Raw genomic sequence first — 536,030 nt, 5'->3', positions numbered from 1 at the left:
TCATAACAGTTGCCATTTTGCAAGGTGATTTTTGTTTGTTTGTTTTGCTCTTGTAGCCTTCCTTACCTTCTTAGCTAACAGTCACGTCAAGAAAACTTGTAAGCCAGGTCATCTTTAAGAGTGGCTTTGCTACAGGAAGCAGTCAGGTGAGCTGATTTTTTCAGGATACTTTGGTTAAGCTACTCACCTGATGAGGGCCTGAAACCCACCAGGTGGCCACCTGGCAATTGCTTATTTGATGGCAAGATCTGCCATAGCCTCTCCTTTAGTGGTGAATGGGAGTTGGCAAGAGGAAGGCTGTGGAAGGAGTTCAGCTGCCCAGCATGCAGTGATATGAAGACCTTCAAGGAAGAGTGAGTGAGTATTTAAGAAAAGCCTTACCTGTACTTGTAGGCATGCTGTGCAAGCAAGAGTCAGGAGGGCTTTAGAAGCACTGTACCTCTTACCTTATATGCTTTGACATAGAGATGCTTTTCAATCTGTGAAAGGTAGAGTGTGCTTAGGGTGGTTAGTTTCACAGCCAGAAAGCAGGAGGAGCTTTTCCTTCCTCTTCAGAGCTGAAACCTGTGGCCTGACACTGAGGCACACTGTTTGTCTGGCTTGGGGGGAGCCTGGCAGCAGCAGGGGCTGCCTGCCCCCCAGCAGCACTCAGCAAAGGGACAGGCAACAGGGTGAAGGGGGAGTGGGGAGATAGTTTTATGGAGTACTCTATAAAAAATAGCCACAAAAAATCATTCTATCAGTTTCTTTCCCGTCCATATTTTTCAACTTACTCAGATACCGATAGTATATAAAAGCTCAATGGTGCATATTCCCTTCATCATAGCATTGTACAGCTCCTGAATTCTAGGAGTTAGAGCTGAGAATTGTGTTTGTTGGGGCTTGTAAAGGTTTGCGTTACACAAAGTTTTTGGCAAGCAGACAGCTCACTATGTGTTATTCTGTATTAAACCTACTTAATATTTGACATTAAAACCATTCTAAAGAGAGAAGCACCTTCTGGGATCTGATACTGTGGCACTGGGGTTTCCATTATAGTAGATGTCACATGTTAATGAAAGCCTTTTTCAAATGTATACCTTAGCAGGTGCTATTTCAGAGGTAAAATACATTTCTATGCTACTGTTCCCTGCTATTAAGCCCTAGTTTGGTATCTTCTAGTTCTTCAGACTTGCTAAGCCTTTGCTAGCCAAACAGCTTTTTAATTTGCAACTCTTTCATAAATGAAGATGGCAGAGGCTAGTGAGAACAGGGGTATGGAAGAGAAAGGAAATAGCCATAATGTAGCTGGTAAAGCAAAGAGATGGTGCTTTTGCTTGGTAAGCTGCGCAGCCAGGTGTGGAAAGAGTTGTTTCTGGTTCTTAAGCTGGGTACTCTCCAAGATCCCTCATATCACGGGTTCTTCATTATTAACCATTAGTCTTGCAGCAGCATTTTGAACCTGTGATAACTGGGTCTCTCAGCACAAGGTGCAGTACAGGCACAAAAAACTTTTGGGAAGAGCCTGAATTCCATCAGGACACTTAGAGCAACAAAATGAAGCTGGTGCATAAGCGCTGTAAGTCTACAACCTGCATAAATAAAAAAAGCCATAGATAAGGAAAGATACTGTAGTTGTATCTATGTATTACAGGTAGGAAGCAGAACTTGCCAAGTCTCCACCCACTTGGGTTTTATTCACGTTGATCAACTCCACTGCTTTTATTCTCCAAACTTCTGGTATCCCTGTCAGTGCCGTAACCATAAGCTTCTCTTGTCTTTTCTATTCCTGATAATTTGGTAATAATGAGGTATGCTGTAGACAGAAGATGCATTTTATCAGAAATGGAGTATTAACTGTAAACAAATACTTGATGCTGTTGTATCCATTTTTGTCAGAAAATGTAATAGTTGGGCTTAGACTAAAATATCTGAAAAACTGAGAAAATACTGAGGAACAGTGTAGGGGCTGTTAGGTCAGCTCAGTCTCTATCAAGGGGTAGGTCCACGGTGTAGCGTGCCTGTATCCTGGCCTGCTGCTTATCTAGAGAATCTTTTCTTGGCCCCTTGCTGGGCCTTCCTTCGGACCTAGGTGTCAACAGGTGACTCTGTGGGAGAAGCTGGTCCGTGACCAGAGCTCACTGCTTTAGACGTGAGCCGAAGTGTAACTTCAAGGATGAAACTGAAGCAGTTACATCTATTACTGAGCCTTCTCCTGTGGTAGGAAGCACAAATGTTACTGTTATTTCCTCCCAGTAAGATAGTTTGGAGTCAAATGTTATATGAGTACTTCAAGCAGGACTTGTAACTTTTAATGCTTGTTTAAAATGTTGCTTTATTCAGTAGTGAAAATATATATTCTAAACAAATAGAACTGTGGCGGAGGATATGAAACTGCAATATGGCTAATAATAAAATGTATTATACATGTGCTGGACATCAGTCAGCAGCAGCATTTGAATAAGAATGTTTCAGTGCTGGGAATATAGGGAACGAAGTACAGGAAGTTATTCTTAACTGCAATGCAAAATGCTCTCAATAAATGGTGGCAGATAACTTACCAAAGCATGTCACATTAGAAGAAAATTTACCTCTAGTACTTCTCTCTTTTCTGGGGTACTCAATATCCTAATTTAGATACCCTGAATACCTAATTCCTGTTCCCACTTTCTAAAATAACTGGTATTTGCATAACTGAGCAAATTGATATCTGGGGGTTTTGTTGGTTGGGGGGGGAGGGGAATGGGGGCTCAGTAGCGGAGGGTCTGTTTTATGCTTCTGAAGGGATATAAATTCCTACAGGTGAGATCTCGTAATTTTCATGTAGTGGCACTTCAGTGCATTAATAGGAGCAGTTGGTTTCCAAAATGCAAAAGTAGAAACAAAGATCACCTGAGAAATACAAATGGAGCTGAATCAATTATTTAACACAGTTTGTATGAAGAGGAAGGCATGGTAGAAGATACACAGGTAAAATAGCTTCTTGTTTAAAAAAATAAATCAGGATTTCTTTCTCCAGAAAACTTCTCCAGAGTTCTCCTCCAACTCTCCAGTCAGTTTCTGGAGTTCTGCTCTCCAGAACAAAAACCCTTGCACTCTAACTCTGAGAAAGCTTTTCCTAGTACTTTAAACAAAATCCTTTTTGTCTCTTTGACCGGTTTTGGAGCACAAGTATCAGAAACACAACCCAGGAACAATTCTGGAGATATCTGGTAAGAGGCTGGGAGATAAAATCTTAAAACGGGGCTTCTTATTTTAAGGATTTCAAGAGCAACTGAAATAAGACACACTTTAAGCAGTGATAATGCTCTACCGCTTGCAGCAGAGTATGGCAGTACATGCCTTCCTGTGTAAGATTGTCTTATATTCTGTGAACAAATTTCTGGTCCATTACTGAGACCAGTTCAGCTCTCTTGCTGCAGAAATTCAGCAAAACAACTCTCTGCCTCCTTCCAGCCCAACAAGCTTTTTGTATATAATATAGATCAATGAAATAAGATCATCTTCCTCTGGTAGGGACCAAAAGAAGTTGAAAAGTAAAGATGGAAGCATCGCTTTTCTTGAGTCTGGAACACAATGAAGTGGTAAGAGATATGGAGAAGCCCCTCAGCTTGCAAAGCAGAAGACCTTTCCTTACAGCTCTAGTTGTAATGAGACTACACAACACTGTAGCTGTAACACTGGTAAGGAAAAATAGGTTTTGTGAAGTTTATTGGGGGGAAGGAGGGTTAAAGGTTGTAATACACAAGCTTTAATCGGATGTGGAGGAAATGCCAACTTTCCCATTTTACAGCTTTCCATTACAACAGAAATAACACTTCAGGTGGACTTGCATGAAAGTATGTTTCTCTGTGGTACCAGACTAGCCTTGAGCGTTAAATACAAACATATTTTGCACAGATATTGCAGTCAGAGTTGAATCTATTACTCATTTCTTTCAGTGTTTGATTTAAGGTACATGTCTTAGATGCTGATTTAAAAATGAGAAGCTGTGTGGGAACCAGATAGCATTTGTTCTGGCTGTGTTTCCCTCCCCACCCCCCCGCCTCTTTTTTCCCATCCAGCTCAGCTTCTGTACAGAGGTGTTCTGCTGCCTACCATTTCTAACAATTTAGTATTTGTGCTGTACAGTTATTAGGAAAGACACAAATGCAAGCCCAGTACCTATCGGTAAAAGAACCTTAGAAGAACTCTAAAACAGATTCTCAGAACTAGAAAAAAAATAAAGATAGGATAAAACCTCCTCTTGTATCACAGTGCACGTGTATGAACAAAGAACACAGCCAACTGGAGGAAAAAAAAAACGTAACGCACTAATGTTGCGTTAACAATATTTTGGAATAACTCGTTCTTTATTTGCTACCATTGTAAACATCTCCTTCCAGTACACAGACATCACAGTTTACATTATTGCTTTTATACTGTGGTAAACAGAAATCTCTATTAGTATGCAGCTGTCTCAGCACAGTGTGATAAGAAGAAACTGCCCACAAGCTGTCTTTACTTGTTTGTTTGTTTCCCCCTAGTGAAAGACAATACTATAGACTGGCACAAGAAACATCTCTCCCAAGATTGACTACCATTGCACTACAGCAACACAAACAGGTATGATAGAAAAAACAATAAGTCACATTTTTATCATGCATTCACTAGCAGTTTTTTCAAGAATACTGACTGCTGAACTCCCATCTAACTAAATACAAACTTTCATCGCAGTAATTCATAAAACAAGTCTAACTGATTTTTTTTGGTAAAGTGTTTGTTATTTAAAGTAGGATGGAAAAATCCGAAGAATGAATGCTTGCTTTTTCAGAGTGCAAATCTATAACCATTCATCTGAGATGCTTAAATTGGCCCCTTCTCCTATTGTGCTTTAAGACAAAATGCCCCATTCTCCACAGTGCTGTACCAGACCACAGAAGCACAGCCAGTTTGTTCTAAAAACATGTTCTCAGTTTCCTAAGTAGCACTGTCTTCAAGTCATGCTTTCCAATTAAGTTGGTTACTTGCAAAACAATGTGTTTCAACTTGTTGAAAGACTAGATTTTATTTTTATGGCAAACTTTTTATCTTTAGATTAATTTGTTTATGGAGTAGCAGCATGTTTCAAATATATGCTAAACAAACAGGGTAGTTACTTCCAGTAGCAACTGTTTAACAAAAAAAAATTTTACAGAACCACCTTGTTGTCTTCAGCTTCATGTTTATTTTTAGATTGTTTTCTAAAATATTACTATTATGTATAAGCTTTCACAATAGTGAATGTTTTAAAGAGGCAGCAAGTTAGAAAACTAACAATTCTTGCAAGTTCTAATAAAACAGTACATACTTTAAGACATGACACTTGATTAATAACAGTATGAGAATTTGCCAAGGCTTTACCCTTTAAGACTACTTAGAATAAACTATGAGCAACAAATTCTGATGTTAAACAAGCTGATTATATCAATTTGCAGAAAGGCGACCTAATACCATTTTAAATCTTCCATTATTGTAGGGTTACCTTAGGTTCACTCCATAATGTAAGCATTAGAGTTAGTATAAAATCCCACTGACTGGTAAGACATTCACCTTCTTTTCCCTAGACACAATTTTACTTTTTTTCCCCATATATTCTAGTTACCACTACAATACAACAAACCTACCAGTGGTGCAAAAGGGGAAACGCACTACTACTCTAAATATAGTGACTCTTAGACAGGACTGGGGTACTGGATCGCATAAAACTACATGCAAATTCTGATTGTTTACTGTGAAAATGTATTGGAGCCTAACATAAAATATTCATTTTAAACAATTATTACACCCAAACTAATGCATTTATTTAACCATATGCCACTCATTTAATGATGGTTGAGATTTCTTCCCTAATTTGGGTATTGTCACAGTATATTCCCATCTCATGTTTTGATTAAAAAAAAATAATAATAATAAAGATCCATCTCACATGGGGCTCAATTCTACACTAAAATGTCTTAGGCTGTATCACATGAAAACTGAAGATCAAAAAGCTTCAGAAGTAGTTAAGTGGCAATCTCCTAGTGAACAAGGAGCCATGTGAAAGTTCTGAGGCTAAGAAGGTTAGCATGCAGATTGCCAAATGAAGGTTGCAGACTCTAGCAAGGGAGAGTTTTTACAGAGATGGCTCAAGCAATTTTGCTACTTGCTAGCAAGCAGTAGGCAAAAATAAAGAATGGGGTCTCCCTTCCTGCTGCTGTTAATACCTCAGGGTCATGTTGAAAATTTAAAAAATGTCTGTCTCATGTTGCTTGCAAAGGAAAGCTACATAGCAAAAAAGAATTAATGAAGGAAGACAAATGTGAAGGAAGCTGGAGCTAGGAAATAGTAAAGAACCAACTCTCAGCAAGTGGGAAAGAGACAACTTTTCCACTTCCTTTGTTGGTTTGGTTTTAGGAATTTCCAGGTTCCCAAGGGCTCATAGAGAGACAGAGCTCTATAGTAAGATGAGACTGCAAGAATGCACCATAGGATCTCAGCTTTTTCACTAGTGAAAATTACAGGATTCCAAGTACCTGGGAGCAGCAAAAGAACTAGGCTTCTCATGGAGTATTTTCTATCCAGCTTATCTAGTTGGTTTAGCTGTGTGGCTTACCAGCCATGGCATTGCCATTGTAAGCTTAAAAAAAAAAAATTAAAACCCAACTTCTTAAACTTAGTCATCTTAGGAGGCACCTGAAACACTTAAAATGCCCAGTTGTTTTTATTATCATATGCATCTTCAAAAACAAATTATTAGGTTTGAGATCTTACTCCTCTAATATAACACTTTCTACTTCTCTTTACCATCTACATTATGGTGAGATCCATTACATAAATTCCTCTTTGTTAATATTCTTTTATTTATACCTTTATGATCTTGTTTCTATACTTTGATTATTGTCTCTGTAGTAACTGCAATCACTATGACTAAATTTAATACTGATCAGAGCCATATGATATGAGTATTCCTAACTGAACTTGGTTGTCTATCCAGTTCCCTAATACATGTACACACTTATATAGTAGGAAAAATTTACCATATTAAAAATGTTTTCTACATCAAATTACTTTTGGTGTATGTATTGAAAAGATATGTATAAATACCTTCCCTACAAGCATCTTTCTTTATTACTCCTTCCCCTCCCTCCTTTTTTTTTTTTTTTTTTTTGAGTAAACAGCATCAGCCCAACATAGATAAGATGAACCCTTCTCAATCCTGTGGCAAGTGAAACTCAAGAATTTGTTAACTCTCACCTATACTTTACCTATCTTAAAAAGAAAACAGAAGATCTGCATTACCTCTTTCCTATATACTGTTTACCCTGATCAGGAGCTATCCCAGAAATAAGCAACTGCTAGTATTTAAGGGACCAAGAGCAATTGGGTGGATGTAGTGCAAGAAGTCACTGTTTTATACAATACAGAATCACAGAACAGAAGGGACCTCTGGAGATCATCTAGTCCAATGCCCTTGCTCAAAGCAGGGTCAGCTAGAGCAGGTTGCTTAGGACCTTGTCCAATCAGGTTTTGAGTATCTCCAAGGAGATATAATATTACATATAATACACATAATATTTTTGTAGTGTAACATCCCTCATATATACGTAGTTTAGTATCACTCACCACCAAAAGGGGTTGTCTTTTTCCTCTTGTGTCAAAAATCTGTGTTCTTAAGGAATCTCTTCATGATTTAGTGATTAAACAGAAGTTAATTAATTTACCTGAGATGATTAAAAAAAAAAAAAGCATGAAAGTTTGTGTTAGCATACAAATTTTGTGCGGCCGTGTGCTCTTTAGGTATATCATGAAAGAGTCTGTCCCAAATAAGCTTCTAAGGCTATGATCTGGATGCAGAATCAAATTAAAACACTGATTGAATAAAGCAGAAGGCACTTATTTAAATAATAGTAAGTTTTAGAAAATGAAGTGATGGTCATACCAAATCGGTTTAAAGCTGCTTTAAGCAAGAATTAGTCACAATATAGATACAAATTCCTATTGACTAGATTGTCTGAGGACGCTAAGATTAAGGAACATGTCATGGTTGCATCCCTTCTGTGGAAAATACATCTTTGTCAGAGGCTGTACTCAGATTTGAATTTATTTTCACAAAACAGGGACTGCAGCTGCAGTAAAGTTTTGTATTAAGCAAACTCTACAAAAGGGGCTAAACTAACTCTTTCACTTCCCACTGAGAATACCGCAATAGCTGCTAAAAGAAGACAGATAAACAGATACAAAGTCGAGCAGCTGAAGTCTGACTAGAAAGAACTGAAAATTTTGATATTAGGAATATTTTTAAAGGGCCAGTTTTACTCTGAGGATCTGATCCTTACACTGTTGATTTGTCGTCCTTTTTGTTTGTCTGTAAGTTAAGTTCTTTCCATGCACAGGAATTTGTTGGTACAAATCCCTGGATGGAAAACTTCTCTAGCCAGAAACAATTTGTAATAAGTACATTATTATGTTGATGGATTAATCCTCTTCTCCAAAATCATAAGTGACTAATAGATTCCCTTCATGGACCTCATCATCACAGAGAAATTTGACGTTGACTTATGGACTATCAACTTCACACAGAAAACAAGAGAAGGATGCAAAAAATGTAAAACCAGAGTACTTTCAACTAAAAAAGTTTTAAAAGACAATTAACAGTCAAACCTATTAATGGAAAACATGACACAGTATAAAATACCTGCTTCATGTTCCTGCACCAAGAAGTATAAAAAGAAACTGCGAGAACAAGTGATCCAGAGGATCTTTAGACTTGCGGGTTATGCTTAAAAACAAACGAAAAAAGTCAGTCCTTTGGAGAATAGCATATAAAGAGCTGTAAACAGAGGTTGATTGTCCAAGCTTTCTTAATTGAAGTTTTGATATTCTTTTTTAGATGTAAAAAAAAGTTCCATTGTTAAACAGTTTTTGGCGAAACATGCAAAACTTCCATCCAAATGCATAATTCCATTTTTGATGCAGAATCTGATAGAGGAGGTTAAGGTTTCTTTGTATCTTTTAAGGTTAGTATGACATCATAATCCAGTAGAAGTCCCTTAATTTTTTCATGGAATTTCTCTCTGTACTGGTTGAAGTGCATAATGCTTTCTGGTTCTTCTTCAAACCAGAACTTGTCAAACTCAGAAACCAGATAACCTGTAAAGAAAACAAAATGCAAATCTGCACAAATAAGTCCCACAGTTTTCTGCTTTGAGCCAGCTAGACCTCAAATGATCCTTTAGACTCCATTCAATCTCTTAGGATAGGGAGTGTCTCATCCTAGTCAACAGCAACCTTGTGGATACAGTAATAATGAATAGGAAAAATGTGCAAACACTGAATTTTCAGATTAAAGCCTGTAATATATAGAAAGCCTCCCAAACTTATCCCATGAAGATAGTGTCACATTCCAGTGGTTGATTTGGAAGAAAAATGAGTGAAGTGTGCTCAAAAATAAATCGCTAGGCACATTAGATGCAGTGCAATACTTTAATGTACAATTCTGTAACATAACTGGTTAAATATCAGAAGATAATAGCTTGCTGTGGCTAATGAGAAACAGAGTGGAAGTGCACGCTAAAAAATAAAACTCTACATTGTAGGCCTACCCCAGTAACCAGTGCTGAAGAAGCTACAGTTACTTACAGTAGAACTGATGGAAATGTTCCATTTGTGGCAATCCAGAGACCATGTTGTACAGATGAGACTTCAGAGCACCATTCTTAAGTAAGCTGTATGCCATTTCTGTCAGATTGATTCCCACTATTGCATAAGAATATCTGCAACACCAATCATATTTCATGTTTTACCTTTTACCTTATGGACTGAAGGACTTAAAAACTTTCCAGAGCCAGTCTGCATTAGGATAACTGTTTCAGTCCATTTTTCCTGTGCTGCTTCTTGACAAGCCAACCCTGGCCTACAGACCACTTCTTCAGTTCCCTAGTGGGTCTAAAACTATGTGAAAGTTATTTTAAAACCTCTAGTTTCCTATACAATAGGATGGCAAATGAGTCCATTAGGCAATATTGAAATGGGAAGACAAATTGACTTTGACCTGAATTTGCTCATTTGAAATGATTAAATCTGTTGTAATATTAAAAATCAGTAGCCAAAAAGAGTTGTTACAATATCAACAGACTGGTCATCTCAACCTTACGTTCTTCAAACTGAAAAAATCTGTTTTTATCTGTTGTGTAGTATAGAAAACCCCACAATATAAATGTGTAAAAGACTGTTAAAACAAGTGTTCTTTTAAAAAAGATGAATTTACAATGTCAATGATATTTTTGTTTAATTGATGATGTAAATGTCACAGGTTTCCTATTCATCATCTAATTGCATGAGATAATAGCCTTTATAATTCAAGTCATGAAAGTTTCCCATTCTTCGTAGGTGACAGAATTAACTGGGCACTGGATGGATCAGAGGATATATACAGGTTTACTAGCTCTCTTCAGTATCTGACTTGTCTTAAAACATATTTTCCTGTACAATGAGCAGAAATGTTTAAATAGGCAGACTGTTTTCAGAGATTAAGTAAAGCTTTGAAACAACAACAAAACATCTGCTTGTATATACCTATTATGGAATAGAAACCTAGCAAATAAAGGGGCCTTAAGAGATAACTTACACCATTCCAACATGGGATGAGTAAGCAGGTAACAAATAAGTATTCTTTTCTAAATCTAATCTAAACTTATTAAAAATAAAGCTAACTGAGGTTAAAGGTGTCCACTGTGTTAACCAAAGCCAATGGTTTGCAATATTTTTTTGTTGTTGTTTCAACAAGTCTATTCAGAAAAAATCTTGCATGTCCTTTCAAATCTGAAGCTGATCTGTGTTTGGTTTTTCAAGTCTTTCTCCTTTGGCCCTTTTTTCAGCTTTAAATGGAAAACCACAGATGTTCTCCTCTTAAATTTCAGCACGCTTACTTGATAGTCTTCATGTGAGCTCTCACACAGAACAAGTCAGAAAAAGTGGCATAATGACTTACCCCAGCTTTGGGTGATTTGAATGAGAAAGGACCTGACGAGCTTCATTTGTGTAATGTTTACTAAAATACCTGTCAATGTAAATCAAGACCTTTCATTAATTCTTTTAGTCCATATACAAAATGTTAATTCTTTTAGTCCATATACAAAATGTTAATGTGTTCAACAACAAAATGTGTAGCTTTAGACTAGAATTGAATACTACTCTGTACTGAAAAATAGCACAAAATGAAAAACAAAAGAAATGTAGCAAATTGAATGATACTGAGCATGAACTAATGTACAATAAAACAATCATTGTGATAAGAACGGCAAATACGAAGTTTGCCTAAGTCCACAAATTAACTTAGCTTAGTGAAGTTATGCAAACACATTTACTTTTCATAATAGTAATTTAGAAATTTTAAAAGCTTTTAATATGTTCCTTTTAAGATATAACATACCAAGTCTATCATATGACAGCAAAAAAAAATAAGGTGTCTTGAGCAACTTTCTGTTCCTTCCCTCACTTGCTGGCCTTTAGCCAACTACAAATTTACAGAAGAGCAGCTGTTAGAAACTGACCTATCTGGAACACTCTTTTTCATTGAGGGACAGAAGCCACCATTTTTATTTGTTTCTATTCAGTCTTTATTAGAAATAGCATTAACTAGTGAGAATTCATAGATACTGAAAATGAGTTACAGCAGAAGTGTAATACTTATTTTCACTTACACCAGATTCACTAATCCCAGCATGCCCATTCCTCTGAAGTCTGTTTTGGGATCGTCACCTTGGAAGCCAATGTCACACCACTGCTTGGTGATTCTGGCCTTCAGATTCTCATGAGGCATCAGCAAATTCCAAAGCTGCACAAACATGATTCCACGTTACATACAGCTGCTAAAGTTTTTCAAGTCACACAATTCAGAACACATTGCTGCACATTACAAACCATCCACCATGGACTGGGATACAAACTGCATGCTATTCTTTTCTGTTAGGGGCAATCTAGAGTCATACTGTAATAGCTTATTCAAACAATTATGAAAATTATTAAATTTAACATTAAATGTGATAATTTCCCTTCAGAGGCAAAGGCAATAAACACTAAAGTAGCAAAAACTTGTTTCACTTCAGAAGTTAATTTACGTATCATGTTTTCATAGGCCAGCTGTAAATGGAAATAAATTCACAATGAATGTTTACTTAACACATCACAATATTGGGACTCACATAGCAAGTGAGACAATTTTGAAATGTTAAGATGACATGCTAATATGTTTGCACAATAGAAGCTATTTTTAAAAAGCCTTAAGCAGTACTACGCTACTTGTTTGCTGTTATTCACCATTACTTAAAAAGTTACAAATAGTTTTTTTATCTTCCAGTATTAAGTTATGCTCTCTGACGTTGAGTGGGATGCAGTAACAACAAAAGATTGGTGTCTTTTTTTAGTAATTACTGGTTTACAAAGTTAGACACGTGCATAAGGTTAAATATCTTCATAGTTATGATCCTACAGTGACCCATTACACAAACAATTCTACTACTTACGTGTTATGTTTGATTTCACATGAAATAACCTCAGTGTAAGTAATTCTAGTTTACTAGTTTATTTTGATGTGTTAATGAGGCACTGCTATAATGGCTTGGCAGTTCACAGCAGAAAAGATCTTCAAAAATAGGCCAGCTTTCTGTTAAAAATACTAGCAATAAATAGATAAATTAAGTTCATTCTAGCTGCTGGACTTTGGGGGTGGGGAAACCCATCTGTACACTACCAAACCTATACTTACAAATTTAAATGAAGATATTCAGTCATATCTTTTGAATTTAAAAGATAGCAAGTTATTTTCACCTCAATTAACTGTTCCTCATGTTCTTCGTTATCTGAATCATAAGGGACCTTTCTCAAGCTTTCCACATTCAAATAAAGTTTCTTATATCCTGATATCTGCAGCAAGCATATATGCAGATTTGTCTTAAACCTGAAATAATAACAAAACACCATAAAAGTTATAAATTAGCCATAAAGTCTTGCTTAAATTGCATGTATAGGACCTTTCTAATGTTAATGCAATGTAAGCACCAGAATTAGGAAGTGAGGTTGACCAGACCACTTTATCTTTCAAATGACAGCATACTGGTTAAGTATACTGCTGTATGGTTCTATTTCTACTTAAAACACTTCTAGCAGATTTCAGTGCTGCACAATCAGGCACTATTCACTTAAACATATGGAAGAAAAAAATCCCTTATTTAAAAATCCATGACCATACACCAAAACTCCCCTTATCATCCAGAGCACTTTACCTTCATCTGCTCCCAAGTATTCATGACATTTGTGCTTCCACAAGCTCAGTTCACATAAATCTAAAAAACTCTTCATACAAATACTTTTCTCAAAACGCTATACCAGTTTATACAGATGAAATAAATACATAAGTATCTCATCCTATTCCAGTCACAAATTCTAGAGCAAAATTTCAGTCTTGCATATCAAGACATGGGAATCTGATACAACTGGAAGAGAGAGAATCCCAGCTTTACTACCATAACCCCAAACATTTTTTAAGTCTCAAAATCAAACTTTAAGTCAGAAATATTTATAGCTTCAAACATACCCTGTATTCTTCTGTTCAATTTTCTTTTCTTTCATTACGTTTCTAACACACTTCTCCACTTCAGCTTTGTTGACATGTACAGCATTTCTTAAAACCTAAGAAGTTAACATAGTCAAAGACCTCATTAAAATGCAGAAATCTATTGTCTTTATTCTTGTTATTTCTCAGCCTCTCTATACTTGCCACATATGTATTCTTTCAAAAGCTATAAAAAGAGAATTGATGTTTATCATAAATGTTTATGCTAAATGTGTTTGAATAGCATGTAGAAAGACTTGCAATAGTTAGACAAATGCATGATTTGTAACTGTCAGACTGCAAACTACAGTTTTTACACAGAAGTCCCTTGAAGAATAAATAATATGCTAGTTAAATCACTTAGGTTTAGGTTCTTGCTTGCTTTCATGTGCTGAATATAAACTTGTTCTTAATGTAATTGAAACAAATGCAGCTATCAAGGAGCAAAAGTGATATACCTTCAATTCAATAAGTACATGATGCTTCAAAATTAGGAGATAGTAAAGTAATGAAGTTGAGGTACCAATGTTACGGTGAAACAAAAGAACTTAATATAAGATATTACTGTGCTACAGTCTTCTAGAATAAAGGGCAAATGCAAATAAAGATAATTATACACTGCCCATCTAAAATCACTTGGCAATTATTTCACTTCCTCTTCTGAACTTTTTAAGGTCACAATACATTCTTAATCTAATTCACGCTAACTCCAAAGCAGCTCCATTTCAGTAATGCAAGAAGTGATTAAAATATATATATATAGATATATTCAATATATTAATAATCTAATTAAGAGATGTTAAAAGATGCATCCATACTGTACTCTACTATTACAAAGATGCTTGTGGAAGTCACTAATTCTCTGTCAACAACATGTTGCAGTGATTAGCTAGGAAAGGCAGAACGCTCAGTCATCATCTCAAAAGGAGAAGTTTTGTCCAAGATACACCAATTCTAGGGTTTAAGATGTTAACTACCATGTTTAACTGATACAGACTAATCAGAATGAGCTTGTCAATTAAGTAGATGGCTGCCTGCAATCCTGCATGGCACTTTTTTCAGTGACACAAGACACTACTGCATGCTGCATTTATCCGTATAATTTGTCTTAATACCATTTCTGTTTTCTTAAAAAAAAAAAAAAGAGAGAGAGAGAGATTTTGTGACTGAGAGATAAAGTAGACTGTCTCCAGGAACAGAAACTCAGCACAATGACTTGTCTGACAACGCTGCTAAAGAGCAGGTAAGAAAGGTGGGTTTATAACATAATGATCTCTAATATCTCTTACCTTATTCTTTGATGAGTCTAGTGAGTGTTCTGCAATACAAAGAAAAGTAAGTGTCAGATATCAGAATAAAATCAAATTGATTTTTGAAATATTTGACTAAGTGTTTTTGTGGTATACAAGTATTATAAAATTTCACGTTTGTTTTATACATGCAATTAATCAAGGATTACTTGATTTTAAAATCAACAGGTATCAGGCAATTGAAAGCCTTTTAAATGATGCAGATTTTTCAATAATCCTTGACTGCAACACTTAAATTCAAACTTTTAAAAACATTTATTGGTTAAGTGTACAAAAAAAAAAGAAATCAGATACAAGTCTGAAAAGATGTCAAGATAAAAATGTCTCCAGGTACTTTTCCATTCTTAAACACGAAAACACTTTTATCACTAACATGTTTAAGCGATTAGGGAACATAAAGTCACTTTTCTCAAGTTATTGTTACAATGGCAACAAGTGTAAGTAGTACACTGACTATTTTCTATCAGAATTCTGCATTCAATGGCCTAGTGCATTTAATCACTTCTCCCTCCACCCAAAACAGTGTTCATGTGTTCTCTATGTGACTTTTATAAAAACAGAAAGGTTAAAAAACAAAGTGACAGGAAGGCTCAAAATTTCTGATTCACTTTTTAAAGCTAATTGGAGTTCTCTTAGCAAGTAAGCAAGGATATTAAACCCTTTGAATCTCCTGTCCAAATAAAAGCACTTCTGATTTTAAATCCTCATAAAATAGCAGGGAATAAGGGAAAGGAGAAAACGCCATCCATAGAATACATAGAGCACACAGGACAGGTACTGGTTTCCTCCTATTGTTTTCCAAAATGTTTCAAAGATCTAGACCAGTCAGCTCTAAAAAAACGTCAGTAAGCACACAAGCCCTTTAAACTTCCCACTTTCTTTTCACCCATCTTGCTAACAGGTCTATCAGCAGCGATAGAAGCACAGTTAGAAGCAAGATCACGTTTTGCCATGCACGTTCCAGCTGCTGTCTTGCAGGCAGGCATCGAGTCAATAGAGATGAACCAGCAGATACCTGATGGACCGCAATTCCCGTTTCCCGGATCTGTTATTACCTACGCTCAGTGTCCTCCGCGCGCCTTCCTTTGACCCGTCAAAGATTCGCTGCAACTCGCACTTCCTAGTGAGCAGCCTCAGGATCCATTTCAGCCAAAAGCGAAAGTAGTTGCTGTACAGGAACCCCCACAAGGACACAAACATCTTCTGCGTGAGGAAGGCGACCAGTTACCACCGGGGCTTCTGTACCGTGGCCGCAGCCACCCGCGCGACCGGCAGCTGCTCCCCACCGCCGCTGCTCGCGGCCCGACGCCATCCTCGTTTTCCCCTCTGCCCTTTGGGGGACGGGGTCCCCCCCCGCCCCGGGGTCCCCCCCCGCCCCGCGGCCGTTAACGGTCAGCGCCCCCCGCGCGCCCCTCCCCCGGCGGCAGCGCGCGCCCGCGAGGGGGGGCGGGCCGCGGGGCTCCGGCCGGTCCCGTCCCGTCCCGTCCCGTCCCGTCCCCGCCGCGTGGGGAGCGGGCACCTGCCGTGGCGGAGCCCCGCGGCGGCCACGCCGCCCCAGCCGCTGCCCGCCGGAAGCTGCCGCGCGCTCTGCGTGACCTGGAAGTGGTTGCGGGGGGGGGGGGGTATCGGTTGGAGGCCGCGAAGGAGGGCTTCTCCCCCCCCCCCCCCATCCCCGGCGGCGCGCGGCGCCCGTTGCAGTTGCCGTTAGGGCCGCCGTTAGCGGCCGTGCCGCGCGCTTCTGAGAGAGCCGTAACGGCCCGCGGCGGGCGCCCGCGCTCGGCCCCCGGGCGGCAGGGGGCGGCAGAGACCGGGCGCGGCCCCGGCCCCGGCGCCGCCGCCCGGCGTGGAGCGGCCGCGCCGCCGGCGCCGGGCTCTGCTCGCTCCTCTCCGGGCCGGGGCGGGCGGCTGGGGCTCCGGCCGCCGCCCTCGCCCGCTTCCGCCGTGGCGGGGCGAGCACCCCTCTCCGGCCCCGAGGCTATCGCGGACGGGGCCGTCCGCTGTGCTCGGAGCCGGAGGGACCAGCCCGACACCGCAGCTGCCCGCGGTTTAGCTGCCGCCTCTTCGCAAGTGCCTTTCGCTTTGAGGTGCACTTGACTCCAGGCTACAGGGGAGCAGGCAGTAAAAGCGCTTTCTTGGGCTGACTTGCACAGTGTTTGGGTGGCCTAGCCTGGCTTCAGCTTTTTCTTGCCCCGAGTCCCCAGAGGCCTTGGCCCGTAACCAGGTGTAGCGGCTGTGGGCTGTGTGGTAACAGTTGTGCCCTCCCCTAATACTGCCAGGGAGGCTCTTGCAACTTGCGTTAGTCTGTTAGTTGTATCTTGCTTGGTCATGCGCTGCCCTGATCACCGTGACGCAAACGCTCTCGTTTCAGAGCTGACCCCGGTGGGTAACCAGGCAGCGGCAAACGGATCAACACAGGGCAGCCTGTCTTCTTCCTGGGCTAAAAGTCAATGTGTTATCTCACCTTTAAATCATTTGTGATGCCTTATGAAATACAGTTTGTGATAATTTGTGCCAGCTTAAGTGTTTACAAAACTCTGCTTGAAGACTTGTTCCTTTCCTCAGCTTTAGCTGAAGGAAGCTCAGAAGAGAGGTGTGAATTTAGTTGGGCTAAATACAGAATGCTTTTAGGGAGGGGCTCTTTGCTGAGGAGCTTGCTTTGCCATAGCTGAAAATAGGTTCAGCCTAAGTATTTCATTTAGTACTGGTATGTACTTCCATTGTATTATAATTAACCATTATTTCAGTAAATGTGGGTTGAATGGTTTCTTTGCGGACAGCAGAAAGAATTCCTATTCCTATAAATTGTGTGCAGAAGTTGATTGGAGGGCTGAAAGGGAGCTGACAGACTTGCTCGGCCACATTCTGACACCTTTTTAAATGTAGGGAAATTGAAGTACTTTTTATGCAGAATAAAAAGCTACGCAGCAGGTCTGGTGGCCCAACTCCCACAGGGGATTTCAGAGGGTGGACCAGTACATTTGGCGTTCCTCCTTTCAGGTTGTACGCTCAAAGAGGTGCACAGTTTAGTGTGGAGGAGTCACTAATATGTGAACTTCAGTTGTTTGACTGCACATCTGATTCCTACGCTCAAAATCTAAGAGGAGTTCAATTTTGTTTTTCGGTGTAGCTTCTTAAATGAATAATCTGACTTTTACAATGGTGGAGTGCTACAGGGTGAAAATAAACTAGAAAATGTCTCCATTAAAAAATACTTGTAGTTAGTGATAGGATGATGTGATAGTTCTGTCTCATTATTTACAGATAAATTGGTCTTAGAGAATAACCAAAGAACAGAATTTGGCTTTAAAAGTACAAAAGATCCAATGCCTAAGAACGGATGAACTAGATTAAAAAAAGATGTATGTGTACGTTGTACAACCTGGGTAACAACAACTCTGACATGTCTTGTCTGGGAAACAACTCTTTGCAAATAATCCAGATCAGGAAGAAAGATTGCACTACACGTCTCATCTGGACTATTTGGCAGAGCACTGCTGCATTATTTAAACGCAGCTAGACTGAAAGACGGTAGTCAGGAGAGCCCTGGTTTCAGCGGCAGCGGGGCTGGGAAGGGAGGGGAGGTAAGCACCAGAGCCTTACTGTCAGTGTCTGTGCCCGCACATTGATTGCTCTGAGAAAGCTGATTGGGGGCACTAATTGCCACAATTACTTAGAAAGTCCCAGCAGGTGCTTCTTAAAAGTATGGGTCTCTGCAGACAACACTGAAAGAAATTTCTAGCTGATGAGAATTTCCTTGGTGTACACCAAAATAAAACCTTCCTACAGTGTGGTTCAGTTTCACTTTCCATTACATCTTTTAATTGGTTAAATAGCTTTGTATCAGTATGGATATGTTTGTTTTCTCTAATGTGTGTACTTCAATGGAAAAAATATTTTTTGTATGGATTGTTAAGAAGCAAAGCAAGTTCTTTTTGTGCTACGGCTTTTGGAATTGGTCCCACTTCCTATTTTGTTTTAAAACAAGCAAGCGTAAACACATAACTTAAAGGTTCATTTGGTTCTTTACGCAGCTGTGTGATCCAGTAGAAAGCATGTTTAATTTTATAGGCCTTTCGCTACTTTATTCACTCAATGTGCTTATGTTTCATTGTGTTCAGTCAACTCATAACTTGTATTAGAACATCAAAAAATTTAAAGGGGTAGCTTAAGAAAAAGGTTTTAGCTACCTCTGTTTTCTGTGTTCAGTGATTGTCTTCCAGTATAACCTTGACAGAGACTTTGGTGTAGGCTAGTGATCTTCCATTTAATTTATAAATTACATTCTTCAAAGACAGCGTCACAAATAAAAGGGGACTTTAACCAGCAATATCAGTTAGATTGCTATACAGTCAGAAACTTTCCATAGCAGTGACTGTTACCTATTGTTACTGGCAGTTATTTTGTTTGTGTTCCCTCGCACATGAAGGACAGCTGCATCCCACATGCAAAATATTCCATTAGTCGTTTCACCCATGAGCCTGTAGTTTGTCAAATGTTTATTTTAATCTTTCTCATCTCTACTCTTGCTTATACACAGATGTGCAAAAACAGTATCGAAAATGTGAGACAATCATCTTAGCAATTTACAAGAAAAGAGACATTCAGGTAAAAAGCGTGCATCCAAGCCTAGAAACCCTTTCTTGCAGGTAAGCTGCCTCAATGGAACTACGCCATTAAATTACTTCCTTAGAATTAATAGTTGAGTATGGTATTTTTAAAGATGGCCTGTTTGCCAAAAATGTAGGAAGTCTGCTGCCAGGAGGCAAAATCTGTCTGAAACATTTACAAAACAAATCCCAAAAGTGTGCATTTAATTCCTGTTTTATAAAGTTCTTGAGCATATGAAATAATGTATGAAGACAGCACGGGGGAAAGATACAGAGGAGGATGTTAGAAAAGAGTGAAGCAAATAAGAGGGCCTACTTGCAAGTAGGTTCCAAGGCAGTGGAACTTCATGACATTTTCAGTGATCGTATATTTTGAATTTTTTGAGGAACAGTTAATGCGCTACCTCTTCATAACTAAATTCAGCCAGCCTAAGAGGCCAGTGTTGAGTAAGCGATCATCGTAATTCAGCATGGCTGAGTAATTGCTTCAGTCAGCCTTAATAAACAACATATAATGCATTTAGTGACAGTCTCCACAGGCATTCCCCATACATAGGGAATATATATATATGTTGTTACTAGTTTCTGGAAATATTCAATGATAATTTTTGCTAACTGGCTCTGAAAATAAACTAAAGTTTAGTGTGTGTTAGGTTTCTGTTACTCTTGTCTTCAGTATCCCTCCTGCTTGACCACATCCCATGTTCACTTTGGCTTTGTTACAGATGCCCATTGGCAAGTCAATTAAAAGGCATTTTTATTCATTACATATGACAAATTTAATGTTTATTTGTTCATCTTAGGTCTAAATGCCTATTTTACTATACATGTGCCAAAACTTAAATTGATCTTCCATTAAAAGTAGTGTTTTGAGCTTTTAATTTATTGACTTAAAACAACTAGGAATATGTATTTAAAGTAAGTGCAATTTGAAGAAGATTTATAGTAAAAATATCAAAGCAAGATGTCAGCAAAAGGAGGAAGAGGGCAGCTTAGTTTAGTGCATGAGTAAAGGTCAGGAATAGCAAAGTCTAACTCCAGGTTTCCCAGTGATTCATGGAGCCATACTTGGTTTTGTAGTTCTCCATTTGTATACTGATGTGAGCTACTTAGCAGTCTCCTGTGTATTTATGAATAATAATCAACATTTATAATTCCAAGTAATTATTAAATGGAGAAGTGAACCCAACCATGTGAACGTTCAAACACAGGAAGGTTCCACTAACCTAGGAAGAGTAGCACCGTGTAATTTTAGGAGTCTTGGATTAACTTTCAGAAAAAGGAAATAGTTATACTTTTAGCAGTGTAAAGGTGGAACATAAAGGCAGGCGTTCGGATTAAGACTCAAATGTGCACATGTCTGGGCACTGAACAGTGTTGTGGGTTTGGGGGTTATTTTAAAGGACACTATTCCAAATGATTTATGGTCTTGGTATAAGATGAGGTACAGTCGTTAAGTGGGCAGGTGTAAACAGGTCTGAGGTGCGGTTGTTAGGTAAAGGAGGGATGAGTTACTGTGTTACTAGTACAAGCATATTTTTATATAAAGCAAATTATATCTAAGAGAACCACATCCCTGGGCAATTAAGATAATAGGTAATAAGTGCCAGCAGTAAGTCAAGGAAGGAGGCGGCTGTCTAGCAGGTGGCCGCACAGCAGCGCGCACGTTGCGGCTCTCAGCTGCCCGAGCCCAGCGCGGCGGCGGCGGCGGCGCGGGCGTTGCTCCCGCTGCTGTGGCTGCGCGGGGCCCCGCCGCGGCCGGGGAGGCTCCGTGAGCGCGGCGCGCCCGGGGCGGGGGCCGGGGCGGGGGAGCCGCGGCGGCCGGCAGCGGCGGGACTGGCGGCGCCCCGCCGGGAGATGCGGCTGCGGCATGGCCCCCTCGTCACGGCGCTGTGCCTGGGCGCCGCCTTCCCCTTGCTGTGGCTGGCGGCGTGGCAGGGGAGCGGAGGTGAGAGCGGGTGAGGCTGCGCTGCTGCGGCCCCCGGCCCGGCTCGGCCCGGCGGGGCGGCACCTGCTCCGCCGCGGCGGTGCCCAACGGTCGGGCCGGCGGCGGCGAGCGGCGTTGGCGGCGGCGAGCGGCGTTGGCGGCGGCGGCGGCCGCCCCGCGGCGGGCAGGGCAGGGCAGGGCCGGGCAGGGCAGGGCAGGGCGGGGGGGCGGCTGGGTCGGCAGCCCCCGCTCCCCGGGCTTTGTGATCAGCCTGCTGCCGGGCTGCGGGGGAGGCGGCTGCTGCACCCACCTAACGCCCGACCGCCGCCGCCCGTCGAAACCGGTCGCACCGCTGGCGCTGACTTAGTACGCTGGGGTGCCGCGGCCGGCGCCTGACAGCCGGCCCTGGGGGCGAGGGCTGCCCGAGACCCCGCTCTGCAAGGGCGTGTGAGCCTTCAGCTCTGCGCGCAGCGAGCAGCTCCGCTTGGCCATCCTAGCAGCAACTTGTGCTTCTGTCAAAACAGAAACCTGAAGGCAGTGGGATGCTTCGCAATGCATAAAGTTAAATATGTATCTCTTTTTCTTTTTCCTTCTTCTTTTTTCCCAGGGCACATGCACCAAGTTATAAACTTGCATAACATTACAGGATTGCATCCTTGGATCAAACCTGTGCAATTAAAAAAAGAAAGAATTTTAACAAATGCTACTAATAACAATCCTGGGTTAGGATGGAAATAACAAGATTAAAGTTGATTGGCATGGTTTTCACTTTTAAAAAGTGATTTATTTATTTTTTTTTAATATTACCAAGTCACTTTTCTTTTTGTTAGCTTCTAGTACTAGAAGGGAATGTTCACTCCAGAGAAGATACAAGTTTTTGTATGTTTGCTTATAAAATGAAAAAAGCATAACATCTTTGTCATAGATTATGTAGGTGGCATATGTCGGATAGATCTGCAGAAAGCCACATCTAAGAGTATCTGAGCCTGCACAGGAAAAAGAAAACTGGTGTTATTTTCCAAGAATAAATTAGAAGGTATCTCTGCATAGCACTTTTGAGCCCTGAAGACATGGCTTGTTATGTGACAGTTTGTGTTTATTTTTCCTATTTACACCTTCAGAAAAGGTCTGGTTCTGTAAGTGCGGAATAATTAGAATAAGTCAATTGATGATTTCTGGGATGAACTAAAGATGATTTTGTCAGACTAGCAGTTAATTTTTTTAAATTAATTATTTCTGTAATAAATAGAAGTGGCAGCAGGAATCTAGGGGCTACAATGTGATTGTGATGTTGAATCCAGTCGAGGCAATGGTAGTCATCCTGTCTTAATCCTTTCTTGTCAGCTATAAAGTTGTTTATCTTATACACCCAATACACCCCATCACCATTTTATTTTCTGATTTGCATTTTGTGACTCCTCTTTGCTGAAGTTCCATTTTTATTCATCCTTATTTCTTTTTGTCCTTTCTCTGCTGGTGTTCTGTTTTTTTGGTGGAGGTTCTTCCCTCTGTGTATGTGTTGATTTAATTTTTCTCCTTCCACAGTTGTCTCCTCCACAGAAAACAAAGTAACTAATTCCTCTTAGGTGGCATCATTCTCCTCATTATTAGCACCTGCTTTACTAAGAAACATTCAGATCCTCTGTTTTTACTATGCAGAGTTTTTACTATGTTTTTACTGCCTTTGAAGGGAGGAATCCTTTGATTAAAAAATAAGTGGAACGATATTTTTGTTAACTTAAAAAAAAGAAAGAAAAGAACAGACTTTAGAACAGAAAGCATCGGGGCCAAAAGAACATGTTCAGAAACGTGTTCTCTCTTAAATGTGATAAGTCTCACAGATATGTAAAGAAGAGAGTTGATAATCATAACTAAGGGAGGAGGTAACAGTATGTGGTAAATGACTTTGTATTAAGTTTATTTCACTGGAAAGATACAGTCTTTGCTCCTGAGTGCGGTTAGAAGACGGAGATTCCTATCTATCAAAAAAACCCAAGAACAACAGTGTGTTGTTAACTTTTCCCACAGAAAGTCAGTAGGAAACCAAGTACTGCCCTGTTGGTGTCAGGGAATATCTGTATAAGAAGGTGGTCTGAACTGAATTTTTTTTCTTCTAAAACAGGCAGATACCTCTGCTTAGGTATTGTTAAATCTCTCTCCTTCTTCCCTTCCCTGTTATTGAACTTACCTCACTATTGACATGCCTGGAGCCCTACAGGAGTTCCTTTCCCACTTTCTCTCAACTCAAACATGAGATTTTTTTTTTTCTTCTAATGTCCTTTTCACTTATCCCACATGTAGCTGAGAGGTGAAGTAGTGTCCCTGCTCGTCGGCTCTCATGTCTTTCACTTACTTGTCAAATTTTCTTCCATGGCACATTTTCTTCCCCATATTTGTTAAATCTCCAGATAGTTATTTCATTTTTCTTTTCTGCTTTGCCCATAAAAAACACTTAGTCTGCTCCTGATCTTTGTCTATAGCATATCATATTAAGCAGCAATATTCCCTTTGGTTTCTCTCCATTCATCCATTTACTGTTTCTTGGATTGTAGTGACATTAGAATAATAATCTTTTTTGTTTGTGTTTGTTGTACATCTAGAGACTGGTCATCCTAGCTCAGGACTTAGTGGTCTTAAGTACTCTAATAATATAAAAAATAGTTCTGCAAAAGCTTGTGTTTAGTTTTGCCTGCAGCCTTTCTGCCCTTCAGTATTGACTTGAAGTACAGATCAGGTTTTGTCTCTGTCCTGATTTCTGTGCAAACAAAAGTCAATAGCTTCAGCCAGAGATATTAAGGGGCTAGCTAGTTAGTTTGTGAGATTTGAGTGAAGTTTTTTTGCTGTTGATAACAGCAGTGCAGTAAATAATTGGATATTTTGTGCTGCTAATGTAACTACTCAGTGCAGTTTGTGTGTTGACAAGCACATGTGAGACTTAATTCAAGTACAGGTAACTTGAACTGGCTTGGCAGGTAAGATGTTCCTGCATCACTTACACCCAGATCATGTTTTCAAGCTCCTCTTCACAGTCATTGGGATTAGAAACATACTTTTAAAAAATTTAAGTTCAGAATCTGATAAAATCAGTAGACTTCAGGGATTGTGGACTTTGAAAATGGCCTATATTGCTATATAACTTTAAACAATCCTTATAAGGAAGTTTGCATATTGATTTTTTTCATTACTTCATAAATAAGTATAAGTAAAGGTTTCAGTTTCGATAGACTGATGGTTTTGTGGCGAAAGAATGATGAAGTGGTTACAGAGACAATTGGTAATCACCAGATCTTCAGCAAATCTGATACTGTCTGTCTAAACTGGTGTGGTAATAGGACTGACTATTCCTTTAACATCCTTTAGAGTGCTTGTAGACGTAGGCTGCAATTAGCAAGTAATCAGGTTGACTGGTGTAGCAATACCTGTTCCACATCCTGCGTGGTTTTGCTGTGAGCTTTTTTGTCCCTCCCCAGGCCCTAAGCAAAACCTGTCTGAAGCAAACAGTTTGCATCTGAGGGCAGGAAAGGCTGTTGTCAGGATGATGCAGATGTTTCTACTGTTATGCAACTGGGTTGCAATCCAGTTGTTACTTCACCTCCTGACCAAAAGTGTTTGCTCTCATATAATTACTGCTCATATAGATTTGTAGTTATGGAAAGCAGTATACAATTTATGATTTACATAGTGATTTGCTCACCCAGTTTTAACTAGAGTCTTCCATGCAAGTATTAATCAACAAGAAGTATCACAGGTATACAGAAGTAGAGAAAGTAGGTGTAAGGAGGTAAGAAACTTTATTTTTTCCACTTGAAAAATATATTTTTATAATCATTAGGTAAGAGCATGTTATAAACTCATTATGAATTTATGTAAAGTTTCTTCGCAGGAAAGACTATTCCTGAATGAAAAATAACTGTGGTGTCTTGATGGAGTAACAGAGAATTTTCTAGAAATCACAGCAATGAGGTAAATAGGATCATCTCACATGACAGTGCTTCTTCATGTTGCATGTACGGGTTAAGGATTAGATCTCTTTGAATTCATTTATAATGTGTTGCTGCTCTCTTCACCTAAATTTGTGGGATACTTTCCCAAGTAAATCAAAACTAAACTTTGCCTAGTAGGTAGGAGAAACTGATGATAAATATGATGCCACAAGAATATAAACATGTTAATACATAAGTTGAGTCAAAAATAGTGAAACCTGGATTTCTTTAATTATTTCTTTAGGGAGGGAGAGGAAAAGAGGAACTGTTCGTACTTCATCACACTCACAAAAGTATACTTAAGGTTTAGCAAATTGTTTAATATATTAAATTTTTAATTATTTCACAAAGTTTATCACCAGGAAAGGGAGGACAGTAATAAAAAAGGGTTTCTGATGAGCCTCAGTTGTTTTCAGCTGAAATAAAATAATGTATACGCTAGCACAAACAACCGATTACACATTTTACCTTTTATTTCCAGTAATCTTCTGTGTGTGCTTTGATGCAATGCTCCAGCTAGCCAACCACTGCTCCTACTGTGCACCCCAAGCAGAGCTCCCCAGGTGATTCTGGCATCTGTGACAGAGCTCTTTGCAGGCTGACCGATGCAGACCCAGCTGGCACACTCTGGCTCAAAGCTTCAATTAAATAGTGGCAAACTGACAGACTGACAAGGAGCCTTGAATCACACCATTCTCTCTTTGCTTTATTCAGATTTATGAACATGCAGAAACCAGTTTTCCTGTCTGCTTTAGGCCTGTTAGGCTGTGTCTAACCACCAGTACTAGGCCCTTGGGAGCTCAGATCAAGGTTTGACTGGAAGGCCAAATCCTTCCTCCTTTTCTTAATGCATACATTTCCTTCCAGTGGAATTGAGAGCATACAGAGGTTATTGCACATCTGGGTTTTGTCCCAGTGTGCAGGCAGGATGTGGCCAAAATGCACAGTGCGGTAAGAGAACAGTTCCTCCGATCCATTTATTGCTTATTCAGATTCTTTGCATAGTTCTGCATTTTGATATTTAAATAACATACAAGCATCTCAAATGGGGCTTGAGAGAGTGTATTTACTGATCCCAAATTTTATACCAAAATTTGTATCCAAGACTTATGAAAGCTGTATAGATTTACTGGCTTCTAAATATGTCGTTTACTGAACTAAGAGTCTGGTGCTTTTTGCAATTAATTTGGCAGGAATAACGGTTGCCTTGTCTTCAAAAGCAGAGGAACTGAGTCATAAATCCTGTAAAGATTCAGGTACAAAATGAGACTAGTTACTGTTGTTCTTTGTAGAGGAAGGAATAAGGAACATTTCTGACCTCTTTTTGTTTGCTGTGCAGTGTATCATCACAACCTGTACTTAAGTGGAAATATATGACCTTTATGCTTTCCTAATGCTGCACGCTCCTGGAAGAATATGGTTTTATTCAGAAATACTTTAGTTGATAGGCATTTAATTACATGAGTGTATAAATGAGTGATTGTTGCTACATCAGGCAGAACAATAAAAATATTTGAAATATTAACCAGAATGAAGCAATAACTATTTAATTGTCCTAAGTGAATGAGTACATTTTATTTATCTAATAACAACCATATTCAAATCAGAATTTTCCATTGCTATTAAGAACCTATATTGTTACTAACATTACTATGTTAAAACCAAAATACACTGATTATGAGCAAACACCATGGACTATCCATTGAATTTATACATTTTTCCACTTCTTTTCTATTGCTTTCATGTATGTTAATGTTCTGAGTGAATGTTTTAAGACCACTTTTCACTAGGTTCTAATACAGGAAAAGACTTAGATCTAAAATGAGGATTGAGGATTTTTTGCCAGCATTTAAGATAATGCGCTATTAGAACTTAGTTTTGTTTTCTTTTAAACAAATTTGCTTATCTATTTTCAGTTAGATACAGTATATAAATAGATTTACAAAAATATATGCCAAATATATGCCAATATATGCTATGCCAAAAACAACAGTGGACCCATATTCATTATACAATTTAAAAATTCAGTGATTAACTTTGATCTGCGGTTAACCCTATAAAGGTTAGGGTGTTTTTTAGTATTGAAATATGATTCTGGTTCTCTTCCTAGTGTGGGCACTGAGGAACCATAGCTTCCCATACAGTGAAACTGCTGGCACACTGTTCTTTGATGTCACTGGGTTAATACAGTGTCCCTGCGCTGGCCTCTGTTGCCTTGGAGCTCCTGATGTGGACAAATCCTTGATGATTTGTCAAAGACAAATAGACCACTGACAGATCATACTCCCACCTAATTACTCTGCTCAGTTAGACACCTACATAAAGAGCTATAAAAACATGGTGAGAATATCCTCACTGTAGGTTAAACCCCATGTGTTGGCCTACCGAACCTCAGTATTTCATACCCCAGGATCACAGTTTGGCAAGGGTTTCAACCAACCAGGTGAGAATTGTGCCTGGCTAAAGTCAACTGTTCTCCTCCTGTTTGTAGACTCCCGCATCAGTCATAGCAATTGTCATCTCTTTCAGAGCATGAATAAGACAGATGAGTGGAAACAATTCTTCACTCACTCATTTAAATTTTCCATTTCAACTGTGTAAAATAAGCCAGCCTGAGCACTGACTCTCACTTCAGGCTCCTGAAGATTTAAGATATGTGTTAAGACATGTTGTGTCCTATGGGTAAGGCTCAACAATTCCCCACTTCTAACCAAGATTGAACATAATGGGTGAATATACCCAGTGCAGGTGAAGCTGCTTCTGAATTTACGGTAGTTTATCTTGGTTATCTCTAACCTATTGGAAGATGCAAGTAATTCTGTGCTGTGGCGTTATAAACAACATATTTATATATCAGGCACAAATTCAGGAAGGTGTCCTTATCTAGAAGGATGCATAAATACCTTTAGACATTAGAACATTGCTGAATTTAAGTGCTTGTTTAAGAACTAGGTGTTCTGAACTAAGAGGCATTGTTTTGGAGACTTTTCCTCCTCATTCTGACAGAACAAAACCTGAGCTTGCAAAGTGTGCAATAAGAAGGCTTAGAAAGGTCTATCTATTTTAGATCAGTTACAGGAAGACAATAAACCGCCACAGTTATTAGTGCAATGCATGCTTGAATGCTTTAATATGCTTCATTAACCTGAACAGTGAGCAGTGGTTCCAAGTACAAAGTATGACAAGATCTTTTGCAGTCAGTGTGATCATTTAGTTTTCTTTTAAACAGGGCATTACCACAACGGATTTTCTGAAAGAAGGTGTTGTAGGGTATGGTAAACAATGTAGCTTATAATCAAGAAATAGGAGAGAGGTTATTGCACTGCTAGACTCTGGGATTTTTCTTCGCTTCTTGCTGCCACTCCCAATTTTGCTTTAATTTTCTTTTTTTCCTTGAATATTAGAAAGAGATATTGATGAATTGTTCCACAGCTCTTTTATATTGCCAGAAATCAGTTGTTAGTAAAACTAGAAGCCTTCATGATAATGGGAAGTATGTGTATTTGAAGCTGAGAGAAACAATCCTTTGACTTTCAGAATGAGTATTTGTTTTAGAGATTAGTATTGTTTCTAAAAGTTTCTAAACAGTTTTAGTTTCTGGTGCAGTGTTATATATATGTATGCATATATTAGGCGATAACACAAGACTGCATTTAAAACCATCTTAAGTATTGCCATCTTAGAATTACACTAGCCATAAAATATATATGACAATGTAGTAAACAATTAGAACTGCTGTAGTAGAGCTGAAGATTTGTCACAAAGCTTTAAATGTTATCATTGATTCTGTTTTTTTTTTCCCCCCAGCTTATAGCCAGTGTAACCCCATTGGAATTTCCTAGTAGGATTTCCTTAGTCCTTCAAAGTGATTAATCTTCAGCCTATCAGAGTGGAAAAGAAGCCTTTATCTTCATCTGCTTTTGTAGTTTTGCCATAGGTCCTGGTCTTCTTGCTACTTTCTCTTTTTATCCCGACATTCCCCATTGCAGATAGAACCTTCTGTAGACTGGTGTTGTTAGGTAAGACTATCATTGGGGATAGAGAGTGTTTTGCAATATTTCTGAAACTCCTTTTTCTGGGCCCTCCCTGCCTTGCCAAAATGAGTTATATTCACAAAAAGCTTCTGTCTGTTCTTTCCAAGAAAACTATTGGAAATTAGAAACAATCGTTAAAGTTCTGTGTAGATCCTTAGATCCTTAAAGAAGACCTCTTTCGACATGCACGCTAAAATACATATACATTTAATGAACACTTAAATGTCTGGAGTGTTTAGTTTCATAATGTTTCCGATTTTGTCTTCTTAGCTTGCTACAATAATATCAGTAATAAAAAGTGTTTGTGACTATACTGTTGCACAACAAAATATAAAAACTTCAGTACTGTATTCTAAACATACACTTTTTGCCAAAGGTTAACTAACAGTAATCTTATTTATATATGATCTGATAGCTTGTTATTTCTTGTTCTATTTCAAACCATAGAAGCATGTATGTTTATATAAAGATTTATCCTTCAGTAAGGGCAAATGAATACTCATTCCTTTTTTCAAATTCTTGCTTCACTAGCTGTCAAAATTGAATGAGATATGCAAATATTAGGAATCTTGCTCTATTAAGGCTTCAATTCTGAAAGACTCAAAAGTGTGGTTTCCCTCTTCTGGCCTGAAGAATAGGTAAAGCCCATTACAAACACCAGCTTCTTTGGCTGCAGTCAGTGATAGCTGAGTATTGATCTTTTATTTGGCAGAGGTGTCTACAATGTTAAGGCAGGCACACCTGAAAATAAGAAAGTGAAAATACAAGTACTTGGTGCATGCCAAAATGTCAACCTGGTAGTGGCACTGGTAGTTTTGAGTCATGCTGACACCAGGTAGCTAAAAGAACTGTAAACAGAGAGAGAGAGAGAGACTATCAGTGTTGTTATTCATCTGTAGTTTAATTATTGATTCTTCCTCTAACATAGTTGTACTGAGGGAATTCAGTTTAGCAAAATTTTATGCTATTACAGCACTGGAAATGGCAATGGGATAGCAATTTCCAGCATTTAATTATGAAACATGCCAGCAGAAATCTCTCTGTTACAAGATCATCGATTCTCTTTGTCAAAAGCTTCAAGTGGCATCGCATGCCAACATGTACTTGTCCTAAGCTTGTGGGCTCGCTCTCTATTGTTTGCATCTTGCCAGAAGGAGCACGTGGAACTTTTCATTTAGGGTTATACCTCCACTCTTTCTTGGCACTCGATGCTATCTAACTCCCAAAATAGCACTTGCAGTTTAAAGAGGAATACACGTTGGTTACTGCATCTTTAATGTACACCTCTGAATTTGTCTTGAATTTACAAGATAAATCTCCACCATGTTTACATGTATTGATGCTCTATCTGGAATCACTTTCTTGCTATGTAAACGTTGTGACTAATGCCAGTCAGTCCCTTAACTCTGTTGAAACTATGTATAAGAATAAAATGGAAACAGAAGGTTTTAATCTAAAGCAAAAAGCTGAAAGTTGAATTATAACACTGGAAACAACTGTGAAAGATAAGCATAAAACAGAAAAATATATTTCTAAATAGTATTTGATAAGAGAGATCTTCGTTATGTGCTCCAATATTTTCACTATCTCAGGGTTCTAGCTCTGTAGCCTGATACCTCATAACAGATTTGTCTTGGAAAACTATTTTAAACTTAATTTTTCCCCTGCAGTTGTTAAAAGATGGAATCTCCATCTACTTCCTCATTTGTCCTTTCATTTATTTATTTATTCTGGTTCTTTTTAAGGGAAACCTACTTAAGTAACCCCAAACTTTCTTGTTGCACACAGCTGAAATAATTCAGTTTTCTTCTCCATGCTACAACCCTGAATTTACATTTCTAGTTGCTTCATACAAACTCCTCCTACTTATGAATGCCTTTCTTACAGGTCAAAACATTTTTAAGACTGTCAGGAAATTTTAGAAGCATTCATTTTTATGTTCATTTTAGTAAACTTACTTTTAATTAACTTTCACTTTTTCATTGAGACCACTAATAATATTAATAATACAGATGACATGTTTTATTTTTAAAATGCTTTTTCTAAACTGCTCTCTTCCTATATCTTTTTAGGTTTTGAGGCCTTGCAGTCACACATTTATTGATTAACTTATGGACTTGATAAGTCCTTAATTAAGTGGTAAGGGCTTCTGCTTACTCCAAGAGGAGAAACTCTAGCTACAAAGCAAAATAATTGCAGTTTGAAATGCCTCTGCAGATTGTCACAAATATATAATACATGTGCCTTTTGCCCTCAGTCTCTTCTACAGGCTAGAGTGCCTTGGGCTTCACTTTTGCTGAGAGACAATGGTGGATCATAGCAAATGAGTCCTGCTGAGGATGGGACTCAGCACAGTCTAAAAATAGAATGGGAGAAGTGTCTAAACAATGCCATTTGACTTTAAAATGTTTGGTAATGCTGATTTTTTTTTTTAAGTCCCCTTTTTCATTTTTTGACAAGTTTCAATTTTTTCTAGTAAAACTCTTATGAAATCCATAATTTGTGTGAAGTTTCAATGTTTTTTTCTAATGCATACCAGTAGAAAATTAAATTGTTTAGTAGTTAAGCTGGGAAAGTAGTTTCTGAGAATGGGGACAATCTTTTCATATTAAGTTGTGTATCATTATATTATGAAACAGACTAACTTTTTGGTTGTTACACTTATGTTTGATTTTCATGCTAACTCCCCTGCAGATATATTATAGATAAGAATAGCAAAGTTCTGAAATTTCACCTGTTCTTTTGATATTGTCTTTTCATGTGTTTTTCCTGTAGTTTTCAGGTCAGTTCCTCGGCTGAGCATAGGTTTGGGTTTTTTTGTTTGTTTTTTTTCTTCAGATGAACCTACACTGAGTGACATTATTGAAGTGTGGCCTTATGTCAATTTTAACAAGTCTAACAGTCTTTGTTCACATGGCAATGAGACAGTGAGGGCATTGATAAATTATGAGTCTTGTATATAATCTGTGATAATTAAGAAGTTCTGTACTTGAGACTAACAGTACTTGCTTTATGTCATTGCTTCTTATGAAAGCAGATCTTCTGTAAGCAATCTTGAACTTGCCTTATGTGAGAATGTTATTGAAAAAGCAGAGGTGTCTGATAACCATTATTCAGACTAAAGTGTTCCTGATCTGGATATGATTGTAGGCTATTTAATCAAACAAGGTCTAAAAATTACAAAGATAACTTTCAAGACGGCACAAATCTAGTTGTTGTCTAGAGAAGTAAATATATCCAGGAGTTCAAATAACCATCCTTTCTAATAGTTCTTAATGTACTTCAGGCACTTTTTCAGTCATAGATGAAGACTGCATAACTTTATATATAGAGAGATATAACTATGTTTTATTTATATATCTTTTTTTTTTTAGTCTTAATAGCTGCTTTATACAAGAGAAAAGCCACTATATAATTACTTTCTTCAGCATAACAAGGGATCATCAGGATTTGTCATTACTGAAAAATGTTGTTGATTTTACTGGATAATACCTTTCCCGCAATTCATAGTTTTTGACTGACTTTTTCCTTATTACTGATGTCACATTCTGACTTCTTGTCTTCACTTTAAAGACTTTACATGACTGTGCTTCCTAAACTGTGTCTCTGCTTCTTAATACTCTTCCAGACTTCTTTATTCAATGAGTAAACTTTGAATGGCCTCTTTTTTAATTGTTTATACTCTCCTGGTCATGTCTTCTTCTGGACTGTCTTGTATTCTTTCTTTCTCTTTATTCCATTATATAATTAACCTTTTTAAAAATAAATTACATTCTCATTGCAGGAAATGACTTAGACGTGTACAAAACCCAGCTTTTGGAACTTCATCAAAGACTATTATATGCTGAAAAAGAAAACAAAAAAAGATCACATGAACTGAGCAGTGCCTTAGTTGAAATTAAACGTGTAGTTGCAAAAGCAGTGAACTCAACAACAAATCATACAGGTTTGTATGTATAAAAATGTACTGTCTTAAAGGATTGAAGTTTTGTGCGCTCATATTTATTTACCATTAGTGTGGAGAGAAAAATCGTTGATTTAATGATATCAGCATTAGGTAAAAGTTCCTTTAAAAAATGAGTGGGAAAGCAATCTCTAGCCACTCTTTATATAGGATCTGTTACTAATTAAACAAATGAGAAAAAAAACTGGGATCAGAATAGACTGCAGTGATGTCACAGCTGTAAACACAAGTAAATGCTGTTCACTTTTTTTTAATCTAGGTTTTTACAGAGTTTCTTCACTTTTTTGCTGCCAACTACAGACACTAAATAAGCTATTTTTACCTGCTTTTAGTATGCCATTACACATTGATAAATACTAGGCCTGTAATTTGGGGGGGGGGGTTCTGCTTTTTTTATTTTTTTAGGAAGATAGACACCAAAATGCAATTAAGTTTATTCTAGTGATCTGACTTCTTCCTATTTTTTAATTAAAGTTCTTATTCATTTATTTAAAAAAAACACATTAGATCCTACTGTCTTACAGTCTACTTTTTTTTTCTACTCTGTGCACTGGTAGTTGCAGATAACAGATTAGATTATTTGATTCTGTCTCCTAAAAGAAACAGTGAAGTAGTGCAGGATCTGCCCATTATGCCTCCTTGTTAGGATTGGAAGAGCTACTTTCCTGGAGAAAGAGGAAGACTAGTACCTCTGCCCTGGGAACATTACACAGCAAACCTGGACTTAAAACTCTGAATGCTACTGAAAACTGTTTGTTTTAAATACTTCTTTGCATTCAGTACAGCAGGCTGATACCTGATTAAAAGAAGGAATCAACCAGGGCTGTAAAAGAGAAGAAAGAACATGACGCATTCTGGTTCTGTGTAGTCAGCTTGGTTTCTTACCCTGTTCTCCCTTGCCTCTTTTTGTTTATTCCTATTTATTTTGTTTATTTGTATTTATCCAATACTAATTCAGTGGGACTGTTCAGATGCTTATAATCAAATGCTTAACTGTTAGCAACATTGTGGCCCTATAAGTATTAAAATAGAGAACATGTTGTCACAACTAGTAGCCTCACATACTGTAGACAAAAAGTTCTTGCCAAATGCACGTAACAACAGTAGAGGAGAGCACAAGTCTCCTTCCCCGTGCCATTTTTATTCCTGAAGCCAAATGAACATCGGAAAGTGCTGAAGTTGTTGTCAATTCACAGGATTTAAAGCAGAAATTTCTTAAACATCACTGAATGTTTTCTTCTATTTTTACTTAGTCTTCTGCTTCCCATTCCAACCATGTTTTATTGCATATAGTAAAACTAATATCCTTTGCCCAGCCCTTGACAGAGACTATTTTCTCTTCCTTATAAAAGTGGAAAGTCCTTGAAAAGTTAGGAAGGCAGTAAGAAAGAAGTTTCTATGCAGCAAAATTCCAATACGTTTAATGGCAAAGCAAAGTGGGAGGAGTTGTGGGTGTCTTTCGTACACAAAGGTCTAGACATATGTATTGTTTTTGAAAACTGAAGCAGTGTTCTGGAGAGGGGGAAATCTCTGGCAATTTATCATTTTCAGTGGGAGTATCTTGGAGGCTGAAGAACTTCAGATGTTGCCTACTCAGTAAGGTTCTGGCTGCGTTGATCTAACTGGATGAGTAAAGCTGAATATAGTCATTTGTAGGGATTGTTTTAAGTAACTTTTAACAGTGGTAAATTTGGGAATTTGTTCCAGATGCCTTTCTTAGGCAAAATAACTTTCCATTTAAGTCAATAAGCCTTGTGTTGCTCTACTGACTGTGAAACTGTGGGTTTTCAAGTCTTCTGTATCTTGGAAGACCATTAAAGTGATTTTGTTGGCTAAATTTACTTGAGGTATTGTTCTGATATCATGAAGTCCCTAGCACCAGCCTCTTTACACAGCTGATTAAAGTATCTGGAGGAGGTACCCACTGAGGTATGAAATACCTTAGGCAAATTCGTGGGAGCTTTCTTTTCTTTCAGGGCAAGACATGCACCTTGTGGGTAGCTAGTAGGGTATAGGTAAATTCAGTAACAGAGAATGACAGACAAAATTGTAGTATGAGAGCAATATGCTGCCTATGTCAGGAATATAAGATTAAAGCCTTTAGATGACTGGTTAATATATAGCCTGGAATGATTTTAAGTTTTGTTTCCAAGCAGTTTTGTTAAAGATTAGAAGGACCATTTACTATTTTTCCTCCCATAAAATATAGTCTTCCTTTTAATCCTTTCACATACCCCTCCTTTCTTTTTTTTTTTTTGCATTGTGCCTATCATCTGTGCTCCTATGGGTGTCTTACATTAACTATAACATTTTTTTGCAAGCTTATAAGTGATTTTATAATAATTTTAGAAGCAGATTGTCCAGGTTTTAGTAGCTCTTTACATTTATTCTAAAGTGTTTAACACCACTGGAACATTCAGGAATGTTTATATAAAGAAATACAAATTAGTAAATGAATGTTATCAATTTTTTATATAGTTTTTTTTTTAATAGATTTGTTTTTAAAAAGTCACACTTCAGTTATTTTAACATTAATAAGTATCCTCATTTTTTCATCTTCATTTTAAAATAGCAGAGAATAAATATTCCCTCTTTTTTTCCCCGTTATCTACTACAGTCTTGTTTCTTGAATTTTTTTAAAGGCTTGAATCTGGTTGTCCTTTTTTAAAGGCTTGGGTCTGATTGTCCTTTTTGTCATAGGACTTTATAACCTAATGACTTCTGATTGGGCCCTTCATGTGCATACTGAAAATTACCATGTTTTACATTCAGGGGAAAGCACTGAACTTTATTAAGTTAAGTTACTAAGAAATTTATTAATCATAATCTGTATTTCTTTTTGTTAGTTAAAAAAAATAAAATAACCTGCCACCTGTGCAAAAATGTACTAGTTTTCTCCAGCTGCATTTAAAATAACTGTTTATTGTATTTTAAGTTAGGCCCAATCCTGCAGCTATCTATGCACTGAGAACTCCAGCTGAAGTTCCACTGGAAGTTCAGGATTGGAGCTTTGCGTTATTTTCTGGGTGTGAGGTGAATCATACAATGGGATTCTCAACTTATTGCCACAGGAGGGGATCCGTCTGATTGGGGTGTGTATGTGCTATTGTAATGCATTACCATGAACTCATTCCTGGGATCGTCAGGCCCATTCCTGAGATATACTAGAGAAACTGGGAAACTTGCATTAGACTGAAACAGGAATCAATCACCAGACAAGCTAATTATTAACCATCATGAAATATTCATGTGAAATATAATCTTTTCTGATAAATGGTTCTGATTGAATAACCTTGTGTGTGGTAATCTACTATTTAATTGAGGAAAACAATTGGAATAATGGTCCTTGCAGCTGGATTTTTATTTTATGTACATGTGTGGATTTGTTGTTTCTTTAAGATGATATGAAGTGGAAAGTATTAAATCTCACCAGAAAACCCCCCATGCATCTTACAAACATGTACTGCTATCTACCTCACCTTCGAGAATATGAAGATTCCATTTTTCCAAATGTTGTAATTGGGCAACAGAGAACTGGAGGTAAGAAATAAAATTTGGTTTATATTTTGTATACATTTCTAGAAATCTATTAAATTCTGTCAATGAAACATACTCAAACTTTGGATTTTTTTTTTCTCCCTAAATTTGAAAATGTTGACAAATTCAATAAATTTTCACGGGGTGGCAAAAGCACTTTTACCACTCCTGTCCCAGTTCCAAGTCCTCACCCCTAAGTATTCTGGTAAACCTTTTCAAATATCAAAAAATAGTCATAATTGAAAACAATATCTTTTTTGTTCCTAGTCATGTACTCATGTGGCTAAAATGCATTGGCTGACGTTTTTCTCACAAAATTAGTGTGCTTAAGGAACCCAAGAAAAATTTCCAATCTGCTCAGTCTGCTGAAGTTATAAGCAAATGGAAAGATGATGTGATAATTTGAAATATATTAATAAAATTCCAATGCACATTCTTCATCCAAGTGAGAAATCAACTGATGCATGGAGAAAAAACAATGAATTCCGATGAAACATAATACAAATGATTAAGTTACAGCTTCTCCAAACTGTTGGGTAATAGGTGAAAAGAATAGTCAAAAGGAGCAAGCAAACTGGTCAACCATTTGTCTGGTTTTTGTATTTGTTGAAATTTTAATTTTTTTCTTTTATGTAAAGAAACATTGACAGCACTTTTGATTTAGTTAGGGAAAAAATTGACACTGCCCATGACAATGGGTAACTTTCTACAGTCTTCTCATTAGTAGGTGTAATTGTAGCAATGTGATCTAGTGCAGTAGTTCTCACTGAGTGCATGTAGACCAGTGTTAGTCTGCAAAGTATCAGAAAGTAGTTAGCAAACAGTTACAGAAAAACCTTGGAAAACCAGACACATTCTCTAGCAAACATAAAAGTAATAAGTAATAAAAGAACACAGTGTTTATTTATAAATGAAAATCACAATAGCAAGACTGAACTTCAACAAGTACAGGTTGACCTTCGGTGTGTAAAAAGAAAAGCTAAAAAACAGTGGTTTAGCAAGTTACATACTGGAAAGGAACACTGGAACTTCTATGGTTTTGAATTGACATTGGCACCGATAGTGAAGTCTTGAGCAACTCGGAGCATCTATTCATTTCCTTCAAAATCTGCTGTTTCCTTACCAGCCTCACAGGCTTTTTATGACTAGGAGTCTTTTCCATAGGTTTATTGAGTTATATTAGGTTAGTGACTTCAGGAATGCCCTCATTGATGAAAAAAGAGAAGTTCTGCTTAAAAACTAATGATGTAATATAGCATGGTTTTGCCACCAGTGCAGCCTTTGCCAGAGTTTATTTCAGTTCCTTTCTCTTACTATTGATTATGCCTAAGCCATCAGTTCATACCAGTTAAACAGCTCAGAAAGCAGTTTTGATTTGGATTCCTTACTGAGATATACAACACTCACTTCCTGTGAGAAAGTCATTTGCTCACTAAAGCGGTGTTGGGTAGCTCTTACTACTCGGATCTCTCTAACTCCATACAGACAGCTAGGGCAACTTTTTCAGTAAGCACTTTTGAAACCCTACTAGGGGGCAGACACCCACATGTTTGACAGAGGTAGTAATGGCTCTAAATTCTTAGAATAATTCACTATCAGTGTAGATCCAGTGCTTAAACACAGATACAGGTATCTAATTGGAGGTATCTCCTCCTTCAGATGGCAAGGCAAATGCTATTACAGTGCTATAGGAATATTAACTGTCACCAAGTAAGCCAATCAGTGAATGGTCATGGTTATAATTATCTTCTAACAGCACAGACCCGTTCATATGTTCTCATGGTCATGTCAAATCAAAATTAAAATGGAATTAAAGTTTCTCTTTATCTGACCTAAAATGAAGTGATTTTTGACTTCTGTCTTTGCAGTCTCACTGGTCATGGGTATTCCTACTGTGAAAAGGGAAAAACAAAATTATCTGACAAATACACTGCATTCCCTATTATATGAACTTTCTGAAGAGCAAAAGAATGACTGCGTAATAATCATCTTTGTAGCAGAGGTAATTTAATATGGAAACATGCAGTATGCCAATAAAAAGACAATATGGAATTTGTGTCTTAATATAATAACGTAGGAGATTCTGCAATATACTGTCAGCCAGGACTTCTGGAGTGATTTCTTTACGAGTGGAGAAGGTTAGTGCCTCAGTCTTCAGATATGGGGGAAAAAAACCCTGCAACTCAAATGGTTGGAGGGGGAAAAAGCCATATTTACAAACACAGTTGCTGCAGTCAGATTTTCAAATAAAATCTTACGAACTTTTACTATCTCTGAAAGTAATGTATTCTATTACCAGAATAAAAAGTAAATCCTCCCAGGAAAGTTCCATAGAACCTGAAAAAAATGTAGACTTACGCAGTCTCACAACAGTACCTTGACATGCTGGAGTCTTGCCTTCTGCATGTGAACTGGCATTTCTTGTGAAAAAGAAAACAGTTTTAAACTACTCAGAGACAAACAATCCATGTTTGGAAAAGTAAAAAATGCTCAATTTAAAATGTTAGTGGTAGATAAAATTTCTCTGTTTTCCAGTGTGATCAAGAGATTTTGGAAAAAAGCTATAGAAGGGAATTAGCTGGTGACTCGCAGATGACAGACTGGGGAATTACTCAGACCTTATATTTATTCTTCATATTTCTTTATCCTTCCATAAACAATGTTAAATTTCATATACATATTCATTAGGAGTTAAAGTTTTGGTTTAATCACTACTTATAACAGCTTTTGCAATTGTAATACTATAGTTAGATTTTGACTTCCTCTTTCAGTTTGGATCACGATGATAACTAGATAGGCCCAATTCTACTGGCTCCATTTCTCCTTCAGCTTAACTTTCAGGAGCTGACCATATTTTACAGTTGTGCATCTCCCAATGAAGAGCCTCAGCAGCACAAGATTTGCCTAATTGCCATTCAGATAAACATTCCCTTAGGCTGTTTCAGAGTTCTTTGAGTTTTCAAGTGTTAACTTCTAAAATGGTACAGTTTTCCACTTTGGATAGTCCCAGAGTGGCATGTTTAACAAACAATAGTTTAGATTGTAGTTTCATGGTCAGTTTAAACCAATTTAAGATTAAACTGCTCTTGTAAGAGTCAGTCTGTCTCTTCTCCCTTCCCCAACGTCACGTTCTTGCAGCTTCCATTTTTTTCAACTGTGCAGTAAATTAGAACTGGTTGATCATGATATGAAAGGTGATGAGAGCATGTAGCTAGTGGAGAAGGGCAGGCATGTTCACTGATCATGAATCCACACCTTCCGTTTCCTAGAAAGTTTTAGAAGATCAAGTTAAATGTTTACGTGATGGGTTAAGTCAGAGTAACTTATTGGCTGAAAGTGAATAAAGTTTGATGTTTTCTTCTCATCATGGTTCTTTGCTTACCACATCATATCTTCTTTACTTATTACAAATTTAATGTAGAGCTGGTGATGATTACTTATGCATTAAAAAAAAAAAATCTAAACTCCTAAGACAGGCCATACATTGCTTTGGAAATCACATCCATAAAAACTTAGCACTGTTTAATGTAGTTAACATGTTTTCCACATGAAAACTGTTAATTTCATTTGACAGCAGCAATGATTAAGTATGTCCTCATAATTTTCAGACTAAGTGCCCTAAGTTTATTATATTAGGAAGAAGCTCTATGTAAAAATTTTGGATATTGTTAGCTTTAGGAAACTTTGCTCAGATGACTTTTCTCAGCAGCGATAGGCCCTTTTTATGATTTTTTTGTGTGATTAATCTGAAACATTTCTTTTTATTGACAGTTGTATGACTGTGCTTTTCTGGCATAACTGGAAGCTGTAAAACAGTTTACCCAGAAAATGGCTTGAGTGCATGCAGAAGTAGTGAGAAATCAAAATGCAGAAAGCATAGCTAGAGATAAATTGGTTCTATTTTCAATTAGATTAAAAGTTCAGTTGTCTTGAAAACTCAATACTGTCTTTTAGTAGAAATGCTTCTCTTGCTTGGAATGAACAGAATTAGACAATAAAAATGAAGTGGCTACATGTAAATGTTCCCTACAAAATATTTAATACTTAATACAAAATAGGTGAAATTTAAATATGAACCCCCTTCTTTTTTTTCAGGTGAATGCAGAATATGTTAACAGTGTTGCAGAAAGTGTTAGGACCAGGTAAGTAGTATACTGTGTAATACTGAAGAGTTAATAAATAAATTTCCAGCATTTATGGAAGGAATTAGAGCATTTCAGCAATAAATTATAAAACACTAGCATACTGAAATGGAGCTGCTACAAAGTGAAGCAAAGGTGCCACTCTATTGGTATGTGCATCATAACTATCTGTGAAATTCAGAACACAAAGATGTGTATCAGTTTATTTTCCTTTTCTCATTTCATAAATATACTTGAACTAATCAGGTAAGGCCTCTGATAAATATTTACTTGAACCTAAGTCTTTTCCCAATGAAATTAATGATGCAATTCAAAGCACCTGGGGCTGCATGTATTAGGTCCCCACTGACTACAGTGCTCTGCAGTGTATTCTGATGTCTTCTATGGTTTCTAGATGTTTTTGTTTCCTAGTTTGCCTCTTTTTCATAAAGGCAATGGATTTTGGACAGCAGTCAGCTTATATTATAATAATATGTGATAGATAGCATGAGATGCATGTTCTTTGCTATGCTAAATTAAAGTAACAGTTATCAAATAAAGGCTTGGATTCCATTGCTTTCTCTTTTTGCTTTCTCTTACCATTCTGTCCAACAGACATTTACAGTATCATGTACATGTAGAAAAAACTTAGAGCAGCTTGAGAAGAACAACTACTAAATTGAACTGTTTGGGCAAAAAATACATTCATTGATAGCATTATTTTGTCTTACTAATGCTGCTTTCTAAGAAATGATATAAAGTATCTAATAGCCACAAAACAAATAAGGCTAAGGGCCCTGAAGGGCAGATGACTGAAAGAGAACAATAGATGATATCCACATTGTGCTGTAGTGCTGGTGTTGCTGGTTTTCTTTAGTGCACAAAGTTGTTCATGAGTTACCTACTGTGACAAAACCCCAATTTGGCCGGTATTTGAAGTGAAACTGCTTTCCCCTTCTCTCCTTTAAAATGAACCACAACAAAGCTCCCAATCTCTGTATCAATGTTTTATTAGAATACTAACAAAAAATAGAACAAGATCCCCCAGAGGAGTTTCCTTCTTTCCATCACTTTTTGAGGCTTTGCTGCAGATTTTTCTGCAGGTATTTACACTGCAGATTTCCTCCAAATGACTCCCCAAGCTCAGCCTACTAGCTAAGTAATAACAATAGCTCCCTCCCTCCAGGAGGTTTAGCTTGTTTAGCTTGAACAGGGGGTGCTGTAGCTAGGACAAGGTGAACATGCAGTCTTCCTCTGTACTGTTTAGCACCCGAAAGTACAATATGTACAGCAAATTAAGCACTTATCTCATTTTTTATGCTTTTTTCTTTATGGTTCTTGGAAATGTTTCTGCAGAGCAGATGCTGTTGTCACTATTATACAGTAAAATTGTCATTCTGTCTTATCAGCATACTTTCACTGTGATACGTTTTAATTTTTACCATTAGTCTTTTTTCAGTAATCATAGAAAAGGAGGAACCTAGGCCTGAGAATTGATCCTTATTTTAGTGATCCTATGCCTATTAAAAACTGAATAACTTATTTTACGTGTTCTAGAGGAGGGGGGAGATCTGAGTTCCAGTTACTGCTCCCAAAGTTGATTACGTATTTTATTCAATAACTTTTAAAATGCAAAATGTAATCCTTGGAGCAGAGACTAGACCTAGATTCCTCATACCAAACCCCCAGTCCAAGAGAGTATCATTTTGGGTAGATGCAAAATTAGAGCTAGAGAAAGAATAAGGAAACTAGTAGGTCACATGGAAGGGGTAACATTAGTGTGTAATTCTAGACAGTGGTTTTGGTTGTGAATTACAGTTGCATTTCAGGAACCATCTCAGGATTATGCATAAATGCCTATATATTCAGGAGAGGCAGGATTTCTGAGACACAATTCTCTTTGGTGTTTGCTGTGACTTGAGTGAGGTACTGTCCTGCCTGTTCTGCTGGTTGTTGGAAATCCTTTCTTGGTTCCTAATGTCTTGATTTACAATATAGGTGATTTGGGTTTTTTGCTGGAGTTGTGAATTCTACTCTGGAGGAGCAGACCTAACTTTTAGGAGTTGCTGTCCTTGGTTGCTTCAGAAAGACTTTTGAGGAGTGGGGTCTCACTGAACTTCTCTTCACAGCTTCCCTAGTGAAGTCCAATCTGGAGTCCTGGAGGTTATTTCTCCTCCTGCTTATTATTATCCGGATCTTTCCAACCTGAAGAAAACATTTGGGGATTCAGAGGACAGAGTAAGGTAATATAGCTGTATAAAACCTAAGAACTTTTTCTAAGAGTGTAAAATGGAAAATTCTGCAAAAGTCAGTATTGTCTGAGCTGATAAGGTTTGAATTTCAGAGATAATGGACCTCAAGTGTACTTTTTGGAATTATTACGCAAGGGAGTCTTGAGAAAAGCTATGCTGTTACTACTGCACATCAGCTTCAGGGTGAGAGCCAAGGCTTCTTCTGTGGGTCTGGACTGCAGGCATCCCACAGGTTTTAAACCAGATGGAAAATGCCAAGTGGTCATAGGCTAGATGATCTGGTAACAGAGGACAAAAATAGGAATTTTTTTTTATCTGGTAATAGGGGAGGGGCTCTGAGAATACACAAAGAAAACCTCATGTGGCCTTGTAACTAGCTAGTAACAACTCCTGCAGGTTTAATTAATGACCTAACTTTTGGTGATTGTGGACTTTTTTTTACTACTATTAATAACATATCCTAACTTCTGGGGGTTTCATTGGCTCATGTGTGCTAAATTCATTAAGACAGAGATTATAACCTAACAAAATTGATTTACTGGAGGAAAATAAGTTCCTTTTGACCACCAATAACAGTAATTTATTAGGAAAATTTATTTCCTCTGATTTCAATGTGCTTAGGAGCTACCCAGACAATGCCAGCAGGAGGGCTGCAGCATTTAAACTTTATGATGAATGAAATCAGAGAGTGTATGTATGCATACATATATATGTATGCATGTATATGGGGCTTATAGATAGGCCTCCTATCCTGCAGAGCGTAAACATGTTAATGTACTTATATTTGAGAGATGATTAGATTTGAATTAGATACAATATAGATACACTTTGATGTTAATTGTTCTAAATAGTTATGAATTACTCACCAAACTTTTAGCATTCATTATCCTATATCAGCTTCATCCTTTAGTAAAATGAGACATTATACTTTATGGAGAAAAATCTGTGTTTACATTTAAACTTGAAAATGAAGCTTATCAACCTGCTTCTGCATTGCTGATCAGTAAAAAATTTCAATTTTAAAGCATTTTGAATAATGTTTAAATAATAATTTTGCATAAATCTCTGCTGTTCATAATATAATGAATAGAATCTTTAAGTCATTTAACATGAATATACTTATTAATTAAACATTTTGTTTCAGACTGAGTTGATACAAATTGAAATATTTTGCTTAGTTATCATTACATTTTAAAGAAAAGTTGAATTATTTACAAATGTTTACACTGATTATAGAGGAAATTTTAAAGCAGAGGTTATTTTACATCAAAAACATACTACTTGCTTTCCTCTTATTCACTTAACAATAAGTTAGAGTACTCAGCTTTATGATTTATTATTTTAATGCTTTTATTATACAAATAACTCTTGCAAAACTGCCAAAAAGCTTATCAGAATTTGCTGCTTACATTTAGGTGGAGAACTAAACAGAATTTGGATTATAGCTTTTTAATGCTATATGCCCAACCTAAGGGAACATTTTATTTACAGGTATGTTCACATTATCATTAAGTAGCTGCAATACTGATTATTTCTATGATGATATACATCTTGCAGTTAGGTGCTATTTGATTAAATCTGTCCGTGCCTTCCTGACATTTGTGGGGTTGTATAACAAGGTAGCTGAAGCATGAAACACTTATTTCATTAGGTTAAGAGAGTCAGAGTTTTAATGTGTTTCTACTTGGAGAATAAACAGATGGAGTGGTGGTAGGTCCAGGTGATAGCCCAGGTCATGACCAACAAAAAACCCCAAAAGGTTGTGGGGTTTTTTTTTTTTTTTTGTTTTTTGTTTTTTTTCTAAACAGAGAAACATACTGATATGCTGACATTGGAGACAAGGTTATACTACAAGTGGCTACAGATCCTATAAATTCTCCAGAAGATTTAGTGTTTGATCTTAAGAAGATACACATGCATTCAGGCTTAGGTTTAGCCATCATTCTAGATTTGTGCTAATTAGCACTCCATAATGACAAAGTTGTAGAACACTGTAATGACTTAGGCAGCTTTGCAGAACCTGTTATACAGTAGTGATGACATGAAAAGAAATAAAAATGGTGGCTATACTGGGAAGTGAGATTTTAACACAGGAATACCAGGTGAAGATTATCTAATTTGGTTGTAGTATGACTTAAGCCAGAAGGGACTAGGTGCATAAATCCCATGATGTTGAGGTTTTTCTCCCAAGTTGAGATGAAATCTGAATTGGAGGTCCTTACTCATTCTCCATGGTTGGATCTTGCAGATCTGTGAGATCCATTCAAGCAAAAGACTGGAACATAGAGACTTTCTCAGCCTTACTCATTTTCCCTGAAGCTATTGTTAACTTAATGCCAAATTTTCAGTAGTAGCTATGGAATCAGAAAATGGAGTTCTTCCCCCAGAAATCCCCAAATTTATCAAGACTGTTCAATAATAGAACAGATCCCAAATATTTCTAATAGCTCATGAATGTTAATAGTTTTAAAGACACTCAGATCAACATTTTGCTTAGTTCTTAAAGTTTTCCTGAGGTTTGTCCAGCTTGAACAGCCCTCAGACTCAATACCACATGAGTACATCACGCAAATTCCCAGGAGCAGAAGAGAAAACCAAAAGCACAGACATCGCATACAATTCCTGTCAGTATGTAACACAAATACAATTGAGCTTGGCTACTCAAGAGTCTAAGCTCTGTTCTCAAATTTGACATAGGCACTTAGGAGACAGATGGACAAAGAGAAATGGTGTACACTAAACACTTAAGATTTGCTTGAAAATGAGGTATTTTCCTGAGATTTTCATATCTTGTTAAGAATGCTGCCCAAGTTTATTAAGTGCATTAGAAGCACTGAGGCATGGGAAACATGGCGAGGCAAATGGTAAGAATGCTGTCAGATGCTTAACGTCCCTTTCTATTACTGATGTTGTCATATTATAAACCTCTCCAGTGATTCATGTTTGCATGGCAATGACTTATGTATTCTCAAATTTCTTTAAAAATACAAATACTACGTGTTTTTTCTTACCTGAGACGTTATACAAGGCCAGAACTGTGTCATTTGGAACAAAGCCTGGATTGTGATGGTCTGATGATAGTTGTGGCTGCATTCAGAATTTTCTTAGAAACTATGCTTTTCTCTGATCCTTTTCTAGTATATCCACTTTTTTAACTTGTGTGTCTAGTTTGCAGCTGCTTCTCTACCACAGTTTCTGGTCTGCCCCGAAAATTCTCTGTAGAGTACAGCTGAAAAGAATGAAGACATGCTGCCATAGAGTTGTTATGGTCTCCCTCCAGGCAGAGATTTATCAGGACCACCATTTGGAAACCTTGTACTACTGGGAAACAAAAAAACCCAAAAATGCCTTTCCTCCATTTGATACTAAATTTAAGATTTACTTCAGTAATCTTAGGAAAAACTTGAGCTAGCACAGTTTTTATTTTACTGTCTTTTCAGGAATAGTATCATTTTGTTAAATAATACAAACTTTTGAGTTTTGCAAGAAAATAAGCCTGCATAATTAGTCTTGAAGTTTACAGAACAGTTGATATTATGAACCAGCTAAGACCTTTGCTGAATAAATGTGTAAACATTCATTCAAGGATACTGCTGAATCAGGATTTAAGCAAGTAGCTTTGTGAAGTCCACTGAATTTAAAGGAGTTACACTGTGGGTGAACCTGACCTACTGATCTCAAATAAACTTTGAAAAAAGAAGAAAAGACAATTCTGTCAGTTAGTCGTTTCTTCTACTTAAAACTTTTATATATATATTTTTTTAAATATGCTACTGCTCCATTTTTTCGGTGAGGTTTTCTTAATAAAAATCTAAGAGAACTTTGAAATACTTGTTTATACTTCCACTGTACTTCCTGGAGTCCACCAGAGCCTCTTGAGACACTTCTAATAATGTCAGAACCAAGATAATGGGATTTTAACACAGCCATAAAAGCAGGCATTCAAATCTCATCCTAGCTGAGAGGAGATGCATTTGTTCCTTGTGTCCACGTAGACACACTTCATTCTGAAGTAATTATAGATTTCAAAGCTGAGACCATCTTTGTGAAACTCAAATACAGCAGTTTTTCAGAAGCGTTTTCTATGAGCACTCAGGGGAACTGAAAATAGAATGTTAAATACATTTTAGCATCTTCAGTTAAAATCTGTTATAAACTCAGACTTACTTAATTGAAGTACTTCTGTACTTTTTTTCCACTTCATGAGGTGGTTTTTTTTCCCCTTATGGGGGTTCGGGGAGATGCACTGTGTCTATGCAACGCATATGTATATACTGACAAAATACATTGCCAGTAGCACTTATCTGACACGGAGATTAAAATAATTTTTCTAGTATATCTATTTAATGGTTTTAAGGCCTGAGCAAAAACCTGGTGAAGTCATTAGGAGGTTTTCTATTAATTTTTTTTTTTCCAGTAGGCTCTAGGTCAAGTCTTTTATTTGCCTATTCCAAATAGCCTTTTTTTAGCCTATTCCTTCAAAAAGGAATGACTTTCATGAAAGTGCATTTTTATCTGAAATTTTATATGTGTTCATACTAAAAAAAATTACAGGATCTTAATGGAATGAACTATTAGCTGTTTGTTGTATGTGGAAAATGAGAGAATAAGATTTTTCAGTTTCACAGTGTTTGCATATTTGTTGAATAGTGATTTAAAATATAAAAATACGTTAATATAATTTAGAAAGAAACATGAAAAGGAAAATACTTTCCTGTCCAATGCCTACACTTCTATCGTATATGGGATATGTATTGCTTTTCTGTTACTTCTTCATTTTAACTTCTCTTAGGTAGATAAGCCACATAAGAAGAAGGAATGGAAACCCCTTTTATTGTCTGTCATTTAGGAAATTTACATTTCTTTGCTACTGTGCACATACCTTTTTTTCATCAGAAAGTACTGATGAGTAAAGGGAAATAAGCTGTGATCACATGCTCTGCTGTCCTTCAGATGGCAATTGGGCAAATGGACTAGACAGTTCTTATCTTACGCTTCCTGATCAAATGGTGTACAGCCATTGCATAACTTCCTTTGGCAGATAAGAGCATATGAAAGACAAATGGCTATAAGCTGAAGACAGGAAAAAAATGAAATTGGAATTTGGGTACAACATACTAAATGTTAAGGGTATGTAGCATACTTTACTGAAAAAGAACTGGCACCGAAATCACTAAGCAATAGCAGATGCTCTTCAGGAAGTTATGCTTTAGTTGAACACAAATTATGGGGCTCAGTACAGGGTTAATTAAATGACTTTTAATGTCATAGGCTACATAGGGTGTCAAACTACATTGTCTAATAATCACTTTCAACAGTCAACTTCAGAAAATACTATTTCAGGCTCCTTTTCGTGCAAAACTACTTCCAGATCATAACCACATCTACATCCACTTTGCATCAGTGCCTCTGTATTCTTCATCCTTACTGCTTTTTTACATTTTTTTCTAGTCTTTCTTGGCATGGTGGTCTCACTGGGTTTTTGAGATACTGCTCTCTCTGTTTTTCCTCCTTTTTGGGTGTCTCTTCCACTTAATTCTGAGGATTCTCTGAAACTCTCTTTGATTCCTTGCTCTTCTCCCTTTACATCTAGCCATTGGATAATCCTCTTAGCTCATTTGATTTTATGCAGAATTTCTTGTAAGTTGTTTTTTTTTTGTTGTTCTCTGCTGTATAACTGTCACCTCAGCTCAAACCTCAGATCTCAGATTGTGTTAATCTCAGTACATCTTGATCTCAGTTCATCTCCATCTGTTTTTTGATATCATAGCAGGAGCTCATAGGGTCAAAACAGATCTCTTAATCTTGTCTTTCAAGCTTCATTCTACGTCCCCCTTGTTTCACTATTAACAACACCATTTCCCCCCGCCCCCCATCCCTCTGCTTATAATAGCGGTTAAATTCATCTGAAAACTGTGGGCCTGCTCCCTCCTTACTGTCTCCCATGAACTATTACTGCTGATTTAGCACTGAGTTAGTTGAGGGTACAAAATTGGCAGGAAACTATGCTTTTTTTTTTTTTTTTTCTGATAGCATTAATTTTCTACCTATTTAGCTCTCTGAACCAGCTTCCAATGCCATCAGACAAGCACCAGGAACAATAAAGGAGAGCAGTTAGATCAGCTTGACTGTATCATTAAACTGCACCCCAGCAACATTTTCCTGAGGGGTTAGACTCTTCTTTCTGTGTTTTTCACATCCATGCCAAATTCAAACCCTGAACTGCTTACTCCTTAATTATTTCTGAAATTTACTTATTTTCTTTGCATTGTTACGTCTTAACTTCTTGTTTGGACTCATTCTCTTCAGCTTTGGTTACTGGAGTAACTTCTGGCCTTCCCAATCTCCCTTTCTTCTCAGAAAGCCATACAAAAATGCAGCAAAGTCCTTTCTCATTCCCTTGGGGGCTATCACCCTCCTCTTCTGAGTATCCTTCAGTTGGCTCTACTGATGTATCCAGTTTGAGCCTTTACAACACCTTAAAAGCTCTGTGTGTTTCTGTCCTTCATTGTGCTTCACAGCATGTTCCTTCCTTCATGGCTAGTATTCTCTGAAACACCTCACTTCCTACTAGTGTCTCAGTAAGTATCCCCAGTTCTTCTACGATGTCACCATTTAGGCATGACAAAGTCTGCCCAGACTAATCTACAAAGCTTCTAACCATTTTGCTTTTGATGTCTCCCTTTCCAAACAGCTTATTCCTGCTGCTTATCAATGCTTTTTACAACTTCAGTGCAAACTGTCTACTGTCCTCTCCCTTAACTTCAGTTTGTTCCCTTTTTACTTTTGAGTGTTAGCTCTTTAAGGTGGAGACCTCTCCTTTTTTGAAAAAGTGGGAAGTACTCAGTGTGTTATGGTCACTCCTGTAAATAAATATTTAATGAACGATACTGAAACAGAGATATCTGTAGAAGCTAGGTAGCAATGCACTTTAGTTTGACACAACTTTGGTAAATGCTGTACAGAAGTCAAGCACAATGTGGTTGTCATTCACATGTGGCAACATTACCACCCCCTCTGCAAGCAGTAAAAACCACCACTTGCCTTGTTCTGTTTTTTTTCTCCCCAGCTGGAAGATGACATTATAGCCAAACCTGAGTATATTCAAGCTATAAAAAACTTTGCTGTCAAACAGTCCCATGAGTGGATAATTCTTGAGTTCTCCCAACTTGGATTTATTGGTAAGTATTAAGGCCTCAGCAGGGTCAGCTGGATTTGGCTCAAACATAGAGCTGTATAAATAGAGTAGGTCTCTCACAGAATTACATTACAAAGCATGGAAGGACTCACGTATCAAAACTTCCTTGGTTCTTCAGGAAATGCTAAAATTTTAGGGAAGCTCCCATTTGAAGTCTTACTTTCTATGTTATTTGGCAATGTCTTTTTAATGCGCAGTCTCCTCAGCATAGGATCTAGTTGTTGGGTTCCCGTAAGAAGCAAATCGTTCCACCTCAGGGCACCACATGCTCCTGTAGCATGTAGTCTTTGCAAGAATGGAAGTTGCGCAACCTATGAAATATCTGCTTTCCTTTGTGGAGCATTTTATAGTGAAGATTTTTTATTATTTTTGTAGTAGTACATTTCTTTTTATATTTTTTCTTAGAATTTATTTGTGATATTTATCTTATACCATTAACAGTGTTATGTTGAACAAATAAATTTAATGTAACAAAATCTGCTATTAAAAATATCAGGAGAGCTAAATGAATAAGGATAGTATTTTACAAAGCAACTTTTTTCATCTCTAGGTCTTAATATACTATTGCCAGTGAAATTGCATGTCTAGCGTTTTGAGGAAGTATTCAGATTTTGTTTCATCTGACAAACTGATACTGGTGACTGGCAGATTTGTGTTTAGAACTAGGATTTAAAACTGCATGCTTGATCATCTGGTTGACTATTTGGTAGTATCTCCAGGCATGAGACAGAAATCTTTTCAAAATCCCAACAAGCTGGAGGAAAAGAAAATCATCTCCAAAGCTGGAGTCTATGTGAAATTTCCATTAAATGTTAGAACTGCATCCATGTGCTTATGGGTAGAGGAAATAAAGTTAGTGATTTCTGTACGGCAATAAAAATATTTGAATATGCAACTTAATAATGTCTTGCTTTCAGGAAAATTGTTTAAATCAGAAGACTTGCCACTCATTGTGGAATTTTTTCTCATGTTCTATAAAGATAAGCCCATAGACTGGCTTCTAGACCACCTACTCTGGGTTAAAGTCTGCAACCCAGAAAAGGATAAAGTAAGTATGTCTATGAACTTATAAGCACAAATAATATTCAGACAATATCAGTGACAAAATAATTTATTTTCAAAAAAACAGCATAAAAATCACTCAAAGTTGACTTATACAGTTTGGAATTTGTGAGGAAAGATTTGCTGTAGATCTGCATTGATCTACACTGGGTTTGAGCCCATTAGGGCCTGCCAGAGGCCTGATTCACAGAAACTCACACTTCCATGTCAGAGCTGCCTCACCTCTGTCAGCTCAGCACATGGACAGAGCAAGCTCACAACTGCCTGCAACTGGTCACGTAGGCAATGCTGCAGCACCAGAGTAAAAATCTGAATATATAAACCTATAGAGACCATCATTTCTAATAGCATGAAGGTCATTAAAGTATACAATTTTAAAATCACAGCTGCTCTGAATTTTGCATACCACTTCTTTTCTCTCAGGAAGCAGAACTTGCCTGTTTTGTTTCAAACCTTTTACTACCTGGGAAAAAACTTGAGAGAGTTTGCTTGAAAAAAAAACACAGGAAAAACTTTAGACTGAATGGACTGAATGACACTTTTTACAGAAAATGAAAGAAACAGTTGTGTTGAGCTGCGGAAGGTGCCATTTCTAGCACTATAGGTGAACCCAATGATATGTTATGTATTTCTTTATGTCTTCTCTAACCAGGCTTTGGTGCTGGTCACTACTCCCACTCTTCTTATTTAACAGACTTATGCCACAGAGGAATGACTATGGTTTCTGCTCCTTTGTTTTTTAAGGTTCAAGAGTTTCATTTGATTAGTGCAATGAGCCCCCACTCCAGGTGTTTGCACATGTGTTACTTTTGTCTTGATAAGGAAGAAGAGAAAGATAGAGGTTGTGCAGAGCTGGTGATTGAGGCGAGCTGAATCAACAGGGTTCAAGTTTTACTGTGTAGAAAAGGTGACTCCTGGGGGAGGCAGAAGGTGCCTGGTTTTGCACTTCAGCAATGCCACTGAAGAGTCTCCATTCTCATGTTGTACAGATGGAATTAAGCACTGAAATTCTACTCCTTTGGTTAGGCTGGCTCTTAGGAGTTAGAGTGAACCTTAAGCACCTCTAATTTAGGCCTCTGCCTGCCTGAGGTAACAGAGGTTAAAAAAAAGATATTACTATGTTAACATCAGCTATTCCAGATCTCTCTCACAATGTGCCAACCTCAGCTGCTATAGATTAAATATTTTACTTTAATTTTTAAAATGACTGTTTGAGCTTGTAAGACCTGAAACATACCTAAAACAGTGCTGTGTTCCTGAAAGGCAGACAAAAAAATCAGGTGCTTCTGTTCTGGCCAAGTCAAAGTGGAGTGGTATCAGCAAGTTTCTAGTGAGTTTCACTTCTGTAATTTCAATTTCAATTGCTGCGGGTAGCAAAAGACCTGTTGAGTCAAGTCAATCTTATGCTACCACTGGGAGGTAATGAGCAGTGGCAGAAACATACTGGGACTATTTGTAAGAATGCAGGAAATGGGGGTGGAAGAAGGATAGACAGTGATCCCAGATTCTCCTCCTGTGCTCATCTGTTTAAAGCCGTGATTTTAAAGCTGGAGTCTCCTACAGGAGCCGGATAAGGCAAGATGACAGAAATCCTAACACTCTGAGAGTCTCACTAGGGTGATCACACACTATGCCTCACTGGTGGGTCAACTGGACACCTGTTTGTGGTGGGTATGGGCCATCCTGTGGTGATAGGTGTTTGGCACATTTCTGGCCTGGGCTGAGTATTAACTTTTGAAGATTCAGCTACATCCTTTTACTGAGTTGGAAAAGACAGTTTGAGATGATCAGAGCCATCAGATCTGTGAGTGGTTCAGAAACATCATGTTTACTTCTTGTGAACCATTATCTGCCTATTTGACTAGCAGTGGCCCAGAGCTATCAAGTGTAGTAGGGACTGTCAGGCTGCAAAGATGGGAGCCCTGACAGTTGGCCCAACAAGAGGCCTCATCTCAGTTTCTGTGCGAATGACCACACCAGTTATCCTGTGCTACTGATCATTCTCACTTGCTCCCAAAAGTAGTTCTTTTGGTGGTGCTGCCATGGCATGAAAGGAGACATACTAGAGATCATATTTTTACTGGGGATGAACTGCAAATCCTGTCAGTAGAAAGACCACAAATTTATTTTCTTATACAGAATTTTTCTAGTAAAGATATAGCATTCTTTTCAAAGAAACAGCTGGCCATAAATCAGTTTGCAAGTATTGTGTTTTTTACCTTGTTTTGATGAACATCTGTTGTGGACAAACGTAAAAATACTTAGTTCTATTTATAGCCTTTCAATTGGTTTTGAACTTCTAATTAGTACCTCTGTGAGAACCATAAATTCCCTACGAGTTTTGGTATTTAAGCTAGTTGAATGAAGACTTTATCACTTCCAGCTTTAGACGGCATTGACAGAATTTATGTAACATATTTCTTTTATAGAACTGAAGGTACTTTATTGAAGAAGTAAACACATTATTGTCTCAAATCTAAAGATATGAGAATTGGGAAACAGAGAGATCAAGTGATCCTCCAAATTCATACAATAATTCAGCGGCAGAACTGAGAGTAGAACCCAGGGAGCCTAATTTCAACCCTTTGCTCTGTTCTAAGTCATTATGCCTCCTTATGTCATATTCATCAACATATTAATGTAGTACATTTTCTTTATTGTATCAAACCACGCTGCTGTTTAGATATAGAGGAAAAGTTACATTTAAAGAAATAACTTACTGCCATACAAAAATCAAGAACCCCAGACATCAGTACCAAGATAGTTATTTAATTCCTGGTGTATGTCTTAATGATATCACAAAATATATCTAAATTTGAAAATGAGGATTTAAAAACAATATTTGCCAGAAGCAGAATGCACTGTTTAAAAAATCAAACCATTTCAGATTTGAGGTCTGTTTCTGTTACTCTGAGGTGCAATCAGGTGAAATTGATGATATACAGTGGGATACAGTGCAGAAATCCCTGAATTACTGATGTTTAAGCCTGCAAATCCACACAGCACTGTGTGGAGTTGAGTCTAGTTCTGGAAACAGTGTGTTTGATATAACATGCCTGTTCATCTAAGAATTATTTATGTAAATATGGGTCAAACACATGTACCCTCAACTACATAATGGAATTGCCTTACTGATGTTACTTGGCATCTCCTTTATTTAAACAAAACTTCACTCTTTTCTACTTTCGTTCTAGATACACTGTGAAAAGGAAAAGGCAAAATTACGTATCCGTGCTAAACCATCTCTCTTTCAGCATGTGGGAATTCATTCATCGTTGTCTGGAAAGATACAGAATTTGAAAGTAAGAATATGAAATTTCTCCCATATTTCTAGATTGTATGCTTATGTTTTGGTTTGTTTCTCATATCAGTATCAAGCACTGCATCTTTGACATTAGATGGCATTTCTATACCCAAGAAGTGCTTGATTACAGATTTTGGAGATAATATTAATCTAACATCTGAATTGCAGGTGGTGCACAATGCTCCTGACAAACAGCTGTGGATCTCTGCATACATGATCAGTCATAGCAGCATTGCATTGCACATAGTAGGGACCCTCTTCACAGCACAAGATTTCATGTGCTATGCACCATACAAACACAAAGGGTTATGATGGTCCCTCTTGGCCAAATAGCCCACAATCCAAATACCAGGGTTTATAATTAAGAGGGGTATACTGGTAGAACAAGGGCATGGTTATAGTGGTGGCAGTGGAATTTTGGGGAGAGTTTTGAGGGCAAACAAGGAATCTACTACTTATCTGTTAAGGACAAGAACAAAGAGGTATCAGACCTCAGGAATGTTCCGTTAGTGCCATTTAGACCACTCATGATAATATTAAAATTGTTGTAGTGGATCAGACCAGAGGTTCATGTAGCCTCTGGCAGAGGCCAATAGCAGATATTCTGATAGAAGGCATAATAGACAACCACAAAACAGTGCAACCCAAAGAAGTTTCTTTTTAAATCTAGATAGCTGGGAAATAATCAGTAAAGCTCTGATTTATAAACTGTAACATTGAATCTCAGTGATTTCACTGAAGTAAGTATCATATTTCTACTAGAAATATTTTTTGACATTGAGTTACTCTTTATTTTCTGAAATAGTTTCCTGTAATAATTCAAGATTTTGGAACATTTTTTCACTATATTTTTATGTATGAAATTACATTTCTTTATATCCAACAGGATAAAGATTTTGGCAAAAATGTGCTACATAAAGCACATAAAAATCCACCTGCAAAGCTGGATACAAGCCTAAGAATTTTCCAGCAATATACCTTGGAAAAAGTTTATGAAGGAAAAGACTGTTTTTGGGCTTTGGCTCCCGTGGCTGGGGACTATATCAGCTTCACCTTTTTAGAGCCACTAAAAGTAGAAAAGTAAGTATTACATGATATGGAAGTCTACATGTTTCCATTTTGGAAATGACTGAATCTGCTCAAAATCACCAGTGCTCAGTTGTTTGCATAAACTATGGCCTGGTTACTGGCCTGAAATTCATGATCTGCTATGTATCTGCTCCCCTTCTTGATTTCTGCTACTGAAATACATTTCTTCCTTGGTAATTAGAGAGCTTCTTCATTGTTTCCTTTTCTTTCTTCAGTTAAAATATTTAATATTCTACATTTTACTATGGTAATTCTAAAAGGAATTGCTTTTTAACTAATGAATTTAGTCAATGGAGCTTAGTTTTTATAGTTGCTGACAGAAAGGCTATTTACATGATGTCAACTCACAGGCCATTTCCCAAACAATTCAGACACTTATCTGTGTAGATGAAACCGAAGAGAAAATAACAATATTGTGGACAAAAAATGAAGTGTGGACTAATAAAAGGTGGGTTTCAGTTACAGATTCAGAGACTTGAATATAGGTGTTTACAGTGGAGATACCTACATGTGAGGTAGGTGTCTAAGCTCCTGCTATACAGGATAGAGATCTACTTGATACAGTCAGTGGAATCTAGCCAGCTATTCATCTCATCCTGTGTTTAGTCACCTGAGTTGCTCTTTAGGCTTCACTGACTGTATTTAGTCAGTGCCTATAATAGGAGCTTGAACACCTAGCTCACAGTTAGAGATCTAACTTTAGATGTCTGGATCTACAGTTAATTCCCACCTTAAGCGTTTTTCTCATTTAAAAAAGATAAAACTGTCTTCTGTCTGCTCTCTTCTCACATTAATAACATGTGCTTCTTTGAAAGGAAGAGATATCTGTAATTTGACACAGAGAAGTGTTTTTCAGAATGATTTACTCTATGAACAATTCAAATTGATGTTGCTACCAAAAGAAGCAGTCTTGCCTGTTTCAGCAAAATTTCTTCTTCCCGTGTCAGATTGGGGAACTGATCTGAGTTAAAACTAACCCAGCAACCTATACGACTTTAGGGGAGTATCTCTGACACAAATTACCATATTCTCTATAATGATATTCAGACAGGAAACTCCTTCACTGTTGTCACAGTTCCTCTCTAACCAGTCGCAAAAGTAAGAGACTTTCATTTCTACAAAGATTCTAGATTTCTCATTTATTATGAAAAAAGGTGTAAAAAAGCAAGTCTGTATCTCCATCTAGTGATCAGCATTAAATGACAGTTATTATAATAAACTCTGAAGCATGAGCAAATTTCTGTCACCAACACTGTTAATTTGCTGGCCTGTGCTTTGGGAAACTTGAGTAGCCTGTATTGTTGCATTTTCCTATTAGTGGGAGCTGGATGAAGCTAGCTTACATATGGTATTGCCTTATGGCTGGTCCCTTCCCCAACCTATGGCCGACCTGTGAAAATACATAGTTAATCTTCTAATATTTTGTGGTTTTCTTAGGTCTCAATTGTTTGATTCAAGGTGGAGGAGGGAGGTTGAGGCTTTAAATTTCCTTAGCCCTTTTTGGATACAAAACCCTAAGAACTCTAGTGCCAGAAAATTAGAAACAAAATGATGTTGTTGGTTTGTTTGTTTTTAACTCATAGGTGTTTCCAGCTGATACTGATAAGTGAATTCTTACTTTGGCAATGCTGTTGCTAATGGGAGATTATTTAGAAGCACCCAAATTGATGAATATTGATATAGAGGGGGATTATCTTGGCATGTAGCGTGTGGTCTAGCAGAGACCGATTTTTCTGCGATTGTACCCCAGAAGCCCATCTCACCTAGGCCTTAGAATGATAGGAACTGGTCAGAAGGCAGATCTTCATTAGCCTTTTAGACCTGGAAAAGTTAGTTGATTTGGGATTTGAGTACTAAAAAGGTACAGTTGTATCCATGGTTTCCAGAGAAAGATGGGTTTAATGCTCATTCTGTTTAAAATGTAAATCCTCTAGTATGGTTTGGTCACATATCTGAAAGTTTTAATGTCTATTTCTGTTCTTTGTGGCCCACAACTGATTAAGATGAAGGTGTGTTTAAAATTTTCCTTCAGAATAAGAAAAAATTACTCATCTAGAATTTTTTATGAAGTATACAATACCCAGAAATAATATACTTTTTATAGTAATATTCCTCTTATCATCAGGTACCTCTTTAGAAGTGGAAACATGGAGCACCCTGGTGATAAACTATTTAACACTACTGTGGAAGTGTTGCCTGCTGATGTAAGTCTCTCACTTCCAACTGTAAAACACAATGTTATTTCATTTTATGAATGATATTGGCATAAAAGGCCATGCCCTATTAACATTGTTGGAGGTTTTATTCTTTTGTTTGTTACAGGAAACTGTAAGAAAAGAACTGGTTGACAATGGAAGTAAATTCAACTACCCAGCAACCAAAGATGGATATTTAAAGATAGGTAAATTGTTTACTGTACCTTCAAAACCAGAAACTTTGTTCTTACATATAAGATATTTCTGCATTTGAGAACTTCATTAACTCTGTAATAAATACAATATTCCAAGGTGAACTAGTAAGGAAAAGAAACACTTTGAGCTACTGCATGTTGCAAATGTGATGTTTGATCACTTATTATCCTATTTCATTTTAAATAATGAAAAGACCTACCAGTAGTGGCAAAAGCCAAGGCATCTAATTAGAGGAAAAATTCATTCTCTGCAAGGCCTTAATGAGATAATTCATTCTGGTTGGATTTTGTAGCCTTAGCTGAAGAGAAGAATTCTTTATTGATTATGACAACAGTAACTTGTGCTCCAACCTGAAATGAAGATGAAGCATAACACAATGCATCTCCCTTGTTTTTGTCCATGCCCCAGCTTCCCCATTCTCCCCTCCTCAGGGCAGTCCTTGATCTCTTCTCTAAATGAACTGCAGATACTCCACACACCTGCCAAGGTCTTGTGTCTACCATTACCTAAACTAAAATGCCACTATGTGAACAAAAATGGACTACTAGGAAATGTGCTTTGCTTGCTGCTGTCTTTTCTGCCTCTCCTACCACATAATTGCTCTTTTCTCCTGACACGTCACTTTCACCTTACCATCACTTTTTGTTTGCTTTAATTTGCATCTCTCTCCCACCTCCTTTTGGCCCTTTCCCTCAAATTAGAGATCTAAAACCAAATGATGTCAACTCACAGTTGCACATGCAAGTTGATAGGAAATGAATGTCATATGTGGGATGAGCATTTTTCATTCTGCTGCAATGCTTATATGCCAGTTTAACAAGGTTAGTTGAAAAGCAAAAAAAAATGGGGAAGGAATATATCAGAATTGGTCCATGATTCCTAGTATCTCTTTTAAAAATAATCATAATTCTGAGAAAAGCTCTTTTAGATTCTTTAACATGACCATGTGGATCATATGTATATTGGCACTGCTACCTTTTTTAAATTTATTTTTTAACATTTGCAGTCATAGATTCTTTATTTTCTTGCATTCTTTTCAAGCTCTTAATTGCTTTGACTGAAGAAATGAACCATTATATTCAGTAGGATTCTTCTTGTTTATAGCTTCATCTTTCAGTTTTTATAGTTTGAGCTTTTCCAAATGTTTTTTTTTTCCTAATGTTGCATTGCTGGAGTTAATTTATAATTTGTAATTTAGAACCTTCACATAAGTTCACTTGGAAGTGTATTTTGTTCTAATACATACCAGTACTGATCTTGTTTTAATTTTTATTTAGGTACTTTTGAAAATGGAATTTCAGAGGGCAGCATCAGTCTGTCAGTAGGAAAAATACAGGCTATACGTTTATCAGTAAATTCTGATTCTCCTGTATGGGCAATACTTAGTGAGGTAAGCATCTGGGAAGCATTTTAATAAGTCTTTTATTAAATCAGTTTCAGTTCCTCCTACCATATAGTTCATTAATTTTCATCTAATTTTGAATGGGATTTTGTGCGAAAAAACTTACCCAAGCGGAGAAATATATTAATTATTCAAGGGAGGAATTAAATTTACTTCACAGAAAAAGTGCTGAAAATGCTTGAATGGGATGATTCTCCAGTTTTTGCAACACTGTAAGTACGGTAACTAGAATCTGGGTCATGGTTGTCATGAAAGTAAACAAACCAACCAAAAGAGACAGCTAAGCTTTTTTAGCTACTTTTCAGTCATCACGTTGGATATTAGTCATAATATGCAAACATTTTCAGATGAACACAGATTGTTTTCTTTCCTCCAAGTATCTGAATGTGTGTGAACCCATAAGTAGAAAACATTCAGAAGTCACTGAAGAGAATTACTAGAACTTTAAACTACAGCCATGCTTGCAAGGAGGGGAAAGCTGATGTTTCAGTCAATGTTTTGGCACATTCTAGATGATAATTTATCCTCTGATTTTTTTCAGGTGTTTATCAAGACCTCTGAAAACTGAAAACTGGAAAAATTACACTTTTGAAATGCCACTTTTTACAGACTTGTTTGAAAACTAGGCTAACAGCAGCAAAAAGCCTGACTGGCTGAAAAGAACATACCCAAACAAATCCAAAGTATTTAGTTCTTAATACTGTGTATTAGAAAAGAGTGGAGATAACTGTTAAATCTTTTTATGAAGAATATTAAAAGCTATGAGGAAACTGATTATCTTAAGTAACTCTACAAAATGTTCTTGGTTGACCTGTCATATATGAAAATCTCACCTTAGTTTGGCAACACTGAGTAAATATTACTACAAACAATTGATAAGATGTTACAGAATGTCTCGGGGACCAAAGCATAAAATTATGTTAAGTCTCACAAGAACTATAAATGAGGACATTTAGGGGGGGAAAAAAAAGGGTGTAGTTTTCAATTTAGTCACTAAGAAAACTGGTTAATTTTGGAGGGAAATTGTATATTTTCATTATATATAATGAAAAGTTGTCAATGTTAATTGCAAGTCCTTAGAGCAGTCCATCAGAGAGAGGAACAACTTAACAATATGAAAATGGACTTGAGACTTACTATAATGAGTGTGTTTCACACTTAAAGTTAATGCAGCAGAAGGTATGTTTAATATTTTTTTAATAGGAAGTGCCTCTAAGTTACCATTTAAATAACTTGAAAATCAAACAGCTATACCTCATCGGATTGTAAAACTTTTCACTGAATTATGTGTTGTATTAATTACAGAAAATACCTGGGATATTATGTGTAATTATATTTTTGTAGAAAGTAAATCTATTTAAATATAATTTTAGATCCTATAATTTATCAATTTTTTATTTAATTGTATGTCCTGATACTTAAATCCTACTCACAATGCAAAACTCGATACAAATTTGAAAATAAAAGTTAAGGCACACAAGTGTCATTTAAAGTGTGTTTGGGAAATGACAATCTACCTTGGACATGTACCTGTGATGTGCAGAATTCTTGTATCACCTCCTTACCACTTGAAGCACAAGTGCACCCCTGTTCATCGGCATATGCAGTGCAGTCTAACTGCACACATACTGAGAAGTAAGCTGCACTTTCACATGGATTTGTATTAAATACATTGAAATTAATGTAGCTCAGTATTTTTAAAGCAAGAATATTTTCTTTAGAGCAAGATAACATTAATTATTCTTACATACATTAAAATGGTTCAGAAGGGTGTTTTCTGAAGAACATCTTTAATAATGGTTTAATAATAGTTTGTGGACCAAACATTGCAGCCTTCAGAAGGTTAAGAACTGAATGCAGTTTGTTATACATAGGGGAATCCAGAGCGCTTAGAGATACACAAGGGAACACCTTTATCCATGAGCATGTACAGTAAAAAGAAGGGTTGAGTGAGATTGAGACTGGTGGATCATGAAAATACAGTGACTAAAACTACAGCTAGAGAAAGAAGGGACGTAAAATGGCTCTGCATAGAACTACCTGGCATGCGAAGGGCAGAGCCTCCTCCCTCTGACCCAGGTTAGACTAGCCACTCAGTTCTTTTTTTTTTTTTTTCCCCTCTGCCTCTGAGCCAGGATGACATCTAATCACAGAAACTTATACTAAGGAGTAAAACAACTTTTAGATTATATTAAGTGAAGACAAAGTTAAATACTCTTAAGTCATTCTTCTCTTAACCCTAACTTTAAAATGCTTTAGCTTCTTTGAGGAAAAAAAAAAATTAAAGTGAATAAGGCCCTTACCCAAAAAGGCAAAGGAACAGATAACCTAGAGAATGCTTTCTTTTTCCTGTGGAGTTTTAGGAGCCTTTATGAGTATGAAAATTATTAAACTGTACTTCTTTTCTAAGATCTTAGTTCAGTTCTTAGTGTATCATACTTTTAGTACTCTCATTGAAATCATAGTGTGTCTCAGAGATTATCTTCATCTTAAAGATCTTGTCAAACACTTCAGAATGGTACCAAACAATTCCAATTTTTGTAAAATTACTGTAACTCTTGTCATCTGAATTGCCCTCTTATAAGGCTTGTTGCTCCTGCTACTGAAATATAATTTAAGTAGAAAAAGCATCTCTTCTAGAATGTTTTGCTAATTAAGCACATGATCTGGTTAAAAAAAGAAAATTGTCCTCTCTTTTGCCATTGCTTTCAGTGGAACAGAGTCACTGGCTGGGAGCAGCGTTTGCAATCAGACTATCTAACTGTCATTTGTTACAGGGAACTGTCATCGCACTGAAGGAAATTTCAGATCAATTATTGATCAGTGAAAACACAGAAAATCCTAAGGTAATAGAAAAGATTTTGTTACCAAATATTCTTATTTTCACACTGAAAAGAGATTTCACTCGAACTCTTGAAGCATAATTTCAAGAAGCTAGTCAGAGTACCTGAAATTATATTAGTAAATACATGGACTTCTGTAGGTACATTTTTTTCATTCTGCACTGCCAGCTTTGTCTTTCATTTAATCTGTTTATATTTTTGCATATCTAAAACCATTGCAATCACAGAATACATTTCCTATCGCTTTGACATAAAGGAGTATTGTAAATGTTAAAATAGTGAATGCTTGCATATGCACTGTTAAGTAAGATCCTGCTGCATCTCCATTCTTCCCTGTGCTTTGTGAAGCGCATAAGTTTTCTTGCACAAGTCTGCAGAATCACAGCCCTACTATAAAACTAAAGGCACCACATGGGAGGAATTCTGGATTTTCACTGAAGAAGTGATATGTAAATTGTGAGTGTTACAGTGCCAATAAGTTTAAGACAGTGACATGTAATGGAAAAACACTTCTGTGCTTTTACATGTTAATGTCAACAACCAGCACTGGAGAGTGAATTATCTGGGTTTATTCATAGAAATCTTTGCTGCACATGAAGCAGTTACAGATCATATGCAGTCCTCCTTTTGACTCAGAAAGTGTGTTCCTACCTGGGATTTTCCATTTAATCTCTTGTATTGAACCGGAACAAGCTTTCACACACAGTGTTTCTGAGGCCAGTGTAAAAGCTGTTGTGAAGCCCCCTCGTGAGCTCGTAAGAATTTTCAGCCCAGATCATTGATCTGGGGGATAAGGAGCATCCTTTAAGGATGGCTGTTTGTTGCATTGTAAATATTGATTGTAAATTACAAAACAGAAAATGGTAAGCAGAAGGTAGAAATGAAAATATAAAATGACGTTTTGATTCCAGACCAGATCACTGAGCTCTTTCAGCAGGGAAATTTACCTCAATACCTTGATGTGGTTTAAACCATAGTCTCCAAAATATTGACTACCTCAGGCCCACTCTACATAGTAATAATCAGGTTAAATGCATGCATGGGAAAAAAGCACATTTTTCAGGTTAATTCAATATTAATGATGTTTATTCAATCCATTTTGATATCTACTGAAGTGCAGTTACTCATTTCTCTGGTTGGTGCCTCTGCATTCTTGTTTTAGATCCTTTGAGGGACTTTTGGAAGGAAAGCGCTAAGATTTGTCTCTGATACAAAAGCCAATTACAAACTTGATTTTAATAAATTTTTTAAATATTATTTATATTAATTATGTGGGACCCCAATCTCATCACTATTACAATGACTTTTTGCAAATTAATACAAGTGCATATCTACTGTTAATGCTAATGATACTAGGCATACACTGAGAAGAGACTAGACTAAAGAACAGGAGTATTTATTAAAATTAATTAGGAGGTTTTTAATCCAAAATTGAAGATAGATTTGATTACTGAGTTTAAAATTTTATCTCCCAAATATCTGAATGAATGTAAATGTGTCCAGTATTCAAGGATCCCAGTTCTCCCCAGCATTTACTATTATTCATAAGTCACACATCTGTTAGCTGCCCTAATGGTTGCACAAACTAATTGTCTTGTCTGAGACTGCTGCATTTGGGATGCTTTAAAAAAAAAAGCTACTATGTATTTGAATAATGTCAGATCCCAGATGCGTCTTTCATAGATGCCTTGCACTGAACAGTAGCAATATTAACAATTCTGAAGTGAGCAGAAATCTTGAATTCTGCAATCACTTTTAAAAGGATGCATGTGTATTTCAAGCTGCAAGGATAGTTTTCTGTCTTTTTGATGATGGATTGCACAAGAACATTCCTTATTTTTTTTAGCTAAAGATATCTACAGATTTAAGTTTCTGTAGAACTAAGGTAGCACTTCTGAAAAGTATATTAAATAAATATTTGAATTAAACCTTAACAGATCTTTCCTGTCATCATTATCTAAGCCTTAATAAGAGACGAAATTGTATGGCTTTTCTGTTTTTGTGAAGAGATGAATATTCACTGTGTTGAAGTTGTAAATTCTAACTTGTTTGCAGCTTGTAACTGGAATAACCCATGGCAGTCTTAGATTTTGATGACACTATCAAATGAAAAAAATCACTTGTCTGCATTAGTTTGTGATGACCTTATAATGCCTGAAAGGCAGAATATCACCAAAAGTAAATATTACTATTTGGATTTGCAATTTATTTTACATATTCTGATGGTAACTGAACAATTCTGAGTTATTTACACTAGTCAGCAAACTAATGCATGGTAGACAAAAACCAACTGGAGAAATCTGTATCTGTATGGGGGATGCTTAGTTTGAGGGTGTACAGGCCATATACCCATGTCTTAAAGACTGTTTTTTAAACATGTGAAGAATAAAATAATGTTAAATAGATTCTTATGGACCGAGCACTGGCTGAAAGGGGCTTAGAGTTCTGAGCAAAAAAATCCTTTGACTTTTTCTTATGGCCACACTTCTATCAATACTGCTGGTTTTTCCTTACCGCTTTTCTTTCAAAACCCCCCACATTTGCATAAACAACAGAAAGAAAAGCTCTGCATACGTGTCTCGATACGAATTTCTGTGGGCAGTGAAACATGCCTGCATTTGAGGGGGTGGCTGGTACTGAAACATACCCCTGGTTGCATGGGGGTGTACTTTTTTAAAACAGTGTTTAGCGAAGGGCTGCAGATCAAAGAAATTTAACAGTAACAGAATGAAAGGCAGTGGATGTAATCATACAGCATTTATGATTCATCTCACAAATATCGGTGAACACTGACCTTGAAATGAGCGTTACAACCCAGACAGCCTTTGGTTAGCAGGTGGTCTTGGATGATGTGAATCATGAAGTGACGCAGTGTCACATGCAAGCACTGCTAAGCTTTAATCTCATTTTTCAGTTGCTGTGCCAAAAAGTTCCTAGTGATCTCTCAAGGAATTGCTTTTGTCTCTGCCATCCCCTGCACTGTTTTAAATATTGTTTCTATGTATAACGTCTCGAATTCTCACGATTTGTTCACTGTCCAGAATGGGAAGATATGACTGTGAATCAAGGGGGCTCAGCAAGTTTCTAAGGGTAGTGACCTTGTATCTGGTGCACTTAACGGCCCTGGGTGGGGCTTTAAGAAACCGGTTTGGAATTAATGGTGCAGTGCCTCCGCTTAGCTGTTCCTCAAACGTAGGAAGGATGGCTGGACTCATTCCCCAAGTGTAGTAAAGGCTTTGGTTAACTTGAGCTAAATTGTTTCAATTAGTTGTGGAAAAAAGGCCTTGTCTTTATCCACCCTGATAGATGGCCAAAGTTGTACAACGACGGTTAAGTTTATCTAAAAAATGCCATGCGGGAGCACACATCTACGAATTTCAAAAGCAGTTTAATTGAATTTGCCATCTCCCCTAGTAATTTTCCCCCAGCTGGGGAAGTGTTATTAAGATAAGTGTCTATAGCAAGTTCAGACGCATAATACGTAAAATTCGGTGTAAACCACTGCAGTGTGACAGCAGCAAAGCTGCCCGACCGCCCGCCGCCGCCCGCTTCCCCAGGCGGCGCCCTGCCAGGCGCGGCTCAGGCCCGGCGCCGGGCTCGGGACCGCGTGCGGGAACGCCGGCAGCCGCGGACTGAGCCGCGATTGGCGCACGCGGCGAGGAGAGCGCCCGTGACTGGCTAGCGCTACCTCTCTCCCGCTCGCTGAGGTCGTGATTCGCTCGCTCCGTTGGAGCCGCGCGAGGATTGGGCAGGGCTTCACCTGCGGAGCCTTGATTGGCTTGGGCTGAGCGGCGCGAGCGGCTGCACCTGCTCCTCGGCGCCTGCATCCCTGAGTGCGCCGCGGGGCGGTGGTGCGCATGCGCAGCCGTCGTCGGTGATGCCCTGGGAAAGGCGACAGGGTTCGGCTAGCAGGTCGCGGACGGGATTTCGCCGCCGGTAATTCGCCTGCCGCGGGGAAGGGCGCGCTGGGGCGGCTGCGGCGCGGGGCCCGCGGGGGCTGCGCAGGGGCGCGGGGCGGTTGCGGTCGCCCGTTGCCTCGCTGCGTTTCATAACCAGGGCAGGGGGAAGCGGGGACCTCCGCGGAGGGCCGCAGGGGCGCGAGGCCGGCGGGGTGCGCCCTTCCTCCCTCCGCCGCCCCTGCGGGGCAGGCCGTCCCGCGGGCAGCGGTGCCGGCCGAGGCCGTGCGCGTGTGTGTGTGCGCGCGCGGAGGGGAGGCAGCGGTTCTCCTGCCCCCCCCCTTCCCCCCCCGCGGTGCGCCTGGCGCGCCGGCGGCCGTTACTCGCCGTTAGCCGCCCGCGGCGCCAAGGTTCGGAGCGCGAGGCGGGGCCGCCCGGCGGGGGGGTGGGGGGGCGCCACCGCCGCCGCGGGGGTCGGGGTCCGGCCCCGGCTGTGAGGGAGGCCGCGGCCGGGGAGCGCCGCGGCGGCCGGCGCCTACCGCCGGCCCCGTGACGGCGCGCCGCGCTGCGGCCGGGGCAGCCGCATCCCCTGGGGGCGGCTGGGCGGCTCCCGCCGCCGTGTGCGTAAAGATACAGCATTTGGGCTTCTCTTGGGCACTACTTGGACACCCAGGGGTTACACGAGTCGAACTTAAAAAAAAAAAAAAAAAAAAAAATTGAAAAATAAATGTATTCCTGGCGTTTTTGCCTAAGTTAGTTAAATGTAGCAACACAATAGTTTGATAAGGGACCTACACAAATCTAATACTGCAACTTGGGTCAAGTCTTACTAATGCTTATCTTAGCACAACATCATTAAGACTTCTATAAAAGATAGAAAGTACCATTTTTTGCCCCACATAAAGAAAAGTAGTTGTGTAAGAGCTTGAGTGCTTTTCATGGAGAAGTTTCAGCTGGATGTTGTCTGGTCAGATTGATGCCCGTGTAACTATATGTGGGAGGAGTAAGGTGATACAGGGGTATAGATGGAAAGGGGTGGAAACTTCCATCATCCTGGATGGAATTAGTATTTGACCATGGGAAGAGCCTATGATTGCTCGTACTGCCTGCAGGACCTTCAAATCTCAGACTGAGAAATGCTTTTCATTGCAATTTTCTTCACTCTCTGCTTGACAAAGTAGAATTTACTCCTGTAAATAGTTTTGTGAAAAAGGCTCTTCAGAGTACACTGACAAGTTGGTAATAATCTACAAAATCCTGAATTGTGTTTAGTTTCTTGCATCAAAAGGAATAACAATAGCCTTCTATGCATGCTATTAATCTAATGGCGTGTGTAGAATATACAGAAGACAGGGGTGCAGGGGTCCCAAACTGACATAGTTGCATTAACCAACGTTCCATAGAAATCAGGAGATTTGCCTTGGGCCCTCAGGAGATCCCTAGTCCAACTTTCTGCTTGCAGCAGGGTCAGCTGTGAAATTAGACTCAAGTTACTCAAGGCTTTGTCCAGTCAGGTCCTGAAAACCTCCAAGGATGGAGACAGCACAACCTCTCTGGGAAACCTGCTCCACTGCTCATCTGTCCTCACTGTGAAAAAATGTCTACTTATATCCAGTTATAACCTCTCTTTCAATTCATGTCTCTTGTCTCATGTAAATACTAGTATAGTTCTGAGAAACAGTGATTTATTATATTAGCTGCAATATTATGCTGATATTGCAGCGCTGTTGTTAGTCACAAGAGCTTGCTTTACAGCTGGCTCAGATGTCTCTTCTGATGTGTAGACATGCTGTAGTTGCCCATATTCCTGTAGTCAAGAATGACCAAGCTATAAAAACATGAATAGCATAAAATTCTAGGTCTCAAGTTATGTATTTTCACAGAATCTGAACACATAATTTATGGTCTGCCTGTGTATTAACTTTCTTCTTTTTTTTTCTCTTTTTTTTCCCCCCTTTCTATTCAGGATTCCTAGAACCAAAGTGGATTGAATAAATTTGGGACTGAATAATCAAGTTTTAGGCATGACTTGGCCCATGGTTAAATCTTGTACTGGATTTGTTCACTTAATTTATTCTCACCCTGTCTCTTGCCGCTCTAGAAAACTCAAAACTGATTGTAGCAAGTATATTTTGACAACCAAGGAATACCCTTCTATGCGTTTACTTAAATAGTGATTTTGCTAAGCATTTATTCAGATTTTTAAATCTTGTATGAAAAGACTCCATAATGCATTAGATAGATAGAACAGGCACATTCTTTCTCAGTATTTCCTTTACTACTAGGAAAAGGGAAGTTGATAACAAATGATAGAAAGGAGAATGAAATATTAAACTTTTTTTAGTATGTTTAGATTCTTTACACAGTTAACAAAAAGGTAAAACTAGCAGGAAGGAACAGATGAAAGAATTTCAGGCTAGATGTATTTAAGTTCCTGAAGTCTGATGAAATTAATTAAAGAATACTGAAGGACCTTGTCCAAAAAAATCCTTAACAGTTAGTATTTGTCATCTGGAGTTTGTGCGGGAACCTGGAGAAAGGCAAATGTATGGTGCCTGTTCTAAAAAGAGAGATTGGGAATACTGTGTTGGAGGTGTAATTGTTATTGGATAAATTTCTCTAACCATAGTTACCAAAAATTTTAAATTAAAGAAAAATTTTGAGTTTGTATTAATTGAGAAAAGAAGGAACTGTAGTCATCCTCAAGCAAAACACCTTTAAAGAATGGAAATTCTTGTAAAGAATGGCACGGAAAGCAGACAGTAATGATAAGAAGACTGGTAATATAATGATTGTCAGTGTAGTTTTGTGGAAAACAGGTGCTTGTCCCAGTAAGTGACACTTAATGATTTTAATAATATTAATATACTACTAGTATGTGAAATGCTACTTCTGCACGACATTTCTGGTTTTCGGCTCTAAATATAATCAATGCAGTCAATGTTAAAACGAATGAGGAGTGAAGAATTAGGGATTTTTTGGAGGATATTTATGTGAAGCAAAAACTACTGGCCAATGTCAATTGCTCTTTCTTGCAGCAGACTAGATTGAGAGGCTGGGGTGATTAGCTGCTGTTGACATTCATGCACCTGTCAGTGTTTACAGATTAATGACTTGCAGATTTCCCCAAAATTAGAAAGCTATTTGCATTTAAATTTTAAACTTTAACTTCTGATAATTTTGAAACAAAATATTTTCTGAAACAATTGAATACTTCATTCTGACATTTAACAGCTGGAGTTAATATGAACTGTACACTCATCTAGGTGTCGACAGTGGAAGAAAAGCTAAAACACAAATAAGGAATTCTGTCTGTGGATAATAGTATGTCCTAAATCCATCAATTTTACTTTTCTTAATGAAAGTGTTACATTTTTTGCTACATTATAAAAATTGATTCAGTTTGATTACTGGTTCAGATTGATAAGGAATGAGAAAAATAAAAACATTCTTAGTTCTTAAAATTGCATATATCCAGCAGTCAGATTCTTGTTGGATTGTTGGCCTGGCAAGGTAAGGGATCAGGCTACAAGCCCTTCCTTAAGGAGAAGGGGCAGGCAGAAAAAAGTGTTAGATTGTATGATAAAAAAAAATTTCAAATTAATATATAGCATTTTCCTAAAATGAGGGAATAGTGAGAGAATAATAAGAATGCTTTAGAATGATTATAGTCTTTATTTTTTATTTTGATTTTTTTTTTCTTGTAGCTTAAATCTTGAGTAAAATTGAACTAGCATTGATAGCATCCCTGCAATGATATTTATAGTTTACAACTTTCAATTCTTCAGATGAGCAGGATGCACTTCCAGTGGGACTGGCTGTGCTTGGGTGTCCTGATAATTAGCTCAGTAACTGCAGAAATTGAAAATGAAGAAAATCGGGACACAGATGTTGAGGTGGAGGATTTTGACAAGCAGTTTGAAGATGATGATGTTGATAAAGATAAATCTTCTTTAGAGGTAAGATTATAGATGTCTTTAGTTAAATCCTGTTTAATTTTAAGATAGTTATAATTAATATAGAAATTAGTGGACAAATGTATTTTAAAAAGAGCAAATTACACACATTTAACAACTCAGATAGTGGGTGTCAAACCCCCAAAACTGAGATTTTTCAGTTGTTGTGTATGACACACAGATTCATTCATAAAGCTTGTCCTACTATGTCAAAGTGGAAAATCAGATTTCCTACCTGTAGTGGATAGTCATTAAGAAAGCCTTGCTAGTCTATATTTCAGTCTAGAGCTGGAGCCTTTAGTTTTAAGTCATCCTTGGTAACATACTTTGCAGCCTAACATGCATTTCTAGATAAGAAAGCAGAAAATGTTGCTTGGGCTTATTCCCATTTTGAGCTCGGAACAATTTCTTGATTTAGTCAGTCATAACTATCTTTCTTACCCTCTCTTTTTTTTATTTATTCTCAGAAGATCTTTCAGAATTTGTTATGCTGTGCTTCATAATAGATGTGGACAATATTCATAGATTTTTTTTTTAACTGCACAGCCCAACTATAATGTGCCAAGTAGAAAGGGTGGTGGTGGTGGGAATGGAAAATGTGTATAGAAAGAAATAGGGAAGAAGCAGAGAACTGGTGCAAGTTCAGTAAACTTTCTGGTTTTCCTGTCCTGTCTCCCCCCGCCCCTATTTGTAATTTCTCTTTGTTCTTCTGGAGCTGCTTAAATGCAGGGGTAGACTGTCATTTTTACAATTTTATGCAGATATATGTTCAAACTGAGAAGACTTCCAGCCTCTCAATCATATTGAAAAGTGAAAGGACAATCCAGGCATTTTCTTCTACAAACATGCTTAGTTAGCTTAGTAAAACTTAGATATCTAAATATCCTGTACTATATGTTATCTGTATGCTTCAAGTGTCCCTAGGTAAGTTTCTTTTCAGTATCAAATAGTGCAGACCTACTTTAGCTTTCTCTTCCCTTCTTCTAAAGTAATAAGAAAGAAATTTTATGCACGTTCAAATAGTATGAATCTGAGTATTCATTTTGACTAAAATACTTGCCATTTCATTCCTCTTCTGATGTAAGTTTGAAGTTATTTGGCATATCTTTGGCATCACTATCTTATATTAGGGCTTTAGTACAGCGGGACCATGAAACTACTTCCTGTAAAATTTATCGCGGAATCCTAAGCCTCAAGCATGAGATGATGTGACAGTACTTTACTATTTAATTATGAACTTTGAACACAAAAAGCAGATTTTGTACTTTATGGTTTTATCACAGTATCTGAAACTTTCTGCAGGAAACTTTCTAAGATGTTGTTTTATTCCTTATGTCTGTCTGCTAGGGCACAGCAAGAGGAGAAAAAAGAGAGGAAAAAAACAGTGATAATCCAGTATGCATTTGAGCTCTGTACTGTTCCTAGTAGGAGAACCACTATCTAGTTTTCAAAAATCTGGAAAAGAGAATGAGTTTTTCATATATCTGAAAATGAAGTTAAAACTAACCTAGTAGCCTCTCTTATCATTATTAACATGCCACTAGAAATGAAACTCTCAGATTCCTCTACCTTTTAAGGGTCCTTGCCCTGAGCCTTGGTTTGCTCCTCTGCTATTTACCATTGTCTCTTGGTCACATGGATGCTTCACGTCTGAGAAATTGCTCGTTGTTGGAGGGATGCACCCAAACTATAGAAATGGTGGTGGTGGGGCTGTAAGCGTCTTATTCTATTAGATGTTTCTAATGAAGGATCTCTAGGGGTCTGGCTGGGTGGACTACTCCTGGAAGCATGATAGTGTTTTTCAATTGAAAAATGATTTTGTTTATTAGAGCATGTATCTCTAAATGTCTTTTAGGTTGTGTACCAGACTCCAAAGCCTACTGGGGAAGTATACTTTACAGAAACCTTTGATGGAATATTAGATGGGTGAGTAATGCCTTAAAAAAATTACAAATTTACAGTTTTAGCAGTTTAACTTACAATGGCAGGACTTCTTTTCTATTCATTTTTCTGCTCGTATCTTTATCAAAAGTAATTTTTATAGAGGTTAGAATTGGAATAATACTGGGTAATAATTAATTGGGTAATACTTGTTCTGAATACTTCTTAATGTTAAGCTGGGTGGTTAACATTTTGGGTATGTTGCTATCTTTATGATGTACTGAAGTGTTTAATAGACTGTGTTTGTGGATAATAAGGAAGATAATGTGACGTAGAGATTTAGCCAGGTCAATTGAACTATCTCCAAGGTGTGAATAGTACAGCCATCACACTGCAGTAGCATACCAAGTCAGAAACTGCTAGCAAACTCTTTCTTCCTCTTTGCCTGTGCCCTGGCTGTCTTTACTATTTGTAACAAGGTGGTGCCTTCAGCATTATAGATGTCTTCTCATTTGGAGAAGACTTTCTTTAGCAGGTATTTTTCATTAATTTATTGTGTTGCTTTCCATACGCTATTTCATACAGTCAAAAAGAATTAGATGTTTATATGGCTAGTGAAGTTAGTTTGGCCATACTGCATTAATGCTTTAGCAAAATCTTCAGGTTTAACCCAGCAATTTTTAAGCCAGAAATTTTGGTCTTGTCTGCATCTTACAAGTCATCTTCCAACAGTGTGGAAACGTAAGGTGTAACTGCTACTGTGTCACTTGTGTTGCTCAATGAAAAGCTAAGTGTTGTCATTTAAAGTCAGTTGCCAGAATACACTGTAAATAAGAGTGAATATAATGTGTATATGTTACTTTCTATGTCTGGAATAGGCTTACTACATTTAGTTGGAAAACTTGTTCAATTTCAGTCCTTCTTCTAGCTCAAAGGTAAAGGGAGTTGTATACCAAGGGAAAACAAAGGAGTGTCTTGTAAGTAGCTACATCTGTGTGATCAGTGATTTTCTTTTTTGGATCAAGTTGAGTTAGCATACTGTCACTGGCACAGTTTAGATAACTCTGCATCCAGGTAGAAGCTATGAACATAGAGAAATGCCATTAGTAAAAGTTGGTGTGATCAAGTGTTAGAATACTTTGTTGCTGTGAGAAAAGCTTGAAATGCCAGAGCCCTTAAGGCTGAAACGTGAAAGAAAGTCTATGCTTTTTAATGATAAATCAGGTCTTTTTATTAGTGTACTTTTTCCCTGTCCACTTTGATGCTGCTGAATAAAGGAGCTATCTTTCAATTTGTGAAGAATTATGAAAAAAAGATGTTTTTGTATGTTATCAGAATTAAGGAACAAAACCCAAAATCCTGAAGAGCAAGACAGAGAGGTGAAAGGAGAAGCAATATGACATATTCATTATGGTAGAACTTAAGGCTCTCTGTCTGACCACCTGTGAGGAGACTGAGCTGCGATAACTGTGGTAGTGAGGTTATACTGTTGTAATACATGTTTATCTCTTGGGGATGCACAATGTAAGCTATAAACAAAATAGCATGGTAGTAGGCAGCAGTAACTTAGTAAATTGAGACTAACTCCCTTTTTTCCAATTGTGTTTCTAGTCTATTCCTCTCTTCTGTATAGTGAGAGGGAACTTCAGTCCACTTAACATGAACTTTTTTATCTTTACTTTAATGTTTTTCTCATTTTTGTTACAAATATTTAGACAGAATGTAATAGGAAAATAAGTTTTTCATTTTTTTAAAAAAGTCTCATGTCTGGTGATATATCACTTGAATGAACTTGTAAGAGTAAGAATGCAATAGGAAAGTAATAATGATGATAGAAAAAATGATTTAAAAGAAAAGGTGAAAAAGGTAGTTTGAGTTTATTACAGTTTTTTTTTTTTTAAACTTAAGTGGAATACTTCAAATGCATTAATATCATTCATCTCTAGCCTCATGAGATGTGTGTGAAGATTAGCTAATCTTCTTAACTGCATCTAATATCCAAAGCTTTAGGTGCACTGTTTGGGATTTTTTGGTCTAGCTGTACATAATTTATATAAAAGAGTAACATCCTATGTTGTACCATGTGAAAGGCTACTAATGTTTTTTTAAAGAATTTATATACTTTATTACTTGTTAGGAGCAATTAAACTAGTGCAGCTTCTGTGCTGCCAGAGTATATAGTTCTAAGATTTGTGAGAAAGTAAGCAGCATGTTGCCTTTATCTTTCTTAAAAATGGGAGGAAGGGCACAATCTGAATAGGCCAATCATCAGAGCAGAGTAGCTCTTTGGGGGCATGGGCAGCATGGCTTTTTTTTTTTTTTTTTTTTTTTTAAAGGTGATAAAGTTTGTAGACTTGAAGAGTTTGTGCATGACTTGAACAAATTTTTTTTTATTTCCTCATTGTTTTTTCTCCTGGAAAAACTAGGGTATAGTTTGCCATTTATATTGTGAAGCTTCTCCAGCATCTTTTTAACAGTGAACAAATGTGGCTGAAGTTCAATCAGGAAATACAGAGCATTCATCCCTGAAATGTTGCCTGTGGAGGGTAGTTCAGAATGAATGAAAATAGTTCTTTACAGAATTCGCAATGAGAATATAGTAGTGTGGTTTGATACAATAAAGAGTGCGACAGCAGTGCTGGCTCAAGATACTTTTATGCATGGCTCAGCATAGATCCACTCTACGGCCAAATGAGGGTGGTCTGGCTTTTTTCCATCCCCCCCCCCCTCCTTTTTTTCCCCCCAGACGAGCGCTTTGTGTGCAGGGAATGTGTGTGTGTGTGTGTGTGTGCGTGTGTGGGTTTTTTTTTTCCCCCTTTCTCTTTTTGGTAAGCTGAATTTGATAACCTGAGTCTGCCTTGTTCATAGTGTCAAGGTGATCAGGAGTTTGTCTAGCCTGTTGGGATCACCTGTATGCAACAAAATAGAAACTGATTAGCGCATAATTACATTTGTCATTGGATGCTTTCACCTCTTCCCTTCCTCCTTTGCTATGAGTGTGTACTGTTACTGTCAAATAGTACTAAGGTTTGTTTGGATGATTGTTTTCTTTTCTTGTCAAACTTGTAGATTTTACACTTAAATTTTGCTATTTTCTGTTTATTTTTGACATTGTATGCTTTTGTAATATGCTTATATAATTTTCTTATGGACTATCAAGCTCAATATTTATATAAGACTATAGTTTATTTGGAATAACTGAATAACTTTGGAGTTATAACTGTATATTCATTTAAATTCTTAGGAAGTATTTCAAAATCAATGTTATACTAGACTGATCTATTATTTTTCCTAATTATTTTTCATGGTTTTTTAAATTACAAAAACGTCCAGGACTCTGACTGTCAAAATTGCTATTGTAGATTCACATCCTAGAAAGCTAATGCTGTTTTCCCTTGTTTGAAAGGATTTTGCATATCTATTTGCATAGATAATTAAATGACTAATACACTTCTTGTTTTTAGGTGGGTGTTGTCTAAAACCAAGAAAGAAGACACAGATGATAACATCGCTAAGTATGATGGTAAACCTTTTAATGTTTACTACCAGTATGTGGTTTCTGATATGCTTGCTTTTTGAGAAACAACTAACCTTTACACTGCACTTACTTTTAAAAACCTAAATGACATAAGTCAAAAAAGTCTTCACTTGTGTAATGGCTGTTGTCCTAAAACCGAGATATGAAATGTTGTCTGTTGGGTTTCTTAGCAAGAAGATGGTTTTGTATCATCCCAACAATCCTATTGTAATGAATGATACCAGAATATCTTCTGGTATCTGAATATTCAGTACTGACTGTTTATGAATGGTGCTTCTTGAAAACTATGTTCTCCAAAATTATTGTTTCAGAGATATTTGGCATTTCAATTTCAGTCGATAAATGAATTTTTAATGCAGCATTTTCCATGTTGTTGCATCTGGTACTGGTTCATCAGTTGATCTTGAAGTTCAGTGATCTCTGAAACAAAAAAGTGAAACTGAATGAGGTTGGTTTTTTTTAAATACTTCTTCAGATTGTCTGTTTGTAGGGTTCTACAGTGGTTCCTGTACAGTGTGTTCTTAACATATATGAAGAAATTCCAAAGGTAATACTGAGAAAATTGTTTTGATGGCGTTTATCATTACGGCTTGCATTTAAATTAACAAATCTGTAGGCTAGAATTTTCTGCCTGAATATGATTTTAAACTGTTATTGAAGAGATGTGATCTGTGGCAGTAATTCTGAAACCTCAATTTATTTCATTCATGAAGAGGCAGGGAGAACAGAAAAAGTTTCTGCTGCAAAAGAAAAGTAATTGCCAATGCTTTTATGTCAAATGAAATCAATTCAGGTTAATAGAAAGTGGTAAGCAAAAGTAACTTGTAGGACTTCTGTGTGCAAAAGCATACAGAACAGATGTTGTAGGGAATGAAGTAACTGGTAAAAGTTTAGAAGCTGCAGAGGTGATATCTACGCAGAAGAGATGCTCATAAGAACTGAGACAGCTGTGCCCAGGCCTACAGTGTCGTCCCCTCTCTCATTGCTTGGCCTCATGTTAGATGGAAATTCAGTCTGTAGCGTCAAAACAGTCATGTTTGCTTAAAGGTTCCCAGAAAAATTCACATTGCAAAAGTCTGTGGTGAAAAGACCTTTTTGAACTATTTTCCGCATACTTTATATTGTGTTCTGTCTTGGTATTTTGCCTAGTATTACTGCTTGGTCTTAGTTCCCAGGAAGGCACAGTGTTGAAGAAGGGTGTTTTTTTTTTTCTCCCTCCATCCTGTTTAAAAGACTAGAGAAAACTATGGGTTTGTTTTTGTTGATGTCTCTCTGTTCTTCTTTAATGGCCTTTTATAATCTGTGCAATCAGAGAATGAAACAGCTATTTGCTTTTATTAACTGAATCTGTGAATCTCCTCTAAAATACATGCTTAAAAATGCCACCTTTTCTTCCTTTTTTTTTCCACACTGACAGAGTTTTTTTTCAAAATTGCAGAGAGTTGTAAAAATAGTCTTTCTTTTGGGGTGTTTTTATTCCTAGAAAATAGAATTGGTGAATCTTGTGCTGGTAAACTCTGAAGAAATATAACTGCCCTTCCAGAAATCTTGTTTTTCATATTGTCTACATGTGTAATCAACTGTATCTTTGAAGAATTTATAATTATATAACATTTTATTTTTAAAGCTGTTGGGTTGTTTGTTTTTAAGATCAAATGTGGTAATTCTTCCAGAGACTTTTTTCTGGGAAGCTTCATCTCCCATGTGATTAGAGTTGACCTGAAAAATCTCCTTCTGTTTAATGGAAGGAGGGAAAGAATGATGTGGGTATTTAACTTACACAGTGCCTTGCAACTATTGCTTTTTAATGTGATGAAGAACAATCTTAAAATCTGGATAAATATATTATCGTCCCCTAAGCATTGTGGGATACCACAACTGAAAGATGCAGATCTACAATATTAAAGATCTCTTTTCAGGCTTCTGTAAATTATAGAGGAGTAAGAAATAATGTGTACATTGCATACATGCTATATTTAAAATACGGAAAGGTAGCATTGTTTTAAATTGCTAGAACTAATACCCTTCTGGCGAAGTGAGAGAGTGGGCTTTTCTGTGTATAGCTATGCTGACCCAAAGTGTACATATTTTTTTTTAACTATCTGCCACTTTCTTAAGGCTAAAACAGATTTTTACTCTAAAACTCTGATTAAATATGAACAGGAGCTGTGAGACCATCTCTATCTTAGCAGTTTCACTATTAGTCTTGAATATATGACAGATATCTAAAATGTACTCTTGCTTCTTGCATACAAAATTTCAATTAATTGGAAATCCAGTGGATGTTCACACATGCTAAAGATTTGAGCAGTAAGTTTATTAAAATGTTTTAATGTAAAAAATATTCTAAGCTAAAAATTTGCAAGTTCTTTTGTTCATTTTCATTTTTCTATGGTGGATTATATTAAGAATGTACTTAAGATTGTCTCTTCTACTTCAGAGTCCTTGGGTGGCTTTTTTAATCAAAAAATTTTGTTTTATACATGCAAGCAAGGTTTTGTTTTGTTTGTTTTTTTTCTTCTTTCTCTTCGTTCTAACAGTTGTGAAACTGTTGGATTTCTGCTGTTGTAAAAACACCTATTAACAAAAGCTTTTCCGGCATTTCTTGTTGTTGCAACTACTTGTATCTGTTATGTTCTTTTTCCTTAAGCTTTCTTTTCTCCTCATTGTCCAAGTCAGAACATTAGGTTAGATGGATCTTTGGCATGATGCAGTTTTCATTTTATACTCAAACCGTGGACATGGAATTATTGTTTCTAATTCCTGAGAACTAGCAGCTAAAACATTTTTTTTTTTTTTTTTTTTTTATCAGTAATTTGACAGAAAGATGTGAGCAACAGGTTTGTGTAGCATTCTTTTGTATTTTAGTGCTGTAGAGCAACTGGAGTTTGAGGGAGGCAAGGCTGGACTTCAGTAATTCTTTTATTTATTCAGGTAGAATTATCAGTAATAAATTATTATTTAATGCCTAACTTCAACACTAAATTTCTCCCCTGCTTTGGTAACTAGTGTTTATCTGCTATTAACTCTGCTTTCAGGATGGCTGCAATTTCTTAACTTCAGCTTATGTTCTTTTTTTCAAAGACTCTGTGTTTGTTTGTTTTAGGAAGATGGGAAGTAGAAGAGCTGAAAGAAAACACAGTGCCTGGAGACAGAGGATTAGTGTTAAAATCAATGGCAAAGCATCATGCAATATCAGCTATGCTAACAAAACCATTTATTTTTGATAATAAACCTTTGATTGTTCAGTAAGTAATTCCTCATGTTTGTGCTTAACATTTTTGAACTTTAAGTCAAGAAGGTAATCTAAATCCTTGTAGAAAAATACTGACTTGCATGTAGCATTGACTACCATATCTAGAGATATCAAAACTGTAGATATGAAAGACTTAATAATCAAGTAAAAGCTTGTAATAAAAGTGTTAAGAAATGATGTTCAAGCTCTTCTAAAATATTTTGGGCCAGAAATAAAAGATTTTACAAAACTGCTAAAAAAGCTAATTAATTTTCAGTCTTTCTCTGAAAACTCTGAATCATACGTAATTTGAGTGCAGCGTTTTTACATTTACAGAGTGTTTCGGGGTGGCTCAGTGAAAATGGCTTAAGTCTTGCAGGTATTGCAGCAATGTCAGTGGAGCTCAGTGCACTTCTGACCCGATTAAATTAGTGATCAGTGCCATGGCAGTATGGCTATATATTGCTTCTGATACTGAGACCTGCTTTGTTGTGCTTGTAGATGTATACAGATAACTGCTCTGGCTAAATGTAATGTGTCATATAGGTAGTTCCAAAGATAGCACAAACTTTCTAGAACTCAGTCAGTTGCTGCTTCACTTTGATGCTTGTACATTGGTCAATAACACCTTGAAACTTTTCTTTTTGGAGATACCAATTGCAGTAATTGCTACCATGGCTTTTTTTTGATTGACATCACTGCTGTATTGACTTGTGTGGTAACTAAAATCTTTTGGCCACGTAGAAGTGTTTTCACAGCTGTGACTAATACAAGAATCAAGTGACTAATACATAACATTAAGAACATATTCAAAGTTAGAATTGCCAATTATAAATTGATTTAAATTTGTCTAATTTTTTTTAACTCCTCCTTTACCCAGATATGAAGTGAATTTTCAAGAAGGCATTGACTGTGGTGGTGCATATATTAAACTTCTCTCCAGAAGTGATGACTTGAATCTGGTATGTCTTCTTGCTTAGCATTTGCTAACAGTTCTTCATTTTGGAAATATGTAACTGTTCTTGTGGAATATCAGTAAGAGAATAATTCATAATACATCCTATATTCCTAAAAGCATCTGAAATATTTAAGCAGAAGATTGGGCAAGATCAGTAGTATACCTGTGATTGATCATCAGTACACAGAACCTTCATAGCCATGCAGCAGTACAGGTTGGGGGTTGACCTGCTGGAAAGCAGCTCTGCGGAGAAGGACCTGGGAGTGCTGGTGGACACCAAGTTAAGCATGAGGCAGCAATGTGCCCTTGTGGCCAAGAAGGCCAATGGTATCCTGGGCTGCATCAGGAAGAGTGTTGCCAGCAGGTCGAGGGAGGTGGTTCTCCCCCTCTACTCAGCCCTGGTGAGGCCCCATCTGGAGTACTGCGTCCAGTTCTGGGCTCCCCAGTACAAGAGGGATGTGGCACTACTGGAGCAAGTCCAGCGAAGGGCCACAAAGATGATTAGGGGACTGGAGCTGTGCAGTTTTTTTATTGGAATATTTGATAGCATTTTCTTGCTATAGTTTCCATTCATTTTAATGAAAAAGTGATCTAAAATTATAAGTAAGTAAACTATTGAGATCTGGATTCACATAAGAAATCTCAAAATGTGAATTTCAAAAGGTTAGAATGAACAGTGTACTGTGTTAACGTATTCCTCTTAGTTCTGCGTATGAGTAATACTATGTTAAATATTAATCTTAAAGTTTTATTAAATTTCAAGAGTTGATATCCAGGACAGAGGAGTTCTGTAACTGTTTAGCCTGACTTATTGCAATAATACAAGCCATAGAATCTCAACTCATAATTCCTTAAGTAGTTTTTTTACTGAATGATGTGCAACATGTCATCTTAGAAAGAGATCAAGACTTGAATTTAGAAACTGCGTATGATGAAGAATCTCTGTCCTCAGGGAAGTTGCGTCAATGATCAGCTATCCTAGGTTCTAAAAAAATCAGTAAGTGCCTCAGTGTGTTGGGCCATTCAGTAGATTGCTACTCAAAATATTGATGGTAACTTGCCTGCCCTTTCCAAGCCTGTCTGCAAAATTCCTTATTACTGTGCTAACACAATTGGGAATTTCTGGCTCAAAATGCTTCTGCCTTTTCCAGCCCAGAGTCAATTCCAGCACACATGAACTGATTGTTTCTGCTTTAATATTGCTGCCACTACCCTGGGGTGCAAATATAGGCAATCTAGGCCATGATGGAGGATATTCTAGCAATGCTTTTTACCTTCAGAAGTGACGGTGACTTGTGGCCTAGAAGTTTGTGCAGAATGGCTGTTGTGTTGACAGAGCAGGGGTGGCTGATACATACAGCATTTTCTGTGGCTGCTTCAATGGAAGCTGGTGCTTTTAATATCTGGCAGCATTTACAGAAAAAGATTACGTATTTGGGCAGACTTAGAATGACCAGTGTGGATTCAAAATTTTGGTGGGAGAAGGGCCACCATCATGAATGGGAAGAACTTGCCTTGACTCAGCAGTACAAACACAAAATGAGAAGGGTACCTCCAATCCTGAAGCAAATTGCTGTGACTATTTAAAAGCTGACTACCCTGACTGCTACAGGTTTGAGGTTATTAGTGTTGTTGAGCCAGCCTTCACTACTGTAGTGACAGAAGCTTGAGGCAATCACAGCTACAGCCTATAGCAGTTGTTCCTTTTGAGATGCATCAGGCTGTACAGTTTGCTTGCCAAACAAGATTTGGTAAGCTAGAAAGGCAAGTTCATGGGAAAAAAGCAGCAGAGAATGCTCTAAAAAAACCTCTTGATGCTAGTGGAGGCAAAAGCTCATAATTTGCATTCTGAATAAGAAAGGACTGTTTTTCATCTGCGCTTATGCCTGAGACATCTGTGCTATGTTGACCTATGAAGCCATAATCTTGACTTTAAAGTACCAAGCTGAAGAACATTGTCATTACACACTGACTAAACATAAAATGGTGAAAGAATGCCCTAGCTCAAGGTGAGATGGCATTGCCTGCAACCTCCTTGGATGCTGGTTTACCCATGTTTGTATTACTTTGAAGTGTGATGCCCTGTTTATGTGCAAAATGAAGAGGAGATTCTTCAGGACAGGCTCGAGATGTTGCCTGTCCTGACCTGCAAACCAACAGTCAGGAGGTACTGCTTAACGGTGGGACTTTGTATGAGATATAAGGGATAATATGTACATCTGCAACACTCTAGCAGATGGTGGCTTATAAGGTGTTGCTTTTAAGCAGTTATAAAATGTATTATAAAAGTGTTAATGCAGCTTCCTGTTTCTCTTCCTCTTTCCTGAAATGTGTATGCCAGTATGCTGCTTTTTTTTTTGTACTTAAAACAACTTTCATACAAATAAATAAGTATTAAAAACGTGGGCATAGGAAAACTATTGGAGACATGACAGCCTTCATTGTGGAAAGATGTGCAGATAAGTAAAACTGATGCGTGATAGTAAAGCTGAAAATTTTTACTTTTTAAAGGAAGATGCAAGATCAAGGTATTCAGCTCAATCATACATGAAATTAGAATTCTCCAACTTCTGTAATCTTATGTAGAAGGTAAACCAGAAAATAGGAAAAACAACTCTTGCATGTTTATGGGTTGGCTCACAGTGCATCCAATTTTTTTTTTTAGGAGCTTCACTAGTGTAAGATGAAGTAGCTTGAAAGAGTCAGTGTTCTCTTGCTTATTTCTTTTCTTTTTTTTTTTTTAATTGGGTGCATCTCAATGCTGTATGTATGCTTGTTGCTATTAGTTAATTTTTTTTTTAATCCTTATCAGTGAAATTTTCCAAGATGAATGTTGGAAAAGTGACCAAACATAAAACATATGTGCTTCTATAGTTTTCCTAAATCTAAACTGAGAATGTTTTACGTTGCCTTCAAAAACTGTTTAAAATATAAAAGTACAAGCTCGTTTCAAAAAATACATCTCTGTCAGGATGTATCTTTCAAGAAGAAAATTTCTAGAATTTAAGTGGTCATCTCCCCTCAAGTAATTCCTTAAAAAGATAAGACAGCACGTTACTGTGTATTTCAAATACAAAAATCATATAATTTCAGTGTTTTGCAACTGTTTATCTGAACAGCTTAATGCAATATACTCTGATTATTAAATAGTGTGGAGCAAGAAGACAGTGATAAAGTACTGGATAATTATATCCTGCTTTTTATCTGTACTGGAACTCAAGTTGCTATAAAGGATAGTAATTAGTTCCCTTCTGTCTTTTAGTGTAATGTATGTAGAAGGATATAGGTGTTTGGGCATTTTGTTTTGTGACAAGCATTTCCACTCAGTGTAAGGATAATGTCTCAGTAAGTATATTTATGTTCCCATAAGAAGCTTAAGTGATCTTTCTGGTTAGTCAGAACTAGGAACAGAAAGCGCTGAGCAACTCACAGGGACTGTTCAGTACCTTTCAGGATTCAGCCTACCAGTTTTCAGTTTTAGAATTGATATTACAGGAAACACTCTTTAGAAAATAGGTAACTGCTGTATGCCACAGCGTCAAGGAAAAGTAATACCCACAGTGACTTCAGAAAATGTACAGCATAACACATGCTCAGCTTTCTTGCTTCTACAGGAATACTTTTTTGACAAAACACCTTATACTATTATGTTTGGACCAGATAAATGTGGAGAAGACTACAAACTACATTTTATCTTCAGACATAAGAATCCTAAAACTGGAGAATATAATGAAAAACATGCAAAACGACCTGATGTAGACCTAAAAAAATTCTATTCGGACAAGAAGACGCACCTCTATACTCTTGGTATTGTTTAATTCTTATAAGCTTAAATTAGAAAAGAAACATTAGAAATGAGTTTCCATCCACTGAAACTTTGTGTCTGAGCCTGCTTTCTGTTTGTAATGGTCTGTTCATTTGGGGGATGGTTGTCTAATGATTTGAGCTTAAATGGTTTAATGACTGCAGAACATAATTGGCTCTGAAATGCTGCAGTTTAAGATTCAGTTACAGGAAAAAACATAGTGGCCCTGGCCAGCCTAGCAGTGAGGAGTTGATTAGTACTTTCAGTACTTACTATGATAGGAAATTAAAAATTTTGTTAAGAATCCTATTAAAAAACAACAAATGTCCAGTATTCTAGGAAGGTATCAGAGGAATTCACAGGAATTTAGTTAGATGTCCTGCAGGATGCCAAACGCCACTCTTTTCCACACATTAGAGGTTTCGGTAACGTTTCATCTGCAGCAATGTGTATAAAGAGATGTTACCACGCTCTCTGAAGATAAATAAATTTGGGCTGTTTTTAACTGGGCTATTTGAATTCGTATGGCATCTCTTTCTGTACCAATGAACAGTACAGTAGAGCTGAAACTTTAATTTCTTGGTCCTTTTTTCCCTTTTTCAAAATTTTCAGGAAGAATAAACAGAAACATGAGGAAAAATGGGCTGAACTAATCTATGGCATACTGCAAATCCAGCAAAATTAATTGTATTTTTGAACTAGCACTAGTTAATAATGAAAAACGTGCTCAACTGGTCTGCCATGGAAAAATGTGTTAATTTTAAAATAAATTAGGATAGCATGCCATAGCAAACTTTCATTTTTAGATAATAGGAATAAGTGAAACAGAATGACAGAAATGGGGGTAAGGGGAACAACAAATAAATAATCCTTCCCACCCTCCTGTATTTATTGTGAAGGAATGGGTGTTTTTCCTCTGTTTGTGTGTTCATTTGAGATGATGATTAAAGATGCTTAAATTCAAATTGCATTTATTCATTATAGTTGTTAAAATAGAACAAATTGTTCAATAGTAGTACCGAAGGTGTTTTGTGATTCTAACATATTTATGTGATTGATAAAATAAGTTGAAAAAAATCACGACTCTCTGTATTTAAAGTGATATGGGGTTTTAATTTTTGCATTTGTGGATATTTTAATTCAGTCCAAAGTTTTTAAGCTCTAAGAGCTTCAATAGATATATTTCAAACTGTCATTATGAGACTGTTATTTTGGTTTTCAGCTCCCATCTCTGTAAACTGTCATAAAAGTGGAATAGTATTTGCTTTAAATTAATAATCTTAGTTGTACTGAGTGGCATTTGATTATGTTTGTTAAGCACTTTACTAATTAATATACTCACTGGTTATTAGAAATGGATCTGGATGCAGGGTCTGTTATTGGGTCAAATGCTGCTCAATTTGAAGACCCTTCTTTATCAGCTACTTGAACTTGCTAAAACATTTAACCATTGGGGGAGAACTTTCTGCATTTGCAGTCTGGCATTTGGGCAAATGGCTCAGACAGTCAGATTTGAGTCTGAGAGGTAAATGCTGTTTTGATGATCCTTCGGTTGTGTCATTGCCTCTGAGTTCTTGTGTTTCCATGCTTTCCAGCATGGAGTTGTAATTTGATAGCAGAGATGCTTTGGGGGCAAAGGTTTATCTTTTATTGTCCTTGTATAATAGTAGAATTTTGGCCAAGTAGTAGGTTTTTGAATCTGTCATAATATGCTTGGATGTATTTCAGCTATTGAATTTCCTGGAGGCTTCATTTGTTCTGGGCCTGATGCTGGACATGCTAGCTGCACAGTAGCAACTTCATTGTACGGTGTCCAGGCCCAGTACCTGATCTGAGTGGGGAGTCTGTCAGTGAGCATCTGTTTGTTTATTTGCCTGAGCTTGTGCATAGCATATATGTTTTGTGCTGAAGATCTCTGTAAAATATATACTTCCTGCTTTCTTTTAATACTTTTTTTTTTCTTCTCAATTTAGTGCTGAAACCAGATGATACATTTGAAATGTTAATCGACCAATCGGTTGTCAGTAAAGGAAGTCTTCTTGAGGATGTGGTTCCTCCAGTAAACCCACCTAAAGAAATAGAGGATCCTAATGATAAGAAGCCTGATGACTGGGATGAGAGACCAAAAATTCCAGATCCCAATGCAGTCAAACCAGATGATTGGTAAGGAGATAATTTTATCTGTAGAAAAACACTTGAAAGATTTGACCAGATGGATTTTGTTGCTGTTAGGCATTTGGTTTGTTTTTGCTAATGACATATTTTTCTACTAAAAAATAATACTTATGTTTGAAAATGTGTATAATTTGGGGGATACAAGGACCTGATCATCTTCCAAAAAAAAATAAATAAATACAAGTTGTATTTTCTGCTAATTTGTTTCAAGCCTCTATTGTTGCAGGTAATACCTGAGATTAGCTGAAAGATTAGAAACACTTTTTTTTTTTTAATTTTTCCCCACCATTATATATTCTTTATTTACATGCAATGATTTCTGCTTACATCCTTCTGTGTGAGCTAGAGAGCTCATATAGTAACTGAAGAAGAAAAGAGAAAAAGTTAGTGGGAAAATATGTCTGAAATCCACCAGCTGATGGCAGCAATTTGTAGGCTAACTAGTGCCTTGTAACTGTGTAATTATAACTTTTAAATATTTAGAGACAGAGAATTAGATGCCTAATTCTCATGGTCTGTGTGTTTAATTCTGTTGTGCCTTTGAAAATTATCCCTTTCGTGTTAGTTACAGTCCTCTGAACACAACTTTGGTTCAATGTCAGGTGCTGTATTTTGTAATGTTAGTCTGTAATTGAAGGGATGAAGATGAGCCTTCCGAAATAGAAGATCCTGATGCTGTTAAGCCTGAGGGGTGGCTTGATGATGAACCGGAGTATATTCTGGACCCTAATGCAAAAAAACCAGAGGACTGGTAAGAACTTAGCTCAATAAGCACAGGTCTGTTAATGTGTCTTTCTCTGTAGCAAATTATGATTTGTGGAACTTCAATCCACATTTCCCCTTACTTTGACATAGCAAGTTGGAATTTTTAAGGTGTGGCCAAATATTTGTTGTTTTGAGGGGTTGTTTTTAGAAAAGTATGAAAATGTCAATAATTGCCTTTTGTTATCTGTGAAGATATAAAAGGGGGGATACCAAAGACCCCTCTGAGGGAATCTGCTACGATGATAAAACATAAAACACTTTTAAGCTGATACTTAAATGTTGTATGGTGGTCAAAGCGATGTAAGCACCTTTCAGAGAAGTGTTTCAAGCTATCTGCAGATTTGAGAATATAATTGCATTCAATTATACTGTGGTAGTTTTGAAAATATGGTCTTAAAAAAAATCTCCAGCACTCTGAAAATATGCACTCATTAAAAAAAGTGTGCAAGCAAAATCCTGAGGTTATGACAAAATATGTATGGACTCCAATTTCAGACTGACCCTTAGTGTTCAAATCAGTCTGAGCTGAATGTTTGTCAGTTGCTTGTAACCCTTTTTCTGTAGGGATGAAGAAATGGATGGTGAGTGGGAAGGCCCTCAGATCCCAAATCCGAAGTGTGAGACTGTACCAGGTTGTGGACAGTGGGTGCGTCCCATGATGAATAATCCAAACTATAAAGGAAAATGGAAACCACCTATGATAGATAATCCTAACTATCAGGTAATAACAATACTAATTTTGTTGTTAAAAGGTATAGAGTTTAACGGAGCAGGCAAGTCAAAGCGGTGTCTTTAATAGAATAATTCACAGGTTTTTGTAGGATTTTGGGGGAGGAGGAGTTAACTTTAAATGAACACGTTTTATTATATAAAATAAAGAGGAAACTTCTCAGTAAGCAGATTGGCTTTTGGATAGTGCCCCCCCCCCCCCCCCAACTCCTGAGATACGAGAGATAATCAGTCTGACATCAAAGAGCTCCTTTGTGTTAGTTCTGTTCTGGGAGAATTTGAATCTGATTTATTTTAGCTTAATATCCTAACAGGCTTTTAAACAAAAGAGCATATGGTTTTAAGCAATTTTCACAGGTATTCATAGGGCTGAATTTTCCTTCCTGAACGTGTTCCCTAACACTTCTGGTTACAGTAGCTGTAAGTTTGTTTATATATATATGCTGATACATTTATAATTTCAGAGTAATGATTTGCCCTATGTGCTCCCATTCCCTCAGGATGTTGTTTTCAGGTAGTAGCTATTTTCTCTCTAGAATTTAAGATGTTAACTTTAAAAGTTTGCCCTTCATTTTTAGGATTTCAGTCAAATGATATTTTAGCAATTAGAATTTTATAGGAGTGAGTAATGAGCCTTTTTTTTAGATACATCTGAGCATAACTGACAAAGTGTTGAGAACGTGGACTGCATGTACATAGAACTTGAAAGGACCATATGGATCGCTGGATGTAGTTCCCCTGCAATCTTAGGCCACTGTACAATAGACATTTAACCTGGAAGAGTCTGTCACAGGACACAGAATATTGACTAGTACCCTTAAAAAAATGTATAAGCTATATTGATGAACAAAAGCCAACACTATGTATTACACAAGGAGAAAATGAGGAAGAAGTAGTAGTAATGTCTTATTTTCTTGCAGTAGTAGGAAATTTGATGATTTATTCTAGGAGGTTGACAAAGACTGCTTAGAATCAGTAGTACCAGGAGGAATAGGGATATGTTGTACAGTCAGTTACTGCTGTAACCCTATGCGGACCCAAAATTTTGAACTTAAATTGTAATCAGTCTGTTCTAAGCCAGAAAATTGAGTTCCATCTGTCAAAATCCTACTGGCTATTTCCCATTCTGCTTTTGTGAAGATTGAACACAACCTCTTTCCTTTTTGAATAGTGCATTTAAAGTAGTCAGAGTCCAAATTGTTTTACAGTGTATTTCACAGCATTTTTTTTTTTTTTAATTTGAAGTATAGGTGATATGCTTTTACTTTTTTTTTTTTTTTTTTCTTTCTTTCTTTCTTTCAAAGGGAATCTGGAGCCCTCAGAAAATTTCTAACCCAGACTATTTTGAAGATCTTCACCCATTTGAGATGACCTCTGTCAGTGCTATTGGTTTAGAGCTCTGGTCTATGACATCAGATATCTACTTTGATAACTTCATTATATGCTCAGAAAAAGAAGTAGCAGATCGCTGGGCAGCAGATGGCTGGGGCTTGAAGAAATTAGTAGCAAGTGCTAACGAGGTATAAACTATACTATGTTCTTGGTAGCCAAAAGTATTGAGGAAGAAGTGGAATTGGAAGAATTTTCTGTTAATGCTCACAGAATATTAATTTATCTACAATTAATAATTTTTGCTGAGCAACTGTAATAATTTTTCCCAGTTTCACTTTTTAGCTTTTCCAAATCAATATCCTCCTGAAATTAAAATGCTTTGCTTGAACACCTAGTATGAGTAGTATGAGCTATTTACACTTTGTTTTCCCCATAACTCCTTTATATATGTTTCCTTCCCTCCAGAAATGGATAAATAGTCGGGTGTTCTTGCGTTTAAAAATTCTAGGCCTTTGGATGCTTGGATGCATATTTTGCAGCTCTGAAAATGCACATATGTTTGTGCAGCTATGTCTGTTCTTCTGCCCATATGTGTGTATCCACGTTTTGTTGTGCTGCACGTGGGCAGCCACTACAGTTTGTCTAGATCTCTTCCCTATAGTGTAGGGTGAACCTGGTCTAATATACGTGATCATGAGCCCCTCTAGTGGCTGTTTTTACTGACTATGTTTTCTTTCTAAAGGTCCTATTTTTTGATTGAGGGGCAAGAACAGTCCTGTGGGGGTGGGAAAGAAATGATGCGTTGGGGGCGAATATGCCCAATCCCTGGCAGCTGTTCTTCATTGCAGAAAGGATGAGCAAGGACCACTGGCCTATCTGCCCATGCAGCCAGGGAACTGCCTCCTCCCACAGCCTTGTCCTTCTGCAGCCTTTGTTCTCGTGTTGGAACCTGCGTCTGTACCTGTACACACCACTGCAAAAGCTGTTCTCTGAGCCCCCTGTGCCTCTCAACCTTCCTGCTTTAGTTGTTGATGTTCCCTTTCCAGCTGCCCAACTGGACCAGGAGGCTGCCTACCTCTCTCTACAGTATAAATTGGAACTGGGCTGGGAGGGCAATTTACTCCCAGAAAAATCCTCCTTTGAAGGAGAGGATGTGGTAGTACAGATGGAGCAAGAAATTGCTGTTCTGGAGACTGGCCGCTGCTCTTAGCTTCTTGATACTTTGGGAGCTTTCAGCTGAGTTAGCACAGCATGGAGGAAGAGTAGTAGCTGGGGAGGGTGGAAAGTGTAATGTTGTCAAGACCCTGAATGTCACTTTACAAAGTTGAGTAGGGGTCAACCCTGGTTTTGGGTACCAGGTTTGTTCCTTTTTACTATAACCTGTTTACATTAGTATTTGCTATTCAGGACATATGGATATGTGCAATCTGGTCAGTTGTTACCTCATTATTAGTGAGATTCAGTATTACTTTAGCTATTAAAAAGCGAAGGAAAAGAAGGATTTTCTTTGGGCAATATAAAGCTTAGAAAAATGAATACAGTGCCCTTCAAACTTAAAGACCATTTTAAACACAAATTCCATTTATCCTGATTTTTTTTAATTATTATTTTTATTTTATTTTTTTATATATGCACAGCCTGGTATGTTCACTCAGTTGGTAACTGCTGCAGAAGACCATCCATGGCTTTGGGTTCTTTACATCTTGACTTTAGCTCTCCCTGTTGGTCTGGGTGTGCTGTTCTGTTGGCCAGCAAAGGTACGAGAAACTGACTGGCTTTTGTTATTGCTTGGGGTTGCGGTGGGGTGGGGTTTTTTTGGTTTGTTTTTTTTTTTGTTTTGTGGGTTTTTTTTTTTAACTTCTACCTAGAATATAAAACTTGGAAAATCTTAGCATTTGTGCAACAACATGCTCTTTTAATGTGTCATTAGTAATATGTACTTATGTAAGAATGAAACACAAATGGGCATTGAAATCTGACTTTAAATGTGTATATATATATATATTTTTTAATGTGTTGTAGAAGAAAGATGAAGATATTGACTTGAAAAAAGCTGATATACCTAAGTCAATTTCAAAGGGAGAACTAGAACAAGAGGGACAGGAATTAGAAGATGACGAAGTAGAATTAGAAGAAGAAAAAGAAAACAAAGAAGAGATTGTTGAAGATGGTAAGATGAGCAAGAGTTCGTGGTTCAACAAATATCAAGATGTGATTAGGACTTGATGATAGATTGTGTTGCTAATAATTATAACCAGTTTAAATTTAAGTACATACAGCCTGCTTTACTCTGGGCCTTCTCCTCTTTTCCTTTGACAATCCTCAGTGAGTGGTATTACATGTCCAAAAACTCTCTGATAAATGTAAGCAGAAGGTAGGGTCCTTCTCAGTTTTTCTTCCCTCTGCAGAAATTAAAGTACTTCTGTCAGGCTTTCTCCCTTCTAAATATTTCATATCTTGAACATTCTTGAATAATTCAGATATCTGTACCTAAAATGGCTGAAGTCATATCTTTAAGATGTGTCCCAAATAGCTGTAAGTCCTTAACATACTATTTTTATTTCTTCCTCTGTGGGAGGGTTGTACTCTGAACTATTTTGTTGGTTGCTGCTTTTCAATAACTCTTCAGTCTTGACAATCAAGTAGACTTGAAATCCTGAAGTTTGCTTTATCCCTTCTTGCATTATATGTCACTTTCTAGCAATGCGTTGACTACTTGCAGAGATCTGTCCTGCTATGCCAAGAGAAATCAATAATTCAGTAGGTTGAGGTATACTTTGGCATTCAAGGATTTAACAAAATTATCTCATGTTACTGCATCAAATATAACTGAAACTATTAAATTGCAGTTTTGATTTTGTGTTAGCATTTCCCCGCGTCCATAGTTATGAATAAGAAAGGAATCAGCTAACTTACAGTGCATTGTCTTGACTTCTGTGAGGATGTCCTTAGCCTCTGCAAGATTCTGCCTCTTAGTTCATTTCTTCCTTGGTGAGAACAAAAAGTGACAAGTGACTGGCATCAAATGCAGCAACTCGGGAAGCATTGACTTTTTTGTTTTTTCCTGGTACTAACATCTTTTTATGTTACTAACCGAAACTTTGTGTTTCTTGTCCATCTCTGCACCGTATGTCACAAATGCTGATGGCTTTTGGCTGTCTGACTTAAGTTAACTCAGCATCAAGTATTCCCACGCCAATACATATAGAATTTTATACTTTGGGACAATGCTTGCCACATCAAACTTAGTCCAGCTCTCTTACCATTAGAGTCTTATCAAGGTATTAACTATCTAGTTATGCTACCTATATTCTTTATATGAGCATCAGTTGTAGGCACAGCACTTTGGCATTTTATCTTCCTACATTTTCCTTTTGATCATATTCTACTCAACATACTTCTTGCTCCTGAGTTAAAGAATCTCTTTTTTTTTTTCCAGTCTTGATGGACTTCACAGATACTTTTTATGCTTAATGCACTGCTTTCAGCAAGGCTGTCTGAGATACCTTAGTTCCAAAATTCTTTTGTTCATCCACTTCAGGAGATGCTGTTGGCTCCCTTCAAATTTAGCTCATCATATCCCTTTTTATACCCTTGTCCTGGGTCCTGTTGGGTATCTGATATTCACTTTTATTGCGTTAAGAATCATTTTCCCCTTTTCTTTGAGCTTTTGAGGTGTCTTTCAGTGTCACTTTCCTGTCTGTGTGTGTGTCTGTGTGTGTGTACACATGAATCTTACTTTGCAGTTGTAGTTCCTACCTCTTTCTAATTTCCATTGATTTTAATCAAGCTAGCTTTTGCTTCCCTAATAATGCAAAGATAGGAAAATAGTGGATCATTCTTCTAATATGTGAAATTACTGTTCACAATTTAAGGAGCTCTAATATCATAATCTTATTTCTTTACCAATATTCTGGTCTGAGATGAGAGCAGGAACAAGTTTTGAATGTCAGTCATACACTCAGGATGTCATTTGCCTTAATAATCTTGTAAGAGTAGTCAGTTTCCCTTGTAACCTGTGGAAATGACTGGTCTCAAACATCCAGCAGACCAAGTCGTGTTGAGAAATTCATACATCCCTCAGACTACAGACTGCTTTTTTTTTTTTTTTTTTTTTTTTTTTTTTTTTTTTTTTACATGAAGCATCTACTTCAATTGTCAAGTTTTCACTTAGCTTTTAGTATAGTGTTTGACTTGAGCAGGGGGGAAGTTTAATTTTTGTGGAGAACCATCTTAGTTTATAAATCTGCACTCATCTGTGTGAATTAAATCATTACAGGACAGTTAAATAATATGTTAAAGTATGTATTTCAGTGTAAGAAATAGGGTCCAGGCAATCACAGAGGAAAACTGTTTTTTAAGGAATTCCATTTGGAACTGTTGTTCATGATGTTTCAGCAGTCGATTCCATTTTAGACCTTTACATTTAGTTACTGAGCTGAACTAACATAGCTAACATAGCTAGCTTTTGTATGACTACTCCAGGGTTCTCAGGAAAATTCTAGGCTTCCAAGAGGAGGGTATTATATGTTGCTGTCATGTGAGTTTCTCAGTTTTTCTTTCCTTAAAAAGAATTGTTTAGTTTTCTTTAGCTTCCTACTACCCCTTATATTTGTAGGTTGAAATCTTCCTTTTTCCATCACTCTTTTGCCTCTTTCTTATCTGAAAGCATGGAACACTTGTCTTCTGCTTTCCTCTAAATTTTTTTTTCTTTTCTTTTCTTTTCTTTTTTTTTTTTTTGCTACAGAAAGAAGAGACCTGGAAGAGACAAAAAGAGAGCTGATGAAGGAAACAAAGCAGATGGAAAGGAAGGATCCTCCTTCAGGTACTGGGAAAGGGAAGTAATTGGGGCAAGGGCTTGAAAATGGTCTCTTTTCTCCTTGTTCCTCTGCTTCCTTGCTGATGGTAGAACTGCAAGCTGGTGGATGCCAGCCTTCAACAGATGTGGAAGCAAGTTTGCTACCAGCTTTCTCAATATGGAATTCCTTCATAGTCACTACTTGCTTCTTTGTTTTCTGGATCTGATGGTAGCTGGGTTTGATCAATGAATTACTGAAAGGCTCAGGATCTGTTATTATCATGTGGACTTACGAGACGTAGTACAGCTGCAAATTTCAGAAACACTTGTAGACTTCTTCTGCTCAAATGAGAATGAGTTGCTGGCAGAGTGTTTCTTAAAGGATGTTATCACTGGAATTTACTGCTTTGTTTTGGTCTATGTTAATTTTTGTCACAACACTGCTAAAGATCATATTCCTTTCTTGGCTGGTTCACTTATCTGCTTTGTCCTCTTGCTCTCCCTTTAGGAAAAGCATCCCACCAAATAAAAGTATCTTGCCAAGAAGTGTAATTTCTGTGTCGCAGTCAGATCCTTATTTATTAGGTTATATAAATTTAATTATATTAAATACTGATTAAATTAATTTTATACTTTATTAATAGTTTTAAATAGTGTTGTTGTTCTCTCTATTCCATTTCTGCATTTTGCTACTTTTGATGTCTGAGGCTGCTTTTTGTTTTTTCCTCCTTTATTAAAACGAGTACTTATGGAAGGTGCTGAACTTGCACCACTTGAAATTTCTAATCTCGTGATTAGAATATGAGCAAAGGTTTTGAATTTTTGCCATGCTGTTCTTTTAAGTGCTTATTTTTAGAACAGGCATCTTGGTCTACATCTCTCTTAAATTGGGACCTCCAGTCTTTTTGACACATTTCACCTTTTGGTTACACTAATCTGTCCCTACTGTTGTTGTGGGTCAGGTCATTGTCATTTACAATAGGTACTGATGGGAAAACTGATTTCTTAGAGGTTGGCTAATTGTGCTGAGCTGTTTCATTCAACTTACTACTACACTGTAGGCAAAAGTTCTTGGCATTTCTACAGCTGTCCCAGAAGTGAATTGTATTTCTTAATAGGTAAGGGGTTTTCTAATTTTTGTTGCCAGGAATTAGGATATTCTCATTTTATATGTCACAAACATTTAAATTTATCTGTATGCATTTATTTGGGCTTTACTGAGCTGAAACAGTAAAAATTTGACTTTTTTTTTTTTTAAACACTGAAATAGTATCTATCAGACATAGGTATGAGCTGACAAGGATAGCATTAGCAGAGTTTGAGGTAGTTATCTTTTATAGCTGTCACTACTGTTTTTTATGAAACTACTGGAAGACTGTTGTAAAATGCCATCTGTGTCCTCTCTGTCTGATTTGGATATGCTTTCTTGTTTACTTTTTGATGGAAAGTATTGCAAAGGATACTGAATTTCTAGACCTTCTTTAACTTTGAGACCCCAGTTTGAAGTAAGGAAGAGGCTTTCTAGATTCCAGTAACTCTTTTGTGACTGCTGAGGTTTAGCTCCTATAATGAATATTGATACTTAAAATGCAGGCATGGGAATACCAGTTTTTATGTCCTGAGGCCCAAAGTGGAATTTAAAACAGTTGGGTGCCTGGCATCCTTCAAAATACAGAGAAGAGAGAGACAGACAGACCAACAGACCTCAGCAGGGCAGTCTATGTGATGATCAGAGAGCAGCCTAGAATTGCAAGACTCAGTGCATTCACTGCTTGCTGTGGGGCAGTGATGCAGCTTCAGTAAGGCAGAAAGTGCTTGTGTTGCTTGACACAAGCCAATGAAAACTGGAGAAGAGAAAGGGTGGGATTCACTCCCCTTCATTTGAAAGGTCTAATTGAAACCAGGTCTCCTGACATACTCTAGCCACAAAGCAGTTCAGAAACACAAAGCTGACTGCCTTTTGTGAGTAGTCTGCTCCTCTGAGTGCAAGGGGGACACACTTGGAGCATAAGCAGGGTGTAAGCACCGGGCTGCTTAGCCCTCAAGAGCTGTACAAGACTATGTGTGCCAAAGGAGCTCCCTGCTGAAAAGGGGAATTCCCTTACTCGCCTTGGAAACCCAAGTCCTGACTGCATTGTTAACTCGGCTACTACCTAAGTCTGAATTTGGTCAGATTTGGGATGCCCGAGTTGTCCTATTTGGGACTTAGTCTCACAACTGTCTAATACAATACTTAGCTTTAAGGACTTCCCTAAAGGACACCAACTAAGGGTCAACAACTGGTTGCCATTTTAGTTGGTCACTTACGAGTCTAAAGCCAGTATATGCTTATTGTGAAAAGAGACTAGGCTGAAACTGGTAAAATTGGATATTAAATCTGACAGTGATCAATTTATACTAGTTCATGAGAATTATACTCTCAGTATCACAGTGATGTTTCTGCAGATTATTGTAAACAACACAATTCATTCTAAAACTGAAATTAGCTTCCTTTGCTTACTAGCATATGGAGATATAATACATCTTAATATAGTTCTATATATGAAGTAAAATTAATTTCTGCTGTAGAAGGTGAGGGTGAAGGTGGTGAAGATACTGATGAAGAAGAAGAAAATGAAGATGGAAGCCAAGAAGGTGATAAATCAAATAAATCTGGTTCAGAAGATGAGGTGAGGTTTTCTTTTTCCCTGTGTTCTTCTCGCCCTTGTCCAAAATCACGCTTCTAACTAAGCACAGTTATCTATGAGAGTGTTTTTTCTGTTGAGCCATAAACAGATCATGAGATGGGGATGTGTTTTTCTTTGAGTTTAGCTTTTATTATTTGACACCTCAAACACTCCATTTGTATGGACTTGTGAAACATATGCTGCTCTTCGTGTAATTTTGGCTGGGAGATGGTATTAATTGCAAAATTGAGGTATAGCCTAGGAGTGATCATGCAGGTCTCTAAACATGAACCATTTTTACAAGAATGTAGCTTTTATAGGAGTGTAGTTTTAAACAAATTAGGAAATTAATTAGAAGTTTTGAAAATTTGGATGTTGCAGTAGGTATCCAGTCTTTTCTTTTTATTATGCTACTTAAGTGACTGTTTGCTTCTGAGTAGCCCTTCAGGGAGACCTAGGAAAATCTCAGGCCTTCAGGTTTTTATTCTTTTAAACTGCAAAATAAGGTTTTAAGCAAAATGACCGTATCTGTTTTGAATTCAGTACCTGTGGTTCTGTATTCTCACACAGACTTAATCCAGTAACCAGATAAATTCTATAAAATGTTTTTCAGAAAATAACATTCTAGAATGGAATTTGTGTGTGGTGTTCTTAATAGTTGACCATTCTCTGCCCTTCCATTTAGAAACTCTGTCTAAAACACTTCAGATCCACCCATGGTATTTGTCAGTCATGTTGTGCTCATCACTGCCTGAAAGATTCTTTCCCCAGATGAGGGCAGCTGTTTAATGTTAACTCCTCTTTATATAAAGCTCCTGTGTGAAACTGAACCTTGCATGAAACTTCATTGTTTCAGTGCTGTATTTCTTCATTTGCTACCCCTTACCCAGTACTGTCTCTTGTTCTTGTAAGAAGCATTTGTTTTCTTGTACATTTACCCAGGAATACAGCATCTGATGAGCCCATTAAGCTGTATGTGATTCTTTATAAAAGTAATACAAGACTGGAATATGTTTATTGCATTACACAGTATCAGCCACAACAAGGTTATGTCTCTCTTGTGTGGGCATCTTCAGAATATACAAGTTTTCATCACTAGTTAGCTTGTGACCTAATTTGGAGATATCATCAACACCATGTGATCATATAGTGCCACATTCTGTGAACTGTTCATTCTGAACCAGATGCTTGCCGTGATGTGATGCAGGAAAGTGAGGAAGCAACATATTCTTAGAGAATGGAGTTCCTGTTGGAAGGATGTTTCATAGACATCTAAGCTAATAACTTAGAAACTGAGAAAAACAGACGTCTGGATTAAGTAGTCTATTTGTAGCCTCTCCAAGAAATGCAGTTTGAATGTTTTAAATGCTTCTTAAGAAATGGATGTTAAAATAATTTCTAAAGAAACTGCTGAATTCATTAAAAAAAATGAATTTCTGACTTTGGTTTAGATGTGCTATTCTCTTCCTTCTGAGTATAGAAAGGAAAAGTCTTTTACCCACCTTATTTCTCAGAATAGTACTGTGGAAAAAAATTCCTGTCAATGAAGTGTTATATTTAGTGATAATGTGATTGGGGGGGAGGGGGCAGAAGAAAGTAACATACCAGTTTCAATAAATAAATTTAAATTGATGTTGAAAATGTTAATGCTGAAATCCTTCCTTTCTTTCTTTCAGATGAAAGAAGCTGATGAAGGCACAGGTTCTGGAGATGGTCCACTGAAATCTGTACGCAAAAGGAGAGTACGAAAGGACTAAGTTTTTTCCAACTAGTATTTTTAGAACTTGATAATAGTAACTTTTGGTATGCCACTTCAATAGGCCTGACAGCGTGCAAGTTTCAGAGATTTGAAAGAAAAAATGGGACTTGTTGCTACGTAGCCTCCTATTTTAATTCTCCAACCTGTTTAACCTTTCCAAACTTTCCTTAATTCCCTTTTTTAGGGAGAAATATCTGTGAAGAGTTAGCTAATGTTTTGAATTTAGAATAAAAGTGAAACTGCAAGTTGGCCATTGGATTTTAAGATAAATATTCTTAGAAATTAGTATGAGTTGGAGGTAAATTTTGACTATAAATATTTTTTAAAACATTAAAGGAATAAATTATAATATTTTTCAGCTCTAGCACAAAAGTAGCTGTTTACACATTTCAGCTAAAGGGGGATGATAGTCCAGATGTAGCATCTATAGCAGTTCACACTGCTAAGAGAAGACATTTTTTTTGTGCAGAGCTAAATGCAGTAACATTGTTTTTGTATGATTTAGTGCTAGCAACATTTTTTATTGTAAATTATTTATTTTAGTTGATATTGTTATTTTGGTAGTTCCCAGTTCACTTTAGACATTCATTACAGTAATTTATTTTTAAGAGGTGCTTTAAAATAGAATACTTATAGAACAAGTGGTTAACTGATGTGACTTGTTTTACTCTTGAACGCAGATATCAAATCTACAGAAGCAAAGTGATACACAGATGACTTTTTCAAACTTTTCATAGTTTTCATGTTCCAAGCCAGAATGGCATAGCCCCTATTTATAGAATACTTGCTAAGTGTACGTTGCCTCTGAAAAATTTTTAATAATTCTTGCTTAACATGAAATTTATTAATACAGATAACTTTTGATGGATTAAGATTTTTACAGGCATAAGTAATGGCTGTTGTCATAATATAGTTTAAATTGCATACTGTAAGATAACATTTGTTTTGTTTAAAGTTCAACTGTACATTTAAAAAAACCCAATAAACTGCAATCACTGGAAACCTCTTGCTGCTTGGTGGCTTTCTATAATATATTAGAGTGTAAACTGCTGGCAAAAATGGTCATATGCTGAAAACAATTCAAAATACATTAATTCATAAAGATCTAACAGATCTCCCTCATGCCTGGCAAGAAAGTAGTTCACTGTAATAAAAGAAATTGAGTCAGCAAAGATTCCGTGGTTTTGTTTGCTCTGCCATTACTATGCAACTCTGTAACAAATGAGCATGTCTTAATTATCGCTAATGAAGAAGCCATTGTCTTCAAGTACTTGTGTTGAAGTGTTTGAAAGTTAAGAATATTGGACTCTTTTCTGTGGAGAAACAGATAGAAAGGTCTCTGGTAAGAAATGTTAAATGCAGGAGTTCTGTTGTCTTTATTCTGTATGCGATGGTAACAAATGATGACTCTGGGCTCCCCTTTCTGCCTGTGACTTTTTAACCATAGATAGAGACTGTTGGCAGTGAAGGATACTGCTAATGACTAAGGGGAACTGAGCAGTAGGTCTAAAGATGAAATTGCTGATCACTGTGAGCTGACAGCATTTTGGGACTCATTTTATAGTAATCCTATTTTGGGCTGATTAAAAAAAAAAAAATTCTTTGGAGCAGTTTACAGCATTTGTTTTTTGCATCAATATGTGTTCGTTTCTTGGCTGTGATATAGCTGCTCCACAGACTGGTCATCATATAGGTGACTCTAGTCTTCCCTGAACACTTTTGAACCTAGGGTTGCCACAGTCTTGATTAGTACCCCATCAACATCTTTGTCTCCATATCATTTCAGTAAATAAGGAGCCATTTATTATGGGTAAAATCATCTTAAGTGCTACACCACTCCCTTGCTGTGGGCAGTAATACTGACTGTCTCACTTTAGGTAATTGAAATGATTAAGCCAGTTTTAAACTTAGAAGACACAGAAGACTTCTCCATCAGCTGATGTAGATATCATCTTGTGCTAGTAACTACAGGAGAAATGCCAGAAGTAAGTAGGGGATTTGAAGCTCTAGATTCAGGAAGCCAGGCAAAAGGGGATACTTTTATCACTGAGGTTTCACCCTGCAGTTCCTGCATCTAGTGGATTTATAACATCTCTTTTTAGAAAAATACCTAATTGTGATTTCATGGCTGCTTGAAAGTGCTTTGAAATTAACAGACTAATGATAATCCAGTCCCAGGACACCTTGCTGTTAAAATTGACAGTGGTCTTTGGAACAGCTCGAGTGTGAGAACTGTGCAGCCTGCATTCCCCCCTGGCTGCGTAGTGGCTGAGTAAGGCCATCTCGCTGACAGAGCCAAGTCCCAGAGGGTGAATTTTCTGTGCTCTGGGGAGGCTAAGTAGGACTGAAGGCTTTTAGAGGGAACAGATGCTGCTTCTTCACTTCACAAAAGTGAAACTTCTTTTAAGATAGCAGTATGCTCTCTTGTTTGCTCACAACTCATTCCTCCTCAGTTACTTCATCACACCTTGGTGAAGACGGAAGCTAAGTCTGGTTTCTGTTTAGGTAAGGCAGAAATCACTTATGTGCTTCTCTTAAAGTTGACACTCATGAACCAGTACAAGTTTTAGCTCTGAGGACACTGGATGCAATCTGTCAAGCATTTCCTGTCGCTCCCTGCCCCCCTTTAACAGACAAGCCTATGGAAATATAAGATCCATGGGTGAAAATACCAAGTGAATAATTAGTCTAATTTGAATCCCAAAATTTGGTAATCGCATCTGGTCTTTCAGCTTTCAGACTTTATCTATGTAGAAAAAAATTAAGCGACAAACTTTTCTACCTTTCAATTATAGATACCTACGAACAGTTTTAGAATTTACAAACCTTAAACTAATTCAGACAAATCAAAAGCTTTTATTTAGTGTAAAGTCAGAAATACAACATCTTTAAAATGTTCCTAAGTTAAATGAAGGCCACAGTAGTGGGATGTTAAATGTTTATAGATGAAATGACTGCTATATACATAGATGGATTAAAATATCACTATCCAGTCTTACAATACAAAACCATGACTTTAAGATTACTTGATCTTAGGAGAATTGCTGAAGTTTAACAAGTGCATGCTCTTCTGTTACCACTTGACATTGGTAGGTATCTCTTACAGTGCAGATGAAAACATGTAGTGACATGGCTTTTATGCTAGGATGGCTATAATGAAATGTAATTTTTAGAAGTGCTTGGGATTTTTTGAAAAGAAATTTTTTTTAATCCTCAAACCCTTGAGACACCAAGTAGGTTACTAGCCAGGTGACTAATTCTACCTGTTAGCAATTCCTGGATGTATTCAGAGTTCTAGATAGGCAGTAAAAGGAAAGAGAACAGTCCACAGAAGATTAAAATAATTTTAGATATTTATAGGACCCCCATCACATAAATGAGATCAACCATTTGTGCCTTAGTGGGTGAAGTTCCCAACACTACCCCAAAAATTTTCATAATCAGGTTTCTTGACTCAGACTTGCAACCAACCCTTAAGACATAATTAGTACTTTGTTTGCAGTCACTTGATGCTGACACTCCAATAATGAGTGCTATACAGCCATTTAAAATAGAGACAAATGGGAGACCTCTCTCAGGGGAAGGGAACCTCACAAGGTCTGCTTGCAGTTGAGGAAGAGCAGTGCTTAGCTGCTGAGAAACTTGCATTTTGAGATGGGTTTATACTACCATTACATCCACTCGCTCATGCAATTCCTGCAGCTTTGTTTATTTTTCAGAATCTAGCACAGCAAAGATGAAAGAAAACCTTGAACTAATGTCTCCTTTTGTTAAAAGGTAAAATAAAATGGCTTCATTACCTAAGAGACAGACATAAGTTTTGGATAACATCTGTAAACAAGTCTGGTAAGCTGCTATTGGCAAGATAAAACAGGTATAACTGAGTATTGATAAAACTTACATTGTTGTTTGTATTTCAGCTTCTGCTTTTTTCTTAATACTGATCATGCTAGATGTGCCCTCTCTCCGGGAAGTGCTGAGGCCCACGACGGCTTTAGCGCCCCTACAAAGCCTGCTAATGGACAACCCAGCCAGTGTAAGACAGGACACCTTGACACTAGGCACCGCTTGGAGCAGCTCAGACTGAGAGCAGAGCCACCTCCACCACTGCCGCCTCATCCGCCTTAGATGGTTTTGCGCTATGCCTCAAGAGGTACTTTACAAGCTTAGGCTTTGTGGCAGGAAAACTGTTGCTCTAAGGCCTGAAACAAAGACAGGTTTGGCACTTCAGGAGGAAGGTAAAAGGTGGCAAGGGAAGATTTGTTCTCAGTTCCTCGCTACAGATTTTTCTGGATGAGCAAGAGGAACATTGCTGGCTTTGTGTTTCTGTCAAGCTTATTATTACTGAGTGTTTTTGTAACTCTTAATCACACAACTGAAAGCCTTTCAGAAGATCATACATGATGATGCAGTGCCTGATCATTCTTTGAGGAAGTAGGGGAGTGAAAATGGTTTGAAGTGTGCATCTTACAAACTATAAAAAGTCCAATATTGCATCAGTTCATAATTTCCCTGATGTGTTGCTTATCCTTATTCCCCCTTCCCTTCCCCCCTCCCAAAAATCTTAATTCTTTTTCTATATCAAAAGAAAAGAAATGATCACATTTGCAAGCCCTGCAAAGAATGTTATACTGTTATTACTTCACAGAAACTACTAAGTGGTTTATAGGTTTAAAGTTGCTTTGCAGAGATATGGATAGTACTATAGAGCAATCTAAGTATATTTGAGGTGAAAAAAGTGATGCAATTAGACTTCAAATATTTATATTAAATAGTTTCAACACTTTCATTTTATAACTGTATTATTTTGCTAGTCAGGAACGCTACCCTAAAACCTCAAAGGTAGCCAACAGACACATTTGTTTAACCTGACAAACTGAATCCAGTTTAACAAGATGTGCTCATTTTAAAAACATAAATATGAAAGCCTAGTTAGTTTCTACACTACATTTGCACATTGCTTAATCTTAACAACACACAAACTTGTCTCCTGTTCATGATAATGCTCTTAATTCTGTTTTATCACTGAAGCTTACAATCTTCAGGTATCCAGTAAAGCCACAAACTAATGTATTTAGCTCATGTAGCCTATGCCAATTAAAACAAAAAAGACAGCAGCAATACAATGACATTGTGAATCAACCCTTACTTCCTTTTGCTTTTTGTGTCAGTTGTTTGGAAAACACTAGATGCTGACATCAGATTTTCTATATATTGTCCAAGAACTTGGTTTTCTGATTTCAGTTTCAAGTTTTCTTCCTTGACAGCATCTACTCGTGCTGACAGATCTGTGAAAGTGATATTAATCATAAGAAACATTAGACACTGTTGCATACAATAAAGAATATATTCAGTGTGCCTACATCAATCTATTCACATTTTTAATATGGGAAATATGGCTGTATGGTATTACCTTTAAAAACACTGTGCTACTCCAAGTTTTACCTAAAGACGTTTTTTCATAAATTATTTGTAGCACAGTATTTTATGACAAATTTGTTACACAAGCTAATTGTTAATCTGTATCTTGATTCTTTTCCAGACTGTTCTTGAATTAAGCTACCACAAAATAAACTGTTTGGAAACAAAGTTGCAATTATGAACAGGCTCAAAGATGATCCTGTATCACCCCTTTCTGCCTCTTGGGTGTTTAGGAGAGTTGAGTAAACACGCTGCATAATGCTAAAAGCAAAACCTGCTTGGTATCACTGAAAGTTCTACTGAGATCTTGTTTATGTAACTTCAACTGCGTAAGCGACATTTCTTCTGGACAGCAGCAGACTTTCAGAGAAAGGGAGGCAGAACAGCGAAGTTCTCTTTTGTTTAATGCTGTGCTTAAAAAAAAAAAAAATCTAACGTGCCAAACTGCTAACCTTCAAGTGTGTGCTGCAGTTCCAAAACTTGATTAATAAGCCGTGTTTTCTCTTCTAACTCCACCTGATTCTCAGCTTCAACAGCTGCAATAAATCATATGAGCTTTAATGCAGTATCTGTAATGTAGCAAAAATAACAACAAAGAATAATAACATTAAGAAGTTATACCATCCATGTCAGCATTCATCATTGTAGAATGGGCGCTTTCCACTTTTGAGCAGTGTATTCCTGAGAGAGGGTCTGTTTAAAGACACAAAAGTTAGAAGAGGCAACTGTCACCGTAATAACTGCATTTATATTTGATTTTTAGATGGGCTCTGCTAATTGGTGTTGGAAAAGCCACCACTTAGTAAGCCTAAGGCAAAACAACATTTTTCTAACATTCTTTAATTATTTTCATGTTCGAGGTAAACATGCTTCCTTGGTTAACCGCGCTCCAGTTTGCAAGAACACCTCCCCCAGGTCACTCCCCAATACATAAAACAGCCCTGCGTTTCGGTGATGCAATTGCCTCCCTCTCAGCACCGATCTTTCTAGAACCGGCTATTAAAGAAACACCGCAGCGCGAAGCGACCACCGCGGCGCCCACCCCGCCCCCGCCCGGGCACCCGCTCGCCAGCCCCGGGCCGGGCGGCTGCCGCGGCTCCCGGGGGGGGGGGGGGAGGGACGACACGACCCGGGCACCCGGGCCCCCGCCCGGCCCGGCCCGGCCCGCCCGCAGCGCCCCGGCCCGCGCCCTCCCCGCGGCGGCCAACGCCCGCCGGCGCGGCCCCGCCCCGCCGCGCCGCACCCGGCCCCCACCTCGCGCCGCCGCTCTGCCGCCTCCCTGCGGGCTGCGCCCCGCGCCCCGGCCCGGCCCGGCCCGGCCCGGCGCCGCCGCTCCGCCGCCTCCCGCCGCGCCTGCGCCGCCGCCCGGCCGCCGGCCCTGCGCGCGCACCGCCCTCCCGGCCCCCCCGCCAGCTGGGCGGGGGAGCGGCCGCACGCGAGCGCCGGCCGCGGCCAATCGGCGCGGCGCGGCGGGGCGGGAGGACGGCGCCGCGGCGGGAGGGGCGGGGCCGCGGCTGGCAGCGGCATTAGCGCCCTCCCGCGTGCCCGGAGCCGCCCGGGCCTTGCGCGGCGCCGCCACGTGCGGCCGCGGCCGGCCCGAGGCTGCACCGCGCCCGCCCCGCGGCCCGCCGCCCCCGCTCCTCGGCTGCACCGGGCTGCGCGCGTCCCGTCTGCCGGCGCTAAGGCGGCTCCCTGCCTCGCTGTGTGCGGGTGAGCGCCGCGCGTGGTGCCTGGCAGCGGTGCAGAGCAGGCACTGCCCTCCCCGAGCCCCGCGGAGGTGCTCGGGCGGCTCCCCACGCCCGGGAGGGCAGGCGCCCGTTAGGCAGCTCGCAGGTGTTTGTCCCGGCTATAAGGGCCGGGCGGCCTCCTGTGCGAGCAGCGGCCTGCCTGGAGCGCGCGGGGACGCGTCCCCCTCCCTGGGCCGGGGCAAGCGGTGGCGGCGCGCTCTTCTGAGGCCGCCCGGGCCCTGCTGGAGGCTCCCCGAGCGGCTGCGAGTTTCGGGATGGCACCGAGATCCCCCGGCGCCCGCCCGGGCTGAGGGGAGGGCAGGGGAGCGCTCACGCCGCCCCCCAACGGCCGCCGCCTCGCGCGCCCCCCAACGGCCGCCGCCTCGCGCCGCGGCGGGCGCCTCAGGCGAGGCAGCGGCGGGCGGAGCGAGGGGGCCCCCTGGCGTCCGGGAAAGGCTGTCACAGCTCCCGCCTGCCTCGCCGAGGTCGGGGAAGCGCTCGGTGGTGGCGGGGGGGTTGGTTGGTTGTTTTTAATCGCCTACAGTCCTTTCCCATTAAATCGTGCTGCTGAACTACAGCTGAAATAATGAAAGTAAGTATGTGACTAAGTTCACAGAATCACAGAATCGCTGAGGTTGGAAGGGACCTCTGGAGATCATCTAGTCCAACCCCCCTGCTCAAGCAGGGTCACCTAGAGCACATTGCACAGGATTGCGTCCAGGCATGTTTTGAATATCTCCAGAGAAGGAGACTCCACCACCTCTCGGGGCAACCTGTTCCAGTGCTCTGTCACCCAAGTTCATATCCACGTTTTTCTGGTAAAAACAAATTCATTTTATACCGAGATGTTACTGCAGATATTTAGAGTGCTGGTCCTTAACCGGGGGTTTGTCACTCTGTTGTGTTCAGAAGAAATTAAGTAAGGCATGTTTTTTTCAGTATGTAACTCTTTCAGTATTGTGTAGGCTGGCAAAGCCTGAGAAACACTGCAGAAAAGTCACAAATGCATGATTTTAATTAACTCTCAGTTATGTATTAAGGCTTTTGGAAGGAGAGGAGACAGTTTTCGAGCAGCTGGAGTCCAGCAGGGTTTACTTGCTCAGGTACAATGCTATGTAAGCGTGGTCACACTGCTTCCAGTGGATTAGCCTTTGGCACAACACAGTGCGCAGATAAAGAAACCTGTGGTTTAGCACCTTGCTTCTGGATCTTACAGCATTGGAGATGATTGTATCACAAAGAACCTAAGTAACTTCACATAGTTGCTCTGGTCTAGCCAGGTTAAGTAACTCCAAACCAGCACTGTTGTTTCTATGTTGTGTTTCCCCGAAGTTGTTAGCATTTGCACAAATGCCCTGCCAGCTTGCCTGGGTCCCTAGAGTGAAACCCTTGCAGGACACGTGGTACAGGACACTGCCTTTGAACCTGGTAGGACAGTCTGTGAGCCACAGTAAAGATAACATGTGGGACCTAAGTTAACATTAATGGTTTCACTGAAGTGACTCTGCACTGTGTACCCTGTAGTACCTGTACAGATATTGTGTATCTGGGTATTCTTTTGCTCCAGATATCTCAACTGTCCCTTACCCTGAGGTACTGGAAAACAGACACCATTTCTCTTTGTTCTTGAGGCTTGCTATACATTCTTACAGGAAATTGCTTTCTATTGCTATAATTCATTACTTGTATTTCTAAAATGTCTAGAAGACAAACATTGACTGAAATCCTATTGCTGTAAGTGCTGTGCAAACAGAGAACAAAAAGCTAGTCTTCTGTCTTAAAGAATTTATGTTAATGGCAGCACTGTGAGATTTGAGATACTCTGTGTGATCAAACTTTTTAGTAAAAAGTTGGATCTGCTTGTTCATAATTTGCATGGTTTTGGATAGGAGATACCTTGATGCTTTGTAAGATGTTTGAACACCTTTTCTTCAGCTTGAAATTTTAAATTAATACGTTGCCTGTGAACCAGATTCTGTGCTTGAATACTCCTGTACTTATGTTTGATTACGCAGGTGTATTGAAGTCATTTGGCCCAAAATAAGCTCCTACTCATTTGCAATAGGTGTGGCAGAAAGAAGAGCAAAAGAAGGATGGCTGAGGGATTTTGTTACCTTTTGAGGGGTTTTCTGCTTCTGTACTCAGGCCTCATACTGGTCAAATTGGGAGTGATCTGCTGCAATTCGAAGCTGCCACTTTTTACCCTTTTATTATCAGGTTTCTGGAAATTCTTTTCTTACTGGTTCTTGACCTGTATGTTACAGTGGTGGGGCAGAAATATATCCCATTTTAGTTAAATAATTTGATGCCCTGTAGATGTGGAGGAAGGTACAGGCATTTGGGAAGTGTGTCCTCTACTGTATTTTTTAATACACTTTGGAAAGTATGTCTTTCTAAATCTTGCATCTTCTGGATGCCTCCACAATATTAACATTTTGTTAATTAAATAGCTGGTTTAACCTCGCAATCAGATGAATTCAGATTAGAATGAATGTTGTGGGGTTTTTTTATTCTTAACTGTGTTTGAGATGTACCAGGCTGAAACTTCTTTTCAAAAATTAGTCAGTGTGAGGATATGTTTTTTATTTACATACTCTCTATCTGGGCCTCCACTGTTAGTATTGCACAGAGTGGCTGCCAGCAGAGAACAGAAGTAGGCTTTAGTCTACATAGTGTTCTGTGTTGTTAGGTTAGTGCTAGAGTTGGACAGAGGCTTCCTTAGCTTTAAACTGTGGCACATTTGAACATACCGAACCTTACACAGCATATCTTCCTATTGTAGGTGCTTAATACCCTTTACCCTAGGACCTGTGATTGTGGAGCTGGCCCATGCTCGTGAGTCCCAAAGTTTAGAAACAGTTTGTCTGTGGCCTGGCGTCCCAACTCCATGTCACAGTAAGATGCATGCATATGTTTTCTTCCTTCCCCACCTTCATTCCCTGATTTCCAAGGAAAGGATACCAAAGTGCTGAGCCAGCAGGGAGTGATAGCACATCCCTGATCTGCCTGATCAAGGAACCAAGATGACTGGATTGATGCTGTGGGTTGTATCTTCCACAGAGAGTGGACCTAGCTCATTTTTCTTTCACATATATAGGTTTGTCTTCCTACCCTCCTGCTATTTTCTAATGCAAAGAAGTGGATCCCAGGGTCCTAAATAGATGGTATATTACCACACATTTAAAAAAAAAAAAAAAAAAAAGCCAAAATGACAATTTTTGAGAAATCAACCAAACCCACAGAAACTTAGCATAGCTGCTCTGTCACATGGCTTAGCTGTTCTTTTTTTCACATTCCTTAGCTGTCTTGCATTGGGTACTACACCCTCAATGAAATTTGTTGTGCACTTTGAGTTTCAAGCTATTTGGATTTAGAATATATTTCCCCTGCGTGCCCCCTCTCCCCCCCCAAAAAAAAATTCTTTTATAATGCACAGTGTGTTCCAGAGAAGACCCAATATAGGCATGTAGAGCCACTAAATAGTATCTTGCATTTTGGGGAAGACACTGTGCTTGGTGTCCTGCTTGACTGAAGCAGGCCAATTGAAGCTCTTGTATAACATTTCTTTATCAGCCTATAGTATTGTTAACTTTTATATTTAAAAAGTGTCATTTCCAGCTCTTTTAAGTTACTAGCATGGGAAGTCTTGTTTGGGGACTGTTCCTTGAGGTATTGCAAGGAACACAGAAAAACAGTGCTGACCCTGCTTCTTGTCTATGCCTTTACATAAAATATACCATCTTAAACAACTGGATGATGTTCCTTTGGGATAATTTATAAAGAACAAGCTATGACACAATAGGTGGATTGTTACACTCATGATCAATTGTAGTGATTTGAATGTGCCATTAGTGTGTGATTTCAGAAATGTACAGGAAGTCATATACCACCTCTGGAACCAATCGGATTTGTCTTCCTAAAGACTAGCTTCCACTTGATGGGGACCTCACAGCATTTGCTTCTCTGTTGTTCCCCACTTGCTGGGAAGGGCAAAAGTAAAGGGGTAAATAGTAATTGCATGTAAGTATATGCAAATTGGTCAACTTTGCTTTGTAGTTGTTTACTTGAGTCTTTGGAATACGCAGCACAAGGCCAAGTGATTTGGCATAACCAATGTTCAGAGCTTTTCTCCTTTGTTTTTGTTTATGAACTTATTGCTCTCTTCTTCAGAGAAAATATACCCTATAAAGAAGATGAAATAATATTCACAAATGCTGCAAATTGATTGTTTTGTCTTGTGGAACATCATAACAACATACTAATATTCACTCAGTGCTGTTTAAAGAAGAAATAAGAGGATTGTCTTTATTACTGGAAATACTTGAATACTGCCCTAAGTAATGTTCTGCTGTTCAGTCTTTTCATTTATTAAAGTGTTTTTACATTACACACTAGATCTCTTGCTTCAGGTAAATGGGTTTTCTGACTGAAGAGTTACACAACTTATAATTTTTAGCAAGATGTCAGTGATCCTGAAGTAAAAACTGACTTAGATGGAAGTAGGAACCAGTGCTAATCCATTTCTTTTTTATTATTCTTTTTTTTTATAATATTCTCTGAGGCGTTTTGCCAAAGCAGGGGAGGTATTCATGATATCGTAACCTTATATTATCTTCAATTTACAAGAACAGCAAGTTTCACTGTACAAATGTAATTATCTGTACTTACATGTATCTTAAGGTCCAATTAAGATTTCCTAAAACTAGCTGACATTGCTGGCAAAAGGAGTTAATTTATTCAGTTTCACTGAAAAGAGCATTTTTGTTTAAAATAGCAACAACCTCTTTAGGATATTAGGCATCAATAGGAGTTAACTTGAATGCATGTATGTGTACAGTTATGAGAGAGAATTTTATTGCTCTTGACTCAGATTCTAGTAGTCCATTGCTGTTGATAGCAAACAGCTTCAGATATTTTATTTCTAAAACTTGTGTACATCCTGTTTTTCCATGGTACACAGTGCAAACCAGCAAGCCTTTCACTTCCTTTTTGGCAATGTTTCAGGCACTAGAGATACCAGCGTGAACTAACTGATAACAGAGGCTTTATTGTTCATCAGCAGAATAGAAATGTATTCTCCTTTTCATCAACAGAAGGTATTGTACGTATTTCTGAGATGAGTTCACTATTTGAACTGTAGCATTTCTCCTTTAACTAGCATTGCCACAAAGAAAAAGATGGTAAGGACTACTACTGGCTTAATACTTTTTCCTTGCAATAGTAACTAGTACAGACCCTTTATGTCAAATCTTTACAATTTTGTTTCTCTGCAGAGATGACAGCCTCAGAGAAGCCTTTTTTTAGTGATGTTGCTTTCTGTACAATTGTTGTTGTTCTCTCCCAACAACCGCAAGAGGCTTGTAGCACGTAATACCTTGTGCAAATTTACAGCCACAGCTTAAAGAAAGACTTTTGTCAAATGCAGAATTTGAGTAGTTTTTAGTTTGCACTTTTCCAGACAAAATCAAATTATTATACAAAATGAACAGCTCTTTTGGCTCACATTGATCTAACTATTGCATATGTCTATAATTACTGTCTATGTTCTGGTAGAGCCTTAGGCACCAAATGAGAATGGGATTTGACTGGATGAGGTAATCTATGAGCATATAGCTGGGGGGGGGGGAACCTCTTTAGCCTACAAAAAGAGAGCCTTAGAAAGCTGTATTTTCTCATTAATTCTAAAGAGGTCTCCCTTCTGAGGAAACTGTATCCTATCTGATTGCAAGATCGTGCAGGGATGCATGTGTTCATTTGTACACGGACTGCACACAGATGAGTGCAGAATGAGGAACTGAACAAGCCTTTTTTTAATTTGTGTGTAGAAGATGAAGGATGAAATGAATGGCACTCTTTGCAGTGTCAGGCTGTAAATACCAACATATATGACATAATGTTTGCCTGTTACCAATCTGATCCTCCTTGTAATCATCTGCTGTATGTATGTCACCGAATTTTGTGGAAGGACTTTTTAGCAAGGTTCCATAAAGCTTTACTGGTAACAATGAGATGAAAAACTATTTTCCTGTTTTATTAAGTTAGGTCTAAATATTTAGGAGGCTGTTTCTGCTTTTTAAAGAGGGTTATACATGAGAAATTCGGTCCTTGCTGTTGGCTTTCTGGGAAGCGGTATTTTTAAAAAAAGAATAAGAGAAGTTTATGCAGTTGTTGGGTGTTGTTTCACTGTTTGTTTTATTTTTGGTTTAATTTCTTCTGTACTTTTATTTAGGTCTGTAATTTTGTGGGGGAAGTTTATCAATCAAGTACTATGATTTAGTGAAAGAAATACCCTTTCATTTACAAAAGGTGGAAATATTTTTTACTTCTCACAAATGCTGTTAATGAATGCTTTCCTTGGTTTCAAAGGCTTTTGATATTGCTGTTAACATTGATCAAGAATTTTGTCTTGCTACCATTTCATTTTCATTCTGATTTACATTAAAGTGATTTATTTTTGATACCTGTGTACTTAATGACCAGTGAAATGCTACTGTTTTGAAAGAGCAATAGCTATTAAATATTCATAGATTGCACTCAGTTAATCAGGCTCAGAAACCCCTGTTGCTTTGTCACAATAGCTTTTCACTTTACTAAAGAAACTCTGATATGAAGACTTGTTTGTTTTCAGATTATGTTATCAGATTGTATATATGTAACACATTCTTCTACTTGTCTGTGTTAGTACATTTTAAAAGATGGGGGGAAAGCCTTATGTGGTGAGTGCAAACATAATGTAGTTCATTAAAACCAGTTCTGCTTTGTGATCGTACTTAAATTTTAATTATGGAACACTTGCTTCTACATCATCAGCTCATCCTCAGGCAAAATCCACTTGTTTATGATTTATTTCAAGATCTATATATTGCTTGTCCTGTTTCTTTATTTCTTGTATCAACTTGCTGCTGTCCATCCTAAGGAATCTTTTTCTCTCTCACTGTATAATACTTTACTTTTCTCCCCCTCCAACCCCCACTCATCTGTAGTTGGTGTTCTTCTCTGGTCTTACTGTTATAGTTATAAGGCCTATTCTCGTTGTCAGCTTCTGCCCTCCAGGGTCATGTTAATGAATCGTAACTTCTGTTGGGAGAGCTAAGAAAAACCATATGCTACAAAGCATACGATAGTCTCTTCCTACTATAGACTAGAATTTTCTTGCACCTTTCTCTCTAGCTTCCAGGTATTGCTCACTATCGGGTTCACCATGAATCTTACTATATTCTCTGTCTCCCCCTCTGTCTCCCCCTCTGTCTCCCCCTCTGTCTCCCCCTCTGTCTCCCCCTCTGTCTCCCCCTCTGTCTCCCCCTCTGTCTCCCCCTCTGTCTCCCCCTCTGTCTCCCCCTCTGTCTCCCCCTCTGTCTCCCCCTCTGTCTCCCCCTCTGTCTCCCCCTCTGTCTCCCCCTCTGTCTCCCCCTCTGTCTCCCCCTCTGTCTCCCCCTCTGTCTCCCCCTCTGTCTCCCCCTCTGTCTCCCCCTCTGTCTCCCCCTCTGTCTCCCCCTCTGTCTCCCTCTCTGTCCCTCTCTGTCCCTCTCTGTCCCTCTCTGTCTCTGTGTGTCGCTCTCTGTCGCTCTCTGTCGCTCTCGCTCTGGCTGGCTGTCTCTGTCTGTCTGTCTGTCTCTCTCTCTCCATGTCTTATTTGTTTAATTTTGGATGAAGAGGAGAACTATTAATTGTGTCTGGAAGTGGTTATCAAAAAAAAAAATGTTTCAGTACGATATGATCAGCAGTAACAATGTTTGTGTAACTCAGGGAAGGGACTGAATTTCAGAATAGAAAGGAATAGCACAGGAGCAAAGTCCTCTTCCTGATGTGAACATGAGCTTCCTCTAACTTTGGGCGTGTTACTGCAGTCAAGAGTCTAGTAATTTTAGCGGTACAATTTCTGAGGTGCAGCAGAGCCTTATTTGCACTGTTGCTGAGCAGTTACTCTTACATCAGTGATATCTGTCAGGGCTTAAGCATTAGTGAGTATCAAGTCCTGAATGCCTAGGCTGGCTTTACTATTGCATAGCTCAGTCTCTCTGGAAGTCAAACTTCAAGTTTTTTGGACTGTGGTATCCACTGTCAGCTGGTGCTTGAATGAGAGAGATTTTAACTTTGTGCCTCCATTTTTCTCACCTGTATTAACATTTTCCAAGCTGGGAGGGTGCTGGTATTGGAGCAGTAGAGGAGGCTAGAGGATGTTTGCCTTCCATAAAAAGCACCTTGACATCTACCGAAAGACTGAGCAAGCAATACAGCAAAAATCTCCTTCTGTGAGACTGGGCAGATTCAAAACTCTTCCAGTATTGTGGAGTCATTCCTAATTTGGCTACTTCTGGATGTTTCATAAAGACTAGACAATCTTTCCACTGTATAGCGTCCCTCATCTGTTCTTGCCCTATTATTATCTGTGCAGCAAGCCATGAAACAGTGTCATAGGAGACTTAACTGTTCTGCACTTTTACAGAGAAATGGTCTTAGGTTCACTGTCAAGAAGACGTTCCATTACTGCAGGACTTGCACCAAGGACTGAAAACTTATTGTGAATAGTTCAAGTCAGCCGCGTATGTCATTAAGCTATATGCTTTAAAAAAAAAAGTAATTGCATTTAGACATCTATTGCAGCACCATCACACTAATATGAAACTGCTGGAGAATTATGTTCTAAAAATAAGGTTAACTTCACATGCTTTTCATGTACCAGGTACATAACACAGAACTTACAATAACATTCTTCCATCTTTAAAAAAAAAAAAAAAGTAAGTAAAGGAAAAATAGGATTTGCATTATTCATTAATCAACAGTCCAGAAGCTAGTGTAAATTAGCCCAGGTCTGTGGCAGCCATGTTGACATGCTACAGTTGATACTCTGGCCACACCTTTCTAAATAACTTATTATCATTCATATTAACTCACTTTATTTTTCCAGTATATAGAAATATCCTACCTCTCATTCCAAATCATTTTTATTCCATAAGCTAGAGGGACAAGGGGAGACATTCTTTGCTTTTGTAGTTTCCTTAAAAACTATTAAATACTTAATGGGGGTTTAAATGGATTAACTTGTTTCTGTTACTAATTAATTTGTATTGCTTTTTGTGAGCTCTTGCTGCAGTATGGCAAGCAGTGCCTTTCCACATTCAGGAGGAAAGGCCAGGACTATCTGTATTTTTTTGATATTAGTAACAACTAAGTTAACACTTCTGAATTTTTTTTCTTTCTAAACAAGTGAAAGACTATATATGCTCAGATAACGAGTATATATTAACATATGCTATTATGTGAAAACTGTGATAGCCTCTACACCACCAAAATCTCAATTTTTAATTAGTCATAAAGCTTATTCAACTACATAACTAGAAAAGTTTACTTAAGGGCATTTTCTAAAAATACATTTTACTTTGTAATGAGGAACAAGAGATCTGCGTGCTCACCCAGTATTATTATTCAGCCGATGGAATCTATATTTCATCACTAGATTTCTGTAGTTTCTTACCTGAATCATCTGCCAAAGAAATGTTGGTGAAAGTGCCATCCTCTTCATCCAGAGGTAACTCCATTTTGCTTCCTTCTTTTGAGGAAAGTTTAAGTGCATTAAGCATGGCAGTTGTCAGCCATTTTTCAGTGTGCATGTGACTTCTCTTGCTAAATCTTTAATGAGTCTATACACCACACAGGTGTTATCTGATCCTGTCTGCAACTACACACATCTTTCTTTCAGTGTGGTATCTCATCTGAACCTTGAGCTCTTTTCCGGAAATTGTTAAACTAGAAGGTTAAAGAGTATAACAGCTTTGTCGGATACATGCTGAGCAAATGCTATTGTTTCAGGATTTTGTTTTTGTTTTTGTTTTTTTTGAACTGTGTTTTCCCACTAATGAGGTTTGTCTTTTAATTTTTCTCTAGGGCTGTGTATGTTTCTTTGGATAGAGGAAAAGAGGGAAAGCTTAACTTTTAAGTGTGACAGAAATGTCACTTACAGCCCAAGCAAATGCAATAGACAGATTTGGGAGCAGCAGATTAAAAATCTAATCTTCAAATACTTAATGTGAGTAATTTTACTTATGTGAAGAGTTGCATCAAACCAGTTGGGTAGTCTGTGCAAGTAAAGTTATGTAAGTGAGCATGTGATGTTCTGTGTTAGTAGGTGGGAAGAAGAAAGAGAAATTTAGTTCAAACACAAAAAAACTTGCCTCTTCATGTTTTGTTTGGACACATATGTAGTATCTAAAGAAAACTGAACATAGTTTGAACATATAAACTAGGAAATTCACCTCAGACTACTTAGAAAGAAATAGCTTTCTTTTGCACTCATGGAGTAGAATGTTGGTTTCAACTCATCTAAAATTATGAATGGCCCTGGTTTTGATCAAAGACAATGTCCTGAAAGTGGAACCATTTCATATCAGGGGTTGCAGGTTAAGAGTCTGCCTGACTTGGCTTATTTTTAATTAATTTGTTTCCAGAAAAAGGCTATAAATTTAGGATATTGACAAAGGATTTTTTTTATTGTAATTAGGAACCTCTCTGAAGTCTCACTAAAAATCAAATCTTAGTTTTGTGAAGCATTGTCTAAATAAAGAATGCGATAGCACTCAGAATTTACAGTTTGCCTTTCACACAGCCATAATCTTGATTTGGACTCCCGAGTCAGCTTCTATGTACAGAAATAAATGCACATAAGTTTGTAGGAGAAAAGGGCCTAAAGGCACTAAACCCAGAGGCATGGAAAATGAAGTGATGCAGCTTACAGAAATGATAAATGTAATGCTGTTAATTTTTTTTTCTTCTGATACTTTAACTGCTTGTGCATGCTTTAATTCTATTATTTGAGTTTTTCCTGTTGGCATAGGTAAAGTTACTGACCTCTGCCTTCAGGAAGTACTGAAAATTAAGCACATTGCATTTTCAGAATAGGGTTATGAGTTATTCATTTGAATTTTGCTCTAACCAATGTGAAATAAAAAAATTGCCTTATTGGTCTTGAGTAGTCTGTGTAAAAGAGATCTTCTGGTTTCATTCCAAATCCTTGAGTATCACAAAAGCTGATGTTACTAATTGATACCTTTGTGGACAGACCTGGCAAGCACCAAAGAAATGTGGAGGCTCTATGTACCTAGAATGTGATTCTCAGTGAGAGCTGGGACTTAATTTTATGACACTATATAGGATTGTGTGCTATATCTGTTCCATGGGTAAAACTTGAAGTCCAAGGTTTTTACTATAGGCATTCCTAGAAAGTTTTATGTTTGCCTGTAAATTCTGAATGAAAAAAGAAGAAGGGGAGAAGGGAGAAAACAAGCAGTTAATGGAATTTTCAACAGGTAGTCATGCTGTTGTATATCCACAGGTGGTTTAACTATTGTCACCTGGTCTTTTCCCAGCCAATGCCCAATCCTAGCTGCTTATAATCCCTGTATGTTGTCACATTGAAATTTGATTGTTTTCTTTGGTGGGGGGTGGGACAGGATGGTTCTGTTTCTTCTTTCAGTGATGCTATAGCATGCTTCAGAACATTCATAATAACTATAATAAAGCTAGAAAAAGGGGAAACATTTTGATCTTTATTTTTGTCCTTTACTATTTTCATGCATGTTATATATGGTTGAAACATTTTGTCAATTCATTTTGGAAGGGCAGATCAAAAATACACACAACTATGTAATTCATTACTTCTGAATTTTGTAAAATCACATACATGTGGAACTAAGGGGTATATCTTGTCTGAACCATGCAGCCCGTATCTAAAATGTTTAATATTTCTTGCCTATGTCAGTATGGTTCTGTTATATTGGCTATATGGTCTCCCTCTGGTAGATACAATTTCCATGTAAATTTTTAGCTGTTTTTAGACAGATTCCCACAGTAGCATAGTGAATGTGGAGGTTGTGCAATTGTTTTCCATGTCTACATCAAAGCTGTTAGTAAAGGTGATGCAAAGTAAAAGCTGTATTTTGGTAAGAGTGAATAAGAGACTCTTCAGGGTGCAGGAGAATGTGTGATTTGGAAGGAGGAGTTTGGCTGTCTCATGTGAGATGTACTGATTCCTGCAATTTCTGGAGTAAGGCTCTTATACCAAGGGCATTCCACTTAGAGCACCAAAGAGCAGGTAACCTGAGGAGTTATTCTTCCTGGCATGCAGAATCTTGGTTGCAAGGATCAAAAATAAGGCTGCTCTGCAAGTGTGTTTCAGAGCTCATTAAAAGCCTCTTTGAAAGGTCTTTGGACAGATCATATACTTCATTCCCTCAGTCAGTGCTTCTCCCATTGCCCCTGCAAAAGGAGAGTACATAGTGTGGTGCGCATATACACACACACACACACACACACACACACACACATGCATATAGTGAAAGGCACATATGGGACTCTGGTGCTATTTACAGAGCTGCGTTGTTTCCCGGAAGATTGCCTTTCATGGGCATGTAGGAATCTGTTGAGTTTGTGGGAGATCTCCACAGCTGGCTCATAGAAACGGACTCATTCACCAACAGAAAGGGATGGGGTTTAACTAGGAGGACTCCGAAGACAGTCTCATCTGTCTTGCACACAGGGTTTTACACATTTAAAACATACACCTGTGTTCTATATCTTTAAAGGCACTGTGGAATTAGATCTATAGCTTGCTTGTCTGAATGCTGTGGTGAGAAATATTTTCTCTCTTGGTGGCCTGATATTTTATTAGTGAAATAAGGTCTTTGGATAGAAGGTGCCATGCAAGTGTGATGTAGAAGTACCCCTTTTTTTGCTGTCATCATGTTTGTTTTGTGAGGAAGAGCAGAAAGGAATAGCTGTAGACAGAGGAACTCTGAACAACTTAAATGAAAGCTGTGTCATGGAGTTAACTGTCAGAGCGCAGTGAGCTTAGCTATTTCCATCTGTAAATTACTTTTACTGGAGTAATGGACATTAATGTAAAGTAAAAGTTTGGTTATAAAACATCAGTTCATCTTACTCGGGGTTTCATTAGTACATTGAAAAGAGATTGGGGAGTACCTAGCAGCTGTCTGACTGCCTCTTTAAACAGCAGTGGGTAAACTGAGGGTGGAGGAGATAGGAGAGGCTGTCTCCTACCATAGCTGAACCACAGCATGTGCTGTGACACTTATTTATACTAATAGTTTAACAGCACTTCTAGCTCAGTTGAGGCAGACTTCAGTTCAACACATTTTATGCAGGGTTCAGCCTTGCACTTATGAAGTGAACCGAACTATAGCATCAAATTATTCAACAGCCCTCTTCACCTGCTTCCTGTGTTCCTGTTATAGGGCCAGTTTGTTATCTCTGGGAATCCACAGCTGTGATGTGGTACCTTTGGAAACATTTCTCAGTGCCTGTATTTCAAATCTCATTCTAGCTTGGCAAGGCAAAAGAGTGGGGTCAGAGATGGGAGGTTAGTAAGTTGAGAGATGTTTTGCCATGTGTACCACCTCACAAAATCTCATTCCAAAGATGTTACTCTATAGAGAGACCTGGTAGCGCCCTGATGATAGTTTTGGGGTATCTGTAGTAGGAAAAAAAAAATCACAAAAACACTCAAGTGAAAGAAAGTTTCTGTTTACTTCGGAGAATACTGGGACAGAGTCAGAACGTCTGAGTAGGTTACATCCTTGTAACAACGCAATTGTAATGGTTGGTATTCCATTGGCTTACGCTGCACTGTCTCAAATGTTAACACATTCACTGCTTTTGTTACACAGTGGTTTGATAAAGAGAAAGTCTAATCTTAAGGCAGGTTTTGCAAATGTGGATGTACATAATTTAAGCAACACAGTATATTAAGCCAGGAAAGGATCCTGAAATAGGAGAACTATATTTTGTGTCCTTGGGAGTGAAAGACTGCCCCATGGCATATTTCCTTCCATTTGTTGTGAATGTTGTCTCCTATCCTTGCTAAGTAATTCTCTGAAAATTTGTCTAACTGGAAGTGGATAGAGAAATACAAAAACTTATAATTACTTTTAAAATTAGTAAAGCCATGCATAACTGAAGCATGCAAGTCTAGTTCTAGTTTCCATATTAGGCATATTTCAAAGCAGATGTCCAAAGAAGCATTATTGTTTTGAGTTTTTGCTTTTAGTCACCACATTTAAAAACAAAATGCAGAAATAATTCTTGATTTGTATTTGTTTTCATTAAAGCCAATAAACTCCAAGTAAAGAGAAATAGAATCTAGCTCTGAATGTAATAAATGTGTGCCTGTTTGCTGATACTTTTTAGCACAACAGAATAGTTATAGGTTTTTTTTTCCAAAAATATAAAAATGCATCCAATTCATCAGTTTCACACAGTATGTAAAATACAGCACTTCTAAAGTATGCGCCTTGTTAGGAAGTGACAGTTGCCAGTGCATTTCTGTTATAATGAACTTTGACAGAAAGGAACTGTGGCTCATATGTTTAGTGCATGCTAATAAAGCAGTGATATTACTAGTAAATTCATGGCATATTCCAAGCTAGTCTGACTGACAGTGTATAACAGTAACCTACTTTCAGAACAACAGTTTACTAAGGTGGTGACAGAAGTGCATTAAATGTCTCTCGCAGATTTAACCAGTAAACTGAGGTCTATTAATACCTGTCAATAAGTCTCCTAGGTATATTTTCTTTATTTCCCCTTTCTTCCTTCCCTCTTCCCTCACCTTTTATCAGGTTAAGATACTTGCAAGCTATGTTGTGACTGATATAGTCCTGTAAATCTTGAGGTACGTTTCAAAAACTGAAAGCATGTATGCAAATAAATATCAGCATTTGCAAATGCTGCTTCTTAAGCTGCATCCACAGCTGGCTGCCTGGAAACACAACTACCCACTTGCATTCATACCCACCCACTTACTACATTTAATTTTGGTAAGTACATATATGGTTTGAGGGGTTGGGGTTTTTTGTTTTAGTTTTGGTCTTTTTTGCATGAGTAACTTTTTTTTAATTTGGATCTGAAACTCTGCTATCTGAAAGTGAGTAACTTGTTCAAAACATCTTGAAAAAGTCTTGAAAAAGACCCACTTTCCTTCACACTGGTCCATTCAAATCTCAGGTTTCCTCTCATGAGGCTGTATACACTTGGAGAACACTTGCCTGCTAAAATTAAAAAATCTAGTGCTCCAGTCTACTTCAAATACTCCTTAAAATTTAATGCTATTATGATTCCTGTAAAATCAGACAGTGGCTGGGCAATGGGTGAGCCTACCTATATTTTACTAGTGCTTGCTCTTCCATTTTTCTCTTCTTTCATCTAGTGGATCTTCTCATAATTCTTAACTGGGTGACTCAGCATGTGCAGCGTGCAACAGAACAGGACTTTTCATTGGACTTCAAAAACAAAATAAACTGCTTTTCTCTTTGAATAAAAACAGAAAATCATTCTGCTTCACTCCATTGATCTATAATTCTAGAGACAGTACTATTCGGGAACAGAGTTGGCTGAGGTAATTTCTACGTATCTAATAACATTTCATTGTATTCATTAAAGATATTAAGAAATCACTGGTTAGCTCAATGGTAAGTACCAGTTTAATGGATAATTCCCCCCACCTCCCTCCTGCCATGTGTTTTTAGTTTCTTGGTTTTTGTGTTTTGTTTTTTTTCTTTTATCACTCTACATTCATACTTGGTATTTAATCTACCTCTCTCTAAAACACAGATGCAGAAAACTGGTCAGTGCATAACCCTGTTCAGGATAACTGTTTCTTATGCTTTTAGCAATATTCTCTTATGGCTGACTGTAGCATCCTCCTGAAGTGAATGTGACCAGTCAGAACATGGGAATCTTTCCCTTTCCTTGGTCCTTCCTCGAGCCCTTAGCTCTGTAACCAGCTAACCTGTATGTTCTCTGTTCCACAGTGCAGTTGAATGGAGACCACTTCAACTCTTAAATGCATATTCATTAAAATTGCCATCGCTAAATGGATGGAGGAGATCTAATCCAAGGTTTATTGATTAACCAACAATTAATAAATTCATAAAATACTGATGGATTTTACTTTACAAAAGAATTGCAGCAATGGGTGGCTCTCAGTGCAGTCAGAAATTTCCTTTACGCTGGTTCTGCTGTTGAAATAGCTAGTATCTCTGCTCTGGTGCTGAGGTAGCTAGCATGTGTACTTGAGCAGCCTAGGTCTAGCAACACAGATTTGAATGCTGGCTTCAGAATTACTGCTGGCTTTGGGAGCAGAGTAAGCTGGCTCTTGCTGAGCCCTGTGCTCCTGTGCCTAGACAGCTACAGGTACACAGTCCAACAGTGTGTCAGCTTGCAGTCTCTTCTGTATCCTCTCCGTGAATCTTAGTACTTTAAGCAATCCCTCTCCCCTTTTTTTGTAAGTTATTTTGCCATTTCAAATTTACCGTTTTGAAAAAGCAAATTCCAGTCCCTTTGTACAGCCTGAATTCTGCCTGCCTTTGACTTGATCATCTTCATGGCAAGTGCTCTGACTCTGGGGTGTCTGCTGTTGCTGCGAGCTTTGAAAGAGGGCCATGTAGAACCACATGTGCTGGGCTTGCATAGTTTGTGCACCAGACTTCCTTCCCGGGCGTTGTTGCTTTTTCACAGCTCTGCAATATACAACTGGTAAAGAGGCCTGGGTCCAGAGCGCCAGGCAGCGTTCCAGGCAAACACTGTTCTATCAGCAAAAACAAATTGGGAGCTTGTCAGTTTCTCTGCTGCTGCCTGCCTCAGTCTGTCACATACCTGAATCACTTGCCAAGGTGAGTAAACAGGCTGCCACTTCTTCTATACTGGGCTGCCAGTGCAGCACTCTGTAGAATAAGGTAAGTGTCAATCAGTCAGCAGTCAGATACTAAAAGAAGAGTGACAATGAGAAGGACAAATTCTGTGCACGTATATCTTTAAGTTGCATGCTTTAACAAATATCAACATTTACAGACAAACACCCATTTTAAGATCTCGCATTTCCCATTGTTGTGTGTCTGTTTTTTTAAAAACTTTGAGATTATTATATGCTATTCACAGAAATCCCCATTGGAATGTAATCGTGTGACATGTTTGCTCAAGCATTTTTGTCTTGCTTATTCTTGGACCTTGTGTATTTAAGTTGCAGCTGTGCTGGCTTTTTTGCCAGTACAAGTCATGCCCCCTCCCCCCCCACCCCTTGTAAGGTTATTGCTGATGGCATCTGTGGCTGAAGCTAGTCTGGAGACATGAATTATTTAAGGTGACTAATGCTTTCAATGGACTTGATCGTCAATAGTGCTGATAATAATACAATAGCAGAGAAATCACAGTTGAGAGAGACCTCATGCATGAAAAAACAGTTCCTAGAGTAGAAGGAGATCTTTGGGCATGTTTTAGTCCCTATATAGATGGGGTATATCCCAGTGACTTCAATGGAATTGTGCCCAGTATCATTAAGTAGCATTGCTAGATCTGAGTTTTATTGAGAGTCTTGAGAGTTGATGTTCTCTTAAATTTAGCTTCTGAAACTATGATGCAAGAATCTCATACTTTATTTAAAAAAAATGCAAGATTTGTGATAGGGAGTAAAAGTTCAAAAGAATGTCACCTGTGAACCCTGGAAGAAGCTGAAAACAAATAAGTAGATTTAAAGAAAAATTCTGTTGTTTTAAACTAAATTCCTTAAATCATAATTTTTTTAGGTTGGGGTTGACTTTGTTCCTGTATTTCAGTGTCAAGAGGGAAAAAAAAATAGTTTTTTTTTTCCCACTTAAGAGTATATGTATAAAAAAGGTTTGGGGACTGTGGAAGCAGTTGATTCAAAGATTTCTCCTATGTGTGTGCTTGAGGGGCTAATTCAGTTTCCCTAGCCAGATTGGTGGGAGTCATGTCACAGTGAAATGAAGATTTAGTTTGATTTGGGAAAGGTAAAAGTAGAAGGGGGGGGGGAAAGAAGAAAACAGTAAATGCACAGTGAACCAACTCAATTTCCAAGCCAAATAAACTATTTAAGAAGGAAAGAATGAAGCAGTGATAGTATTGCCAAACCCAAGGATTTGAAAATGTTAGTCTGTAAATGGTTCAGCCTCAAAAAATAATAAATATTGGGATTCTTCTTATTAGCCTTTCTGCTCTTGAGCCATGACCATTTATGCTTTTAAGATCTCTTCCAGCCTATGAGACTTTTTTCAGAGTCAAAGCTAAGAAGTTATGAAACTATATCAGTTCAAAAACTGAGACTGGGAGAAATGTCACACAGTCGAGGATAAAATCTCAAGAGTTGTAATTATATGTGATTTAGTCAGAGCCAGACACAAGCCCATGCAATAGTAGTAATATATATTGTATGTGAATGTCCATTATCAAAAAATTTGCCAAAAGCAAAGAGACAAATAAAAGTTGCTCTCAGATTTTGCAGCTCTACTGAGGGAATTATCTGGTATGGCCCAAAGAATCAACCATGTGAAGCAGCAAGAAGCCTTGCTGCGTTTTGCCTAGTTGAAGCTTCTGTGATGTTGGATGGGCCTGGAAGCTGTCTCCCTTAATGAAAAGCCAGGGATAATAATATATCTGTTAGCTTACCATTTTGTTGGGCCTCTAATTCACTCGAGGAGATGCAGTTTTAGCTATTGAGGGGAATCTGACCTTTAGTGCAGGTTCACGGGATTAATCACAGGAAAATTTTGTACCTACCTGAATCCAAGGCAGCCCTAACACCCCTGGCTTTGTGTGTGTGTGTCTGTCTGTCTTAGGGAAGAATATTTCTGTGGATTAAAGCCAAGCTGTGACCTCTGTCTCTTCCTCCCCAGTGTCACAACCTCATGCTTCCTTCTGCTCCACCCCTCTTCCTGTGTACCTGCACCATCTCTTACCTTCTCAGCCCTCTTTACCTGACCCTGTTTCTGTGTCATCAGGCACTAAGTGCAAGTCCTACCTCCTGCTGAGTTCTGGCAGGCACGGTATAGGAGGCTGCCTCCCGCAGGGGCAAATTACTGTCACTTAATGGGTGGTAGCTTGCTTCTGTGCAGTGGTTCATGGCTCCCTACTCTTTGATCACAAATACAAGGCAAGAGTCTAGTACTCGTACCTGCAGGGGAAGGGAGGAAATCCTGGTCTTACTTTTAGGGAAATGTTACTAAACAACATCAAACAACACCTTCGTAGTCAAAGATAAAGAATTGCTTTAAAACTCTATTATCATGAGTTTTGTCCTTTGGGAATGAAATGCAGTAACTTCAGAAGTGGCATCCAGCAAAATGACTTGAAAGTGAAGATTGAGACTGCATGTGCAAGAAGTTAATGGATAAATAGCTTTCTTAAGCTCTGTGTACTCTTTGTAACAGAGCCTTATTAGTCCTCTATATCCAGTGTATGAAGAGCCAGATCCTGAGGTGTCTATTCATTTTTCTCTTTGACAAACTCTAAGCAAGAATCTCAGGATGTGACTTGAACAGCAGCTCCTTGTCATTAGTCAGATCAAACTGTCAAAGGGTGTATTTGTTGTACAAGGGGAAAAAGAAATGTGTTTTTCTTATTTCACAGAAGTCCCCCCTTGTCTTTGACTTTCCCGATAGACTCTAGTCCCTTTCCTTCTCTTAGTTCCCGGTGGAGTGGTACTCCAACACCCAAGCAGTGTTTTGAATCAGCCAGTGCTCAGTGATGAGTCTGACATTCATTAATGCTAATTATTCATGCTCTGTGTATTGTATACTTTCCATTTGTATGGAAACCAGATCTCTACAGCTACTTGGTTTGATTGGCTGAGAGTGCTACCTAGGCATTTTCTAGAGTCTGTTGCTTTGTATGCAAATTATCTTCTCTACTGAAAACAGGGAGGACATTGCCCAGCCATTTTGTAGTCTACATGCATATGTGTCTATAAGTGTGCCCATTGTCATTCAGGAAGGGCCTGGGTCAAGAGACCACTGTGTGAAGTGTTGAATTTAATAAATATTTCCATCTCCAAGTTCATGGCAAACATGGCATGAGATGTGCATTTTTTTTTTTTTTTGAGGATGAGATAGGCATCATCTTTTAGATAAGACTATAAGCCACGTTTTTCTGTTAAATTCTGATCACTGGTATTTTGTCTGGTTTCTAATTTGATTAATTGTTTTATGTTTTATCTAGCTTCCATCTTTCACCTGATTCTTTCTGATGGCCTTACATAAGCTGTGTTTACTTAGATCTGGGAATAGCAAGTAAAAATTCCATCCTGTTTTGTTACGCCACTTATTTTTCTCTTCTGGTATGCCTATACCTTTGTGAGAATTGTTAAAAAGGTTCTCAGGCTCTTAGAAAAGCAAACCAGAAAACTCTCTTACCTTTTCCTTTAAACTACAGTGTGACTGTCCTCTGATATTTTAGAACAGAATGTGGCCCTTTGTTTGGAAGGTCGTTTGCAAGGGGGACCTTTCTGTAGGAGTCAGCCAAAGGATGTGGTACCTCGCTGCCAGACGTAAGTCCTCCAGAAGAGATTTTCCTGCTAAATTCCAAACTAACTGAAGCGCACTGATGTTTGATCCAAAGGAGGGCAGTGTTTTTTTGTTTTGTTTTTAAAAAGGGAAGAGCTGCTTTCAGGGTTTTTTTTTTGGAAAAGAAGTCTGAGAGAGGTTTTTTTTTTTTTTTTTTTTTTTTTTAATGAAATTGCTGTGACAGCTGTTGCTTGGATCAGCAGAGAGCATGTTCAGGGTCAGCCTACAACTACCAGCAGCTGGTGGGGAAATACATTTTACTAAATCTTTGCCCTGATATAGTGTTACTGATTTTAAATTATGGATGGGGCAGTGAGTATTCTCATATGCTCACAAGGCAGCTCACAAAGGTGAGTTAAGCTAACGCATTGTGTTGCAATTGTGGCATACTAGGAACTCATCTACCACCAGTTACTACAGGCTAGTTTGCAAAGTTCTGATGTAGTTCAGTTGCTTTTTATCCTGCTAACACACCTAATATTTATGCAACGTTTTTGTAATTTATTTATTTTTTTTAGCAGAACATATTTGAGTAGAGTAGAAAATGGAACAATACAAATAAGTTCTTGGTTTTGGAGGGAATGTTTCCTTCATTCTGTCATGCTAGGAGTGCCAGTGTAATAAAACTCGGCAATGAATTCTTACTCACATAGAGCCGAGGAAGCCAAACCCCAGCATTTCTGCTTTTTATTGTTCACCTCTAATTTGAGCACTTCTATGCTGTCAATCTAAGATCCACTGCACACATCCTTAATTTAAACCAGCTCTCTGTGTGGTGAAGCTCAAGTAAGTAATCCAATTGTCATCTGTGCATACAGATTTGAAAAGTTATGCCTTGGGAGAGATGAATAAATAATAGGAGTTGAGTTCTTCTGGTAGCTAAGCAATAAGCATAGCAACTGAGATGGTATTACTATGACAGTGGTAGGACACTAAAAGCTAAATTGCTGTGTAAAGGGGTGATAATTTATTTGCTGTAGTGCACTAGTGTCATTAATGCTAGCTTTCACATCGAGAGCATGGATTATTCACGAGAGGCGATGTAATAGTCTTGGAGATGCACACACTTCCTTTTTTCCCTTTTTCTGTCTCAGTGTATATATATTGAGGCAAAACAGTCAACATCCAGCAACTTGTCTTTATATCCATAATCATCATAAGACTTATACTTGAACATGTTATCACTGTTCAGTCGTATCACTTCACTGTGTATAGGACTCTTACTGTGATGCAGGCTTGAGGCAATTCTTGCAGTTATTTTCCAGTAGCTCAAGCATGTGGCCATTTATTAAAGGTGGGGATAAATAATAGACAAATCTCTTGAATGCCATGATTTTTACATAATTTTCTTGTAGGCTCTTTTAAGGCGGTATGCAGTTTCTTTTCTGTGTGTTGACAGTTATACCGTATGGAGATTCACTAGGCAGGTATTACGTGTAATGTGGCAGTAGGACTTAATACATATTTATGTCTTATGTCATTTTGGACAGTATAATTTATTTATTTTACAATTTCCCTCTTTTCTGAAAAAGCTATAGTGTGATAGTTAATATATCTGATGAGGGTAGGATCAGAAGAGAACTCAGTAACCTGACTGTCCTTGTGTTAGAGAGCCGTCCTTTCTAATTCAGCCCAGTAGCTCAGTAAAAAAAGGCATTCTGAAGAATACTGGGTATTTCTGTTCTTTGTCACATGAGAACAGGCAGTGACAAGGAGGAAAAAAAAAAAAAAAGAGGGAGCCAGGAAGACTGGTGAGAGGGAGAACAGTCGTAATATATCTTGGAAAGCCTTAGAGCATTTCATATAAGAAGCTGAAGTTAGCAAGGAATTTGAAAAGCTTCATATAAGAAGCTGAAGTTAGCAAGGAATTTGAAAAGACAACACGTGGATTCACTGAATCTTGGAATGCCTTCTCTGATGAGAGACATCTCTGATTCCTAGGTCTTCCAAAGCCTACTGAGAAATAGTTTCAACTGACATGGAATTGATTTCTGCCCTAATACACCTTAGTAGAATGATTATAAATTTAGGGACAAAGGGATATGCTTAGTAGCTGACTGATTTCTTCCTGTATACAGGATTCATCAGAAGATAAACAGGATGAAGATAAACACTGAAGAGATTAATAAGTTGTATAAAATTTAAAAAATATGCAAAATATACAAGATCTAGTCATTCAGCATGTTTTGTTTTGAGCATAAATAGGCAGACACCATCATTAATTCTTTGTACAGTAGAGTCCTTTCCAGAGTGGGGTTTTGAATAGAAATTATGGAAATATTAAGAAGCAAATTAGGCATGAGTGTTTGAAACAAAGTTCAGACATTTTTCTGTCTTTTTATTTTGATGTTTTCCATTAATGTGCCCAGGTTAGACAATTAAAAATCAAAAAAAGACAAGCAGTATTGATACCAATTATGATGTTTCTCCCAAACTATGTTTTTTGTTCAGATTTTATCATTAAGTACAAGGTGCTTTACAAAACAAGATGATGCTGTTTAACCTCATTTAACAGAAAGGGAGATTAGGGCATAGAAAATGCCTTCTTTAAGGTTGGAGTCTGGCAGGAGAACTGGGAACAGAACATGGGTTTCCCATGTCCTAGTGAGCACTGGATCCATTAAGAAATGCATCCTCAGAGAGAATATTTATGAGGAGAGATTAGAGGAATTCTGTGGGTATACTTTAGCAAAGCCACGTGCTTTTGGATGTTTGGATTGGGTAAGTAGCAAAGATGGAAGAGAATTAGAGTAGTATGCTAGCAGTAAAGGGATGAAATTTAGAAGGGTAAAACTTTATCCAGACCATGCTGTATCAGGCTATTTCGACTGCAGAACAGTTTCTTGGGGTGTGTAAACTTGCACTGCTAGGGATGCTGAGAACCAGGCTGGATAAAAGGCTAGGAAATGTGCTTTAGACGAGAGCTGTAGGGGTCTGTTAAATTTGTTCATGTGGAACAAAGAATAAAGAAAAGTTTTGTGGACAGGCAGGTAAGCTGCTTAGCTCAAGTACTTAAACTCATGAGACTGTTAAAAATACTTTATTTTCATAAGTTTCCCAGTACCAAAATTGCCTTTGTAATAAAATTTACCTCTGGATTTAAGATAGGGTACGGTAATTTGGCAGTTTTTACATACAACTGTGCCAGCAACCCTCGCAAAATGTACCTGCATTGTGAGATTTTTTCTAATTCTTTAACTGTAAAATATTTTTAGTTTTTGTCAAAATAGATGTTAATAACATTTTACTAGAAATTCTACCTAGAAATGTTGTGATGCCCTTTAGAAATGACAACACATGACAGCACAATTTACATAAATGTACTCATTCTTACTGGTATAGCCCAAGTATACTGGCAGCTCCTCAGGTTCTCCCATGCAGTATTTTCTTAAAGAAACCAAATCTCTTTGGATTCATTATTGTTTATATTTATGTACCTGATCCTTAGGCACAGATGGGGATTTCACTGTCTTTGCTGTGCAAATAGAGAACAGAAAGATCATTGCTCCAAAGAGGTTGTAATTAAGACAGACTAAATAGAGGAGAGAGCATGAGGAAACAGTGGGATAATGTTGGCAATATGCCAGGCAGTATTTTCACAATGACAGCCTAACTGTTGTCAAAGCTTTTCTTTAGGGCATTCAGGGAAAGAGTTCTGAAGGGAATTGTGGAGAAGGATAATAAGGTAACATCGCAGATATGTTGCTGCTATCTTTAGGGATCCCCTGATCACCAGGGGAAGCACGGGACAAAGCACAGGCATGTAACAATTAAGCATGCAAACTTGCATCATGATGTGATCAGAAATGAGCATCTTGGTAAGGCCTAAGAAGATGGAGGAAGGAACAGGACTGGGAAATCTTGGGAATCAAAATGGGTAAGTAGTGTTTGTAGTAGAGAAGCAGCTGCTATTGGAAGGCTACAAGACAGAGATGGCCTGGTCAAAAGAATGAGCTAAGAAAAATAATCTTGCAGTAGTGTTTTGAATGAAGTAAGACAGGCAGGATTGCCTGTGTCAAGGCCAAAGAGAAGGATGTTGTGGTAGTCAAGATAAGACGAGAATCAGTTTTAGCTGCCTGGATGGATAAGAAAAGTCATATCTTAGATGCATTATAAAAGAGAAGTTGCAAGTGCTACAGTTAGTCTGCTTGTAGTATACAAATAAACTTCTAATGGAAAGTACAGGTCACCTGTCTCAAACAGATGTTAGTAAAGCCATTTGAGAGGAAGTGGGGATGAAGAGTGAAAAGAGGTGAAAGAAGTAAGCAGTGAACTGTAACAAGGTTTTTCACAGCACTGCTTTCATATGGCAGCATACTGTAGCCAGGCTCTGTCTGCACAGATCTGATTATAAGGTCAAATTTGGTCTTTTCTTCACTGCTTAGATACTTCTCAAATTTGCAGCCCTGGTACTGTAAATTTTGCATCAGTACTGTGTACCCATCTTTACAGGAGATGATTCTCATGACAAGCTAAATGAAAGTATAAAGACCTGCAGCCCTCAAATAAACCAGTCTTGAACAGCGACAAAGCAGCTGACTGTACTTAAATTATTAACCAAGGCCTAGTTACTGATTATAGGTTTTCACCAGCCCTGTGTAGCACTGACTGCAAAAGAGTAACCTCAAACTTGATATTCCCTACTTACTTGATAACAACTTTTAGGTGTCTTTAAGTGTTTACTGAAAAATACCACAGATTGGAGTAACAAGCTCAATTTTACATCAGTGCATGTACAGGTAAACCAGTTCAGCCTTTATAGTTAGGACTACAAACAGAATCTGGCAAACAGGCAGCCACAGAATTTGCTTATTCTCTTTGGGAATTCTAAGGTTGATAAGGTTGGATCTTTTTTTCTTCTGATGTTCAGTTCCTGGAATAAAGCTTTATCTCAATTTATATAGTAAAAAATAATGATTTTGTCTCTGTATTTACTTCACAATTAAATCCAAAAATTAAATCCTAGCTGAGCATTAGTGTTCTGTTACTAGAGAACCTGTCTCATATATTCCCCAAACAATCTGTCCTTAATGTAAAGGTTAGTTCATGTAAAGGCTAGCTTGTAGCTCAGAACTTCTTCAGAATACTTTCCCATGAAATCTTATTGAGAGTAAGTATGAAGATGCCCCAAACAGCATGAAGATGTTTTGATAAGCTACCACTTTTATTGTTCAGTGCTGAAAATAAGTCCTTAATTCACAAAAGTTGTGGTTGCTTTTAGAGGTGCAAGAGAAGATGCCAAAAGAAATGCTGAGAAACCTGAGAACATTTTGGGGTGAAATAATTTAGTTACTTAAAGGGGGGGGGAGGCTTGTGCAGGAAAGCAAGAATCATGGTTCTGAATAAATGTGTGGCTCATGCTGTTCTTGAAGAGTGCTAGGTGAAGTAATGAGAAGAAAGACTGGACTTAGATGCATCATGAAAGACTAAGGAATTGGGAGTGGAAAATAGTGATGTCAGTTCTGGTCTGCTCTGAGTTACTTCTGCCTGGGTCAGTCCATGCAGCACATTCTTCTTGCTACAGTTTTCCCAACAGTGAGATACCTCCTGTTCCTTCTAATGTGTGCGTCACTCTGGCCTTGCACCTGGCACCTTACTGTCCTTTTCCCAGGAAATAGTTTAACAACTGGAACTTTCACTAGAGACTAATAGTCCTATGTCCTTTTATAAGAAATTTCCCAATATAGGTTTGACTTTTCTCGCTGTTTTTATTTCTAGTGTCTGTTGCTGAAACAAATTAGCTTAGGCAACTAAAGAATATAGGTCTTGAAAACTCACTTTAACAAATGCCAATGATGGCTTCACAAAATCTAGAGGTTTTTTCACTGCTGTGCTGTCTTTATGAGGAAATGTATACACACACACACTGTCCCCCAAATGAAGAATGGATAATTTTGAAAGGAGGTGGATGGGAACACCTCTGTCATTCAGGCAGACTAAATGTAGTGAAATGATGGCCTTTGATCTTCCCAGCAGCTGTAGGGACAAGCAGCCTTTTGCATTGTATTAATTCTGTGTTTGCAACAATCGGGGAAATCCAGAATTAATGTGACTTCATGTGAGGAAAAGACTCTGCCCAGGAATGCTGACTCAGTCTGCTGCCTGCAGGATGCTGCTTGGCTTTCAAAATTCAAGCATGTTGCAATAACATGATGTCCTGCTTAAAGGTTTATAACCTTTTTTTTTCCTCTTCAGGGTGCTCAGAAATCATTTCATCTGCCATGTAAGGTTATAGCTGATGTGATACCTCTTTTCTGTCAGCACTGTCTGGTTAAGATCTCGCAATCCAAGGAGGCAGAGAAGGTCTCCCTGAATAATTAGAGGAACAGGAATTCCTTTCCTGCCTGTGTTACAGCAGAAAAATGTGCTGTTCTGAATTATCTCCAGGGATCTTGAGATCCTATACTTTGCCTAGGTAACTTATGGAGAAATCCACTTGAAGGTTCATCAGGTGAAATAATGTTCATTGCTTCTTAAGTGGGCCACTAATTTCACCCATAGCTCCATCACTACTTGAGAAACTTGAATAACATCTAACTCTTCAGTTATCCTGGGATCATTTTATACCTGGGTCTCCTATTTCCCCCCCCCCAAAATATCGATAGGAATAGCAAGTACCAGTATACCTGAATTACAGTTTCCTCTCTGAAGTTATGGACACCTGCAATGGACATCTACCTGAGGAACAAGGATTTGTGCCTGAGGACAAAGAATCTCTGTTCATCTCTGCAATGGGCATCTGCCTCAGGGACAAGGATGTGCTGTTTGTTACTCATTTTTGTAGAGCCATTCCTCTTTTAGCTAGTGCAATTCAAAAGTTTTTCCACACTTGACATATTTTAAATGCTGATCTGTTTTCAGTTACAATTCTTAGGTTGTATTCTTGAAGCACGCTTGTCTGTCTACAAGAAATATAGTACGAAAATGTGCTCATTGTTGCTGGCTGTATAGTGATGTCTTTATGTTGGTCTAAAATAGATTAGGTAAGGCCAATGTTGAGCACTCTTGAAAATCCAGTTCATACTGAATTTTTTTTTGCTTATATCTGTAGTGTTTGTTTTGTGCAGGAATTGCCAAAACAGGTTCAGGAGTCCTAAAAATAATAAAAAAAATAAATAAGGCAGCTTCATTCCTTGCCCTGTTGTCTTGTGTTTCCTAGTAACAATCATAAGATAGAATAGCACTGATTTTGCTCTCAGAATGATAATTTGGGTGCATAAAATACAGACCTGTGGATGTACTTTATATGTCTTCCTGAGGTATTATGGCTGGAATGATGGAAAACTTTGCACAAACTGAGAAGTGCATGTTCAAGTTCTTGTTGAGAACAAGCATGAATAAGAAACAAAACATAAGCATGCTTGTTTGTGGAAGTGCACCTGAAGTTCCTTAAGTGTACCTGTGTGCTGGGGAACATTGTCACAGTAGATAACCTTTTGTAAACATGGGTATGCCAGAAAGAATTACTTTCATGTCCTGCACTGTTTGGCATAAGAGTAATACAGCTAATTATGTAATAATGATTTGCTTTAAGATATGTTTTGGGGATGGAGGATGTCCGTCTGGCATGTGACATCCTAGGCTTTGAAGCAAAGTCTGTATTTTCAATCTGTCCTTAGGTTGTTTAGTTCCAGTTAGTTCCATTCATTTCAGAAGGAGCTGATGGGGTGGAGCTATCTTTTCTCTCCCATCTTCTGCAGTAAGATTTTTGGGAGAGGACAACACTCCTCTCAGGTGATGAATATCCACTTGTGAAGAATGGTTCTGTTTTGCACAGGAGAATGTGGAGTGTTTTTTCAGTTTGCATGCTTTAGATTATGTTGGCAACAGAATAAAAGAAGCTTGAAGTTCATGCTGTTGAATGGAGGCGAATGAACAGAAGGGAAAGATCTGGACCCTGGGTAAGTAGCAGACTTCCTGAGGCATCAGATTCTTCTCCCTTCCCTTTCAGTTTTATTCTGCTTGACTCAGGGGCAGTGCTTCTGCCAGAAAATACAAAGTAGGCTGCAAAGCCTCTAACAGCATTATTTCCTTTGCTGTTAAGCTGTTCAGAGCAAGAGCAATTGCTCTTTAGTCTGGGTGTGGGCCAGCATCAAATGAGAAAAGCAGTTGCTGCTGCTTTCTCCCGTCTAAGTCCTAGAAATCAGGAATAGTTCCAGATTTCCCCCCACCCCAGTTTGTGGTCTGCCAGGCCCTTGGGTACTCTTTTAAACCCACCTTAAAGTCATGGTGTAGTTAAATCAAAGGTGGTGACATCAAAAAATGGGCAAGTAGGATAAGACGTGCCACTCCACACAAGGATGTTTCATATCTATTTTAGCACCAGTTCCTCTGCAGATGTAAGTTGTAGTGTTAGCCTACTGCTGACTGCATATACATGTCTTTGTTGCCTTGCCATAATAGTCATGCTTGCAAACATTAAATGTGTATATATATAAATAATATATAGTATTTTATATAATATATGTTAATTTTAAATCTGTGCCATTCTGTATGCAGGAAAAGTGCTTTTGAGAAATTAGGGAATCAAAAATTCCAGATTCAAATTATATCCCTGATACTAATTTCTGGTAAGGTTGTTAATGTCTTGTGTGCTTTTCCCTTTCTCTACTTTAGGAATATCTTTTCTCCTATCCTCTGTCTGGCTTGTCTGTTTAGACTGTTAGTCCCTCTCCAGAGAACTGTTTGTTATTGTACATTTGTACAGTACAAATTTTAGTTGGGATTAATCTGTCTCATTACTCCTCTCAAGTTGTTCTCAGTTAGTTTGGTTGCTTTTGCCGTTTCAGTCCTCATAAAAGTACTCATTTACATTTGTGTTTTTTTTTTTTTTTTAAATCTTTTCACTTTCAAGAGTGTATCTAGTTTTGGTTATTGTATATTAAGAAAGTTTGAGTACGCTTTTCTTCAGTATCCCATTTCCTTGACAATAGAAATGGTCTTTTGTTTTAAAAGACAGGCGTCTGTTATAATTTTGAGAGCAGTAGCACAATACTGTAAATCAGACTTTGGCTAAAAAGGACCTGTCTGTTACTCTGTGCCTGTCAGGGTTTTCAGATCATCTGATTTTTGAAGAAAGGTAGCAAGAACCACCTACTTACCCATTTTTTTTATTCGCTTATGTTTAGTTTATGACATTTTTTGGTGCTTTAAAATGTATTGAACTGAACTGAGTGGACTTTCTTTTAGGAACAGATTGTAAATTTTCAGGCTACTGATCTTTTGTTTTAGTATTTTGAGGTATACTTGTGACTTTACATGATTATACTCTAAAATTGGTTAGGATGTATATTTTATTTATTGTTAACACTGAAATGAATATATATTGAGATAAACATGACTAATGTGCCACAGTGTGTCAATATTTTGTAAAATATGAAATATTTTTATGGAACCCTTCTTTGGATGGATGATGTTAAATCTAACTGCTCATTTTCTAATAAAATCAGCCACAGTTTCTTGTTTTATAAATCAGGTTGAAATTCATGTGTAGTGCTCAATCAAGTAGCTACAATTGTGGCAGTGCTCCTTCTTATGCAGTGTTTGGCAGCTCTGGTGCAAGGATCTCACTACTGTCACCATATATCATAACCCAAACTGAACCCCTTTTCTGCATGCCTGCCAAGTTTCTGTACCCTGTGTATTCTTGTGTGGTATCATCTCTGGCTCTAGGCCTCAGGATTGTCTGTTGGTATGTAGAAACTCGTCTAGCAGCTTTTCCAAAGATGTGGGCCTTTGCAAGCCAGCTGCCTGCACCCTGAATCTAATGTTGCCAGTGGCTTTCCTCATTATTTCTTCATTCCCTCCTCACTAAGGCAGAATGCTTATCAGCACATTTTCACAGTCCAAGATCTTGTATTCTTCCTCATTCTGTTGGATAGGCTTTTTTTTCAGTATGATCTTTTTTAGAATGGGTGTTTCTGTTTTATGAGATACTAATCTCCCTGCAATCATGTGACCCAGCTGGCTGTGTTGTCCAAGATATGATGATTCTTACTTGATTTCAACCTTCCTATAGAGACTAGTTTGGAAGATAAGCTGTGGTAATGCCTCCTGATTTCTCTCCACTGTTCATATTCTAAGAATTTAGGAATTTCACCTTAAGGTAAAGTTTCACAAAGCATGAAGGCTACAGATTAACATAAATGGATGATAGTATGTACCAGTCTAACAGAATAGTTAAAATAATATTTAAGCTGACCTCATTATGGTTTGGTACTTTATTACACTGAACAGGAGGAGGAGGTGTCTTCTGTCAACTGGTGACTGTAGTAGGGTAAGGTGACTTTTGTTCAGTATAAAGCAGCTCTCCATCACTGGGGAACTTCCTGGAAGTTCTTAAATATAACTGTGTAGCTTTAAAAAAAAAAAGTACATTAAAATCTACATTCTGCAGAGAAATCTAAGCAAGGAGAGCAGTGCAGAAACTTCTACAAGTGTCTGAGTGCCTGCTGAGGAGAATTGTAGAGGGTACAGGGCAAAGGAGAAGCATCTGAGTGAAGAACATCGGCTTTCTAGAAAACTTTTTGCAGGTCCTTTGGCTCTTCTCTCTCTCTCTCTCTCTCTCTCTCTCTCTCTCTCTCTCCAAATATATGCAACTCTTGCACTAGGGTTTTTTGTTTGTTTTTTTGTAGGGTTTTTTTTTTTTGGTAATTACTAATGCTTCAGTAGTCAATTGCCTTTGTACTAACTGTTGGTCAATGCACCCTTGGGCCAGGAGAGCATAATAACAGCCCAAATCAAAGCAGTGAGTTGATTCTGATCATTGTATGCTAGGACATTGAAATGTTTTGGCTTATTTCCTTTGTAAGAGATGACAAGAGGTGGAATACATAATCTGCTGCCCTCTTTCATTAAACAATTTTATTTTCAAACAATTATACATAGAACATCTATTATTTTTATTTCATTTATTTTTATTCTTGGCCTCTACTCCAGAATATATTTTGATCTGACTGAGATTATTTATGCTTGCATGAACAGAGAACTTGCACATTGTTTATACAGAAAGTATGATAACACAAGCAAATTGCAAAGATATCAGGTTATTTTGTTTGCCTTCCTGTGACTTTCACGAGCAACATATTTCTTTCTAAAATGCATATTTGTAGATGTCACTTTAAATATTATTTTCCACGAGTTTATTTTTCCTAGAAAACAGATGTCTGTAATTATCTTTTTTGACCTTCGAGACTTATCAAAGTCAAATAGGTAATCATCCAATCAGACAGGCTATCATTATCAGAAGAAAAGTAATTATAATCTGAATATGTTTGAGCATGATTATTACAAGGCTTAAACAGTTACCCTTCTGATTGGGACAGAACTAAAGATGTTAACACTTCATAATTCACATGATGTAATTTCACTTATTCTTGTAATTTTGGAATATGAAGAGCAAAATTTACTTAACAGTGTAGTTCTTTAAATTTGAAATAATTATGTAATACCCTTTCTAAAAGCAGAAGAAGGATTCTCCCTAACTTTATAGTGAAATTAACGAAAATGGTATTTAAGAACAGAAAATGAGGACTAAAACACAATATTAGAGAAATCTCAGATTGCAAGGCTGATGAGGACTACGCCATGTATTTTTGTATGAAAATGCACTTAGAATAAATGTTTTACTACTGTGGGTCTAGTTTAACAAAGCACCAAGTCTCCTGGATCTAAGCCCCTATAGGATCAGCTCTGTGTCTCCTGGGTTCAGGCCCTAAGGCAAGTACATCTCCTTCAGAGCGTGTCTTCTCATACTTGCAGGAGTGGGAGTTACAGTATGCTTCGCTGAGCACAGCTAGAGAGGCGCAGTATGTGAGCTGTGCTTGGGTGAGGTCTGTGAAGAGAGAGCCACAGTATGCCAGCGGGGCTGGCAAGTTCACCGTGGCCCTGGAACCAGCAGAGGCAGGAGCTGCTGCTCTGGAGGATGGAGCTAGACTGCTGTAACCCCTATAGAGCGGATGTACAGAAAGATGGAAATGTTTTAGTCTGATTCATGACAATTCTGAAAGTTTCAAATAGGGAAAACAATAGGGTTTGTTCTTCAAAAAGGAAAATTATGGTAATGCAAAAAAATACAGTGAAGCAGAAAGATAAAATGTTGATAATTGGAGGATGGAGAAGAGAAAGATAGAAGGAGAATTCTTAAACATAGTTACCCAGGGTAGATGTTTTGATTGCTGAGAGGGGAGGGCGGAAGGTGGGGTACTGTTCTGACAGGTAAATCTCAAGCTTAGAAGCTTACAGTAGTTTCACAGTGAGAGAAAGACACTTCTTTTAAGAGAAAAATCCTCAAGGGATTGCATTTGCTGAAGTTTGTGTAGGTCTGAACAAGAACAGAATCATCTTCAGTTGCTGAATGTTCCTGCTCTGCAATAAATTATAACAGTGATGGCTGACTTTATGAAGTGCAAGCTACCAGAGCTAGTACCAGCTGATGCAGAAAAATCACTGTGTGAGGATAGTCAAGATTCTGCTTGGTATATTTCAGCACTGGGCTGAGTGCTCCAGTGAGGTGGAAAAGAATGGTCTGAGACCTTCTGCCTAGAAATTGGAACATCTTTCCCCAACATAGCAAAGATATACTATACTATACTAGTCCTGCACAAAAAAGGAGTGTGGAGTAGGGCCTGGTTAATTAAACAGTTGCTAAGAGGGCAGAAGCTTTTCAGGTTGACAAAACCTATCAGAATAATCCAACTGCACTGTTAGCTATTTCTTGAGTCTTGAACATGCTTGGAAAAAATTATCAGCATTAGAATCTCTGTGGACCATAGCAAATCAGATCATTTTAAAGGATGAGAAAATAGATTCTTTCACAGCAGGATATGGCCTGTGGCATTATTAATGGGTTTTAGCCTATAGAATGATTTGGCCATCCTTCAGAGGTTTACAGAGACTTGGAAGGAGTCTTTTTACACCTGGAAGAGGTCTTGGCACATACCACACCTTTGAACAGGAATCAGTACTCACAGATGATTTAAGATAATTTCATATTGGCAGCCTTCATGTTAAAGCAAAAGAAATGGCAGCTCTTTCATAAACAGAGGCTACCTTAAGCATAATCAGTGAGAACTGGAGGAGGAAAAAACAAAAGGAAATTGAAATTCTGCAAAACTAACTCCTCCAAAACTCACATCTGCAGATTTTTTAAGGGCTCTGTCCCCATTACAAAAGGTTTATTTGTAAGCTTACCTATGTTTCAAAACGATTTCATGGGCTGAAAGAAAAGGGAAACCATTGCAGGAGTCAACAACATGATTTAATGTTTTTCAGAATTGAAAAGGGATCTTGTGGCTCTTTCAGCCCACACATGTTTTAGGATCCTTTTGATATTGGACTCAACTTTTAGAACTTAGGCTGACATAGGACACAAATGATGTTGCTAGCTTGGTATAGGAGAGATCTAAACTCTCCATGCAGAAATTGGTTGTATTAGCTGACACAGCAGTGATTAAATCTGTAAAACTTCTCCACCAGTAGTGGTATGAGAAAAGATTTGTAGGTAGGAGATAATGGCCATCATTGTGGTGGGGGTCTTTGGATTCAGGAATTCTCAGAGCATGCTGTCAAGTGATTGGAAAAACTAGTATTGTGATGTTGCTCTTGCACATAGGTCTAGGCATAAGCAAAACAATGCTAATAGTTTCTGTAGACAGTATTGCAAGTGCTTTGCAAGCTGTTCGTGTAAGAGAGCACAGAAGTGGTGTTCAGTGAAATGCAGCTGCTAATAAAGAATGTTGTTGTTATTTTTCTCCCTTGCTTGTCAGAAGTGCAAATAATCCTACTCTGTCTACTGATAGGAGGAACATGGATATGAGAATTAGTCTCTAGTGCAGTTAAAAGCTTTCATGAAGAGAGGACCCAATACTAGATGTATGTACAACTTGAAAATTTAGTTTCTAGAAATGAGTTGGAACAAAATGGTCATGTTCTCATCCAGCCACCCCATATATCAGGGGTGAACTAAAAGCATCCTCTCCTGGCTTACTAAAAAGAAAATTAGGCAGGCAGGAAAAAAAAAGCTCTAGAGTGACTTGGATGAGATGAAAATCCACTTGGGTTGGTGTCATGAAAATGTTCTGACAAAAATTCTATAGGTCATTAATACTGTCAGTTGTTGAATTGCTTAATTTTTTTCTTGCTGGAGTAAGTCATTCTCAGAACTGACATTCTGGGCCAAAGTGGGATAATAGGTATTGATGGCAGCCAGGGGGTGTGTCTGATATGCCAGTCACAGATGAAATTACTGGACGTGCAAAACTACCTTTTGCTTGGGCCTTATGGAATAAGTTCCTTTTAGCAGCAAGAGAATTGAAATAATAGAAGCTGCTACACATGGTAGCATGGTCTTCCTGGAGAAGACCAGTGGAAAAGCCAGCACAGGAGATAAGAGATTTCTCTGCTGTGGATTGCTAATGTGGAGTCTAAGACATTCAACTAGAGGTGTGAGTGACTATTTCAGAAGCAGAAAGTGAGAAAACCAATGAAGTGTAGGTTATTTGTGAGAGGCAAGAGAGAGCTCATTAGAGCACAGGATATATTAGAAAGGCAGGTTAGGATTTCTGAACAAGAAAAGTGCTTCTTGTTATTTGTCCCTATTGTGTTCAGAGATTCATGATTTTGCATGTATCATCTGAAGCATCTGTCACGTCAAAGATGTAATCAGCCTGTATCATCATGTTGCTCTTGCAGTGACCTTGCAAAGCACTACATAGCATTTTGTGCCATGGTGAAAAGGGGCAACAGCATGTTTAATCAGCCGGACTCCTCTGGTTCATTCATGTGAATTTACAGTAGTCTCAAACTTGTTTTACTGACACCATTGCTTATTAAGTGCAAGCTGGTGTAATGTTGGACAGTAAGATTTCTTTAGGATTTATCCCAGGGCAACTAAAAGAATCAAAGTTTGGCTCTTACTTCTGACTTCTTCCCTGTCTATGTAAGTTCCATTTAAGACTGTCTGTAAATTCTTGGGTGAAAAGGTGTCTCCAGACTTTTCATCTTTCACAAATAACTGAAACCCATTGTTAATGATTTAATATAAATGAGGAATTTTTTTGCAGTGTGTGTCCCTAGCCACATAACTTGTTGATCAAGATAGAAGGTCAAAAATAGATGGAACATATTGCTTCAAAAACATATTCATGAATTCTTCTTACATCATCTTTGTAGAGCTTCTTGTGCTAATAAATTCTATTTTTACAGTTTGATTTAGCCTTCAACAGTTAAAGTAATTCTGGGTATATCAAGACAGTTTCCTAATTACTGATCATTTCAAAGCTCACTCTTTTCTTATTTGGAGCTTTTCCATATTTCTTTAAAGACCTTGAATAGTTAGATTATGGAAGAAAACATTAGGGTTGTGATTGAGTGGATGGAAATTATTATACTGATGGTTCTTAACTTTAATTCTGAATCTTTTTTATTAACTAACTCAATGCTTTACTTGTTTCTATGTATCTTTTCAGGCGTTCTAAACTTTTTTCATATGTAATTTCTCTCCCTGCCCCTCTCTCAAGACTCACCTTGACAGTTCACTGCAGCCTGTGGCTTTGTTACTGCTCTATCTCATTGCATGCCCATAAACTCGTTCATTGGAACTGAACTTCATTTTGGGGGGAAAAATTAATCTTTCCTTTCTTTTGATTTCACTGTCTTACATGATGGGTTATAGAAGATACTTTGATCTGATCTGGAAGGTTCTACTGTCTTTATCCTCCTCACAGAATCATAGAGCGGTTGGGGTTGGAAGGCACCTCTGGGGATGATAATCTTGTTCAACCTCCCCTGCTCAAGTAGGGCCAGCTAGAGCTGTGTCCAGTCAAATTTTGAATATCTCCAAGGACAGAGATGCTGCAGCCTCTCTGGACAAGCTGTTCCAGTGTTCAACCACCCTCACAGTGGAGCGTGTTTTCTTATGTTCAGATGGAACATATCTTGCCCCAAAGCTATCTGTGGCCACATGCTTCCTTTCTGAAGATGGAGTCCTTCTGGGCGTGTAAGGAAATAACAAGAGATTCACTAGAAACAATACTATACATATAAGTGACTCATGTTCTGAATATATTATGTGACTGGCAGCTCTTGAACTTCTCTGGATGTGCCATTCTCTAAACTCCTTACATTCCAGGTTATCCTGAGCTCTGACAGTCCAGTGCTGTCTATAGAGAGCCAAGTTGCTCATGGAATCTGTTAATTGAATAATAAAACTAGTATTTGTGTTTCAGATCAAAAGCTTTCATTCTTTGGAGCCACTGGCATTCTGCTCAGCCATAATACTGCATATACAGTTTGCTTGAAATATCTGGAGCAATGCACATGTTGTCTTTAATGCAGAATAATCTTTGTGGAACTGAAATATAGATTCAGCAGCAATGGGATTCTTACATGATTCTTTAATCACTAAAAATAGTATTCCATGCTCAAAATCTTCAGCAGCTAAAAGCAGCAGAAATTTTGTGAGCTAACTTCTCTGGAGAAAACTACTTGGCAAATACTGAGGAGACAGGTTGCCAAAGAAGTCGCACCAATATATGATTGCATGTTAGTGTAAGTTGAAACAGAATTTGTCATACAGTTTTTGTAAAGAACTCTTGCACAAAACAATTGGTGTTCTCTGAGGAAGTTACTTTGTAGTTCTTATTTATCTTACAAATATTTACTTACCGTCAGTGTTTTCAATGTAAGTAAGTGCCTTACCTAAACTTAAAATGTGTCCTTAAAAAAAAAAGTAAGGTTTTTTTTTCCCCCTTCACTTTCACTATTTTCTATCTTTTTCTCCATTTCTTCCTCAGAATTTATTCCCCACAGTATTTGGGCATAAAACAGACCTTCTGCTTCCATGATAATCTTATTGGTAAATTAGGCATGTGTTTACATTTGCCTTGTGCTTCAGACCATGAATGCGCTGATCACCCCTACTTGCTGGGCTTTTTGTTCAAATCATGGATTGCTCTGAGTGACTTCCTTCTGGATGAAATGAAATCAGATGTGCTCCAAGGCCACGCCTAATGCATTCCAACCACTGATGGGGTATTCAATCCATAGGATCAAGCTAGAGTTAGTCCAAAGTAAAAAGGCTCTGAAATGCATATAGTGTAGCTGTCAGATCCCCAGTACTAACTCTTTTACTTCTTTATTGGTCCATGCTGCTAGATAGTGTAGGCAATAGCCTTGAGGTATTAAAAACTAGTTCTCACTTTTGGTTTTGCGCAAGCATCATAGAATCCCGCAGTCTCATTTCTTAAAAAGTGAGCACCCTTTTTAAGTGTTTGTGTCATTACATCCTGATGCTTCCATGAGTCTTTGTCTTTCAGTAATTAGACAGAATATTTTCTCTCATGACCAAATCTGGGAGAACAGGATTTGAACCTATATTACATATTCTAATATTGATAGCCTTGTCTCTTGCAAGATATTTGCTGACAGTTCTTCAACTTAATGAGGATTAAGAATCTGTTTGAAGGAGACCCTTGTTGCCCTAATAGATGTAACCAACAAATAAAACAATCGGTTGCTCTTGTGAATCATTTTAGGGCTTTGAGAATGATGAGTATTTAGCAAGTAGCTGGTATTAACAAATTCAACATTGTTATTCAAAATAAAAGTAATTTTTTATAATACCATAAAAAGATGTAAAGAAATTAACTAATGAAATTAAGAATATTATTTTAAAATAATATTCTTAAAGACTACTACATTGACTACTGTTTGACACTAATGATAATAATTTTAAGTATATGTCTGTATGCTCTATCCACACGACTATATTAGAACAACACTTCTATCGCAAAGTCACATATTCAAAATTAAGAAGTGTCATAAATAACATCTTAAACATATTTAATTTTCTTTTTGTATCTTTCATTGTCACATACAGTTTGAATTCTATCATTGTATTCTGGATTTTTTCCTGTATGTCTGTCTCAGTGTCTAGAATGGACAGTGTTAAATGGAAATAAGTCCAGAACCTGGAAGGTACAGGTAACACTGACAAAGGTGCAAGTGTTCCAGTTTTGATGTAGCATGGCCTAGAACCCAGATGTGTGCCCAGCATCCCCAGCAGATTTGTACTGGAGACTGCAAGCTCACATTGAACCCCGTGCCACTTTTCTTTAACCTATCCAGCAGGGTTATGGAAGTGCTTATCTGTGATACAGCCACATATTCCTTTTGTTATAAAGACTTATTGAGAGTTTTTTAAATGTTTTGCATATTTGTTTGTTTAGTGTGTGGCCTGAGGCCATACTTATAGGTGCTCATCCATAACATGCCTGAGTGCTTCATAAGCACGAATGAATTTATATTAGAGAATGCTAGAGAAGTTGATGTCAGTGAGGGTCATTGGGCAGTGTTTCCATGAGTGAACAAAAGGAGGCATTAACACTGTTTTATGGAAGAAAAATTCCAGTGTGAAGATACTGGAAGTATCTCCTAATTGCAAGTGTCTGATCTAGAGCACATAAGATCTGAGTTTTTAGAGTGCTTAACATACAGCACTTCAGTAAGTTGAATGCTCAAGTGCCACTGGCTGCAGTGAAACTGTGAATGTACATGTCTCTTTAAAAAAAAAAAAAAAATTGACCACAGGCTGTTGGAACTAGCGTTATATGGAAAACTTGAGGCAGGAGTAAAAATGGCATACATTTTACAAGGATATTCTTCAGATGTCTTAATTGTGAAATATTCCTTTCTCTTCCTGTAAGTCTCTGCTTCACTTACTTTGTTTTCCATTTTCAGCAACAAATGAAGCAGAACTCAGAGAATAGCTTTTTGTGCTATACAACTCTGTTTAATACTAGAGTTGTTCCATTTAAGCAAGGACGCTGTGGAAAAATTAGCACGTTGACATAAGTGCATACACAGAGAAGGTTGTATGGGAACCTTAGTTCTGGCATTTTAGTACATAACTTGGCAGAACTTCTTATTCTCTTTGGGAGGTGCTATCTGGATTCATCATGCAGTGTCACATTGGTATCTGTATTATCATCAGCAATTTTGAAACTTTAGATCCCTTATAAAAACCTGAATCTGTTACAGTGCATATTCTCCATATACACTGCAAGGGGGCTTTGGCAGTTGGTTCTGCAGACAGTTGCTACTGCCAGGAGAGGTGAGTGGGATTCAGGAATGTTGGGCACTGGTCCAGGCTTTGCAATGGCAGCTTCTGTTGGAAGGACCACTGTGACCCTTTATACCCTGTTTTCTCTAGCCTGTCTCTCTCCTAGTCTTTTCTTCTATGCCATGATTCCTCATTCCAGGCTGCTTCTCTCCACCTAATCAGTCTCTTTACCTAGTGATTCCTAATTTAATCCCACTAGACTCCCTGTTTCAGTCCTTGCCCAGTCAATACTAGTTCCTATCTTTCTGGCTCCTCACTTTCCCTGGTATCTTTTGCAGTGATTGGTCCTACTTTTTGCCCACTTCCTTATACCTACTGCTCTTGGGTACAATCTCTTCTTAGATACTTCATTCAATCTCACTTTCTCCTTACCATTCCATCAGCTCTTGGTCTGAATGTATCTAACCAGCTCTATTGGATATTCTAGCATCTCATCATGTTTAATTCAACTCTGCTCACTGGCTTGCAGGTCCCTTGTTTCTTCATCCAGCTAAGTTATCTTCATGAACCAGTTTCTTGCTCATGTTCTTTGTTTCCCTCTTTAATTCGCACTCCCATATTCCTTGTCAGGATAGTGCCTGTTTGTAATCCTCCCTGCTCCAGTCTTTCATCTGAATCTGTCCCTAAACAAGGTCCTCTTTCAAAACTGCAGTTGTTCTTGTCTTAATCGCTCTGCAGCTGATTCATGCACTTGTGTTGCCTGACTCCAGCTTAATGAGTGTTTGTGATTTGGGGACTTTGATTAGGTACAAATTACAAATTTTGCTACAACTTATAAAATTGCTGTGTCATTGAATTGTACTGTGTGGTGTCAGCTAGCAAGAATGTATCACAATCTGACTGTGATCAGTGAAGAATTATCAACACAAATGGTTTTGCACCCCAAAGAATATTGTAGAACAACAAGCTGACTGAAATCAAGGAGAACAGACTCTCACAAATTTCCCTGCTGATGTGTTTTTGAAGAAGGTGAAGAATTTCCCCAGGAATGGAAGAGATATGGGAATGAAAGTGCTAGCACTTAAAATCTGAGAGTTGCTCACAAAAAGCCTACTCTGGATACACAGTACGGTCACCCTAACAAATATGAAGAGAAGGAAGATTTAAAGGGTCTCTACTGCAGAATTTCATAATGCAAGCATATCACAGCTTTGCTTTCTTTTTTTTTTTTTGTTATCCTTACTCTTGGAATGGCTGCATTTGAGAGCTGAAATTTTCTGAAAATATTCATATATTCTTGGGAAATTTCAGTCTAACTTGCTGAAGATTAAAGGGAAAAAAAAAAGTACTAAGTATTGAGTGCCTGAGCTATAATATATTTGACTGTGTCTCTCTCTTCCCAACTTCTGCTCGTCATTGTGATTTTTTTTAGAGCAGAGGCCTTACAAAACAAGGTTTTTGGTAAGCCCAAGTAAGAGTTAGATATCTGGCTTTCCTCAAATTCCCCTGTGGTATAAACATTTGATTGCTGATCACATCTTTGCAAAACTTTTCCCCACATCTTCAAATACCTTGCTCTACATGCTATACTAAGATAAACCAACTGTGCAGAGCTCTAGATGTTAAAATAATATACACATGCTTTCAAAGGTTAAGTTGGTAATATTTTTCTTTGATTTTAATAAATGAAGTAATCAGCTTAAAAGCAGTGCTTAAATGTGGCAGCAGTACTGATGTCATATCTTTGTAATGATAGCCTTTTTAAGAGAGGGAGTTGATTGCAGTGGGTTTTGACTTAGCTAGAAGGGAATTTGGGATTTTGCTCTTCTAACAAATAATATCAAATGCAAGAGGTCTCTTGAGAGCTGAGGAACTTACTAAGTATTAGTGACTTAATCATCTCAGCAGCTGGTATGCTAAAAGGAAATTATTTTTCAAATTACTTTCCCAGGATTGTGTTCCTAAACATTTAAATGTAGAAACACACATGAGGAACAAGATACATGTAAATAATACCAGTCACTTACTGAAGTGACTCATGTATACGTGTGCTCAGGAAAAGTACATCTCAGAATTGGACTTAAATGCTATTTTATCATGCAGACGGCAGGAGTAAGGAGCCTCTCCCTTGCAGAGGACCAAGGAGGACCTTCTAACACCTTTTAACAAGCCTTGCATTGATGTGTACCATGGTTGTACTTCTGTCCACAGCACTGCCCCCCCGCCTTGTTCTTTCCCCAAGCGGAGCATCTGTCCTAGATGCTGCCACTAAACCATCACAGCCACCATCCCATTCCCACAAAGAAACTCAGCTGAGGGAGGCTGCATTGATTGCTGAAGAGGAACAGTTGCCTTGCAGACAAGAGTGCAGGACACTGGCCTGGCAAGAAGGGGCAGGTTTTATTTTGGATGTTGTTGCTGAAACCTGTAGAAAGGAAGTGTTTGTAGTAAGATGATTAGGAAGAAGTATCTGAATAAGGTGTGTTAATTATTTCAGTTTGGGATCAACATTTTAGTGGATTTGGATTGCAGTAATCTCTCTGGATTATACAGTTTACCAAAATGTTTACCTGGATTGTTTTTTTTAAGTATAAACCCTCTTACCATCAAAGAATGTTTTAAAGTCCTAGTAAATACCAGACGTTGTTACGTTTTTGGAAGGGAAGTAAATATGAGGTACTTCAGCTCTGCTTTACATAGATCTCAAACATTCACTGCAGTGTTGGCTGTATGTGTTCACTAATTATTTGGAGAGCTAGTTTTTTTGGGGGGCGACCTTTCAATGTATATGAGTGAGAAGGAAGGATCACTGTTTCTGAAGTAGAAATTTATTCTGATAAACTTTACAAGACAAAAAAAACCTCATAGTAGAATGGAACATAATGGCTATATTAAAAAAAAAACAAAAACAAAAACAAAAACAACAACAAAAAAAGAGGCATCTCAACCTTAATGTTCTATTAAACTACAACTCTGTTATGCTCCTCTTTGGAAAGAGCTGTGCTACTGTTACAAGTAAAGATCACTATGTATTTAGCCTATAAACACTTTGAGAAAGGAAAACAAATTACAGTGTTTAAAGGAGCACAAGCACGGAAAAGAAGCTGAGGGTCTGGAAATATTTTGCATTTGTATACCACCTTTTTTCCCAGCATCCGCAGGTTACAATAATGCATTAAAGACTCACAGTATCCTCATAAATTGTGTATTACTACATCCATTTTATTGATGGGGAAATGAGATGCAGAAATACTTGTGGTTTCTCAATTCATGCAGTAAGTCAGTGGCAACCCTGGAAATAGTATCCAGCTATTCTGATTCCTAATTGTGTTTTAAGCAAAATTGCTTTTTTTTTTTTTCTTAAATAATAGAAAAAAATGGCAGGTATTTCTGGCAGTCATATAGTTCATCCCCATCCCCATTAAGGGTTCCACTATACCTAGGTCAGTCCTGAAATAATTGTCTAACCTGCTCTATGACAAATAATACCACACCATCTCCTGGCAATCTATTTCAATGCCTCACTGTGCTTATCATTAAAAAAGTTTGCCGCACTTTGAATCTATTACTTCTTGTTCACGATGGGCACGGAGAACAAATTACTCCCTCTCCTTTGAAAATGGCAACCCTATCCCTCCTTCAGTCTTCCCTTCTCTAGATTGAACCATCACAAGAACTGTAGTTGTTTATTGTAGGTTGTTTCCTAACCCTCTAGTCACTCACTGTTCTCTACTGCTCTCTCCAGGTGATCTGTACTATTCTTGAAATGTGGTGCTGAAAAATGGGTACTGCACTCATGGCTAAGGCCTTCCTAGCACTGAATAAAGCAAGAGGATTAGTTGTCTTGCAGACAGCTCTCCTGTAATACATCAAATACAATGTTTGCCTTTTCCCCCACAGAATGACTGTCCCTAGAGAACTGTTGATTCGTGTTGCTTGTCCCGCACTGGAGGCCCTTCCTTCTGCAGGAAGGCCACCCTGCCACTCCGTCCCTGGCCTGTGTCTCCATGTGCCAACCTTGCATTTGTCACGTGTGAGATTAGGGGCTCTCCCCATCCTATTATTACATTGTGCCTGTTCATCAGTGAAGAGCACTCAAAAGATTTTTTTGTTTTTGCTGTTTTGGAACTGGGTTATATTGTCCTTTCTGCGTTTCTGCCATGAGAACAAACTTCTCTCTGGTGTTGATACCTGTCCAAAGAGCAGCGCTGTCCTCTCTTAGCCTTTCTTTTGCTACGCTCTGTAAGCCAAGATATTTTAGTCTCCTTCCACACGATGAGTGCTGTGATTGTCAGGGTGAAGTTTGGCAGCTCTGTGTTTTTGATTTCTACTTTTCTGGACTCGCATGACTGCAAGAAAAAGCTCAGGTCAGTCTGTAGCATCTAGCCTTGGGAAACACGTACCACGTTTTTACGTTTGTCTTCATCTTTTTCATTTGTTCTCTTCAAAACGTGCTTTTCTACATGAAGTCTTAGCCAGATTACAGCTAACCTCCTTTAAATACAACATTTACTCTCAGTCTTGCAACAAGCAGCTTCAGGCGGAGGGGTTTGCTAAAGCTGTTGCTGTGCCCTGCCCCGGGCGCTGCCCCACGTGTCCTTGCGAGGGAGGCGGCGCGGTGCGCGGCGCCCGGTGCGCGGCGCGCGGCGGCTTCCCTGCGCGGCGATCGCGGCGCCGGCGCGGCCGCGCGTGCCCCGCCTGGCCCCTAGGTGGCGGGGCTGCAGCAGGCAGCGGCGCAGGCAGCGGCGCAGGCAGCGGCCCCCGGCGCCGAGCGGCGGCTGGGCCGCTGGCAGCGACTGGGCGACGAGAGCAGCATGGGAAGGAGGAGGCGGTGGCCTGGCGCCGGGCCAGCCCTCGGCACAAAGCTGCCGGCGCCTCCCGTGCCCGGCCGTGCCGGGGGCAGCTCCGGCCGGGCGGGGGGGCCAGGCCTCCTGCTGCGGGCCGCAGCGGCTGCCCGCGGGGGCGCCGGGGACCGCGGCCGCTGCAGCTCTGTGCAGGGACGCAGCTCGGGGCGCTGAGAGCGAAGGGGTCGAGCCGTGGCGTTAGGGCCCGAGCTGTTGGTGGGGCCCGGGAAGCAGGGCCGCGGGAAGGAGTGCTGCTCCGAAGTGCCTGGTGGGAGTGGAGATGGGAAGCGTGGCCGATTTCTGCTTGCTGCGGCTGGGGGCAGGGTCCCCCGGGGGGCGGGGGGGGAGGAAGGGGAGAGAAGATGAACAAAGTTTTGCAGCTCTTAAAGCACTCATATTGGCTAATATTTTAAGTCCTGTGATTGTCTTGCAAGTTGAAGTTGCAGGAAACTGTAGGTGGTGATTGTCCAGATTTGGCACTAAGGCCTCCAGGCTTGTTGCTGCACTACGGAGAAAATTTAATCTTTGACACATAATTTCACTACTTAATGTCACTAGTGTGCTACTTGCTCTGAGGATCATGCCTTTGATGCGATGACAGCATACCACAAGAGCTTACTATAGAAAGATAAGTTAGTTCCCACCCTGAGTTTATAGTAGGTAGGTGACAGCTGTAACTGTGAGTGCATCGTAGTTCACTGATTTAAGTATAAGCTTATAACTTTTCAGAGCTGGGAGGTGAAATGTAGACATCTTTACAAACACCTTTCTCTTAAAAATCCATTACAACAATGGGCCGATGGCACTGATTGTTAGATTAAACAATAAAACAGTTTTATCTCCCCATGAATTAGTCTAGACAGTTTCTGGTGCTGAAATGCAGTCGACCATGTGGAAAGAATCCAGATCCTGTGAACTCCACTCCTCAGTTTAGGTGTAGCTCTTAGCAGGCATGTGTTTGCTGAAGTTTTATTCCCTCTTGTATTTTTAGGTTTTAAAGTACTTCAAGGTATTATGTCTATTTGTAAATGACACGCGATATGTTTAAATGATGCTTGGATTCTGGGGAGCGGTGTAAATACTTTCTAGAGGGGCGCTGCAGAAGGCAGCAGGCAGCGGAGGGGCGCGGGGGGCTGCGCTGCCTCCGCGGGCGGCGGGCGGCGGGCGGCGGCGGCTCCCCCCGGCGGCCCCGTGCCCGAGGCGCCGTGACTTCGGGGCGGCCTCTCCGTTGGGAACGGGCGAGCCGGTTACAGCCGGCGGTTTATGCGGCTGGTCGTTATCCGGGAGCCGTCTCAGCGCAGAGGGGCGCCGCGGCGGCCCCGCCGGCTGCGCGGGCGCGGGCGCGGGCGCGGACACGGACACGGACACGGACACCCCGCCGCCAGCGGGGCACCGCGGCCGCGCCGGGCAGGGCCGCGCCGGGCCGGGCCGGGCCGGGCCGGGCCGGGCCGGGCCGGGGGGCGGCGCGGCCGCAGACGGAGTGTTTCAGCCGGCGCGGCCTGGCGAGGCTCGGCAGGCGAAACGGCCCCAAGGCTCCCTGTGCCTTCCCCGCTGCGCTGCCGGGGGCCCGGCAGGGTTTCGACTCGAGGTCAGTGCTGAAAAGTGCCGAAACGCTCTGAAAGCGTCAGAAGAACCTGACTTAGGAAGGAGATTAAAAAAAAGAAAAACGAAGTCATTGATGAGCCAAACTCTAGTGAGTGTGCGGTACTGGTCTAGGTTCTCCATTCATTTTTTTAAGCTAACAGACTTTTAGTTAGACCACCAGTGTTTTACAGGAGTCTGTTGGTGAGGTTATGGCTACATCTGCAATAGCACGATGTTGCCCAGTGGGAACAGATCTGTAGAATGAATCCAGTTGGAGCGGAGAACCATGCTCTGTACCTTTCAGGATGCTTTGCTTTCAACCAGCTCTGAAGTAGTGGACTGACTGCCCATTAGTGGTTGGAAAACATCTTCCAGTTTAACTTCAGTCAAAAGTAGTCCAGCTCACGCACTTCAAACTGCTCCATGACATGAACCAAAGCACAGTAAGGGAAAAGGATCAGGAGAATCCTAACATGAATTAAAATGGTACTGCGGATCCACCCTGTGACTGTTTTTCTGAATGCCTCTTCACCTGATCCTACAATCCTTGCTTGCTTTTAACAGCATTCATGTAATTCACTTACTGCATGAAGTCTAGAGGTACTGCTGGCCCACCTATGATCAGGAGTGATAGAATAGGAAGAACATGTATGTTTGTGGATTTCAGAAGGGCAGGTAACTGCAGCTTTTTTTCCAAACCTGAGATCAAGAGCAGGTAGTGGTTATTTTAAGTGAAAATGGTAAGATTTTCAGAGGACTCCATGTAGAATTCTACCACCTTTTTATTTTTTCTTTATTCCCTCAGCTTCTGTTTAAAAAAAAAAGCAGAAAGAAAGATGTTAACCTGCCTTTGAAAGTTCACAGAACCTCATTCTATCACTCTTTCTTATGTTGAGCAGCATTATAACAGTACCTACAGAATCTACCTCAATTAAACAGTATATGTAGAATTTCCATACAAAATATGGAAGTTTTAATCTGAGTACACAGGTTAAGCACATCTGATCCCTGCTAAGAGTACATACACAGGTGGTAGTTACTGTTCACCCATTTGTTGTGTTTTCTTCCTATTATAATGTAAATGTATTCAAATAAAAAGAATTTAAAACTGGGATCTGTTTTCATTTCTGAAGAGCATTTACATTCTGTCCTGTGGTGAAGGAGTAAATTAATTCTACAACATTTGCATTCAAGAGGGGATGCTTGCTGCTGATGTTGTATTTGTGTATTTGAACCTAGAATTGGCCAATGGAATTACCATTGAATCACAGAAAGTAGAGACAGAAAAGCCCAATTAGATCATCTAGCCCTTCTCCTTCCTGGTATAGGATTATTGCATACCAGATACTTCAATGCTTTTTCCAGTGTAGTTTTAAGAGTCTCCAGGGATGTGCCTTGTGTCTCTTCTTCCTTCAGACAAATATTCCATAACCTTCTGCACTTCACCATTAGAAATCTTTTCCTGATATTTGACCTAAATTTCTCCTTTAACTACATTCCATCTGCTGAAGATTTATTACCTTGAACCTTTCTTAAATAATTCTAATCACTCTTTGATATTGGGATCCCTAATAAGCTGTTTTCTTTCTTAATGCTTTGTCCCTTAATCAGAACAGCTATCCATGTTTAGCCCCTGTGTTTATGGTCTTACCCCACCTCTACTTTGGCCTGTAGGCTAATAATGGTTTTTCCTATATTCTTGGTACTCCCATCTTAAGTTCATTTGCTTGAGTGACTTTCATGAGAGTGACTTTTTTGTGATTTGTGTTCCTCAAATTTTAGTTTTGCTCTGAAAGAAAATTGTAAAAATGGTGTTGTTGAGCACTATGGTTATTATCTTTCAAAAATGTACAGATTGAAATAAAAGACAATCTCTAATTACCAGGCCTGCAAATTTAGCCAGAAACTGGCTCCTGCATCATGCTAATGCATTCTGATTCCAGGATAACTAAGTTAATAACTGCTCATGATGCAAACAGAGTGTAAAAAAAATATTTCCTACTCTGCTGTGCCAAAACTGTGATTGCTGTGCAAAGAAGAGCAAAAACTGACAGAGGAATATAACCTAGACAAAATTTTTAGTGAATGTACAGAAAGCAGTTCTGTGGAGTCTGAAGGTGGCAAATAGGTTTTCAAATATAACTATCTGTCATGATCACTTTTGGGACACTTTCTCAAGAAATGAAGCATGTGCAGGGAGGAGAGATACATATGAAGGATGGGGTGGTGGTGTTGGGGGAGGAAGGCAGGAGTCTTGAAAGTTGCAAATTTTTTTCTTTTAAAACCCCATCAGTTTTCAAAAGCTTTTCACTGGCAGCTTTCTGGAGGAAAGGGTAAAAGTCCCCAAACTTGCTGTTGCATCTCTCTTTCATGAGGATTGTAGTTAGTGATTAAGCCACATTTGTTGTAATTCGATACTTGTTATTTTTCTAAAGTCTGAAAACACTTGACAATTTTTGCTAGACTTTCTGGAGAGACTTGCTGATATATATATAAATCTTGATAGAAATTTACCTTTGTTGCTTTGCTTAAAGTGAGAAACTTCTTAGGTTGTATCACACTTGAAAAATAGGGTTAAAGGATTTTGCTGCTCTCATCAAGTGCTCAAAAGATAGTTTGCTCGCTGTTTCCTGGTCTTAAGAGTGTTGCAGTTTGACTTTAGTCAGGACTGGAGACTCTTGTTTCATGCACTACAATAAAACGTGCAAAGAAGTTTTTAACTGGAACTGAGTTGCTATATTTGTAGCTAGAACATAACAAAATTGCTATCAAATAATCCCATTGATTCTTGAGCAGGCAGAGGACCACAGAGAATCTACAAGTAAAACATGAAACAGAATCCTGGCTGAAATGGACAAATTATGAATTTGCAACTTTATTTAATTATATTGATAGCAAAATGTGAATGGGAGATATTTTTAAGTGTGAAAGACTGAAGTAAAGACTTTTTGTGCTTTAGATTTGTATTCATAGACCTTTTTCTATACCATTATTTCCCCTGCATAAACTATTTAAATATCTAATGTAAGTGGTGCAAGGAAGATGGAGCCAAACTCTCCTCAGTGTTGTCCAGTGATAGGACAAGAGGCAATGGGCACAAACTGAAGTACAAGAAATTCCATTTAAACATAAGGAAAAGCTTTTTCACTGTGAGGGTGGTTGCACACTGGAACAGGTTGCTCAGGGAGGGTGTGGAGTCTCCATCCTTGGAGATGTTCAGAACCTGACTGGACAAGGTCCTTGGCAGCCTGTTGTAGCTGGCCCTGCTTCTGAGCAGAGGTGGTGAACAAGGTGATCTCCAGAGGTGCGTTCCAGCTTCAACCTTTCTGTGATTTGGTAGAAAAAAGTACTGATCTGGTACCGCCAGAATGATAGAATGGAATTTAGGTGAGAAGATCCTCTGAGCTTGCATGCTTGTTGTTAGCGCTTTGTTAGGTGTGTTAGCAACATTTGGGTTCACATGTTAAGCTTGTTCATAGTGAGGAGCCTGAAAATTTTCACGAAGTAAATTGCATAGCTAAGTCACAGGGAGCTGCAGATTGCCCAGTGTGAGAAGGTCAGCTGAGCACATGCTCAAGGTAACATTGAGAATGAAAAATCAGGATTAGAATTTTATTGGAGGTGTGTGAGCCCAGCCTTGAAGGTGAAAGAGCTGGAAATTAGAATTAATCTTAAAGAGCACTAATGAGGATTTAAGTTTCACAAGGTATCAGAAATTGAAAAGGCAGCACAAAGAAGTAGGCACTCATGCTCTGTTATGTTGATGCCTGTATGGCCTGTTTTGCTGCTTTGCTATTTTGCTTACTCACCGTTGACACCAGTGCACAATGAGTGCAAAATGCTGCTGAAGTGACATCATCTGTGCATGCTTTTTTCCCTTTACCACTCCTGTGAATTTTGTAAATTACACCAACCTTTACAGCAGTCGTGAAGTAGGCTCTTGTGTTGGGCAGAGTGTGTCTTCTTCCAGTGCTCATCCAGCTAGGTCATCTTTGTGTACACAGGTGCCTCAAGCACTTGGGTTTGAAGAATTTTTTTCCACTGCTCTACAATGTATGCGTGCCCTGCCTATCTTTGTGCTCTGCTGTGGTATGCACTTCTCACTCCTCTGCTCTCCTCTCCTCCCCCAGTTGTCTTGGCTTAAAGTGGAATTTCTGCAGTCTGATCTGGACTGCAGCAGCTTTCAGAGCCCATTTTTCTTCATTATTTTTCCTCCCTTTTTCAGTGTACTGTTTCCTACACACATGCGCACACACCCTTTTTAGTCTTTTTAGTGCAGTTGTTTTGTACTTTTTCTTCAATGAGACCTGAGGGTCTCTGTCCTAAATTGCATACTGGTCATTGATAAATAATGTTCTGCTTCTTCTGCTTTCCTTCTGCCTGACCAGGTCTCTTTCTCAGCTGTCTGGATTTGATCTGTGATTGTCTTTTGATGGGACAAACAGGCATGCTAAGTACCTCCACAGTTAAATTTTATGTCCCCAGAAAGGCATGTTGGTTTTAATCTTTTAACTTTCTTAGCCAAGAAGTGAGCTGACGCTAGACCTTGGATGTTTAGCTCCCATATAAATCTTAAGCAGTGACCTGAAGTCATGGAGTGCGGGATGTATTTGGACACTGAGTTTCCTAGGTTGACTGAATTCCCTCTGAAGAAAAACATCCTTATTTTTAGTACTGCAAAGCTCTGCTTCCAGGGGGCAGACCTGAGATTTCTGTCACATGGGGATTCCCATCCTGGGGTTTCTGGAGCCACAAGACTATCTTCATTATCAGCTTGTTCTCATTCCTGGGCTCCCTGAGCCTTGTGCTATAGATCTTTACATTGAAGCTCAGGCACAGAGAGCTAGAGGCTTAGGTCTTAACTGCCCATTGCTCAGTAAAAAAGGAGAGGGGATATGGGGCACTGAAAACAGATCTTTACCCTCTGCTCCTCTGCTTTTCCTTCAAATCTCTTGTTTGTTTTTATTTGAAAAGGTCTCCTTGTGGGTTCACCCCAATTTGCTCCTATAGCCATTACCGAATTTCTCCTCAGACAGGGGATTCATCACTCTTTTGCCCCCAAATCTTGTACTTTAACATTTGGTGTGAAAAGTTTTGCCTCCCTGGCTGAAAAATGACTGGCTTCCACTGCTGAAAAATTGCAGTAGTTTCTGACCAAACATTTCTTGACTGGGTCTTGGACTGTGTTACAGCGTTCTAGAAAACAGTCGTCATCGCTGACAATGAGGGGAGCTCACACTGTTGGAGCCTGAGCAATGCTGTTGGCCTCCCATCAGAACATCTCTGTTGTACTCCAGGCAACTACCTGCATCTCTTTTTACAGTGGTGTAATACTTGGTAAGACTTCTAGTACATGTGCTGTATTTGGTAAAAGACTCTTTGAGTCAATGCTCTGTTTAGGCCTATGAGACACAACTCCAAGTGTGCTGGTTGCTGCATTGAAGTCATGCGAAGCGGAATATGTGTAATTGAGAGAAGCATTCAAAGAGAAAAGTTGATTTCCAAAAACTGAGCTCCCTGAGAGCACCGTTCCTTCCACATTCTCCAATAGCAAAGATGGTTTAATGTTTACCACTCTCCTCTCCATCCAGCTGCTCATTTCTACTCGTTCATCCCTCTTTTTACCCCAGTTTACCACCCTTTGCTTCCTTGGAATGGGATCAGTGAAATGAACTAGGTTAAATGCACTTTTTAAATCCATTCCTCCAGACCAACAGTTTTACGACCATAAATGCAAGGGCAGGACAAACAACAGAGGGCAACTTCTTAATCCTATTTCACTGCCAAAGCCAACATCATACAAAACTACGGGCTGAGGAGTGGGGAGGATGCATAGCTGTTAATGCCTTGCCTGGTGATGCAAAAAGAGGCAGGGAAAGACCAATGTGTGCACCGTGTAGGTGATGTTGGTGCAAAAACAGAAAAATATAGCATGAAAGCTGGAGTGCTTGAGGTATGTTTACACCCACAGGGGAAAAGTGCAAACAGGGAATGTGACAGGATTCCTATACTGCTAGGTAACTTTATTATAGAACAAATTACCACCATGACTTTGGAATGAGTATTTTACTTGCTGTTCTGACCTTTGCTTCTCCCTCCCTCCCCTCCCCCCCACCCCCAAAACCCCCACAGATAAACCTAGAACAGTTCTGTCTAACTTTTGTCTTCCCAAAGTGCTAAATCCATTCTGATAATGTGCTGTGCTCCTAAATCACCTGGGTACTTCTGATACTTTCATTTACTGTTGTTAGCCATCACACATGGATGTAGCCAATATCGATGCCCTAAGCGCCCTGATCATGTAGGTCATGGTTTATGATGCCCTTCATATTCTGCAGAAATTGCTGGTTGTGAAGCATCAGTTGATAGTCCTGGGGACATGACAACTCCCTCCCCTACTCCTGTGAAGCTTGGTGTCCTGTAAAACAGAACCCAGGCTGATTTCATTTGGCATAGGATTCTTTCAGATGAGCTGCATCCCCAAATCTATAGTGACTGAGCCTACAGTTCCATATATAATACAATTTTACTAACTGAAAGCTATTGGTGTTTAACCCTACCATGATGTAAATGTGAAAATACAAGTTTTGTTGTTGCCAGCTCTGTTACGGATTTTTCTAGTTTTTGAGCAAATTGTTCAGTGCATCTGGTATTGCTTTCTTTGGGTATAAATTAAGGGTATTAAATTAATTTGGGTATTAAATTAACTTAATTTTGGTGTTTCATTTTGGTGTTAAGAGACAGAGATCATTAATGCATAAGTGTTTTGTGATCTGGGTGCTACATAAATGCAAAACATGGTTTGGCGATTTGCACTGCCTGTGTGTATGTGAATGTCTGTGAGTCTCAAACCCCTCAGATACCCTTTAGGTTTACCATGAACTTTGAAGACTGGCCACAAGGATTCTGTATTTTAAAAGATAAAACCCTGCACCGCAGATGAAACTCACAGGAGCTACTAAGTACAATTCAAGAAGAGTCTTAGTCTCCGGCTGCTGTTGCTACTACCTAACGCAGCTATAAGGCAGCCTGCCCCAGCGCACGCGGGCCTCCGCTCCGTCCGGGAGCAGGAGCAGCGTGAGCGCCGGCAGCCTCCGCGCAGCGCAGTCGTGGGTCAGCCAGAGTAGCAGCAGGGGCCGTGGAAGGAGGCTCTCTTTCCTTTCAACAAATGGACTTCGGGGAAAGAGAGAAGGGGGAGGGAGGCCAAAGTACCCTGTCCTTTTAGCACCTCTGTTGTTACAGGAAAGGGAGGGGAATGTTGCTCTCTCTTAATTTTGACTGCCAGAGTGTAGGAGCCTCCTTCAGGGTGTCTACCATAGCAAAGCCTGGGGGTTACTTCTGGGCAGGAGGGTGCTGCTTGTACTGCTCTGAGCAGCCCTTAGCAGCTGGTTGTAATTATGCACTGCAGCTTCAGAGGAAGTTGCTGGCTGTGGGGAGTGTGCAAAGCTTGGCTGCAGATCTGCTGCTTTTAAGGGTACAATGGAGATGGAGAGAGTAAAAACAGTGGCACAGAATGAAGGGGAGGGTGAAAGCTTAATTATCCCCCACTTGAACTAGCTGCCTTGTTGAGTCATTACATGTTTGTGAAAGTCCCTTGATAGATGTATGCCCTAAATGAAGTCAGATGAGGGAAAGGCCACATTCAGATGCCAGGAACTCCTGCCACAAAGGACTCAAACTTTAATAACAAAAAAGCCTCTAAATTGTCTGGAAAACTATTTATTATTTATTTTACTACTCCATACCAAAAAAGAAGTTTAGACGGATTTACGTTTCTTGGAAAGAAAAATTATATTGAGCTGACATATTGCAATGACTATTTTTGTTCTTACCATTTAAAATTACAGAGTTATAAATAGAGCTGTGCAAAATGCAGCTATTTTGATTCTCACTGGGGTTCACACAAACATTTTCTTTGGTTTCAGTCTTTGGATTCAGCCCTCCACTCAATGTTGATTTTGCTTTGAATGCAGAGGATTCCTTATTTTTAATTTTTTAAACAGCCAAATTCATCTGGAGTCAAAGAGGCTTTCCTGGCTCTTGACCTTAAGCTACGTATTGTTCTAACATCACCTAGTGATTGTCTCAAGCTCACCAAAAGAATTACAAACATTTCTGTGAGGCTGGCTACGGTCCTGGTTTTGAAACCGAAAAAGAGGCACGTTTTGTCTGGCATTGGACTTTCTAACAAAAGCTCTGGTTATAAATCTCAGGAAAAGAACATTTGTAATGAAAGTGGCCAGTGAATCCTAAATAGCAGCAGAGTGTGTTGCTATGAAAAGTGTATACCTAGAGGGGAAAAAACTGATCCCACTCTTGATAGAAAAGCAGCAGCTTACTCAGAGCTATTCTCAGATGTCAGAATCAATCATCAACTCCCTGGCCTGTGGTTGCATCCTTCTAGATTTTGGCCCCTCTAGGCAACTGTGATTTATATCTGCAGCAGATGAAGCAAGATGCATAGTAGAGAAAAGATGTAAAGGTGGACAAGATTGTCTGCTGCGCAGATACACATCTGAGGATACATCAGAACTGTGACTCAGACCAATAATCTTTTACTCTGTTTCTCAGATGTAGATCTGTCCTGGGGCCATCCAGCTGAATTGTCTTATGTCGTGAGGTATCTGATTAATTCAGGTGCTGTCTAATCACATCAGCAGTTCTATCAATTAATTTCTGTGATGAGTTTGTACTGTTTTTCATACTGCACATTCTACAGTGCTATGTAGATACTACATGTAGATAGGTAGCTGCAACTGGCTTGAGTGTCAGGGATAACAATGTTATTATGGCGGCTTTACTACTGGTAGGGAACATTAGGCTGAGTAATCTGCAGACCCATCTCAGGATTGTGACATAGAGTTTATCTGAGGACAGACTTGCATTCTGCACACATTACTCCCTAGTGTTTGTGCACCCGCACAAGTTTAATCTCCGGTCCCTGCAAGAATACATGAATTATATTTTCACCTGGAAATTAGAAATTAATCTCCAGATTTGGGGACAAGGTATCAAAAGAGCAAAACTAATTCATTCTGGGGATCACAAGGCAGGGCTGCAATGACAGCTAATGATGCCCATAAATGTACTGCTTGCAAATGCTACATGTCCATCGCTGTTGTTTTGTACAGTAAATGGCACTGGCACTGATTTTCCACCAGTTTCCTCTGTTAATGTTGCCCAGGTGTTGCAAAAAGATCAGATAATTCAACAAGTTGGTAGAAAGAAACAACACAGAAAATTCTGCAAAAATCAGCCTGCGTGTAGTCTTCCCAGTGTGCAGCAGTGAGGAAAGCCTGTTGGAGACAAGACAGGTGAGGGTTTCATGTGCTTTGATGGTCCCAAAAGTTCCTAGAGGACCAACCTTAGCTGGTAGAAGTTAGAGCAGCCACATGTTGCTGTGGAGACAATTTCATACAGCCACTCCATACAAAGGGTTGAGGGGAGAGGTGACTTATATTGATTGGTTCATAATGTTTTAAGTAAATGCAGTAACATGGTATCACACAGGTTGTGTTCTATAAAAATGGACACACCTATTAATCACAGAATAGCTGGGGTTGGAAGGGACCTCTGGAGATCATCTAGTCCAACCCCCCTGCTCAATAGAGTGGGTTGCCCAGGACCATGTCCAGTCAAGTTTTGAATATCTCCAAGGATGGAAGCTCCACAGCCTCTCTGGGCAACCGGTTCCAGTGTCCAACCACCCTCACAGTGAATGACTTATTTTAAAAGAAAAAGAAAAAGAAAAGGAAAAAAGGAAAAAAACTTCCTTTTCCTTGTAAGTAGTTGCCAGGTAACTTTCCTATTCATACTGCAAAGTGTGATCTGGGCTAGGGGTATTACTTAGCGATCTGCTTTCTGGATATCTGTTTAACAAGTGATAGTAGATTCTAAGTTACCTTCCCCAATTATCAAATGTTTCTGCAGATAGGGGGAAGGACAGCACATCCATGCATTCTTGCCCAAGAAACCTGGAAAGTATCCTGGGGAGAAAAAGAGGAAGGTGGAGAGGAGAAATGGGTTGATAGAGTCCTGGTGGGGGGGGCAGGGGGAGTGTTTCTGTCTCAGCTCACTGTGCACAATGTGCTTTTGAGGTAGTAGAGGCACAAAAAAAGCAAGATGGAAGAATATAGTGTAGAGCTTGTGTTTAAGTGGAGAGAAAGACTGATCCAGGTAAGAAGTGAAAGCAGATTTCAAGCTTGGCTGAGATGTGGCAAGGAAGGGATGTCTTGGAGTAAGATCAGAAGTTAGAGGCAAGGGCAATAGTGTCTGAATTTGGGCTGGGGTGAGCTAGGTAATTCTAGGATAGCATATTGGCTTGCCTTTGCTGCTGCTGAGTTTTGTAATGTCTTGCCTAAATTATTGGGGATGACTATGAGCCCAAACTAGCAATCCTGATCTAGTCAGGAGACAGAGATGCCTAAATGCCAGGATCTGTGGCAAAGCAATAGTTTCTTTCATTAGTTACTTTAATCAATTCAAGGACTGTCTTGAATGTCTTTCGCCTTTTTTTGTCTCCACCTCATATTGATATCTTCAATGAGTAAATTATCAGTGACTTGATGCTTTGGACAGGCTTCTCAGATATGCTTTCCTGTGTAAAAGATGAGGTTTCCTTCTTCAACAACATCTGACTCTCTCAGAGAGTACCAGAATTTGTAATATGAATTGGAGCATGCCTCATGCCTCAAATCATTGCTTTTGGGTAGCTTTTCTTTTTTATCCCAGAATTTACTTATAAATTGTTACTTGTATTTTGCCCAAACAGAATTATGAGGGTAAAGAAAGTTGCAAAAGCAACTTTAACATTTCTTGCCAATTTTTAAAGGGCTCGAAATTGTAACATAATGATTACTGTAAAAAGAATATTCTTCTGAAGACTGATATTCTATTAGTTTGACAAAAACCAGTCACGGTAGTGTAGTTATAACCTTGAGACTTCAACTGATCCAGTTTCATCCTACAACCATTCATGATTGCCTTAAACCATTCTTTTCCATGGCTATAAAAGGGCCCATTGCTGGAAAAAGTGTTATGTCAATAAAGGTATTATGAACATCTCTTGTAAAGATTTGTACAACAAACAGATAGTGACCAACCTTTTACAGCTCTTGTACTGCATGAGCAATTCACACAGCACTTGGGATAGATTCATAGAGTCCTGATGCTCTTCAAAGCTAGTGAAAGTGTCTTCCGATCTTTAAGGCAAAGTACTAAACATTTTTGGATTGGTTTTGGGCATCTTTTTGTATGCCATCATCAATGAAGTAAACAAACCTATGCCTCAGTGATGCTTCTAGTTCAAAGTGACTGCATGCCTCCTGCTGTTTCATGCATTTAGTCTTACAGCATTCCTGTTGAGACGAATATAGAGTCGTGAGCTGAGCATTTCGGAGTCTATGATAGAGAGGTGGGATCGAGCCAAAATAGTATGTAACTATTAGGTTTCTTTTTTTTTTTCTCTTTCATAAAATAAATATGTGAGAATAAGAATTATGTACTGCTGATGGACCAAAATCTGCTTTAACTTACTCAGTTTAAATCTGGAATAACATCAGTGCTTTCAGTAGAATTACTCCAGAGAAGCCCAGTTCCAAAGCCTATTGTGTCCCCAGGCATTTTGTAAGGTTGTCCCAAATCCTGTCTCCCAATCGTCCAGACCAAGAAATTGGTCCTGTTCCTGTGGGACCATGCATTAGGATTCTGTGGAAACCAGGGTGTAGGGGGAGAAAGTTGGCATCAACATGGAGTCAAGATCTGGCAAAGACACACGGTCAGACCTAGGAAGTCAGGAGTGCTTCAACATCTCCCAGTTTATATATAGAAACAGTGGAGACCTGTAGCTCATAAATCTGTATTTACTTAGCTGAATAAATAGTCAAATTGTTGGAGATAGAGTACTGTATCTTAAAATCAGAGCAACAAAGGCTTTCAAAGCCCCCTGTGAAATTCAGCAGGTTTATTTTACAGGAGGTAAGTAAGTTGGCTGTAGGTGCTTAGCTCAGGCATATAGTATTGTTGACAGTTTGGCCCAGAGACATCACCTTTTTCGGGGAGGGGGGGAGGGCATGAAAAATGATTATTTTTAATAATGCTTCTCAAACAGTAAAAAGCAAAGGTACATATATATTAGCTGACAGGCTGCAAAAATTTAACTCAAAACTTGCATTATTTTTAATATGAAAGCTCAAAAAAATGCCTGAAACTACGAAATCTCTTTGGCACCCAAGAGTTTAAAAAGCAGATGGATTTTTTTCCCAGCTTTTACAAAAAAAAAAAAAATTGTTCATGAGCTGAAACTTTCCTACTAGAGCACATTTTTAAGACCAGCTTTTAAAACTATCAAAATAGGGGTTTATTGTAAATGGAAGCAGTAACAGATCTTTAACTATAGCAATAGCGTGGATTCTAACAGAGGTTTATAATGTCCAGAGATGAGTTTTTGTTTGTTTGCATTAGGGATACGTGTAATAATTTAAAGATACAAGAGAAACTTTGCTCTTAATGGTGGGGAGTAGCAATACTGGAGGAATGGTCTGAATTTATTTTATGTAATACTCTCTTTTCAATAACAGTGTCTATTAAAGACATCTGTTGAAAGTCTGTAATGCTGTTTTAATAGGGAGAAAAAATAACTAAGTTCTTTCGCAATCCTGTCTTCGGTTTAACATTATGGACTGTTAAGAGAGGGTTTATGTGTGCAACATTAGTAACTGAAATTCTGCTCAAATTGAAATCAGGCCCACAAACTTTGCTTTCTCTCAGTACATTCTAGGTTTTTAAAGACATTATTGAAAACTTTTGAAGAGAGTTAGTATATTCTTATATTATTTAAGATTTTTAAAGGGAATCAGGCTAGGCAAAGATATGTTTCTAAACACCTATGCTCTTGCTTATAGTATATAACCTCTTTCTAGCAATGTGGAAGTGTAACAAAAAAATTACCAATTTCCTATACTAAGTCGTTACTGTAACTGAAGAAAGAAAGATAATCCACCTCCAAAATGATGGAATTATAAATTGTAATAAAACACCCAATATGTATGTGTTTAGTTATGAGAGAGATGGAGGGCAGCGGGAGGTGGGGACAGAAGCCCCAAGTCCATGATGTAGAAGGAAGCCTATTTACAGAAATTAAATACCGAGTTTAAATTAACCGCCTTGTTCCCTAGCTATGTTTAACATTGTTGCAATTTAATTTTAAGACTTTAAATTATAAAGATTAAAAAAAGGTAATAAAACGTGTTGTATTTTTATCACTTGAATTTGGAGGAGCCTCGTGTTTTCCATGCCTGTGGCCTTGGATGATTCTTTTGGCAGCCCTGCCAGTGATAAAAGGAATAACTCACCACTGTCAGGGAATTTGGCTGTTTCATCACCGACATGAGAGGCCAGCATAACTCCATGGTGATTGCTGTCTAAATGACTTATGTAGTTTCTTCATATACTTTTTGATTGAAGAGTGATAACTCAGGCAATGAGTTATTTGGCATCAGCCTCTGAGACAATCTGTTTTCTTTTTATAAATCCTATGGCACCTTTCAGCCACCCATTTTTAAATAAGACTGTGGTGGATTAGGTTCTAATGTGCCTGGTAGACTTAGCCAAAGGATAGTAAAATTAGGTTTTGCTGTCATTCTTTTGCTTTGTTGCTTTGCATTGCTTTTTGTTCATAAATGACAGTTTTAGAAGTAGTATTGAGAAAAATGAGATGTAGGCTTAAAGACTCTCTTTATTTATCACATAGTAGGGGTACAACAGGGCAATTCACTCATGGTGGTAGTGGCATTGCCTTTCTTTCTCCATAAGCAGAATGTGTTTACCCAGAACACAGAGGGGAAAAATACACTAACACCAGCCTAACTGGTATCAGGCTTGGATGTAGAAGACACATGCAGGAGAAGGGAAAAGAGTAATTAAAATATATATACAGCTGAATACAAATCACAGCTCAGAGTATCTTTATTACAGATCTAAATACAGAGTACTGTTAAGGCAAGGTAGAAAGTTGTACATTAAATTTAGTGTACAACATGTTGATTTAGGCTGTGAACCTGACTGGATTTCATGTAAGGTTTTGATGCTGATTTAAGTGGAAACAAAAACAGTTTCCTTGCTGAGTAACAAAGATGGTTACCTTTGCTAGAGTTTGATTTGCAGGATTTCCAGCATAACATGATGACTGTGGAGAGCGAAGTATAATCTGAGGAGATGCAGAGGTGATGGCTCTTTTAGACACCCCCTTTTTTAATGCCTGCTATACACATGCTGCTCTTGCTTTTATTGAAGTAATCCAGTTAAATCCTTTATCTTACAGATAGGGCTGCAGTTAATATTTATATTAAATCAACCAACCTCCTGTGTTTCTCTCTTTTTCTTCACTTTGGCTCTTCCTTCTAGATAGAGCAGTGAGTGACAGGTATAAGTAAGTTTTACATTATTTATATTACAGTAATGCCACAGGGCTCCAGTCAGGATCCATATACCTTTGTGACAGATGCTGTGCAAACATCTATAAAGACATGGTTTCTCCTTGAAATTGTGTACAATATAAGAAGCATCTTCATCAGGCATGTGTCTTTATTTGGGTCACAAGAGAGAAAAGATACCATCTTTTTCGGTTCTATTTACAAGTTGAAATGACAGTGCATCATTGTATGGTTACTTTCAAAAAATTCTTGAACTATGCCAAGTTTAGAATTTGTTAAAGGAAAAAAAAAATTATGTAGAAGGTGAAAAAGGTAATGACAGAGCGAGATAAATAAATGTACAGCCTGAGCTAAAAGACAATCTGCTGTCCTTACTGAAGAAGGTCAGTGCATTTCAGCTGGACTCAGTTCATGAGAGGCTCAGGTTTGGATCTAAGAGTAGTCACCAAAAGCAAGTGAGAAAAGAATTATGACAGATGAGGGGTTGCCATTCTTTACTTTTCTCTCACTCTCATTTTTATCCTTTTCCACTGATTTTTCTTTTTTTTTTCTCTTTCATGTGTATTTATAGTATGTGTATTATAATGTATTTACACTTCCTTACTGTTCAGGAACTGCTGTTTCACAGAGAAGAGGGACTCATGGCACATGAACTGGAGTCTTTCTCACTGTTCAGAAATAGACAGCTAACTTTGATTCTGATCAGCACTCCAGAATTCACAGCAACAGGTTGCTGCTGGCCCTCCCAAAATGTAGGGCATGTTTGGGATGCCAAGCTGCCTGCTCTAGTCAAGTGAGCAGTATTGAGAGCATATCCTGTGAGTTAGAAGACACCATTCATCTTGAGAGGCAGAGTTCAGGAGTGGTCCAGTGCCTGACCACCACACTCACAGTACTGTTTCAGAGATGCTCCACTGGTGCCATGCTTACCTGCTTCGTGCTTACAGTAGTTCCTGCCTTCTGTTCCAATTTTGATTCTGTCCATGTGAGGGTTGTACAAAAGTCCAGACTTTCAAATCTGAATTTACTTTCTGCGATTCTGACGTTCAAATTTATTGATGTTTGATTTTTCCACCTGTCTAAAACTCACTTTTATTCTCTAATTCATATCCACTCTTTCTCCACAGCAAAATCTGCCAATCATGGCAAATTACATGAATGATTCTGTGGAGGCTAAAACAAGATTGCTGAACTCATTTTCATGCATGACTAAACACAGAATTGAACCTTGTACTCCAGAAGTGAAAGGTTAGTGATTTTAGATAATTTTAAAACGATTGTAAAGGAGTTGATACAGCTGCTGTCAGTCTACCCTGTTCTTTGTTGAATCTGCCCTTGCGGAGGCACTGCTTTCTGTCAGTGATTAAGGGGAGACATTGCTTTCAGTTTTACTGACTCAGCAGAGCTAAGAATTGGTAAATTAGCAATGACTGTAAGGGAATTTTAAATATTGGTAGAGTACCAAACTTCTATTTTTACTGAGTCTTGGAGATGAATTTCCAATTAAGTTACTGTACCAGGCAATGTGGGAGAGATGACAGTCCTCTTTCTGAGTCACAAGACAGAAAAATGGGGAAACAGTGTATCCAGTTTTTGGGTTCTCAATGTCACTGTTATAAAACGATATCAAAGGACTGTGAAAGAATAAGTAGATCTATATAGCTAATATACATTCTAATGAACTGTTCATTTAGTAACAAAATGCTGTAGGCTCCTAAGGAATAATTAACTTTGTCAATTCAGTATCTTTGCTATTTATGGAATGATGCTCTCTCCTTTTCTCTCTTGCCTTTTTATCCTTGTCTCTTCTTGTCTTTTTCCTGGCTGCACAAAGTTAGATGCTTTTGTAAATCTGATATACAACTTGATTAATTTTCATGGATCATATGATGCCCTTCTGCACATAAAGGTACATAATCCATACAGGAACGAAATGTTGTAACACTTAAATAGAAGCTGAAGTAGAGCATGACTTTAAACACCAAAGAAAACCTTTTGTTGCAACTGGTAATGTGCATAGCTAAACTTGGGGCAAAACACATAAGATGGCATTAAAGGGAGTAATTTTTGGACATTTAGACTTCAGATGATGTACATCAGGGAGCCTGACTTAGTATCAAAGCATTACTAGATAAAACTGTAGTTAGTGTGTGAAAGTACGGGAAGATCTGATAAATAAGACGCACTGGGTAGTGTACAATTCAACTTTTTCTTCTAAAGTAGAGTAAGGTCTGTGACCCTGCTTTAACTGATAATTAACAATAGCCAATACCCATCAATTTAGAGAAAAGAGCATCAAGCCTCTGGTGCTGTACTAGCTGAGGCTGCGTGTTTCCTTTTCTGAAAAGGACATGTGTTTCCCCCCCCCCCCCCCAAAAAAAAATAACCAAAACTGTAGTGGAAAGATACTACCCTCCTTTATCGTACCATTAGCAGGTCTTGATAAGATAAATTGCTTGGCCAGTGAAGCAAGTAACTCTACCCAAAAAATTAAACTGCGGTCATTACACTGATCTAGAACTTAAAATGCCAATATACAAGTTATTGCGAAAAAATGGTGGAGACCCTAGATTAGTACAGAACAATGAGCAAAATGATCATGATAACAGGTTATGTCCCCATGAAGGAGACATGCAAAACTAAGACACATTTTTAGTAAGTTCTGGCTGGGTAACAGATTAATAGAAGAAATGGGAATCAGAAAGCATAGGTGAAGTGGGAAAGAGATTACTCTACATCTCACAGGACAAAGAAAAGGCCAAAAGATCTATATACACAGGTTTACATGTTACATCATGGAAAAGTTAAAATACTGTATTTTGTTTCCTATTTTATGGGTTATTATTTATAGATTGTGCATTTGTGCAAAGATGATGCTTTAGTATTTTTGCTTTGTATTGCTAGATTTCTCCAGAATATGTATTGCACAAATCATGGGAACATCCAGCTTTGTTTCTGTATCACCTTATTCAATGAGGATGCCGTGTTGAGCTGAGAAATGCAAACCAAGCTGAAGAAACTGAGCAAATAACCTTAAAATCTCTAGTTCCATAAAAAGCAGGCTGTGTTATATTGCCACAACACAAATATTCGTTATATGCACACAAAAGAGGGACTGAAAATAATGATGTAAACACCTCATCTGGGCATGCTTACTATCATAAGATTAACTACAGTTATAATAGCCTGACTTGAAAACAGTACCCTCAATAGTTTGCTCTCCTGGTGAATAGAGGAGCTGCCAATATAGGTAGCAGAGAGAAATGAAGAATCATAGGTATGTCTCGTATTTGTTCCTTCAGTGTTCTGTTGCTCGTAATCACTCTGCAAAGAGGGATAATAATGCTTAGAGGGGTTTGAGAACTACATGCAATAAATGCTTATTATTATCAGTATAGTTTTCAGGCAAACTCAGAAAAAAGATCAAATTCAAATGAACCCATTGTGTTCACCACTCATGCCTGGTTAGGTCTGGGAACAGCCAGAAGTCCTTGCACAGTTGCTTCCAGATTTACCAGCCACATTTGCCCTATATTGCAATTTGCAAAATTATATATAACATTACATATATATGTGTGTGTGTATACACCCTCTCATATGTGTGTGTTTATATATATGTATTTGTATATACGTATATACATATGTATTCCTATATTTATCTTGCTGAACACTGCTTTTTATAAATGACCATAACACACTTGGATTTGGTATCTTTGGGGAGCAGTACAGGCCAAAATATCCATCACTGTTGTGCTCATATCAAAATAGGGAACTATGTAAAAATGAGGTAACTTGTAAAGAATAAACAAAAAGTGGCACCTGAGACAGTTAAATCCTTAGACGACGAATGAAGGCTACAGGATATCAAACAGGAAGCACAATGCCCATGTATACCACTTACTGGCTGTACTTGAAAGAGAGCAAACAGAAGTGGTCATGACCAAACAGCAAAGCAAAGAGAGGCTATTAGAAAGAAGAAGGTGTCCTTCCAAAAGCTAAAGAGGCATCCAAATAAAGAAAATTGAAAGGATGATAGATGCTGGCAGTTTTACTATTAAAAATATTAGGCAGATCAAAGAAGAGTTTGAGGGCTAACTAGCTAAGAGAATCAAAAATAGTTTATTATCCTTCTTCCAGCACATCGGGGGAAAAAGAAATGTTAGTGAATCTGAATGTGATAAGGGTATAAAATGAACTCTCAAAGAGGACAAAGTTATTGGAGAGAAACTGAACTGTTTGCATCTTTGTTCACTGTAGAAGAAATTGGGGAAATTCTCCTGCCAGAGCTCTTTTGGGGCTTTCAGGGAACTCAGCAGAGAATTTCTCTGAAACTGAAGTATCTGTGGAAGAGGTAATGATACAAAAGATAGATGAATACAGACAAATCTCCAGGATCTGAAGGATTCACCCAAGAATTCTAAGAGAACTCAAGGATGAACTATCTACTAATAGCAGCATGTAACCTGTCACTTCAATATTCCTTGGTACGTGAAAATCAGAAGGTGTCAAATGTGGAGTTGGTCATTGAAAAAGGTTCCAAAGGTATTCTAAAATAAATGTAAACTAAAGGTAACCTTTAAAACCTAAACCTAAGGTAAACCTAAAGTTTACCTTACCAAAGGTAAACTAAAACCTGACATCTGTTCCGGGTGAATAATTAGATATTGTAATAAGGGATAGAATTAGTATCTACCTGAATAAATATGATCTTATCAAGAAGAGTTAACAAAGCTCTTGGAGTTCTTTGAAGGAGTTGGTGATATGTAGATCATCTTACTGATGCAGTCAACTTGGATTTCTGAAAGACTTTTGTCAAAACTTATTGAAGTCTTTTAGGAAAGCTGTGCAACTGTGGCATAAGAATGAGGGTCCTGGAATGGATGAGAATATGGTTTAAAAGATGAGAAACATGGTAGAGGTAAATGGTCACTTCTTGCAAAGGAGAGAGGTCACCAGTGAAGTTCCATATGGTGTCTATGCTGGGACCTGTACCATTCAACCTATTCTTAATTGACCTTGAGAAGAAGAGTGTCTGAGTTGACAAAGCTTTGCTGATGATAGGAGGTTATGCAAGATAGTAAGAACAAGGGCAGACTGCATAGATTGCAGTAAGATTTTAGAAGACTGACTGGACCATAAAATGGCAGGTGCAATTCAGTGTAGATAAATGTTAAGCGATATAGTTGGGGAAGAATAGTCAATCCTGTCTTCATATCTTGGATCAGCTCTAAGCTGACCCAAAGGTCTTCAGGAACAAGACTTTTGGGTTATGGTAGATGATTTCATGAAAATAGTAGTAGTTGAAGAAACAAATCATAGATTAGGAATTATTGGGAAGCAAATGGAGAACAAAACAGAAAAGGTCATTATGTTATGGTACAAGTCCATGTGCTACTATAAAAATCTAAGACTTGCACACTTGAATACTGTGTGAAGTTCTGGTTCCCTTATCTCAGAAAGGACAAAGAAGAAGTGTACAGAATTAAGAGGCATGGAGAGAGGTGGAACGGGTTTGGCTTTTCACTGTCTCTTCGAACACAAGAATGAGGGATATCAAAAGAAGTTAGCAAGAGCTTCATTCAGAACAAAACAAAAGAAGTGGTTCTTCACACAACCTGTGTGGACTTATGGTAAAGGAATTTGTAGAGATGCAAGGGGAAACTGGACAAAACCTTGGAAGAGGTGCTGTAGGGGCTACTAACTAGATAAATCACATATCCTAACCTGAAAATAGTAGAAGGCTGGGAGGCAGTATTAGGATGGAGGTATCATGTGTACTTGCCCTGTTCTTATTCTTTCCTGGCTGTCAACTCTCATGGCTACAGTGGGAGATAGAGCACTAAGCTAGATGGACCCTTGGTCTCAACCAGCATGTATATTCTTATGTACCCTTCTTCTTATACACCAAAGTCAGCATTAAACAAATGAAGTTATTAACAGCTTTAAAATATATTTATAACTTTCAAGCTCCCTAAATAATCATTATGTTATAAAAAATTATATCTGTAAGGAACCTTAGAAGTCTCCTAATTCATCCCCCTGTTCCATGGCAGAATCAATTATACTTGTGTCCTTACTGAAAAATTTGTTTAACCAGTTCCTAAAGCTTTCAGTGATGGAGTCTCAACAGCCTCCATAAGCAATCTATTTAAAGTCTTACTTTCATACTATGAGAAGGATTTTTTTTTCCTGTCTAACTGGAATCTAATCAGCTGTTGTTTGTTGTAAGCCATTAGTTAACCGCAAGCCTGAGCTAAGATGGGAGGCGTCCTAGACTGCCAGTGAATGTTGTCTAGTGACTTCAGTGACTCTGGAAATAGCCTGAAAGCAGGTTTGGTTTTTAATGTAGCTAGTTGTTGCTGGTTTTTTGTGCTTTGGTTAATCTGAACAAGCATGAAAGGGGATCATTTTTGTATCCTTCTAGGGATTTTCATGTTATTTTGATGTCTTATCTCTTTAGCAGCGAGCACTGTCAATTCTGTGTACAGAATGAAGCAAACATCCTGGGGAAAAATAGCAAGTAAGGGTGAATTTGAAGACTTGAAATACTGTCCACTTCATCATACAGTGATTGTGCAAGGAAGCTAGATAAAGATTGCACAAGTGCTTTGATTTTTGGCATTTTAAAACTCATTGATTGCCTGACTTGGCAACCTCAGCAATGTACTTTTAATATATATATTTTTTGTGTATGCTATATATATATGTATATTTATAGAATGTAAACTATAGCAGTCAATGAAACAATGATGTTCTCAGCACATTGACATGGGGAAGAAAATACAGTACTTCTCTTTCTTGAAGATTGGACGTACACGTATCTTCCAAAGAATTACCACTGTGGAAAATGGCTCTCTGTTTCTGTTTCCCTGTAATTTAAGAACTTACAAAAACTTTCTTGTTTGAATATTAAAGTTGATCAGCTATGCCAAGAATCACAGAACAATCGTCGTTCTCCCACGTGAAGAAGGATGAACAATAGTTTTCAACAGGTTCAGTCTCTTCTGGCTTGGAACACTCGAAGTGATCACGTTCAATCTGAAACTTTTGTAGATGGCCGACATTTAGAAGCAATTGCCTCAAAGGAAAGTAAAACTAATCTTCTCTCAGCTGCTTCCTCATCACACAAGTTGGCATTCTTTTTCATTGATGAGGGATTTTTTTGTTTGTTGCCATGTTAATTCAAGCTAAATGGAAATGGACAATCTTTACTGAGAGGCAGTGGATATTCAGTGTAAGGAAGGCTGAAGACGATTAAGTTCCTGCATGTGTATTTCTAGTGTAAGCTACAGGGAAGCCCCAGAAGCATCTCTCTGGGATTCTTCCTAGTGTCCTTTCCTCTCTCTCTGTCTCTCTCTCCCCTCCCCCATTCCAGCCCAGATATTCTCCTGAGATCAGAGTGACAGATCAAAGGCTTAGATGGGCCTGTGCCTGAGCAATGATTTTCCTTCCCCCCTTCTAGCTCTCTCCATGGATATCTTCTACAGCTGTTAGCTCCAGAATCAGTCTCAACATACAGCAAGGTACACTGTGGTGTATCAGGACTAATTATCTTAATTCTGCTTCCTAAACTAGGATGTGTTTCAATAACATTTCTCTGACAGGATAGTGAGTGGATAACAATGCTAGGTCATGTAAACTTGTGCCATTTTAACCACTGTTTCACATTTCTGCAGGGATTGTGTGTAGGTAGTTGCCCTGTGGCTGGGAGGAGGAATAGATGCAGAAAGGATGAACTGTCCCTTAAAATCTTGTATATACGTACTTAGCTGTGTTGTTAATGGTGAATAAAAGCTTATGGGCTGCCCACTGTGCAAAAACAAATGAACAAACAGAACTTGACACCTAGTATTTCTATTCATATCACATGTTAAGCACAGACCTATAGTTTGTTCTTTGTGGAACATAAATATTACCTACCATGGGTATAAAATCAAAAGTAGCTTTAGAAACTGTGTTACAGGGTTGAGAGTAAAATTATCTCTTGTTGTATGTTGTGTAAAGCTTTATGCTGAGCCTTCAGGTACTAACTTACTGAGTTTTATTAAAGGGAAAATCTTAATGTTAAGCTCTACCTTTTCAAAGATTTTGGAAGGTCTGTTAGTATTGATTAAACTTGTGGACTTAGAGGAGCTTACAGTCTGGAACCACCTTCAGAGAACTCTACCCTTCCAGCACATGCGAAAATTTAGCTGTGATGAGTCTTTTTTCCCCTGGCTAGAGGAGGTATCTGAAGATGTCCAAAACATAGCACCCTGTGGCTGCTGTCTTTGCATCAGAAACTTTAAAAAACAATGTTTAATAATCAAAAATTTATGCAGCTAATCAGTATTATCTAAAGCCTTATAAAATAATGCACCATAACAGCATTTACTATTTATTTTATATTTTAAACTAGGAAAGTTTTGTCTGCATACTGCTATCTGAGGCCAGTACTGAAGAGAAAAAGCAAAGAGAAAGCTACATGAGGTAAGTGATTAAAAAAATATATTCCTCAAAACACCCTCAACTTTAGCTGCATTTTCAGCTCAAGATTCTAGTCTCAAAAAAATATTTTTTTAAGCTTCACATTAGCCCTGTTAAATAATTGTTTTGCTGTATGCTATTAACAGTGCTTTGTTTACTTGTTTATATCTTTGCTTTTTCTTCCTCAGCTCCTGGAAACCTGAGTATATAAATTTCTTTATATAGCTTGTGATAACCTGCATGTAGTGAATCACAAAACAAGTTGCTTTGCTAAATTTTGCATACATATTTATGATCATGTAATCATGTGTTATGTACAATTATACGATCTAATAGTAGTTTCTCAAAAGACTGGGGCTACATTCGTACCATAAAGGGTCAAATACCGAAATCCTTGGGGAACAAATAATCTTGCTGAGGGTCAACTTTAAGAAACAGTGAATTTTTCTTTTAGTAGGCTTTCCTTCTGAGAGTTGTACATAATAGAAAGCAGAACATAATTCAGGTAAGAGACTTCCTTTAAGCAAAACATGGTGTTTAATCAGAAATATGTATATTGTTGCACTTGTATTTGGAGTTCTCATTGTGACTTATCTGTAGTCAGAACAGGCAAGAGTGAGCACATATTTTGCATTTCTTCCCCTTATTTTTTTAGACCTGATGCAGCTGAATACTTATGCATGTTTCTTGATCCATGTGACTGTCCCGCTATAATACCTTGCTGATTTGAAGTTTTCAGTGTTGTTCACAACTGGAAAGATTCTGTAAAATTCTGACTTCCATTCTCCAAATTCTTCCACTTGAAATGCATGGGCTGGCAAGCACATAGTTTTGAGAGTGTTTTTATTTTGTTCGTATTTACACATAGCAATCTCTCTATTTCCTACAACTGGTCTTAAAGTTCTGACTTTTGCAGTTTTAAGTAGCTTGCTTTCTTGCTTGCTTGCTTACCCTTCCCTCCCTCCATTGTTTTGTTTCTCTGCTACTTTTCAGCCTTGCTGACCTTTTCTATAAGCATTTAGAGCAACTTCTTTTGCTCTAGACTTAGTTCATCACTTCAAGAATTCCTACAGCTCTGGATGTTTTGAAGGCCACAGCTCATTGCCACCACAGGTCTCATGAGAATTTTAGTTACGCTGCCATACTGTAGTTGCATTTCACGCATTTCTTGTTTGTTTTTTTAATCAATTCTCAACTGTATGGCTTTACTTTACCTGCTCTCCTGATGACACCATTATTCTTTTTTGACTGCAGATGTATCAAGGAGCATGCATTTAAATAGCTTTTAGTAGTAACTGAGGTGTATCTGATTTTCTCAGTTACACAGCACAGTAGAGAAGTTTCTGCAGAAATCTTTTGAAACCCATTTAGCTGTATGAGAAAGCTGCTTTTTCCAGACCCCCAAATGTGTCTGTTAGCTGGTTTTCAAAGTTATATTCAATAAAGACACTGAGTTGTTGATGCCTTCCAGCAGAAGACTGCGTCACTATGTCATCCATCAATTTAGACATAAACCATTTAATTATAGAAGGAGGCTTCAAAAAGGTTTCCACCTGGGCAGCACTCTGAAGGTTAATCCGTTGCCTAATCTGGTTTCAAACTTACTACCACAACAGTTGCAGCTTCTGACCTGACTGGCAGCACCAGGAAGTAAACTGTGCTCTCTAGTACAAGGGGATTCATGTTTGTCCCCATGATGATATTTTTAATGTTGCCCACCTACTGGATGAGCCCTAGGTCAGCTGACAAAAGGGAAGTGGTTTCAGCATGTTGCTCTACAAAGACACATTTTTTGTATTATTTATGGAGCTCCTCCTGCTAATATGACTAGCTAGATTATCCATAAACTTGTACTTGTTCTGAAGCCGCTATTGATTAAATGCTGAGATGAGTTATTTTTTTAGAAGCTGTCATTGGAACATGCTTAGGCTGCACTTGCTGTCAGCTTAACAGTCATGTTTCTGTGTCTTCCTCTAAATTCCTCTCCCAGCTGGGCTCTTTCATATCTTAGCATTAAAATAGATTCTTCCTAATTAGACAGATCTCTGTCATGATAATCATCTTGAGAACGTATGCTGTATTTTCATACTGCGTATCTTTTCAGAGATCAGGCCTGTACTTTATAATTTTTCAAAATCGTAACTCACTGAATAGATCCTTTACCAAGCAATCATCTCCTGTAACTAGTAATTAGTGTCCTGTCAGCTGATATCAGTAGGCATTAGTGTTCAACTGCTGGCATCAGCAAGTTCATCTTATATCACTTAGAATTCTGGTATATGTATTTCTTTTGAAATTCCAGTTATGAAGATAGCTTTTGAAGCTGATGCTCAAGGAAAAAAAAACAAAACCATAAAACATGTACACATTTGTGCATGCAAGGTAAATTGCTACACAAAAAGGTGAATGTACGTAAGTCCATGGTCATAGATATAAGAGCTCGCATCTATCACAAGTGAGTCTGTGCTTCTGTCTGATTAAAGAACAGAGTTGTTCGGTCAAGGTTGCAAAGAACATCTGTTTTAATGACACTAGTCAGTAGCAGAGCAATGCTGAGATCTCTCTATTTCTTGCATTGCCCAGGCTACAATCTGAGGTCTTTTTTCAGGTTTTATTTGTTCAGATTCACTGGCTTAGCAGAAGTGTTATCCTTAGCAAAAATTGAATTTAAATAGCTCCCTAAATAGCAGATTTTGGCCCTAGCTTTTCAGAAGCAGATAATTGTTCATGTAAATATCCTTAAAACAAAAATGATGCAAAAAAGTGAACTCTCATCTCTCTTCTGCTATTTCACAATTGCCATTCAATACTTCGTTTTAAAACTAAATTCTCCTGTCAGATGGAAAATTTTAGTTTTAACTCTAAGTACTGAAAAACAACCGTAAAATAGCACAGTATACTTGATTTTTTTAATGAAATGTTGATTCTACTGATTGATTTTTAGATGTATCAGATTGTGTTCTATCTTATAAAAGGTTGTACTACAGAATAAGGCAAGTATCAGCACTGTTGTTATTAAAATGAGTGGAGAAATAGAGGGATATATATTTCCTCAGCTTTATTTTAACCACAGCCAACTCAAATATCTTTTGATCAGAATCTACTGCTTTTAGAATGCATTCAGATGTTTTTCACAAAACTGATGATTGATCTGTTTGCAAAACTTCTAACACTGAGCACTAGTTACTGCAAAACTGTTACTTAACTCATCATCCCTATGCTGTGCAACCTAGCACAACCGAAGTACAATAGCTGAGAGATTAAAGAAAATGCCTAGACTCTAGATATGCTAGTATTTAATTCTATAACAATCCAGCATGCAGCTAAAAATACTGTGATACCAAAGTGGTATACTGAAAATTAAGGTATCTTTCTGTTACCCCATACAGTTGGAAAAATGGTATCTATCCTAGTCTTAGAGAAAGAAGACAGCTTCTGTAAAATGCACCAAAGAGCAGTCTGTAAGAAACGCTCTTTTTACATGTACTTGTGACTCTATGGGTTCCTACGCTTTTGCTGACTTCAGTGGTCTTTTGGATCTGCGTGCACTTTCCAGTAAGGCTTTCAGTATGCAAGCTGGCCGGCTGTAGGGGGCGCTGTGGAGGAGCCCAAAAAGCACTTTTCCAAAGTTGAACCCAGCTTCCAGCTGTCTGAACCTGTGTCCTACTGATACTTTCCATTTTATTAAAAACAAACAACACCCCCTCCCTTTTTCCCCTCAGTTCTCACATTCAATCTTTTCATATCATTGTGAATCACAGTGCACATTTATTGCACTCTAAGCATTATTTCTATACGATCAAACACTACTGTGGTCTCGTGAGGTCAGCTGGAGAGGAGTACTTGCTAAAGACTCGCTACAAAGCATCCTCTCTGCTGTTCGCCCACCCTTCCCAGCCGCCTGCGAGGCTGCGCTCCCTGAGCGAGGCAGGATTCACAGGTGCCCCTTGCTCCTAGGCCGCCTCTGAGCAGAGAACAAATCTTCCCTCATTGTTTTGTATATGATAAAGTGGCGAGCAGTGATTATGGAGTACAGTAACTAGTAACAGAAATGAGTTTCACTTTGCTTCTCTAGCTGACACTTAAGAAGAAAAGTTTTAATGGGGGGAGGAGGGGAGAAGGAGAGAGGACCTGCTCATTTGTCCCAGGCGGACCCGGTGGGCATTGCAGGGAAGGAAAGTACTAATTAGTCATTAATTTTATTTGTCCACCTTGAGGTGTTTTCTGTCTCATCGGGGTCAGTAATTATTACAACAGGAATAAAATCAAAAGCGAATTTCATATTGCAGAGTGCTTAAAGAAGACAAAGCCAGTTCTTTGCCCCTGTCAGTGGGTTAGAAATGCTATCCTGTGCTAATCTGCAGTGGCAGAAATGAAGATGGTTTAAATCAGATCTCATGACTAATGTATGAGTTCCAAATTTTCTGTATTTCCAGCTTCATTTTAAAGAGCGGGGGTGTCTCTCTGTTATATTCGAGATAAGTTGTTCTGTATTTTATATATGTATATTTAAAAAAGGAAATGGAAGGGCACGGTTCGTATTTCTAGTTAATTTAAAAGTAACAATCAGTTAAAATTTTGCGTGTGATAGATTTCTGTCTGCAGAATGGTTTAAAACTAGGTTCCTGGGCTGTTATTCTTGATCCATTAATCACCAGCGCTCTATATGGAGGCAGCCACTGTTCGCTTGGAAAAATGTTCCTGCCCAACGTGTCATGTTTCTTCTGTTGTTTAAAATAGAAAGTTCAGCCCTGTGTCTGGGAGGCGCAGCGCTCCTCGCTCTGTTTGCATTAATTATGCAACAGTTTACACGAAGGGAAGCGCGGCACACGCCGCCCGGGCGCGGGCACGGCCCGCCGGGGGGTGCGCGGCCCCCGCGGGCTGCGCGCAGCGCCGCCGCCGCCGCCGCCGCTCGCCCCCGCGGGCGGCCCCGGCCCCAGCGGCCCGGCCCGGCCCCGGAGCCGCGGCGAGCGGGGCCGCCCCGCGGGGCGCGCAGGGCCCCGCCGCGCCCCGCGCAGCGCCGAGCGCCGAGCGCCGCGGCCGCCCCGTCTGCCGGCCGGCTGAGGCGGCCGTGCCCGCCCGCCCCGCGCAGCCGGCGGAGCGGCGCGGAGCAGCGCGGCGCGGGGAGCCCCAGCGGGCGGCCGGGGGCGGCAGGTGGCGGCCCCCGCCCGCCCGCGCCGCGCTGCTCCGCGCCGCTCCGCCGGGCACCCGCGCCGGCGGCGGGCGGGAGCGCGGCGGCGGGGCGCCGAGTGGGGATCGCCATGTCCGCTCCTGCTGGGCGGCGTCCGCGCCGGGTTTTGCACCTTGTCCCCGGGTCTGCCTCACGGCCTGGAGGAGCTGCTGCTGCTGCTGCTGCTGGAGCTGCTGCTGCTGCTGCTGGAGCTGCTGCGGTGTTTGCTGAGCGCTCCTGTCCTGATATCACTCCGCTGGCATGGAGGAGGAGGAGGTGGAGGAGGAGAGTATTTGATCATTGTGATGGTGGCAGGAGGAGCAGCAGCAAGCAGAGCAGAGCAAAGCGTTAGGCTGTATCAGCTCGGCGTTTTGCAAAGACTTCAGAGCTCTACTTTTTTTCGGCTCGGCCCGGATTGTTCATGTGTTTACTTTCCCCAGCCCGAGGATTTGCTATTTAGGTTCCTGTTGAAATGCAACTGAGCAGCCAAAGTACTTTGCGAACACGGTGCGGCATAAACACCAAAACTTTTTTCTAGAAGGAAAATACAATAAGAAAGCAGCTTTGCCTGTCTTTTGATGCTGTGCAGTGCGAGTGAGTGTGTTGAGTGTGCCCAGCGTGTGCTTGTGCTTGGATGTGTGTGTGAACGCGTGTGTGAGCGTGTGTGTATGTATACGTGTGTGCATGTGGCGGGGCGCGTGTGTTTCTCTCTATACATGGGGAGAGAAGGCTTTTGGCAAAATCTCCGGAAATCTCATGGAATTTATTTTGAAATAATGGATTATAAAAAAGAAAAGGGAGGAAAGGAACTGGTCTGATCTCTCCTGGAGTTTGCTACCCGAATTGCTGCTTCTCAGTTTGTTGTGCTTCTTTTTTGTGTTTGTTGGTTGTGTTTCTGGTGATAACCTTTTAGCACCTTCTCTCTTTATTTTCCCTCCCCCTCTCTGTTTCTCTCTCTCTCTCTCTCTCTCTCTTTTTATGTTTTGGAGATTCTCGAGGGGGATTGGCTGGGGGGAAAGAGAAACATTTGCTTGGGATCGCTGTTTCCCTGATACATGTTGGTGCCCCCTCCCCCCCACGGTTCACTAAAAAGTATCCCATCAGGACCCCGGAGGAGGCTGTGTGTGTGTGTGAAGGGTAGGATAAAAAGTTCTTCCAAAATAGTGTGCGCGGGGAAGAGGATGGGGGATTTTGCAGCCCCCGCTGCCGCCGCGAATGGCAGCAGTATCTGCATCAACAATAACCTGAACAGCAGCCTCGGCGGGGCCGGCGGGGCCGGTCTCGGGGTTAGCAGCGCTCCCCACGGTCCTGCTGCCGCTGCTCCCGGTAACAATAATGCCGGCGGCGGCGGCGGCGGCGGCGGCGGCGGCATTCCCAAGCACAGCACCGTGGTGGAGCGGCTGAGGCAGCGCATCGAGGGCTGCCGGCGGCACCATGTCAACTGCGAGAGCAGGTACCAGCAAGCCCAGGCGGAGCAGCTGGAGCTGGAGCGCAGGGACACGGTGAGCCTCTACCAGAGGACCCTGGAGCAAAGGGCCAAGAAAACTGGCACCGGCGGCGGCGGCGGCAGCAAGCAGCAGCATCAGAGCAAACAGCAGCAAGATGCCGAGCCGGCCACGGCGGAGCAGAGGAACCACACTCTGATCATGGTAAGGGGATGCGGGACGGGGCAGGGGGGTGTCGCTGTCCGCTCGGAGTTTCGTGCTGGGATGAGCTGGAGGTTGCCCGAGTTGTTTTCCGGGGGGGACGGGGCTCGGCTAAACTTCGGCGGCGGCGGCGGCGGGGCCGTGGGCAGGGTAGGCGAGCGGGGCTGCCGGGCGACTTCCGCAACTCCTCGCGGGCTGGGGCGGGGGCAGCGGGCAAACTTTTTCCCCGGTCTCTTTAAAGAGGGAAGAACTGCCGCGGGGAAGGAGGGCAGGGAGCAGCGCCAGGCGCGATCGCGGGCTGCCGAAAGCCAACGAAGGGTTTTGTGTGCGTGCGTGTTTTGAGACGGCTTTCAGCGCGGGGGGCGCGCGGTTGCGCGGCCGTGCGCGGCTGCTCGCTGCCTTTTTACATCCCGCCGCGGAGGAAGGTGGAAGTTGGCGCTGCAGGCTGGGGGGGCGGCGGGCGGCAGAGCTGGGCCGGCTGCTCGCCTTGGCTGCCCCGGCGGGCCGCAGCCCGGCTCCCCGCGCGAGCAGCGGCTCGAGCGGAGCCTCTTCCTAAAGTTTCCTTGGGTTTTAAGGAGCTTAACGAAGAGCCGGGGGGGGGGGGGGAGGAGGGAAGGGGGCGGAGGCTGAGCTGGTAGGAGCGTAACTGCAAGTAGGAAGCGGAGTTTCCCACTCCCAGGCTGCACCGATGATGAATAATAAAAGGAGGTGCGGGAGGCGGGGGGAGCCGGCACCCGCTCTCAGACTGAGCCCTATTCGTAGCAGGTCGTGGCTACGAGTCCTTCTGGTGGGGCGGCGGCGGCAGCTCGCCTTGGTCGCCACGGCCGGCGGGTGCAGACGGGCGGCCCTGCCGCGGGGAAGGCACGCGTGTCCCGCCCGTCCGCCGGGCCGGGGGCGGGCAGGGCGGCTGGGTCCCCGCCGTCTGCCGGGCTCACAATGGGCGGCGGAGGCAGGCGGGGAGGGAGCGAGGGAGGCGCGATGGCAGCGTGTGGTTTACAAGCCGCGCACGTCGCTCCCGCCCCTGCTGCGCGGGGAGGCGCGGCCGTGCGGGAGGGTCCCGCAGGGCTGCAGCTGCCGCCGGCCCCCGCCCGGGGCGTCTCCGTGACAAAGCGGCGCGGCGGCGGCGGCGGCGGCGGCGGCTCTGCCCCTCTCCCCGCCGCACGTGAAAAGCGGGAGCAGCGTGTTGAGCTGGGGCTGGGCCGAGCCGGCCTCCCCTCGCTGTGGTGCCGGCGCGGCGCGGCGCAGTCCCGCGGCAGCACCCGGCCCCGCTGCCGCCCGCCGCCCGCCGCGGCCCGGATCGCCTCGCCGCGAGCAAAAGCTGCCCGGCGAGCGCAGCCTCCGCCCCCCGCCTCGCCGCTGACGAGCAAAACGCGGCTCCCGGCCGGGCCGGGCCGGCGGGGAGCAGCGCCCCCGTCTCGGGGCGAGCGGGGCCCGGGGCGAGCGGGGCCCGGCGCCGAGACAGCGCCGGCGGGAGCCGCGCAAAGGGGGGTTGCGTCGCAAACAGGAAGCAGAGAAACCTCGCTGACATCTTGTTGCTTTCCTGATGCTACGAGTAAAGCACAACCATATTTCTCCCCCTTCCCTCTCCTTTCCGCGGGGCTGAGGCTTTTAAATTCACAGTAACGAGGTACCCACTACACCACAATACTCCTCCTTGGCTTATGTCTGCTCCTAGTGCAATAACCGAGTCTTTTTTTCTGATCTAACTCTATGAGCAGGGAGAATCTTTCATCAGCCAAACTGTTCTCAAATCCATTTTCACATCCCATGCCATTTCCACAAGATACAGGAAGGTATCCAAGGTCCCAAGGTAGGAGACCTTGGAATCACTTTGCTCCAGAGAGGCGTTATGGTACGTTACCCGCACTTCCTGCTCCAGAACAGCTCCTGTGCTTCCAGGCCCTGTGAACTAGTGGTTCCTTGCGCTGTGCCTTTCTCCCCAAGCCCCACACTGAAGCATTAAACACAAGGGTTTGGGTTATGCTACTCCATTGTTTGTTGGCCTTCCACTGAAGAGCTAGGACAGATGTACAAAGCGACGTTATAAGGTGAAAGTTGTGGCAACAAAGTGACAAAAGGAGGAAACTCAGTTACAGCTATCACTACTATTAATTTGTTTCATGTTGGGAAACTTGAAGAGCTAAGAGTAGCCTAATTTAACCATAGTTTGCTATGAAATCCATAATAACTCAATTTTTGTGTTATAATCTTCATGCCATTTAAGTAGACTGTATGTGCACTATCCTTTTCATTTTAAAAAGAGAAATTCTAATACTTTATCAAAAACTGACATATTTTCATCAACCAGATAATTTTTTTCTAAGAATGTGTACAAGAACTGTTATGGGAAAATGTAGAGGCATAATCTGCTTTGTTTCGCTTGCAGAATGTTAATGATGATTTTTTGTCTAATGTCTAAGAATGTCTGTAATACACATAATGTGCAAGTGAAAGTTATACTTAAAACCTGAGAAATTGCTCCTTTCAAAGCAATTTAAAAGTATTTCCTTTGAGGTATTTATGCTTTTTTAGTAGTGGAAAAAAAGAGAAAACCTCTTCAGCTCTTTCAATCATAACTGTTTGCGAAGTTTCACATTTTGTATGCATCATGATTTTTATTTACCAAAACAATTCAACTTTATTTATTTTATTTTTTTTTTACATGAGCAGATAGTAAACTACATTTTGTTTTTTTCCCCTCTCCTTTATTCTTTGGTAAACTCCAGCTGAGAGGTTTACTGTCAAACAATCCTATGGATCTGCTGCTGTTTTATTCTTTGCACAATACCATTATTAAATTCATCCATCAGATTATTAAACTGCAAGTTTTGGAAATGAAGCAGTCAGTTAGGATTATGTGACCATAAATGCAACAAGGACAGCAAGGAATACTGTTTATAACTCTTTTTCATCAAGAGAGTAAGGCAGCCCAAAGGAAAGTAGTATTGGTGTGTGTTTGTCTCCCTTTCCAAAGTCAGAGATGCTGAGAGGGGAGAGGATATTTGTGTTGGGTCTGGGCTACTGGGAGGGAGGCAGGCACCCACCAAACCCTCTGGGAAGGTGGTGCTGACACACATGCTGAGGTGCCTGGTGGTAAGTTGGGTAACAAATATCAAGACTTTGAAAGGTGATTACCATTTAAAGACATGCATTCTGATTTTCTTCATTTGATAGAGTACAAACTATGTAGCATTTTCAATGCTCCTTGACACCACCGCGACAGTTTACACCCTCACTTTCTGAGTTCATGAAAAGGATTATGTAGTTTCCACTGTTCAGGACTGTGTTAACTGACAAGCGGTTATCAGTGGAAGTCTTTTTAAAAAAGGGATGTAGGAACATGGGCTTGCCTGTATTTCATGAATTGCTGATCTACTCTGAATTTGTGTCTCGTTATAGACCAGGTTTTCACTTGCTGAGTTTTAGCTTTGAAATGTCTAAATTTTAAACTATTTTAACCTATTCTACTTGAGGAGAACAGTGAGGTTCAGAGCTAGTTGGCTCCCATATAAGCATTGACTGGGACATACACAGAAGTTAAAATTGTTTATAAATGTCTCGGAAAACTTTTTTTTTCCCCCAGTCTAAAGGCAAAAGTCAATATGTGTTTTCTCTGCCTTTGAGTTGGATTATTAAAATGCTGTACCAGCTAGGTTTTCAAAGGAAATATTGGGAAAATTTGCAGCCCGTCCAAAACTCTGCTGTTCATCTTCGGACTGGTTCCAGGAAACATCAACACATTATTCCAGTTCTTTGGTTCTTTGTGAGCTAATCTGTCTTCTCCTTTCCTGCTTTAAGTGCAGCATTCTTCTGGCTCTGCATCCATTTACTGAATGAGTGTGGTTCAGAGCTGAAAAAGAAAAACTTTTTTTTTTTTTTTTAGCTTTGCCAGGTTAAATCGCCTGTGTCCCTCACATTGCTATTCTTGTCATTTTTTGTCCAATGAAACACTACTCCTGTGATTACCATATTGACCTTCTAATGCGCATTTATTAGCATCTGAGCTCTACTGTAAAGTGTAAAGGTGCTGTAGCTACTTTTTCCTATTTTAAAAGCCCTCAAGACTTTTCTTATTTATCATCATTATTATGGGTTTGATAGCTATTGTCATACTGATAGTTTTTAACCCTAAAACTAGCTCTTAGGAAATTGAGTTTTAAGCACCATAAACACAAAATGTTATTTAGACCATAGAAATTAGTGACGGAAGTCAAATGACCTATTAGATCATCTTTTCTGTTCCCCAGCCAAGGCATACTATGCCAGCTCAGAGTTAGTTTAAAGTTAGCGAAAACACGGCTGACAAATACAGCATTTTCCAACACTGCTTTTTATCCACCCTGTGTTAATGCACTGCCTCATGGAAGTTAATGGTAACATTCCCCTTCTGCCTGAGGGAAAGGAGATGAGCAGGCTGATGGCTTCAGCTTGCTCTGCATCGGGACAGAATGACATGTTCAAAATCGTAGGAATCTGGTTGTATCCCCCCCATGTTGACAGATAGTCCACCACAGGAGAGTAGTTTCCCCCTCAAATCTCTCCTTTTTGTAGAAATAGGTGTCCCCAGTGAAAAACATAACTTCCTCATTTGTCTTATTGATTCAGAGCTACTTCTATTAATGTAATGGAGTGCCAAAGAATGCTATCAGTCTTGTGAGCAGTTTTTTAAAGGTTACAACTGCTATATTTGATGTGTATGGGTGTGTATGTTCACAAACCTGTGCATGTCTCTTACGCAGCTTGCTTATTTTTCATGTAATATTGCTATTTAACTTTCAGGTGCTCAGCAGTTTACCAGTTACAGTATAGGAAATGTCCATTTCTCTACCATCACAAAGTTGAAAAGGAAAGACCATTTTGGGATATTTCCTTTTACTTTCCAGAAGAGGTCAAATACTACAGTCCTCCTTACTCATGTCTGATGACTAAGTATGATTAAGCATCTCTTCAGTTAACAAGCTGTGTCTGATCTTGCTCACATTGGGGTGAAGTCAGTAGTGAGTGCAAAAGTGGGGTGATATCAGAATTAAATCCCAGGCCAGTAATGCTCCTTCTCTTTCATGTGCATCATAGGAGTCATCATATAGCCCTTTTTATTTTGCTCTTCCTATAAGGGTGGATCTTTGTGTCTTTCTTATTCCACAGCCTCTCCCACTTCTCCTTTTCATACCAACTCGTGCTTGATGCTCCTGTGTGATTACTGTCCTTTCGGACAAGGAGTTTTTGTGTTGACCTCCTTTTGCAGGTAGTCAGTCAGCACAATAGATTTCAGCTTAGCAAACTGAAAGGAATGGAGAGATGCCTCACTTCAAGCACTGCTAGGCTCCAATGACCTGTCCCTGCTCTGATAGGAAGTGTGTCCCTGTACAACATAGTGGGTTCTGTGTTTACAAGCCCTAGTTAGAGGAGGGCAAGTTGCATTTTGACATACAGTAGCCAGTCATAGAGAAATCTGAGCTTCATCTTGATCAAACAGCACATGCTAAAAGTCCTGCAGTGAAGTTTTAGGCATTGTCAAGTTCAGGAAGAATGATGTTGGTGGGAATATGTCCAAAACTCAGTGTGCTAACACACAGACAAAAATATTAACACATGGTTGTTTTAGAAGAATTTGTTGCATCTAGGTTGACCTAAATTTATGATGACTTGATCTGAAGTTTAAGGTTTCACAAGTGGCTTAAGCCAGTGTAAACCTGAGTTGCCACCACTGGGGAAGTCTCACTCTTCATGCTCTTCTCTGTGGCCATATTTTCTTGCTGCCTCCCTTTTGCCAATGGCAGCCCTCAGACATGTAGCTCCACTGTCAGCTAGTTCATTAAGCAGATAAGGAGGGTAGACAATTTTTTCCTTTTCTTCTGGGTTAGCTTTCAGCTGGATCAGATCCGTGATTTGTTTGGCTGTCCTTTCTGTAGCAGCACAGTCTTACAACACTTTAATCCTCATGTGAAACTTCACCCTTATCCCGGGATAAACATCTGGGACATAGTAGTTAAAATGTGCTTACCTAGTAGCATACATTTTACCTGAGCTAAGTAAAACCTAGTGTAGATGCACATGCTTCTGTTCTTTAACATGCATGCTGGAACACAACAGGCTGTAAGAAGTAGCAAAAATGTCAGAGTTCATTTTCTCCTGAACACTTGCATGTATATGACATTTGGCTGCATATTACTCCAATACATATAATTCATGTGAGAGATGTGCTTGGATTAGCAGGAGTTTAAGGACAGGTCTGACAGCGAGGAACTGCTGACTGGAATCCTTCAAGAGTACTGTTTTGTGAATTGAAATGTGAGGTACAATCTCAGGCTGAAGTTATGAACCTGTACCAGGTTCCCAGTCTGGGATCTCACAGGTTTTCAGATAAGCAAAGTACTTGCACATTCAGTGGGAATTTGGGAGTCTTAGCAATTTGAAGTATTTATTTTCCTAGTTTGTCTAAGACAATGAGTCATAAAATCATATAATACTGATTACTCTTTTACCTCTCCCTCACATACTTCAGTTCCACAATGTCTGTAGCACAGAAGTCATCATAATCTGCTACTGTTTGCTTTCTGAATACTTGAAACCCAGCTTTGTAGGAGTTAAGAGAAAACATCTTTTTAAACTCACAATAGTTGAGAAGATAGCAGCTGCTGAAATTTTGTGCTTACAAGAGGGGCTGAGCTGTCTTCTTTTAAGGCTTCCTCCCTTTCATACTGATTTTGTTTGCCAACATATGCAGCGCAAATTGGCAAGGAAATATGAATGCTTGAATGTGTAGTTGACATGGGAAGAGAGAAAGGTGTCCACCTATGGGAACTTTGCATTTTCTGTAGGTTTGCATGACTGTTAAGGCTAATGCTGCAGTGCTGGTGGTAGCATAGATGGTTTATCGCTGTTTGCTTGCTGTCAGTTTTGCACAGCCAGAAAATACACGGAATACAAAAGAGGTTTAAGTTTCTGACTTTCAGAATAACTAAGCTAATACATAGAAAGACCAATAACTCAGTTTTTTCCTTCCCATATATATATATATTTTTTAATCAAATCTGTAACATTTTCATATAGAATTCCATAAGGTTTTCTATAAGGCTTTCAGTTGTCAGCTGTCAGCAATCGAAGCTTGGTGGACTTGTTTCTTAATTGTTGCAAGTGTGGTTGTTGGGCTGTACTTGCTCCCCTCTGCCTTGCTTCACACTTCAGTCTCCTCTCTGTTTTTTTAACTAGGTGCTAAACAATTATAGCTTAATTTTTCTGTAGTCTTTGAATTCAGACAAATATCTTTAAATATTGCAGTGAAGGTGTAGCTTTTTTATGTTGTCTTTATGCAACTTGTGAAAATCTCAGGCCTGTTCAGTAAGTCCTCGGTTATTGTGCACTGAGATAAAAAGCAGAGAGTTGGCCCCTAACCTTACTCTGACCCAGAGCATTATCATAGCAAGGAGCCAATATGTCTATATGTATATATTTATATAAACCAGTATGTATATATAGCAGTTTTTAAACTGTGCACTAAAAGCACAGTAAAAGGATTTATGATGCAAGGATTAATAAGGATGGATGGTGATCAGTGATTAATTTTGGTGGTGGAAGGGGATGTACTAGTGCAGTAAGTTAAAGAACCACTGATATGAATCCATTTTCTGTATTTTCAGCTTCCTTTCTCTTTTCTTTTGCTCGTATCTATAATCCATTGTAGTATTTTGGCACTTTTTCCCTGTGTTTAATCTAAGGGAGGAAGGGAGTTGGTTATGGCAGATGAGATGCTGGAAGAGGCATGGGAGGTATTAGGTTTTTTTAATCATTTAAGGTATTTCCTTATATTAAGGAGGATAGACTAGCACTTAGCCAAAAGAGAAATTTTAGCATTTCCTGCCACATCTGTATATGCAGAATATTGTGTTTTCAGACTCTCTAGTATTTAAGAAAATGCCTTTAAAATGTAGCTGTCTTAGCTGGCAGCGATTGTCTTTGGACTGCTAAAATGTTACAGTTCAGCTGTGATTTTTGTTGTAGTTCATTTTTCTTTCTGAAGCTGGTGGCTGTCGCTCTGATTTCTCTGGGTTGAATTCCAGTGCATAATTGAGACAGCACAGGAAAAACTGTTGCAAACATTAAATAACCCATTTTTATTGATCTTTTTGGCAAGCAGTATCTGTATTCATAACATATATTTTTAGTTCTCACTGAAGCAGGTAATGTAGCTTTGAAGACTTCAGCAGACTCCTACTTTTGACTGTAGACCTCTGTAACTAAATGATGGCCACATTGTTTGAGCTCCAAATTGGCTGAAGTGTTCTGGCATGTAATCTGTGATAGGATTTGAGGTAATGGGGCAAAATTATCTGTATCCATTTGTGGACTGAGCTTGCAGTCTTTGCATGTCAGTAGAAGTGTAGATAGCATGCTGATAGCAAGGCTATCTTTTTTTCCTCCTTTGATGACAGAAATAATTTGTGTTAACTAGTTTAGTAGGCTGAAAGCTTATTTAAAGTCTGGATCACTGCAATTTTGAAGATTCACCTGAGAAAATTGGCTTTCCATTTTTTCCCCCTGATGGAGTTACCTGTTGTTAGAGATTTAAATGTGCTTACCTAGGGTGCAGTATTTTGGGGGATAGAGAGATTGCATCTGATGTAATGCTCCATTTTCCTCTAATACATTTTAATACATATCCCACTTAATGTGAAACAGAAGATCCACTTATTTTCTCTCTTCCACTTCATTAAAAAAAAAAAAAAAACTTTTACCATTATATTTATACCAGGTTTACTGCTCACTTTTCCTATCAGTAATATTTTTGTTGTGGGAAATGCCTGCAGTGGATAGTGATAATGGACATTTGTAAAAGTAGAATAGCAAAACAAAATTGATTTTGACTAGTGGCATTAAAAGCTTCACCCTTCCCTTCCTCTCACCCATTACCGTGGTAAAGCATATGGGAATCTAGTTACAGCCCGAGACGGATTCTAAGAAGTTGGCACAGACTGTCTTTTTTTAAAGTTGTTTTGGATATTTGAACATGAGACATACGCTATCTTGTTTTTTTCTTTTTATGTCAAAATACCAAATATTTTGAGAAAGTGATTCCCCAAGAGTGGCAGACTTGTCCCTTTTTACTGTAAAGTTTCATGCCATTTAAAGCTGGTGATAAGAACGCAGGTGCTTACCTATCCTTTACGTAGCTTATCCACATGAAATATCTGTGTTCTCATAGCACACAGCTTACGGTGTAAGAATTTTACTGTAAAGGATGCATAACCTTGTCAGACTGCCTCTTTCTGGTCTTTTCAAACGGCACCACCTCAGGGCTGGCTAGATGAGGCAGCTGAGGCAATTTAGCAGTTCGTTGCCATTAAATGGGGTGGTACCACACTCTCCTCCCCTTCTTTCAGTGCTGCAGTCCTGTCCCCATGTCTGCGCCAGTGCTGGCCAGACCTCTTAGTGAGCCAATCTGTGACGTTAAGCTAGCAGGAGAGTTACCTGCCTAGGAGAAAGATGCGTCTAATTTTGGGGGGAAGGTGGGACTGCGCAGCCTGGAACTGGGGAAGATGGAAAGGGAGGGGGAGAAGGAGGGGGGGGGCAGAAGGCACCATGTTGGCAAAGCTGTTTGGTCAGCTCTTGCCTGTCCTCTGGGGTGGTTCTCTCTGGGTTCCCCAGTCAGCCTCCTAGCTCAAAATGTGCTAGTTGTGGTGTGTTGCTTTACTTACTTTAGAGTGAAATATTTAGGCAGCTTATCAAGCATCAGCAAGAGCACCATTAGAAAGGTCTTTGGGAATACTGATATGGTTACCTGTAAGGACAAGGTGATGATCTGAGCTGTGAAGTGGGATGGGGCGAATATCTTTTCTCCTCGGGGAGAGTATAGTCCAAAGAAGACCTCACGCTGGCCACAGTGTGGACTTGTATCGGGTAGGCCATCCCTGTCCTTCCTGTGAGAAAAAAGTAGTTGAGTTTACATTTTTTGTTTCCTAATGTTCTTCTGTAAAATTGATAAAACTTTGTTCATTTCTCTCTCATAAGAAAAAAATGACTTGGCTTATCTTTACTGTATGGGAATTGAATTTTCTTTCAGGCTACTTAGATGTATTTATACCGATCTTAATTCCATGTAGAATAATAGGCTAGGTAAAATGATTATGAAAGGCCCATGCAAAAGGTATCACCATTCCTGGAATGTGGTACCTTGCCTTACATACCAGACTGAAGGTATCACTGAAGTGAGCTGAGGAGTCCTGATGAGAAGTAGTTTTAGCTTAAGTAGCCAGAGCTTGCTGCTGGGGCTTGAGGAAAGCCATACTTGTTGTCTGCAAATACTGGCAAATCAGTTGTTTTGGGGGTTGGGTTTTTTTGTTGTTGTTAATATTTTTGCTTTTGGGGGGGAGGGGTTTGCTTTTCCAGATCTTAAGTTCATAAAGGTACTACAGGATGTTACGCATCTGTTTTTTATCCACTGTTGTTAAATCAGGTGGTGAGGATTTTTTGGTTTTGTTCTGGTTTGGGGAATTCTGAACATTTCTAGTGGTGCAGGTAATGAATTTATATGGCAAAATTGCTTAGCAAATTTAAGCCTGCTGACAGACTTGCTTTTCATAGTTACCTGTTGCATATTCCTTGGAAGTCATCCACAAACTGTAGCAATTCATGTGAAACCACCACCCAAGTGTCCTTTTACATGTTACTAACAAGTAGATGTGTGTATTTTAAGTCAAAAAACCCTACTTACATACATCTAAAGTTGGTTAAGTGGTCTATTTTTTTTCCTGATGAGTTAGTTGTTGTCTTGCTAGAGCAAGCTACATTTCAATATTTTTTTCCCCTCTCTATATACATTCACTGCTAATATAAACAAATTTGCAAACTTGATTGTGATGAGAGGTGGAAGGCAATATATATTGCAAATTCTGTATTTCTCAAACCAGTTAAACAAGTGGGAAGTATTTTATGCAGTTTACAATGGTTCGTGTCTGGCTGTGTTCCTGTTTTCTGATGGATCTAGAGAGAAATGCTGAGGAGTGCACCACAGGCATTATATTACTGAACAGCTATGAGAGATTTCCCTTCCCATGGCTGGTAGTGTTTCATATTTTTAGAAGGGAAGGAATGAAGTTCTGTCCCTGGAATCAGAGTACACTACCAAACAGCCAAGATTTTCAGAAAGATTGTTATAGATTTGGCAATGCAATAAGTAATAGTTACAATCATATCCTTCTGTTGGCTGAGCAATCCAGTCTATGCCATAGTGTGTGAAGCAGGTGGTTAACGCTTCACATCTTTGGGGTGGTTAATTTAAATGCATACTGTTAAATGGGTGAGCTTGGAAAGTAACGCCATGTTTCATCAAACCTACTTGGACCTTCACTACTTGGGCCATTAGTATCTCAGGCAAAGGGATTGAGGTTTTTCCCTAAGACTGCTTTAAAAGTGCTGTAGAGTGCTTTGTAATATGGTTTGTATCATTTCCAGACTTAGAGAGCTTTATCAGTATGAGGTGACAAAACTAAGTTCCATCTGCAGTATTTTTTATTTCAGCCATACTACTGAGCCAGTAATGTTCCTTAATTAGTAGAACACTCATAATACTGAAACTTCAGTAGGGGACCTTATGTTATGTGACTATCCTCTTTCATATGAAAGGGTGGCAGAAGGACATAATTAGCTCACTATGTATTTTCAGCTCAATGTGCTACCTGTCCAAGAAGTATATATCTTAGTTTATGTGAATTTGACTTGCCTTCATTGCAAGAAGTTTGAGTTTGGCCTTGAACTAAAAACAAGGAATGCTTCTGATGAACTGTGAATCCTGTAATTGCTATAGATGCCCACATTTGCAAGAGCGCAGGAACAAATACTGAGTTTCAAGTCTGGGATGTAGGGTGCTCCAGAACACAAGAGAGACCCTTTTTTTTCCTCCTGCAACTGAAGAACTAAATGGAAGGTCTCATGTATTTTGGTAATATCAAGTAGTACTGTGCTTATTTTTCTCTTTTGCTGTTGACAGTTGTGTTCTTATATATTGTTTCTGTTCCTTTCATTGTTCTGTAAATATCAATATAAATCAATCTCTTATTCTTTGCTATATTGGGAAAGGATTGTTTGTATAATGAAGATATTAAAGATTTAACTTCATCTAGTTCATCTCTGAGACAGAGAACATGAAAGAAAATAAACAGAGTAAACAATATCCATCAGGTCTTCTGCCCAGAGAAGATTACGAAAGTGGTGGTAGTTACTGTGATAATATTTAAAACAACTTTATAAGGATATTTTAGAAAGTTTCTACTGATAGGTACAATCCACTACTTGCATAAAGTACTGTGATAGTTCTTGTAATAAATTGAGTTTTGGCAAACTGTAAAAAAAAATACAGGTTCATTGCTTATATTTGAGATATTTATAAAGGTAATTTAATCATAACTTTTTCTTTCTTTGTCAGACATCAAAACTTCCTGGTTCTGTCCTCCAATACTCTATATATGTAGTTCTTATGTGTAGCTTAGAAATCCAGAGCTGTCATTTCTAACATATAGTCTGCATACTGCTGGGATCATGAAATACTCTGTGAATGGTAGTCAACAAAAGCAAGCAGTTTGGGAAATTTCTGGAAGTATCTGCATCTCTGCTGGGAAACCCCCTCTCCTCCCTGCAAGCTAAGGATCCACAAATTTTAAGCTATTTAAAACTACTGGTATATATGTTAAAACTCACAGGTCCAATACAAGATATTATTGCAAGTTTAGGGAAGATTAGATTCAAACATTTGTTGTAGCATGTGGGCTAGGCTCTGACTGAAAGAAAGAGGATAAAGGATTTATGACTGCAAACTAGGAGCCCTCTTTGCCTCAGTGGCAGAGGCTTGTGTCTGTCCCTACAAGGGGAAAAGACCCAGATCTTCAGAATTCTCCATGGTTGTCTATAAATGCCATTTGTCTGGATGATATAATGTCAGTTACGACATACAAGCATATAAATACTGTATTTCTGACTCTTCACAGTAGAACTGTATGTACTTTTCATATATGTGTGTATATATTTATGTACAGTCGCTATATGATGGGTTTTATTCAGGGCAGATGATGGTTCAGGTTTTATTAAGAAAACACTTTCACAAGTGCTTTATAATAATAATTATGTCATATTACTCTGAGATTGTCATTCTTTGTAGCAGAGGATGCTGCATTCATATTTTAAGTATCAGAGAAGAAATGTACAGCTAGTCTTTACAGTTCAGTAGCCTCATGTCCAAATGGCTCATAAGACAATATAATTCATATGGAGAGAACCTTGCAGTGACTAATGCGTTTATTTATGGTAAATGTGTGTTTTGACAACTGGGACCATACTTTTAATTTCCATTTGTAGGGTGAAAACTTGAGAAATTGGAGGGCTCTTGACACTTCAAGAAAATTATGTGGAAAAAGTCTTCATTTCCTCCAAAAATCTTTTTTCTGCAAAGGCCTTTCATCCTGGCACAACTAAGTTTAATTCCTGTAAGATAAGTAGAAAAAAACAAAAAACAAAAAAAACCAAATCCCACAACCTTCACTCTGCAACAAGGTTTTACTGGCTTCTTCAACTCGGTCTCAGTAAGGACTCAAACACCACATATAGGAGATGAAGTTTCAGAGAAGTAGACTATATTTAAAAATATGTTTATTCTTGGCTTTATTCTTTATCATTTGAGCCTCAGCGAGGTAGGTTGGCCCTTTTGTGAATGCTGAATTGTAATCTAGTCATCTCTCATTGAGCAGAATGTGCGGGAATGGAGGAATGGCCATCTCTCTTCAGTGGTGGTAGATGAAACTATTTCAATTTGGTGCGATGTTAGAAGTATATTCTGACCTGTACAGTAATGGAGGCTACAAGTTTTCTCTAAGACAACCAAAAAAATGAAAATGTTGAGTTTTCATAGCAAATAACTGTGAAATGTGGCGGACTAATCACAGCACAGCCTTTTATGGAGTGGAAACCCTGATGGACAAAAATAGAAGGCATTTTCCCTTGGCTGTCTCTTCTCAAGTTGATGGACCTTTTCTCTGCATCCACTAGGAGAGGACATCTTGCTGGAAAAGTATTGAGTCTTGACCATTAATAGAGGAGAAAAAGCTCTCTTCTATAAAGTGAATTTTTCCTATAATAGTTGATATACTTGAGCCAGAACATCCAAGGGGATTTTTTTTCTTGGCTGACTTTGGAATGGATTCCAAAAAGTTTGTAGTTGATCGCATAATTCAGTTCTTTCTTGACTTGAAGGCAAGTCCAAAGAAGTTATTTCATTAGAACTGTTGGCTGAAGGGCTCAAGGAGTTGTTAAGGAACCTTCCACTTTTGGGTGAGTTTTGGCCCAGCTCATTACTGCAGAGCAGCCCAGTGACATCAGTCACCTTGGGGACCCGCGGATTCCTTGCTGAATCTTGTGAAGGAGTAAGCACTGGGAAAAACAGCTTTAATCCACCTCCTTCATGCTATCGGCAGCATGTAATTTAGAGGAAAAAAAGGGGGAGTTGGGGAGAGAGATGGACAGAAAAGCATGTATTGTTGGCTTGTTGTTCCATATGGATATAAACCTGTCCCGTCAAACCCATCCAAATGCTCAAGCTTGCTGGACGAGCTGAAGAAAAATGACCTGGAGAGTCGGGTTCCAATAGGCCCCGCTGATCTGTGTGTGCTGAGCTCCAGGGCGATCCATTTCATTTGTGCGACTTCAGGTTTTTCTTTTTTCTGGAGAACTAGTAAGAGCATTGAAAAGCTTTTTTCTTCTGTTTTTAATAAAGCACATACTGGTTCACATTCAAAGCAAGTACAGGAGGTGCTTTAAGCAATTAACCAAAAAAATTATAAACTCTGCATTTAAAAGTCTATTCTTAAAATATTATTGCTGTGATAAAAGTTCAGGGAAGTAAGTTACTCTAGTCTGAGTAGAAAATGCTATCGCTGGATAACATTTGGAGCCCTTAAAAAAGCCCATGGATTCCCTTAAAAAAAAAAAAAAATTGTCTGGGATTACTACTGTGTGGAGAGGAAAACCTTGTTAATAAGCCCTGAGCTCACACGCCATCCTGGGCATAAAAATAGCCAGCTGTCCAGGCCATGGGAGGGCTGCGAGGAGGCGTGGGAGGTGATGTGCACTGCCTTTGTTATTCATTGCTTGATGTGCTGGTCAGCAGTCCACAAGCAAGAGATGGTTTTACGTAAAAGGAAGTCATTTTAATTTGAGGGAAGGTTTTATATTAACTCTTTTTGTTCTGTAGCTTGGATTTTTTTTTTTTTTTTTTAATCTTTATCCACTGCTAGAAATCCAGTCAGAGAAGAGAAAGAGTAACAAACTTCTTTAAAGGCTAAAGAAAATAGGAAATAGTTTAGAGGTCATTCTGGCTTCCTTCCAACTTGTGGGCATCTTGTGAAGCTACCGGGAACATGCAAAGTTATGTAACCACCAGGTTTGATGGCTGCTGGGCAGATCTGTTTCCCTTTACCTTGAACTTTTCTCCTCTGTGCCCGTTAGCTCGCGTAGGCAGTTGTGTCAGGGAAGATGCATCAGGGAGCAGGGAGTCGAGCCGCAGCACGCTGCGGTGGGAGGGAGAGCCGCTGCTCTGTCCCACCTGAGGCGTACTGGGGCTGAACAGTCCTACCAGGGCCTGCTGGGACCGAGCCCTGACGTGGCTTCCAATTTTATCTTCACGTTAAGTGTGATGATTTTTATGTGAATCGCCTTGTTTTTGTGTGTTTCCGTAGAGCTTTTCTTAGATGAATTCTCATGTGAACTTGGGATTAATGCTTGAAATTTCTGTCTCATTTATTTCCTAAAATAATATATGCTGCTGATGACCATCAAACTTAAATCTGTTCCATGTGTTAAAATGCAGTTTGTTAAATGAAAGTAATGGCCAAACTACAGTATTTTCTTCTTGGGCTAATATCCAACTGTTCAGTGAACTGTTTTGTGGCAGAGGAGCAAATGTTTTTTTAAAAAAAATATATATAATACTGTACAACATGCATTTCCATTTCATGTTCCACCTTGCGTGTTCTGATTTTATTTACTTAATAATTTTCTGAGATGATTTCTTTAATAGGAAACACTAATGCAGTGACCAAGATTCAACAACAGCTTTACAACAAACAGTACAATAATACAGTATATTTGGATTTATTTTGTATATTTTGGCATAGATAAACATGTGACAAAGGTTTGCAGAATCACTGTATACTTCAGGCTTTGAGCACTTTTATATGCATATATTACTGACCACAGTGTACTATGCCCATATTCACTCAGCTTTTGCCCCCAAAAGCAGAGAGACAGTGAAGAACTCACTAGCTAAGATGCAGGAAAGAAACACAAGTCCGAATATGCTGATAATAGTAGCAATTCCTCTGTCTTTTTCTGAAGAACTGCTGCCATACTGAGTAAAATAGATTAGACCAGATAAAGAAAAAAATCTGATGCCTTTCTTCTGCAGACATGAGTTATCCTGTTTTTTTGCAAGCTGAAGAAAGATACAGGGAGACTAAAATGAATGAATCTGTTGACTGCTACAGAGTTGTCTGGAGAGTTTCTCTTGCATCTTCAGTAGCATAGGCCCTGTCATAGTGAAGAAACAGTAACAGCAGCAACCCTACCCCTCACGTGTAATCTCTGTCCGGTTGTCACGTAACCCACCTACTTAGAAGGAAGTAGAATGGTAAGGCCAGAAACTTTGAAACAAGCTCTCGAGATTTAAAATGTTTTATCCTAATGCTCCTTTTCCTCAGGTCCCTACAGCACTCTTCCTTCCCCAGTTTTTGAGGTCGTGCTATTGTTCTTCTGGTTACTCGCTGCTGACAATCCAAAGAGATAACTCCAGACTAACCAGAATAGAAAGATGGATGAGGTGGGGCTTTTTTCATTTGTGTCATATGGCAACTGCAGTTACTTTTTTTCATGAGCTGTTTGTCATTTATATGTTCATCTAGTAAGGGATTCATTTCCATTTCTCTGCTCAGGCTCTAGTTTGGCATATGTGTGATCCTTCTACAGGTGAGGGTGGATGAAAATCAGTAACCTGAAACATTTATTCTTACCCAGTTTTTAGTAATTTAGATTTGCAAGTGTAATTAGTAAATTTAAAATTTGATTTTTATTAAAAATATAATTGGACTTGATTTAGATGTGAACAAAGGCTAGCTTATGCCTAAACTTACTATCACCCATTAAAATAATTGAACTATAAAAAAGCAGCTGAGCACCATGCATATAGTGATGTTTTAAAGGGAGTCAGACCAGCAAGGATTAGCATTGTTAGGAAAAAAAAATCTGGAACAAGAGCATCCTAAAATCCTAAACGGGGTAATAGGAGCTTTCTGTGCTGATACTGATGTGTTATCTTCTTCAGTTTACTCAGTTCAGGTCAATTCAATGATTGGTTCATTTAAGGCTGAAAACAGATTGAGAGAGCAGGAGAAGGTTTCTGTTTACCTCTTATGAATAGAAATGGGGCTAAAGGCAATATATCTACTAGTTCTAAAATCTTGAATGTGCTGACCACCAATAATCTGTTCACTTGTACATATTGTGCAACTTTACTAATCTTGTTTTAAATACAAAAAAAAACTTGGTTTGATGAACTTTTCTTCTTACTCAATGGGTGCACTGGTAATTTTTTTGAATTAATTAAAAAATAAATAAAATAATGTTTCACTGTGCCTTAATAGAATTTCACTTTGTATCTAAATGTAGCTTTGTAGCAATCACAAGCAGAAAGTTTAAAAAATAGTTTTGCAAGAAATATATCGTTTGTACAACTGTACAGTCCTTCTACTGTATTAGATTTAATGTAAAAGACATACTGAGTTGTAAAGCAACATTATTTTTTTTAATGGTTACCAACCAGTAAGCATTGACCTTTCCCTAGAAAAATAATTACAAAAATACGAATGCCAAAAAATTGATTTGCTTAGATTGGGGTTTCCTGCCTGATAATTTAAATCCTGATTAAAATCAGCAATTTAAATCACTTTGATTTATATCAGCCATTCTGCCTTCAAACTAAGTGGGAATAGGATGGGGCTTTACAGCCTCTACCATTTAGTGCTGCATTTATTCCATCCTTCTATTTTGAGTTGTTTACACAGTCTGATGTCTGTCTGGGCTTCCTTTGCTGTGCTCATCAGCTCGAGCATCTTCTGTTTCTTTTTAACATGAATCTTATATCAGAAATAGAGAAAAGGGCTGAGGAGTTCTAACAATATAATTTACATGGTAATGCAGCACAAATGTGTAACTTCAACGGATGTTCATGGCCAGTAAATATTTTGTATCATAATGAAAATTGTTCTTAGTCAATTATTTTGTAAGTTTTTACCTTTTTCAGTTCTGTTCTCTTAATTTTTACTGGGCTAAAATTCACTGAGACCTTTCTGAGAACTTTTCCTAACTAAGGACATAAAGATCTAGTCCTCACTGTCCCATTTCATTTAGCATGAAATCGCAGTAGAAAACTGCATTTCACACCCCACGCTCCAGATCAGCTGGGCTTTGTCCTTGCTCGGGTGCCAGGTGGTGAAGGTGCACGGAGTGGTGTCTGGCACAAACAGAATTAATGAATGCAGTGTTCTGTTAACTAGGGTAAATTGATTACTTTTATTTACCTAAGTTAACTGTGTTTTGTGAGATATCGTAATGAGAAATTTTCTTACTTGCCAACTGTCTTTTCAGTATCATTTGTCATTTTAAGTGTCAAAAACAAGAAAGAAAGACATGTTGTTTGAGTAAAACACAGAAGTTGGAAATCTGAACTGTAAACTGGTGTTCTTCTATTTTAGTAGATGTTAGAAATGCAAAGTTGTTTTGGTGAAGGATTCTGAAAAACGCTCTTTTTTTTTTTTTCCCTGCTGAATACCTAGTATGCAGACGTTGTGATGAAAGAAGTATTTCTGTTCAAATTCAAGAATAATGTGCCAGGTTTCATTCCATAATCTTTAAATTAGAGTTGATTAGCAGATGCATTTGAGGGTTGTATAATGCTGATACCATCTTCAGAATCTTAGTTTCAGTGCCTAAACTGTTAAATGACTAGTTTTCATGTTTTTCGTGGCATAAAATAGAACATAATCAAAAAAGTTTAAAGTACTAATGGAGAGGTGAATTCAAGCATCCAAATTATAGCTACTGTCCAGTTTCAGTGAGCCTGTTTTGCTGGAATTCATCTTCTTGTTTAGTTCAATCACATAATTACAATTATTATTAAATAGTTGTATATATTACAATAAACTATCAGTACTGATTGAGCCATGTTTCCAACACCAGTGAGTTTAAAATCTGTTGGATTTGCTGGAGATCTAATTCTGATAGCCCTTTATCTTTAGCAAGATGTGGATAGGGAATATGAGAGTGTTTGACAGTAAAATTCCTTCAGGAAATAGATATATTTGGGGATTAAAAGGAAGAAAGGATGTTTGGCAGCTGTTTTACTTTTCTGACTGTATAGTTCCTGTTGGAGTAGAAAGCAGAAGGGAAGCGATGAGGCTTTAACCTGTTTCAATAATTCTTGGTACAAGGGGTTTGTGACTATGGGAAGTACCTTGTACACCTAGGATGCAAAATTGATCAGAGTGAGTAAGAAGCATGTTCTGTTGTGGTTTTAATTAAGAGCTTGTTTCATTGCAGCGCATATTGTACACTGACAAAGACAAGAAACCCAGAAACTGAGGTTGCGTTTATCAGGGTCCACTGATCTGACTGAAATGAGCAGTTAGTTTAGGGATTATGTAATAATATTTAGTGTGATGTGCAGTTTTGCCAAAAATGCTAATGTAAGTCTGTGTCTAACTTATGAAAATGTAATCAGTACTTTGCCAACTCAGCGCTCTATAGAGATCTCCAGCAAATGTAGTAAATGCTACTTTCTGAAGACAAAACCAACCTTTGTATCTTTGGAATAATTTAAGTGTGGTTTGCTAAATGTAACGTTATGGGCCACACTGTAAAGTGCTTAGCTGGAGGTGGCTGGAATACAATGACCATATTTAATTTGTAGACATTTATGTAAAAGATAACATTTTTCTCTTTTGCTCTTTGGAGTTGCATAACAGAATGATAAAATGTATATGCATACATTTTTTCGCCAGATGCTGTGATTAGGGGAAAAATTAGCAAATCTCAGCTGCGACCAACCTTTCCTTTCTGACCATGGAAAAAGATCAAACTCTGATAGACTAAAAATAGTATTTCTAAAATTGGACTGTGGGAAAAATAGGAAAATGATGAAATGCAGCAGATTAATGTAGAAGCATTTATGTGGCTTGGTCTCCTTTTCTCAGTTACTTTTGCATTGGAATGTAGACAGATGCATCTAGGCTTTGTAGGCTCACTTGGCACAAATCTTATGCATGAAATGAAGTCTAGAAAAATGAGTCGTCATTGGTTGTTTTGTAGGAATAAAAATATATGTCTAACGGAGTAGCATGAGAGTAGGAATAGTCTGCCATTTATCACAGTTATTAAGAAATACCTGCAAAATTTATTTTTGTTTTGAATGTTGTCTAGAATGTTCACAGTCCTCCTATGGGCTGAATCAGACTTGTATTCACAATTGGTTCAAAGATCTTACCTTTCCTACCTTTCTATGAAATTTGGACTTTTCTCAGTTATGCTGGAGTAAATAATCTGTATTTTAATTATCTAATCTTGATTATTTTTATGTAGTTGCTGTAACTGAGCAACGGAGTACTGGAAAAAAGCCCCCCCCTCCTTTGCGAGAATTATTGCAAAATTTGCTAGAAAAGTTTTTTTTTCTATGGCTTGAGACTTCAGTTAAAGGTAGAGTTTCTCGATAAATACTGCTGCTAGGCACAGTAGCTCTCAGATAATCTGGTTTAAGGACCTGATCCCGCAAAGACCTGGGCCAGATTATATAGGTCACTAACATACATTCCAGACAGAGATTAGATGCTGTACTCTCACACCTGTAGGCATGATTAGGTTTAATGTAATCAATGTTAATGAGAAATATGAAAATTCACTAGAACATCTATTATGAAAAGGGAAGGAGAAGAGTAAGGTAATGGCTCCTATGTTAATGGTGTCTAACTCTTCATTAAGACAGGGTGGGAAGAGAAATTAAACATATAGACTTATTTATCAAAACTTAGTGAGCCATAATTTGTAAAGCTAAGATCCTAATAAGTAAGAATAAAAATGCAATGTGTATTTCTAGGCAAGTTTGGAATAATACTGATTTACAGAGAAGGTTTTGTTGCTTTCTTCATAGCTCATAGTTTGTTAAATAAATCTTCACCTTACTTAATAGCTGGGCTTTTTCAGGGGAGGTGTGTGTGGCAGCCTGTAATTCAATACCTCTCATTATTCATTAGCAAAGAAACCCAGGTTCATGTTGTAGGTGTTTCCCTTTAGTTAGACTTCAGAAGACAGTTGGTTGTGATTTGCAGCTTTCTTTCCAACTAATATTTACTTGTTGACATGCAGAAATGGTCACTGCTGAGAATTTTTGATTGCGAATCAGTTTCTGTTCTCATCTGGCAAATCACTGCATCTTAGGCCAGTAACTGTTTGTATTAATTGTTCTCTCCTGCATATATTTTTTAGGATTAGTCTGATGTCTGCTGTAGGGAGATAGGGAAGTAGTACTAGGGAAGGATTGCCATGGCTTGCATTTCTGTAAGGTAAAGATCTGTTAGGGGATTTCTTTTGTTTATTTCTGTGGAAAGATTGAACATTGATTTAAAGTTACATGGGTCAGAGGCTCAGCGGACTGTGTACAAGTACTAGATCTTAAAACAGTGGTTTAATGAATACATTTTTTTCTCTTGCTATTAGCAAGTCCATCCTTCTCCTTAAACATTTGTGAAGGAAGAAGTAAAAGGGTATTTCACTCCTGTAAGTCCTTACCTATTAGTCATACCACAAAAGAAGTTGTATTGCAGCAATTCTTATTAAAGTAGCTAAGTTTCTGAGTTTCACCAGGAGATCAATACTATGAACAGTGCACACTTGTGGTGAAGTAGACTAGGAAAGCCATGGTGAGATTTGTCCCAGCTGCAATAAAGCTGGTGCCTGCAGGATAAGAGCTTAAACTTAGGCGCATATGCGCTCGCTCTCAATAAATAAATACCTGAACAAAGGTGCAGTTAGATATTTATTAACACGTGCAGTGACAGTGAAACTGGAGATGTTTAGCTGATGTGTCCAGTTGAACGTGAATGTCCAGTTGAACTTATGACTAGCTGTTTGTAAACATGGTGGCTCATTAGTACAGGAACAGTCATGATATGCAGGTATTAAATATACAGATGCATCTGTATGCTGTAAACTCTTCTGAAAACACCTTGTTTGGCAAAGCAGGTACCAAGCACCATATCTTGCCTCTTTGGCACGCTGCTGAGTCCTACAACATTGGTATGCAGCTTCACCTGCCTGCTGAAGGCGTCTGCACATACGGAGATGAAGTGTGATAGATGCTCAAGTGCATGATGCATAAGTGCAGTCTTTCTGGTCACTGCTTCTGGTGTTTCTCTTTCCTCACTTTTGAATGTGATTCACTTTTTTATTTTTTCTCTTTCCTACTGTGATCATCACATTTTGGCTTCCAGCACAGTCTTTATATTTAATTCCCTCTAGATAGATGATTCCTTATATTAGATTTTCTTACTGGTGTGCTCCCCCACTTGCTTTCAACGGTAGGATTTTGCCCTTGTGAAGGCTAGAAACTCATTGGTCTTGGCAGTTTCCACATAGGTTTAAAATCTCTGATGGCTCTTAGCAACAGGAGTAGGAGTATTAGCAGCCCAAGTGCCTCAGAGCAGCATGACAGGAGTGGAGCAGCAGAGTTCTGAGAGGAGGCATTTGTTTTTCTGTCCTCACATGTTTTTTGCATTGTTTCTGCTATCAGGCCACCAGACTTGCTTCTCCAGCTAGTCCTTTCCAGTTGGCACCTTGCCAATAAGCTGTAGTGTAAAATCTTTAGCACTCCTGTGTGTGCACCACATCCCAGCAAAAGCAATCCGTCCTGCTGGCTGTCCTCCTCCCCTCCCCCATGCCACACTTGATAAGGAATTAGATCCTTGCAGCAATTGCAGATGTAGCTGTGGCGGGGGAGTGAGGCTTAGGGAGAGGAAGCCACAGCAGCCATACAGAAGCCCAGTTTTGGATGGTGGGTACATCAGGAAGGTTGGGGACGAGACGCATACCTTGCTGGCTGCTCTTCCTCCTGGTAGCCGCTACAGCAGACACACAGAGCACCAAGATGGATGAATTTGTGCAAAGTTAGATTTGTGACCTTTCCCTGGCCTGTTTCCAGTGCAACCTCTCAGTCCAGACTTTTTGTGTTCAGTACTGGCAAAGACTGTGTCTGCTGGTGGCATGCAGCTATCCCCCTGCTTTCTAGCCTGCCCCCAAGCACAGGCCTTGAGGTGGGGAGATGCACTGCCTGGTGCATCGGCAGTGAATTTTACCTCCTGGCATCCAGAGTTTGGTAGGCAAGATGTTTTCTGACTACATCAAGCTTCAGGGAAACATGCTGTTATGACCCTTGGCTCATTGGTATTATTCATAAAGTCAGCCCAAGCGGGGACGGTTAGGAGTAAAACAGGTTATCCTTTAAAGCTACTAAAAAAGCATTAATACTGATTTTTCCTGTTTTCTAACTGTAGATTCTGTAACACTGTGACCAGAGCTTGCATTTCATTGCAAATTTGTAATAATTAGAAAAGTCCTTGCATTAAAAAAAAAGAGCATGAGAAAAAGAGGAGACCCTCATCCTCACATTTAGCTGAACTGTTATTCTGGTACACTGGGTTATTCTTTCTGTTTCTACAGTGCCTGTGGATGCTTCTAATTTACCAATGGTTTCATCAACAATGGCAAGTGGGTTCTGCGAGACTAAATTCAACATCTTTCTCTTCCTTTCAGAGAGTGTGTGTATGTGTGTTTTGTATTCTGCACAGGGATATTTATTGCAGATTAGTATTGACGGGTGGAGTCGGAATGCTTCTGTAAGAGAGAGAATTGGTTTTCAGGCTCTGCATATAGGTTATGCATCTCCTGTATGAATTATTAGTGGTTTAGTAAGATTAAAAACAGGAAGTTGTGTCTCTCTTTTAATACTTTTTCAGAGGTCAGACTGTTGCAGGCACAGGAATGCCAAATGATACGAGTTTGTGGCTCATACAAGAATGAAATATGTTATTTGAATTGATCTTTCTCATGGAAAGGGAGAAAAAGGAATTAGGGAAGGAACTGCACAAGTCTGAGGGGCAGGGACCAAATCTTGGTTGAAGAATGTTTGGCATTGTATCTAAGATAACAACTTTATATATTTTTTTAAGCTAATGCAGTGTTATTGATAGTACTTCTGACATGCAGATATATTAGTAGAGGAAAATAACTCAATCTGTAACAGTAAGACGCAAAGGAAATAAAGGCAGTGAATGTGTTTGAGAGGCTGTACTTCTGTATTTGTAAAGTAAAAAATTGTTTGAGGACACAGTCTACCTCTTTGTCATGGAAGAATTGACGAGTTTCCATTTAAGGTAGCTGGACCTGATTAATTCTTCATTGGGAGACATCCAAGAAAAGCCATGGTGCTACAGGAAGAGTTGTTCGCAGTGCTGTAGGTGGCACCCTTCCCTTTGAGATAGTGCTGAACCAGTGCCAGAAGGAAGGGGTAGGGGGCACTCCGCTGATGGCAGCCCTGGACCAGAGTTGCTGCTGGTGCAAGTCCGCCCCGGTCTGCTGAGGTGCCTGATTTACACCAGCTGAAAAATCTGCTCTCCTGTCTTAAGAATAAGAGGTGCAAGCGACGTTTGCGTTAGTAAAGATTCCACAACATATCCCGTATGGGTTCTGCTGTGTAGGCTGAGCTCCGTACCCATCCATACGTACTACTCATTTGAAAGTATATCTACTGTTTAAGTAGACAGTGTTGTAGGATTGACTGTCTCTTGTGCTCAGCCGTAGGGATGGCTGCATTTCTGTGGTGGATAGTGTAATGTGTACAGGCATTAAGTTCTTATCATGCTTTGGGAGGTAGAAGCAGCTTGACAGACATATAAAGAGACCATCACGTTCATTAGTTATAACATTGTTTTTAGCTTGTATGTTTAAAAGATAGCTGTTAAATGACAGCATCACTTCTCTTTAAAGTAATTTTGCCATGAATACTGGAGGCAGTACATGTATTCAGACGCATGCTTGAACTACGCTAGGGCTGAGGACCCTCAGCCCTGTGTGTGTTCTTCTAAGTACAGACCAAAAAAGACCGTTTCCCTTGCGGTTTGGGAGTTGAGAGCCTGAACTCTGGGGCCCAGGCATACAGTCAAGTTACTGTGGGTCAGCTGATCCATGGTAACAGTGTGTGGCAAACACACGTTATGTGCTGTGAATGAAGCATTCAGTTCCTGGTGCTGACACTGTGGCCTAAAGCATCCTGCTAAAAATATATCTCTAAAATGGGCACAGTCATCTGACTTTTTTTTTTTAACTGGTGTGGTTTGTAGACTGTTGGATTAAATGTTTTAATAAATTACTGTATCTTTTTGTCTGTTTCTAGTTTATAGGATTTTCCTGATTCAAGAGGTATTACCTGCCCAGTGAATTAGGGCTTTGGCATTTTGACCAATTTGTGCTAAGGTGCTTGGAGGAGGAGGAGGAGGGATTGGGACAGGAAGTACCAAGCACAAGGCAAACCTCTCATTTATTATGGTTATGCCCTGACCCTGCAGTAAAAAATTCTTTGCCAGAAGGTACTGTATTCCTGTCCATTGTGGGATCAGGGTCTAGGGCACATGCCACCCACCATTTGCCATAGTTCAAACGGGTGCTGCTGGTCTTTGTCGTTGTTGTGCTACAGCCTTTCATGTGGCTATCCTCTCACTTCCTATAAGGCAGGCACGTAATGTCATTTTACAGGTGCAAACTGAGCCTAATTTTCCTCGACCTCCTGTACTGAGAGAAGTCTCTCAGTCATGCCATCCTAATTATGGATGTGGCTGCGGACAAAGGAATAGCATTTTGGCATGTTCCCCCGGTAATGGAAAGAATGCGGTGATATTTTAGGGCCAGTGATCAGAAAGGATATCATTCTGAAGATAGATACTTTTGTTTTTAAAAGCAGAGAGGTAGGGAATGAACAGCCAGGAACTTTTCTGAGTGTGAAAAGGAGAGGAGGAGTTGCTACTCGGCCAGCTCTGGCATAGGTTTTCCTATCTGGTTTAGAGTGACATTATCATCTGAAGAGCCATGCTGCTCAGTGGAGCTGTTGCTGCTGCATGGTGCAGTATGGTGCTTGTGCCATTTTGATAGGAAGAAGTTTTGCAGGAAGGGGAGGGGAAAGAGGGCAGCTGATATCCTCTCTTCACCTCTCTTCAGTGCAAAGCCAAAAGAATCTTAAGCAAGGGTCTAGGAATAGGAGAGAAATTTTCATTTATCCCTCTTAGTGGTTGGTACATTGCCCTGCTTCTGATTAGTCCTGTAACATTGCAAAGAGACAGTTTGCTCATACTGCCACATTTTTGCGTCAGTCACAGCCTCCCTTTTCTCTCCTTCTCTCCCTCCAACCCTCACTCCCCCCAAACCCACTTAAGGTTTCTTTCAGTGGTGTGTGTGTGTGTGTGTGTGTGTGTTTTTTCCTCCAAAGCAGCCATGTGAGAGGAATAAAATAATTTTGAAGAGCATTATATGGTGAGAATTTTGACAATGAGTGGAAGATTGTAATTACTCTCTTCCATTAGACTCAGTGGCTTTGGACAGATAAGCTGTATTGAAACGTGTGACCAGGGCATGGGATCATGGATTGTCTTTCACTGTTGTCATGGCGACAGTGATGCAGGTGGCCTATAACTGCCTGGCTGTCAGATCTTATACATCAAACTGGTGCTAAGTGAAAATATGTTAGAGGCATGGGGGAAAAAATTGCCAGCAGTGTTTATAGGATCAGGTGGAAGAGAGCTAGCCAGTTTTAAGAGCAGCTTTTTGTGAAAGCTGTTGATGGCTCGGGAATGGTTCTCTGGAATGTTTATGCCTTCATATGAGCAAAAACAATTTAAAAGGGGGGGGGGAATATACAAATACATGTCTATATAATTATGTCTTTGCCTTTTTCTCAAAGTCAAGATGATGATAGTCTTAGGCTGAAATAGAAAAGAAATGGGAAAAAGGCAAATACCTTCTAGCTGACAGCTGGATCGGACCCTAGAACCTCAGTACTGACTGTGGAAAATAGGATGTATTCACTACTGTATCTCAGGGTGTAATTGCTAATAGGAAGTTGACCAGATGTAGAGATGTTAGGGGGATATCAAAACTTAAATTGTGAAACAGCTTCTTAAAGTCCAGATGCCTTATAGGAAATTATTGTTAGAATTGCTATGAAGTAACTTCTTTTTCAGAGCAGTTACCTTTTTAATGAGTTTGTAGTCTATCCCATGAAGTTCCAAATAAATTCTGATTCTTATCCCTTCCTCTTGCCAGCTGACAGCACCTTTGCAACTGCTGAGATTTATACTAGTTCCTGACATTAAAATTAGTTAATCTGTGTAATTTTGCTAAGAATCGCTGCCTTGTACTAGCTATTGACCTATCTTCATTTTCTGATGGAGACAAACTCTTTGCAAAGAGATTGCAAGCAGTTGTAAGAATAAGGAGAGTGAAACTGATGGTACAAAAATTAAATTTCTGCTTCTAGTCAGCTGTGAAGTATTTGTTTCCTGCAATACTTTATTGTCCGTGGGAATTTAGTTGGGTGACTTTGGGATGATTTTGGCCTTAATGGTTTACTCTGATCTACAGTGGAAATATTTTTCTGTCCTGTCACGGGGATAGAAGTCCTAAGGAAGATGTGCCCACCTCTTTCCCCTGTTTGTTGAAATTTGCTAAATATTAGCTCAGGTGTGCCATTGGTGGTCTGCCCAACGTATCAATGTGTGCCATCCTCTAAGAATCTCATTTTGTTAAAAAGTTCAACGTTGCTTCGGAGAGTGTGCATAATGTTTCCAACATTACATCCTACACTTCATTTGCTCTGCTAGACTGCTAATCAGCAACTGGAAAGCACAGTGAGGAGGGAAGTGACTTCATCTCACAAAGGTTGCCCAACATCTGGTAAGCCCCACTGTCGTCCACTCCATCCTGCCTTACAAGGCAGGTCTCACTATTTCAAATGCAGAGGGAGGTCTGCATTTATAAGGAGGGAAAAAAAACCCTCTCTGATACTGTGAGTATGGAAAATTAAACCTGCTAAAAAAAGTAGAGTTGAAAGTAAAGCAAGCGTTTGAAAGAATGCTTATAACTTTGCTCTTGACTAAGCACTGTGTTTTGTATCATCAGCTTTAGAATAGCATATCCTTTTGCAATATCCTAAGCAGACAAGCACTAAAACCAAAGTATAATCAAGAGGAACAGTAGTTTGGTGTAAACCTAGTGGCCAACAGTGAGGCTGGTATTGCTGAGGCATTGAATTTTGAATTGGCCATGCAATGTAAGTATTTTATTTTATCACTTGAAAAACATGATCAATCTGATACGGCTACAATTTTCAAATGAAAAAAATGATTCTTAACTTCTTGTCTTGACTTTTTCCTGATCTAGTATTCAGCTTCTCCACGCTCCAGAAGCCAGAGTTACATGCTTTGATTTGATGTATCACTGGGTTTTTAGACTATACAACTATTTTTATTGACAATAGGAAGAGCTTTTCTTTTTCCCCAGAGAGGGTTTAACTAGAATCAAATAATGACTTAGGAAACTATCAGTGATACTGTTGATGTAGGGAGGTATTTAATACTTATCAATAATGAATTTGCAAAAAGAAAAATAAGAAGATCTGGCAGGAACACGCTGTATAACGGACAGGTGTTACCTGGATGAGACTGGAGGGCCTTCTGGGTTCTTTCCCTTTCTGGTAACTGGTGGTTTTTGCCACAGATGTTACTTGACACTTTTGCCCCTATTCTAAGGATTTGAACACTGTAGACAGAAGAGAAAGAGAGGGTGGCAAAGGGAGGTCCTGCAGTGTAACACCTGGCTCTGGGTGAGCAATGTGGTGGTTTTCCTTCTCTGTAATCTTGGCTAGTGTGTTTGCAGGAGTGTTTTACCTACTTTTTCACTCTGTTGATGGGAGACGCTGTGTGGCTAGACATTATGCACAAATACAGGATCAGAATAGAAAAGTTTTACGTGGTATTGAGGGAATACTGTTTGATGGTTAGAGCACATGAAAAGGAATTGAGCACTAAGGTTTCTATTTCGAGCTTTGCCATTGATGAACAGTGCAACACTGAGAATGAAATCAGCCCTCTGAGCTTTGGTTTCCTATTCTGTAAAACTGGGATAAAACAAGGGCTGTAAAGTTGAATTAGTGTTAGTAAAACTTTGAGATCCTTGCTTTGAGAAGTGTTGTGAAAGTGCACCCTCTCCACTGCCTTAATTACCTTACGTACTGAAAGTCTATGTAGAGTAGTGAGGTTCTTTACAAAGCGCTGAACATTAGGTAGTGGTACTTGAGTAACTCAGTAGGCATCCCAGTAATCCATGAAGTTGCCTTCAGGATGCATTTACTGGTAGAGGAAATCTTAACAGAGATTTTGGCTTAATCTATAATTTTCTTCAAAAGTACTGTGATGTCTTTAGCTTTCATTTAGACCAAAAATGCTTTAGATTAACTTGTATAAAGACTTACATCTTTAATATACTCTCAAGATCATCAAGGGCAAAAAAGCCCCAGATGCGTATATGTAAGGATTTTCTTGGTTAAGAAGAAAAGAACATGTTTTAAGATGATGCCTTAATTCATGTACTTGAGGTGCTTCATTGTTTTTTTAATCATAGGTTGTTGGTACCAAATTAGCATTTGTAATAGTTTTAGCATTAGTATTCAGGAAAAGTCTGGGTGGGAGAGGGGCTTTTTTTTTTTTTTCAGTTTTTTGTTGTTGTTCCTTTTCTCTTGAAGCTGGAAGATAGAGATGGTTTGATGTGTATGTTTACAGTAGCTGTACACAACTTTAAAGAGCAAAAAAAGGTGCAGAAATGTAGCTCTATAACCATTTCCTGACTAACAAGATGGTCTGGCTGGTGAACTAGACTCGTGTTTCTGGTGTTGTGAATCTGATAATGCAGTTTGGATGTTAATTTGGAGGTAACCACAGAAGCTGTAGACTGGGCAGAGTTATTACCTCATTATCCATTGCTCAGGGTTAGCTGTAAGGTTTGACCATCTGTGCTCATGCAGAGAGGAGGAGGGAAATGGACAGTACAGATTACATATTTCAAACCAATATGGATCCTGATCAAGTTTGCAGTTCACTGCAGGATGACAGATCTGTCTGGGTTTGTGCTGTCTTTCCAGTTCAGAATACTGACTGCAGCTATTTCTTGGCGTAAAAACATGCCTCTTAAAAGGTATTTTGTTAGGTTGCCCGTGTAGTGCTTTCTGCCGCTTTAAAAGTAAGCGGTATTTCCACATCCTGGTTTATCTGAAAAATGAGTCCTGGCTCGCAAAAACAGTTTAATCACACTATAGGATAAAAATAACTAAATAAAGGTACTGTTATTCTGTCCTCAGGTTTTCAGATACAAGACTCAATACTAGACCTAAATAATTAATACGAAACCACTTTAGCATTAATCTTGGTACAAACAAGCTGTACCACTCTCATGGTTGTTGCAATAGTACGTATTATTTTATATTATTAGTAAAGAAGCAAAGCTGTATGGCAGCATATCGTAAGTTTTGTACTGTACTGCTTGCTGTGTTAACTCACAGGAAATATTTTGTATAATATCTTGTTCCCTGTCAGTTCTTTGAATTGAAAAAGATATTTGTCTAGTGAGTCGAAAGAGGCTGCATTTCTGAGATGTTTCTCATTTCAACTGCTGTGCAATGTGTTCCAGTAACTACTAGCCGGTAGCTCCTGAGAGGAAAGCAGAAAAGAAAAATACTGGTGCCTGCCTCAAACAATCCAGTGCTGCAGAGTGGAGTGGGGGAGTTTCCTGTTGTAACAACAAAGCCAACAATCATCAGGATGCTTGTCTGCCATGGAGGAGTGTCTGTGTTTGGGTGTGAGCTGGATTTCCTGCCTCCCTGTGAGTCAAGAATCATTTATTTTGGATCTCTCAGGGTTTCTTTCCCCCCTCTGTTTAAAGCCTCCCTCCCCTTTCCTCCCTCCCCCTCCTTCCTGTCACCCCCAGCCCCCACCCCAAACACGTTTCTCAGTGGGCAGGCTTTGTGTAATGAAATCATATGTCTAAGAACAATGGCATTTGCAAAAGTCATTTGCATAGTTTTAGTTCAGCTGATGAAGATGTCTCTTGCTGTACTAACACACAACCAAATGTGGCGTTATACCCCTTGTAACTGGGTGGATAGAAGTGAGTTTTGGCTCTGGTGCTGTGCAAACAGAGGATGAAGCAGCACATCAGTCTGTCTGCATATCCTTAGTTTGTGTGGTGCTTGGGATGGAGATACAGCCTTTTGTCTGTCTGCCTGGAAATGTCCCTGCCTGTTAGATAGTGATGGAAATAAGAGCAGATCAGAGTGTGCTCGAAGATGAGGATATACAAAGGCCATTCTGGGCACTCTCAGGTTGGGAACGGGGAGAGGATCAGAGATTTAATTCCCTAATATGCTTTTTTAGTCTCTGAAATCATTTAGTACATTTTTGTATTGGAGCACATGCAAGTTCCTGAATTAAAGCCAGTGTAGTGCATAGTATGCTTGCCACATCCATTTGCAACTGCTCAGCGTGAGCCTTAGTACTAAGACATGTGCCACTTAAACCAAGTGACTGTGTCTAGTGCCAAGAGCCTTAAATCCACTCATGGTTAGTGTACTTTCCTCCACACTTAGCCCAGCCTAGTTTAGCTTGTTTACAAAGAGATAAGGCAATACATACATTGCTAGGACTGTACTGACATAGGAAATGAGCCACTAGAGCCATGTCCATTAACCAAATCCATGCTCTCTTGCACAGAATGGTAAGGAAAGACCTGGTTGATGAGTGGTGAGCCCTCAAATTTTTTTGGATGTGCAGAGACTCCTGAAAATTATTCCTGGTTCAGGTGCATCCCTTCCTAAAGTGTGATTTTTTTTTTTTTTCCTTCATCACTTCTTCAGAAGCCCAGCAAAGCCTCCCCTGCCTGTGTCAGCCTTTGTCTCCTTTGTTCTGCCAGTGATGCCAGCGCTGACACACTGTCAGTTTGAGGGTGGCTGTGCTGCAAAGCAACAAGGGGGTCGGGTCTGAGCATGTGCTCACATCTGCATGCTCCTACTGGTCAACGTATGTGCTGGAGTACCCAGAGGATAACCCAAACTATTCACATGTTAACAGGAAGCTGTCCTCATCATATAGGCTATCTTGATTTATTCTGGCTTTAATCTAGTTAACAGAGGTAAGACTGCAATGACGATGCAGTAGTTACATAGTACATTCCCAGGACTGAAGCATGTTCCTGGGGCTCTGGGAGTTTCTGCTCTCTTCAGAAGCACATACTAAAGCTTGGGCTTTAGTAGATCATCATTGTCCTACTGCCCTGATGGATCCTCCAAATGCCTTTAGATTATCATCTGCTAGGGAGAGCAACTCTTCTTTTCTGTTTAGAAGTACTCTTGAATGTTACAGACAGTACAGGAAATAATAAATATCCTGAAGAAGAAAATAGTGCTGCCCTCAGGGACCAGGATGGAGAATCTCACAGCAGGGTGTTTCCATTCCTTCTAGCAGTAACAGAAGAAAGGAAAAAAGTCCACTGCCCAAGTGGTAGAGGAGGAGTTGATTCCAGTGATGAATTCTGAAGCTTTTGTGCTACTGTTTGTGATGAAGGCCAGCACAGATAATGGGGCTAGTATAATACTCCTACAAGCTAATACTGTACCTGGTCAAATCCAGTAAAAGTTTCTGCAGTTTTTTCCTGGTACTGCTGCTTGTACCTTTCTTGTATTATCAGAGTACCAGGAGCTTAGCCAAAGCCCAGGATTCTCTTAAGTTAGGTGTTGTATAAAAAGACAGCTGTGCTCCAGGTGTAAAAAGAGACAACAGATGGACAGCAGGCAGAGAGGAAGGTGGCAGTGACAGGATATTGAACAGCACGATAGCAATGGTCTCAGCACACCACAGCTTAGCTTTTAGAGCCATCCCAACAGTGGAAGGATTTGAAGGAAAAAACAATAAGAGTTTATGGAGAGACTGTGACAAGCATGAAGGAGAGCACATGAAAGAGCTTGAAGAGATTTGTTTGACAGTGTAACAAGCGGTGAGAGGTCGGTGTCTGCCATGGGCAGATCAGAGGTGAGAGTCTGAATGTGAGGTGGGAGGAAGAGAGAGGCTATGAAGAGCCTTGAATGTGAAGGCAAGTAGCTTCCATTTGATGTGCTAAAGAAAGGAGAGCTGGAGAAGAGTGTGATCTGCGATGCAGTGGAAAAATAATCTTTGCAATGAATTTGGGATGGATGTAGTGAAGCTGAAATGTGTTTGTCAAGGCAAAAGAAAAGAATGCTGTAGTTTGCCTCTCCCTGCTCTAAAGGTGGAGGACACTTCTTCAGGCAAATACTTCTGTTTAAGTGTCTAAGTGCACTTCTGGGAACTTCTGGAAGCCTAACTGCAGGCACTCATGTTTGAAAGTTAATGAACAGAGTATTTTAAAGTAAAGTAATAGTGCTGGAGTTGTTCTTCCACATTTTTCAGCATGTGTGTGTCTGTAACATATATAAAATGAGAAACTGCCACTAGAGATGCCCAGATCTTACATTTCCCATGATAGCTGCACATTGGTCTACCATACATGGCTGATTTCAAAATTCTTAGACTTTTTGCTGGGGAAAAAAACCCTAATTTTCATGAGGGTCCCTTGAGAGAGTAGCTGATAAAAAACAGGGATATTGTCTCTGCTGAATTAGGTTTTTTGAGACAACAAAAACCAAGAAGCTCTAAGAATGTGGTGGTGTTGCACTTGTTGCTTCACGGATGCAGTAGGCTGTACATGCAGGACAAGAATTATATTGAGCGTTTGCCAGGGTTTGATTTTGCATCCTTACTTTCTTTGAATACTTTTCAGTGTACAGTATAGTGCTTCTTTGCTTATTGGATTCAAAGTTATTAAGGCATCTCTTCTTCATTTATGAATATATGTTAACTTTTGGGTTTGAAGAAAGGTTTAACTTACCATGTGTAGTAAATTTGGCTTAAACTGAACTCACTGACAGTGAGGGACCATTTTACTTCCTCACCCTCAGCAAGCTCCATAAGCATGGACATCTTCCACCTCCAGCTAATTCTATCTCTGCAGAACTGGAATAACATGTGAAAGAAGGGATTGAGAAGATAGATACTCAGAATATGTCTTCAATGCAGTTTAGGTCAAGATACCATTTTGAGTTGCTAACTCCTCTTAGGGTGGCCTAGTCCTAGTCAGCTATATAATAAAATATTCCAGTCAGTTAGAGTGTCTGGAGTAATAGCACTTAATAGCTAAATCGTCATCGTGTTTGTAACAGGCACACTTTAGCCCACAACTTTGGTCCAGCTACCCTGGGTAAAGACAACACTTAGCTCACAATGAAGATAAGTTCTAAGGGATTCAACAGAGAAGGGAAGTGAGAAATGCACAGTAGGTGTAGAAGAGCAGAAAATAGGAGAAGGGGGAACTTCAAGCAAAATAAAAAGCTGAAGACCCACAAAATGAGACTGATTTAAAAAAAAAAAAAAAAATCCTGGAAGAGAGGCCAAGTCAGAAATTGAAATAGCACCAAATAGGTGCCAAGCACCTAATAGGTGCTGATTGCTTACTACCGGGATGTAAATATTAGTCAGGTTACTTCTGCCTGCTGTAGCAATTAATGGTTACTGTTAATTAGATTGACTGACCAGTGGGAGGGAAACTAAAATGAATGCATTCTCAACTGTTTCAGATTCTGTGTGTGTGTGTGTACGTATGAGAGAGAGATCTGCCTCCAATGCAACAGTAAATCACAGTCCCAAAAGAGCAGTGTTTTGTCCTGTGTAAGTTTAAAAAGTAAAAAAAAAAAATTGTAGTTTGTTGCAGTTCTACCAGTATTTTTCTTATTTTGGACTTCTAGGAGACTACATCCAGTGTTCAGCTGAGATCTGGGTGTTGCATGCTGTCTGACTCATTCTATTTCTGTTTGGGGATGTAGGGCAGGCAGAAAGGAAACTGGCTGCATTGTGCATCCTACTTCAAAGTGGTCCAGGATTTCAGCAGAGTTTGTATTGCTTTTTATAGTTTCTCATTCAAATAATTAGTGCCACTCAGCCAAGGCCATGGTCTTTCTCTTTGGGAGTATCCAATATAGCCCTCGTAACCTAACCAGTCGAACTATTGTTCCCGCTGTCTGGCGTTCAGATAGCATAACTTTGCAAGAGGTCAGTATAAGGGGTATTGTGTATGGACGCCTGTGAAGATGGATTGTGGTGATGGATACTAAAACAAAGTAGGCTGATTCTGAGAGAATCTAACATCCTTCTGGAAAAATATGCAGGGAGTGTGATTCACACCTGCTAATGCAGAGAGGGTAGGTCCTGTGTGCTCTCAGGGGAGCAGTCACCTCTGGGCAGGCTGGGAGCACAAACATCCCTTGGCTTGTGTGGCAGGGATACTGTGGAAAAGAGGGAGTAGCAGCAGCTTTTAATCAAGCGTCCATAAGATCTGATAGAGGCTACCATGAACGTGCACTAACTCAGCTGCCCTGCTCATGGTAAGTGGAGCCCTCCATGGCAAAGTTCTTTTAGCTGTCTGATTGCTGTCTGGGCTGGTTGCTAAAGACAGGGTTAACACAGGATAAGCCTGGTGTGGAAAAGAGAATATGGGCAGAGTCATCTGGAGCCTGCATCAGCCTTAGCTACTGTCCAGACTGTCTTGCTCTGTCCCTTTCAGAAGCAGTGACAGTCAGTGAATTCATCCCAGGTGATGCCAGCGGACTTCTCCTTCCCAGCTGTCGTTCAACCTGCCTTAAGATATTCCCTCTATGGAACTCCCTCCCCACCCAACAGATTTCAAGCCTGGATCAGATCACTGTTCCACTTTTAAAAGTGCAGAGAAAATACATACTTCACAAGTGCAGATTTTGAGTTTGGCAGAGCCAGGCTGGTAAATCAAGAAACAAAAGGCTATGTTCCATTTTGTAGCAGAATAAACTATAATAACATAAAATTGTGGAAGAACAGGAGGCCAGGCAAGCCCAATATGAACTAAAACAAAAGGATAGTGCTGTCTGCACAGTGGTGGCGTTCAGAACGAGAACGCCCGAGTCAGTACTTGTGTGGACTAGTGGTGAGAGTTTCTTGTTCCAGAGACCCTGTTTCAAACCCTGATTTGCTGCCTGGCTTAGGATTTTTGTTCCCGGTGATAAATGGCAGGTTTCCAAAACACCATTGTGTTGTGACTCAGTGCAGGGGGAGGGAAAGAACTTATTCTCCATAAAGTTTCTTTTGGCTTGGAGACAAAAGAAAAAGAGCAGTTTGTTGGCTCAGTTTAGCAGACAGGGAGCCTGTAACTGATCAGCTTATTAATACAGAGCTTCAAATAATACAGCCAGCCAAAAAAGCGTTTAAAAACCACTTAAGAAGAAACAAAAGAAAGGGCAAGTTGCTTTTGTGTTGGCCTTTAATTAACCACAGTTCACACTCTGGCTACTTGCTTTTTAGGAGCTGCTTTTGCTTATTTAAGTACCCTTTCCTTTTTTTTTTCCGAAGGAGAGAGGTCTTGATAGTGGAAAATAGGCTGTGTGTGTGTGTGAGGCCTCATGTGCTTTTCTTAATTGGGAGCAGCAAGCTAGGTGTCACAGCAAATCTTAGTCTTCCATTGCTTTTTCTGGTGGTTAGTTAGGAAGAAAAGACATGCAGTGTATTTTTGCTTTGTTTTGGTTTTATTTCTAATTTTCTTTGGTTAATATTGAGCAAAATGCTTCTCAGATATACTAAAGACAGTTTATAGCCCTATGATTGCAACTCATCAGTGACAAAACCTTTCCTTAAAACACACTCAAGTAGGAGGTAACATTTGTTCTGCGCTTTGCTGGCTATTTGTATCCCACTCCATTTGCACAGTGGGTGGACAGTCTGAGTTGCCCACTGAAAAATTTTTTTGCTCACTCATGGAAAAACCATGGAAATGCATCTTGTGGCAAATAAAACTAATTGTTCTGTACATGTTCTGATTCTTGTTGGCCGAAGAAATCGGAAATCTTGTTTTAGTTAGAGAGGCCATGTTGAATTGGATGCAGCTAGAGCAGGTCTTCCCTCTCCTCATGGATGCCCGCCGCACCCCATGCGGTGATGAGACGTCACAGAGCGTGCTGACAAAGCAGGCAGAGCTGACTGTTTCTCATGTCAGCTAGAAAACCTGATCTCACCCCTGAACTCCAAGTACTGTAAAGCACATGGCTTGTTTAAGGAGCTGGAACTCCTAAAACTGGGTGGTAAATTTCCCTTGTGATACTTTGCAAGTAGGCAGGCTTAGACCTTTAGGGAAGGGAATCCCTTAAGCATTGATGAACTTAAGTGATATTGTCGTAAGCTACTCTGGCTAGGAAGCAAAGCAACAGGTATGAATAGCTGTGATGTGCTTCCACCTTGCCCCAGCAGCCATGCAGGCAGCAGTCGCCCTTCGGACTTCCAGCCCTGCAGTTGCACCCTAGGCCCTCTCCCATCCACTCCCAGCTCCCTGTGGTCAAGAGAAAGCATGCCCACACACATCTAGCCAGTTGTTCCGTCTTTTTCCTCCTTGACCAATCAAGCATCTTCAGCATGCTCAAGTATGCTTTTCATTTTTTGGCAGGCATTCTCCTTTTGTCTTATATGACTTTGTCCTTTCCTCCTCCTCTTTATTCCTCTCTAATTGATCTCTTGAGTCTGTAGTTTAGAGAAACCTCTTCATTCCACTCCAGCTTTCTGTGGAGCCATCCTTTATCTCCCTATCTGCCCTTATATCAGGGCAATTTCATTTACAGAAACAAGTTGAGCCACTGTCCCTAGATCAGGACTTGCATGTCTGCTCCTCAGTGACAGACCCACCTCTGTCTTTCATTTTGGCCTTTAACTCTGGCATCTTTCATGGATATCTAGCTGATTACACAAGCTCAAGATGGCTTAACAAAAGCCTGTGGTCCCCATCTAAGACACCTGAGCTGATATTCTATTGTCCTGCTGAAGGCATTAGTTCTGCTCCTGGCCAGGTAGTCCCAACTCTTCTATAGCTCCGGTGCTCATCTTGTCTCCTTGGTGAGCAAGCTTTCCTGGTGCACTAAGCTGAAAGCTGACCCAGCAAAACACTTAAAGCTAACATGTACTGCTTTCTGCTGGCTCAGTGGGCCACTGACTAAACTGTCTCACTTAGGAGCAAAGAACCACCAGAACTGGTGCAAGGGAAGCAGCAGGAAGGATAAAGCAGGACCATCCTTTTTGACAGTAGTGAGCTGTCTGAGCTGTCAGATCTGTTTTCTTGTGATCCTAGGTCTTCCAGTACCTTTTTTCCTGCTCTGCTGTGGAAAACACTGCCCTTTTCTGGTCTTTTGCACCACAATCTGGGTGTGGTTTTGTACTTGGGCTTCTCTGCAGGTCCTCACATCCATGTTGTGTTTAAATCTTACCAGCTCTTTTTATGCAACTCTTTTATGTTCCATCCATGCAGCTAAAGCTCTTGTTGAGGCTCTCATAATTTCATTTCTAAATTATTGTAACATACTTTTCCCTGTCTTTGACAGGTGCAATCTTCTCCCATGCAGAATGCAGCAGCAGGGATAATTTTATTTATCCCATTTCTTTGAACACGTGACCCCCGCTCTTTGAATACCCTGACTGGATGCTCCCTTTGGTATTTGCATCAGGTATAAAATAATTGCCTTTATCGCTAAGGTTCTTCCTAGTTGTGTCTTTCTTGTCTTTTTCCTTAAATACTTAAAGGTTGACTCCTACATCTACCAGACCTGTGTGGCAGGCTCCCTTTGCCTCTTGTTACATTTTCAAGAGAGGACCTTTTGTTACCATCTTGTGGGAGAAGGATCTCTTTCACAGCAGCAAAGCCAGCCTGTCATTCTCCTGTTTTGGAGAGCACTTTGTGTCTCTTACCAGTATAGCTCCCTTGTCATGCTTATACTGAGGGTGTGATATGGGCTGCTTCTGTTCTGCTTCTATGCAGCACCTAGCATCATAGGGCCCAAATGCACAACTAGTACGTGTAGGTGCTACAAGAGCACAAGTAACAAAGAATAATAGCAGTGAAGTACGTGCTTCCTGTTATGTGGCTTTGTGGTGCAAGTGAATTTTGAGTAGAAAATTCAAAATCTTACAGGATGCATCATAAACAAGACTTCAGCAGTTTGTACTCAGCATGTGTCTTTCATGTGTGAATCCTTTCTGAAAATTTCCTCTGTGGACTCTAGCAGGTTCCCAGTTTTCATTTGGGTTTCTTTCCATTTCCCAGCAATGCCATCAGCCTGGTGTGGGCACAAGCATGACAACAGTTGCTCTGCCAGTTAGCTGAACCCACCTTCACGGAGAACGTGCTGCCAGGAGGTCCCGTACGGCGTGGCCTAGGCTAGCCTCAAGAAACAGTTGGCTTTGCTCTGTTTCCTGTGGCTGTTGTCTCTGCCCCGGCTCCTGATGGCACACATTGAAATGCAAATGACAGCAGTGATTGGCAAGAGATAAACCAGGCTGCGAGGGAGCTGGGCGGTGGGGAGTTAAGTGCCTAAGTGACAATTACTGCTCTGCATCCTCCAGCATCCTGAGCAGCAGCCCCCTTTGGTCCCTGCTTTAAAGGAGCTGTAACACGTTAATTGGAGTGCTTCTCTGTTAACATGTCTCACTTAGCTTCTTGTCTGATTCTGCTTTAGTGGGGAGGTGGGGGGAGGTTTCCTTTTGTTGAGGTGGCTGTTTATTGTTAAATCCTATTGAAATGTGTGTCGTTTGTCATGTCTTCTCCAAAGATTGACTAGTGGTTTTTTCTTTTTTTTTTTAATGTAGGAGCTGTTGGGAGAGAAATAATACAAGGTAGTGGGGTATTAGCTGCAAGTTTGAAGTAATTTTTGGTATTCCTGATAAGCTGTAGTGTTCATGCTTTCAAATTCAAAAATGTACATTTCACAGTAGCCAGTTTGCAAGATGACATATTACCTTTGCATCTGAAGAGATGCTCTGGCAGCAGTAAGTTAAATGGCTAGAAGATGTTTATTTTACTGAGTACTATTTATTTTACTGAGTCTTTATATATACTGAGTCTTTCAGTATATATGTAATTTATTTTTAATTTGGTGATTATTTTTTATAGCTTGAGATTCAATAGATTTATATAGCACTGATTAACACTAGTCATAGTGTGGAAGACTGAATGGGTTTCCTCAGTGCCTTTCCATCCTGACCTGCAATATGAACAGGTGAAAATAGTCCACTATGTTTAAGTGACAACCCGAACTTCCTTGTTTACCAGATTTTAAAGACTGAGTGTAAGAGTCCATCAGCAAGAGTACTTGACCCTATAGCAGTGTAGACTGAACTGGCATTTCTGAGACACAGTTAGTGTGGGCAGTCAATATTGTAATCCTGGGATATAATAAACTCTATAGGAAATGCAGGTTGGTTTTACACATGGAGAAGTAATGCACTGCGTAAAAGATTCCAGGAGCTCCCTTGCAAGAGTGCTTCAGTGTGAAGGACCATAAAGTAGAGAAACAGCAGGGATAAAAATTCCAGGACAGACAATAAACCTACAGCAATAAGTGGCGTGCTGTCAATCTCTGGATCAAAGCAGTGATAGCAAGCACTGCATCTCAAGAAGAGGGTAAAGAATCGGCAAAATCAGCTGGAAAGGCAATAATGGCTCCAGGTCTGCCTGCTAATATGAACAGGTGGTAAAATGATGCAGGACATAGCCCGTAGGAGTGGATGAGGAATCTGTCAGGACCCTGAACAGTAGCATTTTGGATTGGGATTGGCTTTTGTTTTCTGGAGTATTCAAGAGCAAGGCTTACCTTTGACTGTTCTGAGTTTTAACACAAGATTTCATCGTGGAAGTGAGTATGGCTGGCCTATCTGTATGGCTCATTTTTTAACTTTCAGCAGCAATATTCAGAGGGATGTGGTTATGCTGTACTGTCAAGTACTGTCTTATCCCATCTTTTAATTGCTAGGTTGGGCAGGGTCAGCATTTGGTGGGAGACTGCTAAAATGACCAATTGTAGGGGGAAGTGATTATTTTACTGAATAATGTGACACTCTTACAACGTGTAACACTCCGGTGCCTACAGTTTAAATGCCTTGAGTCCCTGTCCAAGTGTTGTAGTGTATGTATCACATAACTTTGTGATAAAGAATAAAGAGGAAGGACAGTCTACATGGAACTTCTATTTTTAAGAATGGCAAAGGATAGAGCCAAATTAAACTGCTCTTGCATGCTCCTGGTCTTGGGCTGATCTGCAGCTTGAAGCAGCTTCAGCATTGCTTATGCAGCCCAGTGGCCTGACTCACAGCTAGAGAGGACTTACATTAGGATAACTGACCAAGAGATCACCCTGAGCGATCTGCTGCACTTCTGTGCATGGATGGCTGAGCAGCTCTGGAGAGCTTCTGAATCTCTATGGTTTACAGCCTGATATTTTGCATGTACCAAATCTGGTGTCTACCTACCTAAAAATGGGGCCTTTAAACTTTTGCTAGAAAGTCAGGATTTGCTAGAAGGTGCTCAGACATCCATGCAGCAGGTAACCTCATCAGCTGTCCCATGAAGCCACTGTATACTCGTGAGTGAGTCCATGCCCTGGGATACTTTTCATTGGCCTACAGGCCGCAGCGCTCCCAGAAGGTCTGCAGTCTTGCACAGTAGGGGCCTGCTGAAATGCATTTCCTGGATGCTTGTTTTACACCACAGCTTTCAAGCAGGGCCATGGAATGAGCTGTAGAGCTTTTACTGTTGCTATATCATGGGAGCTTTCGCACAGGAGAGCTTTCCCCTCTCTTTCCCCTGATGCACAAGTGCTGGAGCAAGAGCTGAAATTTCATCTTGTGTGTTTTGGATGAAAAATGCTTACTCAAGCATTTGAAAAATTTTTATGAGTAGTAGCTATCCCATAACACTTTTCCTAGAAAAGGAATGTTAACAGTAATGTCCAACTCCAGGTGCAATAATTCTATTTTATTCACCAAAATTCTCTCTCCATTGTCAATTTGCAGTTCCTGTCCTAACCTATTGTGCACCATATTTCCATGTGCTGATTAAACAGCTGCTGTATATCCGTCTCTATATATATTAATATTTTTATTAATATTTGGACTATATTAATCTAGAAATTTGGTAGTTATTTTCTTTAGAAGTAGCTGAATTGCCAAAAAAAAAACCCCAACAAATAAACACAATTGATTTATCTTTACAGCTACAATAAGAGGACCCTGAAAGGTTGCTAGTGTTCTTCCTATTGGGGTGGGGAAGATGGTAAGGGTAATCCAAGGCATTATAAACTCCTGACCCTCATTCAAGTATCTAGGAAAATTGTTGAGAAGATCATTAAAGATATCATTATAAAATACCTGAGGCACAAACCAGCATAGCTTTCTGTAAGTATAAATTGTCTGATATACTAGAATTCTTTGAAAAAGTTAAAATAGTGAAAAATGGAAAAGTGTTAGATATACTGTAATTTATTTAGACTCTTAAAAGGCTTTTGTTAAAGCCTCTCAAAAGAGGCTATTAGGGAAAGCTAGTAATCATGGGGTGAGTCTTATAGTCATACTACAGATCTAAAAACTGTTTTAGACAGGGAAGAAAAAAAAGTACAAATTCTCATTAGGGGAAAAGGCCAGTATGTCATCCTGGGAAAATGTTGACAGCAGAGCACCTTGGGGGTTGTACTAGTACTGTTATAATTCAGTACAGCAATGATGTGAAAGAGGGGCTAAGCAGCCTGATTACCAGCATTTACGGGGGCTATGATATTACTTGCATCAGTCAAGCCTGTGTAGAAGAACTGGGAAAGCCTTCCAAGAGGAGTTTCCAAAGGGCTCAGTTTGCTGAACCCTCCGTGTGGGAGGGCTTTGACCATGGTGCCCAAAGATAAAGCAAAACCAGGTATATAATGAGTATTTGACAATAATGTTCAGATATTGTGGCACAGTTGTGTGAAAGCCTTTTCAAGAGGCTCGAGGGTGAAACAGTCACCTCTGAGCGAAATAGCCAACAATGGTTATGTCTAGATCTGATCCAAGCTTGGAAAATAACCTTGTTCTGAAAACAGTTTCAGCAAATGCAGGCCTGGTCTTTCTGAGTGGTATACAGCTACTTCAAAAAGGCAGTGTTTTCTGGTGTGCTTTTGTGTTATAAACTGTTTGAGGACGGCCACACTGGATCAAACTGAAGTTGCATTTAGCGCACCTTCAGATTTCAGTAGTGGCCAATAGCAGATACTATAGTATAAAAAGGGGGGAGAGTCTCCTCTTATATCCTTCCAGAGTCTGATGAGCAATGGTCAAGGGATTTCCTTAGCCAAAGACCATCTTGTTTAAAAAGAATTGATGGATTTATCATCAATTAAATTGTTTTAATCCCTGCTTGAACCCATCCCTAATTTTGGTCTTTACTGCACCCACAATTATCTAATTTCCCACAACTGAATGGCACAGTAACCAGCCTTTTCTGTACCTCAGAAAGGTTTGAAGATGGATTGCTGAAAAATCTGCAAAAAGAGAAATACTACTTCTGTGTGCAACTTTCTCCCCACTGCTTCGAGCTTCTCTCTTGCCTGGTCTCTGTTCTTTACCTTTCCATCAATTGCTAGGCCATTTTATGAGTGCGCACTCTCTCTCTATTTTTTTTTCTTTTTTTTCTCAGGTGTCTACCCTTCTAACATGTTAAAATAGCTCATTGATAGATAAGAATCAATGGAAGACAATAAGTGTCCTGAGCTATGTCTGGGGGGAGGGAGCGAGACAGGAGTTGGCAAGGGAATGTGGGAGCTCCTCTTCGAGAGCTATGAGCTATTGAGGGGTCTCAGCCCCTCATACCCTGAGTATGACCCTCAGTCTCCAAAATACAAAATCCATACCGCTCTATGGCTGTACATTGTCACATTCAAAAGATTAGCTCCAAAAGTAGATGATTTGAAAGCTTGTATGCTGTTCATAAGAAAACATGGGAGATGCTGCAACCTGTAGTAAGATGCTATCTCTTTGGAAGGTGGGTTGCATTATTTTCCCCGAGTGTTACTGTGGGGTTCCTCTGGGTGTCTGCTTGTCCATGGATGTGTGTTTTTTCCTTTAGGGAAGAAATGGAGACCTGTAGGCTAATGCAAGATTGAACCCGTGTCTCCAGATGTGAAAAGCTATGTATTCAGAAACTGTTTTAATGAGCACTCTTGAATATACAGGAGACACGTTGGGGGAAACACAGCAGGAATTCTTTATATTCTGCAGCTTTCCAGTCTGTTCCTTATGTTCATTCAGCAAATCATATTGGACAGCTACTCTCAGGCTATTTTTTTTTTCCTATGGGAGCAGTCACTTTAGTTTATCCCTTTGTTGCTATGGATTCTGCTTTAACTTTACTGCCCCGCTAGTTTTCTTAGAGTGGGCCTGCACAGCAAAACTTCCTGTTTTGCAGAAAGGCACCTGGCGGTAAATTAGGTGAGGGTTAGTGTGGGAAATGTAAATCTGATAGAAGGAACAATAGTTTAAACAACTTCAGCCCCCATTCCAGAGGAGCCTTTCACAGAGATATGCCCTGTTTATTAAGGTGGGGAAGGGCACACACTGCGCCTGTCTCTGGGACTGTGGAATATAATTTCTGTTCTTTAGACTTCTGTCTAGGTGAAATGGCAAATATAGGTTCTATTTACTAAAACAGTGACCAAATCTGATCTGCCAGAGTTTGGTGTTTACTCCTACCAAACAGAATCATTATTGACTTAATCCTCCTCCTGCTCTCTGCCCTCCTGTGGCTGGGCAGGCCTGGGGGATGTGCACTAGCATGGAGCTGGCACCTCCCTGCCATGTCTGTGGGCAGCAGCAGCAGTGTGCTTATATGTGTGGCTTTGTCCGCTACAGTCCAAATAATCAAATGTGGCCTCAGAAGGAGGAGCCACCTGTTTGGATTGTAGCAGAGAACAAGAGTTAGCTCCATGCATTTGCTTTGTCCATGTTACTGCCTTACCTCCTGCAGTCTGAGTTTTCATCTTGATTTCTACTGAGATTATTTTTTTCCCTGTGTGCATGCATATATATGTGTGTGTATATAGATTTTTTTTCATAGTGAAAGGAAAAAATTTACATAGTAATGAAAACGAATTAGAAAAACGTTTTCAGAAAAATGATTTTACTTCATCATTCCTTAAAAAAAAAAAGAATATATATATATATATACACACACACATCTCTTAGGTGTTTTAGCTTCAAAATTACCAGCCATATACATCAGCTAGAATAAAAAAAAAAATAATAAAAAAAGGAAGGGAGGGACCATCTCTAATTCTAAGCTGAACATTTCTTTGCAGTCTATAAGTGTGTGTGTGTGTGTATATATATATATATACACACACACATTTATTTATTTTTTTTAAACACATGTCTGTCAGCAGGATCTCCTTACATAGCTGTGAAAAAAAATCCATTCTAATGCTTAAAGCCTTTAAATTTTTGCAGTTCAGATAACAAAATAAACTCTAGCTATGTAAGTGGTCATTATAGAAAATGTGCAGACTAGAGCACACAGAATAAATAAGCCAAAAGGAGAAAACAAGCAAGCTGACTACCATAGTCCTTAAGAGGACATCATTCACATGAAATCCTATATATTAAATAAAAAAAAAAAGTTGTTTTGGAGACTGCACTTGTACAAATTTGTCTGCCAACTGCAGTTTTATAACCACAGTGTTGCTGTGTTGGAGGTGCCCCTTTTTGTGCAAGGAGTCTGCAGTAACAGAAGCTGAATGCAGTGCCACAGTGGAACTGGCAAGTCACAAATAGCCAAACAGGCGCTCTGAAAAAGACTGTTTTTGTCTCTAATGTCCTTCTGTTTTGGTGGTTATAGATGTTAACAGTAAGAACGGCAAGTGTGAAAAATAGAAAAGAAGGTTATTAAAGGTTCTTTAAGAAAAAAAAAAAAGATTCTTACAAAAAATCCGTCTAATTAGGTACAACTTGTTGGAGTTTTGCCTGAATAAAGCTGGAAAGATGTGATGCATTGTTTTTCAAGTTTCTTAGTTTTGCTGTATATCATTCTTCAGTTTTATAATTCCTATTCAGGTTTACCTGGGAAATGCATTGAAGGATGGTTTTGAAGCACTGGCCTAAATTCACCCTGATATATTCCTAGTGGAATTATTCTGTGGATGAGTTTGGCCCAGGCTTTCTAAACTTACTGAGAGAGAAATCGTAATCTAAGCTGGAAGGAAGCATGGAAAAATCTTTATCTGAAATAGCACACCATTACCAACCGCTTTTCTGAAGCACTTTCATTTGTCTTCCCTTCCCATCATTTTATGCTGATTACATTTGTGCTAATTACACATATTCCCTTCTTCCCTGCAAATTAACCATTGCAGAAGAAATGTATTTGCACACAAATATATTATAAAAACTTTGATTATAGTCCTGTTTAATGAAAAAGCTAAGCACTAGTTACAGCTACAGATATATACTATGTAATCAGATCTTTAACATTTGTAGATTAAAAGAAAAAGAATGTAGATTACTAGATTTGCTTTCCAGATTGGCATGAAATAAACTCACCAAATTATTTCTATTATTTTATTTGGCTTTTTTTATATGGAATACGCATAGAATTGACAGCGTAGAATTCAGATAATAGCTTGTCTTGTCTTCCATAAGACACTCGCTGTTTCTTACCTACTCTCCCACTGGCTTTCGTAGACTTGGGCATATCATTTAGATTCTTGGTCAGTATCATCAATGAGATCTGTAGAATGAATAGAAATTTGTCTTCCTGAAGATATTCTAAACATCTGGATCAAGTTAGAAGTCATTTGTACCAGTGTAAATCCTTATCAACCGCAGGGCTCTGCACAGAGATGCTCCAGAGTTACTCTAGTGTGCCTGAGGGGGAAAACTATTCCTTTGGGCTCCATCTAGGAACTGCTAGATTTGATTCTCCTTGCACTTGCTCTATTTTATAACAATGTTAACTCCATCAAAGTTAGTCAAGTTACAGCAGTATAAAACTAGTGTTTTAAGAGGAACTCCATGCACAGAGCCATGCTTATTGGCAGTATGTATTTTCAGTTAGGCCTGGACAACCAGTGCTGAGGTTAGACATCTCTGAACAGAACTGAGGATGGCAGCTGCTGGCCTTATGCAGAGGTCCCAGCCCTGACCCAACTTGGGGAAAACTACATGCTGTTAGCAGGTCAAGCTGCATGTGCAAGTATGGGTGGCTCTTCAGCCAAAACACAAGGTAAATCTGGACTTTTCCAGGAAAATGTTAGTGGTGAAATCTCATTTTTCTTTACTGCTTCAAAGGTGGAAACTGTTCCTACTTCAGTCATGGTGCATAATGGATATTATGCCTTATAATAAGAATTTAGCAACACATGGAATTATTCTGGAATAGGAGTTCAGGATTGATCATTTCAGGGACCTCTCTTCTCTGACTAAATTGTCATCCAGTTTAGCTAGGCTGAACAAAGCTGCATCAAGATATTCTTGTTCCACAGTGGGGTACCCACACTGGCAGTTCTTCAGGATCAACAGTTGTGCTGTAGTTTCATGTCCTACCTTAATCTGAATTAACCTTCAAGTTCAGGCAAGCCCTTTCATTAGACGAGACAGACTATGTTAAAGTAGACAGAAAACCAACTATTTGCTATATGTGATTAAACTTCAGTTAATTTCAATATAAATACACCCACACACTGATCTGCTTGTTACACAAAGTTCGTAAGACTTATCATTAGAAAGTGAAAATGTTGCTATCCCAGTCCTGCTTATTGAGGGCCATGTGTTCATGTCTCAGCCTGATCCCAGCCCTACCCAAGCTTCTTCATGACCAAAGCCAAACTTTGGCAACAAACGCAGTCGTGGCGCAGCACTTCTGCATGCATTGGCTAAGAAAACAAAAGCCTGTGGTTCTGCTGTCTGTAGCTGCCCCCCTTTCTAGTGCTGGCCCCTCCAAAATTCACCCTGCACCTTGCTACTTTTCGGAGTACAAGGGGTGACCCTGCGGCAGCTGCTTGCTTGAGAGCGAAACTTAAGCTCTCCCTCCTTCTCCCCCTGTGCAATGGCGTCAGAGCAAGCTGCAACACTGCCCTGAACTTGTTCTATCCAGTTTACCCAGCCAGCCCTTTCCTAGAGATACATTCCTGTGGCTGCCTGAAGCTTCACAGGAGAAAAATCTTCCTGAGCCTTTTTTTCCTCTCCCCTCCCCTCCCCTCCCCTACCCCCCCCCAAGCTGTTAGTAGTCAAAGGTCAGAGATCTTTTCTTCCTCTCCCTGTTCCCCAGTCTCACTATCTCTTCTGGTACTGCTGGGGGGGGGGGGGGGGGGAAGCACCTTTTTGTTTGTGTGTGAACCTGGTGTGTGTTTATGGGGGAAGCTGTGAAATGAGAAAGGGCAGAATTTGTCTCCCCAATTTGTGTTTTGCTTTGTTCTTTTAATGCTTCCTTTCCTCTCCCTCCTCCCCAAATGTTTATGCGATAAAGGCAAACGGTTTTAGGAATGGAAGGAGAAGTGAGCTGAAGACTTTACCTCTCAGTCTGTAACTTGGTTTGAGAATGCAGAATTTCTTTGGAGTTTCATGCTGTAGAGAAGTTTGTTCACTGGGGTTGCTGATGTAAGTGGAAGTGTATTTATAGTACCTGATCCAGTATAAGCAGATGACCGATCCATTAACTAGCAACATAAATGGTCTGAGACACCAGTAATCAACAAGGGATCATTTCCCTCATTGGCTCTGCTGGAGAGAATTGGTGGAGGTAGTAAGGCTTGACCATATGAGTCTGTGCGTGCTGGGGGAGGAGTGGGGAAGAGAGCCCTGCCCTCAGCTCCTCGTTGTTTTTAGGCTTTAAGATGACGATAACAAAGCACTCCTTCCTCTGTGTTAAGGTTTTCAGTCTGTGTTCCTGTGCTGCTACTAATACTGTGCTCACGATAGGTTGTGAAAATTTATGCCTACAGAAAAATTAAGATAGTGACTCAGCAGGCCTTACCCAGTACAATTTATTGGGAAGATTATGTATAATGTTCACAGCTCCATGTGACTAAACTCTTAAAGAGGTATCTGTGTCCCAAAGTAAGGCTGCTGAGGATATCAAGTGAGACACAGATAGGTAACAGGAAGTGTTTGCTCAGGGGAATTGCCAGTGAAGGTCAGTCAGGGTCAATGAATGAGTATGGTAAAAATGGAGACAGTCATGTTCTTTAGTAAGAAAGCTGCCATGAATTGTAATTGTGGCAGATGATATACAGATGCACAACTTTAGGGCATAATTCTGCCGTGAAATCTGTAGGTTTTCAGGTTCTGCTCCAAGGCATGGTACTCTGCTCTTGCTGGTGGCTAATTTTCTCTGTAACAAGTACCGTATCTTGTGAAGGGACCAGGTCCTGTGACCTCCTGCTAGCTGACCTCCCAGAATCACCAGGAAGGGTATAGGAGCATGTTTGCCTCGGGAGTCACTGCACTGCGGGCAGGAGGGTTGGCAGCTGGGGGATGTGACATGGTGCGGCTCAGCCGGCTGTTCATCTTCCCTAGCATGGAAGACTAGGGGCTGCAGGCATGCAACAGGCACTGCTCTGTGGCATGGGGAGAGGAGTGGTGCGAGCGTGCGCGCGCGCATGCACCTCCTCACCCAGGCTGTCCTGAGCAGTGCCTTGGCCTCTGGTGCCAGGCACTAGAGGGAGGCAGGAAGATGTGATCTCCCATGAGGCTGCTCTAGGAGCGTGAGTGCTCCCAGGTACCTAATCCCTTGCCAAATCCGCTGTGGGAGTTCCAGTACCACAGGAGAGGGGTTATTTGGTAATTAACTCTGAACACTTCCTCGTTTGTGAACTTAGCAACTTCTGGCCCAGAAACCTTCATCACAAAGTGTCTTTAACGTTTTGGCTGGAAGAATGTAACTCTGGGAATGTAACAGGCCGTATCGTTCTGGGCGATGGCCGTCTGTGGTTGTGTGCTGTCTGTCTGTGGGTGCCCGTTCTACAATATAGAGGACAGTCCATTTTCCTGAGAAGGCAACAAAAGGGTGTGTTGGCCCCTAGCTCATATTTAAGTGAGATTTCAGTCCAGATTTTGCTCAACAGCTCTCCCCAAATTATTGCGCCCCTGAGTAACAGCAAGTAGAGTATTGGAAAGCAGAAACATGCACTGATATTTAGAATCATAGACTGCCTAGCAACCCGGCTCCTCACAGCGAGGGAAGAAGTGTCGCGTGAGGATGTGGCCCGTGCTCTTTCAAGGGATGAAACTGAGACGTCAAAGAAGTTACCCTTTCAATATCAATCACATACCTAGGGTCTCACCTTTAAGGAGGCCTTGTAATCAGCAGGGCGGCATAACATACCGCTCGCTCACTCGTACCTTTGCCCTTCCGCAGTTTGTGTGCTGTCCTCAGTGCAGTCAAGGAGTAAAACCGGGTCAAGTAGTCCTGTCCTGAGGCTGTTGTATGCTAGCCCTGGAAACAACTCAACAACAATGACTAAAAGTTTCTCTAGGAAACGGATTGGATCCTTAACAAGCAGGTGTTTTATGAGCTGATAAAAATGATCTCAAAGGCCAGGAATCAGCCTCACAAGTAGAGAGAACAGAAATGATCAGTGGCAGTTTTTCCTGCTGTTGGAGTCAGAAGTCAAACTGAGGGTTTAGTGCAAAGAGGGTTAAAACACTAGTAATTCTGTGCCTGCCAGCTGGGAAGAATAATAAAGCCTACATTTCTGGGTTGGTACAGGGAGAATGCTGCAGAAACAGGAATTTTATTACATAATTATGCCTCCTACATAAGCTTTGGAGGGGGGAAGCTAGCAGGGCTGTGCATCATTAAAATGACACAGAACATGCCACTGTGATGAGAGTCCTGTGTGTGCTTAAGACTGTACAAGATGCACATGTTCTTCATGGCCTTGCAGCATTTATGAATTTCGGTTCATCCAATTCACCATTGGGAGGGAGGCGGCCTAATCAAAATCTGCTGAACTTTCTGCCATGGAAATGGAAGAATGAAAAAACCCTCTTTTTGTTGTTTGTTTTACCAAAGATTTAATTAAACGATTGAAAGACAATTCCTAACTCAAAAAAAGCTGACTTGAGCACACTCCTTTTTAGGGCAGGGGGCTTGGGAACGCCACAGAGGCCTTGTGGCTCTTCTAGATCATCTTTGGTCGCTTTGTGGTGACCCCTTTGCCTACTGCAGGGGTGCTGCCCACAGGCATTGGTGGAAGCTACACTCAGCTGTTGTCAGGAGGACACAGTCCACCTACAGTAGGATGCCATGAACAACACCTGGAGGCTCAGGAAAAAAGGGGGCTCTGGTAATTTTAATATTGGCATACAGAGAGCTTTTCATCTCAAAGCACTTAGCAAGGAACAAATCCTACAAATACCTTTCTGAATGGATCAAGCAGCACTTTTCCTGTTTTGCAAGTGAAGACCAGAAAGACTCTAATTCTGCTCCAGAAATGGCACCTGTATACTCGCTTCCTCCGAGCATATGCTTAGTGGTCAGTTCAATTAGATTTGTAAGTGGATTTTGGTGTCTGCTCCTTCTTTAACATCTGAAGCACAAAGTTCAGAGGAAGCAAGAAGGTACTTCTTTTTTTGTGTGTGCTGTCAACAGGCATGTAGAAGAGCATTTTTTCCATCTGATACTCAGTTCTGCATAAACCAGAAGGAAAGCATACTTTTGCCCTGCAGAACTTACAGGTAAAGGCTTTCATTCAGAAAAGTGTTTAGAACGGCTGTGTTAATGATAGCATTTAAGTAGGCATTTAAATCCTTGCTTGGATTGTATCCTAATAAGGATGCTTTGTTGAATGGGACCTAAGCAGACAAAATGAAGGCAAGGCATACAGTGTATTAGCTAAACACCTGGTGATGCCTGGCAAACATTATGCTGCTTCCATTTCACTTTGCCTTCTATTTTGTTTTAATTCCTTCCATTTTTAGTGTTTAATGGTTTGGATGGGGAGGGAGGAGGGCATGCATTCCTAGCACCAGTGGCATAGGGAAGGTCAGGGAAGTAAAAGGATGATACAGGTGACTCACCCAGGGCCATTCTAAAAGGGAGTAGCAGAGCTGGAAATGTAAATCAACATTTCTTGACTTTTTTTTTTTTTTTTTAACATTCAAAGTGTAAAGATTGCAACTATGTTAGTTTCCCTTATAGATAGGGGCATGAAAAGCTCAGTCTCCTTTGATGTTGGGTCCCCTTTGGGATTCACTTTGATGTGGGTACCCTGTGGGATGATCATGTGTGACTTTTGGCAGCACTGGAAAAAGAGAGCCAACACAGAAATATTGGGTTAAATTCTCACCCTGAATGCCCTAAGCAAAGTTAACAGACTTGTATTACTCTAATGGGGAATGCAAGGGTTTAGAGATTGCTTAGTTACTGGGCCTGCAGATATTTTGGACAATGAGCTGTAACTCATACATCCCCCCCCCCCAAATATATTTATCACCACAGTCGCGATAACATATTTCACACTGCCAGTCTGTCACGGCAGTTGGGAATGCTTCTGCGTGGCCCCCCACCTTCTCCCAGAGGCAGCAAGAGCAGCTCCTCCTGTTATTGTTGTGGAGAAAGCCAACCACTGCTGTGCTATCTATATGCTTGAGACTCTTCTCCTGCATGTGTGTGAGGCCCCACAAAGAGCTGGCAGGTGGCCATGCCTGCAACTGTCATCACCATTGCATCAGTACAACGCACAATGTTTCCAGACAAGAATACAGCTGCTCCCAAGGTGAGACCGCCTAGTAGTACCCTGTGTTTCACAGAGGGTAACAAATCTTTTCCCCATGCATCCAGCAAGCCATAGCTACTCATTTCAACGGCCCAACCAAGATTTGACTCCTATTAGCATTACTATGTCAGTGGAGCAGCAATCTTGGGTCTCCTTTGCCTGAACCAAACTGTCAGATGGTTCTAGCACTGCAGAGTCCTTGTTGGTTGCTGTGATGCAAGAGACAGAGAAAAGCAAATTTCGTGTTGGGTCTGTGCTGAGCTGACAGTAGCAGCAGTTGGAATCAGTCCAGAATCACTGAGAGAGAACAGAAAGACTGACTTAGATTTAACCCCTTCCCTAAAGTGCTCTCTGCCTGACTCAACGTGCAAAATCCCAACAGCCCAACTAAGTTCAGGCAGTGGGAGTGAATACAATAATTTTATCTATCTTGTCCACAGCAAACATTTCATGCCTGACTGATTTGAATGAGCCATGAACAAGTTATTTGATTATAAACTGAACATATCAGAAGTAGTGATGTTTTACAAATCTTTCTGTAAGTCCATGGTTAACTTAAACAAGAGATCAGCAAGCTTTCTTAACAGCTGAATAGCTAGCACAGCCTGCCCAACCATAAGCTGTCTTTGCAAAGTTTCTGCCTACACAAGGCAGGTACAGGAGGCCTGTTCCACGTTCATAACATTCACTGAGCCTTTTAAATGTAGTGTTAAATAGTGAAATTAGCCTGCAATTTTTAAGCTGTACTCAAAACCAGTATGACTGGTATGATGCAAGTGCCTGGATAAAGCAAATTAATGTATGTGCAGTTGAAATTCTGGTCCTACTGAAGAGAGCGGCAGGGCTCATGGTGACGGCAGTGAAAGGCAACTTCACCCACAATGTTTAGCGGGTTGTGAATCAGGCCTGGCCTTTAGTTGCTTTGCATTTCCTATGTCCTTCATTGTGAGGAGGCAGATGCAGCTTTATTTTTCTTGCAGCTACTGAGAGCTGAGAGGAACAACAGAAGGCTCAGGATACATGAAAAGAACCTCTAAGAGTCTGTGTGATTACATGTAGAAATATAACATGCAAAATAACCACAGCAGACACATGATTTACACATTAAACAGCAACCCGTGATGGGTTGCCAGCTAGTGGAAATCATACAGTTGTGTATAACAAACCTTTTAGACTCCTCTTAGCAGCTGCTTATAGCGCAGAATGCCTGAATTTTCCCTGAAGACCCTTCGCAAGCTAAAGGGTAAAGTAAGAGATAGTGATGAAGATGAAGCTGAACCAGCCGCAAACTACAATGTATTTGCCGGCAAGCCATGCACCGTTCCAGTCAAGTGTACCTTCATTGCAGGCAGACCATGCCAGAATGTCCTGTCTCTATCTGATACTGCTGTGCAGCCCTGGCACACACAGCACAGACCTTCTGGGTGCAGACCAGCAGCATATGACCTGTTTGAAACATGTATTTCCACTTCAGTGAGTAATAAACTTTGAGTCACTAGACTTTCAAGTGACTGACTTTTCCAATAGTGAGCTCTCCTTCCCTTCCGTTGAATTATGAAATGAGAGCAAAGTTTTTGTCGCAGATACTAAGCAGTGGAGGAGGCTGGGCAGTTCTGTGTTTTGTAAGGCGCCCTCAGCTCTGAGACAGTGTCCCCATGTTTCCAGCAGTGATAATACAGAGTTCAAATGCCTTCACTCAGTGTTGGGTGAGGTAACTTTGAACCTCACTTATTTTCATGTGCAGCACTGCCTGCATTTTGTTGTTCTTCAGCTTGTAAAAGAACAAAGTGTGAAGGAGTCATTTTCCATTCCTTCTACAATTTTTTGTTAGCCAAAGTGCTGAAAAACTCCTGAAGTGCAATTGAGGGTACAGGGCATGCAGATAAGAAATCCCTAAGGATAGGGTCATGTTAGATGATTCAAATAAATGACAGGGGGCAGAAAAAGGGGGCTCAAGTTCACGGCTTTCATAGACAGTAGATCCACTAAAGTTGAAGAGTGGATTCTGTTTTGCATTATCACCACCCACTTTTTCCGAAGCTGCTCTACTTTTCTCAGCAGCCTCTTTATTGCGGTAGCTATAAATAAGTATATGTCTTTATGAATGCGAGATATTCGGGTTTAAGCTTAATATACGCTGTAAAGTTATATATAACAGACAGGACTCTGTTAAAGGAGACAAAATCCTCATTGTTCTGTTCGTGTTTTATCCCAGTGTGACTTGCATGGGTCTGTGTGCTTACAGACGTATATTGACATAGGCAGACAAACAGGGTGAAAAACAATCTTGATTCTCTACTCATTTCTGTAGTTCTGTGTTGGTGTAGTTAGCTTTCACGATGCAAAGAGGTAACTCTGGTATAAGCCTGGAACAACAGAGTGGCAAAACATGCCCTATCTGTTTGCACAAATACTAAGATACATGTATCTACGTTTCATGGTAACGTATTATTAAGTTTGGTAATTCCAGATTCACTTTAAGAATCTCGTTTTCTAGCCTTTGCAAAGCATCTCTGAAACTAGTTTCATTTTGGTGTTTGGTATGCAATCTTTTTTTTTTAATCCTTCTGGCAAGGTTAGCAATGCTTTTTTCTGAATTTGAAAGCTTCACTTTCATCATTGTATATAGTGGTTAAGCTTTTCTGGACGTGGAAAGATTGGTCAAGCTTATATAGAAAAAGGAAAGTAGCTAGCCTTTATGGCAGTTGAAAAAAAAAAAAAGAAAAGGAAAGGAAAGGAAAAAAAAAAAAGAGGAAGAGGGAAGTTATTGGCATGGTAGCTGGCAAATGTTTAGATACTGTGAATTGCTTGCCAAAAAGAGCTTGAATCTGGGATGCCCATCCTTTGCTCAGAGGAGGCTGTTTTGGAAACTTGCCAGGAGCTGAGGGATGTTCCTAATTTGCTAATTGTGGAGCAGGTTAATGATTTAAACCCACAGGAGACTCTCTGTTATCTGTGTTTCATTTTGCTGGTTGTAAAGAGCTAAGGGCTCAACATATGGGTTGTGGAGTGTAGTTTCCTTGTTGCTCTTGTTTTCTGCAGACTCTTGAGGGAGCAAACAGCCAGTTAGAAACTGGACGTTCACCTCTGCCAAACTGTTGGAGAAACCCCCTCTCCAAGACAACACGATTTCTATTCGAGACTGCTCCGGTCAACCTGGCTGTCAAAGGTTCAGAGTGCCTCTGCTAGCCGCAACGGGGGCACTCAACTGACCTTAACAGAGGTGGCTGTGTCAGAGGGCTGCGCAGGCAGCGCTCACCCCTATGCCATGCTGCACGGCAGCGGCTGCCAGCGCAGGATTTTCCCATGGAGGATGCTTTTACCCCCCGGCACGGCGCTGGTTATGAGCACTCAGCTCGGGGGTCATGCGCCTAAGGGAAATTCATGGCCTTGCAAGTTACCAGACCTCAACTGAACAGTAAATGGCTCTGTGCAGGCTCTTTGAAAATACCAGGTACAATGTGTTGGTTTATGTGTCTGTGGGAAAGTTAAGTTAATGAGCCTTTACCTCGTGTTTGTAATGATCTAGGCATGCACAAACAATTACTTACTGGGGCTCATCTGAGTCCTGGTAATTTGTTATGCTTGTAAACTTGGCCACTTAATGTGAATTCACAGACACTAGTGAAAGCTACAGCCTGCCTTATTCTGTGTATTTTTTTTTTAAACTGATTTGACATCTGGCTGTTAATCAAACTTATGCTTTTTTTTTTTTTAAGGTTAATAAGAACACTTTACTGTTGGGTCAGCCATTTTCAGAGAAAACCATTTTTTTTCTCAGATAGTTACAAAACTCAGGGAAGGAGTCTTTTATTTCTCTTTTCTCTAAAGTTATAGGTAGAAAATGCTTTTTCTGCTGGGAATAAGTGGCTGGTTTCACTACTGCTCACACAGAGGATTCCTATTCTGTGGGGAGTCCTGATTTGTTTCTGGAACTAAAAAGCAGAGATGGGGTCTCAATCCCTGTATATTTGCACAACACTGGATTTCCAAAGGTGTTTCTTTTTGTTGTTGCTGGTTTTCCCCTTTAAATCAACAAGAATGAACATATCAGAGAATGAAATCCGGTACAGAATGCACCAGGAGACACTAAGTAGTACGAGGCAGAGGAGCAGTAAGCAAGTTTACTCTCACGCACACTGCGAGGGATCAGCTAAAGGGATGACAGGCTTTCAATATTCTGACTGAGTGTTGAGTCTGCAAATAGGATTACAAACCAGTGACAACTGTGATGGCTGTTATTATGTGGACACCTGTTCAGCCAGTGCTGGACGCAGGCTAGCGTCCGCATAGGATATTGAACAGTCACCAGATGGTAATGGCTTTCAGTTACTATGCATTTTCTCTGGATTTAATCCAGCAATTTATAGAGATGCTCTTTGCTAGCAAAACAACACTAGAAGGGACATTTAGCTCCCCAAAGAGTCCAAATAAAAAGGCTTATTAATGAAGTACAAAACTCTCTGTAGAATGAGTTTAGATTATTGTTGGTGAAGTTTAACCAGGTGCCAGGGTCTAAAGTAGCCACCCAATAACAAACAGTTCCAACATCCTTTTCATCCTTAATGAGAGCTGCTGTCTAATGCAGAAGCTATGTCAGTAAAAGTAAGACCAAAATGTTGCTAGAGCCTGAATAACTTAGGATGGGTCAGTATGTTTGATTCTAGTTGGAAGCGTCAGCTTGGATACGACGATGCACTGTGGGGACATACCTGTGTGTTGTAGAGTGTGTCTGGCCTGTTCTGTTGGTTAAATCCGGGTAAGAGCATATTTCACTGGTTACTGCTGTTTTTGTTGATGTGTTTTGGAAGTTGTTTCTTTCAAGTCTAAGGGGAATAAATTATCTTGCTGGAAGCCTCTGTTATTTCACTGGACAAAATTTGGACCCTGATGGAGGATGGGGATTCACTGAAGTATGAAAAAAGACTCTGACTGTTTTTTCCTCCTGTTTGTGTGGTTTCCTGCTCAATGTTCAGGGTGTCTTGGGGCACAAAACTGCAAACTAAGTGGGGTGGGTGGGGAGGGGAGAGGAGGGAAGGGAGTCCCTCAGCTGGCCTAGACTTAACAGAGCTCCTCCAGAGTCCCTGAACTATGCACTTTTCTGGCATGAAGTGCAGCAGCTTCATCAGCATCACAGGCTTTTATCCTCAGAGGTGTAAATCGGCATAGCTTCCTCTGGCTCTGAGTGTGTTTCAGACGACTCTGAAATCCAGAATGCTTTTTAATGGTGAAGAGGTAGTGATTTATAATAGCCAAAGCATACTCTCACTGATGTCTACGCTGCTCATAAATCTCAGCTTCCTAGGTGCAATGGTAACACTTCTGTTATGTCTCTCTGTTCTTTAAATTGTTCCATTTGGCACTCATTTCACAATAATTCTCTTAAACGCTTTACCGTTTCTTGTCACATCGTAATCCTTTTTTAAATTTTGGTTATTTATTGCCCTCCCAGTCCTGTTTCAGATTTTCTTTCAGATTTCTCATGGATTTGGTACTGGGCTGGCTCTGTTTCTTGGCCTCAAGTGATTAGCACGTGAAGGTTGATATCTGTTGTGATTCACTTCCAAACTGTCCTAGGGCTCTGTTATACAGGAAAACTTCTGATATTCCTTCTTTGAAACATTGTACAAGCTTTCTTCTTTGTATTTTATGGGCTTTTTTTTTTTCCTTGATTAATACAAAGAAGTCCAAATGAAGAAAAGAATGCATGCAGAGGACATCTTAAACGCTTTCATATCACGTCATTTGCTTGATGCAGCTAGGTTCCCAGGACCAGTCAAGTTTGATAAATAATGTGAAAGTGCTGCGCTGTTGGATCCTCACACACAGGATCCACGCTGCAGTCTTACTGCTTCTTTATCTCCGTGCTTTATCCCAGTTTTAGAGGAAGGGTTAACAGCTGTACTTGTGTGGCTAAAGAGAATTACTGTCCTGGCTGCTAATTATCTCCTCTGGAGGGTCAGTCTTTCCAAGAATCAGGTTATTAAAATGAGAACTGTCTTTCTCTTCCCGCCCTCCCCCGCCCCCAAAATTGTACAGGGCATGAAAAATCTGGTGTATTGTTTGAGGCTGAGGAACTGTTTTTAAATTATAGGTAGAAAAATATTCTGAGAATTTCTCTTTAGTGGTTTTTAATAGATGTTTTTACCCATATAACTAAAATGGATGCAACTGTTATCTGGATGGTTGTTCCTCTTGCTTAGTTGCATCTCTGCTGGAAAGTGAAAGTCCTCTCTTCTCTGTACCTGGGGTAGTTTTCAGTTAATAATGGTACAAGTAATGACAGTAAAGTCTTTGAGCCGATGACTAGTTCCCACATTCCTAGTCAGTGTGGCTTGCTTATCTGTGTGTGCCTCTGCTATCTCCATTTGATTGTAAAGTTTCCTCTTCAGCAAAATGCTGTGACTATCGTATTCTTAGTGAAAAAAAAATCTGTTCTTTCAGGCAGGGTTTTGTTTTGTTTTACTAAAGTTCAGATCAGATTTTTAGCAGTGTAGAATATGGGTGTTCCTGCATACCTTACTGTCTGTGTATTGTTTTAGGCATTTGAGTTTCAATTACTGCCCAGCAATGCTATACTTAGGCTAACAAAATGTGTGTTGTAAATGCTATTTAGGTGCCCTTGTCAATTCTTGCCTTTCCCAACTGAAAATGTGGACTGTTGAATTGTTGGATTTTGATGTTGAGTGTCACTAGAATCATATTTAGAGCTTGCAGGAAGATACCATGTTTCTCTGCTTATTAGACTTGATTTTTTTAGCAGTTGTTTGCCATCAGCAGCCTTTGCTTTGCTGCATTTGAGATTAATTTCAGGGGCCCTTCCTTTTGCCTGTGTGGTGCTGCTGTGGGTGCCAGAGTTCCTGTGCTGGCGCAGCCAGGGCTCGCTCGGAAACCTGCATCTGCTGCCGCGGCTCCCACTGGTTGCTCGTCGATGGCGGCAGGATGCTGGCCGGGAGGCCCAGCCTTAGGTGGGCAAAACTGTCTCTCATGTGGCAGAAGATGTCACACATGTCTAGGGTCCTGATTTATTGTTTTGGTTTTCCTGCAGTACTTAGGCTGATTCACATCCCGACTTTTATTATCCAAAGAGTATTATCAGCAACAGATAATTTCCCTCAGTCAGAGAGGCAGATTTTAATTCATGCTTTCTTGACTTTGAGACTGGATTATTTCATTATCTCTGCTTCAACTCTTTAACTCTTGCAAGCAAATTCTAAGGAAGGCTGATGCCAAAAATCCGTTTTTCAGAACAGGGGAAGTCTTTAGTGTCCTCTGTTCAATGGTGTGTCAGTTGTAAACTCTTCATACTGATTTATAAAGCTTTGCATGGCCTTGGACTGTCTGATGAAACTGTCTTGATAACCACTTACTGATGCTGCCTTACTGACTGTCTGTGGCACTGGATTTCACTCTGCCAGTCATAGAGCATTTTGCCATTATTCTTCTGCTTTGTGAAATTCTCTTTCCATGGAGATAAGAGCCATCATTCCTCTGAGGCTTTGAAAAAGGCAGGAAAGTATGGGTTTTGGTGGAAACGCTTGACACCAGGAGCAAGTTTTTCTCAGCTTGCATTCTGTTACCACTAGCATGAGCAGCATGAAGCAGCAGTTTCACCAAATGAATCAGAAAACCTTGTAAATATATTTTTATGATAATTTTTATGATTTGTTCTTTCTCTTTTTCTTTTCTTTTCTTTTTTTTTTTTTTTGGTGTACGTGTGTATGGAAGAGGCAATTAATGGTGTAATTGGAATGAGCTTAGGCCAGGAGTTGACAAGTTGAGTTTCTCGCTGTTACACTACTATTTATGTATTGCCTAATTTAGCCAAGTTATGTCAGCTGCCTTGGTTTTCATATCTGGAAAAAAAGGGAGTATCTCTGTAGATCCTCTGCCCTAAATGTGCCATAAACATGCTGTGAGAGTTAGTCACACAGTAAAACACTTCAAATTATATAGGGTCTGGTTATCTACTCTGTGAAAGAAGGGTGTGACCCCATTGAAATTATATAGAGTTGTCCTGATATGGAAGAAAAGCAAGGTGGAGAAAGGACCCACATGAAGAATGAAGAAAATTCGTTACACAATCATAAAGCCAGAATGCACTGTTTCGGTGCCAAGTCTATTTATTGAGAAGTCCTTAGTGATACTGTGTATGGTATGTGCCAGTTAGCAAGATTATTATTATAATTTTTTACTTGCTATCTGTGTGTCTTTTAACAAAATGTGATTATTCTGTATATTCACTTAATTTGTGTTAGCAAAAACAGTATGGACATTTTGAAAGTAGGCAGTAGCTTAAAAAGATGCTATATAAAATAAAAATAAACCTTAGTTTTAGAAGCAGTGGGAAATACCTTTGGCTGCTAGGAATTTCAGATTATGTACCCTGAAAAAATCTTTACTTAAATCTTTCCATTTAGAGTACTGAAACAGTTATGCCCAAATGAGGAGGCATGAAAAGGTGGGAGCTGAGAGCTAGCTGTCATGTTCGTCACATGCAGACAGAAGGATCATACTGCCAACGTGTTATGGGCACAGACAGGACTGGGGATGAGTGATTCCCATCCCCTCCCGTCCCCCTGCCTGGAATCATATGCAAAGAGAGAAAGGAAGTGTCCTTCAGTTGTTGTTTTAATGCGGCGTCCTGTTGCTTGAGTTGTTCCTCCGTTGCTGCTCAGGAAGAACAGAAGATACATAGCTGGGTGTTAGGAGAGAAATCCAGGCCATTTCCAAATGCTTTTGTCCTGTAGGTCTTCTCTTGTGTTCTCAGCAGACATTTCTACTTTTTCCTTCCATGCGTTGAAAGGGGTAAGCTTGTTCATGAAAATCTTGTCTATAAGGAAAAACACTTTTCTTTGGTGTGCTTAGTTTTTATCAGGAGAACAGAAGCTAGGCTAAAGGAAGGTTTTTTTTTCCTTCTTTCCAGAAAAGTATATATTGTTTCTGTTAAGGCAAATCCCTTATTCTGCCCTACCAAATGAGAATCTTTAACTCCAAACAGAAGAGTATTGATTAGTCTCCTACAGTGAAATTGCTGAAGCATATAGGAAATGTGATGTTCCTGCGTTTTTTGTTGTTGTTGTTTAATAAAAAAAATCACTTAATGACTCCCTCTCTGCTTATTCCGGTAACTTAAAGTACAAATTAAAAGATGGGCTGTTAACAGCAATGGTTCTTCCTCAGGTCATGCCAGTTCAGAGCTGGGCATGCAACTCAATAATTAAGGTGCAAGTTTTTAAACTCTGGCTGTATAATGTGGGATACTGGTATCTCTGCAGCTTCCTTTGTAGGTGGGCAAGAGCAAGCCTGCAGCACCTGTGCTTGGAGCCATGACAGCTCTTTTGGTGCAGTCCTGAGGTCAAGCTAATGGGCTCTGCATTTTCCTTAGGGGCTCAGTGCCTCTCTGAGCACAGCTGCGTGGATTCAGTCTGTTCAGAGGGGGCAAAATCTGCAGATTGCCCAGCCAGACCCTCTTGGTGCATTCAGGGGTTTTGGAATATATGGAAGGATTGGGGTCTCGCTGCTTGTGGAAGGTGATGGACACATCAAATGACCTCTCTTCACTGTGTGAACAGGATGGGATGAATGTTGCAGGCCAGTCTTTCTGATGTTGCTTGGCGCCTGCGCAGAAGGCTCTGCTCTGCAAAAAGCAACTTCGGGGTAAAACGGAAGATGCCTCAGTATGCAATGGTTATCCCAATAAACAGGAGTAAGCTGGCCAGGCCACCCATTTCTTATTTTGAAAATTGGAGCACTGCCACTGTCAGGGGATGAGGAGGGTGCTGGTGAGACAGGCCAGAGGGAGAAAATGACCCACTACGTTTGAGAGATGCTACTTCTTACAAGGCAAGATACTACTGTTGGTTCCCAGCTCCAACTGAGTACAGAGCTCAGAGAGAACTAGGAGACGGTGCCATCAGCAGAGGTAAGAGCCTGCCTCCCGCAGAGGCTGTTGCTGTTGGCTCCCTGCTCCCGGGACCTCCGAGCTCAGTGTGAGGTGATGCCAGGTCTCTGACAGAAGCAGTTACTGCCGACTCCTCGCTCCTGCAGAGAGCTGAGCTCTGGGGGAGCTGGGAGACGAGGGAAAGGCCCTGGATGCACTGACAGGCAGTGGATCCCAGTGCTGCTGAGCTTGGATCCCTGGTATCACAGCGTTTTTTTGCCTTCTCCACTTAAAGCGCTGTGTGCAGATAGATTAAAATGGGATGCTGGAAGTCTAAATGCATTATTGGGTCTGGGCTTTCATCACTGTTAACCACATTGGTATCACCAACTGATTTCACACTCATCAGATGATGACAAGGATGACCATGACTTGATTTCAAGTCATGAGTATATCCCATTAGAAATCCCAAAAGTCATCCAATCCCTACATTTACACTTTCAGTTTTATTTCAGTTTTACCTGTCAGCTTTTTAGGCACTGGTAGGAGCTCATGAATTCAAGTGGCTGATGTAACCTTCCCAACAAAAAGTGTTGAAAAGCACCTTCTAAAAATTCCTTCAGACTCCCAGAGAGACTTCTGCCAGTCCTCAGATCCCTGCCCCTTTCCCTGCAGCTCAGCCTGCCCTTCGTGTCCCGCATTTGTGTATTCCAAGAGCAGTTCCCTAGGGGGCAAGACAGATGAACCCCTGGGAACATCATTGGCTTTCACCGACGTCAGCGAGATGATGGTGGACGGTGGGCCTAGGTGTAAACGATGGTTGCAGAGCGGAGCCCCCAGGAGATCTTGAGGAAGTAGGGTAAGCCTCAAGGTGTCCCTTGAATGCAGGTCACCGCATTCACGTGCTGGCAGACCAACAGAGGGGAAATCCTAGATGCACAGAATATTTTTTTTTATTTAATATCCAAGGTACTGCAACAAGTGTTGTGTATTTGGCTGTATTTTGTCCGTGTCCTGGATTAACATTACTCTTACTTATTTCTGCATTATTCATTTCATACTGCTGATGAAGATTTTTTTTTTAATTTATTGTTATTATTTTCTTCAAATTACAGAACCTGAATAATTAACTTTACAATAAGGGCCCATTCACATTTCAACTGGCTTTGGTTAGAGTTTGACTGAGCCTTAGGAGAGGCAACCATGCCAAGACCTCGCTTTTGTTAGGGCTCTTTCAGTCTTAGAGTCTTGAAAAGAAGGATCTAATGTAAAGGACTGTAAATTTTAAGAACAACAGAAAGTGAGAGGAGCATTGATGTTTACACATTCAGCAAACATGTTAAAAATTCATACCTTTTACTGTAGTGCCCGTAATTTAATTCTGTATATTAGCAGTGATTCAAAAACTAATAAAGGTTAAAAACCATCATTGGTACAAGGATAAAATGCAGTGAAAAAGCAAATGAAATCAGGAATGAAGAAAACACTAATATATTAAGTGGAAAAATTAAAATTAAATGAAGATGCATCTGAATAGAATGAAGAGGCCAAGAGATTAAAAAAAAAAAAAGAAAAAGAAAAAAAGGCAAGTTGGTGAAAATGCTTAAAAACCTGAAGAGTTAAATGTGAAATAGATGTCAGTGAGCGGCAGGGTGACCCAACTGGTCCGCTCTGCTCTCCCTCGCTGGGGACCAGACAAGGCCTGGAGAGCGGGCACGGGGAGCACCGTGCCCCGCAGAGCCCCACTGCCGGGCGGCAGCGCTTGGCTTCTGCTTTCTGCCAAACTGCCAGGAATGAAGCTGTGAGTTGTGGCTGCAGAGGTTGCTACTGTACCGGGAGAAGTTATGCAGCGAGGTAGGCAGCTTCCTCCCACACAGCTTTGTTTCATAACTTACGCTATGACAGAAGGGGAAGGCTTGGAGGGCCCCCGTACTGTGCGTTAAACGCTTGCCTTGGCTGCCTAAAGAAGCTCTGCCTTGCAGATTCCTGCTCACGTTCTCAGCCAGAGCATCCTGAAAATAGGCCAGTTTGCTGTTCGCTTGCCTTCACGTATGACATGCTTCCTTTGCCAGGGTGCTGCGGAAAAGGAGCGCAAGGCTTTCCCAGGCCCCGTCGTGTGTGTGGCTCGGCGGTGTGGTGAGCAGCGGCTCTGCTCGGCACTGAAGGTCTTCCTGAGGGCTCCCCGGGAGCCAGGCTCCTGGCTGCTGCTCATGGCACCTGGTGGGCACCAGGAGTGTCTGTCTGAGATGCGCCCAGCTTTTCCTGTTAATCTAAATGGAGATTTGCGGGATAACTCTCAGATCACATTCTTTCGAGGTGCTCATTTCACTGGAGACTAGCTCTAATACTTTGGGGTTTTTTCTCCATCCCTTAAAACTATATGATAGCAAAACTCAGTTTTGGCACTGCATTGTATAGCTCTGATTTCTCTCTGTTGTTTGGATTCCTTTTCATCTTTTGAGTTGTTGCCTTCTTTTACAGTTGCTCAAGCAGGCAAAATGCCTTTTTTGTTTGTTTGTGTTTTCTGTGTCACTGCTAGATTTCTGGTTCAGAGGACTTATGGAGAAATTGATTTTGGCCAGGCTGTATGTCTGTGCTTACAGCTTTTTGGGCACATCACTCACGAGCGTTCAGATTTGCCTGCTTCTCAGAGTAAAGCCTGGACAAAGAGGGCAGGTAGTGGCTCACCTCCTGAAGCCCGGCACTTCAGTGGCAAGCCTGGCTACTCCTGCAGCGAAGCAGCTGTGCAGCGGCAGAGCAGTGCAGGTGCACTGGGCTGCATGTCGTGGGCTTCCTATCACAGAGGAGCGGGCTGCGTCTGGGAGTAAAGGCAACCTCCAGGGAACAGATCCCGCCACCTTCTGTTGTCTCTTTTTGTCTCATTCAAGAAGGTTTTGTCTGTGTCGGTGAGCCATTGACAGAGTAATATGCTTTCTTTTTATATGTCCTTTTTATCTGCCTGCTTCTCACAGTACCAATGGGCTACACCAGTTCCTGTAAGCTGTAGGTTTTGTTGGCAAGGTGAAGTCCTACAGTGGAAGTAATTAGAGAACCAGGCCTGCAACCAATGTTATAGTTCTGTTTCTTGAAAAATATAGGTTTCCCTTTAACAATTACATATACGTTTTGGATATATTGAATCTAAGGAAGTACCATTTCCTTTCCTTTATTACATATCCATTGTATTGTTGAATATAAGGAAAATGTAATAGAATTGTCACACAAAAGAGGTGAAAAGGATAAAACAACATACATGGCTGCTTTTAAGTCCCCCATTTTAAATAGCAAGAAAGTGATGATTGTTATTTTAGGTCATCTGTTTAGAGTTGTAGAAAACTAAAGCTGTTCAGCCAGTGTATTTCGGTAGTCAGTGGCAGTTTGCAAAGTGGGTTTGATTTGAGAGATTAGATGTTGTTCAAATTTGGAAAGTCTGGTAGTGATGCACTCCACACACAGGTAAAGTTAAATCTTATTTTAGAATTTAAGTTGAACAAAAATGCAGGAGCAGTTGGGAAGAAGAGTAGGGTCAGTTACACTGGCCTCCAAAGTTGATTTCTTTAGGGAGGGGGACGTGTATGTCTTAGACTGAAGAAAATGATGCTTTCCCGGTTGTGTGCTCAGAGCTCTTCCACAGCAGTGGCAGGAAGGAAAACAGCTGATGGCAGTCCCTAGGAGGGTGCTGGGCTGCAAGTTCCCCATGGAAGGATCTGCATGAAATTTCCTGTGTCACCCTGAATGGCAGCATGAAATAATCTCTCTGCTCAGTAATCTCTCAACATAAGGCTCTTGTCTTTCGTAAAGGAACTGAGACCTGGGCGACACTTATTTCTCCTGTCTGCACCTTTCTCTGCTATTTCTCTTCTCAGTAAGAAGACTCTTGTTTAGAAGAAGCTGGGATGCCAGCTAATTCTTCTGGAGGCTGAATAACACTATAGGCAGGGTTACTAAAGTTGGTTAAATTTTGTATTTTTTTGCCTTAATAAACAGTAGGAGAAAAGGCAGGTGAAAGTAAAGAACTAATTTATCCTGTTCCATTGCAACCTTAGCTCTGCTTTCATTCATTTCTTGTCTTTTTCCTCTAAAACATCACATTTTATTTCCATATTATTTCAGGCACAGAAAATGCACTCTTTACAACTTGCATTAAATGCATGTTTTATTGAGATTGTCTGTTACTGTTAGTATACTCTAATTAAGTTCCTATATTAAAAATACAGTATGTTGAACTGAAGGTGGTTTTTAGGGGTGGGACCCAGTGAGATGCAAAGCACCTGTGCCTGCAACTGTTGCTGCCATCCCTGGAGGTGCAGGGCATTTATGTAGATTGGACCCTCAGCATGCAGCAGAGGAGTGCATCTTTTAAATCATTCTTTCTCCCTCTCCCTCACACAAACACACACACACACACACACACACACGCACGCGCGCACACAGAGCTGGATAGTTTTGCTGTCTGCTGCTTCTGCTTTCTGTTGCTAAGTGAACAGCTCTAGCTCACACACAGAGCTGAGCCAATAGCGTCCTGACCTCCAAAGGCTGGTAAAAGCTGAAGAAAGGGAATCAAACGGTGCTGTCTTTTCTCTGCTCTTTTTTCCCCCCTTCATGGTGAAGTGTGGAGGGTGGGAGGGAGAACACAGAATGGTGGAGATGATTCATAATAGCCATTCATGTTCAGGAGATAAATGCAGTATTACCTTGGGAAAGAAAGAGAATATGATGCTTCTATGTGTTTATAGGCACACACACACAGAAATGTTTTTCCTTGTGCTGTGAGCTCCAAGCTGTGATTAGGAAATGAGTTAACACTGAAGTTATTTCGCTGTGGTCTTCATAGTTGTTAATCTTCTTCTAATCACTGATACAGAATATGTTATAAGGTTCATCTTTCCCTCAACCAGAGAAACACTGAGTGGGCTTCATCCTTCCTGTCGTTAATTATGAAACATTTATGACCTCACAACTATTGTTTCCCTGTTCTCCGTGATGAGCGTTTGGGGAGGGGGAGGCTGCTCGGCACCCTGCGGGCACAGGGAACTCGCACGATTGTTTGTTGCAGTCTGAATGAGCAAACAGCCACGTGGTCAGTAGCTATAGGAATTGGCCATCTTGTAGTCATATTTTGTAGGAAGAAATAGGTTATGGCTCACTTGCTCACAAATAGAGCACAGGATTTTTGTGATTCAAGCGTTAAACTAAAGTGCGTTCTTGGTAGCTTAATGTTCAGTGTTAACTTACTGTGAAGCCTTTTTGTGGGTTATTTTTCTTGTATTTAAAGATCTCCCTGTTTAAATATGTTTGGGACTTGAAGCTCTCTAGGCATAGCAGACAAGTGAGTAAAACTGACCTCTACTCCATCACTGCTAATGACAGTGCTGCTGTAAAGTACTTTTTGTGTTCATCTTGTGACTGGCTTGAGTTTGCAGTTGTATGTGGAGAATATAACATTCACCTTGCCTCTAAGCAGCAGAGATGTGGATGACTGCAGTTAGTTCTGGATCTGAAAGGGAAGGACATAACCTTCTTGTTAAGTGCAAATGAGAGGCAGCACATTCAGGAATTATTGTCGGGGTACCACAGCCACCAAGTTTCCCCAGCTGCAAATGCCAAGATGAATGGGGGTAGATGGACTATAGCAGCTGAGGGATGATGGTTGGGTGAATTGCCCCTCCGAAGGGATGGTTGGCTGTGATGAGCCCAGTAAGCCTGTGAAACTCTATTATATCATTAAAGAAATGAGGTCTTTTACAAAGGTTGTACCCATAAATGACAATTGACCCACTTGAGCAACATCTTGATCGTTAACAGACAGCTTATTGATGCTTCTGATCAGTGGCAGTAAAGGGTTTCCTGATGATCTAAAAGGATCAGCATAGGCCTCTCTTTCAGCTGTCACCAGAAGAACAACAAACAGCGTCAATGAAGTCCACAATATATCAGTCTGTAATGTAACCTGTAGCTTGCAGATAATGTAATATAGCATGTAGATTGGACTCAAGGAGGGCTGAGATTTCCACATGGTGCCAGAGTGACTCTGCTTAACCATCTTTGCCCAGAGTGGGAAGATGGAGAAGGGTGATGTTTGGCAAGAATGTCAATGTCAAGGTAGGGATTTCTGGTCAAAGATTGTTCTTTTGTCTGCTGAGGAAGAGAAGCCTGAAATTTGAATTGATCCATGTAATTTAATAGTTAAACATAGGGTCAGCCAGGCTTCACTAGGCAATTCTTCAAACCAACGGTTGTTCTGCTTACAGTCAGGCGCCACGTGAATCACTCATGTCTTCTGCTTTGACAAGTCACAGCTGTCGCTGTGCCACTGAGCAGGGATGTGACACTGGCCCTTTCAAGCCAACAGAAACCGTCTGTTAGTAAGTATCTGGCAAACTTGTTTACTGCTTTGCAGAACTAATACCGTGCTTGCCTCTTTAACCCCACTGACTACTGCAAAAGAGTGCCAAAACTTTGAATATCTTGCCACCATCAATAATTTTGCATTGTAAAATGAAATATAATGTTACAGCTGTCACTTACCTTTAATTAACAGATGACGTATTGTCAATCTACAATTGTCAATCCAATTCTAATTCCCAGTTTTGAACAGCTCCCTTTGCAATATTACCAGATTAACTGCCCTTAGATAAAAATTAATTCATATGCACCCACAGAAGTGTGCTTCTTCATTTAAAAATAATTTTGACCCATCTGTTTCAAGAAAATAAACTAACAAAAAAAATCTAGGTATATTCTCATTTGTGTCTCTGCTCAGAGGTTTTGCTATCTGAAGTACTTTTCTTCTCTTGTGCAAAGCCCCAGCAAACTGTGAAGGGAGGCGATAGCTACCTGAGCCTGTAGCCAGGGCCAGGACAGTCTTGGTCCACGGAGGTGATCTCTGTTCCCTCCCGTGCCTCAGCAGCAAGGCTGGAGGCGCTGAGCTCTTGGGGGCCCCTGCTTCCTGCAGCAGTATCTGTCCCCTAGCTGCTCCTGCCCGTGTCCTTGCTGCGCCCCTACCAGGTGTGTGGGTTCAGAGCAGGCACCTGTCACCCTTCAGGGTGAAACTCAGGTGCTCTCCTGCCCCTAGGGCCTTCACTGTTCCCTTGCCCACAGGCTAATATTGCTATGTATGTCGGGCTCTCTCAGGAAAGTCCATACAGATCTGAAGGGTTATTTTTGCTTGCTGTAGGCCATTCAGATCTCTCTATAATGCTGCATGAGAGTATTTCTTATTACTTTGGTTTGTTCACTTACCAAAGGTAAGGCATGAAAGGCCTGTTATATTTTACTGTCTTTGTAAAATTCCCATGAGGACCATTTTTTCTTTTCCCCTCTTGCAGATTTATTTTAATTCTTTTGTACAAAACTCTCTGTGTGTTCAAACCCGCTTGTCTATCTTAGCTGTGGTGTTCTGTGGTATTCCTAGTGTGCCTATCACCATGGTACCTAAGCAGTTTTTAATATGTTCCATCTGAAATTCGCCGCGTGTTTCAAATTTAACAAAGCTTCAGTAAGAAGGACTAAGGAAGAAATAACAGTTTGGAACGGTAGTTAGAGAAGAAAAAAAAATTGAGATCATCCTAGTGGTGACATTACTCCTATCCCTGCTTCTCCACAGAGGAGTTGCACAAATGAAATTTTGGTATGCAAATTAAGGCTGACTTTTGTCAGTTCAGTTTAGCCTCTGAACCTGGAACTTATTGATTGCTCTGTCACTTCCCATAATTGCACCATTCACTAATCTCTTCTGTCTCTCCCCTTTTTTTCTCCCCCCTCACACAGCTCACTCAGGCTTTATTTGTGTTAGGAAAGTCTGCAGTGTAAATAAATTGAGGTACCAATAGCTGCCCCATTGTAGTGCTTTTACAAGCACTGTTCTGGTACAACATAGACCTCAAATTGCTTAAATTGATTTGGCAATTAACTCAAATGAAGCTAATCTGGAATATAACCCTGCAGAATGCCAATTTAAAGATTTTCACCAGTGTAACTAAAACAGAAAAAAAATATTTATACTGGTATATGAACTTTCTGTAGCATGGACAAGATCTTGTGCAGCACAGCTACATGGCGATGTGGGGTTTGAGATTTAGCATCGAATCATTTGGTCTGTCAGCTCAGGCTCCAGGCCTGGCAGTGGCCCTGCTGGTGTTTCAAAGACAGCTGAGAGCTGGGTGCTGCCTGTGGCTGGAGGTACAGATGTGTGTGCGGTGGCCCTCCTGTCCCTTCCACACTGAGGCCACAGTCCAGCCCATCCGCAGGTACGCACTTCTTGCTTCGGGACTGATATGAAGGACTTTGGGGAGCGATCCCACTGAGAGCTGAGGGCATTTGAATATACCCTTGTGTGTGTGCATGTGTGTGTCTGTGCGCCTGCGTGTGCATAGAAAGTACTGTCTGTCCCAAAAATCCTTCTGGGAAAAACAAATACTGACTTCCCCTTGCCTGCACATTACACAGGTATTTGTTTCTGACCTGCCAAATTGGAAGTTAAGCCACTTTACGTAGGTTCAAAAGCATATACTTGAGGTGAACAAAAGTGGAGAAACAGGCTCACTTAGTTTTGCACTTCTATAGTTCAAACGAGCGCTGTATAAGAGAAATCTGTCATTCTTTTGCCATCGCTCATAATTACTTGAATTTATACAATTGCTCACATCCAGAGAATTCCAAATGCTCTAAAAACTGTTCGTGGTGCAGGAGGGTTAATTTCAAGACACAAAATAAGTATATTCTCTAATATCAGATCATCTGTGGCTTTTGAAATATTTAACAGTATAAAGTGGATCATTCCTCCCTGATTTTATACAACTGTGTAGAATTCCTATAGTATCATATGATCTCTATTAATCATACAGATAGAACTGTCATCTTTGTGGGCTCCACTAGAATTGCTAAGGTGCCCTCTGCAGAAGATACTGTGGCTAATGTTCTCATTACCAACTAATTGGCTAAAGAGACTTCTCTCACATTGCATTTAGCCTGATTGATGGTTTTCTATCACCTGATGGGTGGAATGGACAGCCAAACCAATTATCACAGCAAAGAGTGCTATATACCAGAAGAGTTCAGGCAGAGACAAAAGACCCTTATAAGATTATGTCTAGTCAGTGCCAGCTGAGATTTTGTTAAACTATTAAATTACTTTTTTTTTTTTTTAAGCACAAATTGGAATGCCCTGAAACCTCTGTAAGTCAGGCAGCCCCTGTACTGATTTTGGGTTGTGTTGTTAGTGATTTGACATCAAGTGACCCTAAGTGAGTTGGGTGTGTGGTGTTAAAAACAAAGGAGGCATCATGAGGTGTTAACAGGCAGTATTCTGCAGAGATTTATACCTGAATAAGCTTTGTGATTCATAACATGCTGGGGTATGTGCTATTTGGATAGTAACCCTTAGACACAGGGCATTATTCAAATTCTTTTTGTGCTTATTTTCCTTTCATGTAGCTCTAACAGTTTTGAAGGAATGTTTGTGCAGTAATTGAGATGTAAAGTCTTTTCTTTGTGGTTAGCTCCTTAATTTTTGAAATCTTTGCTTGAAATGAAAAGCCAGTTTTCTGGAGAAAAGGAGAATGTGTTATACATTTTCTTAAAGGCCTGATTTCCAGAACTTTGGGAACATTAACTGTTTTCCCCAGTATCAGCAGCAAAGCTTAAATTCCTTCCCCTTTTGCCAGGGGAGCCAGTTTGGGCTCTAGGATGTGGTCTCTGCACAGTGCTATGCTCATCCTCCTCAGCACTGTCCTGGTGCGCGTCCTGGAGCCTGCGGCACAGCACTAGTGGTGCTGCCTAGCTTAACACACTGCTGCCTCCAGCCTGATTGAGGAAGAAAATGTAAGGACTTGTAAGAATCAAGAACTGGGACGGAAGATGCCAGGAGGGCTGGTGCTGCTGTGTGTGGTTGCTCTTGAGGTTTGGTTTTGGGAGGAGCAGCCGTGCCAAGCTCCAGGCCGTCTTGTCATCTTCTTCCCTGTCTCTGTTGGTCCAGTTCTGCAACACCCAGGGGGCTGCACAGTGCAGAGTCATCCTCCTCCTGTGCAGCAGAAACAAGGCATTTCTGTCAAGTCCTTTGGGCCTTACAGGTGCACACCGGAAACAGAGATCTGCCTTCCAGGTATTAACTGTGCTCCGTGTGAATTCTGTAAAAATGTGCTCTTTAAGCACTAGGAAGATCGCCTCTAGTACAACATTACTTTTTTTTTTTTTTAAGGCAGCTCATTTGTAGCAGAATGACTTTAAATAAGCTTTCCTTGCTTCATTAAAACCATGATGAGAATCAGAAGAAAGAAATTTCTCAAATAAGGGCAGGTGACACAGGAGAATGTGGTTTCCTATGCGTATACAAAATGAAAAGCGTGTATGTGCTATATTCCCTTCTTTCTCTAACCCTTTGGTGTATTCTTATTCCTTCATAGGAAGGGTTCACAAAATCTGCCAGGTAGAGAGCTTGGGCTCTGTCCTGAGGATTTTGTAATCTGACAGGAGATGAAATGTCTGCAGAACTGGGGAAAGGGTAGGCAGAAGAAAAGAAAGGAGAGGGTTACTGTGAAAAAAATCATGTAGCTGCGTGCATGCAAGTGCATGGATTGTGGTTTCTTTAAGTGTTTAGTTATTGAGAGCGTATAAGCCAATGCTCTTAAAGAGCTCTCCAGAGGGCTGAGTGGAGTTAAGGGAAAGAGTGTTGGAGAGTTGAATCTTCTTTAAATCTCATCATGTACTATGGCTCTGCATGACTGGGCCACAGATTATATCTTTGGGCCCTTGCAGCAGTGAAGGAAAAGAGGCATTGGGCATTGCCTGTCTACAGCTATTTTGAGACGGACAAGTTTTAAGGGAAGCATTTCTTTCGTCCTCATTCGTTATTGACTGACAAGGGCGATGGAGGCTGTAAGCATTCTTGCCCTGTTTTTTGGTAGCAGTAGCTTTGTGGAGAGAGTCTGAACCCTCCCACACACCGGGAAAAGCCAGGGAACATGTAACGCAATGTGACACAGGGCTTTTTTATATTGCAGAATGTGTCCTCTTGCATTAGTATGTAGATTAATCAGGAGCCAGTCTAGGAAACATCATGAATGTGCGTGCTAAGTGTTGATGCTTTGTTATTTAATGAATGCACCAAATAAAGTAGACCAAAGGGGTAAGTGCAGTTAGTTGCCCCAAGAACAACAAAATACTGCTGTGTTACAGTGACAAACCCCTTAGAAATGCAGTAAGCCTCATCCCTTAATTTCTTATGCAGTTCCTTTCCTTGCATAGACAGGCTTTGTTTCTTGCTTCAAAGTTCATTTCAGTTCATTCTTGAATATAATGCTGTTCCTCATAGGCTCCTCAATAATAAATACATCAGAATAAAACTTTAAGGAAAAAGTAGACAGTGTTCTGTTCGGAATTAGACCAAAGCGTTTGCTTTCAAACTTAAATGGGGGAAATTTGGTGTTAAACTTTATTATTCTATTAGCATTTTAATGAAAAGACTTTCCAGGCATTCCCTAAAGGTAAAGAAATGAGCTGTCTCTTAAAAGCTGTATTTTATTAAGAGATGCAACCCCAGATGCCATAATTGCACTCCTGGGTAAGGAAAAGGACCATTTGGGCCAAGGCTAAAATTATAGCCAGCAAAGAAGTCTGCACTTGCTTCATTCACCTGCTAATCATATGCGATTTTCCACACACTAGCCATAGACGGTTGAAGCGGGGGTTTATTCAGTGAGAACATCTGCTTCTCATTATTATGTGTGAACTATCCCAACTTTTTTCTTTATTTTGAACCTTATTTAAAAAGTTTCATTGTAAGTTTGTGTCCAGGCTGGCTTGATTCTAGCATATGTAGCCCTTCCTTGTAGTTAGGATTATGTTGTGTGTGAAGAATTATCGGAGGTTTCGTGACGTAAAGCTGCCACGAGATCTTAAACTGCAAACTGCACGAATGTCAGTGCGACGCTCTCTCTAGACAAAATGGCACGCCTGCTCCACCTCGGTGCAGGAACGGAGCCCTCATCTGCGGGTCGGACAGTCGCAGGCTGCTTCCAGAGCCCAGCGGTAAATGTCTCCCCTAGCAGGCATTGAGATAGCTGTTGCCTGACAGTTGTCAAGATTGAATTAAGAGATGTAGTGCTGCGACTGAGTTACCTTTCTCTGCATACTCTGTGCTTGCCCTAATGGGAATGTAATAGTTTTCACTTTGTGTGTGCATTGTAACTGTTAATTATGTGTATTTTCTGTCACAATTAATAATAAATTGTAATTAGTGGAACAGATGATGATGTCCTCTTTGAGACATTTGGGGTCTGACTCAGACCGATTAATACCATTTCCTCCCCCCCCCCCCCCGCCCCCAGCTTGCACTGGATCGAGTTTTGGTTTGAAAATATGTCAAAGTTGCTTGATTTTGATGCATTTACATAAAATGTCTGTAGGGCCTGCCAGTGCCGTCAGATGGAGTTCTGGCCTCTTGGCGCCTGTGCCACATACTAAACATTCTTGAAATAATATAAAAATGCCTGTCCTTGGGATGCGCAGCTCACATCTCCTTTAATCTTGGAATGAGCAAATATTGTCCTTGATTATTTAGTCAAATCAGGTGAAAAAAGACCCAGAAGAAGCAGGCACGCAGAGAACTAAAATATAGTAGCTCTGAAAGTGACTTAAAAATAATTGTCTCTGTTTCAAAATATTTATATGAGAATTAGATTAGACTCTGTTCACATTTGCAGTTAGATTATGCTCTCCTTTTCTTCAGTACAAATATACAACAGTGTCCTTAACTGCAAGGCAGGTTCCTTGGGCTTTTGGCTGCAGTTGCTATTGCTCTTTCATCTGGCACCAACCTGCACTGCTGCTCATAGTGGAGGTGCCACTTTTGGACACTTGTTCCTGCTGCCTCCTCATGCCAGCACCAGATTTCCTACAGCTGCATCATAAGTTGACTGGCAGAGCTGATCCAGCAGAAAACCACCTGATAAAAACAAAATCCAGGCTCCTGATCTTCTTACAGCAACACAGTCTTACAATGGTTTAAAGTGATTGTGTAATTGCACCTGTGCAACACTGTGAAAGCAGACCTAAATCTGGCTCCTGGTCTCTGCTTTTGAAAACATAATAATTCAAGGATTGGCATCATATTCTTGAAGTAAATTTGGGATGGCAAGTTCCCTGCCCCGGAAAGCTGACAGTCTGAATTAAAAAGTGAGTTGGAAGGTGTGGGTGATGGGATATGGTCAAACGCCATACAAGCGTGAGTAAACACAAGGCTTTCTTGTTTTGCTTTGTCTTTAATTTTAATATTGGCTTATTGAAAATCATATTTTGTATTTCCTCATAGGCAAGAGGAGAGGATGGGTAGCTATGGAAGACTAATCAAAAGAGTAGAGTATTAGCATGGCTTTGAAGGGAAGGAGAGGATGGTCAGGTACACTAACTCACAGGGACTTTCCCAGACATGAAGGGAAACGTGCTGGCGTCAGTAGAAGAAGGAGGTTTTATAGAGCAGGCAGAAATGGCAGTAGGTAAACATGAATGAGGACAGAGTTGTAGGACAGGCACCCCTGTGGCATGACAACCTTGTAGCTTGATAAAGTTAAAGTAACATCTGTGGGTCAAAGTGGATGCAAGAGGGGGTGTTTGTGGCTGCAGTGTGACAAAGCTGACTGCAGACAAGGTCCTCAAAACTCAGGTCAGGGTAAAAAGGATAAGAGCAAGATTTTGGCAATAGGATAAAAGGCACATGTAGATCTTCAGAACTGTTTTTTGAAGTAGAAGGCAGCAAGGGATGGAGATAGGAAGGAAGGCAGGACTTAAGCTGCAGCCGAAAATATAGCTTTGCATGGATGGGAAGATAGAGGATTTATCAACTGCCAGAGACAAAATAGGAGTAGGAGAGGACTCCCGTTCTTGGCACATTCATCTGTGGAACGTTTATTCACTATGTGTTCAGAGGTTTAGGTTTCGAATACCTAGCTACTCTATACATTGAACATTGCCTGTGCTTGGTTACCACGGTGCATCACATCTCGAGCAATCACAGGATCAGGAAATAGTTAATTCTCTGTTTAGGAGTGGTGGTCGGAGTGACATAGGGTTTGGTTGCTACATGTGGGCTCAAATCGCACAGCCTGCGCTCTTGCCAGAAGCCTGGCTAGCGGAGCAGGAGGCTGCCAGGAGCACGGGACGCCTCTCCTCGCTTTGGCGTTTTGCCGTGCCTGACCTGCTGAAGTAGAACAAAAAGCTCAGGTGGTGGCTGGGACGCAGCGTATTGACGCCTCATGAGGTAGAGCACGTAAAGGGGTGCCAGGGAGCCCCAGCTGCCCGTCGATGCCCCCGGGGGGAGAGGCAGGTGAAGCAGCTGCAAGGGGGCTGCTGTGGAGCGACGGTACATCCAAGCTTATTAAAACGCGGCCAGGGCTCACTGCTTTGAGTTGCTTTCTTCTCCTTGTGGCCCTTTTAAGAGGGTTGCGGCAAGCTGTGGGAAAGGAGCCAGCTCTTAAGTCTGACCTTTATTTTCTTGTCTCCAGATAGTACACCTCCAGCACAAGGGCCAGGCAAATTAGCGGGTTGGAAATAGGCAGTAGACTGCTGGGTGGTTACTAGCTAGGCTGTGGGCAGTGGTGAATGCTTGCAGTAGTCCTACTACGGGGTAATTATATGTTTTGCTGCACTTCTGTGTGACTTAAACTAGTGCCTTGTATTAAACTACAAATAAATTACAGTGCTGTCTCAGCTGTCTGAGATACAGATTTCAGTCTTTATTTTGAATTATCGGAATTTTATCAGCTTCTGTAATTTTAATACAGTTTGGGGTTAAAAAAAATCATCATTAGATACAGGGGTTTGTTGCCACTCTGTGTGGAGAGTAATGGAAAAGAAGTGTTTGATAGCATGGAGTGTACTGGATAATTCCTATACTACATATTCATGTGATTTTTTTTTTTCTTCTGCACACTCATTTCTAAAAACTTCTGTTGATATAATAGTGCAACTTAACAAAAAAAAAAAAGAAAAAGGAAAAAAAATTGTCCTAGAGTTAGCTGTACTCTGCATATAGCTTAAACTTGTGCTTAAAGCTGGTAAGAAAGAATATTTAGACCACAGCCGCACCTTTAGCAAACTAAAATACACAGTAGCAAAGTAGCACCTCGAAGGATTTGTGACCAGGTCCCCTCAGCGTGACCTGCTTGACTTAGAAAAGTTCCCTCGCCTCTTGCCTCCACTTCCTTCTCCAGAGTATGGAAACAAAATCTGTGGCTTGTAAAGCTCCCCGATGCTTTCATGGGAACGGAAAGGATTTCTAGCAGTGATGAGCTGGAAAATGCGGCCTGGAAAGAAAGCTGGACTTACTAGCTAGGGAGGGAAAGAATAGGAGAAGGATAATACCCGGGGCGCAGGGATTTGCAGAGGGGAGAATAACTGGGGTCCAAGCGTACATTACGGGTGATCCCCGTCCCACAGCACGCCCTGCCTCGGCGCTGCCTGCCGACGTGCAGCGCGCCCTGGCCCAGGCCTGCGCCGAGGCTGCCCACCCGCCGCTCCTGCCTGCCCAAGTGCATCCCTGGGCTATAAACCTCGTCCGCAGCGTTTCCCAAAGCTGAGGAAGCAAGAGGCAAAGGGCAACGTAAGAGAAAAGAGGAGAGCGGAGCAGATAGCCGTAAGAGGTTATGTGAAAGAGCTTCACAAAAAGACAAACGGAAGAAAAGGGCAGGGGGAAGAGAAGTACTGAATAACACGCTCTTATCAAGCAAGTTAAACAAGCCTTTTTAATGTCATTTCTCCCTCAGAGCAACCTAGACTAAACAGAATGGAGGAGGAAAAGCTGCCTAAAAAAGGAGATAGAAGGGAAAACAGATGCTTTCTGCAGTTCACACTTTTGGAAGGAAATGGAAATTCTGGGTTGAAAATCAAATCCATGACAAAAGAGGTGTTTAGATTGATTTATCTGTCAGCAATTTACAGAAAATAAAAAATTGGTGGTTTGCTTATTGCATTTTGCAAAGAGGAATGCACACAACTGTTGGGCTAATGTAAAAATGGCATTTCAGTAATAATTATGGATATCTTGCTTCAGCCTCATTTAGAAACATGTAATTGAAGTGATAGATAGATAGATGTAGTGCTTATAAATAGTATTAGGGTTGCTAATGTAATAATGAGCAGTTCTCATTCTCTCTCTCTAGTTTTTACTTTCCTAAGTGTTTTTGCTTCTGAGGCATTTTATTCTTATTTATTCTTCCCTGATGCAGGCCAAGAGCTTTAACACAGCACGCTCTACCACACTTGGACTGTCTTATGCCATGGGAGCATGGTCCCTTGCTGCTGGGCGGGTGTCATGAGCATAGAGATGCTAAATGAAGCAGATGTACCAAAACAATACAGAGTTGTACCAGCCTGGGGAAGACATGCGCCCATGTGCCCCGACTGCCTGGCAAGCAGTTTGGTAGGCAGGAGTGCGGCTCGGTGAGAGCATTCTCACCAGCGGTGAATCAGCGGGAGGGGATGTAGTCCGTGGAGAAGAGAGGGGTAGCAGAGGCAGGGGAAGGGAATGCAGTGTGTCATGGATTCGTACAACTGGCATAATAAATTTTGGTGGTGAGGACAGTAGTGGCAAATGGTGCAAGAAATATGGGGTGAAAGGATGATGTCGCTAATGTACGCTTAGGTACTAAAGAAGTTCAGGGAAGAAGGGAGGAGCTACAGGGCACTCTTAAAATTGCAGTGTATGGCGCTCAGTTGCAAAAGCAGCTCTTCAGGCAGAGGACTTCCTGTGTGTAAGTTCCGCCGCTCAGATCTCCCTAGACATTAGAAAGCTCCATGTTCACTAGTATTTGCACTTGCAGAGCGAGGTTGGATGGGTATAGGCTTGCCAGCTCTGTATGTAAGTATGTATGTATGCACCAAAAGAGTGCACTGAGACCAACTAAAGGAAGCCTGATATGGGCTGGGGAGCTGCTGCAAGAGAATCTTTTCCAGGCTGTCCTCAGCATTGCCTATAGGGCTAATTGGGCCTGTAACATCTGAATATATATATATATATTTTTCAGAGTTTTCCTGACGGTTTAGGGGGGAAGCTGCTGTCTTTTTTTATATGCTTCAAGAAGCTAGCAAGGAAACTATTAGCATCCAACTTCCTGCTACTTGTAATGTCTTTCAGGCCATAACCAGTAGTCATGGTATTTCCTAAATATGCCTGAAGAATTTCTAGGGACTTCTGTCAGAAATGTTTCTTTGCTCTCATGTTTTGCAAATTTTGATAGAGGAATGCACTGCCATTTATTTTATAAAAACTTTTTTCCCCTAGCATCTTTCATTTTCTTTTCTCGCGTATAGGCAGGTTAAGGTCTGGCTTGTTGTTATGTGATTTTGTTTTTTTTAACTGAGTAGGCATAAACAAAGACAAAATATTAAACTGAAGGACAAAATGGAGTTGTCCAAGTTTATAATGTCTCAAAATTAACAGGTGTCTTCATCTGTTAGCAGCGAAATTGTTGCAGGTGGAATTTGCATGTGAAAATGTACTTTTTGTAGCAATGCCTTCCCTACCATATGTGTAAGGAAGATGAAAAATGCTTCTTTGTAAGTAAAAACAATGCACAAGCAACATAATAGCAATGCAACTTCATTTTTGATGTAGAAAGCATTGTTAAGGTGCCTTCTGCTCTTCCCTGTCATTGGTGGGGAACCAGGACTGTTTTCAACTATTGGCAGTGTCTTAGATGCTTTCTTTTAAACTGCAAAATAAGTAACCTGCTGGGCCAGCCAGTCAAGTACTATCGTAGGCATCTATTGGTACATGTATCATTGAAATATTGCTAACAGCTAATATGCGCAGCTAATACTGTGCATGAGCCTATCTCAGGGCAGTCAGTAAAAGGAGTGTTTCGTGGCTAGTAGAATCTTACTGAAGGAGAAAGAAAGGAAGTTCCAAAATATTTTTTTCTTAATTTGCAAAATTGCTAAGGAGAATTAGACTCAGTGGGATCTTTGTTGTATTTTTGTGATGCTTTAACAGGGATCAAGATCTGTCCCGATTAAAGAGCAGTTGCATGCTGTGGAAATAAACCTCAATTATCTACACAGGCAAGACCAGAAACCTGTGAGAGCTCCACAAACGTACACCTGCAACACTGGAGTCTCTCTCATGCAACTTGGAATGAAAAAAACTTCAGTTCTTTCCAAAACACATCTGAACTATATCCCAAAGAGCCAAATCCATAGTAAAGTAAATCCACCTATTTCTTTTGAAGCAACTGTTGGTTTGCCCAAATCATTATTCAGGATCTACTGTTTCTGAACATAAACACTATCCACCAGATTTGCCCTGTTTTGGATTAGTTTTACCTACAGAGTTATTGCTTAGTAACTCTGTATGTGGACAAGCCCAGATCAAGGCTCTGGGGTCTCTTTCTGCTCTCACTGAAGTAAATGGCAAAGAAAATTTCCATTGGCATCACTGAAAGCTTGAATGAACCTAAAATGCCTTTTGAAAGCAGTGGTGAAAAAGAGAGGCCGGTGATGGAAAGAGAAGTTACTGTAGATTTGCTTAAAGGGTGCATACGTAGCTCATTTATTTTTATGTGGGGAGGAACAAATAAGGGGTAGGGACAGGTCAGAATTTGTGATCCAAGGAATTATGTGCAATAAGTCTGAAGTGTGGCTTGTTTTCCTCAAGCTGTGGAGAATATCCTCTCCTCTCTGTGCTTCAGAGCAAGCTAAGTAGTTCTGCTAATGAATCAGTTCCCCAGACCAAAATTATGAGTCAGAGGGTATGGGTGGGAAAGGAGGGGAAAATACAGCATTTAACAGGGATGGTAATTGAAAATGTAAGTACCAGGGGCAGATGCCTCTCCATAAGGATAATGTAGTGTTGTCTGAGGGAAGCTACCTCAGTGCTGATGCATGATTTACCTGCTTGTAACCATGGCACCTTTGTGTATTCCTGATGAAGTACCTGTACAGGAAAATGACTCCATGATTTTTTCTTTTTTACTTTTTTTTTTTAAAGAACACCTGAGAAGGAAAATAGCTGTCCATCGCTTCCCTTCTTCATGTGGTTATGTCCAAGCCTCTCTGTAACATAATGACACAGACCTTTTGTGTATAGTGTTATAGTTTCTTTTATTCTATGAGCAGAGCTGGTTATTCAATTTCAGTGTCCACTATAGCAATCTCCAAAAGCAGTTAAAATAAAACTCATTACAGCGTGTATGTGATATGGTATGTTTAGAATCCTGAGAATGTGCTGTAATAAACTTTGACTGCTTTTCCTTCTCCACAACAGGAGATAACAAAATTTACATTTCCACTGGGAATAAGAAACTGAAAAGATGAATCCCTACAGAATAGAGTCTGAGGATCATTGTTTCTTTGTCTACTGAGAGATGGTTATTATTTGTGCAAGAAACCCAGAAGTCACCTCCAAAGGTGAAATAATCTGTATTTCTTGAAGATGGAAATAGGCATTCTGTGACTGACAAACAGCTGAGTTTTCTACAAACACAGAAAAGGCTCCCTCTGCCCTTTGTTTTACAGCTCAGTTTGTCTAAGCATGAAAATACCTCCTACCTCTTTTTCCAGTTCCTGAGATGCGTTATCCTTCCCAGAAGCTGGGCTGGTGTTTGTATAAAGCCACTTATGTACGCTGATCTTGCCTAGTGAAATATGGCAGTGGCTGAGATAGCACAGGCCTTGTTAATACTTAACACTGAGTAAACATGGCAGGTCGTATCCATTGTTATTACTTATGTCCCCATGTAGTGCAGCAACTTTAGCTGACAAAGGTCAGGTGAAGAACAGGTCTGCTGTCTGCGAGAGGGAAATCTTTTGCTGTAAAATACATGGAAACACTAGATTCCCATACCCTTGAAGGCTGGCTTTGTCTAAGCAGATCATGTAGCCTAATGGAGAGGCTATATGTACTAATTCCCAGCTAAATTGAGAACCACCCTACTGAAAGGTTCTCAATGCTACAACTTACTATATTGAGTTTTTCTGTGAAGTTGCACCTACCTGACTGGTGCTGCGGTTTGTTTGGGGTTCCAGCAACCAGAGGTATTTGGAAGGGGGAGAAAAGATAAAGGAATGGCCTGGTTTGATTTGGTTGGAGTGTTGCCTGTTTTATTTTTACAGGGCAGTTGCTTCTTTCTGGGCCATCTACTTCCCAATGCATGGTAATGTTTCCCTTTGTTTTGTTACCTCTTGGATAAGGCTGCTGCACTTTGACATCACTTGCCTCCTAGAAATGTCAGCTCCGCGTTGTCACACTCATGCAGTTTGTGACAGCTGTTTGGAAGAGAACTCTGCAGAATAAATTATAACAGCCACGAAAACTTAGAGTATCTGTAGTGAAGCACCTTGAATTGTTTGTTGTATTAATTTTGGTTCAGCATATTGAAGAACATACCTCTCCAAAGCTGTATGTATCTTGGCTTTCCATTAGAAATCCAGTCTTGCTCAAAAGAACGCATTAAAAATACAAACTGATCAGCAGTTGTTCCCTCTACCATGCCTAACTAGCAAGCCCAAGAGAAACCAAGCACCTACCCTGCAAATGGTGGTTCTGTACTGTGCTTTTTAGTAAATCTTGGCTATGGGGAAGACCAGTGAGAGGAAGACAAATGAGTCTTATAAGCAAGGCCCCTTATAGAAAATGCTCCTCTATGTAAACCTCTATGTAAACCTTCTTACTGTAGAAGTATGATGTGTGCAGAAGTATGATGTCTTTGTAAGGGTGGATCTCAAACCAGTTGGGATTTATAAATTAGAAAGGTCTGGTGACCTGAGGTCTGCTGTCAGGACCATGGATGAGAAGTACTGCGGAGACTTTCTCTACTTGTATATCCTTTCTGAGCTGCAACACTTCACAGCGTTTGCAGTCCTGCAGGCGATGTAGGACGCATCAGCTTGCTGAGTGAGTTTCATTAATCTCAGAGTGGCCTGGAGATGGATTGTATTGATGATGCTGTATCCAAATGAAAGCTGTATAGCCACCAGTCACAAGTAGGAAAGTGCCCTGTCGCTTATGTGGCAAAATAAGCCTCCAAAACAACTCAGATCCTCGCTAGATTTTCCAGTTGTGGACTTCACTAACAAATGAAGTGATGAGCGGTCTCCAGCTGGTCAGCTAACACAGCCTGCCCAGAACCATTCCTGCCTCTGCCTAGTGCACGCTGGGTATCAGCTGCTTCACTGTCACCAGGACTTCAGTTTTGCCCAGTGCTAAAATGCTGCCATATGCTGTCAACAGCTGAAACTTGCTCCCCTGGTGATTACATACCAGATGTGGAAAAATTCTTTGTGTAGGTATTTAGGACCTACTTTTGCACACCTTCTGCTTTTTTTTCCAGCTTGTAGGCCCATCGAGTAAGAGGCATTGTATCCACTAGGGTACCTGGCAGTAAGTGTGTGCAGAGTCCAGCCTCAGTCTAGCAGCACTCTAGGATCCTTTGAGATAAAGGATGGTTATTGATGACACAGGATGATTGTTATAAATGATCTGTTTGAGTTCTGCATAAATACAGCTGAAACAACATTGTGATCAAGAAGTGATCTGGGCTGGCTTGCAGGTTTTCAGAAAGCTGTTTGCTGTATGCTTTGGCATCGTTTAAAAAGTGTGCTCTAGCTCATGGTTATAAACATAATTTTTAAAATGTGAATGGAATCTAAATTGGCGCAGTGCAACTTGTCAAAATCTGCACCCAGTCTGCAACAGGAGCTCTGGGAGAGATGTGAACTTCCTTTGTTCTTTGCAGTGGTGGTGTTAGCTCTGAAGTTTATGATAATGTACTTGCCAGCATTGTTAATTATTCCACTGGAAGGAAGGCGATGGAGAGTCTGCACAATTTGCTATCAGTGAGGGTCTTGTTTCAGCATTCCGGTTTGGCATCTCAAATAGGTGGTGTCTGGGAGAGTCCTGCTGTCACTGGGGGGGGGGGGGGGGCTCAATCCCTGATTTGTATCCTTCTCATTCCTCTTTGAAACAAACAGGATTCTTTTGGAAACCTGGATTAGCAGGCTCTCGAAGCTTATGATGTTAAAGAAATGTGTGGAGTTTTTCTTTTCTTTTTTTTTTTTTTTTTCCCCAGTGGATTCTCACAATTGTGGAGCTCATTAACCTGAATGGCTCAATTAGCCAAATGCTAACCTGCTGCCATCTCTGCTGCTACTGTCACTGTTGCCACCTCAGACATTTTGTGTTTCATGCATAAGCTTTACATGTGCCACTTCTTTTATCTCTGGGGGAAAAAGATCAGGCTTATACATAAAAATACATATATATCCTTGCAGTAGTAACCGAGATATTGCTATAATACAAACTGTCAATAGCTTGAACAATGATATGTTCCCAAAGTATTTGGTGTAACAAACTTTCACTGTATGGGGGAGGGATATTGTTATTAGGAGAATGAAATTCATGAGCTTCTCTTTGTCCTGCCGTTAATGAATATTTAAAATTTATTTGAATATTTTAAAGCACATTCTGAGGTGTCTGTATAGAGGTCTGGATTAAAACTGTTTGGTTTTACTCATTTTCTCTCTCTCTCATGTGTTCCCATTCAGATCCACAGCTGAGATGTTGCATCTCATTTGCATTATGGTGCCCTGCTCAGGACAGTGTAGTTGCATCTTGGTTCAGAAGGATGGACAGTAATAAAGAAAAACCCTGAGCTTGGTCATATCAAATGACTGTGCAGACTGATTGGGAGCATTACATTTCTGTGGGGTCTGATCAAAACAGGGCTTTGTTTTTATCTGATTTCACAACATGCTTTTTCTTATAAAGGTCTTTCTTTTTTGTTTTTTGTTTTTTTGTTAGTTTGTTTTTACTCATCCAGTGAAACTGTAAAATGAGCATATTCAGACAAACTAATTTGTGTTTCAGCTTTCAGAAGACATGCTGTATAATTTGGGTGCTTGTGATTTCTCTGTAACTGACCAACAAAGCAGAATGCCTATGGTTTGTTTGGATTAGCTTTTCCTCTCCTTTTCTTAGAAGAATAAATAAAGTTATCCCCTTTCTGTACCTCAGGAGTGTTCTGTTGCCAATCTGTTTTCCAAGGGTTCCAGGATTTCTGTCAATGTAAGCTTTTGTTTTAGAAAGTAAAGTAAAAATGGGAAGGAAAGCTTATATTCCTTTGGTTATGAAAATAAGAATCCAAACGTCAGTTGCTACACTGATTAATTTTCCTAAATATTCAGCATGTGCCTTCATGAGTAGTAGAGGTCACACAGTATACAACACCATTCTGTATAAAATTAAGCTCTCAAGGACAGAGAGATGGCTTACCCTATAAGTAATTGCTTGTTTACATTCATCAGCCTCTAAAAATGGGGGTGGTGGATGAGTTTCTGCTTAGGCTTCCTTCTGCTTTGTTGAAGCTTTACCAATTTTTCTGAAGCCTGCCTATGCTCCCATGGTTTCCTGTGGGGGAAGATCAGACATGTAGGAAATTTGAGGTGGACACCAAGCTTACCCTCATTTTTTCAAGTAGGCAAAGCTGAGGATCAAAGAGGTTTACCCAAGGGGGTACCGTGAGCTCATATGAGGAATGTCAGAACTAAGGCCATTTTAATCTAGGAAATTTTACTGACAGAGAACAATAAATTAAAGAAGAAAGGAAAGAAGTGATACACTCTGTACATGATAGACCAAACTTTTGCCAGGTGGAAGGCCAAGGGGAGAAAGCCCTGGCTTTCCATTGCCCTGCAGTGTGAGGAAAACAGAGATGGTCTAGCACAAATAAATTCTTGGTGATCACACTTGGTGATCAGCCTCCCATCCTCTGCATAGGCCAGCAAGCTGTGCCAAGTAGCCCAGGGAGCTTGAAAGGGAAAGCGAAGCGGCTTGCTCCTTGCCTGCAAAGCCTGGGCCCTGCTTGCTGTGGCTGAGCCAGCAGCTGCGTGGGCCACACAGCCAGGCACTTCTAGCTCAGAGCAAGAATCCAGAGGATGCAGCATCTATCTTGATACCAGCTGAGTATGTAGGGAAAACCCCATGGCTGGAAAGGTTTGCGTGTGTTAAACCTACTGCAGTATCTGCCATAGAAATGAACATGTGCAGCCAGCCAAAAGTGTTAGACGGTACCAGCCAAGGATGGAAGGAGCTTGACCCTGCAGGTCAAAGCTAAGTAGTGAGGGAAAGGCAGGGCTAGGTTTGGTGTCCTGTGAATTTCCTAGGTTTTTAGTGTCTGTACTGGTCTCAGTTGTAAGAAATAGTTTTGAGTTCCCTCCCTCTCTCTTGATCATACTGTCTTTATATGTGTGCGGCTAGTAAGCAGACTGGGGAACAGCAGCACAGTAGGGGCTAAGGTTTTCAGTTTGTTCCTCACCCTAGCCATGCACCTTTGCAGTACAGTACCTGTGGAACAGCCTGCTGGGTGTTATCTCCATTTGTTCTTTTTTACGAGGCATGTCATTTAAATTTGCCTCCATCCCACACAAACCTGGTCCTAGTATTATCTCACTGCATTATTATTGAAAATTATTTGCATTAGCAATGCTTTATCTTAAACATAGGATAAAAAAAGACTTTTATGATCTGTCAAAGTATGGCACTTCATGTCAGTCTTTCTTGCCTACTTCTTTTATAGGGAATCTCTTACTTGGGTTCTTTATCACACATGTAAAGGGCAGCATCAGCGGGATGGACTCCAGTGTGTTTAACAGTAATTCAGGCCTTTGTGTAAGCTGATGCAGTCACAGCAGCAAATCAGGATGGAGTGAGACCTTGTTTCTGATTTTACTTGGTCCTGTGTTTTGGTTTTCAGTCACAAGTAATACATTTTGAGGGGCAGGAATGAATTTAACAGTTTAATTACAGGGAAGGCTATTAATGTCACACTGCCTTACCCTCCCCTTAAGTCTGCTCATAGCCAATATAGGTGTAGGACTCTCTTATTTATTTGTTCCCATCCACATAAGTGAGAGAAATGAGATGAGGACTTCTTGCTATGTACTTATCTTGAGTTTGCTGGCTTGGAGTCCAGAGGACGTGCCCGTCTGAAACACTCATAGTGCATCGCATGTGCCAAGAGACTGGATGGATAGACTGGGCAGCTGTTGAGCGCAGCACTGCTTGCTCTGCGCTGGGTGTAGTTCCCATTATCTGCCAAAAGCGCTCTGAAAGGCCATCAGTTACCAGCCCAGATGGGAGGAACTGCTCAGAGCAGATAGTCCTCTTTCCCTGTGGGGCAGCGCAGGCCTCCATGAAGACTGCTGTTAGCTGAAACCTTAAGCAGAACATTGTCCGTGGGCTCTTTTGCGTGGATTCCTGCCCCGCACCACTTCTGCCCTTTCCGTGAGGTGCTGCTTCCAAAACGGCCTGGGGGTCAGAGCCCGAGCTTGGCCCCGTTCAGTCGCAGGTGCCCCCAGCAGTGGGCGCAGCTCTGGCTTTGCTCTCTGGTTTCCAGTGAAGAGAGCAGGTGGTGCTCATCACCCATAGGATCCACACTGGAGTCAGTCAAGCATATTTCATTTCTGTGTGTTTGCCAGTGCACCTCTGCTCAGTCACATCCCACCTCTTCTTGCACTTTCTGTCTCACCCCATCCTGCTAGTTATTTATCTAGTCAATTTAAAATTGAGTAAGGAAGATGTCATACCTTGTATTTTCTAAACAAAGGAGGAGGGAGGTGTGTATAGCAGAGCTCTGAACATTACATATCCAGAATAATAAAGACAGACAAATGTCTACCTCTCCCCTCAAACTTTGGATTATAATTGAACTAAAGAAAATGAGCCAGTCCTTGTGTGGTGGACAGCTCTGTTTTGTTGCACGTCTGTGCACAGAAACCTTGTAGCTAAGAGTGTGCCAGGCTTTATTTGCTGGTTGGCTGGATATTTATGTCAGGTTGCCAGGCAAATTGATATACTGCTATGCTGTAGGCAAGGTCTTAGAGGTGAGGGAGATGGGTAAACATCTTTAAAAGATCTAAAGGTGTAGGAAGATATTTGGAGAAAAAAACTGAGGAGCTGGATTTGGAAGTTGTAAAAGTTGCATCTATTTTTGTCATCTGATGCTGCACACTCAAAAACCTGCGATAATTTCAGTTAAATTCTCTGTTCTTCCAGTGCAAACCACAAAAAGTAAATAGACAATAAAACTATCTCCACTTCATGCAACGGTTCCCTCTCTCACCCTCAGCTGGCTTCTTTTTGCAGCCTGCAACACTCAGGTTCATCAGGTTCAGACCTGTAGTTTGTGATACAGGAAGATCTTCAAATTCAAGTTTGAATGTATGGGAAAAGCAGGAGACTCCCTCCGTGTTTTTAAGTCCATGCTGTGATTTACTGGAAGAGAGTGTGTGCAAGCCAAAGTAGTAACATTCTTAAACAAAAGTTAAATCAGGAAGCAGAAAACAGAGGTCAATATCCATCTTTTATATATGTAGTTACCAAATAGCATCTCCTTTGTCAGCAGCAAATGTGACAACCACAAAATAAAGATGTTCCTAGCTTTTAGTTACTGTGTATTCCAGGGCATTCTGTTCTTGTATACACATTCAGAAACAGCTGAAATGATTATAAATGTGTTTAAGGAAGCAGTAGCTTTTTTATGTAGCAAATGTAACTGCTAGATAAACTTGAGGGTTGCAAAATGGCATGCTGAGGTTTAGCACTTCACTGGACAAGCTGTGCGAATTTTTGAGACAACCAGCATATGGGAGATAGTCAGCAAACTACTATCAAACACACTTGTGACTTACAAGAGTTCAGAGTTTTGAAAGAGAAATTATTGTAGGCAATCACAGCCTTAGCGCACTGGGAAAAATATGATTTTCAGTTATTGCTCTTTCCTTCTTTCTCAGACTTGGTTGGAAATCAGCTTGTTTTCATTCTCTTTTGGTTGAAAATACAGATTTATCATTTCTTAAGCTATTACTAATTTTATTTCTCTTTGGAGAAAGGTAATATGAGTTTATTTGAAAAGTGGGCCATGTGCCTTTCATGTTTCTCTAAGTATGTGGGAAACAAGCTTTACATTTTGTTAAAAGTTGTGGAATGTGAGAAACTTGGATCTACAAGGCTACTGAACAGATCCTTGCAGGCAGCTAGAGTAGGTATAGAGAGTTAGTTCGTTGTCAGCAGAAATAAAGATGACAACTTTCTTATGTGGGAAGATTAGAAGGGCAGTAGGTTTTACTGAAACAAATTCTGGGAATAGCCAGCCCAGGACAGAGGTAGTTCCCAGTTTATTTATGGAAGCTCATAATGAAATGGTAGATAACAAGCTAGCATGATGTACAGTCTGGAGGGATGAACCTGTGCTTGAGCCTTGACAACACTACTGTTAAAAATATTTACTGGTACAATTTAAGTAGAGAGAAGCAATGCTTTATTTATGTCAATTGGCTCTCACTATAATATAAAAACAAGTAATTTAAATAGTAAAGTTTCCAGTAACATCATGCACATTAATACTCAACATAGTGCACACCCAGACTGTGCCTAAGATCTCTTCCTTTGCTTTGACTGAGAGGCTGGGTAGATGTAGCCCCTGCACGGCCAGTACATTTCCTTTTCTTACAACCCCAGGAAGTAATCACAGGGAACCCCCTGAATATCTGGAGAGGATGTCACTGCTTATATTCATCAACAAACTGAGTAGGATTATTCCGTAACTGGACAAGATGCTTTCTGTTACTTTCATCCTTAGACATGTGTAAATACCCAGATGTATTTCTGAGACGGAGCAGGTTTCCTGGGGCAGTAATTGGATTGCAATTAGCTGAATAACTGCTACATTTCTTCATATGAAAGGTGAGGTTTGTATTTCCCAGCATGAAATACAGTGTGCACAACATCTTGGACTCAGACTCTTGTAATTGGAGCATCCATTGAGACCTGAAGTCCTGATGCAATTTTTACGCAAGTGTTGTTCAGCTCAAAATCCCATTGATTCAGTAATGGTGCTGCAAGTTAAATGGCAAAACTTGCCATTAAAGGCCTTTTTTTTTTTTCTTCCCCCCCACCCCCGTTAAAGATAGTGGTAAGATTCCTGACTGAGAACAGAATTTCTTTCATTTTAAGCTGATAATAAAATAAAAAAAGTATTTTTCATTGGAGAAATCATACATATTAGAAAGTATTGAGGATTATTAGAAGCAACTGATATTCTTTCTTTCCTTTTCTCATGCTTCACCACTACTAAGGGCTAAAAAAAGTATTCTGCTTTACTGACACAGCTTCAGATCCTGTGGTTCTGCTTTTGCAAGGGGACTTGTTTTGTAGCTGCTTGGCATAGGGCTGCATTAGTTAATCTCAGATAAGCTTGCTTCAGTCAGAGCCCAGAACAGAGTAAAAAGCAAGCAGATTGTCAGTGCATGCTGAGATCCAGAACTGGAGAAATCAAGAGGTTCCCCATTCCCCAGATCCAGGTGAAAGCATGGTCAGAGACCAAGCAAAGGAGCAAGACAAGATATTATTTGATGGTATGCACAAGTGTCAGGAAGCCCGGGAGTCCATATGGTGAGATAGGGCTGGGGCAAGCGGTAGGGAGGGCAGCCAGACGCATGTGGGGTAGGAACTGAGCAGCAGGGTCTGGGAGGAGAGCTGGGCTTGGGCCAAACCCCTGTGGCACCTGCGCAGCCCTGAGCTCAAGGGTGCCTTCCCTTGGCTGCCCAGCTGAGCTGAGCACTGAGGCGCAGCGGCTGGGAAGAGGGTTCCTAGACAAGATAGCCAGGAGCAAGTCGGTGGTCTGAGTGGAGCCTGATGGAAGCTAAAAGACTGAAAGTAAGGTTTGCTTGATAAAACCTCCATTTTGAAACAACCATGTGAGTGACAAAACTCAGTGTATTCCATAGCCTACATTCTATATGTTAGAAGCAGAGTTTGGGATTTTACCCTAAAATGATCTGAGCAATTTTTTTTTGAAGTGCTTTTTCAGGAAGAGGTATTAGAAGACAAGAACTGACAGCTTAAATTTTAGGATATGAATCAGTGGCTTTCCATGTAGTTTCCCAACAATAGTAGCCCAATAACATACCAGGTCCAATTTCTAAGCTGCTGCCTCAGTTTAACAAGGTGAGATCAGTGCTCTTCCACCCTGCCACCTCCCAGATCAGCAAAGGATTTTTTTAAAACTGTAACTACCTACTTGGTATTGAACTGCTGGGCTTCTTAGAGGCTGTTCTTCTTGTCACAGTCCTGCTTAATTTCTTGGCATTAGTACAAATCTAGCCAAGCTTGCAACTCAGTGTGACTGTGGTTACCTCAGTGTGGTCTACAGCTTTTGCTGTCTATCTCTCTAAGTGTGAGCTTAGCAATCATCAAGAACAAAACCGTCATAGGAGAGTGTACTGCAAAAAAGCTGTCAGATCAAAGTGTCTTGGAGTTTCAGCGGGGTGGTTGGGGTAGGGTGACTGTGCATCTTAAGGGAAAAAGAACAAGGTGAACTGATGACCCATGAATTATTTTGGAGGGGGGGAAGATGAAATCTTTCTGGATTGTTTTTTTTTTTTTTTCTCCTCCAAATTAGTAAGGCACCTTGCCAGGCTGCAGCCCTTTGTTTCTCCCTACACATGCAAAGAAATTTGTAGTAATTTCCCTGAAACGCCGAATCCTCTTCTGAAAGCACTGTTCTTGAGGAAGGGCCCTGGTACTGATTTAATTAGAATTGGGATTGGAGTGAATTCCACTGCAGTCCAAGTGAAGAGCAGTTCCATAATGTGTGGAGGAGGAAACCTAGCAGGGAGCTTCCAAAAACAAATAACCCCACAGCAACGATCTCTGTAATGGACCCCATTTTGAGTTCCCTCGTCTGGTCCCTTCTGGCACAGCTTTCCAAGGGATGGGGAAGGAATGATCTTCCCACCACAGTCCTGAAAGGATTGCCAGGCAGTTGTATGAAGTTACTGAAACTCCTTTTTAGAAGCAACTTGTTATTTACAAAAATGTAATAAATTCATGTGGCTCACATGTAATTTTGCAGCTCAAGTACCTAGAGGTGTAGTTCTGTGTTCAGAGGTCAATGCAGAACAAGCTGGGAATATCTTGAGGGTAAAACCACCTTTTAGGCAGGTATATTTGGGTAGTTATGTAAAAGGCCCTGGTTAAACCTGGAGTTCAACTTGTACTTTGCATATGTTTTTAACAATTGTTGAAGGTTAGGTGTGAACTCAATCCCTCCCTAACATTAAAGGAAGGCAAATCTACTGCATTTTGAATTTTTCTCTGTCCCAGGACTTCTCTAAGTGTTGTTCTCATCCACATCCATTCTGGTGTCAGTCGGCACTTTGTCATTTATTCTGGCAGCTGTCTTAAGAGTAAAGCTCAGAAAGAACTTCTTGTCTGGAGTGACTTGCCAGTCAACAGATGCCAGCCTGTTCCTTGGGGTATCTGGCTCAATTTGGGTAAAGTTCTTGCAGGATGGAAAAATGATTTTAAGATGAAATTTTGCTAGTTAATTCCTTAAATTAAGTTCTGTTATGGAAAATGGATGAAAAAAATCAACAACTCTCAGCAGTTTTTGTCACCTCTGGCTCACAGAGAGGGACCTTGTAGTTGCTCTTTGTTCTTTTTGGTTTGAGCAGGTTGTGAGGGAGTTGGACAACATTTGGAAGTAGGTGCTGGGGTAACTGGGTAGCAGAGAATGATCCTTTGGGTTTTACATAGCAATTAGCACATAGTAGATATGTGTATGACAGGAACACTGTCTGTGCTTTGCACTTCCATTTCAAGCATAAGGCATGTTTAATAGCAACGCATTGCCACCCAAAGAAACTGGTGTGATAGATCTGTCTGATTTGCCTTGGTTATTGTTGATAATTGAATTTTGTCAGAGCAATACTGCATCTCTACTGCAAAGTTAAGCAATACCTTCTGTTTTAAACCCGTGACACCAGCATACGTGTCTCAGTCTTCATTGTTCCCTTGCGAGTACGGGGTGTTCTTTGTCTGCAGTTGCTTGCTTGTCTCACAGGCCTACTATTTTCATTCACTTTCTAATTTCTTTCTTTCTTCTGTCTGTCTCCCTCTGAATCTGTTAGGTGATGCATATGTGCAGAAGGGGTTGTTTCTAATGAGCTCCTAAGCAGAGAGAAGGCAAGACAGATCACTTTTAAAATTGAAAGAGAAAGGTGGGGGTGGGAGTTTATGCTGAGGGGCACTGTATTTTTTAATAGATTCTTATTTAATTAAGAACACTTCTGGAGGGATGAGGGATGATGGTGTCTTTAGTAACATATTAGAGAACAGCGGAATAGTTGTGTTTAGATATTTTTCCCAAAGCATTCTGGGTTTTCTGTCTTTGAGAACTGCCTTTGTGCTTTTACTTTACGTGCTATGGTTAATAAAGAAAAGAACACAACCATAAACCCATTGTGAAGTACCTGTGTTGTCTGAAATGCATTGAAATAAGCTCTTTTTGATGCACATGTGAAGTCTGATTCCTGTCTCAATAGGCACTAAAAATGGGGAGGAGGTTCCAGGCTTGTACTGACCTTGATTGGATCAGATTGAGTCAGTTTAATAAAAAAAATTTTTTTTAATTAAAAATTCACAAACAGAAAAGAAATATCACTTGAAATTAATACGGATTGCCATTATAATAGATGTAACTGAAATACCAGTTTGACATAATTATTTAAATACAGGTTAGGATTTAAGAAAGAAAGAAAGAAACTGATCAAACTAGGAGGAAACCCTGATCCCATCAAAGTTAGTTGTGGGACTGAGTGTCTAGTGTGACTTTTGCAGCATGGGTAGTTAAAAGAGGTCTTCTTGTGTACTGTCTAGAAGCACATAAGATGCAATGAGATTTCACTTTTCCCATCTAGAAAATGGTTAAATAGTGCTTGCAAATTCGGGCACATTGCATAGCTTTATTAGTGGAGGCAAGATTGTTACAAAGAGCAAAATATCAGCAAATGCCTGAAGAGGAATTGGATAAATTTCCAAAAGAAACAGCCAAACACTCAGAACAGTCTTGTTGTGTGCCATGGGTGTGCTGTATAACAAGATGGACCAAGCAGGCTGTTTTTATATTATCTTAAATTTTGTACACACAATTCTGAATGCCTCCTGGTGCAAACTTGGGGATGGTTAAGAGGTAGAGGGTGCGTGATCAGATGATTTGCATTCTGCCATCTTGACTTTTGGTTCATGTCATCTTCTCTATCCAAAATATCCCATTCCCAAGCATTTTCCAGTCCATGTGATGGCAGAATGACTCCTCCAGACTTTGCAAGTGCAGCCAGAGGTGTCAGGTAGGAGCTTATTCCTTTCCCAGAGAGCTTCAGGCAGGGGGATATTGGCCAGCTGGTGGTACCTTGCTGAGCCTGGCCCTGCTCAGATGCAGAGCTGGCAAGGGCTGAGCACTGAAGTTTGAGGTTGAGAGTTTCTGTGGCACTACATCGCTTTGGAAGTTAGGCACGCTGGTTAGACCTACTTTTGTTTATATCTGCCCTAGGTCTTCGCTATCAATTTCGCTAACTTCACTGTCTTGTTTTCCCTTCTTAAAAATAAAAACAAAGTCTTCCTGCTCTGTCACTACTGTGCTAAATGTCGGTGTAAACCAAAAAAGAGACCATTTGAGAGCAGCAGCAAGAACGCCTATCACAAAGTGCCATCCAATGCCTTGCAGCCATACTGACACAAAACAGGCCACTTAAGTGTGATGACGTCTCAGAGCAGGCTGGTTAAGCAGATGCAGTTCATCTAAAATATACGGGAGTTCCTCATAATCATTTTAGAAAAACAGGAGTTTGTTTATTTTTGAAGCAATGTTATTAGCTAAAGGTCCCATTGTATCCTAGCAATTTAGCTGTGTCAAAAATATGATTAAGCTGCACCTTTGGGACTCAAGTAAAACTGCCAGATCACATTAGTAATATAATTTGTGTTTGTACAGCAGCCATTGCTAGTTTTTTCTGGTTAAGGGTCTGTTGCAGATTCAGTTTTGATTTCTCACTCCTTTTCATTGGAGGGACATAAGGCATAATAAATTGGCAGTTAAAATTCATATTAGTTGGAGGTTAGGGATTAAGAAGGAATTGTGACTAACTGCATTGAAATTTAGGCTACCTATGTCTGATGGCAAACCTGAGTTGGGGCTAGATGTCTTCTGATTTCCTATGGGCTTGATACAAGGCTTCTGTTTGCACAGGTTTGGTTGTGCGTGTAACTGAACTGGTGTATATAGTGGCTGCACTCCATATCAACCCCATGCATGAAAAGCTGTCCTTCAGAGATGTGGCCTCCACTCTCTGTGTTCATGTGTGGTTCAAGGGAAGATTTTTCGGAAGCACATAGGGTTGAGGGGGACCTTGTTTCCTCTATTTTTTTCAGTGTAAGTAACATCCTGACCACTGTGTATTCCTTGATCTCCCAAAAGGATCCTGGTTCTGTCTGGGACCAAAATGTTCTGTCTAGTATTTAAGGAGCTTCTTCCTTTCAATTATGTTTGTTTAAAAAAAAACTTGCTTCTTTGAAATAAATTAGTCCAGATCCATTGAGCACAGCAGAGGGTGGATCCAAGTATGAGAGTGGTCCGTTCAGATCCTTCTTCTAAAACGAGTAATATTTCCTTCTTGGCCGTATCCCTTTAAGTCTCCCAGCCCTCATGCTTGCTGCATTACAGAGAAGCTGGTTTTATGATTTGTATTCTTGATTGTGAAGAATTGTGTGATTTTTATTTAGCAGTTTGAGAGATGCCATAAAGAAAAAATATTAGCAGGCAATACTTAGCCACATGTCTCGTTTCCTTCAGTCCCTCAAGTGCTAAATTCTGTTTTTAATTTCATTATTAAAATTCCAGGACCTTGTAAAGACCTGGCTGCAATCCCAAAATGGCCTCCTGAAAAATGCTTCAATTGCAGCCGTGCCAGGTAACCTGCTGCAGACAAAGGTCTCAAGGTATCACCGATAGCAAACTGTAATTGCTAATTTGCAAGGACAGCATCTAGCTTAGTATCTCTCTAACAGATTCCTTTGGAAACGTAGCCAGGTCAGGCGTATGTGTGCACTGCACGGTGCAGTGATGTGTAAGGTTGCCTGGGGCAGGATAAATCAGTTGGGGCAAACCTTTGTTTCCGGTGCCTGCCATAGCCCCACACAATACTGGCACTGGGCAGTGTGGACAAACTGCTAGATACCGATTAGTCCTTGTTTCACCAGTTTGGCCCTGGCAGTGAAAACCCACAAAGCTTGTGGCCTCAGCTAGCTGCAGACCTAAGTCGTCTGTGAGGGCTGGATGTTGCTGGTCCATCTCCATCTACAGTGCTCTGTATGGCTTATTTTAGAGACTGTGTCAGTCGTGAGGCAGCAGCCGCCTGCATTCCCTTAGCCAGGCCTGCTGCAACGAGGTGGACAAAATATCCAGTTAGACCTGTGACTTGGACAAAACTTCAGAGGAACTTAACTTGGATCTGGCAGAGGTTGGGCCTCTCTTGATAATAGCAATGCATGCACATATTGCATGATGAACTGGCTATTTTATTCCCACACAACTTCAAGCAGCCCAGGACTGCCTGAGTGCATCCTTTGACTGCTGTGGGGCTCCCGAGTCTTGCAGCAGCTAGAGACTGGCCTGAGCGGGGCAATGTGTGGTTCAGGAATGCCAGCATTATCTAAAACACTCTTCTAAGCACTCTTGGCCATATAAGAAAAGAAATAGCTTCTTAATAACTATTCAGGGTTTTGATTGCTTTGGCGTTTCTGCTTATTGGGAATGAGAGATGGCTGTGTATTCTGTGACTTCTCTTTAGGGTGCACATCACGCAAATAGCATACTCCTCCAGTTGAGCTGAACCCCAGTGAAGGGTGTAAATTTTAAATGCAGGAAGTTTCCATCTTCACTTCAGAAGTGCCACCCAGTTATGCCAAAACCACAGGTACATCACAAGCAACAGCTCACAAGTGTTCATGTGGCTAATTTCACTGTTTGTGCAAATATATGTATACTACAAATATACATACATACATACATACATACATATATATATATATGCTTCAGGATTCCTAGGTAGCAGGTGCAAACAGGGGAAGCAGAGCAGCTAATGAAGCTGTGAAACTTCACCACAGGCTGCGATAATGGCTGAAAGTCTAAATTGGATTAAAAGAGGAACTGGGCAATTTCTTGGAAGGGAGGACCATGTCAAGTTAGGATGATCTGGATGCATTTTTCAGACCTAAGACGGCCTGAACCACTGGCTGATACTGGGAAGCTGGGCAGGACATACAACGGGCAGGCATCCTCTACGTTTGCATCGTTTCTTGTAGTCTTTAAGCACCCGTTGTTGGGCGCTGTCAAAGAAAGGATACCAGGCTAAGTGGATCTGTGGTCTAATATAAGGTGGCAGTTCTTGTGAAAACCTAAGAAAAAGTATTCTGAATCATTTTGTTTGACTCAATTAAAAAAAGAGAGAGATGGGTGAGACTGTCTGGGGAGAACATACAGGCTAAATGTACTGCTGTCAGTCAGCGTGTGGTTCACGATGGCTCGGGTTTGATATGAGCATTGTATTTATCTTCACTGGAAAGGAAGTACTGGATAATTCTCAAGTGCCATAGCCACTTGATCTTCTCACTTGTGAAGATAAAATGTTGTATCAAATCTTAGCTACAGTGCAATGCGTGTGTGCATGCATGTGCGTACACACAGGGTTTGGTGGCTGGTAAGAGCTGTGCTGCTCATACTGATTTGTATAAACTCTGACCAAAGTGCCACCCTCCCTTTATGGCTCCACTAATCTTAAATAAATTGGCTTTTGTTTTTACTGGAAAGTGCTCATCTGGGCACTGCACCCAAGTACACCACACTGCCTAAGACTGTCTTTCTTGGCCACCGTGAGCTTCATACCGCCCAGCGGAAGGGCTGACCCTGAACCCTGAAGGTCCATCTGCCTCAGGGCTGGAGCGTCAGTGAGGGAACTGCTTTCTAGGGGAGGTTTCTATTGAGCTGTGCTACTTTTCTCAGCTACTCTAGTAGCCTGGATTGAGGGGTGCTATCTTATTTTCTGGAAGAGCCTTTTTGAAGTTACAGCACGCTGAAGTATACAGCGTGGTATGCAAAGATGCCATCATCTTTGCCTGGAAACAGTTAGCCCCTGCCACTCTCTTGGGCCCTGCTGGGAGCCCAGAGAGGATCGGTTGGTGTGAGCAGAGGTGCTGCTGTAAAGGCTTCCTGACGCCACTTCTCCGCAGTGGCACTGTGAGAGTTAACTGGCGCAGGCGCTGATGGGAGGAGGGGGTTGGCCTCAGGAAAGGCTGTGGGATGGGGCCTCCTCAAGGCAGTCACTGTCTTCTGGGGGAGAGAGGTAGAGGGGAGGGGAAAGGAGCCTGGCTTGTGCTGCTGGGCCCTCGCTGCCTCAGGGGCGCCCTGTGCCTCCTGGCGCTGCTGGGTGCCTCTGCCTCACTCTGCTCGTCCCTCTCTGCCACTACATCTTGTGCTGAGCCTTGCAAAATGAACACTTGCTTCCAGAGTCAGATTCAGATGCCAGCAAAAGCAGTCACTGCAAAATCCCCAAGCTGTTACGGGATTTTGGTTTAGGTTTAAATTAGCTTTAGTTTGTTTGTTTTATGTTTCAAAAAATTTCTAGACATGAGTACCTGCAGAATCTTAGGAGAAGAAGCAAGCCCAGACTTCAGATGTACTCAAGTCGTAGGACTGCTTCTCCAATACGTACTTCCCTTGGTGACCGGGAGAAATGAAAAGGCAAGAAGGGATTGGGTGCTGGTGGTAAAGTGAACGTACCCAAAGCCACTATGTAGAAACTATCAGTTGTAATTTTCAGATCCCTCAGACCATGTGAGTTATTTTTGACAGATTCTGCCGACCGCATCCTTTGGCATCTGAGAATGAAGGCAGTCTGGCAGTACCTTTCAAAAGAACATTTATTCTCATCAGCAAGATAAAACTGTCAAGGGAATCCAGAGACATCCATGGAAAAAAATAATAATTCATTATGCAAAATTAGTTTTCTAGTCTGAGATAAAGGTAAAAGAGGCACGTGTCTGAACACAGCACTGAGCCTTCAAGTGAATGAGGTAAGGGAGAATTGGAATGACATGGTGAATTAAATATTCTGGAGAACTTAAATGATAGGAATTTTTTTCTGAAATGTTTGCTCAAAATACCGATTTATCAAGGATAATCTCTTTGTGGCTTTTCAAGCACTTAAGTATGCATCTTAGGTATCTGATGCCTAGTATCGTGGAGAAAATGCTGATGTTTCTGATATTGTATTTTAGATGGGTATATGGAGTAGACAGGAGAATGAGTAAACTGAGAGTGTTACAGGGAAGAATTAGTTTATTGCATTTTTTGAGACTTGAATTGCATAATGGAATGGAATAACAAGTTACTAGTAATTGACTCAAAGCAACCTTTAGATGGAGCAGGCAGTAAGAACAAGAAGAATTTAATGCAAGGCATTAGCAAGTTGCATTACAGTAGCAAGTTCTCTGGTGCATTCTCAGAAGTTCGTGACCAGCAGACTTGCTGGGAAATCACTCCAACCTACAGAGAACAAACCTCACTGGTTTAATATCTGTTCACAAAAAGGATAAGATTCAGTGCCCCATTTTCTGCTTTGTAATGCACTTTAATTGAATATAGGTTTTTTTTTTCCTCTCTTGTGTGTGTGTGTTTGACAGTAAATGTTGGAATGAATTTCATGCTAGTAAAAAGCACCTGACTAACACTGTCGAAGCTGCCAAGCCTGTTAGTGCTTGTGAAAGTAAGTGCTTATAAGCCCTAGCCATGTATCAGGATCCACTATAAAAGGTGAAGGAATCCCCACCAGGGCAGCACAGATATATCAGAAAAAGATACCCTCGTGCCTGCAGTATTTGCAACTGAGGTATTCACTGAATATTGGTAATGAAGGTGCCTGTTTCTCTGTTCTCATCTTCCAGTGTTCCTCTGCTCTGCTGCACTCCAGGAATAAGCAGCAGGAGGGGAGAAGAAATCCCCAGAGGTAGGTAGGTCTTTCTCCTAAAACTGGCATTGTTTGAGGATAATTTAGTTAGACCTCTGGAAGTCATCCAGCCCAGCCCCTGCTCAAAGCAGCTACATCAGGTCACTGAGGGCTGTGTTAGTTGGGCTTTGATTATCTCGAAGGATGGAGAATCCACAACTTCTCTGGGCAGCATGCACCAGTGTTTGACTCCACTTACACTGAAAATCTAATATCTTCTTGTAAGTTCCTCTGTTGAAGCTTGTGTCCATTGCCCCTTGTTCTACCACTGTATGCTTCCACTAAGAGACTGGTGACATCCTCTCATTAGGTACTTGAAGATGGCAGGAAAACCTCCCCTTAGCCATCTCTTTTTAGGGCTGAACAAGCCCAGTTTTCTCAGCCATCACTGTGGGCAGTAATAGGGAGGGGAGGTAACAGTTCCCAAGCTGTAGGCACCTGTGTTGAACCTGATACTACACAAGGTCATTTCATGCAAGCCAAGTTTTATTTGCCCTTAGCAGCCTTGCTTTATGTCATGAACTTGTCAGTTCTCATAAACACCCACCCAGTCTCCAATGAGTCTACACTTACTGGAAGATTTCTCCTAATCTTCACAGCTAGGAAGGTTTGGTGGCAATGCAGTAACTAGCAGGGGTATGTCTGGAGCTCAGAGCTGATATGGATTCCTGCTCAGGATATGAGAAGCTGTTGTCCTATTGGGGGTATTCTTGGGCCCTAGAACTGAGATTACAAAAACTTGTAGTTGTGAAGGGATCCCCATGACACTTTTTGCAGGACTGAGGGAAAGAAGGGATCAGCCATCATTGCTGGCCTACTTAGTGCTTTTTCAGTAATGAATAGTTACTAAGCAGGTCTCTTAATAGAAACTTCTTTCTTAACAGTTTAATGAATCCTCTCTGTGCGTTTTGGTGAGGTTTCTTCTTTCCATTCCGCACAGTGAGCATATTCTGGCTAAAAATCCAAACAGAGTCATTGCATCCTGCCTGACTTGCAAGCTTGCCTCTGCTGTTTGAGCAGACATGGTATACATCACTTCATGTCCTAGGCTGATGCATGCTGAAAAGGTAGCCCCAGAGTAGATGAGAAGTAATCCTGGCACATGGTTTGCAAAAATAACTTGGTGATACAGATGTGTAGTATGTTCATTTGTTGGTTTATTATTAATTCCTTGCATCCTGAGAAAGTGCTGCCAGGGAACATACATCTGCCATACATCATGCCAGGGAACATCTGCAGGACTAAGTATTACAAATTCTCTTTAGGCAGTTCTGTTTTGTAATTTCTTCAACATTTATTTTTCTTTTGGTGATTTGTGTAGTGTGCTTGTAAAGACATTTTTGAGTGTGTTCCAGGCTGCCAACTGATCCCTGTGGTCAGTCAAAGTGTTATTATGGGGCTGTCTGCCATACAGCAGAAGGAAGGGTGATTTCCAAGGGATGAAAAGCTGGTTTTAGATGCCCAGAATCCCAGGTCTGGGAGCTGAGAGTGAAGAACCAGCTAGGACATTAGGTCTGGTCTAACCTACTGTTTTTCTTGTCAATTAGAGAAGTGATTTCCTCTGTCAGTTGGATAAATCCTTTCTTCCCTCTTAAAATAAGAATGTATTCTCAGGCATGTAGAACACTGCCTTATATCACTGTGCAATTAATTTTTTTCCCATATAGGAACAGGGAATAAATAGTGTGTACAGGTAAAGCAATAGAATTTTTGTATACAAACAAGGCCTTAGTTATGGGGGAAAAAAGAGATTAAAAAAAGGAGTTACTTTGTGGTTTAGGATGCCTGAGACAGATTGAGAAATGTTTGCCCTTATCCTGCACTCGCTGAAACCAGTGGCAAAATTCTTACTTTCCTGGTCATGATAGCTGGAAAGAGATCAGCATTTTGATCAGCATAATGATGAGGAAGCCAAATCACCCTGGTTTGTAGGTCTAGCCTGGGAAGTAATGTCAGACCAGGTAGGAGCTGACGGGCTGGTATACAGGCTACTGGAAGCCAGTCTATATGGGGGGAATACACTTTCCGTTTCCTGTAACAAGTCGCTCTTCAAGCAGCGGGGGTCGCCCCATGTGAACCTTTCACACTATGCTATAGCATCTGTAAATTGTATTGTCTTGTGGAAAAGACTGTGTTTACCCCTAAGTAAATATTTTTTATAATTAAAGGGGGGTTGTTAGAGAAGGAAAAAGCTATTTTTTCTTGTTGGCTTTGAGGATTTTGCTGGTACCAGCCTCTTTTCATTTTGCCCCTGGGTACCTTATGTGTTTTCAGAGTGTCAGGATTGCAGCCCTCAAGGTGCCAAATGCTAAGCGCATTTGATCAGTATCATTAGCAGCTCCAAGTAATTGATTATTGTCCATGGCTGGGTATTCCGAGCAAGCACACAACCAATGGCAGTCACTTAATCTGTCATGCCTGCATGTTCTTGTCCTCCCGAGATCCATCAGCTGTGTAGCATCTGACCCCATCAGGAAAATCATTGATGGCTGCCTCATATTTACAGCTTACAGTGCACCCATTATGTCTCCTGTATTAACCACCTGCACTGGCTGCTGTGTACATGGCAGAAGAATGTATATCCGGGATGGCAGAATGTGTTGATCTGTTTTAGCCTTCCTTTTCATGCGAGTCTAAGCTTGGCTTTTGGTGGGAAGAGGGGGTGGTCTTTAAAGGTACACTGTTCAACTGTTTTCCTGGTGTTAGTATTAATTGCAAGACTCAAAATAGGTTGATTAGAGTAAGACCTCACAGAGGTGTTTATAATTCAGATTTTAGCGATGTGACTAATGAATAACAACCACGGCTAATCAGTTCTCAAAACTGATGGTAATGAGCTGAAAAGGGGGAGGAAGCCAACCTATATCTCTGCTAATGCATTTTTTCAGCACTGCAGTGGAGGCTGGCAAGATCTCTTAACAAATGTTTGACTTGGATGGAGTTTTTGATTTTTACAGGAAAAAGCATTTTGTTAAAGCAGTGCTTAAAGATTAATTTTAAAGAACCAGTTGCCAATTACAGCCTTTAACATTAGGATAGTGTTTAATTGTTGGAAGTGTTTGCAGACTTAAGGCATGTTATGGGATCTTTGAGCTTTTTATTTATAAATTGTTTTCTTCTGCATTCACAACAGGTACATAAATGACAGCAGTGCACACTGGTGTCCTCTTCACAGAACTGGCACCACAGGGGCATTGGCAGTGCTTTTTTTTTTTTTTTTAATATGAAAGGATATAGTAGTTCTCTTGCTACATCCAGTTAGTCCTTTGCCCCTGTGCACCTACAGGTTTAACAGTGCACAGAACATGCTGTCCTGAATGGGAATGAACCTGAGATGTGTAACATGTTCCTGAACCGCAACCTCAATCAGGAATGATCTGCAGTGAAAGCAGGGTAGTGACAGCCTCGTAAGACTCCTCTGAAATCAGGGGCGGCCTTCTTCATGTCAAGTCTCTCTTTGTTTCTGCTCTGTGCCACAGCTGTGTAAGTAGAGATAGTATTTTCTATCTAGTCTTCAGATCAAGTATTATTTTTACTTTTTTTGACACCAAGGGGCATGTTTGTTATCAAATTGTGCTCTCTGCAGTTGAACAAATAATTCCACTGACACCGATGAGACTGCCTGTGGGAGGAAAAGGCAGGAAAAGAAACGGGCCCTGCTTGGCAAGGCACTTGTGCACATTTCAGTGAGCTCAGGGAGGCTCTGCTGGTGCCTATTGCCTAAAAAAAAGATTTCAGGAACCCAGTTTTGTTATCTGACAGGCAGCTGAGCTGCTGGTTTGTACATTTTGTCTTTAAATAATACCACAGAACACAACTCAGTGGGGGCATGATGATGAGGTTCCTCTTTCAGCAGTGAGCAGTGTGGTTTCTAAATAAAGCTAATGGTGGAAATTAGTTGTATTTAATACTTCAAGTACTGGGGCAAAGAGTACTCTAAGGCCAAGGTTATTCCAGTCAGTTATGTTCGGCATACGTCTTCAGTGAAGCCAAAGAGACGGTTCTGTGTATCTCTTGTCTCCTAGCTGAAAACTAACTTGGCTTGGGGGAGAGCAAGTTTTCAGTTGGGGGGCAGCTACGTGAACCTTACTCCTGACACAGGGAAAGGTACAGGAAAGAGCTGCTGGAAAGGGAGGGGAGAAGGCAGATCCGCCCCATGGGTGAGAGTGTGTGTAAAGCAGCCAAGTGACAACCCTCATGTGAGAAATGGGCCCAGTATGTTCATGTTTGGATATATGGGTGTTTATACCTGAGAGAGGCAGAGCAGTCAGCTTAGAAAATTTTCCAGCAACAATTAAGTTTTCAGCTTCAGAAACATTTTTTATGAATTGTTTCTGTTCTCTGCAGAAAGTTGAGCCTTTTGTTGAAAAAACAATTCTAGGCAACTTTCGGTAAAGTCTCTTTGAAACATTTCACACACACAAACATACCTATATTATCGATCAGTATATAATGCAGGTGCACAGTATTTTTAAATCATGAGCAATTTTGTTCTCCCTTTGCAGAAGTCTACAGTTCTTCTATAGTCTTCTGAAATTAATAAAGATTATAGCTGATTTGAATGGCACTAACCACTGTAACAGGTTGTTTTTTTCCCAATTATTTATTTGCAGTTATTCATGACTGACATCTCTGTAGCGTTCTGTAGGATGGTTCATGGCATCTTATGGAAATTCGATCAGCATTATAGGACCTGAGTAATTTTTCTAGAGTTTTCCACTTTTCGTCATTATTAAAGTTTGCTAGGGTTCAAAGGCCCTAACCCTGCCTTACTGCACTGGTGCCAGTTAGAGCTTGCCCTGGGCTGCAGAGGCGTGCTGCATGGGGCTCCCGCCGTGCCCGTTTGTGGCAGCCGCGTAGCCACGGGTGCGTAGACCCGGCGGTGCTGGCTGCCTCACTGGCTGAAGCATTTCATGAGACACCGGCCCTTCACTTAAGAGGGTGATGGGGTGCGTGTCCTGTAAGTCCACGTCAGTCCCTGGCTCAGTGCTGGCTGTGAAGAAACGCGTGTGGCCTTTGGGACCTGAGCGTGAGCATCAAGTCTGGTGGACTGTAGAGAAGGGAAGATGTTGTAGATGTTGGGAGATGGGGAAGAAGAGAGCCTTAAGCAGATTTTCTTCCTTTGCTCCAGCCTGTGGTGCTCTGAAGAAGAGCAGGCCTGTTGCTATTCTTTCAGTCTCTCTTTTAATTTATTTGCCGCCTGCCCTGACAGAAGGATCCTGCTAAACTATTAAAAATCATATATTTTATATCTCAGCTGGCCTACGTGAGAAAAGAGATCAGAGGGATGGGACAAACTAGTGCAGAGAGCACCTTTCAGCATACAGTTTTCTCATTTCTGCAGGTGGTGTGGATGTGCGAGAACCGTCGGGAAAGGCAGGAGCGCAGCTGGCGCTGCCTGTGGCCGGGTGAGGAAGGAGACGGGCTCGCAGAGCGTCAGGCACTTCTCTGTGCCACGAGCTCCTTGCTCGGCCCGCGCGGGCAGCTATCCCCGGCCGGGGGGAAGTTCCTGAGCCCCGGCATTAGGGGGTCAGTCCCGGCGGGCCCACAGGCAGCCTGCACGGCTACGTTGCTCCAAGCTGCTGCCTGGGCTCGCAGCCCTCTCCGGCCCCCTCCAGCTTTCCATGGCTCCTGCTGCCCCTGCGCCGCCTCCACCGCCTCTGTCTGGGGCTGCCTGCGCCGCCGAGGCTTGCCTTCAGCCTGCAGGCTTCGCCCGTGTCCCAGCACCTTCGTAGCTCTGGAAGCGTTTTTGTAGCTGTATTTCACTTTGGTTTTCCTTCCCATAAATAATGCTCGTTCAGTCTGGGCTTGTGACTGTTGTTTTATTTTCTAAAGTTGTCTGTTGTCAGGTGTCTGAGTCCATCAGATAAACCTGGGGTCTGTCCAAGAGAAAAAAGGCAGAGGAGATACAGCTTGAATCTGTTCAAAGTAGTTAAAATTGTGGGAAATTAAAGCAGTGCAAAGTTTTACATAGACTGTTTCGGCATGTAACTCAAATTAATACGCTCTATCAGCTTTTTACAATTTACTGCATGTGTTTGAATTCTAGCAATCACCACAGATATGTATTACATACGTATCAGCCCTGAGGTAAAATACATTATTAAGTATTAACAGATATTTATATCCATTTTTAAATCAAGAGAAAATGGGACAGGAAAGAGAAGGTAGATGTTTTTTAACATGTATGCCTACAGTGAAGTATAGAAATTCATATTTTAGCACCCAAGTAAATGGCTGGATGTTTGTATGATACATGTAAATAAGCAATAAAATGTGACATTACAGCCAGTTTATGTGCCTACAAATAGCTTTCAGCCTTGAGTCTAGTAACAAAATAGAGCTGCTTTTATCTCAAGCTTATCCAAGGCCAGCCTACCAAAGCCACGTTGGCAACGGAGTAGTGCCGTCAGCCTGTAACGTTTACTTGGCCTGCTAGTATTGTGTGAAAGGGGCTAAAATGTGTCTGTATTGGCACTAAAATGGGATAATCAATTGAATTAAAGTAGTTCACCGGAAACAGCATTTTTTCCTGGTCTGAACAGTCCCAGGAGAGTTTTTCTAAAGCTCAGTGCGTGACAGCAGGCTCTCGATACGAAGCAGCACAATATTCTGCCGTATGTGCGCTCCTTTCCCGAGCGCGCCAGGGGAGCCCGGCCGGCCGAGGGCCTGGCTGCGGGAGCGGGTGGCACGTGGGGGCTGCCCGGCGGCCGGGGCTGTCCTGCTGAGCGACGGGGCCGAGGGGGCGGCGGGTGCCCGGCGGCGCCCCGCGGTTCGTGGCTGGCTGGTGCCGGCCGTGCTCGTGCCGATCCGTCGTTTCAGCCGGGGCTGTCACGCTGTGCAAGGCTGTTAAACCAACAGAAACTGCCTTAGTGTAAATGCAGTAATGCCAGCCAGGAAGCCCTTTTCCTGGGTTTGCATTTTTCTTGGAGGAAATGCTACATAAGCTGTGCTTTTAAATTAGTCTTTGGCTGATGCCTCCGCTAGCTTTGCTGGCAGATGCTTTTGTGTGAGTGTGCAGATCTGGTTGTAGGGACTCTGCAGGCCATGTTAGGTGGTAGCTTCACAGTCTGCACTCTGTTTTTCCTTGCCACTAGTGATGGCGAGGCTATGTTTGTTTTGTGCTTAAATCCTCCTTATATTCCTTATTCTCTGAAGAAGCTGGATAAAACAATCTTTTGATGATAGTTAACCACTGAAGCAAATTTTTATTCTCTATAATTCTGTTTAGGTAGCAGGATAGGTACTCAGATAACAGATGAGTAGAAATACCTAAATTGAGCAGATGGATTTTATTTTTTTAAATGAAAAATTGCATTTCAGATTCTAAAAGCATTTAGGCCATTGGAATTAGACTACACCTGGGTTACAGTTGATATTAATGTATGTAACTGGGGGCAGGGGAAAGTCATGGGTCTCTGAAGCAGTAATTTACTATGCTTCAGTTCTGAGTTTTATCTGTATATAAACAGGAACGCACAGAAAGCTGAGGAACCTTTCAGAAATATTTTTGTTCTACAGCATGATGAGGAAAAAAATTCCATCATTAGGACAGATTTTACGGAAATGGCAAATTCATTCATGTAAATAGTGAGCTCATCTTTTAAAGTTCCTGTTGAACTATGGTGAATCCAATGAATTTCAAATGCACCCAGAAAAAAGAGAAGCAAGAACATAGTCTCTTGTTTCTCTTTAATAGTGGTTCCCTTTTTCTTTTTTCATTTTATTTCCGGCAGAAGAGCAGCTAGAATCAGAGTGAACTGTGAAATATGAGTGGGGCAACTGATATTATACCATTACATTCCCTTGGAATAAGCTTGCTTGAGTAGGAAACATCAGCATATTTAGCTGGGATTTACACCAGTACAGTTGAAACAAAAACTCTGATTTTCATTGTTAAGCAAAAAGGCAACTGTATATGAATATGAACAAATGCATTAAAATACATATTACATATTCCTGGCATTCAAACCACCAAAGCTACTATGGAAGATAATGCCAGCCCAGGAAGATTTATTTGTCAGCCTTTTAGTAGGACACTTACAATGAAAAATCTATTTATTTTGCTTGTCCATCAAAATATGACTTGCCTTGAGTGGATGAGTAAAATTTTGCAACTCTGCATTAAAGTAATGTAATTCCCTACGCAGCACCAGCGCCAGTCAGTTACCGTCTTAATGTAACTTGTGCTGGGGGAGGCGTCTTGTTTATGCTTTGGTTTATTGCTTTTAGCGGGTGTGAGTAGCAAAAAGACACCCGCAATATCATGATTTACACAGCATTGCTTATGTTAATCACATTACTTTGCCAGACATTTTTCACACATCTCTTCACCTCCCACCCTTTGAACTGCAGCTTTCTTTGCTGTGAGTCACCCTGGAGTCTGGCGTAACGAGCAGGTGTGGCCGGCAGCGCAGATGTGCGCCCAGAGCCCTCGCTGCAACTGCTCCCCCAGATCTAGAGGAGGAGAGGAAGGATGCTCAGCGTTTGCACGTGCGTGTGTGTGTGAGAGAGCATGCACGCACGATTTTCCAGAATGTAAATCCCCAAACCTTTCCTTGAGCACAATGAGCACGGTGAGCTGTGCTCCCTCCCAGCACAAAGGGGAGAAAACCAGAGTAACCGCAGCCACGCGGGGCCAGATGCTGTGGGGCTAGAGGAGCACAGCCGGCGCTTCGTGCTGCAGCCTGTGCCTGGAGTAACAAGCTCCTGCGCTGACGGTGTGTTCTTGGGTTTCAAAGAGCATTTGGGATGTGGCCTCACCCCTCCTTTTCCTCTGAAAACCTGCCCAAGTCCTTCTGGACTTCCCCTCGGATTATAGCGTTGCTCCTGCACGCTTCTGAGACGCCGTCAGCGCGCGTGTGTCCGGGCAACTTCTGAGTGCATGGCAAGGCAGAGGTGGCGCAAAGGGGCTCGTGCGAGACCAGGGGGCCTTCCTTGTACGCACTTTGGTGCTCAAAGCAGAGCGCCCAAGCCTGTTACCCTTCTCGCAGTGCTCATCACCTTTGCGCCCACGGGGAGGATAAGTTAGCTGCTTTACACAGAGATTTTCATTTTGGCTGCCATCTTTCTGGAATCCTTTATGAAATGGATGAGACCCTCCTGCACTGCTGTGCTCAATTCAGACCTGACAGTACTCAAGTCAGGCAGGGGGGACTGGTAAACTATGGCAATGAGTAATTGGGCAAAGGATATAAAGCATTCGTGATGGGAAAAGATCAGTAGCGTTAAAAGCAAACAAATGAGCAAGTATCATAGTGTTTTGGATTGCTTTGTGTTATGAGAAATTCTGTAGGCCAAGCAGCTCCATTTATACAGTCTGGTAACTGCACAAACCACGCGACTGTAATTTAAAAAACAATAACAAAAAAAGCCAGCAGAGGCTTCCTCTTGCGTCTCTGGAAAGAGGAATCAATCCTAAACTTTTGTTCCTTTGCTCCAACATGCAGGGCTTTGCAGTGCTGAGCTGCCCCGTCTGAATGCTAAGTTATAACATGTGTTTTATTCTTCATTTCTGTGTCTGGTATGATGCAATTTGTACCAGCAATGTCTGAATGCTTTGGTTTACTTCAAAAGGCTAGGAGAGTTAAGGATCTTTCATGAAATAAAAGAAAATCCCCCCAAAAGCCTAGTGCCATTTCTGAATTGTGTTCTCGGTTACATTAGCATATAGCTGGAGTTGATTCATTTGCATTAGTGAAAAAGTCGAAGTGAGAGCAGAATTAGACCTGCTTGAAAATCAAGCCAAAATCATATCCAATGCAGCTCAGTCTCGCCCTTGATTTGGCAGCCTGTGGCATTGCTTGTGAACCCGGAGAGGTGGATGTTTCCGATTCACTCTGAGCAGCAGCTGCATGATGTATCGCACAAGAGAGCTGCTGCCTGCCGTGTGTTAGGGCCCTTGGAAATCCAGCAACCCCCCCCCCCCCCCAGTAGCGGCCAGAGCTAGGGCTCCGGCTTCTCTAAGGTGACTTGGGGGCTCTCCTGCTGCCCCACGGCGACATAGCTTTTGATGGTCAGAGATGTAGGTTCGTGTCTCCTGGGGGGTGTCAAAAGCAGCCTGGGGCCTGGGCAGCTAACTCCCATGGGTTTCAGAAAGCGCTGGGTGCTCAGCTGCATCGGTGCTTTCGAAGTCCTGAAGGCTTGAGCAGGGAGGCGCCCAAGGAGGAATGTCTTCCCCTGCCTGGTTACCACAGGTAGCTTTTGGCTGAAGCAGGAGAACCCATACAAACCCATACAAAATCCATACAAACCGATAGCAAAACTATACATCTCTTGAGCCATGGCCATTAACTGTTTTTTTGCATCTTTCAGTGACATTTGTCTCAATAAGGCAATGAGCAATATTTTTAAACATGTTGCCCATTAAATGTATTTCCCGTGAAATGACTGGCTGTTCAGTTTCTTCTGTTTAAAATGAAAGAGAAGAAAAAGAGAGAGAGGAAGAAAAAGGGACCTTTCTGAAACCGTGTATTTTTTGACATACTTTTTATCATGTCAGTCCTGACCTCAGTTTTCTCCAAACTGTATAGTTTTAATCTTTTAAATCCCTCCTCAGATGGGAACTTTTCCATCGTCATAGTAAGTTTTGTTCTTCTGTATCCTTTTTGAAATGAAGTAAGGAGTACTTGAGCTTGAGTGTGCAGCAAAGACTTACATAAGGCTTAAAAATTTTTTTCTTTACCAATATTACTACATTTTCTCACTCCGTTGCCTTGTTTCTTTGCCATTTCTTTGCCATTTTGTACAGAGCAAATGTTTTCACTGAACTGTCTACAGTGATGCCTAGGTATTTTCCAGAGCAGTTATAGGTAAGATAGCATCCATCAGTGTGTATGAGTAAACTACCGCTTTTTATGTGCATTACCTTGCATTTGTCTACACTGAATTTCAGCTGATCAGGGAGTATTTCCTCAACATCTTTGGAAATTATATAGTCATTGACTGAGAGGGGGAGGGAGGATAGAAATTAAATGGTCACAACATTTGCTGAATATTTACTAACAGAGAGGGAGGGCTCCTTTGAAATGAGACCAGTTTCTCATAATCTCATTTCTCTATGCTGTTTGCTCTCTCTTTTGTTTTCTCTCTCTCTCTCTTCTTATAAAGCTGCAGGATTAGGGAAGGCATGAATGAGATTTCCTTTAGTTCCCCTCGTTTTGGAAAGGCTGGGCAGTGGGATGTTTCAGTGTTGCAGGAATCCTGACCAGGGACTATGTCGGGACTTCCATTTGCTCAGGCAACGCGAACACGCATCTGTGCCTAGGCAGGGAAGTCAGAGAAACAGGCTGGCGGAAACAGACCTTAGGCCTGTAAGGTGATAATTCATTAGCAGGTTTTCCAGCTTGCAAGAAAGCTTGCAGCATTAGGAGGCTGCCTTGCGTTTCCGATGCTTATCATGGATTGGTTGCTCACCAAGACAAGAATTTGGGAAAATCTTTTCTTCCTTGAAAGAATAGCAGATAAAGATAATACACAAACTCTTGGTTCAAATGCAGGAGAAAGTATCATTCCCTTCTGCAGGCAGACACATGCTTGCATTATGCTGGAAGAGGCACTAATCTATCACTTGATAAAATGGTCATTGCTGGGGCACCAATCCATGGCAAAGCCTGTATTTGCTACCACTGTGGACTTTTTGAATCACATTAAATACAAGACAGGGGAAACTATGAGACCCAGTGATTTTGATTGCCTCCGGTTTTGAACACCCAATTTTGAGAGCGTTAAAAGAACCTGATTTTTACGAAGTGAAAAGCACTACTCGGGAAGTTTAATTCCCTTGTGCAGGTCCTAACCAGAATTCAGTTCTCTATTTTCCTTCCCAAGCATCGGAAGCTTCACAGTTGTCACTGCTGTTGTCTGTTTGTCACCACAGTATATTTTGTTCAAATATTGACCAGAAAAGTCTTGGGCATGTGGGAGTTAATTTCTAGGAAGATTATACATAGTCTTGTTGAAACTTCATTGATATTGTGGGTTCATATAAGTAAGTACATATGTATTTAGGATATGTGTCTGTAAACTTTCTAGGCAGCCTGTGGCAAACAAAAACAGAATGTTTCAAATGTGTTTCTATCTTTAAAGAACCAAACACACCAGCTGAGCAGTCTACAGCTACGGTTGCCATCCAAGCCCTGAACTCTGCATACTAATGTAGTTGCAGTGAGCTGCTTTTGAGCACCACCTTTACCTGAAGATTCAGCATATAAAGTAAATTTTATGGTGTGTGGGCTACTTTTAAGGAAAACTCCAGATACTCTTCAAAGAAAGTTCCTCTCATTTAATCCTGGCTGTTCTTGTGTTTGATATGACACCAGAAAGTAGTAAAACACATGTCTAAAAACATCTTTTTCTCTTGAGAGTGTAGTTTTGTTCATTCCCTACTCACACTTCTCCCTGCACGCCCATCTGGTTTGGGGCTTGTAAATTAGCATAAATCATTTTGCATGAAAGTATCAGCCGTGGAAAAGCACCCGTGGCTGCAGGTGAGATCAGAGCTATGCTTTCAGGGAGGCAGGTTGAGCTAGGCCTCTCTCTGAGAAAAAACACGCTGGCTTGTCGGAGACCCATGGCTTTCAGTTGTGGCCTTGACTCGCACACAGAGGCTCTGGGTTTTGGGGGGAATCTTAAACGCCTTTCACATCCCTGTGTGTGTTTGCCGTTGCACCCACCTACCTCACCATTTCACAGTGGCCTGTGCTGCACTGAGTCAAGCGTTGAAAGTCAAGTGGTGATGGGAAGTGTCACAGTGTGATGTTTTCATTGAGTCCTGATCTGCTTTTTCCTTCTCCCTTCTGTGTTAATATTTCAGCCTTCTCTACCCCCTCCCACCCCCCCCTTTTTCAAGAGCACCCGCTCTCCCATGCTGTACTGCTGTGTTCTCTTATTCTCTCCCTTTCTAAAATGCTCTCTGAACCAGCATTACAGACCTATGTCCTGGGACCTCGCTGCATGGAATTCAAACAGTTTGCTGCTTGTAAAGTTATACTATCAAAGTTCTTGCCTGTGGCCTGTTGCAAAACGGGTGTTCAGAATACAAATCTTTTCATCAGGAAACTCCCTGTTCCATGTTAGATTACTATTTAAAGAGAAGTCACTCAGATCCTGTAATCAGAATACCCAAATTGTATGCCTAGTTCCTCCTCCTCCTAAGGTCCTGTTGCAACTTTGATGTACAGGCTTTGTCAGATGGTTTTGAAGGCAGAAAGCCTGCCAGGAAGAGTAGTAGCAGAAAGTAGAGGAAGATCAAGGTATCAAAGGGGATGGCTGAGGAGGAGTCTGCAATGCTGGAGCTCCCACAGATTTTTTCTGTTTTCCCTCTTGGATTCAAGAGCTGCCTCCCCACAGTAGAAATCCAAAGGTGAAGCGGTGGTCGTTAATACTTCCTCCCATGTCAATACGCGAATGGCCCTGTAGAGTCCAAGAGGGAGGGAGGAGAGAAGGAGATGTAATTTACTTCTTTCCATGCCAACTTCAGTAAACTTGGCTCACCATGAGTCCCTCTCTTGCACTTATAAAATACATCTGATTTCAGTAGCAGTGTAAACATGATGAATATCTGGTCTGTGTTGAAGGACACAGAGTGGTGCTGTCTTGCTCTTGGGCTTGCTCAGATATACATTTCATATATCACTTACCTACCACACAGGGTGGTTATGAGGATTAATTAGTTAATGTTTGTACAGCACCTTGAAGATGTAATGCACTATTAGGCTCTAGCCTCCACTTGATGCATGAGTAGAACTCCCATTAATGCTAATGCAGGTTACATGCGTTTCTCAAGCAGGGAATACATAAATGCTAAATGTAATTTTAATCATTATTGTATTTCACAATATTACTTGTAATTTAGCTTTTGCAGTTTAACTTATTTTTTTTAATATATAACTTGCAGAAATAAACGATGTTTTTAATTTTGAATCTTGCTGACAAGAACAAACCATGTAATCCTGAAATAAGCAAGCATCCTTCCTTCCTCATGCTCCATTATTTTCGTCTCTTCTTTGGATCTTGTGCATCTTCTGACCAGAGGTGGATTTCCATGTTCTGCAATTGGCAGAGGTATCTAGGCAGCTAAGGAAGCAAACTCACAACACCTAGCACAAATAGTATTTGATTACTGTTAATTACAGTGCTGTCACATAGACAGGGGGAAAGAACGACGGCTGGCTTTGTCAAATAGCAATGAAATAACCCGCTGTCTGTCTACTGACTTAATGGCTTTAATTGCTAGCGCATAATCAAGATCTGGTGAATTTGTTTGAACATATCAGCAGGCACCAAATATTTCAATTAAGATCAAGTTGTGTAACTAGTTTTGCTCTACCTAGGGCAGAATTCTGGCAAATTCAGATTTTTGAGGCTCACTAAAGGGTACCCACTGGTAAGGGCAGGCAATAAAACTGAAAGCTGGATTTTTTTCAGAATTTAAATAACCTCCTCCCCTGATGCTACTGGAAACTTGTAGGTTTTATTTTCTTTCAATCTGGCTTCTTGCTCAGGGCAGTGTCCTCCAGCAGAGTCTATGTACTACTGGCATTTTACTGTGAACCCATTCCCCAGTGCACCCTAGGCACAAGGTATGAGGCCTGGGCAGTGGTGTGTCCCAGGGATAACTGCTCTGGCCCAAAGGAGTGTCTGTCTCGGATGCTAGAAGGAGGCTAGCTGCAGCAGCGTGAAGCACAAGGCAGTCCAATTTCCATTGCTGAAAAGCTGTAGCCTAGTACACCAAAGGTGGTCTTTTTCTTCCATGTAAATGATAGACCTTTTTTTCCTTTTGTGCCTTGTCATCTTGCTGGAACAATTTTTCTCAAGAAATCAGCCTCTTTCTATAGCCAGTGGATGTTACAAGAGGTTTGGGGTGAACGCTCAAATTATGCTTGGCTTTGAGAGATGAATTTGTCCCAAACTGTCTAAAGCCACTTTATTTATATTAAAGACTCAATCAAAGAGTTTTGCTCTATCTTTGAAGGGGTTCCTTCAGGGATTCACGCCCATTCAACCAGATCATTAGCAGCTTCTTAGGCACAGAGTAACAGGTCCTTGTGATAAAATCTGCAAGGCCGGTGACCCAGACTTGCTCTTTCACTAACCACTAAAAGGGCAATATTGCACTTCTCTGAGGCTGCTTTTGAGTACTGGATTCTGTAGACTGCCTTTACCTATCCAATTCATGTTTAATCATGACATTTGAAAAGACCCACCTGTACTAAGCTGTGCAGGTTAAACTCATCAGTTTTCATTTAGCTGCTTTCTGAATTTTCTCTTCTGTCTGCATGGTTCCTATAGCTTGTTACATGACAAGCATTAGTCTGGATTGGTTGATGGATGTTCTTGGCACTAAGGACTCTGCCTTACTTTAAATTGATCTCCTTAGCTTTAGTGGCTGTAATTCTTGCCCTGACACTGGGAGAACTGACATCATGACCTGTGTTCCTCTGTATATCGTTATCTTCCACAACTGTGATCCTCTTTTAGCATGATCCACATACTGTTCTGCCCAGCTTTGCTTGACCCCACGACATAGCTACCCCCATCTTCTCCCTGCCCCCACAGACCCTGTAATTTTGAGGATCATGCTCAGCTGGTTCTGAGTGACAGAACTCTACCGAGCTCGAAAGCTGGCATGCAGAAAATCCCGAGTCCTTTCTGTTTTGTCATGAAGGACCTTTAGAAAATGTACCAGCCTCCTGCTTAGTTTTGGCAAAGTTAGCCATTCATGCGTGTATATTTAGTGGGAGCTGTCAGCACTCTACAGCTCTCTATATCAGACCTGGAGTCTGAGAGCTAAAAACAACCCCAAAATGCAGAGATAATTCATGATAAGCAAATTTACCTTTGTAGAAAGGCAGAAAATTAAGCCAGAGAGTTTTCTTCTTCTTCTTCTTTTTTTTTTTTTTAATTTGGAGAGGAGAAGCCTAGCCTACCAAACACTCTGATGTTTTGTTTCTTTTGGACATGAGTGTGTGCATGTTTAAAGGAGTTTTCAGTTTTCTAATGGCCTCTATATATTGATATTTTAAAGATGTGAATAAGCTGATATTGTAATAATAGGTTAAGACAGAGATGCTGGGCAAGGTCAGCGGGCCTGCATATTGATGAGGCCAAAGAGTGGGAGGAACACAGAGTGCTTGTCAGGGTGTATTCTGTGTGGTTGCTACCATTGAGTCCAAATTTAATTGTATTCAGCAAACTTTACTCATGAAGGAACCTGCTTTTTTAATCAGATTTTTCTAATTTATTTTTTTTCTTTCCCAAATGCTGGATTTTATTGTCCAACTGAAATAACTTAGGCATCAGTCACACAGTTTGTATTACAGTGATATCACGCACAACTACATTACATGCTGTGGTTATGGATTTTCCTTCTCTACCAACACAGAAGATGCTGGGACAGCAGCTGCCAAACCATTGTGCATAAAAGTCACCATTTTGATAGACAGGGAACAGTCAAGGTTCCCTGTTTCTTAGGGGAAAAAATAAAAGATAGGAGGAAACAGAGTTTTCAGTTTGCTAGAGTGCTTCTGCTGGAGTGCTTTTCATTTTCTCTGTCTTATGTACTAATTCTTTTGGATTTACATAGCCCTATAACTGCTTCCATGTCATGAAATTCGTCACAGTTATCTAGTAAATAAATATCCACCCTTTGGAGGATGCTGTTTCTGGTGGTGCTCCATTTCACTGTTTGACTGTAGGTATGGGTTCTCGAGAAGTACAGGCCAGATGCTCGGAAAGGGTAAATTAGCATAGCAAAGCAGCTGCACCCACTTGCACCACCTGAGGACCCCTCCTTTTTAGCTTTTTTATGTTCCCTTTGTCATTTGTAGCTCCAAGCAAACTTCGCTAATATTATTACTGGCAATTATATCTTCATTTGTTTCTGTCTTGCCTATCATTTTTCCAGTACTCCTGTCTTGTTTACTTCTGCTCAAAAGCTGTGAACTCTGCTAGTTTTCCAAGTTGTCATCTTACTTTTCCAAAATCACCAGATTTATTTTGTTTGTGACAGTACAGTCTTTGAAGTGTCTCGTACTTTCTGGGAAGGAGCTTACATTAAGCTTTTGAAAAAAACTTAGAACTCCTATTTCCTTCTAATTATTTTCCCCAATAGGAAACAGTTTGTACCAGGTGTAAGGTGTATGTCCTGGGGACCTCTGCTAGGCAGAGGTGTAGTTACAAGTCCTGCTCTTGGTATATGTCTCCTTTATTAATTAGGTGTAGAGATGCCTGGATAGTCACGGTGTGAAATCCTGGAGATTTCTACATTTCCTTTTAAATACAATCAAAGATATTCCTGAAATGGTCCTACTGTAAAGAATTGTTGGGGACGTGTGTGCACATGTATACATGCATCTGTATTGAGAGAGATGGAGAAGAAAGGTAGCACAAAGCTTGCAACAAGTGATGCTAAACAGTGCAGTGACAGATGCTACTGATGTCAGATTCTTCACTGTTCACATTTTGATTATTTTTGCAATTCTTATTTTATTTTTGTTGCTAAATTCTTTTTGGATGCCCTTCCATAGAAAACTTAGTAATTTTCCTATGTAGTTAATATTCAGATATAAAAAAAATCTATTGCAGTTTAAATGATGAATAGATGCTAATTTATACATATATACTTATACTCAGAATGCCTAATTAATGAACTTCTGTGTCAGTCATAGATATGCAAATGATTATATTTTGCAACTCTTATTCTAATTGCATTGCCCCGCCTGGCTTCTGTTTGGGGAAATGGTTTTACTGCAGTTCAGGAAGGGATATGAAAGAAACTAAGCAACAAAACAACAAACAGTTAGTTAATGCTTTACCACTGTAAATCATGTGGCATTTTGAGCATGCCTGTAGTTTTAGAAGTCGAAATGGGAAAGACAGCAGTAAAGAACATAACTATTTTCTAGCTATGCTGATTAATCAAAAACAGGTAGGTTCTGATAGTGTCTGAGTGTCACTGGCACACATACAAAGCAAAGTATCTTCTTTCCACTAGACCTCCCATAAAAGGACCTTAGCTTAGCATTATTGAGTGACTTTGATAGACTAGACAAAAATGCTCACCTGATTGCAGGGTACATGACATGTTTCGTATATGCTATATTTGCTTGCATTGACAGAGCCTGGGAGCACTGTCAAGCAAGTGCCAGTTTGTCCCGGTGTCTGTGCTAGAGTTTTGCAAGCTCATTGTACTCGTGGTGGGTGAACTCAGTCCCCGTGAAGAAGACCAGCATAAGCCTTTTGCTCTGCTTTTCCGTTGGACAGAGACCAATTTCAGATTACGTAAAACAAGATGGATATTTACTAGTGTTTGGCATCCGAGGTGCCAAAATTAAGAGGTTAGGCTGCAGGGGTCCTCCAGAGGGAGATTTGGAGGAGCAACCAGTGTAGAGGACCTGGGCTGCATTCTGGAGAGCCCGTCTGCCTCCATTCACTGTACGGGGAGATTAACCCTCTCACACCGTTCCTAAAGTAAGTTCAGTGGTCTGAAAACTCCTCATGAGGCCATAATTTCTCAACTTTCTTTCTCTTTAAAAAATGCCTTCATTCATGGCAAAGTACAAGACAAGATTTTTATTAGAGTTTGTGGGTACATTTTGATACATAAATAATTTTACCTTCCATAGTTAGAAAGAACAGTAATAAAAAATGATGATTTTTCAACTGCTATACGTACTTGCATTGAAGTTGGACTGATTTTGCCGTTCTTGGCACTTGGGCACAGGTAACTGAACAGGGTCAGTTATTTTTAATTGCCATCTTTCTGGTATCTTGGAGTGAAAGCAGCTGTGTGAGTGAGAAAAACTCTCAACCTGGCAAATGTCATACCAGCGATGAAAAACACGTGTAATAAATTAATTAATGGAAGCTTCCTTCCAACTTCCCAGCACTTAGGTGAGGGTACTGCCCGGGCCGGCAGGTCCCTGGGGCTGGGCACTGGCGTCGACGGGGGCTCCTAGTGGCGGCAGGGCTCGGCCTGGCCGCCAGGGCCCGTCCCACCGCGCCGGGAGGGAGCAGGAGGCAGGGGCAGGGCTGGAGCGGGGCTGGAGCCGGCACCGCTGTGGGGGCGTCATGGGGCAGCAACCGACGGCCTTGGGGCTGAAATGGGGCCGGGGCAGGGGGGAGGCCCCAGGGAAGCGGGCAAGGACAGTAAAGCTCATTAGTGCCCTCAGGACCCTGACAGCTTGTACCTGCCTCATTAATTGTTCAGCCAAAAAAGACTCCTATCAGTATTTACCCCTGGATATGTAAGGGAATTCTTAAGAAATCAGAAATTCATACTGTGGGGGTGGTGGAGACCTTGTCTAGGTTGGAAAGAGAAAGTTCCTAGAGAACAGCCTTGTTTCTTCTTCCATCCAAACCTTTTTCTTGCTGGCTACCTTAACAGGTTCTGGGTAAGTTTTTAAAGAATAAAGGCCCTTAGCAGCCTTTAACCTGTGCTGGAATTTGTTGGTGTTTTTTCACCTGAAGCTGTGTAGAAATTAGCATTCAGTCCATGCAAGGAGACCATGGATCCAGAGGAGTCCATATGCTTAAAAGAAGCAGTATAACCACTGCGGAGTGGTGCTCCACCAGGGCAAATTGTCCTTCTGAGCTGCAGCCTACATTAGACTGGATGGGAAGAGCGTTTACCTAGGCCGACTGCTCCTGGAGTGCAGCCTAAGCGGGGCGGCTGCACTTGCTTTGTTTCTGCGTTTGGCATTTGTAAGCAGCTGGTGGTGGTTGTGCACTGCCCAGTGAAAGACCCAGGCTGAAAAGTCACTCCAGGAAACTCAAATCTTGCTTCCAGTCAGCAGAGTTCACAGCTCTGCTCTTAGCACAGCTCTTAAATCACCGCTGGGATTTGCAAGGAGTTCACAGCAGCATAACTATCAAATCATGCCTCCAAATTGATCTTGCAGGCTGTGATGTCGGACCCTGGCTAAGGAAGTTATCGATCCCAGACAAACAGCCTTGCAGGACAGGGAGGCAGCATGATCTATACTGTTGTGCTGTTTCCTCGCTCATGCAAGCGATGACCATCACGACACAGGCATCCAACAGCTCCATGGCATCAAATGCTTCATCGTAGCTGGCTGGATGTGCTATTTGGCGCTCCGCACAGGGAGGCCCACACAGTGCTGAACTTTGTGTGAGCAGAATGCAGTCGGTAAACGCAGGAAGGATCGAACGCTGTCTCTGAAAGCGCCAGCGTGCAGAGGGGTGCATTCCAGCGGTAGTCTTCGTTATTCTCTTTTCCTCTGCAAAATGCTGGGTCTCTCTTGCAAAAATACCGATACTTTAAGTATTCATTGCCATTATTTATGGATTAAATCTATAATTGGTTACAACTCTTTAGAGATGTGTTCAGGTGCCAATGCTTTTCCAGTGCTTGCTATTTGGATGCTATGTGGTATGTGTATTCATTATATATATTTAGTGACCCCAGAATGTTTTTTCTAGTGTATATATGCTTATTAGTACTGGAGATACCACTAAAATAAGGAAGAATAGGTACGTTTATTTCCTAGCAGTGTTTTAAAGTATAATCAACACCTTATTTCCCAGGTTTTCTCTGAATTTATGATACTTAGCATCGATCACCCTTATCATAAAGCAAATGCAAAAATGGAGGAATACAAAACTCAGGGAGAAACAGAAACTTCTGTTCCATGGGCAGCTTTTTATGTGTGTTGTAAGTTACTATAGTAAAGCTTTTCCACACAGATGGGCTATTTCCAGTGGAATGGTAAGAAAATCTTCATCTGATTCTTTCCATTTTCTAAAAAAATGACTCTGCATCAGCTTGGGAATTACAGGAAACAGCAGCCCACGTGGCTTTGTTATGTTTGTTCCATTTGCTTATGCTAGAGAGTAACCCAGAAAGGAGGGCTTGACAAGTTTGGCTTGTGAAACTAAGAGCAAGTCATTATAAATCTCAGCTTAAGAGGTGCTTTTTATGCCTTTGCTGGTTCATTAATATTTTTGCATAGAGTATTTTAAAATTCAGGCATAAACATTTGAAAATCTGCATGTCTCAATTTAGATTCCAGTAATTCAAAAGCATGTCAAGTTAGGGACCTAAACTTTGTGGCAATGTTTGTAAAGCCTTTATTAATCATTCCCAGGCTGTTTTCAGGCACTGTATTATTCCTTTATATTTCAATTGCTGTTTAAAATAAGCAAATACAAAACAAAAATTACTCTTGGAGTTAAACTGGGGAGGAGAAGTTTGCGAAGCTGCTGGAAAAACAACCCAGCCACCCTGAATGAGCCAATAGGAGGGAAAGAAATATAACACTTGCAGTGTGAAAGGCTCTCTCCTTGGCTTTATGCATGCGTCAGCCACAAAAATAGCAACATCAGGAACAAAGCTCTATTGGTTAATGAAAAAGGAGGAAAAAGGTGAGGCTGCTTCGAGTTGTGCTAATCGCGTTCTTTCTTGCGATAGTCAGGCTACCTTGATAGTTACTGCTGCCTTACTGTAAAGTTTAAGTGTGCACCTCCTAACATTTCCACTTCTGTTTCTTCTCTTTGCCTGCCTGCATTGGCTTTGTGGTCACTTTTAGCCATGTCAGCGTGTTGAAAATTGCTGACAGTAAACACCGAAGGCATGCATGCATGCTACTGAAGAAACCACAAGGAAAACAGCCTTGGGAAAATGGTGGATTTGCTCTCTGACGTGTTCACAGCTGGAGCCTCTTGCAAACTAGAGAGCTTGGACAGTTTTTTTAAGAGAATCAATACAGGCCACAGCGTAGTTCACTTTTCCATGTGAATTTTGATATCTGCAGTAGCAGAGCGGTTCAGTGTGCATCATGCTGTACAGAATAGGAGAAATAGCAAGAATTCCAAGCGGAGCAGCTGCCATGGGCAGCACGCTGGATCCTGTTTTTCCAGTCAGGTTGTTTGGCTGCCCCTGGCATGGCATGGGGATCACAGGAGGACCCACTGGTCCGCTGTTTTTGTCATCATTGTTATGCCCATTTTCAGGAAGGGAAATGTAGAAACTGTGCAGTGTGGTGCTCCATGTCAGAGGCTGCATGCTGGAGCAGGCCTGCAAGGCGCACAGGGAAGGTGCTGGCCACAATAGAGAGCAGAAGGAGAGGTACAGGTAGGGCTGGGGGCAAACAGGGCAATACAGAATGGGGCATGATGCTTCTCTTGTAAATACGTGTGCATATCAGCATGTAGTAGGATCACCATGGTATCCCCATGTCCCTACCATTTTCCTGTAGATTCAGCGTGGTTTGGTTAGCCAGCATGCATGGAGCTACATGGCTTTGAGAACGTTTCAGCTGAAAAGCTGGATCTTTCTTTCACCAAACCTGCATAGGTGCTGCACGAGTAAATGAAATTGGAGACAAACCCCAGAGCCCAGCTTTGAGCTGCACATTGCCAGAGGCTCAGCTCAGTTTACACAGTGTAGAGAAGGGGTAGGCTGGACTCAGTCAAAAATGGATTTTGCTGGGATTCTGTTTCTATTTTTATAGGAGTTTACCCAGCTGCTTTCAAGCCATTGCAGCTGTGTGAAGCAGTTAAAGTGAACACCTTGTTGAAAACACCCATTCTGCCTTGTGTCATGCTACCTCGGAGCCAAGTCCACCTCCGTAACAGCTCTCGCCAGGAACTGGGCCACTTACCCACCACATACACTACCCAGGAGACGCTCCTGTGACACAAACATTGACATGGAGGGTGACCCAGGAGCTTCTGGTTCCCTTTCCGTTGCATAAATGGTGTAGGACCCAGGGTGAGGCCTACAACCCAAACCAAAACCCAAAGATAAAACACAGGCCAGAATCTCATACCTCGGGAATCACAGGCCACTTTCTTCATGGAAATTAATAATTATTCTGCCTTCAACTGATGCAGTTAGGATCAGGATTTGGACCTGAGCTGTATTAGAAATTTCTATTTAAGAACATGGTTTCCAAACTCATTTTAAACTTGATCTAGTCTCATTCAAGCTAGCCAGCCAAACTGCATTTTAGTATGAGTTAACCTGAGCTGGCTTAAAACTGTGCTTTAGACTGAACTCAACAAAGACAACCCAAAGCTGATGGAGTCTTCACTGCCTTGCCAACTAAAGGTAAAATGCCATGAGAAACAGGTGCTGAAAGCTGGGAAGAGAGATGGATGTTAGGGGAAAAGCCAAGGGATTTGTCTACCCATTGTGTTCTGTACGTGCTGCTGTCTGCTCAAGCTGTCAGTCCTGGCAGAAAGCATCCTCCTGCCTGTGTGTAGTGCCTACCGTACTCCAAGTGTTGTGGAGGTAATGGGTAAACAAACCAAAATTATTTGTTTCCTGACACCAGAGACTACATTAAATTCCTGCTATAAAGCTCTCTACATTAAAAATGAAAAATTTTGTTAAGAATTCCTAGGAGAGTGCTGACTTATAATGACTAATTTTGTAAATTTTGCATTAAAAAAAAGACATTTGTACACTGAAAAGACTTTGGCTATATTTAGAATAAAACTTCATGCTCCCACTGTCAGGATGTGAGCTTAATTACAGCATGCTGCAAACTTTGCTTCTGTGAAGGATATTTTTCTGCACTGCTTACTTCAAAAAGCACAGTTTTGCTGCTATTTTTATGATGCTTTTGTAACAGCAGTGGGAGTTGAAATGGGTTCAGTGGAACTTGAGAAGGATCCTCTGACGAAGCAGCAATAGTAGTTGTGCAGCTCCCTGCTCCTAGCTTCTCACCAGCTGAAATGAATCAAAGTCAGGAGGAAGGCGTAGCCAGTTGCTGTTCCTTTTTTTTTCCCCCTGTAACTTGCAATTCACTTTTCCATTATACCCCAAGTTATCTGTTAAGATTTTAATATGGATACACTTTTGCTGCTGTGTTTGTGATTGGGTAGCTGCTAGAGGATTACAATAGAAAAATAGTTAGCAAGCTTTACATCCATAAACAATGAAAAAGAACATGTGATTCAGACTCCCCACCTTAAAGAGATAACTGCTAGCTCTTTACAGTAATTGCCAAGCTGTAAGGAGACTTTTGTCCTTGTCATAAAATCACACCATGGTTTGCAGAGGCTGGCATGCTCTGCTCCAGATAACAGCAGAGCTGTTGCACCTGAGATGTGGTGGTAGAGAGCCTGTGATCTGCATGTGTTGTACCTGAGCAGCAAAGGATGTTAAGGTTGCAAAGGAAAATGCTTAAAAGTCAGGAAATGCCAAAGATAGACTCTGTGTGTGTGTGTGAAACTTTAATCTTCCCTTGTCTGGGTATGAGTTACTCTAGTCATACTGTGTTTTTTTGTTCTTTTTTTTTCTAAAGGCCTCTCCCTCTTTCAGTGCAGTTGTCTGTCTCCTTACCCTGTGCGCATACAGAGTAAATCATGTGGTGTGAATCACATGTGGGGAAAGAGTATTAGTTTAAGCAGTGTAAAAAAGCCTGACCTGTGCTCAAACTGTGCTATCTGGAAGGATTCGCATTTTTTATTAAGGTGGCACAACTTGCATACTCCGAATGTTACTTAGGGTGAGGATTATAGTCAAAACTACATCTGTAGCTGTGAGGGACACCTGGCACCTTTCAGAAAGTGCTCAAATACTCTGCAGGCCTGAACACCCATTAAAGTTATTCTCGGAGAAAATGACCTTTCTGTAAACACTGTGCTGCAGCAGGGTGTTTCAGGGCTTTACACCAGCGCCCGGTGTGTGCTTCAACTCTTCACTAGCTCGCAAAGGCCTGAGCCCGAGGTACCTCTGTGTAGTTAGTTGTGTGTGAAGTCCTCAAGCCTAGAGCAGCTGCAAAGATGCGCAGAGAGGGAAATGTTACCTGCTGAAAGCATTTCACTTGATTTCAAGGGTCATTCCACACCGAAGCAGCATGACATGCTGCAACCAAGCACAAGAAACTCAGAGAAGTGCAAGTGTGGGGAGCAAAACTGGCCTTGATTGGAAATTCGCATTTCGGAGGGCTTCTTTCAAACTGAAGAAGGAAAGTGCATATGTTTCTCCTGCGAGCATACTAGGGTGGCATTTGCAGCAGCGGGGCTGACGTTGCTGGGAGGCAGTGAGGCAGGGTGCTGGGCAGGCAGGCTCCAAGGCGCATCTTGTTGTGTGAAGGTGCAGCACGGGGTGCAGCACTGGGCGGGCTGGAGGCTGCATGCGCCGGGCGTGACGCGGCCGCGGCAGCCCTGTGCTGCGTGGGGAGACGTGAAGCTGCAGCGCTGGCCAAGTCGAGCAGAGCCATGGTGTGTTTTGGTGTATGGTCGCATAAAGGCATTTGTATGGCCAGTTTCAGTCAGCCACTAGGAAAGGATTCCTTAAGGAAACAAAATAATGCAAAGTATGCAGCATTTGCTTTGCTTTTTTTTTTTTTTTTTTAAAGATAGGAGCAGCCATAATATGAAAAACAACCCAAATCTATTTTTGGAAGATATTTAATTTGTCAACATGCTACGCTAAAAAGTAAATATGACATGACTTGCTGGAAGAAACATTATTTTCTCTTTTGCAAATTGTAATGTAAATTTTAAACTTGCTTTTATTTTTCCCCTTTGGTTTTTAAAAGGAAAATAAAATAATTGGCCAGATGTCTTCTAGATTTGATGATAGATTATGCAGTACAGAAGCTTGACACCTAGTAGAAATTCTCCTTTCTGCAAAGCTCTTACATGAATTTATATTGTTACATTATATCTAAAGTAAACTGTTTTCCTACTCCCACGGGATTCGCACAAATTTCTCCTATTAGCATGGTGCAAGGCTTCTACCAAGCCTGCTCACCTGATGAACAGATATCGACACAAGCAGCATTTGCAAAATCCCAACAGAGAGAGATTCTAGCTGCAAATAATAATAATTGAAACCATTTTTAATTTAGACAGCACCGTGCTCAAAGACATTTGAGCATCTTACTCGAAAATAGCTATATGGCCATAATAATAAACAACCTTGATGGCTGGGGGTGGGTAAAACAGTTCAAGAACATGAGGTGGTATTTTGTCTATGTGCTGTGTTGCTTGGCTTTGTCTTAACATTATCATGGCAGCCCTCCCCCGAGAAGGGTGCTCCTTTCCTATTTAAAGGATGAAACACTCCTTCAGCTCTGAAACACTGAAAGTTTCCTGAAACTTTCTTGAGTAGTACTGCTATCTGCGATTCGAACAAATAAACCTCCCTTGTCCTTAGTTTCCCTGGGATTTTGGACTGTTGGCTCAAACAATATTTCTCACAGTAAAGGAAAGAATTTGCTGAACTGAATTTATTAATTATGGGCCAAATATTGACATTTTGATTCTGTGCTTACCTTTTCTAAGACAATGTAAAAACAGAGCCAAGACCTTTATAATTTTATTTTTGTTTTACTGATGGTATGCCAAAACAAAACGTGGCATCATGTGGGAAAGTATAATGAATATTTTGCCTAGAACAACTTTAGTATGTTTATCTGTTTCTTTAAACATAATCTAAGACATTGAAAAAACCTTTCTGTCACTGAGATCTAAGCATTAATCTCTAGACAATTCTTACTGCAATTAAGAACTGCATAACAATCTGATTGTTATGAGTCAAAATAATAAACTAGCAAGGATTAATAGAATATTTGGCTGGAAAAAAAGAGAAAATGAGTGGCTTTTCTTTGTGTGGGCTATGTAACAGAAGAACTCCTCCAAAGACGGCCAAAGCTTTTGGAAGAGAGGGAACTGAAATGGATGATTGATGGGATGGTATCTTCATAGAATAAATTAGACTAAAATAGACTAAAACCTTGCCCAGGACATTAGGTAAACAGCAAAGCAGAGAGATTCTTTGCTAAACACAGTTCTCTCTGCATGAAGGGCCTTGCTCTATGAACTGGGCTGGATGATGCTGAGCAGTGTGCCTGAGGCAGGGCTGCTGGGCGCAGGGTTTGATAAAGAGAACATTTTTATGTGTTGTCAGTCCCTCTCTGTCCCCTCTTTGCTCCTCAAAGTCTTCTGCAGCCTCTCTGCATATAAGGTGATTTTAAGTGAGAGCGATGTTTTTTTTTTCCTGGGGGAAAAAAAAAACTCAAAAAACTCCTTCCTCCTGGTCCCAACATCAGCATGCCACTCCAAGAACACCTGTATTAACTTTACTCAGTGTCTCATTAATGTATGGCTACTTCATTGCAAGGTCAATGCTGGTATCTCAGAGCCTGGTCTGGCAGGAATGGCCAGGTGGAAAATAGGCACCTTGAGACCTTCTGTCCTCCAGCTCCCTGGAGAAGCATAGATGTGTGGAAAGGAAAAGCAGAGAAGCTCTGGAGAGAATGATGTTCTGTCTACCTCCTTCCTTACTTCTTTCCTCCTGTAAGGAGTACTGGAAACTCGCAGCTGTTTCTGGTGTACGTATTTCCAGCAGGGACCAGAAGTATGGAAGGTCTGAGTTAAAAGTTACTCTTTTTCGTCTTCTCTTCCCAGACCCTACTGCAGCGCCAGCTAGGTTCTGGTTTGCAAACAAACCCAGCATCAACCTGGGGAAGCAGCAAGGCATGAAAGGTCAAGAGCAGTCTGTTACTGTAATGTGCTTATCAGACCTGAAGTTTGACTGGGCAGATTAGATTAGGTAAATATTTAGCAGGCATAGGCTATCCTGCCTGTGAACAACAAGGAGTATATGGCAGGCTAAACCACCCATAGCTGGCGAAGGGCCCAGCAAAGGCAAGTGCAACAGTGCCGGGCATTTACGGCGCTGCTCCGGGGCGCTGCCAGAGCCGGTGTGCAGGGAGGCAGAGTGGGCGGGCGGCCTGGCAGACTGAACGAGGGGAGAGAAGGAGAGGCTCTTCCCCTTTTCTGCCTTCTTAAAATCAACACTGGCGAACGTTTCCGTTATTTCTGAAACGTTTCAGAAATAACCAAGAGTAGGAGCTAGAGAAGTAGCGCTAGCAACAGGGCAGGCTTTGTGTACTTTTGCTCCATGGGGCTTCCTCTTCCCTCCTGTCACTTATTCATCTGAGGGGACTTTTCTGACTAAAACAATAGCAGCTCGTTAGCTCCTGGGTCCCTTTGTACTGGCCCCCCGGCAGGGATGCTTTGTAGCCCCGCAGGAAGATAAAGTCTCAGAAGACCAAGTAATCAAAATGGGGGGATGTGGGGGCTACCCACAAAGTACAACTTGTTTTCTCTAATTCTGTGGCATTCGCAGCTGGGATGTGGTCATGGCTAACACAAGGCAACTGGCTCCTGATCGATCTGAGTCTTTGCAACTGCTGTGTTACTTGTAAAATCTGCCAGCTTCCTGAGGTCAGTCTGGCCAGCAAGGAGTGGGTAGGCAGAAGCTGCCATAGGAATTAGTTGCCAAAATCAGGCAGCCCAAAAGGCTGCTGGCTTAGCGTGCCCATGCTGTTTGTCCTGGTTTCCATGCGCAGGTGTTACCCTGCTAGAGGATTCATGTGGAGTGTAGATCAGAATTTAGATTATGTCCAGCACAGGAATATTTCAGTTCTGAGAGTTCTGGCTCAGAGCAATCACTTGTTCAAGTCACCTCAACTTTTACTGGGAGGACTTCCAGTGGAGGCCTTGAATAGATGTATGCTGTTTGTCTTTTGGTCTGTGCAACACTGAGGCTGCTAGCATCTGTGCGCCTGTTTCCAAAGGAGGATGGCAGAAAATACAACACATACATGCAATGCAAAAGTCATCAGTTTTATAGCTAGAACCTGGCTAGTAATACAGAAGTGCTGAGGAGTGTTATATCCACCTATTTTTTGCAGAAGCTTCCTACAACATCTCCTCACGCAGAGCAGATGCAAGGCAAAAATACCCTACAACTGAACAGATGCGAATCAGATAACTAGCAAAGATCTGAAATGTATAGTGAACTTTCTCGCACATCCGTATGCTTCAGTGTGCACTGGGAGAGAGGGAGGAGACTGTCATGAGCAAAGAGGTGTCTGACAGTATTTCATATATAAAAAGAGCACCCCAACTGCATGTGCAAGGAAACATAAGCTGGAGTTGTTTGGGCTGCAGTGAGGCTTTGTGTAACCATGTGGAGCCTGAACTGACGTGGAGGGGAGTTGGGTACCTGTATCAGAGCTGGGTAAGGTTTCTTGTGAGCATCTGTATTAGCTGTCTGTGAGCAGCATGGCCTCCAAAAAATGGTTTTGAGAACCGAATTCCAGGTTGGCATTTGAGTTTTGATCCCTAAGAAGTTACTACTGCATTAATCAGAGCAGTTCAGTACTATTGATGCTGTTTAACATTATTAACCATTTCTCTGATCATCTAAGCAAGTAATAGAGAAAAGAGGAAGCATATGCTGTAAAAATTACCTTAATTTTACCTGTATTACCTGATTACCTGAAATCTACACTGTAGGATTTATAAATCCTGTCATCTTTGTCCAGAGGAGACAATTGTTCCATTGATTGAAAAAAAAAGCAAAAAAAAGCTGGGTACCCTGATCAGCCAGAACCCTTTTCATGAAGCCAACTGTCAGTGCTCAAGACACCAGGAGTGCCTACTGAAAATAGCACACACACTAATGTGTTTGCTCGGCTGACTTGGGCACAGAGAATTATCTCCCCTGCAGGCCAGATCCAGTCCTTGTGCCACAGACTGGCCATCTCCAGTCTTTAGCATCACTGTGAGTGAAACATTTTAAAGCACATTAATGGCTCTGCCACCCATGCTTTATTTGGAAAAGTACCAGAATCCATTTTGGAAAAGCGACTGAAGACTGCTAGAGAAGCAAAGATCTCTTGGTTTGAAATGGCTGACAGAAGCATCACACAGGCATCTAATGGCCTTGTCAATCAGCCTCTGAACTCCTTGCGGTGAGATTTCAGATTTCAGTGAGGCATTTTAAGGTAAGCTAGTACACTTTCCAGTTTGTTTTAAACGCTGTACTATGAAATCCGGTGATGTTAGGTGGTGACTGAGGTCCAGCACAAATGTTCCAGTGTGGGGGCAGTGTGGGACAGAGCAAATGGCTGGTGGTGGGAATGTTTCCTGCTGTTTGAAACCAAACTGTCCTCCCTTGTCTGTCACAGTCCCAAAGCTCCTAAATTGCTTGTGCACTTCTCCAAATCCTGCCCCTGGGCCAGTACCAGGGTGCTTTTGCAGAGTGCTTTGGGATATGAATAGCATCCAATTTGCCTCTATTCTTCAGACTTCTTAAAGAGCCCAGCAGAAAACAAATGTAGTCAGCAGCTTCTGATGTAAGTTTATTAATGTTTGGGTATATAATAACGTTCCCATTAGATATGTTCTTTGAAATAAAGTGCAGTTGATGACTGTATCACCATTTTTATGCACCATCATGTGGTAGATGTGTACAACTGGTGACAATTTAATGCCAGTCTAACATGGTTGATTTCAAGGCAGTTGCTGTTGATGTAAACTGGCAGGAACAGGAAACAATTTCCAAAAGCGACTTTTAATTTTGAGGTAACGGTATTCTCAAAGGTCTGATGTTCAGAGATTTGGTACTTGGCAGTTTTCAAAATCTGACTCCTTTATATGTGTAATTGAGGCTCCCGTAATGTTTGCATTGCTCTGGAAACGAAAAGGTAGTTTTGTCTCCTGTTTCTGTAACTGACAACCTGAAAACCCTCCTGTTCCCTGGCCAGGGACCTTGGCTTCTGTAGTGGAGCCTGTGCCTGCAAGAAGGAGGTGACAGCCACCACTACTTACTCACTGGTTTCTCTTGCCCCCTTTTGCTTTTTGCTGCTCCTTCACCTGCGGCAGAGCTAACGCACTGCCCATTTGCTTGTAGGGCACTCCCCTTGGAGGCTGGAACTGCAAACATAACATTTAGTCTAAATCTGGTTGTTTGGATTTCTAATCTGATGAAACTGGCTCCAGATCCTCTCTGGAGGAAATGAAGCAGGAAATGGCATTTTCTCCATTTCCTTTACCTCGGCATCACCCTGTGCATCATCTGATGAGATGATACTGTGCTTGAGAAACACTTAGGGGATTTTTTCCCCCTTGCTTTTTTTCCTGACAAATGTAGACTCTGTCAATCCTTCCATTTCCCTTGACAGTGTGAATCATAAGAACATTCGGAGTTTTTAAACTAAGCAGATTACAGACATCAGATGTACAGATATCAATTTATTACATTTTTCTTCTGTAATATTGACTAATAGGAAACTTTCTCTGTTGTGTAGGCCTAGGTTCTGGAAAAGGCTATTTTATTCTCAGGAATGATTCACTCAAACTGTAAATGTATAGCCATTTGGCACCTTTTATTCAAAGTGAATGGGAAGGAGGAGATACTTGCGGCTTTAAACGTTACTGTGTGTTTTGCGTCTCCTTTGGCCAAGTCTCAAAGATGGAAGCCAATCAGTCCTTTCTGAGGTACCATCTTAAATCAGTGAAATGTGTTTTAAAAAGTAAGAAGTGCGCAATGTATGTCTTCAAGTGACTGAATCTCAAAAAAAGAAAAAGAAAAAGAGGTAATTTCATCCTGAAATGAAGTCTTCCTTGGGAATTTAACTGTGATGGCAGTGTGTACACATCTGTTCCTGCTGCTTGTGCCTGTCCCTATCAGAGAGCGCATGGGGTGGGAGTCGGGATGCGGGGCCAGCCTCACGCCCAAGCAGCTCTGGTCTGAAGGGAGCAAGCAAAGTAGGAAGAGGGCTGGGGAGAGGCAGACCTTGAGGAAGCCACTGGGGTCCCTTCCTTGACCCCAGAATATCTCCTTACTGCTCAGTGGTTCACTGCCAGCAGATGGGAAGACAAAGGGTGGCAGACTCTCTAATCACTGTGCCATGGTAAGGAGTGTGAAAATTACATCTGGGACACCCTGTGTTATTTAAAAGCCTAGTCTGTGTTTTACGCTATAGCTCCCCACTCCTCTCTCAGCTGCAGACAGGGCTTGTGTCAGGACTTGAAGCTTATGGGCTCACCAGCTTGGTGGTGGGGCAGAAAGTGGGAAAGCTTGTTATGGTGTTCAGGGAAGGGCAGTGAATCACTGATTTTGAAGAAGAAAGAAAAGGACCTAGTCCCGTGCCCAGGAGACTGTGAGAGTGCAAAGGTCTCCTCCGACTGGAGCAAATGCTGATACCCCTTGTGGGATGCAGTGGCTGGGCCTTCCTGAAGCACTCAGCCTGCAACCTCCTCTCACTCCCCAGTGCAAGCAAGTGGGAAATCTACCTGTGCTGTCAATCAGAGCTTCCCCAAGTACAGGCAGAAGGGCAGAATTGGCAGGGTTCTTGTCAGTTTTGCTGTTGCCCACAGGGTACTGATTATCATTAATGAGTCTTATTGATTTCGCTGTGCTGCTTCTTGGGGACAACAGGAGCAGCCTGGCTGCAGCCTCAGAAACACAGCACTGCAGTGGGTCACATTTGAAAAGTTATCTGTGCAGCCACAAGGGCCAGATTTTTTGTTTTGTTTTGTTTAAATTAAAGGCTAGATTCTGCAGAAGCTGACCATTTCAAGAGCCACATCCTTCCCCAGTCTCATCAGGAAATCATTCCACTTACCACTGGCGAGTAGGTGAGCGGGTTTTTCAAGCCCTAATAGAAGCAGTAGTCTCGGCTTCAAGAGAGGGAAGGAGTTGTAATGTGACAAGAGTCTCTCGGGGCTCTCTGGGTCTGATGCTTTCAAGACAGCCTGGATCTTGTTTGTTTTGGTATCGGTCAGCTCTGACTGCTGCATTGCTCCAGCCCTGAGGACACTGCTCTTTGCCCTTTCCGCTTAGTAGCAATCCTTGTTGTAAGGTGCTTTCTGTGGAAAGTAAATCTCCAGGGTCAAAGTCCTAGCCAGAGCGCAGGACATGGAAGGATTCCCCCTTTACCTAGACATCACGTCTCCGGCTCTTCCTCCCTCCCCCAGCCTGGCAAGGGATGCCGATGAAAACAACTGCTGTTTGTTTGTTTGTATTTTGTTACAAAACTGAAAATAGGAAAGTTACTGTGGGTGCTTTTTAAAAAAAAAAAAAAACAGAAAAACCAGATGTTTCCCAACATTTTTCCTCTTGGTTGAAAGCCCCTAATTTCTGTCAAAACACCCATCAGGCAGTCACTCTTTAACTAGCTGTACGCAGGCTGCTGCCAGTGACATCCTGTTGCCTCTGTGGAGTTTTGAGTCCACAGGGGGTGGCAGCTCCAGAGCAGGCAAGGTGAGATCTGGGGATTAACCCCATCTTTCCCCACAAGTTTTTTAAAAATTGTAAAAACGAGTAAGGAAACACTCTCTCCCCTCAGGCACCCCTTTTTAAAATTAGAAGATGCTTCCTCTCCCTGCCTTGCTCGTTCCAGCACTGGGGATGGCAGTGCCTCCAGAGCGGCGTGCCTGCAGTTCACCGGGACGTTTATCCATCAGTAGTCGGTCAACTGGCGCAGCCCTCTACCTTCCAGCCTGCAGCGCTTAGGATCACACCGCATTTCTGACCCGCGAGAACTGTGCTCTGAAGGGACAGCTCGATCCTTAAGCCCATTAGCCAAATGCTAGCCCTAGCCAGGGCGGTGATGGATGGCTTTGTACGCAGGCAGATCTGAGTTTTGCACTGCCTGCCTCGTTGCTCTGTAAAGTGAATTCAGCCCACAGGGGTTGGAGATTTGGCTCTGGGGAGGGCAGGTTCCTCTTCCAAGATTTCCCCTGATTTCCAGCCGGGCACACCATCCCTCCCCTGCCCTGTCGATGCAGGAGGAGGGGTTTAGCCCCCACTGCAGCCCGAGGTGTGGGACGCTGCCAGGGGCACGGTGCCAGGCTTAATGGCTCAGTGGTCTGATATGGTGTGGCAAATCCCCCTTCCTAGGCTCCTGGTGGTAGCTGTGGCTGTGGCAAGCACTTAGAAAACTTTCCACATTGTTTGCATCAGCTGCCTTCCGAGGGAGGCCATCGTTTTGAAGCTGTTCAAATTAAAAAAAAATAAAAGAATAAAAAGGAAACATTCCCTCCCTCCCCCATCTCCTTAGCCCTCACTTAAAAGGAGAGGAAGCAGAACATTTTAAAGAACCTTTGTTTCTATGGATTAAATGAATTGAAATGCAGCTTCTTCCTTCCTTGATTTTCTGCCCTCACCCAGGTAAAGAGCTGATCCATTGAAATATTGACTATCATTAGCCTGAGATTTGGATTTTTTTCTCTCTCAATGAAGCACAGATCTTTTTTTGGCCGGCATCAGCCCTCTGTCATTGCTGTTCCTGTGTAGTACTTCCCCTTTGATATGACAATGACTTTGCACAGGGAAAGGTCCTTTACCAGAAGAGAATTGTTTCAAGAATTGATGAAGGGTGAGAAGAAATTGGCAGCATATCATTAAAAAGAAGAAGAAGATGACAGCACACCTTGACATATAGAAGAAGGGGGAGGAGGTGCCTCTGCGAAGGCAGCCGAGACAGCATTGCTAACAGGCCAGCTTAAAGCCCTTTTAACAATGTGCAGTTGCTCTCCCTGGCTCATCCATTGATTTCCTCCTGCCCTCCATAGGCCTGGCTGCAGTTAAACCTTGTGTCCTCCACGTGATGCTGAGCCGAATCAGATTTTGCTTTTAGTTGTTCGATCAAATTTTCCTTCCTTGAGCTTAGAAGGCACACTTGGGACTTTATAGTAATTGCCTCCCCACGCTGAACTGCTGATACCTTTATTGGATTGGCGTAGGGTTTCAGAGGACTGTGTTTAACATGCAGTGAGCCACAGCAATGCAAACAGCTCCAGTGTTTAAACAAGCATCCATTAGGCCAGGAAACAAGACAGTGCCAGCCCATTTGATGCTCTTTAGTGCTGGCAGCTTAGGGTGAACGGTACAGCAGGGCTTGCTTGGGGGGGCAGGATGGGGGAGACACAAATGCAGTGTCAGGAAAACAAGCAAAGCATCTCTGCAGGTTTGTGAGAAATGAGCGGGGGGGAACTGTTGCGACTAGGGACATGTGCAAAGCTCATTAATATCTCATTATGTTAGAATTGCAGTCTCCCAGCAGATTGGCATTAACATGTGATGTGCTGGAGGAAGGGACTATGAGAGAGCGGCAGGAATATTTTAAGCAAGCTATTTTTTCTTTTTCCCTTTACGTTGAAGAAGTGGAAAAAATAGAGTGTGCAGGGTAAAGTGCCAGCAAACCACGATGTTCTGTGCATCAGCCCAATACAGTACACTTCATCAAACAAGAACAGTGCTCTGTTGGGCTTATCATAGTACCCACTAGCATCTTTCAGTATTTCTAATAAACCTCCTTTATTTTCAGGAGTGCTTAACTCAGCTGTAAAATTTGTCTCAGTGTGAAACTTCAGTGGTCAAGATCTCAGCCCAGGATTATTTTTTTGTTTTTGTTTTTCCCCATAACAGGGCGAGTTGGGGAGTGCTGGGGTACTTTGGTATTTTGCTTACTTCTGTAAGTTTGTAGATAGAAGTGATGTTTGAAATACTTTTTCTTATGCTTCTGTACTGAAATAGCTTTTGTTTTATCCTTAACTGGAGCATTGCAGTCATTAGCTTATCAGCTGACATCAATGCCCATACTGGCTTCTGCAAGACCACATGCATTTTTCTGGTAAAATCTTGGCCATCAGGTTACTGGGAAAATATACATACCAGTTAATTCTAGGGCCACTTATTCCTTGACTTTATATATCTGTACATATAAATCCCCCTAGAAAATAAATGACAACTCCCAATAATGATTTATCAAAAAAAAAAAAAGTGAGAAATTTCTACAGCACACTCTCCTCCCTGTGCTTATGATCTGTTGTATTCTGCAGCACTTTCATGTGGCAGAGTGTTTTACTAACATTATGTACCAATGAAACCTCTGTTTTTTGCTTCTCTGAAAACACCTAATCATTCTAATATTGCATACAAAATCATCTTAATAGATGCTCTATTTAAGAAGACATTTATAGCCAAACTGTAAAAAAATCATTCTCCTTCAACCCCTTTTGTGTTACAAGAGCAAAACAACAGTTAAATTAGCTTTTACTCTTATGAAATCCTTGCAAGCCCATAGATTTTGGTTCAGCCTGCATGCTATGTTTGAACTTTATTGCCCAGGCTATTTGTTTTGAGTTTATCCTTCCCAGTAAACTTTCTTTTATTTTCATGGAACAATATTGGAGCCCTCCAGTGGTGAAACCACTCTTTCTGAGGAATGGAGTTCAAGTTCTGCCAGGGAGATTGATTTTTTTCCCCCTCTTCTTCTTCTTCTTAAAAATAGATTAATTTTGCTATCTTTTTATATACAAAATTAATGCAGAGTTTATTTGAGTCATGGCATCATATGTGAAAAATAAAGAAAGCTAGGAAAAAGGACAAATAGTTCCTTTGTATAACTATGTATCTCCATGTATTTATATATTTTCAACAATTTAGTAAGTTGCCTGTTTATACAACTACAACTAGATTATCTTTTCTGAGAGGATACCTTTATGTATATAAAGCAGAGAAAATACATTTTCAGTATCATGACAATTCAACTTTTCTTAAGTGTCTATCAGTGCTGTGACTTTTTATCTGTGATCTAGCTGATCTGTTCTCCAGCATGGCTGATTTTGTGTACGCAACATTGTGGTTCACATCAGGACTCTTGGCAGATTGAAGCGTTTAGCCTCAAGGCTCCCTTGTCTGCTTCTCCCCCTCATGTCTTTCATTTTCTCTCTGTGGCCTTTCTCTGTGATACCCACTCTGTGAATGAAATGATATATGTTATTTATATTGTATGCCCTGGAAATTCATAAGATTATTTTATGAGTTCTCCTAACAAAGAATGTTGAGACCCCTAGAGAAACCAACAGCTAAAATCCCCTGCCTAGGCCTCCTCTTGTTTGGTGTGACACTTATCACAGTGCCTCCATTTAAAAACTGAATTCCAGTAATACTCTTTAGGAACTCAAAATAAGATACGTAGTTCGTAGTTATGTCAGAGTTGGGTTTTTTTGAGGGTGGGGAATGATGAGCAGGAGAAGAGGAGAAAATATGTTCATTTGTTTATCTTTCATAGGATGACCACAGTCTGGCCATATTAAAAAAGCAATTAAGCAAGAGCTTCCAATTCTGACCATTCCTGCACAGACTCATCTTTATTTAAGGACCACTGGAAATGCGGTTGTACCACTTGGCATTGTATAGCTTCAGCTTTATAGAGTCATATATTATCATCGAAATGCTTCAGAACTAGAACATTTAAGAACTGGTAGAGGGTTTTGTTTGTTTGTTTTATTAAAAAGCTTCTAAGTAGCTTTTCTTCTGCAGACATTGTAGATACAAAAACAGTTGTGCTGCATTGTATCAAAGGTGCATGTAGCCCAGTATCTTCTGCCCAACAGAGTAAGTGGAGCGTAAAACACCCAGCAACCCCCAGTCAGCCTTCACTGACGTATCTTCCTGTGTCCCAGCCCCAGGGTGCAAGAACTGCTCCTGGGGCAGGAGCTGCGGTCACATCCTTGTTGAATAGCTGCTGATGCACCTAAATTCCCAGGAATTTCTTGGAGACCTTTTCAAACTTATTTGTCCTTTTGGCATCCACAACATCCCACAGCAGTAACTTCCATGTCTGTGTGTTGAGTGAAAAAGGACATCCTTTCATTTGCTGTTTTGGACTGCTTGATTGCTTTCACTGGGTCACATCAGTTCTTGTTTTGTGAGAAACTGTGAATTATTGCTCCCTAGTCACCTTCTGTGTACCATTGATGATTGTGTAGGCCTCTGTCCTACTTCCCAATGGTTACCTGTTTTCCAGGCTGACACGTTGTAGCGTATTCAGCTTATGTCTCAAATGGTCTAAGCCCAAAAATGTCTTTCAGATGTGTGTGCTGCATCCAGGCACCACATTGGAACAAGCCCTGGGTGCCCATCAGCATCTCCTCACACCCGTGCTTTGTCGTCTGCAAGTAGATACCACAGTTACACAGGCTGGACCAAAGCATGCCATGACTGAGTCTCCAGGTGGGACTGCTGTGGAGCAGGACCCCGGCGGATGTCAGGGAGCGCTCTTGCCGTGCAACGGAAGGGGTTGTTGGGCTTCCTGCTTGCACAGTGCTACCATTACTTCCTCTTGCATTTACTTTTGGAAGCAGTTCCTGCCTGTGAATTTGAGAATTGCTGGAGGAGATGGACACCCGGCTCCAATTGAATTTTTGAGGTATCAGCTAATGAGGTCACCTTTTCTCATGGCTTTTTCAGGACCTGCAAGCATCAGTAGAGCTGGGAAGAAAGCAGTCGGATGGATGGGGAGAGGATGATCTCAGAATATGCACTGCAAGCAGGAGCAGTAGAGGCCTGGAAGGCCTTGTAACTGCCCGAAGGAAGGCTGACACCAGAGAGCCACTTTCCCTTCAGCAGTCAGATAACTTATGTGCGAGGCTGCCAGATTTGAACTGTAAAAATATGGGACATGGTGACAGGAGAGGAAGACAGATTGGAGTAGGTAATGGGGGAGCAAATGTTCCCCAGGTGCCTGATGTGCATTTCATACCCAGCTCCCCAAAGCCTCTCCTCACCGCACACAGCTGCTGCCACCCTTGCTAGTTTGCCACCCATTTTTCATAGCCTCCTCTGATGGCTGCTGCCACCCAGATGAGAGCTTCAGGGAGCAGCAGAGCTATGGGAAAGCAGAGGAGGCAGGGAGCGGCTGTAGCTCTTAGCCCCTCACGGGGCAGCAGCACTTGAGCACTTGAGCAGCTTTATCCCGGGAGCCTCCTGCCTGCCTGCATTTTCTAAGGGACATTGGAGTGTGAGCTGGGAGATCCCACACTGCACAGGCAGCCCTGCTGTGCTGGACCTGAGAGGAGAGTCGGTACGGTTCCCTGGGAGAGCCTGAATCTCTTTAGTTTTAAGCTCTACTAGTCAGAGGCTGTTCAGAGAGATGGCATTCCCAGGAGGGGCACTGTGCACGGCTGAGTTCTCTGCCGGGACGTATCCCCTAAATCTCGTGGAGGAGCCCTTCACGCAGTGCCCACTTAGTGTCTTGCTATCTGGTAGCATTTCCAGGCCCTGTCCTGAGAGAACATGCATGGGTAGCTTATGCTGCTGTACAGAGACACATCAAGGGAAAAAGATCTGCTCTCATTTCAAGCATTGCAGTCCTTTCTTGTTAGCAGGGAGGAAAAGGCTGCCACTACTTTACTGATGTGTCAGTAAAAGCCACTACGTTTGCAGTGTTGAATGCTTCTAATAGGGTTATTGCAGTTCTGAATTTGAAGTCTGGCAATACCAGACAGCTTTGTTTTTGACAAAACAAGTGACTTGCTGTCCCCAGACAGACTGAGACCATGGTCTGCAAATCCTTCCTGTAACACCAGACCCAGAAAATTGCAAGGCTGGTTCTTGGCCTTGTGTCCTCCTCCCAGCATTGTAAAAAGCTACTCTTGGGCAGCTGTGCATTTTAAAGCTGGACCCTTAATGTAATTCTGAAATATGCTAATTGCCAGGCCCTTGTTTTCATTTGACAGTTTTGAAAAGCTCAGAAGAAGGAAGGAAAAATGAAAGAGTACTGTAAATAGTCCTTGGAAAAAAATTCAACCTGCTGCCCATTTAATTTCCTTTAAAACAGACTTTCATACTGTGGGAAACTCTCACAGAGCAGATTTGCACACAATTCTATATGCCTGGTACCTGCATGATCTTCCATCATTTTCTTAAGCATGCTTGCTCATTGTCAAAGCTGTTATTAATGTTACTACAGTGGTTATTTAATAAAGAAGTACTTACTCACCCCAAAGCTTGCCTATATTCCCTACTATCAGTGTGTCTAGTTAAAAATATTCTCTCTCTATATATATAGACCTTGCTTAGACCATACTTAGACCATGGTTTTAACACTACAATGATTTATCTGTAATGTAAACTCACAGTCCCTCCTGGTATGTACCTCTCCTTGCCTTTTTTAAAAAATGCAGAAGTGATTTATTCTGTAGGCAACTAAGCAAGAACTTGTATCTGCACAGTCTTGTTTTCCTTGGCCTTACAAGAAAGTGAGATTCTTTCCAAGAGCAAATGTCATAATTACAGGCCAAACTATGAAGACTTTAAAGTTTTTTCTTAGAGTTTAGTGGGACAAAACTGAAGCCTCTGGAAGTGGGGGAAGGGCTCGGCCAGGACAGACAAGATTCCTTATGAGACACAGATGTCAACTACAACAGCGTGTAATTAGTGCCCTAATTGTGACTGGGCAAATAGCGTTGTGGCTTGGGGTGGCTCCAGATGCAGGCATCCGACTCTGGATGCCTCTCTCCAAGCTGGTTACCTAGACTCCCTTCGAGGTCGGTGAAAAGAAAGAGACAGTTCTCGAGCATGATTTAGCTCATTCCTATCTCAGCCTAGCACAGGGGATATGAATCCCATCCTTATGACTGCAGTGAATCGACTTGTTCTTGCCTGCAACCTTCTTATGGCACCTACAGGTGTTCCTGGGCTCTCTCCTGTTCAGTTTCTTTTTCTCTCCTGAATAAGAAAAGAAAGAGAAGTAAGAGAGCCTATTGATCTGAGAAGATATTTTATATTCCCATTGGCAGGGCACAGGATTGGGGAGATTTGAGTCCTACTCTAGCCCCGACACTGACTTCACATACAACTTTTGGCAAGCTCCACATTCTGATTTCTGATGTGAAAAGCAGCGGTCTAATTTCTGTGTTTGCATCTGGATGACAGACATGACTTAGGTGCTAAGTGATGGTTTGTATTTGTTTCAACATAAATGTGTTTTCTTTTTCTTTTTTAGATTTAGCCCATCTCTATTTTTTTTATAAGACCCAAATCCACACAGTTCTCATAATAGCCCACAAGCACTTTATCTGCAGACTAACAAATTAAAAGTGCCCTTAGTGCTAGGTGGCTTATCACTTTAGAACAGGAGAAAGAATGAAAAGTCTTTTAAGAAGGAAAATCAAATCAGTGGAAGCCCATTATGTGAATGCACAGCTGGTTTATGGTGCATTTCTATGGCTTATCTAACAGCTAACTATAGTATCTTGTGCTTCATGCCTCCAAGGGGTTTAGTAAAGAACTGTACCACTCTCAGTGACTCAGCCTGAGATCTTGTTTACCTAGAGCATCTAACAATAGAAAATGCTCTTTTGTCTTTGTGTGTTTATTTGACACTGTTAAAGGCACAAGCTCTCAGTGGTGAATGGGACTTGAAAGCTAAATTTAATTTGGATTAGCCACTAACATGTGCTTTGTGCACATACATCTCTGAGATGAAAGCCCATGTGAATATGATGGGCAGTAGCTATGTGTGCAAATGTGGAAAATACACACCGGGATTATTCTTGCCAACAAATGGAAAAAGTAAAAAAATGTTGTGTGCTCAATGGGCACGTACAGACATATGTAACACTTTGAGTTGCAGCTCCTTTCTTTAAGGGGTTGTTTTCAAAATGTATGAAAAGATAAAACTGGCTGTTGGTATTCTGGTGCACAGCCACAGAGAACTGCGAGTTTGACTTGGTTGGCACTGACTACCTGGTCGACTACCTGGTCATCTACCTGGTCATCTTTTAAGTTTGTAGGGAGACATCTTGAAGCCTTATGGGCCTTAGGGACTTTTGCAAACTTTTCCTGCCATTGCTACTATGAGTTCAGCCTCACAACAGCTAGCAACCTGAGGAATTCCCCTGCACAGGCTGCTGCTGTGCTCTGGGTGGGACACAGTGTTGCTTTGGACAAGCTCCAAGTAGCACCGGGAGGCTTTATAAATAGGTGTACTGGTATTGGTCACAAAGGTAGGGATGTGGTTTCTTCCTACTAGTGGCTAACATTCTTCTAAAACTATTCAATGATAAGAAACTGGTGATGAGGTATCTACAAACTAGCAGCAGGTGAGCACTGGACTTTTATTCACAAGACACTGCTTACTGTTGGGGCATTTAACTTACAGGTAGCACCTCATATCCAGCCTGTCAGAGTAGTTCATTTAGATTGGTCTCAGGCACCTTTTTCTTAGGGTCAAACACACATGAACAGAAAGAGGGCTCTAGGCCAGAAGATATTCTTTTTTATTTGGTAGTGGCATATGCTCTTGGCAACCATTTTTACTAGAAGCCTTGCAGCCCATTCCCCTGCACTGGAACATATACCATACCTATGCCCACGTAGGACATCATTAACATGTGACAAGCAAATGTTCATTCATGCTGTTGAGGAAGGTACTGGGGGCTCTGTGAGAAATAGTCCACCCAGCACTGCGGGAGGCACGCGTGCCAGGAGCGAGCCGTGCAGCTTGCTCTGGCAGATTTCCCATGGCCGCTCTCCTCCCGGGGTGCTCCTGATATGCACAGGGAGGGAGCAGAAGGAGATCCACCAGTTTGTAAAAGGGTGCATCCCCACTGGGACCTGTCCGTTGGGGAAGCATGAAACCAGTGCACATATATGAATCAACTACACTGTTTTTGTGTAGTCAGGCTAGCAATGGGAGAGAGAGGAAGAGGCTTTTGCTGGGGTAGAGGCAGCTGCTGTAGATGAAACGGGGAAGGAAAGACCTTTGCTCAGTTCCCAGTCTGGTGAAGTTTTTCAGTGCATATATGATTCTGTGGATTTTAATTCGTTGGCTTAGGGTGCACACAAGGTGAAGCATGTGCTTAAATATTTTGCTGAATCAGGGCTTTGATTTACTTAAAATCTCTTTTCTTCTATTTTATGGTTCTTCAATAGACTTAAATGATACATTTGCAGTTTGCTCCACACAGCAGGTCCAGCCTTGGGAGTCTGCGACTATGATAATCACTGAGGTCTGGGAGACCATACAAGTACTTTTCCATTAGCAGTTGTTGTATACCTCTGTGGGACCCAAGGTCAGTTTGAGGTGAAGGTATTGAGGCAACAAAGAAGTTAAGTTTGTATGGTTTGCTTGCCCCTATTTAGGGCAAAAGTGCTGTTCAGTGCTGTCTGGCCTTTAGCCCATGGCAAATAGCTCTCAAACTGTGCTCAGAATAATTCAGAATATGTCTAGGGCATCCTGTGCGATCCTTTGACTCCTTTAGTCTTCAGAGATCTTCAAGGATTCTGCAATCTTTTTTGCAGTGCTGGCTATAACTTGTACTGAAAGCAAAACGGAATATAAAGAACAAAGTTGTTTCATCAGACTTCAACTCTGTTTGACTCTGAAGAAATTTTGGCACATAACAGCTAATCTTATTGGCTAGTAAGGACCCCTAACTCCCAGTGAACTTAATGGGAGCTGATGGCTTCAGCACCTTTCATGTTTGTGCTTTAGGATCACAGGTTTTGTGAAGGAGTCTTACAAAACTGCTGCTGTATGCAAACTTTTAAATAGATATGAAAAGGCAAGGCAAACAAGTAGTTCTAGCTTTACTCTTCTTTCCTAGAGCTGGATCAAGTTTATTGTAGTGATTAGGGAACAATTTGGATGAAAGGAAAAGCTTGATTCATCATGGATGTTTCCAGCTGCCTTTTCCATTTTAGAATTTTCATTCATTTTTTTCATGGCCCATACCCTAGCACACTTTTGCGTTCAGGCTCATCTGTCCAGTCTTTATTCTTTTTCTTTCCTTTCCCCAAAGCACATGGCTCTGCAGCGTAATGAGAATTAGGACTTTGAAAAAATTGAGTGTAACTCCATTTGCATGCAGAAGAATATTTTTCTGTTTTGCCCATGTTTAGGTCTCCTTTGCAACACCTACTGCACTTTTAACTTGTTTAACCTGTACTTAGATAGCCCAGACCCCTTAAATGTATTTGTGCTTGCAAATAAATCTTCCAGTCACTTACATCCTCAGACAAACTGCACAGGTGAGATGCAAGGGACAACTGGGGAAGAGGAAGAAGGCTTTATGGAGGCCTGGTCTGGAGTATATTCCCCATTTTGTTTGCAGCACAGAAGCATAACTTGTCCTATTGTCAATTCAGAAAAATTTTCTTTTTTGTGTGTGTTAGTTGTGAAAATATGTTAATTTTGATCTTAAATTATTTTCAAATGAAAGTTTATTTTATGGTGATGTTATCCCCAAGAGCATGAATAAAATGTGTGGGCTTGAAAAGGTGTACTATATGTACTGTTTGTCTTTCATCCCCTTCCTTTTCTGATGATATCAAACACTGTTTCTAAAAGCATGAACTAGAACTTAGTAGTGTGAAAGAATCACTCGAGTTACTTCTCCCATGTTGTTCTGAGGAAACGGAAGAGCCCACCCCTAATGCTACTCCCTGTGAGTAAGGAATAAGTAAGCATGTTAACCTGAGGTAGTGTTTATTGGGAGTTAACATACCAGTGAAATGAATGGGGGCCAGCCATACCAGTTCTGAATTCGGCCTTCTGATAGCTTGCTGTTAGCCCTCTAGAGATCATACACTAGCCAGGCTTCCCTAAAACTGGTTGAATGGAAAGCTTACAGTCCACAGAAACCAACAGTGTGATCAGAGAAGTACTGGTATGTGTACCTCCACCCTCCCTTGTCTCTTCTTTTTCCTTCTCTGGAGTGTCTCTGAGAATATTCTTGATTATTATGATGTCTTATATTATTATTAATTTTTTATATATATATATCTTGATTAATATGCATCATAGCAGTATTTTGCACCCAACTGGAAAATAAATTTCTTGCTCTAAACATAGGAAAGGCTCTTCCCTTGTAGCAGTTAGACAAGATTTTAGTCTGTGGATTCTGCAGTGCTCTGACAGTGGCTCATATTCTACCGGTGCCTCAAGGATAAGGAGCAAATTCTGCCCCAGGAAGCAGAGGCTGGATCAGGGAGCGCGCTGCTCCTTCGCTGAGTGCAAGAGCACCGAGTTTCCCAGCTGGAGTGCCCCCTCGCTCGCGGGCAGGGTGGCACCGGCACACAGCACTGGCCTGCCAGGACTCATGCTCATCCAAGGATGAATCACGGCAAGATTTTTCCCCAGGAGACTCTCTGGTCTCATATGCAGCTTAAAGAAATCTGGAGCAGTGAAGGAGTAGCTCTGGTGCAGAAACTAGCATATCCTATATTGTTTTGCTGCTTCTTAGTTTAAAACACAGGAAGTTGCTGCATTTCCTTTGTACCCTGGTTTGCCGGAGTTCTTCAGGAGGTATAGCTTTAATAATCTGCAGTGTCTGCTTTTTATCACTAGTTTCTCTCCTGTCCAGATGCAAAGCAGATTGGGGTATTTTTTCAAAGGGTGAGGATTTATCAGCACAACTCCCAGACAAGTCAATTAGAGCCTGCCTGACTAAATCCTCATAACATGCTTTGAAAATGTAGCTCCTGCCGTCTGCGAGGACAGTTGCGGGGAGAGCGTAGCTCAGCTGTTCTGTGTGAGAGACAGGAGCAGGCACTGCCAGCTAAGTAGTTTAGCTCTCAGGCTTTTAGCACCTTCGTTAAGACTTTTGCACAAACAGGAATGCAGGTGCTCCGTAAGCCATCAGGCTACTGCTTTGCCAGTATTTACCCATTGGGGCTAAACTAGGATTAAATTGGATGGACCTAAAAGAGGAGGAAGCTACGTAGCTCATACGTGCAAGCAGGAAGGCTATTTGACAACATTTCATCCACGAAATAATTTGTGCTCTGAAGTCCAGTTAAACTTGCCAATAATTTTGTACTGAGAAAATTAATTGCATCTGTTGCCTGTATTTTACTCAGCAGCTTCCCCAGGGACACTGCACTTTCCAAGTCTCCTCAGAAGCATGTTACTTAGTGTGTTTGCATTCTCATTTTAGCTGGAGTTTGGGTAGAGGGGGAGAGAAAAAAACAAATTATGAAACGAGAATACTTTGAAGGCAAAATAGGATTGCGCTATAAGATATTTGCACATCTGTTTCAGAATGATCACACTTTTTCTCAGTCTGTTCTAGAAATATACAGTTTGAGCAGCATAGTTGGCATTTTTTGTATATATTGTATATTATTTGTATATTTTGTATGTATTTCTTCCCTCCTGCATGCCTCATTAGCTAGGTATTCTCCACTCTGTTAATTTCTACAATAGAAAATGTCCTTTATACAGCAATGTAATGGAGTGGCTTAAAAGAGTGCAACAAATACCAGTAAAAGTATAGATGCTTATCTTTTTTTTTTTTTGATGAAATTAATATGCACAGAGCTGGAAGTTCTCTTTTATCATACAACTTGAGCAATGGAAGTACAAAACTTCTTCAGTCTGCAGTGAAAATATGTCTGCACTGTGATCAGGCAGAGCCAAGTGTTGTGAGGGGCTACTGATGCAGACCTTTCTCTTTTTCCCTTTCCCATCCCTACAGAAATTTGCCTCTTTCCCTTCTCTCGCTCTCTCTCTCAGTGCTCTGACGAGAGCATGTGCCTGCAGCCGCTTGCAGTAGCATCCTTCTCTTGCTGGTCGAGGGCAGCTGGACTCATGGCGTTTGCCTGGTTTGACTTTGCCGGTGCTGTCACCTTGTTGCTCTCTTCCACTGCGTTTTTCACAGCGGTTTGTCCCCGTCCTCAGCTTGCCCTCGCGGTGCGATCCAGCACCCACTGTGTGGCCGGAGAAGGGGCGGCAGCGGCAGAGCCCTGCGCCCCTGGGGGCTCCCCGGCCCTGCAGCTGAACAGCTGTGTGAACAGGGGCTCTTCTGTCAGAGCAGCCCGGCTAAAACGCGAGGCAGGAGAGCGTTTGCCTCCCTGTTAGCCGTTGCAGGTCTAACAGGTGCCCTGAGCATGTTTTACTTCTTAGTGTTAACAGGATTCAGTTTGTTCTTCTGAGGATTGTTTGCCAAAAACCTGGCGATGGGAGCCCCAGTAGCCCCTAGCAGGATGGATCACAGGCAAAGGTTTGACCTCGTTCATTAAACTGAAGTTACTCCGTGAACCTGCGGCATCAAGCAGGTTCCTGGCTAGGTTGACAGGTTGAGACTTTACCAACTTCAAACAGATTTCACAATGTGAATTTCCTGTATATTTGAAACATTGCACTGGCCAACAAGAGCTGGGCAGGCAGGCCCAGCGTGGAAGAGCATGACATGTGCTTAAAGTGAGCAATTGCGATCCAAAATCAATTTGCCACGTCAGGCTTCATCCTGTGAGTTAGCGAGTGTTGGTGCAGTGCTTTCAGCAGTGTGAAGAAATTTGAGTAGGAGGGGAGTGGCTTGAGGTATGAAATAGTTTTGTGTGTTGGAAGTGGTCGCGTGTAACCCACCTGGGCTTTGCTCGGCCGCGGGTCTGTCATGAGGTCAGCTCCCGTGCGGCTTTTGCAAGGCTGCCCCCTTCTTCCCCACGGTCTCTGCGGGCGCCTGCAGCAAGCAGCATTGTGAAGCCACTGCGGAGCCTGAGGGACTTCAGACCCTCACACACAAGGTGTGGTTGTACCCCAGTTGACTTTTTTAATGGCAGCTTCTGAACTTCTCCAGCAAGGAAGGATGTGGAAGGAAGGAGGAATTCTTCCATGCGTTGAAGCTGAATTGCTGGCGTGCAAATGGCGATATTGATTATTCCTTATTGATTTTCAGATATGGTGGTTAGGGCTGTTGCATCTTTGCTTGGGAGAGCTGTCGCATCACAGTGTTGCTTCAGAGCAACCCTGGCACACTCACTGAGCTGTCAATAGCGTTTGGGTGCAGCGCAGGAACTTCAGGAGGGAGCCCAAGGCTGGGTGCTCGGTGCAGCCTGGAGGGGCTGGGTCAGGGCAATGTTTGGCAGAGCTAGTGGTGAGCACCTGGGAAAACAGGTTTTGCTGTCTGGAGAAATCAGGCTCTGTCTGGAGAAGTTCAAGGAGAAAAAGGGAGAAGAAAAGCAGGGGCAAGTTCAGGAAGAAATGGAAGGAGAGGTGGTGCAACAGCTGAACTGACTGTGGGGAAAGTAGAAGTCGTGCCAGGAGGGCCAAGACTTAGTTGTTGCTGTGGAGGAGAACTCGAGCCCATCTGAATGCAGACAGCTGCTGGGTCAGACCACGATACAGCATGAGGAATGAAAACAATCAATTTTTATTTGTAACAGACCGAGTTACAGAAGTGCTGCGAGGAGAATATTCTAACCATCGCTCTGTGTCTTCCCTGGGAAGATGGGCTTTGGGCTGGGGTTGGTGTCCTGGCTTTCCCGGGGATCCAGAGGGCAGGTACAGAGTAGAGCTGTGCCACAGGGCGCGGAGCGAGTGTCATTTGAACCGGAGAGGAGCACGCCGGGCCTTTCGCAGCTGGCGCTCTTGCCTTGCAGCGCGTGAAGTGGAACGGCTGGAGCTGCGCTAACGAGAGAAAAAGTTAGTGCAACACGTCCGTTACGTAGCCAGTAGATGAAAACATCTGCAAAATCAACCAGAGCCTCCTTGTCCGGGCTCGCAGATCGTCTGCCCGCCCAGTAGAAGTGGAACTGTGTTAAACACTGTGGATTGTGCTCAGCTTCTACCGGCGGAAAGAGGATTTAGTCTCTGTGCTTTTTTTTCCCCCTCTTCTTCTTGGAAAGAGCAATAAAAGGACTAAACAGCAGCAGTCCTGGTCACTCCCTATACATAATTGAAATAGCTGCCCACTGAAGGCAGGCTGGGAGTGGGGGATGGGGCTGTGTAAGTGGCTCTGACTGTTGCTATAACAACAGCACCTTGGTCTAATTTCTTTTGAAAAATGAATTGCTGCTGGTGGGATGAAGCGAAGCAGCTTCTCCCAGCAGATGAAAGCTCTGCCGACGGCCTCGATGCTCTGTTGTTTATGTATTGGGTATGGTGTGGCATGTCCAAGCAGCTCTGCTAAAAATTTCAGGACAGGTTAGATTAGACCATTCGGGTCCATGTGTGTCTGCGTGTTCGCGTGCACAGCCCTCCCCCCCCGCCAACCCTCCCCATCAACAGTCATTTAAAAAGTCAACCTACTAAAGTTTGACCTTTTTCTGCTCTGCAGACAAGAGTTTCTCTAAAAGCATATAAATCAAAGCAAGTCCTGCTTCACTCTGTCTTCTGCTTTGCAGTAGAAACCTGCTGTGAAACGGAGTTCCATCAGCCAAACATTGCGTGTGGATATGGCTAAAGTCCTATCAGCCTGGCAAGGGGTTAATTTAATTTTTTTGTTTGTTTGTTTCATTTTATGCATCAAGAGTCTTCTGCTCCTAGATACAAATCTCTAAGCTGCTGCTAATGTAGTGTATGCTTGATGCATGCTGTAAATCACATGAGCAAGCTATATATTACTTCTTACATGGAGATGGAAGACACTTTACAAGACACTATCTTACTTCAGGCATTGTTTTTACAGGGGAAAGGGTATGTGCTGGGATTTGAGTCCAAAACACTGTGGAATCCGGATGCAGTAAGGTGTTTGCCCAGGATATGGTCAGTGCCTGATATTTGAGCCATGCACTAGTTGACATGGTGATCAGGAATGAAATCAGGATATGAAAATGAACATTAGCACTGAAATAATTTGACAAGAATATTTCTGTGTTATATCCCCAAAAGAAGAGAGGCATCTATTGTTATGGCCCCCAAAGCCTCTGAAGTGCTTGAGCTGAGATGCTTCCCTACCTCCAAGGTTTGTATCCTGCATTTTCCCTTCAAATAAACCTTTCATGTTATGTTTCTGTCTACCTTAGAATTGTTCAAAGAGCAAACAAAGGGAAAAGAAAAAAGATTAGATTTTCTAGTGCCTGGTAACCCCCCAAATCCTAAAACCTCTGTAGGAAAATAATGTGGAGCTACAAACTTAGAATAGACTTCATTTTGTTTTCATTTGCAACAATGCGGGATTTCTGTACATTTGATATTTGATGGAAAATAGTTTCCATTTTAAAAAGCTGCTTTTTGTTGTAATACAAAATAAGCACACTTATTAATATTTATGTACTGGGCCTGCTTTTACTTCCACTGGAGTCACTGTATATTTGTACAGGGGGACATCCAAGTTTCAGAACATGAGGAAATCTTTAGGAGTTGATATTTGTAGGGTTGGTTATTTGACACTGGATTGTTTTAATATTTTTTGGTAAATATTCCTGTATGAATAAGGTGATGGATTCAGGATAAATTAGTAGATGGTGTAAGACCTGAAAATATGTCAGTCTGGCTGACATCCTGTAAGGGATCCCTTCAGCCTGTTGTTAAATGTATGGAGTCAAATCTCTTCTGCTTTGCAGGAGATAATCGCTCTTACTAGTCCCTGACTAGTAAGGGACAAAGTAGGACAAATTAAGGTTTGTCCTTTCTCGTATGAACTTTTCTTCATGACTAGAAGCACTTCTGTCAGTGGGTCCTTTGGTATGACTGTCTGTACTGTAGCCCAATATTTAGCCTGTACTGACTCCGGGCAAAGGACCATAGCAAGTTTTGGATATTTCTTTGAACCCTGTTTTTGTGTGTCCGTTGAACAGAGCAGTCTTGGTTCACGTGCTGTTTGTTGGCTATTCTGATGTGGAAGGCAAAGAGGGATAGTCACTTTTAGTACGACTGCTTAGGAGCTCAAATGAGAAAATGGAATACTGTAAATTGTGTGAGTGGCCCACTGGGGACAACACTTAAATACGTTATTTTAAGCCATTGCTGAACGCTCGCTCTTGAAGCCAGATTGTGCTCTTTCTTTCCTTGTTGTGAAGAAGGGAAACTCAGAAGTGACTGTACTCTCGTACCTGGGAAGTGGTAGCATTGCCACATGCACGTTGGGCTCTGCTTGCCCCCAGGGTCTGGGCGAGGGTTATGTAAAGATCAGCCAGGCGAGCTTGGTGGCTCAGCAGTGGTGTCCTGCTGCGTGCCAGTGACACTGGTTGCACAGCAGCAGGGAGCTGTAACACCATACGGGGGGTATTCAGCTTAACGCAGGTTTTTAGGAGAGGGGAGCAGAGAGGGTGAGAGCCATATTATGAACCTTCTTGCAGGAGCTGATTTTTCTCCTTCATGCCAGTCTGGGGTGTTGACTTAGCTTCCACATCACCGTTAACTGGCAGAGGTGAGGCAATTACCACCCTCGGGTAAGCACCTCTCACCAGAGTTTGCTGCTCCTGTGGCAGGGCGAGATGACAAGGAGATGCCTTTGCTGTGGGACTCCACGCTCTACAGCCCCGTGTGGTTGTACCAACCCTTGCTGATTAGCATGAATATGCAGGGCTTTAATCAAGAGAGGGCTGGGAGTGTGTGCACTCCTGCCTTCCCACGTGAATCTGCCGCCATGTGTAGGGCACCGTCCCAAGGCATTTGCTGGAGATCAAAGGGGGCGAGAGCTGCCGTTGGGTGCAGGGAGAGGCATGGGAGCCCAGTGATGGGGACTTGCACGTGGGGAGTCTCAAAACATGCTCCAGGCTGTGCCTCGCAGCCTTGCTGCCCCCCGCCTCACTGCAGCGGGGTTCCCCGTCATGGTGTGTGGTGCAGGGAGAGGGACTTCTCAATGCAAACTGCTGGCCTTGGTGTTCCCCCGCTCCCACAAGCCAGGGAGTGGGAAAAGAAGCAGGGTAAGGACACCTCAGTGCGATTGCCAGCCGTTCATCCGTTGTTGCCTGCGCAACGGATGCCAGCTGTTCATCCATTGATGCCCTGCGCAGGCATCTCGCAGGGAAGGAAAAGTGCTGGCTAAGGAGCAGTGCGCTGCTGGCATGTATGGCATGGCAGAAACCCGGCAGAGAAGGAATTTCGGTCTGTGGGACACTTGGCATGTGCTGGCTTTGTGCAGTGGGTAGCAGGCAGCAAAATCTCAGGCACATAAGCCAACAGGGCCTCACTGTTGATTCCTAGAGATATGTTAATCACTTTCCCATGTGAAAAGGCTCTCCTGCTGCCGTACAAATCAAGTTGATGTTCTGCTTAGGGACTCATAGGCTTGCCTTTCTGTTTTGTTATAAAGGTCACATCTCTGCAGAAAGCCAGCACATAGCTTATGCCCGGCTAGTATCCCATGCGTGTTTGACTGGGGCTGTAGCAATGCATACGTAGGCCATGCCCTCATGAATTTTCCTCACAGCAAATACTGAAGAGCATACGCAAGGCTGAAGGGTGAGGGCAGGTCTCAGACCTGCTTCCACTAAAATGGGGACGAGATCTGGAGTTGCTTGCCCGCTTTACAGTTGGAATAAAAGGGGAGCTAGCCCTCTGGGATGGGAGAAACAGACGGGATCCAGACTGTGGGAAGAAAGAAGGCTGAAGACCTCTAGCTTAGGGAAGGGGTGGGAGCTGAGTGTCTGGATTTTCATACCAGTAAAAATACTTCAAAAATTGATAAAATCTTTCACTACTTTGTCTTCTATTGTTCTAATATCAAGGATGCAAGTGTGTCCTGAAGGAGTTCACTAGAGTTATGACCTCTTCGCTTCCTCCCCTCCCCACTATTGTTTTTTACCTTAGCCAAAGAGGGTTGCTTTTTTTAGCCTGGTACATAAGCAGAGGGCTTCGCATTTGGTGTGGTAGGAGAGGATTTTAGGTTGTTTTATTGCTTTGCTGTACGTATTTTAACCTGAATTAAAGCTCATGTTAATGCATTATTTTTATAAAGTTATTACAGCTAATTTGGTTGCTTTCCTGGCTTTGTCTTACTATCATGTCTGTTCATCTTTAATGGTAGATCCTAGCACACAGGTTATTTCCTTTTTTGTGATTCGATTGAGTTGACATCATGTAAAGTGCCTTTTATTTTTTAGGGTGGATCTATTTTTTTCCTCAGTTAAAACTGATTCTCAATATGTTTTGCAGCCAAAAAACAGAGAGATAATCAAATGAAACTATGTTAATGAATTTTCTCAAAAAGATTTAGTGTCAGCAACACATATGTTTCGATACAAGCAGTCAATTAGTTGTATTGCTGGTATTTTTCAAGAAACTTCTAGAAAATTCAAAAGATTTTTTTTGAATGTCCAATTCAAGACTCCTTAAAGGAGTCAAGCTTTCAGAAGACATTGCTTAGCATTTTGTGAAAACAAAACTCTCATCTACATGTTAGGAACCACAAAGTTGAAATATTCAATTTGTTCCAGAAAATCTGGATAGCTTGGAGAGCACAGACATATTTTACAACTCTGCACCAGTGGGCCTGCATTCTCCTACTTGGGGGCAGTTGCTTTTGTTTGTTTTAGACAGTCTTCTCAAATTGATCAAAAGTGTAGGAATGAAATCAAGGAAACTTCCAAATCAGAGTTTTTAAAAACCTACTGTCACTACTAGGCCTGGTGGGAAATAACCTGTCACAGAGTTCATCAGCAGTTTTTTTGTCTGTGCAATTGGTTAATTTATTTTTCTCTTGTTTTGCTTTCAGCTTCAAGAGACAGTAAAAAGGAAGTTGGAAGGCGCACGTTCACCTCTCAATGGAGAACAGCAGAATGGCGTTTGCGATGGCAGCTTTTCTCCAACCAGCAAGCGGATACGGAAAGATGTACCAGGCATCGAGGCAATCAACAGCTTGCCCAATAATTTGCCTTTGCCTGCTGTTTCTCCTCTTCACCAGCTTGACATGAAAGCTTCCCTACCCCTGCAGAACAGCGGGACTCACAGTAGTGGGCTAGAAGACTTGGGTAAAAATGGTGGACTTTCAGAGATAAAGCTCCCAGTTAATGGTTGCAATGAGCTAGATGATAGTTTTAACATCCTGCAGAACAAGGAGCTAAAGCAAGAGCCTTTGGATGACCCTACCTGCATAGACACTTCTGAAACATCTCTTTCAAATCAGAACAAGCTCTTCTCGGACATTAATCTGAATGATCAAGAGTGGCAGGAGCTAATAGATGAACTAGCAAACACTGTTCCAGAAGATGATATACAAGATTTGTTCAATGAAGACTTTGAAGAGAAGAAGGATCCGGAATTTTCCAGGCCTGCCACAGAGACTCAAGAGAGTGCGAGTGTTAAAAGTGATCCATCTCATTCTCCATTTGCTCATGTTCCATTAGGATCTCCCCAGGTGAGGCCTTCTTCTTCCGGTCCTCCATTTTCAAACGTCTCCACAGCCTCTAGTGTAACTTCTGTATCCAGTGCTCCAGCAGCCCCAATCCCTGCTGGCTCACCAGCAAACTGTGTTGTTCAGTCACCTCAAACTCCCAACCAGGCCCATACTCCAGGCCAAACTCAGTCACGATCTGGAAATGGCTATCTTATGAATCCAGCAGCAGTGACGGTGGCAGGATCAGGGCCTGGGCCTGTGACTATACCTAGTGCTGACTTGTCTCCAGCTGAACAGCTCAAGCAAATGGCAGCACAGCAGCAGCAAAGAGCTAAGCTCATGCAGCAGAAGCAGCAGCAGCAGCAGCATCCAAATCAAGCCTCAAGCTGGTCACCTGTGGGCCCTCCATCTAGTCCGTATGGAGGACCCTTCAGTGCAGACAAACCAAATAGTCCAGTGATGTATCCCCAAGCCTTTAACAACCAAAACCCAATAGTGCCTCCTATGGCAAATAATCCACAGAAGACCACAATTAATAACTACCTCCCTCAAAATCACATGAATATGATCAATCAGCAGCCAAATAACTTGGGCACAAACTCCTTAAGCAAACAGCCCAATATGCTTTCTTACGGCAACACTAAACCTCTGACCCACTTCAATGCTGAGCTGAGTCAGAGGATGACGCCACCAATGGCCAATCCCAGCAAGAATGCCATGATGCCATACATACAGCAGCAGCAGTCCCAGCAGCCGCAGATGCAAGCTCAGATGACGCACCTGAGCGAGGAACAGAAACGCATGCTCATCATGAAGCAGAAAGGAATGATGAACCAGCCCATGGCATATGCAACGCTTCCTTCCCTCGGTCAGGTAAGTGTGAGTAAACAATACCTGTTGAACGAAAATGTATGCATAATAATTGTGCACAACCAAAAAGGGCTAATGCCAAGGTTCAGCAACTCTTCGTCTGGTCGCCTCCTTCACTCTCTGGGAAGTATGGAATGTCATTGCAGATGCTTCTTGGACTTTTGTGTGATATAGGAGCTCGATCATTTTATGAAATGACTGAACTAATGTAGCATTACGTTTTAGAAATGTTGTTAAATGACTGTTTTCCTCAACCAGCACTCCTTTCCTGTGTTTCTACTGATGAGTACTTAGGGCTACTCTGGGAAGTTTGGGGTTTGAAGTCACTTCCCCTCTGAGAGTTTGCTTCCTTTTTGTAATGTGCTTGATGCTCTTGGATCCGAAACCATTGTATGGCTTATCTTCCACAGTGCAGCTAGCATCATAACCAGAAGACTGAGTGGTTGCCCCCTTCTTCTTGGAGTGGGGATCCAGCCAGCTTTAAACAGAGTATTTGGCATTTTGGCTCAGGGATCAAAGGAAGGGCGTTTTGAGTGCTGAGTGCCTTTGGTTCCCACTGGAAGAAGTAACACAATTGAATGCTTTTAGTAGTGCTCAAACCAGGCCTGAAATGAGAGGATTTATTCCAGGACTTACAAGCAGTCTTTAGCAACTTCAAGTATTTTAATATGCTGAATCTGTGGAGTTTTTTGATTTACTTTCAGCAAGAAGATAAAGCCTTGTTGGCTTGAGTGATTTGACGTCACTGTCTGACTTGTATTCCATGCTCACTTCTAGAGCGGCTGCTGCCAGATTTGGGGAATACTTTGGAATCAGTTAATAACTGATTTGAATAATGGTTATAGTAATACCAAACAGCTCCATCGCCTCTTAGGTCAGCTGGATATTCCTTTTAGTTGAGCAGCCCCTGTGAAGATCTGCACACTGGTGTAATGGAGAGGCTCAAGAATGAATTTTCTGAATGCTGTTTTGAGGTTTTTGAAAAGAATTAATGGTAATAATGGATCTACAAAGAAGGTGATACCTGCACGGAAGTTATATGCCACCAAAACATGTCAGGAATTGATATTATAGTACACTGATAGAATTGTTGGTTGATAGTTTTAGTGTAACAGCCTTTTACCAAATTGGCTGTTTCCACACCACCTACAAGGAGTACTGCCTCCTGAGTGGGGTTTAACTGTGACTCACACTGTAATGCATGTACAAGTACAGCGTAATTTGACATTTTTTCAGCCCATGGAGTTTTGGGATCTACCAATAGGAGGAGCAGGAGCTTTAGCAGGTCAGAGCCCTTCACATGTTATTTAAAATGAATTGCAAAGCAAAAAGAAATGTTGACCTGCCTCCTGTTTTTGGTTCAGGATGCATGGTGACAGCTCAAAGGCTTGTATTTCTGTTCTAATTTTGCTTGCTGATTGCATTAGAAATAACAGGTCTAACTCCTCTTCTTTTTTATGAAGACTTACCTAGAGCAATACTGCGGTAATGGCATAAAACTCAGACTGTAATCTGAGCTATAGATGTGTCAAGGTTTAGCTGAGAGGCAGGGGATGTTTGGTCAGGCTGTCTAATACTTTATAGTTTCTTTTCTTTGTTTTTGTTAAACCTGTTGAACTCGAAGACCCATCAAACAGTTGAGAGGAAGAACTGTCTATGTGAAAGAGTTAATGTCATCTCCATTTCAGAAGTTGAGAAATTCATGTTAATATCTCACCTCAGTTCTCTAGTGAGAACAGGAAGTCAAGATTTCTTATATCTAATCTCAGTTCTCTTTTCTTAATATATGAAAAGTTAGACATTTGTTTAAAACTAGACATTCTTCCAAAAACAAGACCAGACATTAAGTCATTTCTGTATCTCATAAAGAAGAAACTTAAGGCAAAGCCATATTTTGTTATAGAATTTGTGCAGTTCGCATTTAATGACCCAATCAGAATGAGGGACATCTTGCTTGTGTGTAGGAGCAGAAAGGTCCTTTCACTCGTTATGAAACCCCCTTGCCTACACAGAAGGGATTTTGTTGGGTAAGCAAGGCTGAAATAATAGATTTCTAACTGTAATGTATTTCTTCATTCTTTCCCTTACTGCTTCCCTGAAAAACATTTTTCTGTGGAAAATTGGAAAGCTTATTATAGTGAGATGTGCTGCGTTAGAAATGGATTGTTTTTGCAAAGGTGATAAAAAGATATGCTGATATTTTTGAGTTAAATTCAGACTGATGCAGATTATCTGATTCTACTACTTACTGCAGGATGCAGGCGGTCAGAGCTGCCAGAGCACGTATGGAAAATAAGGAGATTGCACTCTCAGTTTGAAACACATTCCTGAATTTAAAGTGAATCTATCTGTGAGTTTATAGTTCCTGTTTTCATTGTAGTTTTGGTCTTTGACATAGAACTGTAAAAGTGTGTGTGTGTGTGTGTCTGTGTCTGTGTCTGTGTGTGTTAAATAATCATGAGGATTTAACAAATGGCATTTAAGGAAAAAAAAAGTTACAGCTATAGCTATTGCATCTCATGATTAGCACTGAGCTTATATTTCTATTAGTAACTAGTACAAGGGCATGCTGAAGACTCAAAAGATGATTTAGGGAACATCAGGCATGTTCAGAAACACCTGGTCTTATTTCTACATACTTCTGTAAAATTTGAGTATGTCTAGTTGTGTGTGTGTGTGTATACATGCGTACATATGTATTGATTAAACCTGTGTCCATTTGGGCCTGAGGTAATTCTGTTGATAATTAGCAGAATTTTTATGTGCATTCGTTGTTTTTTCAGCTACGTTGGGACCTTGCAAACACTCAGTGGAAGTTGCTAGCCCGTGACCCTCCTGTTAACACATCAGTGAGTGGCTGGTGCTCTGGGCACGCGTCCCGGGCTGTGCTGAGCCTGACAGACTATGTTCAGTGAGAATGGTGGCAGCTAGAGGAACCCCTTGAGCTCCACATGACCATGAGTGGTTGGACAGGCAGACTGCTAAATTAGCAGCTTAGTTAGCAAAAACTAGTATCCAACAAAAGTAGAATTTCTCTCAGGGCTTTCTCCAATGTCAGTGTTGAAACTGTTGCTGTCAGCGGTCATCTCCGTCACTATCCAGAGAGGGGCTGGCCCCGGCACCCCGGTGTCTGTTGTCCCCTCCACGCCAAGCTGAAGGAACTATATGCATTTCATATCATGAAACAGGGTATGCTCTATTTTTACTATACCTTGTTCTCTTCAAAAGAGTGTTGGATGGGGTATTCTTCTGTCTTTTTGCTAAACAGATACCAGTTTGGATTTGGGGTTGGTCTTTTTCCAGGGTTAGGCTGAAGGTCAGTGAGAACGCTGTTGTGGAACTGACTGCTAAAACCATGCGCAGCTCCTCACCCAGCGGCTATTACCCACATTCGGCAAGGCCCTGTCCCACTACTGCTAATCCCTCATGCCTGACTTTCTGCCCTGGTTGGGCTTGTACTTGGCCATCCCCGCTCTTAGCCTTGCCCCACATACCCTGCTCTGCCCCAGGCTGATTATTTGTTTGTCAGCACATGGCAGGTGTTGCCCTTTAGCCTCTTCCTTTTCCTGCGGTGTTCTTTCATTCTCGCTTAGCTGTGGCTATAGGCTAAATCCTCAAGTATAATTTTTACTGGGGCTGGTTACTCACTAAGTATTGAGGACTAGAGGTCTTCTGCTATTTTGGTACCCATGTGATACTAAAAGAAAGTGGTTTCACACCAAGATGCAACAGGGTTTGGGTTTTTTTTTTTAAATTTTTATGTGATTTAAGAAATAAAAGTAAGCCTAAAACAACCTCCTCTCTCAAAAACAAGAGCTTTGTTTGACTTAAAATGTTCCATTTTGGTTTTGAAGGTGTTTGAAAGGTTTTATTGGAGGCTTTCTTTTTTTTTCTTTTTTTGAAACCAAGAAGTAATTTCAAATTGGGAAAAGTAAAAACATTTTCTTTGGAAAATTTCAGAATCATTAATTATGCCTTTCCTTGGTTCCAGCTGTTCAATATGTATGCGTAATGCTAGGAGAAAAAAGCAGCCTAACAGAATAGACGTTGAATGGCTGAGAGAGAGTTTGATGTTTTGAGCCAAGAGAGTGAGGGAAAGTAATGAGAGGTCGAAACAAAACAGAATCCTCTGTGGGTGTAAGAAAAATAAAACCAAACTGCAGCTCTCTGCCTGCATGAGGCTGTGAGGATGCTGCAATTACAGTTTCTATTGAAACCACTAGTTACTTTGAAATTGGAGGGATGTGAATGAAGGGGAGAAATGACACCACACTGGAGGAATATCTTCAAATTCTCTTTTCTATCTTTTGTTTTAAGTTTCTAAATTAAAGATGTGTCGTCTGCTCAGTCTGGTTTTGCATGTGAAGGATAAATGGAGATCTATGTCCAGAGAACATTTCCAAAATGTAACTGTCTTCCTCCTTTTTAAGTGAAAAAGTATGTTTCTCACTGGAATTGTAAAGAGGTTTTATACTTTTTTGAAGGTTATCTTTGGGACAGTGAGAAAAAGAGATTGCTGATATCCTGGGATTTGACCTTTTTTTTTTTTTTTTAAGCCTATGTAGGGAAAAAAAAGAAGGAAGTGCCCACATTTGTATTCACTGAATCAAAGTGTGGCAGAAACATAACTGTCTTACCAGATTTTAGGAGAGGCAAGCTGGAAGGGAAAAAACGATTGAAACTTTGAGGATCACTTGCTGAACAACCTATAGAGATGTAGTGAATGCCTGTCTATACTGTGTTCAACTCTTAGCTACTGCTTTTCACAAAAGCTTTGCAGGGGAATTCAAATGCAGTTCCTTCCTTTTACAAATGCCAGAATTCACTCCCCACGAATCAGTCTCCCATAGGTTCGTAAGGACAGAACAGGTAATTAAAATGTACTCAGATGGATTCTGACCATTTCACCAGGCAATTTGTAAACCGTAGCCTGGCCTTTTAGTACTTACCATTCCAGCTGTCATTTGCCCATTTTGTTAGGAAAGTGGTCGTATTAGTGTCTTAATCACTAGTAACGACTATCGGACGACACTGGACTAAGATCAGATCTCTGTGGCTCAGTTGTTAAAAAAAAAAAAAAAAGTTTGGCATGTTGATATTTTCTCATTAACTATCTTTGATATCTGTGAGTGTGTACTTTTAACCTAACGTATACTTTGTTCACTCTATATAATTAATGTTTTTCTCTAATACTAAATTTTCCCTCTAATCTAAGCCTTGGGAAATCAAAGTATAGCAGCACTGTTTCTGTGCCCCAACTGGAGCAATCATCTTACCATAAGAAAACTATGGACCTCTTTGGTGAAACCTACTTTCCATGAAACCATACTGACTGGTATTTCTGTTTTATCCTCTGAGTCATCACTGATAAAGAACTGAAATTAGCTCTTCTGATGTTTTCATGGAAATCATGTCAGAACAACCAGTCTTTTCCTCTTTTTAAATATTGCAACTGTCATGGTATCCCTTCAGGTCTTAGAAACTTCTCCAGTTTTCCAGGATTTGTTAAAATACATTGTTGTACAGTTTGTTTTTCATCTAGTTTCTGAAGACTCAGAGCAGGAGTTATTCTTGTCTGTAAAGCAATTGTCCTGTGTTACTTTTAGAAGCATAAAATTTATATTACCGACTGTCTGAGAAGTATACTAAATATGCCCTATTTTGAAGTCACCTTGATAGCATACATTTTCTTCCTATACACTCTAGACTGCTGCATGAAGAGCAATTTGTCCTGTTATTGAGAGAGGCCTGCTAGTCTGTTGATATAACATCCTATAACATGTGCCTAGCAACACTCCTTTGGTTTTATTAGTTGCAACTGGAATCTCAAAGCACTGTGACTTTGAAATGTCTATAGCCAGCAGCAGCACTGTTTGTACATAAAGTGGTGCCCCTTCCAGCCTCTCTTTTCGCCATTCTTTCCTTACAATGCAAGTTGTCATCATCAGTTTTAATTTTCCACTCTCATGACCCATTCCACCTGCTTCCAGCCATATCAGCTGTAATCCATTTCTCACTGTTTATGAGCCTTTCTAAGTCTTTCTTTTTATTATATAGGCTCCTAATGTTAATATACAGATAGTGTAAAACTGTGTTCTTTCAACACTCTTTTATGGTTGGATCTGTCATAAGCTGACAGCACAGCACTGCTGTACATATTGACATGTTTATACCATGTTCTCCCAATACCGTGATCTTTCATGGTTTAGTTTGCTGCCCTCAGAGCATCAGCAGGAAAAGTGTATATTACAAAATGGTGCCTGTCAAGTTCGGATGTAGACCAGGAGTTCAGCACATGGTTTGGACCCTGTTACTCTCCATTTTTATTCTGAGAGAATACTTCACTTATTTTTCTCTCATCCAAAAACTAAGACTTCAAGTTTCCATCCTTGGCAGTTCACTTTGCATATTTACTGTTGAAGTGCCTCACAGCTGGCTGCCAGAGCTTGCAGAATACCTGTCTGAACATGTTGCATGACTTAGTGTGATCCCTTTTCCTCCAGTCTATGGTCAACCAGGATGCAGGTTTGATCACAGCTTTGAGTTAGATAATATTTTGGAGTTTGGAGTTTGTCCTTTTGTTATTTCTCTAAGGCCATGATTATCCTTAACTTTACCTTTCTCTGTAGGCTAAACATCTTAGAATACTCCTTGACCATGTATTTTAATTTTCCTTCCATAATTCCCAGGTTTGTCAGTTAGCTTCTCAGCATCTCAGAAATACGAAATTAACCTTAATTTTAGAGGGATCTGTATTCCTATGTTACTTGCTATTCACCTCTGAGGCTGCAGAAGTTTCTTTTTAATGTTCTTCCCTAATGTGTAAGTACAGATTCCTTTAAATAGTATGAGGGTCCTAATATGCTTACTGGGTTCTGTGCTGCCAAAGCTCCTTGAAAGCAGACCCGATAGCTCTGTGTTCGTAGCCTGGCCTGTCGCTCTCGTGCATGTTGGAGAAGCGTGGTTACTGGGAACTGACCTGTGCACAGTACTGCATTGATACAGGCAGAGTTTCTTCCAAATTCTTCCAAAAGCTTCCTGAAGAGGTGACCATACTTGAATCCTTGGAACTGTAGTGGTGTTTCTGCTGTCTAGAGGAGTTGTTAGTAACTCAGACTGCCTTCCTGTTTTTTGTTATTGTTTCTTCATAAATTTGCTATATCTCAACCTACTCTGATTGTAGACAAATAGATTTCAGGATGGACAAAACCAGAATATACTGGTAGTAATGAAATTCGTATTTAAGTGGCATTTTTTTACTAGAGGATCTTAATTTGCTTTACAAGTATTGCTGACTTAAATACAACAATGTCACATCAGAAGGAGAAGTATTATCATTTCTGTTTTACAGGAAGAAGAAATGATAATAAAAATGGTAAGTGACTAGCTGCAAGTCACTCCAAGAAGCCTTGGCAGAATTAAAATGACTTAATAAAATATGTTCCTTTGATCAGTATTACCTTGAGGTTATTTGTGTCAAAGTGAGATTGCAGGATATTGATATTTTATTCCTGTGCTTGTTCATTTATCTCTTCTGTGTTTTACTTTTCTTCCTCTTCCTTCTTCCTCTAAACTTCCAAGACCATTTCTCATTTTTTCAAAACTCATATTCCATGTTCAGCTCAGTGTGCAGCTTAAGCCTGCCTCCCTTTGCACAAAATCCTTTTTAGGTTATAATTCACAATATTTTACATTTCTTTTTGTTTTGTTACAGGAATTTTGTTTATTTACTTTTCTGCCACTTGCCTAGTTTCAGTTTGTAGATGGGTCAGCATGTGTCAGGGAACTGGAGGCTGGTCAGCTTTTCTTTGCTTGCTGGAAAAATCATGGAGCAAGTCTTCTTGGAAGCCATTACTGGATGCATGAAGGAGATGAAGGTGATTGTGAATAGCTGTCATGGTTGCACCAAGGGTAAATCATTCTTGGCCAATCTAATTGCCTTCTGTGGTAGTGAAATGACTTAGATCTGTGGATGTGGGAAAGGCAGTGGATGTCATCTACCTCGACTTTAGTAAGGCTTTTGGCACAGTCTGCTACAGTATTCTTGTATCCAAGTTTGGACATTATGGTCCAGATGGGTGTACTACAGGGGAAAGCTGGCTGGATCGCCAGGCTCAAAGGGTGGTGGTGAATGGCTCATACTGTACCTGGAAGCTGGTCACAAGTGGAGCTCCTCAGGGTCTGCCCTGGGTCCTGCTCTGTTTGATATCTTTATCAATGACCTGGCAGAGGAGAAAAAGTGGACCCTCATCAAATTTGAGATGACAGCAAACTAGGGGAGGGAGTTTCAACGTCATGAATATGAAAATCTGAATGACAAAAAAGCCAACTTGTGTGCCCCATAACACTGCTCATGTTACCCAGCTGGACGCATAAGGTACTGGTATACATCTCTTGCTTTCGTTGAATTTAATCTGACTTCACATTTTTACCCCTTTTTCTGCTCTGCTGCTTTCTCTTCCACCCCCTTCATCTGCAACTCCAGAAGTGTTTCTTGGAAGTTTCTGCTTTCTTCTGTTTGTATTTATAAAGTATTGTGTATTCCTTTTAGAAAAGATACTTCATAGAAACAAATTATGTGTTTCCAAGTTGCTGTCTGTAGTGAGAGCATGGATGAAGTAATTGCTCGGCACAGAGAGGGTGTATCTGAATAGCTTCCCTGCCACCACCAAGGAAGCCATGCATACAGTTTTTGTGTGATGGATTTACTAGACATTACAGGTAACAGTAGTGGTAAAGCCGTTGCCAGTGCCTGACTGGATTTAGCAGTAGGGAGGCCTCCATTTCATCTCTATTCAGAAGCACAGGAAAGCAAGCTCTTTGGCCCTCGTCGCCTGACCTTCCCCCATCTAATTCTAACATGCACCGAAGTCGGTGGTTGTCTTTCCGTTGCAGTTACAGGGAGCCAGAGCAAGCCTCATATCTAATTTTAGAATAGCAAAGGCTTTGCTGGAAAGCCCGGGGAATGTTTTACAACTGTCCACCCATTTCCTGTGCTGTGGGCAGTTGTGAAGGGTGATACCTTTCAACTAAGTCAACCGCCAGAGACAGCAAACGCGAGTTACTTTGTGTGTGCTCTGCTCTGAGCAGGGAGCAGACCCTATTTCACAGCAGCCTTCTGCTAATTTTTACTGTTGTGCTTTGAGTATGAAGATAGTCAAAGGTAAACTTACCATTTTTCCACAGAACAATCATTTTAAGTGTCCTTTTTCCTATCATTTTTAAATTCCATTTATAAATAGGAGATTAGTCTTCATTAGCAGTATAACAGTGTGCTTTGATTAGAGAGAACGGAACCCTTCCTGCTTGCTCTCCTGGTCACAGGAGATTAACTGGGCTCCTTTCGGGCTGCACTGCCACCCTCAGCAGTGCTTTGGCGCCTGGTGTCGTTTCACCTCTCTCTGCTGATGTTAAGTTTAAAGTTGCCTTTTGACTATTGTCTGGCATGGAACAAACTGTTAGTGAATTCCTTGGCTGGGAATGCCTCTTCCAGAGAGTGTGAGAGTTTATTCTCCAGTTTAAGTAGATTTTCATTTCATTTTCCCAACCTTTGTAAAGGAAACTGGAAACTAGATTCAAAATTCTCTCTCTTTCCATCTGTCTCTTTCCATCTCTCTCCCACAGTAGGGCTTTTCTGTAAACTGAGCTTTTATTCCACACAAGATTCTAATTTTTTTTGTTAGTACTCGAAGAAAAGACTCATTTTACATATAAAGATATCCTTGCAACAAGAATTATTCCTGAAAAAAGAGGACCCTTTCCCCATCTTGCCTTTGCAGTGGGAGGGCTGGGATGACTCTGCTGCTTGACTGGGAGTCTGGGTAGTTCAGTTCCTTCTCCCCACCGCAGACTGGGGCGATTGCCCATCCTGCCTTTTAAAGGACCTCCTGTCTTTCAGTCTTACTCTGCTGTGATTTCTGTCTGTTAAGGAGCTCACAGCCAGCAAAACTGTTTATCAAATAATCAGTCAATAGGGGTTCAAAAGTTACAGGGTATCCTGTAATTAACAAGCCTATTTTGAACTATTAATAGATTGTGGTTACCTTAAGAACAAGCTCAATCCTGTTTGGTTTTTTTCCCCCTCAGTCGTCTTTTTTTTCTTGTGAAATGTGGGTGGTTGCTTTCCTCTGCCCATAGCTCTGCGCTCAGGTAACCAGGAGAAGGAAGGGACACCCGGGGAGGAGGGGAATGGCAGACAGTCGGCCGGGGGTCCGCGGTCCTGCCCGCGGGTGTTTCGCTGGCGAGGGAGGGTGCGCGCTGCAGCACCCCGTGTGGCACGGGCCCTTCGCTGCCGTCCCTGCACCGGCTCCTCTGCCCTGTCCGCACGATGCTGGGGGCAGGCGCTGGGTTTAGGCCAGTGGACTGCTGCGTTTCCGAGGCCGAACTCCAGCAAGGCTGGGGAGCCGGGGAGCAGGGCGGAGAGAGAGGCCAACACCGCTGGCTGCCTCTCCTGCCACGACCCTCGTCAGGCTTAGTAGTGTAATGGGGAAATTGCTTTTTGTGCGAGTGAGAGGGAGGTGGTGGAATAGGCAGCAGTCCTTTCCAACAGCTCTTGAAGACGAGCACAAAAGTCTGGTCGAGCTGACAAAACAGTGTGGCCAGGAAAGACAAATGTGGTGTTTCTGCTATGGCGGTGCTCGGTGTGGGCCTTTGCGCGAGGTGTGGAAGCCACACGTCAGAAGAGATGGTGCCCGTCTCACAGATCTTGTCTAATTAAACATTACACACGCTGACAACTTCATTTTGGGTAACGCAGTGAAGTGCTTCAAAAATCAGAAATGCCACAGCTGAAGTTGTCCACAACTCTCTGTACTACTCTGTACGTTGCAAGAAGTGGCAGAAGAGGAAAAAAGACGCAAGAAGAGAATCTAAAACACAGATTTTATGGGAGGCTAAGCTCTGCCAGAAAGAGAAAATTCCCTGCTGTCTCGTAATGCCTGCGTTCCTTAAACGTTTTCCCCCACTCAGTAACATTTCAGTGACGTTGCAACAGGCTGTTTGTTTATCCTGAGAGCATGGATGCACTTCAGCTCTTTTGCTTGAGGAGTACATCACTAAATACTGATTAATGTCCTAGCTAGGAACCTAGGTCCAAATAATATTCATATATTTTCAGAAGAAAAGCAATTGCCCTAGCTTTAGTGGCTCATTTTCACTCCTCTTTGTGTACTGCAGCTCATGGCTTTTAGCCTATTAGTGCTCTGAAATTGTGACCAGAGAATGTCATTATCTTTTGTGGAGTTACATGTGGAGCCTAACAAGTCTTTCAAAATTTGCATATACATACTCCTTTGCGGCTAATATAACTTTTGGGGCATATATTACATGGAGCTTTTCTGTCCCTTCGCTAAAGCAGTGTAACTTACAGCCTGCTTTTGAGGCATCAGTGGAGGGCTTCCTCTCTGGATCAGCGCAGTGCTGCAGTGCTGGTGCTGGTTTTAGGAGATGTTCAAAGCCTTGAACTCACTTTTGCTCTCTGTATCTCTGCTCAGCCTGTATCTCTGTGAAGGACTTCTCTTTGATGAGTAATTGAGGCTACCTGTTTGGTCATGAGTGTTTCGACACAAGACTGAGGTGTACCTTGCGATTTTGACCTCCTGTTTTCTCTTCTATTTTATCCACATTTGTCTTTCTTCATTTTCTTGCTTTTTCCAGTGCTTTCCATAGCATTTCTGAATGTTCAGTCCTAGCGCTCCCTATAAGCTTTAGTTATAAGCATATGTGTTCCCTCCAGCAAGATCTCCTAAAGTCTGGGACACGTACGTGTCCGTTAATGCCTCTGGAAAGGTTGTCCCGCAAAGTGGTTCAGAGGGCAGGTTTGGAGTTTCCTGCATTCGGGAGGTTCTGCCAAAACCCGGCTGATGCATCTAATTTGCTGAAGAATTTGGCTTCTGCTTTCTCAGCAAAGATTTCATTCCTCAGGGGCAGTGGGAAACAAGCCCTTTTAATGTTACTGTTCAGCAGCTTAGTAATAAGTCTGAGACAGCCAGCTTTGTCACTGAGGAGAGAAACCAGTCTGTTGGTTCCTCAGTTCTTCATTCTCATGTGGTGCTTGCATACATATATTCTTGCATCCTCCTGCCCTTATTTAGTATCTTTTCCTGTGTGTGTGGAACATTTTGCATATATTAGCCTGCAAGCATATCTTACAAACTGTGAAGAAACCACCCATTTTGTGTCAACACATCTTCCAAACAGGTGGCTTGTTCATTTACACCCTGTGGGAGCTTGTTAGCGGTTCTTCCTCTACAGTAAGAGTGAGAGCTGTCTAGACAAGGTCAAGTATCTCATAAGAAAGCAAGCGCAAGTCCAGCAGTACCATCACGAGATCACGTTTTGATGTTTTATCTGTCTCTTTTTCACGTCTGTTTCCCACTTGTGTGAAACTTGTGTTAAAGTCTATTCCTCACTCCAGGAGCCCAGTCTTTGGCTCCTCATGTTTGCATCCTTCTGTAAAATCTGTTCTGCCAGGTTCCTTGCTGCTGAGTAAAATCTCCATTTTTACTTTAAAGAATAGAGGTGAACCTGTAAGCTGTCTTTGTTTCATTATGCTATTTGGAGAGACTGAGGGAAAGATAATTTCTTTAAGAAACAAAAACAAAAAGATTTTGAAGGGTCAGTCTAGAAAGAATTTTAAGTCTGCCCTGAAAAGCTATATCCTTCTTTTCTGACATGACATTCCTTACAGGCTTGAAAGATAACATCCTCAAAGGAAACTGCATTTTAAATTAATTTTTGTACACAATATTGCCTAGAGAAAGGAAAGTTCCTGTGATTGCCCAATATGTACTTTCTAGGGAATTATTTTTCCAATGTGTACTTCTTTCCCTCTGAGTCCTGCAGATCATCTGTATTTTTAAGCTGTCCTATATGATTTTTCTGTTCCTTTTTTCTCTCCCCCTACTCCACCAGCCATTTTTTTTCTCTCTCTTTAACCTTCCACCTCAACTTTACCCTTTGTTGCTCCTTATTTAGCTTTTCCTTCTCTACCTTCCTTTCTTATCTGTTTAATAGCACAGCTCTGTTTTTTGGTATTGTCACAGTGTACAGGAAATCACTCTAGACACCATGGCTCTGTGTGGTCTGTATACCTCCAGCTGATGGAAGTAGTATGAAATATTTGTTGTCATATTAAATGGTTTTTAACCAGTCACGAGACAGATGAAGGACTGAGGGATCTTGGATATAATCTCACTAATGTGGTGGCACCATCCATGTGATGAATTTGGCTGCTGCACCTTCAGCCTGCCCTCTAATCCATCTCAGCCCGGACTTCAACGTTTCTAACTACGGAGCAACTTCAAACACAACATGTTTTTTTTAAACAAGCTGCCTGAGAAATGTTTCTTTTTTCCCCATCAAAAAATTACACTGGATCATGATTGCTTGTAGTATACCCTTATCACTGATGGCTATACATATATATATTAATATTAATATATATATGAGTTTTCTATTGTTCAGTTGCCAGTGACATCCTGTTTCCCACATCTTGAGATTTTGTCTGTGGCAGCAGACGCCAATAGAGTAGTCTTTCAAGCCCCAGTATTCTTACAGATGGAAAAGCAATTTGAAATGATTTTTTTGGTGACATTTAAGCTGTATTAATGATATCTTCCCTCGCCCTTCATGTCCTGTGAAACTGGTCTCATCATTTGCAGATAGCTTCACTGTTCGCACAGAGGGATGTGTGAAACAAAAATATTTAAAGTCTTTTGAGGGGGTTCTGAAATAGCTTGTGACGTTTGTGGTAACTACCTAGAATGCGCACACATGTATGATTAAATGCAATGTATGTGGTTGCTCTGAGGCCGTATTTACCTCCTTCACCTCACCATGTGGGAGCTGCTAGTTCAGAATCGACACGAAACAGCTGAGTGTTGCTGGGAGGTACCAGCGGCTGCACTAATCGCCTGCTGCCGTCCTCCGCCCTTACTGTACGCACTAAGAGAGAGCAGCGTGGGGCACGTGTAGGGGACGGTACTGAAAAGCCTGTGGGTCTGAAGCGGCTGTACCTGCTCTGAGTTTCAGGTGGAGATTTCAGAGATTTCGCACCATGACACAGGAAAAGTCCCTGGGTGTCTGACCAAAGCCCTGACCTACTGCGCTGATGCAAAAGTTTCTGTTTGTGCTTTCCCAGTTCCTGCACCTGGTTAGCGGATGGGGGGCGTTACATCCTCAGCGCTTCCCAGTGCTCAGATGAGAGCTAAAACCTCTACCAAAAAAAACCAAAACCCAAACCCCTTGACTCCAGTTACACAAAGGGTGGGCTGTTTTCCAAGGGCATTGCATTGCTGAAAGGGACACAGGTGTCACCTGCAGACGCACTCACAGCTTGAGGGAGGCTGTTTTGGCGAGGAATGGTAGGCATGCCAGGTGCACTGCGAGCACATGATTTTAATGCTAATGAAGCAGTGGAAAAGGCTCAAGTTAGTCGCAGTACAGGGGTGGCAGTGACTGGGGTGAAACCTGCCATCCAGCACGCGGGTACCAGCACAGCGCTTTAGGAGGAAGGGAGATGGGAAGAGCGCAAAGCGGCGCTGCTCACGCTCGCTGAGTGTCTCTTCTGTATGCGCCACTGCGTGTGCGGGGCCATGCGTGTGCGTGTACACACTGCCTCGAGCAGGGTGTTTCTCACTACAGTCAGGCAGGGCAAGTCAGATAAAGATCAGCAGAACCCAAACCTCTCAAGGTTTGTTATTCCAAAGCGTGTCCAGAGGACCCTGCTCGCCTCCTCTGCTTCCCAGCCGCCCTTCGAGGCTGTAGGGGGGGTTCATGCATTTTGCTTCTGTGCAACGCAGAAAAACGCAGAGTGGAGATGTCAGGACTGTAACCTCAGTGGAGCTCCCACCCTTGCGGCTGCTGGTGAGCAGCAGCTGTGGGGTGGCCGGTGCCAACTCAGTGCTCCCTTGCATGTACCCGGGCACTACTGGTTTAACCAACAGACCTTCAGGTGCTGCTCTCCTCTACTTTTGCTCAGGTCATTTGCTGTAGGTACAGTGTACAGTGTAAAAAAAAATTAACTGGTTTGTTCATGCTCTGGAGGAGCATGTTTCTCTGGAAAAAATACAGAGATTTGGAAAAACTTCATGAATAGTTTTGAAATCTATGCACATCTGAGGACACTGAACAGTGGTGTACCGTTTTCTTTTTAAGGTGGTTTTTAATCACTTCTCAGATTTTTCAAAACAAAAAATGCAGGTTATTGTGTTTGAGGACTGAGAATCACATGGTCTCGCTCTACTTTTTCCTTACCGATTCCACCACTTTTATTTTCCTACTAATAGAGTGTGCATTGCCTTTTCAACCTGGTGAGTGCTTTCTCACCTACACAGCGCTAGTCAATGGAAGCACTTACATAAGGATTGCAGTCTGCCCCCTGTGTGTGTTAATGAAATTGGAGTAATGTTTTTTCTAGTTCTTTAGGATTAGATTTTTCGTTTTCAAAGGCTCTTTTTGGTCTCACAAAATTAGATCACCACTATGTAAAAAACAACCCACTGTGATCACAGCTTAATTGCACAATGCCTGCACTTTCTTGAATGTTGTTCCCATCTTTTCAAAATTAAGTAAAATCCAGTGGGTTGGACCTTTGATCTGCATAATAAAGGACAAAGAAGTAGTTTGTAAATCCTTTCTTTCCATCTTTATTCTTTGCAGTTTGGGACATGAAGGCTTGAAATAGTTTTTGCTTGCTAAGAGGAAACCTTATGTAATATATGTGGAGATGCCATTATGCTAATTAGTGTTGTTAGGAAAATCAATGTATGTATGTCATCCAACAGCAAGCAATGATCTTCTCACAATCAGCAATTTATCATGCATTGCCAATGCAGTAGGGCTAGGACTATTTTATTCAGATAAATTTCTCATTCATTTAGTCAGTAAATCATGGTGCACTTCATGATAGTCATTTTTAATGTGATTGCATTTTGTTAAGTTTTAATCACGCATAATGGATTTTATCTGGCAATGAGGTCAACCTGTACTCTCTTCTCTCTCGTTTGTATCCTACCCTCCCAGCATGGACAAGTTTATGGCCATACCTGGGTGCCCCAGCATACTGGGAGGAGAGAGGGAAATACAGGAGGCTCAGGAAGACAAGCTGTTAAGTTTGGTTTTGAGCAACAGATACTTAGCTGAAGTTTTACCCTAGGTGAAACAATAACAAATTATACTCACTGTGTCTTTGCCTCCATGTGTAACTCAATTTGCTTGCAAACTATTGTGGCACAAGCTCTCCAATGCCACTTTTGAGCTGATCCGTTTGCGTCAGGGCTCCTGGTACCTGGCAGGCTGCAGGAGCACCTTTATTCCACTGGATCCCCGGGGAGGGCTGCAGCCGGGGCTATGACTTTCATGCAGAGCCTGACGTGCTCTTTTTAGGACTGATTCTTTCTAATTAGCCTGGTGCAGCTCCCGAATATTTATTGAAGTTACCAGAGTTATACAGAAGCTAGATAAGAAAAGAATTAGATCTTTTGTTTGGTAAATGGAAACTGAGTAAACCTTCTGTGTTTTTTTGTTAATATTTAAGAGCAAGGCACCCTGATGGCATTTATCTTAACAGGTTTTAGTCTCTCTCTCTCTCTTCCTCTCTCTCTCTCTCTCTCTCTCTCTCTCTTTCTCTGCCTCTCTAATGCATCTTTGCCTACAGCCCCATGCATTAGCAATACAAAGCAGATTTTGAAAGCCAGGGGAATCCAAGCTCTTCCAGATGAACACTGTGATTTAAAAAAAAAAATCTAGAAAGAATAAAGGTTGTCCAAGTGGCATATGGCATGACAGTGACCCTGCTGTAAGGACAGACGTACAAAGCTAATGGTAATCCTATACTGCAGCCAGATAACATCCTGAGGTTAGGAAATCAAAGCCCCATGCTTTGGCTTAGCAGAGAATTAGCATGTGGAGCTTGCGTTAGCTCTGGAAAAGCAGCAATTCAGTTCTTAGTCATGTTGCACTGGGGGCTTGCAGTCCTGATAGCAGCAAGATCCTGCCTCACCCTGTGCAGGAAAATCAGACCAGGGTGCAGAGTGTGTTTAGCTGGGCTTCAATGTTTGGATGGGTTCAGAGAGATGCCATTTCTGATAATAGCTCATTTAAGTTAGTTTCTGTTACCGCATAAGCTGCTTGGTCATATGCTGTTGAAAAGCTGTGTGAAGTTGGGGAGTAAGTGGGGATATTTGGAGCAGAGAACAACAAATGACTGGGCTGAGGTTGCAGCAACTGGTACCCAAAGGACGTAGTCAGGCCTTGTCCGCATGGGGGACCTCGGGAAGTAACTACAGCAAACTAGACTCAGGCTGTAGAAGAGACCCCTCCAAAAACAGGAGTTTAATGTCCCTGAATGATGCACCAAAGTCTGTTAATTCAGCTGTATTTCCCAAGTGTCCCAGTGCCAGCCATTCCCCAGCAAGTGAAGCTGGCACCACCAGCTGCACTTGGGGCACCAAGAGAAATGAGACTCTGGGGGTTTTGTGGGACAGTTTCATGTGGCACAGCCCAGCACCAAGGCACATCTTTCTTCCAGGGAGAAAGGGGTGTGTGTGTGTGGTAATAGTTATTTCATTTCTCTCCCTACCTCTTATCTGCCTAGTAATACACAGGCATGGCCTGGTATCAAATGAGTGAACCACTTGTTCCATAGATGCTGTGCCCCTGGGCAAGAGAAGATGTGGTCACAGGGTAAAGTAAAGCAAGAATTTCTGTATTCTCTGACAAACTGCTGCCGCCCCCCTCCCACCCCGAGCCCTCCTCTCTCTGCGCTACCGTGGGTGATCATCCTCACTTTTTTCCTCTTTCTTGTGGTTTTAAAAGATATTTAATAATGTGATCTTTCTTACTCATATGTTCTGAAAGACAGGAGGTCATGTTTTCCAATACACAATACTCAATATTGATAGCAAGTTCCTGGAAAACCAGAAATCAATAGGCTAGGATACGAGCTTAATTTTTTGGTGTGGTTTTAGATGTCTTAGGAGCATTCAGCTAGGCTTGATTTTCACAATGGCAACACTCTCCCTATTATAACCAGTGTCAGTGAAAAAGGCAATCAGACCTGAGACATTTTGAGTATATTCATAAAAATTCTTTTTATATTTACTTTTATTTTTCCACAGCTGAAGGATTTGGGTACAAAAAAAAGCACAAATCTCAGTCTAAAAGCAGCATATGATTTGGAAAAAAAAGTGTTTTAAAGCTCTTTTTGGAAGGAAATCTCCTGGCTCAGTTACAGAAAATAGACAAGTATTTGAAGAATTTGTTGTTGTTCTTAAAAGTGTATGCCCACATTTTATATGGATGATTATTGGTCAGGAATGGAGATCTGTCCTATTTCTTTTTTATTATATATAAAATGATTTCTAATGAATTTGTTACCATAATATTTAAATGCCAAGTGCAAAAATAAGTTCATGAAAAAGTTAAAGTATCTTAATCACTCCAAAGTTGAATTGCTTTATCTGTTTTATTTATTTTAAGATGCACACATCAGATTTTTTTAACACAACTTTTTGAAAGATCTGGGGGTTTGGTCCTTGTTTTAGAAAAAAAGCTTTGGTATTTATTGTTGTTTCTCTTTGCATTCAAATGGTGGTGTTATTAAAAATATATATTTTTTAAATTGGCCTCTGTGCATATCTGCCTCTTCTTTCCTGTCACATAATTTGCTGCTTTTTTTTCCTGCAATAGGGTTATATTGCCTTGCTTAGAATAATGTATGATGGGGGAAAAGTTGAAACTCATTAAAATACTTAACCAGGAAACAATCCGCTTATACAATCCCCTCTTGTTTTTGATGGTGTCCCTGGAAGGAGCAGCTGTAGAGTTAGTCATTTCTGCAACATAAGCAAACATCCATTGTGAATATTTAAAATCCAGTCTGTTAACAGAGGAGCTGCGCTGTATTTGTTGCAAGTGATCAGTCACTAATGGTTTAAAACTCAGAGATTGGGAACTTCTTTTGTAAATTGAAGAGGATCGTTTCATACTGTTGAGTGTCCCCGTCAGGATATAAAAGAAACCCAATATGTAATTTACTAAACACACACAAACTTAGTGAAAATCAGATCAAACAGCCAAGATTTTAGCTCTCTTTGGATCAAGCAAATGAACAGAAAACACTACAGAATATTGGCCTTGCCACTGCGTGCTGTCAACAGGTTTTGGCCTTGTGAAAAAATTTTGGTTCAGCACGTGATAAACTTGTGTATAACATGAACAGCTCCCTTAGTGGTGGCATTGTGAAAATTTTTTATTGTTAGGTGTAATTGTTTATCAGTGTTTATGCAAAGAAAGTCTTTCCTGAACTTAAGAGTATTTCTGCTGGGACTGCTAAAAATGCATTTAATGCATTCATAAGAATTGAGCCAGTGCCCTTGTTCTTCTTCCATAGTTAGGGCTGGAGGTCTGATATCTGGGCTCACCTTATTGTGTTCTTCAAATGCAGAGAGGAAGTTTTCTAAAGGGCAGCGAGGCTCTCAAATTCCATTGGAAGTGACTGCAAGTTGGAGCTCTAGTTCTCGTTTTTTCCTTGAAACATTTCTCTCTATACCTTTTATTATTTTGCCCTTCCTAAACCTCTCGAGCCAAGAGTGCCCTCAAGGCCGCCCGGAGTTGGCCCCCCGGCGGCTGTGCCAGCAGAGCTGAAGAGGCAGCGCGGCGCTGGAGCTTCGCAAGGTGCCGCTGCCGCCGGGAAGAGGCACCCCAGCCCGCGCCTGAAGGCTGCTTGCCGTGCCGGAAGGCAGCCCGATGCCGTGAGGCACTTGCTGCCTTGTCTTCTGCTGCGTGGTCGCAGCTCCCCGCGGGCCAAACCCCGCCGGACGTGGAGCCTCTTCTTTGGGGCAGGTTTATTCACGCCTCATTCGCGCTGGCTGAAGGTTTGCTGCCGTGGCTGGAGCTCCTGCTCCTTGTTACAAAACTCCTTCTTCCCAACTGCTTCTAGAGGAGGGAAATAGCACCGGTTAAAGTAATATTCCTTGTCTCCTTGAGTGTGTAGCTTTTTTTGAGTCCTAGCTGACTCCTGTAGTCCTGTATATGCTCACTCAGAGGTACTTGTGACAGATAACAGGTTTGTTAGGAAACTGTGATGTAGTTGTTGGTACAAGTAGCAAAAGGGCATAGTTAGATAACCCTGAATCATCAGTTAGCCAATAAAATGGAAAACGCTTTCCGGTTGATTCAGATGGCAAGAAAAAGCAGCAGAATGAAGCATTTAGGAATCTTCTATTGAAGGCTAGACCATAACTGGCCTCCATCTAGTAGTTCTGGTTTATTATTTATTCTGGTATAGCATTTGGGATAATATTCCTATTGTACCAATTGGATACTTGGATACCTAAATATTTTTAGCGTTTTCTGCTAGCTCAGTTTCTTGAAACTCCACAAGCACTGTATTTTTTTAATTCTATCCCCATTCCAAACACTGTATGGGATTCTTCCTAAAGTTTAGTTTTGCTAAATCTAGTCCAAGTTTATAGTGGCATTATCGTTACAATGGCATCTGGGCTCTGTCCACAAAGAAAGTTTATGTGTAAAGGTAAATTCTTACATACTCAAGCATGGTCAGGAAATAGAGGAACATGTCATATACCATAAATCCTATAAAGAAATTCTTGCAGGAGGACCTACAGTGGGGCTTCACTTTGCTTAGCAAATTTTCATGGTCAAGTTCCTCAGAAACCGACAGATAAATACAATCCCTGTTCCTACCTGTCCCCTATTCCTGGTTTCATAGACATTGGCTGTTAGTCTCTGAGATTATCAGCACCAAATGCAGAATATGAAAACCTGATAAATCTTTTGTTTGACCCATTCATTATCTTGTTTCTGTCACAGAGTTGTGCCAAAGGGGCTTCTGTTCACAATCCCACCTCTCCATCGCCTGTGTAGTGTTGATGTAGTGGAAATACCCCTGTAGTTCTAGGGATGAACAGACTGGGCCTAGGAATCATAGCACTTCTGCTTAAATCAGCAGTCTTCCTAGAGAAATCTAAACATACTCTGAAATGAGGATGTAACTTTTCAGAGGAAGATTGACAGCCAGCAGGGAGTTGCAGCTGGAGTTATAGTTTTTTTCCTAGAACAGATCAGCGCTTATTGGTCATCCAAATACAGAAACAAGGCTCCTGAGTCAGAACGCTGTCATAGCAAATTTGTTGTCAGGCACAGAGCAGAACAACTGCTCAGGATCCTTCTGAAGTACATCAAGTGTTTGTCAGCAACTCTGTCTTGGACATACTTAATCTTATCCAACTTCTGTGCATATGCACTCCTCTTTCCTTAAAGATCTGTTTCTTTGAAATCTTGAAAGCGTGAAGGAATCTACTGTTAAATGTTTCTTGCTGCTAAATGATGCCCTGGAGCATCACGAGAGAGAGAGAGAGACAGCATTTCTCTGGCACATTGCCCGTTCAGTTTGGAGGGCTTTTTTGTTCCCCTCTAGGTTAGTCAGGGAGGTATCAGTGTCCTCAGGCTTCTCGCCTCTCGGCCCAGGGTGAGACTTTGCTCTGCTCCTCCGCCTGATAGAAGCACCAGGAGTGGAAGGGCCACCGAGGCGAGCAAAGCTGACATAGAAACATTATGAAATATTGAAGCTTTCCATGGAGTTACTGGATTCTCCACAACTCTCATACTGATGAAGAGTGTGAATCAGTTCTCCTCTAGTTGAGCAGACAGATAATTACTGAGAAGCTGCCATGCACCTTGCCGCGGTCCCAGTTCGGTTCCTCAGCCCTCGCTCCCAGGGCAGCTCCTTCAGACCATTGTTAAACCTGACAGAGATTCGTTCTTTTCTGCACACTAGTTAATTTTCACAATGAATTAAACAAAGACTGGATAGATAAATGAGCCTAGGACTAGACTTCTTTCATCTTCCAGGGTGGTGATTACTGCAGTACTCATCAAACCCCAGCTGAGAAGGAAGACACCTTTTCCTGCCTCATCTGGAGATGACTAAGGCCTGATGACTCCAATCTCCTTGAACTCTTCTATGATGATTGCACATATTTTTCATTTCCAAAATGAACTCACTTTGGGAAAAAGGAGATTTGCTCCTGAGAAGAGATGGGAGACTGGCAAGTTGCAGAGAGTGTGTAGGGGGTGTCTTCAAATTTGTGCTTCTACAGACATGGGGAACTTCTTTTAGGCTTTCTTATTTGTGAGCTACGATATTGTAAAATGTAGCATTATTCAAAATTTTGCATCAAAAAGGATTAAAAATACAGTTTCCTTTCGGGCTTGAATTGGCCCCCCCCTTCAAAAAAAAAAAAGAAAGAAAGAAAAAAAGAGAAAGAAAAGAGGTTACTTCATCTGGACACTTTTAAATTGGGAAAGCTCCAGGGGAGTGTAGGTTTTCCTGGACAGATGGATCCCACTTTTCTGTGTAAGGAAGGGGGGCTGCTCCGTACAGCCTGAGCAAGAGAATGGAGCAGCAACAGGAATTAGAATGAATTTTCCCCCCATCTGTGGAGCAATTGCTTTAGAATTCCACCTTGTTAAATGGCTGGCTGCAATCGTGCATGATTAATGGACAAAATGAAAATTAGATTATGTGTCTTTACTCTTCCTGTGACCTCTACTTTCTCCTGTATCAACTGCAAATGGTCTGTTAAAAAAAAAAAAAAAATCTGTGTAAATACCCTGGGGAGAATGGGGATAGGAGAGAAAAGATTCAGAACTCCAGGATGAATTTTGTGGCAGAGCTCACTGCTTCCAAGGTCCAATCCAGCAGTGCTGAAGTTTGATGCATTAAGATGTGGGACAAATCCCAAAGTTTCAGGCTGCCTGTCAGTAGTCACCGTGTATGTCAATCACCCATGTGGAGCTGCATCCTAAGGAGGATTCTCTTTCCCTGCTTCAGCTGCACACAGGAGAGGAGCTGTGGTTCGGATACAGTCTGCCTATTTGAACAAATGTTTTCCTCATCCCTGAGGGTGGCGTTAGTGTTTTGCCCATCTTTGGACTCCTATTTGAGAGACAAAATTGAAAATACAAGTCTTTAAAGCATCGGCAAATCACTGCTTACCTGCAGGTGTGTTTGCCCAGGGTTCTTCGGTGGTTTTGACATCCTTCAGTGCTGCCTTGTGATCAGAGTGTGGATCTCTGCACCCATGCATCTGCCCAGGTGGAGACACCAAAAGCCTTTCCCGTTTTCAGCCTGCAACCACTGTTCAAACTATAATATCAGAAAGGGAAGATTCTTTATTTTTGTTGCAGACCACTTTGACAGAACAAAATGTGTCTTGCTGTGCCCTCTAGATCTGCGCTCTTGGAGGGAAGAATACACATGTAAATCCTGTATTAGCTTTAGAGAACAAAACTCAACGAGTTATGTGAATTGCTGCCCCAGTGACCTTAACAGGAAAGGCTAGAAGGGACGTATGTCATCTTTCTAGCAGCACAGTAAAACTAAGAGCAGGAGTATAATACCAGACTCTGAAATTGCTAGGTTCCCTTTATTTTTTCTGTATGTGGCCTTGGGAACTCAGGCAACATGGCTCCATGTGAAAAGGCTAGAGTGTAAAGCCTCCACATGGCTTCTGCTTTTTCCTGAGGCTCAGAAGGGTTGACGATTATGCCCCTTGGTATGAGCTGCAGGGAACAGTCCATGTTTTCCAGCTCACATTTTAGTATGGAGTTCATATCTGGTGTCTTCTCTAAAAGGCCTCAGATCCTACAGTCCCAAATTATGTGAGAATCTTAGTTTTCATATTTTGAAAAAAAGTATCACCTAGTAGAGGAAAGCCTGAACCTGGCACCTGCAACAATACAAATGAAGAAACACACAACTTAAAGTTTATGAGATTAAAAAAAAATACTAAGCCAATGCCATGGTTTTAGGGACTTGCTTCTTGATTGTTGAAAGTTCAAGGTTGGCAGCTCTGAAATCATCTCATAGTCTTCCTAGAGTAAATGTAAGAAAAATGCTGTAAGAGACCTTGGGTTTCCTATGGGAAACAGTAACTGGGTCATGGGTATGTTTGCTGTGGAGGTACATAGTTTCCTTTAAAGTGATCTGAAAAACACAGGCATAAAGTCAGAGGAGATAGTTCTGGGCAGAAGCTCTTTTTCAGGACTGATATGTTTTTCCTTGCTTTAATGAAGTTGCTTGTCCAGTCTTAAGAGAAATCAAACCTTTCTGCTGGTTCTTTTCCTTTTTGTTGTCATGTGGCACTGATCCAAAATTGGGCAGTTCAAAATCGAGAGGAATAATGATGCCCTTAATGAGGATCTTACGTGACTTCTTTATGCCTAGTATTACGTGATTCTCAACAGGTTCGTTTGGCCACCTTCTGCCTTATTAATAAATATAAGACCTGCTCCCGTATTGCTCAGCACTCATTTCAAACACTTCGGCGTCCCTCAGGTAAGCTGCGGCGTGGAGTTGCCCTCTCCACAGCGCTGCATTGCAGGTCTGCAGGAGCACCCGGCAGGGACGAGGATGCGAGGCCTTCTTGCTCTTTGTCTCTGTCGTGCCATTTTTTCACAACTTCCTTGTCGGGAAGTTGGTTTTTTGTGCATATCTTGTCATCTTCTTATGGTTCTTTTTGTAAAGAGGGGCAACTTCATCTCTGCTAAAGCCATCTGTTTCTACAGTGAGAGGCTTAGCTGGAGTGGCCCACCTCTGTAAAAATCACAGTGGGAGACCGAGCATTGGAGCTTTTATCTTGGTATTGCCAGTCAAGGACAACCTGTTTGCTGAGAAAACTACCTGTCCCCTGTTTCTGCTGCAGTTTTACAGTGAGCTTGCAATCTGTAGTTCAGTTTTCTTTCTGTAAAAAGGAAGGTAGAACCTTAGACCATTGCAGAAAATGGGGTCCTACACCTTAAACAAGCTTAGGAAGCCCCTCTGTAAAGGCTGCCATTTTCTGCGGGAGCTCACTGGGCAGATTGCGCTAAACGGCAAGTTAAGCATGATGCTCTTGGTGCAGGTGTTGGTGGGCCTGAGAGGTGAATGTGAGCTGAATATGTGTATAACTGGGCATACGTTTCTGCACAGATATTTTGGCCAGACAGACAGCTAATAGCTCCAAATAAGATACTCTGCCCTGTTATATCAGTTCATCTGCCACACAGACATGCTTAGCAAGATAGATGCTGCTTTTTATGCATATAACTCTTATTAATGCCTAAGGATCATTATGAGTATATGTGGAGAGGTGTCCTTGCTACATCCTTTCAGAATATTGCCTCTGAGGAGAGGGAGTTACTGTTCATATAACGTGGCTGTCCAGAAATGCTCGCAAATCAAATGCTTTGATTTGCTTTTTACGCAGGGTGGGGCTGCATGCCTAAAAGGGTCTGTCTTTCGGCATCTCGCTTTGAAGAACAAAGTCCTCCTAGATTTGCTGGAGCCCAGAAAGGTATTCAGTCACATCCACAGTAAATAATTTGGTCTTATCCTGTCTTGTCAGTTGGATATTTGACTGCAAAGGCTATTTAAAAAAAATAGTTTCAATTTGATATTTTCCTCTGTCTAAAACGAGAGTGGGTGTCAGGAAACCCTGAGTTTGTTTCCAGCCTCTAACACGGCTGGCCGCATGACACAGAGTCACTTAACTTCTCTCTTTCTTGTTCTCCTACTCGTACAACAGTTTCCCAGTGTATCTTGTCTTTTATGTTGTCCATCTGTTCAATTCTGCACTTTTTTAGACAAGGGCTTCCATTATTCCTCTTTCAAGGCATGCTGTCAGGGCATAAGGCATAGCAAGCACTGATTGCCTGTTCAATATACAGCAAATGCGAGCAAAGAAAAGCAGGGCCTTATTTACACAACAGTTTCAGTCTGTGCCATGGCAGTATGTTAAATGTGCAGGAGGCCAGCAGCGACACAGCTACACATGTTCTGTAGTATGTGTACTATACGTGTTGTTTTTAGCCTCCCGGGAGAGCTTGCCTGCTAAAGTTCTGGGATCTGGATCTGCTGCGTATTCAGTGTTATTTCGGTACCCAGCTGATAGTATAAAGGCTGAATAAATTTGTTTCATGTTAGACGTGGCCTTCTGCAAATAAATGTGCATGTTGAGAAACTCCTCCATGACATAATTAGTTGTCTGTAAGCCACGGTGTCATTGTGCAGAGTAATTAGTTCTGTTTATTTAAAGGAGCACTGGAAAGCTATTAGCAGTTGCCAGTGGACCAACAGCAAGAAAAAGAAAAGATAAAAAACCCATATGTGGTGGTTATTAGTCTCTTCATCATACTAATGGACAGCTTGTACGAAATGGGACTTCCTCTCCCTGGCACCAAGTAACACCGATCATAGGGGGGACATTGTTTCTCCTCGCCGTTGATAAGGGCAGCTTGTGGAGGGCTTTGATGGGGTGCTCATTTTTATCTGCTAAGTGCACAATGCTTGTAAAAACAGCAGTGGCCTTGTTACCACTTGACATGACACTAGTTTTAGCTGTTTACACTGACACGCCACTACGCTCTTTAGAGCTTCAGCCTGGGGTCAGATTCATTAGAGTGCTTCAGAAATGATACTGATACAGCATCTGGTCTGATTTCTTTATGCTCCCTGCTTCAAGCAAGAGGGAGAGAGTTAGCGTAACCCAGTGTATGGTCTTCACTTTCTTTTCAGATTTACTTTCTGTGCTGAAATAGTTCAAGGCCTTTGAATAAGTAAATGAGATACTTCATTTGTGTGTAGCAGTGTGCTTACGTGACGGAAGGGAAAGGAGCCCTGTTTGTAACCCCTTTGAAAGTGGAAATGGAAACTGGCTCCAACATCAGTTGCATATAACTGGCTGGTAGTTCCATTTCTTGATATGAATATTTCTGAGAAAAGAGCTTTCAGGATGCCTGACAGCTGTGATTAGGCTGTGATCTTGCATAGATATAGTGCTGCTGAATTTGATAGGGTTAAAAAGAGTGGTAACTACAGCAGTTACTTCTGAAACCTGTGGAATTTAATATATTGTGGTTCTTTTCTATCAGATTTCTAAACTGCCTTATACAGGCTATTAGTGAATTATTTCCCTATTCTGTAATTCTCTAAGTCGGCTTATAAATTTTACAGAGAGGTTATTAGCTATAAACGGTTGTGACAAATGACCTGGGAAAAGAAAGAAACTTAGTTAAACTTTTTTTTCCCCTTCTGGATTTAGCAGCTGTGCTAAGTGGAACCTCTCCTGCACTGTGCTCTGGATCTTTGTAAAGATGCAGAGCTCTCTAAAGACATTACTGACCGCTACCAGGCTCCTGAGAAATGGTGTTTCCAGGGAGGGGGAGAAAATCTGCTGAAACTCCCCACTGCGATTACAGTAGTTCTTATGTGATGAAGCAATCCAAGAGGTGGAATAGAGAATATAAGTTGTTGTAGGAGCCCTGGCATGAGCCTCAGCTCTGGGGAAGTATCGTTTTGCTACTATAAATCAATGTGCAGGTTGGAACAGTTTTGATAGAATCAAGGCTGCATCTCCCAAACCCCATTAGGTTTTGCAAGAGGACATTGCTGGCTGCAAAAGGGGACAGTCTCCAGAAAACATTAGGAAACCTCTGGCAGTGGTGCATGACTGTAATCCATCTAATATCTGTCAGGGCTCCTTTGTCTGAGCTTCTGCAGAAGCCTGTTTTCAGATCTCTGTTCTTCAAGGGTGTCCTGGGTGATTCTGTGCATAAAACAAACCAAAACAAACCCCATTAAATAAAAACGTAAATCCCATCTCTCAGTATCCTCACATTTGGGTAATCGGTCACATTATGTATTAAGGGCTATCCCTTGGATGAGATTTTTCTTCTGGATGCTGCTACTTTTACATATTATGTGATATAAATAATACTGCTAGGAATCTGAAAGCTGCAGCTCTTTATAGCAAAATTGCTGTATTATTTTGAAAATGTGCACTGCTGGTTCTGCTGCTTTTGGCTTGCATCCTGAGCACCTTTCCGTGTGGGCATCCTGTCCTGTTTGACAGTCACCCGTGCTCTGGGACTGCTGTATGTGTAATGCATGTGTAATCATTCAATCTGAAGGTGTGGGGGGAAGGTAGCCAGCAAAACATATGAGTAAGATTTTTGCCAGCGTATTTTAGTCATTTGTCGTGCATTGCTTGTTTCCATGGGAATTGGCGAGAGATGACAGAAGCGAATCTTATTCCTGGCTTTTGCCTCTTCTCGCCTCGAGTCAGGCTGCATCAACCTGCAGGACCTATAATTCAAACCCAAGGGTGACTGAGAGTGCTCGTTTTCCTTTTTAATTATTATTGCAGTGAAGAGATAGTGACCTATCTAGGGAGGAGAGGAATTGTGTGCTTACTTGTTAGACTAGCACAACACTGCAGCCCAAACTTCCTTGCGTGGCTGTAAATATGCCAGGCCTGCCTCTGTGGTGAACCACAAATGCTCTTAGACTTTTGAGGAGCCTGGGGAGATGATTCTGGATCCTAAGGAAGAACAATTCATCTCTTTCCCCATCCCCCTATACACACATATACCATCCCCTTGTCTCTTTTTAGGTCATTTATAATCAGCAGTCATGGAGCACTGGCCTCATTAGTGATATAGCCATTCCTTCAGTGCTTCAGAAATAATCATTTAGAAAAAATGCGCAGTTTTCTTCCCTTGAGAGCCCATGAGTGATGAATTTATTTCAGTCTGGCTGTCTTGGCTGTCTTGCTCAGCCTTATTTCCATATTTATTTCAACAAATAATGTACTATGGGAACAATAAAACGCTCTCTGTGAGGCAGATAGGATAACCTGAGCAGGGAGGGGTTAACCGGAGAGATGGCATTCGAAAGCTGGGGTTCACAGAGAGCCACTTCTGTCCTGGATCATTTTTTAATGTATATACTTTCTGAGTGTTTGTGTTTGTAAAGGTTTAGAAGCCCTGGGATTTGGACATTGATTTATTCATAGGGCACCATTTAGAGAACAGACATTGTCCCCTGAGTGGTCCCAGCCACCGACCTTTCTCCTGAAGGGACCATCCCTTTTGTAATGGTGGACAGGTGATTAACTTTCTATGCCAGCTAATGACTTGGGTCTCTCCCAAGCAAGCACCGCTAATTGTGACCAGTCGGGAGGGCTGGTGTACGGGGACCAATGTACTTACTGAATGAGGCAGTGAACAGAGCCGGCACACTCACAGCCCAGCTGCGTATTTGCTCCATCTCCGGCAAGTGGCACTTGCAGCTACCGTAAACCAGCCTCACTGAGGGACTTAAACTCACGATTTTTATTCTGCCAGCAAACATTTCAGTAATTGAGTGTTACGCTCTGGAAGCCTAAACGCCAAGGTCAGTGGCCAAGGACTGGGAGGCAGAGCTCCTGCCTCTTCCCCCCAGTGCCTCTTCAGACATCCTGGGCAGCCCGGCTGTGCCACAGCTTCCTGCTATGCAGATCAGAAATGCACACAGTCCTTTCCTCCTAGTTACCACAAGAACACTACGTTTAATTGAATAATACTAAACATTTTGAATTCCTTGAAATACACTCTCTAAGGATTGACCTTCCCAATGGATAAGCTCCTTCTGTTAGTCCAGTTAGCACTCCTGCTCTGCCCTGCCACTAGCCAGCATAAATCTAAATACATGGCATCTCTTTGTACCAGGCAGTTGCAGGCACAAGTCAGATATGCAGGCCATGTGTTATACTGCAGTTTTTTTCTATGAGTTGTTATGAAAAGGAAGACTCAGCCTGTCCTCTGTCAAAATATAGCCCCTCTGCTTCCCTTCTCCCTCACCCCCGCCCAGCACAGGCAGACACACGTACCGAGTGTTGTTTCTGCTGTAGCCTTGTGTGCTCATTTCATTTGCTTCCTGGGAGAGCTTTGCTGAGGCATCTGTAACTTGTCCCTTTTGCATGAATCTGTGATGTATGTGTAACTTGCCTTGCTCTACGTTTTGAAAAGCAGCTCCTATCCAGGTTTACCTACAGCTATTATTTGTGCACGGATGACCTAGCATTTGCTTGCAGAGATCCATGCAGTTACCCATGTAGCAGCACTATATATTTCGTGTGCATGCACACGTATTCTTAATGCCACTTCAGGATTTTGTTTTTGTTAATTAGCATGGCATTCATTTACCTAAAACTGTTCCTCTTCTGGCTTATTAATAGATACTCCTGAAGTTTTTTTTTCCTGAAGTTTTCTTTCCCTTTTATACTGAACTTTCAAAGGTCCAATATAACCAAAAGTTCTCTATCAATGTAACTGTGAGGTGTGAGGGACTACTATTTAAAAGCTAGTTCAAATGCTGCATGTCTTGACCTTCAAATCCAGAGACTAATAGTCCCCTCCACGCCTTTCCTTAAGGCAGAATCGTTGTTTTCATCCATTTTCTTAATCCACTGCTGTCTAATCACCTTGTAGCAACACTAACGGGGTAACGGGGGAAGAAGTAACAGTTGGTTTGCTGTCTTCTCCCCATAAGAAAAAATCAGTGCCTGCATCTGCCTTACTGGAGGGATGAATGTCATCACATCAGGAAATCTGTGGAGGATATAACCAGGAAGCCTTGCACTGGTGGCGTCTCTCTTGGAGAAAGGGAATGTTCTCAAGGAGGAATTTGGTGCTTTGCTCTTTCCAACTGCTCGCTGGGAATGCTTTCAGCTTTTGTGAAGTCACACTGCCTTGTCTTTGAGGATTCTACTCAAGAAGCACAGAGATGTATCTTTAGAGCCCTTTGCTGGTCACCTTTATATTACATTTGGGGAAAATGGCTTTAAAAGGCTTTTTACCTCAGTCAGTGGTAGGGGGAGAAGGACAGAGTCTTGCCTTATATGTCTCAAGAATATTTCTCCTTTTTGACAGAGAAACTCCTGAAAATTTCAAAGACATTTTTTTCACCTTCACTGAAGAGTGGAAGTTTTGCATTTGCAATACAGATGTCCTTTGTTACAAATTTTTCGTTCCTTATTGAAATAGAAATGAACAGGAATTCACACTACACAAACTCCAGGGGAAGCAGCATTTTAAATGGAATGTTTAAAGACCTTCCTTCTCACCCTGCTTCATTTTTCACTTTTGATTCCTGTGATGTCACCTATGTGCTCTTCCCCAGTTGTTGTAGCTTCTGCTGCAGAAGAGAGGAAAAACTCACCTTGAGTGTCCGTATACAATGTGAGAGGCAAGTAAAAAATAAAATAGAGGAGGAGGAACATATCTTTTAATCTCTTCAGTTCAGAATGAACTCGGGATCAACCCTGTGCCTGGAACTGATATGCTTTCTTGGTTCTCCCTAAGTTGAACTTGCGATAATCTACTGTAAAACATTTAGCACTTCAAACACAAGAGTAGGCTAAAATGCTGTTGAAGTAGGTCTCATACAGATGAATGATCAGAAGTGATAGGTCAATACGTACAACAAAAACAAGGCAAAAACTAAGTTCATCAGTAAGGCGGTGTGAGGAAGAATGAAGAGAATGGGCAAGGAATGAAGAGCATGATTGAGGTTGCTGGATTTTACCCCTAACATGTTAGTCAACTAAATCACAGTTTACACCAAAAGGCTGGCTGCTTCTGGGAGCTCTATGGTTGCTGGCTATGTTAATTTGTTACAAATCCTTCCCTAGCTCTTTGTAGACTTACACACTTTGAGCTGCTTTTTTGGTTAATCTTTCCTTCTGTGAGAGTGAGTTTAGTGCTGGTGAGAGAAAGCAGCCTGATGGAAAAAGCCATGGAAAATGAAATCCTGTATTTATCCCTTGTGCCAGCTCCTACCCTAGAGGGGCAAGATTGAGTTCAGCTCCCTCAGTTCTCTCCTTCCCCTTGTTTTTTCTCCTCAGACTGCCCGATGTGCAGTGATTCTGAGTTAGACTGACTCCATTCAGTTCCCCAGATGGCTTTCAATAACTTTTCAGGTTTTGCCAGCTACAGTGATATTGGGCCCCTTGCTTTAAATCTGTCAGTCAAAGCAGGTGCTTTCCAAGAGCTTTGCTCTACCTCTGAGTGTCCCAAGCTGTGGTGTGTGCCAACCACTAGTAGCACTCCAAGTTGTGGTGGTTTCTGCATCTACCCGTGCAGAAACCCACCAAAACCCTGCCCAGCTGCCCTGGCCAGCACAGAGGTGCGAGGCAAAACAGCCCAGTGTCTCCTCTCCCCTCAACGCAGAGCTTGGTGCCGCTCCTCCTGCATCCTCCCGGCCGGCAGAAGGCCCCACCGCCAGAGCCACCACTGCACAGTGCAGGCTCTCCACGAGGCTACGCTGGAGGAGCTCTGCTTGACCACAGCCCAGGTTACAAGCTTCATGCGTAGGTTGATGACGTAGAGTCTGTGACCTGCGTTTGACAAATGAGATGAATATTCATTCTGGCCTTAAGATGTATTGAAGCTTTTGTCAGGAAAGAAGGATTAAAACAGAAACCACAGAAGGCTGACCAGAAATTGGAGGAAGTGGCGAATGTTTAATGAAAAATCCATTTAATTTTCCAGCCACTTTTACTCCCAGTCTGGCAGGAACACTAGGTCCCAATTCTTTCTTCCTTGTTATATTGGTTTGCCAACAGCTACAGAGGCCAGTTTCAAAGCTGGAGCAAAAACATGACATTCACACTACTTTTCCTGATGCTTCAGCCTCAGGTGGTTTTGCTTTAAGCTGTGAACACAAACCAGCTGCCTGCAGCACTTCCCTTTTTTTGCATCTGTTTGTGTATCATGTAAGTGAACATAGATTAATTGTATTTTTCTTCCCCTCTAGATTTGACCATCTTGAATGGCCATAACACCTGCAGGATATGGTGCAGTTAGGGATTCAGATGGATTAGTATGACCCTCAGCCTGCAGCCAAATGCAGGAAGAAATCCCACCCCAAAGCATCCTAGCTTCCTTTAGTTTGGCTGTTTCAATACTGTTATTAGACCTCATCAGATTTGTACAGCTTCAACTTGTAGAAGATTGAAGGAATCTGCCTTTCCTTCCTTCCTAGTGCACAGCACTTCTTTCTGCTTAAATTTTGGGGGTGTGCAATTCATCACAGTAACCAAATTCTTCCCAAAGCCGCAGGCTTTGATTGCATTAATGGAAAACCTGTGCTTTCATGCATAAATCCTGGAACAAAAGCAGTGCCCCCAGTTGCAGGTCTGGGCAGCCCTCATTCAGCAGCCAGTCGCTGATACTTTGTTTCTAGCCTGCCTTCCTCTCTTGACCGTGGCCTTTTTTTTTTTTTTGGATGGTGATTGTCACCTTAACTGTTTGGCCACTTACACCACTCCAGCGCTCTGTTCATCTGAGTCACTGAAATATCAGGTCTTCTCCTCCAGAAGCCCGAGCAGCAGTGGTTGTGGCTGAGCGCAGGATGAGAGGTGGCCAGCTGGTAGCTGCTGTCGTGAGAGCACTGCTCTAGCGTCAAGCAAAGCCGCTATTCCCCTGAGAGGAGTCACTTTCAAACCTTTACGGTCTTTGGCTCATTTGATGTTTAACCCAGCTTTACTAAAAGATTTGCAGGTTTCTTGACAGACCTGCTAGGATCCAGATTTAACCCTTGTCAGCTAACATGATGCTGAACGCTGTACCTTGGCTCGTATATTCTGGCTCTTGAAATGTGATTTGTGTTGTGTTATCTGACTCAGTGGCTTACAATCATGCTTGACCACAAAGACCCATTTTGTTATGCAGAGAAGTTCCCTGAGAAAAGATCTGTTTTCTTTCAGCTTCCCTCTTCAGATTTCTAAAAATCAGTGGGAGGTAGTGGGAGATGAGAAATCTTCATTTTTAATTCAGCTAAGTCTAATATTAAATTGGTCTATAGGTTAATGGCTACTAACAAAGCAGCAAGAATGGAAGGGAAGGAAGATTTAAGAGCAGTGGCAGAAATGCTGTAGAAATCTGCCAATAAAGTACACGGATGCATGTTTGGTGTGGTTTCTGCTGGCACCGTCTTGCTCCCTCAGCAAAGGCAAAGCTGGGAAATGAGGAGTTTCGGGTTGGAGCAGGCAGGACAGCCCGGCATCAAAATGGCAGTGCTTTGTTAGGGCCTCTGTGTCAGAGCAGCTTTCTTCCTCTTGCCCCTTCCTGACTCCAACACCAAAGTGGCAGGAGAGACCGCGTGTGTTTTCTTGGTGCTTCTCCCCATCCCTTTCTCGCAGTCCCCCTTCCCCCCCTTCCCAACTCCCCTGCACTCCTCTCGCTCCCCGCTGCCCACATCAAGCATGTACAGATTTTACGGTTCACTGGAGAATAAGTGGCTGTCATTTCACAGACGGGCCAGGATGTAATTAGCCACAATGCATCGAAGTAATGGAACAGATGTCTCTTTGTAAACTGAGTTTGCTGTTGCACACTCTGTGTGTGTGACCTGCCGACTGCTCTGGGCGATTCCTCCCAGCCCCCCTCCTCCTCCTCCTCTTCGCTCTCTCTGTTGCTGAGCCAAGGGCTTAGCTCACATGAAGTGTTTGCACGTTTGCTGTTTTGTTTTTCTCTCTCTTTCTCATGCTCTCGTCTCTCCTGCTGTAAGGCCACTGATTACGTGACGGAGTGTTAGCAAGCAGAACCTGCATTTATCGATGGAGTCATTCAAAATAGAAAAGGTGATACCCCTCTTATGAGATAATTGGCAGTTTCAAGTTGCTCGTATTACCCAATGATAATACACCAGTAAAATCAAAAATTACTGTTATGATGCCTGGCCTCCTCCTCTCTTTTTTTAACTGAAAATAAAATAGCTGTGTTCTCCCTGGACCCTCAAATTAGTATTTACATTTTAAACAAGAGATGGGATATTGGATTGATTACAATGTGTTGATGCACACAAGCTAACAACAAAACAGGCATTGTCAGAGAGATGCCTCTCTGCTTCAGCTAGGAACTGTAATCAAAACACCCTCACAAAACTTGAAAGGGGGCGAAAATTAGACCTGACTTCCAGATTCTCGTTTTGTAGTGCGAGCCTGTCTCTGTTGGGTACAGAAACTGGATAACCCTCTAATTTATGGCATTTTTCTCCTTAATATTCTTGAGACGCATTTTCAGGCTGCATGTATGCAGCTTTTCACTCCGTTAGTTCGCTGTGTCCATGCAGCTGAGCCCTATACCTGTTATGTCTGGTGGCTCTCCAGCTGTGCTGCTTTAGGTGCTACCACTTCGGGTGTCCCCCTGGCACCCCATGCCCTGGGGGAGCAAGGGGAGCCGCTGGGGCAGGCTGGCCCATGGCCTCCAGCGCTTCAGCTCTGCTCCCAGCTCAGCTGGGCCATGGATGAGCTAAATGCCATGACCAGTCACCAGCTTCCACTGGTAGAGACCTAATGATAGCACAGATAGGAAGGACATTTAAAGAAAAGACATACTTGTGTGCTTAGTGCCTCTGGGTGTTTTCATTGTACAAATATGTTTGTGTATCAGGGCATTCATAGTCAAATTGTTTATACAGTCCCTGTGTGTGTGTGTGTGTGTGTGTGTGTGTGTGCATGCTTGCATGCATTTACGTTTTATTTTCACACAAATTCTATGAAGAGCTGCATCTTTTCTCCAGGGCTGTTTTGATGACAAAGTTCCCATTAGTTCCCCTAGTTTTGACCCAGCAAGCTTAACTTCAGAATACGCATCTTTTGAGTCTTAACAGTGGTGAGATGCATTCAAAAATGATGGTAAAAAGCAGGTCTTTTATGAAGGGAGGAGCAAGTTTTCACCTCGAGCTAAAATGCTAAAGAGGCTAAGCAGCATGGTAATGGAGAGCAGAGTGTAAATATGTTAAACCTGAGAGAATAGTATTGTAACTTAAAAGAATCCTCTGCAAAGATTAGCGGTATGGACTGGACATTGGCCTTGGGTCTTCTGCTCTTCTCTTCAAGCCATGGAGTGGCTGATCAGAGATTTCGGAGCATGTGCCTATTTGGGTTTTGTCTGGAGCTTCAAACATACTTCATAGAAATAAAAGCCATAATGAAACATGAGAGAGAACTAGCAAGGCTCAGAAGCGAATCCTTTGTGCAATGGGTTTCTTTCCCCTACCACGTGTTCCTAAAGCTGTTTTCACCTATGTGGCCACCCTGCACTGAGCAACTCCCATGCCTTCTTGCAAGTCAGGAAGCAGGGCACCCTCCAGCCTTGCAAACCTCCATCATGGAAGGCACTGAAGCTTTTTTAATAGTCTTCACATCCAGGAAGTCAGCTGGGTACATCCACAGCGTTGAGACAGTGGTGGAGGTGCCTTCTGAGGAATTTCAGAGTGGCAGCAGATTTTGCAAACACAGTACTATGCAGATTTCTCTGTGTCAAAGATCATGTTTTTATGAAGCATGAGAAGTAGCCTGTAGTGCAAGAATATCTGTGTGTTTCTGGAGAAAAAAATTAAAGCAAATTTTGTTATGGAGTTGAGAATGTGGCTTTTCTTCTCACAGTTTAAGCTGTAGACATTTTGTGAGACTAGGAATATGGGGGTTTGGCACTGTTTATAGCCTTCAGTAGCAATCTCTCAATTGAAGTGGTGGTTGAAAATGGCATCAGAAAGAGAAATGCTAGTTGAGAGACTCTTCACCAAACACGGTTCCTCCATGGTAGAGGTACAGGGGTTCCCATGACTTCCCAGCAATTATGTTGCAGTATATTTTAGAATCTGCTATGATCGTTTTAAATGTTTCCATTCTTGTGTACCATGCTTGGGAAGGTGAGAGGCGAATAAGGCTCCAGGTAGCTAAAGCGCAAGCCGTGCTTAGTCTTGTTCTCTGCAACTCTGGGGTTCCAGCAAACCTGCGGCCCCGACCGGAGGCGCCTCAGTCTGCTGCTGGCCCAGGGCCCTCGGATGGATGCCAGTCCTGGCTGTGACTAGCTCTGTGGTGTTTTGGACAAAATAAGACCAGAATAAGGCGTCAGCTTCAATTTCACTTGTGACACAACCCAGTTTTGAACCAGTCTCCAAAGGGGAAAGGTTTGTGTGGTTGCCGGGGTAGCTCACTGTCTGACACCACATAGTCTTTGCTGTGTGGTTATATTTGGTCACTGCTGATTTCAGCACAGAAAATAGACAGTCAAGAGAGGAAGGAACGAGAGTGCAGCCCAGGCCTGCAACCTTGCTAAGCCCGCTGACCTGAAGATCCTGCAAACAGGATCGAGGGTGGAGGTGTCGCTCTCCCTGGGGAGCCGCTGCTGTCTGCAGGCAGACTTGCCCCAAGTCAGGGCTAGTTGCCTGCAAACCCCGAGTCCATCAGGGAGGACTTCCCTGAGCTGTCCTCTCCCAAGTTCTCTTTTGGGTTTTCCCTTTGGACACTTGAGTCTACGTGTTGATCTCAGGTACACTGATGGAAATGCCTGGTAACCCACATTAATGAGAGAGCAGAATTTTTGTTTGTTACCATTTTTCAAACTTGTTTAAAAAATGATCCTGTGGGTTCTTTGGGTTTTGATCAACACTGCAGCCTGCATGCTTGCTCTGTATGAGGTTGATATATGCATGGGATTTTTGGCTGGTTCTTTTGTTCCTGCCCTTCAGGAAACAAAACTTGGGGTTTTTTTAAGTATTTTCAATACAGTAAGGTTTCAAAGCAGGTGCAGTAGATTTGATTCAGCTTTGCCTTTGCATTATCTCAGAAGAAATGAACCAGTGGTGCAAATGCAAGATTGTCTAGGGTTGGGGAACACCAGAGTTTCTGCTTTGCTCTAAATGAGGGTGTTTTCTGGCAGCCGAAACTAGAAGTGGCTTTTTGGGCCCTTAACAGCAGGCAATTATATGACGCTTAGGAAGATGCTGTACAGCAACCAGCTCTAGTGACAATGCATTATCCCTGGTAAACTCTTTAAAGTATTTCTGGTTTATTTGACAAGAATTCAGTTTTTACAGTATAAACAAAGCCTTTCCTACTCCTGAAGTCCTTTCTCAGGCAAAACTCCTGCTGCCGCAGTAGAATGAAGACTGGGCTGAAGCAGTGACACCAACTGTGACTCATAGGACACAGTATTTAAGTGTGTGTTATTGTACTTAGAATGAACAGCAGATTATCACCAACACTCACAAATTTCTTTGCAAACCCCTGTTATTTGGTTCTAACACCATCCCGACAGTAGTTTTTCTGTAAACATTCCTGATGTACAGCTTCTATATGTGAGTAAACTGAGGCAGGGAGCAATTACAGAGCTAACTGAGTCCCCAGCATACACCAGTGAGGATCATAAAGTGCAATTCTGTGACTCTGGATGGGAGGACGCATGTTAGATAGGTGGAACCATGCCTTGTCATTGATATTTAATGTTAGGACCGCGTTAGGGGGAAGAGAGCCCAGCAGAGATCCCACACCGTTGCTCTGGGCCTGGGCACAGCAGCGTGGCGTTGCCTGCCCCAGGGGACGGGCCGAGGCCGCTTGCCGGCCAGGCTGCGGGGCTGGCAGCACGAGCACATGCACGGAGGGACCCTCTGGCTTGGTAGCCGGGCTGCGCTGGGCCAGCGGCGGGCTGCTTGTCGCTGTGGTACGGGGGACGGCCGCGTGCCGACAGAGGCACTGTGAGCAAAAACACTTCCCGCTGAGGAGAAGAGGAGTGCAACCTCGCTTTGGTGTGCGAGTGACCCCAGAGAAAACACGTTCAGGTGCTCCTCGGTTACTGTGGTGGGAGAGTGCCAAGGAGGCCAGCACGACTTGGGCTCCTGGGTAGCTTGGGCACATTTAAAAGCGTGCCTCTAAGTCCAAGAGCAGCTTCATGTCCCTTTGAAAAATGGGGCCTGACCCTCTAGGGCAGAGGAGTGCCCTGGCTATGATGGGGTTAATGGGAATTTGGACCATGGAGGCTTTTCGCCAAAGCAAAGGTGCCGTGTGGTGCCACGGTGCTGACAGAAAAGAGGGTGCCCGTGCAGTATAACGGTCCGTCAGGACACTCATTCGGGAACATGCCTTTTTCTCTCTCTCTCTTCACATCTGAGTGGTTATCTATTGCTCCTCTTTGCTGCAATCTGCTTGTAGGGCTTCATAGCATTTGAAGGTATAAGATTAGGGCTCTTTTTTTCCTCCTTTTTTTTGCTTGCCTTGAAGTAATCATCTATATTTAGGTCAGTGACATGATGAAAGATGTTTATGTGTTTTCACCTAAAGCTGGAAATTGCCTTTCCGGATATCACTGAATGGAAAAAAGCTAATGGAGCCTTGTTGTGCTTTCATTGCTTTTGCAGCGGTGTTCTTGCTTTAGGACTATAGCGCACGAAGTATCCTTCCCTCCGCGTGGCTCTGAGCTCCCAGCACCCTCCTGCATCCTCTGCTCAGCTCCCCCCACTTCCCCGTCACAGACTGGACTCAGAGAAGGACAGGAGGAAGGTCACGGGAAGTTGTTTTATTCTCCAGCTACCTGGAGCAGACGTTGTAGGCTCTGCCCTATCAAGTAGAAAATGTGGCACTGATAAATCCTGTCCGCTAAGGAGCTGAGCCTTTTTAATATGCAAGTGCTCAGTCGAAGAAAGTAAACAGACATCTCCTTCTGCAGGGAATTACTAGACAAACGTCTCCCTCCCCTTACCCTCCTTCCTTCCTCCTCCCTTCCATTTAAGTGTAGGAAATTCTGCTTTCTTTATTTGATAAAGGGGAGGAGGGGAAAGGACATGTACTGAATCATGGTTAAGCTGCTGTCTTCTACCCCAAGACCTTTCAGTCTAGATGTGCTTCATTAGTTTGATAAGCAGACACCAAAAAGGGGGAGGGGTGTGGGGCTTGCATGAGGGGATCTGCCTAGGGGCTGCCCGGAGGTTTAAGAAGATGAACTGCTAATGATGTTGAAGCTGTACCTTTTTGGGACCTTGGCTCCTGGAGGAAAAATGGGCCCTTTTCACTAATTGTGTTGTGCTCAGTAGTGTGATGGAAAGGGACTCACAAGGGAGTGAGATGGAATGAATATAGGCTGGGCTCTTCCCCCGAGCAGCCCCTTCTCCGCTCCTCCCCCCAGCCCAACTCTCTTTTCTTTAGCAGGATATCTGGCATGAAGTCATCCTAAATATCAGGAGATAACATTAGGAAAAGAGATTAATTTGGTAGGTCATTTATTTGAACAGTCTGGCGTGATCCTCTCAAACTAAACATAGATTTTAATGAATGTTGTCCAAATTGGCAATGCAAATGTTTTGATGAATAGCTACCAGAAAGACTGTGAACCTTGGATCAGGCCCCATGCATGTGCAAACACAGAATCTAAGGATTTTCAAACTTTACTCGCTCTAATCCTGTGCCAGGCCTTTTCCTCTCTGGCAGGTTCATGCCTTAGAAGAGGATAGCTGTTTCCCCACAATGCAGCAGGGTGTGCAGTTTCTCACCCAAGGCACTACAGCACGTGTCCACGTGTGCTGCTTCTTCCTGTCATCAGCTCCCTTTTGCTCAAACACCGCTGCAGTTGAAAAGGTAAAGTGCAATTCCCACAAGTCTCACTCGTGGAGCACCCAGGCTGACGACGGATTGGCATTTCCTTATCTCACACTAAAATCTAGCCCGCCTCAGCTGAAGCTTGTGTTAATCCTTCAGCATTTCAGATGACAGTGTGGTGTGCTCCAAGTGTGTTTTGGGGTGGGGATGGTTGGTGGTAGAAAGCTCTCGGCATCTTGCAGGCTGTGCCGCACTAGACCTGGGAGCCCCTTCCCAGACCCCATCCCGATTGACCCACGGCTAGTTGGGCCCCCGCTCCCCTGGGCAAAGGAGCCAAGGCAGCCCAAAGTGGCGCTTGTCACTTCTCTTCCTCAGATGCCAGTGGGTACAGAAATCCTGAATCTTGCCAACTTAATGCCATCAAAGGGGACCTTTTTAACCTAAGCACAGCATCATTCTAAAATTGTACATCTCTGCTGCAATCACTGGATCTCTGGCCAGCTACAGACAGGCAGGAATTGCTTGCAACCTGTTCAGCAAAAGAGAACCCGGGTGCCATTTCAGGAGGCAGCAGGGTGTGCGTGGCTCTGCACAAAACGCGAGGTTTCCCCGCCACCCTGAAAAAAGAGCACCACATTTGTAGTGCCTCTGGAGCCCTCCAGCAGCACAGCAGTAGGCAGCAGGTTTAAAGCAAAAGGAAGTTTTGTTTTGTTTTGTTTTTCGCACAACACCTACTTAATGTGCAGAATTCCCTGCTGCACAATGTTGCAAAGGGCTCATGTAAAAGGAATTGGATAAATTCGTGAAGGAGAGGTTTGCAGTTGACGATTAAAGTGTGCTAGCTAGACGCAGCCTCCAGCACTGAATGCTCCTAATCCTCTCATTGCTGGAAGCTGGGAGGGATCCCAGGGGAAGGCTCACTGTATGTTTGTCCTTGTTCCTTTTATGCTTTCCCGAAGCATTCGTGGCTGGCTACTGTCAGACACAGGATACTGGGCTAGGAAAACCTTTACATGTGAGACCATTATGTTACGCTAAGAGGATAAGGGTGGGGTGAACGCCTGCGTTGGGGCACGGTGGGATAGCTTGGGCAGCCCAGGTTGTCCGCAGTCCCATACATGACTTCCTCAGCATCCCTTTGATGGGGATGGTCAAAGGAGGAGTGCTGGCAGACACTGCAATAAATGCTGATGTTATGTGTGTTGTAAACCACTTCACAGAGAGAGGTGAACATTTTCCAGGGTGTGGTGTGGCGGGACAGAGAGACGGGCTGTTTGAAGTTGTGACCAACTGCTTCTCTTCCTTTCTTTTCAGAGACTTCTTTATGTAGTGGGTAACACACAGAACCACAATAGTAATTTCCGAGTCCAAAGGTCATTTGAGAGTTTTTGCCTGCCTCCCACCCAGCTGTCTCCTGCCTCAGCCCCATCCCCGTCCTCCCCTGCTCAGAGCCACAAAAAGGGAATGATCAGGGCGGCCGGTGGGTGCTCCCACCCAGCCACAGTGCCTGCATGTGGAAACCTCTCTGCCCTTAACACTGCTGGTTCTCCCTCTTCGCTCAGCACGTTTGTGTGTCTGCACCAACCAAAGACCCTGCTCCAGCAGCTCGCAACAGTGAAGTTGGTGCTGGGAGGGATGTAGGATTGCCTCCGTGCGGGGGGGTGCAGGGCAGTCTATTCCTGCAGAGCAGACACATTGTGTGGGGCAGTGGAGGGGGGCCAGGCTTCCAGGTCTCTTGACTGTGCCTTGGGTCCCTGTAATTACACCCATCTGTTACTTCCCTGTCTGCTCCGCCACCAGAGAAGCACACAAAGCATCACAAGTGTGATTTAAGCCCCTGGAGAATACAATGGTTTCATCTGAACAAGTTGAGTCGGCCTCTAATGCCCCGCTTTTACTGCCCCAGTGCTGCACGCTGGGCTGTCGAGGGCTGCTCTTTCACAGAGCCATCAGCTCTCACTGTTCAGTCATTATTAACTCTGCGCCTTTTTGTTGTTTCTTCTGCTGTTGTCAGACTTGCACTGGAGGGACAATGTCAGAGTTGCTCCTTCTTTCACTATCAAAGTTACTGGTTTGGGAGTTTAGTGCCTTCCACATTAATGGGGCTGGTAAACTGGTTTGGCATTGCAGTCGCTCTTGTTTTCTGTGCCCTCTTGTCATTGCTGTTGACTCATCAGGCTGAAGTGTCTGAACTTAATTGAAGCAGTAACAATGCAATCAACATTTCTCTCTATTTTTATCTGCATCTCCTCTCCCCTCTGATTTTCCTGCTGCCTGACTCACTGTTTCTGGGGCTGAGAGCTTGGCAGCCTTGCAAGGGGTTGCACTGAGGGGGGATGAACCACAGATGGAGAAAAGCCCACCAAAGGTAACAGAGGATCACTCTTTCTGTCAGTGAGGCTGGACTCCTCACATTATACTTGTCATCCTTGCTGTGTCCCCTGTGCCACCTCCCATTTTCATCCTTCCTGCAATATAGAGAAGGCCTGGGCAGAGGGAGGTCATCCTACAACGGGGCTGCCCAAACGAAGCCACCCAGCAGCTGTATGGATGCACCTAATTAGCATCAAATTAGCATAATGCTCTTTGTTTACCAGCGAGTATCCAGCTCTCCATCTTCATCCAAGCAGCGTGACCAGAGACAGGGAGGAGAGACTGGTCTTGGTGAAATCTTTAAGAGATTGGTGGTGAAGGTACTAGCCTGGTCTTTGAATGCCAAAGACCTCTCTCGTGACTTCAAGAAGCAAACACAGTGCCACTGCCAGTTAGATGCCTAGGTAGCAGCTGTTACATAGCAGACCACTGATGCTCATCTTTTCAAAGACAGGTCTCTAACATTAGACAGCTATCTAAAAAATAGCCTGATTTTTCAGGGATGTGAGTACTGCATGCAGCCGTATCTTTATCAGTAGGAGATGCTAAGGCCTCAGAAAAAAAACACCACTTTTCTTCAGGTGCTCAATTACGGGCTCTGAGATGGGACTGTTTGTACATTAGCTTTTAAAGCAGGGTTCGGATCTGGGCAGCAATGCTGAGCGTGCTGCTCTGAGCAGGCTAACAGCACTGTGAACAAGCCAGCGTCTCACACTGCCAGCAAAAGGCCCTGGTGCAGCCAAACGTGGTTACTGAGAGTGTGATAAGGCCAGATCCAAAGCGGTCGGCTTCCGTTGCCTTCGTAAACTCATTCTGTTTTCCTCTTCTCTCTCCAAGTTCAAGGAATGTCCTAACTCTGTCAGCCTTTATTTTCCCACAGCTACAGCCAGAGAAGACAGATCTATATATCATCCAGCATACCCTATTAGTTGCCTATACCATTGGGCAGCTGCAGAAGCCAACATAGCTGAGTCAGGGACTTGACAAAGGCATAGTGCCACTTTGCAAAGAGGCTGGGTTGTCTTCTGCTTCCTCAGTCCCTTTTCCATATTGCTTCTCCAGTGGCAGGTTTGCCCGGGGACAGGCAGAAAGCCTGTAGCAGGAAAAGTGAAGCCAGCATATGGGAAGTGGAAGCTCTTAGGCTTCTGTGAACTATCTCATGGAGGAAGGGAGTAGTGAGGGGACACAGGAAGGAGGAAGCAGGAAAATGTGGCCATTTTGCAATGCATCAAGTAGCGATGTATAGTACAGCTTTTCTGGATTCAGTATTGAGTATTGTGATTCATCCTGGGCCCACCATGGAGAATTTCTGATCCAAGGGCACTTTCTTCCCAAGTAAGAGCATCTGCCTGGGTTTTAATGCTCTTTGTCTTGTCCTGATGCCCTGAATAGGCAGGTACCCAGGTAAATAAACCTGGCAAGACATACTGCGGTGTGGGGTTACAGCAGCCTAACGGTCCCCAGAGGAACCCACAGAGCAGAGTCCTCCAAGAGTTCTCTGCAGACAGGAGCAGCCTCGGATCAGCCCGATCCAATCCGGCTGTGCCGCGATGCTGACACCTGGGCCTGGAGGGCACGCAGCAGTGACAGCAGGCAGAGTAGCAAGAAACAAATGCATCTGAAAGGTTTGGCGTCTTAAAGGGATGCTAGCTCACTTTAAAATGTCTTTTCTTCTGAAAGGGATTGGAGTTGCTGTTGTTGACAGCAGTACCTAAGGTGGCTGGAGGGGAAAATGTGAGGAAAAACTGTTTTTCTCTAGTCTAATGTCTTGGTGCACTTCACAGCACATGTGTTTGTAGCTGGTGTCCATGTTTATTCTGTGTAGTTGGTTCATTCCCTCAAATGCATGTTTAGCTCTTTTCGTGAAGTGTCGGCATGCAGAGAATCACATGAAAATGTCACTGTGAAATACAGAAGCTGGTGGATGCACCTGGGTAGGTGAATTTGAGAATACTTGGAAGTTGTGAATCTCAGGCATGCCTGGGTTTCAGGCTGGCAGAGTCCCTTGCAGTGAGGCACGCCCCTCCTTTGTGTGAACTGTACCTCCCTGCATCGTCTTCTGTCACCTTTTTAGTGTTGTTACTGGACTGTTCATCTCTATTTTGTAATCTTCTTCCCATTTTTTTGTACTAAATTACCATATTGTTCTCCTCCCGCCACCCACCCTGTGATGGTACATAGAAAGACTGCTGCATTTTATCAAAAGCAGGATCGTTTTTAAGGCATACATCTAGTCCTGGACCTCTCAGAATCGATGCTGTATCTCTGCTGGCATCTTCAATAATTTTATGTCCTTGTGTTAGACTTTGCCTCACGAATTATATATAAAAAAGCCCAAATTGTGTTACCATAAGACCAAATGCTTTCAAATATGTTTGAAGTGCGTACAAGTAGCAGGCACTAACAGAAATAAGGCAAGAGGTAGCTGACTTTGTTAAATACTTGTTTATACCTCTTGCTGTTGGCAGAGTCTGAAGTTTTTAATCAGTGCTGTCTGTGTGTCTGTCTCTGCCTTCTGTGCTCGCATTTGGCTTTGTTGGCATGTTTCTGTGCCTTGTGATTTTGCCTGTAGCTGCGTGCATGTTGGCGTGTCTCTCGCATGTGCCTCTGCTCACGCCGCACTTGCTCGCGCGCTGCCAGCCGGGCTTTGTCCCTGCGTGGCTCGGCGTGTCTGCCCGGGTCTTCCTGGTGCGCGCGTCCGTACGGATCTCCGGACGTGCCGGCGTCTGCCGTGCTGTGTAGCCTTGCCTTTCAATGTGCGCGTCTGTCTGTCTGTCTGTGCGTGTGCGCGCACACTTCTGGCGGGACATCTGCGTGCCTTGACGCGAGGGGGGCTGCAGGAGTGCACGCGCGAGGGGGCTTTGTGTGTGGAGGGGGTGGGCAGCATGTTAAACCGAACCCAGCGCTGGATCTCGGGTCACGATGGAGACTCCGTCATTTCCCTCTGTCACGCTGACAGACACTTGTACCAGGGAGGAAAAGCTGTTGCCTTGGTGGCTTCAGTGAAGTGAAATAAAATGCTGTTTCAAGTTGATGGGAGTGGGGATCACTCTCATGTGTCAGCTCCTTAAAAATGGCCTCGCTTAAAAAGTATATGGAGAGAAGAGAAGAAAATGGATTTTTCTCTTCTAGGAGGGGCTTTTCCCCTTTCCTCGGTGTGGGATTTCCCCCCCTCATTCCAGGCAGAGCACGGCGCTCCAGAGGGAAGGTCTTTAAAAACAAAACAAAAGGCAGCTGTCAATTTAATCCAGGCTCCCTGATAAAATTCCAGCAGAGTTCCTTTTTTCAGAGATGAAATAGGAACCCTGGCAGGCCCTCTTGACTGGCCACATAAATCATTCGTGGTAATTGCTCTGAGAAAGACGAGCGCCTCGGAGGCGCGGGGCGGGGGGGCGCCCGCGCCGGCTGCGCGCCACCCCAGGTACCCCAGCTGGGGGGGACCATTAGCCCCCGCACCCGCCGGCGGGGGCAGCTACCTGCGGCGGCGCTGGGTGCTGCGGACTCCATGGGAGCACATGCTGCAGGGGATAAATAATAGGGTTTCATGTCGCCTTCCCTTTGTTGTTGGTCCTGCTTTAATCGCCCTGGAGGGATTAGAAGTCAGACAGGGGATTTGGGGGGGGGGGAAGGGAAGACTGGAGGAGGGAGGCGCAGGGAAGGTGGAGGGAATGAGATGGAGGTGAGAGGAAGAAGCAAGAGATTGATTTAAGTGACTAGCATTTAGCGCACTGGCGGCACAATTTCAATTAGCTAATGTCTGCTTGGGTCGGTGCATGACTCTGCATGCTCCTGGTCGCTCCGATTAGGAGTGGAACGGCCATAAAAAGCATCGCGCCGAGGTCTGGTGTCAGCCTGCCGGCTGCAGCAGTGCAGGAGGACAGCTGCTCCTGGAAGCCACAAAGCTGCGATAGCTCTTTCCCTGAGCAGCCGTAAAGATGGTGATAATAAAATAACAGGGCTCCAAAGCAGCGCTACAGAAGCAGCCACCAGCCACAAACCAAATGAAGAGGGCGCTTCCTAATTCGCTTCTTTCCTTTCATGGTAGAAACAGTGGGTTCGGGTTGTTGTTTTTAATATATATCTGCAACTGCTGCTAAATGACCTTTTCTTAACCCTTCAGGGAAAAACAGTGGCCTGAGTAGTTCTGAGGGCTTAGCTAGCCTCTGCAGCCTGGGTTGTGCACAGGGGGATACTTCAACCAGGCAGCGGAGCTGCATTATGGCATGAGACCCAGCATCACACCGGCTCGCGTTGTCTCCCGTGGGTGATGCCGGCTCTCCGCTGCGAGCCTGCGCCTGTTGCCTTGCTGGCCAGTCCTGTGATAACCCTGTGCCTCACCAGTAAAAGCCTCCGTTGTTGTTAGGAGCTGTTCCTTTTAGTACTGAAACACAACCCAAACTACTTGATTCTTTGGCTCCCCACTATTTCACTGGTCTCCACGGGGGAAGCCCACTTCAATTTCCAGTGGAGTGCCAGCGCTGACGTTGCCGCTCTTCCTCGCTGCAAACAAGCTGCTCGGACAGTATTTCAGACACTGCCTTCTCTTCTTTGTGGGCATGGAGCCCAGCTGCTAAACACACACGTTTCGGCCTCCCTCCGTGCACGGCCCTGAGAGAGAGACTGAGAAACAAAGGAGCACAGCCAGCATGGTTGACTGGCAGTTGGCTTTTCCCCAACGAGTTGCTTGTGCCGGCCCCAGCAGTCTCTGGGCTGAGAAGAGGGGAGAAACACTCCTCTCCTGCTGGCTCCTGGGTGCCAAAAATGCTGGGCCTTGGCCATGGCACTCAGAGCTAGCAGCATTCTTCCCTCTTCTGGCTTGCCCTTTGCATGCTATCCAGGCATTTCTTCCTCTCTCTAAGACATTCAGCTGAACGTACAAGTATTTGAAACAGAGAGGAAAAAACGCAGTATGGCTACAAGAGCTATATGTGGGTGGGAATGGGAAAAGCTGCCAGCTTCCCATCTATCCTGAAATCTCAAAAGGTGTATGTAAACCCGGAAGAGACAGCATACAGCCAAACATGCATGTGCTGTAGGCATGTGTGTACCTGGTGGTGCCTGTATTAGGGCAGACCGTGACCCATCAAGTCCCTCTGTAACAGCTCCTTCCTTCCCAAGACCTTCACCTGCAGACACTTGTGAGTTAACGCGCAGCAGTCGAGGAGGCTGCTGTGCCCAGCTGTCACATGCCCCTTTTCCGGAAGTAGCTCCCCTTGCAGCAAGAATGGCTTAATCATTTTGGAATCGGCTCCTGAGCTGCCCTAGCTCGCAGTCCAGCATATTAAGGTGAGCTGGCACAGATTTCACTTTGCCTTAATAGACTCTAGCCATTCAGCAGAGGATTTTGAAGCAGTGAAGCTCTCCCTACCACACAGGTAGGCTGTTGTGGACGTGGGATGGATGGTCACAGACCCAACTTCGTCTGTCAGCCCTTGTGAGCTGTCAAAGTGATGAATGAGTTTGCATGGTGTGGGGAAACACAAGGATTTCAGCATGCTTCGTGCACGTCAGGACCAAGTTTGGGAGCCCTCCTGGCCCGAACCTCTCACTGTGGTCAGTGGTAGGTGTACAGTGCCAGTTAATGCCAAGGGGTTGTCCTCCTAATTATGGTAAAGAAGCAGTTGTGATTTCCTTTTTAGGAGAGCAGAGACACAGGGAGGTGAAGGGAGTGGTAAGGGTCAAGAAGAAAGGATGTGAAGTGCTAGGGATAAAGATCTTTGCCTTGGCAGTAATATCCTGCTCTTCCTCTAGTACCATAGTTCTCATTTTCTTAAAACCCTTTGATTCATGCTAATGAGCTCTGCACAAAAACTACATAGCGTTCAGTTTCCTGTTCCATTTCTTCTCCCAATTCCCTTTATTTTTTCCCTTTCTGTTCTCACCACTCTGAAAAATGTATGAAACTACCTTTCCTGCTGTTTAAATATGAACCTGAGAGTTAGAGAGTGCCTTGCCTTTGAGACAAAGATGTTAAAAAACATAAAATGGTATTAAAATATCTGCATCCTACTTCACAGAGGGTCTCAGTTCTAAGGAAGCTGCTGACTTGGTGGAAAAAATTTGCAGTTCCCATGTGGAATGAGAGGAGAAGAATCATTTCCTGCACTAAAGCACTTGCCAGAAGAGGTGATGAAGTCCTTGCTTTGTACAGTGAGGACTGTCATCTCGAGAGCTGCACTCCCACACTGCAAAATGGTTCATTGATCTTGTGGACTGGCTCCTGAAAGCAGCCCCCTTGCAGGAATGGAAAGGTGAGCTGTCTCTGCTCCCTGACAGAGCAATGGAGATGAAGGCCTTCACTGTGACATGCTCTGCGTAGACGTGCAAGCGCCAGAGCCAAACCCCAAAATAGCCTCATTGTGTGCCATATTGCATTATTTAGTTATTGGCATCCCTCACCGACTGATTGACAGTATTGAAGTGGTTCTTTTTTAACTAGAGAGAAAGCTGGGGGGGGGGGGGGGAAGGGACCTGGGAATCCCACAGTCAGAGAGAAACAGAAAACAAGCTGGAAAAAGGGTAGTTTCTTCCTGACCAGCAGACAGCATGAACAGCAGTCGCTGGGCCTATTTGCAGAATGTTTCTTTTTTCAATGTTACATCTGTTGAATACAGGGATGCTGCTTCATAGGATGGCTGTCCAGAAAATTGGACCAGATTCCCACACAAGGCCCTGGCTGAGGCAGGTGCTCAAGTCGATGCTCCCAGTACCTCTCAGAGAGCCAAATGAGTAGTCCTTTGGGAACACAACTTTGGGAAACCCTTACTGAAAGTGTATAAGAATCTGTGTCTTTTTTGCAGTCAAATGCCTTGCCATTTTTCCATAACTGATTCATTGTGGCTTCCTGAAGAGCTTCTGAATCACAGTAAAGCTGTTTCATTAATTCCTTGATTTTAGCCTAATCTTCTTAGTATCTTCCTGTAGAATTTACTAGGGATCTAGCTAGCTCATGAATGCTTCTGTGAGGGATGCACTAGGAAATATATTGGCAGAATAGACAGATTTCAATCAAATATTAACGGGATACTGCAGGGTAATGGGTGTGATAGATGGGCAGCACTGAAAGGATTAGTGCAGTATTGTACACATGTTGGTTATAATGGATAGTCTTGTATGAACAGTGACATTTTTGAGGTACCAGTTCTGCTTTTGTTTCTTTTGGGAATTAGAAGCATGGATTAATAACTTCCGGGAAGCATATGTAATAGAGGTGCTAGTCTCACTAATGTTTTAAGGTACAACTCTTGTCTAAGAAATAACTCTGAAAAGAAGGTGGTGGTTTTTTTTCACATCTTTGTCAAATGTGCTCCAGACAGTTAGAAATGTGCAAGTTTTTCTCATTTCTCCTCTTATTCTACCCAAGATCTAAAATTAAGCTAAACTTTCTCCTTCTTATAGGTTGTAACTATGAGTAAAGATTCGGAGGGTTCAGGATAGCGGAATCCCACTGCTTTCAGGAAGGGCGTTGTTAAGGGCTCAGGCTGCAGATGACTATGCCACTGTTAGTGGAAGATCGCTCTGCTGCTGTCCTTCTCAGATGTGCCACCAGAGCTGCTCTCCTGAGTACTAGTACTCCCTGACTCCCCCCAGGAGGGGACCATGTTGGAGCTTCTACCCTGCAAGGTGGCTCATGGGGCAGCATACAAACAGGTACAAACCTGGCATCAGTGCCGGCTGCATTTCAGTGGTTCCTTGCCCATTGCCGGGCCAGAGCAGAAACTGGCACACCTCTTTAAGACCCCTTGGGAAACTGAGGCTTCAATTCATTGAGAATAGCCTTCCTTATCCATTACCCGTTAAGAGGTCTGTCACCAGTCAGCTGTTGACATTGTTGGCCTTTGAAATGCCCCAGGTGGAGTTTGCTTGCGAAACACATTTATGGCTACTTAGCTATCTGAAATGTCTACCTTACTGCCGTCTTTTCAGGTGAAACATAGAGATGCTTTTATATTCCTGAGCCGCAGAGGTAAGGATTTGCAAGGGTTGGTAGGATCCCTTTGAGTGCTTGGGTACCTGTGTAGACATTAATAGCAGTTGTCAACATGCAAGCTAATGTAATGATATAAAGGTGAGCGAGCTTATGCTCCCAGGCAGAAGCTGGGAGCTGCCTACAGAGCATAGCATAGGATGGGATTTTTTATAATAAAAGCTGACTCCTTTTGGATCTACAAGCTCTACAGGTATGTTCCAGTTTCAGCGAGGGGGCCTCCCTTATTTTTCCTGGACAGTGCAGAACATGGAACTGAGAGGAAACATTACTAAAGGCAACACTGTGTGTTCTCAGGGTCAGACAGAAACATTATCCTGGCATTAACCCAAACCCCAGTCTCGTTTTTAACCTCTGCTGTGTGAAATGCATAATCCAGGGTTATCTTTTACTAGAATGTAAGCAATTGCTAAGCTAAGTTTCCAGCTGTGAATACAGCTTACCCCGTGACTGCAGCACTTCGGTATTGACAGATGTGTCTGTTACCGGCTGACACTTGGAAAGCCAGATTGATTGGCTCAAATAGGAATCCAGAGATTTATCTGAAGGGTCATATAGGTTCTTCAAAACATCTCCTCAGTTCACGCTGCCGGTTCTGCCCTTTGAGCATATCTGAAAGGGGGTTGCACCGGTGCTGTTTAGATGGAACATAGTAGAATTTCAGTTTATCCCTAATTTTTTACAAATGTATTAAAATAAAGTTTAAGGTTCATTTCAGTCCATTATATCTGAAAGCTACAGATTTGAGCCCAGCTTGGTTAGTTCAGGATGATATACTGGCACTTCTAGCCCCTCCTCTGAGGCTGCGAGAGGTATTAAAACAGAAAGCCTCAGAATCCAAATGGTGTTTTAGCACAGTATATTTCATTCTATTTTCACTGGAATGTCTTTTTAATGACAGTACAGAAATCTCTGTAAGGTATACTTCCCCGCACATTTCCATGCTCGGGCCTCATACATCTGCGCTCATGAGGTACATCCGCTTTGTTCTTCCCAGCTTAGATCAAGCAGATTTTTTGTGAGCACATCTCGGGCTATGTTCTGCCATATCCCCGAATAATCATGAACTGAATTCCCAATCAGCTTGCTTTTTGCAACTAAAATCCTGTTGATTTCAACAGTATAGTCTGGTTTAAAATACACAGTGAAACTGCTCTCCGAGTCCGTCCCAGGGGGACCCTGTAATCTTATTAGAAGCACCTGCTGCCATTTTATTTTAACCTCGCAGTTTTCCCTGCAGTGTAATGAATTCAATATTACTCTGCCACAGAAAGCCATCCCGAGCGCGCGTTACCGTCGCTGGGGGAGAGGACGGCCCCGCTTCGAGGGGCTGCTTGCGGCACCTTGCCCCTCGCCGCCCGGCCCCACGCGGCCGGGGGAGCGACCGCGGCTTCCGCGGTGCCGGCGGCCGTGGCGGGCCCGGGGCGCGTGGGCGCTCGCGCCGGCCCCCCGCGCTGCTGCGGCTCCCCGGCCGGCCGGCCGGCCTGCCCTCCCGCCGGGGCCGGCAGGGCAGCTGCTGCTGCAGGTGGCGGCGCGCAGCGCGGTGGCCCTAGCAGGCTGCAGCAGCTTGGCTCTAAATCTTTTCCTGTGGCTGTTAAATCAGTAATGAAGCAGGATATAAAGTGCTTTTGCAGCTTCTGGGATATCAGGCCTCTCCACTGCCGGCTTCACAGCTGTTACTTCTAATCAGCTGGGCAGGCACCATAGAAATGTCAATTTTAATAAACAGTCTTTCATTTCAAATTCAGTTTACGTTTTGCACATGCTGAGGGGGGCTCCTGACCTTGTGAACTTCCATGTCAGGGCTGCTCGCTGAACATATGTAACTTCCTCTCTCGCAGCGCTCCCAAATGCGTGCTGCTACAGGCGTGCGGGTGCCGTCGTTACGGAGGCAGCAGTGGCCGGCCTGGGTGACCGGCGTCCGTGGCGGCTTCCCGTCTTGGCAGCGGGCATTTGCCAGTGCCTCCCGAGGCACGTCAGAGCAGGATGAAAGTGTAGCGCTGTGCCCCGAGATGTTCTCCAGGCCCTCAGCAATCTGCGGCTCCGGGACTTCCAGAGCCACGGGTTGCGTCTTGGTGTTTAATTAGAGGTGTTTAATTAGCAGTGGGTCGGTTTGGATCACACTCAGCTCTGAGCCTGGACTGCACCAAGATTCAGAAGGGTCAGTACTGTAGTTCAGCCACTTAAAAATCTGGGAATAAATCACTCCGTCTGGGCTGAGATTCGGATGCCCACTAGGAATCTGACGTGGGATGGGGAGCTGGGATGGGGTCACAGCGGGGGTCCCGCCTTCGGGTTCCTCTCTAATACGGGGATCCTCAGCAGCTGCCAGGTCTGTGTGGGGCTGCGTGCTCTCAGAGGAGGCAGCGGGCGCCCCATACGTCTCTCCTGCCACCCAGCCCCCTTATCGCCCTCCCCAGCTCATGTCTCACCCTTCCCCCTGCCAGGTCCCCAGCCCCCTGCCCTCACGTGGCCAAGGTACGGACTCCCTTTCCCCATTTCTGACGTGCCCCTCTTCGCCCAGCCCGGCATCCTGGGCCAGAAGCAAGGGTGACGGTCGGCGCAGGCTCCATGCAACATGGGCGCTGGGCGCCTCTGCCCGCGCGCTCGTTCTCACGGGTCGGGGAGCCGGCGGGCAGGGACAGGGCAGGAACCGGCTCCTGGCTTCTGCCCCTGGCAGCTCCCAGGGTGGGGGGCCGTCGCTGGGCTTCAGCCGGCACCTGCAGGCAGGGGGAGCCCAGGGCCAGCTGCAGCCTCTGCCGAATGCTGCCGGGAGGCTAGAGCCAGCTCTCAGCTCTGCTTTGGGCCGTCAGCGATAGGACGGGGGAGCTAAGTCTGGTTTGGACTCTGGCGTGCGCCGCATCGATGTGGTTTGCATGCCGCATCGATGTGGTTTGCATGCCGCAATTTGGTGAACCCCGCTCTGTCAGTAAGAAAACCACGGACATCCCCATAACTTTTTTATTGCTCTTTGTTGGTCTGGCTAGGTCCAGGAAAACTCCTAGGTCTTACCCAAGGCTTGGGGAGAGTAGCTTCTTGGAGATGCCTTTTTCAGTCAAAAATGCGTGGGTTAAAGGAAGAAAAAGAAGAGGAATAATACTGTTTTTTACATTCTTTGGTCACTGCTTTGGAGTTACAGGCCTGGGCACGAATCTGTTCCCGAGAAGTCACCAGCAGAATTTGTTAAAGGGCAAGAGATGAAGTATTTGTAGCAAGCGGAAGTAAATCACGCTGGGAAGGAGACCGGCAGAGAGGGAAGGCCCCCCTGAGCCTCGCTGCAGACGCTGCCCGCCCTGTGCCGTGCCCAGCCCGAGAGCGGCCTGCAGCGCCCCGGGCTGCCGCGGAGCTGGTGCCTCTCGTGGCTCGCCAGGGCTGCTTGGGAGGCTGCTGCAGAGCCACGCGCAGCGCTTTGTAGCACCATTTCGGAAACAGGAGGGGTGTGCTGCCACGGCATGCTGTCGCCAGCGGCTGTATCAGACCGTGCGTGGGTATGTGTGCTCACATGTATATCCCTATGTGTGGAGGGAGAGCAGAGGAAGAGCACGGAGAGATTTCATGTGGATCGTATCGAATTTGGCTTTCTTTTAGCTAAGGATCTCTGCTTGAACACATTTTTTCCCCTAGCAATCCCTCTTTTTTAGGACTTCAGTATTTTCTGGAAACATGTAATGTGTCTGGCCATTTCTGTCTGTTTAAGGAGAATTGACGTGTGGGTTGTAATATATATTAATTCCCCGGAGGGACATTGAACTGTTTCCTCTGCCCAGGTGGAAAGGGATAAACACAGCCACTGACATGCTGTTTAGTCTGAAAATAGCCCACTGAATGCATAATGAAGAGCCTCCTGAGGAGTTACTCTGCATGTTAAAATGGTGTTCAGCAGCCTGTGCTGTCACACAACATAATTTGAAGATGAATGTGCATCCAATCAGCCTACCAATAGCTGACTGTCACCGTCTGGCCATTAGTATTACCTGTCTGTTCAATGGCAGCAGCGTCTCCAGGAAGCAAGAAGTTAGTCAGTCCCAAAATATGTTTTATGTGTGAACAAGACAAATGAGGAACTCTATGTCTTGGCTTTGTGCTCAGTGCCCGTTTCATACTGAACAGCCACTTGGCTTTAGCTAGTGAGGACAAAGGAAAATGGACATTTTTCTTCAGTGGGAGGATTTGCGAATGTTCAGGGGAAAGAACACCCTGCATCCTTTGTGAGCCTCATGGAGGCAGGAGCGGCTAAGGGTTCTTCGGTGAAAGATGCGTCATCTTCTAGTGCATGTGGTCCCTGCCGGTGCTGAAATGAAAATTGCCAACCTTGAGCCTTTAAAATGTGAGCCAGCGTTTGAGCAAAATGGCTCACGTTGGAGTCAATTGACAAGTGGCTTCTGCTGTTTAATTCACACCCTAGTAACAACACTTGCATGAATGATATGTAGACACCACTTTTGTCTCTGAACGTTTGACAGCAATTAGGGCTTCACTCCAGGGGCAGAACATCATACTAACACTGGAGTGCTGTAGAAGGAGGTTAGGGTAAAGAAATTAGCCATCTGTCTGGTGGAGACTGTATCCTCCAGGAGGCAGTTAGATGTCAACAACAAGCAAAATGTTTCCAGTTTCATTGTCCTGCACTTCAGTTTTACACAATAGCATGAAAAGCACACAGAAACCCCATTCACTTCGATTTATAGAGAGGTCTGGCTCCGGCTACCCTGACAAACACTCCCTGGCTATTGTAGCTAGCAGCAGCTGAGAGCCTGCTTCCCTCTGTGCCCCTTGCACAGACGCCTGCCAATTCTGGATGTCCCATCGCGGAAAGCCGGGAGGGAGGGACTCAGGGGTTTACTAGTGTGAAGCAGAGCCTAACTGAAAACTGGGATGCAACGTGATTTTTACAGACCTGCGCTTCAGCCTGGAGGAAGCCTGCACCGATACAGGCTTACGCTCCGCAGCGTGTTTCTGGGCCATGAACCTTGAATGTGACACAGCATACTGAAAGGGACAGGAGCGGGCACAACTAATCAGCGCTGTGAGGCTGTTCATCAGCTCCCCGGCGGAGCTGTGCTCCACACCACTTAATGCACTGTATCCATCACATTGCTGCTTGGAACTTTGATTTAAGAAACTTCCCGACACCAGGGACAGTTACCGCTAGATTAGTCGGGGCGAGGGCTTAGAGAGCGTGTGTTGACATTTGGCCGTGTTAGTCACACTGAGCTACACAGCCAGAGAGAACTGCCGGGTCTCTCGCTGGCTGCTCTCAAGTACTGTCTTTATAATTTCTACTGCATAGATACATTCCCCCCCCCTTTTTTTTAAGCAACTACAGCATTTTCTTGTCAGGAATCCAGATTTGATAAAAAGAATGCCCTTGGACAAGTTCCTTGGCTTGATGGTTAAAAAATTCACATTTAGGAGCATTTTTATTGCTTTATATTTGCACACACGTATCTATAGAGAAAAAATAATTATGGGAGAGCGAGGAGCAGCATAGCATGTGTTTTCATTGTCTGCATTGGCTGGCTTGTAAAGGTAAATTATTGAAACTGGAATTAGATTCTTTTTGTAACTATTTTATTGAAATGTACAAATCAAGACAAATGAAGATATTTTGATCTCTGCATTCAAATTCCAGACTACTGTCATTGTAAAAAATTCTGTTCACAAAATAATGCCATTCGGTATCTAGCAAAGAAAAGACTTCTATGTTCCTTCTTAAGGCACAAAACAAGCCATACCTGACAGTAAAGGTAGGACTCTGATCCCGTCATGTGCCCAAGAAGGCCGTTGGTGTCTCCCTTCCTCCACATCCTTCAGACTAATTTGATACCATTATACAGTGGAAGACTGTCATGAAATTGAAATCTCGGGGGCTTCAGATCTTGAGCCAAACTTGTCACAGTTCTGGAGCTAGCAACTTCTCCGTTCCCTTCCTGGACCCTCTCAGGCTGTCCCACAAGGGCCAAGCTTCCAGCTTTTTTCTTTTTCCTGAGACTGAAGTCTGAAATTCTCCCACTCTTACATTGGGCTCTAGGCTCTACCATCTTCTGGGGCAACTGGACTGGACTGAGTTTAGACAAATGTGGTTCTTCCTCACAGGAGTACACCACCAGCGGCGAACAAAGTTTTCCTTTTTTTTAACAGTAGGGACAGACCATAAGGATAAAATGTATTTTAAATCAATTGTCCATGTGCACATCTATTTGACTTACTACCAGATAGTACCTTAGGCAGACTTTTCAGGCCATTCCAGCAGATGTTTGTCCCAGTCTATTCTCCCTGCAATTCCTTATCTCTTGCAAAGGAGTCCTTTTTTGAACTTCCTTATTTTTTGTTCTTGTTCTTATCTGGGTTGTGTGGAGTCCCTTCCAAACCATTTGTTAGCTGGCTAAAGGCAAGAGGTAAGGCCTTCAGCAGTAATGGTGCAAGCATTGTCTCTCAGCAGACCCATGTTTACCAAAGGATGGCTTGCCTTGACTTCTTGTTTCCTTCCTGGTTGTTTTTTTTTTGGTAGCCCTTAATTAAATTAAACCAATATATTTACATAATAAGCATTACAATAACCAAATCAACTTATGCTATTCATTAATTATTACAGAGCAGCTTCTGAAGTCTACTTCTGTCACAAAATGCATCATTCTGCAAAGAAGCTTTGGAGTTTACCTTCTAGAATTAGACAGCACATGCTGTTTAGTTTGCGTAGGGGTATTTTGTTTTTGCATGTAATGACCCATCAAGTTAAATGCTGAGCCAACAACAAAGCCATCCATTGTGCAGGACTGGTCAGACAGTAGCTGCGTTTGGAAGAACATCACTGGACAAAAGTTGGCATCAGGTATTTCTGCCTAGAGTATAAGCTTTTCTTCTGTAGAAGTATCTGACTCTTGAAATAATGTAACTCTTTTACTGAAAATTGGAAGATTTGTATGAATTGCTCTGTTTTCAGTGTTCTTTTTTCTCCCAGTATTTGGCAAAACTTGGACTTTTTTCCCTGAAAACAGGAACTTTTTGTCATGAATGTTATGCAGGAGAAATGGTAATTTTCCAGGGAAAAGAAATCTCAAAAGAAACTTCTTACCCAGTCCCAGTATTTAAGTAAAACTCTGCGTTCAGGTTCTGCCCATCTGTGAAAGCACTTGCGAGACTGCAGTTTAGCATTAACATCCCTCTTCTCCCAGCCCACAAGACTGTACATTGCCTTCTTAATAGCACAAATTGTGTCCATTTAGTGGTCAGAGGTGGTCAAAGTGAATCACCCCTTTTCCTTTAAGATCTGACCTCACAGCCTTTGTAGTGCTCCTTACCGTGGCTGTTTTAGGGAACAAAGATCCAGTAATCAGGCGTGAGGATAGATCACAGAGAACTGTTCTTGCATCTCCTATGAAAGTCACAAATTCAGTATTTGAGTCACTTAAAGCCCCTGCTGAGCCATTCTCTTGATTCTCACTTTTTAAGTCAAAATTTGGAGAGGGGGCCAGCAGATAAGATGGCTCTTTTTTGGGACTGGGGCAGCCCCTGATCGCAAGTGGATACATCTTTCTTGTGCTTTACTTTGCTCTTTCATCACTGCTTGCAGACCTGTGAAGTATTTTGTCTTGCCTCTACGGGCTGTAATTCTCTGTCGGTGCTGTAACATGCATGTACATGGCGCTTTTTATTAGCTCAGTCGGAGCTGCTCTGTTCTATCACATTGCGAGGGATGAGTCAGCCAGAATACACCACGATACAACCTTTTTGGTTTCCTGTGTGACAAGCCAAGGAAAAGCGACTTGTCAGCACACCGAGTACTTTGGAGCACAGACTCAGCGCTCATGGGAGGAGGAATCAGATAGCGTCGTGTGTGTTCATCCTTTAGGCGCTGTTTTACTTGTGCTTTTCAGTTCAGCCACGGCAGAGGTGGTAGAGAGTAGAATAATAAACTTAATCGGTGTCCAGTGGTGCAGGTATGCTGAATAACATTTATCTGAATAGAAATTTATCATCCTTAACCAAGATGGGTCCAAAAGGCATAAGATGTACAGAAAAGCAAGTACAAAGGTTGGTATGGACACCTTCTACTTCCCCAGTTCTGAGGATTTAATAATGTACTCCTGTGACAGGCAGCACCTAAAAGAAGTGGAGAACCGACATTGTGAAATTCCCTGACCTCTTACAGACCTTGGCATTCCTTGGTGGAAAGAAACAAGGGGAACAAAAGATAAAGTGGACAATAACAACAAGAAAATCCACATTAAGAAATGGAGAAAAGAAATTAAAAGAGAAAGAAGCAGATAGATATGACTTGTTTCCTTTTGGAGTATGGATTGGTTTTGGATGTCTCCCTGCAGCAGCCATTGCTGCTGCTGCCACCATTATTTATTATTTGTTATTTTAGCACAGTAAAGGATCAGTAGTTGAAATAAACTCAAGAGCAGGACATTTGATAATGAATGATTTTGCAGACTGTTCCCCAAAATAAAGTTACAAATTAATATTGCAAAGGTGGAAGATCCCACTGCAGACGAAAATAAAATTAAACCAGTGGGTATGTGGATCTGTAAATAAATGCTGGTGCTTATTTTTCATAACTGCTCTGGCTGCTGAACTTTTCAGTAACCTTGGCCTGACCACAGCACTACACAGGTCTGCCTTCTGACACATGTACTTATTTAAAGGCCTTAACGCTGTAACCAGTGATTAAGGATGTGCACAAACATGAATAATGAGTGAGACTTTTATTTCAAAACATGCAGGTCAGAGATGTTCCCAGTATTGTAAATAGGATTTTGTACTGTCCTGTCGCTCTGGGCACCCCAAATTCTGAAATGACTTCTTCTGGTAAGTTAGATTTTCTACAGGAAAAATATGTTAGTTGTTGGTATAGGAGATTCAGAAATGCCGAGTATCAAAAACCTGCTTCAGTAGTTTTCACAGCGTGTCAAAATGACAAACATAGAGATTTTTGAACAGGCCTTTTTGGTGAAAGTTCAGATTTTTTGGTGACAGCAATAGCTGTGTGTTATTGGATCATTTGCCAACTTCATTCTGGTTAAGCTCTCCCATGTCTAAAATGGACAGGACTGCCAGCTTGTGTCCTGATGGGTTTGTACAGGGCCAATTCCATCGGGGTCAGTGGACAAGGTGCCAGGGGAGAGTTGGCATGAAGGAGAGGGGCATGTGTGTGGCTGTACATTAAGTCTCTGAAAACAGGCATTTCTGTTGGAAAAAGAAATGTGCGGTAGCTGAGAATCCTGGAATGCCTTAGGCACTGTTACAGGCTAATATCAGAAACTAGGGGAGGGCAAGGATGGGCCATGTGTTAGAACAGGGAGCTGTTGAAAGTGGGTGGAAAGCAGTCAGTATAAAGAAACATCTTGCAGGAGATTTGAACAGAAGGTTACTGTGGCTTTGCTGCCCTAGAAGGTATAAATTGGTTCTCCCATCCTCCTCCGGCTGGCTGCCCCGTCCCTTTCTTTGCGTCGGAAGTGTACACAGCAGTAAAATCCCTTACAAATGCCATTTCTTCGTGGATGTTTACTGCTCGCTGCCACATTCCTCAGGTTCCCGCATGGGCCTGAAAAGTTTGGGATTTGCTTAATAAACCGAGATGGCCAAGTGAACCTCACAAACAGAGATGCACATGGAAAGTGATTAGTTTGAAGCTAAAACTATACTGAGGCCTGGAGAAGAGGCAATGAGAAACATGAGAAAAAGAAATGAAACCTCCCTATGGAATCTGAGGCACACCCTCCCTGCTTTCCCCAACAAATGCTCTTAAGTTGCCATGCATCATGTGTGTGGTGGAGGGCAGCACTCGTAACGTGGGGTTTCGCAAAAGGGAGGTGCCCCTTTTCCAAGGGGAAAGAGGCCTTTGCTGAAAACAGAACAACAACTTTCCCTTCAGTAAGCCAAAGCCTGGTTTTTTGGAAGTGTACGTGCATCTCCATTGCTTTTGGCAGTGTCTTTGTGCAAGTGTCTAAGAAGAAATTTGACCCTGAAAGTGATGAAATATAAGTGGAAGAAGTAATAGTACTTGGTACATGTGTGCCCTGGGTATCTCAACACTCTAGAAATGTCATCCCTGTTGTATAGATATGTTCAAGATGCAGTAGTGGGTTAGTGGCAAGTAAAAGGCTGTGTCTTGGATTTCTTGACCTCTAGTGCTCCAGATAATTACTTAAACATTGAAAAAAGGTCTCAAACAGCAAATCCCATCTTTTGTTTCTGTCTTTTAAATATTAAGTTATGCTGGTAACACTAGAAATAAAACTAATAGCTTCCTAAATCAATTTAATCTTCTATTTTAGAAAGTTTGCTTTAAGTTTCTGCCTTCCCAGGCTTCTTCACTGAAAATGGTGTCTCTTCTGTTTATCTCTTGCTGATCCTGGCCATGTACGAGCGTAGTGGTAGTGTTATCATAACTCAGGATTTCATCCTTTGATTTTTGCCTTAAGACTTTGATTCCTGGAGTCAGGTGACTGAGTGTCTCATCTCAGCGCTCATGTTTTTAAGCAAGTTTCTGTACTCCATGGATGTAAAGGTTGCAAGTATCCAGAGGGGGGCTTGGAACAGAACCAACTGCAGATGTACTATTTTATATTCTTAACTGTCTGGTAGAGGAAGGAGAGGAGGCCAGATGCTGGTTTTGAAACACTTGAGCATCAGGGTTTGCAGCACTCCAGAAGCCTGGAGCACGCTGTCCTTCCATGAGTTATTTGAAGAAGCAGTGATTGCCACAGTACTGTATGTGCCAGTGGTACCTGTAGTTTAGTGTTATTTGGTATGCTATGAGTTATTAGAAGTCATCTCTGCCTCTTCAGCAGCGTGCGGATGTCATTTAACTGCCACACTGCAGAAGCTCTCAGCCTACTTTCTTACATGTCTTTCGCCTTCCTATTGAGAGATGTTTGCAATGCCTCAAGAGGGTTTTAGAGCTGAAAGAAACTCAGAGGCATCCCGTGCTTCTAAGTGGGCATCTTTGGTTAAAGGTAAGCTCCCAGTTCCCCTCTCTTAGCACCAAAAGGCAGCTTCAGAGAGTGAGGCAAGGGAAGGTGGCAAGGCAACACACTGGGGCACATGCCAGGATTCCTGGGGTGGTGGCACGGCCAGCTCGGGCTGTGCCACGGGGGAGGTCAGGGCCGTGGGCATGGCCCTGGCAGGCCCGCAGCGGCATGCAGGGGGCAGCGTGGAGGCTGCTGCTGGAAAATGACTTGGGAAGCTTCTGATGGAGCTCGTTAGGAGGAGTTGTGTGGGGAAGGCACCTAACCCCCCCTTGGCAAATGGCAATGCAATTTTACCTCAGAGAGCCTCAAAGCAGGAGCCTCACACGGCAGCCATGCAAATGGCAGACCACAGGTGAAGGCTACTGCAAAAGACACCCACCACATTTTTCCTTTTTGACTACTTTGGCTTATTTCTTTCAGATGTGAAAGAAAGACCTGACAGAGAATGCTTTCCCTTCCCATAAATGATATTTCAATACCTGAAGTAGTTGACAGTGTCCCTCCATATCTTTTCTTCTGACACTGTGGAAGGCTTTAATTTAATCTGGGTAGTTAAGCTGTAATTGTCTGAACTGAGCCAGGGGAAAGCTGGTGAAAAGTGACACACGTACCTTTTTTTTAAATGTCACTCATCCAATTGGCTTTTAACGAGAAATACTTTCCAGGCCGCCTCTAGAAGGACCTGTCGGCTAACGGGCATATATCACGCAGTTCTTGATCACCTCCTCTCCCCGGGCTTTTCATTTGTGTGTTACGGAGCATTGATGTGCTCCGAGATCTCCTGTGTGTTGGACGGAAAAGTCCTCATGGGAGCAATCCTGTGCAGGCTGAGAGATGGGCTGGGGGATCTTCTCCATCTCTGACTTCTGTGATCCTGTCGTTCTTACTCCCTGTTGAACATGGCACTTCTCTAAACAGTGCCCTCGGAGAGCGCTCCTGGCGGTAAAGCTCTAAAACGCTAGGATTATCCAAGGAGAGCCCTTTTAGCTCAAAGTACATCACATAATAGAAAGTGTAGACAGCTTAAGCAAAGCAGCAGGTTTGCATGCGAAGCATCTGGTGTGTACTCCAGGGACTGTGGTTCGACTTCCATCATCTGCCAGTCAGGTCATGACTTGGCACAGCAAGTTTTTGCGATCGCAGGGCATTGCTCTGTGGAGCTGTCACTGTCCCAAGGAGCTGCCCCAGCAGAGAGGGCACTGAGCAGCCTCTCGCCCTAGTGCGCCTTCGCGCTCCTGGAGCCGGGCCTTGACGCAGGAGGGAGCCGCGCGCTCTCCCATTCTTGCGCTCCTGGGAAATCGGCAGTGTTTCTCTCTCTGCCAAGGGCTCCTCTGTTTACGGCTGAACTTTGGCTCGTTTCGTGGATTCAGCAGTAACCACTGCTGCTAGGGTGGCATGCCAGCACAGCCCGAGGGGCGCAGCACCTCCGTGGTGCGAGCCGCCGACAGCAGCCCGCCCCGGCGAGCCCTCGGCCCCGGTCACAGCGGCGTCCCTTAAATCTTATGGTGGCAGCTGCACCTTGCCGAGGCCCTGCAGAGGCGCCCGTGACGAGGGCCGAATGCGTGCCGGTTGGTGTGCAGCACTCAGATTACACCTGACAAAGAGGAAACAGATTGCTGAAGGGGGAGCGCCCAGCTGTCAGCTCCCGACAGCCGTGACAGATTCGCGGGGCTCTGCCGCTCAGTCTCACTGAGCGCCGGAAATGGGTAAAGCCTTGAGGCAGGATTCAGCAAACTGGCACTGTGTGGGCCGCACCAAATCCCTCCTTGCTAGCCACGTGGCCCGATCTCCTTTTCCTGCCTCTTCCCTAAAGTGTGCTCTAATAGGGAGAGGGAGATGAACAGAGCAGATGAATTTCTGATTTTTCTTCCTTGTTCTGTTCTGCATAAGATTATGGCCTGCTGGTTTGTTTGGGTGCATGCAGAAGAGGAATACAATTCCCTTTTTTTTTGAGAAAATGTATTCTGTGAGAATCTAATTAGAACATGTTGTCACTGTGCCTCACAGATCCCCAAGTGCTTTGTTAGTGTCATGGCAGTCAGGTGAAATAAGAGGAATTGTCACTATTCTTGTCTTGCAGAAGGGGAGACTGAGGCATGGGGCAGAGAAGTAATTTGTCCAAAGTCAAACAGGAATGCGAATGAAGCAGGCTGCTAAACACGATCCTTACAACTAGCCAACCCCCATCGAAGGTTAACAAAAACAAGTTCTACACACTTCATGAGACTAAATCCACCTATCTACTCCCCCTCCATGAGCTAATGACTTGTCTGGAGGCAAAGAAATTAGTCTGCTCTCATGAGACCACTCAGGTGGTTCCTTTAGGCGGATGGCATCAGTCACTTTTAGCTTGTGAGAAAACAAGTTTGCCTTACTTAGGTTAACAAAGCTGCTTTTTTGGTATCAACAGCATGCAAACTCAGAAGGCCATGCTACTTTCTTAAACAGCTATTGACTGAATACTTTGTATTCTGAAAAGCTCTTCAAAGAGGGACTGCTTGTTTACATTTATTCCTTTTCGATTTTGCTTCATAAACATACCTTGCTGTCCTGTCACTGAGCAGAGAGGTGTCCTCTGGGTTTCTTGGACTTCTTGGACCATAAAAAGCATACCCAAAGCTGAGGTGAAATGCAAACAGCTGGCTAGCCTTTACTTGAGAGAAAATGATAAGATAGAGAAAATGCTTATTAACAGAAAGCAAGAGCTGTTTTTACATCCTGTCTTTTCATCATCTCAGTAAAGAATAGTCTTGGGGTCATATTTCTGCCTTAACTTCAGTGAAGATACAATGGCCTGATCCTTCAGTGTACCACAGAGCTTCGCTAACACCGTTCAGCTTTTTTACAAAAAGCATTAGGAACCTTGTATGATTAAGCTATAGAAATGAAACGATGCAGAACAACCCCCCAGGAATCGGTTTGATCTGAGGCCTTGTCTTTGCTGAGCTTTTTGTGGTGATGGGTTTTTTTTTCCACCTGGGTGCCTGAACCAAGCAAGATGGCATGACTCGGTAGGCTAAATGACTGATTAATCTCGCAGTATTACAGCCCATTTTATGTGCTCATCCGGGGTGGTGACGCTACGGGTTGACACCACTGCAGACATCCCTGATCTAGATGAACCACAATAATGCCACTGACTCATGTTAGAGAACTTAGAGATTTAAGTTTCTATACTTAAAAGTTAATTTTTAGGGGTTTTAAGAAACATTTAAACCTTTAGCATGAAAGTCACCTTGGTGAATTCTTCCCCTGAGTAACATAACTCTCTGAGACTGAGCCATTAGATTAATCTGCAGCCAAACTGCCCCATCCTTGCCCAGCCCGGAAGGGCGTGCTCAGAAGCCGGAAGAGTATCGGGCAAAGTAGCACTTAAAAAGGAGGAAAACGGACAAGACCAAAAGGAAAGGGTTCTGTATAGCTGTTCACAGACGAACGTTTGCGCTAGATTTGATGCTACAGCCTGTGTCTAGATTTTTTAATAAAAAGAAGACCTGTGTTGAACGTGTATTCCCTTTTATGATTTATCTCTTTTGCAATGGATCTGACAATGGTTAAGTTTTCTTAAAGCTTTGGAGGAGGAGATCTCTGTCCTCCTTCAGCACCCCTTCACATGGATGCGTTCTCCAGCTCTCCCTTCTCAGATTTCTTCTCCTCCCACCCACTCCTCGTGAGTACAAGCTTGGGAAAGGGAATTGGATATTTCAATTCAGCATTATCCTAGCAAGAGAAGAGCCTCCTCTATTGATTGCTATATTTAGCTTGTTGGGTGCACCCTGCCTGCCATGAACTCAGTACAGTGAAGTGTTTAATTCAGCCTCCTCTCTCATTTAAAAGGAGGCTGTTGAGCACTCTGACCACCACAGCTCCACTTTACAGCTGGCCGTAAATTTGCGAGCATGCAGTGATATCTTTAGCTTTGACTCCAGAGATTTCCTGTTGAGCTGCAAGATGCAATCCTGCAAAAGCACTCAAGCTAAATATACCCTCTTGGGCTGACACGCAGCCAAATAAACAAGGGCAGCGTCAACATGAGTTTTTTCCAGTGCTGAACGAGTTTAGTTATTCTGGAGGAGGTGGGGCATAGTTCAATTAATCAGCCAGTTAGGTTTGTTTTGGCAGTTAAGATAATCTTTGGATCTCTTTTTGCACTAATATCATTTGTATTCCCCTAGAAAAGCCTGTAAGACCTACATCTCAGGCAGTGTACTCTGCACTTAGCTTTGACTACTAAGTCACTTGTGGATAAGGGCTTTTGTCCTGTAAGGCAATGACTTTGGCTTCAGAAAAATGTAGTAGCTTTTCACTTGTTCAAGTCAGCATGGCCACAGCCTTTAAGAAAGAAGAAAAAGTTCATTTGGAAGCAGTCTGAGATTAGCGAGGGAAAATAACAGTAGACATTGTAAATGAAGCACACAACACTGGGTTGTTTCTACTCCCAGTGCCAGTTCCAGATAGGTGCCACACACATGGCGTTTACTGAGTCTTTCCCTGCAGCGAGTACAAGCTTGGGAATGGGTTTATCTTTGGTACCTGAATTTTTAGAATCTGGTTATTAACAGTCAGTGGGCTCCTCTTCATGTTGCAAAAGATATAGGATGTATTTTTAGGCCATAAGAAAATGTTTTGAGGGGAGGGAAAAAACTGATTAGTCTTTCGGCTTGTATATCTTGCTTTGGCCTTTGTAAATCTTCTGTCATTTGCTCTTGTAAGCCAATGTCCCCATGCCCGGCACCTGCTGAAGATGCAGCAGGCCTTCCTCTTCTGCAGCTGCGTTTTGCTGTGGGAGCCCGGTGCTGCCTGGGTCGCAGACAAGGGAGGCTGGCTGCTCTCAGGGGAGCCGTAAGGAAGGAGGCTGCGCTCACAGTCACTGCGGAGAGAGGTCCCCGCTCTCCTGTAAGAAGGAGCGACGGGGAGGCAGCGTCAGTCAGAGAGGTCTCTGTAAAACTTGCCAGAGAAGCATTGGAGGCTTGAGGCTCTGGCTTGGCTTGTTTCTTTGCTGCTTTTAGTGGCTAGCCAAAGAGATGCAGAATTGCTACTGGAAAATCACGGAGAGGAAGAATGGCTTTTATTTATGACTGGATATTTTTCCTGGGCATCGTCACTACATCATTCCTTAGATGGTGGTGTGTTTATGCTTTTTAAGAGACAAGTGTCTCATCAGAAGCAGTAAGAAAACATACTACCTCAGCTCAGAGTAATAGATTATTTTGGAAGGAAGCCAGTCAAAGAAAACATGCCACTTACAGTTAAATAAAGATAATAATGCTAACTGATGAGTATAGACAACAATACAAGATACTAATGTGTTGTGCTTGTTAAGGAGCTGATCTTTTCATGGTGACAAACTAAATGCTGAAATCTGCTGGTTCTGTTATATTTTGAAGTTGTTTGACAGTTAGGCCCATATCACCCTATTGTCTAAGAATCACAAACCTCTTTATAGAGCTGAACTCTGTCTTATTACAGTATACAGTTGTTCGGATAACAGTGTATGGAAGCATGTGCGCTGAGGTTAAGTTGCCCTAGATGTCCATGACATGTAAGAAGAAGAATAGCACTCAGGAGCTGTGACACTTCTGCCAGTGGTGTGGCCTTCCGGCTTTGGCTCTGGATTTCTCCCAAAGGAAATTCCCCAGATCACACCCTGACTGCTGGCCATCTCTAGCAGTCCCTGCACTGTATTGGAGAAGAAGTTTGACAGCTCTGGAAACTGAAAGACCTGGAATGCACTGTAACTCATTGAATATTAGGTTTGCATTTTTTCTAAAGGCAAAAACCCACTGCATTTCATGTACAGGCAAATGGCTGTTGGAACATGGGTAAGGTCTTTCTGTCTTTGTGGCTATCTGTGATAACATTTCCTTATCAGCATCTTCTGCTACTAGTTTCCCAAAACTTGTTGGTAGTCAGTCCCTTTCAGTGAAGTTAGGAAGATGTTGGCACTGGCAGGAGGACAGTGAACGTTGATCTGGTGGGCACCAAAGTTGCCAGTCTATGTTGCAGGTGATATCTCAGTGTTGCAGGCATATTTTGGTGCATAATATCTAGGAAACCAGGCCTGGAGTCATTAGGTCAAAGTTCAGTGAAAATTCCACAAAATGTTTCCACTCAAAGGATACAGCTTGGCATTTTCAGTGGGCTGCCCTAGAGGTGCCTGAATGCTTTTGATTTTTGGACATGAGTCCGCAGAGATTCACAGAAACTGTGACACTCCTAATAGTCATGAGTGCTTCTTTTGCATATGCATTTTATGAACCTAGCTTACTATCTGGAATATGACAGGAATCTCACCTCACGTGTTTTTTAGGGGAATATCTGATTACCAAGTTTACCAACTAAGCAGCAGTGCTGCTGAAAACTGTGCCCCAGACCTGTTAAACTTGTCTTAAGTGAAGATCATGACTCATTTAAGTGCTTCCTAGTATGTTCTCAGCTTATTCTAGTGCTTTAGGTAGTTTTGGAGGAAAAGATTTTTAAGATGCTAATGACAGAATTACAGCTACAATCTAAGGAGAGGGGAGGACTAAACAAAAGACGCCTTCGTCAGAGAACAAAAGAAACATTGGAGCCTTTGAACCTAGGAGTCTCCCACACATTAACTATGTGTACAGATGTGCATTACATGAACACATGAGGTAATGATATGTCTACAAAGGGCTGAATATATCTGTTTGATGCTTTGTAGTGAACTATACTTAAGCAGATGCGAAGGTGCAAACTCCCCAGTCCCTCCATATGTTAGAAATAAGATATTAGGAGGTCCAAAGATACCTTCTGCAGTTTGTGCAGAATCCCAACTGACGACCATACACTGCATTAGGTAAACTGGAAGCCTGCTTTACAGTTCGGAAGTACAGCCTGTGGTTTCGCATACAGTGCTGTTCACATCTCTTCGGGAACGGTTTGAGTTATCAGTTCTCTGGGCCGAATCTTTTGAAGACAGGCAGAGAGTAAGGTAGCTGGGAGGAAGGAGGCAACCGATATCCTTGGAGATTTCAGGGACTCTCTGTTTTGCTCCTGCATATCTTTGAGCATGGTAATGGTGGCCTGAAACTCATTTTCAGTACCCAGCTTCAGGTCTAGAACAGCCTGCATGTTGTGAAACTGGGGGAATATTGTTTAACAGAGAAAAGTTCTGAGGTTTTCAAGATTTTTGCACGTGTATATTTTTCACGTGTCTTATTCTTTGTTCCACATATATTCTCAAGGTGCCTAGAAGCTGCAGTGATGAGCCCAGACTCCATTGTGTGAGGTGCTGTTCAGACAAAGACCTAAAAATAAAAGTCTTTCCCACCTTACAGAGCGTATCATCTCATTGCACAAGTACAGGCAGATGGGAGGCGGTACAAGGGCCCTCAACAGGTGATTTCCCTCGACTTTCCACAGGCGAAAGAGAGAGGCTCCCCTGGAGCATGAGTCAGGGCCAGAGCCTGAACTTAGCCCAGTGACTTGCCAGGTGAATACTGGGGGGACACTCAAAGGGGGAGCGAGAGAGAGGAGCCCTGTGGGGCTGCCAGGCCCTGCTGCAACGGCGCCTTCAGAGGCAGTGTGGGCCAGGGCTGCCAGCTGGGATTTGCTGGGCACAGCACTATACTGAGAGCTACCAGCCAGCCCATGCTTCATTGAATATCACTGAATCAGCATGAGGAGTGCAGGTATAAATAACACCAGTTCCCAAACAAGGAGAAGACTGTGCAGTCGCACTCAAAATAATTGGGCCTGCAAGTCAGGATATAGTCACTGAAATGGGGCTGCTGTGCCTATAACCCAGGGTGCAGCACAAGGAAACCCAAGCTGAGTTATTGGCATAACAAAGATGTATTATATGAATTTGCCCAAAAGTCTGGTTTATGCCTCACTGCAGCAAACAAAATGACACCCATGTGCAGGATTCAGAGCCACTCCTGATCAGGATGGGGAGTTACACCAGCTTAACCGTAGCTCCCCTTGTCCTGTCAGAGCACAACCTAGCTAGCAGCTGCAGTCAAGATGTGGCTTTTGCTAGTGAGGCTTTTGCAGCTGCAGAGAGGTTGGGGCAGAGTGGAAGTGCATTACAGATACCTATTTGTTTACAGAGATGCAACCAAAATATCCCATTGAGAACTGAGTTTTTCAGATTTATGTTTATTTAGATCTAGCTGGACTCAGATAGGTTTTTTGATTCTGTTCCACCTCCAGTTATTGTGCCTTGGTCTCTCTTTGAGCATTTGAACATAAAAGATATCAGGGCTGGCAAGGAAGATCTTTAATCGTAGGTTGTTCCCTTTCTCACTGTATGTTACGAAGAAACGTAGTAAGAAAGGTGAATGCTGGGCTAGAGGAGGTCACCAATAATCTATGCACCTGCCAATCCCATTAGCTCCTTTGGACTCTGCACTGTAGAGGCCTAAGGGAAATGAGGCCTAAGAATAGCAGTCCAACTTTGATGAAAAGGAATGAGCCAAACCTTCCTTCTGCCGAGCTGCAGCTGCCCGAGCATTTTGAGCAGTGGTAATAGAAAGCTGCAGGATGGAAGCTCTTTCCTTTTCTCAGGAGACTTGATTTCACAAAGGATAAAGAATGATGGATGAGAGATCTTCCCTGTGTTAAGTTAAATAACTTCTAATACCACCTAAGAGGAGGCAGAGAGATTCTGTCATCCCGTCAGTGTTTTAGATACGTGCAGAGCACAGCCTTAGTCTGGTGACTGGGATTTTTAGAGTCACCAGTACTCTGCCACTTACTGTTATTTTTTCAGGTCAATGTTTAGCTTTGCATTGGCACTCTGGGACACAGTCAGAATCACTGTCATGGAAGGGCTAATGGTTATATTAATGAAGAGTGTGTCATTTTCTACAGTTTTTCTCTTAATAACTTCAATTGAACTTTTCTGAGGTTTGCATTTTTCTATCCCAGGTCTTTTTAAAATACTGAGATAATGAAATTATAAGGATGAAAGTGGGGGCAGGGGGAACCCACCTCAAAGTCTGCAAAATAATTGCTGCATTTTTCAAAAAACTCTGTAGTCTTCATTCACGTTGGTGATAGCTCAAACAAGGCACCGCAGTTGAGTGGCAACTGCACCAATTAGCACTGCTGCTGCTGGTTTGTGAATTGCATGTGAAATGTAGAATTTGTCCAGAAGTGTTAATGCAAATTGCTCAACAAAAATGTGCCCTCTGTGTCAAGTCTTTTCACTTGTTCTGACACACTGATGTCTTCCCAGATTTCTCTGATCGGCAGATCCCTCTCTCAGTTGACAGCTACCAGAGCTCATAAGGTAATGGAAATATTTCTTGTTGCCATTAGCTGTGCTTCTATGAAGAGGGCTGCAAGCTACTGCTGGGACTGGTTACTTGCTATACAACATAATTTTGAGTTCTATTTGCGGGTGTTGGACTTCAAATTTCTAAAATTAAATGCTAAAAACTCAGTAAATATCTAAGATTTCACCTGTACAGAAGTTCAAAGGCTGGGATCTGCCATGGCAGTCATTTGGTCACTTTGTTTGAATTCAGCATCCTTTGTTATTGTATATGGTGATAACCTTTGTGCCCTTAACATATGAGGCTGAGTTACAATTGCCGTGGGAACTGTAACTTAGCATTTCCTGACTTTTCCAGCATACAATATCTGATGCTAATATTGCATCCTTTAAAAGAAAAAGAAATGGAGCAAGGGCACATTGAAATTTTGGAGTTCTCACACCTACAGAATATAAAGTGATATACTTAGCTGTATGCAGAAGTTGTATTAGTAACGGCTTGTGCCTTGTTGGGTGGTACTTTTGAGTCCTAGTCACAGTCTAGGAGTCCCGTTGTACTAGGTTCCCTGCAGATGCTGGAAGTAAATATATTTCCTTCCCCCAAATACTTACAATTTAAGTGTAAGACAAGAGATAACAGAGGGAGACAACACACCAGGAAGTACAAGGAAACAGGAGGGACTCCTGGACATCATGCAGACAGGAATTTCTAGAAGTTTCTGCAAATCTAACTATACTGAGGGCAGCATTCAGGATCAGATTTGTATGATTTTGTGGAGCATCTCCCAGAAATGAAGTCCAGGGAGGAGGAAAGCATGAAGACACTTGTATCGGAAATGTAATGTGTGAAAGAGCTGGCCACCCTGGGCTGATGGAAAGTGGGGCTAAAGTCTCAGTAATGAACATGAGGTGATGCATGAGGTGGGATATGCTGCAGCCGTGTTAGAAAGGGAGGGAGGGAGCTAAAAAAAGGAAGGGAAGCCAAGAGAGGGTTGCAGAGAGAGAGGTGGCGCAGTCAAGACGACAGGCAAAGAAAATGACCTGCACAGCAGCATTCGGGCTGGCTGCGAGCAGGGTAAGATTGCAACCATCAGGGCACGAAGTGATGAGAGCCTGACTGCGGGATTTGGCAGAGAGGTTTGAAGCAAAGATGACAACCAGGTTATGGGCTGAGTGACAAGCAAGTGATGGCGTTGTCCATGGGGACTGAAGAAACAGGAAGGAGAGGAGACCTAGGGAGTAGGTTCAGAGTCTGCTTTGAGCTTGAGCTGACAGATATCCACAAGATGATAGCAGAGGCAGGGCATGAATTTAGTCAGAGCAGAAGGGGACTGGCCTGGGACAGAGGGGGAGATCTGTGAGTTGTCAGTGCAGAGAAGGTCCTTGAATTTTTATTGTGAGCGAGATTGCTCCGCCACGAGGGCAAGAGGGGAAGGAGAAGAGGGGCAAGGTCAGAGACCCACAGAATGGCGGGCAGGAGGGTGAGCAGCAAAGAAACAGTCAGAACAACACTGAGTAAACAGTTAAAGCTGTTGGAATCAGGTGGGAGCACAAGGAAAGGAGGGCTTGGTTTCATGTAGAGTTTGGTCAGTGGCACTGAAAGGAGCTAACAGGCTCTGGCAATGAGGCTGGAGTATTAGTTTAGAGCTTCAGCCAGAGAAAGGACATTAGAGACTCTGTGAGATTGGTTTCTGCGACAGGCAAGAAGTGAAAGACTGTTTGGAAAGGCACCTATGTTGGAGATGGAGACTAAATTCAGACTAAATCGTATAAATCATAGGCAGCACATTCGATAAGCTTAGTGGTGACAGTGAAAAGAGAGATAGGGTGGGAGCTGAAGAGGCACTTGGAGTGAAGGGTTGTTTGGAAAATTTTTTTTTTTTGAAAACACAAAGATAAAGCGTTCTTGTGCTGTGAGGGGAAGGAGCCAGAGGAGAGCGAGATACAAAGGAGAAGGAGGCAGACGGGGGCAGGGGAGATGAGGAGATGATACGCTGCAAGGCCGCCAGGACCAGTGGAAGGGCCAGGGAGCGGAGATGAGCAACCATGGCAGCGGTGGCCGGGAGGAGAGAGCTGTGGAGGAGGCAAAGGAGAGCAAGCAGAGAGGAGGGAGGGAGGGAGGGAAGGAAGAAGATCTTGTCTGGCTTTGTAAGTTTCTCTTGGGAGAAATTAATGCGATTCTGTGCAAAGACCTGACTTTTCTGTGGAGGCCGGAGAAGGCAGGGCTTGAGAAGTGAGTCAAAGGCAGCAAAAAGGCAGCTGGGATTGCTGTAGTGAGGGCTAGTTAAGCTGGGGAAGATGACTGTGTTAGGAAGATGGCGGAACAGGAGTAGGAGAGAAAGCGTTCCTGGTGGGGAAGAAGTAAAAAAACAAGTTCAAAGCTTAATCAATAAGTAATTGTCTCAGAAGGGGTATTAAAAATATTCAGAAAGCCTCAGAAGGAGTGAATAAGGTCTTGATCAGCACAGGGAGCTATACCTTAGAGACCTAGAAGTTTAGGGATAAAGTCAGAATTGCCAAAAGCCAAGCTGAGTTAGGCATTGCAAAGAAAATTAAAACAATAGTGAAGCTTTCCTTAGCCATATAAATAAAGGAGAATTCAAGAGAGACAAGAGGAACCATGCAGTGATGAGCATGTCAAGATTAAAGACAACTTAGGCATAGCCCAAATCAGAATTCCTTGTCTCAGTTTTCATTACAGCTGAAAAGACTGAATGCCAAAACAAAGACCAGATGGCTAATGGAAATGCAAAGACCACATCCAAGGTGGAAGAAAAATCAAAAGATTTTAAAGTACTGGAACTGGGTGATCTGGGTAGCTTTGATTCAAGGACGCTGAAAGAACTAGCTCATGAAATCACAAGCCTGGCCATCCCAGCCGTCTCAGCTTATCAGCAGCTATTATTTGAAACCACAGCAAAGCTAATGTGGCTTTGCTGGGCAGCTGCAGCTGAAGACCACTTCCCTTGGTCTTGCCAGCCACCATTTGGAAACATTTGGCTCTTGATTTTAGGTGGAAATACCACCTGCAGAGAGGTGGCATAGATAGGAGCCTAGAACCAAAGACAAGGGAGTTTTTCCAGCTCTTCAGAGTGGATGTCTGACAGGGGAAGATCGTGCAATTTGTGCATGAATTCATACAGGTGACCATTCATAATAAGCACCAGTGTGTCTGCTTTGGGGCTTTCATAGCTGGTCGGTCACAATTATCATCTGCTTGAGCCCCCCAGAAAAGCAAGGTACTGCATGTGTGTCGCACAGTCTCTTCCCATGTTTCTTACGGGCATGGACCTTGCCTTGCTATTCAGTGAGGAGAGGGGGAGCGGAAGGAAGTCCTCACTTCATCCCAGTCTGTATGAGGTGTGCTCTTCCTCCCATGACGGCATGATGTGAATGAGGTAGGAAGGCATATTAAAGGAACAGTTGTGCTATGTGGACTGCTCGCTTGCAAAGCAAGTTGTACCAGGAAATACCAGTAAAGATACTGGAGCTTTACTGTGAGCTCCGGGGATGTGGCAGGCATGCTCCCTGACCCCTTGCTGAATTTCTGTCAGGACAGAAGCCAGAGGCAGTGACAGTGCAGGGAAGGTGCAGGAGAGGGCCTGGAGGCATGCAGAGAGATGGCTACTTTGTGAGAGCCCCAAACCTTTGCGCTGAATTTTTCTGTGGATTTTCTGCCTTGGCAGAAGCAACAATATGGGGCAATTGCAGCCTCTTACCAATTTTTGAGGTAAGTTGCCTTCTGCATATGGGAAAGAGCATATGGCCCAGTGTTTTTATTTCTTAGCCAGGATCCTTTCAGGCTTGGCAAATTACATGCTTCTTGCTGAGGATCAAGGCAAGTGCCAAGTTTGAATTTCTAAAAATGAAAGGGATTTCGTTTATCACAGCACAGAGAAAAGGATCTGAAAAATGTCCTTAAGTGTGAAAAATACCTTTTGTTTATGCTCGAACAAAACAACCAAGGGGAATTTCAACAAAATTTCACCTAGAGTAAAAAAATGCTGCAACCATCCACAGGAGACTGGCGGCAGATTCTGCCAGGCGCGAGTTAGAGCTGGGCTCTGTGAAATACCTCAGCAACCAGCAGCTCCGTGGGGGTACAAGGTGATAATGTGGTACAGGCTCAGGCCATTAGAGGGAATGGGACTGCCTGGTAATAGTTTAGCGTTTGCTGCTAGAGAACTCCATTAAAGCATCTTTTCCTCGTACCTATGCTTTTTCCAGGCTCCACATTTTTCCTGTATGTGCTAGAAGCTTTTCTTTCTCTTATAGCATTTATTTTTATTGTGTCATTTTCCCTCTGTTCCCCCTTTTCATTGGCCCTGTGTGACTGTTTGTTTAAACCATTTGCCTGCTTTCATCTTCCATTTTTCTTTTCTCCCTCTTCTCAGGGGCTCTGTAACCATGATTATCCTTACGCTTCACATTAGCTTTCCTCCCTTCTGCTCCAGGATGCACTCAAAGGCGGCATTGATTAAAGTTAAAACCTTTAGCACTGGAATTTTTAAAAGGCACCAGCTTGAGGGTCCAGCGTCCTCCGTGAGCTCCGCTCTCACTCTGCGTTGCTCCCTGAGCAGCTGCTGAACCCCCCGGGTGTTTGACTGGGGAGGGCCAAGCAATCAGCCGGCACCCGGAGGGAAGCGGCAGCTCCGCCGGGGTGGCCCCATTCGTGCTTTAGAAAGTCCTTAGCTATGCCTCTGGTGGAAGACAGTGTCTTCATGGGGGTGGGGTGTGGAAAAGCTATTGCGTGGGCTGTTTTTTTGACTCTCCTTCTGCATTTTGCTCCTTGAAGGTTGCTATTTCTTTCACTGAGTGATAGGGCGCACTGCGAAGTGCCATGATGGCACAGCTACGTGCAGCAGTCATCGAGGGGAGTAATTACTGCATTCGTAATGTGCATAAAATGTAAGGCTGGGCACTTGAGTGTTTCTTCAAATTCGCACCCTCCTCTCCCCCCTGCCCCTGGCCCTGCTGCAGCAATGCTGGGGTTTGGAAATCAGCGCTGTGGTCGTGGGCACACAGGCAGACGGAGAGCAGGGCTGCAGGCACCGTGCCAGGAGGCAAGGCAGGGGCTGGCTTTGCAGCCCAGAAGCTGCTCCCTCAGCACCGGGACACAAACACGAGGTGGCTGCTCCTTGGCGAAAGCAGGGACGCTCCGTACTTCATGTGGGATGGGAGCCGTACGGGGGAAGCAGCTGAGGCACTGTAAAACCCCACCTGGCTTGCTGCACGGAGGCTTGTCTGTGCAACCATACCTTGTGTGGGTCGAGTTACCAGCCTCCTTAACCCCGCTAGTTCACTCCTGCAAGAAAATCATGTGAAATACAGGTTCGCTGGATAAAAGCACTGGTGCAAATTGGTCAAGAAAAGGTGAGACTGAAGAGCTCTGTGGATTCATTCCTGCTCCAGCAGTTTGGGTGGTGGCACTAGGAGCCGCCCTCGATTGCCTTGCAGAGCTGCCAGATCCACAAGCGGACTGTGCCCGTTCAGTGCTCGGCCTCTCCATGCCAGCGGGTGGCCGCACGCAGCCTGTCACCCACAGGGCACGTCCACAGCAATGCAGCCAGTCCCAGCAGGTTCGCCTCGTGCAGGCAGCTGCACAGGGATCTGGTGATAGCCACAGCCTCGCACCAGGCTCTGCTTGAATCAGGGGCTGTAACTCTTTAAAGCAGATAAGCAGAGTTCATCTTAATTTTTCACTTCACAAATATTTGAGGAAACCTCTCCCTATATTTAAGAGATGTATGCAAATGGACTATTTGGGGTTTAATTTGGCCTGATTCTTTTTTCTAAGACCAATAAAAAATTGCAATTACAAGCCAACTAGTTATCTGAGATGAAGGAACACTTCCTCCTCTGTACTCAGTCCCAAACATTATATCGTTGTGCTCTCCACCTTGGAACTGGCTGCTGAAACAGAGGATAAACAAAATTGAAAAGCAAGAATGACTTCCCCCACAAAGGTTTCTTTCCTGGGGGAGGAAGGAAAACATCAGAGATGTTATGCGTAATAAAGGAAATGCTCCTATTTTAGTTATGCTGGTTAAAGTTCAACAGCACTCTGTTAAAATGCTGCATTTCTGAATGCCACCTGTGCAATTTAGGATTTGCAAATTCCAACTCTGGTGCTGAAGCAGAAGTCGGTGCTAACAAACAATAACAACATTGGGAGGCAGGGTTTCCGAGTCCACAAGCCACAGGGTAAAATTACCAACCGTTCGGCCTTGCATTCTTTGAGATGAACTTCTGACAGTCTTTAGCTGTTAAATGGCATTAGAAAAATATTTGCTCATTTTAGAATTCTTTGTTGAATACTTTGTCATCAAAAATAAGGAAATTGCTCTCTCTGATGAACAAACAAATACACAGAAATAATAGTTTGATGGATAGTATTTGTTCTGTGGAAAGAATAAACTGTATTGAAGACATGGAGAGGAGAGATGCAAGGGAAGGGAGGTGAAAGGAAAACAAATTGGCTGCATGCAGAGGTCTAGTGTCAAACGTCAGAGGGATCTTGTTTGCTCAGATACTATATGAAAGACCATGGCAACCAGGGGCCCAGAGAGAGCGGAGAGATTTGTAGCCCCTCCCTGAGACTGGATGACAGAGGAAATAGGTGAAGCAATCCACTTTGCAGAGCCTCTTGGTGGATTCAGAGTTGTAAAACAGCATATTCTATCCCTTCATCCTGTATGTTGGCTCATGCAAGGCAAAAAAAAAGAGTCTGAAATGAATGGATTTCTAATTCCCTTCATCAGTCAGATGGTACCACTCCGCTAAAGGTGGCTTTGCTTTGGGCTGCCTGATTTAGAGAGAGGAATTAAGATCCCTGCCAGACACAATAAGTAACAACATTACAAGGCATTTAATAGGAATATTTCTGGGAAAATGTAGAAGCATGCTTTTAGACAGCTCTGAAAACACTGGGTACAGGTGATGTCTTACTGTGACACAGTATACGGAAACACAGTAATATTTTTCATCCCAGAAATAGGCTGGAGACCCCTCCTTTTTTTAATATACACACAAGAAGTACCTAAGAGCCCCAGGATAAGGGAGTAGTGACTGTCAGGCTAGCACCAGTGTAGTGCAGAAGTGCCAGCTGACTCTGCAGGTGCCAGGGAACAGCAGACAGAGCTGTGTTAGAGGTAAGGTCAGATAGTGCTGTTATATCTTGTACATCACAGGCCATTAAATTGCACCACGAAGTTGTGTTTATCCAGAAAGGCTGTCATCTTTGAAGACATCAAAAAATGGAGATCTGCCATTTCTGATGGGTAATGAAATCTTGATATAAAAATATGATTCTTGTTTCTGATTTGAATCTGTCTGAGCTTCCAGCCCTTGTATCTGGTTTTGCCTTCTTCACTAGATAAAAGAACTCTTTAAAGCATTTCTTTCCTCGTGAAGGTATTTTTATATGCAATGGTCAATGCATTCCTCGGTTTTCTTTGTAGTAAGCTAAATGGATTGAGCTCTTTAAGTCACTCACTGGAAGACACTTGCTGCCTCAAATCATTTTTGTGACTTCTTTTTCTGCTCTGATGCTAAAACGTAGACATCTGATTGTATACATTTTTCTAGTATCATTCTTCTAATGCAATATGCAGGATAAAGTCACCTCCTGGCTTCTGTTTGCTATTCCACCCTTTATATATTCAAGGATTGCATTAGTTCACATACCACAGAATGGCACAGGGAGCTCACATTTGATTGTTTGTCCATTTTGCACACTAAGATGCTGCTTTCAGGTTTCTGCTCCCTGAGCGTTTTGGGCAATGCTTGTTCCTAGGCGTGCAATACCAGCCTCATTCGCTTGCTGCCGGCGGTTGCATGGCGTAACCCCCTTTTTCCAGGCGCCCTGCTCTGCTCCCCTCACCTCCAGCAGAGACAAAGCGGGCTCACGCTCTCCGGTAGCTCTGATGGCTATCCTGTGTGCGGGAGCTGATGAGCGAGCTCGGCCTTTCCCCGCCCGCGCTTACACGTACCCAGGTGTCCAGCTCGCAGGGCATCAGCTGGTGGTTGTTCTGCTTGTTCTAAAAGAAAATTGTGTGATTGCTTTTAGCTCTAGTTAGGAGAACAAATGACACAGAGAAGGAATAAATCACAGAAGGATAAGGAAGAGGCATGTAAGATTTGAGACAAGGAGGAAAATACCTTTTCCACCCACCTGTCCTCTTTGTAAAGCTGCTTATGTTTAATATGTGTGACTGTACATACATGCACATCACTCCTGAACCCCTGAGGAGGATCCCCTCATCCCCCTAAATCCTTGGAAATGTGTTTGGAGGACACAGTACTTCTGTCACTTAACTTAAGGATCAGGTTTTCAACAGAGATCAGCTCCCGTTTAGGCACTAAATAAGCAACTAGATCCTTACAAAAGTTCATCTTACTGGGTACTCTGCAACTATAAAAACCTGTCCAAACATGTCATGCTGACCATTTTGGAAAATCAGGCTCTTTTTTGGCTCCTTGAATGGAAGCCTGGCTTTTTCAAAATCTGTTTTTACTCATAGGTGCTGAGTACTTGTTTCTGTCCCTGGGCTATTTTAAAAGCTTGTCCCTCAGCATGCAAAGACAGCAGGGACCCTGGCAGGGTTTGTGCGCTGCCCGGACGCGCTGCTGTTTCTGGGAAACTTAATCAGGTCCGGCACGTGTGTTTGAACTCTCTCTGCGGCGCGGTTAAGCCTGGGGAGGAATGCCTTGGCATCACTCTCGCTTATGTAACTGACCTCGGAGCTGGCCAGGGCTTGGCCTTCCCCTGGGTGAGGACCTTGCAGCAGAGCTGCAGCTTGGCTGCTCCCAGCTGGAGTGCCTGTAACTGTGCCTCAGCCACCATTATCAGCACAGAGCTGTTTGGGAGCGTGCAAGTAGCACACAGTGGCTTTGGGTGTTGTTGCAAAGAGCCAGAGGAAAAATGAGAAGTCATTCTGTACCATCTTACAAGGTGCACCAGGCTGATGAGAGACAGACTGAGAATACACCATATAATACCCATTTCAGCATATCTTCCTGCTCTTTTCAGGCACTGCACGTGTACACCCGTACAGGGCACCCCTGTATGCATACATGCGCGTGCACACACAGACACACAGACACACACACACAGACACACAGACACACACACAGACACACACACACATGGACACACACGCACACACAAGCACAGAGTCCCAGGGGAAGGAGCCGGGTCGTCCCCTGGCTGCCAAGGATCCCCAGGGCTCGGTCTGGAGTAGTCACAGTGTGAATCACGCCGTGAGTCGCGCTGTAGGCACGGGCCACCAGGCACCAGTGTCGTCAGCTGCGGAGGTGAAGTGCCACCAGGAGCTGGTCACTGGGGCTCTGGAGTGGTGCCTGAGACCAGTGCGAACTGGCAGGGAAAGGGAAGCAAAGAGGCAGAGACGGGGCAGAGGGTGTGAGGAGGAGGAGGAGGCCTGGGGGCAGGAAGGCAGAGGGTGCAGTCAGAGATGAGGGCACTAGGAGCAGTGCAGGAGCAAGGAGCATTGTCAGCGAGGCTTGGAGGAGTTTGGCTTTGAAGCTACGAAACTGCGGTAGCGCTGCACTTAGTCCAGGTAACAGGCCCTGCTGCATGGCAGCGCTGCTTAGCCTGGCTGCTTCTGGGCCTGGAGCAGGAGCAGGTGCTTCTTTCACGTGTGTCCCACCCCCTAGACGGGCCCGTATTTCGCCTCCATGCTGGACCTCCACAGGGCGCTGGGGAAGGAGAGCACATGCCGCGGGGGCACGGGTAGCTGAGTGCGACCCACAGGCCCACGTGCGCAGCCCAGCACTGCTGCCAGAACTGGGCACTGCCGCGTGACAGCCGCTCGCGAGGTGGCAGCAGCTGTGCCCGGCTACTGGGGTGGCTCTTGGTAGAGAGCTCTGCTCCCACACACAAGGGAGCACTTCCCTGTGTGCAGAGACCCTCTGCCTGGGTGGCGCTCCTGTTTTCGGGACACAGGGCCCAGTGCTGCTCCCGGTGATGTCAGTGGAGCCTTTCATCATTATTCGGGAAGAGCTTTGGCCACAAGAAATGGAAAGGAGCAGAAATATTCCAGGCAGGAGGGTGGTGTTCTGTCTTGATGAAGAAAGCCTGGCTTTATATCTGTAATTAAAACTGGAAACAGGAAGTTTCCACTATGAATAGGTAAACTTCTGTACCTAGAAATGGCTAAACACGCAACACCGGAAGTAACACCTTTGTGCTAATCTTCATATTTCCTCCAGCTGTTGCATAGTGCACCGGATTCACAGCAGCTGGCGGAGCTTCTTTCAAAGCTTTCTTCCTTTTTAAACTCTGGAATTAATTTATAACGTAACATGATACAGAAGTGAGTGCCTCCTGCAGCATTACCCCTGGGGTGAATTTTCCCTCTGCTATATCTGTGTGTGTGTGTGCTTAAGAGCCAGGACAGTAGTTCTGCAGTAGGATTTTTTTTGAAGCGGATTCAGTCAGGTCTCGGCTGCAGCCCCAAAGGCAGCTGTGCACTGAGGCTTGGTGAGGAAGCTCCTAGTGATGTCACTTCACAGCATGCCCTCTGGCTCCTGGTTTTTTTTTCCCTTCTCTTTTCCTTGTAGTGGCTGCAGCAAAGGGCTCCATTATTTGGCAGCGTGGCATTGCTTTTGTCTATAAATGGAAGCAGCTGGCCCGTCTCCCAGTATAACACAAGATAGTCCTGTGCATCAGTTATGCAATCTTTAGCTTGATGACTTCATCAGAACTAGGGGGAGGAATAGGGGGTGGCAGGAAAAAAACCTTTACAGTGAGCTTTGCTGGAGACAGCTGATGTCCCCCCCCCCAGCAAAGAAAGAGGGAGCTTGGAGATAGGGGTGAGTAAAAGGGCTCAGTTCAAGAGCAGCTGAAGGATCATTAGTGGGCTGCATTTCCCTGACACGGGCTGCTTGCAAGCTCCAGTAGCTGCCGTCTTCCCCATGCAGGTGACCCAGCCCTCACAGTTACAGCGCGGCACCAATGTTTGACCGATCTGGAAAGGGCAGCATGAGAAAGGGATGGGGGAGGAGGTGGGAAGAATAGGGGAGAAGAAACTTTCAAACCAGGGCATAGGTTAAAAAGAGAAAGAACCTAAATATCGGAGAGCCGCCTTTCAGCAGAGAGCCCTTCAGGGAATATCTGTGCAAAGTAGAGATGTGGACAAATTGTATTTTCTTGTTATTTCCTCAAAAGAGTCCTTGAAAACCTGACCTTCATGCAGAAAGGCTGATCCTGATTTCCCAAGCTACACTCAAACATTGATTTTAACCCTTTTGTTGATGGGGCTTTTGGGGTCATAAGATTACTTTTCTATACTTTTCCAATCACAGAGTCATTGGCATAACTCAAACCATCCATGAAGCAGGTGAATCTAAACCTGACCCTGGAATGCCTTTTGCAGAGAATCCTAAAGTGATATGGGCGCTTTCCATCACATTAGTGTTTCTGAATGAGTAACCTTCTCTATAAAACAAGCAGGAGGCAATGTTAAGACCAGCCCTGCTAAGCAAGTAGCACTTTGCAGTGCTGGGATGGTGGTTACGTAGCACAGCAGAGGTTAAGAGCACTTGTATCACCACAAGTCTGTATGTGCTAGTGGCTTTCCAAATACTTGAAGAAAGAAGGTCCTGCTCTGAGGAGCTCCTCTTGTGCAGTGTCTTGTCTTACAGGAAGCCAGCCCAAGCTAACTATAGTGGTACTCGCCTGTCCCTCACCGTTGGGAGCCCCAGTGCATCCCAGTCTGCCGTGCGCAGGGCTGGGCGCTGGCGAAGTGCTGAGGTCGGGAATGAGAGAGGGCAGAGTGCTCAGCGCTAGGTGCAGAGGGTGTCCAGACCGGGCACGGTGCTTGGAGCCACCTTCCTGCTGCAGAGGGGCTTGTGGCCCACACACTGCAACTGGGAATTGGGGTCTCCCGTGCTGGCTAAGCACAGCCGAGAGGGCGACCTGGAGCCACCGAGGCTGCTTCACTTCCTCCTTTAGGGAGAGGAATAACACTTCTCGCTGTCGCAAGAGGGGAAAAATATATGGGTGACTATGAGGTGAGCAGACAGTATCATGTTAGAAGTAGACAGGGGAGAAAAGAAAATCCATAATCTGTTTTAAACAAAGGAGAACACAGAATAAACACCAGGGAAACAGTGTGACTCTACACCTGCAGCTTTGTAATCAAGCCCCCAGATTACTATTATTTTAAATAAGGCCCTAGCTAGCCATCCTTTCTGAGGCAAGGCTCTCTCCCTAATGCCAGCGGGAGCCACTGGATTCTTTTGTTTGTTTTTCCCTAGTAGTGGGACAGTCTCATGTTGCAACATTATTAAAAATGCCGGAGTGGATAACAGGGATCCACCCTGTTCATGGTAGCTGACGACTTACACAGAGGGACTGGAATATTTAAGACTTAACTTTGATTATCAGTGCAGAATCTGTGCTAATGTTCCTTACCTCCTCACACACACTCTTTCTATTTCTAATCCGTCCATCATCAGTTTCTGTGTGGGCACTGAAAGCCGCCTGTCCATACTGCAGCCGACTGTCCTCCGAGGATTACCAGCGGCGGGGGACGAAATCCCCGTGGGGGTCCGCCGTGCCGCAGCGCGGCACCCCGGGCGCTCCGCCGCCCTGCGCCCGCACACCCGGGCCGGGCCGCGGCGCAGGCCGTGTCGCTGGGCCCTAGGGGCGCGGGATGCTCGGGCGGAGGCCCGGGGAGCCCTTCCTCCCCCCGCCCTCCTCCTCCTCCTCCTCCGCCCCGAGCCGCGCCGTGCGGACGGCGGCGCGGCGGGCGGGCAGCGGCACCTGCCGGCGGGCCGCGGCGGGGCTCCGGCCGCTTCACAAATTTTGAGTTCAGGTGCTGTTTAAGCTTAGCCCTTGCCCTTTTATCGCTGCTTTTTCCCCAGCGCTAAAAGGCAGCAAATTGGACTAGGAACTTCAAGCGGGGCGGGTTTAGGGGAAGGGGTCTGTGGCATCACGTAGGTCCTGCATCACTGCAGCTTTCGGTCTGGAGCTGTGGGATGGAAATCTTAAATAAATAGGTTATGTGGTTAAATCCAGAGCTTCTGGCACAATATAGGGGGAATTAGTGTTGGCAGCTTTCACTATTTATTGTGTGTGCCTAAGACCTCAGCTCCTGAATCCAGAGGATTGTGTGAAAATTTTGTTACGGAGAAGAGGAAGGAAGCGGAAAAGGAGGGAAAATGTGTTTCTGGTTTCCATGATGACGGAGAAAAAACTTGGAAGAACATGACTCAAAAGTTACATATCCTGCCTGAAAATAAACCAAGTACACAACTTTCCTATCTTTGATATTAACGAATTGTAAAGTAGTCTAGGTTTTTCCAAAGACACTTACTTTCTTCAAGCTCCAGTCCTCACCCACAGACTCCCCGCTTACTGTTCGCGGTCCGTCATTTCCCTTCCCACGGAGCGCACTGAATAATGATGCTGTCTCTCTCTCTTTGCACAGGAGCAGCACCAGGTGGGGTTGTCTCGGACCGCAGGGCCTATGCAGCCTGCTGTCCCGCCGGGTTCTGGTAGTGTGGTCGCAGGCTCCAGCTCGGGGGCTCCCACCTTCCTGGGGAACCAGCCGCAAGCAGCCATCATGAAGCAGATGCTGATTGAGCAGAGGGCCCAGCTCCACGTGATAGAGCAGCAGAAGCAGCAGTTTCTAAGGGAGCAAAGGCAGCAGCAGCAGCAGCAGCAGCAGCAGCAGATGCTAGCAGAGCAGGTACAGTATCTCTATGTCTCAGGCACTCCAGCACATGCTGGTATGAGAACATGAGCGTGAGAGGCAGTGCAGCACCAGCCCTTCCTTTAAGATTTGATAATTCCTCCTCTGTGGCTTATATCATGCTATTTCAGCCACAGTTATCAAAGAAGAGGCATCTGTTTCAGTCTTACCATTAGCTTGGCAAATATTACCTCTGTTGCCAGCAGTGAACATGACAGTTGCATGTGGTTTTAGACACTGAAACAGTTAAGTTCTTACCTCTTACCTCATGATGCTTTTAGCCTGGCAGAAGCACACTCTGCTACCGTGAGAGCTGGTTTTGCTCTCCCCTTCCTCTGACTGTTGTCTTGCACTGGCAAAAGCTATATACAGACATGCAGTGATCTGGAACAAAGATTTGACGTGGGTTAAAAGTAATCTAGCAAAAAAAAAAGTTAGTATTTACCCAGATAAATTCCTTCATCTGGTTTATCAGACAATAGCACAAATGGTTTTGTTAGCTCAAGGGAAAGGCAGCATCAAGGCGGGAACTGAAGGCAGAAGTGGGAGAAGAGTGAAATCACCTCTTACAGTGGCAGTGTGAAACTGCTGCATTAGAGTCTGTCACGTGGCTCCTGGGGCTCTCAGACCTGTGCAATATGGATGTTAAATTGCCTGGCCTGAATGGTAATGTCCTACCCATGTTTAACCCAGCTGTAGTTTGCAGCACAGGAGAAAGTCAGTGGAAAGTCCCACCGATCAGTTAATGTAGGCTCATACCTAAGTTTAAACTTGTTGTCCCTTAACTTCCACCCAGAAAATGTTCTGATAGGTCAATAGTTGCTTTAACCCTGTTTCACCTCCCTTGCCGGGGGAATACAGGTTAAAATCTGGGGCCTGTTTTAATTTGAGCTAGAACTTGTTCCTGTTGTGCTACCACTGACATATTTCTAGTCCTACCTTCTTCTTCCTACAGTCCTCTTGAGAAATGGAAAAAAAATCTCCCATAGTGAGCAAGGGCACTCCTCGAGATATTCAGGGAAGAGATGCATGAGTAGGGTCAAAGGTGAGCAAGTGCAGAAGAATGAAGATGCAGTAGTGCTCTCACATGGGCTAGGCCACTTCAAGTGTATAAACCCAAGAGCCAGTCACTAACTTGGCTATTGAAGGCAAGCCTATAAGTGTTGAAGAACTCCAGGACTGTACTGTTAAATGTGTTGGACATAGATGAAAAGTGATCAAGTCACAGTCCTCAAGCACCCAGTTTTTCAGGTGCTTTGTGCCTAAAAAGGTTCCCTTTATCTTTTTGATAGTTTGTAACAAACATTTTTGAACACAGGGATTTAGTTTTTGCTTCTTTCCCATCTTTGCCATTCCCTTACCCTTGTTACTCAGCCTTGCTTTTGGACACGGCATTTGTACAGCCTGCTAACGAAACAACAAGATATGTCCTTACATTAACTGCTTAGTCAAATATACCGTAGTCTTTGAAAGCACTGATAGACACACTCTCTGTTTTTATAATCAACCATTGATTGTGTTTTAAATGCATGAGTATTCATAGAAAACAACCACAGAAGACCAGCGTGAGCTGGATCAAGGGATGGAAGCATTTTGCTGTCACCTGCTCCTCAAATATCATTTAATGAAGCAGAAGAGAAAAAGTGCCTTAATAGCCCTTTTTCTTTTGGCTAGAGAATGGTTCTAGGCCACAGCATTGAGTTTGGGATGCAATATTCCTCGCAGCTGAGCATTTTGAGTGCAGAGCTGGACTAAGTCTTGTACCAGGAGTACATATCTCTAGACCTTGGCAAGATTGGGGGAAGAAAAGCATGTGTGGTTACAGTTGCACTTCAGACCTAGGTGTGCAGTTATCTCCTATCCTTCTCTCTTCTTTCAGTCTGAAGACAGTTAAGTTTGCACTTCAGAGGTCAAGATGAAGAGCTTGTAAGTGAGAAGAGCTGATGTTAGCCTCGGTGCTTATTCCTTTTTGAACCAAAAGGAGTCCATGTGCTGAGTAGCCCAAGTACTCTCAGAAGGACTCTTCAAATGAGTCTGCTTGTCTCTCGAGAACAGCTTGCTAGATAAGAAACACTGCAGTTTTGCTGCAGTACTTTTGTCATCAGCCCCTTTCTTAGCTTGCTAATTAATTAATCATCTCTTTCTCTTCTACTTTTTTTTTCCTCATTCATTTTCAGCAGTTGCAGCAGCAGTCACATTTGCCTCGGCAGCATCTTCAGCAACAGCGGAACCCATATCCAGTGCAACAGGTCAATCAGTTTCAAGGTAAAAGTCAAATTCTTTTTCCCATATTAGAGTCAACTTATGCCCCTATAGCAGGCATATGAAAGTTCATTCATTTTGTGAAGACCAGGGGTTAAGTAGTGTGCCAGAGCAGGAGGTCAGGCTGTAAGGCACTTGCACATACTATGTATTTTACCAAAGGGTTTTGCCCACTTCCATATATTTAGTTAAGTTTCTAATTTCCTTTCTGCTCCCCTCAGCAAAAGCTGCATTTTTCATTTGTCCACTGTTCTGCCTCTTTGACTTCTGGATTCTGTGAATTTATCTTGTCTGCCCCATTCTCATTATATATATTTTTTTCAGCCAGTGTCTCTCACTCTGTCTTGCTTTTACTCCTCTTCATTCTCCACTTTGTTTAACTTGATGAGCAGGGAATTTCAGAGAGGTCATCTTAATCTGGAGAAGGACTAGGCAGAAGTGTCTGATAAATGTCAGGTATGGGGAAAAACAGTGAAATGTATGAGATGAAAATAGAGGGTTCTTTTAAATCGACTCAAAAACACAAGGATTATTTCAGTATGCTTGCAGATAATTGAAGAAATTATGGAAAAAAATTTTGGTTTAGGAAAAAAAGTTAATTCTGAGCTTTTTAAGTACGAAGCATCAGCTGAATGTCTTCACTAACCATGGATTCTAAATATACACAGGACTAAGACACACTTGTGCTGTGTATTCCTGATAATGCCAGGTAACTGCAATAAAAACAAGTGAGGCAAGCATATTGCAGTTCCAGTATCCAGGTATTGAAGTGACAGTCAGCTCTTCTGCTGGTCTTTAACAGGATAGCTCTACAGATCACCTTCTAATTCCTGTCTTTGGCAGCATAAATTCTATATGAAATGAAAGTGCTCTCAATAATTCATCTGCAAAATCAAAATGTATGTGTGTGTACCATCATACATTAGTTGAGAATCATATGTAAAATTTTTCTATATTAAAGCTTTTTTGAAAATATGCCTTCACATCTATTATTTAAAAGAAATGCAGAACAGGGTTTAGGCTAATCTGACCAAGCAAAGAATTCATTTTCATAAATGAGCTAATTTAAATATAAATATTTGATCTTTTTTTCTCTTTAATCACAAGAATGTAATCCAGTGCAGTAGGTTATGTGTAAGTGAGACCAGAAGGTGGCCCAAAATCTTAAAATCTGTTGCATCTCTCTTTTGACTACTTGTCTAACTGCTGTGTCAAACAGTAGCTCACAAAAGTAGTATGAACTACGTGCTGATAGGGACTCCTTTGGAGGTTTTCAGCTGCTGAGTTCAATTCAAAAATAGCTAAAGATACATTAAATAAGTTCTTAACATTATTCATATACTTAAGTACTTGCTGGAGTCATTGTAAAAAGTGACATCTTCCAATCATGAAAGAAAGAGGTGATCTAAATTAAAAGGAACTGCCAATCATTGAGAAAACAGTTTAATTGATAGCATAGGTATAGTAAAAGCTGCCACGACATTTGCCCTGTGCAACTGGGATCCATATGGTCTCTCTTAATGCTACAGAATGCTTTATTTATCTATATGTTGGAGAGGTGACCTGAAAGCATCTTCCAGAAGTTTTACCTGCTGTCGGAAAAAGAAGATGTGGCCATCCACTCTGTCATGTGTGCAAAACTGTATGAATGGCACTTCCTTTATCCATACCCATTTCTCATGGAAACCTAGACAATGTAAATAGCAGGGCCTGGTATTCTGTATTCTGATATTCAGGCCTGTTATCCACAGCTGAGGAACAACTGGTAGGGACTGATTTAAGAACATCCTGATTTTGTTGTGCAGCTTATGACTCTTAAAGAAACTTTTTATATTTACATTTAATAATGTTTGAGCTGGGACTAATTGTCTGCATCATTCTCTTGGAGCTTCACCTGCAGAGTATTTTATCATTTTAGTTTGCTATGGTATTGACTCAAAACCACAATGAACCTGTGGCATAATCAGAGCTCTGGTGATTGTTTTTAAATAAAGATAGTAAATACAAAAGTATATTGACTTCCCAGAAATCGATAACTTCCCCCCTGCTTCTCCCCCACAAAGGAAGACACAAGCGTGGTGCAGTTATCTGCCATGGTGTGGAATTTAACAAGGTTAGGATTTTCTGGTTTCCCATCACTGGCCTAATGTGGAGTAAAATGTGCTTATAATATTGATTCACTAATACACTCTCCCTGCTTTAAATGTCCACAAAAAACAATTTTTCTTCTTTCCATAGACTTAAGCAGTAACAATGATATAGAAAATCCATTCATTTATGCCTCCTGAGCTATTAAAAAATTGATTGGCCTTCTGAGTCTGACATTTCCATTTTCAAGGCTTACTTTTGAAAGACAATGGAGATATTTAAGAGAGAGCTTCAAACAGTTAACTAAAGATCAGCTATTTTGCTTCCGTTGAAGGCCAGTGGAAGTTTTCTCATTTGTTTGGTAGATGCTGGATCAGGCTTATCTGAGGAAGATAAATACCACTGAATTCCAGTGTGTGTGTATAACTTAAAAAAGTCTTAGGGACTGATTTTTTGCATGGAGGAGATGGTACATTGTCACTGGTCCTGGGAAAAAAAACACACAGAAAAAGGAAGCCTCAAATTCACTTTGGAAATAGGACTCTGTGGACTCATGCATCACACATGGAATCAGGTTGAGTTTTTACTTCAGAAACCCAAAGCCATGAATGTTTCTGGGTACAAATCCTAACATTCTTATAACTGGGAATTGTTTAATGAGTAAATCATTGGCCTTTTAACCTTGTCAGCCCCATTTTAGGCCTTGTGGGAAATTAAGCTGGTGGTCTGTATTGATAGTATTCTCTACCGAACAGTGTCCCACTTCACAAATTGAATACATAATATGATCAGCAACTCTTGTTAGGGTAACACGCAAGCTGTGCTGCCTCTCACCCTCAAGGAGAGGGGACTTTGCAGGTGAGGACTGAGGCTGCAGTCAGAATGATGTGGGGAACACGTAACCTCTGAAGTGTGACTAACAATAGGCTGCAAGTGTCTCTCCCAAGGATGGATAACCTTCTAGCTCTCTGCTAACCTTCACATGAAACAGTAATTTATTCACTCCAAAAGCACAGCAATCTGGAATCCTACTGTGATGCAGGAGGCTTCTACAGATTCTCTCTTATGCAAAGATGTGTTAATTAAGATTTACAAAGTTGTATTTTTTTCTTACCTTCCCCACTTTTTGGTGTAGGTTCTCCCCAGGATATGGCAGCCGTGCGAAACCAAGCAGCACTCCAGAGCATGAGGACGTCCCGAATGATGGCTCAGAACGCAAGCATGATGGCAATGGGTCCCTCCCAGAACCCGAGCATGCTGCCTACAACAGCAGGCCAGTCAGACATGGGCATGGCTCCTTACAGCAACGCCTCCTCCAGCCAACCAGGAATGTACACTATGAGCACAGGGATGAGCCAAATGTTGCAGCACCCAAACCAAAGTGGCATGAACATGGCACATAACACAGGCCAGGGAACGAGGCAGCCTGCCTCTGGACAAGCGGTGGGAATGGTCAGCAATTTTGGTCAGAACATGCTGGTAAACTCTGCTCTTCCCCAACATCAGCAGCAGATGAAAGGACCTGTGGGCCAGGTCTTACCCAGGCCACAAGCACCACGACTTCAAAACCTGATGGGGACTGTCCCTCAAGGAACACAAAACTGGCAGCAGCGAGGCTTACAAGGTATACCCGGAAGGACTAGCAGTGAAATCGGGCCTTTCAATAATGGTACAACATACCCAATGCAGTCTGGGCAGCCAAGGCTGTCCAAGCAACATTTTCCACAGGGACTTAATCAGACAGTTGTGGACGCTAGTGGAACAGTAAGAGCCCTGAACCCAGCAATGGGGAGACAATTGCTGCAACAAGGAACCAGCCAGGCCAGGCCAATGGTTATGCCTGCAATAAGCCAAGGGGTCCCCACTATGTCTGGTTTTAGTCAGCCTCCTACACAACAGATGCCAGGTGGCAACTTTGCTCAGAGCAGCCAAGGCCAGGCCTACGAGAGGAATCCCACTCAGGACATATCTTACAATTACAGTAGTGAAGGAGCCGGGGGGTCATTCTCGAATTTAGGGGAGGGTACAGACCTTGTGGACTCCATCATTAAGAGCGGACCAGGGGATGAGTGGATACAAGAACTTGATGAGTTGTTTGGAAATCCCCAGTGAACAGGCTTGTATAGTCTGGAGCTTTGGTTGTTGTGATTTTTTTTTTTTTTAAGAGAAAGTTGGATATTTTCTCCATCCCTGGATTGTTGTCTTTTTGTTTGAGTTGGTTTGGGGTTATTTTGTTTGTTTTCTTTTATTCTTAATCGTGCAAACTGAGCTGATCTGTAGCCAATTTTGGAAGATTCAGGTGATGCTGAAAACATCAGCATCACAAGACTTCCACCAAGTAATCTCCATTGCACAGCAGCATCCACTGCGTGTGTGTGGAGCAGGACGGGGAAGCTGGAAAAGCCAACTGATGTCTCTGGTTGGGTAAAGTCGTTGTTTCCCCTTGCACAGTGGTATGAGGTGGTCCCAGTATCTCCCACCTCATTTTACTATAAACACTGTAACTTTCAGGGCACTGGATGAAAAAACCTGGGAGCAAACCCTAAAGAAGTCTGCAGGTGATTGCACATGTCCTGATCAGAAACAGGCTTAACCCTGGGTGTAAGCAGGCCTCAGGTGAGCCATAGTCAGGCCCACAAGGCCTGCCCTGGGATGTCACATGGGAATGTGCAGCACACATGTGACAAACCTAAACAGTCACAGACAGGTCACCATTTTCACTGCAGAGTGATAAAAATCCAATAAAGATGTAGCAGAACATAAATTTGGCAGTACAGTGAGAAGGACAGTCTGATTACAGGACTGTTACTGGACATGCTTAGGTGGGTGAGTTAACTTAATGAGCTATTTAGTCCCCTTGGGACTTGCAATAGTGCTTCTCTGTCAGAGCACTTCAGCATGTCTCTGCTGCCTGGGGGTGGAGAATAGCAGCTAGGAACAGTGTTAAAGGGCTAAGAGGTACCCAGAGACATCAGCATAGATCCTAAGCAGGTCCCCATCTCTCCTTCCTCCCCAATGTATTTTCAGTTCACTTTTTTTCCCCTCTTACCCTTCAGTGTAAAACAAAGTAAGCTCACTGCACTTCTTTCCAGGTGAGCAACAGCCACCACAAAGGGGCAGGAAGGGGAGAAGAAAATCAGCATGAGCAAATGAACAGGGAGAGTTTGGCCCCCAGAATGGATTTCTCTTCTCCTCTTGAATAGTGCAAGATCAGCAAATATTATTACCCTGCTGTTTCTGGGCTCTTCATTTGTCACACGCAACCTCATCTTCTGTTTTAAGCAGATGTTTGGTCTGATCTCTCTGGTTTGCTGGAATAAAATTCACTGCAGTATTTGAAAAACAGGAATCAAGGAAGAACTACTGTAAAGAACATTCATGAATGGGTAGAATAATTGATTTAGTTATAACAATCACAGGGTCTGCCCAGATAAGCTTTTAGGCAATAGAGACATACCACTATCTCTTCCCAGGGTAAATGTGGACCTGTGCTGAGCAGCACTGTAATAAAGTTGTGATATGTCTTTTACAATATTGAGATGCCGGCTGAATGTCTAAAGCAGTGGTTCCCAAGCTGCATTCGGAGGCCAAGGTAAGTTGTCCACAGAAACCTATCACCTTGTTAGTGTTTTCAGTTGAGAGCTGGTGATCAGGGTGTGTAGTGGTGCATAAAGCATGTTAACAGTGGTCAACAGTCCAACTAGTTTGGAAACCTCTGGCCTAACACTAGTCTCTGTGAACCATAAGTGTGCTCTGTAGCGAAAATGTCTCTACTGTACAACTACAAATACTGACCATTCAGCTACCAGTTACCTCTTCGTGTGTTGCTTTCCTTGGGCCCAATATTGTGAAGTGCTGAGCCACTGAAATCCATGGGAGCGGAGGGGTTTGGTACCTTGCATCTTCAAGTCCTTTCCTTTCTCCATGGAGCGCAGGTACACATCACATTAAGAAATGGGAATAAAATGGGCCTGGAACCATCTCGGTGCCCTGTTACGGTTCCCTTTTGTGCAGTAACCCCTTGTAGGGCTGATCTAGACTAGGGGAAGTACCTGTTTTAAATGCTAGCGTGTAGCCAGGACAAGCTGCATTTTTAACGTGGATTAGCAAGTCAAGGCGAGCTACCAATTCTGTTATATATCCAGCTTGCCCGGACTGCGCAATATTTTTAAAACGCTTTAGTTAAAACTCTTTTAGCTAACATCTTTTTAAAATACAGTGCAAGGACCTACCCCAGCGCCTGCTGGAGACGCCAGGAAGCTGTCCACCTGCCTCTTTGGTAGGGGCTGGGCTGGGCCCTCAGTCTGTAAAAAGAGAGTACCGGCCAAAGTTTTCAGTCCACGAGCATCCTGTGGGCAAGCGGGTCTTGGACTAGCATCAACGCAAGGGGTAGATGAGCGACCAGAGGGGTGCTGCCTGCGGGCCCAGAGCCACGGGCCGCAAGCGCGCAGCCATTTCGCTAGAGAGACTCGGACTTTGCTGAATAAACAGTGGTGAGGACTGAGTCTCTGTTGTCTTTGCAAAGCTTCCTCCAAATACTCCCTACTGGGACCAAGTACTAGAGAGGTAGATTTTAATAGGTTTGGGTTTTTTTTTCTTCTTACTATGGTGCTGATGTATATGTAATGTTTAAAAAAAAAGTTATTTGTAAATATGTTTTTACAATTCTACAGATATCACTGGGTCTACTATCTGTAAAATATATACATATAAATATATATATATATACTGTTTGTTTAAAATAGAGTATTTTTATTTCATTCCTTAACTCATCCTTACTGCAGTGGTATTGCACTTCAGATGACGTCTAATTACTAATTTGTACTGTATCCCTGACAGCAACTTGCTCCATTTTATTCAGATTTTTCTAGTTTTCTGTTTTTACTTTGTACATTAAGCATTGCTTATTTCCTTCTAAGACCTGTACAGAGCTCTGAAAATGTAGAAAAGACCTGATGTTAACATACCACTTTTAAAGAAAAGAAAAAAAAACAAAACAAAAAAATAAATAAAAGATGGTTATCTGAGTCATATCGAAGTCTGGTTTACGGCACTCTCGTACCGCCCCGCCCGCCGCGGCGCGGCGCGCGCTTCCAACGGTCGCCGCAACGGCAGCGCTAACGGTAACCGCAACGGTCGCGGTGAGGGCTGGGGGCGCGCTGCCGGCCGCGCCCGCCGCCGCGGGGGGGGGGCGGGCGGGGGGGCGACCCCATTTTGCGTGAAGTCTTCTGTGACAGAAGCAGTTTAACTTCCTCGGACGCTTTACCTGCCGTGAGTAGCGCTGGGAAGGGCCCTACTGCTGCGCACCGGCGCTGCCCCGGCCCCTTTCCCCTGCTGGCCCTAGGGAGGTCCCCGGGGGTTGCCCGGCCCTGTGGAAGGCAGGCAGGCAGAGGCAGGCAGGCAGGCAGAGGCAGGGCGTAGCTGCTACAAAGCCTCCCCTCTCCCGCTGCCTGCTTGCCCCAGCATTTGTTCAGCGCCTGGCAGATCCCTTGAGTTCCCGTTAGCCGCCCCCTAGGGGCACCTAAGTGGTTACCATATGCAGGCGGTAGAGTTACAGGTTACCGTGATTAGCTCCTGTGTGGTAAGTACTTACTCAGGTGTGTGCTGTTATTTGAGGTCATTTTACCCCTTTCTATGAGTAAGGTAAGCTATCAAAACTTCATGTGTTCTGAGGTAAAATTTGCACTTATGCAGTTTCCATGGGGGAGCTGGCCCTTAATAATTTGTTCCCATTAGAGGCAGTGTCTCCCAGTTTTTACCTTTGCTGCACAATGTGCTGAGCAGTGAGCAAGGAAGTGCTCTCAGGGGAAGATATGAGATGAAGAACCCAGGATGTAGGAGTCCTGTGGCTGCAATCTGGAGGAATAAGGTGCAGTGGAGGAAAGAGATGTGGGGTTAGACATGCAAGTTGGAAAGAGCTGGGGAAACTGGGGAAGAGGTGAAGGTTCCTCAGCCTGCTACTATCACCTGCTACTGATCCAGTGTGAGAATTCTGTTGTCAGAAATCCATGGAAAACACATATGGACTTGTATTTATATGACCTTGTTTAGATTTAAACATGCCATGTAGCCTTCAAGGCTCAACACCAGCATCTCCATGTTTGCAGCCTACTGGGAGTCAGGAGGATCGGACATTGGACCTCTGTTCACACAGCTTGTGGAAGACCAGCAGTTTAGGAAGTCAGTGAGGCTCAGCTTCAAGTGCAACCTTTAAGGTGAGGTCCCCTTCTCTCCTTAATGTAAGTCCTTTACCATTTTAGATGTAGATACAGGGCACAAAGAAGTAGAGCCACCCAGATCAACGGGACTTGCCAGAGTTACTCCTCAGCATGTGCTGGCAGAGAGCTTGCTGGGGAAAGGTGCTTTCAGCATGAGGCTCCTAGGTATACGTTGGCTTTGAAAATGTGGCAGGGACCATTTTCAGTTCTGGTTGTGACTGGCAGACTTGTAATGTATGTTGAATGTGCAGCCTCGTACTAACTTCTTGATCAGCAGGAAGCAGGCAGGAAAAGGTGGGGTTCTCACTAGAACTAAACTATATACTCTTGCTGACACTGACAGCATGTGTCAGTTATAGGTGTGTTTTGGTTTTAATTATAGGTGAGTCAGTCTTTAACAGAGTTTTGGATCTTAGACATTCTGTCCTGGCTCACTGGGGAAAAAAGCAGTGACACATTCAGAAGACAAGCAGCATCCTCAACTTTAGGCCCACTTCTGCCCTGTCATGAGCTGGTACAGATCCTAAAAGTTTTGTTTCATGTTTATCCCTTAGCACTGTGGCTTAGTGCTACTAGATGAGACATTACTGCCTCACACCCGCACTTTTTTTGGCATGTGAAACTGGCCTGTGTGACAGCAGTTTATTCCTTTTGGTGGAGTAGGTTAGGTCCTTGGGGAAGGAAAGTTCTCTATAGATATGCTAGGGTAAGCTTGGAATGGAATAATTTTAGAAGCAAAGACATATTTGAACACAACTAGCTATCTTTGGACCCCCTCTAATAAGTATTTCAAGCCTGTAATGTAATTTGGACCTTTGTCTTGTTTATTCTTCTCGTGGCAGCACCTCCTGCTGCTTGTGACTGTCTCAGGGTGTCACTGGCATGTGAGTAGGTGGATTTTCTGTCTTTCAGCCCAAGGAAGAAAAGTTTGTGGAAGAATTCCCAGTGATTTCTGTGGATGTTAATCTGGCCCTGTTTCGCTTTCTCCCTGGAGCCATACTGCCAGAGAATTGCCCTTTCCACACCTGTGTCAGCTGCAACCCGTTTGTCATCATCACCTGTCCTTTTCCCCTCAGCAGCCATTACTGACCGCAAGTCTTTCACCTATGCACTTGTTTTGTTTTATAGTTTCAAATGCCGTTTCAGCCTTTGCCACCTGCAAGTTCTAAATTATGACCTTTAATCACATTACAGTGATTCTAAAGCACTAAAATCTGCACATGTAATACGCTCACTTATTTCATGTAAAAGATTATTGTGAACTTGATTCAGCACTCTGTGTTGTGCTCAGCTTATCAACCCCAGTAGACTTTTAAGCAAACCATGTGTTCATTATGTAGACCTGAATGAACAGCGCTATAAACGTGTGCAACATCTTTGGCCGTATCCTGTCTTCAGAGACATGGCAGAGAAAGCTTCAGCCTGCTGACTCTAGCTTGCATTGATATATTTAACGTTGCCTAAATAGCTTGAATTATCAGGAGCTGCCCAAAATAGTCAGGCATGGCCTTGCTTCTCTTTTCTTCTACACGGTTTAAATTCAGCCTTGGCACGCTTTGAGCTCATGGTGCTAAGCCATGACTTTTCCCTCCTTTTAGCAGAAAACTCTTTTCATAGTCAGTCTGCTTTTTGTTGTAATTTTATGATTCCCAGAGCTTTGGTCGTGCTGGGGCGTTTGTCTAGTCTCTCCCACACCCCAGCCATCTGTGCCTTCTTTGGGAGACAATGAAGTAGACCTGATTGTTTGACGAGCATCTGTGCCTTCTCTTTGTCCGGGCCGGGTCTCCATCTCGCAAGTGCTGCATTGTGGATGTAGCTCGTCTTCGAGAGGCTTAGTGTGAGAACTGGGATCTGCCTGCAGGAGGGCCCCACTTCTACGAGAAAAGTGTTTGAGCATGTGTTGAACTGTAAGCATGTGTATAAAATCAAAAGGCCTTCTCAGAAGTGTAAGGTCAAGTATGGCTTTAAATGTTTTCCTGAAGAAAGCAGTGTTTCAGTGTATGCTTAAACACCCTCCTGAAGTGGGATTGGATATACTTGCAAAATTGGGACCTTTCAACAGCATAGTGCAACAAAGCATATTTTTACATTTGTGTAGAATAGAGGACACTGCTTGAGAAAATGAAGAGGAGTGAAGGAAGACTATGGAGGCATTGGCAAAGCCGAAGGACATTGGGTAAGATGGGCTGTTACTTAAAGTGTGAGTTGCAGCTAGGTTACTTGGTGAATTAATGATTTTAGTTTTATGTAATTTGTTTAGGGTTTACAGTACCGTATGTGAAACCAGAACATTAATTGAAAATGCAGACATGACACAGCATTCTGTCTGACAGACTCCTTTGCAAGAGCACCGGGAAAGGAGAAAGTGCAGACAAAGCTCAGGAGAAGCATGCATTTTGCATTGCAGTGGGTTTTAGGAAAGAATTCTGATGTGTTAGCCAGACACAGTTTATCTCTTTGATGTCCAGGGAAAACATCTGCATTATTTATTTTTTAAAAAGAAAAAGAATCTTCAAAACAATTTACGTAATTTCTTCCCAATGCTGAAGTCCAGGTATTCATCCAGAAGGCTGTTAACAATCCCAGCTGCACCCAGGGTTATCAAGCAGGCCAGAACTATCAAATTCAAATAAAAACCTGTTAACCTAGAGGAGGAAAAGAGAAAAATACTGTTACAGGTTGGGTATAGTGTATTTACCATGACACTGCTTGTCCGCACCAGTTAAGAAGAGCTATGTAGAATCAAAAAAGGTTCACTATAGCAAGGTTCACTGTCCACAGAAGCTTAAGTGACTACATGCTCGGGCACAACAGTGTGGACGGGGAGTCTGAGAATCTCACTGGTGCCTAAAACTTGGTACAGCTCTTCTGTATATATCACATCTAAACACAGATTTGAAAATGGTGAATTTCCTCACTTTCAGGAAAGCCTGAAAAGCCTTAGTTTAGCCTTGTGAACACTGATCAGAGCCAGTTAGAAGGGTAAAGCATATAAGTCACTTGTAAAGGCCCCTCCAGAACAGAAACCAAGTAGAAGGTGTGTGTACGTATTGCATTCTTAAGAAATCCAGCCCTGGCAAACCTGAAGTGGAATTCATTTATTCAAGTGTGGTAGTGTGTGCATCAGCATGCTCATGTGGACCAGGTGAGCAAGTTTCTCTGTATAACTACCACTGCTGTAGTCTGTGATTAGAATTGAGAGTTAATGTGAAGACTAATTAGCTTCTTGCTGCAGGGCCTGCTTGAGGTATGTTGTATGTTTTGGAGCCTAGTTCTGCATGCCCAACTTGTACCGATCCGTCATTAGCTGAAAAGCCTGCTGAGGGATGGCATGAGCAAGGCACACAGAAGCAGGCCTTATGAGCGCATCCATTTCCTAGGGTGCCAGGCTGACTTGCAGCACCCATGCAAAGAAATTAAGAGTTTCACGAGAATGTAAAGCTCTGTCTAATAATGAAGCCAGCCACTGTTCTTAGGCTTCCTTAAGAGGCTGAAGCTATTAGTCTAAGAAAATAAGTATAAAATAAAGCATAAGAAAGAATTTTTTTTGGGGGGGGGGAGCAAAAGACTCTTTAGTTTGCTTATTAGAGAAAAGTCCATTATATTTTATCTGCCCCTTTATTTTAGAAGGTCTTGCTACCCAGACTTACTTAATAGTTACTGATTTTCTGGTTGGTATTCATGGCATCATTTGAACTATTGCATCTCTGACTGGGAGATATAAAATTATCCCCATATATTTGCTGTGGAAAACTTGGCCTTGCCCTTCTCTTAAGCAACAGCTCTTCAAAACAGGATGAAGGATTGGTGGAGACTCTAGTGAAGAAGAAGAATGATAACCTCAGTATAAAAGCTATGGAAAATAGCTTTGTAGTCCAGCCTGTTGCTGCTGCAGGATTATTCACTACACACAAAAAAAGTGCTGTTTATAGTCTGATTGTTTCATATATTTCTCCAGAAAGGTGGATTCCCAAGCCTTTTATTTTTATGACTGGCATATATCATGCTACTTTCTTTTTATGACTGATTTGTGTGTTGGAAGAGGAGCCTTAGGTTAGGGCCCATAAGATAATAGAGTGGCTTCAGTGAGGCAAGAAATAAATTATGTGTTTGAGTGTACACTCATGCGGTGGAGGGGTATTTTGCTGATGTTGATGTTTTTTGAAGCAGAATTCATGTTACCAGATGCTGTGCACTTAACATTCATTAACTTACGCTTATCCGAAGCTGTGTTTTCTTATCTGTTTGGTGAAAGTTCATCTGCCTACAAGGCCAGATTTGCTTGCTTCTTTTAATGTGTTTTGTATGGCTAGAATAAGTGTGTTAATTTGACAAACTGAGGAAAAATGAGAATAGCAGGCGAGCAGGTACTGTGTATGCTGTGTCTCAGCAGTCTCCCGTCATACAGTAATCCTGAACTGCAAAACTGTGCTTCTGCTTTCAATCCCCTTTGAGTCTGGCTGCTGATATGCTGTTCAGTAAAAAGCAGGCACCCACGAGGTGTTACATGGAGAGCATCAAACCTTTTGTCTCTCATGACCTGTAGCACATGCAAATCTTAACCTAGGCTTCTACTGTAACAGCCAGCCTGCCTCCCTGAGGGTTTTTGTTTCAGACCTCTTGCTGACACTTTACACATGTTGCATTCAATTATAGTCACTTTTCACTGCCAGTCCTTGGCTCTAAGCCCAGCTTCAGACCACAGCCTGGAGCTTTCAACCTGCATGCAGATGGTAACTCCTTACCTTCCTTTTATAGATGCTACATAACCGTGGAAGTACTTGTAGCGGGCAAACATGTACATCAGACCCAGAAAGGAAGCTAATTCTAGGAAAGAAAAGATTAGTAGGGGAAAAAAAGGAAAAAACAGTTAGAAAACATAACAATGAGGATCGTACGCAGTTAGTCACTTCAGTTATGTTTTCTAGTTATGTAACACTGGGTGTTTTCATAGCTATCCATACTCTGGGAAGTAATATTGCGAAAGAAATACACACACACACACACACACACACACACATTTTTTTTTCTTAAACATTCACTACAGAATGCTCTTGGTATGTATTTACTGGTAGGGGTGGGCATAGGCCTGTCCAAAAATAATCTAAAAGCATTCCCTAACCAGGAGATCTCAAAAACTCACAGCAGTCTGTAGTCCCCACAGTTTGGTTATCCCACAGACAGGATGGTGGTTGGAGCACTGCCATTTTATATTGTTATGGCAGTTCATGTTAAAGGAAAGTGTTTGTTTTGGAGAGAAAATCTTATTTATGTTGTTAATAACCCCTTTGCATTTATATAGCTGCTTTTATCCAAGGACATGAGAGAAAGCTGTACTGAATGTTAGCTTTCTGACCTCCCTGTGGGAAGAGCATAAAGTTACCTCCATTTGATAGATGGAGCAGGGAGTGTAAGGTCAGTTGTATTATCCAGGGCTAAGCATTACCAGTTAATTTTTTTTTTTTTCTTTCAGACCATGTAAGTAAGTATTATAGAGCATGACTTCTACTCTGTTCTGGCTTAACTCTAGTAAGTGTACCTATGGGAGATGCTTAGCTGAAAAAATGACTTACAGGGGAGGTTAACATAATCCTTCTTTTCTTCCATGTGACAGTGCATATCTGTGTTGCTGTTAGTGAATGTGATTTTGCTTGATTCAAGTGTCTGTCTGTGAGCACATGTACTATTCCTTATCCAATTTGTGGACTGAAGTGGTGTTAACTCTGCAGTTACATTGGTGCAGTGGAGATGGGAATCTATTTATAAGAGAGCCCCAAAACAGAATGACTGTTTTGGAGCAAACAGAAAATGGAGAGGAAAACTAGTTTTTCAGGAAGGAGAAGTTTAGCGAAGTATGAACTAATTTTCCTTTCTCCAGACACACAGGCTCCGTGCTTCCAAAACATGACTTGGGGAAGGGTTAATAAGGGAAAAAGTGAAGGTTAGACTGTGTCACAAATGTTAGCTCTACAAAAGTCCACTCCATCACTGTTAGGAGACTCTGTGGATCTGCCTCGGAAAATCCAACAGAGTGAGAGGTTAGAAAGCACAGTAGTATCTGAGTTCTCAGGACAGTTGGCCAAAAATGGCCTGCTTAGGTGCTTAAGAAAACACAATGGTTTTCCCAAGCCTTCCCTGCATACCTGAATTATAGTAACTATCTATATGTGGAGATGCTGCTGTTTTGGCTGAGCTTGAACTCTCAATACTAGCTTGTGCTAAACCCCAAAACAAACGAATGAGTTGTAGCCCAGTGGTGGTGTCACTCATCTGGTATATAAAATCCCAAAGATTTGCTGACTTGAACTCTGTCTCCTTCAGCCGGGGGTCCAGCTACAGGGATGACTGCTCCAACTGGAGCCTCCTCAGGCTGCTTCCTCCCCAGGGACAGTAGCTGTGCTTGATGTCCTGTGGGAATTGTCCCATAATGTGTAAATAATTGTTAGTGGGAAACATCTGGGAGCTGCTTTTCTGAATGACTCACCCTGGAAATCCACTGAATAAATGAAAAATAGGGTATGTTCCATGATTTGCAAAGAAAAGTAAAAGCTAGTGGGGCTATGTGAAATGCCATGACTATGCAGGAATTCAGTATAGCCCTCCAAAAGGAGTACTCAGTGATATACAGGTAATGAAGTTAAAGAAAAGCAGATGTCTACAGTAACTGACCACCTGATACAACCAAAGTATATTTAAAAAAAACAAAAACAACTTTTCATTCCAAAATAAAAAGTGTTTACCTTGATTAAAAAATGATCCTGCAATCCAGAGGGCAGTCAGAAATATTGGATAAAACTCTGCACAGTTTTGTCTGCAGAATAAATTCAAAAGAACATTATTGTGGAAAGAAAAGGAATTGTGGGTGGGATTTTTCAAGGACAGTCAGCTTTGGCCTAATTTTGTTCCCTCTAAAGTTAATGCCGTAGAATCTAGTGGGAGCACAGTCACACCAGCATTAGGCACTCTTAAAAACCCATTCTTTGTAATTTCAAATATGAACATTAACTATTTCAAACATTTTTGTGGTATTTAAACTTAGACAAGAATCTGGATCTCAATTACATGGAAGTGCTTAACAGATAACCCCAAATCAAGTGCTTGTGTAGCAGAGAGAGACAGGAATTCCAACACATCCCTGGATGTAATGCTAATCACTCATCTCCATATTCTGCCTGCAAGTTTTGTGGGTCAGCATTCCCCAAACTGCAAGAGGAAGCATAGGCAGTTTGGATTGCTCTGCTGAGGCCGAGGCCTCTATGAAGTGCTATTAGGCATAAGTAGTACATGATAGATCTGGTTAAGACAGTATCTTTATTTGTGAACATCATCAGTTTTCAAACCAATATTTTGTTGGGATATCTTTTCTTGGTTGTCATTCAGAATGAATTTCTCTTTAACAAATTAGGCAACCTTCTATATCTAATATATGCTGTTGTCTGATATATTATCTAATATATTCTGTGTCTAATTTTTTTGTTATCCAATAGAACTATGGTTATAGGAGATGGAATTGTTTTAAACAATACCGTGTTAAATATAAATACTTATGTTTAGGGGCATTAGCTAATCACTAGCTGAAGCCCTTTAGGAAAACACCGTGTTTTTAGACAAGCTATCCCACAATAATCCCCTGGGATACTGAGGTTTTCTGTGCTCTTGTCTTCTAACTGTTTTGTGCTGGGTACAGTCCAAGAATCAGAATTTGAACAATGACTGGTTTAAATGGGCTAAACTTATCCCATTATCATTAAAAGAATAGCTGAACCATTTGAAAAGTGATCTGTGTCTGTAACTGCATTATTTTTCATTTCTTGAGCAAAGGATGCAAAGAAAAGGTAGTGTCTTTAAGATAAGGTTTTTGCTTATCTTCTGAACTGAATCTTCTTTTTAAAAAAGCTGTAGAAAAGTTAGAAATCCTGGAAGGCTGGGAAAAAGATTCTTGATGCTGAAAATTCTTAATTAATATTGAGCCTGTTGTTATATTCAACAGAGGAAAAAGTGCATAGATTTTCATATGTAATTTGTAGATACACATTACGAATTTGAATGTAAGCCTTCTAAAATCAAGATTTGAAAAGTATCGTAAATGTAAGAAACCATTGCAATACGTGTACACCACTCAGTGCAATTACTTTCTCAAATCAAGTCAATGGCTCCACAAATGGCGGTGATTAGCCGTGGATCACAACCATTTCATGTAAGAGCAGAGTTGTGGCAAGTGTAATTCCATAGAGATATGTGCAGATGATATTTCACCAGTAGCTAAGATGTAGTGTCATAACGTAGAGCAGAAGATAAATACAATTTTTTTAAAGCTCATTTTACCTTGGAATTCTCTAGTGCCAATGAATTAGGCGAATAAAGATGTTATTCATTGCCACCATCGTAATGATCTCAGAACTTACTGTGCACGAAATGTTCTGTCAAATTCTGGAGCTCCAGTGACAGCTGGGGGCATGACCTTGTGCTTCATTCTTGATTTTCCCACCAGCCAAGCAAAATGGCCTGTAAGCAAAAATAAAGGCTCATGTATTACACAATTTTTCTAAAAACAAACAAACAAAAAAAACCCCCCAGCAACTCAGTTGAGTCCTTAACATGTCAGTCATTTACAACATCAATCATTTTTAAATTGAAATCATTGTTCTTTGCATTTCATATGGTGGAAAGAGAACAGTATTAGATAAACTAGATTTTCCCCTTCAAAAATTCAAGTCAACTTCAAACACGACTTACTTATGAGGAAGGAGAAAAAATAGTTTTTCAGAAATATATGCATTCTCTGTTAGCATTTGCTGAAATTAGCTATACCTTAAATATCCTTTTGCTTTGTCTAAATTGTAGAACTGCGCAGCCTAGGAGCAGTCCAGTTACACTACAAAAGCATATGCTGTGTTAGTAGTATCACAGTAACCAAATTGCCTTGATGGAGGTCACCCACCTTACTTGTTTAAATAGTGTGTGATCATTTTATTTTAGTGATACTAACAACTGTGAAACTTTGGAGTATGGGATGTTGTTACATGCTCTGGAAGCAAAAATCTGGTAGCCACCTTTTAAAATGTATTTAGCAATGTCTTATAGTGCATGCTCTTCCATCTGTTTTGACCATCTTGGACTGTCAAAATTCTGTATGTTGGAAAGAGCAGAGAGAGCTGCAACTGGGGAGTCCATAGTCTGTTCCCTGCTCTCCACCTCACCTGCTGGAGAGCTGATCTGTTGGAGAGCGCAGGCTGTTTCTGCTTCCACTGATGGAGCTGATAATACTTAACCTGTCTTGCAAAGCATTTTTTAGGTCTAATGTAGTGCTGTGAACAGCATAGATTACCTACTGCAAAGTGACTAAATGTCAGCTGCAAAAAAAAAAAGAAAAGAAATATCTATTCACTTCTGACCTTTATTTCTAGGATCTCTTCTGATATGCATATGTGTGCCTCATTTTTATTGGTATCCTCATTGCAGAAGTCTGCCTTTAAAAGTCTAGCAGAGGCTCACAAGGACAAAAGGCTAGAAAGTTGCTTAATCTTTGGATAGCAATTTTCAGTAGGCAGCAGATCTACTGGGCATCTCCCTGTTTGACCTTAAAACTCTCGGGGTACCTGGAGTTCTTTTTCTGGCCGTGTTGTAACCACCCTGTGGGAGAAGCTCACTATCTACCTTTTACCTGAAATTTGTCCAGATCCAGAAACTAGGCACCCATCTGAGTTTGCTGAAAAAGCTACTCTAATGGGTGTGCTCAGAGCATAGCTTCTGTCCTCCCTTCAGAGAGCAGTGGCTTTAAAACACAGCTAGAGATATTAGTGGTGCTGCCCTGTGCACCTTTCATGTCTCAGCCTTGTGGCCAAGCCTTTTCCCAAAAAGGCATTTTCCCATCTGTCTTCTCTCCATATAGGTAATTACATGCTGTGTTCAGGTGACCTCTTAACCTTTCCCTCCAGAGACTAGTCAGAGCATCTCAGATATCTCACTGTAAGGCAGGTTTACAGGACCTTTCATTGTATTTGCATCCAGCAAGACCTCCTCCACTCCCACCCACACATCTCTTGTTGTGCCTGGTGATTCATCCATTATTTGACACCTTGCAGCATTTTCAGAGGGGAAGAATGGCAGTAGGGAGGGTTTAGGGAACATGCTTTAGGGAGACTGAAACTCATGGAAGCACAAGAATGCTTTTTGAGAAGTATTTTCCTGGGAAATGTAACTGAACAGTTGCTTTTTGACCTCTGCCACCCACGTAATTACCCTTTTTTTGTGACGAGTGCTACATGCTGGCAAATCCTGCCTGGCTTATCAGCCAGAAGTGTTAGGCAAGCCTTAGCATTTCATGGCAATAGCATTTCCAGCCAGCAATGGATAACTGCTTTTCTGGCTTCCCAGAGCCATATGATGCTTACCACCAGTCTGGGACTAGGATTTTTCTACTGAGCAACTAAGGGAAGTTGAGGCAGCTCATCACATCTGAACTAGCTGAAACAGCCTTGAACGTATGCCAGGCAAAATAAACTTACTGGGGGAAGTAAGAAGATAAGGGCATTGTATGGGCCAGATTGTGTTTCAGTTTGTTCAGTACAACTAACCAATGGTATAGCTCCGGCCTCAGCTGTAATGCACTTTGGCCTTGGTACTGCTAGGTCGGCACGGTTCTAGTTTGAGGGGCAGAGATTTGCAAGTGGGACAGTCTGGCTAACCATATGCAGAAATAGAGATCTGTAATGAGGCTATGCTGATAGTAAGGCCAATCATTGTAAAATCCACCTCTTAAGTAGCTTTCTACTGTGATCAATGAGAACTTCGCTTGAGTTAGGGATGAGTGGGCTTTTATATGCCACTAAAACCCCAGCCAGGGCACTGTGTAATGGGAGAACTAGAAACATGTCTGTCACCTTAAAAGAAAAGGTGAGCCTGGCGTGCAGACCAAGACAGGTGCCAACCGGGGACTTGCAAAGAGCTGAGTAGAGGAATAATTACTATATTTTCTGTTAACTGTATAGGACTTGACTTCTAGTTCCTTTGTGGTGAATAGAAAGCAGTGATATAAGTCCAAATTTAAGTTTTGTGATTATGGTTTAACAAGGACTAAAGTAAATAATAAAGCAATGGGAGAGCGCTTCTGCCCCACCCACTGGAGGTGCTGTAGTGAGGACTCTAGAAAGCATTGCAGCAGGAGTGTGGAGGGATTTTCATAGCCTTTTCTGTATCCAGCCCCACTCTGTAACAAGTTGTTCAGTTCTTGTAGGCTAAATTACATGACTTAGGTAGTTACAAAGTATGCTTGACTTGCCTTTGTTTGCTTTTTTTGCTTTCATTTTCAGGTGGCATTTATGGTTACTGAGTTAATACCTTTACTTTGAAAATACAGGACAAAGCAGGCTTTCAAGTAACATTAACTCTCAAACACTGTATGTGTTAAAAAGCCTATAGAGAAGGTGATATTTGTATCAAAATGTGTGATAGTGCATGTTAATTTGCATGACTTTGCCTAACAGCCTTTTTTAAAAAAATCAAATGCTTTTTAATAATTTCTTATTGGATCCAGGAATTATTAAGAGTGATTTAAAAAGGCGCAAGTTCAGAGAGATGCTTCAAAATGCAGAAGTACCGGTGTCCTCTCTGCTGGATTCTGTCCTATATCACTGACTAGGAATTCATGCTGTTCATTTACTGGATTCCCCTGGTTTCCCATAAATCTACAGAACATGCTAATCTCTCAAGCAAATCTTTGCTGCTTAAAACTGGATTCATGATTGGAAACTACTTTTTGCATTGTTTCTGCTCTTTCTTTCTACCCTAGAGCATTTCTTACACAGCGTAATCTTTAACTGACCTGATTCTTTGAATAACTCACAATTCTGAGTGTCTAAATCTTGTCTTTCTGTACCTCTGATGATTGTTAAGTGAAACCTGACCTCCAGCACTGCTTCAGGGAGGTCGTATCACACATTAGCACTTTCCTGCCTCAGGACCAGAGGCTCAGCAGAATAAACAGAAGAGTAAACAGAGCACTGTAAGTGCTTTGCATGTTGTGTGTATTTTGCTCACAGCAATCAGTCACACTCCGGCCTGCTTCCCTTACCTGAACTGGTTATAACTCTTGCTTATAGTACCAGTTTTGCAACATTCAGTGAAAAAGGTGTTTTGTACTCACATTGGTTAATCACCTGTGTTGGTTTACCCAAGCTAGAAAGAGTGCTGAAAGTAAACAAGCTGTGATGATTTAAATCAGATTAGGAGATCAGATTCTTACCAAGGTTTCTCTTTGGGCTTCATGGCAGACTGCTAGTGTAAGTTAAAACCTGGGCTATCTTGTCTTTTCTGTAATTTTAACTAAGATTAACTAATATGGATGAACCAACACAAGGAAAAACCTAGGTATTTCCCCCTCCCTTTCCAGTGTCAATATCTATATGATTCCTTGAATTTTCAGACTGTACTAGCTTTCTAGATTAAAAACAAAAAAAACAAAACCAAAAACCTTCACACTTCTACTCCATTAAAAATCAAAATGGGCTAGCTGAACTTTTACGGAAGTTGATGGTAAATATTGTCACCAGATAGAAATGTTCTGTGTGATAGGCTCATTGTAGCTGATCTGAAGATATAAAAACAGAGCATGATACAGGTAACCTCGGACATTCCAGTTACATACTCCATCCCTCCAAAGACATGCAATTTAGAAAATTAAATTTTAGGCACTTTTTATTTGCTGTATGTTGTGTTAGGCTTTTTTTTTTTAGCCTGGAGGGGTCACATTCTCAAGCTTTTCTTCTGCCAGGTAGCAACATTATTTCAGCAGCTGGGGTTTTAAGAACAAACAAACAATCACACCACATTAAGTAAGCTGGCAGTGCTGCAGGTATCTGAAATAAGGACAAAGCAATTATCTTTAACTCACTCTTAATCTCATGCTAACTTAGCAAAATTGCCTTCAAGATGTATCCTGTTTTCTGGTGTAAACACAACTATATGAATCAACATATCTCAAAGAAAATAATGGCAAGCATTAAAAATGCTACAAGAGATTTAGACTGATACACAGAAAAAACAGTGTCTCAAACTTGCCCGCATCTTTCCCTAGTCATCTAGCCTGATAAAATGGGAAAAATATATGTCCTTGATTCTCAACAACATATCTGTAGGGGATAAAATAAATCTGTTTAGAGTTTTAAGGAAATCTAGTGATAAGAACATATTATGGAATGTGCTCATATTATTGCTGCCTGCTCTATAGGTTTTCTTTCTTTTTTCCTTTCAGATACTTAATACTATGCAATCTATTGGGGGGAATAATTTTTACAGCACTTTCAGTCCAGCATTCATGTATTTGATTTGACAAATTTACTCTCACTTTTGATGTTTTCAGTTGCCTAATATTCAGGTGCCTAAATAAGAATCAAAACCAAGACAGAACATGGCTTTTGGGTAACTTTACAGCTAGTTACAAGCTCTCACAATAGTACGGTTCTAAAAAGTCAGTAAACAAAATAGAAATTGAAAACAAATTAGTTTCTCCCACAGGGAAAAGTAATCTGTCCCACTGTGCCAACGCCCTTTCAGACTACAGAGAGGGTAAATAATGTTCCAGTGAGAAAAACCTTAGGAGTTCTCAGAAATTAAAGTTACATAACAGCTAGTTTAGCATAAGATAATTCCAGTACTTCAGAATCAGTGGAAACCTCCCCAAGCCCCAGCTGCACAATCCCACAGATCTTACATTGCTGGAAGGCAGAAAGAAGAGATACAGCAGCGAGCAAAACTAAATCACCAGCCATGCTCCCAGCAGCTTCCGCGTGCAAGCAGGATGTGTGTATAGGAGAGAGAAAGATTGAGTAATAAGGAAGAAAAAACAGGTGGGAGAATTGCACAGCTTTTCAGGACTGTAACAAAGATCAGCCTTGGAAAAAAAACAACTTTTTAAAACTGGAGCGCAAAATTATGACCATTTTTAGTTCTTGAAAAAGTTAAAAACACAGCCAGCCAGCTCTGCTTGCCTCTTACCTGTGTGAAACCACAGGGAGAACAAAAACAGCCTTTTGTGCCTCTGTGGATTCACGTGTTCTTTTATGTCTTAGATTTCAGCTGTAATCTCTTTGGGGGTAAAGACTTTTTTTCTGTGTTTGTACAGTGTCCAGCACAGCAAGGTTCACATCCATCTCTGGTAGCGCCACTCCAAAGCAGCAGGTGCAGGAGATAAGAGGGGAAAGTGGAGCTTTGTGCTGTCCTTACACTTCATTCAGGGGGTTTGCCAAATATGTCTAACTTAGTCTCATGTGAATGGCATGACAGCCGCTTACTGATAGTCAGCACACAGAAAGGAATTATTCATGATAGTTCAAGGGGTAAAACTACTGAGAAAGAAAGAAAAATCTCCCCTGATTTTACTGTCTGGAGTATGTTTTCTATAGCTTATGCCTAGGCCAAGAATTAGGAGAGATTATCTCAGGGACATTTTTTTCCATCAGCTAGCCTTAACTAATAGCAAGTTTATTGTTGTTAGCCTTTAAGATCCCATAAGATCACTGGAACAAAACCAGTGTAATGTTTGTTGTGATTTCAGGATTATCTATCCACTTTGTCTCCAGCTGGTGTTGAACTGGGGTTCACTGAGTTCAGTCAAATATGCATATTTTAAAGGCTAAGGTAAAACATATTTTAAATCAGTTATTTCATCTTGCTGAATTTTAAAATGTAAGTTCTTGGGTGTTAATTCAGTATATTGTTCTCTACAAAGACTGGAACAGTAGATACACTGTAATAATGGTGGTTAGATGTTTGTGTTTAGTAACTATTTAATTACTGATTTAAACACCTTAATTACTGTTGTTGTTACAGTATGGGTTTGGCTTTCTGACAAGACAGTTTCTCTATGCTTTTAGAGGCTGGCTCAGGAGTGTTCAAAGGATTGTCACCCTACTGATACAGGGAAGTAAAGAAAAACTCCGGCACAGAGATGCTAACTGAAAAGTTTGAAAGATCATTTTGAAAGGTTAAAACCACAGGAGCTAAACACTTTGAGGTCTTCAGCTGATGTTAAAGTTACATTTTTTTCTGACTTCATTCAAAGTATGCTAACTTCAAAATGGCAATGGACATGCAAAATCCAAGAAACTTTGACTTCCAGTAGGCAGGAATACCATCTGGGGGATGAGGTTAAATCCACAGAATGAATGTAAGTTAGGTGGCCATATGTCTGAACTAGAGTCCTCTTGAGGCTATGCTCGCTTTCCATTGACATCAGAGAGTTTGTAGTTGCCTATAGATTTGTATTGTCTTTGGTCGTGTGTAATTCACAGGCAACTTGATCTAGAGTTACCATCCTTCCCTGTCTAATCCAGGAACAGAAAGTCAGATCATATACAACATGAGACTCTTAGGTTGGGTTTATTTCTGATTGTGCAAGTATAGTAGTGCCTCAGATGCCTGGGGCTTCTATGATATAGTTATGTAAGCTCTGATATATAAGTAGATGCCAGAATCAACTAAGAGATTTCTCCAGTTATGTCAGGACATTTGGCAGTTTGTCTGTGGCTAATTTCTCAGCTTGTTCATGATGAATATAATTTGATTTTGTATTTCCTCCATTTGCATGTATTTTATATGTGCTTTGCTTACCTTTGTCATTGTAAATGCATGTGCTTTCTCTAGCTGTTCAAAGCCAAATAGCAAGAGAGGTTCTGAATAGTGAAATGCAATGTGGAGTCAAAGATTGATATGGTGTCACATGTATAAAACTTAGGTCTTTCCTATTCGGAAACAGTGGTATTTTATTCCTGCACCGTAATTTGTACTCATGCTCTACAGGGAAAATAAGTTTCTCTAAACAAAATTTACAGCAGTGGAAATGGAGGCATTGAGTGGGGGAGGGACTTGCTAGTTTCACACAGCAGATCTCTATCAGCACTGGGAATCCCAGTAGCCCCTGATTTTAAGGCAGACTAGTGGTCCTGCTGCTTGCTGACCTGTGCTTCCCTGGCAGACCTTCCCCAAAGAGTCTGGCTCATCTGTCCCTCTGTAGAGAAGCTCCTGGTGACCTGGCAGTGGAGGTAGATCCCAGCAGGGTGCAGAACTGTTGTCACCGGAGAGCAGATGGTTAGGGTAGTGAGACCAAAAGCATTTGAAGTATGAACCAGACTGTTCAAATAAGCTCTTTTAGTGGAGTTGCACTGTCAAAGCTGCTCAGTTTTGTCTCTGGAAGACCTGAAAAGAGCTGTACAAATGGCAGTGTTCAGTCTATGCTAGGGGTATAACTTCTTAAAGGCCAGTCAGTACTGGCAGTGCAACGTCTCTTATTTTTAAACACTTTCTAGGAGACAGGCTCTGAAGGACAGAGAGGCTCCTCTGGCTGGAAGGGAAAACATACTTGGACTCTAATATATTTCACTGGAAACTTTTATAGTATAAATCAACACTTCTACAAAGGATGAGGGTAGCTCATGTGTCAAAACTAGTTTAGCTACAGCAGTACCAGGAGCGAGCTCTGCAGTTTACTAATTTACTCTGCTTTTCAACCATATATTACAAAGAATGTTGGCCTATGTGGCACTGGGCTGTACCCAGGCTTTAAATTTATCAGAATTATGAAACAGGTGAAGCAGAAAGAGGAAGACCTTTATTCTGTCAAATGTTCCTACTGTTACCTCCTAAATACCAGCTATAACCCTTGTCTGCTGTTGTTGCATATATACTTTGAGTGGGGCTTTGGGGAAAGGATGAACAATCCATTTTGTCCAGTTCATTTTAATGTCTGATTTTTCAGAGTCCTCTGGTTTGCGGAAATGTAACCGAAAAATAAAATGTTCTCAATTTCCATCTCATCCTCTGGACATTGGTGGAATGACTTCAGACTGTTTTTGGTGGTGGTAGCAGAGCAGATTTAAAAGGATTAAATAAGTTAGTAATCAGAGGTTCAGATTCTTCCCCAATCTATACCTTTTGCAGTCTTATGTCATCTGCATCAATACTGGATATAAGCAGGAAAGAATTTGGTTCATAGTGTTCTCATGTGGGTGTACAAAAGATGGATGTGCTTTACCTCTCATCAGTGTTAATGTGAGTTGCTGTATGCACATAAATTCCCACATGCCCGCATGCCCACAGGCCTCTGATTTCTTTATGGCCTTTAGATATCATTAGATTTTTTTATTTTGGATCCTTCAAGAACATATCTGGGATGCAGTAATGGATTGGGATAGAGGTATTATATTATTACGTATGTGTATAAAATATAAGCTGTGCCAGTCTTGTGTTATACCCCATTGTAATCGTACTATGCTTTCAAAGTAGAAGGAAAAAGAGAAGTCTAGATCATGATAAGAAATACCTTCATATAATTACAGTATGGGAGTGGGGTTTTTTGTTACATATTCACCTGGTCTCAGCCCTGAGGAAACTTAGAAGTGCAATGGTTTGGGAGAGATTGTCAGAACCCTTTCCGGAAAATGGTGTATGAGCATGTCTGCACTGCACTGTAAAAGCTGTGTGTGTATGGTTATCAGAGAATACATGGGGCATACAACTGGGTAGAAGCTGAATATTCCTCACCTCCCATGTCTCAGACCTCCTTCTAACCTAAATGTTTCTGAAACAGGCTGTGTCTGTTCTCTGGAGATGTATTGCTAACACAAGAAGGGAATTCTGCGAACCATGCCTCTCCCATTCTGCAGAAGAGGAGGAAATGCAGTATACAAAGCTATTTTCCTTTCTTTCCTTTGATTTACTTGTGAGAAACTTAATGAGTGCTGCAAAATCTAGCAGGCTGGAGCCTGGGTGTTGTGGGCCTTGCATTCATATTATCTTGGAGGAGAGAGTTGCACAAAGTCACATTTTTTTTGGTCAGTGCATATGATTATGTGGGAAGATTAAAACCAACTCTCCCGAATTCTTCACCGTATGGAAATCAGTGTGGCTTACATTTAGTGACTCATTCACAGGCTAAAGTGGCCATGGACCATTATGATCATCTTGCCTGACTGCCTGTATAATACAAATTGGCAGCATTTCAACAATGAATAATAATAACTCATTAATAAGTTATGGGAGCTGAGAGTCAGTGCTGTTTCCAGAAGTTAGAATACTTCCTGTATCACACAGTCCTGCTGTCTCTGTATATGGTATCTCCGGTTTGCTGCAGGTAGTCTTGGAAGAATTGGGGGCTGGTCTGCGAGATGCAGATCCTGTATGACTTATGTCTGGATCAAAAGGAGATTTAAAGACTTTCCTGTTGCTATTGACCTATTGGAATCAGATCCCCAGCCCAGTGTGGCTGTTCTGATATGTAGAATGCGGGGGATTAAAGAAGATACAGCAAGAGATTTGAAGGCATGCATTACTTGTATGTCTCTTGTCTCCCTTTCCAAAACCTAATAGACTTGTGACAAAGTAGCACTTGCTCTTTTTTTTTAACTTGCTAATCTTGGAGAAAGAGCTGTATTAATTAGTGAACCATCTCAGCTCTAAGGATTCTTTTCATCCGTACTTACAGAAGCTAGTTTTATTTCATCTTTGTGGAAATCAGCTGTGCTTAGGAGGTGGGAGATGGATTGTGCTCATGTCCAGCCTCATCCAGTGCCTGCAGGAGATAATGCAGCTCTTAGCATTCACTCATGTAGGTGGTTAATCGGGCCCAGGAACCCAGCCAGCTCTTCAATGCAGCTTGTGTTACAGATGTTCACAATTGTGTGCCATTATTTATTGCCTACATCTACCTCCTTTATGATACTCTAGTGGTAAATGTTGGCTCGTGGTGTCTGAGTGATTCTTGCTTGACCCCGACTACCAGGGGAACTTAGCAGATCCAATCATCCGATCATTGTCATAATTGAAAAATGGACAGTTTTTCAAGGTGCCTGCTATAGTTCAGCTCCTTCTGAATTTCTGTCAGGAGGGATGCTTGATTCCCTGAGATTTGCTTGAAAGTCCTGTGTGATTTGACCATGCTAACACAGGAGGTTAACGGCAGGGACAGGAACTGGAGGCAGGTAGCTGCCAAGGGCGGCAGTCCTTGAGCTTTGCATTCCAGACTCTGCACCTTCCTTTCATGCAGTGTACTCTCACGTGGCAGGTCTGAGAACATGCAGTGACTGCAATACCAGCTCCCTCTAGAAAAATAACTTAAGAAGCTGGTATTGTTAGTGCCATATTTGCATGCGCAGATTTTGAAAAGAAAAAAGGCTAGAAAATATCTTACTTATGTCATATTCCTTCAGTTCTCTAGCCAACCAGTGCAGATGCAAGTCAGATCCAACCCTTTCACATTTAAGGGAGGTTTCAATCATAATTTTCTAGAATCAGTGTTATCCCTAGTATATTCCATGACTGTCTATTCAGTTCTTGCCTCATTTCTGTGTATCAGTTCATCTCTCTTCTGTATTTATTATATTTACCATTTATTTCTGTATTTATTATATTTACCACTTCTTCTGTTTATCTTTGCAGCCCCTTCTTATCAATTAAAGGCTCTTCTCTTATCCTGTCTCTCCTGTTCACTCACTCCACCCATGTCCACTGCTACTTCACTCTCCCTTGATAGATGCTAATTCTTCCAGCCTCTTTTCATGTTTAGAGCGATTATATTTTAAAATCTAGAGACCCATGAAGCATTGTCTGTTCCATGACAGGAGAGTTGGTCTCCCATCCACTGTTGTGTTGCTTAGCAACATATTTCTCTCTCCTCTGATAGTCATTTCCCCTTGCACTGCCTGCTGATGCAAGCACAACAAGTTAAAGCAATATTACAGCAGCAGTTGCTCTTGTCACTGTTTACTTACTATTTATGGTTATTGCCATGAAAGGATTTGTAAATATTTCTTTACATCCTTCCTTGTTTAAAATAGATTTTCTTACATACTTTTGTGGCATGCCTGCATAATTATTGAATCGTCACTGCATTTCAGTGCACGTGGCATACAGTCTTGTCAGTGTTTTCTAGAGTGGTTTCTAGTGTTGGACATTTCTATTTTTCAGCCCCAAATTGTGATATCCAAGGTTTTATCTTCAGAAGTGCAAAAACCCAGTAGAAAAGAGTCAGACTTAAGTGCTTCAAATTGTGGCTCTTGTTTTTAGGTACCCATACATTTAACAAATTCTGCTCTGAATCACTTTCTGTCCCATTCAAAAGGACATTAATGCTAACATCAAGACTATAAAGTGAAAAAATTTCCATGAGCAGAGATAAAGCAACCAAGATCTGTTCCTGATGTCTGAGCCGTGTTTTATGTTTGCCCTTTCGTCTTCCACACTAAGCAATTGTAGCTGAGTCCTTCTTGTTTGCATTTGTGCATGTGCCAGAGAAGAAATATTGCTTCACTTGTCTATTTTCTCTGAAAGATGGCAGCAAGAAAGCCAGACTACATGTGTTTTCTGATCTTATTCTGAACATTCTGCTGAGGTATTTCCCTTGGCCTTTCCTTACTTTGATAAACCTCTGCTATTCAGGGTAGATCTGGAACGTTTTGTTCGTGCTGTTGGCTAGGTATGTGCTGCTGGATCCTCTACTGAGCATTGATTCAGCTCCAGATAGGTTTTATTCCATTTGTTAGCACTGACTGACTTTCTAGCTTGTGAAAAGAACTGACAGGTAGGAGAGAACTTTATTTTGTGTTGTAATAGTGCTGTACTGTCACACATGCATATGTATGTCTGCCATTGCCCTCTGCTGGGATATACCAGAACTACTGGTATGTGCCCTCAGCAGTCTGAGCTAGAGGAACCCTTCTAATTTCCTGAATAGAAGCCTGTCCTTTATTCTAACCAAATAGCTGTAGTAAGGCTGCTTGCACGTAACTGGCTGACAGACTAGATAGCCCTATTTGTTCTGCCATGGAGTATCATGTAGAGCTCGGTGCAACAAGGAACACAGCAACTAAGCTGGAATAGAAATATCCACCTCATAGGGGTCCAAACTGTGAAGGAGCATTAAAGCCATCTCTGTTGTGAAGCAGAGTTTAAAAAAAAAAAAAAAAGATGGGGTTGTAAATATTTTCTCATTCAGCTCTGCTTCTGACTATCACTAATTTAGTCATAGCAAAGTCACTTCATTTCAATTTTGCCGTCAATTATCAGTTGTTTCCAAGCAGGGAGGAAGGTTGAAGAGCTGTATTGCCTACTCCTTTTCCAGGCCACTAGTTTAAAGATTGGGAACCACTGTATTATTTGCTCGTAGTCCCACTGAAGTCAGAGCTGCCACTACTTAATGCAAGGCAGTACTGAAGGGCTAGACTCTCAGATTGCGGTCTGACAAACTGGCTCCTCATTTGTGGCTGCTTGTTCCTCCCCCACACCTCTGTGCATCACCCACAAATTTTAATACAATAGGGGTTACACTTTGAATCAGATGTGAATTGGGAAGGCAGAGGGACAGGAACTAACAGTAAAGTGTGGAAGGAGTGTCAGCTCACAGCATAACCTAGTAAAGCTCATACAGAAGCTAGCAGAAGTTAAACCAAGTACTGTAGGAGTGCAATTCATGTGTACTTTCATCCTCGATCACCTTGCCCTGGTCACCATCTGGATCAGCTAACATCCCTGTGCTGACTGAATTTGCTTCCCTGAGACAGTGAGAGATGATATTGCAGAATACAGATAAACCCTGCTGATAAATTAGAAGAGTTTGAAAATGAAACCCATTCCGACTCCAAAATGGCCTTATTACTCTCTGAATAACCCAAATGTTTCTTGATGGAATTCATTTAACCAACTCTGAAACAGGGAATGTAGAAATAGGTAGCGTTGACTTGGGACGTTTATTTTTAGGTAACACTTTTTGTTCCCTTTCTCAGCATCAGAACTACTTTTATCTTCTTCAGAGGCAGAGCTATAAATATCTTCCATTGAGATCCTGGGCCTCTGACATGAGTGTGTAGCACTTCTCCCTGCTGTGTATGACAACCATATTTTCTTCCATTCCACAGCACTCTCTCACCCCCTGACAGAAAAAGCCCCCTTGGCTCATAAAATCCATTAGTTCTTTTCATGAGGAGGGAGGGGATACTCTTGGGAAGCTGCACATTACCCGTTGTATAGATACCAAATATAACATGTCCCATTTCTGCCTATTACTAGCAGTATTACATACTGTATTTTCTTGGATTTCAGAGTCTTGATTCTCCTTTGCTTTGTACCTCGGGTAATTAACAGCACATACTAACTGCTCCTGTCCTTGCTCTCCTTTGCTCACTGTTTGTAGGGTGCCTTACACAGTGAGGTGTACACAAACACCATCACAGCCTCAGAATGACAACACTTTACAGTCAGCCTGTGTTATAGAAAGGACCAAGTGAGAAAGAATTGACAGTCTGTATTAATCCCAAATTTAGTTGCTGTTGTCAAAATTTGTTGCAAAACCCAGACAGATGTGTAGCCCCTCGCACCTGGCCTGTTTGATAGTGTTCTGCTGCTGCAGTCCCAGCCATCCCACCCATCAGAGACATGGTATTTCCCATGGGCGCTAGTGGGAGCTACACACAAGCGCTTCATGCATTAGCCACTATTTCTGACCAGTAATATCTCAATTGGTCAAGTCCTGACAGTGTACCCTGTCTTACAAGACTGTACTTCAGCTTACTGCTTCCACAAGTTATTGAAGTGCCTCTGGAGATAGGGTAAGTGTGCAGAGGTTTTCCTTGCCACTTGCAAGGAAGTTGTTGGAATTGCAGCGTCTGCTATCCAAGGCTGTTCTCTTCCCTCACCTGCATCTCAAAATGAGAAGGGAGCCAAGAGGAGATGAGAGGCTGTGGGTCTCTTGCCAAAGTGAAGCCATGGAAAAGCATCAGCACACAGGAGTTAGAACAGATGTATTTCCTATGCGCCAAGAAGTTCAGGGAAGTACATACCATTACCCCAGAAGAGGACCAAGAGGCAAACTTTGGTCCATTTTCTCTGACTGGTACTGTTCCTTTGGGAAGCCTTGCTCTGTTAATCCAGAAGAAAAATGACTGGAGAAATAGAGCAATAAGTAAAATGATAGGGAAACATACCTGCCAAAATCAGGAGTTGCAGCTGAGGAAAGTAGCATTTCCACCATCTTAATTTTCAAGTGCATCTTCATATAAATGTTCCTTATTTTCCCTGGTGGTTAGAGCTATGTGTACATTACCATATGCGGATGTGCTTATGTAAGCAGTGTTCTCTTATAAAATACTCACAGACCACAAAAAACATAGCATAACTCTGGGCAGAGAAAACTAGAATATACTCCAAGTTGTATTGTTTCAGTATTATTCATGATCTGTGCTACTTAAAAAAAAAACCATTTTAGGTAATTTTAGAAGTCTGTCCCTTTTTAATTTGCTGTGTGCATTATTGTCCTTTTATTTATTAATCAAAATTTCATTTTTGGCATTTACTAACTTAGTATTGTTTTCAGATTTTGGTTCTGTTTTTACCTGTCACTCACTTTCAACCCCACTCCTCCCCAGAGAGGACCTTTAATTTTTTAATGGGGAAAAAAGGTTAATATCCCAAACATTTTTCTATTTTGAAAATCAAAGCCCTAATTGTACTTGAAACAAAATTTATTTTTAGATTGGTTTTAAATGCAAAAATTAAGTTTCAAAAGAAATTAAAATTTGCCCTTTCTTGAGATAATTTTCCTGCTAAAAACACACTAGTGAAAATGTTTAGATCAGTACAAAAAACAGGTCTCCCAGCAAGTACACAGCTTTGTTTAATCCCTGCGTTTTTTTGAGTCTGTTCTGCTGCCAATATGATAAAAATTTAAGGCCATAATGCTCAAGAGAAAATGTGTCTTTACAGATTATAAGCTTTGGGAAGAATAAGGCAACTTAAGCAGGATAGAGAATGAGATGCACTTTGTTTTGATGCAGGTCTCTATGTAGATAGAAGCTGTGAATTCAGATCAGATCTCCTGTATTTTAAACTTCAGGGGCAGCTTGGAGGCATTCTCTCTAAGGGTTTTAGGGTAGATACCTTTCCTTCCTCTGATCCAAAATAGTCTCAGTGTGACAATTTTCAGTACTCATTTTTTGGAGACCACCTCGAAGAGAAATGAATGGAGTCGTCATTTTGGCCAGTGTATGCTTGCTACCTTTTGAATATGTGATGTAGTGAAAAAGTAGATTGATTATTTGCATTTTGTATAGTTGACAAGGCTCTACATCTGAAAAAGCAAATAAATTAATAGGCCCTGTTGCCTTCCCTCCTTCACTTGACTGTTGCAGTTGTCTAGCATATATAAAGCATGAAGTGAAGCAAGAACTGGAATAGGAAAAAAATACATGTCTAAAGAAAAAATAAGGTAGAAGAGTATGATCCAAGTAACCTGGAATATTATTATTAGGGTGTTGAGCTGACCCTGCTCTAAAAGCACGAGAATCCCTGCTTCGGACTCAAAGGCCTTTGACTGTTACACAGCAGTATTCACTCTCTAATTGAAGTCAGTGATCTCATAGCCTCGGGGAGCTGACATGCGGCATAAATTTGCCACTGTCATAGTCTATAAATGAGCATTGCTATTTTACAGTGATAACAGATGAGGGCGACTTGGCCTGCTCCCTCCCATTTAAAAGCAATGTGTTCATAATGCATAGAAAGCTTTGTTGTTTGATTTTAATGGACAGTATCTCTTTCTGATAAGTGAAGTATATTTGCCATTTTGGCACCAAAGTACATACTTTTCACTCTATTTCCTGTCTCAAATTGGTTTTATTCCCTTGCTAATCTGAAGAGGTACCCTTCAGTCAAGTGAGGCAGTCTAGGAAAATCATGTGTCCTGCTGTAAACCTCTGAGCTTGTATTTAACATAGAAATGAATTTCATGAATCAGACCAGGAGGTAGCAGGAAACTGCCTGAGCCTAGAAGAGCTTCGTAGTCTCCATATATGTGCCGGTGCACCACAAGGCAGCTGGACCAAATTGGGGCAGCCATGGATGGATAGTTCTTGAACCCCTTGTTCACTCCTTTCTAGGAAGAAGGTCACTAAATGCTCCATTTTAACCTTGCTTTCTTCCTCTCTCTCCTTTGAAATAGCCGGTTGTAATGCACTTGGGTAACCCAAGATGCTGATTGCCGAGTATTGTCATTTCTTTGTTGGTGAGTGGTTGCTCAAGAATCATCCCAGCATGTTTGTGGCTTGGTCTTAACATGCCACGTGGCAATCCCTGAAGCACCATGTAGTCACATTCCTAATTTGTGCTGAAGCTTGTCCCCAGGTACGTGCACAGCTGCAGAGGAATGAGCAAGGAGACACCCCTTAGCTTGCAGCTATATGGGGCATACCCAAGGCCCAGTTCCCTGCTTGCTTATGCCAGTTATTGGTTTCATATCAGTGTTATGCTGACAAGAGAGAAGTTTCAGGTCCATTGACTTCATAAATATTCACTTGTTTAACTAAAGGGATAGGGCCTATGCTGTCTAAAAAAATCAGCTTGTCCTCCGATGCCCTCTGGTGACAGGAACTAATTAGCTGCCACTGCTATTATTGAATCCATATGCAAAATGCCAATGATGATTTATTTCTATTTAATATTTTTTAGGCAAGTATTAAGAGTTGGGACAATTGGAAGTCTGTGTTCACTAGTTTGTATACAAATCTCTCTGTAATTTCTACAGCGCTTGCCTAGGAGCGCAGAAGTAAAATGTTCTAGAGACACCATAACTTAGGGAATTGCCAAAGCTTATTAGGTTGATCCTTTAAATACTTTAGTCCTGATCCTTACTGCAGATAAGTACACGTGGTGTGTGTGTGTGTGTGCGCCTGCATGGTTGCAGAAATGCCTTTTGTCACCTTACACGCTTACTCAATCTGTCAGGATGGCAAAGCAGTGGCCCTAAACCACTGTTAGGACAGCAGATTCCTGAAATAATCTCAAACTCTTGCAGATGCTGGTGCACAACTTCTGGCCTCTCCCTGCCAGGACAAATGTGAGTGAAGGTACAAAACAGGCAGGAAGTGAGATGGAGACCAAGAGGCAAAAGCAGGCATATACTTTCTTGGTATCTGAAACTCAGTCAAACTGCCTAATAAACATGTAGACAATTTTCAAAACTACGCACTCAATAGAAATTGCAAAATGTGGTAGCTTGTCCTTTAGCCCTTGTGTTCGTAGTCTGACATTACTGTTGGATCATCATGATATTAGGAAAGCAGGTAATAACACTGAAATGCAAGGTGACCAGTTTGTGAATGATGAATAATATTTTTATATTAAAAATTGCAAAACTACTGAAATAACTTTCAAAAAGCAGGTCAGGTTTCTATTTTATGAGCCCAGAGAGCTTCCATATTTGTTGCTGTTTTTTTTGTTGTTTCTGTTACTATTTGCAATTCCTGCTCTTCCAAAAAAAAATCACGGAAATAACATATGCTTTAAGAAAAAAATGGTCCAAGAATTTGCTACTGTTGATTTTTTTCCCTAGAGTGTGCTGCTATGGACTGAGTGCTTACAGCTTAGTTATTAATCTGTGACAAAGGGATTTTGTAATTGGAACTGCCAGCAGAGCCTTGATTACGGAGGGGGATGCAGGCCCAGGTATAATTTGATAAGCTACTTGGGCATGCAGATCTGCAGCCATTAGTTACTGCTTACAACTGCACTGAACATTCCTGCATTACATCTACTGATTCTGAATGCCTGCAGCGTCAGTGGGTCACTTCTCAGTCACGCCCTTTCCCCTGCAGCAAAACAGCTGTGAACACCAAGTAGGATTGCAAAAGTATGCCAAGAGTTATGCTCCACCCTCCCCTCCCCTCCCCTCCCCTCCCCTCCCCTCCGTGGGGCACTGCAGGAGACACCCTAGTGGGTTTGTGAATGTGTGGCAGCTGGCTGGCTGTCAGCACCTTAATGAGAGCAAGAGCTTCAGAAGTTACACCAACCTTCCTGTTTTATGTTAGCAGAAGGTCCCACCCATGACGGGTGCATCAAAGAATATGTGTCCTTACATGTAACAGGGCACTTCTCAGGAGTAAAGATGGCCAGAACAAATTAGGGTGTACATTTATTCATCCCTCCTGCACAGTCAGGGTTTGTAATTCTCCTGTATTTGTGCAGTGCCCTTTCTTATGGTGCCTCAGTGCTGCACGGGACTCTCGCCTCCACCCATCAGAACAACTTCCTTCCTTGACAACAGAGTCCACTCTCTGGGGCTATCAAGCCCAGTGCTTTTCATTTTATATACTAAATAACCTTTTGCTGCAGTCATGCATCTGTCTAACAAAACCACTGGGACTTTAGAAATAAAAACAAGAGCTTTTTTGAGGAAGGAGATTCATCTTAAAATGGAGTATGATATAAACCTGTGCAGATTACCTCACCCACCTGCAATGAAAGCTAATCTTTTGGAAAAGATGGGTGAGTGTTCATAACAAGCAATTACTGTTGGTTACAGTCCTTCCAGGAGTAAGTGGAAAATGACTCAATTTATTTGATGAGTGACACTTGTACTGCCAATTTTCCCTGATGCGCAGGCCAGCAGAATTGCCAAGGCTGGCCTTAAGCTTTCTGGATGGTAGGATATATATCAGCTCAGGACCTGGCTTAGCTCATGGTAATGAGGAATTAATGGAATGGGACTGACCAAGATAAAAGAAGTACCAAGTGGAAAGCTTGGTGAAGGTAGGCATCTCCCTGATCGTGCATCTGTCCATCTCTGTGTGCTCTTTTGATAGGTCTGCAACCAGAAAAACCTTGAGCTACTAGCAATACTTTAGATTTATGTAACTGTTTGAGGATCTTAATGATTTACAAACATTAGTTTAGGTTCACAACAGATATGTGGACAGCTTCCCACATCTTCACATCTATGCCATGTGTGTTGGGGAAACACTGAGGTATGCACAGAGAGAGAGAGACTCTGTAGTCAGAGGGGGTAGCATTTCAAGTTCAAGGTTTCAGTCAGACTTGCAGGAGGGTTAAAAATAGGTTTTTAGAAGTACCTGGAAGTGTTTTCCTTCTGCAGAACCTGAAGTCAATGGTAGTAAGTAGACCTGAGCCAGGGCAAAATGCTACGGAAAGTCTTGCCTGAAATGACTTTTAGCAAGCTCCATAGGAGGGCTATCATAGAGCCAAGAATAGATTCTTCATCAAAGGAACATCTTGTCTGCCCCCAGGTCTAGTGATACTGCCAACCTTGCATTTCAGAGGCAGAAAGAGATTTGACATCTACATTTTTAATTGAGAGTTAACCCAAATTTTGAGTGATTTGGAGTGCTATCTCTGTGCAGGTAGATGTGTGGATGTCATTGCTAACAAGACACTGTGAGCAGAGGGCTTATTTTGATGGCTGTTACTGACAGAATTATATGCATCCCTGAACAAAATGATCAGAATGCAGCCCTTCTTTCAGCACTAGATGGGTGCCTAAAACATTCACTACTGTATTGGCAGCATAGGTTTGGAAGCATCACTGTTAAGAAAAATGTAGCAAGTGCTCTCACCAGTGTTTGAAAGCATGCAGTGTATGCTGCTGTGCCACAGCAGTAGCATTCATTTTCTGCCGTGGCAGGGCACAGCTGATCTAACATTAGCTCTGGATTAACACAGTGTCAAAACAGCCCTGAGAATCTCAAAAGAAGGCTTGTGTATATTAAACGAAAAATCTACCAGGGAAAAATCTGCCCAGTAATGGCTGGTGGGAAGCAGTTGCTCATAGACCTAGTCTGCCTTGGAGCATAAGCAATAGGACCATACCAGTTCCCAATAACATACCATGCCAAATAAATTATATTTTGTTGAGGCAGGTTTTCAACAAAGGTATGGAGAGTTTAAGTGGTAGTACCAGAGTGATATCCCATGTGGTTAGATTGCAACTAGAACAAAAATGATACTTCACATGGAACCTGCACACATGACTTCTGCATCTGAGGACTCTGTGGATTCAGAACTGCATTTTGACATCCTACTTTTCTTAGTAATCATAAATACATTAAACATTCTTGAGCACTTTAACAAAGATTTGAGGACCAGAGATTAAATAAAAGCAAATGGGTTCTTCTGGCAGTGCCATTCTAAACACTAGCCATGCCTCCAAAATATCTGAAAGAAATCTTTTTTTTTTTCTTTTTTTTTGAATTGCCAAGTTCAGTGAATTGAAAGCATGTGCTTAGAGAGTGAGTGTTGCATTATACTGAACCTCAATTTTTTTTCTTTTGTTAGCAGATCAAACTATTTTCTGGAAAGAACAGTCCTGGGACATTGTTGAAAATCAATGAAAAGTGAGGGATATATGTAGAGACAGAAAGCTTGTTAAGTCTGCATACCTGCATTCTGTGGAATTTTGACAGAATTAAGTAGTGGCACAATTGAATGTAGATCTCATCAAATTAGCAATGAATAGTACTACAAAGTAATGAAAAATAGTTCAGTTTCTACTGCTAATACTACTAGTGTGAGTGCAGGTTAATGTAGGTGACTTAAAATTCCTCTTTGTGCATTATACTTTTTCTGCAAAAGCTAAAACTCAGTTATGCTGATTTTGCTCAGTGGCCTTAGAATTCACTTTAGAGAGTTTCCAGCCAGGGAACTAATTCCTTTTCTGCTCTGTCCGAGCCTCAGTCTGTCAGCCCACAGGACACAGGATACTTGTGCTTCTATGAACAGTCCTGCTGATACTTTCCACAAAGTTTTGGCTACAAATAAGAAAAGCATTCCCCATTTAAATGTGCCATCAACTTTTTAGAGTTCTCAGGCTTTTGCTGTGGAGCTAGGATTCAACTGTTCTGTGGCTGCCTCACTGGCTCTGCTTGGGAACTAGCAGGTCATTCCAAAGAGTTCCTCCTGTGATATGCTGACAGCGCTGTGCACGAGTGCTGCTTCAGCCCTGCCACGGTTACTGTGCTTCACAGAAACACCAGGAACGGTACAGTGACTTGCTATGCAGCCTCTGCCTCCTTCTGCTTTTGTTCTGCCTAAGCCTGTTCTGACATTGTAAGCTAAGATGCCATAGGGTGCAAGGACCTTTCCCTGCTTTGCCACCAGAGCATACAGCGGCACTGGAGGAAGAGGGGAGGGAATACAGCTTTACTACTAAGCACCAAGCATACTTCTAATCATGGTGCAATTACTAGTGCTCGTTGGTTTTCCTCAGCTGAACACCATTTCTTCAGCAATATGAGTCCTTAGAAAGATACAGCCTCAGCTTTTATCATTAGCTGACTTTAAAAAGGTGGGGTTATAAAATTGTGATCTGCTCTAGGAATGGATGTTTGGCATGTTTCATACACACGCTTGCAGCATGTTACTTCTATCAATAGATAATGCAAGTGGCAAGCATCCCCATCTGTTTCTCAACTGAGGCAGAGTGAGTTGTCAAAAATCACTGTGGCAGAGATAAGAGTTTAAAAGAATAGGATACACACAGATGCATGTGCACATGTACACATTACCCATGTCATGTTACTCATCCTGTGTGACACCAAGTTGCCATTCTGTTGCTTGCTGCTTTACCTGTTGACAGTTGTGCTTCCATTCTTCTTCTAAAACACAGTCTGAGGCTTTTATTCCGCTCAGTGACCTGTGCACATACATAGCAGTTCTTTGTGCACTGTGGTCTAGCCATGTGAACCCAAACTGTCAGCTGGGACTCCAGAGGGCAAAAACTCTTTGGTGAATGTGATTTGTCCTACCCAGTCAGATCTCTTCAGGGTATACTGGGTTTGCCTTTATACATCATGTATACATCCTCAGGAAGGAGTCATTTTCTTTCTCCTTCTCCTTTCTCCCTGCACAGGCCCCTTTAAACACCTGTGCGTGGCCTGGGTTACATTCACAACTGGCCCATACAGAGACAGGCCAGCCAGGAATGCCCAAGGAAGAGCCTACTCACTGCACCTCCAGACACATGGTCACTGCATTGTGAGACAGAGCTTACATGAAACTGCAGAAAACGCAGTGCAAGAAGAGAATTTGTCAATGCTGAAAGCTGAAGACTCAGCAGTTGGAGTGGTGTGTAATGGCACCTTCCAAGGAGCATCACAGTCCCTGATTCTCACTGGCTGGTCCAGGAAGCACATACAGTTCCCAGAAAAAATGATTGGTATCAATTATCGAATTGAGTTTTAATGGAAAGCTGCGCATTAACCTTGCACAACCTGCAGAGAGAACAGATTGCAAAGTTGGAAGCAGACAGGAACCCATCTTGTTGTAAAGAAGTGTCAGAAAGTTTCAGATTAGAGTTAGTCATGCTTTTTACAGTACCAGTCCAGTGTTGTTTGTGCGCCTCGGCTTGGCTTCATCTCAGTCTGACACAGAAGCTTATGTAACTGAAATCAAAGCCTATGAGTAACACAATGTCATAGCTAACAAAGTGATACAAAATGACACAGCTGTGCACGACACACAGTATAACAAGGACTTTAAAGCATAGTACCTCCTTCACCACAACTTTGTCTGAAAAGAGACACTTTTAGCAGACTTGTCATAGCTCTAAAAATCTTCTCTCGGTGATTAAGCTTAATCCTCACTTTCAAAGGAGCAAATAAATATTGGCAAGGGCTTTGTAGAAACAAACAAACAAACAGCAAGATCTGAGGCTGCCTTTGGCTGTCCCCCCTTGTGAGAAGATTCTTTTGAAACTCCAGGATTCAACTCTAGCAAACTGTATGCAGAACTGAGCTGCAGCACTGTCAGTAACTCAGACTTGGGCTTAGCAACAGACAGGTACTGTGCAGAAAAAAGCCCCCTGCAAAGGAGCAATCTGGGAATAAAAATGGGCACATGCCTTTTTTTTCTTCTGTTAGTCCTCTGCTTTAAAAATTACTTATTTTTTAAAAATGAATTGAATGAGATTGGTAGGTTGGCCTCTGAAAGAAGTTTCACAGAAGCATCTTTGCCATCGTAGCACCCTAGAAAGAGAGTTAAACTGCCACATCTCATCAGCATACATTCTGTCTTTGACACATATGCAGAAATGCTTGATATAATCAGTCGTGCTTGTAGGAGTGAAGGAGCTTGAGAGATAAGTCTGTATGTCTCAGAATACTGCCAAATAATTTAGGGTTGAGGAAAATAAGATTACGTCAGAGAAAATTTTTTTTTAAATTTTTTAATGAGGTTTGTCCTACCAGGAAGGAGGCTCCAGAGGGGAAGTGAAGTAGGAGTTCTAACTGGCAGAGTCAGAGTCTTCCATAATCGTGTGTCATAAACTTGACTGCCATAAAACTTCTGAGCCAAGGCTGTGCAATGGCCATGTTTATTTCATAAGTGCCAGACGCTGATTTGGGTGGTATAATATCTCGGTTACGTTTAGCTCTCTGCTATTTTTTTTTAAATAATCTCAGACTCACCCACTATTACACTAACCCTACCTATCTCTGCCAACACCCAACATCACACTCACTGATGTGCACTAGGGCACAGCATCTTTCTAATTCCTAATCTCTTCAACCAGATATGGGCTTGGCAGTGCCCAGAATGACTCCAGCCAGCTTTGGTTGTTCTACTGTACAGGCTTCTAGATGGTTCAGGCTTGCAAATGGCACCTCACTGGAAAACTAATATAATGCTATGCTGAGGGATAAAATACCAAATATCAAACCCATACTCAGTGGAATTACATGAGAAACCACTATGTGGAGCCAGCCACTAATTATTTGGCTGATGAAAAAACTGGATTCAAACAAGCTGATTACCAAAATTTCAGATGCATGTGCTCCCCACATTGTGTTCTGGTTCACCTCTCCAAGAAGTCTAGACATGGGACAATTTGCTACAGTGTGAATTCAAGGCATAAGCCCACTGGTGAACTTAGTGAAGTGATGGGACAAAGACAGAAAGACAGATCCCTTCCCTGCCTTTAGAAAGGAACTCTCCTCCACCCGATTTCTTCTATCTGTATGTGTAGCTTCTTCATGTATGTCCATCTACCTTGACCTTTGTTTTGTCCCCTCTATTCTAAACTCCTGCGGCCTGTGAAAGAGTCCCACAAGTTTCCCAGACTAAACAAGAGAACAGAATATAACTTGAATGTCATTATTGACAATATGCTGTGTTTTGCTTACTATCTTCTGGTGGGTGGAGAGCCTCAGCCACTGTCTCCTAGATTAGGATGGAATTTGATTTAGAAAACAGAGCAGCTTCTAGATAATATGTATATTCAAAAGGCTGGAAAATGTGATAAACTTCTGCAGTTTATGGCATGAGAGGTAATTTCAAGTCTTAGGGACGGTAAGAAATGCATGCATCAAGGAAACCTTACCAGTTACATGAGGCTTACTCTACTGATAAGCCATAATGAAAATGTATGGACTAAAAGTTGAAACTCATCTTTGCACCAGAAATTTTCCTCATCATTTCCTCCATTATTTGATACGAATGCTTCTCTGTGTTATCAATACTGAATTTAGAGGCTTTGTTGCAGGCAGGCAAGTGAATCAGATATAGCAGGATGTGGGCACCTTTTGCTGGAAAGGAGCTCGAGGAAAGAAGAAACTCAGTAGTAACTCAGGTTTTTGTAGTAGTGTGAGATTTATCTGCCCTCTTCCTCCATTATCTCCAAGCAAAGAGAGAAGTGAAATACAGAAGTGAAAAATTCTGTACCCTCACTAACCATATCAAACAAATTCAGTATTTGATGCATGCAGTCAGAAACCATGGAGGAGAGATGCATATTGTGACTACTAGGAACCACAGGGCATCTTCTCAGGAGCATTGCTTAAACATAGCAGTCTTTTGTAGAGTGTTCAGTTTCAGAGGGAATTCTTATGTCCATACTGATGAGCAGCCAGGAAAGAAGAGCATGCGGCTGTATAAGCAGTATGAGACACGGGGTCTCTACCCACAGAATATTCATACATACATGGAGAGCCTTGAACATGCTATGATACTGTGATGAAAGAAGTTGAGAACATGTATGTATTCCTTCCTTTAGCAACCATTCTCTGAATTTCTCGAGTGATCAGAAGCAATACAACCTATGGATAGGGAATCACCTGCGTAAATTCCTCAAGTTAGATGCTCAGGCTGCCCATACAATTGACACCTGAAAATGGCATTCATTGAAGCTGGTGAACTACCTAAAGTAGCCAGCAAGGCATGGGGAGGACCAGAGTGGTAAATTATCCCCAAAGAGTCTCAGGTGGAGCCAGTTTTGTCAATAAACAAACCTTCTTCACTAACCTAGTTGTAAAATCATCTTGAAATTTGGGTTTTCAGCCTGATGCTTTGTCAGTCTCTTCTGCAAACAAATTGAAACATTTCCAAAAGAAGTAATGCAATGTTCATTCTGGACTGACAGCTTGAACGCAAATTTTACTCTTTCATATCTGAGGTGGGTCCTGTTATTGCTGGGTTGCAGGGCCAATCTTTCACTCTTCCTTAGGTTCAGTGATTTTTTTTTTCCCTTTGAATGCAAAAGGTAGAGGTAGAGATTGAAAGAAATCCACTTGAAATGCCCCTGTGACTTGCTGATGAGGCTGGACACAATACTGGGGTGTACACACATTCTTTGCTGCCCAGCTTCTCAGTCAGTATGCTGTGGGTGGTCAGAGTCCACAACTTGTATCAATCAGCCTTTCCTTCATCAGCTAGGTCTGACTTGAGCTAGACAAAAAAATCAGGTGTACTTTCATTCCAGTGGGAGGCCTGGATTTCTCTGGGTTTGATAAGATACTTCTTGGCCTATCCAGACTCTGGGGTTTTAACAACCCAGTTTCTTTAGTCTTAGGCTGACTCTGACCCTCCCACTGCAGAAAAATTGGAGAAAACCACTTTCCAGCCATCCAGCAAAACCCATTGTCCCAAGGTTTTCACATCCAAACAGACAGCCCTGAAGGCCTAACCAGCCACAGCAGTCGCTAATTTGGGAACCTCCTACAAAAAGTGGCCACAGATGGCTGCTTCCACATATGCTGACATTACATGTTTCAGCAGATTCATAGCACTAGAGCTCCTCAGCACGTATCCAAGTTGTGACAGTCCTGGCCAGAAATATCAGCCACAGCTGTTTTGTCTCTTCGAACAAAGGAGCAATGAAAACAAACTTCAGAAATAAGAATAAAATGATAGTGTTTTGAATGTAAATTGGATTAAGATATTTTATTGCTTCTTTATTACAGAGATGAAAAACTTTCCATGTGATAGAGGAGCCATTTCTGTGTTATAAATGCCTGAATGACATTGTTCAGAGTTCAGGAATCACCAAAGAACAACCCACTGTGCCTTGATTTAAGCCTTGAAGTACCATCCTCAAAAACAGTATTTTGTAAATGTGTAGCATTGTAGCCTGAACAAGCAACAACCTGGAGTGTTGTAAGGATTATTTCTTGTTTTAGCATTTGAAGCATTTTAGGAAGCAGTCATTCCCTTTTTGCTTGTAATAAAGCTTGTTCTATTTAGAGATGACAGAAAACATTTCTTACAATGTGACAGACCGTACCTGAGCTCTGGTTAGGTTGCGTAAGGCAAAAACTACAGCATAGAAGGAAGCAGTAGACTGGAGGTGAACTGGAAGGGTTCAGTAGTGAAAGAAGGGAAAGAACCAGAAGAAGAGAAAGAGGGAGAAAGCCATAAGGGAGAGTGTAGAGGATGACCAGAGTTTTTAAATCCAGAAAGAACACTTCCTTCCAAAATTTGGCTGTGGCCAGAGAGAGACCACGTGTCTGGGTTCCTCTTGTGGCTCTCAGCAAGCAGCTCTGAGTCCCCCCTGCAAAGCAGTCATTCCTCCTCACCCCTCGCATCTCCTTCTCATGGGTGACAATATCCTGCTTCTCCCAGTTGCTCTGTTATTTGTGACCTTAGTACCATAGCTAAGAGTCACTGTGATATTTTGTTGTTGTTGTTGAATTATGAAGCCACATTAAAAGAGAATGTTATTGCTATTCCAAACCCAAATGCTCCAGTTAGGTAGCATAGGGACAGAGAGATTGTGCATCCAGCCTCAGTGCTTTGTTCTGTGCATTTTGCTGCTCTCTTTCATTACATGATCACATGCTACTTTTGCAAAGGATCCTTACCGTGGTCAGGGTAGAGCACAGAGTGCTCTGGCAATGCATCAGATTTGTCTTCTGAAAAACGTTTGTCTACATTTCTTTTAGTTTTAGGCTTTTTTCCCTCCAGGAGTTGGCATTAAATAAAAGGTAAAGCAAGGGATTGCAAAAACAGTAAGATTAGGTTGCTGGATGCAGAGCTAACATGTAAGGAGGGTGAGAGCAGTCTACTGGCTGAGGACAAAACAAACAACCTGGCCCCTGCTTATAGAAGAAAAGGCTACCAGTTCATAGCAGCTTGAACAAACTTGAACAGTGCTTAACAGTGGGAAGACATACTGCAAGTCACAAAATGTTTCACTGCTTGTCAGATAAGACAGTTAAAGCTGAAAACCATCTTAGAGATGCCCCTGCAGTCTGCCCAAACAAGTGAAGCAATCTAAGCTGCCAAGACTCCTTAATGCAGCAGACTGTCAGACATTCTCCTGGGAGGGTTCTTCTCCGATGGTGAGCAAGCTGGTTACACCAAAATGCTCACAGCTGGTTGCCGCTTGTTTTCTGCTCAACAAGGGACACTTGGGAATAGCTGCTGGTGGGCTGAGCTTTCATACAGCAGTGTGGCTGTAGACAGTGGGTGTGAATGGATTTTTTTGTAACTTGATATTAAATTGTTCCTACTTTCCACTATCTACCATGGAATGCTAGAACAGTGCATTTATTTTTACTTAGTGTTGCTATGCTTTTCTTACAGCTGTATTTAAAATGAGTGGAAATTGGGCTCTGAACATGTGACATGACATGTAATGCTAAGAACTCTGACAACAATCCGGTACTTGATATTTACCTTAATAGTTTTAACCTTCTTTTTAAACCTTAATAATTTTATCCTTAGTCTCTTAGTTCTCCTGCTGTAAAATAGAAATGATAACATGTCTAGTGCCATAGCCCTGTTGCAAAAACGAGTTTATTAACATGTGAGGAAGTCTGTTACCATACGGGGAGAACAGCAGAAGCTCCCCTAGCGCAAGTGTTACTTTTGTATCTAGTGAAGGTGTTGGACAGCAAGCAGAGTAAGTAAGGCCTGAAGCTGTGTGTGGAATGCATAGGGTAAAAGGAAATATTGTAATCACAGAACAGGGCAGGAGCCCTCTGGAAAAATAATACGTGGTTCTGTAATTAAAAACAGTAGAATAGCTTATACAAGGGGGGGGGGAATTAAATTTGGGTGGGTATTTCTTATATTTTGAGAACTTGTAGCCTTAACGTTTTTGCTGTGTCATTTTGGCAAAAGGTCTGGGAAGAGGGTGGGCTTTTAGTATGAATGCTGCTATCCCATATCCTGATGAGCTTCTGTGAGTGAGTACCCACCACACTACTGTGTTTAAGCATCCTGTTGATTTCCGTGTTCTTATCTGTGTGTGTAGGTTGCACCAGTGCTGTTTTCCTTGATTTCTGTTGTGCTTCCTGAATACCTGCTTTTTATTATGTCTTAGTGGAAATGGTACCACATGTTCCAGCTCCAGGCCCATAGCCTTGTCTCCTTTCCATTCACTAGGTATGTTAATAACTTAAGCACATCTCTTTTGAGAACTCCAATGTTATGTATGTTCTGAGTTTCAATTAATCTCTTCAGAGACACTCAATTACTGAAACAAAACAGACACATTATATAGAGATTCCAAAAATAATGATTCTTTGCTTGAGCACAGTAAACATGCAGATCTAAGCAAAGCAATGAACTATGCCTTGTTCTCTTGCCTCAATTTCTATTTTGGTGGGTTTAGATCAGAATTGTTTTCAGTATCCAGGCTTCAAACCACAAATCCTTTCTCCTAAACAGCAAAACTGACTGTTCCTTAGTTAAATTAACCATCTATGATACAAAAGCAAGCCCTTCTGTTCTGCCTGAGTTTCCTGTAATTCTCAAATCCTCTCCAAGGCTCTTGAGATTAATATTTTATAAATTCTCGTGCCAATTAGGTCAAATACTAACCTAATTATTCTCTTGTTTAAGGATTTCCAAACTCCCTTTCTGCAGATACATATAATTACTTGGTTTCTGTAAGAGTTATCTGTCCTGTTTTCCTGATGCGATGGTGTCCCTGACCCCAGCAGTGCATGATATAGCCTGGCAGCACATGGCTGACTTAACACAGACTCACGGATTTGTTGCGGTGGGAAGGGACCCAGGAGGTCTCAGTGCAACCTGCTCACAGCAGGGTCAGCTGTGAGATCAGAACAAATTATTCAGGGCTTTATCCAGTCAGGCTCGAGAGCCTGCAAGGATGGAGACTGCACACCCTCTCTGGGCAACCTCCACTGCTTGGCTGTGCTAATGGTGTGAAAGTTTTTCCCTATATCTAGTCAGAATCTCTCTTGTTTTAAATTATGCCCATTGCCTCTTGTCCTTATGCCACTGTGAAGAGCCTCTGTTTTCTCAGTAATGTAAGTACGGATAGGCTGCTGTTGGGTCCCCCTGAGGCTGTCTCTTCTCCAGGCTGAAAGAGCCTTGTTTCTCATAGAGCGGGTGCTCCAGCCCCCAAAATCTCCTGTAGGGTAAAGGAGGGACCTCCTGTGCTCCCACAGCAGCCATCTGGAAGACCTGGAAACACTCCGGCTTCTCTTTGAGGAGATCCCTGCTGCATTGTCAACCTTTGGAGGAGAATGAGATCCCTCACATGCACTGAGGCATTCAGTGATGTTGCACTTTGTGCAAAACTGAAATCCAGGAGCCTGAATGTTTTGGCAATTAAATCTCTCAGTATTAAGTGTATCAGATAAAAAAAGTGTTTCTCAGTGTAGCCCAGGAGCAAGTGGTGCCATGGTGCTGGTTATGGGTGCATAAGAAGGTCTATCTTACAAGGTGACTTGTAGAAATGTAAACTTGGAGAACCACTCCAAGTGTGCTTTGCCAGCGTTTTACAAGGTTCAGTCCCAGAGGGAACCCAAGCTGGATGGGTTTGGGTTTTTTTTCTGTTTTGTGTACTGCTTTGTGCTAAATCTTAGGGACCTCTCTCAGTAAAAATTAACACATTTCCATGGTATTTTCTTTTGCATATGAAGTCCTATATGTATGGGTATATGTGTGTGCATCCATATCTGTGGATTTTTTTTGTGCGTGTGCCAGAGTTATTGCTGCTGGTGGACGTTTGTGGTGTTCGAGTGTTTCCCTGAGCCCCGGTTTCTGGAGTCATGTGATTCCATAAAGTCCCCATTTCCCTTTTAAATAACTTCTATTTAATGTGTTTGTATGGACAATGTAAAACACGACGGGAGCGTATCCTAGAGACCAAAGGCAAGTTAAAGGAAGCTCAAATTCGCGATTTTTTAATTGCCACTTTTCAGCCTCCCCTTTCGGAGGGCCGGTGCGGGCCGCTCCCGCCGAGGCGGCCCCGCACGGCGGGGGCTGCGCGGGGGGCGGCGGGGGCTGCGCGGGGGGCGGTGGCCCCGCCAGGGCTCCCTGCCCGCAGTGGGGCGGCCGGCGCCGCCCCGCCGCCGTCGGGGGCGCGCGCGACGGCTCCTCCCGGGCGGCGCGGCGAGCGCGCGCCCGCCGCGGGTTACAGCGGCTGCGCCCCGCCGCCGCCGCCGCCGCCGCCATGGACAGCGACGAGGAGACGCTGGAGGAGACCGTGGAAGGTAACGGCGCCCGCCGCCCCCCGGCCGCGCCGCGCCGCGCCAGCGCAGGGGGCAGGCAGCAGCGGGGAGGGCTGCCGGCCGCCGCCCGGCCCCTCGGCGCGGCGCGGTGCAGCGCGCTGCGGTGCGGTGCCCGGGCGGGGGGCGCGGGGCGGCGGTGCCGGGCGCGGGCGCAGCCGCCGGCCCGGCCGAGCGGGCGGGAGGCGAGGCGAGGCGGCGGCGGGAGCCCGCGGAGCGGGGCCGGCATTACATCAGTCGGCTTATGCAACGGAGCGGGCGTGCGGGAGCCGCCGCCGAGCACATGGCGCCCCGGCCGCCCCGCTGCTCGGCCCCGCCGCCCCTGCCAGGCCGGCTCCTGCGGGCGCCCGCTCCCGCGGGTCTGTGCCGAGGGCATCGCGGGACCATCCAGCGCTGCTCCACCGGGCCGGGCTTCTTCTTTATTTATTTATTTTAAAGGCTGGGCCTGGTTTCAGCCCTGGTGCACAATAAGGCTGTGTCTCTTATTTTAATTGTTTTTATAAACGGAACTCTCAAAAGTTACTGCATCAGAGGCTTTTGGACAGATCCTCCATCACGTGACACTTTCAGGGTGTTCTAGGTGTGCTTGTTAATACAGCAGTTCACAGCCTACCAGCCTGCGTGAACTCTAGTGCAGTTAGTGAAACTTGACTATAGCCCATGGTTGATCTTTCTTATTACATCTTAATATAAGGCTCAAGCCACTGAAACTAGTAGTGACATTTAATTGGTTCTTGATATTTAAAAAAAATCATTTTTCACTACTGTTGCTCTGAATCATGTGTACACATTTGCGCTTAGTTTCTGCTTTCTGCTCTGTGTAGTCAGTGCCTTTAGTGATGACACGATGAGCCATTAACCTGTTTTGTACCTCTGGTTTCCACAGCATCTTTCATAGCATACTACACTAGGTGGTATCGGCCTCTCCATTCAGTGCTAAGTAGAGACACCTGAACTACTGAACAGACTAGAAACCATAGACCATAAGAAGCCTTATCCTTTACCTTGGTGGCAAGGTGTGCAAAGTAGGAATCCTTCTTCCCGTGCCTGAGTTATCTCCTTCAGAGATAATTTGGGTGTCAAGATATATATGTCCTTGGTAAAGGTTCTAGAAGGGAGCCACAGTAACTCCCTGAGTTTACAATTATGGCAATGCAAATTGAAAAGGGAAAAGGAAAATACAAATGGAGGAAGTAACTGTGGTCACTTAAGCCAGTGGCAGAGCTGGAGCAGAATGACCGATCTGGGAGTGGGAAGGCCCATCTCTGAGGCAATACGTGCCTCCTTTTGTGCTAGCCTTCCATGAGTGGAGAATTAACCTTTTAAGTGTTTTGAAACTGAGGTACGCCCCTCTGAAAGGCATTACTAATGGAAATCTTGGCATGCAGTAATATAAATCAGCAACGTACTGTCATCCCTGTAAAGCATCTAGGAACACAGTAAGGATTTGCCTTGGGCAGCTATTGAACAAAATGTGCCAACTCAAAATAAAAGCATCTATTCCTTTAACATTCCTCTCAGGGCATAGTTCTGGCTACAAAGAGCAGTGCTAGATTTTCAGTTATTGGAATTAAGTGTACAAAGTAAGGCGCTGTCTGTGACAAGATACCAGTAATGCTCATCATTCAGTGGTGCATTATTTGGATATTGTGGCAGGAGAATTAGGCCTCAGTGCACTTTTTTTCTAACAAAGACAGGGAGCATGGCAGAGTAACTTAACAACAGATGTAAGCTAAGCAGCTGCTATTAGCATCTGGGTTTATTATGTAGGTATGTGCTAATAGAGCCATAGAAAAGCTTTGTTGTGTAAAAAAGTTGTGAGGGAGGCAAGATTCTCCAAATGCAGGACACTGTGGATGAGGTGTGCAGTGTGCCTTAACAGATGTATCTTTTCTCCTCCCTTTCCTCACCATCCCCCCAAAATATATCTATGGATTAAAATTGTGTCTTGAGCAGAGTCACAGTTTTGTTTCTCATATTGCAGGTAAAGCCCTCCACCACATCATGGCTATTCTTAGTGTTTCTTTGAGCTAAGGAAGTGAGTTTTGAAAGAATGTATTATTCAGCAGTATAATTGAAAGTGTGCATTTTTCTGAATGACACAGAAGCAGGGTGTTGTTTGGGGGAGAGAAGGCTGGGTGGGTGTTCTTGCACTTACCTAAAGGAAGTTAGAAATATGACAGAAATCAAACAATTTTTCTTCCAGGCATTATGGGATTTGGGGTTTTTACATTTATTTATTTATTTATTATTACTGCTATTCCTAAAACATCAGCCTGGCATCTCTGTGGCCAGAATCTTTTACTGATGATGCACACTATATGCCTTTTATTAAATAAATGCCTTTTACTGTCAGTATTACTACTGCTTATCTCTGTTTTTTATATATCAGTGTCATCGGTAGGTAGCCCCAAATTGTTGTATTGTGAACAACCCTTTAAAAGTGTAATTCCTTTTCTTGAAAAGTTCGTGATCTGACCTTAAAAGGAAATCTTGAGAGAACCTTGAAGTGACAAAAGAAAGATTTTAAAATAATTTTTAAAATGTATTGATATTCTGGTTTTATTTTCACAAATGGAGGAGAGTACTCAGAAGGGAGAGAGGAAAACTCTGCTTTGCTCCCTCTGAAATAATGAGAATTTTTCCATTGACTTCATCTGGACCAGAATTAGAGCCTAAGGCCTCAGCCATATAGGAAAACTTGCATCTATGTAATTACAGTTGAAATTGCTTTCTTTTTTTCCTACTAAGATGGAATGAATGTCTCTGCTTTGTTTTGTTTTGTTGGGGACTTGCATGCTTTTTCTTCTCTTTTTTTTTTCTTTCCTTTGGTAGGGAAAATCTCTAGCATGTTAGAAGAATTGGATTCTTTGTGCTATGGGTGAGATTAAGACTCTCTATAGAAGCCATCAGATCAAAGCTGACCGTTTAAATCTCTGGGATAGTCTGTATCCTATTATGCAAAATTACTGATATGCATGGTGCGCATAAGCATGGCAACTTTTGTGTTGGGTTCTGCATCCCAGCAAAATCTTGACAAAACTGAATAATCACAAAGAACAAAGTTGTAAGCTTCTTTTTTTCTTTTTTAATACATAGTATAATGTGTCAACCCTGTGCCAGTATTATTATTTTTTTAATTCAAATGTTTTATAAAAAAATTTCTCTTATAGTGAGGGGAAAACTGGTTGAGTATTGTTTAGCATTTGTTAGCTTACACCATTAGACCCTTCCCTTATACATAAATTATGAATTCAAGCCTTTATCTAATTAAACCATAAATTTTTACATGGGTGTTTTTCTTCTGAAATAAATGTTCATATCAGAAATTGCACTGACCTTTTCATTAAACTAACGTAACTGCTAAAAACTTTTCCCTTCTGTAAAAAGGGTGTCCAGACTGAATGGGGGGAAAAAGCCTTTCTTCCATTTGGAGAGCAGCTCATTGCCTTTTCTGTTTTACAGGGCTCCTCTTCAAGGTTTTTAAAAGCTTTTAGTGATTTTTTTTTTTTTTTTTTTTTTTTGCTACTTTAACTGTCTTTATACTGTGTTATTTCTCTCAGTTTGTACAGTGAACAGTGTCTGATTTGCTTTCAGTGACTTCAGGTGTTTTCAAACTAGCTCAGACTGGGATCTTACAGGAGAGCTTGGTGAGGTTTCATGAGGTGGCTGAACTGGAAGCAAGGTGGGTTGCGAACCCCAAAAGGGGCAGACAGACTCCCAGCCGTGGAGCTCTGCCTTCGCTGGGGGCTGCCTGAGCCTGAGGGGAGCCAGGTCAGCACACTGAAGCGACAGAAACCAGCTCCAGGAGAAAGGGAAGAATTTTTTGCCAACTTAGTGACTTGCACTAACCTGCACAGGGTGCTATGCCAGTGCCAGAGCAGGTGCTTCAGGGACCATTTATGGGAACAGGGAAGGAGGGAATTTGAGCTCTTCAGTAAGTTCGGATCTCCTCATAATTGTCTCCTATACACTTTCTTTCTAGATGCATTTCCATACTTAATGTAACAACTGCATAAGATGATTAATAATCCTACACTGCATTACTTTGTTACTTTGAGGAACTCTCTTTTAGCTAGTTTTGCTCTTTTTTTTCTTCTTTATCTCTCTCTTTTTTTTTTTTTTAAGTGAAATTTTAGGCTGAGATTGGCAAAAATTTGAAAATACATCCTGAAACCAGTAACCGTGTATTCTCATTGGGTCTAACTTGACTGTGCCGTGTGGCATTCTTCAGTGAATCATTCTGGTATTAAAAGGCCAAGAGAGGGCACCTGCCTCATATGAGAGGACTTCTTAACTAAATGCTGCCCCACATCCTTGTCATGCCCTGTCTGTGATGTCCCTGAGGGGCTGTGACGCATCCCAAGGAAACAGTAGCACATGGTGATGTGAGAAGAAGTGCCCTCTGGATACCCTTGTCCCTGCAGAACCCCACAAACCTGTTGCAGCCAGGGCATGGCTGAACAGACTTGTGAAGAGTGTGTTTGCTGTCCTCTAAGACATTCTTCTAGTCCCCACTGCCCCCAGAAAGACATGCAGATCCTGAAAGAGTACAGGAATAAATCCAGAATAAGTTAAAAACTGTTCTGAACAGGTTTTAAAAGAAGTTTTATTACACAAACTTTTAAAACCCAAAGAAAGTGAATTTGAGTTCAGTGGCTTTCGTAGAGTCATCGAGGTTGGAAGGGATCTCTGGAGATCATCTAGTCCAACACTTCTGCTCAATGCAGGGTCGTCTAGAGCATGTTGCCAGGGCTGTGTCCAGTTGGGTTTTGAATATCTTCAAGGATGGAGATTCCACAACCTCTCCTGGCAGCCTTTTCCAGTGTTCAGTCAGCCTCACAGTGAAAAAGCTTTTTCTTATGCTTAAAGGGTTAAATGGAATGTCTTGTGTGTCAGTTTGTGCCCATTGCCTCTTGTCCCATCACTGGGTACCACTGAGAAGAGTCTGGCTCTCCTTCCTTTACTCCCCCTATCAGGTGTTTATACACATTGATAAGATACCCCCTGAGCCTTTTCTCCTCCAGGCTGAATAGTCCCAGCTCTCTCAGCATCTCCTTGTATAGCAGATGCTCTAGTCCCTTCATCGTCTTCATAGCCCATCTCACTGGACTTGTTCCGGTAAGTCCATGTCTGTCTTGCCCTGGGGAGCCCAGCACTGGAGATGGCACTCCAGCTCAGTGCTGAGTCTAGGGGAAGGATCACCTCCCTCAACCTGCTGGCAATGCTCAGCCTACTGCACCCAGAGTACCGTTGGCCGCCTTTGCCACAAGAGCACTTTGATGGCTTATGGTCGACTTGTTGTCCACTAGGACCCCCAGGTCCTTTTCTGCCAAGCTGCTCTCCAGTCAATCAGCCCCCAGCCTGTACTGGTGCATGGGGTTATTCCTCCCCAGATGCAGGACTTTGCACTTCCCTTTCTTCACCTTCATGAGGTTCCTCTCTGCCTTTTTCTCCAACCTATTGAAGTCCCTCTGAAGAGCAGCACAATCGTCTCATGCATCAACTGCTTCTCTCTTTTTTTTTTTATATTATCTGCAAGCTTGCTGAGGGTGCACTCTGCCCCATGGGCAAGATCGTTAATGAAGATGTGGGCCCCAGTATCAACCTCTGGTGTACACCACTAATGACTGACCTCCAGCTGGACTTTGTGCCACTGATCACAACCCTCTGAGCCCAGCAGTTAGGCCAGTTTTCAGTCCACCTCATTGTGCACTTATGCAGTCTGTACAACTTGTCCAGTTCCAGACAAATTTTATCAGTTTGTTTATAAGGATGTGCGAGACGGTGTCAAAAGTCTCGCTAAAGTCAGGGTAAACAACCTCCACTGTTCTCCACTCATCCATCAAGCTAGATATTTCAACAAGCTATTAGGTTGGTCAGACGTGATCTCCCCTTTGTAAATCCATGTTGACTACTCCCAATCACCTTCTTATCTTTAATGTGGAAGCATTTTCCAAGAGGATTTTCTCCATCACCTTCCTGGGGATCAAGGTGAGATTGACTGGCCTGTAGTTCCCCAGATCCTCCTTCTTGAAGACAGGAGTGACATTTGCTCTCTTCCACTCCTCTGGAACCTCCTTTAATTGCCACAGCCTTTCAAAGATAATTGAGAGTGGCTTCACAGTGACATCAGACAGCTCCCTCAGCACTTGCAGGTGCCTAAAGGGCCTGTATCCATCCCTTGCAGTGCTCTAGTCGTGTGAGCTATCCCACCACATCTCTGCGATCCTGATGAGTTCATAGGCTGGTAACTGCACACGCTTCTAATTCCTCCCATTCGCCATGCTGTCTGCGTTAGCGTGCAGGCATTTCAGATAGGCACCCAGTTATGCTGATTTCCCAGAAGAGGTGCGAGAGCTTCCCCCATCATGCTGTCTTCTTGGCACTTTCTTATTTGTGCACATACATGTGAGGTGGCCCCCTTCAGCCCTGTTTCTTCGATTATGTGATCTCTCCTGTCCACATCAGCCTGCACCTTTTGCTTGCCAACCCAGGCCACCACCTCCTCTTTTGATGGTGGGTTGTCAGCTCCCTTCCCCATCGTTCCCAGTTCAAAGCCCTCCTTACCAAGTTGGCCCTCCTCGTGGAAGAGGTCACAAGCTTCCAGTCTTCGCCATCATGGGAGTCTCCATTTCCCCACCTGATACATGCAGACTGCCTGCCCCTCCTTCAGTGTAGTTGGGAGTTCAGGCTTCTCTTGTGTCTGCAGGGTCTTGGAGAAGATGCGGTTGATCGGTTTCTTGTTATCTCTGATACTGCACAGTCTGCTGACCTCCTCTCATGACTCCTTTGCTTGGTGACACATTGCTTAAACAGCGATAAGTTAAATTTTTTTGAATTTCTGGTAGTCTGTGGTGCTGCTAACACAGCTGAAAGCGGATGTATTTGCAGTGCGAGTCTGCTGCTGTTGGGGTTCTTTTAAGGAGACAAATCAAAAACAAATTTCCATTAAGATGGTGTACATAGGCACTTGACTTTTCTCACTACTGCTTGCACTGTTTGTTTTCTCTCTGGGTTTAGGACTCTAGGATTGTTAATACTGAAGTACCTCTTGTTGCCTGCATCAGCCTGAACTCTAATCGCTCCGCATCGTATTGGAGTTTGCTTTTGCCTTTCTGTACGTTTATTGAACCTTTTCAGTTTTAGTGCCTTGGGCAAATTTGATCAGCAAATAGTTTGATCCAAAGCCTGTAGAAGTATATGAGTATGCTGTCTCATCTCTAATAGGCTTTGTATACACTGCAAAGAGACTCATGGGATTAGAGGTCAGTTTTTATTTAGACACATGGAAGAACATAAATATATACTAGTTTTCATTTATTCGTCACTTTTCATGCAGAATTTATATCTGCTAAAATACCATGATGGGAGCTTTTTTCACCTGCATCTGGTGTATCACTGTGTTGAAGGCAGCCCTGCTGAGCTTGAGCATTCTTATTTTGTAATCAGAGCAATGTTCTGCTAATGCAGTGCTGAGGACTCCGGTTCTCACAGGTAAACTAGAAAATAACCATTGTTAAACCACTCTTCTTTTGTTTTCCTTTGGCTTTGAACAGGCAGATGGAGCTGCGATATTAGGTCTGATGCTCTGACTTAATCTGAGTTTGCCTGTTGTAATCTGTAAAATACAAACCCCTGCAGGTGAAGGTCTGGTGTGTCATCCATCCACTTTCCCCATGTCTGACAGCTGTAATGGGGAAAGCTGATATGGCTGGGAAAGGGAAGGGAGGGGTGTAATGTGAGCACGTAAGACATTGGAAAGCAAGATTAGAAATCTGAAATAGAAAGTTGACTAACATACTACAAGGGCATAGTATTGCAAATATTACATGCTTTTATTTCTTTAAATTCCTGTGGATATAACTGTGAGGTGGAAGACCGTGTCATTCTAAGACATGTATTTATCCAAAAAAACCACCCCATCTTACTCAATGGATTGAAGTCTAAATCCATTCTCTTCTCACCAGGAAACACATATTTTAGATAATAAAAATGATTGTATTCTTATAGAAGTATATTAACACATGTGTGAATAGTATGAACCTTGTTTCTTTTAGAAACACTTTTTTCCTTCTCCTCTCCTTTCCCTCATCCCTTTTGTTTTATCCTGACCCTTTCTATTTTTTCTTTTCAGTGAAGTGTGTTACAGAATTAACAACTTCAGTTGTGCTGAATCTCTGATCACTGTTCTTAACAGAAAGATTTGGATTAGGATCACTGCTTTATAGCAGGGAGCTACGGCTTTTCAAATGTCTATATAATCAGAATAGGGTTGCAATTATGTATAACATTTAATGTGTTTGCTCTTTGGGTTTTATTTAAGGGCATCTAGATGACGATGGGTTGCCACATGGATTCTGTACAGTCACCTATTCATCGACAGACAGATTTGAGGGAAACTTCGTGCATGGAGAAAAGAATGGTCGTGGCAAGTTCTTCTTTTTTGATGGAAGGTAGACACTGACTCTCCACTTTTCTTCTATTTTCTCCATCCTGTTTATGGTGATATAAAACTAATCTATGTTCATTGTCCACTCCTGAGTGTCTGAATATGCTTTCTCATTAAAAGATGTAGCTGGAAAGTTTCCTTCTGCTACTTTAGCCATAGTGCTGACATGATGTCTTCGTGAGCTTGGGAACTTTATATGTAGCATGATGCCAGGAATTATTCCTTGGTTGGAGAATCCAGCATTGTGAGCATTTTTAGCACTGTAAAGTTTTCACCTAATTAGAGACTTTAGGAATTGGAATGTCCTCAAAGCCATTGAAAACCATGCTGACAACTGCTTGGACTACAAAGTTCAAGTCCACAACTACAAGAGTAGTAGGTTTTTTGTTCATTTGTTTTATGGCAGTATATACAGACTGCAGTTGGTCTCAGAGCTCCCTGTGCCAGACCTGTGCATAGATACAAGGCCTTCAGAGAGGCTTACCATCTGCTTGGTCTTGGAAATTGTTTAGTGGTTAAAGGAGTGGTTTAAATATAGTTCTGTTCCCAACTCCACCTAATCTTCTGCAAGTTGCTTATGGCCTGATTCATTTTCAGAAAAGCCCCTATAATTGTCACTCTTCACTGGGAGTTGTGGTGGTAAAATGGGGCTAGTCTGTGCCTCTGTGTGCATGAGGTGGTATGGGTGTGTTTTCTTCTTAAGCCTTCGTTATGAACACCTTATAATATCTCTTCCCCCTTCTCCCCCTGCCCTGCCCCTCCCGCCAATAACTGCAGCATTTCTCTCTGCAGTTGCTCAGAACTTCCTCAGAAGGAGCAGCAGATGTATAAAGTGACACGATTCTTCATGGTTTTGCAGCTGTTGGTGGCGCTATGAATAGCAGCTGTTAAACTGACAGTTGTGTCGATTCTCCTCTCCTCCTGCTCAGTGAACTTCTGAGCAGGAGCGGAGGTATTGTGCTGTCTCACTGTGTCAGATCCTCATCTATGCTTGGTGCTGCATTTGCTTCATGCTGGAGATTGTGGTTTTTTTCCATGAGAAAGATAGTATTTTATTCAGTTATGCAGGAACTGATTGGGCCTCCCGAGTTTGGATTAAAAAAAAAAAAAAATCCCACCTGTTGCTAGTAATGGCCTTATTAAATCTTGTGTGAATAACTGAAAATTGTTACTGACCAGCAGCTGACCTCTCTAAAATAGCCTCTTTTTTTTAATTTGGCAGACAACATCTCTATGGACACATGTACATAACACTTGTGTGCTTGTTGATGGTCTCAGCAGAGCAATCACTGATTGTACAGCTAGAGAAACTGACCCACTATTTTATTTGTAGGGCTGCTCCTCCAAGTAATCCAGGGCACAGGCAGTGCTGTGTAGGAAAACTCAGACTGCTGCTGCCTGTGCAGAGCCTTTTCTGCACCTCTTCAGTGTTGCCAATTTTTTTTTTTTTTTTTTTAAGTTTAATTTTCATAACACTTAAAGTGGAACAGTTGGCTACTGGGTGACTTCAGGAACTAGCAAAATGAAAATATACAAAAATAGTCTGTAATATGTTTCTGGAAAATGGGATATTTTTATAGTGTAAATCAGGCCCAGGCTGATTTTAATTTAGCTAAAGCAGCTTTAACTGTGCAGTGACTTTAGTTACTAATGACATTGCAATTTACCTGGCTGTGCCCAGGTACAGATTAAGTTGCTCTCAGGTGAACAGTTCAGGTGTCATGGCATGTTGAAGGAAGAATGACTTGGCACACAACAGGATGTGCTGTTTCCATTAACCGTGCCATGAGCAAGGCTGAGTGTTTATGAAAGAGCCTTAAAAGAGAAATGGATTTCAAAAATTTCTGAAAACATCTTTCCCCTTATAGTATTGTGTGCTTCAGTGCAGTAAGCGAGTTGGTTTCAGCATTGATGGGATCTGCTCCCTCTCTGGTTTATTTCCCTTGTAGGCCTGCCAGTAAAGGCTGACAACTGAACTGCTGTAGGTCTGTTGTTTGGGAATAGTTGAGTCCTATCAGACACTGGATTGGCAACAATAAAAGTATTTTCATTTTTTGAGTGTTGGGAAATAGTGTTGGCTGCCCATCTGCCTTGTTTGCCTCAGTTAGAATTTTTCCCTTCTTTATCAGAGCAGCTGCCCCCTTCCTGTTTCACTTAAGGAAGTGAAAACTTGGAATGAAATATCAGAGTTGTTTTTTCCTTCCCCTACAAAAAAGCAACAAAACCCACCACATTCTTTTGGAGAGAAAAGTTTTTACCTCCGGCATACTCCCTGTTTTGAGTCATGTGCTTCAGCTTTTGCTGGTGCTAATGTTTGTTGGACTGCACTTTATGAAACGCTCTGCACAATAACTGTGAGCATAAGAGCTGTGTTTGGCACTGAGCTGCAGCTGCTGCTCTCCATTAAATTAGAAACTCTCTTGTAAACTGTCATCTCTCAAATCACAGTGGAGAACAGCATTCTTTTTAAGAGAGTTTTCAATATTTCCATACAGAGGGGGAGGCGGGAGGGAAGGGAGTGAGAAATGAATTATAGGTTCGCCGTTGTAACTTCAATACCTGGAAGCATTTTGCATTAAGTATTTTTTTTTTCTCCCTAATAAGTACTGGGTGGTGTGTATCCTAGATATCCTCTAGGTCTGGTAGGTAATGGGAAGACAGTACATCTGACAAATCTTGACTTTAGTAAGACTACATTATCCCCAATATGATAATCTGAGAAGCAAACTAGAGAAATATGGGCTAGCTCAGGGTTTGTATTAACAAGATTGTGTATATGCAGGACACAGAAAGTATTTATTTATTTATTTTGATATATACATATATACCAAGTGGTATACCACTTGATGCTGGTAAGGCCTTAGTTGTAAATATTGTGTCTGGTTGAAGGCACTATAGTTTTAAACAGGCTAAAAAAGGAGAGAGAAGAAAAAAAAAAAAGACCCCCCCTCCAAAGTGTAACAAGTATAAAAGGTTTAGAAAACCTGATTTATTAGGCAGGATTGAAAAACAGAATTTTTACTTTAGAAATATTTTCTGACTTTTTTTTTTTAAAGTTTTCTTTATAGGCTATGAAAGTAGAAAGAGATGGATCTTTTTTACATTGTTACATCGCTTAAAACAATGAAAGAAACCCCAGAGATTTGAATTACAGTAAAAGCTTTTTTTCCAGTGCTGAAGAACACTTCTAATTTAGCAACTTGTTAGCTTCAACTAATATGATTGAAGCTAAGAATAGGATGGTTATTTTTGTTGGTTTTTTACACAAACCGGGGGTAGCTTCTTCTTTTAAAGAATAATCTTAAATGTGAGCTCTGTGTTTGTTGCCAGCTACAATGAATTTCAAATTTGGTGATCTGTGATAAACAAGGAGAAAGTGATATCATTTCTAAAATAAAGCACACCAGTTTCTGGTGGTTCTCTCATCTGCTCATCTCCTTCCCTGAACTGTGCTGCTGCAGCTGCCTGTGTAGCTCCGTAGCAACCTGGATCAAGAAACTGGTCTGGCTGAAAGATCACGCAGCTTTCCTGCCCCTTCCACTCAGCAGCTGGTTTGCACTGGGTCTGTGTAAGCAGCTGCTGTGGGACAGTGCAGGGCATGAGGCAAGGAGCTGTTTAAAACGGTAGGTTTGCGAAGGAAGCTGTGTAAAACCAAAGCTGAAGTTGTGTTTTTAAACACACTGTCCATCATGTGTAACATAACTTCTTTTATTGAAGTGAATTTTCTCGTGGAAACATCAAGCAGATGGATAAAAATATGTAAAATCGAAGGGTGAAGCTTTAGAAACCAGAAAGTAAGTTCTGAGAAGACATTCATTCAGCAACTCTTGAAAAATATGTGAAGTTTTGTAAAGCATGTAGAGTCTTGTGATCCCAGACAAACAATTTGAGCTTCTACCATAGATGTCTGTGTCAGAAAAAGAATGATGCAGCAGTGGAAGTATGTTTATGTTAGCTAAATATGCTGGAGAATATGATGGGGACAAGCTGAACAGTTTGTATTTCTCTATGCTAGTTCCAACCTGAGAAAGAAATACTGTAAAAGAGGATCTAGTCAGTTATGCATTCATTCTTTGTAGTTTCTCTCAGCTGCCCTTTGTAAGAAAGGAAACAAAGCAGATTGTAAGGGTTTTATACACCTCTTCCAAAGGAATTGCAAGACAAAACTGAAGTGAAATCAGTGCGTCGTTTAAATCAAAATGCAGCATTAGTTCTGTTTGACAGGCTGCATTCTGTTTTAATAGAAATACATGAAAAATGACAGTTCTTCTAGCTGATCTGGTAGAGATTGCTGCTAAGTTTATTGGTAGAGAGCTAACATTGAACTGGTGGTATGTTACAGTTAGTGCTGTGTTACAGTCCACCTGTGTGGCAGTTCAACTTCATGTCACCAAAGAAATGTTACAAAGATCCAAAGACAGGAGGTAGGAAAAACCCAATGTGACAGTAGCCTGCTTTAACAATATTTTCTTATTTGGCCATGAGCGGTCCATTTGCTGCTTTAATTTGCTGTCCCAGCCTATAAGAAAGGCTGAGGAATGCGATTTAGGTGAAGAATGCTGTGTGCATGCAGTAGAATGATCTGCAGTGCGCCCTGGTGAAAGGACAATGTAAGTTGTTCTTTCCTTCAGAGGTCAGTAGGAACAAGCTTGTATTTTTATCTTCATTTTCTAAAGAAATTAGGCTTATGTGATCTTTTTCCTGCCTGCTCCTGTGCATGGGTTTCTGTTTTCATTCTCTCACCTTCCTGCTCCCCTTCCCCTTGCCCCCATCAAATTTAGCTGAAAGTAGCAAACACACCTGAGTTTCAAAGACTCATCGGGAATAGTGATGACTAGTGGGGGATGGAAGAGAGACCGTCAAACTGGTATTCCGGTGAGGGACCCCTTGGCTGTCAGAAGCTTTGGCAGCAGCTGCCAGGCCTTGCAGCATGCATTTCCTGCAAGGCCAGTCCATCTGCATGTAGCTCTGACCCAGCTACGGCTTGGGCTCTCCTTTGCCCTGTGAGAGATGGGTAGAGATGAGGTTTGAGAGGTCACAGAAAAAAAATGAAAAAAAGCTGCAATTGTTGCAGTTGTGGTGGGCATTTAGAGGAAGGTTGTAGGGTACACCTCAATAGAAAACCAGGCTTCAGTAGTTCAGCTGCTCCTAGAACTTGACTTTCGTGACTTTCCCCTCAGCCTCTCTTTAACAATAATATGTAGAATGAGCAGTGGAGGGGGAGGGTTTTGCTGTATCTAGGGTCAGGGGTTTGGATGCACTTCTTAAGGACGTGAATAGTCTTCCACTGCTCCTTTCTTCCTCTCTTACCAGCACACTGGAAGGGTACTATGTTGATGATGCCTTGCAAGGCCAGGGAATCTACACTTATGAGGATGGAGTGGTCCTTCATGGCACATACGTGGATGGAGAACTGAATGGACCAGCCCAGGAGTACGATAGTGATGGGCGGCTGATATTTAAAGGGCAGTATAAAGACAACATTCGACATGGAGTTTGTTGGATATATTACCTGGTAAGCCTGATTTCCTGCTCTCTTTATTGCAGAATAGTACCGTTCCATGTCTTTTTTTATCCACAGCTGAAACAAATAACCACCAAGACCCAGCTATCCAAGAGTCAGTACAAAAATCTGAGTGGAAGTTCTGTGTGTTCTGATTTTGGATAGTCCAATATACAGTTAAGCCTTTTCAGTGTTGAATGCTTGCCTAGTAGACAGGATTCAGTGAGGCTGCAAGGTGCCGCTCCCATTTTCAACTTGCTTGTAGCAGCTTACCAACAATACCTTGACAGCTCTGGCTTTTGAAGATCACAGGAGTCGCTGCAGTTGTAGAGATCTGTATGCAATAATACATGCAGTTGTTACACAGCTGGTCAAAAAGCAGTCTATTTTTGTGCTACATATTGCACTTACTTTAATTGTGAGTATGATTTCAAATGCTCACCACTAGCTATTCCTTATATTAACAGGTTTTCACTATTGTCATTAAGCGTGTGTGTTAGAATCAACAAATGCTTAGTGTACACCACCAAGCAAATAGCAGTTTTTCAGTAATAATGTATAAAACACACACAGCTGACCCTTCAGGTTGTATGTCTCTTATTTCATCTTCCAGCTGACAAAATGTTGCTATACCTTCTAGAAATGTCAATCTTTGGAGGTCATAAAAAACTATTTGTCTTGAAAGGATGGAGGATGTTCCAAAAAAATCTTTGCCCTGAAAGCAATTGCTTATATATGATTTTTGCTAGGTGCACAAGTTCTCACCCAGACTTAAGGTCCACTGTTCACTGCTATGGTATGTTCAAAGCAGTGCCACTTTGAAGTAGAGTCTGAGGACAGTGATCTTGGTCTAAACAGGTCTGGTTCCATATCACACCTGCTGTTTTGTCTCTAAGGCATTATTTGAATTTGTTTCCTTGTCCTTTCTGAAGTAAACACCTGAAGTTGTTAGACCTGTGCTACTGTATGCATCTCATTTTGCAATTCTGTAAATAGATCTAACCTGAGTTACAGGCAAATTACAGGTGGCAAAGCTCAGGGCTAAAATCTGTAATGCTTGGAGGGGAAAGGGGTTGCTGGCTTTAAGTAAACAACTGTTCTCATTGTGTGCCTCCTCACATCTGGGCGGATGCTTGGGACAGGGAAACTTCTTAGTCCCCCAGGGAATCCCTGGTGCTGTATAGACTCAAGTCCTTTAATGTACCATCACTTAGCAGTGCACAAGGCAGCATTTTTTTCCTCCAGCACAATGTCATGCTAAGAAAATGTAGACAAAGTTTGTGTTTGGCTTTGTGCCTTGGTTCACAGACTGTTCACATAAAAATTCTGTGAATTGAAATGCAGTGTTTTTGTGTCACATGGAAGGAAAAAACTTGGGTTTTGCTATTTCAAACAAGGTAGAAGGTCCAGGTCATTTCTTGCATCAGTTTTATCCTGACTGGAATTAGACTTCAGCGTGTGTGTGTGTGTATGTGTATGTTTCTCACTACTTTTCATTAGCTCTAGTCTGAACTTGCTGTACTTTAGATTGCTTCTTTAAAAAAGCCAGAAAACATCTTTGTCATTTACTAAAGATAGTAACATATAGCTGAATGCTCTTCCTTTTCTTTCTCACACATGCTCTCAGGATGGAGGCAGCCTTGTGGGAGAAGTGAATGAAGAAGGGGAGATGACTGGAGAGAAAATAGCTTACGTGTACCCTGATGGAAAAACTGCATATTCTGGAAGGTTCATAGATGGAGAAATGATAGAAGCAAAACTGGCAACTCTGACATCTGTAGAGGATGGGAAACCTCAATTTGAAGTAGTACCAGGCAGTAAGTTCAGCTAATGCAGCAACTTGCTTTCTTGCTGCCAGCCCTTTACTGCAAACAGCTCAGTCTCCATCATGTTTCCTATTAGAGGTTCTAGAGGCTGACTGTGAAGGGGAAATAAGTTTACTAGTGAGAACCCCTCTTTCTAATAGATTTCCTTATTGTTGTAAGGATAATTAGAAAGTTGGTCAAAAGTGCATGTGCATGTTGAGTGTTTCCTTTGCTCTGGAAATCTTTTTTTTTTTTAAAAGAAGCCTCTAAGAGGCTGAAAAATGAGAAGTGACCCATATGGTGGTGCTGCTGAATTGCTTTTCATTTCTCTTCTCCCTCACGCTCATGGGCACAGTCCTGCCTGACGCACCTACCATTGTCACCTATGCCAGCATGAAAACCTGCTTAACGGTGTAAATGCTGGCACAGTTGCAAGTTTTGTTTTGTTAGTGAAATAACTATAAGTGGAGAGGGAGGCCATGGTTCAGTTGTAGCTCTATCAGGTGGACTTGAACAAGCAAATCTTAGCACTGTGGATGTTCTGGCATCTGTGTTATGGGGCTGAAAGGACACAGGACTTGGAATTAATGCACTTGATTCAGTTGTTGTGTAACAATGTGATTCACCAGCTCCCCTCAGCCTGTGTAGTTGTATTGATCTAAACTGGTTATAAAATGGTTAGCATCAGGGTGATGCCTTCAACCCATGCAGCCAGAGTGCTTTCTCCAGGGCAGTGGTGACGTGGGCCTGTAGTTCTGGAGCATTTTTTTTTTTTGCTCTGAGGTGTATGTGGTATTTTGGGGGGGAAAGGGTCAAGCTGTGGACTGGACCATGCATATAGACATCAATTATAATAACATATTTATTATCATGCCAGCAAAGACAGTCTTGTTCAGTATGAAATACGAACATAAAACTCAGTAAAAAGGGAATGAGAAGTGAAAAAATGCATGTGACCTTTTATTTTTATTTTTAAAATCTTATAGATGTGACAGTAAAACAAAATTTAACTTAAAACAGATCTTCTGAGAGGGTACAGTTGCGCTTTGTAAATAGGATACAATTACACTCTGTATGTAGCTGGCTTCAGTCAGAACAGATCCATTTTTAGAACTTAGATGCCATGGACAATGGCCTTTTATCAAACTTTGCAATATTCTGTTTTTTTTTCCTCTTTTTTATTTCCACCTGCGTCTAAGGCTATCTCTAAAATAATCTAGCAGTTGATTAAAGAGGGGTGTAAGAATACACTCAGAGGTTTACCACCAAGTTGTTTAATAATGGCAGAAAATAAACGACTGCAGCAGATGTACTTTGTGATTACTCAATATTATCTTCTGGCTGAAGTCTCTTCTAGGTTTAAACTAGAAAAAGTTTGATTTGTTATTTGAAGTAGTCCAAGATTTTTTAGAATGAATGTGTTATTTAATATATCCTTTTAAAATTTTGCTTTATTTTTTAATTCAAGACCCTGGGTGGGTCAGTTTTGAAAGATTGTCCAGTCGTTCCTTAAAAGTTACTACTTTAAAGAACATAGATATCACTTTTTTTGTGATGATATGCTACTCCTGTGGTATGTTAAGAAGGGAAAAAAGAATCAAAAAATAGTACCTCACTGAAGACTTTTTTTTTTTTAATAAGTGTAGCTCTATGTAATATTGTTTTTGAAGCACAACATTTATTTCTTGCAGTCATTAAAACTTGATTTTTGAATGTCGATTGCTCTAAGAGTTGCATACTTTCAGTATTGTCCATTAATATAATCACTTTGTTGATTTATCTTTTTAGGCCCTGTATACAGTTTTGACAAATCTACTTCATCCTGCATTTCTACAAATGCACTTCTTCCTGATCCTTACGAGTCAGAGAGGTAGACTTCTTTTCTTTTCCTCCTCCTTCTCTTTCACATTCAAAATGTCTATATTTCTTGGCTGTTACGCATTTAGGGCCTAATCTTGCAAACATTTCCTCATTTAAAAAATAATATCTGTAAGGGTTTGTCATATGGAGACCATTACCACATATTAGTCAGCATTTGACTTGATTGAATTTCTTTCTGATTTACACATTAAAATTGCACTCTAGCGGATAGAACATAGCTTTACTTTTTAAGAGATTAAACTAGGATAACTTCTTAGTATTTCAAAGCCGTGCTCGGTGAGGGCCTGAACTCCACTAATAGCCCACATCTACAACAAACTTAGCTAAAAGGCCTTCTGTCCTTACTTTTATAGATGTATAACTAGTTTCAGGTTGATATGTGCTGAATTTGGTGTCTCTCACTGCATAGCATGTCTTGTACAAAGTTTGCTCCCCTCCCTACTGATGTAGCAATGGCAGGAATAAATCATCAAGCCAAGTGGGATTCTGTTCATGAGAGCCTGTAGTGTCAAAATGCCACATATCTCAGCTGATTGCCTCATGCTAGTCAGTTGGTGTTACCTTTTGTATTTTTCTGTGGCTAGTGCACAGTACATCATATAATTTACTTTTTGCCCAAACTTTTAAGAGACTTTACTCTGTAGGAGTCTTGATTGTAGTCCTTCTTTTCTGGTACTCTGAAGTGCCTGGATAAGTGATTAGTAAAATACTGGCATTAATTTGCATCAAGTACTTGAAGATCTAGGGCTTCATCTTGAAAACTCTTGCTCAGTGGAGTAATAGCCTGTGAACGTTCACACCATCGTCGCCATCAACTTCAGTTTAGTGGAGACCTCTGGGATTCTGATATGTTGTCGAGGGTGTCCCTGATTTGAAGCCATCCTGGAGCAATAAGAGCAAATATGTGACTGACTTTTTAAAGTATTTTTCTAACTAACAGATAAGATTCCCCCTGCCTCCATCTTCATTTTCCCAAATAGAGGGAGGGTATGGAGGAGAGGAAGGAGAAAGGGTTGTATTTGGAGGTTTTAAATTGCACAAATTATTAGTCTTTTTGCCAGTATTGGTGTGATAATACTTCTTGCAGATTAAAATTGTAACCAACCACTAATTCCATGTCTTTTTTCTCTTCTAGGGTGTATGTTGATGTCTCTCTCATTTCCAGCGCTGGAGAAGGATTATTTTCAAAAACAGCAGCAGAGGCTCGTACAGTTATGTCCTTTTACAATGGAGTGCGAATTACACACCAGGAGGTAAAGGAGAGGAAAAAGTCAGTCTGAGTTTTCATTGCTCCTTCTGAAATCTTTTCCTTACAGTAGGATTTGACACCCACCCACCCACTCCCTGCCCACTCATAAGATTTAATAAGATGGAATTTAATTGAAAGAAAGTGCATGTTTGCCTACATTAAAAGAAAAAAAATAAGATTTTTTTAGATGCCTCATACACAGAAAAAGCTTCAGTTGCATTTATTTGAGCATGTTTGCTTTCAAAGTTATGGCAAAATTAACCCCCACACACATACACTGGATTTTTGCCTTGAAAACTAGGTAGACAGCAGAGACTGGGCCCTCAATGGAAATACAATATCCCTGGATGACGAAACGGTCATAGACGTGCCAGAGCCCTACAACCACGCTGCCAAGTACTGTGCCTCGCTGGGGCATAAGGCCAACCATTCTTTCACTCCTAATTGCATCTACGACCCGTGAGTAGTTCTGTCTTTTGGGGTTGCAGGGCTGATGCTGCAGCCTGGCGATCTGAGCTTGTAGGATGTTTCAGGGCGGCTGAATGGGGAGCAGTGGGGCCAAGGGTTACAGGTTCAAGTGCTGAAGGAGTTCCTGCTCGCCTGGATCAAGTTGGAAACGTGCTGGCATTGCGGGTGTTTGCGACTAGCCTATGGGGTGTCTTAAAACTTGCAGCTGTATTACGTTTTTCATTGATCCTAAAATGTACAAGCACAGCTCTCTAAATCCTGGCTTGGCTAGGACTGCACCATATTTGCTGAAGTGCGAATGCTTAACCAGCACCATCAAATGTACTGTCATTTTTGAAATGCCAAAATTAAAGATCTGGCTGATCGACAAGTTGGTGCAGAGCACTAGAAAACTGTTTGATGTATATATGTTTTCAAGGACACAAATATTTTCATACCAAAAGTATAAGTGGACGGACATGTAGGTATGTATGTAGAAAATAGTCATCCTTCATTAAATAAGCTGGTCTCCTTTACAGTGAGACCCTGGGGGGAGATGTACAGAAGTGTGTTATAATTGTTTCGTAGATAACCTGTACTGGGGAAATGAAGATGAACAATTTTCCATGCTTTCCAGTCTCTTATAATCTGTACTGTTTTCCCATCATGCAGATGTTTACTACTGCAAGCCCAAGGCACATGGCAAATTTGCCTCTCTTTTATTTATGTATTAAAAATGAGCAATATTAAAAGACTGTTGAAAAACTTTAAGTAATAGGCCTACAGAAAACTGTTCCAATACACCAGTATTTGTAGCCTTATTACTTAAATCTTTATGAGGGTGACTCTAAACACAAAGCAGTCTGCTCATCTGACATCGGTTATGTAACATTTCACTGAACTGTGAGTGACTTCTAGAGGTATTTTTCAGAGGGGCTAAACATAGTCTGTCAATTGACAGTTGCCAGTTCAGTAAAAGTGTTCTTTCCGTGTTGTCTAGGTTTGTTCATCCTCGTTTTGGGCCAATCAAGTGTATCCGTACCATCAGGGCTGTGGAGAAGGATGAAGAATTGACAGTGGCTTATGGATATGATCACAACCCTATGGGGCAGAACGGGCCGGAAGCGCCAGAGTGGTACCAGCTGGAACTGAAAGCTTTCCAGGCTGCCCAGCAAAAGTGAAATGGAAGCTCCTTCTCAGTTCAGCAAACTGAAATAGAAACTTGGATCTATGCACTACCTTTATACTGAAAACTGGACAACCAGGGATTGTTCATGCTGTTGCATCAAAACTTTGCATTCTGTGTTAAGAGATAAGTTTCTTGCATACTAACTAGGTTTGACTGTGTTACTCATAGCAGATTTAAAATTAGCTAGTGTTGCACCAGTCTTATCTGGAGAAATTATTTAATATTCTATAAAAGATGTGATATTCTTTGGTAGCTTCTGCTTTTGCACCATATGCAAAGATGCCAAAAGACTAGACAGAAAACTAAAATGGGTATATCGTTCACTTTTAGTCGGCAGACTTAGTGTTGCTCTCTATCTGCCTAGGCATTATTGTGCAACTGCATTTTGCATATATGCCACTTGTGATGATAACAGTAATATTTTGATATTCTCTAATAGTAGCATAATTTTGCCTTTTTAAACCTTTGATCTGAATCTTGCAATAGAGCAGTTTGTTTATTAGCATATAGGAGGCTGGGTTTTTAACTCCCCTTTCCTCTTGTCTGAATGTTGTTCTTTCTACAAGTCCTCTTTTGCAGGAGAAAATCCTTTCTAGCTAGTGGAAAGGCTTTTGTGTGTATGTGAGAGTGCTGTGTGTTGGTCTCTGTGGCTCTCTAAATAGTTTTAGCAACATGTCCAAAACTAATATTTATCTGGCCTTTACGGCCAGCTTATTTTATTTAATTTATGATTATCACACACAAATCAAGCTGTTCTTTGCATGAAGATTTTCTGAAAGGAGAAAAATTCAGTTTTTGAAGGATTTTCAGAAGTATATGTTCTGGAGAGCAAACACATCAACTGCATTAGTGTCCATGAGTTGGTTTATTTATGTCATCTGTTAAGGTGGCCAATTCTCAAGGCAAAAATTCTAGCACTAAATGCAAGTATCTCATATGAATTCGCTTAAAGGAAGTGTATGTATTTGAGGGCAGGTTGTAGTACTTCATTACAGATCTGTATCTTTTGTATGTGTTCAGTTGACAAAGAATATGGCCTTATAGCAGCCTTTCTATTAGTACTTGTCTGAGACGCAGTAAATTGATATAGTATGAGATACCAAACTAAGTTTTAAAAATAAGGTGTGAAAGAATTGCTTTTGAAAGTCAAACAATGAATGTAGAAACATCACTCGCTGCTCATTTAGAAATGGCAGTTAATCCATAGCTCTGTAGCAGCCAACGGTGGGGGCTTGTAAATATTCATCTGCAGGGTTGTGTTCTGTTTTTTTTTAGGGATAGGGGAGTTGTTCATTATTTGAAATACTGTGCCAGACTTGCCTAATGCTGTAGAAGAGAAACACGGTATCATTTCAATCTAGTTACTGGGGCCCTTCTGGGGCTCTGACATTCTCTTTTGGGTTAAGCAGCTTAGGAACAATTCAAATGCATTTGCAACACTTTCTTCAAATGTTTGTAGTTTAAGAAATGTTTGTATATATGTAACATAAAAAATTGAAAATTAGACCTACTTTTCTATTGCAACACACTTTGGTTGGTTGCTTGAACAGTCAGAGGTGTCTGGCTCTCTGGGGAGCTAGACTTGAAGAATGTGTTGGTACATGTAAGTGGAAGGATGAGGCTGCTATTTTTTGCAGTCTGAGAATCCCTGCTTTGGTACGAGTACAAAGTTATGGAATTATAAATAAGGACCTCTGCAACTGGGGCTCTGTTTAGTTCCTGCAACTGTTTGATCACAAAGCTTTTTCAACACTTCACCATTTAAGCGTGCACAAAAGCTACTCTGTGTGTGTGTGCGTGCTGTGGGAGCAAGTGGGCTCGGGGCTTTTTGACGCTCTCCCAGCAGCGATCTGAATGTGAGCTTTGTCAGAGCCCACCTCCTCACTCTGGAGACTCTGGCCGCAGCTCCGCTCCTCAGCAGCGGCAGGTGGCCAACACAGATGATGCTTCAGTGACTCAGCTTAGTGCACTGAGAAGCAGAACTGGTCCTCGCACATGGGGGAGAGTTGTCAAAGGCTGATTGACAGTACAGCTTCAGCAGATCAACCTCAAAAAGAAATACGCATGTCTTGAGATCTTTCCCTACCTGCCCACAGATGATTATTTAGATTATTGCCGTTTCCACCATTTGCAGAAAGGCCTGCCTCGCTGGTAGGAAGCTATTGTGTTTATCTTGTGGATTATTCTTCCAGGACTGTAAAGCTGGCAAAGTTTAGGCTTGTGTTTAAGTGCAGGGAAGAGGAGAGGGGAACATGTGTGGCTGAACCCTACTGTGAATGGACAGTAACTCCTTCCACAGTTGTGATAACCTGCTCTGGAGCACTTGCCTCTTTGTGTCAGCTAGAAAGTCTTGTTTAACATGCTCTGATCTCTAGAGTTCCTTCTGCTTCATTCCTGATCTGTCTCCAATTCCTCTGCTGTTTCTTAATAACGTAGACTTGCTTATGTTTTAATAGGTATGTCTATCTTCACACTGTCTGATTTTTGAGATAAATACAATACAGATGCTCTTTGCACATCAGGTTCGATGGTTGCATCCTATAATAGAGAAATCCTAGAAAAAAAGCCCCAAGGTGTCCTCTGTGTTCTCAAAAGCCATTAATTTGGTGACAGTCAAGCAGATTCTCTTGCTCTTGTGTATGCCTGTAGCCTGATAGTATGCCCCAACTGTGGCTAGTGCCTCTCTTAGCTCTACTATCCTCTTTCTCTCTGCTCTGTTAAAAATCTATTGGTCCTCCTACATATCCTTCTTCAGTGACCAACCTTCTATAAAAGTTGTGATTGTAAAGCTGCTTTGGCTTGAATCAGGACCAAGCCTTTTAATTCCTTTTTTTTTCCTTTGTGGTCTCCTAGATTGGAGATGTTCAGGATGGTGTTTACCACTGGATAGTGAAAGGGCCCAAAACTCAGTGTGTCCTTCAGATATTTTAAGAGTAGTGAGCTGGTAAACACAGGTTTAGACACAGACTAGTTATGTAACTCAGATTAATGCCTTAACTTGGTCTACTTATTGCAGCTCAGCTTTGGGGGCTTAGCAAAACTATTTGTCAGTAGTAACACTTGAGATCCACACCAAAACTTGATTTTAATTTGGAGCAGGCAAAATAGTCTCTTTGCAAAGCAATTAATTTGAGTTCATTGAATACAGTTGACTATTTGTGAATATGCAATAAGCAGAGAAGCTCCACTCCTCAGAGTTTGACCAAAGACCTATCCTATTGGAACAGCAATTGGAAGAGGAAGAGCTGATAGATATCAGCTCAACCTGGATCACCAGCTGGCTCTCAGTGTACCTTTTGTGGCTAAGAAACGGCATAAAAGAATTTGGAATTGCTGCTTTTTTCAGGTGGGGGTTGGTTCCCAACTTCCACACTTGTGTTGAAGTTTGAAGGATCTCAAAACAAACTAGATTCTGCAAGAGGGCTGTTTTCTGAGCTCCTTTGGGAGAAGGAGCGTATGTCAGCCTGTGCTAGAGGCTGTTGATCACCTGTTTTAAAAAAATTTTTTTAATGATCTTCCTGCCCAGGCAGCACTGTGTTTTGTCACTAGGAACACAGAAGCTATTTAATCGTCTGGAGCAGCAGGCAATCTTGGAGACCAGAGCGCATGAGGACGTACAGCTGAGGGCGCTACCTGCTGCTGGATTGCTTGCTGGACAGGAAGAAGAAGGGCTGAGGCCTACAGAGAGCATCTTGTGTTGAGTCTGATGATATAACTTGACCTCTTAGATCTTTTTTGATCTACTGAAACACCTGATTTTAGCAACCTTCAAAAATTTGAAAAAGCTTTTTTTTTTTCTTTGGTAGTAATTAAAAAAAAAAAAACTTTCTCTTCAGAAGCGAATGCAAGTCCTAACTGCTGGAAAAAAAAATCAAAACAAATACACGGAAATGGCTTTTTAACTATCAGAGTACTCAGTTCTGACTTTTTTCTGCAGTTGTGACAATAACCATTGGGATGGTCCTTGCTTTTTCCCAGATGCCGATCACAGGCAGCGACGAGGGTGCCTTGTGCAGGTTTTGAAGCATTTGGATGACTTGTTGCTTGGCCTTGTGAGGCTGCATGTTGCAGGAGCGACTAGATAGCCTTCTCGTTAGTTTAGCTGTTTCAGATTCAGAGCTTTTAGTGTTGCACACAGTTGGCAGCGGCTTTAGCTTCTTTCTTGGGACTGTCACAGTACTTTGCTCACATGAAAGTGAGAGCGTTGTCAGAGCTCTTTGCCAGGAGCTCGAGGAGGAGAGTAGCCAATGTATCCTGTCTGTTGCAAGAATCTGAGAAGTGGTGGAAACCATCGCTTTTCTGTTTCCTTCTCAACTGGCTTCAGGCCAGGTGGGGAGCCCCATACGTGGATGGGTTGTTGCCATCACTGTTCCTGGGTGGCGTTTATCCTTTGGTGCTGACCGGTTAGATTGAGCCAGGAGCTGTACAACGTCATTCTGTCCTAGAGACCTCTATGATTTTTATCTTTTCATTTAATTTGACAGTCTTTTAGAAAATACCGTGTTTGTGATGAGCTGACAAGTTGTACGGAGCCAGTTATCTGCTACTTTGTTTTCCTACTGCCCAGCAAAATTTCTGAAGCTGCAGGTGCCTGACGAATTCACCTCCAAGCACTTAAAAACGTGCTTTGAGAACAATGTCACTAATGCATTTCCTTGTGCACTAGGATGCTGCATTAGACTCCTCCTGCCCACTTGCACTGCACTGTCGTGTGCTCAGAGTATTTGCACGAGGAGCACAGATATGGGAGCAGCTTTACCTGTGAATATAAGTGTGGGCTTCACACTTACCTGTGCCCCTGGGAGAACTTGTTCCTTGTGCTTTGTGTGCTAGAAACATGAGAGCTATATTTTTGGAATTAGTATTTCTAAACAGCCTTAAAAAGGATTTTCTTTTTTAAAAAAGGTGCAAGATTGAGTGCATGTTTACTTGCCCCAGATCAAAGGTTTTGAACACTAAGGTCACTATCTGTTGAATGGACCCTCCTCTTGGCTCTCTTCTGTCTTCAGGCAATTGAAGCTCCTGCCCTCTTTCTCTGCCAGTTTTCTGTAAGTACCTTTTTTTTTTCCAAGACAACTATATATACAAAAATTCTAAGCAATGAAATGTTCAAGCCATAAAATCATGAGTGTGAGAAGACCCTCTTCACAAGTTTTAACATATTTGTACGTAAACTGATGTTTGTATGAAATATTTTCATGGTAGAATGAATATTTAAAAAAAAGTTCCAGTAAGTTCTAAACCAAATTTAAAAGGATGTCTTTTTGTAAGATGCAAGTGTAATTGATTACCAATAAGTAGATCAAATTTTTTTTAAATAGGGGATGCAACAAATTATCTTTACAATGACAAATGGTCATTTCTGCTATTCGAGAAAGAATATTTATGCAGCATTACACATAGCTGTTGTAAATCATTGCAATAGCAAGGCCAGTCACATCTTTAGGACATACCTCTCAGCTTTTCCCTCTGTGATATTGTACAAACCCACCCCTCTACTTTCTGCAGATTTCCTCCTATAAAATTTTTCCTACTGTAACTGTACTGAAATTAACTGTTGAGCTAAGATTCAGACTAAAATTGTGTATTACTTACAGTTTCTGCTGGGCCTTCTGCTATTTTAATACTCTTTAGCCCATAATTTTTGGGTGTCTATGTTCTGAAGAACTAAGTGCTAAAGAATAATCCTTGGGGTAAGCTTATACATGCATTAATAGTTAACCCCAGAGTATTTAACTTGTATACAGTACTTGATAGGTGTTTTATGACATTTGTACTAGAACTATGAGCCTTACTGAACATCTGTAGGTTTATTCATGACTTTTAAAAAATGGATAACTCTAAGAAAGATGTTTACATGAATGATGATTGCCCTTCCTTGATGTTATGAATGAGGTTTTTATAGTGTGTTTGGGTGTATGTGCAAGGAAGCAAGAAAAAATGTTTCTGGAGAAAAATAGACTTGACAAACATTTGTAATAAGTGAATTTTAAAGATCGCTTTAATTGCGCTATGAAGGCAATGCAGATATTAAAATATTCAATTGACCAGAGCAATCTCTCTTCTCGTTTTTTATATATCATGGTTTTGGGCATCCTCTGTTTTCTCCCTCGCTGCATACATTTGCTTTGCAACCACATTTGTTGGTGAGGCACAGGAGCAGAATTTGGCCCACAGTTAACACCCTTCCAGCTTGCATTATATTAATAGTGAACTAACAGCAGAACAGTTCTGGCGCTGCACCGTCTTTCTTCTGGCACCTCTGCCATTTTCATTAGTCTCTATTCTCAATGCAAGAAACATGGGTTCTAGTTGAGCTGTGCATCCCTGCTTGTGTTTGCCAAAGTTTCCTTAACAGTCATATTTTAAAACGTCTACGTTCATTGGTGTATTTTTCTCTTGCTGCTGCTAGCCCAGAGGCAGTGGAAAGGCACACTTAGGCTCCTGCTGAGGTAGCAGCAGCAGAGCCCTTTCCGCAGGTAACCTGCCGCTGCGGCCCCCGTTCGCCCTGCGTGTCCTGTTGTACGGGCAGGGAGGCAGGGGCAGCGCTTCGGGGCCTTCCCGACCCTCTCCCGCGGCCTCTCCAACGGCCGGGGTAATTCGGGGCCGGCGGGTGGCCGTGCGGGGCGGAGGCGAGCGCAGGCCGCTCTCCACTCCCTCGAGCGTGGAGCGGGGACTTGTGCTCCCCTGTTGTGCCTGGCCGTGGCGTTGCCTCTTGAACTCCCGCAGCCCCAAGTCTAAAACAGTGAGTTCCTGTTGCCCGTTTGCTTCATCTCCGGAGCAGGCTGTGCAGGACGTGGTGCTCGGCCCGTGGGCGCTGCGACGGGTTGGCTTCGCGCGGGGGGGCCGCGTGCGAGTTTGCGATGGGTATTGCATCCTTCGCTCCTGCTGTGAAGGTGCTACGGCCTTATTTAAAGAGACGGTAACTTTTCCAGCATGCGTGCCTTAGCGCTGTGCTCGTTAGGGCTGGAGGGGCCGGGCCGGGTTTGGGCGCGTTCATGCCCGTGCCGGCCCGCAGCCCCCGCCGGGCGCCGCCGAGGAGCGCACGAAGCGGCAGCGCGGAGCCCGGCAGGGCCTTCGCTGCCTCTTCTCCGCCCCGCTGCGCCGCCCTGCGCTGCCGCGGAGCCGGGCGCTTCCCCTCGTTTTTCTCGGGCCGGGCCCCTCCCGCCCCGCTGGCGGCGCCGCCTCCGCCGGGCCGGGCCGGGCCGGGCGAGGCGCCGCGGGCGGCGGCCGCGGAGCAGCGCCGGTGAGTGCCGGGCGGACCGGGGCCGGGGCACGGGGCGGCTTGCGCGGCGCGCAGCGGAGCGGAGCGCGGCGCGGCGCGGATCGGGCCTTCCTCCCTCCGCAGCGCTGCTGGCGCTGCCCCGCGGGCGGAGCCGCCGGCACCGCGGGGGGGGAAAGTTGAGTGTTTAAGCCGGTGTTAAAGATGCGGTACCGCGAACAGGCCGGGATAAGCTTGCGCGTGCTGCCAATGCGCCCTGTTCAGAAGGGCCCTAGCAGCGTGCCTGGCTCACTGCAAGGTGATCAAGCAGTCCTGGTGAGCCGCAGAGCTTATCTGCTGAACGGAGCGAAGTCTAAATGAGCTGAGCGCTCCTGCCTTGCTGGGCAGCAGGAACGCTAGAAGGAAGAGGATTAGCTGTGGAGCTGGACGTGAGGATCACATGCCCGTACGCGGAAACGTCAGAAATGGTGACTTGGGCCCCTGACTGGGAGCAGGGTGGAGATTGTTCACCTTTGCTCGCTTTCACTGCTGCCAATCAAAAAAAAAAAAGATGAACTCTGTACTCGCTGTTGAACGTTTGGTACCGTGGATCCCCGTACTATTCATGGCAAGGCATGCCAGAAATTTGTCAGATGATGCTTGCTGAAGTGCCAGTCCTCTTGTACCTTTTCTCTTCTGCTTAGGAAAAGTCATTATTCTCCCTTTTTCTGCAGGCTCACAGTGCTTCTTTCCAGTCTCCGTGCGGGTGGATTCATGCATGAATTAAAACAGAATGGATCGCTACCGATATTTCATCTTTAACCAGAGGAACATGGTGGTGCTGGGTCTCTTCCAGATAGCCTTCAGTACGGTGTGTGTCGTCAGTGGATTCATAGAGGGCGTTTTCAGAGCAGAATCTCTGCTGAGCAAAACCAGAGCTCCGATCTGGGCTGGAATGGTAAAGTTGCATGGTATTTTCTATGTTTTGGGTTTGTTTGTTTGTTCCCCCCCCCCACCCACTATTAGTATGCAGATTGGGGGGGGGGGATCCTTGTCAGCTCTTCCCCAGCTTCCTGCTTTGAACCCAGCTAATAAAGGTTTCCTTACTATGCTATAGGCAGAAGAGTGGATAACTGCTGCAAAAAAAAAAAGACCTCCTTCTAAGGGAGCTAAATGAAAACAATTTCTACTGGATTTTATAGAACAGGGGGTGTTGTGGCAATCGATTTTTTTTTTTTTTCCTCCCCAGAAACATAGTGACCAAAGAAAGGTCAGTGAAGGTTAGGAGGGAGCACATCTAGATTGTCGAGACCAACATAGTACTTGCATCATGTAGATTAATTTCTCAGTGATAATCTGTGTAACAGAGCAAACTGCTAATAATTCTTTGTATTGCAGCTAGGAACAGTGCTCTCCCCAGTTTGAATTGGGTCTCCGTGCTTTATGACAGTCTCAGCAGCTCAAATTCATTGTTTTAATAATCATCTTAGATATTTACAGGATAAATGAGTAGACATATCAATTGCTGTATCAAAGTCACTTGAAATCATTACTGCACAATTGTGTGTTCTTCAGCCTTAGTTGGACAGCTTGTCCAAAAGAACAGGTTTCCGTAGAAACCCAGCATGAAAGTCTCCAGGTGTGACAGTGACAAAGTGGTGTTTAAAAATAAAAAAATAAAAAAAATTGCCCTGTTAAAAGGGCTGCTGTTTATTCCAGTGCTTGAACTTCTAATAATTCAGATGCTCACCTTTAACACTAGCTAAAATATTTGAGTGGCGTAAAGAAATACTAGTTAAACTGGAGACAGCTGTGAAGGAAAGCTTAGCATGTAGGGAAGTAAAAACGTAGAGGTTATCATTAACTTTTATCTCTAATGGCATAAAGAGAAGTAGCACAAAGAAATTTTACTTCCCTGTGTGAAATGCAGAGGGAAAGAGAAGACTGGGACTGAACAGCCGGTTTCACTCCCTGTTCTGACTGTGTGGAATAAATAGGCCTTTATGAAAGGTTGGACTTCACTAAATAGTTTCTACTGAGTTTTTATTAAGACTTAATGTGTTTTTTTTTATTTTACTTGGATGTGCCTTTTGCTGAGGTGCTCTGGGAATATCGGAGGTAGCGCCTCGTGTTTGTTACACTGGTGGTGCTGCTCATGCCCTGCTGATGCACTGCAGGATAGTTGTACTGGTGTGCGCTCGCCCACCCAGAGGCTGCCCATCTCCTTTCAGCCCACTTTCGTCTGCCTACAAAATGCTTGGTGACCAGTAAAGCAGTGCAGATTTTTAGTACTTTATTCAGACTTCAGTTCCATTATTTGGCCAGCGCCATAAAGCCAGCCTGAAGCTTGCTGTCATAGGGGGTGGCTAATAGATAAGGCAAATCCCACATAGTCCAGTCTCCTGCTGCTGGTGCTAGCCACCAAGAGATGCTTCAGAGGAAAGCACAAGAAATTAGCACTTCTCTTCCCTCTTTCCCTTCCCGATCTAACAGTTATACTGATACGAGCCTTTCATTTATTCTGTAGTTTGTCTTCAGAATCTGGTACTTGTCTCCCAGTTACTAATTGCTTTTCTGGTCTGCAGGTCATGGGCATCCCAGGCGTTCTGGCTTTATTTTCCTCTCAGAGGAAGAATCCCGTTCTTGTAAGGTTTGGGGGTTTGTGTGTGTATGGGGCATGGGCAAAAATTTTTTAGAGGCAATCAGTCAAGCACACTTTTGGTAGGAAATGAATTAGTTGTTGGTTCTTGCTGCAGGACTGAGAACTTATTTTAGTGAGTTATTTTCATAAAAACTGCTAAATTCTTAAGCAAAATGAGAATGCAGTGTTACCTCACTTTCTACTGCAGAACATGAGCACTGGCTCTAAAAATAACAACAAAAAGAACTGTAAAAATGCTTGCTTTTGAATACATTGTTTGGTATTCTTTCCAGTTATTAAGAATTGTGTATACTAAAATAGGAAGTTAATTGACTAGTGCATTCCCTGGACAGTTCCCTCTAGCCATGGAAACTCCAAAGGAATAAGTGAGTGAAGTGTAAGAACAAAATCTTTGCTCCAGCTAGCACCTGTGGTTAAGATTTGAGGCTAAATTTTATCTCATAAGTTCAGTATCATGGAAACCTTTCTTGCACTGGTGTTTGGCTTCCATGTGACTGTCACTATAGAATACTTTTTAGTGTTATGGGAAATCAAAGGCTAATGCCTGTCACACTTGTTAATGTATTTTGTTTATTTTGACCTGCATTAATCTGTGGGAGGATAGTTCTAATTCCTTTTCACCTTCTTGTTTTCCTTTTTTTTTTTTTCTGTGTAGGTGAATGCAGTGATAATTGCTTCCATAATCTCTTGTGTTACCATCGTCATTATAATCATTTATAGCTCCCTAACTTTGAACTACGGTGAAGAGGAGGAGTTAAGTCCCGTACCAGTCCATGCTGTCCATACAGTAAGTATCAGTCGTGCTTATTATTGGTTAACATGACTGTCTTAATCTACAAATGTTACTGAGACATTACCTGGAATAAGAACAAGATTTACAGTATGCCTAAATTACCCCTTGAAGCGATGCCCGCAGCAGGGTACTTGTTAAAAATTTGGGGGCAAGTCTACAGGTAAGTATCAGGCTAGGTACCAAAACCCACAAAACCTACGCAGGCCTAAGTAGACTTTTTGTAGCTGGCTCTTACCCTTCAGTGCTGCCGCAGCGTTCTAGTATCAGTGTCTGTGCGAAATAACCTGCAGCGAGCCTGGGAGTCCCTCTGCGCAGTGACTGACACCCAAGAAGCTATTGCTCGAGAGCAGTAGCGTTTCTCTCGAGCTGGGAATCCGAGCGCTGGACAGTGTCGCAGACCTGCTTTCTCCTGCAGCCTGGCCTACGTGCAATGACGTGCTTATGTACAGTGTCCTGCAGCATGCGAACTGGGTATGCACCCAAGCGCACTAAAGTCAGGTTAACTGCTATTGCTGATTGATTGCAAAAAATTGTTTTGTTCTAGAAAAAATCATGGTACTGGTCATGAGAATGGGTAGTTACCAGATGTATCCCTGGCCTTGTTTGATGCAGCAATTGCTAGTCTCTTAAATCCACTTCAGCATACATCTCAAGAGATAAAGTTAAACTGATTAAAGGGTCAGCTGATTAAAAAGAGATATTATTTCAAGAGTATCCCACACAGTAAACCTGAAAAGAAGGAATGAGTTGGCCCTGTTGTACCTCAAACCTGGTACAAGCTTTGACTTCCTGTGGGGGTGAATTCACTCGAGGTAGATGATGCTTTTCATTAGTTTATTGCAAGACAAATTCAAATATCGGGCTGGCAAGGCGTAATACAGCAAGATGTTTTTCAGACTCGGTGTGAAGAGGAGCAGTCATTCCATGGATTTATACCCATTGTTAAATGTGTACAGTTCATTTACAGAGTTGTACAACCAGAGTACAACTATTCCCAAACCTCATGCTGCTGCATAGGGTCTTAAATTTAATAAGAAACCTTATCTTTCTGCTTGCTCTTTTTCTTATTTGACTTTCACACTTGGTTTGCTCTTCAGAGCATAGAAAGAAAAGCCTTAAGTAAGACTGACTTTAAATCAATACCCTAACATGTAATCGCAACATTCTTACAGTACTTAGAATATTTTTGATGGTGAGCTTCAGCCTATTTTTCAGGATGTGGCTTTAACATTTGCTTTTTTGCTTGCAGAAGTACATACTTAATAAAGTTGTCAAGGGTGCCAACATAGCAATGTTAATTGCATCTGTCTGCAGTGCATTTGTTGTGCTAGTTATTGCTTACTTGGGATGCCGAAGTCTTCCACACTGCTCGTGCTATGATAGCGTAACTGGAATGGTGAGTGAGGAGTTCAGGAGCACTATATTATTTGTACTGGATGTGGTTGGGAGGGGAAGAAACTGGGGAGAAGATACATGTTCTTCTATAAACCTTACCTGCACTTTACCCCAGTCATCCAGGGCTAATTTTAAGAAGTGAAGGTGATGTTAGAAGGCATTTATAGTTTTTATATTTTCCTTTTACTTCCTCCCCTCTTATTCACAGTGTTGTGTGAGACCTACGAAAGGTTAACTTCATTTTCCAAACCATTGGTGCTTAAGATAGTGTGGTGCCATTTCCTATGAATTCCTGCTCCCCTACTTAAACATTTCTCTTTCCACTCTCCCCCTTAAATCAATGATTGTACTGTGGTACAGCATTTCCAAGACTTTTCTTGACTAAAATACCAAGTATTTGAAAGTGTGTAATATAAGGCTGCTTCAAACTTTCAAACTCAGATTTGTTAAAAGGAGCGAATCGCACAGGCTCGTTACCTGAGTTCAGATATATCTTTTGGAACAAACCCACAGAATGAGTTTTTTGATGGCATTATTTCATTCATAGGAATGGTTGCAACCTAGTGATGACCAAATTCAGGCTGTGGAAATGGTGTGCGCTGTACAAAGTGAGTAACACTTTCCATCCATGTATTTAGATATTCACCAGGGACAAGGAAGGAACACCCCAGATAAGCTTTACCTCACAGGCCAAAATCCTGATAACCAAAATACTCCGAACCAAAAGGAACTTGGGATTTGGTCCAAGACTCTATCCTGGGTTTAATGCTTTCTTCCTTTCCTTCCACATACAGGTCCTGGGAACAGCATTTTTAATTCCCCAGTTCAGTTTCCTGTTCAAGACTTGGACACAGAGGAAGACATATCCAAACCTCCACCATACATCAGAATGGCTTGAAAAAGCGATGAACGTTTTAAAGCTACTTGTCTAAAAGTGTGGCAAGACAGATGTAAGAAGTTCTTCATCTTTAAAGATGGTTATGCACTTTGCCTTTTAATAAAACTCGCACAGAAAGAGAGCACTCACAAAAAAACACAGGAAAGACCACAGTGCAAATGGAAAGATCTGCCAATATTTTTGTACTATTCAGACCTTGCAGAGTTAAAATATCTCATTGCCTCTGGGAAGCATGAGCTTACTTTCTCCACCTTTTGTATTTCATTCATGTTTTATTCCAGTAGAATTCATCATGCAGTTTGTCTAGCAGTGCTAGCCTTACACATTCAAATATTAAATGCAATTATTTTTTAAAAGAAACAGGTTGTGGGACATTCTCTTCCCCCTCAACTACTGTCTTGATTTTTGCCCCTCCCCTGTTGAATTATCTATCACAAAGGATCCACTTCACTATTCAGCTGTTGCTCTTGGCAGGGATGGGGGCAGGAAACATTTCTGACATGAAGTCTTGCCAATGCCATTCAAATACCTCTATCAACATATGGATTCAGTGGTGTGTAAGTGTTTAGGTACACCTAATTTTAGTGATGAAGTATAATGTTAGAATATGGTAAGAACTTCATTTGCAGCAGCTCCCCTTACAGGGTAGCTTAGATACTCTGAATTCAGTTCGGAGTTTTGTTTGGAATTTGGAGATTGGGATTTAAAAAAATCTGCTAAACCAGATTTAGTCCAAGGGCTTTACACCCTGGTCCTCTGTGTGGACAAACTACAGCTCCCACTCAACTTCCACTGACTCCTGCTGTGCTTAAAAATCCCATGCGCACTTACAGTTCGCTTTCAGGTAGGCTCAGAAGTGCCTGCAGGCCTTGAACTCTGAGTGGTAGATTACTTATCCCACTACATAGATTAATACAGCACATGAACTTGAACAGGACTTGGAAGGTAAGTTCTCATCTTGGGTAAGATATTACCTGCTGTAACCAGTAGAGTAAGTAATGCCTGCTATTAGGTGTGTAACTCCAGGAATGAGCTCAGATAAGAATTATCTTATTGCAGCGTATAAGGTGCCTTCGCCATTCCAAGAGGAACAGAAATTAAATTGTTCTTGCAATCCTTTTTTCTAGACACCAACAGCTTTTTCATATCACTAGTAAAGAGGCCCAGACACCTAAATTGAGGCTCTGCATTCCTCTACGTAGGCAAAGTGCCAGTCACTCCTCTGAGTCTGTTTATCACATACACACTTAAAATGCTGTTGGTTCCAACATAGCTTGCTCTAGTTAAATCATCAGAATTAGCATTACTATATTCAGTTAAAGTGAGTACATATCCTGGTATATGCAGGTTAACAAATCCTGACCAACTAACTTCTTTATAATCTCCCTGGCCTCTTGGGGTTGGTCAGGTGCAGAGATGAAAAGTTAGTTTCTATTAAATTGTTTATAAAACTCTAAGGAGTAAACATCTTCAAGTACAATATATCATGTTTTGCTGTAATATCAAGCAAACACCCCAAGCTGCATATCGAACAACTGCTAATAGACCCTTGCACCCCAGCGTGGTCCCCTCTGTACATAAGGTGCTTAGCAAGTGTCTCAATAACTGACCGTAACCCTTAGTGGCATAGGATTATAAAGAAAGGCACTCAGCCAAAAGTCTCATCTCTGCTCTGAATACCAGAGCAACGTAAACTATGCGATGAAGATGCAAGGCACCGACCTACAACAGCCCTGCGCACCGGCCTCTCCGCAGCCTTTCCCCGGCCGCATAACACCCCTCTGCTTCGACAAGGGGAATTGCACCGGTGCCTTAGTGGTCAGGAAAGCAGTCTGGTTTAGGGCAGTAGTTCCTACTCTGACAAACAGAAGTTAGGCCCAGCACCAAGATAGCCAAATTCTTTCTGGATTTGGCTCTAAACGCCTCTATGTGTTTGCCTACACCAGCTAAAACACAGTCCAGGTAGTTACAGACGTTCAGCATATGTTCATACATTCAGTATATGTCAGCGTTTTAAATCACTGAACCTAACCTGGAGATCAAACCAAAGAAAACAATGTTAGACTTTATAAAAACTATTCAGCTTATAGCTTTTCTTACAGCCTGTTGGATTTTATAGATCTTAGTACCAAAAAAAAAAAAAACCCACACTGACTCGGAGAAGAAATGCTCTCTTCAGAGAGCGCCGGAGATGGAGGAGCTGCCTCGAAAGTCTGCCGGCACCTCCCTGTGCCGTGCCCTGCACCCTGAGCTACATGACAGCTGCTCTGGGGAAGAAAACAGGACAGGAAACAGCAGCTCAGCTTCCACTTGCTCTAGCAGGCTTAAAGAAAATTAAACTTTGTAAGAATATAGCTGTTTGTTTACCTGCAATGCAACTGTTACACCAAAGCCAGGGATCTACAGAACTGACAGATAAAAAGGATTTCCTCTGATGTTTTCAATCTGTATATACTTAGCATTTTCCCACTTGCATTTGTATGAGAAGGAGGAAAAATATGTAATTAAAAAAGCAAAAAACTGTAGCACTGTGAATGGTAACTATTGGTAATTAGCCAATTTAAATCCACTTTCAACTTAACCCTGACTACATTTGATGATTGACTCTTTACATTATTTGCCTTTAATGCAGTTATTCACAACATTGTAAAGCAAAAAAGTGATGCTTTGCCTTTTTCTCTGGCATAGTACCTGTCAGCAAGCATCAAAGCATGAAGCATGACTACTTTACTTTCCCCATCCTCAGATGCTTCTGGCATAACTCCAAGCAACTGGTGATGAAATAATTTTTTTCAATGATCAGCATAAACAACTGTTCTTAGAAATTAAAAGAAAGTAAGACTCCCTGAGAGGTTATGGTTGCTAAAAAAATAAAAACAGTTTGGCTTTGATTCTTCTTTATTCTGAAACAGAATTTTCCTTTGAAGGAGCAACTTAATAGAAATAGTTTGCTGCTAAAATACATTACTTCCAGACAGAAGCATTATTCTCTAACTATTCATTATAGTATGAGATGATACATACCCAGCATAATTCAACAGTGCTCAAAATACCTTAACAAAGCAATTAGATTTTATTACAAGCATGCAGAGAGTAAACTTCAATAGTAAAGTAAACTGGCTCTAATGCAGAAATATTTTCCTCACATCAGAGGGATAACTCCTGAAATGAGGAGTTACTAACGAGGTTATGAAATCAGCACCGGACCTGTACAGCGGATACAAACAAAGCTGATGCAAGTCAAATTCTGCTGGGAGGACTCTCATGCACGCGCCGAGGACACGGCTCGTTCCTCTCAGTCAGCTTGGAGGCTATTATAAGTCAGAGGCGCTTAGCTACCTGATGAGCCCAGCAGACCTCTGGCAGCGTCAAACATACTCCATTGACTATGAATCATACTTAATGGTATATACTGAAATACCAGCATGTAAAAGAGAAGTATGCACTATGCTATTTCTAAGTAAAAATGTATGTAATTTGTTCAGCAGCAGCTGTAAAGCCCTTGATTATATCCGTATTTCTTTTCTAATCTGCCTTTGCAGTCCTTCCAATGGTGCAATTGCAACATTGCTATCACAACACTGGCATGAAGACACCTAAGATCACTTAAATAGTCACAAATCCAACAATTCTTTCTACCAAAGGAGAGTTTCTACCAAAAGAAACAGCTACAATATTGAAATTGGTGGAACCTGTATACCAATTTAATGTCACTCCCTCTAATTGGTTAGCATTGCAGAAAATAGATTCATGATTGCACATGCCAGTGCTATATTTAGTAGTCTGTACTGCATGCTACTTATGGCTCTTTCTCAGAGCCCAGCAACATCTCCAGAGACATTTCACATCTTGCCTCACCCCTCGCTTTCTCTGATGGAAATCAGATGGATTTTATTTATTACAAGCACATACAGCCATAACATCTCCAGTAAAACCCAGTAGCAAAGCCCTCTTCACTTGGTCCCCACAGACCTTCTTTTTTTTTGCTGATAAGATCCTAGAAACCCAGACAACTTCCTTGTTCCTTCCTGCCATGGAAAGCTGGAGTTGCACTGAAACATTTCCCTTTTGTCCTGGGCAAAGGCCCGTTTTGCTGGGAGGGGGAGGGAAGTCAGGGATTGATACATTGCAGGTGCCTATCAAAAGGCAATTGTAACAGCTGATACACCTTAACACCATGCTTGCTGAGTAATGTAAGCAAAGCCCAGGTGGAGGCGGGGGAAAAGCACCTGGGTTCACAGCTCGTTCTGCACCAAAAAACCCTGCGCACACAGGTGCTGCACCTCATTCACAAGCACTGTATGTTTCCACCACTAAGAAATGCAAGTATCTCAGAATTTATAAGGGGAATGACACATGCAAATGTGCCTCACATCTCCTCGAGGCCAAACATTTTATTATCTAGCTCTTTTCTAGGACATATTATAATACTTTTTCTCTGCCTGGCTAACTTGAGCAGCCTGTAAGCTGGGCATCAGCATCTCGCCTGTGTACTGAGTTATATACCCTCGTTATGTGGTCCTATAAATAAAAATTATGTGGTTACCAAGCATTTCATGCTTGTCTTATGTTAGTTTTGTTTATATTAGAAAAAGATAAGACATTTAAGTTTAAAAATATTTTCTTATTTTGGGTAATCTTAGCAAAATGTTACCTTATTCACTGACAGCAAGTGTAGAGAATCCCGGGGCTGTAAACCAAAGGACGCCAGACCCCCCATTAGTGCTCCATAGTCAAGGCACACAACAGTTAATGATAAAGAGGTATAATCAGAAGGCTAATCAGGGAAGCTGTTTCTGTGAGTTAACATTCAACTAAGGGCAAAGTATTTGCTCAAGCCATTTCCTCTGCAGTAATGCCTGGAGAGTGCTGGCCGGGGGCGGGGGGGGGGAAGGTTCTTTGTAACACTGAGGCTAAGAGACAAGTTTTGGGAGGTGTTGTGTTTTTGTTTGTTTTTTTTGACAAACAACATGATTTTTTTTTTAATTGCAAATTCACTTCCAATCTCGTAACCCAGTGCTTACACACTCTCCTGTGTGTAAGGGCACTCTCCAGCACTCTCCTACAATAGCAATGATTTACTTTGCTCCCCGACCTCATTTAGTAAAAGGGTTTCCTGCTGCTCTGGCATACCCTGGACATTGTTTGCTCGCAACGCACAGGTTCAGCCTCGCAGTGCCTCGCGCCTCAGGTGGGTTTGCGAGCTCCAGCTGTGTCACTGGTGCTCTGCTTCCTCTTGCTGCAGCGCTTGGGGCGACAGCTGCTGGGGCTGGGGCAGGATGTCAGCTTTGCTGGACACAAACCTGGTCCCCTTTGCTAGCAAAAGGGCAGCGAGAAACTGGGGGGAGGAATCACAGCTCTGTGAGACCCATATACCTGTCAGCTCTAGCATGAAGCACTTTTATATTTTTAAGGCAAAATTCAGTACAAGTAGATGAAGTGGCCTATGATATTTGATGTGGGAAGTGACTCCAGTAATGCATAGTTCCTGCTCATTAGAGAAAATGTATAAGCTATTTACCACACAAAGGTTCTAGTTTACAGCAGAAGAATTATCTGGCTGCTTAATAAATCAAGAGTTTCTCACCAAAGCCTTTCCTCGGTCTCAGTGGCTCTGTTATGGCAGTTTCCTGCATGAACCTCCTTGGCTGATTGTTCATTTCTCCAGTAACCTGTAATACATGCAAAATTAATGATAGCTGTTAGGTGAAAAAGACTACAGAAGGGAGCCTTAAAAGAGTTGGGAAAGCACAGCAGTGGCACTAATCAAAATAAAGGTGTGTTCTGAAAACTGAAAGAGGTAGCGGCCTGCACTTGTAAGGAGGAAGGTTCTATTTTCTTCTGTACAGTCAACAGAAAATCCAACTAACATATGCAAAGTACAGCATACACTTTTTGGACACATTGCATAAATTACTGTAGTGATTTCTTCTCCAAGGCTATCAGCACATAAATGTGGGGGTTAGTACTTAGGCTTAACTTTTATTTGAGGAGGGAAAGCCTATCAAAGCAAATGACATTGCCTACTCTTCCTCAGCAGGTTTTCTGTAAAGAAATCAATTGCATTGCCCTGCACCTCTTCAGGTCAATCTAATTGAAACACCACCATAAACCAATAAACCATGTAGTTTCACTTGTGCTTTGCTTAGTACTTTTATAAGCTGTTGCAACAATTCTTCTTTTGTAGTTACAGCTTAGGTACTATCAGAAACATGCAGATTTACTTTAATTGACTGTACTTGTTGCTTTAATATTAAAAAAAAAAGACTTAAGTTTCTTTTTCATCTTTCATCTTCTGATTTCTGGACACTGCAAATTTTTAAAGATACATGTCACACTGATTTTATTCAATATTAGTTCCTATATATGTAGCGTTTATATTCAACCAGTATATGCAAATACTGGTAAGTTCCCTCTCCCCTGCACCACAAAACAATTCGGATGCTGACTGAGGATTACGCGAGGTAGTCTCACTTGCCAAGCCCTTGCCCTAGCCACATGTGTCGCAGCTCCCTTTGCCAAGGAGACGCAGACAGCATAGCCTTGATTCAGGAACGTGAGCCCTTCGCCTTCCTGCTCCCCACCGGATGGGCCTGAGCTGGGCCACGCACGGCAGGCTGCGAGCCCGGGGCTTAGGAGCCGTTTCTGGGGGCGGCCACAGCTCCCCACCCTGGGCCCAGGCAGCCCCACGTGGAAACCCGGCTGCCGCAGGGCGAGCTCCCAGGCCACGCGGCCCTTCCTCTCACTGACACCTTCCCCTCGCCACCACAAGGCTGGCCCTTAAACACTCCCCGCTAAAAAAACAGAGAAAAGAAAAAATGATTCTTCTAGCAACTAACCTTCATGAACCATCTGCAAAGCTCCTCTCAAACGCCCTCCAGGAGCAGCAGCTGCGGCCACCTCCCAGGTGCTGCTCGTTGGGGGCCAGGGGCTCCCGCGGCCCCTGCAGCTGCCTCGCGCCCCTGCTGTGCCAGCCGCCCTGCACCACCGGGCCAGGAGACTACACACACACCTTTATGATGCCAAGAAAATATATGTGCATGCACATACAGTTTCTTGGCTTCATTTTTCATATGCGTACATACACACACACACACATATATATATACACACACATATTTAATGAAATCTGAAATTTTTGAATCACATTACTTAGCTTCAGATGCTGCTGCCATTTAAGAAAAGCACAACTATTGCAAGATTTAGGCACCAACGACGATTGCCAACACTGTGCTTGTGGACAGCAGCTTCACAGTGACTGAAATACTCACATGGTATTGAAGTTAGTACTTCATGGTAATGATGAGGATGAATAATCATATACAGGAACTGAACACTCACACCTCAGTTAGCAAATGTTTTTTCTTTTCTCTCTGCAGCTGAATCTTCAGTTGATAAAGCCAGCAGCCCTTCACTGCCTCCAATTTATGAGTGGGTTAAAAATAGCTTGAAGTAAATGGCAAAGCTGTTGCATATATTTCAGAGTAAGTTTAACCTTTTTTTCATTGTGTGCCCTTCCTGGAATAAACAAAGCAACCAGGGATTGAGGCCAACAGAAAAAAAAAGAAAGAAGAAGAAAAAAAAAAAAGACAACAGCAATGCCTTACGTGTTCCTGAGTAGTTTGCATTTACCTGTGTGGGGTGACCAGGCTTTCACATGAGAGCAGCTAAGAAAGTCAGCCTAACCCTCCGCCTTTGAGCAACAGCCCTGGAGCAGGAGCCCACCTGCCCGGGAGGCAGGCGCCACGTGCGGGGCAGCACCGGATGCCCACCGCCTTTGCGCAGGGTGAGCACAGCACACCCTTTCTCCACCTCCGACTATTTGTAGCCTGGAGACCTCTCCCAACCCCCATTTAGTCACGCACAATAAATTTCTCCTCCATTAATAAGGATAGTTTTTTTCTTAACCCCACATAGACCTTTCCAAGTCCCAACATCCATGGCAAGGACTTTCAGTTTAACTGTGGTGCCGAAAGGAACACGTATTTTTGTTTGTGTTTGTTACCTGTAGCCCTAGGTTTTGGGTTTTTTTTTTTCCCCTCCCTTGCTGAAGACTGAGTATGGCAGTTAAAAAGCATTTGCAGGCTGTACATTAGCAGCACTGCAATGTTATACAGTAAAAACAGGATGAGGAAGGGGGGAAAACAGGTGACTAAAAGCATCTCCAGCTCCACAGGCCTGCACTAAAAATGACAGACTTGACCCAAATAGGCTACTTGCCCGCAAGAGCTAAAAATGTGCTTCAACCATGGCCTCTGCTTTACTATGAATGATTTAGATGCGCAGTACAATTTCTTTATAAGTAAATAATAAAAATATTCATTAAGATGGAGTTTAGTTTATTGCCTCGCAGCAGGGCCTTTTTCAGCCTGTGACCTTCTCAAAGGGGATATGCAAACAGTAAAAAAAAAACCCAAGGAAGTACTGAGCTAAGATCACTGTCTTATGACCTTTGGGTTTTTTTGTACACCCACATTCACACTAGTTCTCTCTTCCCTTCTATTTTTTTAAGTAAGTAGGTAGGGGTGTGTGTGTGTGTGCAAGCACCTGTGTGCTTAAAAAAAAAAAAAAAGGATGTAATCACACAGGATCTGTGGGCACCACATTATCCTGGTTTTCTAATCACATTTTGCATATTTATAGGTATACGTATGCAACATTCCTCCACTTTTTCCTCCAGGGTTTTGGAGTTGTCTGAAACATAGAAAATCTATTAAGAGAACCTCTTAACTGTTACAAAGACAATACTTATCCTTTTTTTAACCTGGCAGTCCATATACTTCCAACTGAAAATATTAGTATTGCATAGAAAAAAATATACATCCCCTAATCTTCCAAAATGGAGCATTGACAGCTAATGTACTGCTTTTACACTCAAACACAGAAACAGACCTAATGCTTTTAGATGGCACTGTCAGCTATTCGCAGTGCTATAAAGAGTTACTTGTTTTGGACAAAGACCTGAAGTGAACAGGCTGTGCAGGAAGATGGATCATGATGGGCAGATAGAAGAGAGACCACTTGAGCTCTTCAGTGGTGTCAGATATAGTTGTTCCTCCTGTTAGAATCAAGTCACTACCTGAGATTTTGATTTTTTTTTCCTTTTTTTTTTTTTTAAATTTGTAAGCAAAGTCTGTTTCCAGACTCCACCACCACTTCATGGAAAAACAGAACATGAGACCCAAGTGCACCCTACATATTTCAAAACGGACAAGTAAACACAAAGCTAAAACATAGTTCTTTAAAAAAAAAACAAACATGTATGTCAAAGAAAATTTTACTATAATTAATTTAGGAAAAGAGAGCAGGCCAATTCTTTTGAATGTTTGATGATGGTAACAAAAGGTCTCATACAGTTGATTGTAAAGTCAGGTGCAAGTTCCGCTACCCATATCTAACCAAATGAACAAAAAAAGGGGGCTGAGGGTGATAGGGAAGTTTTATTTGCCTGAGTGCTGAGGGCCCTTTCTGCTGTCGGCAGGTTGGGCTGCCGTGGCTGCCATTGCTGGAGGCACCATGGAGCCTTTTTACTCGTGACTGGCGGGAGATCACCTCTTTTCAAACAGTCCAAGCCTGGACTGCCCATACTGGTATTAAGAGGCATTCAAAGAGCACATGTATTACTGAGACTACTTACTTGAAGCCTGTATTTGCCACCCTTGCTGCCAAGCTCCTAGTAGAACCACATCCCTCAGCTGGTCACGATCTTCACAACATCTCCTCCAGACCACAGTGCACCTGCCCTCCAGGAGTCCCTCAGCCTCAGTCAGGTTACATCAATTTTGTGCTGTGTTTCAGGGGTGAGAAGAGCAGGAGAGTGGAAGGGCAGAGGGTTATGAGTCTTTTAAATGGTCATCGATATTGCTGGGAAACTTCCTTTTACATTATTAGATAGATAAGTTTTCTATCATCATTCAAAATTCTCATTAACCAGTGGTGATTCAACAAAGGCAAAAAAACAATACATTTAAATAACAGTAGCATTGAGCAGGATTATGCGCTTCAATCACCATCCCTGCTGCACTGGCAGCCTTTCTTTGGGTTCTGGAAACATCTTCCTAAACCACAAGGAGCTGTTTTTAAGCATGTTCTTCAATACGCTGTCAGCCTTTTCGATTTTGCAGCTGGGCGGGTGTGTATGGCTCAGCCAAGCCCAAGTGATCCCTGGAAAGCAGCAGCAATTACCTTCCCTAGCAATGTTGTGTCACAGGCCTCACTGATGCTTCCTTCCAGCTGTATGAGTCCTCATCACGACTTGCAGGGTGAACAGACCCCCTTCCACCACCCAAAAAACTCAAACCCAAACCAATTACCCCAAAACAGCATTTTTTGTGAAGTGCATTATGAAGAAATAAGACTTTGAGACTTGTTTTTCCTTACAGGTCTCTTTATAACAGACTTCAGTGCATCTAAGAAACAGACCTAGCAGTTTAGTTTTTCCTGTAAAAATGCTAGTTGCTAATGCTATCCACAAGATACAGTTTAAGATTATGTCTGATTTTTGTTGACTTCAGATGCACATCATCTGATTTTCATATACAATCACACTGCCATTTTAAAAATAACATTACTTCAAAATGACATATGGCTCCACTTTTTATATGGGAGTCAAGATCCTATGAAAAATAGGTCACTGGCTTTGAAAGCAGGACTCTGATGAAAAAGACTGTTAGAGGTATGTACACCAATGGAACTGAAAATATTCACCAAAAGTGGGCAAGGAACATGACTTCCAATGAAGCTGTAAAAGCAGCAAGTAAATAAATGACCAGTCAGTGAACATTTGAGTGCAAGGTTACTATTAAAAAGTGACAATTGTCACCACTAATTCATACAGTAATGGATGAAACAGGTAACAGTCTATGACCAGCTTCCAAATGTGGTAGCTGCCAGCCAAATGCATGATCACCTGTTATGGGAGACAAACACAAAACCAGCGAGTAACAGAAACTTTTGGTTCAAGGCTAATGAAAACCATAGAGAAGTGTTATACTTACTAGTTTTGTCTTTACATGTGAGGGAAAACAGTTACTAATGTTTCTTCTGATGTACAAGCTTGCCGATTCCGTATGGTAAAACCTCTTTAAGTCACAGTCCAAGTGTGATTAGGAGGCAAGGCTGCCCACATGCTAATTCTTGTATGGACGCCTAAATTACTCCCTTTGATCAAAATCAGAGCTAAATAACTAATTCTTAGAGCATGAAGCCAATATTTGGAGATGAAACAAGGTTAATGTGAAGGATGTTAGTTTCATGGGGGCTCCTCATCTTTTCTCACCAAGTGTGGAAAGTTGTCTTTTTAAACTATTGGTTTATAAAGCTGGAAAAATGACAAGGGTGGAGCTACATAACTTTAAAATTCTTTGATGACAGCCTACTTCAGACCCTTTATTGACATAGTTTTTGTTTGTTTGTTTAAAAAAAAAACCCTGTTTGTTAAAAAAACCCTGCACACTTATCTTGATATTTCTTAGCTATAGCACCATGCAGAAGTTGAAGATGATGGGAAAACCCTAACACAGACAGAATAAGTATATGCATGTATACTAATATACATTTTGAGTTTGCATGTCAGCTTCTTGCCTTCCTAAGCAGGAAGCAGCTTCCTTCCTAAGTAATTTAATAAAATAGATTCACACTGGCCTTGCAAATAAGGCTAAGAGAGGGACTGACAACTGCACCACACTGTTGGTAGTCTATGAAGGCCTTCATTCGTCATCCCAGAGTCCAAAAACATAAGGCATATGCATTCACTAAATACATTTATTTTTAATCATTCAGTAGAATTAGAAGTCTGTGTAACTAGTGATGACTGCAAATCATCTTTAAAAATGCAAAACATCTCTGAAAAATGTTTAGCCTTTTTTTTTTTTAAATACACTATTACGTGTGGAATTAGAAGAACATAATAGTACACTCGTGAAATAGTATACGACAACACAAACAATTTCAGCATTCCTTTCAAGAGAAAAGGCTATGACATTTACCAGAAAAACAGCTTAACATAAGCCGGAACCAATTTGTTGCTGGGGTGGGGTGTATGCAAACTGTAAGACTATCTTTTGAGATGACTAAGATTTCACAGGTGTATGTGAAGTTAAGAGCTTTTCTGGACATGGGGCAAGACTAGGAGAAGAGTAATGGAGAAGACTTCTCTGAAATATGCTCTGAAACATCAGGTGAGTGTTTCAGATGCTCCAAAATAACTAAGATGATACATCGCAAAAAAGCACTGAGAGTAATCCAAGGATTGTGAGAGTCTTTCACAAAACTGCTGCCTAGGCAAACAAAAACTACAGGCTGTTTTTTTCTTCCTTGTTTACTGTAATTTATTATGGATTTTACCAAGAAATGATGTCATAATTTCTAGTATAATACTGAAAACAAGTGACAGTAATTTGTGGCAAAGCCAGTTTATTAGGTTTCTGGGATTGTATCCTTCCCCCACCCCCCCCCAACCCCACATACAAAATAGCCCAACTTTACAATTTGGTAAGGTGAAAATACATATACAAAGTATTCAGTACTTTTGACATCAATTTTGTGGGTAGAACATTACTACTGAGAGCCAGGAAGCATATCAGATTCTGGATTAATGACCACGTTATGGTTATGGGAGAACCATCAAAACATGCTTTGTGTTGAAGACAAGATTACATTTCCAAACAGTTTTAATGACACAAGGGCCCTTATTTACAGGTTGTGAATAATTCAAATAAAACTTAATAGATTTACAGATGTTTGATGTCAAATTTAACATTAATATCGTGTCTACATAATTTCCTTACCTTAACCCCCAACCTGACTGACTGACTTTGGAATTCTTCATTCTGTTTTCTTATTTTAAAAAATAATAAAAAAAGGATTAGAAAGTTTGCTGAAATATTTAATACTATACAAATACTTAAGATGGATCCTTTTGAAAAAAAGGATTAAGGACACGAGTGAAAAATAAATTGTCCAAGAGGACTGTAAACCATATTTATTTGTAATACTATACAAATAAATTGAAGATCAATTCTTTTCTAAAAGAAAAAAAAATCATTAAGGACACTAGTGTTAAAGAGCTGATTGTTCGTGAAAGGACTGTAAACCAAATTTTAGTCATTTAATGTTCAGAGTGGATGAAAAAGTTCCCTTTTACAATGTTGCATAAACAAAATTACTGTTGCAGTTATAGCAGCTTTATACAGAAAAAATGTTTAGCATTTTTTGTTCAGAAATTTTTAAATATCCTAATTATATTAGGCCAAACTGAACACTTTCTAAATCTAGAGAAAAGTCAATGCATTTTTCCTTTTATCAATATAACTTGCAATACAATTATGTTGTACTAATTTTAATAGTTTAAATAATAGTAGTTATCTTGTTTCAATAATTTAATTATTTCTAATGTAATCACTAGGATGGCAGCTTCTATATGTGCCCTTACATTTATCTTCCAGTCAGCATCACACACTACACATTATAAATCAAAAATCCTCATTTTTATTTCAATTCCTTTGAAGATTAAGTCACAAAACATTGTTTCATCATGGCATATGAATGAAGCCATAGATTAAATTCTATGGCTTACACTTCCTTTTGTTTTATATAATCTTGTGCAACCTAGCATCATTTTCATTACAGAAGTTGACCTTCAAACAACAGAACTGAAGTAAAATAGTTACAGTTAAGAGAATCCAGAGGAAGATGGTTCTAAAAAAGCAGTTTCTCTCTTCTGATTAAAAACAGAAAACAAAGCCAAACAAAAAAACTCGTATTAGTAATGCCAGGATGCCCAACTTAAATCCATAATATCATAGAAGCAGGTTTTAGCCCAAAATCTTTAACAGATGATCTGGCTGTGCAGATTTTCTCCATATTTCAGAATTGACTTGATTTTATATTCAGAAGTGTTTTAAAGAATTCCCATATTCCCTATTCTTTAAGTAGAAGGTACTGTTTTACTATTATGCAAGCAAACTGACCTTCAATTACGGAAGTCTGTAGTCAAGCTCCTTTGCACGGAACAGAAGCCTTCAAATCAGTTGTTCTGGCACAGAACAATACAGACCATATTAATATACGGTGGCCTTCACATTTTCCATGACTAAGGCACAACTTTGTATGTCACAAAGGGCATCAGAAGTAACATTTTCTCCTAAGCATTCCCATCCCTAAAACGTAATCAAATTGATTTGTAAAAAGCTGTGTTTTTCAAGATATTTGAAAACATTCATCATGACTAACATCCTCTGAAAGCCTTACCTTTGAAAACCAGAATGCTTTTGCCAACTTCACTCAAATTTTAATTCATTCAAGTATTTTTAACTTATGCTCAGATGCTTAGCTCAAATACAGCATCTTTACAACTAAGACCTCATTGAACATGGAAGTTTTAGTTAGGTCAGAAAAACTGTGGATAGTTATAATCCCAAATTTTCCCAAATCCTATGCTACAATAATTTCCATAAGAAGGAATGCATAGTTTAGTCTTACATGCTAATTGTGAAGAATTAATGAAGTTGTAAGTATCAAATAGTTATCCAGAGGTAGGGACAAGTTTTTCAACTCTCTTATCATTACCATGAAGAAACAGACAAAGTTTACAGTGGAAGACAGGGCATTAAAGCCTGCAGTATGCGCTTATACTGACAGCCTAATCTTTATCTGACAGCCCTGTTGTTGTTGTTGTTTTAATAAAAAGGTACTTGCTTAGAAATTTGCTAGCACTCATCAAATATTTCTTCAGACATCAAAAATCACCCTAATCAGTGACTCAAAAAACAAGTTACCTGTCTGTTTCAGAATACTTTTCCTCCAACATTATTCCAATGAAGTACCAACCGAAAACATTAGTAAACAGGCTTACTATTTATAACCTTACCACAAGTGACAAAAATGATCTCAAGCAGCAAGAGCTCAAGTAGAATTGCTTTGTCAAAACTTCACTTGAAAGTTTACTTTCCTGTATATCTATAGTGAAAAATCAGTAATTCAAAAAGTACATTACAAAGTGCAAGAAAATGAGATGGGCACATCTACACCAGAAAAAACACATTAAAGTGCCAAAGAGATTTGCTATAATTGCTACCAAAACCTGGAACTTTGCCAAGATCACAACTTTGAAGCATATGTAAACAGACAAGGTGATAGCTGAATAAATAGCACGATTTAACACCAGCAGGTCATGGCAGGTTTTGGTTCAGGCTTTACATGTATTTCATCGCGATCTGGGGGTTGACTAAGCATTAATGGCTTGTGACTTTTAAGCTTGTGAGCCAGTGTCATAAATATGGCCTCCACATGGTCATTGTCATTCGGGTTTTTGGCAGAGGTTTCAAACAGCGGCATACTGTGAGTATCAGCAAACTTCTGGGCCAAGTCCGTAGGTACCTGAATAGCACTTCTCAGATCACATTTATTTCCAACAAGAATCCGTGGTATATCATTGGCAAGAAGGTGCTGTTTGCATTCTTCTATCCACGATGGCAGACTGTGAAAGCTGGCAATGTTTGTCATATCATACACAAACACAACGGCATGTACATTCCTGTAATAATGCTGCACCATACTCTTTCTGAAGCGCTCCTGGCCTGCTGTATCCCATAGCTGAATCTGAAAGGGGAAAGAAAACAAGAGAAAAAAGCAGAACTGCTTTTTTATTCATGCTGGAAAATTATGTAAGTCAGTCAACTGTAGCTAGGAACATCACAGTTGCACAAATTCACTCCTCTGAAATAATCATACTGAAAAGTTTGTGCTGAAGAAAACTGGGGCTCTCCCATAAACAATTTCAGAAAGTTTTGCTTTCTGAGCCATCTGCTTACAATTGAAGCTATGAAGAAATTATGATGCGGCTTAATCACTAATACAAATTTCTGAAAGTTTACTGGAGTAGGTAATTTGTAAGATTTTACATAAACAAATATTGAAATCTGGCCAATACAGTTTTTATTTGAGGAAACAGCAACATACATTTCTCAGCACAACTCTCAGCTGACATGAATTTCTGTTGCCACAAATAACACCATCTTCCTCAAAGTTTTGTTCTTAGCATCCAGTTAACTGCCAATTGTGGTAGACTCCATAAGGGTAAGAAGAAATCAAAACATGCATGAACAAAAAACGTAACAAAAAAGCACAAAAATCTGTATCTGCAGTATGCCTATTGGAATCAAACTCTCCTTTCTATGAACCTCTATCTTAAACTTATTTAACGATTAAGCTAGGACAATACTGTGGTTTGTAGTATGCAAGTATGAGCAGCCATAAAAGAAATAAAAACAGCATAAACTTTATGTTAGTTTAAGATGATACTGATCTTTCCAGGTATACATCATTCTATCCTAAATAAACTGAAATGTCAATATTTTTTCTAAGCCTATGTAGTCAATGACAAGCCTATATAGTAAACAGACAAAAATCACTCAGTCTGTAAAACTTTCAAATATCTCAGGTCCAGATAAAACTACCTTGAAGCACCAGCAGATGTAAAGACCAGAGTACTAACAAAGATGTTAAATGTATCAATCACTCTGACAGAGTGAGAGCTTGAAGTTCTCAGATGTGTAGGATACGCTGTAAAATCATGCAATTATTGAACATGGTAATATTTAAGAAATCAGCTTTTCAGGAAACATGTGACTGCAACATTCAGCAGTCAGAGCCAATTCACCCACAATGCCAGATTAACTGTATATGCTAACAAATAAATGAGCACATGGTTATACCATATACACCTTAGCATGTTAACACTGAAAGTTAACACTTGATTTCTTAGGTCAAGGCTGAATCCTAACTTTCTCTCTGTTCTGAACAGTTGATTCCTGACCATTGAAGCAGTTTGATTAATACTTTGGCTTTTAACTTTTGAGCAGGAACTCTTAGAAAGAAATATTTCCTCCCTAGGAGAGAGAGGAGAGAGTTGTTCTTCAGACACGGAATTAAAGAAGCATTAAATGTTCTGTAAATCATGAAGGTAAACTGAAAATCCAATCTATTCCACAATCTATTCTACACCTAGTATTTTCCCTTGACAAAGACTATTCTCCCATGACCACAGTTCTGCAGTCGTTTGATCCAAATGTTTCAGTAAATCTGATTTCTAAATTACAAGTGTCTTGATTAAGTTATCTTGTTTAGCATTTTACCAGTGACTTTGAGATAAAAAAAGAAACATGTGCAAGGGAAATTTGCTGACGGCAAGAAGCTAGGATGCATCACTGACAGAGAGAAGGATTAGAATATCATCTAATAGCTGGAATAGTAGAAAGAGAACAAAATTTAATAGGACCAGATGCAAGGCATTGAGAACTGCTATTAATAAAAAAGACTTTTCCTGTAAGTGGGGGACTCATCAGTTGGAAATAACTGAAGTGGATGACAATCCAGATACACAAATAAAATCACAGGATGTTATGAATCACCAGTATGATATGGCCAAGGGAAAAAGTAAGTGATGTTTCAGGATGGTGCGACTTTTTCTTCAATATTATGTTCAACTTTGGTCATCCATACCCAAGAAAAATTCAAATTTTAACAGGTGGAATTGACATTTACTGGTTTGACCAAGGGAACAGAGAATTTACATGAGAACATTAGAACAGCTTGGATTATGTAGTCTAGTCCAGTTATTTGCAAATTCTGCTCTACAGGCACATAAAGATCCAGGTATTGCTCTAAGGAGGTCATTAAAATTACTAAGAAAAACAAGATTATTGCCAATAATCTTAAAAATTTTAAAAGTCATCAATAGTCCTAAAAATTTCCTGCAGAGCAGTGTACTCTTCTATTGAACACTTAGGGAAATGAGACAAGAGAGAGCACAAGTTGAAAAAGTGGAAAAATTAGTGTAGCAAAACAGATGAGGAGGAAACAGAATTCTTATCTCTATATATAGAGCTATTTAAGCTAAAGGATAATGTTGCTGCTGCAGAAAGAGATGTATCAGTTAGCTACAACAAATGTACATGAGAAATTAAAAAAAGGTTCCTAATCATTAAATTGGTGAAGTTATGGAACTGCCTTCCAATTGAAATAAAGGAAAAAACTGGCTTTTCATAGAGCTTTGTCACTTAACACAAGAATTATCTGGTAGCACGAGCACCATATCATATAACTGGAAAATTGCTAGGGTTTGTTTGAAGAAAGCTGTAGTCAATTGCAATGTATCTCATTTTAGAGTAAATACCTGCTTTTTGCCAATTGTATTGTACTCTAAGCACAATTGACTGCAGCTCCATGGTTTGTAAAGGGAGCCTAGATACCTAGACTAAATATAGACACTTAAGTTTGGGTAAGATTCATTCACCTACCCAGACAAGAGACACTTTTAGTTCTACGCGCTTATAAAACACCACAGTCAAGAGGCTTCTGCAGGATTTTCATTAATTTGGAATATAACAAATTAAAGGGAGAATAAAGACGCACAGACAGGTAACCTTTATGCTCAGTCAACATACAGCTAAGGAGTATATAATCATGCAAAATGTTATATCAAATCTAATTTAAAGAGGGAGTTCATTTTCATAGGCAGCTGTAGAATCTGAGCATACACTTCTCTCCCCACCTCACTCAGAGAGAACAGAAATCAGCAAGGGTTCGGTCAAGGAGAGCTCCACAAGGTTACTGCCAAGCTTGGTTAGAAATGAGGAAATTAAATTAAAGCTTTACATAGCTTCCAAGTTAAGCTTAAACTATAGTTTCACCTAAATTTTATTTACATGTGGCTTTCAAACTAGGACATATTATCTCAAATAAAAAATTTTAATATTACTGGCGTGAAATAATAAATGCATGGAGAGAGAAATCTTTCTCCAGCATTGAAAGTTTCATACTTTGGAAGTTTCTTTTTTCCTGTTACCAGGTGAACTTCAGCACACCGTTCCATTTCTGGCCAAGAAACATACCTGGCAAGATTATTTGCCCGACTGAAAACAAATACTGACGATGATCGCTTTGATAGATGTGCATTGATGAATTCACTTTAACATCACTGTTTCCCTATTATTCAAACACCATCCATCACAGTAGCACATTTTTATTTCAAATGTGATCTAGATAATGGCCCTTTAAAATGTGCATTTTAAAAGCCTGGTTTAACAGCACATTCAACTAATAAAACTGAGGACAGAATCACTCATCACATTTCCTAGGAGTGACAAACAGCATTTAAATATATCAACTATCGTCTCCCACCTTCTGATTCCTTCTTGTGTATCTAGAAAGGCTGTTTTCTAAATAAGGACTGCCTCAGCATGCATGGTTTATAACATGCTGCTAAAAACATAACTGGCCTTTAATAAAGTTAAATTGGTAAAACATGCTTCCTTTTATTAGATGCAAAGAAAATATGAACTTGAAGAGCTCAAAAGTGCAGAATATGCCATGAGGACTTTCTCCTTTGTATTTCACTTGCAGCCTTTGCTCTTTTAATGCAGGTCACAAAGGAGTGACATCATTGTTTTCTTCAATTTTACATCAATTTAGGAAGACCAAAAGTTAGAATGTAAAAAATTCATGTGTTGACAATTTTAATCTATTCATTACATCTAATCACTAGTGTTTCAGATGAATCAGTTAGGCTACTGTACAAAAGAATACACTTGTCCCTATGTCTTAGAATTATAAAAATTCTTGTGTGGGAGACTCCTGTTGAGAAGAATTGTGTCTGTGTTAATGCCAATGACACAGCGTTTTTCCAGCTGCAAGGGAAATGCTCTGTACTGGAGCAGCACAAGAATGACCATCCAGCTGGCTGGGGGAAGGGACAAGAGAGAATGAGAAGACACTAATTAAGGCTTTCCTTCAAAGCAATACGGAAAATTCTACTTAGCAGGCCCTTCAGGGCACAGCAAGAACAGCAGAAGATGAATAGTTCAGTTCATGACAGCTTCTCTCTTTCCTGGTTCAACAGGCATTGCTGGAGAGATGCTACAAACAAGGTAAAGATGAGTGAGAGGAAGTGACAAAAAAAAAAAAAAAAAAAAAAGAGGTTGGTACATAGTGTGATGGCATGTAGCATCCCCTTAACAGCTAGAGCCTTGGCTATAATGTTAAGAAACTTTATTTCCTTTTAAAGTTGAAATAGAACTTCTTTGAAAAGAAGGTGTCTGAAGAGAGTCTTCTTCAGTTCTCCACCCTTCTCACCAAAACCAGGATATTCAACAGGCAACATTCTCAACAACACAGCAAAAATCACCTACCACAGCATATATAACATAATGGCACCTATGTGAAGCATCTCAGAACTGTGGACCAGGCTAGATTCTTCTTCACTTTTTTCAGCAAAGGGCAGGCATAATGCAGAGGCAGTGAAAAAGCCAGTCAATAAGATGGTGCTGACAAGCAGATGTCCCTCATGAGGTTCTCTCTTCAGTTATTTATAGCAACAGACTTGAGAGTACAGAATCTCAGCTATCAGCCAAAGTGCTATTAGTTTTAGAAAGGGAATGAATAACAGAAAGACTCTTACTAGTTTTCCTTTTTAGTTATAAAGAAGGATATGGGTTGAAAAAAATCCAAAAGTAAGGCAAAAAGACTTTGAAGTCTTCCACAATTTCTTTAATCAGTAAATGAGCAAGGACAGACTACAGCTTTCAGCTCTATGACTGTCAGCTGTAATTCCAAAGCTTGGTGATAACGTATTCAAAAGTACAATTCCAAGACTAATATTTTCCCTTTTTTAAGCACCTGTTAAAACTCAGTTCCTAGAAACCAACTGGAACATGTAAGTAGAAAGGGAAAAGTTTGAGTTTTTAAACCACATTATTGCTTCTAAATAAACTGCATTTGTAAGCAACTAGTGGTTTAATCAGCAAATGAATATTAGGATCATTGCTAGTGTTCACATATCTACCAGGCTAACTAGGCATATTTCATGTATTTTTTAAATTTGCTTTACAGTGTCTTTAAGTTTGCCTTTAAAGGCAAAATCACATTTTTCCTCACATCTAATTTTCCACTGAATTTAGTTTTCTTAGAATAAGCTTCACCTAAACCTATAACCATAATTGAAAAAAAAAAAAAAAGGTCAAACGTGGATTAGGAATCCAATTTGCTACTGTCCAGTTCTGCACCACCTTACTCTAACATGCAGCTGTCTAAATAGGAAGAAAAAAAAAGCTGCAAAACATTAGTATCATAGACACAACAGCTCATTCCTGAACACTGTTCTATTTCTTAATGGGATGCAATTTGTTACTTTCACTATTTCCACCCTAAATTTCAGCATAAAAAATTCTGAATTTTGAAACTGATTCTATCCCGTATATAAATTTGGTCTTTTTCTTCTATCTTCACTTTCTTGAAGTGGCCTTTAATTTTTTGTGTGTGACATATGCAGTTTCCCTTAAAAAATATTTCAGACAATCACTATAGTAACTCTTTTTAACATCATAAGATCAAAATGCCTCAGAACAGTGTCATCTGCATAACTTCATCGACTTGAAAGTTAGGCCAATGAAGCGTGATTCCTAACAAACACAGAAGCAGAATTTCTGGGACCCAGCAAGCTGCTGATGCCAGACACAGCAAACACTAAAATACCAGCAAGTAAGAGATGTACCTAAAAGTCCAAGAGCTGCAGCTGAAGAGCAGCTATTGACTAACACCTGCCAAAGGCTGAGCAAAGGTTTTGCCTAATAGTAGAAAACTTTCATCATTGCAAACACCTCCATAGTATTTCCAACTCCAATATAGGCAAGGCAAAATAGTTTTAAACAAAGTTGTAGAGTACCCAAAGCCAAAACAGAGTCTACCGGCTAAGTGACACAACTGCAATGAACTTCTAGGATACGAAGATGTGCCATATGGGTCTACAAACCCTAATATGCAGCACTACACCTGTGAGCGACAAGGCAGCGATGAACACTAGGATGTTCAATCCACATGCCAAAGGCATACAGGCCATCAGCTGCCTGCAGCACTGTGCAGAGCAAAGCTGTCCAGGGGCTGACAGGGACTGACAGAGGCTGACAGCCCCAACCTGCAATCTGGCAGCACCCGGACCTCTCCCTCCCGGGGCTTTTCACGGTTTTCCCGCCGCTGTCTACAGTGATGCTAGAGCCCAGAGGCAGGGTTCTCCCGCCCGCTTTTGCCCCCAGCACAGCAGCTAAGCAGGGGCGCGGCGGGGGGGGGGGGGGTGGTGCACCTTCCCCCAGCACCTTCCCCGGGGAGGGAGGGGGGCGGCCCCCGCGGCCCGGCCCAGCTAGCAGCGGCACCGCATCTCCCCGGGGCATGGCGGCCCGCAGCATGGACAGAGCCCAGCACTAGGCCGCGGCGGGCAGAGCTCGCCGGGAGCCGACGAAGTCGGTCTTGCCTGCGGTGCGCAGCGCCGAGCACGGGGGAGGGGGGTGCACAGAAGCCTCCCCCATCCTCCCGCGGAGCTAACGGCGGGCGGAGGGGCCGGGCCCGGCGCGCCGCCGGTACCTTGATGCGCTCGCCGTCGATGGTGACGGCGCGCTCGCGGAAGTCCACGCCGATGGTGGCCTCGGTGCGCTGCGGGAAGCGGCCGGCGCAGAAGCGGTAGGTGAGGCACGTCTTGCCCACGTTAGAGTCCCCGATAACGATGATCTTGAAGATGCGGGAGCGCGCGGGGGGCAGCCCGCCGGGGATGGCGCCGCTGCCCGTGAAGCTCAGCTCCAGCGAGGACTCCAGGTCGGCCGCCGCTGCCATCATCGCGCCCTTCCGCCCGCCCGCCCTCTCCGGGGGCCCGGGCGGACGAGCTCGGGGACGCTACCGCCGTCCTCCCTTCCGCGCCCCAGGCGCGCGCGCCCAGAGCCGTTAACCGCCGCCCCGCGGAGAAACGGCTGCCCGCAGCGCGCGCGCACGCGCCCACCCCTCTGCCGGCCGCCGCCAACGGCCGCTGGTAGCGCCGCGCCGCGCCGCGCCACGTCACGGCGGCTCGGCCCGCTCACTCCCATTGGCCGCGAGTGACAGCGGCCCGGCCGGCGACGTCTCGCGGCTCGTGGCGGCGAGCCGCGGAGTATCGCGAGAGCGCGGCGCCGCCGCCCGCAGCCGCGGGACCAGCCGGGGCGGCTCCGGCCGCCGCGGCCGCTTAGCCGCGCCCACCTGACGCCTGCCGCTGGGCCAATCGCAGGGCGTGGTGCTGCACGCGAAGGCCCGCCGGGCCGCGGAGTCGGGTGCCCGTTGTTGGTGGGCGACCGTTGGTGATGTGAGGCCGTTGGTGGTGTGCGGCCGCTGGGGCGGCGCGGCGAGCTGCCCGCGCTCCCTCACGGCGCGGGGCTCCGCCGGTGCGGCAGCGGGGTGCAGGGGCGGGCTGGCGGGGGGGAGAGCCGTGTACCCCGTGCTTCGGCAGCGCTCTTCCGCCTGGGAAGCGGAGCTGGCCGTCGCAGTGCCATACGGCAACGGAGTCTCGGGGAGTAAGAGCTCCCGGTGCGCTCGTGTTTGCGTTTTTATCGCGGTAACTCAGGCACTGACTGGGCTCGGAGAAGTGAGTTTTCCCAGCTCATCTAGCCCCATGTGTCATGCTTCCACTGAGGACGCTGAGAGCAGCTTATCACGAATAAACATGGACAAGGGTCCTAACCGAGTGCCAAAAATAATAAGAGGAAGGCTGAAATCATGAGGGTTTATTTTTAATCACGGGGGAAATTTTCTGTTATAATTTCATGAGTCACCTTGTGACATCAGGCACCATGCTCAGGCAATGCTGAATTTCATGCTGAAATTCCCTTAGGCGCAGGATTGCTGTGGGGCAGGCTGTCTCTACTGCTTGGTAGACATGTTGACACTGCATTTGTGTTCTGGTCAGCAAAGGAAAAGTGGATTTTGGCAAAGTCTTATGCTCTTGCTGCTCTTCAGTGTGACTGTTCTGGTGTCATCTTCGGTAATAAATGAGACAGCAGCAAGTTCATCTGTGACAGAGATACACGAGCCAAAAATGATTGACAAATCTCGCAATAGGAAGGGAAATATGGCATTGCCTCAAGAATCTGTTAATAAACTCACCAAGGGCTACAACCTAGGAGAGAGGTATGATGTAGAAATCAAGTTTAAGCTATTTCCATCAGCAAAAACTGCAACTTAAACCTCTACATTGAAAAGTAAAAGGGAAGTGCAGTAGATGAGACAGAAGAGTACTGTGGCCCTTATGGTAGCTGTCTGACCTGTAAAGTGATAGCTGAGCCAGAATTATTAAGATTTAGATCAGATACTTAATAGCCATAGGAAGTCTGACTGTTTAATCTGTTAATGCATGCCTCTGAACACTCAGAGGCACAAATCAAATAAAAAATGACTCCTTGGGTATGGTTCATATTGAGCAACTCTTGTGTGGTGGAAGGGCAGTGCTTTGAGCAGCCTGTCATTGCTCAGGTATAAGAATTATAGGCTAGATCAAAAAGCACCCACACAAAAACCCTGTGGAGTAGGAATGAAAACCGAGTTTGGAGCAGCTCTCCTTATAGCCTAGGCAGAAAAATTAAGGAGTCGATCTCAAGAGTGTGATGTAAAAACAAACCAAACTGTATCAAAACCTTGTGCTCCAAGAAAGGAGCTTAGTACAATCAGCAGAACCACTCCAGGGAGTGTTTAGACCTCCGTCCCTGTTATTCCTCTTTCCCCCTTTGGACCAACCTAATTCAAGGTTGTAGAGAGGTCCTGTCACCCAGTAGCTCTCTCCTGAAACAAGTTGTCTTCATTTATTCTGTCAAAGAACTGAAGAGGTGGTGTTTTTTTTCTGGGCTGAAAGTAAGCTAAAGGAAGATTTAAGGAAGATGAGGAGGTAGTGCCACCATTGAGTTCTTACTGTCCCTTCCACTGAAAGTGCTGCATTTTACAGCAAGAACATAAAATGTGTTTGGCTGAGGAAGGGGTGCACAAGCAAGTGTATCTCTATAGCCCATGGTAAAAGAAGAAGTAGAAACTTCCTAATTCTAGTGGGAGATACTCTGATTTGGGGTTTGGCTAACATGCAAAACGGAGAGTTGTTGGCAAGATTCGCCAACAGCTCATTTAACTGAGTTTGATCTGGGTTATGCCAACAGGGCCAAATTGTGTTATAATTAGATTTGAGCTCTTCAACAGCTCTGAACATCTTTTATTTCAACAACTGAGCCTCTTTAAATGGCAGAATCTATGCACCATCTAGTGGCCACACAAATTCTGAGTCATTACATTTTTATACTCTGTGCTATATAACAGACACCCGGCACCTTGCCTGTGACTTTACCTCTAAAGATTATCAACCACCTTTTTAGTTTATAATCTAAGTTTCTGCTTTGTTATCCATTAGACAAACAGAACTACCTACATACAATATTCCTGAGTGCAGCCTGCTGATGAAAGAATGGACTTGAATTAAATAACTTCTGTTACAGTCTGCTAATGCTCCCTATTGGAGAATGACTTGTTATAAGGGACTCCTGCTTCTGAAAATGCTTCACTGGCTTGCACTGAGCAGATTTTAAATACTGTCCCTGATGTGGATCTTTAGGCCTTCCCATGTAGTGCAGACTTCACAGACATCCACTTTTGGGCATTTAGGAGCCCTGTTCCAACAGCTTATTTTCTAAAATCTCCAGACATGCCCCTGAGTCCTTCTAACGCTGTCAGCGTTTCTGGTGAAGAGGCTCCCTTTTTCAGGACCTGTGACAGGTGGTGTGCTAACCTACCTGGAAGGAGATACTGATCAGGGTTTCCTGGTACAAGTGCTCTTTACATAAAAGAATGCACATTTCATCCAGGGGACAAAATCCTGAATTGCAGTTAATGAAGCTTCTTATTTGCTTAAGAATTATTGGTGGTACTGAGTATTTTCCTGCTGTTCTTGTAGCAGCTTGCCTTCACTTGAGCTAGTAACTGTAATTGTGGGAGTTTTAGCTGTCCTTTTGTAACTTCCCTGTTATTCCAATCATGAGATCAGCCTCAACAGATTTGGCACTATGCAACTTCACCCATCCCATCCCTTCCTCCGTCCTGCAGTAAATCTGTACCTCCAGAGCATGAGCTTTGGAGTGAGGTGGTTCCCCATTTCAAGGGGACAGCAATTACTGCCTCTGTACTGCACAGGGTGGCCAGATGCTACCGCCCCTTCAAATTGTAGTTAGGATGAAGATGGGAAAGTCAGTCAATTTGCATGGACAGACATATGCAGACTTCATAGTCCCAAGCAGAGCTCCTAAGCTATATAGAGACTGCTTAAATATCTAAATTGCTTAAACAACCAAACTGTAGTTTGTCAAAATTTAATCTTTTCATCAGAATGTATTTACAGTGACTAAAATTTTCCCAGAAAAGTGTTCTGTGATTCAAAATGGAATTTGTAGTCATACCCAGAGAAGAAAAGTACAGAATAGTTAATGGCTAAAATACATCAGAAAATCTAAATTAAGTTTCCTATTGTGCCTGATTCATAGTAGGGATGTGAGCCACATTGCATAGAACAAAGGTACTGGTGTTTAGGGTGGACTTCCCTCAGGCTCTGTTCTTGGAACTGTTCTGTTTTGTGTATTTTATCAATTGAGCAGAAATGCCAAGATCCTATTTTGCAGAATAGCAGGCAGAACATGCACCATTTTCAAGTCTAATTGAAGCTGAAAGATATCTATTCCATAGTGATCAGTAATTATTACTGGCTATGCATTTCAGCCAAGGGATAACAGAAATTTCAGGTATCCTGGATATGCTAACACATCCATTAAAGTTAAAGGTTAAAAGTTTTCCTCTCTAGTACAGTATACTTCAATACATGTCATTTAGTCCATCTGGCAGTAGCTCAACAGGAGCAAAGCTATATTTCTATCAGTTATAGCTAGAGTAGTGTGAAACGGGAAGTTTACATATGAAGAGATTCATGTAACCAGCTGCTCTAAGTTTGTGGCCTGCTGAATTTGGGGTACGTAAAACCATGTAAAACTAATATTGTATTGTTTTGGTACGAAAATTATAAGATTGTTCAACTTGAGTGGATCAAAAATCCAGCCAGTCTGCTATCCTGTCTCCTCTGAGAAGAGGAAGTTTAAGGGAAGAATATAAGAGCAAGGGGAGAAGAGAGCCTGTTTTTTACACCCTCACAATTTTGGCTGATCAGTGGTGATGGTTTTCACAAACAGCAATTGAATCTAACCTGTTCTAATGGAAGTCTACCTTCATATAAGAACAGATATTCCTAATATACTTCATTTGTAAATTAAAAATTGATCTTGAATTTTATTTTAAAGCTGATCTTCTAACTGATTTAAAGTACTCTGCCAAAAATCAGAAAGTAGAAAATCTATTTGTGTTTAAAGCATCTTTTAAAGTTAAACCATATCACAATGTTATAGAGATCTCTTTTTTGAATTATTATTATTCTGGAGTGACTACAAAGAGCAGTTTACAAATACACTTAAAAGCTTGAAGAATTTTTAGATCAATCTATGAAGCTCTTTTACTCACACAGAAACTCTCACACAGAAACTCTCACTGTGGTTAGGTCAGGAGCACCCAGAACTAGGTCACTCTTGCTTTTTAAGTGTATATATATATTAAAAAAAAAAAAAAAAAAAAGGAAAACCAAAGGTCATATGACCCTGGGCTCCAAACAAGAGTGAAAAGTCAATAAATACTGAACATTATGAAGTACTTGATAAAAATTCCTTCTGGTTTTCTTTGTAGAGAATATTCCCAGTAGTATTTAAATTGGAGTCGCACAGATCTGAAATGACTTCTTCTCACTGCAAAAGATACTTTAGCAACAAGACACAACTTAGACCATAACAGCAATCCAGAAGTTAAAAAAAAAAAAAAGCTAAAGCCCAGGCTTTTCATTTTACAACAGTGTAAAGTGACCAAAATATCCCTAATTGATGCCTCAGCAATGCTGATCCACAGTGAAACTGAAGTTTTTTGTTTACACTGCGTTTTTCTACCTCAGAATATTTTATGCCAGTGGGTTGCCCTGAGGTACACAGCCTTTTTTAGCAGGGTAGGCCAACCTTGAGTAAAATGTGCTAGGTTACAATATTTTTCCAAAGATGAGATGTAACAATACCTTCCCAAAATTTTTAGAGATGTTTTCAATGATACAAGAAAAAAGGGCAGTTAACATCTTCCTAATCCTTCTCCCTCTTTGCCTTAAAAAATCTTTCTTTTGTAGTTTACAGTAATTGTTGTCCTAATAAATATATTACTTTCAGATTAGAATATATCTTTTCTGTCTGTAAATCTGATCCCAGGATTTTTCAGATTAAAGAGGCAAACAATTGAAGAACAGAGGTTAAACCCTGATTTAAACCATACAGGCAGAGGACCGCCATATTTTTATCCGGACTTTCCCAGACCAAACCCGTGTGGAGACAGCACATAGCATGTGCACGGTGAGCTCAATCCTTCTGGGAAGCACTGGGCTTGCTGTGCATACATTGCACACTTTGTACAGCGGATTTGGTTTTGAGACATTATGGAGCAGATACACATTAGCTGCATATTTCCAGGAAATGCTGCACATTGTGCTGTGTTATTGACCTGCGCAAGCACTAAGGAAAGGAACAAGATGGATGCAGCAGCCTGGCTGGAAGTACTGTAGGTGCAACTGCATCCCTGGAAATCCCCGCAAATGCAAGTGCTCCCGATTCTGGCAAATACAGGAATATGGTCAAAGCAACTCAGAGCTGTGCTGTTTCTTTGCAAATTCTGTATACAGAGAAGAATGATCATACAGTTCCTCAGAGGTGCTCAGAAGTGAAAAAACAGACTACAGGGCAAGAACTTCTTCAGTGGTGATAGGTTAAAAAAAAAAAGGCTAATACAGTAACTCCCATGCAGTGCAATCTCAGGAGAATATCTTGGGCTTGAGTTACTTTTGTATGAGCTATTTCAGTGTAGTACTGGAAATTTCACGACTTCTGAGGTATATATGGAGTGATAAAGTTGTTGAATAAATCATTATATTTAATCCAGAACTTACTATTTCTGGATGTTGCTTTCTGCATATCTGGAGACTAGCAAATCTAGTTGAATTTAATTATAGTAACAGAATAAATTAAAAATGCTTCTTGTTACTCAAGCATTTGAAAAAGCTTTTGTTTTTCTTCTTTTGCAAGGACAAGTACTTTTAATATAGTATTCAGATGTGTTCAGTGAATGAATGTACAAGAGCCTAAGTTCACAGATATTTTTGTTTAGCAGATGTAGAAGATTCTAAAAAGGAGGATTCTGAAAATAGTTGCAAGATATTCTGAACTTGCTCAGCATTTCAAGAATGATTATTCCTGTCTTCCCTTGAAGACATACTTTAACTTGTCAGTTACATGAAAATGTAAACTGTATTCTACATCTAAAAAATCATGCCCACTGAGTTTTAAGTTAAGGAACAAATTAGAAAAAAAGTGCAAGTCTAAGAATGTCTCCTACTGTTTGTTCTCTGAAGGGATCAAAAACTCTCCAGGTGTGTCCTTTTGATTCTGGCAGTTGAATGACAAACATATTACTCTGTCTAAAATCAAATTTTGTTTCAGCAGGTGCCTTGTGGTAACTGAGGTGTCTCAATGTGCCCCTCATGTCAAGATAATACAGTGTGGATTACCTGCTTTGGGGCTTTGATGGACACATATCCACCAGAAAGCTAAATTGAGCGACAACCTTAAAAGCCAGAAACCTGTGTTTGATTTACATCAGTGGAAGTTCTGTACAGAGTAATTGCTCACATTTGAACCGTCTTCTCCAGAAGTGGAAATTTCAAGGGCTCAATTAATTTTCAATGAGCAATTAATTTTATTGTTCAATTAATCCATATCCTTTGACAACAGCTTAAAATTTCTTTTCATATTTCTACAGATGCACTGTACCTCTGACTTCCGAACTCCCTCTGGGAGCTTTGGCCTTTAGTGCGAGGCCTTGACTCCTCCGTTTTTGCAGGGAAAAGTCCAGTGGCTTTGCAAGGAAGAGTCCTGCTATTGCAAGACTTGGCTCTCTGCAAGTCTAAAAGAAGTTCAAATTGCCATTAACGTGTTATTTAATGAGGACAGCTTTTTAGGAGATAGCATTTACCAGTGAAGTGGAAAGTTGTATGTATGTTCTCAAAGTAGACTGGAAAAGCAAGTATTGACATATCCTGTTTAAACCACAATAATGTGTGTTTCTTTGTATTGGAATAGAGTTTTAACCCAGCGTCTTTTACTGCCAGTTACTGGAATGTGACCTTCTCATTCTCTTCTATGCCCTTAAGTCTTGTCCAAAGTATAAAACTAAAAGCTTCAATGAAATGGAAAGAAACAAAAGATTTTCCATTTTTGATTTGTTTTATTTTTGTTGGATGCCTGATGAGAGATTGGGGCTTTACTGTTCAAATTAGTTTATATTTTAGATCATCTGGATATTGATAGGCCTCATCCACTGGAAATGACATCACAGCCCTTACTGAAAGAAACGTTACATGCCCTGCTATGAGAATTTGCCCAATGTGGGCAGAGAAAAACTGGACCCATAGTGCTAAAAGCAGCACCTGCTGCTTCACGAGTATTATTTTAATATCGGAGGAATCACTTGAGGATCTTCTTCCTATGAACAGGAGCAGCTGCTGGGTTGCGTCTTTAACACTTGAAACAATGTTTGGACATTTGGGTCTGTACAGAAAGGTAATGTCTTGCGACTCTTGCACGACTGTGACTGAAATAATTGGCTGTCTGGCCTATCTAGAAGTTGAGGTGATGACTGAATTGCTTCTGCGTCAGAAGATATTCACTGAAACAAGAGCTCTCAGCACATGCAAAACCTGTGCACATGCTGCCTGCGGATTCCCTGCCCTGGAGCACTGAGCGAGCATGGCTCAGCGCACCCTCCGCCTTGGTGTGCTGAATAACCCACAGGACATTGGGGAACTTACTGGGGTGTGTCTTGGCAGTAGGGGCACACTTCACCATGCAGACAGGAAAGCTGTTCTGAAGTGTTTTGATCTGGTACATGCGTTTAAAACCACAAGTCGTGTCCCTGCTTTCACACGCTGTGCTCAGAGGCTTTCCGACTGCATCAAAGAGCACTGTAGAAAGGTCCATCAAATGTCATGAAGCTTCTATATTTACCTGTGCACACCATGGCCTTCAATAAATCATTCCTGGGGAGCAGAGAACAAATAAAGCTACTTGTACTCTGCTCTGCCAACAGTTTGCCTGTGTGTGTAAGTTCCAAATTAAAGACCTTGATCTCTAGAACTGTGTTTGATGTGGGGATATATTGTGCATTTTATTTTCTGTCAACAGGTTTTTCTTAAAATGGCATGATATCAGAATATGTTTTTATTACTTCTTTCTGCAAGAATAAGCTTTTCTCCTTCTTTTCTCAACCTCTCATTTGTTATCAAAGGCATAGTCCTACTCCCATTTTAATCAAATTATTGAATAAAAAATCCCACCCACTGGCAAAACTGGGAACTGTTCCCACTCCAATCCCTTTTTTTCAATTCTTTACTGTGATTTATGGTAAAATCCTGCTTACGCTGATATCGACATCAGTTTTGTTTTTAGCAAGAATAAAAATGGATGTTCTGATTAAAATAAATGTTACTTTTATAAACAACAAACCCTTCCTCTGCCCTACTCTTCCCTCCCCCCTCCCCCTCAACCCCCCCCAAAACATTGCAACCACCATTAGTAGTTGTTTTCCAAGCAGACGCTGTAAAGACTGAACTAGTTCTGATGGCTAACCTGGCTCTTTTCCAGGAACACGGTTCCAGCTAGAGCTGTGCTGAAATATTGCTCCGGGTACATTTCATCTGACAACATTAGTCTTCAAGGTGTCAGTCACACAAATCTGCATTTTAAGAAGGCTAGATATAAAAGGACATTAGAAACCAATGCTTTAATGCATTTCTGCTAATGAAAATACTGTGATCTCCTCAGAAAAGATAATTTCTAAAGTATATTAAAAAAGCAGAAAATGAAAACAGACAGTGCCCATACATCTGATTATACTGTTAACAAGGGAAAGAGGTAAAAGCTATATTTCCCCAGCAGTGTTAATATGCTGCCTTTGCTATCAAGTTTTTAAATTTCTTGCTCTATTCAGAGTTCCCACTTTTATTTATACCACTGGTGTCAGCCTT

General features: G+C 41.6%; 9 protein-coding genes across 19 annotated transcripts; 5 read left to right on the top strand and 4 right to left on the bottom strand.

Annotated features, from left to right (window-relative positions):
• Positions 1 to 4,298: 4,298 nt before the first annotated feature.
• On the bottom strand, positions 4,299 to 16,470 carry ELMOD2 (ELMO domain containing 2). Of its 4 annotated transcripts, XR_010884370.1 has the most exons (10): positions 16,421 to 16,470; positions 15,957 to 16,104; positions 14,881 to 14,909; positions 13,574 to 13,668; positions 12,808 to 12,937; positions 11,682 to 11,815; positions 10,970 to 11,038; positions 9,619 to 9,752; positions 8,675 to 9,129; positions 7,690 to 7,700 (listed from the first exon to the last, which is right to left on the bottom strand). XR_010884370.1 is itself a non-coding variant. In XM_067297751.1 (9 exons), the coding sequence occupies exons 2-9, from the start codon at positions 16,099 to 16,101 to the stop codon at positions 8,972 to 8,974; spliced, it is 894 nt and encodes a 297-aa protein (XP_067153852.1). In that variant the 5' UTR covers positions 16,102 to 16,104; positions 16,421 to 16,470; the 3' UTR covers positions 4,299 to 8,971. The 4 variants fall into 4 exon arrangements, 3 of the variants coding, with proteins under 3 accessions (XP_067153852.1, XP_013807315.1, XP_067153853.1); XM_067297751.1 differs by having other exon boundaries at positions 4,299 to 9,129; XM_013951861.2 differs by lacking the exon at positions 16,421 to 16,470 and having other exon boundaries at positions 4,299 to 9,129; positions 15,957 to 16,246.
• Positions 16,471 to 21,365: 4,895 nt separating this feature from the next.
• On the top strand, positions 21,366 to 60,468 carry MGAT4D (MGAT4 family member D). Its single transcript, XM_067297107.1, has 15 exons — positions 21,366 to 21,456; positions 33,237 to 33,398; positions 36,816 to 36,956; positions 38,822 to 38,955; positions 41,049 to 41,095; positions 43,204 to 43,317; positions 44,742 to 44,817; positions 50,396 to 50,507; positions 51,442 to 51,572; positions 54,781 to 54,888; positions 55,777 to 55,970; positions 58,105 to 58,183; positions 58,302 to 58,380; positions 59,668 to 59,780; positions 60,334 to 60,468. Exons 1-15 carry the CDS (start codon positions 21,366 to 21,368, stop codon positions 60,358 to 60,360), a joined length of 1,608 nt encoding a protein of 535 aa, XP_067153208.1. The 3' UTR covers positions 60,361 to 60,468.
• Positions 60,469 to 66,516: 6,048 nt separating this feature from the next.
• On the top strand, positions 66,517 to 101,484 carry CLGN (calmegin). The gene is made up of 16 exons (XM_067297750.1): positions 66,517 to 66,571; positions 70,320 to 70,490; positions 72,343 to 72,413; positions 75,833 to 75,891; positions 79,013 to 79,154; positions 80,022 to 80,103; positions 83,714 to 83,906; positions 85,878 to 86,067; positions 86,717 to 86,830; positions 87,409 to 87,565; positions 88,878 to 89,093; positions 90,543 to 90,662; positions 90,928 to 91,075; positions 93,653 to 93,730; positions 96,272 to 96,372; positions 98,046 to 101,484. The coding sequence occupies exons 2-16, from the start codon at positions 70,320 to 70,322 to the stop codon at positions 98,124 to 98,126; spliced, it is 1,923 nt and encodes a 640-aa protein (XP_067153851.1). The 5' UTR covers positions 66,517 to 66,571; the 3' UTR covers positions 98,127 to 101,484.
• SCOC (short coiled-coil protein) lies at positions 100,965 to 114,830 on the bottom strand. The gene is made up of 4 exons (XM_013951796.2): positions 114,752 to 114,830; positions 104,171 to 104,242; positions 104,002 to 104,085; positions 100,965 to 103,416 (listed from the first exon to the last, which is right to left on the bottom strand). Exons 1-4 carry the CDS (start codon positions 114,813 to 114,815, stop codon positions 103,274 to 103,276), a joined length of 363 nt encoding a protein of 120 aa, XP_013807250.1. The 5' UTR covers positions 114,816 to 114,830; the 3' UTR covers positions 100,965 to 103,273.
• Positions 114,831 to 180,064: 65,234 nt separating this feature from the next.
• MAML3 (mastermind like transcriptional coactivator 3) lies at positions 180,065 to 426,914 on the top strand. The gene is made up of 5 exons (XM_067297749.1): positions 180,065 to 180,844; positions 334,438 to 335,931; positions 420,174 to 420,434; positions 422,615 to 422,702; positions 425,923 to 426,914. Exons 1-5 carry the CDS (start codon positions 180,251 to 180,253, stop codon positions 426,897 to 426,899), a joined length of 3,414 nt encoding a protein of 1,137 aa, XP_067153850.1. The 5' UTR covers positions 180,065 to 180,250; the 3' UTR covers positions 426,900 to 426,914.
• A 6,524-nt stretch (positions 426,915 to 433,438) lies between these two features.
• On the bottom strand, positions 433,439 to 444,804 carry MGST2 (microsomal glutathione S-transferase 2). Of its 2 annotated transcripts, XM_013951624.1 has the most exons (6): positions 444,717 to 444,804; positions 439,411 to 439,510; positions 437,746 to 437,816; positions 435,751 to 435,832; positions 434,656 to 434,821; positions 433,575 to 433,650 (listed from the first exon to the last, which is right to left on the bottom strand). In XM_013951624.1, the coding sequence occupies exons 1-5, from the start codon at positions 444,772 to 444,774 to the stop codon at positions 434,656 to 434,658; spliced, it is 477 nt and encodes a 158-aa protein (XP_013807078.1). In that variant the 5' UTR covers positions 444,775 to 444,804; the 3' UTR covers positions 433,575 to 433,650. The 2 variants fall into 2 exon arrangements, with proteins under 2 accessions (XP_013807079.1, XP_013807078.1); XM_013951625.2 differs by lacking the exon at positions 434,656 to 434,821 and having other exon boundaries at positions 433,439 to 433,650.
• Positions 444,805 to 470,467: 25,663 nt separating this feature from the next.
• Positions 470,468 to 492,526, top strand: SETD7 (SET domain containing 7, histone lysine methyltransferase). Its single transcript, XM_067297106.1, has 8 exons — positions 470,468 to 470,514; positions 478,856 to 478,985; positions 484,295 to 484,496; positions 486,112 to 486,301; positions 488,078 to 488,159; positions 489,306 to 489,423; positions 489,721 to 489,878; positions 490,867 to 492,526. The coding sequence occupies exons 1-8, from the start codon at positions 470,475 to 470,477 to the stop codon at positions 491,045 to 491,047; spliced, it is 1,101 nt and encodes a 366-aa protein (XP_067153207.1). The 5' UTR covers positions 470,468 to 470,474; the 3' UTR covers positions 491,048 to 492,526.
• Positions 492,527 to 497,806: 5,280 nt separating this feature from the next.
• LOC106492106 (uncharacterized) lies at positions 497,807 to 504,382 on the top strand. 7 transcript variants are annotated; one of them, XM_013951868.2, is made up of 7 exons: positions 497,807 to 497,951; positions 498,991 to 499,214; positions 500,842 to 500,901; positions 501,574 to 501,705; positions 502,961 to 503,107; positions 503,654 to 503,714; positions 503,901 to 504,382. In XM_013951868.2, the coding sequence occupies exons 2-7, from the start codon at positions 499,050 to 499,052 to the stop codon at positions 504,002 to 504,004; spliced, it is 669 nt and encodes a 222-aa protein (XP_013807322.1). In that variant the 5' UTR covers positions 497,807 to 497,951; positions 498,991 to 499,049; the 3' UTR covers positions 504,005 to 504,382. The 7 variants fall into 7 exon arrangements, with proteins under 7 accessions (XP_013807322.1, XP_013807325.1, XP_067153848.1 ...); XM_013951871.2 differs by having other exon boundaries at positions 497,807 to 497,977; XM_067297747.1 differs by lacking the exon at positions 497,807 to 497,951 and adding an exon at positions 498,246 to 498,301.
• Positions 504,383 to 517,469: 13,087 nt separating this feature from the next.
• Positions 517,470 to 526,838, bottom strand: RAB33B (RAB33B, member RAS oncogene family). Its single transcript, XM_067297744.1, has 2 exons — positions 526,418 to 526,838; positions 517,470 to 519,604 (listed from the first exon to the last, which is right to left on the bottom strand). Exons 1-2 carry the CDS (start codon positions 526,664 to 526,666, stop codon positions 519,161 to 519,163), a joined length of 693 nt encoding a protein of 230 aa, XP_067153845.1. The 5' UTR covers positions 526,667 to 526,838; the 3' UTR covers positions 517,470 to 519,160.
• Positions 526,839 to 536,030: the final 9,192 nt, after the last annotated feature.

Source organism: Apteryx mantelli, chromosome 5, assembly GCF_036417845.1.
Source record: "Apteryx mantelli isolate bAptMan1 chromosome 5, bAptMan1.hap1, whole genome shotgun sequence".
Taxonomy (NCBI): domain Eukaryota; kingdom Metazoa; phylum Chordata; class Aves; order Apterygiformes; family Apterygidae; genus Apteryx; species Apteryx mantelli.
The sequence above is the reverse complement of the archived record's forward strand: the minus strand, read 5'-3'. Positions and strand labels throughout refer to the sequence as shown.

Excerpts from the sequence above, each read along its gene's own strand:
- SCOC (XM_013951796.2), bottom strand. The coding sequence starts at position 114,815 with ATGGAGTTACCTCTGGATGAAGAGGATGGCACTTTCACCAACATTTCT. Across the intron at positions 104,243-114,751 it reads TTCTTTGGCAGATGATTCAG|ACCCTCTCTCAGGAATACAC; the intron begins GTAAGAAACTAC and ends GTCTTTAAACAG. Across the intron at positions 103,417-104,001 it reads ACTGCAGCACACACTTGAAG|ATCTGTCAGCACGAGTAGAT; the intron begins GTTAGCAGTTTG and ends TCACTTTCACAG.
- LOC106492106 (XM_013951868.2), top strand. The coding sequence starts at position 499,050 with ATGGATCGCTACCGATATTTCATCTTTAACCAGAGGAACATGGTGGTG. Across the intron at positions 499,215-500,841 it reads CTCCGATCTGGGCTGGAATG|GTCATGGGCATCCCAGGCGT; the intron begins GTAAAGTTGCAT and ends TCTGGTCTGCAG. Across the intron at positions 503,108-503,653 it reads ATGATAGCGTAACTGGAATG|GAATGGTTGCAACCTAGTGA; the intron begins GTGAGTGAGGAG and ends TTTCATTCATAG.
- SETD7 (XM_067297106.1), top strand. The coding sequence starts at position 470,475 with ATGGACAGCGACGAGGAGACGCTGGAGGAGACCGTGGAAG. Across the intron at positions 484,497-486,111 it reads TTTGTTGGATATATTACCTG|GATGGAGGCAGCCTTGTGGG; the intron begins GTAAGCCTGATT and ends ACATGCTCTCAG. Across the intron at positions 486,302-488,077 it reads ATTTGAAGTAGTACCAGGCA|GCCCTGTATACAGTTTTGAC; the intron begins GTAAGTTCAGCT and ends TTATCTTTTTAG.
- ELMOD2 (XM_067297751.1), bottom strand. The coding sequence starts at position 16,101 with ATGTTTGTGTCCTTGTGGGGGTTCCTGTACAGCAACTACTTTCGCTTT. Across the intron at positions 12,938-13,573 it reads ATTGAACAGAAGAATACAGG|GTTTAAGACAAATCTGCATA; the intron begins GTATGTTTGAAG and ends TTATTATTTCAG. Across the intron at positions 11,816-12,807 it reads ATGAGGAACAGTTAATTGAG|CTTTGGAATTTGCTGATGCC; the intron begins GTGAAAATAACT and ends ATGTTTGTGCAG.
- MAML3 (XM_067297749.1), top strand. The coding sequence starts at position 180,251 with ATGTTGGTGCCCCCTCCCCCCCACGGTTCACTAAAAAGTATCCCATCA. Across the intron at positions 335,932-420,173 it reads CGCTTCCTTCCCTCGGTCAG|GAGCAGCACCAGGTGGGGTT; the intron begins GTAAGTGTGAGT and ends CTCTTTGCACAG. Across the intron at positions 422,703-425,922 it reads ACAGGTCAATCAGTTTCAAG|GTTCTCCCCAGGATATGGCA; the intron begins GTAAAAGTCAAA and ends TTTTTGGTGTAG.
- MGST2 (XM_013951624.1), bottom strand. The coding sequence starts at position 444,774 with ATGGCTGGTGATTTAGTTTTGCTCGCTGCTGTATCTCTTCTTTCTGCC. Across the intron at positions 439,511-444,716 it reads TCTTTCTGCCTTCCAGCAAT|GCCATTTTGCTTGGCTGGTG; the intron begins GTAAGATCTGTG and ends TTTTGCTTACAG. Across the intron at positions 434,822-435,750 it reads GTAGCATCTATAAAAGGAAG|AGTCTCCACCAATCCTTCAT; the intron begins GTAAGGAGTTAC and ends CTTCTTCACTAG.
- MGAT4D (XM_067297107.1), top strand. The coding sequence starts at position 21,366 with ATGCGGCTGCGGCATGGCCCCCTCGTCACGGCGCTGTGCCTGGGCGCC. Across the intron at positions 36,957-38,821 it reads TGGGCAACAGAGAACTGGAG|TCTCACTGGTCATGGGTATT; the intron begins GTAAGAAATAAA and ends CTGTCTTTGCAG. Across the intron at positions 38,956-41,048 it reads TAATCATCTTTGTAGCAGAG|GTGAATGCAGAATATGTTAA; the intron begins GTAATTTAATAT and ends CTTTTTTTTCAG.
- RAB33B (XM_067297744.1), bottom strand. The coding sequence starts at position 526,666 with ATGATGGCAGCGGCGGCCGACCTGGAGTCCTCGCTGGAGCTGAGCTTC. Across the intron at positions 519,605-526,417 it reads TCGACGGCGAGCGCATCAAG|ATTCAGCTATGGGATACAGC; the intron begins GTACCGGCGGCG and ends TTCCCCTTTCAG.
- CLGN (XM_067297750.1), top strand. The coding sequence starts at position 70,320 with ATGAGCAGGATGCACTTCCAGTGGGACTGGCTGTGCTTGGGTGTCCTG. Across the intron at positions 72,414-75,832 it reads TTTGATGGAATATTAGATGG|GTGGGTGTTGTCTAAAACCA; the intron begins GTGAGTAATGCC and ends TCTTGTTTTTAG. Across the intron at positions 83,907-85,877 it reads GACGCACCTCTATACTCTTG|TGCTGAAACCAGATGATACA; the intron begins GTATTGTTTAAT and ends TTCTCAATTTAG.